At 33.7% G+C, this 480,219-nt stretch overlaps 19 protein-coding genes and 2 long non-coding RNA genes across 29 annotated transcripts; 9 read left to right on the top strand and 12 right to left on the bottom strand.

Moving 5' to 3' along the window:
* Positions 1-4,892: 4,892 nt before the first annotated feature.
* Positions 4,893-5,944, bottom strand: LOC135126505 (uncharacterized). The gene is made up of 2 exons (XR_010280053.1): positions 5,195-5,944; positions 4,893-5,090 (listed from the first exon to the last, which is right to left on the bottom strand). It is a non-coding gene; the product is annotated as an uncharacterized LOC135126505 (long non-coding RNA).
* An 11,580-nt stretch (positions 5,945-17,524) lies between these two features.
* Positions 17,525-17,952, top strand: LOC135127337 (uncharacterized). Its single transcript, XM_064053780.1, has 2 exons — positions 17,525-17,684; positions 17,786-17,952. The coding sequence occupies exons 1-2, from the start codon at positions 17,525-17,527 to the stop codon at positions 17,950-17,952; spliced, it is 327 nt and encodes a 108-aa protein (XP_063909850.1).
* A 300-nt stretch (positions 17,953-18,252) lies between these two features.
* On the bottom strand, positions 18,253-19,960 carry LOC135126504 (uncharacterized). The gene is made up of 3 exons (XR_010280052.1): positions 19,585-19,960; positions 18,553-18,842; positions 18,253-18,496 (listed from the first exon to the last, which is right to left on the bottom strand). It is a non-coding gene; the product is annotated as an uncharacterized LOC135126504 (long non-coding RNA).
* Positions 19,961-21,668: 1,708 nt separating this feature from the next.
* Positions 21,669-24,541, top strand: LOC135126962 (probable ATP-dependent RNA helicase DDX10). Its single transcript, XM_064053222.1, has 6 exons — positions 21,669-21,909; positions 21,962-22,426; positions 22,480-22,832; positions 22,888-23,205; positions 23,259-24,161; positions 24,319-24,541. The coding sequence occupies exons 1-6, from the start codon at positions 21,775-21,777 to the stop codon at positions 24,467-24,469; spliced, it is 2,325 nt and encodes a 774-aa protein (XP_063909292.1). The 5' UTR covers positions 21,669-21,774; the 3' UTR covers positions 24,470-24,541.
* LOC135126965 (oxygen-dependent coproporphyrinogen-III oxidase-like) lies at positions 24,471-38,261 on the bottom strand. Its single transcript, XM_064053227.1, has 4 exons — positions 38,076-38,261; positions 24,893-25,677; positions 24,676-24,845; positions 24,471-24,623 (listed from the first exon to the last, which is right to left on the bottom strand). Exons 1-4 carry the CDS (start codon positions 38,147-38,149, stop codon positions 24,513-24,515), a joined length of 1,140 nt encoding a protein of 379 aa, XP_063909297.1. The 5' UTR covers positions 38,150-38,261; the 3' UTR covers positions 24,471-24,512.
* A 124-nt stretch (positions 38,262-38,385) lies between these two features.
* On the top strand, positions 38,386-259,196 carry LOC135126960 (syntaxin-binding protein 5). Of its 3 annotated transcripts, none has more exons than XM_064053219.1 (22): positions 38,386-39,017; positions 185,830-185,927; positions 232,893-233,090; positions 234,713-234,847; positions 235,962-236,025; positions 236,083-236,287; positions 236,343-236,418; positions 236,484-236,638; positions 237,286-237,580; positions 237,631-237,874; positions 237,929-238,057; positions 238,111-238,253; positions 238,468-238,681; positions 238,984-239,687; positions 248,302-248,426; positions 248,475-248,717; positions 253,587-253,793; positions 253,846-253,954; positions 254,443-254,529; positions 256,970-257,065; positions 257,112-257,236; positions 257,287-259,196. In XM_064053219.1, exons 1-22 carry the CDS (start codon positions 38,862-38,864, stop codon positions 257,538-257,540), a joined length of 4,062 nt encoding a protein of 1,353 aa, XP_063909289.1. In that variant the 5' UTR covers positions 38,386-38,861; the 3' UTR covers positions 257,541-259,196. The 3 variants fall into 3 exon arrangements, with proteins under 3 accessions (XP_063909289.1, XP_063909290.1, XP_063909291.1); XM_064053220.1 differs by lacking the exon at positions 238,984-239,687 and adding an exon at positions 240,368-240,590 and having other exon boundaries at positions 38,388-39,017; positions 248,310-248,426; XM_064053221.1 differs by lacking the exon at positions 238,984-239,687 and adding an exon at positions 240,368-240,458 and having other exon boundaries at positions 38,390-39,017; positions 248,310-248,426.
* LOC135126767 (uncharacterized) lies at positions 144,036-149,066 on the bottom strand. Its single transcript, XM_064052896.1, has 5 exons — positions 148,162-149,066; positions 147,811-148,107; positions 144,990-147,755; positions 144,275-144,310; positions 144,036-144,224 (listed from the first exon to the last, which is right to left on the bottom strand). Exons 1-5 carry the CDS (start codon positions 148,459-148,461, stop codon positions 144,036-144,038), a joined length of 3,588 nt encoding a protein of 1,195 aa, XP_063908966.1. The 5' UTR covers positions 148,462-149,066.
* LOC135126964 (CAAX prenyl protease 1 homolog) lies at positions 259,185-260,775 on the bottom strand. The gene is made up of 2 exons (XM_064053225.1): positions 260,585-260,775; positions 259,185-260,538 (listed from the first exon to the last, which is right to left on the bottom strand). Exons 1-2 carry the CDS (start codon positions 260,678-260,680, stop codon positions 259,345-259,347), a joined length of 1,290 nt encoding a protein of 429 aa, XP_063909295.1. The 5' UTR covers positions 260,681-260,775; the 3' UTR covers positions 259,185-259,344.
* A 59-nt stretch (positions 260,776-260,834) lies between these two features.
* On the top strand, positions 260,835-272,747 carry LOC135126963 (eukaryotic translation initiation factor 2 subunit 3, X-linked-like). Of its 2 annotated transcripts, XM_064053224.1 has the most exons (7): positions 260,879-261,012; positions 261,161-261,335; positions 271,212-271,448; positions 271,508-271,725; positions 271,779-271,964; positions 272,020-272,250; positions 272,302-272,747. In XM_064053224.1, the coding sequence occupies exons 1-7, from the start codon at positions 260,941-260,943 to the stop codon at positions 272,596-272,598; spliced, it is 1,416 nt and encodes a 471-aa protein (XP_063909294.1). In that variant the 5' UTR covers positions 260,879-260,940; the 3' UTR covers positions 272,599-272,747. The 2 variants fall into 2 exon arrangements, with proteins under 2 accessions (XP_063909293.1, XP_063909294.1); XM_064053223.1 differs by lacking the exons at positions 271,212-271,448; positions 271,508-271,725; positions 271,779-271,964; positions 272,020-272,250; positions 272,302-272,747 and adding an exon at positions 264,093-266,135 and having other exon boundaries at positions 260,835-261,012.
* Positions 272,748-272,880: 133 nt separating this feature from the next.
* Positions 272,881-273,817, bottom strand: LOC135126966 (ATP synthase subunit O, mitochondrial). Its single transcript, XM_064053228.1, has 3 exons — positions 273,674-273,817; positions 273,216-273,590; positions 272,881-273,168 (listed from the first exon to the last, which is right to left on the bottom strand). The coding sequence occupies exons 1-3, from the start codon at positions 273,698-273,700 to the stop codon at positions 272,941-272,943; spliced, it is 630 nt and encodes a 209-aa protein (XP_063909298.1). The 5' UTR covers positions 273,701-273,817; the 3' UTR covers positions 272,881-272,940.
* Positions 273,818-280,814: 6,997 nt separating this feature from the next.
* On the top strand, positions 280,815-283,827 carry Cul5 (Cullin 5). The gene is made up of 7 exons (XM_064053218.1): positions 280,815-280,891; positions 280,947-281,215; positions 281,270-281,804; positions 281,864-282,713; positions 282,766-283,065; positions 283,115-283,451; positions 283,501-283,827. The coding sequence occupies exons 2-7, from the start codon at positions 281,186-281,188 to the stop codon at positions 283,786-283,788; spliced, it is 2,340 nt and encodes a 779-aa protein (XP_063909288.1). The 5' UTR covers positions 280,815-280,891; positions 280,947-281,185; the 3' UTR covers positions 283,789-283,827.
* A 127-nt stretch (positions 283,828-283,954) lies between these two features.
* Hd (humpty dumpty) lies at positions 283,955-285,808 on the top strand. The gene is made up of 2 exons (XM_064053216.1): positions 283,955-285,154; positions 285,209-285,808. The coding sequence occupies exons 1-2, from the start codon at positions 284,075-284,077 to the stop codon at positions 285,758-285,760; spliced, it is 1,632 nt and encodes a 543-aa protein (XP_063909286.1). The 5' UTR covers positions 283,955-284,074; the 3' UTR covers positions 285,761-285,808.
* A 13,753-nt stretch (positions 285,809-299,561) lies between these two features.
* LOC135126954 (metabotropic glutamate receptor 5-like) lies at positions 299,562-413,914 on the top strand. 2 transcript variants are annotated; one of them, XM_064053210.1, is made up of 8 exons: positions 299,562-299,661; positions 338,984-339,735; positions 351,447-351,693; positions 382,520-382,785; positions 398,161-398,330; positions 408,919-409,161; positions 412,122-412,257; positions 412,313-413,914. In XM_064053210.1, exons 2-8 carry the CDS (start codon positions 339,042-339,044, stop codon positions 413,446-413,448), a joined length of 2,892 nt encoding a protein of 963 aa, XP_063909280.1. In that variant the 5' UTR covers positions 299,562-299,661; positions 338,984-339,041; the 3' UTR covers positions 413,449-413,914. The 2 variants fall into 2 exon arrangements, with proteins under 2 accessions (XP_063909280.1, XP_063909281.1); XM_064053211.1 differs by lacking the exon at positions 299,562-299,661 and adding an exon at positions 321,727-321,817.
* On the bottom strand, positions 413,907-417,638 carry LOC135126955 (major facilitator superfamily domain-containing protein 6). Of its 2 annotated transcripts, none has more exons than XM_064053212.1 (6): positions 417,448-417,638; positions 416,908-417,399; positions 416,237-416,861; positions 415,822-416,187; positions 415,263-415,772; positions 413,907-415,179 (listed from the first exon to the last, which is right to left on the bottom strand). In XM_064053212.1, the coding sequence occupies exons 1-6, from the start codon at positions 417,552-417,554 to the stop codon at positions 415,075-415,077; spliced, it is 2,205 nt and encodes a 734-aa protein (XP_063909282.1). In that variant the 5' UTR covers positions 417,555-417,638; the 3' UTR covers positions 413,907-415,074. The 2 variants fall into 2 exon arrangements, with proteins under 2 accessions (XP_063909282.1, XP_063909283.1); XM_064053213.1 differs by having other exon boundaries at positions 415,087-415,179; positions 415,256-415,772.
* A 2,232-nt stretch (positions 417,639-419,870) lies between these two features.
* Positions 419,871-422,847, bottom strand: LOC135127335 (monocarboxylate transporter 3-like). Its single transcript, XM_064053779.1, has 6 exons — positions 422,618-422,847; positions 422,071-422,568; positions 421,672-421,991; positions 421,162-421,621; positions 420,854-421,109; positions 419,871-420,051 (listed from the first exon to the last, which is right to left on the bottom strand). The coding sequence occupies exons 1-6, from the start codon at positions 422,640-422,642 to the stop codon at positions 419,871-419,873; spliced, it is 1,740 nt and encodes a 579-aa protein (XP_063909849.1). The 5' UTR covers positions 422,643-422,847.
* Positions 422,848-425,046: 2,199 nt separating this feature from the next.
* On the bottom strand, positions 425,047-428,921 carry LOC135126952 (uncharacterized). Its single transcript, XM_064053203.1, has 5 exons — positions 428,782-428,921; positions 427,357-427,843; positions 426,836-427,061; positions 425,840-426,783; positions 425,047-425,783 (listed from the first exon to the last, which is right to left on the bottom strand). Exons 2-5 carry the CDS (start codon positions 427,826-427,828, stop codon positions 425,500-425,502), a joined length of 1,926 nt encoding a protein of 641 aa, XP_063909273.1. The 5' UTR covers positions 427,829-427,843; positions 428,782-428,921; the 3' UTR covers positions 425,047-425,499.
* A 14,964-nt stretch (positions 428,922-443,885) lies between these two features.
* LOC135126951 (sorting nexin-6) lies at positions 443,886-446,245 on the bottom strand. 2 transcript variants are annotated; one of them, XM_064053201.1, is made up of 9 exons: positions 446,142-446,245; positions 445,768-445,998; positions 445,596-445,717; positions 445,219-445,547; positions 445,054-445,169; positions 444,665-444,847; positions 444,509-444,526; positions 444,254-444,363; positions 443,886-444,203 (listed from the first exon to the last, which is right to left on the bottom strand). In XM_064053201.1, the coding sequence occupies exons 1-9, from the start codon at positions 446,142-446,144 to the stop codon at positions 444,110-444,112; spliced, it is 1,206 nt and encodes a 401-aa protein (XP_063909271.1). In that variant the 5' UTR covers positions 446,145-446,245; the 3' UTR covers positions 443,886-444,109. The 2 variants fall into 2 exon arrangements, with proteins under 2 accessions (XP_063909271.1, XP_063909272.1); XM_064053202.1 differs by lacking the exon at positions 444,509-444,526.
* A 97-nt stretch (positions 446,246-446,342) lies between these two features.
* Positions 446,343-452,467, top strand: Sec3 (Secretory 3). Of its 2 annotated transcripts, none has more exons than XM_064053199.1 (8): positions 446,343-447,401; positions 447,453-447,806; positions 447,863-448,150; positions 448,199-448,395; positions 448,684-449,039; positions 449,088-449,233; positions 451,936-452,058; positions 452,107-452,467. In XM_064053199.1, the coding sequence occupies exons 1-8, from the start codon at positions 446,565-446,567 to the stop codon at positions 452,329-452,331; spliced, it is 2,526 nt and encodes an 841-aa protein (XP_063909269.1). In that variant the 5' UTR covers positions 446,343-446,564; the 3' UTR covers positions 452,332-452,467. The 2 variants fall into 2 exon arrangements, with proteins under 2 accessions (XP_063909269.1, XP_063909268.1); XM_064053198.1 differs by having other exon boundaries at positions 446,343-447,404.
* LOC135126948 (uncharacterized) lies at positions 452,384-456,672 on the bottom strand. Its single transcript, XM_064053197.1, has 6 exons — positions 454,177-456,672; positions 454,074-454,127; positions 453,861-454,029; positions 453,445-453,810; positions 452,662-453,398; positions 452,384-452,609 (listed from the first exon to the last, which is right to left on the bottom strand). The coding sequence occupies exons 1-6, from the start codon at positions 456,564-456,566 to the stop codon at positions 452,462-452,464; spliced, it is 3,864 nt and encodes a 1,287-aa protein (XP_063909267.1). The 5' UTR covers positions 456,567-456,672; the 3' UTR covers positions 452,384-452,461.
* A 206-nt stretch (positions 456,673-456,878) lies between these two features.
* Positions 456,879-475,979, top strand: LOC135126947 (endoribonuclease Dicer-like). 2 transcript variants are annotated; one of them, XM_064053194.1, is made up of 12 exons: positions 456,879-457,003; positions 457,344-457,512; positions 457,563-457,795; positions 465,213-465,453; positions 465,507-466,437; positions 467,157-467,435; positions 467,483-467,695; positions 471,968-472,510; positions 472,561-473,911; positions 473,969-474,528; positions 474,575-474,759; positions 474,817-475,979. In XM_064053194.1, the coding sequence occupies exons 2-12, from the start codon at positions 457,355-457,357 to the stop codon at positions 474,965-474,967; spliced, it is 4,845 nt and encodes a 1,614-aa protein (XP_063909264.1). In that variant the 5' UTR covers positions 456,879-457,003; positions 457,344-457,354; the 3' UTR covers positions 474,968-475,979. The 2 variants fall into 2 exon arrangements, with proteins under 2 accessions (XP_063909264.1, XP_063909265.1); XM_064053195.1 differs by having other exon boundaries at positions 457,295-457,512.
* LOC135126950 (microfibrillar-associated protein 1) lies at positions 475,900-478,287 on the bottom strand. Its single transcript, XM_064053200.1, has 2 exons — positions 477,903-478,287; positions 475,900-477,231 (listed from the first exon to the last, which is right to left on the bottom strand). Exons 1-2 carry the CDS (start codon positions 477,970-477,972, stop codon positions 475,970-475,972), a joined length of 1,332 nt encoding a protein of 443 aa, XP_063909270.1. The 5' UTR covers positions 477,973-478,287; the 3' UTR covers positions 475,900-475,969.
* Between the last annotated feature and the right edge of the window lie 1,932 nt (positions 478,288-480,219).

Here is a 480,219-nt window from a genome sequence, read left to right as displayed (position 1 = left end):
ATTTGACATTTACAAAGTGATCTAAAATGTTTGAACTTGTTGAAAAAATCGTTTGATTTAAAACGTTTAAATTTTTTGAAGTAGTAAGATTTTAATTTTAAATTATTTATTATCTCACGACTGAACCATGGAGGATATCTATGACTAGTGTTAGCGTTGGCCGCAAATTTTGGAATAGCAGCATCGAAAATGGCATTCAAAGTGTTATAAAAAAAAGAACATGCACCATTGACGTCTTTAAAGTTATGTAGGGGAGACCAGTCTTGAGAAGAAAGTAGCTCGTATAGTAACGGATAGTTGGCTCTTTTAAAGTTAAACTGTTGTATATTAACATTCGTGCTAAAATTGACGTATGACTTTCTTAAGAGATCAAAACTTATATCCAGACTAGGATGATGATCGTCTTCATCAACGAGTGAATTCGCAGATCGCTCCACCGTACAGTCAAAACTGGAAAAAACTAAATCTAAGATACGGCCGAATTTGTTAGGGACATTACTGCATTGCGTAAGGTTGTTAAACTGACTAAAATTACGTAACGATATGCAGATGCTATCGTTGCTCTTGAGAAAATTGGGGGTGTTAAAATCGCCTAAAATAATTACTCGGTCACTCAGCGTTCCTTCAATAGTGCTAAATATGTTGAGAAATGCCTGGTAATCACTAACAGGGGTAGAGGGAGGTACGTATAAAACAAATATATGCAAACTATCATTCGGATTGATGGAAATTTTCACACCAACAATGTCAATAGAGGGTAAGGTATTAGTAATAAGAGAAAGGTCTAATTGACAGCATATAAATTTGTTATCAATGGCAAGAAGTACTCCGCCACCTTTAGAAACATTTAAACATTGAAAATTTCTGTCTTTTCTGAAAACAAGAAAATTGGAGGGAAAGAGTTCGTTGCTTTGAATGTCATTGCAAAGCCAGCTTTCAGATAGAGCAATAAAGTCATAATCACAACTACAAATATTATTATAAAATGAACCAATCTTTGACCGTAATCCTCGAACATTTTGATAAAAACAAACAAGTTGATCGGAGTAATTAGGTGACGCGATTAGTTTAAACTGACGATTTTTGGAGTTCCATTAAAATAGCGGATCTTTAAATTAGATTCTCCCTTTGCCAAATGATCATTTAACTGAGCCTTAAGTTGTTTATATACTTCCTGTTGCCTTGGTGTCCTATCAAACGAAATCCTAATATTCTTAAACTGAGAATCATGTATGAGGAATTTTTACTGTAGTAAATAATATTTACTACAGTAAATGAGGAGATGACGTCAACAAATTGTTGGTAGGGATGATTAGCCAAATTTTGATTAGCGTTTTACCACATACACGATAGTCGTAATACACATATATTTTTATGAATATTTATTGCATTTCAAATTGTAACATCCTGTATATGCGAAAAATATGTTGTTTAAAAAAAAGAAGTAGGTAGACTAGTAACTTGAGGATTACCACCCAGTTACTTTAATGACGATTTTTCTTTTTTACTTCCCGAACGTTTCATTACCCTTAGAATACGAAAAAAGTGGTCTCCCATTTCTGTTTATCGTCTGTCTGTCTGTGTTCTTTGCACCACTGGTTTTCTCTTACACTGTTGCTGCTATTGCCTAATTTTTTGTATGGAAAGAGGTTATCACAAATAAAATTGTCTAATTTTTCAAAAAACGGAAATTTTGTCGAAATAACTTTTTTCTAATGCCTTCTATATTTTGTACACACAACGTAAGGTTTCATTTTGTTGATGATCACAGTTCAAGACCAAATTTCAAATGTTTCGCGTGTTTTAAAATTTTGTGCGTATGTCTTGGACATCTGACGCACAGTTTGGGGACCACAATATCGAGAAAGTTAAGCTTGATAGGAAGGAATTGAAGCTAAAGCTTAAAACGATTCATCATGAAAATGTAGAGATCAATATTACAATTGATTCTAGTAACTTTTAGAACGTTCTGATGTAAACTCTAATATCACTCGTTATGACTATAATATGGTTAATTATTATTACCGAAATAGATCAATTTAGTGACAAGTCCGGCAATATTAATTTGACCTTAATTCTTTGCCTTGTTCTAAGCTGTCCTAGTTTAGACAGACAAATATTTGGAAAATAATGAAACACAATTATTCAACTAATATTAGTCATTTTTAATTTCTTGAAACAAAATTTTAGTGTAAATGTAAGTTAAAGAAGCGTTTCTCTCCGTTGTGTGCCGTCTACCGTCTGTGTGGATTGTAACGACGTCATCTCAGAATGTTAGATAGTATAGAAGACATATTAATTTAAATTCTATAAAATAACATACCTCTGCATTTGTGGTTTATTAACCCGTCTTGATTTTAGTCTTCGACTTTCAGATTTCAAAAAAAAACGGAAATTATGTAACAATTTAACTTTGAAACTGCAAAATCGAATGCTCTGAAATCTTGCAAATCTTTTAAGGTTATCGTAAGCGTTGTAAATCCTTAATCAAAATTTATCCGTTGGTCAGCCTCTCCCCCTTCCCAGATTAATGACGTTATCACAAAATTTTTCCGAATAAATCCTATCCGTCTAAGCTGCTTAAGGTCCATCGATGCACTGATACTTTTTAGAATTGCTTGTACAGGGCACACTCCATTTTCCCGAAATTTTGGGCATCCTTCTCTAAGATTGTTTCCTTTGATTTCACATCTTGCTTTTTCCTCATTTTGTTGGTGGTATAAATAACTGAGATGATGTTAGTTAGGTACCACTTTGAAGACATTAATTCGTTATTTTATACTTGTTGAACTAATTCGTCTTAATTATGTAAATCTGCTATTATTAAATTTTAATGTCTTAGCTTGTAATAATTAGCACTAGTGATAATTTTTAGTTGACGTCGATTAATGCGTAATTAATGTTCCTACTAATGTAGGTACATTCAACACCATAGTTCAAGTGGTCAGTGAGATACTACGTTTTATTATTACACTCTTTAGTTATAGTTTTACATTTTTTTGACGACGGGACTTGTGTGTGCCTTCTCATTAATTTTTTTTTTATTTCTCAGCAAGTTTTCACAGTTAAGTAGTTCTACTTTAAATCTATAACACGTGTAATAAACATATGTATGTCCAAGTAAATTGTTAAATAATAAAAAAGAAAAATTAATCTTACTTTTTTTACACTCAGTTGACCAGGTAAACGAACATGTATGTTACCTATACCCATACAATAAAATTTCCATTGTAAACAGTACTGAAAACCGTCTTCATACATGTTTATCCCATTAAATCGTAATCTCCGAAAAATTACTTATTTTTAAAACAAATGTTTGTCTACTTTGTATACGTCAACAAAAAAACAAATTATAGTGGTAAATGCAGAAGTGTATAACCTGCTAAACATTTCGGCTGTGCAAGTAATTATGAAAAAATGCCTTCTCACTTATATTGTTAAGCCATTGACGTCAGTACCACATTTTTTGCGACCATTCAGTATCTTGTAGACGTCTTACTAGTTTTTATGTATCCCGTCTATCTCATTATAACATATGTATTTTCATGAATACGATCTAAGGCGTGTTGGCATTTGCGAATAAGTCCCGTATTGTAATAAATTTAATCGATTGTGTAGGACTTTGTACCTAGTGTTAATTTAAAACCAGACTTTAATAATAGACTAAAAATAAGTTCATGAATACATTCACTAACTAGTTCTGCTTTTCTTTTAAAAAGTGGAAAGTTTTCATGTAACAAACATCGCATTTACAAATGATGATAGTGATCAAGATTGTTATAAACGTGTACATCACACAAAAAAAATTGACATCATAACAATGAAATGTGGTAGGAAGGTCAGGTCTGTACCTACTAAAGACAATTATGTGGAACAATAGATATCAACAGAACCATATTATTTGTCTTAGGAACAAAATACAAAGGTGCAAGGTTATTTAAGCATACACAATTTATTAATATATTACTTTTAAATAAAATTTACGCACTATATCTGGAAAGTAGGATCCCTAAGTCCAAAATGTGTATATTTAAATGAATATTAGTGCCAAAACAGATTTCTAGGAAGTTACTTCAAAACCATCTTTTCGAGTCAAAATATATTTAACATATTTATAGATATAATAGTGACATTTCTATTTGGTTAACTTAAACTATTTTCTGTTAGTACTTTGTTCCGAATATTTGATTTCCAGGGAAATCGGAAGTGCCACGACCAACTATATTTCCAAAGGAATTTTGTCTAAACTTTAGTTGAAATTAAAAACCCTGTAAATAAAGGATCTTCCTAGTACCTTAACTCTTGTAATTTATTTGCCATCACACCTTCCACTTATTATTATAATTATAAACATGAATAGCGATATTCTTATTGTTTAATGATGTATGGATTTGTACAGTTTGCAGTCCTTCCTCAACATCCTTCAATACCGCAATGCAAACAATTCATTTGCCCTTAAAAACATGATTAATTAACACTACTACCTTCAACTTTGCTAAAAAATGTAAGGGCAAATCAAACACATTAAAATCATTATTATCAAAGCGGAATTCCCGCATGCAAAAAAGCCGTGAAATGATAAGAGATTCATGAGAATGAACTTAAACCATAAAATTTCTTCTACAATAAAATTTATAATTCACATAACAAGCTCTCATTTAGGTTCATATAACCTTTGCAGGATTTAACCCAAGACACATAAAACGTTGCGTGAATGTCGTGGTTTTTTTCCGTTTTGCGAAGTGGATTACCACGAAATTTAAATGTCTCAGTATCTAACTGATGTTAAATAGTGCTTGTTTGTTTTTAAATTTGCGTTTATGATAGTGCGAAATCAGTCATTCATAAAATGTCGTGGTGTGTTGGGGACGTGATAACTCAAAAGTGCAACATCTTTATCATTTTGTTTATTATTCTAGTTTCAAAATAAATATTGCAATAAATAAAAATAAATACAATAAGTTATTCTTCATAAATAGGGTTAGAACACAATGAACAGCACAAGTTTCTTCAGCCTTTTGCTAGCTTATTTGGTGGCGACGCAGCCGAAGCATCTGTGAGCAAGTAGAGAAGATCCACGAAGAGGCCAACTGTAACAAAAATCGAAATTTAACAACACATTCTAAAAATGAAAAATTTTCAAAATTAATTGTAGTTTTCAAAATTATGGATTTTAACCCAGAAAAACACACACCTCTTTATCTCAATGCCTCGAAGTTTTCCAGAAATCAAAGCTTCTCAAAGGTCTTGCCACCGCATCACTTAAAAACACTGAACTTCGACGATTTGGAACTCTTCGTCGAACTGTTGGAACTTTTCGAAGAGTACGAAGAATCCGAACAGGTGCTTGTGCTCCTCTTCACTACATTTTTGTAGTTTCTGCTGCCGGTATCCACGTGCAGGAATTTGTCAATGATTTGGCGCACTTTGCAGTGTGTACGATTGAATGGGTTGGTATACATGGTCACGTTTTGGTCACTCACTTTTAGTCTACACGGTTTGAGAGTTAGTTTGTTTATGATGGTCTCCGCGAGCTGTTCGCTTTTATAGGAGTGCCAACCGCGTCATCAAAGAGATTCCACGGTGACAAGGCCAATGTCAGATTGACGTCTTCAGTACGGTACAACACGCTATAATTTGTTTATAAACGTTATTCCATTTGCGTTTACGCTAATTGTGTTATTATTAAGGCGATTCTTCGTTTATTTGATTATAATGTACGGGTTCTAGGTAAATTGCGTCCGCGAATTTTTTTTTAAAGGGATGGCGTAATGTTTGGTTTGCAAGAATGATTGAAAACGTAGTAGAGAGTTGCACCTGGACGACTCGTCGAAATCGAGTTTGCGGAAATTTTCCACGACTAAAAATAAAATGTTCGATGGAATTTGTTTAACTTTTAAGTTTATTTTCCAAAAATTAGAATGTTTTCATGATTTTTAAAGAATTGACAAGTACGCTACTTTTTAAAGTTTGCAGTAATAATAATAGCTTTTAAATATTGTTGCGGCAGGTCACAAATTAAACACTGAACTTACACACAAATAAACTTCAGCCAATTGTTGCAAAAAATTATCCATTTTGTGAATACACCTATTAGTGTAGCAAGTTACGGAAGTTATTCATCCGGTGAACGACTAATCTCATATTTCCTAAACGTTTCATGACCCCTAGAGTTTAAAAAGTAGGTCTCCCAATTCTGTCTGCCTGTCGTCTGTCGTGAAATTTCATGTGTATTTTAGGAACATCGTGTAGATGCTAAAACGCTAAACAAGTCTATAAACGATTTAAGTATTCTCTTCGCCATTTCTATTGAAACACCACCTGTTGATTTTGCTTAAAAATTTAGCAATTGGTAACAGCTTTCGATTGACTGACAACGGCTTTAAGAAATAAAAAAATTGAATTTAATAAGTGTTATAAATAATATGCCATTTAATGAACCTAAAATATTACCTTGGGGTATTCCGATCTTTTTATTATTAATGAAAAGATATATAACAACTTAACAACTCGATTTGCCAGATAGTTTTTCAACAATTGCAAAAGTATTCTATATACTTATTTCTAATTTGTTACATTTGACACTGTGGCTTAATGTTTCGAATAAGTGGCTTAAGACAAAGTAAATTGCTACCACTACTTTATCGATTTCTTTTAGAAAATGTAGGATCTTGTATTCTGCTCTACTTTTCAAACGCAATCTCTTTGTTGCTTAGGCTTTCGAGTAAATAACACAGTTTTTCAAATATTTAAAAAAAAAACCATAACAATGCTGTAACTTCAAAAGCATCATGGCAATTCAAGTGTAAATGAAGTTACGATATAGAAGATGCTGAAAATACCCTACGGGTATGTGAGCTTCAGTTCAAAAGTGCAAGGCACTGAAAACAGTTTTTTACAGTGATTAAACGAGTATGTTTTAAGGGGAATTCCATTGACGCTACTAAAAGGTAAAAGTCCGGCTTTAGCCTGAAATTGGTCAGAACAATCTAGCACGAAAAATAGTTCTTCACACAAGGCGACCCTGAATTCGAAGGAAATTACTTTCCGTGATTGTTTATGCTTTTATAAAATAAATACATATTGATTTGATTGATTTGCATATGTTTATTTGGCAAATTAGTACGTTCTGACTAATACTGAAACGAATGCTACTTACGGCAAGTGCAAGCAAATTGCACTAATTTTGTTTACATAATTTGTAGGAATCACTTCCTGATGATTTCTAAAAATAGAAAAACTGTTTGTCATTCACGTTCATAGTACAAGTAATAACATTTACTAACTATGATCATTGGGAAAGCGAAAAATAAAAGTAGAAGATTTATATGAGCATTATAATGCATAAAAAGACTAATAAAAATCAAGATAAGATTATAAAATACACACGTTATGTAAAGGTCATTGCAAGTTGAAACATTTTCTCGTTTGGAGTAGTTGTTTTACAATCTCCAAGGTGGACCCACCAAGATTCAGTAACTATGTATCTAAGCTTAAATTGAAACATTTGAAAAAAGAGCAAGTAAACTTGCTATACATAGATTATAATATTCAAATAATATTTATAACTTACTTTGGCTCCTTTTCGTTTTCAACGACATTCAGAATGGAGACATCTTGGGTTAATGTAAAGTTTCATGTTGTATGTCAATATTTTCTTCATACGCACTATCATTGATTGTTAATATGCCTAATTCAAATACAAACAAATCATATCGTGTTTTATTTTTATATCGTACAACGTGAATTTCATTTCTTGGGAATTTCCATCGGAAATAAAATTTTTAACCTTGGCAAAATTGCAGCTGCTAAGAATTATTGCCATTTTTATAATGTGGATAGCTATAAAAATTTAATTAACGGTTTCGAGAGAAAAGCTATTTCTGGACACTAAAGGTACATCACAATGAGAGTACGTCAATCTATAAATAAAACCGTAAAATTAGCTTTAAAGTAGCAACCCAGTGGTTTTAGTGACACATTTTTACTGAATATTCTTCATGTTCTTTCTATTTCCTATATCAGTTCTACACACCTCAAAATTTGATAAACTTAGGTAGGGTACTTGAGTACCTACTGTGTTCAATCATCGCACCCACAACTGATAATTTCACTTGAGACACCAGTGATGAAGATGTGTACGTAATTTTATATTTTAATTAAATTAAATATTAATAATTTTGTAGTAATCTGGCTTATTTTTTTGTATGTAATTTCCAAACCTGAAAAAATTCTTGCTAGTTTGTTGTTTACAAATAAGAAAAGTTCAACTCTGACCAGCAGGTACCAAAAAATACGTTCCCGAGTAATAAAATTTTATGAAATACAAATGACACGAACCTTTTTTTTGTATCTTTTTCTCCTCCGATAATATATTACGATTTTTGTCGAAAATGTTTATTTTCAAATTAACAGCGTGACATTTTCTTTTATCTTTACCGCTATTTTTTATATTGCGTAGTCTAATTGTCCTTATAATAATGACAATATGAACATTAATAACAATAATAATTTTTTTATTTCGACGAGTTCTCTGAAATGGTAGTAAAATATTAATTTGTTTCGATAACTATTAACTATAGATCACTAACTAGGTGAAAGGGAGCATTTTTAAGTATTTAATAGCTTAAATTTGGAGTGTCTATTTCACAGTGACACCTACTTATTTTATCAAAGAAAACACACGTGTAAACCAGTTTTTTGCATGTAATCAGTTCTTTGGAAAAATTATCATTAACATCCAGGCACCTAATCACTTGAAATGACACGAATCAATTAAAATTACTGTTCCTATTAAAATAAACCTTATGTTTCAATTTAAAAAATACATATATAACGTCACAGTCTCACCGTAGCGCATATAAACTATCTCATTAATGAAAAATGCAGCTTCTAATTAACCTACTAGACTGTATTTACTATTTGTTATTATTTCTAATAATTACCTAAATAATGTTTACACTATCTACACGTGGTTAACTAAGCACAACAACACAACGAACAAAAGTGTAATAAATATAAATGATCTCCAAAACGAAAGTCAAATTCATTATTTTTGACGATTTTGCAAAAATTTTGTTGATGTAAGCATGCAAGTCTTCTTTTCCACCGGAAAACCAATGATGCAGATTATTTTTGGAAATACATATGTAACTTCCTTTTCTAATAAAGACAAGTAGAAATATTAATATACAGGGTGATTCGGCCTAAATGACTAATGTGATTTGTGGTTAGCGACAACCCAAAATACATTATTCATTTATTCCTTGACTAACACTAGAATTTCACAAATCCAAGTCTGTGGTTTTAAAAACGTCAAAACGAAATGTCACTGTGACGCATTACGTTTAAAATATTTAGAAGTTGATGGAAATATTTCTCTGAAAATGAGTTTTACGAATCCATCGTGGATTTTCTTGTGCGTAATGTAATTGTGTTGGTTTACAGTCCCATTGTTGGAAAATTTAGACTCATCACTACATAAAATGTGGTGCTCAAAATTGACAGTGACATAAGAATACCAACTTGGATTCATGATATTTTTCAAATTCTACTAAGAATCAGCTTGTATAATAGTAATACCTGGTTTTTTGGAATGATGTCAGATTTTTTTGGAACGATTTTAAAATACACTTAAGATTTCAAAGTAAGCGATTCGGGAGTTGAAAATTGCCACCATAGAGACAAACAGACAAAAACAAGAAAGTCCAGAATGTAACGATTATATAACAACATTAATAACAAATAAATAAATCCTGCTTCCTGAATCAACACTTGATAAAAATCGAAAAGGAAATAAAAAATAAGATATGAGAAATATACAAAATATTAAATATTTCCAATGAATAAGGGCGCAGCGATCTTGACCTATTTCTTCCACTTTATCTACTTTTATGCAAATCAATCTTAAAAGCATCATCAGCTACCATATAATTAAGGAACTAAACTTTCTACAGTTCCTGTACTCGTAAATAATATTTCCGAATAGAACCTGACTCTCAAGGCCAATTTTTGATGTCTGTATGCCAATGACCGATCACAGTAAGAGGTTTAATACTTCACATCTTCAATAACAAAAATAAACTTTGACCTTCACGCGGAAACAATACATTGACTCTCATTATTGTAGTCGATATCCTGTGCATGGAATAGGTCTGAAGATAGACCTTTCAGGACCCGAGACCTCTATTTGCGTGTCAGTTTGATAAAATGTCCTAATAAAATGTGGTTTGCCGTCAATCGGCACACGTTTCAGTAATGAAAAAACAATTAAAAATTTTAAAAATATTTACTGATTACTTTATCCAATTAACTGAAATAGCTTATGTTAATTTGTTGCATGCGCTTAGGTGCACGTAGTCCACCATTTATCAGTTTATCATATTTTAAAGTAATTTAAAACAATAAAGTATTTGCGTCAAATAATTTGGTTCTCATTAGACTTCAATTATTATGAACTGATCGAAGTCATTTACAAATGTGTCTTCATTTTTATGCTAATATGGACCAAATTAATTATCGTAAGTAGTTAATTTTCTCTGTTTTTATCAGAAAATGGAGCTGTCGGCCTTTGAGAAGTGAAGTTTGAACGTATTTACGACCTCTCATGATCTTGAATTTATTCGATGAATCCTCGTGTCATTTCAAATAATTGTCCACTATACAATAATATAAAAAGTATATATTAATTATATGAATATAATAGTGGTGATAAGCGCCAAAGGTTAATAAATAATAATCGAAAATGAATTACAGGAACCAGGAAATAAAATTAGTGTCAAGAGAAGTGACAAAAAAATAATGACCTTATTTTTGGACAAAATCCTTGTATTTAGACAAACGAAGATTTGTTTATTCAAAATGAACAGTTAAAAACTTATTCGTTGTTTGATAGTCTATAGACATATTATGAACTGAATTGTAATATAATTAAAATTTAGTTAACTGTTTCACTATTTTCTATGTTGGCATTCTTGATTATGTTTCTATTTTAATATACTTCTTTAATTTCTCTTGTGTATTACAAAAATTTCGGAAAAGTTGATTATGTAAGTTCTGAAAGAAACTGTAAAATTGTATTTCACAAATGTTATTTTTGTGATAATCGTTGTGTGTAAGGGTAGAAACATAAATACATTATTTAATCATAAGCAGAAGAGCTTGTTACACCAGACAGGCGACAGAAAAGTGGAAACACCTTGTATGTCGGAACTTGTAAATGAATTAATGATGAAATTGTGTTCTCTCATGAGACGACTACTAGGCATGCAGTAGGTGGTCAAATGCTAATCAAAATTTGTTCTTTTGTCCCCACCACAAATATGCTGACGTCGTGTCATAAGTTGCTAAGTAAATTTTATGTCAAATGTAGAAAATAATATACTTCTGAAAATGTAGTCTCTTAATTCACCCTTATTTTTAGCTTACGTTTCTAGAATTTTGTGCTGGGGGCGTTAAGGTTATTTTGAACCTGATAAATCGCTAATCAGAATTTGTTTGTTCATGCCTTTCAAAAATTTCATGACTTCAAAATTTTGTAAGAAGTAGCTAAGTCACATTTGAAATTTATGTTGTGGTATGTTCCTTTATTTGTGGATTAATAATAATGCATCTATATTCTTATATATATTGACTTATAAGGTAAGTAAATAAAGTATAAAATTAGTAACAACTGTAATACCGGTTATAAGTGCAAGCCCACTTTATGTGGTTCCTCGGTCACGCGAGCAACGGGTGTTCGATTCCTTGTCAGACGAGACTCTTTTGGTTAATTGAATGGTTAATTAAAATTAAACTTATTTATCCTTAATTACTACTATTATTCTATTATTTACTTGTAGTAATAAGGTTGACACCTTTTATACTGACACTGTAATTTATACGGCTGTTGCGAGTCAGGGTCTTGTAGTACGTTACAATGAGTAAAGCAAGTCAAGTTTTTTTGTTGTGTTCTTGGACATTTCGGTCAAATATCTGAAATACATGAGGTTATGATTCAGAGGGTTGGTAAATGCTAATATGTCTAAACTCTTTGGACCAATTTTACTAATAATAATCCTGTTCCTAATGACAGCAAAGGGATTTATTTTGTCAGGTTATTTTGACAAATTTTGCACAGCTTTGTAAAAGATTTCCCGTTTCCGTCTGTTTATCGCTGTCTGCTGGAAAATTTGAAGAAGTATTTACTCTGAAAGTGTACTAAATTGGGTGAGATTGTCTGTGACAAGTGGATTAATAAAAGAAATTGGTCCAATAGCTCTTAAAGCACTGTTACTCAGTCGAAGTAAGTACATAGACTTAAAAGTGGAAGAACCCGCTCACTGCAGTTTCTTAAAAGACGAATGTGGACATACCTAAAATGAAAAGTCCGAAAATAATGAAGCCAATGTTACTTGTTTTGAGGAATTCAGTGAAAAAAGAAAAGAGAAGAGTAAAACAAAAATAGTAACGTTATTTACGACCTAGACTGGACCTAGGATCTTTCACTTCACTTTTAATTTGAACGTATGTATTGTGCTTTTGCCAGTTTTTTATTTATCTCAAAAAGTCTACTTCCCTCTCTCTTCTGTTGCCATTTTAAAAATGAATCTGATTAGAATTGGTGTCAGTGATTCTCAACCTGTCGTTCGTTTTGTTTTCTCTGGTATAACATGGTTTATTTTCTGTTGGTCAGTACACTATTTTATCTTGTGAGCAACACCCAATAAAAAAATAGTTAAAAAATATATGCCACACCGAGGATTGTCGTCTGTTTGTTGTTGACCATTGTACGAAAATCTTAAGCTGTGGAATAAATTTACAAGTAATAAAAATAAAATAATAGTCAAATATTTGGTGACTGGTTATAATGTGTCCCATTTATGTTCCAAGTGGACAGGACGTCATCGGAACGACCACTTTGAAAGGAACCAGTTACCTGCGTAAAGGAGTGGCGTCGGCGATATTTTTAAAACGTATTCTATTTTTTTTATACACACACGTGTGCTTAAGAAAAATATTTTGGACGTTTCTTTTTGGTATGTTGAAGATTTTCAAGTGTTATCGAGATTATCTCAAATTAGATTATATTTTAAACGAACTTTTCAGATTCAACTCATTTAGTACACAGTTACAATACAGACTTAGTTGGTGAAGTTAGCTTCAGACTTGGATTTGCATTTGTTTTTTGTTGACATAAAGTGAGGTCAGTTTGTGTTGGGCATAAAAGCTTCATACTTGTCATGAGTCGAACGTGAAAATAAACACACTCCAAGGTCAAAAATACTCAAAAAGAACCTTCGGAAAAAGAAATAGAAATAGATATCCCAAATTAATTTCATTGCGGTCAAAGACCTCATATGTTGGGCTTGCTTTGACATTTTTGCTATAAAATAATGTTTAATCATGTTAAAGTTTTTGCACTACTGATTTAAAATTAAAGATTTTGGTGTAACACTGGTGTAACTATTAAGTAATCAATTATCTTAAATAAGTATTAAAAAGAAACTAGATAAATATGTTATCTTTGGATATCTCGAACAAAGAATGTACCTAAATTTACAGATCTCTTTATTTCCACATCAACATTAACTTATGTATACCATATACCTTAATATATTATTATTATAGATTATTTTAAGGAAAATATTTGTGTATACAGAGTAATCAAAATTGATTGAGAGAGTTGGTACACCCTGTTTTTGCCGTGAAGTTTGTCAACCTTATGACAGATTTGTTTAAGGTTATGTGGCAGTGAATTCAGTGGCGTGACAAGAGAACTGGGGGTTGATTGTCGAATCAATTCTACGCCCCAAATTCGTCTAGAGTACCCCTTCGGAAATGCCATCACTACAAAAGTGTTCTCTGCCTACAGACAGAGGCATATTAGGAAACGCAATCGAACAAATCCAAAATTCGAAACTTCAAATCTGACAACTAATATTTTTTACCAAAAAAAAAATCGAACAAAGACACCACTGAGTTTTGAAATTTGAAACTTCAACCTTCAAATCTAGCAGCTAATATTTTTATACAACTTAATAAACCAAATTATTCAAGTTCAGGTTCACCAACTCTCTCAATCAGTTTTGATGGCTCTGTCACAGTATAGATATCAATCAATAGAGACAGCTCCCCGTTTTTCGTGACCCGTTTTCGTGGGTGGTCGTTCGCATTATGACCGAATGAGGGCGCCCAACTGACGTCTAAAATAAAGTCACTAGATAGATTAAGTACCGCAATCCATTAGGCCCATGAGTTAGAGAGAGATATGTCAATTTTGCCCCAAAATGGTGGCGCTTCTTAGTGTCTTTTGTACATTACTAAAAGTTTACTGGTAGAAGTGCTTCAAGGACGCATTCTCTGCTACGTCACATAAATTGAGTTCTGTGGTGTATAGCACGTGTATAATAATAAATAATAATTAGTTTATTGTTAGTTGCATTACGTATCTTCCAGCCCTTTTTATATTCTTGTTCTCCCAAAACATGGTAACTTTGGAGATTTCCAATTTTTGTTTGTTTAAAAAATAATTACCTTCTCAGCATTTACCTCCCATAATATAATATGTTGATGTCTGTTATTTTCACTATATGCCAAAGTATATAGCCCTCTTGGCTAAATATTTTTCCATTACTTGAAAAATTCAGATTTCAGATAAATAACATTTAAATTTACCGCTTTTTTGCCCCAAAATGGAGGAGCATTGCGGTACTTAATCTATCTAGTGACTTTAGTCTAAAATATTTGAAATTTGGCAGTTTTGTTACGATATTTTTGTCGGTTTTGCTTGTTTAAGACTGCTTTTCCGGTAGAATTGTACAAATTGTATAAAAATGTAATTTTCACAATAAAAGGTAAAATCTTTGTCCGATGAATTTTCATACAGGATCCCTGTTGTGCGCCTTATTCTCTCCATCGTGTTTGGAATTGTTGGAAAAGACAGTAAACATAACACACTTTTTGTCTAAAAAGTCGTCGCAAACGGACAACAACGGTGGTTATGAAATAAATAATAAAAATTTATTACATATGATTCCGTTGTTGTGGTAAAATTAAATATAAAAATAATAAGAAACAAACTACACGTAACAAAAAATTATATAAGCAGACTTTCTCTCAATAAACAATTTTTTTATTCATCATGTATATATATATATAGACATGTAATCGTCCATTACGAAGCCCACAATGCTATATTCCACAGCTTATACTAAACCCGACACCGACTTACGAAGCCCGAAACCGGGCTTCGTAAAAATCATGTGTATTAAAATTTATTTCTTGCGGTTGGGTTGGTATTGATAAAATATAATATGCTGGAAAGATCCTAGTTGAAGTGGGCTTCGTAAAAATCACGCGTATATCGTCGTAGTTTTTACCGTTAAGTTGGTATTAACAAAAATGTAGAATTAATGCGGGCTCAGTAATGATGCCTTGTATCTGCAAATACACGGGGTATAGTTCACACCATCTTTCTGTAGGGGGCGTCCCAGTTTTATTCTGTATATAAAATATACAGAGTGCAGGGACATGGCGGATTATAAGAACCAACTATTTGCTGCGAATTATGCAAAGCCCTAAATTTGTCAACACTGTTTATGTCTGATTGGGAGCGCTTAGGGAAGAATTACTTTAGTTGCGCTAGGTACCCAATATTGAACTTTGTACATATACCTAACTAAATACCTATGAAGTGAAGTTATTTACCTACATTGATTAAAAACAAAATACCTATTGAATTAGTTATATTTTCTTTAATAAATAAATTATTTATGGTCTTTTCGGTACTGCACCATTTTTTTTAACTGCCAGTTCTTTGCCGAATTTTATCAGTTGTAAAACTGTGGCAATTCCTTTTTGTTAATTCTTTTAGAAACTTTAGCAGTACATTTTAAAACTACCAATTCTTTTAAGAACCTTTTTCACAAATACGTCAGTATTTTATACTACTGAAACAATTCTTTTATCAATAGGGCAGCTGTTTTTAAAACTGAAATATTTCTTTTCTTTGCTTCAAAACAACATTTTCAGAGTTGTGTACAAACATTTTTTTTTCTCAATTGCAGCAGCTGTTTTCAGCACAAGTTTATGTCCTTCACCACATTTTCCAAAACCAAAGTAAAAACAAATTTTACTATTTTAAAGTGGTTGTAAGTAATTAAACCATTTTTTTTTAGAATTTTAAAGTTAGTCTTTCCAAAACGTTAGCATTTACTTTGATAAATACAAAAAAAATCCATATCCATTTGTTTTTTATTGCAAAAAAGAGTTATGTCAATTTATTCTGTATTAGAATAGCTTTGTCAAATGCAGTATGTTTTTTTGTATTGTCTTTTCTTTGTAAAAAGACACTAGCTTTTTCAGAACTATGGGAGCTATACACATTATTTCATTTTTGGAATTAAAATGGTTGCTCTGGAGTTGTAAAAATAAACGCTTAAATGATTCAGACCAACTGATTGTAGTTTTTTATTTTACTGTTTCTCAATAAAAAAACATAGACCGAATAATAATTGCTGTTTTCTCTGAGTAACAAATAGTATATTATTTTATGAGGAGCTAAAACATTATTTTTTCTGGCGAGTTTGTAGGTTTGCCAGACGAACGTAGTGAGTTCAGAAATAACAGACGAGCAAAAAAAAATGTTTAGCTCCGAATAAAATATGCTATTTTTTGTCCAAACGAGCTCCAAATTTGCTTTAAGACCGAATTTGCCCCTGAAAATTACGTTTACGCTTGCGATTTGTTAGTTTGCTGTGGCCATTTGCTGTAACATCATTGTCAATATAAAAAAGATTCCAATTTTTCGCAATTTCTTACGTGTTTTTACGAATATTGGTAAGTATTTCTCTATAATTATAATCATTTTAGATATTACAGCATTATTTTTGTAGCAGGTAGAGGCTAGAAAATGGCAGAAGAAGTAAACAGACCTTTTGAAATTGTTCAGGCTGCAGCAAAAGCTGTAAACAATTTACTCCCAACAAAATCAAGTGCATTATATGAAGCCACATACAGCAAATTTATTAAATGGTGCAAGAAAAAAAACGCTGAAAATTATTCGGAAATTGTTTTATTGCCGTATTTTCGTGAACTCTCCACAAAAAGTGTAAGTTTATTTAAGTTAGTTTAGTTTAGTTATTTTGTATTATTCTTATATTTTTGTTTTTCTGTAATATCATGAGGGTTCTCGTAAATAAACTATTATTATTATTATAAAAATTAAATGTTCGTCGTTATGGTCTCAATACTCAATGATACGATCTTTGTTGAACATTAAAGAAGGAGTATACATCAGCAAGTACCTACTTAAAACTGCGTGCGTACCTGAAAAAACAGAGTGAAGGCTATGTTCCGAAAAAGTCGAAGGTGTTCACCAATTTGAAAAGTTCTTGAATGAGGCTTCGGATGACGAATATTTGGCAATAAAGTTTAGTTTTCAGTATTTCGAAATTTCGATATAAGTAAACTAGATAATATTCATGTTTAGGTAATTTTGATGATTGGAAAAGCGGCTGGTTGCCGTTATGATGAAATGATAAAAATGGGAACCAGCGATGTCCAGGATCTAGGATCTCTGCTTTTGATCAACATTCCTGATTCAAAAACGCATAAGAAACGATCGTTTACAGTAATTGGAGAACCTTACACAAGCATCTGTAGAAAATATGTTTCGCTGAGACTAGAAAATATTCCGGAACGACGTTTTTTCTTAAAATATTGCAAAGGAAAATGTCATCGTGCTGTAATGGGTATTCATAGTACCCAAGAATGCTGCATCTTATCTGAGATTACCGCATTACAGAGTACACAGGACACTGTCTTCGGCGCACTTCAGCTACACTGCTTGTGGATAGTGGAGCCAATCTTACATGCTTAAAAAGACATGGAGGTTGGAAGCCCAGCAGTGTAGCTGACGGCTATATTGAAGACTCTTTAGCCAACAAGAAAGAAATAGCAACTAAAATTTGATCAACAAAGAGCATTGCAAGTACGTCTGCTATAAAAACCTTCCGAGGAACCTTCCCAGGGATTTTCAATGAATTGTGTCAATACTGTTTGACTATAAGTATAGCTGATGATGTATAGGACTCGGCTTTTTCTAGTGCTTGTAATTTTCAAAATGCAAATATTAGTAACTGTACTTTCAATTTACATTTCAATAAATAATAATTATAATTTGCCAGTTTTTTATTTTAACTCCAGTCATGAGCGGCATTAAAGCATTTTAAAGCCGCTGACCCGTTGCAAAAATCAAATTAGAAACAAAAATCATGAAAATAGGTTTTATTAAAGAACTTTTTGTCTAAACACATTGTACACAAAAGTTTTAATGCGCACCCAATCCTTGTTTAATATACGGATTACTTCAAACTGCATATTCAAAAGAAAATCACACCAAAAAAATATGAATGTGATGAACTGCTAGCTAAGCATGCTGATGTTTTTTTTATAACAATTGTCTTTTCAGTTTCTGTCCAACGAACGCGGCCACATGGTTTTATTTTCTTCCCTCCTAAAATTAATACTCCGTAACAACTTATTATGGATCTTAACTGAACAATTAGGCACCTTTTTTAACTGCAGCTTCCATGCTTGAAGGACCTGGTTCAGCATTAAGTTGAGAAGTGCTCTCCGTGCATTCTGCATTTTCCGGCCCAAACTGTGAAATTTCTTCACTTTCAACATTTTCAAAACTAGCTGTATTACGAAAAGAGTCTTCGTCATCAGAATTTAAATACATATCCTTGTCTATTTTTATTTCATCGAGGCTTTTTCCTATAAATTGTCTTCCTCTGCCTTTTTCTAACAACATTAATACTTTGGCCACCTTTGCAGTTTGAAAAATATCTTGGGGTAACCTGTTAAAAAATTGTATTTAGAGTAACTTTTTTAAGCATAAGTTTAAAAAATTGGTCGAAAGTTGTTCCGATAGAGCATTTTCGAGTCGTTTTACACAATTTTGTGATGACGTCATCAACATTTTTACAAGGACACGTGTATGTATAAACTTGGACTGGTGTAGGGTAATACTATCACAAGTAAAAACTCATCATATTTCGCACATTTTAGGTAGAATTTTTTTGGGGAGAACAAATAGATATACTTGGATTAACAATTTACTATGCTTACAATAACTTCAAAATGTCTGCAAGATTTCAAAGCATTTGGTTTTGCAGTCCCTGAATTAATCAATAAAATAAATTGACTCAGTGTCATTAAATTTTTTGAAACATCCCGTATATGGAAATTTAAAAAGTATTAATGGAATAGTACATCACATGTACAGACTCATCATATTTTATACATTTTAGATAGGACTTATTCAGCTAAATTTTGGGGTGACGTCAGCAATTTTTTAGGGGGATGACCAAATAGATTTTGATAAAAAATTTACCATGCTTATCATAACTTTAATACATCTGCAAGATTTCAAAACATTCGGTTTTGCAGATTCCAAATTAAATTGCAAAATGTTGTTTCATAATTTTGATTTTTTTTCTAAAAAATTTAAATTTTTTATTTTCTCTCAAAAAAACACATTAACATGTGATGCAGATTGCTTTTATTATCCCAACTACTTAAATATTGCAAGATACTTACCAATTTCGTTTTGAGTAGCCAAACTAACCAAAAACTTAAAGTGGTCCATGCTAGCACCTCGTACGTGCACTTCGATCACAAGAATTAAAATGATCTCATCAGAAGGCTGAGAAACAATAGCAAAATGGCAACGCAGCATGGTTGCATTTCACATGTGAAATATCTGCATTTTATACAGCCGGGCTTCGCATTTCATGTTGTATATCAATGGCTTCGTTAAAACAGCAAAGTAAGGCTTTTGGTGTATGTAAATAATTTCTACCCCTCTCAAGTTGCCCCCACTAAACATTTTACAATAAAGCGATATATTCGACTTATAGATCGGTATTGCATGTAGAAAGCCCGGGCTTCTGAGAGCCTGCATTACATACCGGGCTTCGTATCATCCGTCATACATGTATATATATATATATTTTTTTTTTTTTGACCTACACAATCTTGAGTTTTATTTTGAGACGTTGCTTAACCCATAAGCAGTCGCGCGTGGGTAAAAATGACCCAAGCCGTACATTTTGTCAAATATCCTTTTTCGCTTAATCCCTATGGACTTCCGACACTTTATGTGACCCTCAAATATGCATTTTTTTTTGTAATAATTTTTTTTAAATAAAAATTTTACTTTTTATGATATTACGTTTACGGGTTAAGTTGTTAGGTAAAATGGGTTTGACTATATATTAACAAGACGCCTTTGCCAAGACGCACTAGAAAATTGTTTTGGATGGATTAGGAAACAAAATGGAAATTCTATTAACACCACATCTAATCAATTTCAAATGGCTTTTAGAAAATTAATCATACAAGATTATTTTGATGAAACGAACACAGGTAATCAAAACTGCGAGCCTGATATGGAAGAAATTTAAAAAGTTAAATGTAGGTCGTCGTTTTGATGAAGAAGAATCAGTCACCACGATGCAGAAGACCACCTTAAAAGATTGTGAAAGTGATCACACAGCTGAACAAAACGCAGTTAGATATATCTATGGCTACCTAATTCGGAAATGTTTATTAGTACATAGTTGTAGTGAGTGTGAAAAATATGCAAATGAACATAAAAGTTTAGACAACACAAGCATATATTCACGTTTCAGAGCCTACCAAACGAGGAATTGCGAGTTATTTGGTAAATTATATATGCCAAATGATAATTTCTTTTTTTTACATTTGTGAATTAGAGCAAATTTTTAGTGAAAATTTTGGCGCCGACACGAGCTGTCTCTACTGATTGATATCTATACTGTGGCTCTATACTTGGTAGATAGGCAACCAACATTTCATTAAACAATTTACACAACTAGAATTGTTTGTTTTTTCTATTTCTTCTATTTGGTGAAATCGTAATCCTCAAATATAGTGATCTGTTTAGACTTTAGAAACACTGGTGTGAAATAAAGTAACATTTTATCAGTAATTTTTGCATCCTTAGTGTGGGACTAATGACGGATACAGCATAAAATACCTTAGATAAACCATGGCCGACTAGTATAAAGATTATGGCCTGTCCAAGAGGTACCATACGTGTTGCCATCTATTAATAATTACACTTAATAATTTAGCAAAATTTTAATTTGATTTGACATTATGAGACTTCAAAACGTGTAATGGTCGTTTGTTTCGGTATGAATGCCTTTGTGCCTTTCAAAAAGTGTTAATAATTCTTTTGTGGTTTTTGCATTATTAATAGATGGCAGCACGTATGGTACCCTTGGACAGGCCATAATCTTTATACTAGTCGGCCATGGATAAACATAGTAGATAAGAACTGCTATCACGACAACGCTTAAAATACATTTCCTTTCAAAAAATTTGCATAAAAATAAAGGACAGAAATATATTATGTCTATATCATTTATTGTTTCTTGTAAAAAAGGGAGAATACATTTTCCCTGATTTCTCCAACGTTCTCTAGTTACAACTGTGGTTACATTTCCCTAGATCCCTAGAATATGGTTTAATAAATTTCGAAATCTTGGTGGAGGAGCCTTTGATTCCAGCGACGTCTGGATGAACTAATATGAAAATAAGTTCGTTTTTTCTCGTCTCTAGCAGTTTCCATTGGTATCCCTGCATTGCAGTTACAACAGTCAACAACAGAGGTCGACGTAATCACTTATCAAAGCGAATATAACCTAACTTTTATATGTTGCATGTGTTGTGTTTTTGTGAATCAAGTAAATTTATCAAATAATGTCCGATAAAGAAAAGAACACCATTAAAAATAAGAAAAAAGGCAAAACCAAGGTAAAAGTATTTCAGAAGAAGAAGAAACCACCAACTTCAGAATCAACGTTCATAGAAAACTTGCAACAGCAATATGAAAACGTAATTTACTCTTTATTTGTTGGTAATTATGTACATATATACATTTTTTTAGATTGATACCGAAGCGATTAATAGCTTTGCGGACTTACCTTTATCCCCAAAAACTTTAAAAGGTCTAAAAGAATGTGGTTATACTAAACCAACCGAGATTCAAAAAGAAACCATTAAACTCTCTCTTACTGGAAAGGATATACTTGGGGCAGCTCAAACTGGGTCTGGTAAAACCCTGGCCTTTCTGATACCTATTTTAGAGAGGCTGTTTTGTAAGCAATGGACAAGCTTTGATGGTGTTGGGGCCTTGGTAATCACACCCACCAGGGAACTGGCGTATCAGATTTTTGAGGAACTGAGAAGAGTTGGAGAACATCATGAATTTTCCGCTGGTTTAATCATCGGAGGGAAAGATTTAAAGTTTGAGAGGAATAGAATGGATCAATGTAATATTGTAATTTGTACACCAGGACGGTTATTACAGCACATGGATGAAAACCCGCTGTTTGATTGTGTAAATATGGAGGTATGAGTGTCGTCATTTCAAATAAGCATAATTTTATTCTACACAATTTCTAGATACTGGTCTTAGATGAAGCTGATCGGTGCTTAGATTTAGGTTTTGAACAAACAATGAATGCAATAATAGCGAATTTACCGGCAAAGCGCCAAACGATGTTGTTTTCTGCAACACAAACAAAATCAGTAAGAGATCTCGCAAGATTGAGTTTAAAAGATCCAAGTTATATATCTGTACATGAACATTCTGAGTATAGCACACCTAAAGGGTTGCAACAAAGCTATGTAGTATGTGAACTTAAAGATAAAGTTTCCATTCTTTGGAGTTTTATAAAAAATCACTTGAAACAAAAAATTATTATATTTTTTGCTAGTTGTAAGGAGGTTAAGTATATTTATGAAATTTTTTGCAAGTAAGTGTTTATCAATCTTAAATAAAGATTTTTTAAAAATGTTTTTTTGTTAAAGATTAAGACCTGGTGTAAGTCTGATGCCTTTATATGGGACACTTCACCAGTTAAGAAGAATGGATATTTATGAAAATTTTTGCAAAAAAACTTCAGCTGTTCTTTTTGCAACAGATTTAGCTGCTCGTGGTTTAGATTTTCCAGAAGTGCATTGGGTCGTTCAGGCAGATTGTCCAGAGGATGCCGCTACATACATCCATCGTGTTGGCAGAACAGCAAGGTACCACAGAGGGGGGGAAAGTTTACTTTTGCTACTACCAACTGAGCGGCAAATGCTGGAAAATTTAAAAGAGAGAAAAATACCAATAGAAAAAATAGAGTAAGTTGTAATGTTAGTGTAAGCGTGTTTATTCATTTATTCTATTAATTTAGCATCAATCCAATGAAACTTAACAATCCAGTACGAAAAATGGAGGCGTTTTTGGCAAAAGATCCAACACTGAAAGACACAGCGCAGCGCGCTTTTGTGTCTTACGCCAAATCCGTGTTTCTAATGAAGGATAAAAAGGTGTTTGATGTACAGTCTCTGGATACTGATTCATTTGCAAACTCTTTGGGGTTAGCGGTACCGCCACGAATTCGATTTTTGCAGAGGTTAAATGCGAGAACTGGAAAAAACATACAAAATAATAATAAAGTGTACTTTAATGATGATATTGAAGAACAATCTGAAAAAGTTTCAAGTGATAGCGGTGTCAGCGAGGAGGAGAAGTCTACCCCATTTCATGTGTCAGATGACAGTGAAAGTGATGACGGTCTTTTAAAAGTGAAGAGGAAAGATCATGATATAGACTTACCTTCAGAATTTGAGTTACAAGAAAACACTAGGAACACTAAGAAAAAAGCCGTAACGAAGGCTGCAGTTGTTAAAAAACTGTTGAAGAAGAAAATTGTATCCAATAAGAAGATTGTCTTCAATGATGAGGGTAAAGCACTGGCTGTTGGTCAGGATAAGAGATCAGAATTGGCTCAACAGTATGAAAATGAAGATGCTGGAGGCATTGACATTGAAAGGGCCAAATTAGTGTTAAGGGAAGAAGATAAGTTTGATAAGCAGTTGTTTAAAGACAAAGTTAAAGCCAAACATAAAGAGGAAAAGCGAAAGTTGAAAGCTAAGAAGAAGAAGGAAGAAGAGGAAAAGGATGATTTTGGAGAGTCTGAATCAGAAGAGGAGCCTGATTTGTCCTGGTTGCCAGATCCAGATAAAATTTACGGTAAAAAAAATGACGAGGAAGAGCCGCAACAAGTTAGTGACGAAGTATCAATAAAAAAGAAGTAAGTATAAAGAAAGCATATAAAAAATTGGCTAAGATACAAAGTTCAGGTTTGTCATTTTTGGACTGGTTTGACCTTACCCTTTGTATTTTATGGCTGCGCGCCAGCTCATTTACAACTGTTTGTATTGTACCTCAATTTTAAAAAATAATTTCAGGAGCAAGAAACGACCGCTGAAGCAGGAAAAAACGGAAGCAGAGTTGCCCCCTAAAAAGAAGAAGAAAAAGAAACTGAAAGAGATTAGTACAGATTTAAGTGTGAATGAAGCAGAGGAATTGGCGATGATGTTATTGAAGAAAAACCAATAGATCTGTATATAAGTTTATATTTAAAACAAATAAACCATAAAAATTAACTTTCTTCACAAGAGCAATCTTCAATCCAGTTTTTGGGATTCTTTAAAACTTCCAGTAGTTCTCCCTCTGGCGATTTGCTTTCAGGCTGATGCATATATTCCCACCTCTGCAATAATTCATTAAAGTCGTTATAAAGCTAAAACTTTTGTTTCACTTACGGCAAGTAAGGGCAGCGACATCAAAATACTCTCATGTCTGGCGTGTGGTGTATTAAAACCAAATTTCGTACCTCTGTCGTAGACTAGATTGAATTCTACGTACCGTCCACGCCTCAATAGTTGCCAGTCTCGTTCACTTTTAGTATATGGAGCATGTTTATGTCTCGCAACTAAAGCAACATTTATATTATCAGACATAAAATCGAACATTTTTTACCTAAAGGAATGTAAGAAGGAATAACCGCGTCTGCGCAGTCAGTGGCAAATTTAAAGCAAGTTTCTCGATCGGGCTGATCCAAATCGTCAAAAAATATCCCTCCGATCCCCCTCCTTTCCCCTCTATGAGGAATATTAAAATAGTCATCGCACCACTTTTTAAATTTCGGATAAAACGACTTGTCATGCTTATCACAGGCTTCCTTGAGCGTCGCATGAAAATGTATAGCGTCGGCGGTACTCAAATAATACGGCGTGAGATCAGTACCGCCCCCGAACCACCATACAAGGTCGTCCCCGTCTTGCACCTCAAAATAGCGATAGTTAAAATGTATAGTTGGCACCATTGGGTTTCTGGGGTGTATAACAGCACTAATACCCGCTACGAAGTAAGGCGGCTCGTCATTTTTGAGCTTTTTACCACGAGAACGCATCTGGGCGACACCGCCTCGGGATAAATTTCCAGAAATGACGGAAATGTTGACGCCTGCTTTTTCGAAGACTTTGCCGTCTTGGAGGACGCAGGTGATCCCGCCGCCGCCACCGTCGTGACGGAACCATCGGTCAACTTGGAATTTGTTGCAGTCTTCTTCTTTTTCTAGAGCTTTGCATACTTCGGCTTGGACTCGTAGGATCATGAGTTCCATGCGGGTTTTCATGTCGTCGCGGGCGGCATCTAGTTGCGGAATGGGGGTAATGGGTAAGGCCATGAAGTCGTCGGTTGGGATGATGAGTTTTTTGGAGGAAAATAGGGCGAAGGCCCCCACGAAAACCGAGCCATAAGTTCTGGAACAAGAATAAATTAGTTATCTATATATATGTTATTATTAACGTATTAAATATTACGGTCGAAGCCAAAATTGCATACAATTTCATAGCATATAAGTATATTATATATAACAAGTGAAAAAGAAAAATATGTAGTTAATAAAAAAACTTATACAATCAAAATATTCCTCTATTTTGTTAAAAAATCATAACCTCTTGCTATATGTAAGAAGACTATTTATTACTCAAACGAATTTATATTACGCTCACCTTATTGAAAAATAATTCCAAAACATTTCCAAAAAGCTCACAACAAAAATGCAGTTTATCTTTTTGTTTCAAACTGGATTTAAAAGCTTCGTTGAAATCAGTTAAAACTGTAATCAGGTGGTAAGATCGATGTCACCAACTGGAGCCAAGTCATATGGTGCATCGTTTAAGCAAAAAAATAAATAAATAAATAACTACTACAAAGAGGTCTAATAAAAATGCGTTTTGGCAAGAGTTTGGTGTACTTTGGAAAAAATAAAATTTATTTCACCGTGTTATTATTTGTGATTTGTGTCAAAATAAGTTTGGAGGGCAACAAACCATCGTTATTTTTTTCGGTTTTGTGTTATTCTATTAAATTGGTTTTTTAGTAATTTCGACAGAACTTCCCTTGCTTCTGAAATACAGTCCAACAAATACTCCATCTCTAAAAAAATATAAGATTTGACTTTGCGGAATTTTAATTGAAGAAAAAATAATATAGGAGGTACTAGTCGCAGTGTAAAAAAAAGGTTTCACCTTCTATAAAAAACCACAGTTAAAAAAGACATTCGGGGTCTCCGAGAAGGTTTTACATAAAAAAAAAACAGTTGGGATTCCTGAGAAGGTTTCACATAAAAAAAGACTTTGATGTTCCCGAGAAGGTTTTACATTAAAAAAAAAAACATTTGGGGTCCTCGAGGTTTAACATTTTTAAAAAAACATTTGAGACCTCTGAGAAGGGACACATTCTTAAAAAGAGACAGTTGGGACCCCGGAGAAGGTTTCACATTCTTAAAAAACACATTGGCTTCCCCCGAGAAGGTTTTACATTTTTAAAAAAGACAGTTGGGACCCCCGAGAAAGTTTCACAAAAAAAAGACTTTGGGGCTCTCGAGAAAGTTTTACATTAAAAAAAAAAGACAATTGAGACTGCCGAGAAGGTTTCACAATCTTAAAAAAAACATGGGATCCCCGAGAAGGTTTCACATTACTTTGATGTTCCCGAGAAGGTTTTACATTAAACACAAAACATTTGGGGCCTCCGAGAAGGCTTCACATTTTTAGAAAAAGATATTCGGGGACTCCGAGAAGGTTTTACATAAAAAAAAACAGTTGGGATCCCCGAGGTTCCACATTAAAAAAAAAAACCTTTATGTTCCCGAGGAAGTTTTACATAAAAAAAAATCTGGGGCCCCCGAGAAGGTGTTAAACTGTTATTATACCGTGCATTATATTTTTTGCAAAAATTTGGACTGTTAGGGAAAACTCAAAGCGGATTCGTACACCACACTTGTAGGACTATATTGTTGTACCTATAACAGTTAAATCAAATAAACATAGAATTCTTTGAAATGACGTCATCAAATTGTTGGTAGCGATGATTAGCAAAATTTTGGTTGGCATTTAACCATCTACATGATATTTCTAATATGGATACAAAATTTGACAACAATCGGTCCAGCAGTTTCAGAGATTACGTGTTCAATAAAAATCTATACAGACAACAAGCAGACGGACGGACGGATAGCCAGACGGAAACGGGGGACTACTTTTTTCGTACTCTACGGATCATGAAACGTTGGGAAAATATAAAAGTGATCATTCGTCCGATGGAGTCGATTACTATACTAAAAATTGGTCCAAGGTTATTTAGAGCGAGCTTCAATAAATCCAGGTTCTTCTAAAAAAATTTGATTTTTCGAAAATGTATTCATTTTATGATAGGTACCTACAAAATATAGATAATACCAGCCACAGTGCACGAAAAAAAAATCCACGAGGGGATAGAATCGCGTTATTAGCACGATGGTTCACATACTGAGGCAATCTGCCTTTAATATGCCTTCATTTTATGCTATTACAAAATTTTATCACACAATTTGTATTTTTTTTTGCAAAAATCTAGAAGTCTAGGGTAAATAATAAAGGTAAATTCATAAACTATAAGTGAGATGTTAAAAAACCGTTTTTATTAAATGGTTCGTTTTTTTCTGTTTTAAAACGTGATTTTTGATTTTAGTGTTTTTTGCTGTTACAAACATTTATCACTTATAAATTTATTTGATAATTGTGTACTACATACCCTAAAATTTCAAAATTTCTGTTCCTTGTAACAAAAACTAACATCAGTCACATGAAACAACTGAAAAAGGTACAGAATTAAAAAAATTTATATAATCAAAAAATAACAGGTCTCATCGTGTTTAAAAAAAAAACTGTTTTAATACAATACTTCCTTAGATTCGCTTGGGAAGTAAAAACGAGTTCATCAGTGTTACAATTTATTTGTTTTTTAGAATTCTAGCAACATCCTTCCAAAAGTAAGTCATCTCAACAAAAAATCAATTAAAGTTTTACTATGAAGAGCACGACCATACAGCTTTGGATTTATAATAAGGCACAGTAGACACTGGCCTAGGGCATCAAAGCTGGAGGGGCCCTAAAAACTTTGGAAATGTATATTTAAAATTAAAAATTGCAACATTTTATTATTATCTTAGTACTCATTGACAAATTTTTAATTGTTCGAGTAATTCTTTGTGGTAGGTCACCGCTGCTGACACAGGAAATCACATGTGCAGAGGCGGCCAGTTTGCGAACAAATCAGTACGGAATACTGAACCTTATAGGACCCATATCTAACAAAGGTTGGTTTGCCGTACAAACCGTGTGCAAGACCATAAAGTAGTTTCCGAAATTTCTGAGAATTTAAATAGGAGATTTTCTAAACAGGTCATTTAAGAAACAATATATTTCAGCATCGTACAGTAGCAGATTTAGTAGCTTTCGGCACTTCGCAATTTGTGCAATAGCATTACAATTTGATTTTTATTTTAGTACCTTTGTACTGTAAATGTTATTGTTGTCAGTCATATCTAGAAAAGGTAAGTGTTCAGTTCTTGTAATTTTCATAAAAGTAAACGCCATTTCATTTTTGATTCAAGAATTTTTTGTTTAAAATAAAATTAAAATTCGTAAATTATTAATAAATTTAAAAAGACCCTTTGACATTGCCACAAATTAAAAAAAATGTCAAATTGCTGTTAATTTTTTTTCTGTTATACAAACAGTGTATAATTTTTTTTTCGTCTTCGACAGGCGGGTAGAATCTTACGAAATCTGCTATTCAAAATGACAACATTCTGAAGAGACTTTCGAGCACCCGTTGGGAGACTCATGCTGTGCAACTTCAACAATCTTGGAATCATTTAATAAGATAATAAATACTTTAGACTATATATTTACAAGTATAAATTGTAAATGAAGGTAGATTCTTGTTCAATAAAATTAATAAAGGCGTTATGCAAACACTCCCTTATTCCTGGGGAGGGTTGGGGGCACCACCAGTCTTTGGTGCTTAGGGCATTAGAATAGTTAAATCCGGCCCTGCGACCATACCTAGGGAAGAAATTTGGTTCATTGTGACGAATGTCTAATTTCATGTTTTCTCGATATTTCACAGCTCGTATAATGCAAAAGTGTCGGTTATTCATTGCCGTTGCGCTATTATTATACCGACAACTTCGAAACTACTAGATTGATTTATTGTGAAATTTAAGGGGGATATGCTGCAGATGGTAAAACGTTGAACAAAATTCTGTGATTCCCAACAAAAATTTGATGGGAATCACAGAATTTTGATGAGTAAATCGCTTGAATTTTACATTGCAATATGGTCTCCACCTGTGAATAATGTATCAATATTTTTAACTTTTACTGATGCACTAAGATTGATTTAATGCATTTAACATATTGATTAAAATTTATTAAAAATCAAGATACAGATTTTTCAAAACCTTGTATAATATGTACCACAAGGCACCAATTCAGTACCTGCCATCTTCTCATTCGTTTTTAAGCGTGCTCATTTAAAAATTGAGAAATGCTTCGCACTGACATGCTGACATTGCTGCCAATAATTCAGAATTGCCAACCCAATAATTCCCTTCAATCATTACTCGTCACCCGGCATTATAATGCCAGAGCATTAGCTTCCGTGTATAGCAGTGGCGGCTCGTGACTGTCTGATGTGGTGAGGCGATGATAGAAGTTTGACAATAATAGTAATATTACTTGGTCTTACTAGTTAGTAATGATAGAAGTCTTGCCTGAATACCGGCCATTCCCGGGTCAGTGGTAGGTCCTAATAATAAAAATATTAATAATAATAATAATAATAATAACACCCATAACACATTGAATCAACAATGTTTTTACAAGTCAAAATTTTGTTGAAAGTAGCACTTTCTTGGAGGGATTCGGGAATAGTTGTTGTGTTCTTTTCTAAATGTTTTAAGCCAATGAAATTTTTAATGTGTGCTTTGGAACTTTCATGTAACTTTGCACTTGGGATGAAATTCTTGAAATCGTTATATCCCGGGATGTGTAAATATTACGGCAGAGCCATTTATATGTTTCGTAGGTACCAAGTTGATTTAAAAGTCTTGGAGTACTAACGATTCTGTCGCTTATCAATGGAAGTTAAATGAATTAACGGTTTTGACTGCTCGATATTTAGCAAAATTTGTCGACGTTCTAGCTCGGTTCGCCGTGCAAACGGCGTTTCAAGAAGCAACATGACGATATCGTACTCGGGATTTATTTTTCACTCACCTGTACCTATGAAAGAGACAATAACACAAAACACCAACACGTGGGTTTTTATTCACGTTCATGCTAATTACCCACGCACCCCGCAACCCTACCTTTCTGTAAAATAAATGGAAAAATGGTTTAATGAGTACGCCGAAATTGGCCGAGAAGCACCGAAGATATCGCCTCAGTTCCGAGCGAACGCATGTATAGGAGTATAGGAGCTGAGCCCTGGAAATCCTTGTCTGTGATTGGGCTTCGCTGGCTCAAGTGAACCGACGTTCTGGCCGCTTCAGTTAAAGAACTAGGGGCATAAATCGTACGGTATTCAACGGAAAATGTCAGCAGGAAACGTAAAAAATAAAAAATCATGTACAGATTTTCCATTTCAACATATTTTTGTAACTAAAAATGCATTGAAAACTCTTTTTTAATTATAAATTAAGTCAATCCGTTCTTAAGATATATGCTGTGAAGCGCCGCCTCACTTGCCTCATCTGACGAGCCGCCACTGGTGTATAGTAGATACTAAAAAAAAAAGATAGATACTGAAATGGTCAAACTGACTCTTAAAGCGGAAACAGAGTTACAATAAAAATATCAATTTCTCTTAAGCAACATTTATGATCCCTGAATTTAGAAATAAACGTTTCAATATAGGACCAAATTAAAGATGGGACAAGTGACATTGACAGAAGGGTAAGGTAGAAAAGACCGGACCGTTTTTCACTGGTCTAAAAGCTCGGGTAACAAATACTCCTATAATTTAATAGATGCTGATATTTTTATTCTAATGTTATTGCCCCTTTAAAAGTCGCCTTGGCCACTTTAGTTTTGGCGTACTATAACAGGACATATGAGATAGCGAGAAGGCGCTCCGTTTTGAATGTGAGACGTTCGGGTTTAATCCCCGTCATCCCGATTTTTTTAACATTATCTTGAAATTTATATTTATTACATAATATTAAAATTAATGGGTTTATCTTAGCAAATATTGTCAAATAAATCTTTATTTAAAAGTATGCCCTTCCTTGTTTTTGTTTATTCTGTAGGTCATATTTTTAGTTGAACTTTAAATGGAAAAATGTCTTTCACGATTAATTTTTATTTGAAATTAGTTGTATCTCAAATTTAAGAAACTATGTGGATGATTGATATTGCTCAAGAAAATTTTGAGATCAATAAAATCTCATTTAATAATGCTTTCGACAGAATGTTAGTTTTACCACAAACAAATACACAAATATTTGTTTCTAAAGCGGAAACTTAAGCTTATTATTGTTATTAACTATATGCTTTAAAACTTAATCATAAATGTTGTTGCGGTTGTTTAACGTAGAGATTTTAAACAAACAAATCATTATGAAAACAACAAAAATGGGTGAGTCCGGTTTGTAACACCTGATTATTAATCAATGATTCGCATGGGCGCCCATAGGGGGGGGCCAGGGGGGGCCATGGCCCCCCCTGAGATTCTACGTCAATTTCCTTTTTATTTGTCAAATTTAAACTTCAGCACATTTGTAAGAGTAGGTACAAGATGCCCTACACTTTCAGTTTTATTGCCACACAAACACAGAAATGTGACAAACTTAGACCATCTGGTTTTGAAACCCTTTGTTCGGACCAGATTTGCCTGGAAACATCATAAATCTATCGTTTTTAACCGGTACTGAATTATGGGTTGTTTCATTATTTGCTTTTTACAGTTATTACAAGAGCAAACACTTTATTGCTTATATCCATTCCGTTTTCACTTTTTATATGTGGTGAAGTGACGTTTAAAGACGAACAGTTGTTGAACCGGCGTTTTATTGGCTATAATTATTATTATTTCTTTACTTCAAAATTCGAGAGTAAGTATTCTTGATTAAATTAAATTAAATGTCTGTTTAAATTTTAAATTTAATATTTTATTTAGAAACAGAGAAGAGAGAAATATAGATATTCGAAATTTCTTCAAGAGAAAAATTACAAATACTGATGGTACTTCAGCTAATAAGAACTATAAAATAAGTGACAAGGCTGATCATGGTAGCGGTAATAACGTAACAATGTGCACGAGTGGTGTTATTTATTACTACTGATGGCGGTTTTTCGGAGTAGCCATCGACGTCGAGTGGAAATTTTGGTTGCTCCAGAACTGTTTCACCAGTAGGGGTACGAACCACAACACAGATAGCATAGAAAATTATTTTAAAATAGGCACTTTTATTCCATACCTGGATCATTTAATTCTTTCCCTAACAACACGATTTTCCAAACAAAACTGTCACTATACTCATTATTTTCTTTACATCGAAAGAATATACATAACTTAAAACCAAGTTGCTTTAAAGGGTTGGGCGAATTTTACTCCACTGACAATTTAACAGACGAAATCCAAAATTGGCAGGATTTTGTAAAAATAAAAAACCTTGACAGTAGTATTTTTATGGAAGATTTGCTAAAAGAGCATGTTAGTTTTTTCCAAGTATCAAAAAATTTTTGATTAATTTAATATTTTTATAACTTTTTAATTTTAATATTTTACACTGTTTTGTTAATAATAAGAATAATGTTTTTATAGGGTTATTTGCGAGTGGATTTGATTAATGCAGTTGATGATTAAAATATATACATATTTGTAACAGTAAAGATTTGTATCATTATATTATTTGTATATACAAGAATAGAGTATATTACAAAAATTTCAGGGTGGCCCCCCCTGAGAATGGTTTCTATGGGCGCCCATGATGATTCGTAATATCTATAATTTTGCTTGCCGATAACTGCCACTTCTTATCTGTCTATACTTAAACCTCCGCCAATTGCGATGGTCACAATGTTACAGTAGAGTTAACTTTCTTTTTCATAAAAAAAGTATAATCAAATCAGTATCTTTTTACTCATGTTCTGCGTAATGGTCGTTTGATCTTTGTAATTTGCTACGTAACGAAAGCTTTTTGTCAGTTTCGTGACGTAAATAACGATTAAGCAAATTTTTTATGCATTTGTAATACTGGAATACATACGAATTTTTGTGGCATTAAAAATTGAGGGAATTTAACGTGCTTTGGATTTTCAACGGTGAAGTGGTGAACACGAGAAAAGGGTATTGTACACTTTCAAGTGGCTACTTAACGCTTAAATTATGTGGAGCTTGGAAATAAGTTATGCAAAAAACTACTCTAGCGAATCTCATATTGAAACTGGTCAGTGTAGGTATTTTTAAAATATCCTTTGGCTTCAGTTGGATTTGGTGTTCGAGGTTTATAAATAATAAACAATCAATCATCAAACATAACCAGCAATTCAAATTTGGTTTAATTTGTCGTTTATCTTTACACTAATAACATCGTCATTCACTACCTGTTGATAAACGCAAATGCAGCGTCACTCTGACAACTAAATAGTTTTAATTCCATTTAACAAGGTGTTACACGTTGTAATTTGGAATGACAAGCATTTATACAAAATCACCTACATAAGTTGCTGGAATGACTCAGATTCTTTTCAAATGTTGACTCTATTTGTCATACGAGGTATTATAGATTATGAGAGTTCAACAGTGTAGTTTATTTTTAACTCATACTCGTAGTATTCTAGCTTTTTAGTCAATACACCAGTAGTTTTAATATTTAATATTTTTCTAAGGAAATTCAGAAAAAAAAAACACATTTATTAGGCGAGCATTACAAATAGGTATAGTCGTTTTGTGTTCCCAATCAACGTCCATAATGTGTCACTTTTTCGTACTGAAATGACAAAATTACTTTTTTGGACTGACTTGCCATTTTCTTGGACTGACTTTTTTGTACTCAAATGTCAAAAACTTATTTTATGTTTTTTTAAAAAAGCACTAACCACTAACATAACCAATTATTTTTCTGTCTGCATCTCGGCCAAAGAGAACCCTTTGGGCTTCATCTGATTTGTAAGCCTCGGCCTCAAATTGGTCGAAAAAGTTCTTCTTTATGGCCTGACGTTAACTGTACTAACAAAAGTTTTTGAAAAAAAAAAGTTACCATAAAAGCATCTGAAAATTGATCTGCATACAAAATATTATAGTATACATATCGATGGCAGCAAATCTTTTCACAGTGTCTCTTTTTGTAGTTAGTATGAAAATAATTGCACCATTCTGACATATTATTTAAACTGTAATTTAAGCAAGACATTAGTATAAGAACAATATTATGAAAACTTCTCCTCATTGTCCGTAAGACTGTATATAGAGGAATGACCAGCATCTGCGTCAAATACACTATCATTACTTTGAATTACAGAAAAGTTTAAAAATCATAATAAATTAATTTAATTGAAAATGACTAATGTGTTTCAACCGAGTACTTAGGCAACACTTCTTATTTTTTGAAAATGTGTCTTTTACAGTTATTTAAAGATTACTATCACTTGTTTTTGGGAAATGATTTCATTATTAGTTTTAAAATAATAATATCCCAAGTTATCACTATCGATTTTTTGTGTTTTTAATTATTTTTCATAAAATTTAAGAAAGAAAACAATTTTGAATATTTAATTTTTTTATTAAAATTTTGTTTTTTTTTTAATTCCATAATAATGAATGATGATATTTTAAAAAACCAATTTCCAATAAAAGCTTTAAATATTACGTATTAATAAAAATATGTGTTCTGTCGATATATTTTTTAAACAAATCAATCAGTTTTTTTTTTAAATTCATGCATACCATTACTAACAATATTACATAAATTATACTTCCTCTGTCTTCAAATAAAGTTTCCAATTTCTATATTTTACTAAATATTACCTTTATTTTTAAAGATGAAGAGATTTTGTTTATATCTGGTGTATGTAAAATGCAAGATTTTAATAAATAAAAAAAAATACTTTCGTGGTGTTTAGTTGCCCCAATTCAAAGAAAAGAGCCTAATGTAATAGAAGAAGCTCGTCAGGGCATCTACCTGTTTCTTCTTGAAGTATTTAATCAATGTTGAAGTTTTTTTTTCACAACTTGAAACTTAAAACATGTTTAAAATGAAATGAAAAGGAAATATCGATTTTGCAAAAATTAGGCTCCGCCCCATAATTGCAAAATCCATATTTCCTTGGAAAAATGTACCATTTTAACCACGTTGTAAGTTCCTTGTTGTAAAAAGATGGCTATGTCCATTAAAAAAAAATGTAAAATATAAGCCCCGCCCACCCGTCCTATCTTAGTTCTGATGATTTTTTTATTAGTCGTACGCCGAGAGGAGGAGCTCCATAGAGATTATCACGCAAAAATAAAATTCCACAAAATCAAATTTTATAATTTTTCAGAGAAGCAGTATTTATTGCACTGTACTTCAGGAGCGAGGGAAATTCTGTCGAAATAACTTTCGATTATTTTTTTTTCTTAACATATATATTTTTCTTTCAACAACATCATACTTAAAATACTTAAAAACATGTTTGACATGGTAGTTTCTTGTAGGGAAATAAGCATTTTGCAATTAAGCTCCGCCTCTCGGCTCACGACGAATAAGAAAATTCATCACAATTGAGACAGGGCGGGTGGGCGGGACTTATGATTTGCCTTTCTGTTTTTTCTTAATATACATACTCTTCACAACAAAAGACTGAAAACATGTTCTCTACAAATTTACCATTTTAAACAACTTTTCAAATTTGCCATGGAGGACGATTCTAAAAAGTCTTTTTTGTGAATGTTGCATTTATACGATTAAAAAAAAAAACGGAATGGTGAAACCTGAGAAAATGTATTTTATGAATATGATAATAAAAGAACTGAAAATACAATCCAAAATTTTAACTATCTATGTGTTTTAGTTAATTGTGAAGTTCAATATTATATCAAAACTTATTATAAGATGTTATATTTGTTTTCATTAAAAAATCGATTTTTTTAGAAATCGGGCACTTATTTTGGGATAAAATTTATTTCCAAATCGGGCAGTTAATTTGGGACAAAAGGAGTACTACATAAACATAGTATAGAGATCACGATGATAATGATCTCTATACTGTGACATAAATATGTAATGCAACCAATTATACACATCTTGATTTACACATGAAGGTATAGTGAACCAAGAGTTATAAGGTTATATGGCCATCATAAAATCATCCCATTGTGTCGAAGTTAAGTTGTTTACAATAGAAAAGGTTTTAGGGTCGTAAATAACGTGTCCACTGCAGCTCGACCGGCTCTTGTGTTTCGTTCAGGGGCGGCTTTCACTAAATATGAAAATCCACCACTCCACTATTTCTTTACTACCTGCAGCCGCTGAGGGTTCCGAAATAACCACTCGCTTTGAAAGCCGGCCCTGTTAAATATGAGCAAGAAATGTTTAGAAGATGATTTATTGCCAACCGGTAAGCTTAGTGCGAACCACACAAAGGGGGTATTTATTTGCGGTCAACTACTTTTATGATGGCCATATAACCTTATAGGTCTTGGTTCACTATACTCTCAACGGATTTTGTAAGTTTTTTTGTCTAATCCGTTTTCGATCTATCACTGATATTAAAATATTACTTACACTTATTTTTTCGTCAAGTTATTGTTTAAAACGCTCGTTCTAATGCAGTTTTTTCATATGAATTTTCTTTTTAGAGGTTTTCTTTCTAGAAACGTGTCCAAGAGTTCCGCTGAAATTCTTCTCAGAGTAACAAAATTGCGAAAAAGATTATGACCATAAAAAAACTGTGCACGTGCCGTCGGTAGACATTTCAGACCAATCCCAATTTAAAAATTTGGGAAGTACTAAGTGGTGTTATACAATGGGATTAGTCAACCAGTCCTGACTTATAAATAAGTTAATTTGCCCCGGTATTTAGTTAATTTTACGTTTGGAGCTGACTGTATATCGTTGGCATTCAGCCGTATTTACGGATCGTCGTCTCATTAGTATCATATTGATTAACGAATTGTGTTCACACGACATACACCGGTCACTGATGCATTGTCAACTGCAAATGGAAAAGTCAGTGAACATCTGTACTTGCAAATGAAACCTATTTTAAATGTGGTATTACGTTAAAAAATGTAATATTGTTTCCACCGTATTAATTAAAGAAGTTTTTATGTAATAAATTGGCGTAACTAAAAATAACACAGACGCGACTATTTTGAGACGCTATATCGGTGGCTAAATAGTAATTTATTACTATTCTCCTTTAAATAATAAATATTAAAATGTGGATAGAGTAATGGAATAATCTGAAATTATGTGATACGTGTTTAATCGCAGGTAATTCGTGGTAAGAGAGTCCAATAGTGGCATTTTGCCGTTATTAGCGTTCCCGACGCACTTGAAATATCAATAACATGACCGTATTGGTATCTATTTTTCGCAAAATTCAACGGTTAAAAAGTGGTTTGATAGTGAAACATCAAACACATTTGACAGGTGGATACATTGTCAAAACAAAAAAAACAACGATTTGATGATGTGATTTGTCACACGCACACCGAGCCAAAATTTGCTACACTCATAAAACAAACTAATTGCGCTATCATTTCCTAATGATTCCATCGTAAAAGCAGCGTGTTTATTTTCGGAAACCTGTTAATTGTGTTTAAAAGTTGCGCGTTGACCTACCTTAATTTAGTCAAATCCCGTTGGCGTTGATAATAAATCAGAGAGCAGTTCTTGAGGAAAACCTTGAAGAACATATTCGCGACCGGCCGCCGATGACTGTAAACTACTTAATAAATGAAAAACACGGAAAATGAGAGGTTAGAACTAGTCAGATTAGATACGTCATGACCACACTCATGCCAATCAGCTGTTCCACGACAACCTCCTCTCCGGTGGTGGGAGGCGCCACGTGCCCAATAGCGTGCATCTCTTTCCGCATCGCGCGGTCGCTCCACGTACCTCTCGCACGTAGGTCGTAGCTTGTGCGCAACGCAACATGTGGTATTTTTTTCTGTCATATTGATCTGTCAAGTGCTGCGGGTTTTTTAATAGTTGTCGAAACGTCGAAACCGTCAAGCTGGTGCTCGGCAGCGGCGTGTCTTTGTTGGGTGTTCCGCCGTGTCCAGAGTGAAATCGCAATTGCGCGTTGTGGGTGTCCTTATGGCGCAGAATTAGCGTCGTGTGGACGAAGCTCCGCCATCCAGATATTGACTTTTTGCAGGAATCCCGTGCATCGGTGAGAACGGCGAGTGCAGGGTAACGTGGGGCCGCGCGGACGCTCGTCCTGCTGGAGTTCCAGGCACAAGGCGCATTGCCAAAGGTCCGTACCTCGCGGAGCGGTTCGTGCAAGACCCGTCTTCTGGCAGTCGATACTTTTGCTGCAGAATGGTGTGATCCGCCTGCAGACCGCGCGAGACCACCACACCAGGACACCCTTCGACGAGAGTAACAACGTATTATGGTGCCATGAGACGGGACAAGGACCCGGATCGACGAGACGTCATGAAAAAGTTCACGTTCAAAGGCGTTTTGGACAACTTCCGCACCTCCGTGGCGCAGCAGGCCAAGCCCGACCAGGAGATCCAGGAAACTCTGCGTCCAGACAACTTCCAAGTCAAAAGGGTGAGTTCAGCTTGTGGGGGGCTTATCGCCAATTAGACCGTTACAAATAAGACCACTAGGATATTTTTATTTCTGATAAGCGCTAATATTTGTTTGCGTTTGGTAATTAGCGCTGCTTCGCTTTCACACCAGAAGATAACAATGCGGGTGTTATAAATAATGGCTTTTATTATTTCGGTTTGCGTCGGATTGCGTTAGCGCACCTTAATTGTTGTGGTAATGTTTTTATTGTATGAAGAACACTGTTTTGCAAATATACGACTGACTTAACTAAAGATATACCATCAATAAAAATATTTCGAAGATCCATTAAATGATTCTGGTGTCAAGGGTGACTCTGGAATTTGCTAATTATTTTTCCGCCTTGTTTACTTAATTCACTGTAATTATGTGACTAATTATACAGTTGAATGATTGGAATTGACTAGCGTATCGATTGCTAAAAGCTATTAACATAGTTGTAAAGAGCAGCACATTTTTTTTTAATTTCAAAGCCGCCGTTGAGGCTCCACTTTTATCTGAAATCAGTCTATTTTTTTATATACAAAAAACTAAAAATGAGAAACGATATTCTGTTTTTAGGAAAAAATACCCTATATAGACATTTGTATTGACCTGTATACAGCAATTTTTACTACATATTTATCTTTTAGGGGTGCCATTTTTTCGTTATTCCAAAAAAATACAAGAACTTCTTAAGGAAATTGCTAAATATATTCACCTTATTTGACTCTCCGCTACTGGGAATTGGTTAAGATGTGCATGTTTGTTGACCTACGTACGGATGACGCACGGCTTTGAGCCCACAAAATTGACGAAAATTATATTACGCGTCTTATCAAGCTACCTATTAAATATTTATTGGTGTATTGCAAAACTAAAAAAAGGTCATATTTCTATTACTTTGAAAGATGATTTTTCTGTTTCAAGTAAAAAAATGGAGATACAGTGGGAAAATAATAACAGATACGAAGTGTAATAGCAATTTATGTATTAAGTAGTTAAATGAGAGTTTTTTCGCACTAGACGTGACGTCGTGTGCGAAAAACACAATTTCGCTACCTATTCCGTTTTATTATGACAATCAAAATTGTTCAAAAGCGTCATTTTTAAGAAATTTGCCATCCTTTTGTACAATTATTAATGAGCAGTTGATATCATCATGAGTACTACGAAGATAGTATTGGCGTTACACTAGATATTGAGGGTGCCACAGAGGAGGGTATATTTATAAATTAAGGAGCCAAATATACCGGGGAAGACAATGCTGACTTATTTTTTCGAAAAATCCAATTTTTTTAATCCTTCACACTCAAAATTCGCAGCTGCAATTTATTTAAATAAAAATATAAATACATATAAGCAAATTTTCAGATTTAATTGCATTGTTAAAATGGAAAAGTGAGTTGCCTGGACAAAAAGTCGAAAATGCAACACTACAGTTTTGTTTTTTGAAGACTTATCCACTTTCAATTTCGGAGCTTTCACTAAAATTAATATTGTCGTCACAAAGTCGGTACCAAATGTACAAGTCAACGTGTGGGTATCAACACCATTGGCAGTGCCCAAAAAATTGCAACCTAAAGAATCCGATCAATACACCGGTCATTGTTTTCGCAAACACAGTGTTGGCTGAATCTGGCGCTGACATGTGCATTCTCAAGCGGCACGGGAGATGGAAATCTGCAAGTGTAGCAAGAGACTACGTCGACTCATCGATAGGTAACAAGAGGAAAGTTGCCAAAATGATTTTAGGCAAGAAAATTTTTATCTGAAAATCAATACTTTCCGAAAAAATTAAAATCACATGAAATGCAGATATTACAGACAGAACACCTGGACTGTAAGATAAAGTAAAGTCACAACAGTACACCTACTGTTTTCCATGATATGCATATCTTCCACTATTCAAGTGAAAGATGAATTAAACGTATCTGCTTTGGCAACGGGAAAGGGGGTTACTGTGTTTCATTTAAATAACTGTGTTATAAACATTGATAATAAATACATTTGTACGTTAATTCGACGATTAAATTAAGAGTAAAAACTAGTCATAGTCACGTTATAAATGTTACTTTTTTGCAGTGAACAGTGAACGCTGAAAGTGACAATCGTAGAGTCAATATTATGAAACGGTATTAGAAAAAAATCTTTATCTACCTAATTTAGTTGCAAAATATCAATGTTTCAAATGCCATTTCCGCATTGAAATGTTGCTCTTTTGATCATTAGATGTCGACATTTCTACATTAATATTTGTTAAAGTTCTGTCTCAAGAGTTTTATAGATATTTCGCTTTTATTTTCTATCGACTCCTCAACTTTCAGCGACGGTACTGGATTTCCATCCACCGTGCCTCTTCAATGTTCATAAATCTGGACCAGCGTCTGCCAGCAACGATGCGGACGAGCTTCGGAAACTGTGGCCTGTATATTGTTCAGAATTTTCTAAACCAAGAAATTTTGCAATTCTTTGTGGAGCACGCAGTGTGTTACCCACAGGTATACTATCTATTCCTACAGCCCAAAAAGAAACGACTGTATTTCGACAGTTTCGGTCGTTGTGTGTCTATTTTTTTACAATTACAACCAAGTTAATTCCTTCAACATGCCCTCACAGATTGTGAAATTCATGAAATCTTTGAAAAGCAATCAAACGTGTGAATTTACCTATGTCAATATTTTACTTTATTCCCATGGCTGATCGCAACGTTTAAATATTGATTTCAAATTATGAATTATTTTTGTTCATGCAATTTTGACTTTTCCGGCGGGCACGAACGTTATTATTGTTAAGAATTAAATCAAAAATTTGTTTGACAGGAATAAGAATTAATGAAAGTTTCACTTTTAAAAGTTCGCACTGAATTAGAAAAAAATGTTGTATGCAAAGCGAGGAAAAAGTGTTTTTATCACTCGACGTGATCAAATATGTCACTTTTGCTTCTTATTACTGCATAAATAGTTATTTTACACAAATGTTAAAAAAGTTTTGTAGGTCAATATTTGCTTGTTAGAAAACAACTTTTTCTAATAACAGTTTTTTGATATTGCAACATGTTTTGAAAGAAAATATTTTCACGTCTTTTGTTTCAACCCAAGAAACGGAAATTGAGACAATTTGTTCCGAAGTGCCTTATTTCAAAAACAAAAAGCGGCGTTTCATGAGAAAAGATGTAAAAAAGGAGAATTGTCATTATTTTATATTGTTCGATGGAGTTGTACAAAAGTTTTGTGTAACTCGTTGGCGCAATGTTGTTTGTGCCTTTGAAAGCTTTTAAAATCGGTTAGAGCCTCTTCAATACAATTTCTTCGTACTCTAAACTTTAAAGTATTATTTTACGCATTAACGGCATAAATAGCTATTGTATTGCCGCCTCGTTCTAAAGAAATCGCATCTTGAATCCTGTAATCCTGTAAACTATTAATTATATTTCAAAATTTTGTATCTGTGTTTTATATTCTATGCCAAACTGAATTAACTTTACCTACTTATATAATATACAAAATACTGGTATTTATTTAATAACACCACTGTCGCTGTTTTTGATTTACTAAGTGATATTAAATAGAAGGACATGCTATTTCGGAAATAATCGATAAGATGAATCGATTCCTAGTGTTTGGAAACATTGTGCAAAAGTCTCAAGCTAACAAATATTGTTAAAAAAAAATTTCACAGAGTATTTAGAAAAAAAGGTTTAATTAACATTTTTGTGGGATGATGAAAGCACAAATCAGTCTACTTTCTTCTGAAAAACAAAAAAATGAGGAACAGCTTCAGTTTTTAGGAAAAATCGTACTTGTTTTGTAGGAAAAAAATGATCTAGAGATTTTTATTGTTTTCTGTGCAGCTATATTTGTATTTTTTTACCTCATTTTACAGTTACAAAAAAAAAAACCACAAAAATTGCCGTACGAAATTTGCCAGATATATTCATTCACCTTGTTTGTCTCTACGATATTTTATGACTTTGATGACTGCGCTACTGGGAATTGGTTAAAACATGCACGTTTGTTGACGTATGTGCGGATGACGCACCGCTTTGAGCCCACAAAATTGGCGAAAATTACATTACGTTTCTTATCAACCCATTCAAATAGGTATTCATTGCTTTATGAATTAAAAAAAGTTCCGTTACTTTGAAAGTTGATCTTTCTGTGATAATTAACAAAATGTAGAATAAACAATAAAAACAGGTTGTTTTTCATTTCTAGAATCTAGAATGATATAAAATATAAATGAAAGGGTATGCGGCTTTTAACTATTTGGTAAAATAAATCGGTCCATCTGTGAGTCGTATTTCCTGTATAACTAACTCTAAAAGAGTAATAGAAATTTTGTTTATTCGTTGCGTTATTAACTTTGAAAGAAATGTATTATGTAGCTTCTGACAAAAATTTCATTATTTAAAGATAGATTTTTAAGATAGTCCCCATATGCATGTGAAATGACGTCATTAATTCTTTAGATGGGATGAATAAACAGATTTTAGTTACCTCTTTACCGTTCCCGTGGTAATTTTAATGCTCGTTAAAAAAACGGATGAACCACATACAGATCACAGATAGACAGAGGCGGACGGAAGAGGGAAACATTTGTCAAAATGACCCTACTTTACTTTGACGATCGCGCAGGAAGCTATCTTTTGATACAGTATATAAATAGAAACCGACATGAAAAATTGTCGCTTTTATAGTCATTTTATATAGGTATGTTTCTGCAGGTTGTGTGCGAAACAGCAGTTTAGCCAACAATAATTTTTTTATCAAGTTCTGACCCAACTGAAGGAGAAATCATTTTTCAAAAGGCTAAATACGTTTCGTGGGTGGGTTTTGATAAACAGATGTCTTGAGAAGTTACCTTTCTGACATTATGTAATTATGTATACAATATAGTAAAAATTTATTGTCAATTTTTTTTAGTAACTATTATTTTATACACTTTACTATGCGTTTTTATTTTTATTTCGTATATTAATTTGCATCCAAAAACCTACGCTTACTCTGATTTGTGTTTAAATTTATCCAGTGCTAAATAAGCCTTAGGTTCCAATCAGTTTACATTTATTTCTTATTATAGACGAGGTAAATATAATCCTACGCCCTTTGATTTTGGCGAGGGATTACAGGATTACACAGTATACGTAATACGATGCCGTTCCAATTGACAGGTTTTGTACTACCGGTTGTATATTTATCAAAACGGAAATAATTCAGTAATTTTACTTTTTAGTTTATGTTCGACAAAAATTAGTGTAGACATCGGTAAGAACAATTTTCGCAAAGTCTACAGGTTTTTATTTTTGTGTTAATCATTGTGGTTCAGAAAACCGAAAGGAATTCGGTTGCACAGCTTCCGGTATTACAGCAAACAGTGTTAATCTTGGTGTACTCCGGAAAAATCTAGAAAAATTCATTATCGAGCACACAATGTGTCCACGAATCGATTCAAAAACAGGAAAGAAGCAAACCGTAAAGAAAATATGTTTGAATGGAGCTTCCTTTGAAAAACCGATATCCGTATCTTCCCACCGAAATTCCAGTCAATATCAATGAAAATTCCATCGCAAACAAAGTCGAAGCAAGGAACAAGGAACATGTAAATAATTCTACAAATTGTTTTATTTATGTAAAATTTGAAAAAACATTCTTTTTGAATCAAATTAGTATTTGTTCGTTTCATGTTTTGCAGGCATAAATATTTGTGATTTTATTATTATCCTTTTATTTTCGGAAAGGTGGGTCGTTGTGAAGGTTTTTGATTAAATTTCCGCCATAGAGTGGGCCCTCAAAAATATAATATTCGTATTGTTGTTTGTGTTCGTTTCGAGTCGCAAAATTAATTGTTTCTTGCTAGAGAGAGACCAAGTCATTTTGTTAAACAAAGCAATTTTGTGGTCATGTGTATGGTAGTCCTGTCAGCTAAAGAATTCACCCTGCGACGAAAAGTTATTGGAGTTAGAAAAGTCGTAAGATAGTGTGTCGCTCTAAATAACTGTCAAACTTATGTCGTACAGTTCTGTATTTATCCTTACCTTTCATAACTAAAAGTTATGATTTTTATCGAACGTCACCCTATCCGATCCATATTAATAAAATGTTACAGGTTATTAAGCTGATAAGATAGAGCTTTATCCGCAATATAGTTCCTCATTTTGTGCAAATGTCTGACACGGCTGAAACACCGTTGTGTTAAATTGCATCAGCTAACTGGAATTCTCATTTGTAAATCACATCATCTTAATGTTGTCGAATATAATTTGAAAAACTTTTCACGGTTTTAATTGCTCCCGTTCACCGCATTAAATTTGGAGCTCAAAATTAAAAAATCGGCTTATGCAAATTTGCTGCCTAAGCAAAAGATCGTTAAGTGCTGCAGAGGAGAACGGTGCTCCTTACATTCGAATGGCCTAAGCTTGTGGAATATAGGGATTTTCGTATTCTTTAAATTGCTGTATCGTTCGGGTCTGCATTTGCAGCGTGAATATCCTTTGAATCATTGGCATGGGAAGGGCAAGTAGCAGTTAAATTTACATTATTCACGTCTCATTGAACTCAAGTGTGAAACTTTGGATTTGAATTTAATCGAAAATCTATACAACGGTGTCAAGTAATTTGATAATGAATACCCGTTAGTGCAAATTTACTGTGAAAGCGGAGTTATCATATTCGGTAATATGTAATTAGGGCGCGGAATTTGTTCAGTATTCATATTAAACTGTACATCACTTTGTAAAATCGAGGACCCAAAGGTAGTCTTAATATACCCTTGAGATGTGGTAAGATTTAAATGAAATTATACTGTGTGATTTAAAAGTGAGCTTACAGCCGGCCATGGATTAATTGGAGTGCGTCATTACAGAAGCCACACATAGCTCAAGTAGGTTACATTTACATACCAATGACGATAGTTTGGTATTATTTAACTGTTTTTCGTTACTTATAAATACAAAATGTAAAGTACATAGTTCATTCAATCTATGTTATTTCTACACTGTGTGTTGTTCATGCATAAATTATTGTGACAAATGAAGCATTTATTATGTATCAAGACCGAGATCCCCCGATTCTAATCTGAAATGAATTTGTTACTCGTAAATTAGTCTGTGTAGATACATACATCATGCGTTCCGCAAGAATGGATTGCGGCAGCATTTCTGCTTTCATTTGATTTCGAATTTCAGTCACATCCAGACCTTACTTCTGCGTTTTTAAAACATATTCTATTTCATTTCTATGGAAGCTGTCACCGCTCATGTTGCTTGTAGTGAGAACTCGCAGTGGATGGACAAAAAACTCCCAATCTTTTGGCGCAAATGCAGACATCGATCCCACTGGCGTGAAGCTGGAAAAGAATCAAATGGACTTCGAAATCGGTCCGAAAAGTTGTTCGCACACGAATTAATATTACATTTTTTAATGTATATATTGCATGCGTCTGTAAAAGAATTTCGACAACCCTTCAAATCACCGCAGAACTTGTGGGCTAATAGTTGTTTAATCACCATCGCTAGGTTTAGTATTTTTGTTACGTCGATATTGTATGTGAAGGTCGGTTGTGAGTTGGTTATTTAGAGGAAATGAGGTTGGTGATTACAGATTCGCGCTTTGTTGAGATTAGAGGGAGTGAGTAGGTAACAGAATATAAATCAGTGAGTTGGTAGATTACGCTAATCTAAAATTGTGACGTTTGCAAAATCTGTTTTTTTAGGCAGGTAACGTGTTAAAGGGCACGACGAATAATTCATTTTTTTGTTTTACGTGTATTGTAGAACTTTACGTATTCGTGTGCGTAGTGTGAGGTTAAAAATGTGAAATTTAAAAGTACGAGCAACTTAATACAATTTTTTTAAATTTCCACTTACACCAGTTACTGTACATTATGATAATATATTTCTTAACTTTTTACTTCCCGAGCGTAAGCGATGATCTTCTCGATTTAATATTTTTAGTGATGAAGCCTAGTTTCATCTATGAGGGTATGTAAACTCCCAAAATATGGGGATGTGGAATACAGAAAGTTTTAATTAGAGTTTGGTGTGCCATTTCTCGAAAACTATTTGGACTCATTTTCTTCGAGAAGTCAGTTGCAGCTGCGAGATATCAGAACATGTTACAGAAATTTATTGACCAACTTGATCTTGAAGAATTGCATGGGTATTTTCAGTATGACCGCGCAACAGCTCATACAGCTTAAACCACTTTGAAATTTGCTCCCACACAGACCTTATCTATCCATTTCAATCACCTGATTACTTCTGTTCCCGACTGTGAAAAATACTATTTTTCAACAATGCGTAGATACAATTGAACCTAAAAGTGAGAACCATACAAGAATGTAAAAGTGTTTCGCCGGAAGTTCTCACTCGAGTATTTGAGAATATGAAACGCGGACTCAATTTATGTATCGAATCTTGGGGCCAACACTCCCAGCAATTGTAAATTCAACTAAAAATGTTACGTGTGATAAATAAATCATTTTAAATCCAACGAGGGTTTAATTCTGACATAACGTAATGTTACGTTGTTCGATAATTGAAAATCGACAATTTATTTCACAGTAATACAAAATTACACGACTAACTATACAGCGATTATGTACAGAATAATTCCGTCTCGACTGGAATGGATTTGACTAGACCCCAATTCTCTCAACATTGACTGGACTCTACTGGTTGACTGAATGAATTCGACTGGTTGACAGAATGAATCGTTCCCGAAGGTGGCCTCTATTTAAACCCATACTTCCTTTCTAGATATTTCGCGATCGAGGTTTTTCTGGACTACACATCGCCACTTCCGCTTTAGCGAACGCCACCCGGCCGCCGTCACGGTACATACTAGAAAACCGTCGAGAAAACCCAGAGGCAGCGTACCGGGGCGGCGTATGGGTTGATTTCGTAACAGTAACTTTGTAAGTTCAGCCACAGACATTCAGATTATGTTGTGAAATTACGAATTCATCACAATAATGTAGGAGTACATTTTTATAAGCAAAGTAAATTATGTGCTAAATTCATTAAAATTTTACAATTTTTAAAATTTAAAATGTGTTAAGTTACGTCCTACTTTTCGCCTGAATTTGAATTTGAAAAAAATTACCTGGGTGTATTTTCGTAATTTTTGAATGTCTTGCTAAAAAGATGGCGAAACAAGTAAATACAGTTATGGAAAAAATTAAATACAAACCAAAATACCATTTTCCGTGATTGTTTGAAAGAATTAAAAATTACACTTTACGTTTAACAAAGTTTGTTAAACATTTACATCAATTAAAGCTTTTTATTTGGTATCGGGGAATAAATTGCGCTGCTACGATTGTGTTTCCAATTTTAAAACTTTTAGAATTCATACGGGCTAAGTTTTAACAACTCATTCAGAATTGTTGGTTTTTACAGTAATGAGGTAATTAACACATCTTTAAACAGCAAGGACAATATTTTGTAATCTACAAAGGTGACGTCACCATACTTAATAGAATGTGTGTAATGTTTTAAAGTCAGTTTCAGCAAATAAGGTTTGAAGAAAATATCGACGACGGCAGAACTATCAATTCAGACTCCAAATTTGGTTTAGTGGAGGATTTTTGCCAGCTATTATTTTATTGTATATTTTAGCGCATTTGTTTGATATACTACTCCCATTACACATGTATGTACTTGAAGTTTTGTCAGAAATTAAAACAATTTTTGTTTTTTTTTTTACTCCCCGAGCGTCAGGTAAGGAAGTATTGTACTTTCATTGTTTTTTCGACGTTTCTTGATTTTTATTACACAGATAATCTCCAGAACACAAGGATTGTTGTCAGGTTTGTTTGGTTAGTACGTACCATGTAAATTTGTAAAATAACATCCTTATGTACTTGTAGTTTATCAATTTGCCTTGCTTTTGTTTGTAGTTACTGTTAAGTTAGGTATAATAATTAAGAAATACATAATAGTCAATTTGATAATTTTTCGACGAAGCTGCACTTGTTGGACTGTGCGTCAGGGGGTGTAAATGCATTAAGAAAATCTCGTTTTTTCCTTCATTATAAAATGCTAAATGCTAACAAGTCGAAACAGTCGTAAATCGGCTATTTTCGCTTCCTGTTCTGAGTTTATGGTGTCTTAGATTAATGCGTTTGTGTCAATTCCGTCGTTTTCTTTAATATTTCAAAATTATGTTTGTGTCATAGTCATAAAGTTTATAGTATGTGAAATATGTGTTGTATATTTAACAAATATATAAAAAACGTAGTCTTATTTAAAAATTAAAATTGTCTTTATTTTCGACGGGAACATTTAATTTTCCTAAAATGCCGACATGTTTTGTCGATTTTCCATCATATACTTACATAGTTGTCTTTTATGCAGGTAGTAAGTTTCAGTAACCATAAATGAAACATTTTAATAAAAACATTATTTTATGACTTATTTTATTACCGGTTTAATGCGGTAAATAAACAGCTTTACCACTCAAAAATATTAGTTATGCCATAGCTACAGTAAAACTATTACACCAAAATAGTTACCTTTTTATGGTGTAATAATATGATCGATTCATAACTTTACGCCGTAAGTTTATCAAATTTATCGAATGTTAAATTTTCTTGTTAAAATGTGACTTTTCTGTAATTAAGGCTTTAGAATCAAAATTCTGACCTACTTGTTAAGTCATTAAAATGAAACTAATTTGCTGTAAATAAATTCTAATTGTAATAATTGTAATAACAATTTGTAAAAATTTTTACGTTGTCACTTTTCAAATTATAACATTATTCAAGGACAAAAATTACTCCTTTTTACCTTTTATAATATTTTTAGCAGCTTTAGACCCGGTTTATAGCCGCTCTTAATCACGCCATTGACTTAAAAACGTAATTAATCAATAATGCGATTCAATTGACCCTGTCAAGTTTCCAGATTCACGGGTTAATAAATAGCACATTAGATTTTAATTCCAATTAAATATTTAATTCACCTGCTATAAATCGGCCCGTAGTTTTCTATTTTCATTTCCAAAAAACTGTTGCGCTTATTAAAAAATGATTATCCAAATGGCTCCTCCATTCTCTTTATTAATTATTGGTCGTTATTTTGCCTGAAATATTAAAAAGTATAACTTCCTTTTTCCGGCCGGATCGTTAAAACGAATAGAGAATCGTATAGGAAGTTCACAAATTTAAAAACATTTTAATGGAATCATACTTTCGACGTGTTAATCCAATCTTTGATTTGCATGTAGTTAACGACCGTAACAACACAAATCATTAAACGAGATTTTATGTAGATAACGGGAACTACACAGTTTGTTGAAAGTAACTTGGTTTTTAATCGCTGGTTGATCTTTAATACGTGATTTTAACCAATATCATCAATTTATATTTAAAAAATAAAACATGCAGACAATTTGACGAATTAAATATTTAGATAAAAATCTCTACTTGATATCTAGAGCAAAGCCCAAGCGTTTTATTTTTATTCACAGAAGTGCATTTTGTGCGGTTGCCCTTAATGCTTAATGATGTCAAAACTGCATCGTTAATAGTTGCTTTAGAGTACGGCAGTTTGTATATTAGTGAATAAATGACTAAAAATAAGAATGAGGTGATGCAAGGTTGCTAATTTCTTTACCAGTGTGTTTACAAGAATGTGAGTGTTTTAACAAGTTGGGTGATTCATCTTCAGTTTGTTGTTAATTATGAGATAATAAAATTACATTCAAACCCATGCAGCAACTCCCACGAAAATTTATGTGGTTAACTTTAATCCCAATTAGAGAGACAGGTAAATGCATCAGTCTTATTTCTCGAGTATCTTACATACTTGTGACGGTAAATTTTCTTGCTGCAGACTTTGAAGTTTGCCAGCTGAAATGAGACATACAGCAGAGCAATAGAAGTTGTCTTTGAGGTTTTATGTCTAGTTCTGGTTTTACAAATATGATGAAGTTGCTGCGGGAAGAAAACCCCCTGGCTACATTGTATGTTTTATTTTCGTGTTACAGTCGCTCCTTTGACACATCTGATTTTCGCAAAATGTGAACAGCATCACCTCAGTCCATAATTAAAACGCTATAGTTTTTTCAGGCCTTGCTTGTTCTGACGGCGATAATTTACACAAGAAGTCACATTTTTCACAGAAAAGGGGACTATCAAGAGAATCTCTCGTCTCATTTGTATAAACTTTTGCCGTTTTTCTCTAGACCGAACGTTCATGAATAATTATTAAACTCTACCTTGAGATATAATTCAACAGTGTTGGGGAAATGTTGAACCCTTGGCTTTGATTATTTATTCGCGTATCCCAAAATAGCTACATTTGAAAAAATTATATTGGAATTATCGAATTTCACTTGTTATCAATTTAAATGCAAGTTTGTGGCGAGCAAAGGAAACTGCGCTATCGCGAGAGTACGAACTGGTTATTAGATTAAATTAATTAATGACTTTCCTTATTACTGCTAATCCTTCCGGACTACTTTTCGCTTTTGTGGATTAAGGTGCATTTGTCCTTTTTGTGAGTGTTCTGTCGCTATTGCATTAGCAGTAACACCGAAACCACGAGCTCTGATTAAAAAATTAATTGAACGTGCAGTTTCATGACAATATGTCTTGTGAGAACAATGCGATTCGTCGTTTCTCGTTAACGAGTTTTTGAATGCAGCTTGCTCACAATGGATTGAGAATACGTTAATTATTTCGATGCACCTCCTTGTAGATTTATTTTTAGACCGCTTTTATCGTTATGTGCACGTTCAGTTTCAGGTTTTGTTTTTTTTTAATTATTATTTAGTTACCGCTGTTCTGTATAAGATGGAAACGTAGAAGCGGTGTAATTTTTGGAGTTGTAGATTGTTCTGCGTCATTTTATTCTGCGACTGTTATACCCTCAAGGATAAATTTCTGTATCTGAAATCTCATTTTCATCTCGTTGATTCTCTCGCTTCGTTTCCGTTTAATATGCAAACCTTAATATAGTTTTTGTCTGTAATGTGCTAGTTACGTCGGTTGCCAAATAAATTCGTCATCCTCTTTGAAAGGGTAGATTTTGTTAATTGATAGATTGGACGGGTCCATTCAGTGCCGTTGAACGGAACGAATGCGCTATCAATTAGTTCAACAAGATTGCTTTACTAACGAATTTAACTCGTTATGACGCTCCATCAATATTGTTTGAACAGGATTAGAATTTGAAACGGCTAGAAGTTTTTGGATTTAAATAGAAGAAGTCGTCGCGGTTGGAGTTTCCAACATATTTGATCTTTTTATCTCGAAGTTATGAAAAGATAAAAAGTTGGAAACCATGTCTCTGAGTTGAGTTTTTCGCGATGAGAAGTTTGAAACCGGGTCATTGATGGATGGAGATTTTAATACGTTTATAAAATAACGCTGTTTATTCAGGGATTTACCCGGCGGCTTTTAATTTGATCGTCTTTCTATTCTTGAAAGTTATGACGGTTTTTTGGCTTGGCCAATTTAAGTAGAAGCTTTTTTCATTGTGTCGGTTCCCGTTAGTTCGACGCATAAAAACACTGAAATTTCACGTTGAATTTACCTCTCAGTTCGCCGAGTTTTACTAAAAAGTGAAACCAGATAAACTGAATATTTTAATGGCTTGTTTACATTATCGATAAAATTTTGTTAATAATTATTACATAATATTTTACAGTATAACATTGTAGGTAGTTGTTGTAATGAGAAAAAATATAGATTATTTTTTTGTAGACAACTATTACATTCACAACTAAAGTTATATTTACTTTAACTTTTAATTACTTTTAAAAAGTGAGCATTGCAAATAACCTAAAATTGACCATTAATGATTGAATCAAATTTTTGTGTTGGCAGCCCTGAATTACTAGCACCCATGCGAGTACGTCACTAATATTTGTCAATTTTGACATGAGTACGTCTAACAAACGTTCTGATTGCTTGAGACGATGGCAATTGTCACAAATGTCACTTTAATATTCAAGAATGCCATCATAAAATTTGAAATACGTTGCCAACCACACAAAAAAATTCACAAACATTAATATTCACTCTATATACGTCATTGAAATATAGAATTACTGTGAATTTAATAGACTGTACTGTTGCTACTCAAAGTCAAAGATAAATATCGTAAAATTATTCCAGAGCCAATTATAGAGAAAGAAGTACAAATATAGACAATTTCAATGTAATCTTGATGAATGACACAGTTGATATTTTGAATTGTGTTATACTTAGGAAAGAAATTGGTGTTGCTATGTTTTTCATCATTGATTTTTTTACGGTTTGCCGTTCATCAATGTCAATATGTGAAATAAGTTTTAATTTTGACAGTAAGTGAAAAAACGTTTACTTTTGTAACCATGTTTTTCTGTTTCTTAATGTTATTATATATTTTTTTAATTTAGAAAGCTCTATATTCTTGCTAGTACATTACACCTCGCTTTATTCTTTTCGTAAAGAATGTGAACTGTACGGCGATTAATTTAATTACACACATATTGTACGAATACAGTAATTTAATAAACCTTTTAACTTTTTTAATTAAGGTAAAAAATTGAAATGACCTAAGGGAACAAATTATGTTTTATGTTTCTACAGACTAACGTTAAATTCGTATCAGAAACTCAAACAAAAAGAAGAATAATATATTCAGGATCCGTAATCGGTACATCGTTAATAAAATAATAGAACAAAAAGAACTTAATAATGCCTTCAGCGATGCTAAAGTAATTTTTAACATATAGTCGAACTTTCAGTATTTATTGCCTCTCTCTTGTGTAATGGATAAAGAAAAAGTATTTAAATCAGGGTAGGCCGTGGAAATATATTACGTTTCTTTGGTTACACGTTACGCGTCAAAATTCAAACTTGTCAACATACATTTCAAATAAGGTTATGTTTGTTTTCCGACTCCTGAGTGATGGGTTGTCTATAACAAAGAGGCGAAAACTGCGAAGGACAATGTCACGGCGGCAAAAAGTGTATTTTAGGTAAATTCCCTGTTCCCATTAAATCATTGAATCGTGGCTTTCCATTTTGAATCCAACATTTTCGTTTGTTTACATTGACATTATGGTTTACCGGTTTAATCAAACAAATATTTTCATAGCCTACCCTAATCTAAAAACTTTTTGATCACTGGTTATCTGTCTCTTGTTCGTGTTTGCCTAACGGTTGCGGGTGTGTTGCTGATGTCTCGAGTGACGATTTTATCCTCGAATCTACGAAATCGTTGACTTTGAACTTTTAGATATATTTTAAAGCCAAAGTTTGTAGAATCAAAGATATAGTTTGTCTTGGAAGCTACATAAAGGACTTCGTGGAAGTTTTGGCAAAAAAATGTCTAGTTAGTGATTATAAACGATTTATTTTATTAAATGAATAAAAAATTGGCCTAAAGTTATTTAAAGAGAAGTTCCCTTGTTCCTTAAGTACAATGAAAGAAATTTGATTTTGCAAAATTTTATTGTAACCCTTATATGTAAAATAAACACCAGTCATACTGTAAAAAAAATTGTTCAAGGTTATTTTGACAGGACTTCCCTCGCTCTTGTAGTAAAAGTAAAAATAAAAAAAATAGATTTTGCAGACTTTAATTTGTGATGTCTGGAAAATGGCGGATTAATCCTCTGTTACGCTATTAACAATCAACTGCTGAGTCTGAGAAAAATAGTGAAAAATTCCTTCTCACATTTTGGTACAGTTACAGTTACAATGATTTATGTCATTTACCAACATCCGTTTTATCTTAGCAGGTAGTAGTAACCGCCCACCCGCCCTCTCTTTTCTTGCCAAAATTAGTTTTATCTTAGCAAGTACTGATGATCAGAATTTGGAAACATTACGAGCTTACTTATATGATAAACACAAGGCAGGAATTTTGAACATCTCTAGTGTTTAGTTGTTTATGCTTACATGGATTTTTCTTTTGTTGTTTTCGTAATCTTCATCATAAAGAATTGTTTTTATTATTTTTTTGGGACTCCCGGTATATACTGAAACAAAAATATAGATAATACCATAAAAGTGTAAATGTGTTTTGACACACTATATTTTTTTTGTGGTTGTCGACGCTCTGCAACTTTTTTTAATGACACTATATATTTTTTAGAGATTCTTCTAGAACTTGTTTTTCTGAATTCGTTAAAGTATCATACTTTAATCACCTCGGCCACTCCCTATGATTTGAACGCATTATGTTACGAAAAAAACCACTCTGTTAACTTGTTTATATTTGGTTCAGAGTTCATTTCTCGTCCACCCATGATAGGAAACCGATTAACAATTTTTCCCAAGATAAGAATGCTTGTATTTCTGTGCAGTGTAATACCAATAATCGAAAAAAACCCTCTAGTAGGCCATGCAATTTATCTTTAAAATAATGATGTTGGCTTTGCGGCTATTTGACTGTTATTTGACCGTAACTGTCAAATTGAACAAGGTGGTTGTCATAAAGAGATTGCACCGCCTACCAGAGGAGTTTTTTCGATCGCGTGGTACTAATAATAAAAGAATTGAGATTTGACCAATAAAAAACATAGATGGTAATAACAGTGTAAGAAACAAAAAACCCCATGTCACAGTTGAACGTGCACTATTATCTAAGGTTACTGTAGAATTTTTTTGCACAATTTTGGATGCCTCGGGAAAAATCTCAAGGCAGATTCATTAACAACAAATAGAGGAGTATGTTATTTTATAAAATTTAAATTCTACTTATTATGAAAAATTTTAAGGGTATGTTATCCTTGACATTAATTTCGCCACTTTTAGATTAATTTAGATAATCTTTGCTATGCTAAGTGATGAGCGGACGCCATCAAATTGTTGGTGGTGATGATTAAATAAATCTTGGATAGCGTTTTACCATCTATAATTCTGCACGATATTCTTAAGTCACATATCAAATTGAGGAAAAATGGGTCCAGTAGTTTCGAAGATGATCTGTCTATAATAAAAAGCGACACAGACAGACGACAGGCAGACGGAACACTGTGTAGACACTAACCTTGTTTTCGGAAGTAGAAAAAACTGTAATACAGAGTCATCAAAATTGATTGAGAGAATTGGTACTCCCTGTTTTTGCCGTGAAGTTTGTCAACCTTATGACAGATTTGTTTAAGGTTATATGGTAATGAATTCAGTGGCGTGACAAGAGAACTGGGGGTTGATTGTCGAACTCCCTGAATCAGTTGTGAATACGAAAGTTACCTTCTTGCAAAGTTGCGAACGGTTTTGAAGTTTGTACGAATCGCTTTGTTCGATGCGACCTTATTGCTCCTCGCATCTTTGCGAACAAATTCCAAAAATGAACGAATCTAAAATTCGAAACTTCAAATCTGACAACTAATATTTTTTACAAAAAAAAGAGACGCCACTGAGTTTTGAAATTTGAAACTTCAAATCTGACAGCTAATATTTGTATACAACTTAATAAACCAAATTATTCTAGTTCAGGTTTACCAACTCTCTCAATCAATTTTGATGACTCTGTATGTCTTGGATCAGTATAGATATTAATTATGCAATTTAATTTTACTAATAGAACAACAGAAAAGACTATCAAACACAGCTTTAAAGACAACATTTTTGAAAGTTTGTCTTTGATTGTTGCGTTTTCAGTTCAAACTTTCACAAATTATCGGTAATCTGACAAGACGAAAATTCTATCAAAGATAAATTTCAAAAATCCAGGGCTATCTTTGATCGTGTATTTTATTGCCCTCTGGGTATTGCTCCGCGAGAACTAAGTATAGTTTTGCCTAATGGGTTAAAAATAAAAATACTAGATACTATTCTACGTGGTTGTCAATTATTTCTTGTTCAGCTATGTGTAAAGCGCTCAGAAAATGTTAAATTAGTTTTTGTTTCTGTTACAATTTCAGCAGTTCGTTTGCCTTCTTTAAATAACGCTCTTGATTGTCGTGTAACAAAGAAATGTCTTGACAAACTTGTAGGGTAAATAAAATTTGATCAATATCTTTAGTTGTCGGCAAAGGTTAGACGTCATAGTAAATCAGAAGTATACGGTGTATACGTTAATGTTAATACATATTTATACCTAGGACGATTGTTTGACGAACTCGACGTCACAATAACGTACTCCATTTACTAAGCAAACGTCCGTTGTTTCAAACGCAAATTATCCGCCATAGCCAATGTTGTCAGAGTGTCGATGGCACATGACGCAATTTCCACGTATAAACGTCGTCTCGTCCATGTATTATTCAAGATTAATTGCTCGCATAGATCCGAGCGGGGTTGGCCAGGTCCCATGAAACAGTGTCTGATTTCCCTTTCGGGTATAAAATCGCTGTCGACGTTGGTTCGTACTTTCCGTATATAATTTACGATTGCGGTCCCATTGCACGATTTGCGAGCTCTGCTCTGATTGGTGAAAATTCACACCACTCATTCAGTTTTGCCGAGTGACGTGTTGTCTAAAATCGAATCGTTTTGGATGAAAACTCTAATGGATCGCCGTTAAAAGTTAATTTGTATACATCGATTGAGGTTGGGGTTTTTCATGCCGACCTTTTCGTGATCGACACGCATCATTCAAAATATGTGTCAATATACCTTTTTGTGGCATAACGTGGCGCTTTTTGGGGAACGATGTCGGAACTTGGTTAATTATGCGAAATTTTGTTGGATTAACATTGAGACAGGGGCGAAAGATGACATCAGCTTTTCCGATGGGTGACTTTTCATTTAATAAAGTCAACCTCGGACGGAAGAGATTAATTATTCCTTTAGACCGAGGGCGCATTTAAGTAATGGTTCTTTGAATTCGGACTTAGGCTTTATCTGCTTTGTTTAATGGACTCGCGTTGAATATTCGGTTTCTTGTCTTTGGTAAATTATTTCAAAACTATCTCAGTTACAGGGCTTTTCATAGTTGCTGAGTGAGACCTTTTGTGGCTTTGATGTACTTACATCGGCTTAAAGTTTGAGTGTAGTGCGCAGTGGCGGCTGGTGGGTCAAAATTTCGGGTCGGCCAAATATTTTGAGTCTACACCTTGGTGTTATATATTTTCGTAATGTATGGCTGCTACTCATTAACCACTGACATTTTACGTGCCAGGATGTACAAAACATCTCAAATGTTTCGACCTGTTAAAATAATTTTTTATAGGAAATTCACAATGTCAGTTTGATTCCAAATACTATTAATCCTTAATTCTACTTGTTCTGCTTTATCATTAATTGAGAACCACCGAAAACATTATTTTTACTGAGTTCCGCGTCGACCGGCGGCTATACGGCTTGCCGACCCCGGACATCCACAATTAAATAATAATAATTAAATAATGACATGCAGTTAAAAAATATAAAAAAAAGTAATAATAAAAGTACCAACTGTTAACTATCTTCATTTACATTAATTTTTTTTTTTAATGTATATGACAAATTGTCAAATAAATTAATTGAATAATTGAAAAATTAAAATGATTTAAAACTTTAAATTCGTTTCTGAAATATCTGAAAACGCTTAGATGCTAAAAATACAGAAAAAGCGCATTTATGTTGTAGCTAAGTTATGTACGAAAAATAAAATTTTAGATAATTTAATGTAATTTTTTTCGTTTATTATTCATACACAGGAAAATGTATTAAATCGACAATTATTATTAAAAAAAAAATAGTATGCACTGAAGAACATCGAGGCCGTTATTGTTTTGTAATTTGGTTAGCTATCTTAAATATTAAGCGTTTTAAAAACTAAATTCGCGTTGCTGGGTACGGCGAAGGAGGATTTCGCCGGACCTGGCACAACATACGTTCCGCCAGGTCTTTGTCTACTACAGTGTACTAGACAAAGAGAACGATGAAACCGTAAGCTGCTACGAAGTCGAAACATCGAGCATAATACATTCCTGGATACGGCGTGCCGAAATCTCGCCGGCAAAGCGTGTTTATCAGCATTTAAAATTAGCAACAAATGCTTTATTTTGTACCTACAATATAATAAAATATATTTTTAATATATATGATCTATCCTAATGTACATTCAAACTTTATTTCTTTTTTTATTTTCTAATTTCAACGCTTACTAAGTATTTTAAAATGACTGGTACAGCGTGGCCGACCCTGCCGCCCCTGACCAGCCGCCCCTGGTAGTGCGGTAAACTTGATTGTTAACTTCTATTAATCTATTTCTGATGTAATTTATAATTTAAATAAAACTATTCATTAGTAGTTTGTAGTATACAAAAAATGCATGTAATAAGTTAAATATTACAACGCCATGTTCGAGTTGTTAATAAATTAGTTATTAAGTTAATCAAAATGTATACCCATAATGAGCGTAGTTGCCTTGAATATTATAGGTCTATATGTCTTATTGACAACTTTCTAAAATTTTTTAATTTATGATTTATGAATAACTCTATTTTCAAGTTATAACATATTTCAGTATGAATTTATGCATGGCAGATTGACCTTCTTTGCATTACATAGTTCATTGCAGATTCAATTGATGATGGTTTAAACTGATGTCATCTACTTAGATCATTAACAAACTTCATACCTTTGACTTTGGCTCCCATACTTATTAAACTATTCACTTCGTATTTATATGTATTCCAAAAAAAAAACAGTTTGTTCATTGTTTTGGATACAATTCTGAAGAGTATTATATCGGATCGAGAGTACGCAGGTTTCTGATTTGTGTTCTTTGTTGTTTAATCTTTTTGTTAACGACATTGCAAGCGTTTTAAATATTAATTTCTTAATGTATTTTTTTTTGTAAAATCTTAAAGAAACTGACTGCATGCGGTTGCAAAATGATTTTGAGACATTTAACTGGTGTCTTGAAAACAAGTTGGTTATTAAAAAAGATAACTCTTTATTTCGGTTATTTGATGTATTTGTTAAATCTAAATTATTATACCGGGTGTCTGGAAAATGGCGGATTAACTCTTCAATATGTTATGTACGGGGGTTTCGGGAGTCCCAAAAAAAAACGTAATTTTGTTAAAGTAAAATTGGCAACACTGGGTGAATGCCTCCGGCTTACTTTCTGATTTCTTAGTATTGAGGGTGACTGAAATCCACCTTTTATTTTTTTTAGGATAATAACCATAACAACTAGTAGTCATTAATTAGCTGTTATTTTTCATTAATAAATAAACAGAAAAAAAACATGTAATAAGACATTGATAATCTTAAACAAAAACAAAACCAACAAAAGGAAAATCCATTAAAACATAACCAATTAAGACTAGAGATGTTCAAAATTCCTGCCTTGAGCATATAAGTAAGCTCGTGATGTTTCCAAATTTTGATAATTTTTTTTTAAATTAGTCATCAGTACTTGCTAAGATAAGATTTTGGCAATAGCATACTCTCTAAGAAAAGAAAGGGTGGGTGGGCGGGGCTAGTGGCTGCCAAGATAAGACTGATTTTGGCAAATGAGATACCCTCTAGGAGAAGAGAGGGCGGGTGGGCGGGCCTAGTACCTGCTAAGATAAAACTGATTTTGGCGAATAACATACCCTCTAAGAAAGGAGAGGGTGGGTGGGCGGGGCTAGTACATTTTAAGACAAGACTGATTTTGGCAAATGAAAAATTCTCTAAGAAAATAGAGGGCGGGAGGGTTGGGCTAGTATCTGCTAAGATAAGACTGATTTTAGCAAATGACGTATCTTCTAAGAAAAAAGAGTGTGGGTGGGGTTTACTAGTACCTGTTAAGGCTTTTCCAGACATATATGGATATATCATTTGGCTTCCATATTACGCTAATTTGGAACGTGTATTACGCCGATTCCTCAAGTATCTCTGTTTTCGGGATGATGGTTTACAGAATGTATGAAAACAGTTAAATATCTTGAGAACCAATTGTACAAATCAACTGAAATAAGGTATGGGGGTACAAGAAATTGTGCTGTAATTATTCCTTAAGAAAAAAACATTTTTTTTTGCTTCATTTGTTTTCCAGATGCAAGACCAACTTGATTTTTTTTAAATGGCACTATCATATAATTAATGCCTTTTTGAAAAAAGCTTTTTTTCTGGATTTATTGATGTAGATTCAGTCTGATTGAAATGACAAAATAAATTATTTTAAATAAGAGTAAGTAAAAAAAGAAAGTTGACATAGTTACCTTTGAAAATAATTTTAATTTGATGTAAGGTGTTCCTTGCAAAAATGGTCCATCTAAGCGCATAGATTTGATATTTTATTTCTAAGTCGACGGTTTTAAAAACCTCACGAAGATTTAATGAAACTGTAAGTGTTAAAGAACGTCCAAAATGGTTGGTGCAGTATTATTGGTTACCACGTAATTGGTCCTTTTTTATTAATGGGAATTTAGTTTCTGGGGGATACCTACGGCTGTTGCGGGAACGTATAATGCCTTGACTTAGAAAAATGTTTCTCAATTACCAAAATCTGGAGGTATCAGCAGAAAGTATTTGGTTTCAACAAGACGATGCTCCACCCCATTTTGAACGTCAAGTGAGACAGTACTTAAATGGAACTTTTCCTGGCAGATGGATAGGCCGAAGGGGTATATACTATTGAGTGGCCTGCCAGGTTACCGAATTTGATACCGCTTGACTTTTTTTTGTGGGACTATTTGAAGAACCGCTTTTATATCAATAGACCAATTCACATTGAAGATGTACAGGAAGGCATACGTAGCGAAATTGCTAGCATTCGTCTAGAAATTTTCATTAATTCACTACAAAATTTTATTCAGTGTCTTTTTTACTGCCAGGAATAAATTGAGATAATCAAGTTTAGCTTGCATTCAAATCAAGGATGAAAAGACATAATAAATACTAACACCAATTATATTTATTCTGCTCCACATTGAAAAAGAATATTGAATTATAAAACTAATAAGATTAGAAAAAAACTACGTCAACTCACACAATTTCTTATAGGAGTTAGAACACCACATAGCATTACATATATGCGTTAGATATTGACCAAAAATAATTTTCGCCCAACTCATTATGTTATGATGAATACAACACAACACTATTACAAATTAAAGAAGTTTTGAAGTGACGTCATGATGTTGTTGGTGCTAATGATTAAGCACGTTTTGGACATTGTGTGTAACGTGTAACAAAAAGTCGATATAGGAAACGAGAGACGTAGTTTTGCATACTCTAGGGGTTATGAAACGTCGAGAAAACATGGTCGGACTCTGTTACAATACTTTCTTCACTTATACTCGGGTAGTCACAATTTGCCAGACCGCTGATACACAAACAAACGGAAACGGGCTATTATAATACAACATTTAGTCCCACAGAAGCAAAAAGAGCCAAATAATAATGTACAAATTAGGTCGCTGGCACCGTATGTAAATTAGATCGATTATCAAATTTTTTATAATTCTGTAAATCCAACACACGTCCAATGTTTAAAATTAATTTAATCGTGTAATTATGAAACGTATTTTGTGTACAAAATATCACACCTTTGGTAATTTTATGATTTTTTTTTTGCTTTTACAAAATACGAAATAAAATTTTTGTTTGTTGAAAAGGAATTTTAAATAACCTGTGAATGAATTATGGTGTATATTAAACGTGTTTTGAAAATAACCTTTTAGCCATTCTGCATAGAAATGGAAGTGTCAATTGCGTTTAAAAAATTAGGGCGATGTTGTTGTAAAGTCTAATATTTGTTTTGAACCGAATAATTCTTTTGGAAACATCGTGAACGCGAAATCGTATTTTTATGTAATTATAACAAAAGTATTGATAAATTGATGTTCAACTCTTGAAAAACTTATTCGTTACACCAAACCATCGTTTATAAGTGAAGCGGCTATTTCAGTTAGTAAATACTCTGTAATTTATTTAAATTAATGGGTTTCGACTGGAATTTTCGATTACTAGTATCATACTTAACGGGGTTATACTCCATAATATTATTTATTAATAAACTGATCGTTGTGTCGTGGTGTTAGTTTATTAGTTCTGTTTTCGGTGATTTTCCGTTACTTATTTTGCTTGTTGTATTAGAGGGATAATTAATTTTTTTTTGTTTGCTTGATTGTCATCTAAGGTAAATTATATATTATTAATTGATATATACATACTAAGCATACATCAAAAAGTGTCACACACTGTAGTTGTTATTGAAAAATGACCATGTGCAACATACCTTATATTGATTAAACTTCAAGAACATCAATGATACCTGCATAATATGTCACAAACGTACAAATTGTGCCACTAACTACAGAAATTATGCATTGTGAGTTGCAGTTGTTTTTTCTTTCTTGACACGTTGTCATTCAAATATATTTTAGACTTTTTTCGAATCCGCGGCTTGGTTCTAACGAAATCCCATTTGTTACAGTGATCCCACAAGATGTGACAGGTAGAGGTGACAAGCCGTTCTGGAAATACATACTACTTAAATAAAATTACTAAGTGTAACTCTATTATCAATTTAAACGCACCTGGAATAGTCACGCAACTTCAATAAATAAGATGTCATTAACTTGTATTCGGTTATGGAATACGAAACCGATAATATTTAACAATTAAAGAAAAAGAATTACCTTTGTGGCGACATAGTCAGACTTTTACTAGGTCAGCATTTAAAAAAAAAGAGGGATATGATGTCAATGTAAGAAACGTTTTGGTTTTAAATAATGATGAAAAATTGATGTCGTCGATTTTAATTTCAGGGAACAGAGTTATTAACTTTTTCACTGAAGAGCTTCAAATGTTCATTTACAGAAAAGTACAATTTCAGTTTCATTTACGTTATAGCGAATCATCGCCTCCTGCTGTTTCGAATTTTAAACCCCCGCCTTTGTAATTTCGTAATTACTAATAGCTCTGCTTTACTTATTTACGTTTTACGGTTGCTTCACTTAATTAAATTCGGTCTTTTCAAATCCGATTTACCTGGGAATCTTTTATGTAAGGATCTGCTCGTAAACAGAAACGCGGAATAATCTGTTTTGGTAATTTCATCTTGTGTTTGAAAATTTATAGACGTATGTACGTACTTCAGTTGCACGTTAATCGTCCGTGCATTATTCATAATTTCCATTGATTATTACTGTCGTAATTACTACCGTGAGTTTGCTGAATGCCACAAACACACAGCCGGAAGAGGTCTATTTGTAAAGTGAAATGTCACATCAAAGCCTGATGGTGTTTTTCAGCACTGCATTGCAGCTACATTAATTACTGAACGGTTTCAAAAAGCTCCCGGTTATAAATTGCGCTCTTTCTTTAAAGAAAATATCAGTCCAGGTTTTAACCCGAAACGAAATGCGAAGCGGTTCTTAAAGGGCGAACTTTTTTGATTACTGACTATGACAACTTCTGAAGTGGCGGAGCTTATTGATTTATTCTTCTGATACTTTTGTCAGATTTAGAAACAAAAACAAAGCTCGCAGTAGAGGATGCTATTAGTTGCTTGGTGGTTTATAAATGATTCTAGTTACAAACTTCATAATTTATATTTCCTGTTACGTTTTTCCTACTTGTTGATTAATGAGGTCCCAGGTCTGCCAATATTTTACTCACACAAAAGCGACTCAATTATATATACGACTCAATTGTGTTTCCAATTTCTTGCGCGTAAGTTTTCATTCTTGTAACGTTACAAGATAATTTCAGGCATACAAAACCGCTTCAGGAGCTTTATGCAATGCTATTGGACATTAATCCATCACTTTAAATAAAGTCACGTGGGAAAGGTCAGCTTTTGAACGGGAGTCTTTTAAATAGGAGCTTTGAAACGGTTTAATCTTGATCGTTGGACTGCAAATAGACTCGTCTTATCAAATACATCGTTAAGTGATGATAATGAATACGGACCGTAGCCCCCGGCTCTTTGAAAATGGAAGAACTTTTGCAATTAGCTTTACAAACTGAAATTGTACCTTGTCGGTTTGATATATTCGGAATGTGGAAGATTCTGCCTCCATTAATAATGTTGAGCGTAAGTCGAGCTTGACGGAAAGCTCGTTTAACACTGAAAGTTAAAAAGTCTACATATTGAAGACTGGGTTCTATTTTTTTGTGTACGACTAATACTAAAACTGGATAGAAATTTGAGTTATTCGTGATAAGATTTTTTTCAGATTTGTTCTGGGATTGCTAAATTGACATTTTTTTGAAAAATGCCGTTTACTCATACTTTTAAAACCACTTCTGCATTTCTTGAAGTATGTATTTTGATTTATCTTGCCTCTAATAAAAAGTAGTCAAATTATATTTAAGCAAGCAATATTACGTTCCACACAGAATTTACTGAACAATTTTTGGAAATGACGTCTTCAGTTTTTCGAAGGGAATAAATATTAAAAATTTGGTGTAGATATTCATGCTGCTACTGTGTTTACAATTTGTCTAAGAACTGTTTTTGTACATTACAGCTGAGCCTACAAAGTTCAGTTAATATCCTAGATTCCCAAATTGGTGTTAATTCCACCTCAAAATTTTTTAGTGTTAACGAAAAAATAAGGGTAGATTGCCAAATTACTATATTACAGATAAATGAACGCGTTACATGAAAGTGTAATATAATAATTATATATAACATTGGATTGGTAGTTTCGAAAATTATCTGTTCATAGTGTATATACTGTAATCGTGCTTGGTATTGTACAAAGGAATGCATTATGAAGAAGTTGCACTACATTCTTCATGTTGAATGATATATAATTAAATACGTCCTTCTTGGTAAAATTTCCATTTAGAATTGTTAATGGCATTCTTAATAATAATAATGTAACAGTCATAAAATAAACAATATAATTAATATTGGGTGTTCAGTTTGAAAAATCATCAAGTTGGCACTGATTTTTTCGAAATATTGCGAAGCAAACCTAAAATTTAATCCAGGACAGCTGATAACGTGAAATGGCACAACTTAACCTCAATTTTTCGTACCATAAAACGCAAGCTTTTCGACAACTCTGTCAAATATCAATTATACAGTCTGTCTTGCTTAAAATTATTGATTCATGTCAATGAGGTTAGAATAAGTGTATTACCAACATAAAAAGTGCAAAACTATGTTAATATGTATTAAACGTTTTTCATACAGAAACATTACTGTACTATATCAAATGAATACTGGTTGTATTAATTTCCGGTATCGTTTTGTTTTAAAATGTTTTCGATATTTTGAAACTTTGTGGTCCTCTATTGTTTAGTTGTGTAACGCTGCTGCGTTTTACCGACCTTCCTCTCACGTTGTCGCTTTATGGTTGATATCTTCGATGGAATTTGCAATCAAAAGTTGATTAAAACAGATGTGCGCAGCTGTACATATTAGCATATAATTATGTAGCTGAAGGCGTCTCGACGGCGACGCTGTCGGTGTAATGCGACCGGTCACGGCGGGACATTAGCCGATCATGGGTCCTGCAGGCGCCATATCCTTTCTGCCGGGTTCGACGATATAAATGTCACGTCGTTGATTGAACCTAAGTGTACTAATTTAATTTCATCGCTGTGTACTTCGGAAGTTTCTTGTTGTTTTGGTTAGGTAATTGGGTCGGGACATAATTGTTATTTTTCTTTCTTTTCGCAATTAGTTCGGGATATTACACTTGAAAAACAACAATTAGTAGTTCGTGCTTTCGCAATCAATTGGACGAAATAGTCAGTTTCAGTCTTACGAAAATAAAAAGGTTATTTTTAAAATTTTTCAATGGATAAAGTCTGAATTGAGTTTTACTTGTTTCAGCCAAAAGAAAATATTTTTAATGGCTTTAACTAAAAGCTCCCCAAGTTTTATGGATTTTTTAAGTTCTTGGGAGGATAAAAATATTAAAGTCGGGAATTGGGAACTGTTTGATCTTGTTTTGATGCAAAGTTTAAAAGTTACGGAACTTGTTTTAAAGATTATTATGTGGAAAGGAAGTTAATATTTTAATAGAAACGAGCTGGAAATGCAAAATGTTCTCAAGTATTTTGTAAATTATTTCGAAGTTTTTAAGCATTCGATAATTTGAATTTAATGGTTACGAACTTTATTTAAAAGTTACGGCAGAATTGGAAATGATCTACCAAATTCAATAAAAATTATGGAGCTTTTTGATATTTGCAATTTGATTAGAGTATCCAGGAACTAAAAAAGACCTTAGTTTTCAGTGCATTTTTTAGCATTGGTATTATTGTTACTAAAATAGCAAAAGTCCAAACTTTTCAGACTTTTAGAAAAACTCGCTGACGCATGGTGACGTTGTGTAATTAAAATCTGTGTCAAATTTGGGGTGCCGTTTTAACTCCAGCGCAATAACTGGAAGAAGCACTGAAGTAGGAAAATGTGGAAAATTAAACCTTGAAACTGAATATTCAAAAACTTCAGAGGCTTTTTAATTAACATGCTACGTAAAGTAATTAGGCAAGGGATTATCAAACAGGCACAGATATTTTGATTGATGTTAAGAATGGTTAAATTAATTGTTAAAAAAAAACAGGGATGGCTTCTATAAGTAAATATTTTATGATTGATGAGGATGTTTACTACATCGTGAGGAAATCACTAAAAATTGTCCATGGAGACATTATTAAAGTGACAAATTACAAGTAGGATTGCTGTTTTTGTGAAGGGGGCAAAAAAGGTACATACTATGATTTTGTTTGTTATATGGGTGTATATTTTTTAAGCTTATTAACTATTTAGAATCGGTTCTTCGTGTAAATAGTAGTCAAATTGTAAACTAAAATATGTTTTCGAATAAAAAAATGAACAAACTGACGTTGTTTCTGGTTAAGGGTAGTGTAGCAAAAACGAATATTCTGAACTTTGACCTATTTTGAACCTATCCTATGTGTATGTTAAAATTTTAGAGCACCTTCATAAAGTATTTGTAATTTCAGAGTTAATTTATTCAGAAGAGTTAATATCAGTTTAATTATTTTATTAAATAAGTTTAACAAATTTTAGTTCTAAGGATTTCATTAATGTTACAGAGTAGACCAAGTTATAATTGAAATGTGTTCTACATAAAATTGTTATGAAATTGTTGTTGAAATTTAATTACTTTGTGTAGTACCTACATATTATATCATAGTTACAAATTCTTCATTCATTTTATCTAGCTATTTACCCTGTGACTAAAAACCTTGTAGGAAGCACTGAAGTCGCATTTTTTTATAATTGCTTTAGTCGTAGGCCCGGAGGCTCTAATTTTGTTATGAACAATTGTTGAATATTCAATAGGTATTTAATAAAACTTGTCACCCTGTATGAATGCGCCCGCTGGAATTTAATTAATGAGTTTTAATGTAAAATCAATTTACATTTATTTCAGCCGATTGACGCTGAAGACATTTATCATTCACTAACACATGTTGTGAAACAAAAGTGAAACATAAATGTCGATTCCTGCCGTCGAAATAATCATTTACGGTTGCCTAGTTAGCTGTTGTTACGATTTTCGTGTTTGTGACACAATTACATTGACGAATAAACCAAAACTTTGCCAAAAACGTCGAATCACGTAATTTTTCACTCGACGTGAGTTATGACGCAATTAGCAATGACTTCATGTTTCTCCGAGTTGTTCCCTAATTAGGGAGTTTTTTTATTTTAAAAGCAGCCGCTTTGTGGCAACAAAAATAAGTGCGATAACATTTCGAGATAAAGTTCGTGTCGTGTTCTTGAAGCGACCCTTTAATCCTTACCATCTCTGGGTTTAAATTCGTTCTTTAATGTATTTCCTTTGTCGGAGTTTATTTTAGCATCAACGTTCCGGCCGTTACGGCGCGAAAACAAATGATTTATTTTGAAGGCATTGTCTTACTGTCTAGATAATCCGAGGCTGGTTTCACGAGGAAACCCTTTGATGCTTTTCCGTCTTTGTGTGATTTTCACACAACGTTGTAAGTTTTTTTACAACAGCATCAGATTATCGACTTTCCGGCGGCCGACGCTCTCTCTGTGTGCTGTCGGCTGAATAGCTGGGTTCTTTCTCGGCTCCTCTATTTTCCGAACTTATCCTCTGAACGTATACCTTTAAAACCCAGAAATATTGCGTTCGATTTATTGATGGGTCGGAGGTTCGTAATCCCGCAAGGAGCAGAACGTGGCCAAGGTCTTCGAAATGCTGACTGAACAAAAAGATGGGAATTCTTTGCGTCATTTATAATTCATCGTGGGTTATCTGGACGGTAATGAAAGTATCACAAGCGGATTGAAAGGGACGAAGATTGCCGGTTTCCACTCCGTAATAGAATCCGAAATAACAATAACTTTGATGAAAGGGAGTTAATGGATTAGTGATTGTATTAACGAGCCAGTTGTCACAAAGCAACAGGTATTTGTATTAAGAACCAATTTCTTATCATTATCGTTACGAGTTCGGACATAACCGCAATTATTTTATTTTGATCACGTCGAGCAATAGGTTGAACGTAACCGATGGTTATGTTCCAAAATAACCACATTATGTTATATTCTAACGGCTTCCACTAACACAACTTTATACAGACGCGGGGAGGAAATAGATCTCTGGGGAAGCTTAGAGAAATGGCGTCTGCTTTGGAAACCGTAATAACACCAAGCTATGGATATTTTATATCGAATCTGCTTAGGGATTATATTAGAGATTACATACGTAGGTGTTGAAAATAAGGTCATTCAATTTCACGTGGTCCGTAATACGAAATAAACAGAAACGTAATGAACATGTTCGGAAAATTGGTGGAGGTGCCGGGCGAACTTGGGCTTTCTTATCAATTTTGAGGTTTCACTAGAATACTGTTTTTTTTTTTAAACACTAGGTATCTCATGTATTATTCATATTTTCCGGGGTTCTGTGGTCTGTGGTCTAGTTGTGGCGTATCCTATTCCAGACTGCATTACGTGAAATCTCGAATTTCTTGCAAAACTACTTGGAGATTTTATTTCGTGGATACATGATCTTTCAAAAGAAATGCCTCAATACAATTCGATTTATTACAATTCCTTGAACGCTATTTTTGAATGTAGTACCCAATAAATTCGCGATTCCGTTTAGTTTGTTTTATTGCAAATATTTTTCTCAATTTTCTGTATCGTTAAATCCATTTATGGCCGTTTAAATTTTATTTCAGCGGAGAAGTAGATACGCTTTTATGTGTAACAAATTCTAGTCGGTGCTGCTTATTGGTAGCTACCTCGTCCAATTTGCTACGTTGTTAAGGCGCTTATTTATTTGCACAAGATTGGAAAAGTTTTACACTACGCTTAATAGTATGTGCCGGTTTATTTTCTTTAAAGTTGATCGGCTGCCAGCTTTTTCTATTTATTCAAGAAGTAGGACAATGTGTTGTAGCTCATAATTTCGCATTGTTATTACAGTTTTCAAATAAATTTTTAAAATGTATGTATGAGTTCAAATATAATAAAACTGTCGTAAATTTCTAACTTTATCAAATAGACGCGTAAGAGGTGATCTTATCACGACATTTCAAGCCATGTCCAATAAGTCGTCTCCGATACACAAGCTCTTCATACTTAGTGCACATACTCTTACTAGAGGACATTCTTTTAAATTGGCTAAAGAAAAGTTTAAGACTACGGTAAGGCAGCACTTCTTGAGTAATAGAGTTTTTCAGCAATGGAATTCTTTGCCGGAAGAAATAGTCAGTTCACAATCAACAATGGCTTTTAAAATTAAATATGACATTTACAGCTCCCAATAGAAATATTGGGTACTTCCCACTAACACGACGGCGCGGGCATAACAGGCGTAGACCTCTGCCCGATCGCCTAACATAATAATAATAATAATAATAAATTAAATGTAGGATTATAAAACCAAATTACATAACGTGAATGTTATTTACATGTTTTAATAATAAAAACAAATGTTGCAGCTGTGTACTAACACATTTATAATATGCGATCAACAAATTTTCTGATTAGAGTGTGCTTTGAAATATTTCTGTGTCTTTATTAATATTTATATTTTGCAGTTATTATTAACTATTATCTTATCAGTGCCACAGATATCAGTAGGTACTTATGCACGAGTACGTTCTATTTATGTGAATCTCATATAAATTTTAGACGGCATATGTTTTAAAATTTAAATTAAATTTTTAATATAGCTGTTGATTTGTTTTTGTTGTAGGTTTTTATTTCAAACTTGTTTATCTAAAATTTGCGTAATGTTTGTATTTTTTCACATTTTATTGACCAGTAATTTCAAAATATATATTGTGTAGTTATTTACATGTAATGATAGCGGAAATTCTTTAAAATCGCAAAATAAATAGGAGTAATAAATTATTATGAAACAATTAATTGCAATTGTTCGTAACAATATTTTAGCGCTGGTACCAGAAATATTTTAGCTTTCGGCGATAGATGTTCTTTATTTTTGTCAGTAAAAACGCCAGAATAAACACACATAAATTAATTGATTTTAGTGACTGCTGTAATAGTGTAAACAACACATATTTTTGTTGAATTTGCTTTTAAGCGTAGTCTCAACGGTTATTCATTTGCTCTATTTGCGCACGCAAATAAATTGGATTCCGCGTCGATGCAACCGAACACGAACAAATGGGAAGTCTGGGAAACAGTGAATGTTCACGCTAAATTTTCTCTTTCTCGGGTGGCCATTTATCGCAATATATGTCCATAGAGTTACAGAGCTAGAATAATTTTTCGAAACTAGATTATTTGTAAGTCGGACTCGACACAGTTTTAAATTTTATGCAGCTTGAAGTAAAGTAGCACAAACTTCTGGAAAACGGTAGTATGATCCGCCCACGCTAAGGTGTGATTATTTACTTTTACATCTATTTATAGAGATTTCATTATTTATGCTGCGAAAAAATTCAGTAATCTAAAATATACTCCAATCCATCTTTTATCTTTACGTTGTATATTTATAAAAATTGTAAACGAAATTGCACTTGTTTTTAATGGAAATTACTTCATTCAGTAGTGCACGTCATGAACGATTCAAATGTACAGCTATATTTGTGGCTCATAAAAACGAATAATACATTGTCTAATTGCTATTCTGGATAAGTTTAGCACTAATTCACTCAAGAACTAAAATCTTATCTAAAGTTTGTTATCGTGCTAGAACGCAGTTTTCAAAGATCGACAGCCAAACCCTTGTTTTGATTGTAAAGTTTGATTTAAATGAATCACTTCAGTAACTGTACTGTACCTGGCGCCACATAGACGCCAAAACTTTCATCAAATCGATTGGTTAATTTTCATTCAACAAAGTTTATTTTTTCTTCGTGGAGAACAAATTTTTAATAAATGCACTCTCGCCGATACTAACTTTCCGAACTTTTTCTTACCGGAAGGAAGACGTAGAGGCCTTTACTTTGTTTAATAAGGCGTTTTCCGTGCAATAAGGTTATTTATGAGACCAATATTTTGCTTTCATATCCTCGAAGTGGAGCTCTAGTTTTAATAATTCACAATAACTGTCCAACATATTAAGCACGTATGGGAGATAAAGGCATTGGTAGCCTAAACAGAATTTGTTGACCACCCTTGCCTAGTCGAGATCCTAATCGCAGTTGTGTTTTACGATTTCTCGTCCTCCGCATTCACCCCGGCGTTTCTGTTTCTTCTACGTGTTTTGGAAATATAGTGACAAGTCAGCAAAGTTTACTGGAAATTGGCAAACCTACACGTAACTCCATTTATTATGCGTTTTTGTCTGCGAATTTATGGAATTTGTGGTAATTACGGGGCTCGCTACGCTTACCTGGAGAACAGTGGTGTTACATCAGGAGCTTCATTCTTTCCTAGTACTTCGTTGCTCGTATTGTGTTTCCGTATTTACTTGTATTTTAAGTACATTACCATATTTTTTTAAGCTCGCTTTCGCTCGGTCTTGTCTAGAACACTACTTTTTAGATATATATAATTGTTTCAAATGATCTGGCGAAGAGAGAATTTAAGTGGTATTTACTACGCAAAATTTTGGGGCGAGGTCATCAAATTGTTGGTGGGGACGATTAGCCAAATTTCGGTTAGCGTTTTACCATTTAGACGATATTCCTAAAATTTGACAGCAATCGGTCGGATAGTTTCGGAAATTATGTGTCTAATAAAAATCAGTCAAAAAAGCTTTATATAACTATCGTTTTTTTTCCCTTTTTATGTTACAGTATTTCTTATTTAAATTGCTTTTATGATTATTAAATAGTTTATACAGAGGGAGTTTGTCATTTAATCAGTCGATGTTACGTAAAAAAACATGGAATTTATATGCTATATTGCTTTCATTGGATCTAGGGATTGTCTGGCTCTGCGTACATTAAAGTACAACGAAATGAACATTAGCTGTATGGAAACATTTTCCGCTTCCGCTTCTACTCTCGAGGGACATATTATTCAAAATGTGCTTAAAGAGACAATGGAATGCGTTTTTAGTTAAGCACATGGAGACTGAATAAACATTAAACGTAATTTCTACATCTCCGTCTTTCTGTATTCTTTGGTGGTAGACATTGTTAGACGGTTTGATGGATAGAAACGGAACCATGTTATTACCACGCCCTAGTTGTTTGGCTAATGTGATACTGGGCTAATTGTTATCTCTAGCCTTGAAGTGCGTGATATGCCAAGTATTGATTTATTTATGACAGAGGTAGTTTTTTACCAATCAATAATTTAATCAGGACAGTGCAATTATTCTGTCATTATTTTCAAACTACGAAGTTTTCGTTTTGTGTTTCGCTTAGTACACTCATAATTTTCTTTTTATCGTGTTATAAGCTGTCGACAATGAAAATTTATAGTTGATGGATGTTGTTGCTTATATTATAATATTTTAATGCTTGGTGTCTATAAATATTTTCACGTCTGTATTTTCGTGGTTATTTCGTCCGTATTATACATTTACATATGTAAGTAGAGGTAATTACCTCTTCGTTATTAATTATTTAGAAATAATTTAGCAGCATCCTGTCCGGCTTTACGGGATTGTAATCTTCGCCAACCAGGTTGTCAGGACTCCATTATCTAAAAGCTTTGTTTCTCTCAAATAAGAATTAATTTTTCATCGTGGCCTCTATATTATAAATTAATCTGACCACAAAGGGCAAACGTTAAGTGATTAGCGATGATTATAACTTGGGTTTAAATTTTCCGAACTACTAGATTAAATTTTGCTCTCACACGAATTTCATCGTTCCGCTTCTAAACTTATATAAATTACAATAACTGCGGTTGTTTAGACTCCAAAGCAGAAATATTCGTCTGAGTGATTTGCCCAAAGCAAAATTCCATTCGATGTATAAGCCTAGTGTTATTAGGTTTTCCTTTGATATTAAGTTCGCTTGATTAAATATAGACCTGCGTCGCATTTTAATCTGATACACATTGGTAACCGTAAATTTTGTTCTAAATGGAAACTAGTTCCACAGCGACACCTCGAAACCTTGCTAAGATAAATGAAACAATTTTCCTCAAGCTTTTACCATCTCACAAATATTTAGGGGCGCAGTTCTGTTGATATCGATCATCTGGAACGAGAATCGAGGGATTCAAAAGTGTTAAATTGGGCTTAACTTTGTAACTCTAATGCTAGATTATCCAGAAGTGGATTGAAAGTGGGGTAGGTAACATCCAGATTCTTTGAGATGACGATCAAGGTTAGCTGACTTTAATTCAGTGAATAAGTTTTGCAGGAATTCGTTTCAACCAGAGAAGGACAAAGAACCTTGACATTAAGGAGACAAAGAAATTGCGGCCATGTCTGGAACGAAATTGGTGTCACGGTTTTGAAATCTAGATTATTTTCGTGATTTTAAGATTTAGTTTTTGTCATGAAAAAATTTAGTTTCTTGTTGAATGTGTCTTTCATTATCCCTTTTGATGAAATACGAGTAAACTCAGGCAGATAGAATATGATGATATAATTGCCCTTCCCAAATGAGTATTTTGCAGAAACAGAAACCTATAATTCACTTGTCACGTGATGACGCTATCTGAAATGTTGACACTTAAAATCGCGTCAAGGTATACGAAACGCAAACTTTTTTGTTGTTTGTCACAAATATATATTTTTTTACCCAGAACATAGATTTTATTGTTATAAAATAATGTCCCGTTACTTAACTAATATTGAGGTCGTGTTTTGATTATCGTGCCTTGAAGTTGGAAGCAATACAACGAAAACCATAACTGCCTATTTTACATTCTGATGCCTAGCTAACCGTAAGATATTGTTTCCATTTAGGTGCACAATTTACCCCGAGCGTGCACAAAGAGCCGTTGAAACATAATTCTCTGTATCTCACCTTGACTAAACAAGACGTTTCATCAAGTTCCTTGGTGCGTTATTATGAAACAGGGTGACGAATTTGAAGCGCTTGAAGAGGCTTCGCGTCTCGCCAGTTTGTAAGTGCTGTAATTATATTAATTATAATGAAACTCGTCGTTAGTTTTTATGGTTACTCTTTTCGAAAGCCTGCATCCGAATCGTGCTTCTTAAGAGACTTTTTTTGCATTTAAGTGCCTCATCTATATGTTTTTTTGTAATAAATAAATCGCAGAGTCGTTATCTGCGCCATAATTTAGAGTGTCTTCGACTGCGGCAGTAATGTATACCGGACATAATTTTTGCAGTCGATGTGCTTTTTACTTTTATCTTTGCGTTGCTCGCGGTGACACCTCTTTGTGTAAATTCTACCCTTAGGATATGGGTCGGAAGCTGCTTTAGTAGCAAATGGCTACCCCCGAGAAACACATCCACCCTGTATGAATATTTCAGAGATATGTTTCGTCTTCAGCGTTTAAATCTGTATGATTCATTTCAAATCTGATCGGATAAGGCTAGATTAATGTAACACATTTGTGTGTTGATTCTGGTATTATCGATTCTCATCTGCTGAGCTTCGCTGTCTGATCCCAACGAATCCATCGTTATGTATTTATTTTAAAGCAGAGTTTTATCTACTCTATACATTATTCATAAGGCTGTTTATGACTAGTGCCAAATGGGCGTAATGTGTGTGGGAGAAACGCACAAAAAAGGTGGAAGAGTTATGGCACTTTTAAACAACTGTGGAGTTGGGCATTTATATTGTTTGTGTTGTAACTCAGAGTATAGAAGGAGCATCCATTTAAAATAAATCGCTTGGTTTTCTTTTAACTTGTCAGAGTTTTTCTTCTGCATATTGAATATTGCAGATATGTTATAGTAATCGAGGCTTTCTTTCACTCCTCTCCTTGAACAAGCTCACCATTAAAATAAAGTTCGCTGATGCGTATTAACGGAGGGTCGGCTTTTGGCATCCGAAAATCCATGAAGATCAAACTTCCGCGTTAGTAAGATATGGAAGTGCGCCATCTTGTGAGCGTCATATTAAACACACAGAATTAGATAAAGACAAAAAGCTGAAGTTGCACCGAATGATTCGTATTGTTTTCACATCTGGTTTGCTCTTGCGACGAAAATCGGGTTTAAGTGAAAAATTTATTCTCGGGTTGGTCGCAAATTTGACAGATTGCTCATAAAGTCCCATCCAGGAGAAAATGGCGTGGAAGTGGTGTTTTAGAGCGTATTGGTCGGGATGGGGTAGTCGAGATGATGCATTTGGGAACAGAATTTCCCTTGTTGAGGAGCAAAACGTGAGCGGAGTTTGTAACATTAACACTGCCACTCGATGCCAAGTTATAGGTCAGCATTGTGGTTCCTTTGGTGTGGAAAATTCTGCCACGGAATTGGAAACGTAACGTTATAGGAGGAGAATTTGAATTTAGGACGGGTAATAGGACTTCAGACTTCATTATGTGAGACGAATGTTTCAGGAAGAGACAAAATCGTTGAGATATCGCGCATTAGAGAGCAGTTTCCTGTATTGGAAGGCGCCAAGAAAAAACATATTCAATATGCTAAGCTGGAGCTACGCAAAGTAACTTTATTTTGGTTCAGCCAAAGTTTTGTGGCGAATACGAAATTCAGCACAATTTTTCTTTAGTCGGTGTGGTACAAATACGCTGCAGTATATCACGAGATATAAATTGTTTTATTGACTTTCCAAATTTGATGCGGAACCGATGTGATCCCAATACTGAGAGTCTCAAGGGGATAAATTCCTACTTTTGTTTGAGAGAGGCCGATTTTTGAATAAATCATTCGGTCCGAAGGATTTGGTGTCAATTTGAACTCGACAAAAGACAAGGGTTACTTTTAATGGAGCTAACGAGTGTGTTGGGATTAAAATTTTATACGCCACTAATGTTATAAACTAGGGTTTTCTGTCGTCCAGAATTTTTAGCAGGTAAAGTTTTTCCTGATTATCATTTTTTTAAAGAATGCAGTTATCACATGTAGAAGATATCAGTCGTTGTTGATGGGCCTAACGAAATTTCTTGTCGTTGTTCGCATTTACGACGAAACTTCGCCTTCATGTGATTATTTTGTAAGGCGATAGGATTTTACAGCCACCGACATACACTTACGCCATTATCTTTATTACGCATTGCCTTTTTCTTATAACTTGTTGATTTGATTCTCCTGAAATTAGATTACGTGTTTCTAGCGACAGGTAAATATCTCAACAGTGTATTTTCCGTTCAGGTTGAATTTACTTAATGAGATTACATCGGTCTTCCTTCTCTTTTTTTTGCTAGCTTGCCACTTTAAAAATTGGCTTTTTAAGTCGTAGCTGAACCTAACCGCTTCGATAACTGACGCAGCTCAAGGCCTCTTTTTATCCTTATTACACGATTTAAAGCAGCACGTTTGAAGCTTTCAAGATAGCTACCGGCTTCTTATGTAACGGTTTTTTGCAGGTAGCGTCTTCTTTTTAACTTCCTGAATTAAATATCAGACGAGATTGAAGCACGAAATGCTGTTATGTGGATAAGAAAATGTAGTCGTTTCCAAATCTTATTAAAACTTGAAAAATGTTGAATTTTTTATAAAAAATTAAGTCGGAAGTCCAGTTTCATTTCCCGCTCTTAATTCGTGCGTTTCCATTCGGATACAAATCGCGTGATTTCTAACATGTTATTAAAATAATCGTTCGTCGTCAAATTAATTCAAGCAGCGCGTTATGGCCGGCCGTATCCATCGGATGACTTCTCATAAATATCCGCAATGTGTATCATAAATATGGGGGTATGGAAATGTCATCCTATTGTATCCCCGATATGTCACGGGTGTATTCGCTTTTCCTGCAGGATGTGCCTTCTCAGGTCGAACATTGCAGGGCTGTTATCACTGACGACGTGATTTGTGATATCGGCCCGAACGAAACAGGTCTCGAATTGAAAGAAGCACTCATCACGAGGGGTTTTACATGAATGGAATCGCTGATGGCCCTTCTCTGTTTTTGAATTGTTTTGTGTAATCCCTTTCCTTTGTTTTCGGCTCACAGTCTGAATTAGTGTAGGGATCTAATGTGAAAAAATGCCTGCGAGTTTTTTCACATCTACGTTACGGGAAAACACATTTCCGAACGCTGGAAATGTCGATCAGGGTTCAGGAATAAAATGCGCCTGAAATTAACAGTGGAATAGAAAATGAAATAATTAGGGTCTAACAGCTAAAAAGAGCTCCAAACTGAGTGGATACGCAGTACTTGCAGACTTTAAACAAGAAAATTGAAGAATATTATGTTGTGAAATAAAACCGCAGAACATGCACGTGGTGAATGAACGAAGTCTGAAGCGCAAATACTGTGCCAGATTTCACTTGAAAATTCCTGCTAGAAAACTTATTAGCACGACCCAAGGGTTTTAGCACGTAAATTTCAAGCCTGGATAAAAAAAGTAAGTAATGGAAGCAAACAAAAAGTTCTAATGCAGGTGTGACTAATAGGAAAGCATTAAATATGAAGGCTCCAGTTCATAAAAATGACATACCGTCGTTCATGAAATTTCCCTAACTTCAAGACCATGTTGGTGCTGCTGCCATCTGTCTTCTTTGATGATCGAATTGTCTTTCTACACGGGTATTAGTGTCACCATCCGTTTTACTCACGTCGAAACGGTTGGAAGAGACTGAAATATGGAGTATGTTTTTGTTTCCAACACGTCTCTGTTTTATGTAGAAGATTTCAATAGACGTCAAGTGAATCCATCAGCTTGGGCGTAATAAGGGCGAACTTAAATCCAGTCACGACTTCACGTTGGGATCCAGCTAGGTAAAGCTCGTGTAGGCAGTTTCGATGCCCTGATTACTCCATTTTAATACCACTGGCCCTTGTCCAAGGCGATAGATAACACGGCTTGAGTATAAAAGAGGTTGACTTGCAAATCGGCCTATTGGTGTGCAGCGAAATTTGCATAGATAAGTATTATGGTGAATATTTGAGCGTAGTTGGTTTAATGGGCTATTAATTTCGGACATTCCTATTGTGTGTCGTCGGCACGTTCGGCTTTATTAAACGGTGTATGGACAAAATGGCATAACTGGCGAAGCAACATTGTTGGCAATCTCGTGTTATAGTCGCTGGTTTGTGGACCTTGCGGACGTCTGATAACATCGGAACATCACTTAACCGGTTTCAGTGAGTGTCCTTAGAGCAGAGATAACAAAAAATTATCGCCCCTGGAATGAACACCGTAAGGACGATCGATCAATGTCGCTCTTGTAATTGTGGTTGTTCAGCGAGAAGTTTTTCTCGGACGGAAGTCCATGTAGGTTTTTATAGGAGGAATAAGAGGCATCTTCTACATGCTTTTGAAATGGAAATTTATTTAAATGAAGTCTACATTACACTGTTGTAGGGATGATATTTGTGGTAGTAGAAAGTTGGTGTGTGTGGATTTGTTCTTCCGTTTCAGATTTATTAAAAATTCAAGAGATGTGGAGTGCACTGGAAAGATTCTTGTGCAGTTTAAACTTTTTCCTGGACGAATGCGGCGCCAATAGATTCTGATTTAGTGACACAGCAGCTGCACTCGTGGTTTTTGTTTTATAATTCCACGTGTTTGAAATATGAAAATGATAAGATTCCTACAAATTTTTTGGTGAATTTAAATTTTGAATAATCTGAATCAAAGCATTATTAATTAAAAACATACTTTAGGACCACTTTTTTTTTAACGAATTTGGAGGAACTAAGTGATACAGATGACATAGAAGTATCAACAAAAGGAAAAAAAAAGAAATTATCCTATGCCACAATTAATTATAACAAAACTTATATGGTATTGAAAAATGCGACTTAGTTGGATAAAATAGAATCATTCTAGGTGGAGACGATAAAAAAATACATTATTTTCTTAATACTGAGATAAAGTGTAACAAGGGATTTTCTATAGACAACACAAAAAACTCCGGATTATATGAAATGGAAAGAAAGCTAATGCCAGCATGGAAAAAACAGTTCTGGACAGTATTGATGTCTCCCCCGAGATGCTTTTTTACCATGGACTGACGAAGCATTATAAACCTTCTATTTTTTTTTAGTTTACTGGTGCAACATAGAACATTGCTATGTATAATTATTTAAAACAACTTTTTCATTAAGTTAAGTACCTTTTTACATTTAGGTAGTTTAAAATGCAGAAGTGAGTAATATTTAAATAACTTTCTTCGTACGTACAGCATTTTGCCAGGAGTATTTTATTTATACTGGAAACAATGACGTTAAAAATGATCGTGTTATTTTTTTTTCATCGAGATTGATATTTGAAGTCTGGAGTTGAATATCCGTAGTCGACGTAAATTGCGGTAATTTGTTTGATGTGAATCAGATTTTTTATATTTGTTGGCTGTGTTGCGTTTACTTTGATCTAAAATCAAGAGAACATTATTTAAACGCAAATATGTATATTTACTTTATGTGGCTATGGAAAATAATTGACTGATACTTGGACATGTTTACAATAATAAAAGAATAATGTGATGGCGATGAATGATAATAATTAATTGTGCTACCATGCATTCGGGAAATAATTAACGTTATTGTCTGTAATGTCTAAATAATGCAGACTGTATATTTAATTTGGATAATTGCATTTAGTTGCAGTAGAGTTGAATACTTTTAATGTCTTTCGGGTTCACGGTAATAGTCACAATGAGACTCATCTATTCTTTGTATCTGTGTACTTATCTTGCCTTAATATACTAAAGTTACCACCAGAACTATCTTTGTTTAATCTTAGATTGCACCAAGTGACTATAAAATATATAGTTGACAATATGATACAACAAACTATTATACTTAGTTAAAAAAAACTTTTTACTTAGGAAAATGGCTATTTATAATTACTTTGATGTTAATGTAAATCACCGTGCTAATTCCTATCTATTCTTTTGTCATTGTGAAAAATGCTCCTCCAAATTAAAGTATGTACTCTTAATGAATTTAGATCCATCTAAAGGTAGGTAAAATAAAATGAGGAAAGAAACCATACAAATTCTTGTGAAGGATAAGAAGGAAGACTAATAAGAGCATTTTGGTAATTTTTTGTTTCTATAATTTCTCTTCTAGAAAATTTGAATGCATATAAGATTTGTTTTATGTTCGTGATTACTGATTAAGTGATTACTTATAAGTAGTTTTCGCATCTTCATAATATAATTTCTATATTTTTCCTGGCACCTGACAGGTTTTATTTTATTTAAACATCGCTTAAAATTGCAGTCAAATAAAATAATAGGTATATGGACCCTAAGATTTGTAATATTTAATTGCTGTCCAAGCCAAAGGAAAGATGGCCACATGGTCATTGCGACGAATGTAGAATTTCGTATTTTTTCGAGTTTTATAAGTTGTCGTTTGTCTAATTATTGCCGAATTTCCGAAGTACATACTTCAATATTATTAGGATGGTAAAGGTCATTCCATATGAAATCGACCAACCAAAAATTAATAAATTGTGACCGTCAGTGTTTTTAGTTTTTGATATATTTTTATTAGTGAGTGCCTAGTAGAAGCGTAATTCTAAAAACATTTCTACTTCCCGAGCGTGAGCTAAGGTTTATAGTAATCGAGTCCATCGGACGAATGGCCACTCTTATTTTTTTAATGTGAAACCTTCTCGGGGGTCCTAACTGTCTTTTTTAAAAATGTAAAACCTTTTCGGGGACCCCAAATGTATTTTTTTAAGAATGTGAAACTTTCTGGGGGACCCAATTGTCGTTTCTAAAAATGTAAAACCTCGGCGGCGCCAAATGCTTTTTTTTAATGTGAATCCTTCTCGGCCGCCCAACTGTCTTTTTTAAAAATGTAAAACCTTCTTGGGGGCGCCAAATTTCTTTTTTTAAAAATGTGAAACCTTCTCAAAGGCCCCAAATGTCTTATGTTTAAGAATATGAATCCTCCTTGGAAGCCCAACTGTCTTTTTTAAAAATGTAAAACCTTCTCGGGGGCGCCAAATTTCTTTTTTTTTTTTTAATGTGAAACCTTCTCAAAGGCCCCAAATGACTTATGTTTAAAAATGTGAAACCTTCTCGGGGGACCCAAGTGTCTTTTAAGAATATTAAATTTTTTCGGGGCTCCCAACTGTCTTTTTTTAAGAAGGTGAAATCTTCTTTTTTTTGTTACACTGTGACTGTTTTTACTCCATAGAGATTATCACGAATAAGTAAAATTCTGCAAAATCAAATTTTATAATTTGTCATAGAATTTGTTGGAGTGTACTTCAGAAGTGTGAAAATAATTTTCAACCAGTTTTTTAGATTTTTAAACGTTTAGTTTTTAAAGAAAAGTAGCGTAAATTTAATAGAAAATTCATAACTCCTTGACATACTATTGTTTATATCTCAATAACAATGGGAAAGTGCTCATTGCAGAGCTTTTAGAACGGACTTCTTTTTTTTTCAACTTTACCTTTCAAAATCGTATGTTTCGAGAAATGCATTAAATTTTTTTTTTGAAAAAACATTTAGAAAGCAATTTTTTTCTGTTCCCTCCCTCAAAATTTTGTCATGGGATACAAACGGAATCATGATGAAAAAAAAGTAACCAAATACATGTTGTCGGTGGTTTGGTAAAATGATCTGTTTGGTAAAAATTGAATGACATAATCTTATCACGTCAGTAGATATGGAATTTAATTCTATTTGTCGCGACAATTTTCAAAATTAAAAAAGTGCCATCTGATAAATTTCGCATCGAAGGACAAAAACAACAAAAAATGGGTAAAATGTAAAAGAAAAATGGGTATAAAGTAATTTATACAGAAATTCCTTGGCCCTTGAAGAACAGGCGAAGAAATACAAATTCTTTGAAAAATTATTAACTTTAGTTTTGCGAATTAATTTTTTTTACGATAATCCCTGTAAGTTAAAAAATAATAATATGAAATGATGTAATATAATGACAATAATAATAAAGCAAAACTCAATTATCCGGTGAAATACCAAGTTCACAAGATGTAACAACATTTTGGTCAAAACTTTGGTCTCAAGAATTTGAATTTAACCAATCTGCCAAATGGATTCCTCATATATGTAATAAACTATCCACAGTTACACCAATGAATGATCATCAGATAACACTTGCCGAATTAATAAATACCATCAATAAGACACACAACTGGAAATCACCAGGACCAGACAAAATCCATAATTTTTGGATAAAAAAATTAAATTGTGTACATATTCATTTACTACATCACTTAAATCAGTTCCTTCTTGACCCATCCTCTTTTCCAACATTCTTATGTCATGGTGTAACATACTTAAAACCTAAAGATAACGACACAAAAAATCCATCAAAATACAGACCTATCACATGTTTACCGACAATATATAAAATATTAACCTCATGCATTACACAAAAAATATATCAACACTGTTTTAACTCTGACATCATTAATGAAGAACAGAAAGGATGTATTAAAGGATCCTTTGGCTGCAAAGAGCAATTAATCATAGATTCCATCATCTGTGAACAAGCTAGAAAAGAAAACCGAAACATATATACTGCTTTTATTGATTATAAGAAAGCTTACGATTCTGTCCCTCATTCCTGGCTATGCAAAATTCTGGAATTATACAAGATTGATACTAAAATCTGCACTTTTCTCAAATGTTCCATGGAGTTTTGGAAGACCACCCTCCAAATAACCTTAAATGAACAAACAATTCAGTCAGACCCAATAATGATCCGAAGAGGAATTTTTCAAGGCGATTCTCTTAGCCCGTTATGGTTCTGCTTAGCAATAAATCCCCTCTCCGATATCCTGAACAGCTGCAATTATGGGTTCAATATAAGAATTAACAAACAAAGAGAAAACAGAATAAGTCACTTGCTGTATATGGATGACATAAAAATATATGCAAGTACACAAAATCAGTTAACAAACCTATTAAATCTGACTGAACAATTTTCCGGTGATATTGGTATGTCCTTTGGTATTGAGAAATGTAAGACCCAAGCAATCAGAAAAGGCGTGTTTCACCAAGTACCACATATAACACAGAATAAGGAAATAATTGAAGCCCAAGAACGAAACGATACATACAAATATCTGGGTTTCTGTCAATCCTCCCACATCAATCATACCAAAACGAAAACACAGTTGAAAGATCAATACGTAGCGAGATTAAAATTAATATTGAAGACACAGTTAAATGGAAAAAATTTAATGAAATCAGTAAATACATTCTGCGTTCCACTGCTAACATATTCTTTTGGAGTCATTAAATGGTCCAAAACTGATCTTAAAAATTTAAACATCGCAACAAGGAAAATTTTCACACAGTATAGAAGGCATCATCCAAAATCGTCGATTGAAAGATTCTCATTACCAAGACAGAATGGAGGAAGGGGTTTCCAGAACTTAGAAAACTTATATCAGAGACAAATCTCAGATTTGAAGAAGTATTTCTTGAAACGAGCGGAAAGAAATGAAATGTTTCGCAGCATCACAAGAGCAGATTTGAACCACACACCCTTAAATCTGTCGAACACCGAAGAAATCCACACCCCCCACACAATAGATAAAATAATAAGTGGGCTAAAACAAAAACAACTACATGGAAAATTCTACAAAGACTTAGAAGAAAATCATGTCAATAAGAAGATGTCATTGATTTGGTTAAAAAAATCAAGTTTGTATGCCGAAACAGAAGGATTTGTGTTTGCTATTCAAGACCAAGTAATCAATACCAAGAATTATAGAAAATACATCATCAAAGATCCGAACATAAAAAACGACTGCTGTCGCCTATGCAAAGCAAAACCTGAAACGATCCAGCACATAATCTCTTCTTGCAGCATCCTAGCACAAACTGATTACAAAGCTAGACACGACAACGCAGCCAAAATCATTCACAAAGAATTAGCAACACTTATGAACTTAATCGAAGATACGACACCCTATTACACTTACATTCCGTCTCCATTCCTTGAAAATAACAAATACAAATTATACTGGGATCGCACAATACTTACAGACTTAAACATTACAGCTAACAGACCAGACATCATACTTATCAAAAAACACACGAACGAAGCCATTCTCATTGACATTGCTATTCCTAACACAAACAACATTATTCAAACATACAACACCAAGATTTCAAAATATCTACAATTATCGATAGAAATGAAATCCATGTTGAATCTTAAAAAAATTTCAATTCTACCCCTAGTTATCTCTAATGTAGGTGTAGTTCCAAATAGCTTAGTTGAGAATTTAAAGTCTTTGCATTTGAATGATTCAATAATTGTCAAAATTCAAAAAGCTGTTTTGTTAGGAACATGTCATATTGTTCGTAAGTTTCTCGAACAGTCTGATCATGTCAGTCAGATTAGATTAGCACCAGTAGGTCAGAGTAGTGGAGGTCACTTTCCAAGTGATGCGCGGATAAATGATCGGTAGTTACGCTAGACTTTTGGGGATGGGGTGAGATTAGAGAATAATAGCAGACTAATTTGTATGCTGTAATTCTAGAATTTCGAAAGTTGTTTTGTTAATCTAATCATTCTAATCAATGCATATCATTACTTGGTCTTAATACCCGTAATGATAGAAGTCTTGCCTGAATGCCGGTCATTTCCGGGTCAGTGGTGGGTCTTAATAACAATAGAACACAAGTATGGGAGTATAATATTTTATGAAATTTAAGTTGAGTATATTTATTGTACATAATTTTGAAAAAAATATCATCACATTGTTGGTGGGGATGATTAGACAAATTTTGGTTATCGTTTTACCATTTACATGATATTGCTAATATACTTATAAAATTTGACAACAATCGGTCCACTAGTTTTGGAAATTATCTCTCTAATAATAATCCGGAGAGACGACAGACAGACAGACAGATTGACAAACGGACACGGGAGAGGACTTTTTCGTACTCGTAGGGGTCATTAAACCAGAAAACACAACAGTAGCCCGATGGACTCGATTACAATACTTCCTCAGCTTACACTCGGAACGTAAAAAGGGTGCAAAAAAGAGAAAACCGTAACCACGGGCAAGAACGGGTGATGATATGTAAATTCTGTATTCAAGTGTTTTGTTCAGTGAAACATCACGTAAATTATGGCTTCAGCCGAGATCGAAAAACAATCAGCACAGATGTGCGCCACACTAAAAAAAAAAAATTGAAATAAAACCCGCTATAAAGATATGTGACAAATGCCGCAAAAACATCACTCACTATTCTGGGCCTAAAATCAACACGAAGCTGGTATTAGCTCCATCAAATCTTTGAATTTGAAGACTTCCAAATTAATAGTGAAACTGAGGTGATTATAATCAATTTCTTGATAAGGTTCGTCTCTTGATTATTTATAAGTCGCTGAGATTAATTGGGGAAAATTCTGTTAATAACAAAAAAAAATTAGTAACTTGCATTATACTAAATCCAAGGGTAACAAGGTGACCAATAGCATAGAAAAAAAATTGTGTTAAAAATGTATTGAAAATTTAAAAAAAAGTTCTCAAGGTAGTTTGATCTAAATTTGTCTATACAATTCCTAAATACCTAAAAAAGTACATTTTATGGTCTTTAAAATGAATCTACATACAGTTTCGGATGACAAACAATAATGGAGTTGTAAGAACTACATCTGTTAAGAAATATGTTGTTTAAAAAAACGTGACATTACGAAAAAAGTATCTGTTTAATACGTACAAAAATTTATAATTTTGTTATTCCACACGATCGCAAGGTTCACATTCCTGATTGATTTCATATGGATTGACCTCAAAACGCTAACCAAAATTTGTATATTTATCGCCTGCCAAAATCCATTTCAACATTTTCTTAAATAAATATGTGTTGGCTGTACCTTAGATATGAAAGTACGTAGGCGTGATTAATTTTACAGTTTTTTAGGTAGTGGGAAATAATGAAATTTTCACAATTACGTCGAAAACAGAATATATCCAGTATTTTAATTAAATTAAACTTATTTAACTTGGAGATGACGTAGACGTTTGCTTATTATAACATAAATAATATTTTACAGGGTTAAGTATAATATGCACTGTAACTTACGGTTTTGGAGACGATCATTTTATTTATTTGTTACCAATTTGGACGTCACTGAGTAGTAGAAATTTTGTGATTCGGGAAGAATTAAAAAAATACATTTTGAGTATTATTTCTATAATTTTTTTTACAAAATCAAATTCAGTTTAGGAAAACGTGTGATCTTTTACATAAATTATAAACGCGTTAAGTGTCTAGCAACTGAATAAATCATTGGTTAAAAAAAGAAAACAGTTATGTATTTCACATAAAAAGTGCGCGAAGTGTGTATTAAAATAAGTTCAAGGTTTGTTTCCGTATAAATGAAAATAGGATCAATTTATTGGAAAATTATACTAAATTTAGAGTAAACAAGAATGCGTCTAAAAACATGGTCAACGCGTTATTACTAGCAGTAGAACTGATAACAAATAATAGTCGAGCGTGTTTCCGGTACGTATATATAGAGCATTTTGTTTAACAATAATTATTGTGTTAACAGTAATTGAAATGTAAATTTTTGAATTCTCATCGGGTGTTAATCAAGTTTTGAGTGTTTTATGATTTTTCGATACTTTTAAAATTGATAAAAATTGTATTTAAAATATTCCATTACAATCATTGATTTCATATAACGTGCGCCGATAAAATTGATAAGTTGTGCCAGAAAAACGAAACAATTCACAGGACATATTACAATACTAAACTCAAATTAAAATTACTATAAATTAACAAGCTCGAAATTGGTTAAGATTCGCTGCGATGGTCGACGCGGTATTTCCACATTCGCGCTTATTACGATACCACAGGCAGATACACAATCAAAGTATTTTTTTTTATACAATTATATAATATATAAGTAAGAAATACAAATTCTGTTCTGTACAACAAAACTCCGCAGTGTCTTGAAAAGAAGCATTTCTAGCATACGTTTTTTTATTAAATTGCTGTAATGTTCAGCTCGAAAACGCAATATTCAATAATCTTGAAATTGGAAACCGCAAACAAAATTGTTTGAAGCTAGGTTAGATGAAATTTGTTTGGTCAGGTTCGCTTAATTTCGACATTTCTCTAACTCTGGTATAAGCTCCTAATCTGTACTTTTGTGTGTTCATGTTTGCGGCTTAAAATGAAACCTTGTAGCAGAAGTGAGGGTAATAAGGTCTGCAATTTTGCAGTATTACGAAACCGTATATTCTAGCGCATTAAACATTTGATTGCGAGCCAAACATTCCCGGATTGAGTAAAATTGACCTCCATGTCAAACATTACTCGTCTACGATGCTTTCTAGTTAACTGTAATCAATAGCAGTTTATGTATAGGTGGTTCGTTTGATTTATGTACAGATTACGATTAAGTTCGTGTCTTACCACCGATCCTGTTATGTACTTTGGAACGCTCATGCATACGGTAACGTAATTAGTTCATCGATGATTTAGTTATAAACTTGGCCGAGAGAATTAGGCATCGAACCTAAGGATTAGATCACGGAATTGCTGGAGGTCGCAAAAGTTGTTATTTTAGTTTCCATTTGTTGAATGGTGCTAAGTTCGTCTAGTTGCAAATGAATATTTGCGTTGCAAACTAAGCATATGTTTTAATCAAGCAGTAGAGAACGTCGAGTTGAACGAAACGCGCTGCCGAGGATATTGAAATTACAATTTCTCTTGTTAGAATTTCGAGTCGAATCTGGAAGTGTTATTTGATTGGCTTTTGCTGGTTTGAATTCTGAAGGCAAATAAGTTTCAATGTGTTACACTATGCAATAAAGTCTCTTTATAAAGTGGAACGGAAATTTATAAAAATGTCGTCGTTGTTACAGATTTTGCAAGAGCTTTAAGTTAGATTGATATCGAGAACGTGATCAAGTAATTGAAGTAATTTAGAAAATTTAATAACAAGCTGTCAGCCGCAACTCGACCAGATAATTTATGACGGAATTATAACAACTCGAGTTTTTCAATTTTGATGTAAACTGTTGAAGCTATGTTTGATAGTAAATAATTGATGCGTTTTAACTTCATGTATATTTGGGGAGTTAAGGTCGACTTTGTATAAGCTCCGGTCTATAGTTAAGACACTTCATCAGTGTTGTGTTTGTGAGTCGACATTAACATAAATTTTTGAACAATACAGATGTTGAGGCACCGTTGGTCGTTCTAATCAACAGCTAAGATGTCATGAATATGCATGGGTATTTATGGCTTCCATGAAGTTGCAGAACTGACTAAATTTGCATTGATGACTACTAATTGAAATATATCACAACTTTAATTTCAGAATAACTAGATATAATAGTTGTTGTTTCAATTAGAGGTATTTTGTTAGCATTTTATAAACCAGTGTCGGTATGTGGAGAAAGAATCAAAGTTCAAAGCTTCTAACAGATTTAATCTTAAGTTTAAAGTGTTCCTGAGATTGCGGCTGCAGTATTGATTTAGTAAACTTGTAAGCGATTGCATCAACGTTCACCTAAAGCAGATTTCATGTATTTTCAGAAAAGTCATAATGGACACAGCGTAAGTGAATGTGTAACGAATGAATAAAAATTGGGATATAATTCTACTAATTATTATAGAATAAAAGAAACGAAGTTTAGTACTCCAGTTTACTTTAAGTTGGTTGCTTCTTAAAAGTACATTTTTTCTTATTTACAATTTGAATTTTAAATTTAACCGGAATTATATTAAAAAAAAAAAAAAAACGTTAGCAATCTTTGTCTTTGAATTAGGAATTGTTAGACTCGAGCCATATCTTGCACAACCCACATTAACTGAAACGATTCGGCATTCGTGGGTTGCCGACTTCAAACATTCGTAACTCAGAAGGAAATATCGTTGATAAATATCTCCTTCCTTGAAAAATAATTTAGTAATGTAATACACAATTCCGCCGCTGGTCAAAATTCATAATAATAAAAAAATCTCGTTTACTGAAAATATCAAATATTGTGCGTGGGAAAAAGGAAATTGTACACTTCTGGAAAATTTAAATTCGTCAGTGGAATAATAGCCACATTGTTAGAACCGATAGCGTTTAGTTGCATATTGATTAAAAAATTTGAAGTTGATTTCGAAATTTGATATGAAAAATGTTACTTCTTGAAATGTGGAATTCAAGAAAATCATCGTTCGTGACTAAATTTTAATAAACATAGATGCAATTTGAACACCAATAGATACGGAGTCGTAAAGATGTGATAAATTGCACAGGATTTATGTACTCACGTCTTCAGGAAATAAAATGGAACGAGTTGGAAATCCTATTGCGAAATCTGTCATATAAAATATATTGTTTATGGGCTATACGGTGCAAACACAAAGTGATTGAACAATAGGTTAACAAGAATCGTTGCAACAAATTTATTAAAAAAAATGATTTCAAAGTGAAAAACTCGTTGCAAAAAACACGAGCAAAGACAGGCTTGGATTTTTGAAGATTTGTCTTTGATAGAATTTTTGTCTTCTCCGATTACAGTCAATTTGAAAGTTTTGAGTTGAAAATGCAGCGATCAAAAACAAATTTTCAAAAATATTTGATCGTATTTTTTAATAATTTGAATTTTTAATGACCAGTTGTAAACGTGTGATTAACAAAAAATCGTCTGTAACAGGTAACCCATCATTGATTATTGGGTTTAACGCAATTTATATGAGCTGTATTACAAAAAACAATTAAATAAAAAATAATTTTGAAGAAACTATTGTATCACAAGACCAGAAACTGGGCTTTTGCAAATAGGTGTGAATTTATTGGGCTGGGCCGCTAAGTGAGGCCCACAAATAACCAATATTCGCAAAAACATGTTTAAAGTGGTAAATTTTTGTAGGAAAGTATCGATTTTGCAATTAGGCTCCGCCCATCGGTCTGACAACGAATGAAAAATTTATCACGATTGAGATCGAGACGGATGGGCGGGGCTTCTCTGTTAGTTTTCTTTTTTAATTAATACATTTAATTTTCTTTGTATAACACGATTACTTCAGAGGATTTTACAAAAAAGCTGCGCCACTCGGCTTACGACGAATTAAAAAAATCATCAGAATTGATAGGGCGGGTGGGCGACGCTTATATTTTGCGTTTTTTTTTTTTTTTAATATACATAGCCATCTTTTCACAACAACAAACTTAAAACATGGTTAAAATGGTACATTTTTGCAAGGAAATATAAAATATAAAAATCGATATTTCCTTATACAAATTTTCCGTTTTAGACATGGTTTAAGTTTCATATTGTGAAAAGAAGTCTACACATATTAAAACAAAGAGGCAAAATTTATGACAACCCACCCACCCCATCTCATATGTAATGATTTTTTTTATTCTTAAAAGGGTAAAATACGTTTAAAATGCTAAATTTTTGTAGGGAAATATGGATTTTGCAATTGGGCTCCGCCCCTAGGTCTGGCAACGAATGAAAACTTCATTACTACATATTTAGATCAGGGCAGGTGTGGGTGGGGCTTAATATTTGGCTTTAATTTTATATTAATATATGTACATAGTATTCTTTGAACAAAACGATTCTCAAAAACATATTTTCAATTGATCGTAGAGAAGTAAGGATTTTGCAGTTAAGCTCTGCCCACTTGGCTCACGACAATTAAAAAAATATCACATTTGAGATAGGGCGGGTGGGCGGGGCTACATTTTGCCTTTTTTTTTAATATGTGTAGACTTATTTCGTCAACAAGAAACTTAAAACATGTGTAAATTGGTAAATTTTTGTAGTAATCAACTTAAATCTGCCACTTTTTTTCTACAACCCCTTTAAATACGGCAAAAGTTGAACATCAACGTTATGGAAACTTGGTCACGGAGTTTGTAAATGACAGTTTTTAGCTCTGAAAGCAACATCAGTGGGAACATCAATTGCAACGGGAGCTTCATCGTCAACAGCAAGTTTATAAATTCCAGTTATAGATTCTTCAAAAAATTATTAAATTTAATTTTGGGAAAATTTAAAATATGTGTGGACTGTTAAAGTACAAGTAAAGAACTATGCAATGCGCATATTTCAAGTGAGATTTTCCATAACAATGTTTTGTGATGACGTCATCACCATGTTAACAATATCACTTATATTAGGTACAAGGTAATACTAATAATAATAGTATCTACTGTATACTCAAGTTTGGTCTATAAAATATATTGATTTATTCTTTAATTTTTTTTGAGTCACCCTGTATAAGTAATTCAAAAAATATGACTCCAGTGATGAGCCGTAAGTATAGGCTTATCTTATATTTTGCATATTTTGAATAGGATTTATTAGGCAAAATTTTGAGATTATGTTATCAATTTTTTTGGAGAGTATAAAGGGATAAATTTTGATCAACGTTTTACCAAACCTACGAACAATTGCAAGATTTCTGATCATTCGGTTTTGCAGTTTCAAAATTAAATTGCAAAGTGTGGTTATATAGTTTTGATTTTTTTCTTAACATCTGATTGTCTAAAACTCAACACGGGTTGACAAACTGCAAGTGCAGGAGTAGGTTATTTTTTGTAAAATTGATATAAAATTTCCTATTGTAACTTTTGTAGATGACGTCATCCCATTGTTGGAATAACTGAAATAATTTCATGGATTTCAAAAACTGATGCTTCATTACATACGTAAAGAGGTTTATTGAAAACAAGTCGCAGAAAATGATTTGCATATAAAATTGAACAATCGATCCGGTAGTTTCGAAGATTCTATCTAATAAAAATCAGAATAGACGGCAGACAGACAGACAGACAGACAACTAGACCGAAACGGGAGACCTATGTTTTCGTACTTTAGGGGTGATGAAAGGTCGAGAAATCATGAAAGTTATAGTCTTTCATCGGATGGAGCATATTACAATACTTTCTTAGCTTACGCCGCGCCGCTCGGGAAGTAAAAATCCAAAGAATCTTTTGATTACAGCTACCTCGCACTTTTTTTCCGCCGATGAGCGCCAGAAAAAAATACGAAGACAGCCTAGGCAGACGAAATGGAGTCAGAATACTCTTTATAACCTTATATATTTTTTTTCGGTGGTCATGTTTGATAGTCCAATTTCAGGTATTTTAAACAGCCCATGGCTAGGTAAGCCGCCTTAAAATAAGTAAAATTTGTTTTGATGATTGTGATCGTTGTAAAGCAGTTTCCATATGCTTTTTTTTGCGAAAGGAGACGATTGGGTATATTTTCCACATTCTCGCGTTTCTAGATTCGTTAAAAAATTTTGGAAACGTTACTTTTCAAGCTTTTTCTTATGTTTTCTGGCATTTCCGGCATCCAACGGGACCGAAAATGCTGATTGTTGATTGAAGTCATGGGAATTGATAAAAAATATTACCGTAATTAATTATAAGAATGTTAATCACAGTAAAACATCCATCGAATTCACCAAATTATAAATTTTCTTAATTGTTATTGACATTGACAGTAATAACATCAGCAGTAATACACAAAACGTTTAGCCTTAAATTTCATTGCTTGTTTTGGCTGCAGCAAAAAAATTTTTCAGCCTAAGCAGAATTTTTCTAACGTTTGAAGAAAAACATTTTTTTTGTTACAACTTTTTAATGAAAATTAAAAATTAATTACAAATGCAACAGGTCAGTGTTTTGTAAATGTGGCAAGAAAGAGGTATCACGTAAATTAGAAAAAACATTGTTTTGGCATAAAATGTGGTAATTCACGTTGCGATATTGTCTCAAGGACTTTAGTATTATTTGCAGACGAAAAATGTTCAGCTGTGTCGTGATGATTGGGTAGTTTTGTACAAATTTCTTTTTTACCTACCTCATGCATGTCGCGCTTAGTATGAGGTATTGGACTTCGCATAAAAGAAGTTCTGTAGTTCCGTGCGAAAGTTTGTGAAATATGCCCCAGGTCAGATGACAAACATAAAGTCCTTGAACGGTATGTTTTCAAGAGATACGAACCCTTAAACTCGGTGACGCTGAAATAATGCCGCACTTACAAACATTTTATGCGACAAGGAGGAATTCTTGGTCGAAAGTCGCCATAATTTTTAAGGTGTTTATGCCTTAAGATTCATAATCTATGCACAGCTTTTTCTCTGCTGCCACAGCGGTAACCTAGAGAATTTAATTTACAGTAAAGCTCCTCTTTTATCTAAATTAAGTATTAGAGTGAATGTGGGCGATATGCAGGCGAGTTCGCTTAAAACAGAATAGGATGCTGGGAGCTCAACTTCCGGCTCGAAATATGGAAGGCGGCAGTTATAATGCCTAGCACGGACGGCGAGCAACTGTTAACAATTATTTTCACTTGTCAAAGTGGCGGTAATTAGGTTACACGAGTTGAAAAACGACGTGTTTTACGTCACTTGAACGGTTTCAATGCAGAGAGGCTTAATTCCATTTTCTGATCGCTTTAAGTTGTATTTCGTAACGAACTCTTTTGTATATCGGGTTTGATTGTATTGCATGGATGACTGAATTATTCATTTCGTTGCTGAAATGGCAGGCGCCATGTGAGTTCGCGTATAAAAAAATTGCCAAAGCGCCAGGACGTCGTTAGATTCTTTCATTAAAAGTTCAAATGAAATTCTCTGTAATTTAATTATTCGTTTTCACTTTTCGAATAAGTTCGTTTCCACGTAGCCCACCTAATGCGACTTATTTGAACCTCGATGAGTTTTCGCTACTATCTTGATTAGATTTTATGATGGATTTTTATCAGTCTCATCAGCGAGGTTTATTAAACGCGTTTTATGCTCAGGTTATATGGGGTTAACGACAATGGGTTTTTAAACTCGTACTGAGTTTTATATCATACTCGAAAAATATTCCCGTAATGTAGTTGGAGTTTACTAACTACGACAAAACTGTGCTTAAAATTTTATAAAGTACTAATAAAAATGTGTGCGGATTATTATAGAGGCCATGATTTTTAAATAACGTATAACCAGCGTATCTTCCACCATTTAATTTAAAGTCGTATTTACTAATTTTCAAATATGGACTGAAAGAGATTGCTTTTAACTGATTAAACACTACTGGTTTTGTTCCTATAAACGACGTTTTGTGGCTAAATTATGTTCACCACACACTACAAATGCAATAAATCTAGAGTGGAAGTTTATTTGCGAAATACGATTACTGAAATAGCACAATAAACACACAATGAAATGAAGAAATTTTTTGAATGTGGTTTTGTAAACATTATTAACTCATTTTTGCCTTTTGTTAACTTTTTATATTTAGTACAAAACAATGAAGTTTAATAAATTCAGCTTTCGTAAGAATTAAAAATGAAGTTCGTAAAATTTTCACTGTTTGCTTTTTCGTATGTTTCATTCAAATTGGGTGTTAACGCATTGTTTGATTGGGTTTGCTAGAAACAAAAGGAAACATTTTATGGCTTGGAATTTAATGTACTGCTTGAAGATAATAAATAATTAAATATTATACTACCTGTTTACGGAAACTTGGTTGCTTTTAAGTTAAAATATTGCAATACATGTTTTAATGGTAATCTATAATTGCTGCCATTAAGTGTCACTGGGGGATGTTTTATGCATTATCATTAGTTCACGTGGAGAATATTAGAATAAACGTTTTCGTTCTAAAGGAGAATTTTTATTGCTTCGTGGCATGTGAACTTGGCAGGGGTTTGATTTTTTTTGTGTGTTAGAGTTACAAAGAACTGTAGATAAAATTTACGGTTGTGAAAGTATTTGATTGGCATTTTGAAATAATCCTCTTGTTTTTTGGAAATTTTGCACTTAAATAGGTCATGGAAGTACTCATCGTTTGAGAGAAAATTACTTTGAACTTACCCCTAGAGTACGAAAAAATAGGTCCCCCGTTTTCGTCTGTCTGTCTGTCCGCCGTCCGTGACAATTTTTGTTAGACTTAAGTAGTAAAACGCTAACCAAACTTCGTTTAATCATCCCCACCAATAATGTGATGACGTCACCTCAAAATTGTGCATAGTAAATGGATTTTAAATTGTATAAAATAACAGTTCTAATGTAGTTTAAGAGTCCGTGTTGAGTTTTTATTTGAGACAACCAAATTGTGAAAATTGTTGAGAAATAAGCATTTTGCAATCAAGCTCCACCCCTCAGTTCACGACGAATAAAAACGTTGTCACAATTAAGATAAGGGCGGGTGGGCGGGGTTTACATTTCACCTGTTTTTCTTATTATATGTACATATATACTATTTTTTTAAAGACAAGAAACTGAAAATATGTGTAAAAGGGTAAATTTGTAGAGCAGTGTGGGGGATAAAATTTACCACTTTATACATGTTTTCAGTTTTTTGTTGTGAAGGGAATATTATGTATATTAAGAAGAAAAAAGCAAAACATATGCCCCGCCCATCCACCCTGTCTCTGTTGTGGGGGTAAGGGGGCCGGAGCTTAATTGCAAAATCCATATTTCCTCTTTTAAATATGTTTTAAGTTTCTTATTGGAAAAAAAAAACATATGTTAAGAAAAAAAGGCAAAGTATAAGCCCCGCCCACCCCCCCTTGTCTCAATTGTGATGATTTTTTTTATTGGTCATGAGCCAACTTAATGGAGCTTAATTGCAAAATCTTTGTTTCTCTACAAGAAATTACCTTGTGAAACATGTGTTGTTGTTGTTGACGTAGTAAGGGAGAGGGGATTAGACAGTCTGTTTTTTTTCAAAATGGTCAATTTTTAAAAATATGATAATACCTAAAACATGTTTGTTTTAAGAGAAATAAGGATTTTGCAATTAAACTCCGCCCCTGAGCTCACACGAATAACATCAATAAAAAAAAGGTCGCGGTCGGTAGGCGGGGCTTAAATTTTGCCTTTTTTCTGGGTATACGTAACAATCTTTTCACGACAAGCTATTTAAAACGTTTAAAATAGTACATTTTTGTCGTGAAACATCGATTTTACAATTAAGCTCTGCCCCTCGGACTGACGACGAATGAAAAATTCATCACATTTGAGGTTGGAGCGGGTGGGCGGGGCTTAATTTTTGAATTTTTGTTCTTTACATATATAGGTCTCTTTCAACAACATGTTACTTATAAACATGTTTCATATGATAGTTTCTTGTAGAGAAATAAGCATTTTGAAATTAAGCTCCACCCCTCGGCTCCCGGCGAATAAAAACGTTGTCGCAACTGAGATAAGGGCGGGTGGGCGGAGTTTACATTTTGCCTGTTTTTTCTTATTATATGTACATAGTGTTCTTTTAAAGACAAGAAACTGAAAATATGTTTAAAAGGGTACATTTGTGGCGCAGTGTGAGTATATCGAATTATTAACTCTTGCATGTGTGATTTAAGAATCAGTTTTTATCCTACACTATTTTAGAGCTTACAATTTTCTCAAATAAATGTTCTTCAAATTTATGAGTATTTTTTTGAAAAAAAACTGAGTGTGGTTAATTAATTAATCAGTCTTCTCATTTGTGTTGAGGAGAACAAAATCAATCAAATTTCGTTTTCTTTTAACCGGTGATGCTTGTAATCTGAACGTGCTAGTGTTCGTATTCTTTCGAAGTATAAACATAAACAGTCGAAGTTAAGCATGCACTGAAAAATTGAGAATATTTACCTTTTTTACCGTTGGTTATCTGCTTTAAATAGAGTTTATATTACGCCACTGATTTTTACTTTATAGAGGTTATCACTTATCACAAAACGAAAATCAAATTTTATAATTTTTCAAAGAGGCGAGATTTGTAGCAATATATACTTTCAAGGGCTAGAGAAGTTCCGTTAATAACCGTGGACCAATTTTTTTTATTTAAAAAATATAAAATCTTATGGAAAATAATAGAAAATTGTCACTAATATGATACAGATGCAAATTAGAAAGGTAGCATACTGAAGAAAATACAGTAAGATAATGAATTCATGTAAATAAAAACATAGAAAACATATATTTGTCTTCTAAAGAGAACTGCCTTCCTTGATGAAATATAAAGGACACCCTTCATTAAGTTTAATATTTCTTAAATGCAATAAAGTTTATTAGTAAAGTAATTAGTCTAGAGTTCATTATTAAAACAGAGATAAATTTTAACGTCTCGAATTTATTTGTTAAACTTTGCTTTTCTGGATTTATGAACAGACAGAACGAGTGGTGAATATTTGTTTCTATTACGTGGAACTACGTATTTAATTAACCGATAGTTAGTAATTGTCAACATTGCACGATATCGAAAAACAGGAATTTGATATAAAAGCGTTATAAACATGGCGGTATCGGGGAAAACAAACATGAATGAAGATTAGAACATAAGATTATTTCTTGGAATTTTTAATAAAGTGACCATGTCATTATGTTTCTTTGTTTCTTGAACTTGGTCATAGTGTGTACAAGTAAATATAAAAACTATAATCTACAATAAATATTTACCTAACCATATACACATTTTTTACTGTTCACTTGTCATGAGTGGATGGAATAATTTTATATTGATTGCAGTAAAACAGGTAAATTATTAGAAATCTGTTGTGGCTTAATTAATAATTTTAGTTCTCTGTTTTGAGCAGACAAATTGATTTACATAAAACTAATTTCTAGGTGTCATTCTTTTGATCTGTAAACATAAACACTTGAAGTTTGCTTGTTATTAGTGTTGAGAGCACATTTAATCCCGTTGGTTATCTGCTGTAAATATATTTTTCGTTGTCCATAATTGGTTTTTACTTTATAGAGGGTATCACAAAATGAAAACCTTAAACCCTATTTTTATAATTTTTTAAAGAAACGGGATTTGTAATTCACTTATTTTACTGATGCCGCCTTGTTGCAACAAGAACTATACTCAAGTTGGTAAATTGACTTTATGTACTAGTTTATGACGGGGGGTGAATATTGCTGTAAAGGTGAGCGGCATTTCGGATGAATTTAGATTTTAACTCGTAATTTACTTTGACAATCAATGACTAATTGGTGTTTTAACATTTGTAAATGTCGCAAATTGAACGGCAGTGTTAATTAAAACTATTTTCTTGCTTTCAGACAAACTTTGATAAAGTTTAATCTAGTTACCGTGAAATGAAAATAAACTCATATTCAAGTCGGTACAGCAACCTATCAACGTAGTTTTCGTAGTTTTTGCTCCCACAGCTTGATGTTAGCTACGTAGCGTTAACTTTTTCCAACATAAATAATCGCCGCGTTTCTTTTTGCACATTATCTAACAGCTTTTTTTTTGTTGCAGGTAAGCTAAGCGCCAGACTTCACGACCAACTTAAAAAGCCTTCCCGCTGTTATCTACTCGAACAAATGAAAGTAAGCTTTTTGCAACCGAAAAGTCGTCTTCTGCCTCTTCGAGCATATTAAAAATCCCTTGGCGAGCTCCAGAGTTTATCTCATTTACGTTTCGTGTTTGTATTGTTATACCAGTGACTACGTTTGTACGATCTTCGCCTATGTCGGAATATGCGGCGAAGTAAATAGTGGCGAGAGGTGGCAGCGGGGGCGGTCAATATTAGCGCGCCTGCTCGTCTGAGTACGCCTTCGGCGGGGCCCCCAATTCTGGACATTACAAGACTTTTTCATCTCTGTCGACATTCGCAAGTTGCGTCCCGGTCCTAATTTGTCTCTAAATTATTCACACAACTAGTTACTAGTTTGCTAATGGATGAGCTTCGCTGCGTCATCCCTTTTCATTTTCGGATCATTTTAATTAACCTCTTTTTTGGCGGCATTTCTTGTTAATTATTTTGTTTGAAGTAGATAATTATGTAAGTTGAACGATTTACAATTCTAATTTTTAACAGAATGAATCTTTCGCTGGTTTCGACTCGCACGCGAGGGTGCATAAATTAACGGCGTTATTAAATCACGGTTATTGATGGCGTATTCGTAAATTCTTGTTAAATGGTTTGATGTAAATAAAATAGGCTGATTCATTTTGGGACGGAGGTTCCATTGGGAACAGCTTAATTAACCGTCAATATTGTATAGATGTTGTAATTTACGGGGTTAGACAACCCACTAACAATTCCACTGTAATAAACCGTTTGACCTCGTTGCTGAATAAGTGCGAAATTCTAATCGGATTTATGAAATATTTGCTTATATTAACAATGCAACAGTGGCTATATTATAGTCAAGTGTGATTAGTTGCATAGAATTACTATGAATATGCAATCATCCAAGTAGGCTGCGTATTGTCCGCTTCGTTTTGATGGTGGACTTGATTAGTTACGAATGACAAATTCCCCTGGCGCATCCACCATTTATGATGCTTTCTTGCAATATGCAATAGAATACTTTACTTTCGGCGTACAGTTTACTAACGATGCCAATCAAGGTGTTGCTTATGCAATATTCAGTGGAAGCCTGTTCCGTAATTAGAAGTTATGTACAAATCGATAGGGCTTCTAAACTTGTTTTGGTTCCTAATTAAATACGACATTGAGTGTGGTTTAAATTTATATAAGCGTCGGTGTTGCTTTATCCACACATTAATATTTGAAAACTGGAACAATATAAAATAACAGGGTGCACGTAAAAGTATTTATAGCAATCGGAATATTCTCCGGAAAATATCGTGGATGTCGGCGTTGACGAATGAATTTTTAATGAAATCGGGAAACTTACGTTCTTTGGGTAGCTTTTCTTCGAGCTTTTATCAGGACGAAAAGCTTTTTTGATAAGTTTATTTTTACGCAGGATTTGCGACTGTAAAAGCTTGTTGTCGTAAACGAATCGTCTTTATTTGCATTGGAGACCAAATCCGAAAAAACACTGCCTGATTTGACTAGATAGTCTAGAAGGCTTGATTTGAATATGGTGGAGAGCTTTGTTATCTTGAATACTGTTGCACTTAATTTTGAATATCGTAGTTTGCTGTTGATAGAGGAAACCGTTATTAGCTGAACGTAGTGCGGTTGATATTTGCAGAAAATGTGAATATCATACACATATTTTAAGCCCAGGATTTAGTCGATTTACGCAGAGATCACACATTTAATCACATGCACACATTTAATCACATGCACACATTTAATCACACGTAGGAGTGAGTATCGGGGCTTTTCCCTCTTAAAAGGGTATTGGTCGTAAAGAGTACTTAACAACCGTCAGAATTTGAAATGCACAGTTTATAGGAGTTTTATACGTAAGTAAAACCGAAAGTTAATAATATAATAAATGGACGAACGGTGCTGGGTTATATCAAGAAATACAACTATCTCATTCTTTCTATTAATATGTGTAATAAAGACGCAGCTTTGTGTTGCAGATTGATTTTTGAAAAATTTTTGTCGGTTTAGTGCTCAACATACTTAAATGTATTAATATATTTTACGTTTTTGCAGGGAGTGTTGTGGTGGATCAGGCTATAAAAACGACCACATGATGAGCAATATTTTTTCCCAAAATAATAACCCGAGTCTCTAAAGTGAAATTATTGCTTCTAAATCTTATATTCGGTTGTAATAAACAAAACATGAGATGAAATTCAAGCGAAAAATAACTTTCTCGAAATGCTTGAATTATATTTTGTTGGTTTGTCCTTTTGCTTGCTTCCAGAAGAGTTTACAAAGTAACTGCAAATTAAAGACACTTGAGAACGTTGCAAAGCGCACTTTTTGTGTCGTATTTTTACGATCCGATGACTTTATAGCAAATGTTTTGTTTAAATTTTTAGTATAACTTTGAAATGGCTAAATGCTAAGTTTAAGTTTAAGTTACCAGTTGGTAACTGTTTGAAGTTTCGTGAGCATACTTAATAGGTGTTAAGAAAAATTTAAAGTCAATTATTTTTTGTAGAAAAACCGTTTTCGTTAGAAATATTAATTTATACTAATGAATTATATGTGCAACAGGCCGTGGCGGATCGCGGTTTCGAATCTCTTCACTATCACTTATCACTTGCCTCTATTTGTCAGTTCTGCACCCTCTCTCTGATCTGCTTTCGCCGCTTCCAGGTCCTTTTCTGGGTCGCCGTCTTCTTCTCTTTCCACCCTCTCTCCCAACTAAGATATTTGACGTACGTGAAATATCTAATATTTCTCCGTTTGTTTTTCCATTTCCATTTCCATTTCCATTTTTGATGCCTGATTTTGTTCATTACCTACGCTTTACAGTCTAATAATACGGTCGTTTTGATATTTGCTTAGTAGGTCGAATTTTTTCCAGTTCTTTATATGTATATTTCCCGCTTAAAAAAATTACGACATTCCATAATGTTCTCCCTGTGTTCCTCAAGTTTCTTCCTTGCTTCAATTCCTCTTAATATTTCCCCATTTGCTTTGTTTGATATTTAATTAAACCATATTTTGTTATCTGCCGTTGGTACCGCTTTTTTTTTCATTTGTCCGTGCCTTTTTCCAGCATTGTTTTTTCATTTCTCTTCTTTTTCTTCTCTCTTTCGTTTGTGATCCTCTGGGATGATTCTTTTTTTTAATAATTTTTGGTTGCATATATTTTCGGGTTTGAGTTTAACTTTTGTCTTATTCCTTGATCAAAAAACCTTTCTAAAATCATAGTCTCATGTTTGGAAAAATTGTTTTAAAATTAGCTTTCATGCTTCATAAACATTGTCCGGAATTTCGTTCTCCTCCATAAACTTATAAGCATTGATCACGTTCAGTTTTCTGAATTTTTCCTTAATTTTTAGTCTTCACGATCTCTCCGAAATTCCCTTAACCTAGACAACTGCGTGTTTAAACAGGTTGTTGTTAAAAAATCCCATCGCCAAACTTTCTCTTCCATTGTTGAAAAATGGATGGCCTTATATCTCTGTAATCTTTTTCACTTCGTTAAGCCCTGGGGCGTTGGAACATCCGCTGTGTATTTTTTTCGCAATCTCTATTAAGTGTTTTAGAGCTCCTTCTTCGAATGAATTTCTGACGTTCCCTGTTGTGTTTTAACTTGCGTCTTCTATTCTCTTCTTACTTATTGTCTTTGTTCTTTGCGATTTGATTGTCCCTTCATAACGCGGCCTAGTTGCTGGATATCTTGATTCTTGATCTTTTAACATTCGCTAACTATTGTGTATGGAACTAGAGTACCTGATTTTATCCTTTTTTATTTTCTTGTAATTTTTTCCTTATCTGTAGTGTCGTTTGTTTTCGTTTGTGTTGAAGCAACTTTTTTTTGGTATACTTACTTTTTATACTTAGAATTCAAAAGCATCTAGTATTTTTTAATAGAGTTTAAAAAAATCTCATGAACCCCTAACCTCTTTTTTGAATAGAATTTGAAATAATCTCGTGGGCCTCTAGAGTATTCTTCAATAGAGTTTAAAACTCCTAGTCCATTGTTTGAAGAGAATTTAAGAATCTCAGATGTCCCTAGTGTCTTTCTTATGTAATTTGAAAGAACGTCTAGGTTCGGAGGTTTCTAATTAAGAGAATCTCGTGAGCCTTTCTACATTTCTTTTTTACAAAATTGAAAAGAATTCCGGGGGTCCTCAGTGTCCTTTTTAATAGAGTTTAAAGGAGTTTCATGAACCATCCTTAGTTTCTTTTTTTTATTAAAATTTAAAAGAATCGTTGGGTCTCTTGGTGTTTTTTTTTTAACAGAATTGGTCGCCAATAATGTCTCTTTTAAAAATTAAAAGAATTTCACCTTCTTTAAAAAAAAGACACTTGAGAATCCCGAGGAGGTTTCACATTATTAAAAAAAGATACTTGGGAATCTCGAGAAGGTTTCACATTATTAAAAAAAGACACTTGGGAATCTCGAGAAGGTTTCAAGTTTTTTCACAAAAAGGCGCTTTGAGTTCTCGGACAGGTTTCACTTTCTTAAAAAAAATGACAGATAGGGCCCCCGAGCAGGTTTCACATTAAAAAAAAAAGACAGTTGGGGCCCTCGAGAAGGTTTCACCTTCTTTAAAAAAGACAGTCGAGGCCCTCAAGAAGGTTTCACCTTTTTTAATATAAGTCAGTTGGGGCCCTCGAGAAGGTTTCACATTCTTAAAAAAAAGACAGTTGGGAACTCCGAGAAGGTTTCACCTTCTTTAAAAAAAAAAAAACAGTTGGGACCCTTGAGAAGGTTTCACATTCTTAAAAAAAAGACAGTTGGGCTCTCGAGAAGGTTTCACATCCCTTAAAAAATACAATTGGGTCCTTCGAGAAGGTTTCACTTTCTTTGTGAATTTGACAACAATCGCTTCAGCAGTTTCGGAGATTACGTGTCTAATAAAGATGGATACAGACACCAGACAGACAGACAGACAGACAAACAGACCGACAGACCGACAGACGGAAACGGGAGATTACTTTTTTCGTACTGTAGGGGTCATTAAGCGTCGAGAAAATACGTATAAAAGTGGCTATTCGTCCGATTGACCCGATTGCTTACGCTCGGGAAATAAAAATACTTGAAAGAATCAGTCAAGCACAATAAACTAATTCAAAACCAAAAACTACAGAAAACGAATACCCTCAAAAGTAATGAAGCAAAATTTACTGTTACTTTCTATCCGAGATTTATGAATTTATGTCAGACCAATTTTACAACTTCTGAAGATTTGACTTTGTAGGTACCTGAAGCGCACGTGATAACTCCATCTGTTCAGTAAACAGACCATAGACCTGATTATAAATTCAAGAGATTTGAACGCATCTCCAATTATGTTAGTAATGTGAAGGGAAAATGTGAGTTTGGACCAAATGTGATTCTCAGATTTCTAAAAGAATCCACTCTTGACAAGATAATCAAGTTAATGTAATTGAAACTTAACCTGAAGTTTTTAATGATGACAGACATAATGTGACTCCATTCATAACAAATTCAAACGAATAATTCGTAAAAAAAAATACTTGAAACAATCAACCAAACTCAATAAACTAATTCAAGACCAAAAACCACCGAAAACGAATACCCTCAAAAGTAATAAAGCAAAAAGTAATGTTACTTTCTATCCGAGATTTATTAATTTATCTCAGACCAAATTTACAACTTCTGAAGATTTGGACGCTCACTTTGGAGGTACGTGAAGCGCACGTGATCGCTCCATCTGTTCGGTAAACGGACTATAGACCTGATGATAAGTTCAAGAGATTTGAATGCTTCTCCAATTATGTTACTAATGTATACGGAGAATAAAAAGCATCGTGGTCATTTACAAGTCAAAATTTCGAAACGAATTTACATTTGTTTCTTTTTTCAATGCAAATCTATAAACTTCTGAGTTAAGACTTTTCAGAAGTTTTTTGTGACTGGTAAAATATTTTTCGGTGTTTTTGAATAAAAATTAAAAACCCATATAATTACAGAGTTGCTAGAATGTATGGAAAGGTTAAATATCTTGAGAAAATCAGTTTTACCTTAGCAAGTACAAGCCCCGCCCACCCACCCTTTATGTCCTTATGACTTCGTTACTTGAGTGTTGAAATTGGACATTATGGACTAAGTTTTCTGAAAAACATATATTTAATTTAAAACTATTTCTACGGCCTACAAACCTAAACTAATTACTTTGTTGATTTTTGTAACCGAACCAACTGTTTTTAGTAGGTATTTTAATTGTGACAATATTCTCAAATTGTGTGCTTGAAAATGTTTGAACATTTATAATCAAAATTAGAAAAAACTGTTTTTTTCTGAAACACGGATTTCGAAATTGGGTGAACTTTCCGCACAACGAATTAATATATTACTTCGCACGAATAAAGAGAAGTTGTGCTTATTGGAAAAGTAATATCAAAGAAATTACAGCATCTAGGGCTATGTAGACGAAATTGTTATATATTACGATTCTTTTAAAACTGTCATCGGCTTCCTCAGTCTCAAACTGAATTTTTTCATTTAAACCCTCTGAGGTGCAGCGAAAAGTAACAAATTACAGAGCGAACCTCCCTTTGATGTTGACGGAAAGGGATTATGAAACATGGAACTTTTATTGGAGCCTAAATCACACCGTTGTGTTGCTCTATTTCAAAGAAATGGAATAACTTTAGAGGCTATCATCTGTCGTAACTAATAATGGAACGCGAACATAAAGTGTTTAACTCTACCATGTCCATCATCCAGAGAAGGTATTTTATGGCAGCAAATCGAAAACTAACTCATTTTGTGTGTTCTTCGAGTTCTATTTTCTTTTGACGCATCGAACTTGTGGAAGCAAAACTTTGTTCTTTATCGCTATTGAAGAATCAAAACTTTTATGCGGAAAATGCCGCCGGTAAAACGTTTCTCGTATCATTAAATCGAACTCATTCGTTGTCTGTTTACTCGCTACGTTTACTTTTCTTAATTAGATCCTGAAGATCTCTGATTTAATGATACCTCGTCTCGATAGAAGTGCGTTCGGAAAAAATGTCAACAGGAATCGTCTGCGGTTACATTAAACATTCTAATTGGGGTTTCTTGTATCTTCATTAAAATTCTCTTTCGCTAATGGGTAGAGGGCGCATTTTTTTATGCCAAAAACATTACTGGTGTCATTAATTCATACATCGAAATGGTCATCTCGTCATAAGGCTTTTATACGCGTTGAAAAGGTCTTCTGAGCGTCAGCTTTGTGGGAAACGGTTTGAATAAGAGCGGACGTAATGGATGATACGGCATATCGTGCACGCTGTTTTATTCACAACGGCTATCTTCATTACTATTTTACGATGTGCGCCGATGAAACCAGAAAGCACACCGAAAAAGCTTTACGCGGATTTTAAATTTGATCGTTGACCTTAGGAGATATTCTTCGTACCTACCCTACTTTACCGAGCAACTAATTCCTTTAGTTGGAAGCTTTCGTGACCGAGGCAGTTATATGTAGGTCGACACGACATTTTTAAATTACACTGGATTTAATTCAAGTCGAATTGTAAATTCCGTTCGAAACGGGTTTTTTTTATGACGAAAGGAGTAAAAATGGGAGAGCACATCACTCCGTCTAAAGTTTTCATCAAGAGAAAAGCGATGCATTCTTTCATAATTATAGTCCAATTACGATGAAAGATGCCGGCTATTTTGTTGTAAAACGAATATTAAGGCAAGTAATAAGGGTCTTTTCAGGTGGTTTGGGTTCACAAAGGATGTAATTTATGTTTGCGATTACAGTCACGCTCTTGCCCCGCACATCCGCTATAATTTTAATTTCGCGTAAGTGTGAGGTGACCATAAAAATTAATAAATTAGTACTAACATAAAGTTGGTTTAGCCGGATTTTAGTGTTGGCTATGAATAAATTTATTTTTATCTTCGTGCGTATTTTAATTATTAACCCGGCGCATCCACCAGAATGATCGATGCGCTAATACCATTGATTAACTGGGCAGTGGCGCTACAGTAATCCTTTCAGAGTCGGCAGTAGATAAATCATTTTCTGTTTCCTCGTTTTTACGTAACGAAGACCATTAATTAATGAACTAAACCGTAAAGGACGGTATAATTACAGGTGCGCTCTGTTCGTCGTTGTAAAACAGGAGTTTAACCTTATAATTAGTCATACGTCCTTCAGCATCGATTCCGACCCTGGATCATGGCACTGCCGAGGTCATGAGCACGCTTCTGACGATTATATCAAGGCCATATAAACTGCCTCATGTTGTACTAGGTCATTCCGAGGAGCGGCTCCCTACTTCTCGAATTATCGTGAAAACTTTCCGGCTTAAGATAATTCGAACTCGTTAGCGAGCCGAAAGTTATTCATAATTCTAACGTAGCACGTCAGCCTAATTCAAGTCGAGAAGTTGAGTAAGACAGAATCGAATTTGTATCAACATTTCGAATACGAAAAAGCGCCTCAGGATTATCGCCCGTTAAAATGTAATTCTCGCTCATTATCATCGTATCGCAGCAAACTGAAGCCTTGTGGAAGTTGTGTTGTACTTGTTGTTGCCGTTCACCTTTTGACGCTGCGTTTATCGCGTTACTTGTTTTTTGTTCTTTCGGGTATAAATTAGCATAAATTGTCGACCGGAAATAGTCACGACGAAAACGAAATAGACTCGCGTATTCTCGTGTGCATCGTATAAATATCAGTACCTGTCTAATAAAATGCTTGAAATGAAGCCATTCTTACAAGAGTCACAACCTGTAGAGATGTTCTGCATTAATGAACGTAGGCTCCCTGCAGAAAACATTAATTTTGTATAACTTGTCAACTATAAATTTGTTCCCGGCTTTTGCAGAGCTATAAAACGTCACAGTGATGTAATTATTTATCATCACGAATTATTGTTGTTATATAGTGTGGTATGCGCATCCATTTATCTCCGGCGCTACTGACATTAAAGCATTTGAAAAAATCTGTATAATTGACGTTTTTTGGCAATGGACATAATGTTTTCTTCAAATGGAGTGCAACATATTTTTTAAATATATTCTATTTTCTAATGTAATTAAATGAGAAAAAATCTTAGGATTCTTGTGTCTGATTTATTTTGTTTCTTCAGTTAGTAATTAACTAATTCTGCACAAAACATTAAGTCAAAAAGAAAAACGATAACTCGGCAACGTATGTACGTAGACGTAAAAGTAACGGGTGTTCAACTGAAAAAGTTATCAAGTTGGACTTGTTTTTTTGCTAGAAGAAAACGTGCTGAATATATATATATGTTTGATTAGTCGATACAATTGTGTATAAGTGAGATTTGACAAAGTTGTTGAAAGACGTTAATTTTATTATACAAAAAAGTAAGGTTAGATTGCACCATTCCTCGTTGTCAGTTGTAATCGATGGGTTTTAGATTTATTATAGTCATACTTTATATTTATAAAAAATCAAAACCATGTTCATGACTTTTTCAATTGAAAAAATTCGATAATCGAGTCAGCGATGGAATTAATTTGTCTAAAAACGTTTAAAGTTACATGTCAGTTTGACATTTGTGTTTTCGGTGTAATAAAAAAAAGGCATACATTTTTTTTTATGCGAATTTATTATCGAAATAAACCAAGAATTTACTTTGTAATGTGATGTATTGAAGAATTTCGCGAACAATTTTCCATTACCTCAAAAACTAGCAGCTGTGACAGTGCGGATTTTATCAACATTTTTTTTTTAAGTAATTTCATGGCTGACTAGGCGACGGTTTTTTTTCGATCGAATGTATTTATGCTAGTAGTTCCAAAGATAAATAAGGAGGTGCCGATATCAAAATGAATTAATAGGTGTAACAGCTGATTAGCGGAGCGTCTTTGTAGCCAACCGTATCGATTTAATGAACTGTTACGCCGATAAATTTATGTCGCTGAGCTTTTCAAAATGTATCGTTGTATATAGGGGTCTGGTTCGAACACTAACACTTCATCAAAACTAAAAATTGCTTTTATTTTTAGATCAAACTTTAACTGTCTATCAGTAACTGATTTCTTTTTCTGAATTTACATTTTTACATGGTTGGTGAACAGCGTCGACAGTTTTTTTGTTTTTGATGTTGTAGAAAGAAAGACAAATATTATGACTTGGACGAAGCATTATTTTTTGCTTTAGTAGTTTTAGATTTCGATAAAAATTGGTCTAAGATCATTTAGTCATAATTTTCTTCGCCCCTGAAATACATCCTGCTTCTTTAAAAACGAATTCATAATCCACAAGTAGAAGCGTATGTTATTTTATAAAATTTAAGTGACGTCTACCAAAAAAAAATTGAGGAGACGTCATCAAATTGATGTTGGGGATGTTTGGACAAATTTTGGTTAGCGTTTTGCCGTCTACATGATATTCCAAATATACACACAAAATTTGACAACAATCGGTATAGTTTATTTGCTTAATAAATATCGACAGAGACAGACGACCGACAGACAGGCAAACCACCGAGAAACGGCACACACTCAGACGGTAACGGTAGATCTATTTTTTCGTACTTTGGCGTTTTGAAACGTCGACAAAACATGATTTTAATTTTAAACTAAAAAAGCTGTTATAGTATAGGTATTTATAAAAATTTATATTTCCGCCGTATCTACAGATGAAATTTGGTTCGACATATGCAGGGTGAGTCACTAAACGCGCGGCCTTCGATATCTCATTAATTAAAAAAGTCATAAACTAAAGTCGTACGGTTCTTTCAGGACTATGTTCTAAAATTATATTTAATGGTACAGAATGTTCTGTTTCTAATGCGTAACACACAACTTAGTTTTTGTAAATGAAACACCATATATATTCTTACATGTTTTGTTTCCTAGGCTTCATAACTATGTTTATTTCTGGAATTACGATGGGGAGTTGCCACGTTATTCCAATTTAACTTCACAATTTTCAAATATCAATATTTCCGTTTTATAAAATGAAACACCCTGTATTTTATTACTGTATCTTACTCTATTTTTGGTTCTCATTCTACAAATGTGTTGATATGTCTCTTAAGAAAGTACAAACGCGCATTAAGTGTCAGCTTTAAATATAGAAAATATTTAACAAGAAAGAAAGAGAACAAAAAATAAAATAAGATACTAAAATGTAGGGTGCTCTGTGAAAATTAAAATTCGTTTATAAACACTCTGTATATGAAAACTTAATTTCATCTATATGACAAGAAAGCGTGTACTTTTATTAATGTGTCCATAAAATATTGTAACACTAAAGTGTGGTGAAAAGAGGTCAATCAACGCACGTAAAAATATATAGGGTGTTTGATTAAAAACAAAACAAGTTGTCTGTTACACCTTAAAAACAACACTCTGTATAGTTAAAAATTATTTAAAAATATAATGTTCAAAGAATCGCACAACTTTGGTCTTTGACTTTTTCTTATATTTCTAAAAATTAATGCGATATAGAGGACCGTGCTTAATGACTTACCCTATATATATTTATATAACAAATTGGATAGGGTTTGAACTTATTTATATAGGGTGACTAAAAGTTACAAATTAGCAGTTTTTTTATGTTTTTCAAAAGAAATACCTATAACTTCTAATATATTCGAGCTTGTTTCTCAATAAGTTTTCTTTTGATATCAGATTTCTTGGATTTAACGTAATCTTTTTGTACTCCCCCAGTATAAGCGAAGCAAATATTGTAATAGGATCCATCAAATCCGGTGTTTTTGCCATTCCATGACTCCTATTACAAAATATAGGTCTTCAGTTTCATCTGTCTGTCTGCCGTCTGTCTGTGTTTATTTTTACATATTAGACTTTGAAACTGCTGGACAGATTGTTGTAAAATTTTATATGTATATTAGGAACATCGTGTAGATGGTACCCCACTAATATTTTGATGACATCACTGTAAAATTGTGCATAGTGATTGCTGACCTGACCTGACCTGATTACCTTATGTGGTATTTTTTTCTTACAGTATTATCTATCTGAATTTAATATTTCATTGTACTTCAGGAGCAAGGAAGTTCTCTCTAACACATAAGACCAATTTTTCTTAGGTATTTCTGTAAACCCTAATAAATTTGGCATTAAAGAAAGTTTTCTTATACACAAATTCGACAGTGTTGTACAATAGCGTCCTATTTGAAAGCATGAGAAAAGCAACAATATTCAAATCAAGGCACCCTGGATGAATAATAAACTGCTAGCCTGTTCATTTTTTATATAGAATGTCAAGGTACGGTAACGCAGAAGTTTTATGGGAAAATCTAACTCGCCATCTTTAAAAAAGTGGACTTGTGAATTTTTGTGACCATTTTTTTTTTATCAAAAAATCTTTGTGTTTGGTATCATCTTATTTCATCATACAGGGTGTGCAGCAGCTCTATGACACGTTGTTCGGAACCATTAATGGAGCAGAGAAAAAATAGTTAAAGAAATCCTTTTGTCCAAATGTAGAAGATATAAGTCTTCAAAGTTTTTTTTTTTCGAAATTTCACCATATTTTAGTTCACTACTTTACAAGAATTTTGTAATGATTTTTCTCGAATTTAATCTTGTATCGTTAGTTAGTGCACCATTTTTTCAACAGCCTATATAGTCTTACATAAAAAAAATGCAATTTTGGTGGTGTGTAACTTTTAAATGTCACGCCCTGCACTTTCGAAAATAAATTCGAAATTTTTCTATCCCAAAATGAGTTTTATCGAACTGTGTTATAAAATTGTTTTCAATAGTTCATGATGAATGTATAATCTTCCGCTCCCAGATTGTTCGGACATCCTATATACACCTTAACATTGAAAGGTATGCAAATGAAATGATTGTAACTGTAAAGTAATTATTTTTTAACAATCCTCATTAACAGTTTTAACCTTAAACATATATGAACTTTCATGAAAAGCTGAATAAACGTTGAATTTATCACCAGTATGTTATAGACTCTGAAGTATTGTAGAAGCTGGAATTCCAGGAGGTAAAATTAGTTAAGTAATCTCTTTGTTATTTCGTTTTGTGTCAACTATTGTATGATGAATGCCACGCACCGAACGCATTATTATCACGATGATGTATTATATTATTAATCGGAAACTGAGAGGACCACATAATTGCAAACCCGCACGTGTTCCACCAAAAACTCGCACGGACCACAGCGTGATAAAATGTTTCTTCTATATGAGAGATTAATTTATCTTTTTTGCGGTATACACACCATTGTAAAGCCATATGAGCGGCATGGATGTGCTGCATGGAATATACACGCACATATTTTTTTTTGCTGATTATGACCGACATGCATGATAACGACTGAAATAACAGACACGTTTATGACAGGATATGGTTATTAGACCCCTACGGTATAGAAACTTAGAAAGCCATTTCGAGAAGGCTCCGAGGGATTTATTATGTAAATATTTGATATACGCTCAGGACGTTCGAGAAATTTGTAATTAAATTTTATTTTTGCAAGATAAAAGCTCAACGAAATGAAAATAAAACGCAATCTGCTCTTTTGGTTTTTCAGTTTTCGTATTTATTATGCATAGCCGTATGGCGTATTTTTCGTAACGGGAGTGGAAAATTGCTTTTTGTTAATTTCGAATAACGGACGAATAAATTACGATGTTTATGTACATGTTTCTCAATTAATGAAATTCTGTAGGTGACACAATTACTGTGGGTTTAAAGCAATAGAAATCTTTGTGCCTATTCACTCTTAGTTTATGAGTGTGTTTTTAATATTTCACGCTTTCATATGTATGTCTGTTTATTTGTATCGTAGTTTCCTTCATTTATTATGCGTATAGATTTTAGATTTTATTGTATCAATTTATTCATGAACTACCAATAGTTATTTAGCTGCACTTAGCTGATGCATTGGTGTTTTATCTATTTTTAAGTTGTTTTGGTTTCACGTAAGTACGTAATGAAATAATTAACACATATTGTGGTAACTTATAATAAACGAGATAATTTAAAATCTAGAAGAATGCTCAAAAATACTATCCGAGGTTATAAAAATATAATCATAAATTAAGCTAATTATTTCTATAAGAATGAATTATAGAAACGTTGTTATTTCAAATCTTTATTGCAACATGCATTATGTCGACCGAATAAATTAAGTTATTCCTCCAACATTTTTATGGCTGTTTCCGAGCTGAATCAGTATTGATTATGAAACTTTGAGCTTCATATCATAACCAATCTGATATCATTCTCAAACTTTAATTTAATGGTTCCTTACTGGAATAGTATACAAATAAGAAAACTTTTTGATTTGTGCTGTAAAAGTCTTGTATTTCTAGCTTTTATTAATCCGAAAGTTCTACTGGTTTGTATTGTACTTTCCTTAATTAATCTTGTTTTAATTACACCCAAGAGTAACTAATAAGGCACGAGCTCAGAAGCAAAAGGCGAGGTTTGGTGATGAAACAATTCTGCTGACTTTGTGTTTTCTTCGTTTATTTATACTTGAGAAGATAAAAACAATTTGTAAACCCGACAGTCGCTATTATTCACCCAGAAACTTTTATATCAATTTCGTTATCATCAAACTCAATATCGGAACAAGTATTTTGTTTCGGAGAATTCTGTAAAGTTTGTCTTTGTTCATTCCTTCTGAGGCGGAAACAATGTCGTTTGAAAGCTAAGAATTTGTGATATGAATTTTTATAAGTATCATCCGTCACTCTTGGACCCTGAATTACAACTTGATTTGCTAAATTTTAAAATTTTGTCAGGTTCCCGAAATATGAGACGACGTTATAACGGAAGGAAAGTTTTTGCAGCATCAGTTAAAGTGAAGTTGTTGCGAATAATACGAAATTTTGATCCGACCTCTGAGATGATGATTCTTTTGTTTAAATTTTTGTTAATTGTTCAGCTGCCAGTTCAAGCACAGATGTTCAAAGCAAAATTGCACAGGTACTCATTAATCACTTGATAAACTTCATGCACTTAATTCAAACAAGATAGTGCAACAGCCCACGTAGAATTTTAGATAGCACTTTATTGTGCAATTTTGTTTCCATCATGCCTGCTGTGCGCTATTGTAATATGTTCCAGAACATACATATCATATAGCGATCTTGTGAAATCGCATGTGCATTTCGATTTAGAATTATTACATTGATCTAATTTAATTTCGTTCCACGAACTGATTTTTGTTTATGTATGATTACTATGTGTATAATTCTTAATCCATAGCGTTGCAGGACGTCCATTATTAGGAGGAAATCATGCTCATCTTGTTATGGTCGATGCATCATACAATGCAAATGAGCAGTGTAAGCCATTAGAGAGTATTCGAGACCCATTCTCTGTTAAACGAGTCATTAACGGATTTGGCCACGTTGTCATATCGATTTGTTATGCAAATGAATGTCTATAGCGCTACAGGAACATACCATTTGGCTATTAATTGCTTTGCAAAAATCGTACCTGCTAATATTATCAAACCTATTTCCTTTGAAGTGCATGAACGCAATTCTCCGCCGCATTTGATCACTAATAAACTAAACGCTGATATTAATTGGTTTTTAATGAAGGTCGATTTGCCGACTCCTCGTAATTATTTTCGATGGACCAATTATTACAAATCACATGGCGTTTAGATCGCGCCTTTTGCAGCTTCCGAGAAAGGAGCAATTTGTGTCTGAAGCATATGACGCAAAGAAGCAACTAGTGACAGCATTGAATGCAACTAATAAGAACGTGGGGCCTGTTGCTTTGACGTTTCCCTTCGCCTCCCATTTTTGCTGAATTGCCGAGGAAAGTCATTAAATTTATGGCCAACTTTGCAACGGGTTCAGTCACCAGACAGCCCGAGTGTGCAGAACTTTTTTCCTAATCAATTTTCAGATTAGAGGGCTTAGGGGTCAGTGTTTTTCTTTGTTTCCTTGAAAAGTTGATTGAGCGAATAGGACACGTCTCGAGGGATACAAAGTAAAGTTCATTCATCAGGTTTAGAGAAAAATTCTAGTTTAAATGTCAGTAAAGATGGGACATAGCGTAAGAGGAAGTTATCGTGTCAACAGAGAGTCGTTTTTCAAATGGATAGCCTTACATGACCTGGACGTAAGAAGATATATACGCGGGTTTCTTTGTTCAAGTGTAGCAAATGGCACTTGTAGTAGTGCTTAGTAGTAGGGCCGCTCGTTAATTTTGTGATGGTTGTGAAGATGTGCATAAAACTAACCGGCGCAACTAAGGCCATTGTTCTGTCATGCATTTGCCATCAACGCAATGGAAATACAACACTTTTCAGCATTGGAAGTGACGCCGTTGTTAATTGAACAAAAGTTGCATGTATTTGACTTTGTGGTTGTAATTTATATTCCTTTGTGATATTAAATTGCGTTTGGAATGAAAGAGAAACATGGAGGTTATTTAATGTGTGTTAAAGTGATGGTATTTACCTAAATTGATATAATTTCAGATCAGAGATGTTAAGAAATTATAAAGGGCCGTTGAACGACAAAAACTATGACAGTTTTTTCATACAATTATTGACGAAAGTAGTAATAATATTTTTATAAGTATGTATGTCATACAAACCGTTTGATTTTGTTGATTTGTGATATAGTTACCCAAGAATTTGTTGACAGAAATTTAATTAGTTCACTGTGTTCCTAAAAATGTGCATTATTGTCATGAATTCGTAATTCCATAACATAACCTGAATATGCGGTGTCTGTGGCTGAAGTTAGGAAATTAGGTTATGTTATGGCAACAAGAACCAAACCTTCGTTGGATTTAAGATGATTTATTTGTGATAAATAACATACATATTTAATCGTATTTACAAGAATTTCTGGAAGTGTTGGTACCCAACTTCAATAGGTTTCATATTCTCAAATACTCGAGTGAAAACTTCCACCGAATCACACATCATTTTCAGTTTAATGTCTTCAGTTGTATCCAGTGATTGTTTAAAAATAGTATTTTTCAAAGTTAGGAGGTCAGGAGCAAGAAATAAACGTGTCAAATCAGGTGAGCGAGGAAGGTACATATAGATATGGTCTTTGTGGAAGCTAATTAAACGATCGTCATGAAATTCCTTTAGAAATGCAAAGTTGTTTCTGCAAAATAATGAAGTTTTCCTCCACTCTACCATCCTCATATTTTGCCAGTTTTCTAAATTCATCACTAAAAAATGTTATATCGAGAAGATTATTGTTCATTGTATATGATGAGTCTGTATTTGTAATTTGTCACTCCATTAATATTTTTTTAGATTTGCTTGTACAGAGTGACTCAAAAAAATTAATGAATGCGTAAATTTATTTTATTGATTTAATCGGGAACTAGAAAATCGAATACTCTGCAATCTTGGAGATGTTTTGAAGTTACGCGTGGTAAATTTGTAATAAAAATGTATCTGTTTATCAACCCCAAAAAATTGATTGCGTCATCTCAAAATTTTGCTGGGTAAATCCTATCTAAAATATGCGCAACTACTGTCCGTCTCGTTATTGCCAATAAAATTTTATAGGATAGAATGAAATTTCCAAAACTATACTTGTAATTTATCATTGCATTCATATTTTTTAAATTTACTTATACAGGATGACTCAAAAAATTAATAAATTAGTCAATTTATTTTATTGAATAAATCAAGAATTGCAAAACTGAATGCTTTGAAATCTTGTGTTTTAAAGTCATTGTAAGTATGGTAAATTTATTAATCAAAATAAATCTGTTTGTTCCCCCAAAAAAATTGATCACGTTATCTCAAAATTTTGTCGAATAAATTCTACCCAAAATGTGCAAAATATGATGAGTTTTTATAGTTTTGGAAATTTCATTCTATCCTATAAAATTTTATTGACGGACAGTAGTACAATGGTAAGAAATATTTTATGCCTCACACCAGTTCATCCAAATTTGTCGGAGAACATTTAGCAGGTACTCATAAAATAATGGTCATTTTCGTTCCTGAGTAACGATGGTCCGTGTCCGCACCTGGATTATTCTGCTTTCTAATATCTGGAGATTACCGGCACGCGACAACTTAATTTGTAAATATCTCTTGCTATTGTACTACAGTCCGTCTCGATATTGCCAATAAAATTTTATAGGGTAGAATGAAATTTCCAAAACTATACTTGTGATTGATCGTTGCATTAATATTTTTTATTGATCAAATTAAAAACGAGTCACCCCATTTTTCCGAAAATGTGAAAATACAAAGGTCTTTATTTAATAAGAATTTGTACGCGACATTCTTCCGATATATATACATAAACATTTTCAAGTTGTTTTTCTTGTCGAGGATAATCTAAAGACGTACAGTAATGGACTCCGTCGGTCAATTTGGTGCTTTCATATTTTCTAGATATTTCATAACCCCTAGCCAAGGCCGTAGTTAGGGGGAAGCTAGGGGATGTTGACTCTCCCCTAGATCTGGACAAGTTATAATTAACCAAGTGTGAATTCCAACATCGAAAATCAAAATAAAATGTAGTGTTTTATTCAATAAGCGGAAGTCAGAGCACTAAAAAAGTCTGGACCGTCGGCATTGTGATCCGGTTATTACAATTCGTAGAAAACATCTTTTAGTTTAGTTTCTGTTTCACTCTCACGTCTACAGGTTAATAAGTATTATCGCTATTTGTCTTAAAGTACCATAAATGGTTTTCAGTTCAGTCTTCAGTCGCACTTCTATTATTACATACAGCAGACGTGATTAAATTGTTTCGTTATTTTATTGATTATAAATCACTATTCAAGAATAACAATAATACAATACTTTTATCATTAGTAGTACAATGCATCTATCTAAATTGCTATATGCGTCCTTGCAAAAACGTGGATGACATCAATACAAAATTTTGTAATAGAAAAACTCACTTGTAACAAACGGTTAGCAAGTTTCTTTACCTTTACTCAAACATTCGATACATATTTTTATTTTACATTATAATGGTTACCATAAAATTCGCAAAATCAAATCTTTTAATTTTTCGAAAGAGCTGGATTTGACAAGCTGTATTCTATGGGTGAGGGAAGTTCTGTCGAAGTAATCTTCGACCAATTTTTTCATGTTCTAAGCTCTGGAAAACAGTTGAATCAACAAAAAAAATGTGACAGAAATATCGTAAAAAAGTGCCATTCTCTTTTGTTTTCTTCTCTTTTTTGGATGTTAAACATCTTATTAAATAATTGTTAGACGTACAATTTATTTAAATAATAATGTTTTTATTAAATACAAACTATACCATAAATTAATTCAAAATACGTCGAATGATTTTAACGGGAGTATTACTCAAAAATTAGTGACACAGTCTTTACCGGAATTTACACTTTAAACTTTAAACTGAACGTCTAGGCAAAAACCTATCTGAGAAAGCCGACATAAAGTAGTCATTAGCGTTCTCATCTGATTTTTCTAATTTATGACAACGAAATCGATTTTGTACAAGTCGTTTGGCAGAATGAATGCTATTGTGCTGATTATTATCTTAGAAATTGGAGATTTGGAGTTGTGTAACTGTTAGTATTTCTACTCCACGGTAGATTATTAATGCACGTACGCATGATTATGATTACTACATATTCATTGTAGTATTTTTAACGTATATTTTGCGTTGTTAGTAATAAAACTATATAGCCACTGCTTAACACGTGTCAACAGCTGAGATTACTGCTGATTCCACAAAGAAAGTGTAAAAGTAAAAGCCACACAGTAATTTCAAGTTTCCATGTCAGAATGTTTAGACCATAATCGCAGTCAGGATCAGTGAATGCACATTTTTTTTACGAATACTGTGTCTAAGGTAAGTTAGTTTTTAGACGAATAGTATTTTTTTGTTATTAAAATTTTGATAAACAATTTACGATGTTTTTGATTAGCTTAAAACGTTTGCAAGGTTTCAGAACATCTGGTTTTCCAATTTCAAACGTAAATAGTAAAATGTTGCTATACAGTCTTGATTTTTTCCAAAAATCTGGATAAAATTGAACACCAATTCAAAAACAGCTGCTGAAGTATAAATATTGTTATACATTTTGATTTTTTTCCAAAAAGTAAGAACTCAATATACATTCATAAACCAAAAGTGCATGTGGATGTTCTTCTAAGTTAAGTAAAAAAAATGTGGTGGGATCATACATTTTTTGAGAGGGAATAAACGCATAAATCTTGATTAACTTTTTTGCATACTCACCTTAAAACGTTTTCAAGAATTGAGAGCATTCGGTTTTGTAGTCAGATACATATGTGGAAAAGACTTAATATGTATCAAATTATTAATATGAAGTCGGTGAGAAAAAAATTAAAAAACAGCATAAAAAAGAATAATATGTCCGGGAACATGTTTGTTCATTTGAACAGACGCAAACGTTATGTTAATTTTTATACATTTCAGTCCGAGTATTCGATTACTCACTGGATGAGGTTGATTTGTTAATAAAAATATAATACTTACCTTCTAAAATCTACCCGTGGTAAATTTATTAAATGAAGATTCATTTTTGTAAAAAAAAAGACTCCACAGAATGGTTTGAATATATTATATCATAAAGTTCTCGTTCAAAACTTTCTGTAATCAAACCAGGAAATTTTGGTCTTTATCCACCTTGTGTTTTAAGTGTTTAGGGATTATGGAAACTCGGAGTGAGGAGGCGGAGCAGTGTAATCCTCGCTGCAAATAGTTTATTGGTGAATGTTCTAAGTTGTGTAGATACCAAAGAGAAAAAAAAATCTCCAATAAAAAGTATATTTATTTACCTACCAATGGAAGACCAATTAATTTTATTCACATTCTTAAAAAAATACAAATTACAGTTAGAAGTACTCTTATTAACAAGCGGAAAATATTAAATGTGTATTTATTTTTTTCTAAACAAAGACCTACTAATAATAATTAATATTTTGTCTGTACCTACTTCACTTTAATGACGAGTTTGATGGTGCGGTCTACAATAGTAGATTATTGTTAGAGTTTGCCCCTATCGACACAGGGAAAAACATATAACATACCAACATCCAAGAATTCTTCACTAACAGTTTACAACAATTTTGCTTTTATTTTTGTAATGCATTTTTCATTATTACAATTTCACACAGAGATTTATGTTTTCAATTTTCAGTTTTGTAAAAGAAAACAAAATTTCATTTGTATAGAAAAGTATAGTCACTACTCTCAACAAAATTTGTTTATAATTTACTTTCACCACTTGCCACATCGGTTCCAAAAATAAAACTAATGGCAGAGAATTGTACATATTAAACACAAAAATTAAAACAGAGGTTGTAACGGATACTGTCGATGAAACGAGAGTTGAGCGGTCTAGCCATTTCTGTTCCATTGGCAGACCGCTCAACTCTGGTTTCCTCGACTATAGTGCATCATCTGAAACTAAATTAGTTAAAATTGATGTTCGAAATTGGCACTAGAATATGTTCAGCGCTCAAAACTTTAGGAAAAAATGAGTCGTGCAAGAATATTTCCATGCTAAGTTTTTATGCTTCTTTTGCTTTTCTATGTATTCTAACTTGTGACACTTTGCGATGCTAATCATTTAATTAACTTATTTAATATTTTAACTTGTATGTTAAACAAATTACAACATTTATTTTCGTTCGATCATAATCTTCGTAAATATACACCGTAAGCCCTTCACTAGTAGTGCTTGGTAACACAACAGGTCATAAATCTCCATTTTATTTCCCTCTTTACAATTTGTTTTCTACATAATTAATCAAATGCAGCTTACGTTGATTACCCCAGAGCTCTTTCCATTTACTTTTCCGCAAGGAAATTAATTTTTTCCCGAAATATCGGCATATTTCGATATGCGGTAAATGCCTCCAAACGAAAACGTAGTTTCTCCGGGGATTTCACCGTCTGCTTTGGCTTTGATACTAACCGGATCTAAGTTTCGTTAATGCTGAGCATTCCAAGTGCTGACAGTAGAGAGCAGTGATGAAAATTCGATATGGGCGCAAATCTGTTGTTTGCTGACCGCACTCTCTTGACGTCGTTTACTCAGCACTTCTCCAACAGACCAAACCCCTGGGGAAGGCCCATTAGCGCATTTGTTATTTATACCGATGTCCCTTGCCGAGAAACAGGTTACCCGCCTAATTAATGTTGGTCGGTTTAGTAATTTTGCACGGTTTGTGTAGATGGTTTATTTATTGTAACATCTGAGCTCGCGGTTGTATTTCTCTAAACTAGTTAAAATGGGCACCGGAAGCGAGAATGTCCAGGATTTCATAGCTGTGAAACCCAAAATCAGTTAAAACAAATAGAAACCAGTAGGTACTTCTCTGAAAATAAAATATCCTGTACTTGATTTTGGCGTAACATTAAACATGATTTTACTGTGTTAATAAAATATCATGAAAACTAGATAAATCGTATTTGAGGTGATCGCTATAACAGATCGGTTCATGCATTATTCTTTTGAAACGGCACGTAAAAGCAGTTGTACAAAATGTAACAGATTATTGCTGAAGTATAAAGGATGCCGATTCTCGGAGTACTTTTCATGAAAATTTATTTAATAATTTTCCGAGATGCAGGTCCGCATTTAGTAGTTGTCGATAGCAAACCTGGTTTCTTTTTAGCAAATCATTTTGAAGTGGTCGACATCGGAGTTCTTCAAAGTTTCGGTCTCCACGCATCTACATATTTTGCGTGCCCTTAAATCGGGTCCTGAACTGACCTCATGAACTTTCCGAAGAGGAAAGCTTGGATAAATTTATGCAAGCCCTTTATGAGATAAATTATAAATTTGTTGATCCAAGCTTATTTTTCGGGGTAATACCAATATGTACCTACCTCTACATACTTCCAGTGAATTTTAATTGCAGCCATGGTTAGGATAGCGTTTTATCATTCTCGCAGAGATTTTGCCATGCTCTTAAATTGTATTTTCTCCAACATTGTTTCTTTCATTATATAAGGTGCTCTCTTTTCCATGTTTTTAATTTTTTCTGTGTGATCATTTAAGGTGTTATTTAGAAAGAGGGGTAGAAAGTACGCTATAAAATTTATGGCCATAAAGAGGGCATTCACGTTGCATTCGCCCTAAATTCAGGTTTAAATTGAATGTTGTGTCAAACAGGTTTTACATTTTTAGATTTAATGAATTTTAAGTTCGATTTTAATGCAAAAAGAAAGAATTTATGTGTGCTACATCTATTTTGACTCAGCACCGGAGTTAATAAATGCTTATTATGATTGAAAATCAATTTTCACGACAGTCAACATTACTATATCCTTGGAAGCAATTTACTGGAAATGTTCACAACTTCTACCAATACCTGTTTCAAGAGTAGCAAACTTTGGCAGTAAAGAGGAAATGGAAGTTTGTAGTAGCTTCAGACCGAACGATTTACAATAAACATTTGCTGGTAAATTGATTATATATTTACTACTACATTGTCCTTATTTTAAAACTGCGACGACCCCTAAAAAAGCTTTTATTTTAACGAACTAGAATCAAATATACGATTTCCCTTACGTACTTACTCCGAATGCCGCTAAATTTATTTTTTCATCTTCACTAAATATGTGCTTCCCGGATTAAAAATGAAACTCTCATTTACTTAATTATGAAACAGGATAAAAAGCCTAAGTGGAGGAATAATGAATAATTTACAATTACGTTTCACGATCCTCGGCGAGAATTTGGGGATCCTCGCATTTTCTTTGCACTTGCTATGATCCCATCTAAATAACGACGGTTTTTGCCCGCATGGTATTTGCATGTTGTAGTTAACAAGATTTATCAGGATTTGGCTGGTAACAACAGAATGCATTGTCTCTAGCCTTGAAAGGATACCCTTAAACTGCATTTCTACACCAATCGATAAACATTAAGATGAAATACAACTTTATAGCTGTGCTTTTCCACAGGAATTTGATATTGGATCAAAGCGGCTGCTGTTAAATAATTAATTTAAGCTCCACTGTCTGAAAGCTCTACTAATAGCATAACGAGTCTCGAGTGCATAATTTGCGGATTTTTCGGATTGTTTTACTGGCGGGAGATGCTTTTCAGTTTTGCGTTCTCGAAAAGTAAATTTGGGGCGGCTTGGAGGCGGCTTTGACGAAAGTTGGAATCTTCAAGTTCTCCACCCAACAAAAATATTTAATCAACGACTGAAAACATATTTTGTGTTAGAGTTAATTTACTTGTGGCGTAGCGAACACGAATTTGTTTTATATTTGGACTCGAGGGAGAAGTTTAAATGTTGTTTTCAAGAACGGGAATGTGTATTATGCTTTCAGTTTTAATAACAAAAGTAAGCGTAATGACGAGTTTCGTAACAAAACTGTTTATTGGTATCTCGGTTAATTTGTGCTGGGAGGTTATGGGTTACAAAGGTGCCGGTTTGACAATTTTCTTTCGTGTTAAAATAATGTTTAAAATATCAGAAAATCAGTTCAATTAGAACAGCGCATTTTAGTATACAACGGCTAACAGTATAGTGAATTTAGAACGAGCTATTTCAGAAAAGTTTAATTTAAAATAAAAAAAAACAACAATATACTTATATCTTATTTGAAATTTCTTGTTTTATTGGAAAGGGGACACAATGGACATGCCGTCTTTCGACGATTGTCATTTTGCTGTCAGGACACATAGGTTGTTAAATTGTTATACAAATTTAAAAATTGATAAAGTTATAATGTGGATTAATGACTTTAATGGAGCGCTGGGTGTTCTGTGTGGTAAAAGCTCTTCGGCGTGTCGCATTACCTGGTTCCATTGTTGTTATTAAAAAAATATCTCGATGGCCCGACATCAGGCGACGTAGTTTCTAGTTTTTTGCCTTTTGTCATCCACCGTGTTACTAGTCGCTAGTTTTTTTCACGTAAATTGCCCCATTAGTTTGTGCTTTTTACGTTGTTGTGAGTACAGTTGCTCAGTTTCAAATGAAACATCAAATAAATTTTCTAGTATTTGAACTCGTTTTGTACAATTTCATAATGCCAAAATTAAATGACGCATCAGGTTGGATTCAGAATACAAAAATGAAAAGTTCAGTATCCTATGAATTTTGTATAAAATTTCAGCGAGTCTGAGTCTTCGTAAAGTTCAAACAAAGGATCGAAGTGTCAACAGCTTGTTAATTTTTTTGAAGAATGACATAGCGTCATTGAAATAACCGGGGTTTTTAATTCTATAACTATCTGTTTGTTGTGTTAATGTGAATATTCCAACAACTTAATCGCATACATTACATTGTTGATACAATTGCAACGAGAGGCTATTATTACTGTTACATAAAACAACATGACTAAAGCCAAAGCTTATGTTCCCATTTTATGACCATAATAACGACATAGAATGTTACAAGAGCGCAATAACGTGATCCTGTGTAAGTACACTGTCTTCAGGAGCGGCAAAACTGATTGAACGCGTTGAGGAAAAAAGCGTATAATTTAAACACTGTTTGTTTTCATTGTTAAATAATTGTCCTTACAGTCCAGGAGAGCGTTTTAAAATTTACACAATCCGTGAAAAAAAATGCCTGAGCAAAGACGTTAAATTACACTTTCTCTTTGTCTGTGTCACTAAAAATTAAATCATACCTTCCGTACTGTAATTTTAAAGAGTTGAAACGTTTATCTAAAGAAGTATTGTACAGAAAAACGGGAAGATAGGTAGAGCACACCGTTGCTTTAATGGCAGCAACTTATTTCTGGACTTAATGGTTTTTAATTTACAATAATTTTTGGGATACCTATATTTAATACAGAATTTAATTGGCTACAATAAGCGCTTGATAAAACGTAGTGTGAGCTTTTAACTACTAATATGCCTCAGGCGTTTGGCCTTAGTCTTGACCCACACGACTGCCGTTCAAATGTCAAATAAACAATTGAGTGACGAGCGCCCTAAGTGGGCTGCAAGGTTGCTAAAAGTTAATTTCTTTCCGAGAACGTTCCGGCGAAGTCGTTTAGGAAAGGAATAAAAAGAGATCTTATCTTATTTTGAATCATCTTCCAGATTAAGTGCTAATATTTGTGCGTTTGTCGGCGAGCCCGCTGTGATGTTTGAAAGACCTAATTTTTTTGAGTAAACTTTCAAAAAGCGAAAATTTTAATTAATAAAATTTGCCCACGCCAAACGCTAAGAAAGTCCGGAAGTTTTTTCATTTAGGAGCTGCATATTTTACTATTACGTTTAACATTTTACCATGGATTTCGCTTCGCATTTCGCTTTGTTCGATAATACGACGAGCCGGGGAGCTTTCACACGGGGCGTATCCTGTAGGTTGATCTGTTTATCACCGCGGGGCTACCCACAGGGCTTTACTTCACTTTTCCCCGCGAAGACTCCCTCTCGCCGGAATGATGAAGCGTTCGCCCTATTTGTCCCGAATTTCCACGGCTCAGGTTTACAAACCATCCCTTAATACACTTAGTGTGTCGCGTCATACACATCTGCCGCACGATTTATGACAATCCGGAAGGTGGAAGCGCACATCGATGATTAAGCAGAAAAGCAGCTTACGGGACAAGAGTGCCATTTGAAGAAATCCAGAAAACAAGCATTTTTAGATTTGGCGAAAGCAACAGTTAAAGCTTGGAAAATATTACCAGAAATTTCTAATTGTAATTTATCTGTCCTATATGATTAAAATTAACAAAATTAACTTTATTATCTAAATCATAGGTATAGTTGGTCGATACATTAGATTAAGGAGGTGAAGTGACATTCTTTTATTAAGATGGTAACATTTTTATGGTCCCCAAAATAAAGCATATAACGTCGCTTTTAAGACACAGGCAACCACAAGTTGATTATGTACATGGACTTTAATTTGTCAAACGCTTAAGGGAATTGCTAATCCCTTTCCAGTTTTGAATCACTTAAATTAAAAGCTTGATAATTTTTTGTTTCAACGTACGTGGGGTGTTCACAAAAGACTAACTGATCCCATCCTAAGGCTTTAATTTAATTTGTCTAGGATTAATTGTGTTAATGGGGAACCAACCCTTTCGTCGTGTCTGAAGTATTGAGAGTCTATAACTAAACAACTAGTTCTAGACAAATGAAATTTTGCACAAATGTGGAATAGAATTACCGCAGTAATCTGAGGTTGGTACAGTTTTACGTATGTACCACGAAACTCTAACCCACAGTATTTATAAACGCATTGGTTACTTGACACCCTAACTTTCGTTTGTGAATGCGATCCTTGTGCGGTTAGTTAGTTAATCCCATCATGGAGCATAAGGAAGCGAGAAGCGACAAATTTCCCCCATTCTCTTCTATCCCTAGCAATATAATACATCCTCGGTATAGACATGTAAGCCTCTTTTTGCACACTTCTCGTCTATATTGCTCTTGGTCGTCTTGGGTTTTTCTTTCCTTGAGGCTCCTATTACATACTTTAGTTTTGTCTTTTTGTAATATATGACGAATCCATCTAAATTTCCTCCACCTTATCTCTGTGTGAATTTCCTCTTCACCCGTTCGTTGTTATAATTCTTTGCTTGAAGTTGTTGCAGGTCATTAAATTCTAGATAGTGCACAATCATCAACTAATGAAAACCAGGTGCTTGCGCTTGGCCGTTGTCGTTATTGTCCATGAGTCTGAACCTCATAAAAGGTCTGCCTTAACAATCAAATTGAATACAGTTTTGTTCGTGTTCTGATAGTACATTTTTTTGTTGTTTTTATATCTAAGTATTGTTACAAAATAAACACATACGCCGCCCTGGTACGACGCCTATGGGCTTTCTAGTATGTGCAGCGATGATGGGGGCCGGGCGGCGTTCGCATAAAGACAAGCCTGGAGCGGGTGACCGGAAGTCTCGATTGCTGGGTCCAGAAAAACCTGGAAGTGGCGTTCGCGAACCATCCAGAGCAATGAACAAGTCAAGTTGCGCCGGAATTATTTTGTACATAATCGCTGTATAATTAGTCGTGTAAATTTGACTTATTAAGAAATAAATTGTTGAGTTTTATTTACCTACGTCGATTTTAATTTAATTAATTCTATTGGAATTCATTTAATTAATTTTCCGTATATTTTTTCTTCTGGGTGACAATAATAAACTTGTTATTAGCAAAGCCCACGTCTTCCAGTGGATGTGTCACTGAGGCTTTTTATATGTCTGCGCCAGCTTACTGTCTACAACATCCTCTAAAATAATTAGATAAAGTACTGGTGAGAGTTCAAATCCTTGCCTAATTCCAATTTTTGTATAAAATTCTTTAGGAACCTAGTTTCCTAAGTAGTATGTTTTTGAGAGCAACCCATTCCTTTATGATAATCCGCCCCAGCCTGAATCCTTGATATGTTTTTATATAAGGATAATTTATTTCCAAGTATGATATAATCTTAAATCACTAAATGATCAATTCATTGAGCTTTACTTTTTCTAATATGCTTTACTGATTTTTGTGCTTTTTTAGTAGTTGATGGTTCATTATTTAATATTCAATTCTCACTGGCATTTTTGGCAGTTGTCATTTCTGTAAGGTCTCTTTCCATATTCATTGAATAAAAGCGATTCACCCAAGTTTTTAAATAATCTTCGACTGTGGTTACTACTATTTGCCCATATTTGCCTTTAATAATGCGTACTGATTTTTCTAATATTAGCATACGATGTTTTACTGGCTAATTTAGCTGTCATTTCTTGATGTACTCTTACATTGCATTTAAATTTCAGAAAATAACATACATTTATACTTGTGGTTTATGAATCTTCCTTTATTTTTTTACTCTAGACCAGGGCTTCTTAAACTTTTTTCGTTCACGACCCCATTTATTATTGCGAGTTTCCTGGGGACCCCATGTAAATATAAAAAATGATAAGTGTGACTCTGCACAAATACACATCTAGATGTTATAAAATCGTGTATTTAAATATTTGACATTAAAATCTCTCGCGACCCCAGAATTTTGCTACGCGACCCCATTTGGGGTCGCGACCCATAGTTTAAGACGGCCTGCTCTAGACATCTCGATTTTTTAGATTTTATGTTAGTAGTGTGTTTGAACGCCATACTTAATAAACAACCGACGCCGTAACTTATACATTTTAAACATCGTATTTTATAAACCACATACGCTGTATTTTGTATATTCTGAACGCCAAACTTTACAAGAAACAACGAAGGACGTCTTTTTTAAATTTTCAACGCTGTACTGTATAAGCAACTTTGCACCAGCTGTCCGTCCGTCCGTCTGTCTGTCTGTCTGTGTCGATTTTTATTGGACAGAGAATCTCCGAAGCTACTGGACCAGTTGTTGTCAAATTTGCTGTGTATATTATGAATTTCATGTAGATAGTAATCAAAATTTGGCTAATCATCCCCACCAACAATTTGATGACGTCATCTCTTGCTTTGAGTGTTTTTCATGAACGTTTAAATGTTCACAAAAACTTAACATAGTATAATTCCAGTTTACCATTAGCGTGGGATATCCCGTCCGTGGCTCAGTGGATTGCAGCATCGGCACGCAGACCGGCGATCGCACGTTCGATGCGAATCTTGGCCGTTTCTTTTTTTAATTTCCTCGCGCACTGTGTATTATCTATGTTCATGACGTCATAACACATTTTTTATTGTTCAAATTAAGAACGAATCACCCAAATTTCTAAAAAGTGTGAGAACGCACACATATTTATTTAATAATAATAATATTCAGAATATTATATTCGATTGTGGCTTCATTAATGAATTTTAGTCCTGTATTTCGAGGCGACAAACTCATTCAAAGCAAACAAAATTTCTACGTGAAATTCTTCCGATGTGTAAAGATAAACACTCAAACTTTGTTATTATTATATCTTGAAAGAATTTCTAACTTGGATGGCTAGGTAATCAGTGAAAAGCTATAGACTGCAGTTTCGATCTCTTTATGGTCCCACCAGTACTGCATATTTCAATGGTTATCTAATATTCCATGTTATTGAGTATAAGGAAAATTCCTTTGTTATTATTGCTGAGAGGCCCTTTTTCCCGTTGGTTATTTGCTTTAAATATATTTTTCATAGTTAGTCGTATAAATTAAGACACAATAGGTGTGAATTGTTAAACTGCACATAAAGAAACATACTATACATAGTTCAAATGAGTTTACAGTTAAATTTAGCAGTTTGTTTCACAAAAAAATGTTTTGTTGTTTGGAATCATCTACTTTTAAAGTTTTTGGAATTAAAAAAAACTGCTACCAGAAAATAAGCTAAATCTACAAAAGTCGATAGTTCTTTTCTGACAGATATTAAAACAGAAAGATAAACTTTGCACCCGGTTCTGAAGCGTTAGAATATCCATTTTAGTTCTACGTTCGTATAATAGATAATAAATATGTTAGGATTTGACAACACGTTCATATTATCGTCTACCTGCCTGTGTCCATACTTCAGCAAAAAGTTAATCTACGAACTTCTGACGTTACTCTGAGCGACTATGTCGCCCCTAGAGTTTCCTTTTACATGAAACTAAAGCGTCACTTACACCTCACGTAATTATCCCGTGGCAAAATGTTAACGTAATAGTATGCAAATGAGCAAGCATTTTCCTATTAAATTTACTGTCAGTATTTAGTACACTACTATTATTTTAATGGCAACCCTCAGCAGTGCACCTAATTACAGAAACAGTTGCTTTTAATTGCGGATAATTATAAAGCTACGGGTCTCGGCTATCAGGTGTTCCAATTATTTAATTTCAGTGAACGACAAAAAGCGTAAAACTCGCTTCAGTAGATGTTTTTGTTTCATTACTTGAGATAAAGGTGTGTGGATTCCAAGTTAACGCGAACCAACATAAATCACGAGGGTTTAGCTGTCAGTCGAGCACGCAACTTTATCTGAAGAAGTTGCAGTGACCTAAATAACTATCTACCTACTGTCTAGATTATTACGTGTCGGTCTGGTTTGTGTTGAAGAATGCGAAATATGTTTTTGTAAATTTCACGCTTCGCGAAATGCTGGCGGAGGATCGACTTTGAATGGGAGTTTTTGCTCTTTAAGAGATTTAGGTTGGACGAAGAAAAATTAATGCGGTGGCGTAATTCAGCGCAAAGGAGATATAATTTAGAACACGTGACTGCATTATTTGCTGCAGCGAGTAAGACGTTTCTTAAAAAAGCGGAGTGTTTTTCTTGGAGCACGAATAATAAAACGAAGAGCAGTTTTCGCTGTAACTTTTTAAATTGGGTTGCTAGTGCAGAGATGTGCTCCGCTGCACTAACCAATTAATAACAAGATTGAGGAACGCCTAGTTAGCCACAACGTAAAAACTTAACTACTTTTAGTTTCAAATCCTACAAGTTTTTAAATACTCCTAACATTTTTTTAAGTATTGAATATATATCCAATGTAATAGAACAAACAAAAAAGCCTGGATAAGTTTTAGATTAATATTGAAGTTGAGAGAAATCTTTTTTTACTTGATCCAGCATAATTCAACTTATTCGACGTTATGTTTATACTGCAGGGTATGTGTAAAGCATCACAAACAGAAATGTATTCGCCCATTTGATCAGAAGAAGTCGATGACAAAGAATAATTTGATGTTTGCTGGACCGAGCCCTGTGTCTTCTTGGCTATTTCAATCTTGTTAGAAACCGAATCTCGTATAAAACCCTCTGCTACAGTGGGCGATTTCCAGCCACCGTGACGTTTCACTGTTGCAATATTAAGTTTTGTGTTCGCCAACAGAGTTACTGAAGAACGTCGCAGGCTGTGTCTAGTACATGATTGAGTGTCAGGTGGGTTTAAAAAGAAGTAACCACCTGAGGTATCTCAGACAAGGCGTCGATTCGAGTTAGTTGAACGCGACGCTTTTTCGTCGATTTTTATCATAAGAGATTAGTCACAACTGTGGGTATCATTTCGTACAAAATATATCAGTCAATTCAGGTGAACTGCAAGGATCACATTGTGAACCATTACTATTTATTGTATTTAGTAATGACATTTGTCACTAAAAATTACTCATTGCATTGATCAAAGTCAACACAAAATTAATACAAAGGATGTTTCATATGTTGTGCACATGTACCTTCTCTTCCCCTTTGCACTGTAATTAATTCTATATTTTACGAGATGCTCATTTATTATGCTCAACATATGTGATGTATGTATGAAAGTGGTGCGCATATGCAAATTGCGTCATTTGCTTTGGAGACTGTTTTGCAACTTTTTATATTCTTATACATGCATTTTCACTCCATCACGCTCGAGTTGGGCGAAAATATCATCCCAACTTTCGTGGACGGACCCTGAAGCGCAAAGAATAAAATGAAACTGTGTATTGGACGCTTCAATTCCATTTGATTTCGTTACGGAGTGTTAAATTTCAGAAATATTGTATAAGTCTACGACACAGAATTGCTTTTATCGTCATGGATTTTCGATCAGTTCAATAAAGGTTACAAAAGACTTAAGTTGGCAGTTTTTAAGTTTGGAAATTGCACTTGACGACTATTAATTGAGGTAAATCTAATCGTGGAAATGTAAAGTTTATGATGCTGAATAGACGACAAATTCGGCAAACTTATGAAATTGCGGCGGTTATTATGTTATTTACACAAAGGATTTCTGTTATCGAGCAAAAATTCTTCCCCAGGATATTAAACGTTCATTTAACGAAAGCACTGTTGGCAAACGTGCCAACTTCATAAATGAACCGAATTTAATTCTACTTTATGACGTAAACGAAATAATCTTTTTAATACCTGCATTAACCCACTCAATAGCAGTATTTCATCTTATGGAGATTGTATTTTGATTGGGTTACTTGTAGTTTAATAACAGAATTTTAATTCTGCGTAATAAAATATCTTTTAATAGACGCAGCGTAAAAAGTATGTCCTTTGTAAGTATATTAGAATTTAACATAATGTAGGTCTTGTATTAGCATGAATGGAAATGTTAACATCACAAAACGTTGCTCTAACTTTGTAAGGTAGAAGAGCAACAAGGAATGAGAAAGTGGTTTATTTTCTCTTTGTATTTGATATAATTGTTTCATCACTATAACTCGATTCACCTTGTTATAATTTCTGAAATTGTCTCTTTCTGCTTTGCTCTTCAATAAATTTAACATAAAATATCATTTTAGAAATTTTAATCATTAATAATTTCGCAAGCACAGGAAATACGAAATGGATACACGTGTTATATCAAATGAACATGGTTTCTTGTCGGGAAAATCTATAAGGCACCAATTTGTTATCCTGTCTTAACGAGTTGACGCAGGGTCTTGTTTCGTGCGAATGGGTTGATGTGACATATTTTGATTTCTCGAAGGGCGTCGACCGGGTACCTAGATAACATTTACTATTTAAGTTGCAACATTTCGAAATACGTAATAAACTGCTTTGTTGGATCGATGCTTTCCGTATTCACCGTTCATATAAAGTCAAAACCAGAAACTCTTTGAGTTTTACAGTTCAGATATTTGATTAATGATGTATCCCAGGGATCGGTAATTGGTCTGCTTCTTTTTTTAATTTACTCTATAGACTGAAGTTCTTTATAAGTTTTCATTGCAATGTATGTAGACTATCTTAAAATTATTGTGGTAAATTACATATCAAAATAAATATCAACTTATATGACAAATTGATATTTTTATATAGCCTTAACATTTGGTTATGAGATGGGCTTATACGTTTAAAGAAAATGGGCCGATTTTTTAAATATCAAAAACTAGATTACTTTTTATGCTACTTACTTAGGACAAATTGATGTTTAAACGTATTTTCAAATGTCACAAAAGTCAACTGTGAATGATATTTTAACATAATGGTTTCCAACCTTTCGAAAGTCTTTGATTTACATAGTGTGTCTATAAAGCCTCGTGATCAAAATTTGCCGCTGTAAAAAACAATGAACGTTACTATTACAATCTGAATCTCTGGTTGCCGACATCCATTTATTAAATTAACAATATATCGGGTGTCTGGAAAATGGCGGATAAACTCTCCGCTGTGGTCAAAAAATCCTTTTCACAATTTGGTGGAGTTATAATGATTTTAAAATTGATTCTTTTGCTACGTTTAACAACTAAACGTGTACAATAACTAGTAATAAAACTTTCAGTTAATATTTCTCTGGCCCATGACCATGTTTAATTACCATTTCAGTTAGAATGTACAAAGATAAATATGGTTGTGTTGTTTTTGGAATAATTTGATAAAATTCCATTTGACAACAATGTTTGTCTCATATAAAGCAAAGGTACAAATCCGCAAAAATCGAGTAAACAGTTAAAAATGTTTGACGTATTAAGAATTATCAAAGTTTTAACCCTACGTTTAAAATGCAGTTATTTATAGGTTCCCTGGTGTTTTATTTTCGGATAAATTTGAAGGAATTTGGTGTTTTGTCGCTGAATGAACTTGAAAACATCTTTTGAGCTTTGAATTGTTTTATTTTTTATGAATTTGAAAAAGTCTTCAATACCGCAGTGTTTGTTTTTTTAATTCGGGAGACTCTCGGGTACCCATGGTGCATTATTTTGGGAGCCCATGCAGTTTTTTTTGCAAAGTATTTAGAACAATTTTGGGGGACTTTGGTGTTCTGTTTTTGGAAAATACTGACCTGACCTATTTTCGAGTCAATTTTGGGACCCCGTTTTTTCTTTTGGAAAATTTAAAATAATCTTGAGGTACTTTTGAAAGTGCTTTGCAGCCTCTAGTGCCTTTTCGTATAATAATTCAATTAAATTTCTTAGAGGATACGTCATTTGTCAAAATCAGTCTTATCTTAATAGGTACTACCCCCAGCCGCCCGCCCTCTATTTTCTTAGAGAATATGTCACTTGCCAAAATCAGTCTGAACAGGTACTAGCCCCACCCACCCGCCCTTTCTTTTCTTAAAGGGTATCTCATTTGCTAAAATCAGTTTTATCTTAACAGGTACTAGCCCCGCCCACCCGCTCTTTATTTTTTAAAGGGTATCTCATTTGCCAAAATCACTCTTATCTTAGCAGGAACTAGCCCCGCCCACCCTCTCTTTTCTTAAAGGGTATGTCATTTACCAAAATCGGTCTTATTTTAGCAGGTACATCCCGCCCACCCACCCTCTCTTTTCTTAGAGGGTATGTCATTTGCCAAAATCGATCTTGAATTAGCAGGTACTAACCATGTCCACCCGGCCTCTATTTTCTTAGAGAGATGTAATTAGCCAAAATCAGTCTTATCCCAGCAGGTACTAACCCCTCCCAACCACTCTCTCTTTTCTTAAAGGGTATGTCATTTGCCAAAATCAGTCTTATCCTAGCTAGTAGCTGCTAAGATAAAACTAATTTTGGCAAGTGACATACCCTCTAAGAAAAGAGAGGGTGGGTGGCCGGGGCTAGTAGTTGTCAAGATAAGACTGATTTTGGCACATGACATACCTTCTAAGAAACAAGAGGGCGGGTGGGCGGGGCTAATACCTGCTAAGATAAGACTGATTTTAGCAGCTACTAGCCCCGCCCACCCGCTTTCTTGTTTCTTACAAGGTATCAAATTAGCCAAAATCGACCTTAGATTAGCAGGTCCTAACTCCGCCCACCCACCCTCTATTTTCTTAGAGGAATCTCATTAGCCAAAATCAGTATTATCTTCGTTTCTTGTATAACATAGTTCACTTTCGCATGGATTGCTCGTATCTTCTGCATAAACTAAACTTTTTGGTTTCTCGTTTAAACTCAAGAAATTCGAACATGTTTTATTGTATCTCTAAAAGAACTAATGTTTTAGTTCGGTCACCAGTGGCACTAATGTTCGATCTAGCTAACAACTCAAATTGTATGTGCGATATTTACTTTAACTCCATAGCTGCAGTTTCAAAGCCTGTTATTTCATTTATAGAAGTATAACTGATCTTCTTTTTCATTTCTTCACAGAATTTCTTAATGTTTAGTTTCTTTTTATTTGTATTATTTTATCCTATTTAAATTAATCGTATTATTAAGTTATACCTACATTTGTATAAGTTTAAGTTATTTCGTGTAATATGGTTAATATCACCTGTTGGAAAATAAACAGATTATTATTATTCTTATTATAAAGATTTTTTTATTATTTTTTGGAACGCCGAAACCTCCGTATACATAACGTACCGAAGAGTTAATCAGCCATTTTCCAGAGACCCGGTATATGTTTTTAAAGAACAGAGGCCATCTTTATAACTTTAAATAGATTCGCGAAGAATACGAATCTTATCCAAATAATCTTATCCACATCGATAAAATTAACTTGATCCACAAAAGGCAGTCTCAGTAGTTTTCCAGGACTACCGAAGTACTAAACCATGTTCACATATAATAATAATGATAAATATAAAAGAAAAATTAGTAGAATGAGAATTAGCGCATACCAAATTCGAGTAAAGCGGCAAAATGTCATCACAATCCAAAGCCCACTTGATCTACAATCACAATGTACACCCAGTACTTATACTCGTTGAACTTCATACAAATAAATGTTTGGAAAAAACATTATACATATTTATAAAGAAACTAAACGATTTCAACATACCCTCACAGATTCGGTCCAAAGTTAAAGATGTCTTATAATTCAATAAAAATTGTAAACACATTTCCATCTTTATAGATTGTTTCAATAAATCACCCCAAATTTTATTTTTATTCAAAGTTGTTGTTTAAATGAATATATTCATTACGAAGTGACAAAATTAAGCTTGAATGTTAAATTTTTAGCTTAACCTTATCTTTTATAGGATAATCTAATATAATTTCAATTTCATTACCCTCTGACACAGTATTACTTATTTAAATTTTGTAATCATTTTCTAAACCTTTTGAAGTGGACAAGTGAATTATGTCACTAGATGTTGACTCTTTTTTATTCATCATTTATAATTATAAAAAAATTGTACATTACATATTCGACGGTTATTTAAACGACCGAGGGGAAGGCGTGACCGACAGTTCCAAATCACTAACTTCACTATCCTCACAATATACATACATATAACAATAAACGTAACTATTAGTACACAATAATATAAACTGCAAAATACGGGTTATCCCAGAAAGATTAAATATCGGGTGCTCAATTAAAAAAGTCATCAAGTTGGCGTTACTTTTTAGATAGAAGAAAATGTAGAAAAAAACGTATGTGTTTTATTAATTCATAATGCTCTATGTTATTGATATTTCCGCGTTGTAAGTTGTCATCGATTAAATTCGAGGTTGATTGCAGACATACGTCACGATGTTTACAAAAATCAAAGCCAACTTGATGACTTTTTTAACTGAACATCCGTCACTTATTAATCTCTTATGCACTTGCTAGCAGTCATGTACTAAATATTGACGTCACATATTTATGAAACCTCTCATTGTCGGACAAGCTGCAAAATAACTCTTACGATGTTTTCTTATCCCACTACGTTTATTATTTCCATAACCTGAATATACCTTATCATGATGGTCTTCATCATATAATCAGTAATAGGTTGATCCAAATGAATTCAGGGAATCAGTGGATCCATAAAACGAAATAAGTACAATAAATTCTAGTTTCGCCTGTATTTCGGCATCAATTTCTCTGTCAAACACCAAAATTGGGTAAACAAGTTCGCGAAGCGTGCGAAACCCAAGTCAAAGACGTTTGTTAAAAACGATGAAAAACAGTATCAAATATAAATTTAACTGCCACTGACAGATAGATTCGTTAAAGTCGCTGATCGTGTTGATACATGATGTTATCAACAAAGAGCAAATGGATATTTTGCATTTTATGTGGTCTTTTGAAATGACTTCACCGATATTATAGAAGAGACGAGTACATAAAATGTTAATGTTCAGAACAATTAAATCAATGTTAATTAGGTCTTACGGAAAATAAAAATAGAAATTTGTTTCTGTAAACTTGTTTTTAAGATAACATACCCTTAGATGAAAAGAGCCATTGTGCTGCAAGTTTCAAGTAGTTTGCTTAATAAAATTTTATAATAACGTCATCAGTATCGTACGGATAATAATATTAATATTGTGCTCTCAGAACTTTAGAAAAATGAGATACACAATTTTGTATAAAAATTGGACAGTGTCAGATATAAAAAACCAAGAAAGAAGCAAATCTTGAATACGAATCATACTTTTTTCGTCCAGGTATTATAGCCTATTACTTTAATTGTTACAGTTTAATCTTGACTGATGACGTAATTTATCAGCACGAGCTAATTAGCCAAGTTGTTAAATTTCCTCTTTCCACTTGTGTCATTTTTCCTATTTCATCCACAGACTTCTTTTGTAATTAAATTTTGAGTGCTAAACTTTTCCCGTTTGGAAATATGAACGCTTATTTTTCACCTTAATTGAATAATATCTGGCAACCTTACATTTTAATTGCCTTATTTTCTCGAATAACTTCCATTATTTCGCTTTAATCAACCGAACAGTTAGAAAACTGCGTACACATTTTTTCATTAAATCGAGGTCGTTAAATTTAGACGCTGTAATTTTGACGTAATAAATATTAATTCATATTCACTTACGTCCATTTGATAACATCAAATCAACCGGTGGATCATTCACGCGAATTCATCAATTCGTAATGGCCATCATCTAGCAGGCAGCTAAACATACATTACTGAGTAGAATCATTTATATCTTTCAATGGTATTCAGCAGAATTATTTACCAGACATACATCACAATGATTTGCTCGGGCGCGTTTTAATTAAACGAGGACGGATATAAAAATTCCGGATTACTAGCTGCGATTACTGATTAGATTATCGAAATTTATGAAAACCATCACTCACGGAAAGTGATTAATGTAACGCATTCGCATAGTTCCATTGTGCCATTTTCTGCAACTAAATCCGCGTTCCTCGGCTGGCAATCCGGCTTCTGGAAGTAATTTATCGACGACAGTCCGAACTTATGAAGAATTTCATATTGGTTTCATGAGAACTGAAAGGTGAACAGATGAAACCGTAACGGCCACCAGACCGAAAGATGAAGATGAACGATGCCTGCGGCAGCCCAGCGTGTGTCGTACTGATAGTGTTATCACTAGCTATCATAAGACACACGCGGCTATCGCCGGTTTCTCCCATCCTCGACCTGAATGTGCAAAACGGGGTGTGTTTCCGCAGAGCCATCAATCATGCGTTAAATTAGAATTAATTTTTTGCCGGGTCATATTTTTTTAGCCTTCAGAACTAGAGTTACATTACATACACAGAAAAAGTGTTTTTTTGTTAAGAAAATCGAAATTATCATAGTTTATTTTTGCTAAGTTTTTGGAGTAAAGGTATGTTAGTTAAATTATAGCACTAGTCCAGTTTAATGCAAAAATTATAACAATTGCTCGTCTTCCTCATAAAAGTGCTTTTATTAAAATCCGCGTTGTTATGGTATCCAGTTTATATATTTTACAATGCTTGTTAATCACTCATTCATAAAAATTAGAATATAAAGCCCCCATTCATATGGATGAAATCAAATCAGCTTAAGTCAGAATTTTTCAGGATAAATAAATCGCGAATAGCAGATTATTTCAGTATCAAATTTTATAATTTGTCATCTTCAGTTAAGAAGCTTCGATTTTGCAGATTCAAAATTAAATTGTAGGTGAAACGAAGTTCACGGGGTCAGCTAGTTGTTAATAAAAGAAGTTGTTATTTTTCATTAATAAATAAACCAAAAAAGCATTTAATCAAACATTTATAAATTATAAACAAAAACATTAAAGCATAACCAACTAAACACTAGAGAAGATATTCAAAATTCCTGGCTTGTACATATAACTAAGCTCGTAATGTTTCGAAATTTTGATCATTTTTTGTAAAAGTTAGACATCTCATCAGTACTTGCTAAGATAAAACGGATTTTGGCAAATGGCATACCCTTTAAGAAAAGAGAGGGAGGGTGGGTGGGCAGGGCTAATAGCTGTCAAGATAAGACTGATTTTGGCAAATGAGAAACCCTCTAAGAAAAGAGAGGGCGGGTGGACTGGGTTAGTACATGCTAAGATAAGACTTATTTTGGCAAATGAAATATCTTTTAAGGCAAGAAAGGGTGGGTGGGCGGGGCTAATAGCTGCTAAAATAAGACCGATTTTGGAAAATGACGTATCCTGTAATAAATCTAATTAAATTATTATAAGGAAAGACACTAGAAGTTTTAAAGTCCCTTCAAATTCTTTCCAAACAGGAATGCCTAGAACCTCAAGATTGTTTTAAATTTTTCAAGAAAAAAGAACAAAAATTAACTCAAAAACAGGTCAGGTCAGAAAACAACACATACCATATCTTTGTATATTCTAACTGAAATGGTAATTAAACATAGTTATTGTGATAACGAATGTGTTGTTTAGTTGTTTGAAATCATTGTAACTCCACCAAAATGTGTTAAGAGCGTAGCGGAGAGTTAATGTGCCATTTTCCAAACACCCGGTATACCTCAATATAAGGATATCAAATCTTTAGTTGAATCTTTACAAGCTGACTTCTCCAACTCTATAGTCAAACTCCGAGAAGAATTAACTGCCGAAATTCAAGTCATAAAATGCTGTACGACTTTGGTCTCTGACTTTTTTCTAATTTGTGATTTTTAAATTGTACTAACCTTATTCTATTATTATACTGTTATTTTATATTATTATTCTTTTGATTGATGTAATTTGGTTTGGTAATATTGGTCTATTGAAAACTGTTTTTACTCCAAGCGTAAGCAAAAAAAGTACATATTGTAATAGGATCCAGCCGACGACTGGCTATTTTTGTATTTTCTCGATGTTTCATGACCCATAGAGTACGAAAAAAGTGGTCTGTCTGTCGTCTGTGTCGATTATTTTTATTGGCGTAATCTACCCCACCAACAATTTGATGATAGTAGTACTTGCGAAGATGAACTGATTTTGGCAAAGAACGTACTTTCTAAGAAAATAAAGGGCGAGTGGACGGGGTTCGTATTTGCTAAGATAAGACTGATTTTGGCAAGTGCAAACTCTGAGAAAATAGAGGGTGGATGGGCGGGGCTAGTATTTGATACGATAAAGACGGATTTTGGCACTTTGGACATTTTCGACCATTTTTCAACTATTTTCGAAAACTAGTTGAATACATTTTCGTCTAGATTTCGATATCCAGAAGTCATTTTCGGCTTTGTTTCTAAAAAATTCCTACCGTTCTTCCAAAATCGCCAACTGAAATATAACGATTTTTACAGTTCCGTCAAAATAGCTCGGCATAAAATTTTTGTATCTAAACAGGAATTATTAATTTTTGTTTCACAAAATACAATTGTTTTAAAAATGTATTTTGTGGTTTCTATATATTCACAGATATGTTTAAAATTTATTTATTTGAATAAGAAATAAATTTTATAACAAATAGTAGGTATAACAAAATAAAATACGATTGTCGTTTTTTTTTTACTTTTTTCACATCCTAAAGTCTATTAGTTTCCACTCCCACTCGACACAAGAACATATTTAGCCCCACCCACCCACCCTGCCTCCTTTCCAGAAATTCATTTCATCCGATCTGAATGAAATGAATGATCTTATACTGAACATAAATAAAATTAGTCGTTAGAATGAAAAGAGGGGGTAGTACTTGCTAAGATAAGAGTGATTTTGACAAATGACATACATATTCTAAGAAAATAGAGGGTGGGTGGGCGGGGCTAATAGTTGCCAAAATAAGACTAAATTAAAGGTCGTGATATTAGAAAAAAGAATTTAATTTTATATAGTATTGTAGCATAACGCTGCTTGGAAGCAATGACCCTTCTTGTACAGGTAAGAATGCTACTAAAGATGTACTGTCAACTGTATTGCCTAATAAGGATGATGTGATTGTAAAATGTGTCAGAATAGGAAAACTTAATGAATGCGTCCATGAAAGTTATATTGAATGACGAAAATCATGTTACTCACTGTATCCGCAATGTAAAGAAGTTAAAGACCGCTTAGAACATCTCAGTTTCATTTGGTCGTACTTCACGTTAAATAATTCATGCTTACAACATTATGCGCTCAGAGATGGAGTGTACAGTAAGGAATCTCGTCATTATTGTGATTCCATTTTTCGTGCTCGCCATATTTTGTGTAACATTTCTCGTTCTCTACTTAGTGGAAAGAGAACGAGTTTATGACTGTATGAAAACTAATAATAATAATAGTAAATAAATAACGCTGTATAAATAAGTTAAACAACAGTTAGAGAATCGAATTAAGAACGGTGAAACACATTTAAAAATGGTAGTAATTATACAGGGTGACTGCGAAATATATGCAATAATTTTAACCATGGCATCCCTTACCTTAATAGTGTCGAAATAGAAAAAACAAATTAAAAATCGAATGGGGCAAAACCCCCATGAACCACCCTCTATACGAAGTCACTGATCCACCTTGTAAACATTAGGTGGAAAAACGTACGAATAAAAACGATGTAAACACTTTCAGTTTCAGTTAAAAATAAAATCGACTTTTTGGTGGTTATCATTCGTTCATTCATGCATTCATTCGTCATTAACGGTCAGTGTGAAAGATTATTCGTTGTAGAAAAAAATGGTGGTTCTGACCGATTTTTTGTAATGCTTCATGATGATCGACTTTTTATTATGACGGATGTTTGGTTCTGTCACGATTCCACATTGTTTATTAGAACAAAAATAAGAGCAACTTAGAATACTACCTCTTTATAAGAAATATTGAAAGTGTTGGCGTTCACAACACTGCGGTAACAACCATTTGGACTAAATTACACAACGTGGACAATTAGCGGGCTCGAAACCATGCACTTTTTGAATATGGTATGGATCTGGCCTTGTTCTTTTAATGTACGATGCACTACAAACTGTGAAACTCCAACTTCAGCTGCAAGTCGGCGAGTGATGATGTGGGGCTCTTCTTCGACCCGTTCCAAAATTTGTTCTTCAGCATGCAGTATTCTTTCGGTCCTATTGTCGTGAGTTTGAAGCTCGAAGGTACCATGAACTTGGAGATGCTGCACCACTGACGCAAATGTTCGCACACACGGATTGCGCGATTTGGAAAGCGTTCGATCCACAATTCGCGGCCATAAATATCAACACACTCAAAATTGGTAAATTTACCATTGTCAAACACAACCAACTACACCAAACGCTAGTAGTAAACTGCTACATGACTGCCCGTATCGTCTTTTTGCACCTTCCTTATCAGTGCACCTTTTTTGTGATTCTTAGCCCAAGTCGCTCTGTACCATTCATTGTAGTAATTATGCAGGTCACGAAACACTACCAGTAGCACGTATAACAATTTATCTAAATTTCAAATAATTTTTTCCAGACATTGCTGCCACTTAGGAACGTGAAATTTACACAGAGCCATAATCTTATTGTGAGCTTTTCCCATTTTTTTTGCACATATTTCGAAATCACCTGTATACCACTTTTTTGGTCCGAGCTGAATTATTTCCCGAGGTCCGAATGGTCGAGGGAAATTGAACAAGAAATAAATTAACCAATAACAACCGAAAGTAAAATTAAACTTGTTTTTTACAAAAGATGCTCAAAATGTTCTCCATTTACTTCTTGGCAGTAAAAAAGACGCTGAATAAAATTTTGCGACCTGTATATTCCATCATGGATCTCATGATGTGGCTATGATTTATTCTTCAGTCCAACTGTGAGTGAATTCAACAAAGATCATGTTATTCTTTTGGGTGATTTTAACACTCCATTATTAGTCCAGTCATTTTAGGATAAAAAAGGGATCAGTCTCGGAATGAGAGATAATAAGCTGAATTTTTGTATATACCTTAATTTTGGCGTTTTAAAAGTTGTGTCAAAAGTCTCATAAAATCTCGTGTCTGCGTCGTAAGTTACTCAGGGTCAAAGATGAAGAAAAATCGTTTTTTGCGATTATCTCGGTTTCTATTGCTCCAGTGATGTTAACATCTATTATCATAATTGTAGAGCACAAAATTTGGGACAAATTTTATTTGAAATATTTTTTCATGCGCTCAATCGTTTTTGAGATAGAGAGCAGTGAGCGCGCAGCGCTCATCCATACGCACTGTAATGCAATCAACCGTGAATATCTATGAATACTACCTTGAATTTTGAAAAATTTGTATTATTTATCAATTAATACATTGTATTTAAACATTTTACATATTTTCAACATATTCATTGAATAATACTTACCTACTTTGTGTAATTATAAACGCATTTAATGAAATATTTATTGTATATATCAATTTATTTATATCTTTAAAATGTGTAAGGTTTTAAATACTTATTTTTCTATCATGATTATAACTGGAAGGTCTGGAAATAACGATTCAGGGCACCGAAGATGATAACGATGAAACAGAAATTCGCGAACGTCCAGAAGATGACGGTGAAGAAGACGAAAATTAATACATTTGTTCTTTAAATTATTAAAGATTTCTAGATTGTCACTGCAATTCAATTTCAATAGTAAGAAATGTACAGGTACTGAGTAGTTAATAAATGGGGCTGACGTCACACAAGCTCCGTGTAAATCTTATGGACTTCCGGTCTACTGAAACGGTATCGCTCTCCTTGTCTAACACGTGGCGTTTTTGGATCCCTGTTTGTCGTCTCGCTCTCGCTTATTGTTGTAATGGAGAGGTGTGTGTGGTGCGCGCGCAGGATGGAAGATGGCGCCACCGCTGTATCGCGCGGCGCTCAATTTTTAAATTTATGAAAAAAAGTTTTTTTTCCTCGTCTTTATGCGGGAATCGAACGTCGTCCGATCTCGTGCTAACCGTCACCTCGGCATCTCGACTATCGCAGGGACCCTGAATGGAGCGTATTGTCAATCGTATTTATGCGTGTGTGTTTGTATGACCTCGAGTGGAGGAGGGGCCGCCGAGTCGGCCTTTTCCTGCAACCACTGTGTTAGAAAAATCAAGGGAATGACTCATTAAATACGGTCATAATTTATTAATGAACCAAAATATTTCAAATGAGCGTCCCCAAATTTTCTTAACACAAAGCGTGTGGCCGTGTACAGGAAGTGTATGTGGTGTTTCTAAATTTCGCATGCACCATTTATAACATACAAATCAGAGAAAAAAAACCTCCATAATTTGTTGATTATTTATTGATAATATAGGTTACAGGTATATGTATTATAAATCATAACAAAAAAGAAAATATTTCAACACATACAGAATCAGCTTCTTATGAAAAAAAAAGTTATATATTTTTCATTCGTTGACAATTTTATAATGACCCCAAGGCAAAGTTTCAACTACATTATTGGGTAATATATATCGTTTATTGTCCGATGAATCGAGTGCTTTTTTATGAATTTTTACGGTAAAAACTTGGTGGTTTTTCGACTGGATTGTATTAAAAGTGCAATTCTGATTTACTTCATTAAATAAACATTTATAAAAGTCATCAAACGTAATATGCTTTATGGCTGTTTTACCAACACCTTTAAGTTTTCGAACGCTACTATCTTTTCCGTCGATTTTGAAGCCGTACACTTTTGATTTAAGCGATACAAATTCGGTCATTATTTTACCACATAGTTCATCTTTAAATTTTCCTGGTACCTTTTTATTCACTTGTGGAATACCCCACTGATTATCGACAGGCAAATCTGAAGTGTCAAATAACAAAGATGCGTAATCTCGAATTATATGATAAATATCGGTTGTATCTTCTTTACGTAAAGTTGTAAATTCGTAAATGAAACTGTCGGTATCCATATATAATAATTTGGAAGCGAACCAATTTGATAGGTCTTTTTTGACAAAATTATAATGAAAATCGTACATTAACGTTTTTGATAATTCTAAAATTGTAAATCCTACGTAAATCGGCTTCTCGAAATTTATAGTTGTTTTATTCAATTCAACAACAACCAAATCTTCGTTTATAATTTGCGAACACTTAAATTCTGGCAAAGAGATATATTTTCTAGGGGTAAACCAATTGTTTGCTAGTTTTATTTTACGTTTCTTTCGATCGTTTTCCAGTGTTTTGCCATAATTGGCATTTATCATCAATTTAAAAAAGTCTTTTTCAAAAGCAGATTTGGCTTGCATTCGTAAATCAGTATTGAACATTATATATGGCTTTAACCAAGGTTTTTGTGAGAATTCTAAAACACGATGTATTTTTATCACTTTCAGACCGAAATGCACTGTTTGTCTTAAGTTCTCAAGATGAATTACGTATTTAGTTTTGTCGCATAAAGTGCATAATAATTTCTCTGAATTATTTTGCGAATTAGGAGGCATCTGATGTTCACAACAAAATGGTAATTGTTCATGTAAATCATGAAGAGACTGCGAATATTCCAAATCAACTTCTAAAATACAACATTTATCAGCAGTGTTTGCATAGCATGTATTTATATCTAGACTTTCAATTTCGAAATTATCTAACCACCTAAAATGATCGTATGGTAAACTCTGGCACTGTGCCCATCCGTAAAGATTACATACGTCCCAATAAATTAGATATTTAGTATCCAAATTTGGATCATATGACGAACAATACTTATTATTGGCTTTTGAATATCGACATATAGATTGTGATATACCACCTCTTAAAGCTTTTTCAATGAAAAGGGTCATATCGATATCTGTGAATAATCTGAGTTTAATTTGTGTCATTTTCAAAGCAGCAGCCCATGATAAGCCAGGTGCTGTAAAAAAACCGGCAGCATCGAGTCCATAATACTTCATAGTCAGATTTCTAAAATTTTCAAAGCAGTCAGCTAAAAGCAATACGTCGAGTTTCAAATAAAACAGGGCGTAATCACTTAAATTTTTAATAGAAAATTCATCCCATATTAGTTTAGCGTGAGCATAATCTTCGTCTGATATGTGTTCATCGTGCAGACTACTATAAAAATAATGTTTTTCAGGCAGTTTCGTTTTCGATAATTTATCCCAACAATCTAAGTACTCGTAACAAAACACTTGTTTTCGTGTTAACAATGGAAAACTTTTTACATCAGAAAAATATGACTTTGTAATTAAAAGTTGATCGGGAGTTAGATTTTTAACAAGAGAATCTAAGGACGAAGATAAAAACCTGTATGAATCTAAAAATGTAACTCGAGTTTGATTGAAATAAGTCGAAAATCCAATATATTTTTCCATATTTAATGGTACCAAATTGACATAATTACTACGAGCCAATTCCTCAATAAAAAGATGAGCGTCATACCCACTAAGATTATGTAAAAAAACGGGTATACTATAATCTTTTTTGCATTGTAAATTACAATTTTGACAATACGGTGCTATATATTTCCCTGTAAGATGATCATGATGGTGGACTTTTGGATTGGTTTCGCAATAAACGCGACCGCAGATAGGACATTCCATTGACGAATTATAATTTAATTTTTCCTCGTCCGAAAGGGGCAACATTGGCAAATCTCGCGTGCGTAGAATTTGCGTCATTTTGTTAATTTCTTTCTGAAGTTTTGCAATGAACCAAGAAGCCGGTGTTTGATCATTTGGTGAACTGGCAATATAACTAAAGAATGTATTTAAACTATTGTCAAAAGAACAGACACTCGTGAACGCTACACTGTAAGGTATATGTCGATATTTCATCGGATGATCATTACCTTTAATTAACAAACATTCAAAATCTGCATAAATAACAAAACCTTTTTTAAGAAGCGCTTTGTAATTTGAAAATTCTAAATGAGCACTAGATTCATCAGGTAAAGTAATCTTAACTGGAGAAAATAATTTACAATCCTGCTGATGCGACTCGTAATGTGATTTAAGGGAGAAATGATTTAAACATCTATCGCAAATGAACATTTTCGCTTTATGAGCCGAAATATTTCTTCCACAAACTTTACTTAAGTCGCTAATAAGACAATAATGGCCATGTTTGGATCGAGTCTTTTTTAAATATAATAAATTTATGTGATGGTTTTTTACATTTTTTGTATGATATATAGGGCCTTCAATTTCATGCGTTTTGTCATTGACCGTGAACACGTTAATTGATATGTTAGAATTTTGAGCTTCAAATTTAGGAATACTTGATAACTGAACAGGCATTTGTACACCACGTAAATTTAATATATCGTGATAGTTCTGCGGATAGGCATCAGTACGTTCATAATTACTATCTTTACAGGGATAAAGACTTGCAAGTACCGACCATACAAAACAAAGACGATCAGTATTCATTATATTAATAATGCCTCCTTTCTTTTTCAATTCTGTTGGCAACGGTATGTAGATTCGGCCGTTTATTGGAGTGTACTTGTTGAACGCAACCATTAGCTGACATATTTTCCGTAGACTCCATCCAGATTTAGATTCTGCGAATTCTTCCATCTGTAATAATACCATACCTTGTTATTAAGTGAAAAAAAAAATCTAAATAACTTACTTTGGTTTGAATAATTCCAGCTAAATCGTCAATAGATTTCTGAATGTCGGTCGATAATAAAATCATAGTGTTGGGTGTGTTGAAATACTTCAGGGACACTTCTCCTGTCGATGGAATTATGTATTCACAAGACATCTCGAAATTTAGTTTAATCGCTGTCATCTTTTTGAGAATATTTGTGATTCTTGAAAAAATTAACGGGCTGGCGTCGTGAAAAAATCGACGAATATCAACAAGATTCTCATCTAAATTAACAACTGCTCCTGTTCTCACGCGACCGACGAAAGCTGATTTTACCTAAGTAAAATTAATGTTTCTTATTTGATACTAAGGGGAATGAATAAAACTTACCTCTATCCAGCGAACCTTACTGTTTCTTCTCTTTTTACTATTACCGTATCCAATTTTTTCATTCTCGATTTTTGATTCGATATGTAAATTTAATCCTTTGATACGTGCTAAATAATTTTCCAATCTTCTTTTCTCCCCAACACAGTCAGAATTTCGCAATACACCATTCACGATTCGTAGATTTTTTCGATTCAATTTTAACACTTTTTCTAATTTCTGGACGTTGTTGTTACACAGTTGCATCATTTTGGTAACAGAATCGATCATTTTCTCGATTACTTCTGTTGTAGCTGATTCCATTGTGAAAAAAAAAAAACACCACTAAGTACTAACACTAATAATGCTGATTAAATATAAATTGATAATAATTATATTGTTACGAGCTGTTTTATATCTGCACGATTTCGTAGAGATGCGCTGGGTTGCTCTTTCCAGTGTCCTTGGTGCCATGATATACCAAAGCCAAACAAAGAACGTCCTCATGGATAGATTCGATCAAGTCATCGGACATATTATCTGCCATCCTTTTTGGTAAAAATATGACACCTTCTTCGAGTTCCACAAGGACACAATCACCAAATTTTCCTTTAACTTTTTTCACATCACAAATCGGGTATTTCTCACCAATCTTTAGCTCATCGGGATTTAATTTCGGTTTAGTTTCACATTTCCCAATTTTGTTCAATTCATTCAAACTAGCAGCCATTTTATATTTTCGCTGATATGAGAGTTAAGATTTCACACGTAGGTACTGCACGCAAGTGAGTCGCGAATATGAATAGATAGCTCTATTATTATTGTTATTCATTATTGTGGTAGGGAATTAAAACAAAGACGCTTTTATTTATTTTTTATTCATTTATTTATTTTATCATTCAGCCTACAAATTCTTGAATAGTACATGTCTGCAGGAAAAACGCTGAAATAATACATTTAATAATTATTATTAATCGTTCGATGCGAGATCAGAAAAAAACTTGAAACTTTTCCGTGCTGGTAATTTTGAAAATTACATTTGTTATATATATGTTAACAAAAATCTAAATTTAATATTAATCGGTTGATGCGAGATCTGCAAAAACCTTGAAACTTCGCTGTGCTAGCAGTTCTTTCATGCAGTGTAAATTAGCAGTCGTAGCATAATAAATTTTTTCAGGTGGGACATATTTTAAGTAACGAATCATATTATTATAAAAATTACAAAATTGTAACTCTTCTAAGAATTTTAATCTATAACATATTGTTTCGTCTAATGCTATGATTTCACGGCAAAGCGCTGGTCCTAAATGTAAAACCGTATCGCCTCTTCTCAATTCGATGACTGTTGGTCCACTGCAAAAATCATGTGATGTTGCAATGTTCAATTCGAAACCGTCGAACTGAAATTTCTTAGGAGCATCACAGTCCAAATTCGATGTTTCAAAATGTATTTTAATTAAAATATTCAAAAACTGCACAAAACACTTCCAGTTTTCTGTAGTAAATGTTACACAACGATTTTGCCAGTTCAGAATTTTTACGACATGTAAAAAATCTAGCACAACACTTAAGCCAGTAGAAATGCGAAATAAGGGATTCGTCAATTCATATTTTTCTTCAAATATCGAATTTTTCTCATGATTTAATTCGTCGTCTCGATCAAGTAACGGAAAGTCATCATCTATCGAAATAGTACGGGAATCGAAATTGATGCTGTTAACGTTATTTCTTGCTTTCGCAAAAGTAGGACAATCGCATGTTGTGTATTCACTAGCACTTTTATCACGGTGCATGCTTGAAATGCAAGCACCTTCGTCCATGGCTGAACGTAAACTAACACAAATGTTCATTTGAATCAAGCTGATAAAATAATAGACCGTAAGTACTAACTTTTTCTAAGATAACAAAAACTCTGCACATGTCAACAAAAAAAAAAACTTCAATATTAAGTTCCACAAACAATTTTATTTAAGGTAATTTTCCAATCAACCAATTGTATATAGTCTTACAATTTTCGTAACTACATACACATGCTGTTTTCTGTCCGTTTATGTGGTGCGTACAATTGTACGGTATACACTGAAGAAGGTGTGGAACGTCCAGTGTGTTTTCCAAATTTATTAGACGAATTCCATTATATTGTCCAAGGTTGAATTGGAGAAAGTGTTGTTTGATGTGTCCTTTTACATAGACCGTGTCTACTTGATCCTGTATAATATGTTTGTATAAAATATTCGGGACCTCGTTAGAATCTACGATGCCGTCGTTGTATCTCAGATGATGATGATTGTTTTCGAACCATCGTATATGTTTTTTAATTTTCGGATCAAGATCTTTAAACGGCTTGAGTGATTTAATCCAATAATGCGCTACATACCGACCATCCGTGAATGTCATCTCCTTCGGTATAAATTCAGGAATACAAAATCCCTGCATATCTATTACCAGAAACTTCATCTTGTTCAGACTGTCAAACCAAGACTGATAAATTTTTTCGATCTGTGTTCAACTTTTAATACAGGATTTAAAATTTGTTCAGTCCTCAGAATACGTAAACGAAATCTATCTCTATCTGCAGCACATTGTATCCATTTATCACCTCTTCTGGCTTGAGAGTAAGCGTATGACCAATGACACATATAATGAATAGTTGGAGGTGCTTCAGAGAAACTAACACTTTTTTTCATATTAAGAATTGCACTTTTTCACTTTTAGGTCTATATTCAATTATCTTATCGTGTATAATTAAACAATAAGCCTTGGTCGATTCGGGAAAATTTTCATGACTTTCAAATTCTAACTTTATGTCTACCACTGACGCTTTCAGAGGTTCAGGTTGTTTTGAACAATCAATTACAAACAGAGGTGTGTTGGCAAAAGTAGAGTAGTCAATTATTGGATCGGCAGCAGAATTTCCAGTCAACTGTTGCACTAAATTCATATATGCCGTATATGCTGATAGATACTGATTAGATGTAAAATCGAGACTATGATCTGCATAAGGATAAACACTTGAACCCACCCATGCTTGATATTTTCTCAAGTTAATATGGCTGAATTTCGCAACATCTTTTTTATGATTGTCTTTTATGTTTGTTTGGAATGCGAGGACGATGTATCTGGGCGTTTCCAAATTTGTCGTTGTTTTAATACTCCAAATTTCTTTGTCAGTGCCTGTTTTTAACTTTGGTAATTCATGAAGTTCACATTTTCTGTAACCTATAGTTATAGGTTTATCGGTTTGAATTTTCGGCCATAGCGTTATTTTCGCTTTGTCGCTGGGATAAATGTGCTTTGCTTGTATCGACACGCTATGCACTTTTATGGTTGCTTTCTTTGCACTTCCAGTGACCATATACGCGTTATCATCATTGCGACTGCGTACAAGTCGTATAGAATGATGTCCAAACATAACGTTTCTATAGTAAAAGAATATACCAAAAATATAACTAAATGGCACCCATATTTCAAATTTCTTGGTTTTTTCGTCTTGGGTAAGTATTGTATGGCCTGTTGCATTTGGATTCCAACCGGCTTGTATAAGATTCTTAGACTGATTTGCTGAATAAGCACAATAATTATGAATGGTTGTTGTAGTACCAGGATCTCTTATTTTTTCAACTTCTTTGCCATTAAAAGAGTAAATTATGGATTCAAACAGGTAAAGACCTGCATTATTTGTTAATTTACATTCTCCCGCAACAGGGGTTTCTGTTTTTTCACTTTCTATAGCAACAGGTATTGTAGTAGTTGCTTCTTCTTTTAGTTCGCCAATAATGCGAAGTTTCGAATCACTCATGCAAATAAATGCATCAGGTTGATGAATGTCAATTTGTATCTCATCACTGTTATTAAACGATTGCACGTAAGGATAATAAGTACGTTCCTCTTCTCTATCTACGCTTTGGTCTATTGAGGGGGATTGATAGATATCCAAAATTTCTGACATTGTAACCCAAGGAACGTAGAATGTAAACGCTGTACGGTGATAGTGTCTTCATTGGCGAATATCTGTCAACTAAAGATGCGATCCTAAATGACTTCTTATTTATATTACGTGTGTTATTGCGAAATGTAAGACCCATTAATAGTTTTTAATTCCAATCGGACCACTACTTCTTCACCACGAAAGTTGACGGGATCTGAGTTTTGATCGATCAGTTTGATGGTTATTTTATCAATGACGTTTTTGTTAATTAATGGCAAATATAAAGGATGCATTGGTTCGATATTTATGGCATATCCAGGATCTACTGTTGGAGAGAATTCATAGAGGGTGTGACAAGGTAGGCCAGCGTAAAATGAACCTGTCACAATGTTACATTCCACTCGAATTGACGTTACTTTAATAATATTTACAGGCATATCAGACTCGTGTTTTGTATTCGCTACTAATACTTTTTTAGAGAAACCCAATAAATTTCCTAGTGTCCCTTCTTTACCAAAATCAATATTGTAGATACTTTGTAGTTCTGCTTTCAATGTGTTATTATTCGGTTTCAACGAAAAAATTTGATCTCTCGATGTTTTAGTCGATCCATTGATATGTTCTTGGATGTAACGTTCCAGATCGCTTATTTCATAGCTACCTGTCGGAATAATTAATTTCTTTAGATCCACATCTTCTTTCTCTTTCGAGTTTGACGACGATGAAGAATAATAATAATAAAGTTTATCATTTACTCCGGTTTCGACGTTAGGTATGCTATTATATGTGAATAATCCTATTAATCCCAAACAATAATCGTAATTAGGATTTAATTCCACAGGTGGATATAAATCAGCTTCTAGGAAGCTACCGTGACCTTTTAGTGTGAAGGTTCGACTCATGACTAAATAAAAACTAGTTTTGCTTACAAATTTATTGAATCAAGAACTGCAAACATAAATGTCCACAATTGTATCCTAGATTTTGGTATTTATCTTGATTATATAGTATTCTACAATTATTTAGATAACTTACTAGCTCTGAACACGGTTTCAGATTACCGAAACTATCAAAGTATCGTATAATATTGTTCGATTTCTTATAGGCTACCCAATGAGTTCCACATCCATGTTTTGAATCCAAATTTACAATACCAGATTCATGTTTTCGAGGACCATCTTTTGGCAGATCATCTCTCATGAAAACGTCTCGAAAATGTGGAATGTTTAAGAGTTTTGCGTACTTCCGTAGATCAAAGTCCGTGAGTGCTCTTTTGGGTAGCCTTATTGGAAATTTTTTCCAAACTTTTTGAGAAAAAGTCCATAACCTTTGAGATGTTTCATCAAGTATAAACCATCGCCCTGTTTACCTATAGCTATAGCTTCCATTTGTTTGTTATGTCGTTCAGATTCTTCCAACGCTTTTTTCGCCGCTTTAGCATCGTTAATCGCTTTAGCTATACCTGCGGCCCCTCCTGAGATAGCACCTATAGCCGATAAACCAGCAAATATTGCAGGTAAAATTGGTAGTATACCACCTATTTTAGGCAGTGGTATTATTCGTGGTATTCGAATGCGTTTTTTACCACCAGCTTTTTTCACCGCTACACGGGCTGTTTTTAATAAGGTCGACACATCATCAACATCATTAATTTGTTTCTTCAATTTTTTTAACACAGCTTTTTGAAGAGTTGTTTGCGTCTGCGGTTTCTTCTTCTTCGAATTCTTTCTTTGTAGTTGCAAACTCATCCCTAACTTTCTTTTAACTTTCATTGCATTCGTTACGAACCAAGCACTTGCTTTTTCTCCTAACGAAGCGTCTGATGCTTTGACACGTGCCCAAGCCTTGTTTTCTAAAATTTCGTCTGCTTTATGTCTTTCTTTCAGATCTTTAGTTCGTGAATATGCGATATCGTGCTCTTTACAACTTCTATCTAGCTCGTTAATTCCAGGGTCGCCGCGTTCAAGCCTCTTCGCAAGCTTAGTACCCGGACCGCAATATTGATAACCAGGTAAATGTAATTCGACAGGTAATTTGTTAATGAGACTGTTAACAAGTCCTTTACCTTTGATGACTAACATTGAACTGAACAATCTTTATAAAAACGAACACTGTATATATATTTATGTTAGTATAAACAATGAAGATCGTTAAGCAGCACACGATCCTGTCAGTGAAGAATCACGATATTTCTGAAACAAAACTACAACCATCACGACATGGGGAACTCTTTCCTAATACCGTTCGTGCAATTATAGCAGGACCATCGGGTTCTGGGAAAACTAATATTCTGCTATCCTTGATTTTTGATAAAAACGGATTGAAGTTTGAAAATGTGTATGTTTATTCGAAATCGCTTTTTCAACAAAAGTATCAGCTGCTGCAGACGGTTTTAAAATCAATCAAAGGAATAGGATATTTCCCATACGATGAAGACGCCAAGATTGTGGATCCTTTTAATGCAAGACCAAATTCGATTTTCGTTTTTGATGACGTAGCATGTGATAAGCAAAATATTATAAGATGCTACTTTTGTATGGGTAGACATAGAAATATAGATTGCTTCTATCTTTGTCAGACCTATACTCGGATTCCCAAGCATTTGATACGCGACAACGCAAATTTTTTAATATTACTACAACAAGATGAAATGAATCTGCGACATGTTCATCGAGATCACGTGGGTACAGACATGACGTTTGATAAATTTTTCAAAATTTGTCAAGAATGTTGGAAGGACAAATTTGGATTTTTAGTAATAAGTAAAGAAAACAATCTAAAAAGCGGACGATATCGAAAAGGATTTGACAGTTTCATTAAGATATAAAGAGAGAAACATTAATTTCAACGATCCAGTTTCAATTTGAATAGGTATCATGAGCGACGTTAAACTAAAGCGACGCCTTACTGCAATATCTGATGACATTAGAACAAAACATAGGGCTTTGAAGTTGGGAATACAAGAGCATGATGAATCACTAAATAAACTATTTCAACCTATAGTGGAGCCTATAAAGACAGTTTCCATGAAATTAGAAAAGAACCAGCTCCAACAACAACAGCAGGCTTTCGAACAACTTCTCGAACAACGACGAATACATCAAGAGCAGCAAAACCAACAACGCCAACATTTAGATAAATTGCAACAAATACAAGAGCAGTTACCACTACTCAAAGAAGTGCTACCAACAAGAAGTACTACTGCTAAATCTGAAACAGAATTTCCTGAAGTATTCGAATCAAACGGACAACGTCGCAAAAGTTATGGACGTGAAGGCAATCGCAAGGACTTGTTGTTTCAACGACATTTACCTATGAGCGAAGAGGTATTTGAAGCAAAACCCGAGGAGACGAACGAAGATGACGATAAAGATGACAATGATGAAGGAGAAAAAACGAACCAACAAGTTAAAAATGAACAATTTACGGAAGAGGTTTTAAACAACTTTATTGAACAGTTTCCTGACGTGGCCCAATTATATGTTATGCAAACATTATTACAGAAAGGCGACACTCTATTTGGACCAGTCATAAATCCAGCTACCAATACCTTTTACTTTGGTGACTCGTTGTTGCATATTAACTCAAATAGTGATTTTACACTCAATGATAAATCGTTCACGGGTACTGAAGGATTGTATCAGCTATTATTTAATACACCCGAAAACATCGACAAGAACATAGTAACCGAGAATGATTTTCATAATTATAAGCAAATGTTGGAAAGTGCAAATGTTTATCGAGCAGGAACAAATCTTCGAAAAGAAAAAAGAACAAGTTTAAAATTCCTTGACGTTATAAAGCCGCTTTTCTCAAACAGTCCGAAAAAAAGAAAATCACCTAAAAAGTCTACTAAAATCACTCCCGTGAGAACTAGAATCTCGACGCGTAGTACTACTAGTAGCACATCTAGTAAAAAAGGGGGTGGTGCTTATAAGATTTCTCATAACTATCCTGTGGAATATGTTTATTGGGATGACGTGAATGAGCTGGTACAACGTCTCAACCTGCTACATGCTGCAAAGAAAGCAGGAAGTGATTGTCATTTGAATGAAATTAGAAACATCGAAGAAGAATTACGAGAACTTCATGTTATTGTTTAGTTTAATCATGAGTGTCGACAAGTTCGGTCGTTCATCATCATCATCAATTTATAGACTATACAGAAAGCGACAACTTTTTGAACATCCAAGAAATACAATACGCTACACTGAAGACGGCAATTTCGACATGGAAAATCGTAAATTGTGCAATGTTCAAGATCCGATCGAAGAAACGGACGTAACGACCAAAAAGTATGCCGATAAACTTCACGAAAATGCCATTTTACGAATCGATAAATTCGGCAGTGTCTTGACAGATGCGAAAAAAGCTTTTTTGAAAGCTGAAATAGATTTAAGCAAAAAAGTATCTGATCTAGATAATCAAATGACCATTACCGTTGATGAAATCGATAAAAAGTGGATTAAGATGTTAGCTGACTACGAAAAATTGTCTAATAGATTGAAACGATTACAGAAGGATCCTGTGCCTGATGAAAAGATTAAAAGACTGCAACCTCGAGCGGTGCAGTCAAAATGACCTCAACCACATTCAGGGGTTTATCTCGATTAATAAAGAGATCGCAAAACGAATAAACAAACGCCCAATAAAAATAATAATAATTGAGCATTGTCCTCGTACTATACACGATGGTTCGAAGTAAAAATGTTACTGTAACCGACACGAAAAAACAAGTGGTAGACGAAATATTTAAACTTGCGAGAAAAAATTTTAAAAGACGACACACGGTTATAAATGGATTTGACGAACTATGGCAAGCTGATTTAGCCGATTTTCAAAGTTATGCAAAAGAAAATCATGGTTATAAATATGTCTTAGTTGTTATTGATTGTTTATCTAAATTCTTATGGATGAGACCTTTAAAGACAAAATCCGCATCTGATGTCAGTAGAGCTATGGAATCAATATTGAACAAAGGAAGAAAACCCACGCTCTTACAAACCGACCAAGGTAAAGAATTCTTTAACGCACAATTTTCTGATCTAATGAAGAAAAATAAGATTATCCATTATCATACGTACAGTGTAAAAAAGGCGGCTATAGTTGAACGTGTAATTAGGACTATCAAATCAAAATTATATCGTTCATTTACTTTAACTGCTTCATACAATTGGACTAATAAATTAGAAAATATTAATGCAGAATATAACAAGACAAGACATCGCATAACTGGAAAAAAACCTATAGACATCAATAAACAAAACGCTCATGAAATTAAATTATATGGTATTAATCCAAAAGCTGAAACTAAACATAAATTCAAGGAAGGAGATATAGTTCGTGTCAGTAAGTTTAAACATATATTTGAACCTGGTTATAAACCTTCATGGAGTACTGAATTATTTAAAATCTCTAAAGTAAACGCTACTAATCCTACAACTTATGTTTTGAGAGATTTTCAAGATCGACCTATTAAGGGATCTTTTTATGAGCCAGAATTACAAAAAACGAAAAACATTGATGTCTTTCTCATTGAAAAAGTACTGCGACGCAAAGGAAAAAAATTATTTGTCAAATGGTTGGGACTACCTAAAAACCAACAGACGAGCTGGATTTCAACAGAAGATTTGCGTTAGTATCTATTAAGATGGCACAAAGTCCAGACGCTATCTTGCAACGAGCTATTCATTTCGAAGAGACAATCCGACAAATACGCGAAATAGTAAAAATCGAATTATTAAAACTTCAACCTCTTCAGCTGCTAGACGTCTTTCCGATGTTACCTAATTTTTATACAAAGGATAGAGACATCAAGGGTTCTTTGCCATGTGTAGAACATTATAATTTTTGCCATGAAGATGTAAAAGATGGACCACCTTCAACGAAAAACCAATGCCCAGAGTGCTTAATCCAACGACAAAGCTGAAGAAACGAATTACTGCTCTATTCATATTTAAGTCAATATATGTAACTATGAAAACATGACTTCCTACCTATAATTTGTATAGACCCTTTTAAAAATAAAATCGCAATAAAAACCATTATTATTATTATTATTAAATATTCAATCTATTTTAAAATAGTATTTAGTTCCCATACGCTGTGCATGCGAAATTTTAATGTGCCAACTGCACCGTGTGTGATAAGCTGCAGGAAAAGGCCGACTCGGCGGCCCCTCCTCCACTCGAGGTCATACAAACACACACGCATAAATACGATTGACAATACGCTCCATTCAGGGTCCCTGCGATAGTCGAGATGCCGAGGTGACGGTTAGCACGAGATCGGACGACGTTCGATTCCTGCATAAAGACGAGGAAAAAAAACTTTTTTTCATAAATTTAAAAATTGAGCGCCGCGCGATACAGCGGTGGCGCCATCTTCCATCCTGCGCGCGCACCACACACACCTCTCCATTACAACAATAAGCGAGAGCGAGACGACAAACAGGGATCCAAAAACGCCACGTGTTAGACAAGGAGAGCGATACCGTTTCAGTAGACCGGAAGTCCATAAGATTTACACGGAGCTTGTGTGACGTCAGCCCCATTTATTAACTACTGTACTGAACAAAGATAAAATTAAAATACATTAACTCGTTTTACTTCCTTAAATTTTTACTTTGAAAAAATTAATATAACTTTTAGATATATAATAATATAACAAGTATAATATATTATCTAATATATAAAAACTTACACATTTGAAAGATAAAGTACTTAATAATTTTTCTACTTAAAATCTACTTTCAATAAATTAAGATATACATACAATAAGTATTTCATTTAAAGAGTTTTTAATTCCAGAAAGTAGGTAAGTAATCATTATCATTAAATGAATGTATTGAAAATATGTAAAATGTTATTAAATGCAATGTATTAACTGATAAATAATACAAATTATTCAAAATTAAAGGTAGTATTCACAGATATTCACGGTTGATTGCATTACAGTACGTATGGATGAGCGCTGCGCGCTCACTGCCCTCTATCTCAAAAACGATTGAGCGCGTGAAAAAATGTTTCAAATAAAATTTGTCCCAAATTTTGTGCTCTACAATTACGATAATAAATGTTAACATCATTGGGGCAATAGAAACCGAGATAATCACAAAAAACTGTTTTTCTTCACCTTTGACCTTGAATAACTTACGACGCAGACACGAGATTTTATGAGACTTTTGAGACAACTTTTAGAACGCTAAAATGAAGGTATATATATACGAAAATTCAGCTTATTATCTCTCATTCCGAGGTTGATCGCTAATTTGACTGGACTATATTTTGTTTGTAATTCTGACAATAGCAACAGTCTTTTAGCACAAGCGTCAATAACTTTTCATTTAATTTCATAATTTGTCTCAATATACTCTTGTAAACATCACTTACAATCGCGTTTTGGATCTTGTATTTTCCAGTGACAACTGTTTGGTTGACAGATCTAACCTACCACTTGTTCCAGATGATTCATTTCATCCATCTCTAGATCTCTGTCTTACAATCTTTTCTTTGAATTTTCCAAAATTTCAATTAAACACTACGGATAAAAACTTTAATTTCAGAAAGACCATTTTTTTAGAAGTTTCTAAACATCGAGTGGGTCATTTTAAATACGATCAATGACATTAATGTAGCTTATGGTATTTTTGAAAAGAATATTTCCAAAATTAATACAAACCGCAGCAGTAAATGGAGTTACCCTCCTTGGTTCAATTCTGTGAAAATATAATGCATTGAATAACTTTAAAAAACCTAACTCTTCTCATTATCACAATTTATTTAAGTTTTCTCGGGTTCTCCTTAAACAAATCCTAAATCCTAAAAAGTTATAGAATTTTATACAAAATAAAAGAGGTAATACACGCATTCCTGAGTCAGTTGTTAATGCTTTTAGTGATTAAGTATTTTAAGAATATATATGTTACCTTAAATCGGCTGTTAATTTATCACCTCTAACCTTATTTTCTCACTCACTTGTTATACCACATTTTTCGATGAAGAAAAGCCTTGAAAAAAATCTAAAAAGACATTCACAGCAGGCGTTGATCAAGTTCCAAACTTTCTCTTAAAAGAATGTGGCAGATCTTCCCCACAAAACTTTTCCATATTTTTAGTTTAATATTAAACAGTTCTCAAATGCCGATTATTTGAAATAAATCATAATTGTATGTCCAGTCTATAAGAAAGATGGTTTAGATAACACAAAAAACCGCCGTCCTTTTTCCTTGTCATGCAACTTTGAGAAAATATTGAGACTGTAGTAATTCAACATATTTACCAAGAACTTGAACATGCCATTTCGCCCTATCAACATGGCAAGGATCAATTCAGAATATCATGCTTATTCGTTGAAAGTTATCTCCAATTTTCAAACATTTTTTTTATTATAAATCATGTTATCCGTTTTATACAGTTTGCTTTTTTTAAATAACGGTGGTTTTTGTAGACGGTTTAATGTGTTAAAAACAGAGTAAAATTTGTGCTCAAATAATCTGTCATAAAATAGCTGAAACTAAATTACAACTGGCACTTTTTGTTAATTCCACCAATCGTTTTTACCGCGTCCATAACGCGCTGCAGGCATCAATCACTTTTTCAAAACGCGATCGCTAATGATATTTTTGGTTTATCTAAATAACATCTTTCATATTTTCGCTCTCGTAGGCGATTTTGGTCTGAGCGGAAGATTTCAAAGTGGTTTGCGTTTTCCTTTTATCTTTAATTAAAGTCCTTGGATTTTTATTATCGCGTGATAGGTAGCGCTTTGTATGAACCGACTGCCTATCTTGTCCGGTTTCAGGGCTTTACGCTAAATCAAAGTCAATTGAAAGTGCCGTAAATTTTCACATTTTTGTGATTAGTGCCGCACCGTTACATGTGTGTTAACGACGGCTGGTTGGCGTTTAAAAAAGGTCACACACTTTATTGAGTTATTTTCGTTTCATTTTTTGGTAATTATCGCGAGATCTTTCACTTTTTTCAGCATTTTGTGCTTTACATACAGGAAATACAATAAATAGATTTCGTGAACAGAGTGTTTCGTGTTCCTTTTAAAAATCGTTACTGACCTTATTTTTGCTTTATAGGCGGGATAAATTTTAGTTTCATTCATTAAATTTCTGTGCGGTAAGTGAAATGCAATTACAAGTTAAGCACTTCGGATGGGTGACCAACTTGGATCGCCCGTCAGCGCCAATAAATTTGTGTTTTAGTTCGACACAATTTATAACAAGCTTCATTTTCGTATAAAACACGAGATATATGCGTCCCCTTGTTTGATGGTTACTGATAAAATTATCACTTTTGTTTTTTGTTGTTTAAAACGTTTTAGATTGACCCTGTTGGTCAAATTAAGTGTTTATACAGTAATTTCTATGTCGTAACGTTCGTATTCATTTTATTTAGTACAGATAAAGAATGTACATGTGTACATGTTAAGATTTATATTTTTGATAGCCACAAGCTTATATGTTGTAATTTTAACATGTTTATCGCCCTTACAAATCTGAACATGTGAAGAAGAAATAGGAATAGCTTCCATAACCCCTCTGAGTATGCACCGCAATCAATCATCTTTATGGCTTATCGTAAATCTGGCTGATAGTAATACGTTGAGTCAACATAATCCTTACTTGTGCGATCGTTAAAGTTCTTGTTTAAATAGTATCTTGTAATTTTGAATCGAAAATCGATTTTTCCAGGGTAATTTAATACGAAAAATTGCTTCAACATTTATGCTTCATCCATTCCTATCTATAAATATTGAAATAGGTCGGTGTTGAAATTACCTTCGAAATTAGCGTAGTAATCATATTGCTTTATGGATGGGACGGTAGGGTAGTAATATTTTATACGTACGATATATTCACACTAGAGAATGTTCATTACATTAGATGCTATCAGCTAACCGCGATAAATATCGTTAAAAACAACACGACTCCCTTTTATATTGTTTATACAGAAAGAGTGTAAACACTATATTTTAACGCCATCACGTTGATAGTTATTTCTTGCGTTGTATTTACGTATACTTTAATGAATTTCGAGCTCCATGAAAACTGTTTATTTAGGGCGAAATTCGCGATTGATTGGATCCTTTCCACTCTAGTTTCTAGTCGAATTTACAGCAAATATTGTTTTGTTTGAAAACATGAATCGCTTAGGACGAAAGTTGTCTATTTTTGCAAAACATCCAACAGTTTGAAATGTAAACAAGAATGGATTACGTTTATTGGCTCGCCCGGCGCATCCACCATATTTGCACAAGACCAGACCGAACGTGTATTTAAAATAGCAATAAAAAGTGAAACAAAGTTTTCAAAAAGATTACGTTGGCGATAAAATATCTGCATCTGCACCTTTTCTCTTATTTTGTTTTAGAGTAATTGTTGTGGTGGATTTATTGTCTGTTCGATTTACGTCTGGGATACAAATCCAGGCGGTCGAACACGAACTCATTCGGTTTTGAAATTAAGGTTCTTGTCTGGCGATTCCACACTTTAACTTTCTGGGACACGGAACGGATTTCCATTTATACCTAACTCTATTTGAGCTCCGATTTGAAACGGTCCTGAGCGAAATTGCTTCGAATTTTTCTTGTCATCTTCTTTTTTTTTAAGGTTCTCCGTGAATTTGACGCTTTGTTAACAATTCAACACTGCTCTCTTCTACGTCGTACGTAAAATCAATACAGTGCCAGTGGCAATTTGCTATTCGTTGTTAATTAATTCCAAGAGTGATTCCATTAATTTTAACAATTACAGCTCGCCGTTACAATATTGTGTGGTTGTTTCTTCGAGTACGCTCATTAATTCTAGTTATTTGCGTTGCGTGGGGAATGCGATTTGTAGGGTTTCGGGATGCATGTAACTATTTTGATAGTTTAACTTTATCGGTGTGTATTCTGAATGTGTTGGTACGTCAACATGGCGGCCTATTACAGATATCCCACGGCGGATGATAGAGTTAACAACATGTTTTGATGATACCGAGAGATTACTCCTCTCGAGGGGATCTGAATGTGGGTGGAGTGCTTTAAGGGTATTTCTGTTAAATTTCGTCTTTTCAGGTAGGGAGTTAATGCAATCGAGCTTTAAGATGGTGTACTATTCGAATTCCTTACATCGTTAAACACGTCTTCTGCTCCCATATTGCCTGTGTCTTCATGTTTTATTGCTAATGCTTGAAATTGTTTGGGTCTTGCCTCCCTCCTTTAATATAGTCGCTAACGGATGCGATGTTTATGATTTTTGACGGCGGTTAAATTACTGAGATGATACACATTTTTATAATGTATGGAGTGTCGTACTTTTTATATTTTTACTATAAAAGACCATTTTATGAGTAATTTATATGCACGGTGTACTGTCTCGCTTAAAATATAGAAGTAGCGTGTTATTATGAATGGAATACTAAAGTTCGATAAATAATAAATGTTCCATAAAGTAAAAATAATGGTCGCTAATAATTGTTTGTGTACTAAGGCAGCCAAGTTTTGTTATCGTGATTATAAGTGCAGTAAAAGCGATTTCAGCGACAAAGCACACATTATTTTTTTATTAACAAAATTTATATCTTTATGTCACTTATTCTACTGTTTCACGCGAATATGAGCTGTGGCCACATCCTGCAGGAATGCTCAAATTTCAAATGAATCATTACATTTGACAATATTCATTATCGTTTTTTTATTTTATTTTTTGCTTTTTCCCCTGTTTTACAATGTTCTTCCTTCGTTTCGGTGTGAACGATCCACTTTTACGCATGTAGGAATCTGAGCTATTGTGATACGGTGGCAAAACTTCAGCGACTGCGTTCTATTAGAACTTCCACCGAGTTCAAACAAATCCGTTTTACTTGTATGTACTTTACGTTAATTTAAATTGCAGGTAACGAGGTACAAATATTAATGTATCTCGCCACAAAACTAACAACTTACAAAGAGCATATCGTGTCTGAGGTAACGCCGGAAACCTGGGCAAACAGCTATATGCTAGCGGAGTACTTGTATAACCCTGAAAACGCCACCGTTTCACCCACTATCTAACATTAAAACGCTGCCGCCTTTCCAGATTGTTTAATATTAATGCAGTGAACGTCCTTAATATTTATTGGGCAGAATCTTGAAATTGTAACAATAATTTGTCTCTTCATTCCTTGTAAAAGATTGATGATGTCATATCAAATTGATGACGCACTAAAAGGTTTTACGGATTACTGATGGACAAATTAATGAAAGCTCACTGTGTTGGTCCCATTAAAAAATGACGTCGTTTCAAAAAATAATTTGTAAAATAAATCGTATTTAAGTATGAGGGAGTTTCATGTAAATATAATATAATTTTTTTAATATAAAAAGGTGAATCGGTAAATAACCAGTGATAGAAGAACAAGAATTTGTCTCAAGCCAACTTGAAAACTGCGGCGTAATGCATAAGTGTGTGGGCTTTGGACTGCAAACATCAAGGCCGGGAATTTACGTTGACGATTATTGTTCTGAAAATTTGTATTAAGGCTGACTGCCAACATTGCAATAGATTTACAAGTATAGAGAAACTACTACAACCACCAAACCACGAAATAAGTGAAGGAGTACCTAAAGTGCGCCTGTGGCATTTATATTCTTATAGCGACGAAACTAACGTGATAGCGCTTGTGCAGTCTGCCAGGTAAATAATGCGAATGACCTCGTTTAGCTATGTTGATTAATGTGCTGGCGATCCAACAATTCACTTGCATAGGTCCGAGGCGTGGTTATTAGACATAACTTCCCTCACGCCGTAAAAAAGAAAACTGTGGTTAAAAACTAGCTATCATTATTTACATTAGTATAAAATGTTGTTTTTTTTTGCGAAAATCTGAATATCAGAGTAAAAACTCTAAGCGGACTCATAAACTACAAGTACAGTAGTATTATTTTATAATATTTAAATAACAGACGGAAACGGGAGACCTATTTTTCCCTACTCTAGGGGTTATGAAACTTCGAGAGAACACGAATGGACACATTTACAATATCTCTTTAGCTTACAGAAAATGTTTTTAATAATTGTTTGAATTTTATAAAATGAAAAGCACCCAAAGGATCAGTAGATGCGAGAATTTTGTTGTTTGGTGGTTCCAAAACCTTTTAGTCTTGTATTGGAATAAGAAATGTTTAATATTTTAAGTTCCAAATCGTGACATATATGTGCAAAAGTTTGTTTATTTATTTACTTATTTATTTTTTCTAATTGAATTATTTTAAATACACAGTAATCTAGAGAATAAATGCGACAAATCCCCTTGGGTTGTATTTTCCTGCATATAACTTTTTTGCAAAAGCAGATCCAACACAAGCTTCACCAGGGTTGAAAATTTAATTATGTTAAAAATTACATTTTCGTCTAGTGGTTTGATAAACTAAAATGAAATTTGAGATATTATGTCGACTTTTTAATCTCAGCAGATCTGTCAAAACCATCCAAATAAAAATGATATTGAGCATTTACAAAATAAAGTAAAGTTTGTATAGTGACTGTTGTTTCAATTTTATGAAATAACATACATCTCCTACACTTGTGGTTTATGAATGCGTTTTGACTTTTTACCCTAGACAGAAAAAAACATTTTACAATTGAAATGTGAAACTGCAAAGCCCATTAGTCTAAAATCCTGCAAATATTTTAAAGTCATGATAGGAAAGATGCAAAGGTACATATTGTAAAAAACGCCATATAATACTTTATAAAATAAATCGCATGACTACTCCCCATCTTCTAATTCTTGTTTTCTTTACGCTTCTTTTCTTCTTTTTAATCATACGTATTGTGATGGAATTTTCATTCGTTGTCATATCGAGAGGCGGGGCTTAATTGCAAATTTGATATTTCGCTACAAAAATTTTCCATTTTAAACATGTTTTAGGTATTTTGTTGTGACAAAAAGACTGTATATATTAACAAAAAAAGCAAGATAGAATCCATTTGTCTACAAAAATTTACCATTTGAAACATGTTTCAAGTTTCTTGCTGTGAAAAGATGCATAAGTATATTAAGACAATAAGGCCAAATATAAGCCCCACCCACCCGCCCTATCTCAATCGTGATGATTTTTTCTATTCGTCGTAAGCCGGGGAGGCAGAGCTTAATTGCAAAATCCTTATTTTTCTGCGAGAAATTACCATGCGAAACAGTTCATAAGTAATTGTGTTCAGAGGAAACTATATGTGTTAAGTAAAAAATAAAACCCCACCGATTTCGATCTCAATCGCGATGAATTTTTCATTCGTTGTCAGACCGAGGGGCGGAGCGTAATTATAAAAGCCATATTTCCCTACAAAAATTTGCCACTTCAAATACGTTTTAAATCTCTTGTTGTGAAAAGAAAACTAGGTACATTAAGAAAAAAATGTAAAATATGTACTGTATTGTACTGTACGTCAGGGGCGAGGGAGGTTCTGTCTGAATAGTGTTAAGCCATTTTTACTGCCTGAGCGTAAACTAAGGAAGTATTATAAGCGAGTCCATTGGACGACTGGCTACTTTTATGTTTTCTCAACGTTTCATGATTCTTAGAGCACGAAAAATATGTCTTCCGTTTCCATCTGTCTGTCTGTTTGTCTGTCTGGAGTCTACCCGGATTTTTATTACACAGATAATCTCCAAAACTACAAGAGCAATTGTTGTAAAATTTTGTATGTGTATCAGGAATATCATGTAGATGGTAAAATGATAACTAAAATTTGGATAATCACCCCCATCAACCTTAAAGGGACATCATCTCCAAAATTTGCATCAGTAACTATTATTTAAATTTTACAAAATAAGATACTTCGGCGCACGTGTGGTTTATGAATCCGTGTTGAGTTTTTACCCTAGACCTTCAGGAAAAAGATCAAAATTATATAACATTGTGCAATTTAACTTTGAAACTGTAAAACCGAATACTCTGAAATCTTACAAACGTTTTAAGGATATCCTAGGTATAAATGGTTAATCAAAAGTTTTTCGTATGCCTCGCCCAAAAAGTGATTACGTCATTTTACAATTTGCAGAATCAAAAATGTTCTTCAAATTTATGAGTGTTTTTGGGAAAAAACTAAGTTTAGCTAATTAATTAATCAGTCTTCTTTCTGCGTTGAGGAGACGAAAGTGAAAGTCGAATTTTTTGGAAGTATTAACATGAACACTCGCAGTTAAGCATGTACTGAGAAATTGAGAACATATATCTTCATTTTTTCCCGTTGGCTAAAATATATTTCATATTTTCTATTTACACCGCTGGTGGTAACCTCTATAATATAGAGGTTACCACGAAACGATAATCACAAATTCAATTTTTATTATTTTTTAAAGAAGCGTTTTGTTGGACTACACCTTAAGGGCGAAGGAAGTTCTGTCGAAATAATCTTTTGGCTACTTTTTAATCTACCCAAAAAAAAATAAACGATTTGAAAATAAAAATTAAAAACGTGTTATTTAAAACCTTAAACAGACAAATTTTAAATAGCTGTAGCTAGTTTCAGATCTCCAGTTTTACCTGGATTTTATTAAAGTTATAGGGTAGTAGTATAAGTAATATTTTAATACTTTTATTAAAACAATCTAAATGTGTCATTGTTAGCGTTTCTTCGAAATATTCTATTGTTTTCCTTCTTAAGGAATCAAGCCATTCTAGAAATTTGTTTACATGAATTTTATCTTGCAGATCTAAACGTTGCGTTTAACATGGAAAACAGTAGCAGTAAAATTGAACAGTTTAGTTTTATTAATTTTGCGTTAAAACACACGGAAAGAAGTTTTATGTTTTATGTAATATTTTTTTCGATTATGCTTCTGATTACTGATTACTTAATCTGTATCCTAGCGTGAAAATAGCAATATAACACGTGCAAAAGAGCTGGAGGCAGACCTGGTCTGGAACTTGATTTACAACGTTTAGATTACATCGAGCAATTACATTTCGGTACCGTTTGCCTATGATATCTGTGCCAAATATGGAGGTCTCTTTGATGTATTCATTAAGTTTAATCAAAAGGTTTCGGACGATGGGAGAACTATTTTTTGTGAAATTTTAAAATTGTGTCATAGTTTTGGTTATAAAATTCACCTAATGCATAGTTTCAATTATTATTTTATAGTAACTGAACTGAAGTTATGAAAATTTTCACCAAAAACCCCCAAAACAGCAGAGCTCATGTTTTCACTATTGAGGAACATTTGTCTAAGTCATTTCATTCCAAAATCAGAAGTAACTAAATTATGGAAGCGAAGTTTTCGAACTGATGGAATCAGTTTTTCATAAAACTCTGTGCGGCTCATTAGCTTGATAATAGTAGCAAAAATGACTCAAGACAGGCCAGTTGACGAATGGGCTTTACGCAGGACGACGCGGTACTTTATCACAAATTCATTAAACAAGCTCCAAGTCCCATAAATCCAGACGAGCGAAAAGAGGCTTTATGAAGCTTCCGCTCCTTGTTGAACAGATCAATAAATATCAAAATCTAATTTTGATAGCGTTAGCTTGAAAGAATTAACGAGCAATTTGTGCGATCGCGTTTGGGAATAGCGCAAACCCCGTTAAGAACGTTAATACCAAAATGAGAACAAAAGGTGAAAATAATTACGGTGGTAATAAAACTGTTCGTGTTTTCTTATGGAAATTAATAGAATTGTATATTTAATTGTCGCCTGCTTCCATTAGTTTTCAGAGTGATGAATTTATAATCAAGTTTAATAATAAGTCGGCACGAATTGGCTTATAAATAGCCAGAAGACACTTTGCAAATTGGCGCCGTGAGTTTTCTTTCACATCTAGGTTGCTTCCGCTATTTCCCTAAGAACTAATTTTCGATATTTGTGTTAAAGCGAATAGGGCCAGACATGACGCAGAGTTTTATCGTGGTATGTGTTACACCCAGTTCCTATTCTGTCGTTGCATTAATGATATTTTATGCGGAGCTACATTTCCATTTAAATAAGACTCCACCTCTAACCAAACACCAGCTTTTATCATTCGACAAAATTGTTTCAGTGGCAGAAATTTAAAATCATGCTAAATCGACGTGAATACAGCGGTTCCAACTTTTAACGAAATTACACACCGAAATTGATAGCGGTGGATTTTAAAGTTCCTGCGGCTGTTCTGAGCGTGTGTGGGTAGAGTAAGGATGGGTCATTAATGTTTAAATAGTATCTTGGTAGACGTTTTTCCCAATCTCACATCACGTTCCGCAAACTTTCTTTCCTGGAAAAGTACTTTACTCGTTTTCAGTTAAAGACTTGGTAAAAAATTGTCGTTTTGTGGGATCCTTCGCTTATTTCCGAGCCTGTGAATTGAAAACTAATCCTTATGAACAAGCACCATAAAGCTGTCGTACTTTATTATTTTTTTAATCAACCAAATTTTATGCACGTAAAGTTTTTATGCAATACACAAAAAATTTCAATTGCTAGAACATTTTAACACTTCGCTGAATACGCTTTAAATTTACAAAAATCTTTTTACAAACACTTGTACTCCTATTTTATTACGGTATTCCATGAACCAAAATTTTAAAAAAACTAAACGACAACAATAATACTGAATTTACTCTATGATATTTCTAGTGCAGATATAATATAGATAGACTTTTTTATAAACAACGTTTAATGAAAGTAACATTTTAATCATTTAGTTAAAAGAGAGCGTTCGATTAATTACGGTTATGAGTTAAAGAAGTGAAAATATAATAAATAGAAACATAATTCTCTTCGTCCGTTAAATAAAGTTTTTCAATATTCCGGACAGAGACATTAGGGTGAATAATTGCCATGGATTTAGCTGGGGAACTTTCAGGATGAGATTTACTGTTGCTGAAAGTTTTAAGACACAACTAAAGAAAAGATTACTGGCAATGAACCGACACGTGCTTTGCATTCCTAAGTTAGTATTTTTTAATCTTGAGGTATTTTAAAATAGTCTACATTATTAAATTAAACAAAAAATATTAGTATTACGAGGCTGCAGGACTAGAACATTTCAGTTTTATACAATTATTCTTACTATTATTAAATCGAGAAACTGGGCAGAGTTGACGTTTTAATGCCCATGGACGATTGGATTATATCGCCTTTAAAGTATATGAATATTATAATAAACAAATAGAGTACAGATTATTAAAGTGAAACCATTCATGCATCATAGGTCATTTTAAGCTGTAAAACTGTAGAACTGTCGACTATGGACTGAGGTAGGGAGATCTAAATATCAGACACCCTATTAAAAAGAAAGTAATAGCGACAAACAATGTAAAATTTTTCCTTTTGGAGTTTTAGGCTGTGACCTATTGTAGAAGAATTTTGCCTTAAGTTAAATGATCAATTTTGAATATCAACTGCTCTTATAATTTTCCTATTTATTTAGGATGTTGTTGGATTATGCAAGAATTTACACTTGTCGATGTTCAATGGAAACAACCATGTTCTAGACCACGAAATATACTTTATTATATATCATTTTGCTAAATATTTCGGTTTATTAAAGAATTATAAGTTTTCGAATCATCTACCAAGAACTGGAATGGGGATTGGATCTCAGTTTTGGAACTCAAAACATTACTAAATTTAACTGAAGAGTATCTGTCATAGAGAAAATCGTGTTTCCATTTTAACAGCGAACCGTTAATATCTAATCTTTCAAGTTTAAAAATGGGTTGTGTTTTAGATACTTTACCAAATGCCTTACAGAAATTAAAGTAGATTACATCATCAGTAATTCTAGTGTCTAAATTTTCTGTCCAATCATTCAAAACACACAATATATAATGCTTAACTTGAAAGAGATTTTGAACACCTTTTAAGTACTAAAGCTGATATGTTAATAATTATAATAATGTAAGTAATATATTTCAACAGACAAAAGTGTTCATAAATGGAACAGAAAACTGACACAATATACATTATATACCTTACATACGAGTATAAACAACGTAAACCTACAAAATACAGTAATACTAACAAGTAAACAAAGACAACAGTGTATCCTTTGCACCCTTCCCAGCAAAATTAAAATAGAAAATATCCAAGTGTTCCGATACAACCTTAAAATTGTCAAAGCGGACCGTTGAAGTGATGATGTGTGCTAGGTATTTCATAATAAAAAAGAACATTTGTCCTACTCTACAATCTTGGAACACTAAAGTTTATACCTTCAATTAAGCTAGGACATAATATGCTGTCATTTATTATTTTCTGCAAAAAAATTAAAGGCGTAACATTCCTCCTTGCAGTAAGAGAATTTTCATTAACTAATTTTAATAATAAATTATGATCACAGTGACGTTGTGAGTAAGCCTTAAACATTTTATAATGGAGATATTTGCAAAATTTACGTAATACACTTTCCAGTACTTTTATATGCATTTGTTGAGATGGATTCCATATCACACTACAATACTCTAACTTACTCCTAATTAAATTATAAAACAACAATTTAATGCCATATAGGTCGGAAAATTCAGAAGTGTTTCTTATAATAAAGCCTAAGATCTTCATAGCTGAGTTTGTAATATGCTCTATATGAGGTATAAAAGTCAAAGTCTTATCCATTATTACACCAAGATCCGTAAACATGTCACAACCTTCTTTCAAAATATCATTCATATTATAAGCAAGATTTATATTATTAGTTTTTCTCGAAAACGTCACAATTTTACATTTATCAAAATTGAGTTGTAACTTATTTTTCCCCCACCAAGAAATTAAACAATCAACATCTTGCTGTACAAGTTGGCAGTCTGAATAGGATTTAATATTACAGACAAGTTTCAAGTCGTCCGCGTAAATATATCCCTTACAACTGACATTATCCAGGACATCGTTGAAAAATATAGTGAAGAGTAGTGGACCAAGATTCAATCCTTGGGCGACCCCACTACTCACTTGGAAAGCAGGAGAAGTAAATCCATTACATTCAACATATTGACCCCTTTCGGTTAACAAAGCCTTGAGTAACATTACAACTTTGTCACATATACCAAAGTTAGCTAGTTTATGTAGGAAAAGGCAGTGGTCAACGCGATCAAAAGCGTTGGTCAATACAGCGTATAATACATCAACTTGGTATCTATTACCTAAAGCCTGAAAGATAAACTGTGTGAACCCATACACGTTTGTTACTGTGGACCCACCCTTCATAAAAAGCATGTTGTTCCGGCATAATATAATTACATACATGAGCATAAATAACGTAGACAAGATCGACTCAAACAACTTGGCGAAATTTGAAAGAAGTGCAACAGGTCTATATTTATCGATGTTAGACTTATCTCCACTCTTAAAGATGGGCAAGATACTAGACAGTTTTCAAATTTTAGGATAATAACAACTATTAAGAATAAGATTAAAAATATAACACAAAGGTGATGATAAATAACTAATACAATCCACAATCAAAAAAGCAGGTACAGTGTCGGGACCTGATACATTATTACACTTAGATTTACTCACACCTTAGGGTCCTGTTTAACGTTGTGTTCAGCATTTCTGATGAAATCCAGATAGCTTCTGCGAATATCAACCTTTAACGATTTTCTCAACTGTCTAAATTTGTCTAAATGATGCTCAGAGTTAGTCCTTCTGACACTGCTCTAGTGCCTATTCTGTTATCTTATTTGATCAATAATACTTCTTGTAAACCAAACCGAATATTCACACACGTCTTCAAGATCATTAATATTTTCTATAGGTGTCCAATCAGTTTGAGAAAGAGCACTATATAAATGAACTAGATTGGCTCTGTGGAAGTTATATTTAGGTTAGTTACTATTTTTAAAGCATCCTCCGGAACTGGTGGAAATTCATTATTAACTATGCTAACTTTAAGATCTTCAGTAGTAAGTATGACGTTCAGGATACGGCTATTTGCATTTGCTACACAATTATGTTGTTGTATATGGCTTGAGTGCATTAAGTTTGTCTTGAATATGTTCTCGATTTTCATTTGCGGTAACAGTACAGCTTGGCGTCCAACAGTGTATACTGTTTCAAAGCATTCGGTGAACGTTTCTGCATGCGAACATGAGATTGAGTGCTATCGTTATTCACCTTGAATGTGAAATTAATACAAGGTTGGGTCATGGTCAGGGTTCCTCAAATTCAGATACGACGAATATGCCATTTTCAACATGCGCTGGATTTTCGGCATCTATTTTTGATACTTTGGTGAGTCAAAAGGGGATAAATTTGATATCGAGAACTTCTGTTAGGGCATCCGTATATGTAAACACTCATTATATAATTGACCACCTCGTCACTTTTTGCATTAACTTGATCAGCTGATCGAATTTCAGTAGGTACGTGTTGTATGATTTTTCCTACAGTGATTTGCCTGTACGTTATTGTTAAATTTAAAGTTAATTAATAAAAACATGTCAACCCTCGAAGACGATATAATTGACAATTATTATAACTCGACTCTGACCGATTGAATTGTGAGAATTGGCATTTGACAGTTGTCTGTGATTGACATTGGCAGCACAAACATTGACAGTAAGAACATCAACAACAACACATAAGACGGCTAGGCTTAAATCTCATTGGTTGATTCAGCGGCAGCAAAAAACTTTTGCAGCCTAGGCAGATTTTTTGCCAACGCAGTGAAGTGGGACTTTGTATTTATCAATTGAGGTATGCAGTATCCCGTGTTCCTGACATTTAAAAAAAATAAATAAATTTAACAAATACTAGCATATTTTTTTGTAACTTACAAAGACCTCGTAGATATTCGTTTTCAAAATGCCTTTATAGGTGAGTGCTTCAAAAATTCTTTTGACCAAAGACGAAAACTTATCAACTTCATTACCAAAAGAAAACAAACCAACCGGAATTTGGATGATAATTTAACGAAGGATAAAAATATTCGCAACAGTCAAGTATATGGTACGATCCTATAAAGGAGATCTGACTTTGCCAACGCAGCTTCTACATTTGTCACATTGAATGATCGAATTCATAATCATAACCTCATTTTTAAAGCCGGATTCTTCCATTAATGATTAGTTGTTGCAGATTAAAAAAATAGAATTCAGTAAAGTTACCAAGTTCTGAATGTTTTAATTAATTAATTTAATTCTAATGTTTCTTGATTATATTTAAGCTGGGAACAATGGTTACATTTGTCACAATAATTCATAACCTTAAATATGTAACAACCCAAATCGGCATAAAGAATGTCGATCTTTCTCAAGAAACTTTACCTCTCTAATGTTGTTTACCAACCGAGTTACTAGATTTGCATAGTTTGCTGCGATTTAAAAACGTCGTGATTTTATTGCATAAATCTGCTCAAATCTAGCTTCGAAATGCCGCATATTTACCATTATTACATTTTGATAGATAAACAACTGAAATAGGGGTGGAATACCTCATATCTACTTTTTCTAACAGTGTTTACGAAATAATTTTTAATCGGGAAATGAACTACCAGCTTCGAAAAGCCTGATTAAATGATAAAAAGGGCTGTTAAAATATAAGCTACTTAAATAAATTGAAAAACAGACCTACTAACCATCATCAGACAATTTGCTGTGCGGTTCTTTAAATTTCGAGTCTAGGTTTGCTTTGGAATAACAGTTCATGTCGTTGATAACACCAATTTTCAAGGTGTTAACTCTTTTAGGTTAGATATTATTGTTTCGCATTTAACTTAATATTGACATATGTGTGGTGTAAGGACCGCACATGCACATATGTTTCTACACTACTAGATATGCCTACATTAGAAATTTAAAGAGTGGCACATTTGAATCTAACTCAAAAATTATACACCTTTTGAACTACGAAAGTAATTAAAAATTTGCTTTCTATCTTTCTGATTTATTTGTTTAATTTATTCAACAATTTTCATTAAATGTAAAACTCCTTAGCCCTAATATTGACTTAATTTACAACCGCGCCCTTGAAGTTGTAACGTCGCTGGAATTAAAAAATGTCCTTATTGTGGTCGTGGAAAATTTAGAGACGATTCTAACATTTAAGGGTTGATTTCACCTGTAATAGTTAACATTATTTTTCATTTCAATGGAAAGTTGTTAAATGATAGGTATGGGGTAGATTAAAGCGTTGACTTTATTACTTTTTATGAACTGCTAAATTAAAAAATTTCACATATATTTTTTGCAAGTTTATAAATTTTTCCACGGTATCCGCTGTTATTGTATTTTCCGCCATAATGAAAGTCGGAAGTTTTTAAATTTGTATTGCATTCATTGAACATAAATATAAAGATAAATTTGAATTATAGACGCGCATCATTGTAAAATGTAAAATTTCAGTTATAAATATGAATGTTATTGAATGAGCCCCTAGCTATCATATGTGCATGCCTTCTGTTGCAACGATTGTTTTTAAAATTGAAATCCAATTCAGTCAAACAAGTAAATGTAAATCAGCTTTCACAATACTACTTTCATTGAAAAAGTTGGATCAGATTTCGTTAAACAATGAACTTTATGGATTTTTGGTATTTTTATTGAAATTTGGGAAATGATGTTTCAATATTGAAACGAAATCTTACAGAATAGCGTAAAAAGCGAAAAATCCAAATTAAAAATTAAAAAAAGACGTGTTTGTCAGTTTGATGTTTTTGATCAGAATTACAATGTTTTTCAAATCCTTACAATTACATTCGACAAGTCTTCAACAAACTCAGCTTTTTCAATCTTGTCATTATTTTCAAAAGTGTTTACGTATTTTCAGTCTGTCATATTTTGTTATGTTCCCAAACAATAGAATTTCACAATTTCTGCACAGCAGACCTGTTTTCAGGGGTAATAAAGATCGATCTCCAACAAACAGACGTAGGAATGTATGTGCTCCGTTAGAAGTATTATTTATTGCAGTATACAACTCGTATGGAGGTCCCATTTTTCACTCAAATGAATTTTCATACTCGTGAAAAATGAGTAAATTTCCAAAGCGCGGAGTCCATATCCTCTGCATTACCACTGTTCCTCATTTTAAAAATTGGAGATTTTTTCATTATTTTTATGAAATAACCTTTCATTCTAGTAGTTCTTAAAAAAGTTAATTATGAAAAAATTGTTCCAGCAATAAAATTTACTTGTTCTTGCTTTTGTAAATTGCTTGAAGAATTTCCGTTATGTGGGGGCAGACAAAGCAACCACGCGAATTTTACTGCTTACCTTTTGCAGGTAAGTATTATACGCAACATCTCTTTGAGCCAGTATCCGCTATGGCACAGCTGTTTAGAAGCACCCTAGTCACAGTGTTGGTCAAACACAAACAAACAACAGCGGAAAATAAGACGTAAACGGACTGTTGAGTACGAAACCCTTACCTCAAACGACGCCTGAAATACACAAACGGAAATCAAGTGCAAGAGATATAGCTTTATGCATGTAACAACGGATTTTCATCCTTTTGTTCCATAATCCCTTACTTCTCTCACATATGTTGCTAGCAAGCATAACTCAATTTATAGCAGTACAGCTCGGACTGCCAGCGTAATTAATTCCATCGAACAAACCCAGATTAGAAAGGACACATTTAAGCAACACTTTGTCCGATAATCCCAAAAAAAATCTCCTTGTAATTTTTCAGGATTTTGATAAATAATGTTGACGTCTACGTGAAATATTTTCACATAGAGGCAAATTAGAGTAATCCATGGGTCTTTAAATATGCAAACAGGGGACATGGTCCGCAGATAGGTGAACTCTTCTGGGCCGTAAAATCCTTAGTGCTTCCTTTTTTATGACGCTCGGTGTTAAAAAAGGGGCCAATTTACGATGTATCTGAGTTGAGTAGAAACTTGCAGCACCTGAGTCGTGAATAGGGAACTTAATAAAAAATATGTCGTAGTAAATTGGAAGTTATCGGCTTTGGCTCTTCTGGATCTCAAGCACGCACACCTCTGTATGATGGGCTAATGATTGACGTCAGCCATTCCCGGCGCCCTTCGAGATCGATCGATGGCGGCGTCGTGGTGTTCCAGTCAACAAGTGTGTATGTGCCCCCATTAACTTAAATCGAGCTCGCATAATATCCTCCAGCGACGCCGGAAGACGTCTTTTTTTTCATATATGTATGCGCTATTTTCTTAGTTTTGGGGACATGATGTCAACTTTTTTATAGGTTCTATATATTACATGGCTGAAAATAATTTAAAAATGTGTAAAGTAAGTAAAAAATGTTTCTGAAATCAAAGACCAGTAGGCACTAACAATAAGGCTTTCTAATGGAGGCACTACCCGGATGATGGACGTTTACTGTGCGAAACTTTATAACAATCAGTGACACCTAAATATTTTTCATTCTTATTAAAGCACAGTCGAAGAGCTTGTTTATTTTGGTGTGGCACGGAGTGCTGGAAAATCAGGTGAACGGTCAAACAGTTGACTGTTGAAATAACTCGCGTAATGGGCAAATTTAGCCCATAGTTTGTTCGATGAAAATCTGCCCTGAAGAGAGGCGGGTTTCTAGATAAAATTAAATAGTTCTAAGATAAATTTCCACTGAATTTTTTCAATACGTTCCGCGTAAAATTTATATCTTGAGGATCAAATAACTCTTCGATATTCCAGTAATGAAAATCTCAAAAACTAAATGAAACAATGTTTAATTCAAACACGGGAACGGTTTTGAAACTTCGTTGTAGAAAACAAAACTTTGATCCCACAGCACCAAGTTAAACCAATTAAACTTTCAACTATGTTTGTAGTTTGAAAACTTAAAGTTTAGGTTATCCTTCGCTAAAAACCAACAAAATTTGATTTCGTATTTTAGTTATAAAACAAAATTGAACATGCAAGCGAAAGTGTTCGTATTTACAATATTTTGGTTATTAAAGTAAAAAGGAGAAACAAAAATGGGGCAATCTTTTTCTGAGATACTGTAAATCATTCTGTAATCCCTAGGAAATTTCGGAATATATCCTGTAATAAATGTTTACTCAATAAATTTTTAGAGGTGACGTCATCAACGTGGAAGAAAGGAATTAATATGTTTGATCGTTAAACCCCAGGTGAAAGAACATGATTACTTTTAAATGATATTTATAAAACTTTCAAGTGACGTCATGAATTTATTGGAGCGAATGAACACACAAATTTTAGTGGGCGTTTTACCATTTCCATTTCAGGGTAATCGATTTAGTGTTTTCGGCGATTATTTGTCCAATATAATGACTACTGAAAAATAGATGGGAATATTAAACGCGGATTTCCATTTCTATGAGCTATGAAGTGCCATGAAAATGTATCGTTTACATTTGTCAGTTGCAACTAGTTGAATTGTGTTTGAGAATTAGATAATTTGTGTACTGTGCTACTATATTTTCAACTTTTTATCGCTTTTAGACTAAAAAAAAGACCATTTACATTTTAAACGACAGTAGATATGGGTCAAATTTCCATCATATAAAACTCACTTCCAAATTCACCTAGTAACGTTGTAATGTGGATTTTATATTAAAAGAGGGAAAGAATATACGAAAACTACGGAAAGAACTTCCCTCGCCTTTGAAGTATACTCCTACAAATCCCGCTTCTTTAAAGGATTATAAAATTTGATTTTGCGATTTTCTTTTTGTGATAACCTATTATACGCATAAGTGTAGATAATATGAACTATATTTAAAGCAGATAACCAACATGCTTAACTTCAACTGTTTATGTTTATACGTCGAAAGAATTCGACTATTAGCACATTCAAATTATAAGCATCAACGGTTAAAAGAAAAAGAAATTTGATTACTTTTTTCACCTCAACTTAACCACACTCTCTTTTTTCCCAAAAACAGTCATACATTTGAGGAACGTTTATTCGGCAAAATTGTAAGATGGCGGACATATTTTGACTAATGATTTACCATTCTTCCAGTAACCTTAAAATATTTGCAAGATTCAGTTTTCGCATTTTCAAAGTTAAATCGTAAAATATTGTTGACAATTTTGATTTAAAGAATATTTATTTGGCAGATTTGTAAAATACAATTTTTGATTAATGATTTACCATGCTTACGATAACCTGAAAATGTTTGCAAGATTTCGAAGTTAAACTACAAAATGTTATATAATTTTGATTTGTTTCCAAAAACTAAACACCATTTAGACCATATTCCTAAAACACATAAATACATAATACATTTGACAACAATCGGACTAGTAGTTTCGGAGAATTATTTGGGCAAAAAGATAGACAGACAGAAGAAAACGGGAGACCTATTTTTTCGTGCTGTTGGGGTCATTAAACGTCGAAAACATATAAAAGTAGCCAGTCGTCCAATGGACTCGATTATAATACAACAACTCTAGTCGGTTTTTCACTAACTGATATCGACACTATCGATCCTAACATACTCATTTATCGCAGTATTTTTAGATATCAATATTGATAATAATTAGTAATTTGGAATTTACGTGGGGAAGTTGTATAAGTAAATTATCCGAACAAATTTTATATTTAGACATATAGCAGGTAAATCTTGTAATATATTAAAAATAGATAGTTTGCTTTATTTCAATCGGCTCCACCTTCCCGTTTTGTTTGCCACTGGAAAATCATCGCTGGTCTTCGACAAACAAAGCTTGTCGAGACTGCCGGAAATCAAAATCACCACTTAATGGATTATGTGAGGATTAGAAAGAATGAACGCGACGTGTTAACAATATTAACACATATTGTGCTTATTATCTTTTTTTTGTCATCTCCTAAAAGATAACAGTGGAAGAGTGAATGCAAGTTTAAAAAATGAATAATTCAAACTCCTATTGATTGTTTAAATAATTGAACTCACAGTACAGTGTAATTTTATTTACATGGTTGAAAGTTATAAAAGATTTATTTAATTATATATTTTGACGATTGCTAGGTTTAGATAACTTTCCATTTTTCTTTTTGATTTTGTGTAGACGAAAACACAAATCTGTGGAGAAAAATAATGAGAAATAGGAGGGAAGATCGAAAAACAAATGACCCTCAGGACTTCTCGTGTTCAAAAGATAGTTCTATTTTATCTCGTTAACCAGCAACTTACAAAAACTTACAACCGTTCAATATGACGTCTGTTCCAGAATATTCTGTTCTTTGCATACATTTTGTCACAAAGGAAAATGTTTTACCCTTTGTTAGTGTGCAGCATAAAGCTGTCGTTTGCCCGCATACCTTTCCTTATAAACTGTCGTTTATTCTTTATTTTGGGAAACATGAGTCGCAGACCCTATCCACAAACAAAAATGATAAAAGAGATAATAGAGAATTGTCTTTGTAACTTTTCAAAGAGTTTTTAAACGTTCCTTTATGAAACACATTCACACTAGTCTATTGAATTTCCAAGAGACGAGAGCTTGTGAAAAGATAAATATAAACATTAGCAGTTACCATTTGGATTCGCTGCCAGCCTGCGTCTGTTAGTTGAAGTTACAATAATAGTAACCATTAATGGAAAAGTGCTTGGATAACCTCGAGTAACACCAGCATGTTATTGTTCCATTCCGGACTGTGGTGCTTTGCAACGATTTTTTGATTTTATTAATTTTCATACGAATTGACATCAATTTACTTTTTGATTTTTGATAGACAGAATTGTTTGCTTCAAGTGATAGATCAAAAAATCTATTTCGATGGTTTATTTCTCTCACAGGCAGCTGTTGTGCGCAGTTCAGTTGAAACGCCTCATGTAACGAAACATTATTTTGCACGCTAACTTATTCATTCCTTTTGCTGTATCACCCATTGTAGGAATAATATAATGAAACCTCAGAGGGAACTTTTCATCATCTCTTTTTCTAAATAAATAAGTATGTAAATAGAAAAAAGAACGCCCTTCTGTTATTGTATAAATCTGCACGGGGGCGTTGAGGCTGGTCGTGTCTTGCAACAGCCCTAGACACAATAATAATTCATGTCTCTCTGTATTTTCGGAGACGAAATTCCCAGTTGAGCTGGAACGTTTGGCTATAAAATTCATGAAGATACGTGGGACGACGTCCAATGAAAAGATAGTAAACAAGAGACAACAGATTATTTCAGGAATAATGACAAAAATTTCAACTATTTTCTGTGGCGTCGGGTAGTTTTTTGTTTGGGCGTGTGTCGGGTGGTGGCGGCTCGACTAAATATTTGACGAAATTTCGAACAAATTTTCGGGATTCTTCTCATCTCATAAGAACTTTAATTAATTATGTGCTTCAGGGGTAGTTTGAGACGAACTGAAATATTTAGGTACATCATCACGTTCTTATCCAGCGGGAGCTATTTTTACGACGTTTTTACACCCAAGAGATGAAGAAGGTGCTACAGAGTACATATTTAAACGTGGTCGCGGGTATTGTATGCTTCGTTTGTGTAAATGTTAGGCACAGAATAGAGAGAAAGTGCATCCAGGGTCTGTGGTCTTTGGATAACGGTGGTTAAAGTGCAAATTGTTCCAAATCCAAGAAACGAAACTGTGTTAAAGGGTTGTTTGTGACCGGTTAATTAATTACTCAAAATTCATGTTTCATTCTACTTTGTTTTTGCTTCGAAATGGTAGTTAAACTGATTTCATTATGTTTTGTGTTCATCAGTTCATAAGGTCAGAGCGGCATTCCTTTTCATCAAAGTTTGGAAATGAATATTAAAAATTCAACTTTGTGAAGTTTTTAATTATACAAACTCAATCTGTGTTCAACTATACCGTTTAATAAGTTTATACATTTTAATAAGTTCTTTTTTCCACCAGAAAAACTTCCCGAGTTAGCTTTTTTACGGTTCTTTGCAAATGAAAATCCTCCTTTTGAGACATACTAATTTCAGTAATTAATTTTCCTTCGAGAAATTTATAGAATTATGAATGATTTTAATTTTCTACGGCATCTCAGGTATTTATTATATACTCCTAGACGTTTTATTGTAGTTTTAATTAAAAAGAGGAAAATCTAATTAGCTTGATGCAAATTCTCACTATTAATTATTCAAGCGTACGTATTATGTTACGAACTCGCGAATATTCTCAAGATTAAAATAGAGTACGGCCAAGCAAAAACAAGTTAGGGTTGGTTGTGCTTTTAAAACTTAATTCCACTTCGTAAACGTTTGGAAGTTAACATGTTCGACGTAAATGTCATAAATAAGTGTGTTTTCGTTTAACGTGTCAGTTAATTTTAATCTAAAAACATGAGTTCGAGGGGCCGGAATCACCAACCGTAATGTGAAACCAAAGGAAATTTTATTGTATGTTATGTATTAAATATTTGATACTTCAAAAGTTCCTACATTACAACTCCCATGGGTATATTTATTTTCATTTTATATGGTCTTCAGAGTTGTACCTTTTAACTTTCGTGATTCTACTAACGTTCAAGTTGTTTCGATAAACGAAAACTAAACTCAGACATGTTAATTTAATTTAATGACTATCCAAAGAAGTTTGAGTTCAGTCATAAAAAATCTGTAATTTAATTAGCAACATCAGTGTTTTGCATGCATATTGGATCGCAGTTCTCAATTTTGCGTAACTATAAGATGTAGAAATGTCGAAACGTGCTGTATCTAAATTATGACTATTTAGAAATGGATCAGTTATAACTTATAACGAATCTCGTTACTACACGTTTTTGGAACGCCGTTTAGGTAATTAGAGGAGAAATAAAGTCAAAGTTAGGTCGTCATATTGTCATTTTTAAAGAGTTTGTAAATCTACAACTAGAAACTTTTTTTAATTGCATATATTTTAAAATCTTGTTTATTATATGATTAGGTTATTTGAACGTAAAATAGAAATGGCAAACGTGGTAAGGTCACAGTCGTTTTTACGAACGTTGTACTTATTTCTCACGGGTATAAAAGTTTGTAGCGCAAGCTGAAGAGCTGAAGGCGAGTTTGTAATTTATTAGTCAGAAATGTTGGTTCCACACTACTTTCTTTTAGTTTATGTTATAAAAGGCTCGACGTGTAATGGGTCCATTCCTTAATTGGTTAGGGTAGTAATTTGACAAAATCGATAAAACAATATTTCACAGATCTTTCACATAGAATTTTTGTGTAGTTTTATGTAACTTATTTTTTTGCGTGGATAATGTATTTGTAACATATGTATAAATATTTGTTTCCATTTGATTCATAACTAGATCTGGTTACAAATTAAATAAATAGCATAGCATCATTGGAGAGGGCAAGAAAACATACCCGCTTCAGCGGTAGATATACTAAAATGATGAGTTGTTTCAATTATGAATTGAGACATGTCATTCATAATTTGATTGATTTTAGAATATTTAATTTGTGTAATTGTACAAAAAAAGTTATTCTGGCGAAACTTATGTTTTGCGTATAACGAAATTTCCAAAAAAAAATTTTTAAAGAAAAGTTAGATACCCTTGTTTCTTATTCTAGTAGTTTTATAATTTAAATTGAAAAACATAATATCGTTTCAATTTTCTGTACACTTTCGACAATATCCGTCACTTCGGAGTTGAGAACCTATTTTGTCTTATACCCCAGTTGCCATGATTTTGAATTTTCACTTTTAAAAAGTTGGTCAACTACAAGGGCTTACATTTTGCCATTTTTTCTTAATATGTGTAGTTTTCTTTTCACGCCTACCCGTCCTATCTCAATTGTGATGATTTTTTTAGTCGTGTTAAGCCAAGGGGGAGGAGCTTAATTGTAAAATCCTTATTTCTCTAGAAGAAATAAAAAACATGTTTTTGAATAACGTATTGTTCAAGGAATACTATGTATATTAAGAAAAAAATTCATAACATTTACCCCACCCACCCACCCCATCTCAATTGTGATGATTTTTTTTATTCTTAGAAACTTAAAACACGTTTAAGATGGTGAATTTTTGTAGGAAAATATGGATTTTGCAATTAGGCTCCGCCCCTAGGTCCGGCAACGAATGAAAACTTGATTACTACATATTTAGTTTAGGGCAAGTATGGGTGGGGCTTAATCTTTGGCTTTTTTTTTAATATACAAAGTATTCATTGAACAGCACGGTGCTCAAAAACATGTTTTTAATTTCTCATTTAGAAATAAGGATTTTGCAGTTAAGCTCCGCCCCCTTGGCTCACGACGAATAAAAAAAATCATCCCAATTGGGATAGGGTGGGTGGGGTGGGCTACATTTTGCCTTTTTTTCTTAATATGTGTAGACTTATTTCGACAACAAGAAACTTAAAACGTATCTAAAGTGGTAAAAATTTATTACTATTATTATTAATATTATTATATATGTAAGTCAACGGGTGCAAGACCCAATTACAGACTAACAAAAGAAATGGGAGTAAATGTGTAATCAGTAGCTAAAATTACTACTTTATCCCATTTTAGAATATCTGTTGTAGTTATGTTATTGTTTCTAAAAATTTGTTTTATATTTTTCTTGTGTTTTTGAAATTTACTTTCTATTAAAATTTGTGGTTAGTAATTTAGGCTTCACCTTTAAATTTGTAGGCTGCTGCAATTTTCAGATATTAAGCATACTCTTTAAATCAAATTTTTACGAAATTATTCTTCAGTTGACGAACTTACATTCCACTTTTCACGAAGTTGTCAAAAATCAACCACTGAACATCGGTAGAAATATTCTTTGATTGTTGTAAGTTACTAAATTTAGATTAAACATTTCGAATTGTATTTGTTGCTAATAAGCAATTTGACTATTTTGCAGTGTCAAAATTAGTAAAATTTATTTGCATTCACTATTATCTTTCATAATAATAATGATTAGTTTATAGTGATTTTATATTATATTTTCTACGAAATTGTGCTCTACAAGAAAATGTTATTACTTTAGAGTTACCTTATTATGTTTACCATTAGTAGATGTAATAATATTATAAGAAAGTTCCGCTATAGGTATTTTGCCAATTAGTTAGGTTATCTATCTATTATATACGTCTGTGAAAATGATAAGGATCCCAAGAACCAAAAAAAGTGCCCAGCATGTGCGTTATTTTTCTTTATTTAACAGAAGATCTCCCGTATCTAGCCGTATCCGTGATTGCTTGGTTCCCCTAATTTCGTTTTAGGGGCATTTGGTCGATTTCGTTTCCTTCTTTCTGCGCTTCGTTTTCCATTTTGGTTAACGTAACGTCAACTTTCATATAAATTTTACTTTTATTTACTTTGTTCTGCATTTTATTGATACAGTCTATGTACGTTTTTCATGAAAAGAGAAAGTCAAATGATTAGATTATAGCCTTAGAAAATTGTAAACTCATTTTTTTAAAAATGTATGTAAGCGTTTACGATTTACATGAAAATATTACGTCACGCTGTATGTATTTACCGACAATAAAACTTTCCAAATTTTCTTGTTTCAACACTGTCAGCATTAAAGGACAACCAAAACAAATTACTCCTGTTTTATATGTTACGTAGCGCTCCGATTCGACCTTAAAAGTCGAAAAAATTCCAAAGAAATGTTCTAGGTTTAGTTTCCTACCCGCGTTCATCATTTGTTGTATTTTTCGTAAAGACAAAAAACAGTGTGCGTAAAAGCATGATTTTAGACTTTTACATTAATGGAACGTGCTTTTTTAAGTTCCCATTCGTCAGATTTTTACGTAGTGCTCTCCACGAAATGAACACAAACATAATACATAAACCCCAACACCGAAACATTTTCGTGCAAATCTCGACACATTATTATCGTGATCAAGATTTAATATTTCTATTCGAACAGTAAAATGTAACATAATTCTTAGTTTTCAACGACATACACAAACATTTTTCCTTCAACATTGATTTTCAAACTGATTTTAAAATTGTATGTATTTGTTGCAGACGTTTCGCCATGGCTTCCCTTTTCAACCTACGGCAATGGCATTTGACCCCGTGCAGCGATTACTAGCCATCGGTTCGAAATGTGGTTCCCTCAGGATGTATCCTTTTTCATTAGCTTTTAAATATATTCAGGAACATACTTTTTCACGTCCATATTAAATGAAGAATCTAAAATGCCCGAAAGGTCAGTATGCCTCCTAGCTGTTGTTTATAATTGCTTATTTAGATTTTTTTGTTGTTGTCGATGCTCCGAATATTTTATTACAAAAACTCGAATATTAAAAGCCAGTGTTTAAAGTTGTTATTACTGTTTTATAAAAATACGCCATACCACAGTAAAAATACTTGTCCGGAACGTTTTTGTCGCCTGGACGTTTTATCTAAATACTAGACGCGACATAAAAGCCATAAATAAGTGGAGTTTTTTTATTCGCGTCGAAACGTCATTTCACATACAATGGCGCCGTTATTGATTTTGTTTGTCTAGTGATAACGCTTTGAAAGCAACAAACTACATCTCTGCACAACTTTTAATGAACACACTTTGTAAATGGGTTTTTTTTAACCTGAAACTAGTTGATGCTGGTGTTTTGTCGTATTTTTGTTTTCTCCATTTCCCTTGTATTACGACGACACGATAAATCTAAAAGCATTTTGTGAAGACTGAAGAGATGGCATCAACAGGATTTTTCCGGCGAATCAATTTCTTGCCGTCAGTGGAGCTTCAAATATTTATCTACCACTTGAATATGTCAACTTTTTTCTTATCTCTCCACATGAAACGTCCACTATCGACGTGTGTCAGACCCTTATAATGTCCAACAATAAAGTCAAAGAGAATGGAGCGAGGCAATAGATTTGACGAAAGTATCAGAAAACGACGAAGTACCTACAGATAATAAAAAAGTTGAACGTGGAATAAATTCCGTTTTACCACATGCTGACCTATTTCGTTCGACAAGTAAAATAAAACTTTATTCGTGTTATATTCTAAAGGTTGAGCAATAAAGTTAATGAAAAAGTATGGACTACGGGGTACGGAAAGTTTACAAGTACATCTGCATAAAGTCGGCAGAGCTTGTTGCCATAAAATGGTTTAAGTGAGTTTTGCTTCGTATTTTGCTGAAATGGTTTTCTTTACATAGGTTGGTTACCGCAGGAATTTACTTGTTGTCATATTTTTATCACTCATACATGTTTTACTCGGTTTCATAGAGCTTTTTGCTGATCAACATTTTGCTCGTCTGAATGGGAAACATTGTTTTAATGTATTCACACACATGAGCTACCGGCGCTTCAAAAAAACTCCCCTCTGCGTAGGATTCGTATTAAAGTTGTATGTGTCCAATTTAATAATGCGACAGCTTAAAAGCTTAACTCTACGTTTCGTACTTAAATAAATTGACAGGTAGTTTGCGCATTTGCGCAATCTGTCTACAATAAATTTTGTGAAGAATAACAGTCATAAAATATAATACATTTGGTGTATAATTGGTTCCGAAAAATAATCGTTACACAAATTTCATTGCACAATGGATGTAGACATCGCCTTAACTAACGAGATTTACTTCAGAATTGTTTTATGCAAAAATCGAGAGTTATAAATGTGTGTGATGAATTTGACACGACGTAAGAAATTCAGTTTTCCGATTTCAAAACGTGAGATCTTTATCAGACATGTTTTCTTTAAATATTCACAACGTAGACACGACTGAGTTGTTTTCATTAAAATTGGAAGAACTTTTTGTCAAACAACATACCCATGTCCATATTATAATTTCCACAGTTAAAAAAATCTTAATCTTTACGTAACTTTTTTATGACTCCACCGAAATGTGGCTGGTATTTTTTAAGAATGTTAAGCAAAGTTTCCAGATTTAAAAAAAATGGCATGCTTTTTATGAAGAGAAATTTTTGATTGTATCACACCGTCAGAACTATTATACTCGTAAACAGTCGAGTCAACGGGAAATAAAGCAGATTTTGATTTTTATTAATATCATTACTCAAAAGTTGGTTACAATAAATGCTCTACCATCGTTTTGCGTAATTATCGAAATGATCAGAGGCTAATTAATTGGGAAAAATTGTCGAATAGTTTCAGTTTGCTTTAATTTGCATTTAATTTTTACTCGTTTGCTTTAATCTGTAACGAATTTAGATTTGCACTACATTGTATCGTTTTGTTTTGTATAAACCAAATACTGGGTAGAGTAGTAATTTAGCAGCAATTAAATCCGCTTGGGTAAAGCGTTGCGCAAACAATTTCGGTTTCACAAAAACGAATAAAAAGCACTCTAAAACGGCTTTTCTTATGTCGGGTAATAGAGCTTTCAATCATTGGTATTTTTCCGCACTAATTGCGATTTTTGCTCACTCAGCGAAAAGTTTTTCTTTGAAATGTCGTCGATTTAGATCGATTGCAAGAAACATTACCCCAATTGATTATGAAAGCTATGAATAATTCAGGCCGTTTTAATTAGGATTAGCATGTTGACTGATACAGAAGAGCAGCGACAAATTGTCGCTTTTAATTGGATGCTTGGATAAATTCCGCATATGAGCACGTTTCTGAGAAATCCCCGAACACGGGGTTCGAAAATTTGACGGCCTTTTTCATTAATAACGAAACCAACAACAATACAACAAAAAGTAAAAAATGAAGGTAACATGTGTCAAAATTGACGTCAAGAGTACGAAAGACAAAGCACGTATGAAACAATGGTTTGCCGGCTCTCGGCGTAGCTTGGATTGTTAAAAATATTGATTACATGTTTCGTCCTCATCAACTCCGGATAAAATGGCACGCGATTCGAATAAAATTTTGGAGAAAATTGAACCATTACAATAAAATGAAATCTAAATAACAAATGGTCTTTTTAATAGCTGCGCTCAAAAACAACCATTTTAAATTGTTCTTTTCTTTGCGCTGTATTACATTTTTATAATACATTCGGCGAAATCGCCGTGAATTTTCCTTTAATACACATCGACGGAAATACTGGAATACGGGATTTGTAGGAACTAATTTATGACCTGTATTTTTTATGTTCATTCTTTGTGAAACCATTATATGGCTTGTAATTCCACATCAGATATTAAGAGTTTCTGTTATCAGATGATCACGTAATTTACTCGTTCCACTTTATCACATGAACACATTGTTGAAATTTAACAGGGATTGGTCAGATGGAAACTTTATGGGTTAATAAACTCCATAAATTACTGAAAGCCTGAAATTTATGTATTTCAATATGCGCACGACAGTAATCTTGGACGACCATAAATATTGACACACATAATTCTAGGACGATTCAAGAAAATTACGATAATTTTTATGAGCCATTTTAACACTTGTCACGTATGGGCTCTGCCATCAAAAGATATAATAATGAAAACGAATAGTGCGAGAAACGACCGACTTTTTCACAATTTTCTCGTGATAATATTTCTTTAATGGAGGCTTTTTGCGTGACGATTTCGAAACTTCAATTTTTAATACAAAGTTTCACAGGATAAGAATTGTCGCTCGAACTTCTCTTCGCAACTCCACACTTTTTATTTTATGTGCAATATTCAGGAGCTTAGTTTTATTACCGGAACTTCAGCCTTTATACATTTAAATGAATGTAAAATAGAATTCAATCGTTCTATCTCTAGCTTGCAATTTGTAGTAAAACCTATTCTTAGAAACTAGTAAATCGTCGCCCTTGAATTTTACATAAATATTTTAAAACTTTTGAGCTTGCACTGGAAACTTTAAATTTAGTTATAGCAATCCGGGAGGTGCAGTGGAATAGAATTAAACTGAGCTTTCACATAGTTGTGAACGGATGAATTCTCACGCCAATACCTTTTTCCTATATGACAGCTATTTTGAATCATACGTCTCACTTATCAGGAAGATTCACAATTCAACTCTTTTGAAAAATTTCATTCACGCACAATTACATGTGGCGGTATAACGAAGAAATATATTCCACGGTGTCGTCAACTGAACTTTAAAAATAAAATTTTGTCAGATGCTACTACTTAAAACGCTGTCTTTGTCCCTGTAGATTCCAGGTTCAGGCCACATAAATTTCTAATTAAGTGTAATTAATGACCAATTTACAAGGAATTAATTACCTTATTTTAGTAGATACAATATAACTTTACCGAATAAATCACAACTAGTTAGGAACCTGTTACATTAAACTGAGCTTTTATTTTCAAATTAATTAAACTTGCGCAACTAACACTAAAACTAAAACCATTGGTTGCGCCCAAAAAGTTATATATGAATAATTATTATTGGGTCTTTTTTCTTTATAAAATTACGTTGCTTGCTCTGTCCCTAAATTTGATTAACGCCATGACACAACGTCTGTGATTTTTAGGTTCCCAATTACATTTCCTAAGCAAACAGCAGGTAATTGGCGGTTAAGTCACCACATAAAATCCCCGTTAATTCTCTTTGATCCCGCAAAGCTCTGTGATCTCGTCCAATAAAATCCTTACGTGATAATGCGGTTGATTTTGGCATGCAGGATTTAGCGTAAGTCGACCGGTTCGTTTACATTCTAAAAAACGTTTCATTATTTAAATTCAACCATATCAGATATGACCCTGCCAGAACGTTGTGGCAGTCACTCGTCCAACCTCACTTCTACCACCGGAAATAACGTTAAAGCGGTTTTACGACTTTTGCTTTAATATTTTAAACGGTTGGCTCTTTTGAACGCAATACCTCAAGTTCACTTCGAAACTTGCTGGAGTTCATAATGGGACACTTGATGAAAATGCATGATGTTATATGCGTGGATATGCTGAAATATTGTGGACGGAAGTTTCAAATTCTTTAACTGAATTTGGACTTCGTAAGGAATGCCGAAACAGGAATATAATGCACTGCAGGAGCGTAACTAACAAAAACGTCTAAACAAGGTTATGTCGACGCTATATTTTGTAACATAATTTAAAGGAAGCGGATAATAGGGAGACAAGGGATAATTTAAAGAACAAAGACTAGCAAAACTGTGAAATAAGCAAGGGATCGTTATCGAATTTACGTCATCCGGCACGATACAAAGAATTAAACTCAAATATGTCAGGTGTTTTTGAACAATATTGACAAAGAAGATTCATTTCAAATATTATGGATTAGCCAATTTTGTTTCCTCGATTTCGACGGTAACGGTATGTGTAAAGAACGTCGAAAAGGAAAATTTAATTCCCGATGATGGTAAGCAATACACCAGAGAGCAAAAGCAGATAAAAGAACAATGAAAATCTGAGTAAAGTTTAAACTCACACTATAAATCTCTCGAAAACATCTAAAAGTACTTGTAAAGAAACACAGGAACGAGGGACTAACAACTTGAAATACATGTGGGATTATTGTTTCACTTGAACAGTTATTTCGCAACCACTGTATTGCAACTAGTTGGAAATTTTACAATCTGTCTTACAAAAGTGTTCAGGAATAATATCAGTGGAAATATAATGGTGTTTATTTTTTTAAAGGGGCGATTCTGTTTTGTACCTTTGCATGAGATATATAACAAGATTTTGAAATAGATTCGAATTGATGTCTTGGCTCTTATGTGGGTTTCAATACTTTTTCAGAAAGTAATATCTGCAATATCAACAGACTTTTGTTATCAAAGTTTAAATATAATAACACTGTCTACTACACAAACAGTTTCTAAAAGTAAATCTTACCTGTTCGAAAATGTATGGGCTTGTTATAACAGATTTACAGTAGGGTTGTATTGACGATGGTATGGAGGTAGTCTAAAAACCGCATGATCACTCTGTTTCACATTGTCTTGTCTGTCAAAAATCGTTTTTCCGATCAATTCTAAAATGTTGAATTATTTTTTCGGAAAATTTTCATCAAATTCAATATGTACTACGATTTTCCAACCAGTCTTGCGTTTGATTTCTTCTGCTAGAAAATGTAGGTACATTGTCCATTGCCACCATACATTTTAGTTTGCAACTATTTCAGAGCATTAATCACCAAATTTTGAAAAAATATCTTGTCTACCCGTTTTATGGTAATGGATTATTAATGAAAATTTAAGAACGCGGTTTTCACCACCGTTTTCATCTTACAGAACTCAGTAAATTACAGGGCAAACGTTGTCAATTTTTCTTGTCGGAATTGAGATACAGTAAAAGCAATTTCGTCAACACTAGCTGTTCCTGTAATTTCTAAGGTTTTGTAACCTGGGAACGTTGGTGAAAAGCGCGTTCCAAAATTTCCGTAAATATTTGAGATATATAGATTTTGAAAGACACTTGATGAAAAATGTCTCCAATGTTTTAAAGAGAATGATAACAATAAAAACTATTTTTTGAAAAAAGTTCCGGATGTTATATACAGGAAGCTGTAGACAGGATATATTTTAAATTTCGATAGGTAAGTCTGTTAATAATGGAAATATTACATTCTGAAAATGTATAACGTGCCCTACAAAAACCAAAGCAAACATTATAACATTCTTATAATGGGAGTATGGCCTGAATAGTTTTTTTACTCGCAATTATTATTGTATATGTTGGAAATATTAAGTCTAATAGAAATTTTGTATGATTGTGAAAACTGAAGAAAAATTTTCCTGTGCTCTTTAAAAATTTCGCACTAATTACATTTTTATGTTTTTTCTAAAATAAATAAATTAAATCTATCATGCCTCCAGCTTATTTCCGACAGAACACTAGATTGTAATTAATGTTAAAATTGTTTTTATGTAGCAGTTTTTTTCTCACATTGATTTCCTCCACCCTTTCGCAATTATTAAACTCAAACCTAAAAAACCATTGGTTTGAATTAGCCTATGACATTTCATGTGAAAATAACGAACTAAAAAAACTTCATAAAAACGATATTTATCACGTACAAAAATGTTGTCTATAAATGTCACCAACATTAATTAAAATTTATCAAATAATTAATATAATAGACCCAAAATAGCTCTGTGCAATCTATAATTTAGGATTGAGTACTTTGTAACGTCATATGTTACTCCGAACCCTTGTTTTCTTAGATTACAGTACGTACGTCTGTAGATATTTTACCTATTCAGCCACAGCTGTTTAAGATTTTGCAAGGGGTAAGATAACTTTTCAGAAGACTTATTTTGGCAAATGACATACTCTCTAAGCAAATAAAGGGCGGGTGGGCGGGGTTAGTATTTGCTAAGATAAGACTGAACAATATTAAGAGTAGTAATTAGAATGAAAAGAGGGAGGGTGAGTGGGGCTACTAATTGCTTACTCTGTGAAAGACTATTTAATTCAGGTCATTGATCACCATCATTTTAGTTATTGCAATAAATTAATGCTTGTTATTATTTTTATCCAAAGGTTTGTAAATTTGTAAATTGATGACAGTAGTCAATAAGATAAAAGAACAAAATTTTTTAAACTCATTTAGTTTGTACACAATAATAAACGTGGCAATTTTTGGTTAGCAAATTTAACTAATTGGACAAAAATTTGATGATTTTTCAATAAAAAAATTAGATATTTATGTCATCAAATGGGAAAAAAATATCCGTATTTTTTCTATACTTACTGTGGTATTTCTTGTTTTATGTTAATTTTGAATAAACACAAACTAATCAAAGAGTCACTTCAGACTACGATATTTTGAAAAAGTTAAAAAAAAAGCAAATTGTAGTGGAAAAATCTAAACTCCAAATTCACTCCTGTTAATTTGTAGAAATTATTTTAATAACATTTTTACCCTATCAACAAGTACTTAAATTACCTCGGTTTTACAAATAACTGACATTTTATACAGTAGAACATATTATACCTTCATTATAAAAACTTAAAAAAAAAATTGGTTGAAAGTTATTTCGGTAGGGCTTCCCTCGGCCTCGAAGTGTACTGCAACAAATCCCGCTTCTTTGAAAATTAAAAAAAATGATTTTGCGAATTTGTATTCGTGGTAACCTCTATACTTTAAAATAAATACACATAAGTAATACTAATAACCGCCTAAGAAGGTAAATGGCATTATATAAATTCGTTTTGATACCCTATAATTTTTTTGTTTTTCTACCACATATCACTTATTTTTAAATGACACACTATACATTTTTTTAGAAATCTTGTAGAGCTTGTTTTTTTGAGGTCGTTAATGTATCATACTTTAATCACTCATACCCCGCTACTGTCCACTGTCTATCATTCCAATACATTATGTTACGAAAACACACTTATTTATATTTGGTCGGCAACTCTGAAGTGATCCGGTCGTCAATCCATGATAGGAACCGGATTAAAAATTATTGTTCCAACAATATGAATGCATTGATAAAAGGCAAGACTAAACTTGTATGTAATGGTGAGTTTCCCATTTAAAAATGTTTCGGTCAACATTATTTCAGCAAAGACACGTATATACAAGGTGACTGCGAAATACATGCAAAAAATAAATGGGGAATAGCTCACAATATGATTATGTCAAAAATTCACGCTCCTAAGTGGTAGCAATGTCTAGAAAAAATTATTTGAAATTAAATATAAATTGTTATACGCGCCGCTGGTAATGTTTCGTGACCTGCATAATTACTGCAATGAAAAGGCAGGCTACTCGGATTAAGAACCAAAAAAGTAACTTTATCAGGCACTTTTTTAATCGCAACGTGAAAAACACGAAAAGGGCCAGTCATTATCGAGCGGTCGTTGAAATCGGTGTATGGTCCAGTTTTCCAATGCAGAGTCTGTCGATATGGTAATTGGTGTGCGCGAACATTTGTATCAGTTCAACCTCAAACTCACGATCGTGGTCGTGATGGGGCAGAAAGAAGAAATTGGATTTTCGCAGCTTGTAGTGCATCCTACATTAAAAGAACACGGTCACATCCATACCATGTTGACAAAATGCACGGTTTGGAGCCCGCTGATTGTCCACGTTGTGTAACTCACTTTTTGTCCGATGGAACTCCACATAGTCGTCAACAAGAACGATTTCAAGAGACGGTTTTCGATAAATGTGTATCGGTAGGATAAAACAGTTCGTTTATGGAAATCAACAGTGTCCAGAAATTATCGAAGAGTTTCAACAAGTGAAAGTGGCAGCCGCTACTCCGGTGTTTTTTTACCTATCAACCTATCTCTGACGCCTGTATTGCTAGGACAACATTTTCAACATTTCTTGTAAAAAGGTAGTAGCATTCTAAGTTGTTCTTATTTTTGTTCCAATAAACAATGTAAAATCGTTGTGACAAGGACCAAACATCCGTCAGAATCAAAATTACCAAAAAACTTTCACAGTGACCTTTAACGATGAATGAGTAAATGAATGAACGAATGATAAGCAGCAAAAAGTCGGTTTTACTTTTAATTGAAACTGAAAGTGTTTAGGTCATTTTTATTCGAACGTTTTTCCAACTCTGTTTACAAGGTGGCTCAGTGCCTTCGTATCGAGGGTGGTTCATGGGGGTTTTGCCCCATTCGATTTTTAATTTGTTTTTTCTATATTTCGGCTCTACTAGGGTGGGGGATGCCGTGGTTACAATATTTGCATATATTTCGCAGTCACCCTGTATAACAGTAGGTAATATGACAACAAAAAATACTAAAAAATATATGAAGAAAAAATTTTGTAAATTGATGACTGTAGTCAGCAAGATGAAAGAACAAAAATGCCACTGGAAACATTAATAATGCTAAAATATAAAATAAAGTCCTGAAGATAACAAAGAAACAAAATTCTAACGCATGCTGGAAAGCAACAGATTAATAGAGATACAGAAATTTTAATAGTCAATAACTCGAACACAGAAAAGAGGAAAGTCAATTTTTCAAAAGAATGTGGATATAAGATGGAAAATTGACGTAAAGGCGAACGATTTCGTTTACAGTATTTGTAAAAGGAAAATAAAAATAGAATAATCACCACTCGTGTGGAAGTGTGTTCGCTCAAGTGGAGAAATTAAATTTCAACAATTGAGTTTAGAAATGTGGGGAAGTACGAAGTTTCAGCTACAAGTTTGTAAACTACATATAAAGGTGAAAGCAAGTAAAAATCATGATTATTAGAAAAACCTGAATCAGATAAATTTAAATATTGTTTGTTATTTCGAAATCAATAGGTACTTAATTAAGTCTTTAATACCAGGTGATTTTTTTTTATTTCTGATCTAGTTACCCAAGAGCTTGTTGACAAAACTTAACATCTTAAGTATGTATGGGGATTATCCTCATATAACCTATCGAACATTTACAAAATCTTTGAAAGTTCGTTTTATTATTGTGCGACTTCCTGATTTCCTCTTAATAGTACCAGTCTCACATAATAATTTTATCACATAACTCAGTGTCCTTAAAAAATTAGCTTCAACAATAACACCAGGGACTTTTTCCTGAAATACTTGAAGCACACATCAATAGTTGTGATTCGCCCTCAAATAAAACTGTAGCCTTAAAAAAACTGATTTTTGTCAAAAATTGGAAAAACAATAAGCGAAACGAATTTGCGAGAACCACAACACAAGTTATATGTTCTAAGAAAATATGAACTGATCTGACCTGACCTGACCTATGTAATTTGGTGACATAATGGACAACGAAAACTAGATCACAAATCAAAAAAAATCTTAACATATTGTCATAAATTGAGTAGTTTTTGTAAATTCTGAATTGGTGACGATTTCAAAAATAATATTGTTTTCAATATAAATTATAATTCTCTAACTTAAAATGTTGTGATTTTAATTTTCTGTTGAATTCTGTTCTAAACTTTTTATTTTTGTTACGATTGCTTCATTTCGAGTGAAAGAGAAACCGTGATTTTCTCAGTATTTCGGAATTCGCCTGATATCAGAAATAGTCAAATGTAAGTGATTTATATTATTCTAAACCGTTTGAAAAACCACTATTAGCTAAAATAGGTATTTGTTAAACTACTAGTTTTAAAAGATAAAGAACAGCTTATATTCCAACATAAATAATCTTCATTTTGTTGCCATACCAATAAACATCAACAATTTCGTTATTAAAAAGTGGAATTTGTAATTTTTTCCTAGTCTTCGCCTTGTAACTCTATTAATGTAGGTAACGTTGTTTTACGACCGTTTCCTTTTTTCTGGTATATTTATTAAAAGCAGAATAAAAATCGCCCTCGTATAGTAATCATCGTACGAGTAAATGTATTTTCTCATCTTCACACATTATCATAGCTTTTTATAACCTCCGGCACACCCTTGCGAAGAATCCGCCCAAGTCCTTGCAGATTCATTTTATACCCTTTTGTTTTCTAATTTCATTTTATGAGTATCACACTCTCACCAACCAATATCCGAAAAGGTGTCTGTGTTGATCATCACGTCTTCAAGAGTCTCGAGAAAAAGTGAATTAGATCCCGGAATATGAAGGAGTGTTGAATGCGGTTAGCTTGCGGAAAATTTCATAGTGTCTCGATGATGCGATTGTGAGTTTGTTCAACCTGTTAAACAAACTGACGCTGCGGCGTATGGAAATTTCATGAGCAAAGTTGCAACGTGTCTTGATACGAGTGTAAATATGGGGCTGCTCCAAACACATTAACGGAAACAGCATCTGCTTGTTCCCATCTTTAACACCCTGCTGTTTTCATCGATTTGCTATTACCGTTAGCCTCCATTTAAGGGAGAAATTAGGAGTTCCTTCGCAGGATCTCCCAATAGATATGCATCGTCTGTCAGCGTCCTCGGACCGTTCGACAGAACACCCAACGATATTGCCCTAACGTTTTATTTTTCTCATTGAATTCGTCTTTGCATGCGTTGAGAGTTTTATGGCAGGCCATAACTGAACGCAGAGTCTCGGGTCTGTCGCAAGACTAAGATGAGCTTGAAGTTTGATGGAAAGAAATAAAAGAAACTCTATACGGCCTTGAAGGTACATATTTAATTTTTGTTGGGTTTAGATGTTCTTTTTTCATAGATAGTTTGAAACTTTTAATAGGACAGGAAGAGAGAAGTTTTTATTTTTCCATAGAGAATCTGTTTTCAAGGTAGCAGAAGTCGATTTAGTGATTTTATTGAGTTGGAAGTTATCTGATATTAGTTAAAGGGTGCTATTTTGCATGAAAGCTTCGTTTCAATAGTGTCAATATTTAGAAACGAGATTTAATCTGACTGCATATAAATTGGTCGCTTCATGAATCAGCGATCGTACTGAATTTCCAATATCTTACCCAATATCTTTTAAATTAGATTTCAATAATTTTCTCTCAATGACTTACAAGAAGATTGCCGTTGCCTCGAGTAGGGTTCGATTTGGAAAAGTCTTTTGTGTACCTACACAAAGTTGAGATTTAATTTTATATTTAATTGCGCAATATTTACCTGTCAGTTGGTTTTGATTTTCAGAAATTCGGAAAAGCTTTTTAAACAAATCAAGTGGAAAATGAAGTATCAGAAAATTAAATCGCCGTCGCTTTCGCAAAAGAGCTACCTTCAGAAAATAACGGAAAAATCAAATACAGTGTCTGTAAGTGACTATCCAGTGCACGCTTTAGCAGAGATTAAATTTAAATTAACATTTTTGACATATCTGACGTTTGAAATATATCTGTAACTTTTAACACTGCAGTCGATAGCAAATCCATTTTCCGATAAGGGACGACTGCATCATTATCAAAACATTTTCCACTATAGCCAGTTTTCTATGATGCTTCAACTTATTCGACGAACCTTGTCATGCATCAACGTCGGGTTTCTCCAGGATCTCGTTACGTTTCTTTCGCGCCCCTTTTTCACTGGGTTGCCTTTGATAAACTGAAAATAGAGATTTCAGCTTTACTATTCCGGTAAACGAGCGTGGTCAAATTACGTTTAGTAAGAAGCGAAAATTTCTGCCTTTAACGAATCAGAATATAAAATTAGCCCGGAAGTTTCACCTAGTCAAAGCAAACCTATAAATTTGCCGTTATCATCCTTCACAAATATTAGTTTTTGCAAGAAATATCGTTGATATGAAGCGCGCGTTCCGCAAAACCTCCGTGCCTGAGAAATATCAGATGCAAACAATGTTTGTTCAACAAACAATAAAACTTTATATCCAACGTGACAATCAGCGGAAAGTTTAACGCTTTCAAGAAAAATGTTGCGATTAGGAATTTGGCATTTTTACTGGAGACGCGGAGATAGTAAATGGGTGATCGTTACTTTGTTAGGTATAGAAACTGATCGCTCTAGAACATTTGACGTACGGATGACAAAACTGGAGGAAGTTTGTATGTTGCTGATGGGAGTTTTGAACTATTAATAAATTGACGTGTCGTCACAGTTAAAAGGCAAATTAGAACAGAATGTCAACGTGAGAAATATGTCACCAACTTTGGATTACATGAAATTCCCGGTTAAATCACGATATTATTAGTCATTTAACATCATTAACAACTAATTTGTATCTAATTTCTAATTTATTATTAAACATACATGTCATAATTTTGGAAACGGATGACGCTAACCAAAATTCAATCAGTATTAGCGTATTTATGCTTACCATTTGTGCGGAATTGCATCAGAAACCCGATTAGTAATTACGGCTTTGCTGGGTTAGGCGTTCGGATGATTTTGAACTGGCGAGTGGAATAATTGGGACTAGTTTGCTTTATGCTGTATACTCAAAGGATTTGAATATGCGTAATAATCAGATAAATTTCAATCAGCTATATGCAAAATGAATCATGCTGTTGTTTGTTTATGCGCGTCTGTTTTACAAATCAGGCATTCAAATAAAACAACCCTGCAAGCGAATTCTCTGTGGAAAATGTTATTTTTTTTACTAAAATTAATCAACATTATTAATATGTTACAGTAATATTACAACGAACAAAAGCTTTAAACTATTCAGAGAATGACGAATCTGGACGTTGTGAAATTAAATCACGGAATGCGTTCACGTGTGTAGTGCATAAATTAGTCGAGATAAACGCAATTAAATCATTCATTTGCTAGTTTAGAACGAGTTTATAGACGACAAAGGTTGATTAAAAACCAGCATATGATCCATTAGTGCCGTAATTCAATTAACAATAGCTTTTATATATTGGGGCTTTGTGTTGTAAACCGCTAACACACGATTTCGGAGTGAAAAATAGAAAACTACGAAACACAAACACTGTAAATCCCAATTTGAAAAGTAATAATGTATTTGTGGTCAAATTCTGTTATTGTTGTCGTTTTAATAAAATAAATGTGTGTTCGAATTAAATTAAAAAAACATCATTCTTTGAGGATTCTAACTTGGTTTCCCCTCAAAAACACTGGACCGAATCCTCTGTTTTAACTTAATACAAAGGGTATTTAACTGTATCGCACTTAAATAAAATATTGCGGTAATTTCTATCCCTCTTGTGTTGTAAACCATCCATTCTGAAATTAATTAATTCCAACTGAATAATTCGAAATTAATTCTTGATAAATTTGCAACATACCATAAAGGGGCGTTTTGATCTCTATCTCCCAGATTAACTTTTAGATTTAACTTACAACTTATTTTTGCACATATATATTTTGAAAATGTGAGTAAACATTATCTAGTCGATGCCTATTACGTGAAACACTAAACGATGAGTGTCGTTCTCATGGTAAAACAAAACAACTCAGGGTAACTCAATAAGTACTTATATAATTTCCAACTTAGTAAAACTCGTTTGAACTTCCAACTTTAAAAGTGTACAAAACTGTACCGCGTTCGCTTTAGTACAGTTTTTTTGATACAGGTAAAGCATGCCATTTTCTGCCAAAGTAGTTTTTAAGTGTTCATTATACGTTATTTTCTTGAGAATGATTTTTTGACGTAAGTAGCATTTGGAACGAACGTTTAAATGTAGCTTTAATTATGCGAAATGAACCATTTAAAAATTCTTTTTTTGTTATAAGCATAAAAATTAATCATGAGGATCTCCGGATCGTTTACTAACTTAGTTAAAATTTTAAATATTTAATCACATTCTTTTCGTGCATAAAAATGGTAGACCAGTATAGAGCAAACTTAGTTCATGATTGTTGGAAATTCTTCGAAGAGGCATCCATTTAATGAATTCATAAAACTTGTATTGAATGAATTCCTTTCTGTCCACATGGAGTTTATAAAATGGTGACTATATGACCGAACCCTACTTTAAAATTGAGCTTGGAATTCAAACAAATCATGTTTTTATTTAGTGTTTGACTGATATTGAAATTTTTACCACAACTTAGATGTTTTGGATGATTATTATTATTATCAAAGCGAAGACATCATCAGCCACGTTTATTAATTATATAAATGTCGGAATTATGTCATTTACGTATTTCTTATTTTACGATTGCTTACGTCAATTTTCTTTTTTATAAGCGACGTATGCGGTCACGGTTGTTTCCACCTGTTACATAAAGACAAAATAAAATAACAAATATGCGTTTACATGTGACATGCAATCACGCAAGCCTAAGTCTTTAACTTATAGTCTCTATAAATAAAACATAGATTTTTATTATTTTTTATAGACATTGTTATACTTACAACGTTGTTTGATGGATGCGAATCTTTATGACAATTTGACGTTTTCTATAGGTATATTAAGGACAAGTTTTATTTCACGTCACTCAAATATCTACTGTTCTTCAAAAACTTGTGGGTAATTGTCTGTGTATGTGTTTCATTCATAATGGTGGATTTGCCTTTTTTGACCGTTAGTCGTAGTAAGTAGTCGTTTCAACTTCATTTAAATCAATTGCAAATATGTTTGTGTGTTAGTGACGTGGATCCGCAAAAAATTCCAGCTTGGAACAATAATAGTAAATCATTGACTCAATTTCATTATTATTCTTCAACCACCCACATTTTTATGTATAATATCACGAATGGTCTTATTTTTTTTTTTTTTTTTAGAAGCCGACTAAAAACCTAATTATAATTTTCTAACCTGGAGTTAACTTGAGTGATAAATAACAAAACTAGACTACATTGTACATTTTTTAAGTTGCAACTCATAAAGTGGTACGAATAAAGTGGTATTTTAAACCAGAATTTGTTCATAAGAAAGACGTTTTATGTGGCAGCTATACCGTTGTAATCTTCTTTTTGTATTGCGAGCATCTTTCTTGATAGAAACGGACACCACTTAAAGAATCCACGCTGATATCGAATTCGTAGTTTTCAGCGTCATGCCGTGGTATTTCATTGTTTTCAGAATATAACCTTTGTAGTTGTCACCCGTCGGTTCAGAAGAATAGTGACCAGTTGTGCGTTCGAGTGGCTTTTCTGATTTTTCTCTTTGAAAAAGCATAAAATTGTCTCCATTCGGTAGATTGACTTGTCAACAAGTTCTTCGAAGCTAATAGTAATTTCCTACTTTATTGCCAAACCAATTCGACGAACGCATTTTTTCAAATCAACCAACTGGAGCTTTTTCAAACACATGATTGATCTGTTTCCGTACGTGCAACATTTGTATCAATTTTTTTCATTTTAATTAATTAATTTTAGACTCACGACTGAAAGCATTTGGAAGGTCAAGAAATAACTCCCCACAATAGTTATTTACATGTTAAGTGCGGGAACAGTTGTTTTGCAGACGAGTGTGTAGTTTCCAAGGCGAGTGCGCTCCGCGCACGAGCGGTGGATTTCACACGAGTCAAGCAAAACTGTTCCCGCACGTAGCATGTACAAAACTTTTTGCGCGAATCCATTATGACAATATTTAGAAATTTATTTGCTAGAAATTTGTTACATTTCATTTGTGAAGTAAATCAAGTCGTCGATAACCAACATCTAGTCACCTGAGCAGCAGAACTGTCAAAGCTAATTGAAGCTAATTTGTACAAAATGTCTTCGGATGGTAGTTGCACCCCTCCAGAAGTTAGAGAAACTGCAAATATAGCGGTCAGTAATTTATTACCAACAAAATCCCGAGCGTGATACGAAAATAGCTATCACGAGTTCGTCAAATGGTGTGATCGTAAACATATCAAAAATTACACCGAAAACTGCTTGCTAGCGTACTTCGAAGAAATCAGTATTCATAAAAAGTCACTATGGTGTATTTACAGCATGTTAAAATCTTGCATTAATTTAAAACATAACATTGATATTTCTAAGTATCCAAAATTAATAGCTATGTTGAAAAGGAAAACAGAACATCATAATCCCAAAAAATCACAAGTACTTAATGAAGAACACATTCTTAAATTTTTAAGCGCTGCACCGAATAGAGACTATTTACTAATGAAGGTAATTTTTATTTTATTAGTTCATATTGACACATTGAAAATGTATTCTTAATATTGCAGGCACTGTTAGTTATCGGCATCTCTGGCGCGTGCCGCAGGGGAGAATTATGCAAGATGTTAGTTGATGATGTTGTTTTCAAAGATGACATTGTTATGGTTTGTATTCCTGAAACAAAAACCTACGTTAAACGAGAATTTTTCATATCAAAAGGTGATTGGATCAAAGTAATTGATCAGTTCTTAAAAATACGATTGTTAGTAAAAGGTAACAACAAAAGATTATTTTTAACATACCGTGATGGAAAATGTATAAATTCCCCCGTCGGTATTAACACTATTGGCAGAGTACCATCTTTAATTGCTGGGTATCTGAAGCTGCAAAATCCTCAAAATTACAGTGGTCACTGCTTCAGGAGAAGCAGTGCTACATTATTAGCAAATAAAGGAAGTGACTTTTTATCAATCAAACGGCATGGTGGATGGAAATCTTCGTCAGTTGCCGAAGGTTACATTCAGGATTCTGAAAAAAATAAAATGAAAATTGCAGACATTTTCTGTGCAGAACCAGGATTGTCAAAACCAAATACTTACATTTTCTCTGGAGAACCAGGGCCGTCGAAACCAAATAGTTACCATGTTTCCACTGCTCTTAATAACGAAAATACTTTAAAGGCTTCTGGTGTTTCGATTTCCTCCTGTAATCAATGTACAATTAATGTAAACATTTACAACAGTAATAAGAACAAAGACACCGAATAATTAGTAGTTCGTTCATACTTACCTGTAACATTAAAACTTCTGTTACTATCTTTTGTAATAAAATGTTCTCTAAATTTTGTCTTATTAATCATCTTTAGTTGATCACACCGTGCCCTTTAATCGGTGTTCACTGACACTATTGAAAGCACAGAGTCTGTCACCTTGTCATCTGTCAAAAAATTTCCAATAGATGGTGCTGTCCTTTTTCAAAAATTAATTTATTTCAAGAAAATCTTGATGTTTTCAACATAGAACAAGTTGAAAAGTAACATTTAAGCTTAGATTCTTTAACTTTGGTAGGATAGTTTATTTTTTAACGTTCTTTTAAAGAAGAAAAAAAACCCCCGTTTTTCGCACACGAGTGCTCGCGAAACACACCAGACCTGCAAATTTGATGTTTCCGATCGCCCTTAGAGTGCGTGATAACTTGATTTTTGATTAATGAGCGCAAAAAATTATTTTACGAAACTCGATTCGTTTACCAAAATTTCGAATTTCATTCCATTTTTCCATTATTAAAGACACTTCGTTCATACCCGTCAGAACGCATTTCACTCTTACGTGACACATTACAAGCTTTTATTATATTTGACGTTAAAAGAGCTCACGCTTAGAGGATCCCATACAATATCACAAGAGCTTCGTGCCAGTGCAACCTAGACCGTGATTTATTGTTCCTCTCGAGCGAGAACATTGGCAAAATACGAAGCGATGCAGATGCATCAAGCAATGCCTTGATTAATTTCCTGCAAATTCAACGTAGAATTGAAGAATGGGTCAAAGCATTTCCGCTCCGGAGCGTCATTACTGGGTAACCGTTCATGCAAATAGCGGCATTGTTCTTTCCATTCCTAATAAATTTAATTTGCGAGAAGGAGAGCTCAATTGGCTTTTACCTTAATGAAGGTAGTCGAGAAGAATGGGATATGTTTGTGGCGTCGGTTTCTTGCAGGTTTTTGTTGGAGGAGGATAATGTAGGGACAACAAGGGGCATACAGAGTGTTTATAAATGGTCGTTTTCTCAAATTATATACCACGGAAAATTCAAATTTGCTGAAGTATGGTGGGCAGGTTTACGACTTTTACCGCTCGGGATGAACTAATGTGTAGCGTCGGTTTGCCAAATTGGTTATATATATTTGCATCACGATTCGACATTCGATTTTCTATTTCGATGTGTTAAAAGCTCTATTATAGCAGGTTTTCATCCCAAAACGATACTGTAAGAAGCGTTTTTATAGCACTGTGATTATATCGGGATTCTTTTGATTTGTAATCTAGTTACCCAAAGATTAACTTGACCCAAGTTTTAATTTAAACAATTATAAAATTTTAATGAATTTAGCACGTTTTCAAAATGTGCATTATTGATATTGTGATGAATTCGCAATTTTACAACAAACTGAATATGGATTGTTTGTCACTGGGCTTAGAAACCTAGGTTATGTTCACCAAGGATTAAACCCTCGTCGAATTTACAATGATTTATTTACGATAAGTAAGATGTTTAATTGTATTTACAACAATTGCTCGAACTATTGGCCACCAGCTTCGATACGTTGACTCCGCGTTTCATAATCCAGATATAAGATCGTACATGCCCCATTTTTAAAAAATGTGACAAGAGCTTGATTGACAACTATAGACCAATATCGGTTATGTGTAATTGTGCCAATTGTGTCTTATAGTAATAAAATGATATCGGAACATCAGCATGGGCTTACATATGTATAGAAGATCTACAGTTACAAACCTATTGTGTAAAACGCAGTATATATCTGAATGTCTTTATCGAGGGTGTCAGGCTGATGTTGCCTATCTGGATTTCTCAAAGGCATTCGATAACATTAATCACACATTGCTCCTAGAGAAGCTTGAATGGTTCGGTTTTTCAGACTTCCTGATAAAATTATTAAGATCATATTTATGTAATAGGTCTACTTATGTAGACTTTAGGGGTTTTACATCTAATGTGTTTACTCAACCCTCTGGTGTACCACAGAGATCAGTTCTTGGACCTCTGCTTTTTGTTTTATACATAAATGATTATGCGGATATTGTTAAGATATTGTATTATGAAATAAAAAATACATCTGATTGTTTAATGCTGCAACATGATTTACAAAATATATTAAAGTGGAGTTCCATGAATAAGCTAACTATCAATAAAACTAAATATCATTTACTAAAAAAGAAAGTAGAGTTTGTTATCAATACAGCTTAGATGGTGTCATATTGTAAAAATCTAATACAATCAATGATCTTGGGGTAACATTTGATGATAAATTATCATTTCAATTTCACATAAGAAATAAAACATTTTTTTTGAGAATTTCTTTCGTGACACTAAAAGGAAATAATATACAGGGTGTATCAGTTAAAACTCTGCGGCCTAATATTTTGAGGACGGATAAAATGATTCAATGTTCCAATTCCAAAAAACTCGATATGGTCTTAATTTACGGAGAGACAAGACAAAATGCAATAGAAGCAGTTCGAATTTGCAGAAATGGGTACCCACATAGAAAAAGCCCAACAGACAAGACAATTTCCAGCAGTATAAAAAGCTAGAAAGAAGAGAAAATTTTGGTAAACTAAAGATAACAAGAAGAAGAACAGCTGTCGATGAAAATCACTCAGTCGCTGTACTCGCGATTGAGCGGTTCTTCAGCCTCAAATTTCTGTGCGTAAAATAACATTAGAAATATATAATTTAGGTATTTCAAAAAACCAGATTCGTAGAATTTTAAAAGAAAATGCATTTAAACCATACATAAAGTTTTATTTTTACACTTTCTTCAGGAAAAATTATTACCGCTGTTGGAAAATGTACCTCTAGACTAGACATCCGAAGAAACATGTGGTTGCAACAAGATAGAGCACGACCTCACAATGCAATTGTAGTAATGGACTATTTAAACATCATTTATGATGAAAAATGGATTGGCAATACAGCCCCCACTCCATGGTTACCTCGCAGCCCAGATTTAACGCCCTTAGATTTATTTTTGTGGGGATACAAAATATAAAAAAATTGAATTAGGATTGTTTGTGCTGCATAGACATCCTATATAAAAAAATTATTGTTTCAAAACTGAGGTTCACAGTAGTTCAGCAAGACATTTTATCTCGACAGAACTTCCCTCGCACTTGAAGTACGCTCCAACAAATCCCTCTAACCTCTATAAAGTGAAAAATATAATTCATCCATACACCACAAGAACTAACTCATAATATTTTGAACATTTTAGATGGGATGTATCCAAGAAGATTTGGCAATGGTGTCATGAATATGGTCGAGGGAGGAAATAAAAATTTCACTACGATTTACCATGCTTACGATACCTAAAAACGGTTGCGAGATTTCAGATCATTCGGTTTTCTGATTCCAGAGCTAAATTATAAAACGTAATTTTGATTTTTTTACAAACATCTGGTTATCAAGGGTAAAAACTCGACACGGATTCATAAATCACAAGTGCAAGAGTATGTAATTAAAAAAATTTAAATAACACTTATTTGGCAAAACTGTGAAGTGACGTCATCATTTCTGAGGAGACATAACTCATTAAATTTTGATTAAGGCTAGTCGCTACGTTTTCTGAGTGTAATTTTCGGTCTATTTAACAGACCGATGGTTTTGAAATTTTAAATATATGTTCTCTATAACAATTTTGTTAAAAACAGTTTGTGATTATATTTTTCTTTTAATTTTAGTGAAATCAATATTTCAATTATTAAAGGAAATTTTAGAACACGATTTTCAACACTGTTTTCAGCTTACAAAACTCCAAAAATCATACCAGATATAGCGTCGATTTTTTTTTTTTTTTTGTTAGAAACGATACACAGTAAAAAAACTTGTGTCATAGAAGTTGTTAACCTTTACTTTTACTATATCTGAGTCCCAACAAATAAAGTCAAAAATAGACCTAGTACGATTTCTAAAGTTTTGCAAGCTGAAAACAGTGGTGACAACCCCGTTCCAAAATTTCCATGAATAACTGAAATATTGATTTTTTAACATACGCGATCCAATTTGATTGATATGATAATAAATTGTTTAAAAAAAAACTGCCCTCCCAAATTTCATAACCATAGGTGTGTTAATAATGGAGTTCTGAAAATATATTGACAACACCATAGGAGCCAAGCGTAGCGACTCCTCTTAACGATTTTCCTTGTTTCTACAATTTTGCAATTTCAAAATTAAATTGTAAAATGTTGCTATACAATTTTGATTTTTTTTTCCAAAAATGTAGATGTCTAAGTGTAAAAATTCGACAAGGATTCATAAACAACAAGTGCAGGGGTATGTTGGTTTATAAAATTACTACTGTAAATAAATCATGAGATATGTAAAGTTTGACAACAATCGATCCAGTAGTTTCGGAGATTATCTGACTAATAAAATTTCGAACCGACAACAGAGAGACAGACACGCAGACAGAAAGACATGCAGATAGACGGAAACGGGGACCTATTTTTTATATTGGAGGCACGAAACTTGAAAGTAACTAGTCGCCTCGTGGTCTCGTTAACAGTACTTCCTTAGCTTACGTTCGGGAAATAAAAAACCACCAACCAATTTATTAGAAGTGAACTTTTCTCGTCTCTGAAAAGAAACCACCTTTCGTCCGAGTTATCGGTGATTCAAATTTATGTTTTTTTAAACGTAAACTAAGGAAGTATTGCAACAGGATGCATGCGGCGAATGTATACTTTCGTGTTTACCAGACGTATCCCTAGAGTATGAAACAATAGATGTCCCGTTTTCGTCTGTCTGTCTGTCTGTGGCCCTCTGGAGATTTATTAGACCGATGATAATCTCCCAACTACCGCAACGATTAGTGTGTGTTAGGAATATCGCGTAGATTGTAAAACGCTGAACAAAGTCCCTTTCCATCGCACACTATATGCTCAAAAATCTCCGTTATGCCGCATGGCTAAACTGGCGATGGAGTATAATGATCTGAACTTTTGTGGTGTGTCAATTAATGTTTTTAAGAGGGAGCTGAAGAATGCTTTAAATATGTAAAGTGTAACTATTGTTATGATTTGTAATGGTATATTCCGTAAATAAACTATTATTATTATTATTATTATAAAATTTATCTGATCATCCCCATCAACAATTTCGTGACGTCACCTCCAAGTTTTTCGTGGTAAATGCTACATAAATTTTATAAAATAACGTATATTCTCGTACTCATTAGTAGAAATAGATCAAAATTGTACCTGGCACTAAGAGAATTGGAGTTATCCGAAACCCGGATACGCTAGTCAAAATGATAATCACTAATAAGGAAGATAAATGAGAAAAAGTCACACTATATGGTAATAGGTGTACATGACGGAAGAAGAGAGAACACAGAAGAGCAAAGTAGAATGGGAAGAAGGGAATGAAAGGAAATTTGGTAGAATGGCCAGTACTATTTATCCTGAGACACTTTTCACGGAAAATGGAGAACAATAAGGAAATTGATTTAAGACTGCTAAAAGGAAGTAGGAAAATAGAAGTTGTGAAGATCTGAGAGTCTCAAGAAAAGCAAAAATGTATTTTCATAAAACCGTGATTAAACCTACAGTTCTAAACAGCAGTGACCCATAAGTTCTAACTCAGGCAGAGGAAAAAAAGTTAGAGATCGGGGAGAGAAAAATGAGGCAAAATTGTGTGTCAAGAACGAATGAAGAAATCGCGATGCTGTTTGGGGAGCCAAATATTACACAAGAAGTCAAAGCAGCAAGAATAAGATAATTGGCACACTTAGAAAAAATGGTATATCAAAGAACATCTAAATAAATGATGAAGATATAATGGAACTCTAAATGACCTTATTGAAAAGGGTATTCAAAATTGTAAGAAGAAAGCGAGGTAGGGTAAAAAATGAAAAAACATTGTCAGGCTATGGACCTAGAGGACCTACGTCAGCCATTATATATATGCGACATTTGTTTTTCATACATTGTGGTGGCTATTATCTATATATTTTTAACTTACAGAAGTTATCATAAAATAAATCAAATGTCGCAATACCATATTTTATAATTTTTCGAAGAACCTGAATTTTTTGTATATACTGTACTTCAAGGGCGAACTTTTTGCATAATGACTATCACTCGTAAATTAATATCCATTAATCATATGTAATTCACATTTAGTGTTTTGTGACGTCATCATTTTTTTGAAGTTACATCATAACTAGCATGATATTAATTCACCACAATCCAGTAAAAGCTCTGAATGAAAGGAGGAATTCAGCTTTACGCTATTAAGTTGAAAGTTCAGCAATCTAGTTATTATGATCTACACAGTTTTGAACTGCATAGACATCATGGAGTTGTGTGGAAAGTTGTTGACTATTTCATGTTATAAACTGCGCTATTCACGTCTGGAAAGTACTCACTCTAGTGAAACTCACAAAAGGCCTGGCTGCGAAAATTACAAACGTAGGACGCCTTTACTTAACTTTAAATTAAATGATTCAGAACTAAGTGTAGAATATTTAGCTACCGACCGTTCAACATAAAGGAGCTTTTGAATTTTTTAGATAAATATGTACTGTAATTAATGAACATAATGTATTTCTTAACAACTGTATGTAATATTTTTCCTTTGTTTACTTACTAACCAACTGAATGTGGCCTTATTTTTAAAAACATTTTTATTGTGTAACTGACACAAGTCTGTTTAGTTTTAAAGGCACAATTTTTTATTGGTCAAATTCTTTTTTTTAATCAGTACATAATATCATTTTCGAGGTAGAAAAGCTGGAAATCGCGAATTGAGTACAAAAGCAGTAAAGTGTATAGTGGAGATAATAAAAAACAAACATTGAATCGAATCCATTTGTCGACCTTCTACCTATTCCTGTGTTACGTTTAACAATAATGTGGTAAGCATAAACTGTGATACGGCCTATACAAATAAAAATAAAATTCAGCTCGAGGCACTTCGTCTTGTATTGCCGTCGTGCAGAATGATCAAAGGGAACAGAATAATTTAATTTTACATATCGTTTAATGTAGTGTATATGCGTGGATGAATTAATGGAAATTGTTGTACTCAAAACTTCTCCACTAATAATAATTAATATTACAGTATGTTGTTACATGGAAATTAAAAATAATAAAACGAATGTATTGACCCGATGAAATATTTTGTTTCGACACTTGTGTGCCTCTGGATACGGTCTGACCCAGACGATTTCATCAATATTCTGGGAGTGAATAGTGTGAAAATTTAATGAAGTGGATGAAATAATTATTTACGAGGATGAATACAAATTGCTGTATCATTTGATTTATACTCTCCAAACGTTCTCTAAATACATGAGGATGTAAATCTGTAGTGTTTATTTTTAAGTTTAGTGACAAAAGAGGACTTTTCGAACGTGATCCAAGTTTCGACGTTATAAATCACCCTAATATGATTACCTTTTTTGGAATAGTCTTCGGTCGCTATGCAGTGTCATTGCCTTCTTGTACGAGCGTATTCGCCTATCCAGCTTATTTGTTCCGCAAAACATGAAGTACTTACCATTAACGAACGTGGATCACGAACATACGGACATCTCAACTCGTAAAAACTTTCTTGACGCTTTCGACATAAAGCGAACTGTTCTCCCCTAATTGGTAACCAAATGTAATGAAACTTTGTCACCCTAAAATTCACATCCCTTGGCCGTGTAAACAGCTCATCTCAACAAAAACATCTCAACCCAACTCGAGGCGTTTTTGCACGCAATTTCTCAATTACAAAGTGTTTCTGACAAATGCCAGTTCTCTACAAAGGCAGTGGTTTTTCTGAGGATTTTTGCTTCATGGTTTGGGGATTTCCCTCCGGAGGTTTTTCTTCTTCGAGAAAGCGAATGCCATTCTTTACCGTCACATTAGGCACCACCTGCTAGGAAGGACATTTGCGTCCTACAATAGCGTTCGATAACAATATACATGGATCTTAGGAGTCACATTTTAGCCATTACGTGGCATCCTTATCGCATTGACACATGGCACTACGACCTTTGGGGTGTCACTGGGACAAATCGGGGATCTGATATCCTCGGGGATATAGATTATGCTAATTTTAGACGCGGTCCTAGTCGAGGAATGGATTAAGAGAATTGTGTGTCTGCAACGGTGTTAAGGATTAAATTTTCACGGAGATTCGGGATGAAATCTGCGAGAGGTACTGAGGAAAGGCTAAGACCCAGAGCTGTTAGGGCCCTGTGTAGTCGGCGACGAAATGATGTGCCATACTTGTGCAAGTTTTATTTGTCTGGGGGTTAATGGTCTGTTCCTTGTGGTGGGCTAAATTAGTTATTTCGTTCACCATATTAAAGCTTTTACAGTGTTAATTTATCTAAAATCGAGGTATTTTAAACTTCTTACCTTTTAGGTAAAAATACAGAAGACAAAACGATAATATCTATCTACTAAAATTCAACGCCGATGACAGACAGACAGACGGACAGACCGGAACGCTCATTTAACGTCAGTGAAATTTTCCAGACAAAAAAAAACCAATTTTCTTAAGGTATGGATTAATAAAATTATATTTAAATTATATTTATTCGTTCGTCTAAAAATTAACGATGTCATTATATTCAAAAGTCCGTCTCTTCTGTTATACGATTTCATATTTCTTGACAAAAGATTGTCTGCTGCATACCATATACCTAAAAATGTAAAAATATGTATAAAGTAATTTACATCAAACCCCACGCTTCGGAATTATAATCAAGACCGCCTTTGCCTATGGGTTTCTAGATGAGGGAAATTCGGTTTAAGTAAATTTACACGTTTTTTTTAATTAATAAAATGGGCAAAGGTTATTTTCAAGACTTTCATTTTTAGCAATTTTGATGCAACAAACGAGTAGCATCTTTAATTAGGAATGCACTTAATTTTAAAGCGCTAGGAATTTTTAATCTTGTGGAATCCAGCTGACGTAAATGCGTAATTTTATACAATTTATGTATCCAGTAAATGTTTCTTTACATATTGCCGGGCACACAAACTCTTGCATATTACTATGCTAACAATGTGAAATAGAAATTATACCAACAAAATATGAAAGGATGTACAAGAAATTAATTATTAAGAAAACTTAAAGAAATAAAAAATTAGAGAGCACTTAATTTGCAATTTATCTGAAATTACCAACATCTGATTAATTAGAAGGTTCAAATTAGGCAGAAATTATTTAAAAATCTCCGTCAAATTTTAATAAACAAATAATAAAAAGCACTGTTTATGTGGATGATGTTTGTTAACGCACAAACACCGACTTTGTTATAATTGTTAAACTAATTACCTCTCTTTTATTCGCTTCTGCTGGATGGTAAAACCAGTGTTAACGTAACAAAGAATTCCTTGTTCATATTCATAATTGCTAAATTCGAGGCCACACGGTCCTTCCATCGTTCATAAAGTTTTTTTATAAGATTTAATTAGCATGAAAGGGCCTTTAGAAAATGAAATAAAAAACTGAAAAAAGCAATTCAAGTAAATTGTTCCACACTCTGTGTGCGAAACAAAGTTTTGCAAGACTCATGCCTAAAACGTGCTTTACTCGGAAGCTTGAATCCATGAATAATAATTTGCTCGACTTTCAGCCACCGCCAATCACAGTCTGCGAACTTTTTTATGCTATCGACATATGGCATTGGAAATACATTTTCATTTAGCTCCAACAACTGATTATATGTTTTCATTAGGAGAAATGTTTGACACAATCCTGAATTTATTCCGGAGTCACGATTTTAATCAGCCACATATTAATTTCCTGTTTTTATTTTTAATTGTGATGAAATGAAAACAGTACAAATGTTTACCTAACAAACAAAAGACGTAATGTTTCCAATTTCAGGCTGAAATTTTACAGTACGCACCACGCATGAATAACACGGAGTGGATTCTTTAATAGGGATTTGTTGGTTTATACCAATTTAAATTGTAAATGTGGTATTGGCTCTCTGGTCCGAGGTAGATTGTTTGCTGTTTCAGATAGAGTTCCGTTTGAATATGGACGTCCCCATACAAACGCCATTTCATGGAATTAATGTTACATTACAGGCTATAAACCGCGATAGCATCGCTAAATTGACAAAATTGTCTTGTGTGTGTTTTAGTTCGAGCATGTTAATTTATTGTTGTCAGTCGGTACTTTACCGTGAATGGCACATACATGCTTTTTTGATGAATTTCCGACAGTCGCTCCCAAACGTATAATCGATTGATGAATGTGCAGATTTGGAAATTTGATATCCAAGTTAAATGTTAAAATATATTGTTCAGTTTTTATTTTCAATTGGACGACAATTCAAAAACCACAGGCATGTGCCTTAATGTAGAAAAATACCTCTACTCCTAGTTTAAAACTATGCACTTAGTACTATAGTAATTAAAATTATACGAAGCAAACTAAGGTTTATAAGTATTTACAAGCGTTTACACATAACAGAAATCTCTAGAGTTCGACTGAAGTGCTTCTTGTTTTGAATTTCGAGCCCCTAACGTTGATTTTGTACGATGTTCATTAACGTAAAGAATAAATTATTTATGAGTACACTCTTTAAAATGCTTTCAACTTTAGATCTTCATGTATTATATTTTAATGTCCGTAGTGGAATAAAGACGCACGATTTACTTTCAGCAAGTTTACATTTAATAATAATATACGAGATAAAGACTCCAAATTAAAACATTCTTTGTATAAAAGTAATTATAAATTGAAAGCCAAGAGGGTCAGTGTTTATATGTAGAATATTTTAATTGAGACACAGTTAAGTTATTCACACATTTATTAATGAGGCATGAAAGACATTTGATTGGCATAGAGTCAGTCACGTGGTAGTTTAATGCCGAATGAAATATTTATTTGAGCTTCCGTAAATCCTCTCCAAGTGTAATTAATTGTATGCCTTCGTAGCTTTATTCAGTCAAAATAGCAAAAATACATTTATGTTAGTGTCGTTTGACTTGTCTTTAAACATGGTATGTAATTCCATTGCTATGAATAATAATGCAATATGTGAAAGAAAACAGGAGGATCCGGGCTTACTGGTTAGTAATGTAAAATTAGAAACAGCAGCGAAATATGAAAGCAGAGGTAATGGAGCACTGTTGCCCGTTTAAAACGAGATTTATGTAACTTTTCAAGATGACGTCTTTTTTGGAGAGGATTAACAGATAAATTTTAGTCAGCACTTTACCATGTCGTGATTATGTAGAAACACAACATTTTAGAATAATTGATTAGTTTCGGAGATTATTTACCTAATAAATTTTCAACAGGTTACAGACAGACGGAAATTAGAAACTCATATTTCATATTCAATAGGCTGTGTAGAATGCCAAGAAAACAAGAAAATTTTGTCACAATGCAATACAAGTCGCCAAATCAAAAGATTAACGATCTCTACAAGCTATAAAAGAGTAAAAACGAATTAATCTCTAAGTTTATCCGCTTTTTACGCTTAATTTTATATGTCTGTGTAAGTGCACGAATTCAAAAGTTAATAATCTTGTGTTTCTCCGAAGAATCAATTCTCCCTGTCAAACGCAGAATGCCCAAGGAAACTACGTACAGAATAGATTCAATCATTTTAAACTTGAAATTTTACAAGGACCCCTTACGCTGTTGGTAGTTATTTCTTTGTGAGTCTAGAGGCATGACAGTCGCATGCATTTTTTGAGATACTTTCAGTACTTTAAAAGTAGGTTCAACCATACAGTTTAACAGTGACAACTTTTGTCTTTGTACATTTGTGCTCTTTGAAGTATCAAGTTGACCTATATAGAATAGTGTTCAAGTTAACTGAGGGAAATAAGTCTGTCTGTGTGTTTACTGGAGAAAACTTTAAAACTTCAGACGAAGTCAAACTTAAGTTCGAGTATTTTTGTGAAAAGTTATTAAACTTTAAAATATGGAATTTATTCTCTAAATATATATTTTCTTCTCATTCTGAATAGTATTAATTATACTGAAACGTAAATTTAAAAAAACAATGCTTTATTTTAGTGAATACCGCATCTTCTTGTATTATAATAAGCACGATAACTGAGACAAAAGATGCACTTTCGGAGTGGTTTATCCAGTACTGGATAATTGTAACAGAAGAATATATTACTGCTCGTAGCCAGCTTCCTGGAAATGTTGTACATCTAAAACCTTTCATATTATGGCATGCACATTTATATTGCACGAGTAAAATAATATCGGGAAAGCATTTTCCTTCTAAGGTTATTATCTGACATTGTTGCAGAGAATATCCTTCTTCCATTTGTTGCGCTCATAGAAATTCAGAATTGATTTATGACATCTTTGTTTGAGGATATTAATCAACTGCGTATCGGTTTCATGCCATTCAAACTGGGTAGCGAGATATTTTATACCAAAGTTATGCAATTGATTATAGAAATTTGAGCCATAAATTCTTAGCCTTGCCTCATATTGGTCTATATTAAAAAAAAATCCAACACATGATCCTACATGACGAGAACTTGCGTCACTTGATTAGGAAAAAAATAAATCAATAAAATGACATTGTAAAATAAAAATTGCAGTAAAAATCGTTGTTGTCGAGACCAAATTTCTCATGTACTGGAATTTTCAATCATTGCTTTAACTAAACCGTTTGACGTAGTAGGTGTCCAATTAAAAAAGTCGTCAACTTGGCTTTGTTGTTTGAATTGACGAAAACGCAGTGAAAAACGCATGTTTTTTATTAATCTATACTATTGTGTACAGTTGACATTTCACAGAGTTGTTCAAAAGCATTAATTTTATTATACGAAAAATTAAAGTTTTTGTAAACATGTTTGACAATGTTTAAAAATCAAGGCCAACTTGATGACATTTTCAATTGAACACTCGATACTTTTTATGTACACGTTCTTGCTACAGCTGACTGTATATTTAGAATAAAAATTTATAGTGGGAGTACTTCAGCTCGCACAGTATTGACGAGCTTTATTAATTCAAAAAAAAAAGTTAATCAAAGATGGCCATGTACGAAAAACCGCGTGTCTTATATTAAAATTATTATTTATTAAGTTTCGTGAGAAAGACTGACATTCTTTATGTCAGCTTGGATTATCATCTTTTTACGGTTATGAATTGGGCCAGAAACCTAACTATTGTTACCAACTTAAATATCATCAAGAAACAGTATTATTAAACTAGTTAATTAAACATTCACTATTTAAAAAAGAACTATTTACATGTACGTTTAAGTCTGTACAGGGTGCTAATAAATGATTTACACCTAGTGGGCCTTGAAATTCATTTATTGATGTGCCGTTTCTTTTGACTTTTTGCTAAAATAATTAATCTGTCAATTAGTAATCAAACTTAGAATCAAAATTTAAGATTTATTTCTTTAAATCACAAAGAATACGAAAAAATATGAACTCTAGAGGAAGATACATTTTTTGTTGAAGCCTATTTTCAGTATGGCCACGAGAATAGTGGAGAATGGCAATACTCAATTTCTGCCACCAAAAAACTATATTTATTAAAAGCGGCAAATTTTTTTGGCAAATCGTGTTCACGGCCGTCTAGATGTAAATCATTTATTAACACCCTGTATTAAGAGTTTTAGTTATTTTCATTTACTAATAATTTAGTTCTTCCTATTATTCAAACTCAGCATCTATAATTTCGTTGTACAAAACTGAACCGTTATTACCATCATTTCCTGATTCTGATTCTGAATCAACTTCCTCCAATGAAACAATGAGGTATGTTCTCAACCGACAGATTTCCCATGTGCTTTTTCCAATCAGCCGAAATAAATTCTGTACAATGTTTACTAAAATTTTACCACATCTGTGGAGTATATTTGGAAAGGGCCTCAAGCCATAAATTCTCGGCCTTATTTTTGGATGCAGGCCGAAAAGTTATATGCTTGTCAGAGTAGGATTTACAAAAATTAAATAAAATTAAATTTCGCTCCTTTGTTGTTGTATGTACATTGTACATCTACTGTTTGTTGAGATAAAAGCACCCTTTTCATATTTTTTCATAGGTATTTTTACCCGTATATTCTACAATTGACTTTTTCTTCAGTGCGTCATAAGTTAGAGTCAATATTGTTAGAAAACTTATAATTTAATAGTAATTTTTCACTTTTTCAAAAGGAAAATCGTTGCATTAGTACTCTTGCGTTGGTCGGTGATTTAAAATCGGCGTGGGTAAAACTCAACAATTTATTTCTTAATAACTCAAATTTACACGACTGATTCCACACTGATTATGTACAAAATAGTTCCGGATCAACTAGACTGGACTCGACTCGTTAACTGAATAATTCCGACTCCGCTGGAATGGATTTGACTAGACTCAGCTTTTCCCATAGTCTGGACGTCACTTGTTGGTTGAGTCTGAGTCGTTCCCGAAGATGGCCTCTATTTAAACCCCTACTTCGCTTTTAGGCGTTCTGCGATCGAGGTCTTTCTGGAATACTCATCGCGACTTCCGCTTCCAGGCTTTTCTTTAGCGAACGCCACGCGGCCGCCGTCACCGACGATGAGTCACCCATCATCGCTGCACATACTAAAACCCATAGGCGTCGTACCGGCGCGATGTACGGGTTTATTTCTTAACAGTACATTTTTCAGATTTCCCAATAATAATACAAATAAAATTATTCTTGCCCTGAGCTCTAACAAAAGCTTTTGCAACATTAGTACGTGATACTTTAAAAAAAATTGGTCGAAGACTATTTCGACAGAACTTTTCTCGCCCTTGAAGTGTAATCCGACAAATCCAGCTCTTTAAAAATTTTAAATTTTGATTTTTCGATTTTCGTTTCGAAAAAACCGATCTAAAGTAAAAACTAGCGGCATAAATAACACCCCCGCAGCCTGTGCGCCGTACGGATAATCTAAAATATCTTTAAGACTCTTCACTAACAGGATAAAATGTTCTTCAGCACTAGGTAATAGCAATCTGAAGCTCAAGTGTTTATTTATGTTTATACATCGAGAGAATGTCATTGGATGAGTTTGCCTTCTCAAAACAGAGGACTAAAATTATTAATTAAACCACAATTGAACAAAATATTCAGAATATTTTAATTCTTATTTCATCATTATTACATGATCTTTTCCGGGTTGGAACCGTGTAAAGTGAGTTTTTGGGCTCAACGTTTCGCACACCTTCGTAAGTGGCATCTTCAGGAGCAGGGTTAAGAATAAGGCAAAAGAGCACGTTAAGTCAGTACGTCAACCATACCAGAGGCGAAACCATAGACGAAACTCTTTTGACGGGAAGAATTTAGTTACGGCCTATTTATACACGTGGTGGGGGAAACCGTCATGGTTGAAGCTAATTGGCCTCTAGGAAATGAATGGGAGATATGCAGTCGATACGAGATAAATAAGCCGTAACAAAATTCTTCCCGTCAAAAGAGTTTCGCCTATGGTATGGTTGACATACTGAGTCACCGTGCTCTTTTGCCTTATTCTTAACCCTGCTCCTGCACTTACGAAAGTGTGCGAAACGTTGACCCCCAAAAACTCAATTTACACGCTTCCAACCCGGAAAACGATCATGTATTGATTCCGACCGTGGAAGCCTCCGAAATTATCATTAATATATAAAGACGTGCATGTTCTCACATTTTCGAGAAGATGGGGTGATTCGTTCTTAATTTGGCCAATATAAAATTTGTTAGGACGCCATAAACATAGATAATACACAATGCCAGAGAAAAAGAGAAAAAAAAAAGGAAAAAACGGAAGGCCAAGCTTGGAATCGAACGCTCGACGTCCGGTTCTCATTCTTCAGCCTTAACTACTAGAGCACGACCGGGATGCTTATGCTAATGGTAAGCTACTATTATACCGTGCTATATGTTTTTGCAAAAATTTGGACGGTTAGGGAAAAACTCAAAGCGGATTCGTATACCTACCCACTTGTAGGAGTATATACTGATACTGATTTAACTGTTATACAACAATATGTTGTATAACAGTTAAATCAAATAAAGATAGAATTCTTTGAAATTATGTCATCAAATCGTTGGTGGGGATGATTAGCTAAACTGTGGTTAACATTTAACTTTGTACGTGATATTTTTAATATACCTTACATACGATATTTGACAGCAATCGGTCCAGCAGTTTCGGAGATTACGGATCTATTAAAATGGATACAGACACCAGACAGACAGACAGACGGAAACGTGGAAAACTTTGTTTTCATTTTTATTACTTGGCAATAGATCATGTACAACATTAATTTTTTTAACTAAAATACATCGAATTACAAAGTCGAAACAAGTCGCAGATTTCTCTAGAATGAATTTGGAAAATACTAGGAATACATATTAATGATATAATATAAAATGTACAATTATTAACAAACAGATTCCGAAAAATGTAAAATGTAAATCCAAATGGATAGTGTCAGTACAAGGTACGATATCCCCACTGGGTATTTCTTTCACAACTTTTTCCCGACAACATTTGGTATATAAGTTATCAATTATCAACAGCTGCAAGTCCCTCGAGATCGTTTGTAACACACACGTAATTTTTCGCTACCACCTTAACCTTCCATAAATCAGAAACGTCAGCATTCCCCACCCTGTGGGATACGTGAAACAACACAAAGAAGAAAATTGTGTTAGTGAAAGATCGCCTAATTTAATTTGTAACCTTCGCGTAACAAGTTAAAGAAAATCAAGATAAATTTTTATTTTCGGACGGGGATCTCCCTTGTTTACCGTTTCGTTGGCAGGTGGAAAATCTCTGTTTTGCCGGAATCGTCGGAGCTTCCGGTCCATGAGCCGAAAAGGATAATTCGCAGTTTTAAAGCGGGGAGTTACCGGGCACCAAATGGCTTCCTTCCTAAACGAAGTCACCATTGTCGTTGCTTGCTGGTTCGGATGGTGGATGGCGGATGAGAGTTATCGTGCAGTTGTTGCTCGCAGCTTATCCGAAGGATAAACCGCGTCGATTTTCCCCCATAACACTCTAATGACCGGGAGTTCATCAAGTTCACATCGCCATCCTACTGCAGTGCATTCGGGTTAAGCGCCGGTTTATTGCAGGCAGAAATGCCTGCAAATAAACGCTGCGGGGAATATACTTGACTTGAGGTACGTGAGAATTTGCGACTATTCGTGTGTACAGCGACGTAAAAGTTAGCGAAACGATTAAAATAATGCTGCTGTACGTATTTACTGTCGCATTTAGTTGTACAATATATTTTTTCTACGATCGTGTTAAAAATCCGCTATCATATTATTCAAATGAATGTCGTAACGAGAATAATAATTTTTAAGAACACTTTATTGGACCTCTTTTGACATGTTTATGTGATATTTTTTAATGTACCTAATAAGAAAACTGTCATTAATTGCACGCAGAAAGCAATTTAATTAGTATGCAAACTTGTGAAGAAAATCGTAAGCATTTAGGTAGTTATAATATCGCAAGTACTTTTTGACTAAATTTTGAATTCTAAGATACCAAAAGCAACTTTGTGTCACCCGTTTGATTCACTTTAAGCTTCAAACTCGTGAAAAAACTATTCCTTTGCGTTGTTAACTGTTCCGCTTTTCTGTAATTCCTCCAAAAGGTACTCCATGGTAGAAATAAGAACTTGCTTTCCATAACTTACAGTTTTCAGTTATTTATTTTTCTGCTTCCCAAGCGTAAGTTAAAAAAGTATTGTAACAGAGTACATTTGACGAATGGCTGATTTCATCCTTCGTCGACGTTTCGTAATTCCTAGAATATGAAAAAGTAGTACCTCTTTTTCCGTCACTCTGTCATCTATCTGACTGTCTGTGAAAACAGGAGGATTATAACTTTGAAACGTTTTACCACTTATACAATTCGAAAAGTCGTCCTAATTTCCATCTGTCTATCTGGCTGTCTGCCTGTCGGTTGGCGATTTTATAAGATACGTAATTTCCAAAACTACTGGAGCGATTGCTGTGGAATTTTAGAAGTACTGTTTGATCACCACGTGAATGAATACACTCTACTCAAAATTTATTTGTTTTCTTCTGAGCAACAATGTGATGACGTTATCGCAAAATGTTACAAAATAAATTGTAAAATGTGTAGAATTTGGAACAAAACAGAATTGCCTAACAAAGTTTTACAATTTATCCTAGAAATTATTAAATCACTCAATTACTCTGAAATTTAGCACATATAACATCTTCATCTCCAACAAAATTTTGATGACGTCGACTTAAAAATTTGTTAAATAAATCATATCTAAAGTCCACTCATTTTTTTATAAAAGTTTCTCGTCAAAAACTTGTATTATTTAGGGGCGAAGCAATTACTAGTCGTTAGATTAACTTATGTAAAATAATTCTTTCTCCTAACATCTAAGTTTTTATACAGGAACTTTAGGATCTGGTTAACTTAACCTTTGACATTTGCTAATGGCAGCAAACACTTTTATATTTGTTAAACAAAAAGTCACTAATACCTAATACTCTGTATGATTCAGTAGGTACATTATCCACAATATGCCGGTTATTAGGAAGTATTGTAATAGGATGCAACAGACCAATGGCTACTTTTATGTTTTCTCGATGTTTCATGATCCGGCTGTGTTAATTTTTATTAGACAGATAATTTCCGAAATTACCGGACCAATCGTTTTCAAATTTATATGCGTATAGATATAAAACGCTAACCAAAATTTGTCTAATCATCCCCACCAACAATTTGATGACATCACCTCAAAATTTTTCACCATAAATACTATTTAAATTTTGTAAAATAACATACTCCTGTACTTGTGGCTTATGAATCCGTGTTTATTATTATTATTATTATAATTTTTATTGTTTAATCATTCCAATAGTAAAGTTGTACTTTAAATACATAATGCGGAAAATTGAAATATGGACCATGAATCAGTGCTGGAGCGTTCGCTTTACATTTGAAAGACCCCGGTTTCGATCTCCTGCATCTCCAGTTTTTTCTTCCCGAGCGTAAGCTCAAGAAATATTGTAATAGCGTCCATTCAGCCACTTCTCATGTGTTCTCGACGTTTCATGACCCCAAGAGTATGAAAAATAGTTCTTCCATTTCTGTCTCTCTGTCTGTCGTTTGTCGTAGGTCTGTGTCAATTTTTATTAGACAGGTAATCTCCCGAAATTACTGGAGCGATTATTATCAAATTTTACATATTTCAAGAATATTGTGCAGATGTCGGCCCGTCTGGGCTCGATTCTCATCCTGGTCGAATGTTTTTTTTACACTGTGTCTGGTATTACCTATACTTTTTTGCTTGCGGCGATTATTAATGTGTAAATAAATAAATAATAAAATAAATAAAATTTTGCAAAATCAAACTTTATAATTTTTCGAAAAAGCTGGATTTGTTCGATTGTGTTTAAGGAGCTAGGGAAGTTCTGTCAAAGTAACTTTGGACCAGTTTTTTAATGCTCTAATCCTAATGAATTAATGATGATTCTATATAGGTGTTTTTTGTAGGTTTTGAAGTACTAATCTACAAGATCTATTATTTCGACATTATACATATAAAACTTCTTTTTTTGTGCTTTTAGAATCAAGCTATAATGAATAAATAAAAGATTGGTCGACGTTTATGTCGCCAGAACTTTCTTCGCACCTAAAGTACAAGTCCAGCAAATCCCACTTCTTTGAAAAATTATAAAATTAGATTTTGCGTTGTTTGTTTTGTGATAACCTCTATAAAGTAAAAACCAGAGGCATAAATAGCACCAAAATTCGAAGAAGACGCCGCACAAGTACGGGCAATGTAAAATATTTTTAAAGGAGATGACCAACGGGAAAAAAAATCCCTCTCTGCAATAATAACACGCTTATTAACTTCAAGTGTTTATGTTTATACATCTGAAGAATGTCACGTAGAAATTTGTTTGATTTGAATGAGTTTGTTGCCGTAAAACAAAGGACAAAAATTATTAATTAAGACACAATCGAACAAAATGTTCCTAATGTTATTATTATAATTCTTATTTTATCATTATTAATTAAAGATGCGTATTCTCACATTCTCGAGAAGATAAAATGACTGGTTCTTAATTTGATCAATAAAAAAATTAGGGAGTGAAGGATTTTATTAAATTTATTTTATCTAAAGAAAAAGAAAAATCTGTCATCCGCGAACTCCAATCGGTAGACCCTAGATAACTCGATTTTGTGCTCTGTTCATAAAAAAAGACAGATTAAACAATAAACAAATATTATAATAATAATAAACAAAATCCAGATAGATCTGTAAAGCATAAGTACAGGAATATATTATTTCATACAATTTTCGTAATGTTAATTATGCAGTATAATGAGCGAATGTCATCAAATTGTTAGTGGGGATGATTTATCAAATTCTACCATCTACATGATATTCCTTATATGTATATATGTTACAGTCAAAGCGTACATTTCAGCGAATGTATACACTGACTAGTCAATGTATACATTGACGTACGGTTTTAGCCAAAGTATTGACTGCACATGGAAATGGATACTTTTACTAGTAAATGTATACATTCACTAGACAGTGTATGCATTTACTGCAGTCTGTTAGTCAAAGCTTCAATAAAAAGAAATACTTAAATATCACAATTGAGGAGCTCAGAGAAGAAGTAGTACAAGTGACATTTTTATTAAAAATGAGTTAAGCGCTGAACAGTATATTCATTAATGCTTATGGAGAAATAGAAATAACATAAAAAGTTAAACTTTCTATGTTGTTCTCTAAACCTGTACAGATAAGATAGGATAAATGAAAAAACTTCCAGGAATTACTCCCACATGTAGCTAGTTTTTTTTAAGTTTGCAGATGATAATAAATTAATAAAAGAAAGGGTTAGCATGTCGAAATCGATAACGAAGAAGACAACAAACTTTGTTTTTATTGCAGTTTTATCCATTGTAGATAATATTAAACTAACACTTAATATGTACTACACACCACACAAAAACAATAAATCACAATATATACGTTGACTAGTTAATAAAGCTTACACATCGTCCATTGTGAACACATTTACTGAGCAAATCAGTCAATGCATACATTGGCTAGTCAGTGTATACATTGACGGAATGAACACTTTGACTGTAACATATATAAATACAAAATTTGACAACAATCGGTTCAGTACTTTCGGAGATTACGTGTCTTATAAAAATCGACACAGACGCCAGCCAGGCAGATAGACGGAAACGGGAAATTACTGTTTTCGCAGGGCTAGTGGAACGTCAAGAAAACATAAAACTGGCAAGTCGCCCGATGGACTCAGCTTACGCTCGGGGATTAAAGGTACATACAGAAATACTGCTAACATATGAGCATCAAAATTACGATACAGTTGCTAAAATGTGGCCCTTTTTTATATTTTTATTGCAGAAATTATCAGAAGGCCTCAGTAGTATTTATTGGACATTACTGAGGTTAGCTAGCCATTTTCTAATCGAGTTTACTAAAAATAATCACTTACGTTCAATTGTACCTAAATGTGTCTAGACCGAACGAGAGCCAGGGGAATGAGCAGTCGGGTCAGTAATAGAAGCTATAAACATATGAGGCGTATACTTTTAACTTAATCCACAAAAGACGAACGTAGGTAGGTAGATAAAACGAGAAATAAAATAGGACTCAAGCTGTACTGAAGTGAATACCGTACACTAAAGTAAATAATAAATAAATACCGATAATTGGAATTGGAATTGGAATTCACAGCTAGTCAACCCTATCCATTATCCTATATCATTTTTAAACAGTTTTTAAGAGAAAGGGAAGATTTATGTAACTTCATGGTTGTACTGAGAAGATAATTTCTAAAACTACTAAACTGTTTAGGTACTTTGAAATTTTAAAGGAATTTTGAGGCTATCACAGAAAGTAGACGCCAATCAAAATGTGTCTCTATGCTCACAAAAAAATGATGACGTTATCTCAAGATATTCGTAATAGCTGACTTTAAAAAAGATAATCTACTTCTTTGCCTGCTTATAAAAAAGTATTAAGTTTGAAAAAACTACAATCCATGCTGTATTCACGATAATTTAGAAGTGGGAGAAGTTCCTAGTAAACAAATGTGCAGACAGACATTACTGTTTTTGGCGTATGTGTAGATTGCCGTGAAGTAGGTCACAAGCACTTAAAATTTTAAAAATGTATATCCCCAAAGTTTTAACGACAAAATGGTCCCCATTATTAAAATGTGCATAACGCCTTCGGATGCTAGCGTGGAATTTAAAACAGCAATGTGTCGTATACTGCCCACTTGTGTCTGCAGATGACATCTTTAGTTTTTGGCAAAGGCCATTAAAGGAGTTAAACGCAGGGCAATAACGAGCCTCGAATTCTGGGTAGTTTAGCACAGAATGTGACACTGTTTCGTAATTGAATCGCAAGTTTTACAGTCAAGTTTATTAACGTAATTACCACAGTTCTAGCCTGTTAATAGTCGTCAAATGAGCAGTTCCCATAAAAACTTTATTAACAAATTTTACGGCATAAATCGATGAAGCTGTTAAGGTTTTAGACGTTATTTAATGCATTTTCGATAAAGAATTTTCGGAATTGGGTGGGAAATGGGAAGAACCAATAAAAAACGTGGAGATCGTATCGGAAAAGTTTTAATTTGAACAAACAGGTTTTAAAAACGGATTGAGTAATTACCCAAATTTATTGACTTTGAAACGGAGAACAATGACGTTAATTAAACTTAATCATTTTTAGCTAGATAGGCACAAAGTAATCATTTGGCTAACACAAAAGGTGTCCTTTTTATTGATTGACTTCCGCACATAGTTGACATCGTTTTTCATTAAATATTTAATGGGAAACACGATGAAACCGTCAATCAAGTGGTTACGCCGTTCATTTTTCACTACTGATTAATTTTTAATCTTCAATCGCACAAAGACACTTTCACAGTACGGTAACCCCAAATAGCGCCGTCTCCCTTATTGTGGATATTAAAAGCTCCACAAGTTTTTATTGAACACCTTGTAATCAACAAATAAGCGCAGATATCGACCAGACCTACAAAACTTTCAAACAGAACTAGTTACAAGTTAATTAAAACGAAAAAACATCCGCAATATCTTTGACCTCGTGGACGTAACAAACATTTTATTGGATCAACCCCTTTACATTAAAAAAAAATTTTTATACCGTCGCATCCCTTGCAGCATTAAGTTTATATTTTTATTGGATGAATCCTATTTGTCCTTTTTCATGCACTAAAATATGAAACCGAAGTAGTCAAAGCCGAGTATTGGTTTCGCAGTTTGCACATTGGATATCAAAGAGACGACTAGATGTTTTTATGGTTTGTATCTGTCACTAATTTTGCCCCAAGCATCATTACTGATCAACTAGAGTTTGCGTGAACCGATAGAATTTTATTGGTTATTTGAAAGTTTTTGAGGAGAGAAGATCGGCATTTGGGTGGAATCTCAAAGGCAGTCGATCGAAAAATTTATATATCCTTAAATTCTTTGTTTGCGTGCTTAGTCCTTATTACATCATACCCGATGTTCGGGTAGGCACATTTCCGGGGAAATATGGGAAGTTCAGGTGCTTTATTTTTTCGCTATCGATTTATGAAGAAATGAACAAGATCTTAAAATTTATGGCTTTGAAGGGCCTTAAACATCTGTTTTTCTACTACCGTCTGCGTAAACGCGAATGGAATGGGAAACGAAACATATGTTGATCCTTGGTTGCGTGGTTGCTAGAAGCACGGGTAAGACTTACGTGGCGAGGTGGTGAATTATTTATAAATAATAAGTAAGTATTAATGTTTTCATTATTATTATATCTAGTACTATACATACGGATTCGGGTTCAACGTGTCATAATAGAAACGTACCATTCCTTCAAAAATATAAACTATAAGCATTGCCCGTAGTTTTTAAGTTACGTTTGAAAGAGGACACGCACCCCTTAAAAATTTCATCAAACAAAATTGAATTTTACTGTAAACATTTTTTGAGTAATAAAAAGCGGGCATTTTCCTTTGAAATGGTTAACGGTGTTTATAAGAGTCCATACGGCATTCCACGTATCGGCACTAAACCCATAATAAAAAAATATATCGGCAAAGATGTCACCCCTAGCGCACTATTAATTTTCAAGCAGTAATGTTTACAAAAGTTGTAGTACCTTTAGAGAATTACACAAGGAGGTCAAGTAAGCCCTAGAGAAATCAATTTTCATACCACACTAGAGAAGATGCCTATGTTAGGGGCTCTCATAGGCGAAGAACAAATGCCGGCATGGTCTACAACTTACTCAATACACCAAGGAATATGTTAGAAATAATTTTAACCACAAGAATCTGCGTTTAATTTCCTATACCCTGTGCAGCTATAGATTGAAGTTTACTACACATATTAAGACAAAAAGGAAAAATATAGCCCCGCCCACCCGCCCTATCTCAATTGTGGTGATTTTTTTTATTCATCGTGAGCCAAGGGGGGCGGAGCTTAACTGCAAAATCCTTATTTCTTTACGAAAAATTAACAACATGTTTTTGAGTATCGTGTTGTTCAGAGAATACTATGTATATTAAGAAAAAAATAAAGCCAAAAATGAGTCCCCACCCATACCCGCCCAATCTCAACTCTCAATTGTGATGAATTTTTCATTCGTTGTCAGATCGAGGGGCGGGGTTTAATTGCATGATTTATATTTTGCCTGTTTTACATAGTTTTCTTTGAACACACGATACTCAAAAACGTGTTTTTAATTCCTTGTAAAAAAAAATGAATTTTGCAGTTAAACTCCGCCCTCTTGGTCCACTGCGAATAAAAAAATCATTACAATTGAGATGAGGCGGGTGGGCGGGCATACATTTTGCCTTTTTGTTTTAATATGTGTAGACTTCTTTTCACTTCATGGAACTTAAAACATGTTTAAAATGGAAAGTTTGTATAAGGAAATATCAAATATCACCTTGCAAAAATGTACCATTTTAACCATGCTTTAAGTTTCATGTTGTGAGAAGATGGCTATGTATATTAAAAAAAAAGAGGCAAAATATAATATATTTTTGTATATATACAGACACATTACGATTTGATGTGAAAAACGTGTACAAAAATTATAACTGTCCTTAATTGAGCAAATATGATACATCGATTATTATTATTTGTTATACGTATTGTATGCTTGTGCCAAATTACAAATCATGAATTTGGTATAGTGATAAAAGTGTAAAAAACAAAGAAGACTGCAGCGGTTTCAAATTTTTAATACCCAAATTTTGTACTGGTTGTGAAATTATTCAAACAAATTTCAGATATAGCACAATGATAAGACGAATTTCATGACGTCTCTCTGTAACCAAATCACATCATAACAATTCTTCATTAGAACTTTAAAAAATTGGTGCAAGGTTACTTCGACAGAACTTCCCTCGGCCTTGAAGTACAGTCCAACAAATCATTCTTCTTTGAAAAATTATATTTACAATTTTTTTTAATAACCATTATATCGTAAAAGGCAGTGGTGTAAATGACACCTCGAACCCCATACGCCGCGGGGGCGCAAATTCCAAGGGGGTGCCGTCCGCAGACATACGGACAATATAAAATATATTCAAAGCAAATAACCAAGTATTATTATACATACTTAACTTCGATTGTTTATGTTTATACATTTAAAGACTGTATTAGAAAATTATTAATTAAACCACAGTGGAACAAAATGTTTTGAATATTATAATTCTTATTTCATCATTATTACATAAAAACGTGCGTATTCTTCACATTTTCGAGAAGATGGGGTAACTCGTTCTTAATTTGACCAATAAAAAATTTGTGATGACGTCATCAATATGGGTAATTCTAGTCACAGCACAAAAGAAAAGTAGTTATAGCGTTATAGTAATGCAAGAAAAAAAAAGTAAAGAGCCAAGTTCGGCATCGAACCTACAATCGCAGTACCGCTGGTCGTCGTTCTCTCCGATACACCCACTGCGCCACGGAGACGTATAAACCGTGTTGGGAATAAAACGTTATTATACCTTGCAAATGTTTTTGCGAAAATTTGAACGTTTAGCGAAAAAACTGAAAGCGGATTTGTACACTACAAGTATACCATTCATTGAAATGACGTCATCAAATTGTTGGTGGAGATGATTAGCCAAATTTTGGTTAGCATTTAACCATTTACATGATATTTCTAATACATATGCAAAATTTGACAACAATCGGTCAAGCAGTTTCAGAGAATACGCTCGGGAAGTAAAAATTGGTCTAAAGTCATTTAGACAGAATTTTCCTCGCCCCTGAAATATAGACGAACAAATACAGATTCTTCGAAAAGTTATAAAATTTCATTTTGCAAGTTTAATTTTTTTATTATAACCTATATAAATTAAAATAAAGATATATGTGTACTTTTAAAGTATGGTAAAGAATCATGAGATATGTAGTTATGTTTCATGTGAGTTTTTCCATAAAATTTTGTGACGACTTCATCAACAGTTGATAAAGGATAGATATATCAGTTGAATAGGTGCAATGTAATACCAATAATAACGGTATTGTATACTCAAATTTTCAAAGAAAGGGGGTGAGTGGTTCTTAATTTGATCAATAAAATAATAAATAAATTGCTTCATTCATTTTTTTTTAGTCACCCTATATAAGTAATTTGATTGCATTGATAAATGACAGTCAGATAAATATTCATAATATTTTATATATTTTAGATATAATTTATTCGGCAAAATTTGTAGGTGACGTCATCAATTTTTGGAAGAAGATAAACGGATAAATGTAAATAATAACTTACAATGCTTATGATGCAAGATTTCACTGCATTCAGTATAACAAATTTCAAAGTTAAATTGCAAAATATTGTTATTCAATTTAGATTTTTTTTCCGAAAATTTGGATATCTAGGTAAGAATTCAACACCGATTCATAAACTATAATTGCAGGAGTATCTTAATCTATAAAATTTAAGTTACATTTACTATTGTAAATTTTGGAGATGACGCCATCCCATTGTTGATGGCAATGATTAGTCAAATTTTTATTAACGTTTTACCATCTACACATAAAATTTGGCGACAATCGTTCAGTAGTTTCGGAGATTATCTGTCTAATAAAAATTGACACATACGAAAAACAGACGGAAACGCGAGACCTACTTTTTCGTACTCAAAGAGTCATCAAACGTCGAGAAAACATGAAAGTAGCCATTCGTCGGATCGACCTTAAAAAGTCACATTCTGGTATTTTTGTTTAGACTATTCTGCTTTCAGGACCGGAACAAGGGTAAGATTAGAATGGCACTCGCTTGAAATGAAAATTAAGAGAGTCATTAAATCATCAAAAATAAAAATATTGTAGGTGTTCCATTTTCCAGGAACGTTACAAATATTATACTATAGATTCTCCTCTCGTATCTTTCTTGTGTGTATTTAAGTTTATTATACCTAAAAACCGAGTCTCTAGGGTATCGTCAATGGTTTAAGAATTCAACAAAAAACACATGTACATACGTTAACAAAATATACACTGGAAGATCTACATCACTCACTTTCCTCTTCCCTGAACAATTAATTAATGACCAGGTTTTAATATTTACGGATTACTTTCATATTCATCCCTGAGATGATTGTTTATTTTGTGTATTTTCTACCGGGCATAACCTTACTTATGTTATCTCGTGTGGATATAACTTGTGAAATATTAATGACTGATTTATAATGAATAACATTAATAACGAACTCCCTTCATTGTTTGACGTTATAGTTACCCCAAGGTAATTGCCCATCCCATTTTTTTACCCTTTTTCTCGATTATTTATCTGAAGCGAGTTCTAAGCTCAAAGCTGCTTCCGACTGCTACACCTGAAATGTCGGCGTGTTGTCCCACAATAAAACGTTTCTCCAACGTCTGATTATAATTTGCTGTTTAAAATGTCCATATAACTATTATTATTAATAAACAATTTGACATCTAATTTTGTTAATATAACTAGACGTAATAAATACGTATTTAAATTAGTAATTCTGAAAACTATATACGGATCCTCACGGAGAAGTCTAAAAAAACAAAGAAAAGACGTTTTATTTTTTCTGTAATTGTTTTTCTCCCCAACTCATGAAAATTTCATATTTTTTTTCATTAGCGAAAAAGAAAATAGAAAAAGCTTTCCACTTGAAACTAAAAACATTAACGATAATGGACTTTCAATATTTCAGTTTATTATATCCGCGGAATTTTGTATGAATCATCCTGTACCTCGTGTTACAATTTAAAGAATATTTATTACAAAGTGTGTAACACAAAAATATGTACCAATTTGAACCTCGTCACTTTCAGTTTTCATTTTAATTTCGAGTTTTGTGCGCTTCAATCCACCTAAATTTATTCCTAGGCATAATTGCTTATCTGCAATGACAAAACACTGCTTGAAATTTGATTTCACACTCAAGAATTGAAAATTAAACGCATCTTCCTGCCAATGTATATTAACATAATAATGATACGATTCGTCGTCAAAAATGCTGTTAAACGAGTTTCAATTTAAACGCGCGATTGATTTGTACAAATCTGTTCAAACTTGAAAATGTTAAATTCCTGTTAATGTCAAAACACCTTGACGTAGGTACGGAGATATACGAAAACAGTCCGCCAAGTTGAACAAAGAATTATCGACCAGGCAGCCACTGGACCACCTATGAAACGAGTTCACTGAAAGGCTAATTTAGAGAGTTTGTGGTGGCATATAAACCGGGATATGGAAGGCTTGAGACGTGTGGTATTCATAGACGAGTCCAGGTTTTTTTGTGAACTAATAGCAGTTGAGTTACCCGAGAGAAAGCCAGAGACTGATTTTCTCGGTGTAAGCTTCAGTAATAAAGTTTCTTTGTACAACAGAAGGTGTTTTCTATTTCACAATTTTGCGGTGAAGTGTAGTAACAAACTATTCTGATTACCCATTTGCACACTCTAAGCCAGTGGAAGCCGACCATCAAGCTTTTTGATTAATCACCGTAATCCATTTACTTCAGATTTGCAGTTTATTACAGCAGTTCTCGTATTGCAACAACAGACTCCCATTTTGTACCCTCCTTAACTAAAATGTAGACTCGGCCAACCAGGCGTCGACATTCACGTCCGACATGACATGGATGGTCCTCCAGGGTCCGCAGCCATCCTTCACTTACAGTTTCTTGTTAATGAAGGAGCGTTAGTTTCCGCAACGGCAGATGATGTTCTCCACCTCTGGAATTTCAGGCAGAAAGTTCCTCAGATTGTTCAGAGCCTCAAGTTTCAAAAGGAGAAGTGAGTATTAATTATTTATATTTTCATTAAGTGCTGATTTTTTACGTGGAGAGCTGGGACACTCCAGGAGATTAAAATTTTCGACGTGAATGGATTGTTTAAATAGTTTTTACTTATACACTTTATTTCCGCTTTGGGACTGTCGAAACGACGCAGTTCGAAATGCAAGGTCTCGAATTTTTTACGTTTGGGAATAGAAGCAACACGTTAGGGATCAATGAGAAACGTAGCAAGACTATACAGCGCTCAGAACGTTTGTGGCGGCGGCTGAAATTTGTAGTGTATTAAATGCTACTGAAGACACTGAGATTCCCAAAACAACCATTCTTCTGGTTGCGTAGAATTCTCAGTTGACATGTTTCACTCAACTGACTGACGATAAATGCTAACAGACGTCATCCTGCATCATACCACAATAACAAAATATAACTTGAACTTAAACCAAGAAACAGGTTATACTATGTATACATTAATAAATAATTAACTGTACAATTTGGCAACAGCGCAGAAACTGAAAACTATCTAACTAAAGATAGTATGTTATACAGAAAATAGTAATATATGATGTAATATATATCTACTGAAACAGTACAGTGTGCATTATCAGTTTGGTAATTATCGCAGTTTAATTACTATTTTTAAGTTACGTAATGCCAGCAACTTTTAATCTTATCTGTCCTGGAACCTTCGTTTTATAAAACTTCTATATGGGGGCAAAACTTTTAATACACGACTTAATTGCACATTTTCGAACAACCTAAAATAAGTTATGGTTAATAATCCCAGATATTCAAAGGCACTCTCGTTTTTAAGACGGTCTGGCCCATTTAAAGTTTTAATGAGACTGCTGTGCAACGCTAATGTCTTCTTTATATGGCCTTTAGAATTCCCATTCGACTGTGTTCGTAAGAGCTTTTCTTTGCAAAATATCCTGAAAAACACCAATTTGTAAATACCGATACTTTTGTTTGAGATTTTATGGCATTTATAGTGATTAATTCTATTGAAAGGATCTTCGTGATAATGCCTGGAGGGGCTTTGAACGTCTCCCTCATCGCAGCTAATCGAAATTTAATCTTTCGCTTACAATAATAATTTCACTTTAAGCCTTCGACAATAAATTAAAAGGAATTATCCCGTGCTTTCTATATGGGAAATGATTTTAACGCGAAGCCTACACCTACCACTAAATCCGAAAATTCAACTCAGATTTAATTTACATTTAAATTTTACGTCATAAATTGAAGACATGTAAACTTGAGCAATTACTTGGAAGTTTTAATTGCTCGAAAAAGTGTTAGTGCTGAAAAGCAATTTTATTACAGCGCACAGCTGTCATATATTTTAAAGTCTTTATGCAAGTAGTTCGCAGCGTCTTTTATAGAAGTCAGAGAGATTTATAGAATATAATTTCAAGCTCTTCCCGACACTTAATTATAAAAAATTACTCTTTCAACCAGTTCTGTTTTTATATTTCGAAATATCGTTTGCTCTCAACACGTACTTAGGATTTGCATAAAACGTGAATGAAATTCCTGCAACGAACTCCTATTTTATAAAATATAGCATATTCACTCGTTTCAAATTAAGCTCTTTAACGTCTAATTCTTTTGTTGTGTCAGGATCACCTGCATGCACTTGCCACTGCAATCTAAATGGCTTTACGTGGGAACAGAACGAGGTAATGTCCATGTGGTCCACATAGAAAGCTTCGTTTTGTCGGGATACATCATTAACTGGAACAAAGCGATAGAAGTGTGAGTGCGCCACAACCAATTTCCCCTTTTAGGAAATGCTGCAGTCGAAATTTCCCTGTGCAGGATATCACCTTAAATGGATCATCAAGATACCATCAAACTCGGTTAGAACAAAGAAATTCTGAAAGAAAAATTTTTACAATCGAGCTTTATTAGCATACCGATTGTCTTCTGCGAATAATGTTGTAGGAAATTGTCAAAGTCATACAAACACCATCGTTTACTAGTAGTAGTTCGGGAGTTTATACAATGGATACTTACAGTTAAAATTTGTATCGATTGATATATTGTTGTCTCACTGATGCAAAATGAAAAATTCGAAAGAATAGAATTTTTTTAATTCGAAAACGTTTACATTTTTCCGTTAATGTAAAGTTTTAAATTAGAGAGGGAGATCATAGTTAACTCATTCTTTTGTATTAGTTAATTTAGCTTTTACCACAGGCGAGCTATAACCTGGAAATTAAAACCTGGAACCCTTTTTATACTCCAGTCGTTCAGCGTTATTGTATGTTTTCTCTTGGACGACAATGGCAGTGTCATTACCAGTAATCTTTTTATTGAAATTAAGAAAGCAATCTGTTTCCAAGAAAAAAAATCCGTTGACAGCCGACTTCTATTTGATTATGAGTGAGGACTTTATGACTTTACCTGTCGCTGAACACACTCCCTAAAAAAGAAATAGATTACCAGAATGTGTGGTCTTGAAATGTGATAAAATTTATTTAATAAAAGAAATGGAAACCTAAAGTAACAAAGTTATGCTTACTTACCAGTAGACGCCACAGATGGCACCTTGAGAGTCATTGATTTGTTTTTTTCAAGGAATGTTTTATTTTTATTCATATTTCATCCATATTGTTTTCTCTTATCCACAATATATCACAGGGATTGTTCTTTTCTTGTCTGCCAACTTTAATTCAAACTGACATTTTTTATTTATATTAAATCGTGAAAAAGTTAAGTCTTCAAAAAGAATATATGAAATATACATTTTTGATTTGCGCTAAGAAAACGTCAAGCGCTTGACGCTTCAACCGATACTTTATTGACTAGATTTCGACTGCAGCCTCAATGTAAGTGACTCTTAATTCTACAGCGTGTGCCTTTTTAGTTCACGAAAAACGCACCCCGGCTCTATAGTCCATTTAAGTGATAACCCTTTAGATGCCAGTAAGGTAACAGTTGCATGTCATCAGCTACCTTCCCACAAGTAATTTTTTTAACTCTTGCAGTTATTGATAGGTTACGAAAGCGGTCAAATTGTGCTGTGGGATTTGAGGAATAAAACGGCTGAAGTGAGGTGGCAAACAACCGAATTAAAGAGTATAGCGTGGCACCACGAAGGCAAACAGTTCATGTGTTCGCATGTCGATGGGACATTAACCACATGGAGTATTAAGGACAGAACGAAATACCTTTGTATTTCCCAACCTCATGGTGCGTCTTTATATTTTGTGTTGCGGACCTAAATTTCACAGTATTGCGTTTTCAGCGAAAGTTAATAAAGACGGCAAATCGGAACAATGTAAACCTATAAATAAAGTAGAATGGAAGTCATCAAGGATGGGGTAATTTTGCGAATAAAATACGGGGTTGTATTCTTTTAATATTCTGCTTGACTTATCAATTTCAGGGAAGCATATGTGATATTTTCGGGTGGAATGCCTTACGACCAAGCCGGCAGGACACCTAGCATTACTGTTGTACATAATAAAACTACCACTGTGTTAGAAATGGAAAGTAACGTTGTTGATTTTATTACCTTGAGTGAATCTTTCTACTCTAGTGGTAAGCAACAATTCAATTATGATTAGCCCGGCGCATCCAGCATTTCGGAAAACGCTCAACCCATTCCTATACCTACATTTTTTATTTATTAGAATAATAAACAAAAACAAATGTTTTCAATGTCTGTTCGGATTGTTAGATTAATTTGTATAGTTTCTGAAAGTATTCTAAGGTGAATTTCCATGTCCTTCCCACAGGTTAGTATATCGAAAAATATAAATTTCTTTTTGTCTCATACACGTACCGCTTGTTTTCAACGAGTGCTAGAACCACGAATTACTTACAAATTATTGTCCAATGGAATTGCGTAACAAAGTGTTGAGAAAAGTTGGTCTAGTTTTTCTCGCCAAGATTTATGAAAAGAATACGCCTTGATATGCAGATATATCACGCTTCAGAGGCCGAAAGAAGTATTGTCTAAACTTTTTTTGACTAGTTTTTTAGTATACTGACCACTAAGCAGTAACATGGAAATTCCGCTCAAAGGGACAATCCGGGTCCCGAGTAATCCGCCTCCAGCCTTTTATTGTGCGAAAACTTTCAGAATGTTCAAAGTTAAACAGTTTTTTCGGTCCTTTTCGTAATACTTTCGTCTACTCTATTGTGCAGTCTGTCCTTGTTAGTTTTCGAGGAATTGTGTTTTTCAGAAATGCAGGAACCCTACGCAATAATAGCTTTACTTCAGAACGACTTAGTAGTAATGGACTTACAAACGGCCGGATTTCCTTGCTTGGAGAACCCATACCCCATGGACATTCACGAGTCGCCCGTGACGTGTGTCAGTTACTTAGCGGACTGCCCTGCCGATCTGATCCCAGCATTCTATTCGGTCGGTAGGGCGAGCGCGACGAAAAGGCAAGGTTTCTCCGACATGGACTGGCCGATCAGCGGCGGTACGTGGTCGGCCCAGTCTTGCAGCTACAGCGAAATTATCCTCACAGGGTAGGTTTGTCTTAATCGGCGGCCGAATTGAATCGACGGGGTGATTGCAGGCACGCTGATGGGAGCATAAAGTTCTGGGACGGGAGTGCCGGCACTCTCCAGGTCTTATACAAGCTGAAAACGGCGAAAATCTTCGAGAAACAAAGGGCGAGATCGATGGATAACGAGGAGGATCCGTTCGCGATCGAGATTATCTCTCTTTGTCCCGAGTCGAGGAAGCTGTGCGTGGCGGGGGCTTCGAGCCACGTGATTTTATTCACGTATAAGAAGTCGGAGAGTAACGACGAAGTTACCGTACGTGATTAGGTGAAGCGCCGAGGATTTGCATTGTAAATAGCATGTTGGCAGGTATTGGAGATTCCTATAGTTTACGAAGTTCCTGAGGAAGGGGAAATTTCGCCGGATTGCCAATTTTCCGGACCCGGATCGGCTGGCTCGGGAAATAGGCTAGATATGCTGGATCTCGACAATAAAAAAGTATTTTCGATCGGTTTGAGATGATTGCTTGATTTGACGGGCTTGACTTGCAGGATACACCCACGCTTAAGGTTCGTGTCGGTGCCCAAAAGAAACTTCCCGGTTTCCAAGCACAATTAGTTTGTTTAACCCCTTGGAACAATGGAGAACCTCCGAGCCATATTACTGCGCTTACAATAAATAGTTCATACGGACTGTAAGTTTAAGACGTCACGAATTGTGCGTGCTCGTAGCACAATACCGTTTTGTGATGCTATATTTAGGAAGTCTTACGGAAAGACAACAGCCCTAAGCGACTACCCTCTAAATGCGTCATTGCATAACATATTAAGTGTGCTTTCGTTTCAAGAGCGCTGTTGTTTTTCCGCTTTAATTTCGGTTTAGGCAAAACAGGGTATTTATTTCTTCAGGATGGCTTACGGTAACGAAGCGGGAATTGTGATAATAGATGTAGAACAGAAAGTTTGCCTTTTAAATGTCGGCAGTCCCGATCTGTACGGCGCCCAGGATCCATACTCCAGAGTCCCCAGGAGTCCGAAGAAGGGCGTGGCCAGCGTCGCCGACATTCTTCCAATGAACCCGGATCGGGACGATAGGCAGCCTCGCAGCCCTAGCATAGACCAGGTCAGTATTATGATAAAAATTAAAACCACTAACACGTCAACTCATTGGCATGACGATACGATAACGGTCACATTTCTGCCATCACATGAATCACAATCCGACTATTAACCATATAGAATTGCTGTTTAAGATACCGTGCAGTTACAGTACATGCGCCAGGAAGTGTTAGTTTTCTCTGAGCTATAGGCGTGATTGCACTGCCATTTGACAGCACCTTAACAGTTATCCTATTTTGCTGTTTACCATAAGTTGCTGATGAAAACCTCTGCTTTCTGTTTACCCGGGCCTGTGCATGCCTGTAGATGGGAAGATCCCCGGAAAGTCCCTATTCCCTGTGCCCCTGCCCCACCCCTGTCGAACAAGCTTCCGAAGCTGTAGAAGAGGAAAAAGCCGTCCCGATCCCCCAAGCCGCCACTCGCCGAAAATCCTCTACCTGGAAGGGTTTCAACCTTAAGAGACAGTTATCAAAGGTCGACATTAAGATTAAGAATCCGTTGAAGGAAAAAAGAAATTCGATTTTCTACTCGGACGTATCGCCCGAACCCGACAATTTAGACGATAGTAAATCATCCCCGGATTCCGACGAGAATACGGTTATAGACAATCAGAGCGTCATAGATCTGACGCTTTCTCTTGGTAAAGAGGACCAAAAAGACGTATACGAAGAATTTCCGGCCGAGATACAGTTTTCTCCGGGAGAAGACAGCGACACACCTTTCTTGGTGGGTTCGGTAGGGACCCAATACGAAGTCGATAATCGCAGAAAAGTGGGTTTCGCGATGAGACCCGATAACTTGGACTTGGTGGACGAAGACGGGTGTCCCGTAAGACCACCAAGACACGTAAAGAAAAAGAACCCAGATAAGAGAGACCAAAGACTGTTATCTGTACCAAATATCAAATTTCAGAGACCTGAGGTTCAGTCTCTGAAAGATCTGAGAGACAGGGAGGAGAGCGTGGTCAGCCCGCAGCCGTCGTTTACCGGGAATCTGATGAGGCGTTTCAGTAAGTTTCAACTCTGTCTCACCTTTAGAAGGTGGCCCTTTTACGACCTTCCCCGATCCCGTACCTCGATTAACTCGTCGATTTTGATCGATTCTTTAGATATGCCTGCGTATCTGGATGGTTTTTTCTCATAATCTATATATATAACTCTTATTACATTGACATTAGTGGTAGGAATGTGTGAGTAGTTAGCCGAGTAACGATATTTGGTAGAGACTAGCCGACCGAGCCTACACCACGATACCAGTTTGTGTTTGATTTGATCGCTTATTTGCTGAGTTGCTTTACTTGTTTTGTTAACCACACGTCCCACCGTGAACGTGTCTGTATTTGATGACTAACGCTTTATTTCAGCGGGCATTGGTGGGTTTGTGACTTTGTTCACAGTGGCTTTGGTTTGTGTTGAAGGACGAGGACGGCAGCTGCTTCGATATACTGGGTAGGAGACGTAGTCTAGCGTAGTCCCTGCCCTCCGATAGTGCTTAGCTCACGCCAACCCCTAGAGCGGGATGCGCTGCTTGTACTCGTCTAGATTCACTTCATGCTCCACCGTTTTTACTTGATCTCGCGAAGCCGGCCATCGCATCTCCGACACGATGTTCTTTCGCGAAAGATGCCTTTGCCGGTCTCGCAACTCCTTTCTTATTCTTGTCTCGGAGAGTAAGTGCTGGGTTTGGGTAGATAAACGGCGTGTGCAGCCCGGCCTCGACGTGTCCCGTCTCCAGCACAGGTCGAGCGCGCCCAGATCCTCCCCGTCGCTCTCGATCGCAAGGTACTCGCAAACTACACAAGTGCCTGTCCACGGCTAGCTACTCAGAGGACTGTGGCAGCCACTTTCCCTGTCCCACTGCGCCCACTGCCCAGCGACAACAGCTGATGGTCGCTCGCCAATATTGCAGTTTTGGTAGTACAGTCACCAGCCTTCACTAACAATACGTCACTTATTATTATAGACAGTTCACATTTCACATGCTGCTCTCTTTCCTTCTTTCTTTTTACGTATTTTTGTTCGTCTTGAGTATCGACTCATAATGTATTTGTTTTATTGTTTTTCTTTTTTATATCGTTCTCATATGAACCGATTAAAGCGGACCACGCGTTTGCCCAGAACACATCATTTTTATTAATTTTTCTTTCAAGTATTCATGCCATTTCGCATAAAAGTACCCACGTTGGCAAATTGACGCAACGGAAAAACTACGTAGTGACAACGACTAAATTGCGACGTGGAAATTTAATAAATAAAGCAATTGAAATTTCGGTTCATCTTTTTTGCGGTGCGGATGTGTAAAGCCAGCCGTCACTTTAACAGCCGACAAAAAATTCAGAAATAAAATTGACAAAAACGCTTAAACAAGACAATTCAGTTTTTACACTGGTTACATTCCAGGAGCAACTTTAAAATTGTTTGATTTGTGACGTCAACGAAACATGTTTTTTAATGGATATTATTTTTATTCTTTTGTGTTCAGGGGGGTACTAATGCATGCATTTTTTTAATTCTTTATTAACGCAAACAGTAGCATAGCAATATTGAAACTTTCCTAAAATTAAAGTGATACTTCAGTATCTTTGTTTTTGAATAATAGCATCCTAGTTTGGTAGTTAGAACACCGAATGAAATCTTGATAATACGGGAGACTATTAATGATTGAAGCAAATTTTTGTGTTGGCAGTTCTGAGTTATTGTCAATTCACAGCTGCCAATTTTGACATAGGCGCGCCTACTAAAAAACCAATAAGAAGATGACAGCGACTGAATTAGTGCCCAAAATTTCAATTTCAGGTATGTTATCATAAGATTTTAAATATGTGGCCAACCCGACAAAAAAATCTCAAGCATTAATAGTCACTGGGATTTATGCAGGGATTTCATAAATGTCTCGTACATTCAGTGACCTATGAAATTTAAAAATGTTGCAAATTTGCCACTTCTTAATAATGGTAGACATTTTTAATGCTTTGATTAATCTAGTGAATACGTAATCTCGTTGCCATGGAAATAGCTGTAGTTACACACTCCAAAAGAAGCGGCACCCACTTGGATGTTACACTTATTATTAATGAAAGCCCTGTATTTCGATTATACAAAAGCTGCATAAATATTAAAGTAAACCACAACGGATAAACGTAAATTTTCACTAACATTAAATGCTAAATGCTAAAATATTATTCCAGTGTTTTGTTTCGTTCAATGGTTTATCTGTTCAAAGGACTAGTGTATGTAGACATTTTAAAGAAAATTCATTACACCTATCTGAACTAAATATATTTACTAACCTTTTAAAATAAGTCTATTTTAACGTTCACATTAATAATTAAATAATAATAATAATAATAATAATTTTTATTGGTACATATAATGCTATACAGCTTTGTACATGTCAAGTTTACATAATTGAGAACACTACATGAAAACAACAGTAGGATCTAATAAAAATTCACTAGTGTCATAGTAAGCTTTAGATATTAAAAATGACTTTACAGTATCTTTAAAGGTTGTTAAATCTAGTTTTTGAACAGCAACAGGTAATTTATTATAAAACTTTATACCATAATAGTCAAGTCCTGTTCTCGATTTACTTACTCTTAATCTTTTCGTGTAAAGAAGATCTTTCTGACGAGTATTATGATTGTGTACGTCGCCATGATATTTATAAGCTACCATATTTCTCCTAACATCCAAAAGACAATTGAGAATATATAAACATGGAAATGTGAGTATACTAAGTTCAGTGTAAGCCATTTTGCAATTCTCCCTATATTTGAGCCCAGCAATTATCCTGATTGCCCTACGTTGCAAACCAAAGATGCGATGTCTTATAACAGAATGTCCCCAAATCTGATTCCCATACATAATATGTGATTCACAAAGTGCAAAATACGCTACCCGCAGTATTTTAGGTGGTACTCGATCTTTTAGATTTCGTAAAAGAAATATTCCTTTTGACATTTTGCTAGCAATCATTTCGCCGTGAATACCCCAATTCAACTTCGAGTCAATATATAATCCTAGAAATTTTACTGAGTCGTCATAATTATTATTATCTACCTTTTTTAAGGTAAAGAGCATATTTACAGATTTATCGAAATTCAAGCATAATTCATTCCTATGAAACCAGTTCCAAGCTTTCGAATATGTGTTTTTACTCAAATGGACAACAGTTGGTAAAGAGGTTGCTTTATTCATTAAGGTTGTATCATCGGCATAAAGAACTGAGTTCGAATTTAAGTGATTCGGTAAGTCATTTATGAACACTAGAAATAGCAGTGGGCCGAGGATGGAACCTTGAGGCACACCTCTTTCTATTGAAAGTCTGTGGGACATTTTGTCATTTATCTTGACAACCTGTGATCTGTTGCTGAGATACGATTTTATAAGATTTATACTTCGGAGATCTATATTATATGCACTCATTTTGTTTAATAGGATATTATGTGAAACACAATCAAAGGCTTTAGACAAGTCCAAGAATGAAACTATGCCAATTTGTTCTTCTTCAAAACATGATGTTAAAAACTTAATTAGATCCTGAACTGCTCCAGTAGTGGATCGGTTTTTTCTAAAGCCATACTGACTTACACAAAATAATTTATTGCTCTCAAAATGATCGTAAAGTTGATTGTGAAGTATTCTTTCTAATATTTTTCCAAATATAGGGAGAAGCGCAATAGGTCGGTAATTGGAAGGATCGTTCTTATTTCCTTTTTTGTATATGGGTATCACAACAGCTGTTTTCAAACAGTCAGGAAACACTGAATTTACAATACATAAATTAATGAGTTTAGTCAAAGGACTTATAATAATATTTTTAATAGATTTAAGAATTTTGATATTAAATTCAAAGATATCGCATGAGTTTGTATTTTTTAAACTCTCAATTGCCTCCCGAACCTTTACACAAGATACTTGTTCAAAATTGAAACTATTTACATTTGATAAACAATTCACAGACGAATATCTAGAAAAATTACATATATCACAGGACATATCACAGTTGGATTGTAAGTTAATATCACAGTTGGAGTTCTTAGTTTTTCCTTCCTCTACAATATAGGAAGCTATATTAGTAAAAAAACTATTAAAATTATCACAAGATATCACATGATTGGTATTATGATCTACATTATTTGTTTTATTCCGATATTGATCGATTACCTTCCACATTGCTTTGCTTTTGCTACTAGCTGATAGAATAGCTTTTTCATTATAGTACATTTTTTTAGTTTTGATTTTATCTCGATATAATTGTCGAAAATTATTTTTTACTTTCCTAGACCCCTCAGACTTTAGTATTTTGTCAAGATTTACCAGATATTGCAGTGTATTGCGCATTTCTGCTAGTTCTGCGTCAAACCAATTTATTTTATATTTGTTTCCAGTAATCTTAATCAATTGGGTTGGAAATGACATATCTACATGATATCTAATTATTTCTATAAATTTAGAAAACTTGGAATTTATGTCAATGTCATAGGAGTCTATGAAACTCCAGTCAACCCCAGATATGTATCTATACAATTGTATTTGACCTACATATGTTAAAGGTCGAATTTTGTTATAAGTTACATTTACTGTGTTCATACAAAAATGGAGTTCACACCGAATACCTGTGTGATCTGACGAACATGGATGTACAGGATTAACTTTATATAGTGTTGCTTCTAAGTTAGTGAATACATTATCCAGGCGAACATCATTTCTGGTTGGAAAATTTACAATAGGATAAAGACCAAAACCATGCATAAAGTCAAGTAACCTATCTTTTAGTGGATCATGCTTATCAAACTTGACATTAAAATCTCCAGCTAATATTACCTTATACTTAATAGTATCAACAACATTAAATACTTCAACTAAAGCCATCATTACAAAGAGAAACACAGTAAACAACACTCAACTGACACATGTTGCGTTTAAAGAAATTATAAAAAAATGATTTAACATTGTTCCTGGACTTTCATCGATTTCCATTTTCATTTCAAGAGTTTTTGCAGAATTACATTTTCTTTTTTTCACAGTTGCTTCTTGAATATAGAAGTCAAATTGTTCAAGCATTTGTGTCAAATTTCATTCTTAATTTTTTATTTAATTTATTCAAGAATTATCAGTCACACAATCATAAAATCGAAACTTTCAACTTTGATTCTGATGATACTAACGTTGTTGACGAAATATTTTTACGACTTGTGGCAAAATCCGGAGTTTTTATTATTATGTGTTTAGTGAGGAAATAGGGCATACATTTTTTTAATTCCTTATTAAGAAGAAACATTGCCCTTGAATACTGAAAATGTCCTAAAATTAAACTGACGATTCAACTTCTTTGTTTTTGGATAATAGTTTCTTAGTTTGATAGCTTGTAGAACAGAGTTAATTTTGATTATACAAAAGTTACATGAATATTAATGTATTAATAAAAATTGTATTTCAATTAAAGCATTTATATCAAAACTAATATTAAATGCTAAACAATGAAATATTATTCCACTGTTTAACTGTTTGTCTGTTAATGACACTGTTGTAATTAATTACATTATGGGATACTAATTAGGAACAACTGTAACTGAATCACAAATGACCAAAGTATAAATTGTAGTACAGATCAACAAATCAAAACTAATTTGTTCTCTATAAAACATAAAGTTTAATGTCAAAGTTATTGCTTTTCAAAGGCATGACGAATTAACTGGGAAGCGGAAACTAATGGAATATCTGTCTAACACTGGAAATTCTAAAATTTAATTGCAGTAATGACCCTCGTATAAGTATGAATTTTCCTACAGAAAGCAATAGACGATGTCGAGACAAAATTAAACTTAATTGGGTACAGGGAGATAATAAAAATTTATAGTGTTGAAACAGCTTTGAAATTTCATTCATTTTCTTAAAACTACAAGCCATCAAAGCTAAGCAGAAAATGTTGTAATAAGACATGAAGGGGTCTTCCACTTATTCATACAGCAAATTAATTACTGTTGGACTATTTGAGGAAAAAATTTGTTTTTGTTACGTTTCTACAGTTTTTCAGCACACTTCAAACCCGTTGTAATTTATCGATTGGTTGAGACGTCGGTGTGTCACAGAAAATGTTAATACATTCGTTTCAAACAGCAGCTGAAAGTGGAATACTAATGAACACGTATACTCGAGGCGGCAAAAATCACCTTTACACACTTAACATTCATCATTTTAGTGGGTGCTTGCTGACACTCTTGTCACTATTTAATTTAACCATCTGTTGCGTCAATCTGTTGACGCTTCATGTAACGAGAATTATGTGAAGTATTAACGTTTTACTACAAATTTTACAAACATTGGACCAACAGGTAGACTTAACTAAATCAACCATTATATGTTTTGGAGAATTAAATTGAAATTCTTTTCCATCATTTGTCATGTTGTCATTGTAGATTGAACAAGTTTTCAAGTTATTTCTGCAAATACAGTATAGTTGTTAGAAATGTTTGACTCTTCTCATTTCATGTTAAAACTAAATGTGTTTCTCTACTCGCTATCACAGTAATTTATCTGGGCTCTTGTACTTGACCCGAGTTTATAACTTATTCTTTTCCTATTTTTCAAAATTTTCTTTTAATTCCTTTTTGTTTTTCTAGAGATATTAAATTCTTTGTAGAAGCGTTTTTAATATCTCTTGTTCGTATGCAGTTGTTGTAAGAATTTAGTGTTTGAGTTCCGTTAGCTACTTTAGCTGCATCAAAGGTTAGATGACAGCAATAGCAGTACATTTATTTGAAATTAAGATATTATATTTTATGTAGTTTGTTGTAGATTTTGACTTCACATTGTAGTTTGTCTCATGTTCACAAGTAGATTTGATGAATTCTTTCACTTTCAATTTTCTTACAGTGTTGATAGTTTCACGTTTTATTTTTACGAACACAGTGTTTCGTTGATTTTATCAAGACTTTTCCGTTTTCTCTAATTACAGCATGTTATTATCAGGTGACTCGTACTATCCAAACCTGTACTTTATCTTACCTGAAATTAAAAATCTTGTGTCTCTTCTGTGCTCTCAACTGTCTCTTCGACAAAAATCTTTCTCTACTAGATTGTCTTTGTGGAATTTGTTGCCTCTTTGTGTCACGTATTTGCACAAATACTGATTGATGTTGTCTTATTAGTATTAAAACCAATAACAACTAATTGCACAGTTCTGATCACAGATGACGAGCTCAAAGTGTTTCAAAAATCCGATATATAATATTGTAAATTTTGTTTTGCTTTATGACGATTTTGTGTATTTTGTGCTGATTCGCAAGTCTTGTTATTATTCACAGTACACTCTCGTTTTCCTTTGTTCTCCTTAAGTTGATTTGTTTCGTACTTTCAGTCAAACAAACAAAAATGTTTCTGCCTATGGCATGGTCTTGATTTCGAACGCTTGTGTCGAATACGTAGCTTGTAACTCACCATTTCCGACTAAACTGATTAATTATGGCTTCACCAAAATGTAAAATTTAATCAAACTCTCATTAATATTCATCATTTCAGTTGAGTCTGTCTGTTTCTTGGGGATTCGAGCGCTTTCTTAGGTTTATTACGGTTGTCGCAAAGAATTATGAATCATAATACCTGCCTAAAATAGGTCAAAGTATTAAAATTTCACTGGCGAATATTATGAACATTGTTGTTGTGTTCGAGAGGAATTAAATTTTACACTCGGCCGAATGCATAGCTTGTTTTCATGCCAAATCGACAACAGGTATATCGAATCAGAATAACAATGTAATAAAAGCTATGCATTTTTTTATTAAGTGTTAAGAATAAGCATAATTCAAAAAGTAGAACAATTGGGCTCTATTTGTCGATTTAGCACGACGGTCCTACTGTAGCTATTTTCCAAATGAGGCCTTGCAACGCCTTATTCTTTTATTATTTTGTCGTTTCTTTTAATTAGGAATCGTACTGACAGCATGCATACGTGTTTTGTGTTTGTTATGTTATGGTGATTGGTATTTTGAAGGTAATTATTACCAGAAGTAATATTACTTCGTTATATTATACTGCTATTGCTAAAAGCTTCTGCATGATCGATGTGGAATACCGTATGTACTACAAATACCATGACTTCAACGTTTTGTATGCCACTGTAAATACGTAGGTGTATATTTGTGGTATGTACTGCAAGTCAGTGGATAACTCAGTGTTTCAATAAAACGTTTTCAATAAAACGTTTTCAATAAAACGTTTAAATAAATTAAATAATCACAAAATGTTTTTTGTAAATACCCGAGTACGTACGTACATACGAAAAGTGAAATTAAGTTATTCCGCATATTTACAACAGAACATTTTTGTTAGTAAAACACGATTTTAAACAACTCAGTGCTAGATTATTTTAAATTTTCTAATTAAATTATCTTCATTTAAACAAGTTTTAAATTACAATCTCTTAAAAAACGGTCTTCATTCATGAAGAATTCTTTTGTAAGAATAAGAGACAGTGTGTTATACAATGTAAAATTCTTTGTAAGTGAAGGCGCATTTTTCTGGAATGATTCTGCTTGTGAGCGCATGAGTAGTGCATTGTTTATTCCCACCTTGCACCTTCTCACAATTTCAATAACTAATAGTAAAATATGCTTATGGGCCGCGTAGACAAGCTGGATAGTTCGTTTTCAAGATCAAGATCAAGTTCCATGAGCTCACTAGAGAATATCACCTCTGAGGCAATACAGTGTCTGGTGTTTGCCGATTCTTTCGCAAAGAAATCAGGTGATAGGCACACAAATGTGAAAACAGAATAGTAACACGCCTTTTCAGAACCCACAGTTGTAATGCCGACCTTATGGGTCGGCACAAGTTTGGGATCAGTGTTGACTATACTGATCGCCCCACCGGATTCGGACAGCAGATCATCTCAACCTGTTGTTGTGTCGCTTGTTGGAGTTACTATCTTTAGACTGAAAGGAGCGATTTTGCATATGTCCTTCCTGGATTACAACGGATCTCTCATACCGAACGCCTACGAGTCGTGGAGGGACGATAATCGAGACAAACGAGAGAGTAAGTCAAATTTAAAAAAAAAATCAGTTTATTTTGTGTGACTGGTAACTTTTTTAACGATTACTAACATTAACACACTTTTTCCCACGACACCGAGAATTGCAATAAACTGTCTATGGGTTTCAACATCTACACTCTACACTATCATCTTGTAAGACTGAAATAGCCTACTTATTAATTAGTTTCTAAGCTGTACCCTACCTGCGACTGCCCCCACCACCTTCCTCCCGACCAGGGTAAAGAAAACCGAATGCAGGATCGAACCTGAATGTCTAAACTTTCGAAGATATTTAAGAATTTACAATTATGTATTGTTAACTGTTCTCATGTTTTAATTCACCACAGGATAAATTGTAATTTTGAAAATTTCTAATTCTTTCTTTGCCGAGTGTCTGTCTATACATGATTCTCATCAAGATATGTTAATTTTTTCCTCCTTGTCGAAATTGCAATTATACGTTAATAGTACGTTTCTAATGTCCCTGTTTCCGTTTCAATTATAAAAGAAAATTGAAATTTGGTGATCCACACAATATGGTAATGTTAAAAAAAATGACTACACATTTGCAAATGTTTTTTCGTTACTTTAATCAAAGAATAAAGATTAATAAAAAATATTGTTACTTTCAAACTGAAAAAAGAAACAGTTCCAACTTAGAGCACTCTATACTGTATTTTTCATAAGTTAAAAATTTTGTGATCAAATATTTAAATATCACAAATTTAAAAACGCACAGAAAAGTCACCATTAGTGTAACTGGATGGTAGTATACAGGTTATTACTATAATGTGGCAGCAAATTTAAATATGAACAACAAACAAAATTAAGTGAAAAACAAAGTGCGCAACGTGAGGAGGTGTAGCGAAAACGGCGTCTTCTCGTGTCCATTTGCCCTAACCGCAGCCACAATACGTGCTGTGGGTTTTAAACCTCATAATTTTAAGGCTTACTTCAAAATCCGGTATTGCAGATAAACATTCGCATGAAACCGCCAAGGAAAGAAAAGTTCTCAATTTGTACGTTTATTTCGGTTCGAGTTAAAATCGCCAATTTTGACAATAATAAAATGAGTGCGTTTATTTCGGTTATTGAATTATGCCGCAATAAAAATTTACATGATGTTAAATTCTCATTAATTCAAGTTAATCAAAAACTCAAAATTATTTACATCGTCATAGACCGAAAGTAGATCCCACATTACATAAACAAAGCGCATATGAAAATCAACACAACTGGCAAATATTGAATACGCTCAAAACCAAAATCAAGTGGGTTAGACAAAGTATAAAATCATTAATAAACCAACACTGCATTAATTACACTGGTTGAAGCCTGTGGCGTCGATTGCGATTCATTTTTGTTTAAACAATTGCCCTTTTATGAAATTACAAACTGAATTTAACCTACACTCATTTTTAACACGTGTTTACATTAGCACAACAAATCAAGTGAAGCGCTAAAATCAGGAAGTGAGGGCGCTTTCAAAAAATTATACTTGCCTGTATTACCAACCCCTAACCATTGCCAACCTAAAGAGTGTCTGACAAATTCCCTAAACGCTCTGGAGCTTACATGGGTGGTCGCCTGCGTTATTGCCGTTTTGTGGCATTTTTTTTCTCTCAGTGCGAAATTTAAATTTCAAATCGCAATGTGTAAATTAATAACAGTTTTGTATATACAGGGTGCTGAAAAAATGGCATATCAACTCTACGACACGTTGTTGAAGACTGTTTATGTTTATGGAACAAAGAAAAAATAATTTAAAAAATTCTTGGGCCCAAATATATAAAATATAGCCCTTCAAAATTTAATTTTTATTTTCAATATTTTACGATTTAGTGTTGGATACATAAAATTAACTAGACTTCCATTATTCAAAATAATTGAGGAAGTATCTTGTTTTCATCCACAATTTTCTTAATTTTATAATATAACAAAAAACTTAAAAATTGTTTCATGAATTGGAAAAGTCTGGCTAATTTTTAAGGTTTTTTGATTTATCTAATTGATATTTAAGTTGCGCTGGTTGAAGACCTCTTAGTTCTCAGCAACAAAAAAAACTTGCCTAACTTGGAATGAAATCGAAGTAAACGTAATTAATTTAATAAAAAAGGAAAGAAAAATCTGAATTAAAGTAACTGGATGCAAATACACAAGTTATTACGGACGTATGGCGGCAAACTTAAAATTATGGCAGTCAACAAGAACACAAAATTTTAACAAAAAAAAACATGCAGCAGGGCGTACAGTGACAGCGGTATAACTAGATCAATTTCATTCTAGAGCACAGCAAAATTACTCATAGGTGGCGTTGTAGCATGAGCGGAGTTTGGGGCTCCTGGTTGTGGCTGTTTTCCCACCACGACAATGATTCTACTCTATCGGCAAGCACATGCCGCCCAGCACCCCTCTATCTAACGAAGAAAAGTGCCGCGCTAACAGGCCGTTACTCGTTGTTGGAAATCCCGGCGAATGGCCCAAGCCGCGAGCGTCACATATTCCGACCGCTCCGCTGACTTCTATTCAAGATCCGCGTCTTTTGTGCAGATGGCGCGATAAATCCCGCCAGCTCGACTAGGAACCGCGCCCTCCTCTTCTGCCACGTGTTTCTGTGCTATTTACCCCAATTCCATTTAAATGGTCACTTTCAATGACTGATATTAAACTACAACTGAACAAGTGTTAAAGTTTCAAAAGATCAATAAACAACATTTAAATTTGCCATACACTCTCGCGAAATTTTAAACAGCAAAGAATTCTTATCTGAGATTAAGATTGGACATCAGACAATTTAGATGATGGAAGCACTAATCAACAAAATATTTACGTGGTAGATATAAATAGTAAAAATTTATAAAAACAAAAAAGGTCTGGTGTGAAGTAAAACTTGTGCAGACAAAACATAGGTTAGGAACTGCAGAGTATGAAAATTTACGTTCAATTTAAATTATGCAGCAAACAAAATTACCGAGCCTAAAATTGTGACCTAGAGAAAAATCGCATGAGGTGAAAAATTGCAAAGCTAACAAAATTACATCAGGTTAATATTTGCCACACTTTATCAACGATTCAAACAAAGAATTTACATGATATTAAATTATGCCACACTTTATCAATGGTTCCAACAAAGAATGTTAAGTAAACTATGTCTTGATCCAAGTGACTAGTTACTTAAAACAATTTGCTTTGAGAGTATATATTCTGAATTGCCCCCAGCTTATCCCAAACAAACACATAATAAATAAACACAAAATGCATCCCTCGTCCCGAAAATTACGTCTCGGTAACGTAATTTCCAATGTCGCGAGAAATATGTCTCGATGATGTAATGATGATAACTGCCTAAGGGCTAAAATTTAATCCCCCCGTCCCTTTCCATGGTCCTTTTCCCAGAGTAGGACCATGTTAGGTTGATTTAACCGCCATAAATCAACAATTAGCAACCTTGTGTGAGGAATTAAGAAGTGTTATATTGTAACACGTAAGTATAAGAATCCAGAAACCTTATTTATAACTTAATAAAAAAAGAATGAGTCCTGACTAAGTGAATTTCATGAAATCTCCTAGCAAGTGCTTTATCTGTACAATCTAATGACTGTTAAAATGTGTTAGAACCAGTAACGATTAAAATCCCAACATGAACTGTGAATTTACAAACAATAATAGTAGATTATACATCGAAGGAGAGAAATGCATGGTTTCTTCTGATGCACCGTTTGTAGCCAGAGGGCTACACAAAAGTCAGCTATAACCAAATTTTCTTATGTTTGCTGCCTGATGGATAGGCAACCAACTGATGCATTTGACTGATACCCACCTCAATGAAGCGGCAAATTCGCATAGAAAGCGCAATGACAGATTTTCCAAAACTAACTTGATATATAATTTTTTGAAATTTGACAATTGTACAGAGTGATGAAAAAATTACGTCTAAGCTGCTCGTTGTTAAAAAGGCTCTGAAGAACCCTAAAAATGGTTTAAAAAATCCCTAAACCAAATTTTTGAAAAAATTAAACTTCAAAGTTGAAGAATTAACTTGGTAATTATGATGTGTTTTAATGTGAACAAGGAACAAGGACAAGCAATGATTTTGATAAAAATATTATATACTACATCGCTTCATCTATTAATTTTTAAATTTAAATCCCGAATAATCGTTACCAAAATTTATTAATAATTTTTTGCAATGACGTCTTTAACTTTCTGAAAAGAATGAACAATATATTTTACTTAGTCATTCCATAAATCTCATATTATTCAATGTTAGCATCTCCAGAAATTTAGAGGAGCTCTTTATACATGTTTGCTGTAAAATTGAATGACCCAAAGAGTATTTTGGAATGAGGTCATCACTTTTTTAGTTAGAATGTGTGTATGAACTTAAAATAAAAATTCTGATTAATCGGTGGGGTAGTTTCGGTAAGTACCACCTAAAAATTGAAATTTAGACGAACAGACGGAAACAGGGAATCTGTATTTTCCTGTTCCATGAACTGTGGAATGGCGAATTGGACACTCGTTAAAATTGCTAATGCTCGAGACGCTCTTTATTGCCACATAAATAACTATATTGTTTTATTATCGAAACATTAAAATCTGACAAAAACATGAAGTTGAAATAAAATAAAATAAGTTGAAGTTGGATTAGTATTATCTAACTTAATTGAAGTAGGCTACGTTCTCAGATTATTGGTTAAAAATCACATGCAGAGAAACAGTCAATCCGACGATAATTGCAAAGATTTTCAGATTAGATAAAAAATTTGATAAACACAATTAAGTAAAGACTGATTAAAACTTAAGCACAGTTAACTCAGCCCTCATAACCGTGTTCCAATTTTACTATGAACTATGTGTCCTTACCCTAGAAACCCCAACTAAAAACCAGAATCGGATGAGCCCAACCCTCAGTGATCAACAAAACAGAGGCGACTCGTTCAACGACAGGCAGTACGTTGTGATCGTAAGTGAAAAACAAGCGAGAGTCGTCGCATTGCCATCCCAAACTTGCGTCTATCGTCAGCAATTAACCGACTCGGACTTTGTTGTGAAAGCCGAGGTGATCTCATTAAGGGGTAAAACCACAAAACGACACAATTTCGAATAATTTGATCGTTCATGTTTCAGAGAGCGTGTGTTTAATGTGTTACGTTTCGAACGGCCATTTGGTATCGTATAGTCTGCCGAGTTTAAGACCGCTCATCGATATAGATTTTCTGCCGTTGTCGGAGCTTAGGTAAGTCGTCGGAAGAGTGGAGACGCGACTATTCATACTCTTGTTTCTAACTAAACACGATAGCTGCGCAGCACCATTGTTAGCATTGTTTCCTTTACTTTATGCTCAGACTTGATTGCATGAGAGTTTCCATTTCAAGTTTAGAGAGAATGTTATTGTACAGGTGCGGATTATATGATCGTTGGGCTAAGACGGACCTGTGCAATAAGGATTACACCCACTCGGTAATTGTGTTGACGGGGTTGCTGTATATAATGTACGAGATTATCGGGTGGGTAAGCTAATCTTCACAGGAATTCCAACATAAACAGATTTCTACGGCGTTATTAGAGAAACTTTAATGTAACCTGTGTACTTATCTATAAATATTTGATGTAAAGCACAACCTCTACTGAATTGTTGTAGCAGCAAAAATTCTTAGGATAACCGATCTTCGATCTGTAATTCTGTTCGCCCTAGTTTGCTTCTAATCTACCTTGCTATGCTAGTTTCCAGACACAATCTAACAAAGGCATTGTAGACCCAATGTTATCCATTTGGGGACAACAACTCATTGTTAACGAGGATACTGACCAGTAAGTTATTCACAAGGCCATGTTCGATACTTAATAAGTTATTATATTAAGAATAAAATCAGGACGTCAGTTTTAATCGGCACAGAAAGATTTAGATGTTCTATGAAAATAACTGCAATAGGTATTATAATCTTCTAGAAAAAGGATTTATCTTCACAGCCACTTTCAAGGTATACTCGGACTATAACCCATAGAATACAGAAACGTAGAAGTAGATTGCTTAACTTAAGTAACATTCTTTGCGAAATCACACATAAGTAAGTATTCACGGATTTTCATAAGAACATCTAAACACAGATGAGCTAAATTTGGTTTGGTTGAATTTAAAGTCCTGATTGTGGTTCATGCGTATTTATTTTTTATAAGTCAAACATGACGAATAAATATGCGTACCATACGACACCAAACTCATCCATATTAGATAATTAAGACTTTTAAAATGCAGTTTTATTTGATTAATGTGCAATACGAAAGACATAATCAGCCTTATAAAACAGGTATCAAACTGTAAAATAACTGTAATACATTCAAAACAAACACAATTTCGAACACACAATCACTTACTAATTAAATGGCTTCCATGCACACTTTCAACAGCACTGCATTTTGATAAGAGCATGGTCGGATGGTTGTGAATATAAATATTGTTGCATGTATTTGACTAATAAATCGTTGGTCATTATTATCACTAATCATAAAGCTAATTTTAAATACGCACTTATTGTACAGTGTATAAAAATACCAACATAAAGATATAATCCTACGTTCAAAATTTGTTATTATAACTACAACTATTAACCGAATAACTGAATTAAAAGCAGCCTCATGTTCACATTCAATTTTTTATTTTTGTACATACATTAATTATTACTGAGCCATAATTTTGCGGTTATTTATTACACTTGCATGCACAGACATTTTGCATTTTATTTTCTACCAAGACACCTGCACCGCGATACGGAGCCATTTTCATTTTCCGATTTTTATAATTTTGTTGGATACGCACTGACTAAATACAAATTTGTAGATTCGATTAACTTCACGGTATTTTTTGTTTGTTTTCATACGAAGTGCATTTTACATTTAATTTGTAATTAACTTATCAATTTCACGGCCCCAGCATACTATTAATACGTGTGATTACTATCTTGAATAAATTACCAAGTGAGTAATAGTTTTGTTTTGTGGAACCCAATATGTGTAATTAGTTACTTACAATCACGCACGTCCGAAATTTAAATTTCGCGGTTTTTCCACTATTCAGAATATTGATTATGTGTGGCTGATTTTAAAATGACGTCAGCTTCACCATGTTCCTACTACTAATGCAGTTATAATTTGATTTTGTCGGCGTAAGTTAAATTAGGTCACTAATCTCCAATTTATATCTACTCCACATCAAGTTAATCTGATCTGAAATTTGTTTTGGTCGGTATTTAAAATTTTTAGCGAATGAGAACATTTTGCCACATTTTTTAAGAAAATCGACAGCACCGCTTTTAAATTTTATTTTAAATCCATTATTAACAAGAAACAACTAACAATTGTTTTTAATAGATTTTTTTAAACGAGATTCAAATAAAACTACACACTAATACTTTTTCTGAAATCTTAGATTTACTACTTAGTTAAAAACCCATATGTGATAATGTTCTCTGTTTTAAAATAACACCAATTTTTGATTGTGTTCGACCCAAATAAACACAACCTGGTGTTTTTAGCCCTAAATCAGCGCCCCTTAAAACAATTTTTAAAAATACGATATTTTTTGGTTGCATGATCGCATGATCCGTTGTTTTTTTATTCTTTATTGTCCATGACCATCGCTTTTTTATATCTTAACATTTTTAAACGATGCAATTTTAACAAATCGTTTAAAATTGCAACAAAATTTCTCCGATTTTTACATGCATGTTGAATTAGTGCATATTGTGTGTGTCGATAACTTTGTGGTGAATTTTTGATATAACGACCCAACCCGATTTTTTATATTTGTGTGGTAAAATAACTGTGAATGGTGTATTTGATGCGGACGTAATACCTGAACAGCCCCAAAAATTTATTTTGAGAACTCATCCCATGATTACTTGTTTGTTTCTAATTTGGTGAATCGTAAATAACATTTATTGAACGTAGCAAACTTGAATATGTTATAACCAGTGCTCTCAGTTGAATGCGATTTTGGTGTTATTATGCATCACCCAGAAACCCCTACCGTTAAACTAATGTTCCGTTCATGTAAATAATACTGCACCATTAAACAAAACATACCCTACAATGCCCATTAGTGTGGTTTTTAAGGAAAACGTTTGCCAAACATTCATGGATCATGACGCACATTTATTAGTAATAGCTTTATTGATGAAAACTGTAATTATTAATTTACATTAAGTTTCTAGTGTCAGGTAAATCGAATTGACCAAGTTTTAAAAACTTTTAGAATCGCTCGAACATTTTGCTTCAGCAATAGGGGACACGGATTGTACTTAACATCGCCGTCTGAACTACAAAAGTTTACACTTTGTACAGACTTTTGGTAAGTTTTGACCTCGTTCCGTCGTGGTGAAAACCAAAATTTCTAGCTCAAATCTTACGGATTTGATTGGCGAGCTATTTTTACCACTGGACATGCCGGAACCACCCAAAGAAAGTTTCTTTAAAGGTCTCTTCGGTGGTGGAGTGCGTACTTTAGACAGAGAAGAGCTATGTAAGACAGTTGACCAATCGCCAAGCGTCTCGTAATTAAACCATTTTCAGTCGGGGAATCCAGCGGCAAAGCGAATAAATCTGTGGCAAAACACATACCAGGAAATCTTCAGGAGATGGGTGCTAGAGCAACGACTGCCACAAGCGAAATTAGTAGAGCCCACAAATTAATGATAGAAAGAGGCGAGAAACTAAGTCAGCTTGAAGATAGAGCCGAAAGGATGCGAGCCGAAGCGGAAAACTTCCAGTCGTCGAGCCACGATCTCATGCTCAAGTACAAAGACAAGAAATGGTACCAATTGTGAAGTGTTTACATGTTTATTGTACAGTTTTCCGTTCTAGACTAGTCCTATAGTCAATAGATGAGGCAGAAAATGACGGTTGATCAATAAATTGGAAGAAGGTGCTGGATGTAGTGTGTAAATGCGATTCAGTGAGTTTGGGTTATCTTGATCGACTGTCACTTGCTGCCGTGCTATAAATTCTTAAACTTAACGCGAATTGTGATATTCTATTCTGCCTGAGGATAGATTAACTTGTATTATCATTTAATACTGTTTAAAGAAGAGCACATGGTTTTCGCACCCAGAATATATAATTCATACAATTGTATGTAACTTGAAAATGTGTTAATGTAGGTTTTTAATGAAAACGTAGCAAGTTTGTACCTTTGCTACTTTATTATTTTAGGAGTATTTAAAAGGGGTAAGTACCGAAAAGCGCAGGTCACTTTTGTAGGTATCTTCATTTTCGTCATATCAGGAATTAATATCAGACTTAAGTAAGCTCCAAAGCTTTTTACGCAACTGACAGTGTAGCAGTTATGTAAAAGAAATACTATTTTTTTAAAAGAATTATAAAAATTGTGGTGCATATACTGCGAATCGTGCTTTCTGGTGGTTACCACCTTTCAAATAAAGAAAGTAAATCTAAGTCATATATCATATTCAGATCCTTGTAGAGTAGACCTTAATCGACTAAACTTAATATTTTTCGTTGATTTTGTACTTTTTTGTTTTCAAACTTTCGTTGTTACTTATATATTATTCACTAGTCAGCTGACCTCGTTACAATTAATTGTCTTAAATTTAATTCAAGAACTTGTACATACAATTAGAATAGGCGCCAGTAGTGAATGTAAATACGTATACCTACTGAAATTGTTTCTTTTACCTGTTAAAAATGTTAGGTATTTGGAAGACAATAAGCTGTATGTTTCCTTATCTCTTTCAGGCCCAGTTGATTTCTCACAGGTATATTCAATTTCAGTGTTATCACTTGTCCTTTGGATTGGCTTCTTCTCATTTTGGCACTTGAGCCAGACGGCAAATGTTAACGCTGCGATTTGATTGTGTGCTTCTTAACTTTTGTAAATTATTTCATGTCTTCCTACTTCTCCATTAATAATGATAATGCCAAATGTACCTATAATCTCACGAAATCAAATAAGAGATGTGACATATATGTTTGTAGATGGTAGAATGGTTGTTGCCATAGAACATTCGGTTAGTGACAAAAATCTTGTACTAATATCTCTGTATTTTGTACAGATTGTGCTGGGTCCCACATGGGCATCCAGAATTTTGGGAAAACTTTTATAATATCGCTGAAAATTATTTTCACAGTCCAGGCCCATCTCAATCTGCTTGTAGCTACAATTTTGATTTTTGGTTAAGCAAACACTGTAGATAAGGCGAAATTGTTTCTATTTCTATATATTTTATTTAATGTTACCTTGTATGCATATTCTATTTGTAAAGAGGGAACAATGTTGAGTACCGGAAGAATGAAAGCTCTGCTGTCAGAGCATGATGGAGCATTTTGGAAGAAACTATCTCTTCTATTTAGATTTTTCATTTCCATTCCATTCGCATTGGATTCATTCTAAATTGTTATAATGCTATTTAGTGACACAAAAATTATATTATTGTTCCATAAATAAAGGAAGGTTTGTTTTTAAACTATCGTTTTTTATTGTACATCATGAAACATAACTGATCACAAACATCAATACAAGAAAATGCTAAATGCTATTACAAAAGTAGTATAAAGTTCAGACACTTGGATGTAACCAGACAATTGAAATGAAACACTTTGGTTCAACAGTTTTTAGTCTTTTTTCTTATTTTTAATAACATCTATGCGTTCGAGCAACGGTGGATGAGAATGGTGCCACGAAGAATAAAGATAATCATAAATTGGAAAACCTAAATTATCTTTGTTTAACTGCACTAAAGAACTGACAAGGTGGTCACCCTTACCCAGCTCAACTGCAAAAGAATCAGCTTGGAATTCGAAACGTCTAGACAGACAAGTTAATATAAAACTCAAAAATGCGTTATATGGCAGCATGACATATTGAAGCACAATATAGAGCCCCACAAGAACAGGCCGTCCATTGTAAAAACCTAACGCGTTATAAAGCACCGTATATTTAAACAAATACGAAAATCCGGCAAACAAAAGTAACAAATTGACTTGTAAAGCCAAAAAGTTCTTTGTAATATGGTTATAATGCCAATGTCCTAATTCATGCGATAAAACGGCCAAAATTTCATCATTGTTACACCCTGTACCATCATCTTTCGCCAACAAAGTATCAAACAAAACAATTCTTTTAGATTTAAAAAAACCATAAAAGTAAGCATTGCTATGAGAAGACCTTTTAGAACCCTCCACTACATACAACTGTGTTAAAGGAAACTTTAACTGAGAAGCTAAATTCTCAATTTTGGTGCGCAATTCCCCCTCTGGGAGAGGTGTGTACTTATCAAACAAAGGTGCAATCAGCGATGGATAAATAGTGTACATAACCAAACATATTGCACACACTACTATCCAAAGCCACACGAAAAAGTATTCCCCACCACTCTTGATAGTAACCACAATAACAGAAGCAATCATCATAGTAAAAATTTGGCTCAAAATGTAGGCCTTAATTTTATCCCAAATAAAAAATCCACTAGTCTGTTTGTTAAAACCGAACTGTTCTTCAAGAACAAAGGTGTTATAGATTGTTAAAGGCAAATCAACAATTGTTACAATGGTGGTCAAAATGAACAACCAAAGGCAACTTGTTAGCACTTCACCTCCATACGTGTTAATTGACTCTGCATAATTCCAAAGCTGTGGCAGAATAGAAAAGTGAATTATCACCGTCGATTGTACAGTAAGAAACGTGTCTTTAAAAAATCCAAACTTGCTCTTTGCCAACGTGTACGCTCTCGCCTTATCAAAGGTTTCTTTTGGCATAGTGCTTTTCAACTCTGGGGGTACCTCAGTAGTTGCCAACGCTTTATTGTACTGCAAGATCAACATGAAAACGTGTTCTACAAATCGACTGACTTACTTGTCTAATTGATAAGTAGAGTTCCCATAAATACTCGGTCCATAGGAAAAATAAAATTCCATGTCTAACGGTATCTGCACTTAAGGTAATCATCATGAAATTTGTTCCTCAACCTCTTGTATAATTAATCAAACATAACTTTTACCCAATACTGTATCTGTGCGTGGTGACAAATGTAAAACAGTGTAAAAAACGTCACACATGTCAGCGAAATTGTGTTGGTAGCACTTCTGTTCCGATTGTCATTGAAAACCACGCCTCTTTCTAGTAACTTTTGCGCTTCAAATGTCAGAAAGGTGACACAAACCTCGCCGACTTCCCGATCCCGCTCTTTCAGTTTTGTTTCCCGGTTTAAAATGGCGGCTGCAGAAGGTACAGGCGTGACAACAGGTCAACCAAACTTGCATAAACAGGATTTACAGAAATTGGTAAATGTTTGTCAAATTAAAAATCTGGTCTATTTGTTTTCCAGAGGTGTAAATAACATATTGTACTTTTCACTTCTGACATAACCTTAATCTTGCTTTAAATGCCACATCTTTGGTACTAGATCTTCAACACTCTTGCTCGTTTCAGGATGTAACGAAGTTAACAGCCCTATCACCTGAAGTAATCAGTCGCCAAGCGACTATTAACATTGGTACTATTGGACATGTAGCCCACGGAAAGTCTACAGTAGTTAAGGCCATTTCGGGGGTGCAGACTGTCAGATTTAAGAATGAACTGGAACGTAATATTACAATTAAGTTAGGTGAGTTGAGGCATTTTCACTATAGTAATAGTACTAACGAAAAAACCTTTATTTTCTTCAGTTTCATTATTAAAATTTGCTTGTGTAATATGAATCACTAATGCAACATTTTCTGTAAAATGTGAAGGTAGAGGCAACTGCTTATCTCAAAATCTAGTACATGACGTACCACAGTTCTTGCATGTTATTGAGTTTCTTTCTTATATTTATTTTTAATTGCACACATACGCACACAAGTTTTAATGCAGTTGTTGCAGTATTGAGGAAACTGGAAGAATTTACTTTTTTAATATTTACAGCGCAAATTGTTTTGGTGTGGGTCATTTCATGTGAATTCGTTATTTTTGTAATTGTTGGAAAAAATAAGCAAATTTGGCTTCACAAGGTATCACTCACAAGAATGTGAAGATTTTTCTCTTGAATTGTTAATAATGCAACTTTTTTGCTTTACATAGTTTCAAATTTAACTGCAAGAGCCAATTGTATCCTTGTATGTTTCAAAGTTTCATTTTTTCGTCGTTCTATATTTTCTGTTATGTATCGTGATTTTGAAACAAATTCAACTACTTCTGATATAATTTATTGTAAAAATTACAGATCACAGTCACAATAATTGTTTGGATCATTGTTTGCATCAAAGTAAAAATAAAAGAGCAAGAGGAAGTATTGATTTATTATGTCAATTGAATATCAAACCATAAAAGTTACTTTTTCATATTTGAAAACATGTTTTCACTTAGTTTTTTCAATCATATATTAAAATACCTCAGCGTCATTCTTTATATATTTAGAAAACACCGTTATACACAAAGTGAATCATCAATAAAGGTGTTTGAATATAGTTAGTGATGATTATTGAAAGGGACCTTTGAAAATTGTGTTATTTATATAACTGAATAGAATAAAGTTCGTGTGGTCGTTCATGTATTCGGGAAAATTTATCAGTTAATAAAAAGTAGATGAAGTTTTTAAAACAGTACAGTCAATATAGAAAATTATATAAACAGTTTCAAGTTACATACTACGGTTTGATTGAAATCCTTGCTTGTTTATTTAATATTTTTGAATAGTACCTGGTAGCGTATGATCGGTAAAAAGTCGTTTAGGAGGCCATGAAATTTATTTTTTTAATAATTATGTTGGCATTACCAACGCGTTTCTTGTTCGGTTGGACGATTACGGTCAAGTAACTGTCAAATAATCGTCAAATAGTTCCAATACCAACATAATTATTTAAAAAATAAATTTCATAGTTACCGGAGGACATTCGATCATGTGGTATTTTTCGCATTCTATGGTACTTTGAAAATGTACATTGAAAAGTTTGAATGGAGTGCTTCAATTTTTTGTTCTTATTGTCAATTTTGAAAGTCGCTAAATTTTATAGAACAGCTATAAAAAAATGTTTTTTCCATAAAATTAATTAATCCAATGAATAAAAATTGTAGTTCAAAATTTATGTAAATAGACTTGGTTTTTTATTATATCCTTTATAATTTAGCCTTTTTTTCGTTTTTAGTTGTAAAACCCATTTTTGTTTTAATAAATCGACAAACTATTCGAAAACATGATTTGAATTGAAATTTATACCCACACCATAGATAATTTGAAATAAGTGTCAGGTACTTTTTTACATTTCTGCTTTAGTTGGCCATGACGCTTACGTCATGCGTCAGCCGTAAGTTAACAGTTGAATCAGGTAATGTAATATAATGGGTGTACAATGAAAAATATATTTGGAGCAGGCGGCGAAGATCTCTTTTGTAGCTCCAGTTGTATGAGCAGTAGCACCATCCTGCTGAAAGTACTCCATAAACTAACTCATCATCCAGTTTAAAAATGGAGTTAAAATATCGTTTCCTTATCTTGCAGCACTTATATTTCCTGAAAACATCATTTATCTTATTGTTAAAACTCTAAAAAACTCTACCATAAAAAAATGTCTGGAGTTCGCTTTGGACAACCGTTTCCAGGTTTTCGTGCCAGAGATCCATTTTCTTGGAAATTTGTCGAAACTGCGTATACTGTACGGCAAAGTCAGGGAATTCTTCTCGTAACTTTTCTATACATAACCTAATTGAATATTGCCAAATTCAATCTATTTTTATTACCATGAAATGTTCAAAAACAGCACCATTCCTGGTAAAAATGTCGTAAACAGCAACTCAAAGAATAGTTTTGGAAAGAAGTGATTTTTATCACATAAACGAAGCAGAAGATGAAATAACAATAGAATTTCTGATTTCTGTATATTAGAGAAAAATGGGCGATGTTATTTGGGATAAAAAATTTGCAGCATACCGCTAGTTCAGGTAATTTGCTAGATATTTAGCGTGTACGGTACAAGGATTTAAAAAAAAAATGTATCCCTTGTAATCGTAAAATCTTGTGTCCGCTTATAAGTAAAAAATAATACTACTATTATCATTGAAATATAACAGTAAATTTTATTCAAAGAATTTTCGTGGTTACATTTTAATATCTTTACATATTTTGACGTTACATGAAATGACTCAACAATGATAAACATTTCACCATAATGAACAAAGTTTTTAGTTTGTGCACTCTTTAAACACATCCAGAGTATTTTAATGTTTGTGAAGTGCGTGTACACATTTAGATAAAACTTGTGAGTGTTCGTGCAGTGCGGTGCACCCTTTTTTAATCGTTACATCGAACTGATAGTGTCTTTATAAACAGTAGTCTTTTATATTATTCTAATGGTTCGTGATTCTGAAACACTTTGTGGGTTTATAGAGAGGCTCCAGTTCGATGAGAACGGTAAAGTGACGTGGCCCGAACACCTCCGAGGAAGAGAAGTGGACTTAACCGCTCTCACAAAAGAAGACGAAAACGACGAAGTAACACCCCAACGCAAAGGTGTGAAGAGAAAGTGGTATTCTTCCAAAAAAAGAAAACCTGTGAACGTAACATACGCTAAAGAATATGTAGTGGAGAAAATTCTAGAACACGAAGTACGATCCGGTAACCAAATGTTTTTAGTCAAATGGAAGAATTACTCGAACGAACACAACACGTGGGAGCCGTTGGACCACTTGGAGCATTGTCCAGCAGTACTGATGGACTTCTTCACCGAGAACGTAGGCAAGCAGGTTTTGGATGCGTTGTCCGAGAAGTTGAACGTTTCGAATAACTTAAACCAACATGCGCTATTGGAAATGCTAAAACAAGTGGATTTGACGACATTACCGGAGAAAGTGACGTTACAAAAAGAAATCCTGCGATTGGTGGCGACACCACCGAAAGAACGGTACGTCAAAAAATTAGAGGAGGGCAAGAGAGCGATTCTTCTGTATCAGCTATTTTTAAAACGGGAAGCTCAACTGGAAAAGCTACAAAACTGGGAAAACTACATCAACTCAAAGGCAAAAGAAGAGGCGATCATCAAAGTGGAAAATAACTTCGATTTGGAAGAACCACCTGACGATTTCGTGTACATAAACGCATACATAGCTGGAAACAACGTGGAAATACCATACAAGCCAGCAAGTGGATGCGACTGCGACGAATGCGGCCCTAGAAAAAAACAGTGCTGCGGCCGCCAGGACCCCAACAGTTTCACCTACCGCAAGCGGGACAAAATCAACATCATCCCGGGAATGGCGATTTACGAATGCAACGATCTGTGTAAGTGCGGGCCCGATTGTAGAAACAGGGTTGTGCAAAAAGGGCGCAAAGTGCCGCTTTGCATCTTTCGTACAAAAAACGGCTGTGGTTGGGGGGTGAAAACCTTGCGGAAAATTCATTACGGGGAGTTTATTTGCGAGTACGTCGGAGAAGTCATCACGCACGAAGAAGCTGAAATCAGAGGTCATACCTACGATGCCGAAGGCTTAACGTACCTCTTCGATTTAGACTACAATTCTAAAGATAACCCGTACACTGTTGACGCTGCGAAATACGGAAACGTTTCGCATTTTATTAATCATTCGTGTGAACCGAATTTGGCAGTTTGGGCCGTTTGGATTAATTGCTCTGATCCGAATCTACCTCAGTTGGCTTTGTTTTCGTTGAGGGAAATTGAGAAAGGGGAAGAACTAACGTTTGACTACATGACGAATAATATGGTCTCGCCTTCAAATACTCCTGAGAAGTCGAGACCTAAGCTACAGACACCGGAGAAAAATGAAATTTTAGCAGGAAGGTCGATTTGTAAATGTTCGGCCGATTCCTGTCGGAGATATTTGTTTAATTAAAGTGATGATTGTTAAGCAAGTAAAAATAAAAAAGAAACTAATTTGAAATGTGCTAGCGCATTTAATTTTCTTTTCAACAATCTTGTCTTTGAATTTCAACACAATCAGTGACGGCTAACATGGAAATTTAAAGACGAAGATAGTTGGAGAGAAGATAAAATTGCCCGGTTTAGATTACTTTATTAAAATGTATGTATGTTTTTCTGTTCAAGCTTCTATTTAGTTTATTCATTCTATGTTTTATGAAAGGCGCCGCTGATTGCTTTAAGTTGTTGAGTTAAGATTACAATATGGAGGGAAATACGTTACAGTATGTTGTTACAGTGTGGTTTACTTGTAGAATTAGTATGGATTCTAGTACTGTTTACACTAATTTAAATCCAGCGTTCTTATACCACTTGTTTATTATTATTAATTGTAGTTGAAAAGAATACAGTGGTGTGAGAAGGCCTGTATACAATTTCAAACTATGTGTTCTCACTTGTTAGGAGTACGTGCAGTAATTTTATCACTGCCTTTTTACAATCGATCTGTTTTAAAGTATAGTTGATATTTTACTTTAGTAATAAACTATATGCACAAACAGTTGTTCACTTATTAACATTTTTGGATAGTTACACCCGTGGATAAAAACTGGCATTTGAAATTGTCGTTAAATTCCACCGCCAATATAATTAAATACCTTTTGAATACAACATTTACTGTGTAAAATTTTGAGGTGACGTCATCACATTGTGGGTGGGGCTGATTCGAAAGATGAAACGTCACATTTATTTTTTCATGCTCTTAAGAACTATGAAACATTGAGAAAAACGTGCTCTTTAATTAGGTTCCAACAAAGTGCTATAAATTACACTTTGTTCCAAATGTGGATCAGGCACCTTAAAAATTAACCCGAAATAATCTGAGACGAGCCAGTGGCGGCGTAGCGTGGTTTGGCACCCAGGGCGGTTTTCTATTGAACAAATACTAAACGTGCTTACGGGTCTTTACTTTGGCAAAATATTCTATGACGTTATCAAAATTTACTTTCCTCCCTTTTTCAATTGATAAAATGGAAAGCTTGTTTAATCGCGCTTAGCTCACTGGACATTAAGCTCTATTTTAAAAGCTCCAATGAATTCCATGCATTTTTTTTTTTTTTTTTGATGACGTTAGCAATGGGATTTATAAACTTACTGTTGACGTTGAAGTTCCCGTCGCAGTTGCTTCAAGTTGCTTTTAGAACTCAAAATTGTCATTTATAAACTCCGTTGCCAAGTTGCCGTTGATAGTAACCTTGATGTTCAACATTCGCCGTATTTAAAGGGGTTGTAGAAGAAAAGTGGAGGCTTTAAGTTGATTACTACAAAAATGTACCATTTTAGACATGTGTCTTGTTGTCGAAATAAGTCTACATATACTAAGAAAAAAAGGCAAAATGTAGCCCCGCCCACCCGCCCTATCTCAATTGTGATGATTTTTTTTATTCGTCGTGAGCCAAGGGGACGGAGCTTAACTGCAAAATCCTTATTTCTCTACGAGAAATTAAAAATATGTTTTTGAGTATGTATCATGTTGTTGAAACATACCATGTATGTACGTATATAAAGAAAAAAATAAAGCCAAAGATTAGGCTCCACCCATACCCGCCCCGATCTCAATAGTAATGAAGTTTCCATTCGTTGGCAGACCTAGGGGTGGAGCCTAATTGCAAAATCCATAAGAACACTACAACAGAACCTAGTAAAATTTTACAACTGCTACTTTGAGGGATTGTCGGGCAATCTAGGGGGGTGATGACGCCAATAAAAGGAGCGTGTCGCCAGTGTATAGTGGGCTAGAAACATCCAGGGTTGCATTGAATTTATGATTTATGGTTTTGTAGGTCCAACCTTCATGGTTAACTTTGAAATACCAATAAAATTTTACTAGGTACTGTTGTAGTGTTCTTTCTATACAAAAATTTACCGTTTTAAACGTGTTTTAAGTTTCTAATAATAAAAAAAAATCATCACAATTGAGATGGGGAGGGTGGGCGGTTTTATTTATATTTTGCCTTTTTTTCTTAATGTACATACATAGTATTCTTTGAACAGGGTGCTCAAAAACATGTTTTTAATTTATTGTAAAAAAATGTATTTTGCAGTTAAGCTGTGTTCCTTTAGTTCACGGCGAATAAAAAATTCATCACAATCGAGATAGGGCGGGTGGGCGGGCTTACATTTTATCTTTTCGTTTTAATATGTGTAGACTTCTTTTCACAACATGAACTTAAAACATGTTTAAAATGGAAAATTTGTATAAGGAAGTATCAGTTTTGCAATGTGCTTCGCCCCATAATTGCAAAATCCATATTTCCTTGCAAAAACCATTTTAACCATGTTTTAAGTTTCTTGTTCTGAAAAGATGGCTATATATCTTAAGAAAAAAAAGGCAAAATATAACCCCCGCCCACCCGCCCTATCTCAATTCTGATGATTTTTTTTATTCGTCGTACGCCGAGGGGCGGAGCTTAATTGTAAAATCCTTATTTTTCTACGAGAAACTACGATGTGAAATATGTTCTTAAGTAATCGTGTTATACAAAGAAAACTAAATGTATTAATTAAAAAAGAAAAAACAAGCCAAACATTAAATTCAATTGTGATGAATTTTTCATTCGTTGTCAGACCGAGGGGCGGAGCCTAATTGCAAAATCGATACTTTCCTACCAGAATTTACCATTTTAAACATGTGGTGTAAAGGAGACTACACATATTAAAAAAAAAAGGCAAAATTTAATAATAATAATCTGCTTTTGAGACGAATAGCAATCTATCTATCTTTAACAGTGCATAAGTACTGACAGAAAGCTACAGTGTAGCAAATGATGGCAGCTATTTAACATATGAGGGTTTTGCTGAACGGGTGATTAAATGGCTTAATATTAGTGGACCTCATTATCTCTATCAAAATTTGATTTTCGTAGAATTAGTGCTGTTAGCAAGAAAAATGTCACCCCTACTTCAAATAATTTTCCTTCAACTTGACAGCACTACCGCAATTTGATTGGTTAAAAACCCAACGTTAAAGGCAACGTAACTTCGAAAGTTGACAGTTGGTCATCTTGAACGTCACCCCACGGCGTGCCAATTTTCAACGGCAACGGATGATGTAAACGACGCATACCTTCGCTGCGTATTTATCTTACAACGGCAACGTCAAATTTATAAATCGACCTTTAGGTTGAACAACACTATAAATATTACGAGAATATCATTCATTGCTCTGTAACGTAAAATCTATCAAGACATTATTTTTACTCCGTCGACCGACTTTCTACTTTTACATTTTCTCGACCTTTCATGACCCCTAGAGTACGAAGAAATAGGTCTTCCGTTTCCGGTTGTCTCTCTGTCTGTCTGCCATTCCTTTTTTTGTATATTTTTGCAGAATGATTCTTCTGTAAGTATTCTCTAGCTGTACGAGTGAGTTGTCGTTGCTACCCCTTAGTGCTTGGTACTCTAGGCGGACCGCCACTTTACGCCGCCACTGAGGCGAGCGTAGCAAAAAGCCTCGATTGCTCGCCTCACAAAAAGAAGGTACGGTTTATCGATCGGTTGGTAAAGAAATACAGACGATAACACTTTGTCATTTTAAAAGCCAAAAACTTTCTTCGTAAATTATATTTATCTAAAGAAATGGCATTCTTCGAGGGGAGAGGCAAATGGGCCTCTCTTTTTAGTAGTAGCTATGGTAATTCTCCAATAAATAAATAGCCGGAACTAACTCACCAATAGCCAGACACAACGAGGAACAGAAGTCGCTACTTGTTAATCGCGCAAGCACTAGTCGAGTGTATCGAAATTTACTTGTGTCGAATATAAGCAAAATGTCATCCACTTTTTCACAAAATTCCCCGTTGGATTGAATGAATTGTTGTTTCAAGCTGTTGTGAATTAACACTTCTTCGCGATATGTTATGTTGTAGTTGTGTGGTCAGTAAACTAATCTTATAAAAAAATGGAGAAAAAAATTAAATTCAAATACAACTCCCTCTGCATCAATATTATAGATAAAACCAACAAGATAAACCAATGAAGGCACGTTTGATTGGCTAATTCAAGTCACCAAATAGTTACCAAAATTTTTCCAGTCTGGGATTGAAAGTCGTCTACACTTTGGCATCAAGCTTTTAAAATTGTTTGATCAACATGACGAAAGAAAAGTGAGGATTTAGGTGGTAATGATTGTAACGAATGTAATAAAAATGGAGCAAAAATATCTAAGATTTGGAATAACTTTTTTTTATTTGGGACCACCTATTGAGCATCTACGAAACAACGTAATAACATTGCGACTAATGGAAGAAGATAAAACCCGGATTGTATTAACTTTATGGTTAAATAAACAATAAGTGTGATGGATTCTGTGTACTCATAAATAACTTTGTCATATTGTAACCATTCCCACTAGGGTGCTTTAATTTGTTGAATACATGGCATTTCTTATACTCCTAATGCACTATGTCACTCAATAATAATTCATTTCTCCTGTTCTTATGTAAAGAAACCTACAAGATTGTAATATGATCATCTACAATGTTCAAAGCGTTTTTAAATGCAACCCGTGTTTCTTTTTATGGCCAAAATACACGTAGTCGGAGGCCATAATGATTATTTTATAATTATTTTTAATGGATATTAAATTATCAGAAATTTATATCCATTACTTTGGAGATGACAAGTTCTTAAACTTTAAATATCGACTTACTATTAATGTTTGTGAGTTTTTGTCAGGTTGGCAACGTATTTAAAATTTTATGTTGCCATATCATGTCAAATTGATTTGTCAAAATTTTGAAGCTTAATTAGCCACTACATTTAAGTGTCGAAACAGAATGACTTATTATAATTATAAAACAAATGGTAATACGAATAGACTTTTTGTAAAAACTATAAATATCCCAAAATTAGATGATGATGTTAAAACAGTCATGTGGTTTCTGCAAAAAAATCTACGGCCATATCGTCACCATAACAACTGGTACAAACTGTTTAGTGAAAAATGACACTTGTGTTATGTAGTAAGAGCTAATTTTACCTTTCTGTTATTAGTATTATCTTTACCTCTAAAGTTAGTATGTAACTTTAACGCTATTCTGTATTTAACTAAAATACTGAAACTTTTACTATATGTTGAATCATAGAAAAGATTGATATGACCACACATTTAAATGCGAAACAAAAATGTTTACATTAAAAAATGCGTTGACGCTTTATATTATTAGTTCCCAAGCTTACGCTAAATATTAAGGAAGTATTGTAGTAGAGTCCATCTGGCGAATGGGTACGTTCTAGTTTTCTCGACGTTTCATGACCTCTAGAGTGTGAAAAAATAAGTCTCCTAGTTCCGCCCGTTTGTCGTATGTGTCAATTTTTTAGACACAATCTCCGAAACTACCGGACCTATTGTCATCAAATAGTATAGATATATACGTATGTTGGGAATATGTTCCATGGTAAATGCTATTTAAATTTTCAAAATAACATACTCCTGTACTTGTTTTGACAATAAAAATTACCTGTATACATTACAAAAAACAAACAAAAAAATTATGAGTCTAGCAAATGGACTGAATTTCTGTGGACCTACCATTCTACGACAACTTCTCATGTCATTATATTTTTCGTTAAAGGCTATGCGAATGCGAAAATCTACAAGTGCGACAACCCAAAATGTCCCCGACCTGCTTGTTACATCTCTGGAGCGTCATCGAAAGACGACAATTTCCCATGTTTACGCCCTGCCTGTACTGGTAGATTCCAGTTGGTTCGTCATGTAAGTTTCGTGGATTGTCCTGGTCACGACATTCTTATGGCCACCATGCTTAACGGAGCCGCTGTCATGGACGCAGCGCTGCTTCTCATCGCCGGTAAGTAAACTTAAAATTTTCTGAATCGGAATCGAAACTAAATTTTGTCAATATTACAGGAAACGAATCGTGTCCTCAACCTCAGACTAGTGAACATTTAGCCGCAATCGAAATTATGAAGCTGAAACACATCATAATTTTACAGAATAAGATAGACTTGGTTAAAGAAGGGCAAGCTAAAGAGCAGCACGAGCAGATTGTCAAGTTTGTGCAAGGAACCGTGGCCGAGGGGGCTCCGATTATACCGATTTCGGCTCAGTTGAAGTATAATATAGAGGTATATATTATTATTTTAATGGATTTACAGTTCTTTAAATTAATTAATTTTAGGTATTGTGCGAATATATTACCAAGAAAATTCCTGTTCCTGTCAGAGATTTTACATCTCAACCTCATCTTATCGTTATCCGTTCTTTTGATGTGAATAAGCCAGGATGCGAAGTCAACGATCTCAAAGGTGGTGTCGCCGGTGGTAGCATATTGAGAGGGGTCTTGAAAGTAGGACAAGAAATAGAGGTATCCTTCCAAATAATTTATAACATAATTCAACCAAACTCAAACTTATTATTAGGTGAGGCCCGGCTTGGTAAGCAAAGACTCTGAAGGCAAGCTCACCTGTCGCCCTATTTTCTCAAGAATCGTCTCTCTCTACACTGAACAAAACGAATTACAATTTGCTGTTCCTGGAGGTTTGATTGGTGTGGGCACGAAAATCGAACCGACTCTGTGTCGCGCGGACCGTTTAGTTGGACAAGTGTTGGGAGCTGTGGGAGCATTGCCTAGCATTTTCATTGAACTTGAGGTACTAATCATGACGCTTTAGGCGTTTCTTACTATTTTTTATTTTTTGTAGGTGAGCTACTATCTGCTTAAACGACTACTTGGTGTCCGCACTGAAGGCGATAAAAAGGGTGCTAAAGTCCAGAAACTGTCAAAAAGTGAGGTATTGCTGGTTAATATCGGGTCTTTGAGTACTGGAGGACGTGTCGTTGCTACCAAAGCCGATTTAGTCAAAATCGCTCTTACTAATCCTGTTTGTACCGAAGTCGGCGAAAAAATCGCACTCAGCAGACGTGTGGAAAAACATTGGCGTCTGATTGGGTGGGGGCAGATTCGTGGAGGAGAAACCATCGAACCCTCTAACAATTAAACACCAGTTGTGTTTTCCGTCTAGGCGTTTTTTATTTTTATTGGACCTATACTTTTCTAACAGGTTATAATAGATTAACGTATTGGTATTTATTTACGTTTGGTGTTACATAGGTTTCTTTAAAACTTAAATACAAATATATGAATGAATTGAAGTTTATTATTTAACCTACAAGATTAGAGTCCATTAAAGAATCAATCAGGACTGGGGACTGGAAAAATAATGAAAACTTGCAAGAGTAATACTACAATTACAAATAACGCTGCTACTGAAAATAAAAAATCAACTGGAGAAAGTGTTTTATTGGGCAACTATGCAACTTCTATTATAACTCATAAACCTTTAAACAGGAGTGCTGATGATCTCTGTGTATTTCTTAATTTTGCTGGCGACACTCATGTCCACATATCTATCACCAATGCTGACAATCATACCCCCAATGATGGAAGGATCAACCTTACTGGTCAAATGAATAGTTTCATTTGACTTAACAAACGATTTTAAAACCCCTTCCAATTTTTGTTTCTGGGCTGCATCTAAATCCCGGGCAGTAACAACTTCACACGTTACCTACAAAACCATTTTCATCTTACATAATACAGTCAACACAACATTACCTCTCCACGATGCGCTGCCATGAGTATTTTAAACGCATTGATGACCCCATTGATATTCTTCAGACGTCCATTTTCAGCAAGAGTCTGCAACAAATTGCTGGTTTGTGGATTCAGAGAGATCTTTGAAGCAACCGCCTTCAAAGCATCTGATTTTAAACTACGTTTAATTGTCGGGTTTCTGACGAACTCGTTGAATTTGACGTCGGTTTTGATGGCATCTTGGACTTTTTTGAGGTCTCTTTCTACAGCGTCGAGAGTCTTCTGTTTCACGGCAGCGGAGTACAAGGCAGTGGCGTAACGGCCGTCAATGCCGAATACTTGAACTGGGGGCTTGACGAGCTGATTGGCGATGTTGCTGGTGCTGAAGGAACGCACCTGGGGAGTTACAATGTTAGTTATGTAACAAAATTGGAGAAACGTGGATGTATAATTAAGTAAAAAAATTAGAAAGTACATACCACCATCGACAGTTTATTGCATGCCATATCTTTGGGTGGTTGTGTTTTTTTTAGTAGTTGGAGATGATAAAATGGGTAAAGGGGAGCAAACCGGAGCCCCTTCTGACACGAAACAGGGATTTTTCGATTTTACTAGGGATTTTGGTTGACGGTCGATACATGAAATGTCGTTTCATGATGTTGGTATTGAATTGTTTATAAATGTCAAAATGGTCAAGTTGAAGTTAAGCATTTTTAATGATCAAAAATGCTGGGATGACTCATGATATATTCTTAAATTTTATTTAAAATCAATAATAATTATTACGTTGTCACCAGAAATTCCAATCTAGACTTGTCAGCTCAGCTGTCATTGACAATGTAATAAATAAAGATAAATGGTGGCGACGTTGACAACTTGGGTGGGATAGTAGGTTTCTTTTTCACAAATTTTCAACAGATGGCCTCAGTTGAATTTTTAAAAATAATTATTCAAATAAATCCAAGTTGTTTTAAACTTTTTTCGTGTTTTGTAGGTACTTATTAGTGCTACATATTTTTTAACAATTTTTTTTTTTTGATATGTAAAACACAACACATATTTTTAGGGTAAATTTTGAGTGCAAAAAATGCTTATTTAGTTTTAACAGTGATGAGTTTTAACATTTTAGAACTAAAATTAATCCTTTATGTTGTGATGACCGAATTTAAATCAAAATTTTCGCGCTGAAATTAATTAACAGCGGCGTGAAATCACATTTGAATAATTTGAATTTGAGAAAGAAAAAAAATGCATAAAAAAATGTTAAACATCGGCAACCAGGTGCACGGTAACGATTGATGGATAGTTGGACAATTAATAGCGCTAGGGATTTTAGTTACAGGGTTGGTGGTTAGCCAAAGGGCGGCATGGCGGAGCGTCAGTCTGAATGTGTTTTTTTGGTGAATGTAAACACGTGGTAAGAGCTAGTTTAAATTAGTTGATTTTGTAGTTAATAAAAGGGAGGAAGCCTTTGTTTAACGACAATCAATCGTAACTTCTATGAGGACCCAGTTTTCCCCAACCCGCGCGGCTAATTTTTGCGGTCTTTTAATCGGAAAAAGTGCGGACTTTCGTTCAACGAGGAACACGTGTTGTAAATTTGTTTTATTGTTTGTAAATTCAGCAATCAAGTTAGTTTTTCTTAATCGTCAGCTAGTACTAACACAATTTAACAATCGGGAATATTTAAATAAACCACTTGATAAAAGATCTCATGAAATTCACTTAGTCAAGATAACACCTTTGTTGTTTAATTATAAATAAGTTTCTGGATGCATATACGTAGTAAGTGTTACATTATAACACTTCTTAATTCTACACACAAGATTGCTAATAGTTCATTTACGGCAGTTAAATTAACAAAATTCATACTGCGAACTGGCGGGAGGTTAAAATAATTTCTTCCCTTAGGCGGTTATCATCGTTATCATGATCACATCAGTGAGGCATGTCCTCACAACGCTAAAGATTGACTACATCACTGAGGTATGCTCTCACAACGCTAAAGATTGACTACATCATCCAGGCTTGTCCTCTCAACGTAGATTTCATGCTCTACAGTTTTAACCTCACATAATATTTCGATTGGCACAAGTTTATTTCACACCAGATCTTTTGTTTTTCATAAATCTTTGTTAGTTTTTGTTTTGTACATATTTGGTTGATGAATGTTTCCATCGTATAAATTATTTAATGTCCAATTTTTATCTCACATAAGAATTATTTGTTGTTTAAAATTTCAGAAGAGTGTATGACGAACTTAAATGTTATTTATTGCTCTTTGAAACTTTAACACTTGTGCAATTGTTGTTAATATCAGAGTTATAAAGAATTGAACATTTGAAATGGAATTGAGGTTAAATAACACAGAAAACGTGGCAGAAGCGAAGTGCTATTTCTAGTCGAGCTGGCGAGATCTTATCGCGTCGCCTGCACAAAGGGTACAGGTTTGGATAGATTCAGGGGCGGTTACGATGTTGTAGTTCTCTCGATTTGGCCCAATAGTTGAAATCCAACTGCGGATCTGCGATCGTAACGGCCTAGTTTCGCACAGCATGCTCGTCCTAGAGATGTGTAATGTGCTGTATGGGTAGGCTTGCGATAGATAGAATCACCGTCGAGGGGGGAGAACAGCCCCGACCGGTAGCCCCAAACTCCGCTTGTGCTAGATTGCCCCAGGGGTACTTTTTTTGTGCTCCTGTTAACTGCCGTAACTTTAAAATCTGCCGCCACACGCCCGTAATAACTTGTGTATTTACATCCAGTTGCTTTAATTCAGATTTTGCTTTGTATTATTAAATTTGTGGTATTCAAATATTTGCATTGATTCCAAACAGATGTATAGGATTTTGTGGTTGTTCGTTTTTCATAGGTGTATGCCCGTCAATTCGCGAGTGTTTTTTCTTTCATATTTTTAAGGTGTTTGAAATGTAATATGTCTGTGAATATAGCCCTAGAGGGTTTTTGGAGATGAAGGACGATGGCGACTTGGCCCTGCTGGGCCGCCAGAAGGGCACGTCCGAGTCACTTTCACTCTTCGCTTCTTTTCCTCCTAAGGAAGGGTGCCATTTTAGTCCCTCCCAAATTTTGTCTATTATTTCTTACGCTCTCGACTCACACGCAGTATATGCTCACTTGTATGAAAGAACGTCTTCCCGCCATTAAAAAAAAAAACACAACGTAGGTTCCCATTTTGTTAGACGATCACCGCCAAGGCCAAATTTTGAATTTTTGAATTTTTCGCGGTCCTTTCAAACTTTTTCAAGGTCAATTTAAAGGCGGGAAGTTTGGGTTATGACACTGGTAATGATAGAAATCGTCAAAGAACCGCAAGGCCAAAAAATGCTCTCGCTATATTCAACTGCTTCCATATTTTTTAGCGATCTTGTATGTATAATTCGCGTAAGATCAATTTATTGGTGATTTTCTAATCTGATATGTATAAAGCTTCGAATACTGCATAAACACGTGCAACAAAAGACAAACGCAAAATTTTTAAGGTAAGAATAACAAGTAAGGCATTGAACCAATTAATAGAACACTGTGCGGTAAAAATACAGTTCCTGTCATAACTTCTTGAACATCAGTGTCAACCACTTATCACAAATTTTAAACCGACCTTTAGTACTTACTAACCTTATTTTTCATTTTGATCTGACAAGTCCTCACAAAATGTGGCAACTTATCAATGTTATCAGGAAAACACCTTAATAAGACCGTTACAATTTACCAATAAGGCATACCACTTTGTAGCAGCAATATTAGGTATTCTGATTTTACAGCTTACAGATGGCATTTCAAATACGATGATGTGGTGACCGAATTTGAATTAAAATTTCGCACTGAAAAAAATTAACAGCAGCGCGAAATCGAATTTGAATAATTTGAATTTGAAAAAAAAATCAATCAAGAAAATCGCTAAACATAGGCAACCATGTGCACGTTAGCACTTTTTGGGTAGTGGGTAGTTCTGCTTGGAATTTTAGTTAGAGGCTTGATATATGAGTCATTCTGTTCGGGGGCGGTCCATCACTCTTGGTGTGTTTGTTGTGAGTGTAACCACGTGGTGAGTTAGCTAGGTTAAGTTTAGTTGGTTTGGTAGTTAATAAAAAGGGGGGAGCCTTTGTTTAACGAAAATTAATCGTAACGACGATGACACCACAGTTTCCCAACACGCGTAGCTAATTTTTGTGGCTTTCTAAGTGGAAATATGCGGATTTTCGACCGACGCTAACACGTATGTAAATTTGTTTTATTGTTTTAAATTCGCAGTTGATGTTAGGAGTTTAAGCGTTAGTTAGTTCTAACACAATTTAATAATCAGGAATTTGTTTAGATAAGCATTTGCAGGAGTTTTCATGAAATTCGCTTAACTCAGAACTCGTTGATTTTGTTTGTCTAATTATGAATAAGTTTCTGTATGCTTATACTTAAGTGTTACATTATAACACTACTTAATTCTTCCCACAAGATCCCTAATAGTTCATTAACGGCAGTTAAATCAGTCTAACGTTGCCCCACTCTGGGAAAATACCGTGAAATATTGTGGACTGAGGTACGAGGGATTATATTGTTTTCCTTGCAGGCAGTTATCATCGTTATCATCGTCACATCACCGAGACATTTTATTTATGTAAATTACACCACCGAGGCGCATATACCTCGCAATGCCTGATACATTTTGTGTTGTTTATTCATCATGTGCTTTGTTTGGGATAACCTGGAGACAGTCCACGATATAAACTCTCAAAGCTGATGGTCTTAAGTAACCAGTCACTTGTATTAAGGCATCATTTAACATAATGTAAGTTCTTTGTTTCAATCGTTGATAAAGTGTGGTATAATTTAACATAATGTAAACTCTTTGTTTGAATCGTTGATAAAGTGTGGCATAATTTAACATAATGTAAATTTTTTGTTTGAATCGTTGATAAAGAGTGGCATAATTTAACATCAGGTAAATTCCTTGTTCTGAGAGCGGCCATATTGAAAGAGTATTTTCAAACCGAGCTGAACTGTAAAATCTCATTGAACAAATTAACAACATTGTGGGTCATGTGGGAGACGTGCATTTTATTCCTTTGATTTAGACCATTATTTGCACAGCGCCACAGAATTGATTACATTTCTGGGAGACATAAATATTTTTAATGCATATTTTTTTGAACGACGCATTCGTCCGACGCCATTTTGAACCTCCAGATTGTCTGCTATGTTTTTGTTTATGTGTTTGCTTGGGGGAATGTAAAACGATGGCCCACAGCGCAACTGAATAACTTCACCTTTTAAAAATTAACCAATAACTCGAATGGACATAAAATATATCCTTACGTAATTTTGTTAGTTTTGTCTACACAAGTTTTATTTCACACCAGATCTTTTCTTGTTTTTATAAATTTTTGCTAGTTTTTTGTTTTGTAAATATTTTGTTGATTATCTGGTGTCTAATTTTAATCTCAAATAAGAATTATTTGCTGTTTAAAGTTTCACAAGAGTGTATGGCGAATTTAAATGTTGTTTATTGCTCCTTTTGAAACTTTAAGGCTTGTTCAATTATAGTTTAATGTCAGAGTTATAGAAATTGAACATTTAAATGGAATTGAGGTTAAATAACACAGAAACACGTAGCGGAAGCGGAGTGCGCGGTTCCTTGTCGAGCTGGCGGTTGAGCCATATGCACCAAAGATGCAGGTTTTGAATAGGAGTCAGGGACGGTCGGGACGACGTGACGCTGTCAGCTTAGTTATAGCTATGACTTCCAACCACGAGTTTGCGACTGTAACAGCCTGGGTAGCGCGGCACGTTTCTTGGTTCGATAGAGGGGTGCTGGGCGGCAGTGCTTGTCGATAGAATAGAATCACCGTCATGGAAGGACAGCCGCGACCGGGAGCCCCAAACTCCGCTGGTACTTCATGGTACTATGGGTATTTTGCTGTGCTCAAGACTGAAATTGATCTGGTTCGATCGCCATACTCTTATAGCGCTTTGGTGCCGCTGCCGCTGCATAGTTTTTTTGTTAAAATTGCTTGCTCTTGTTAACTGCCATAGTTTAAGTTTGCCGCCACATGCGTAAGTATTATATATAATAAGTATTTGCATCCTTTACTCCAGATTTTGCTGTTTTTATTAAATTTGTGATATTCAAATATTTGTATTGATTCAGAACGTTTAATTTTATTTCATTCAGCTGAGAATTAAGTGGTGTCTTCAACGGGCACAACTTAGTGGCAGCTTTTTTGGAGTTTTAACTCCTTTCTTTTCGTATTATAGAACACGTATACGACGCGCGCCGAGATAGGATGTCAAATTCGACTTCGACACCGACACCGACACCTTCACCGGTTTGAACTGACTAAAAGTTATAACAACAGAATTCCTCAAAATGACTTTTATTTCCATTTTACATAGATTACAATATATTTCAAACAATATGTACATGAAACGCCTCAGAGAGTGGTGCTGATTCCATCTCTTAGGACCCCCAGGATGCTCTAAGAGAACACAACCGACACCCACTGCCAGAATTCAAAGACTTTCTAGACCACAAGGACCCTCAGGATGAAGAAGTGATACACATATAACTCTCTGAACTAAGTCTGAGTGGATAAGTTGCTTGACGAATTACTTTTGCATCCAGGTGTATTGGGGTGTGGCGATTAGTGTGCATAGGGGTTGACGAGCAGCGCCTTCTGGTCGCAGCGGTAGTAAGGTTGAACCGAGTGGAGTGGGAACGCGAGAGTAGCGTGGGCGTGATTGAGGGGTCCATGATACAAAGTATATTTTATAATAAACAACAATTGACAATACATGGATATTTACTTTAATTAACCCAATCATGATCATTTTGTCAAAAAATACAAATGCAACATATTTTTGGTTTTTATTATTTTTTAAGAGAAAATGAATTACTTTTCCGCGTATACGTGTTTAATTTATATAAACTGACAACGCAGAGTTAAAACTCCATCTGTGCGTCCCTGGGTCGACCCACTCCTTTTTTTCTTTTTTTTTTGTCAGTGGAGGAATAAATAATTTTGTGTTCTCCATGTATTTGGCATTTTATTTGGCGGTACTTTTCCAACCTTGGGGTCCACCACTTGCATCTGAACGCATCCCGCCATTTTTCAAAAACACAATGTAGGGTTCCATTTTGTTAGACGATGACAGCCAAGGCCAATTTTTGAATTTTTAAATTTTTCGCGGGCTTTTCAATTTATTTCATATGTCGATTTAAGGCGGGATGTTTGAGTTATCACAATGACTTTAAGAAAAAACGTCTGTCAGTGATAGTTACGCTTGCACTACACTGACTTTTTGATATTGGCGGATATATCATGTCCAAGAAGTTATGACGGAAACTGAAGACAGATTTACACAAGATAAATTTTTCATTTTCCTCATAATTTTTATGACAGTTTGTACCAGTTTTATGTCCACCGACTGTACATCCACAAACCACAAACGTCAAAATTAGACATAAATAACACGCATGCGTACTTCTCATTCCACCTTTTCATTGTGATTTTCCAATAAACGTAACCTGTAAATTATTTACCACAGTTTTCTACACTACACTTTTCGCGTCTCCATTGTGCACAAACCTTAAATTTGACGAGATGTTTGGGTTGATATCCATACCGTTTACAATGATTAAACCACGATAAACATCAAAGTTGTTATTTCTGTCCATAATTTCTGTCGGTATCGGTATGGCTATGTACTAGTGTTTTCTTTTCATAGAACAAGTTTTAGTGACTCTAGATGTCACGAGAGGGCTCCCAGTGAACACTATTTACATGGCCAACTGATGCGTAGGTAACATTATTCCATTTACCGGAACGTGAATGGATGAAAGATACGCAACCCATCAATTCTACAACCGTGATTTGGGGTGTTCTGTGGACATGACAAAACCCGCTGAGCTGAAGGGCCCTGATCGACAATTTAATTCAATGTAAATACATATCAGTTATTTCGACGAATTATTTCAAATGCCAATCGTAACCTCTAAAATGCTTAAGGTAACAGGAAAACTCAGGTGAAGACGTACTAGTTAACAATACTTGTGTTTATAGGGAAAGGGCCAATTAAAATTTGAAGACAAATGGCCTCTGATGCGCCCCATTGTTTTGAAACTGTTAAAGCAAGAGCCCGTATCTCCAGCAGAATGGCAAGAGTTATTTTATGATGTACATTTAGTCTGCCTGTGGGATGAAAAAGGTCCTGCGAAACTAAGGGATCACCTACAGGAAGACATTGTACAGTTTATTAAACAAGCCCAAGCACGTGTGCTAGCCCAAAGGCAAGATGAAGCTTTGTTAAAGGCGTACATAGCAGAGTGGCAAAAGTTTTTTACACAATGCAACTATTTACCTACACCATTTAGACAATTAGAGACTTCTTTACAAGGAAAAACATCAGGAACAGCTAATGTACAAAGTGGGAGTGGGAAAAAGGGAGCCACTGATGAAAGCATAGTCAGGAAGTTAATGCTTGACTCTTGGAATGAGAGCATTTTTAAGGACATCAAACATCGACTTCAAGATAGTGCCATGAAGCTCGTGCATGCCGAGAGAAATGGAGAAGCATTTGACGCTCAACTTGTAATAGGTAAAAACATACAACCAGTGATACCACCGTTACTATTTATTTATTTATTTTATTTCAAGGTGTTAGAGAATCATATGTCAACCTGTGCTCTAATACATATAACAGATTACAAATATACAGAGAAAACTTCGAAGCGGCGTACATCCAAAGCACAGAGATGTTCTACAGACTGAAAGCCCCCGAACAATTGGAAAGTAATGGTGTTCAATCTTATATGCGCTATGCGGACAGTAAGTTAAGGGAAGAAGAAGCACGCGCTCAACGTTACCTTGAAGCTGGAAGTAATGGAGTTATCCAATGCTGTGTTAAAGTTTTAGTCAGTAATACGCTTTCCGTTCTTCTGGCGGAGTGTGCACCGTTAATTAAAGCCGGAGAAACCGAAAGGCTTCAGTTAATGTTTCGATTGCTGGAGAGAGTTCCAGAAGGAGTGCAACCGATGTTGACTGAACTAGAAAATCACATTATTCAAGCTGGTTTAGCCGATATGGTTGCAGCCGCGGATATAATTACACAGGATTCAGAGAAATATGTGGAAAGACTTCTAGAATTGTTTAGGAAATTCAGTAAACTAGTTCATGATGCATTTTCTGATGATCCTCGATTTTTAACCGCAAGGGATAAAGCATTTAAAGCTGTCGTCAACGATACCACGGTGTTTAGGTTAGAATTGAACACTGGAAGGAACGCGGGTGGGAAAGTCGTGGCTCCTGAAAGTAAATGCCCAGAGCTCTTAGCGAATTATTGCGATATGTTGTTAAGACGAACGCCTTTATCTAAGCGTCTTACAAGTGAAGAAATCGAAACAAGGCTCAAGGATGTTTTGCTAGTGCTTAAGTATATATCGAATAAGGATGTTTTTATGCGTTATCATAAGGCCCATTTAACGAGAAGATTAATTTTAGATGCGAGGTAATATTTCCACGTATGTTTACATCATTTTACGAATTTTGTTATTTTACAGCGCGGATAGTGAAAAAGAAGAAGATATGGTGGAGTGGTTGCGCGAAGTTGGTATGCCTGCAGACTATGTAAACAAATTAGCGCGAATGTTTCAAGATATTAAAGTTAGTGAAGATTTGAATGGACAATTTAGAGCTTCCACTGCTAGACATGATGCAATTAATATTAAAATATTGAATGCTGGTGCTTGGGCGCGAGGTTCAGAGCGTGTCACTGTCAGTTTGCCGGTTGAACTTGAGGACTACATCCCAGAAGTAGAAGAATTTTACAAGAAGAAACACTCAGGAAGAAAATTACAATGGTAAATATGGTCTTTATTGTGCAATAAAAACTTTAAAAGCGAACTTTAGGTACCATCACATGAGTAATGGCACAATCACATTTGCTACCAATGGCGGGAAATTCGATTTAGATGTAACTACTTTTCAAATGGCTGTGCTGTTTGCATGGAATCAACGACCACATGACAAGATTACATACGAAAATCTGCGACTAGCAACCGAACTTCCAGATGGTGAACTAAGACGAACTTTATGGTCGCTAGTCGCTTTCCCCAAATTGAAAAGACAACTGTTGTTGATGTCACCAAGTGTCAGCGCACCAAAAGATTTTACAGAACATACAGTCTTCTGGGTGAATCAGGATTTTGCACTTATTAAAAACGCAAAACCACAAAAGCGAGGAAAGGTAGTTTTTCCAAACAAATCAAAATTATGATTACACGGTTTCATTGTAGGTTAATTTGATTGGACGTTTACAATTGAGTACAGAAAGGTCACAGATGGAAGATAATCAGTCCATTGTACAACTCAGAATACTCAGGACTCAAGAAGCTATTATTAAGATCTTGAAAATGAGGAAGAGAATATCGAACGCCTCTTTGCAAACTGAGTTGGTGGACATTTTGAAAAACATGTTTCTTCCTTCTAAGAAAATGATCAAGGAACAATTAGAGTGGCTGATTGAACACAAGTATATGAAAAGAGATGACGATGATATTAATACATTTATTTACATTGCATAAAGTTGTTACAAATAATAAAACATTTGTTACATACCTAAATATGCGTTTTAATTAAAAATTGAATAAATGAAGAAAATAATGAAAACGTGCTTTGAAAATACGACTTGTGCCGCCACTGATTGACAGCCATAGATATTTTCCTACTATAATGTTGGTAGTTCTGAAATATGACAGTTGACATTGACAACGATAGGTGGTGGCCAGCCAGCTGGTCGTAGTTTGTTTGTTGTATTTTTGACGTCATTCGCGTAAACACAGTTACACAGTGCAGTTGTAATATTCAAAAATGCCAGATAGCCCCAAAAAAGAAGCTCCAAAATGGCACCACCCATCAGAAGTAATGAAATTACACAAACTCAAAATGAAAAAGAAGGCTCTTCAAGCGCGAATGTCCGGCAGTCTGTTAAAGAAATCAGCCACAAATTCACAAACTGACAAAAACACAGCCCTAGAAGACATAATTGCAGCGAAGAAACGAAAAAACCCATTTATTAAAGTTGATGATACCAAAAAGTACAAACAAAACGTGCCTCCTATTCTAGAAGAATCTTCAGATCAGACTCTCTTCAAACTTCTTCATCAAAGCGCCCCAAGTACATCATACGCTAAAACAACGGTAACATCTTTTGAAAATATTTTAAACAAAGACAATGATGACGAAGTGCTTGTGGTTAAAGCCAAAGGCGAAACGAACATCCCAATGGATTGGTCGCTCAAAACGAAAATACGATTATGGTCAGATTTGCCGTTTTCGTGGAGTTCGAAGCTAAAAATAAATGAAGAAGCATCAGGTACAACCGGATTTGTAAGATGTTTAGGCCAAAGCTCTGCTACAAATTTAGACACATCACCGAATTCAAAGTTTCATCAGTGTTGCCAGTACTGGCAGCAGCCCTCACTGCCATGGCTTTCGTTATTTCCGCGAACTTCTGGGAAGGTTTCGGAGTCAGATGGGAGCTTAATTACTAATCCAACAGTCAAAGCTAGTATGCAGGACGCTTGGAAAGACAGTTTGCGATCACTGTTTCAGCTTTTGAGGACAAAACAGTGTCCGTATTTTTATGTGTGTTCTAATAATTTTACCGTGTTGTTTCGGGCAGCTGGAATCTGTGGCATGGCTGATGTTCATGTATTAATTACGCCAACAACTAGAGGTTTTCGATATATGCTTAAACAAGAAGAAATTGAGTTCACTATGCCTTTGAAGAAAAAAAGAAATTCTGATCAGGGGTATGAAACATTAGATTCAGGAGTGGGGGAATCAGCGGGGGATAGCGCTTTTGATGAAGAGGAGTCTCCAGATGAGCAGTGGCTTCAGAGTATGGGGGTTAACGCGGATGATATTAAACAAATTAATTATACTCAGGTAAAACACACTATATGTTTTTGTTAAATTAATACAAAATGAATTTGTTTACAGGCAAAAATTGTCCACAAGACTGAATGTGAAGTGGATAACAGTGAACAAAGTCTGGTTTTAATAGAAGGTGTTGAAGTCCACTCTTTCTATAATTTTTTAATCAACTGTAAAAGTGCTACATCAACGACAGGGACGTTAGCTGGAGTTCCTCCTACTCTTTTAGCGCCAGTTGCATTTAATGGAGCAACACTAAAATCTCTTAAAATCAGGGAAAGTAAAATTCATGTTGATAATTCGGATTATCATTCCCTTGAAATAGCAGGACCAATACTGCCAAACACCATTCACAATTTGTTTGCGATTAACCCTCCGACACATAGTATGAGTGGTACATTTGTCAGTGTACCATCTACACTTCCTTTTAGCAAAGTACTAGGAAAAAGTGATAATGACGACGCGTCAAAACGAAACGTTATTTTTGATAAGGAAAATTTATCAGATTGTGGTTTAAGTAGTCAAATTCTTGAACAATTTTGCAAGTCTGACGTTTGTGTTACAAACGTTGAATGTTTGAAGTATAGTAGTGATAACAAAACATATACATGGACGTGATTTTAATTTATAATTAATTTATTTAATATTTTAATAAAGAACATTTTTCACATTATTTATTTTTTATAAATATAGATTACTAGCAGCTGGATTTAAATTTGATGCTGCAGCCTTTACTGACAAGTTTAATGATTTCATTAATTGTACTACAGGACTTGTATTAATGGAATCAAGGGGCGAGTTGTCCATATACACAACAAATAATGTGGACTTTAGCCCTGAGTGAATACAGTATGATACCACACCTGCCCCTAATCCTGACACTAGATTTGGGGATTCCAATTTTTCACAGTTGAATGTATCTGCCGTGTCTGTTGATAGTTTCCTGATTAAAGTTTCTGGTTTTTCGGATAAATTAAGATTCTGGTAAGCAGAAATGGGTTCTGAAACCACTGCATAGATATTTTTAGCTTTTCTCAACCATTGTGATAATTCCTCTATAATCTGAAAGTATTGTTTATTTTTTTTACGTCACTTATTTTTTCTACTTACTTCTCCTGTGGTTAAATCTTTCTTCACATAGGAAACAATATAAGTATTATTTGTTGCATTATAAATGTTAATATTTTCTGAGTTCAAACTGCTGTAAAGCATCTCACTGTTTAAAACCAATGCATTAAAAAGTTTCATTAATTTGTTGCCTTCGATAAAAATCAGTGTGTTTAAATTAGAGGGCACTCCAACATTTCCTTCCCAGATTAATTGTGGCCTGGAACCATATTAAATTGATTTTTAAGAATGTTGTTATTTTGTCATACTTTACTTGGTATATGTTGGATATTCTTCAAATTCATCGTCGATTAAAGCTCGTGTTGATGGTTCAACAATTTCGCCAAAAACCATTTTCAATTCTAAAAGTAATTAACCTGGAATCTAATCAAACACTAATAACGTTCAAAAACTAACTGAATGACTTTGTAATTTACGTTTCAAAATAAGCTGCATGACAATAATATTGTCACTTTATTGGTTATGTTTATCTAATAATCTGTCAAACCTGTCAAATGTCAATTGTCATCGGCGTCGAGAAGACGAAAGCGTCAGATGGGCTACGCAGGCATCCTACCAGAAATTTTTTTCTGATTGGCTACAAATAAAATTTAACTTATATTTTATGTTATTTAAATTTAGTGTTTGTTAGTAAGTCGGAAAATATCCGGTTAAATATCCAGCCATTAAAGTTATTTTTGAAAGTAGCCAGCTATTTAACAACATTTGAAATGACATTTTAGAAATTTCAATTTCAGAGTAGTTCAAGAAAGCCAAAATTTCAGTAATGTCAAAGTATAATCACTGTTCAACGGCCGCGACTGTACTTGTGATTTATGAATCCGCTTTTATTTTTTACCTTGAAGGTCCAGATTTTTTTTTTATTTACATTAACAGTGTATAAAAATGACCTACTTTATAAACAACGTTTATATATGCTTCATAAACTTTTGAACGGCGTACATTATAAAAAAATGATGGATTCATTCTAGACGCCGTACTTTATTAACAATGAAGATCAAACTTTATTAACAACTAAGATCGCAATGTGCATAATAATATATAATAGATATACTTATCTACATACCTAAGTATACCATATGATCCAAAGATTTTGTTATCAAGAGAGGCTGTGATCTGCACACGGAAAATAGGGTATGATAGATAGAAACCTAATATATGTATGTAGAGAACTAATGTATTGGAAAGAAACACGATAAGCTTACCGTATATTAATTACTAGCTGACCCCGTGAACTTCGTTTCACCTACAATTTAATTTTGAATCAGCAAAATCGAATGCTTTGAAATCTTACAGATGTTTTAAACATATGATAAGCATAATAAATTTTTATTCAAAATATATTTACTTATCCCCTCCAAAAAATTGATGACGTCAGCCCAAAATTTTGCCAAATGAATCCTATCTAAAATGTCCAAAATAGGATGAAACTATACTTGTGACTTATCATTCCATTCATATTTTTTACTTTTGCTTATAGGGGGTGTCTCAAGAAAATTAATCACTGAGTCAATTTATTTTATTGATTGAATCAAGAATTACAAAACTGAATTTTGAAATTTTGTAGACGTTCTGAAGTTACTGTTTGACATGGTAGGTTATTTTCAATCAAAATATATCTGTTTATCAAGCCCAAAAACTTGAAGACGTTATCTCAAGATTTTGCCGAATAAATCCTATCTAAAATGTGGAAAACATCATCAGTATATTTTCGTAATTTATCATTGCATTCATATTTTTTAAATTTGCTTTTACAGTGAATCAAAAAAATATATGGATCAGTCAATTTATTTTAGTGAATAACTCAAGAGTTTCAAAAATGAATAAGTATTTTGAGATCTTGCAGACGTTTTAAAGTAATTGTGAGCATGGTAAACTGTTAATAATATTTATTTATTCCCCCCAAAAAATTGATGGAATGGCTCACTCGATTTTCGCAGATAATTTTGGGAATACAATACAGTTATTTTTAGTATTACACTGCACCAATCCAAGGTGGTATACGTGTTGATAGTAAATGTTGATTAAGGTCATCACAAAATTGTGTGAAGAAAAGACTCAACTCGAAAATGCTGAATAGGTTTCATTATACTTTTGGTGCGAAGGAAGTTCTGTCGAAACAACGTTCGATCAATTTTTTGACAATGGTTGATATAAATAAAACTCAGTAGATGCTCATACTCGAAATACGAAGTATCTACTCGAATATCAAATCAAAATATTTTTAGTTTTTCTAGATGATACTAATACTTCAGTAAGTAACAGTTGATGCTCAAGTAGCATCTCGATACAACAAAAAAGGACAACAGTGACAGTGTTCAACCATCAAAGCAAAAATCGAGTTACCAAAATATAAGTTAGCATGGGGTAGACACCTTGAAATGGGAATCTCTATGGCCAGTGTTAGAAAAAACCCACTGCACAATTTATGCATAAATAAAAGTTAATTACATGAAAAGTTTTCGATATTCCTGCTCCTAATGTGTTTTTCAAACTGGATGCACCTTTTGACGACATTCCACATTCATGAAAGTCACCATGTTTAGTTAAAATTCACTCTTACAACGATCCTACTCGTTTTCTAAGCTGCTTTACAGACAGCTCAGTCATTTGCCACGCCGATACTCATTTCTAGATTAAATGCTCACAAAACGCGCAGATGTTAAGTTTGTGTCCGGGAGATACAATGTTTCCAAGTAGGTACTTAGTACATAGGGTAGATGCTCAGGTATATAAGAGTAATAATGAAGTAGGTACTTCGTACTTCGAATATGAGTATCTTCTCAGTTTTATTCATACCACCCCATGTCTCGTTTCAATGTTTGATTATGTTGATTATGAGCACAACGCTGATCAACTTCCATATCCGAATTACCCATGAAATAAATCATTGCGGTTTGCACCTGAGGTAGTTCGTCGCACATTTGATGGACTCCGTGGACCTATGTGAGCTTGTCGTCTTCTCGGCATTTTAATGAACTTCATAAAACGACACAGAATTATTTTCACAGTCAATCAGATCTGTAAATTTTGTCTTGAGAAGTTTTAAATATTGAAAACTTCAAATTAAATCCTCGAATAACGGTAAAGTTTGAGGTTTTGTCGAAACCAACAAAGTGAATATAGGTAAAAAGAATGGCAGATCAAAATGAATAAGAAACTTTCGCAATGTGTAATTAAATTCACTTTAACCAAGACTTTTCTTAAAATAAACGACGTTTTTTTTTTACGAAAAAACAAAGAACGATTTGAAATGCAATATACTTTTCACAATCGCACGGAAGAATTAGTTTTGTATGAGACGTGATGACACGTCAGTTAGACGACAGGTCCGTTAGAAACGCCAACTATTGAAATTAATTTGAAGTGGCGATTCCCATACAAAATTTTTAGAATTGTTTTATTTTTTAACTGTTCTTTTAAGTTATCCTTATTTTTTTTATTTATAAGCCATCCCCGTAATATAAAAAAATGTTCAAATCGGTCAAGCCGTTTTTGAGTCTTAGCGAGACTAACAGGAACAGCAATTGAATTTTATTTTATAGACGATTAAAAAATGGGGGTTGGTGGTAGAAAGGTAAAAATTTAGGGTTATGTGTATTTTTTGATGCCAAATCTTAAAAAAATAAAAATAAAAAATTTTGTCCAAAAAATAGACAAACATTTTTCAGGGTGGGCCACCCTTATCACTTAGGGATTTAAAAAATAGAGTACAACTTATTGTCAGACCTACCGAATATATATAAAAAATTTCATACAAATCGGTCAACCCATTTCGGAGAAGTTCGGTTACAAACACTGTGACGCGAGAATTTTATACATAATGCATTATTATTTTAGAACAAATTTCATTACCATAAAAAAGGTTATACTGACTCGACCTTAAAAGATAGACATATGCTGTCGCGGACTTTTCTTTAGAACTTTTAGAGGGGAACAATTTCGTCATACATGATTTTTACGTAACTTTAACCGTTTAAGCAGCGTAAGCAACGGAAGCTGTCAAAGGAGGAATAATTTTCCCGTTTTTCCGAATTTTTCATTGCTACTTCGCTCCTAATGCTCGTAGCGTGATGTTATATAGCCTATATGTAGATATGATACATGGACTATCCAACACAAAAAGATTTTTTGAATTTGAACCAGTAGTTTCTGAGATATGCGTGTTCAAATAAACAAAAGCTTCAGCTTTATTATATAAGTATAGATAACAGGGGCGGCTGGTACCAGAGGGCACAAGGGGACGTGCTTCCCCAAAATTACAACGCCTACTAAGATACTAGACATAGCAAAATAGTAATTTTCAATATTTATTTGTCATAATTATCATATAAACTATTTTTTTTTATTTGGCTCCATTTGTATCAAATGTATCAAAACTTACATCTAAAGATCTAGTGTCTTGGATATATCGTTGGTAAGGTCCCGATAAAACGGAGGCCAAATCATGACTCATTTAGGTTTTTTGTTTACATTGTTGCCATGGAAACCGCGCCTCTAGTCGCTGTATTTGGCTGGAATCGGGTCACATTTGAAACAATGACCGCTGGCAGTAATTCAGTTACGGGAGTTCATTTTCATTCTGCACGAGTGACATTGTTTGATTTTAAATAAAAACAATGATTTGAGTTGAATATTTAATAAAATTCGACCTCTGTCTTACGACGGTAAAATTGTAGTGAAAAATTTATTAATAAAAGAAATGTTCGTGGCAAAACGAGAGACTCGTAGATATTTTAATAGACATAACAAAGTATGATCAATTTTTGTGGATATGCGGTTGTGAAAAAAATAATAAATTGTTTTGTTTTATGTCTCTTTAGTAATGAGTTAAAGTCAAAGGTATGTGGACAAATTCTTTTTTTACTTTTATTGAATGTATTTTTGTATTATTTCCGTCACACAATTTCGTCTATTAAATAAAAATAAAATAAAACATTATATTTAACTCATCAAATTGTGTCCCGCCATTTTAAAAGGTCACGACCCGCCATTTAATTATAGCCTTTTTTTACGAGAACTATTTTAGATCATATAGTATTAGTAAACAGAAAAAGTAGATTTTGACGGCACACCGATCTGCAACCGAGAAGGTAGATAACTATGTTTTGTACTTGCGGCAGAATTAGTAGTGTTTTATTAAAAAAAAAAAAAAAAACTGAAAAAAAGGTTCCTATAGATCAATGAAAAGCAATGAGAATAAAGATGTTGATGTCACTCTCATTTGTTCAGGTCTTTTTTTTATAAAATAGTACTCAGAATTGAAGTAATATATTTTTTTATATGTATTAGGGCTTGAGTAACTTAAATAAAGAAATATTTAAATATACAGAGCGTCTATAAATGATTCATGCATCTAGCACTCGATGAAAAATCTTATTTTTTAAGCTGAACTTTTTAAGTTTTATGAATTTTATTCGAACTGTTACTGTTGTCACAAAGTACTGCTTATTTTTTCTAGTGCCTTATACAACGACTAACGCTGTATTATTTTTTTGGAAACAAATATTTCGAAATTTCTTGTTGCTATGTACCGGGTGACTATTAACAGTTGAACCAAAATTCTTCCGTTGGCAGCCATGCTAGTATGTCAGTTTACAATGGTCAATTTTGATATGAGCACATCTAACAAATGTTGATTAAAATATAAATGGTAAATTAGCATAAATAAATGTTAACTTGACAATCAGATCACAAAATTTTAAATATATTGCCAATCTAACAAAAAAATCACAAACATATTGTTACGATGATCGGTGATTAAAAATCGGCGTGGGTAAAATATAAGCATTCAGTCTATTGTCCTACTATTAAAATCTAATTTAAGTTAGTTCTGTAGATGACAGCAAGTTTAGTTATTTGTTTAAGTTTAATTAAATGGTTGCAGAAAATCAAAAATTATTAAATGGTTGCAGAAAATCAAAAATTAATCTGGCACTTTCCGTTATATTAAACAATCGTGGAAATGTTATTTACTACGGCCTTTTAACTGAAACTCGCGAATTAATTGCATACTTACTTTCGTGGCTGAAACTGTTGAACACTGTTGAAAATTTTATTTTACAGCGAACGGAAAATACACAATACGGTAACGTAGTTACAGTTTTCCAAATTCGTTTTCAGTTTTATCTCATGTAGTAAAATTACTGAATAAACTAAATGTCGAAAAGTGACCGAGGTAAATATTTCGGAACGTCTTAATCTAAATTTTTTAAACAATACTTTGCGTCTATGTTTACAGTCGCGCTATAAAGAGTTTGGGTATCCTACTTTTTGGCTCAGTACGAGTATTTATGATATTATTTGTGATTTGTGAATTTCTACCTACCATAAACAAATTGAAGTTGTAATTTTACGGTGTGTGGTAAAAGGAAACGATTTGGAAATAACACGAGCAAGGAGAGCAATTTGGAAATAATACGAGCAAAGAGAGTTCACCTACAGATTACGTTCCTTTCGCACTCGGAAGAAATGAGTATTGCGTGCTATGGTTCTAAAATTGTTTTGAAATATTGTTCATGCCATGCATGTGCACAATAAACACTTTTCTGAGTAGCAGTTATAGGAAAAATATTTTATGATCCACATATGCAAAGTGGAAATTTTAATTGTTTCTGTTTGCATTTTGGTCAATAAATGACATTTAATAATAATTAGATTTACTGTTTATTATAATCAGTGAATGAATATAAAATACGTATAATTAGCTGTAAATTATGTTATCGATTACCACTTCCAGCCAATAATAACCAAGTGTTTGTCACATCGGAATTATGATGCGCTATAATAAATCCTCAACAAGAGCTAAAAGAATAGAAAAAAAGTTGTGTGTACTTATAAAAAATAAATGTTTGTTTCTCGCATACGCAATACACGTTCATCAGAAAAGAACAACGATACAAAAAATAGCGCACCAACTCAATAATATTTATATGATTAAATTCACAAGTCTTATAAAGTTTGAGAAAAATCATTAAAAAATTCTTTACGTCAATTTGACATACACTTATAAAAACCAAATACCGATTTAGATCGACCGATCAAAAAACGTGAAAATGTAGCTACTGTCGTCAGATTCATCCTAAACCATTTTTGTATGTTGTTATAAACTGAAGAAACCTCTATGGATAAAGACAAGATCCTCCAAAATTATTTTGAATAACAAAAGTGCAATCGGTTTCAGATACCGAACACAAAGCAGTGAATTGAAATCTGGCGAAATTTCGAAAAAAAAACTTTGAAGGGCTATATGTATGTTCTACATTTGGGCAGAAGGAGTTTTTAAATTATTTTTTCTCTGCTCCATAAATGATCCCGAATAACGTGCCATAGAATTAGTGCGCCAGTTTTTTGCAGTTTGCTGCATATAGTACATTTAGTCAAAGATCCAAAGATATTCTACAAATGTAAATTCGTAATAGGCTCACCGGACCTGTTAGAAATCCACAACTTCGTGACAAGAATGGCGTTACAATAACTGATAATGAAATCGTTGCCAATTTAGTTGCTGAGACTTTTGCGCAATCTTATACTAGAGAGACCGTAACAAACGCAACATCTCTATTATCACCACCGAAAGTCAATTTTCGCCTTAGTGATATAGGGTTCCCGGAGGAATTAATTAAAATCAAGTTGAGTAAACTTAAATCAACTTGGACCAGATGGGATTACTGCGACAGTTATTAATGAATGTGCTGAGACCGTGTGCACACTTTTGAAGATTTTAATGACACAATCTTTTTAAAATAGTCAACTTCCTGAAGATTGGTAATAGTAAAGCCGATCTTTAAAAAGGCGATAAATTTCAAGCTGTGAACTACAGACCAATGAGTTTCACGGCTGTCATAGCCAAAATCATGGAATCTAACGAGCGCTCAAATAGAAACGACGTCAAGCTGGCTTTGTAAATGTGAATTTAGGGCTTAGTGAATAATTCGTTCACATTTCTAAAGCCAACTTGACGTTGTTTTTATTTGAGCGCTCGTTATTATTTCCGATGAGATGAGAAAGTTTCTGATTGCGAACAACGTCCTTCCTCCCCAACAATATGGATTTGTCCCAAAAAAGTCTGTGTCCACTAAGCTTCTTTGTGCCGTATCCGATTGGACCAAAAATTTCGACCATGGATGTGACTGCTGTGGAAAGTGGAGTGCCGCAGGGTTCGGTGGTGGGTCCGTTCCTCTTTATAACGTATATTGCGGATTTAAAAACAGAAATCCAGTCAAGGTGTTTGTTTACACTGTACAGACTGTACACTGATGACTTAAAAATTTACAATGACAGTCCCACGAATTACAGTATTTTGAGCAAAGATATTTCAATAGTGAATTAGTGGTCCAAGAAGTGGCTTTTCTTAATAAATAAGCAGAAATGTTCAGTGTTACAAATAGGCCCTAATAACAGCAAATATATTTACTCAATGGATGGAGTAGTATTAACCAGTACTAATACTCAAATGGAGCCAGGTGTAATAGTAAACTCAGAATTAACATGGAGTGATCACATTGTGATTTTTTCAAATTACAATTTCGACCTTCCCTAGATTTTTTTACTTCCCGAGCAGAAGCTAAGGAAGTATAGTAATCTAGTCATTCTAGTCCATCGGACGAATGGCCAGTTTCATGTGTTCTCGACGTTTCATGACCACTAGAGAATGAAAAAATAGCTCCCCATTTGTGTTTGTCATCTGTGACGAAAAAACGTCATCTCAAAATTTTGCGTGGTAAATGGTATTTAAATTTTATAAAACATACTCTTGTATTTGTGGTTTATGAAGGCGTCTTGATTGTTTTCACTACGCTTTCAGATTTTCGTAAAAAAAATTGTGTGCCTAATAATATTTTATAACAGTGTATAGGAACACAGCATCTGGTAATAAACCGAAGATTGTGAGTTCGACAACTTTTTTTTCTTACACTGTGATAGGTATTCTCTATGTTTTTACTTCCCGAGCGTAAGCGAAGGAAATATTGTAATAGAATCCGTCGGCATCTCTCTAATTATAAAACAACATTTTACAATTTAATTTTGAATCTGCAAAACCGAATGCTTTGAAATTTTGCATATGTTTTAAAGTTATGATAAGCATAATAAATCTTTGATCAAAATGTATTTGCTCATCCCCCCTAAAAAATTGATGACGTCAGCACAAAATTTTGTAGAATAAATTCTACCCAAAATGTGCAAAATATGATGAGTTTTTACTTGTGATTCATCATTGTATTCATTTTTTTTTATTAAATTAAGAACGAGTCACCCCATTTTCCCGAAAATGTGAAAATACAAACGGCTTTATTTAATAAGAATTATAATAATGATATTCAGAACATTTTGTTGATTGTAGCTTACTACTTAATAGTTTTGCTCCTCTGTTTTGAGGGGACGAACTTATTCAAATCAAACTAATGTCTACGTGACATTCTTCCGATGTATATGTATACAAACATAAACACTTTCAAGTGGTTTTTCTTATTGAGGATAACCTAAGGATGTACAATAATGGAGTCCGTCGGGTAATTTGGTACTTTCATATTTTCTAGATATTTCATACAAGTAAGTAAAGTACTAGGGAAATGTGAAATGTGAATTACAACATCAAAAATCAAAATAAAATGTAGTGTTTTATTCAATAAGCGGAAGTTAGAGCAAATAAAAAGTCTGGACCGTCGGCATTGAGATCTGGTTATTGCATTTCGTAGAAAACATCTTTTAGTTTAGTTTCTGTTTCACTCTCACGTCCACAGGTTGATATGTCTTATCGCTATTTGTCTTAAATTACTAGTACCATAAATGATTTTCAGTTCAGTCTTCAGTCGCACCTCTGTTAGTACATACGGCAGACGTGATTAAATTGTTTCGTTATTTTATTGATTATTCAAGAATAAAAATAATACAATCGTTTTATTATTAGTATTACAATGCACCTATTCAAACCGATATACATTAACACAAAATTTTGTAATAGAAAAATTCACTTGTAACAAAGTTAGACGTTTCTTTACCTTTATTCGCATATTACATAGATACATACTGGTGTTTTTATTTTTAAAATAATAAAATTCGCAAAATCAAATATTTCAATTTTTCGAAAGAGCTGAATTTGACAAGCTGTACTTTAGGGGAGAGGGAAGTTCTGTCGAAGTCATCTTCGACCATTTTTACTTCCCGAGCGTAAGCAAAGGAATTATTGTAATCGAGTCCGTCGGCCGACTCTCTACTTTTACATTTTCTCGATCTTTCATGACCCCTAGAAGACGAAGAAATAGGTCTTCCGTTTCCGTCTGTCTGTCCGTCTGTCCGTCTGTCCGTCTGTCCGTCTGTCTGCCGTCCCAGATTTTTATTAGACAGATAATCTCCGAAAGTACTGGGCCGATTGTTGTCAAATTTTGTATTTATATTAGGTATATCATGTAGATGGTAAAACGCTAACCAAAATTTGTCTAGTCATCCCCACCACTAATGTGATGATGTCACTTCAAAATTGTACATAGTAATTGGGTTTTAAATTGTATCAAATAACATAGTCTTACACATGTAGTTTATGACTCCGAATTGAGATTTTATCCGAAACGTCTAGATTTTTGGAAAAAAAATTAAAATTAGGAAATAACACTTTGACATTTAATTTGGAATCTACAAAACCGAATGCTTTGAAATCTTGCAGATGGTTTATAGTTATGATAAGCATGATAAAATTTTAATCACAATATATTTAGTTATCCCCTCCAAAAAATTGATGACGTCACTCCAAAATTTTACTGAATAAATCCTATCTAAAATGTACAAAATATGATGAGTCTCTTTTTGTGATTTATCAATCCATTCATATTTTTTGGATATGCATATACAGGGTGACCTAAAAAAATTAATGAATGCGTGAATTTATTTTATTGATTTAATTAGGAACTACAGAACCGAATGCTTTGAGATTTTGCAAATGTTTTAAGGTTATAAAGAGCATAATAAATTTTTAGTCAAAATATATTTGCTTGCCCCCTTCAAAAAATTGATGACGTCAGCTCAAAAGTTTGCTGAATAATCCTATCTAAAATGTACAAAGTATGATGAGTCTCTTCTTGTAATTTATCATTACATTCATATTTTTTGGATATGCATATACAGGGTGACCCAAAAAAATTGATGAATGCGTGAAATTATTTTATTGATTCAATCAGGAACTACAAAACCAATGGTTTGAAATCTTTGAGATGTTTTAAATTTATCATAAGCATGGTAAATTTTTGATCAAAATATATTTGCTCATCCCCCCTAAAAAATTAATGACGCCACCCCAAAATTTTGCTGAATAAATCCTATCTAAAATGTACAAAATATGATGAATCTCTTCTTGTGATTTATCAGTCCATTAATATTTTTTGGATTTGCATATACAGGGTGACCCAAAAAATTAATGAATGGGTAAATTTATTTTATTGATTTAATCAGGAACTACGGAACCGAATGCTTTAAAATCTTGCAAATGTTTTAAGGTTATAAAGAGCATAATAAATTTTTAGTAAAATATATTTGGTTATCCTCTCCAAAAAATTGATGACGTCAGCTCAAAAGTTTGCCGAATAATGTTATCTAAAATGTACAAAATATGATGAGTCTTTTCTTGCAATTTATAATTCCATTTTTATTTTTTGGATTTGGATATATAGGCTGACTCAAAAAATTTAATGAATGGGCAAATTTATTTTATTGATTTAATCAAGAACTACAAAACCGAATGCTTTGAAATCTAATGCGAAAAAAAACATAATAGGCATGCAGTCGCCCCATTTACGACAGCGAGGGAAGTACTGTCTAAACTCTTTAGACCAATTTTTTTTAACTGTTAAAGTTTTAACGTTTTTACTTTTCAATCGTAACGTAATGAAGTATAGTAATCGAGTCCATCTGTCTGTATGTCTGTCGGCTGTGTCAATTTTTTGATTAGACAAATAATCTCCGAAACTACCGTACCGATTGTTATAAAATTTTGTATGTCTATTACGAATGTCATGTAGATGGTAAAACGCTAACTAAAATTTAGATAATGATTCCCACCAACAATTTGATGACATTCACTCAAAATTTTTCATAGTAAATAGGATTTACATTTTATAAAATAACATTGTATTTGTTGTTTATGAATCCGTCTTTACATTTCCCCCGAAATATTCAAATTTTCGCAAAAAATCGAAATTGTACAACCTTTTATATTACCATAAGTGGAGTTTTCACATACGTTCGAACGTCACATAGGGTTTTTGTTTTTTACATCGTTATTTTTTATTGATTCAAGAACGGTACACACTAGTGCATTATTTTTAGTGTTACACTGCATGTATCGGAATTGATATACACTATATTTGTTGATGTATAGAGGTTACCATAAATAAAAGTTCGCAAAATTATTTTTTTTTTATTTTTCACAGAGGCGGGAGTTGGTGAAGTTGTACTTCAGGAAGTTTTGTCGAAATAAACTTCGGCCAATTTTTGGATAATGTTTGATCACATTTTTAAAAACGAGCTTTTTCGTATTCTAGAAGCTGCAAATGCTAAGAAAAAATAAAAGTAGACATTAACTGAGAAAAAACAATTCATATTCTTACTAATGATCTAAATCAAGGTTTTCATGACACGAGACGACATTTCAGTTTAATACAACATAAGGGACATTTAATTTTTAAAATGAGAATCTATGTTTTTTATTTTTCTGGAACAGTGCGAAAATTTCATTTCATCAGGGAAATTCGAACTGAGTTATTTAAATGAAATAATTTAACACAGATTTTTAGCGCTTTTCGGGCCTTAATTTCATCTGATTTATGACCTTAATTACAGTGAAAAGTTCCACAATACCTATAGGTCGGCTGCATGTCAGGATCGTAAAATAAACATTACATTACACAATAAAGCTAAAATTTAAAATAAAATAAAAAATATGTAGTGCTTGCACTAAAGCGATAAAAACAGAAACTTTACAATTAATTAAGACCATAAATCCTCCAGAAAACAGCTACTAAAGTCAAAAATGCCGAGAAACCCAGATCATGAATAATTTGAATTTTTTATAAGAAAGTTGCGTGTGTTAAAAGTGGGGTTTTCCCGTAGCCATTTGTTAACACACTACACAAAGAACATAAGTCTTACTTGTTGGCCACTTTTCTGGATCTCCTGAGTACATCACTGAAATGCTCTTTTGTTGTGGCATTTTTCAAGACGATTGTTGCGTAATTTATCACGCGTTATCGGACACATGTTAGCGTCGCGTCGGCGCAAGTTTAGCGCCTTGCAAATTCGCGCGTCCTTTTTAACATCAGTTCGCAAACGACGCCGCCGAATGACAGTGAAACATCCACTTGTGGCAAGCACAAACTTCGTGCTTTCATGAGTTCGAAACTGTAAGTTAAATGCCACTTTTTTTGCTGTTATTTTTGTATGGGATGCGGAAAGGAGAATAATTAATATGTCCTCACATAAAAAAGTGACACATAAACAAAAAGTCCAGTCACTTGTTGTAAAAAATTAATGGATGGTGTCATTGTTTGTTATTATTTTTTAATTTGTTTGTGGACTGAACAGTTTATTAAACGAACTTTGGACAATTCTTATCTTGCCACTTTTAGTTCCGAGCGGTGCATTCGTTGATTGTGTTACATCTATTTTATTTTAATATTTACATATTGATATGTCATAAATTTGTTATTTATGGGTTATATTACATTTTATCAAAATAAAACGGTGTCCAATTTCCGGATCTGCAGGGAGTAAACTGATAAGTTTCTAAAAGTGTGACGTTTATTTATACACATTATATTTTACTGATCATTTTTTACGTGAACTACTTTTCAGGAATTGTTTTTGTAGGTTAGTGATATAGATAAATAGATTTATAGGTCAATAAATAAAGTGAGCATATTTTTTTAAATTATTGCTAGGCTACGTTCATAGTGATTGTTAAGAAGAAGAAGCTCGAAATATTTAAGTCACTTGATAAGCAACTAATAGATAAACCTCGACTCTTCACTACATTCTCACATCTCTGGAAAAGTTTTTAAATTTTGATTTTGATTTTTTTTTTTAAATCAAAATGTACTACTACAAAAATTTGTGAAACTAATTGCACCTATCTTTCCTTGTCTTGGAAGCACCAACATATCATACTCGTGTATTTTACGAACGAGTAAATTTCAATTAACAAGTAATCCGAGAGTGTTATTTTTTAAGTTTTTTTTAAGAGTAATTGTTTTCTGAAAACTAGTTCACATTATAAAGCAAAAGTTTCGACTAAATTCGCAATGAACACGTATTTCAACAATGGAGAACTATTGTACCTACCTTCTAACTATTGAAACAATAATTGCTTATTTATTCGTCCAGTATAGTACCCTTGTATGGGCAGACGGTTAAGGATAATATTACAACGAATTTTTAAATATTTATATCAAAAACAACAATCTCAAATAAACATAAAAAAGGAAATCTTATTTACAGAAAGTACTCTGGATTTCCCTAAAAATATTTTGTCATATTTATCTAGTGCGAATGGAATTATTTATCAGAAAATAATATATTTGTCAGAAAATGTCTAGAAGTTATTACAATTAAAAATGTGTTTATGCCTTGCACATATTTATTATTCCAGATGTTTAATTACTAATTAGCGAAACAATTAATTTTGTTTCCAGACATACGTACATTTAAATCGAAATGTCCTGTCCTTGCCATTAATCTCTGTTCGCAGGCGAATCGATATTTTTAACAATAATAAATTATCCTAACAAAGGGAACGTGTTCCTCGAAGAAGAGAATGAGATGAAACCAGGCAATATGTCCATAATAAAATGATAAAACTTTTGCAATTTGAAACAAGTTTCAACCGAGAAATTGTTGTGAACTTATTACTCGTTATGAATATTAAAAAATTAGGAGCTTCCCGGAATAATATTTACATGCAAATGCGGAAATAATTCATTAACACTTGTTGGATTCGTTCATTTTGCACAGTTCGACTTTCTCCGACTCCCGTGCTTTTCAATTTTCCGTAAATGTACTGCAACAATCGAACTTTTTTGCACTGATTTATATATTTATGTTATAATTCTCGGATTCCTTTTACGCTGTTTGGTGAGGTTCATAATTCCATTTTCGCGAATGAGATAATATGCAAATAAAGAAAATGGAATTACCTACTTTTTGAAATTAAATCAACAAATGAAAGACAACGTTGCTGCAACACAATAGTCCATCTTCTGTTTAAAAATAAGACTTATTCAGAATGCCTCTGTATAGGCGTTAATTAAAAGTGCCAAGGATTTTGCGCGGAAATTAAGATTAACGTCTCCGTTGAATTATAGACGTAAATTACGAATATCGGACAAAACGAACAATAAATGCATTGAAGCGTGGTTTGAACGAAATAAGATAAACACGCAAATGCTTTTTCCATTTTATTCTTATTCTTCACGGTAAAAAGGTAAGAATGGCAAAAGAATCAGCCAGTTCATGTTTTAAGACAGTTTGCACTTAAGTTTCCTCGTCTTGGAAGCACCCTCAATATCACAATGGTCTGTTCTAGAAGCGAGGTATTTTCAACAAGTAACGCTCTCCGACATTGCTGTTTATTTAATTTTTTTAATGGTAATTGTTTTATGAACACAATAACACGAAAAGTAGCTCATATCATGCAACAAAATTTTTGAGTAATTCGCACTGAACAGTTGAACACGTATTTTAACAATGGCGAACTTGTAATTATTGAAACAATGACTGATTTTTTTTCTCACAGCATGGTAACTTTGTATAGCCAGATTGTTGAGATCAATATTGCAACCAAATATTTAATATCAAAAACAACAATCTCAAATAAACATGAAAAAGCGAGTCTTCTTTACAGAAGTTATCTGGATTTCCCCAAAAATATGTTTTCATGTTTATATAATGCGGATGTATTCATATATCATGAATTGAAATGTCCTGGATGTCGAATAGAAACTATATATACAGGGTGAGACAGAAAAAAAGCCAATTAGTCAAGTTGTACAGTTTTTGAGTGGAATAGTTGAGTGTCCTGTTTTAAGTAACAAGTAACCTTTTTTTAAAAGGAACACGATATATATTTTTACGTAAGCTAAGAAAATATTGTAATAGGGTCCATCGGCCGAATGACTATTTTCATGTTTTCTCGACATGTCATGACCCACATAGTATGAAAAAATAGGTCTTCCTTTTCCTGTCTGTCTGTTTGTCTGTCAGATAATCTCCGAAACTACCAGACCGTTTTTTTTCAAATTTTATATGTGTGTTGTAAATATCGTGGACGGCAAAACGCTAACGAAACATTGTCTAACGTGTAGTTTATGAATGCGTCTTCATCATCAAAAATCAAAATTACAACATTTTACAACTTAAATTTGAAATTCCTAAGTCGAATGCTCTGAAATCTTGCAACATTTTGAGATTATAGTAGTTACTTATCTTCAATTTTTTCCACTATGGGTGTAGGGTTATCTTTTACTTCTCGTTTCGCCTGAGTCCAGTTCATTCTTTTCCTCCTTAGTTTGTCAATTATTTCATCATTTTACGTCCTTCTCGGTCTTCACCTTCTTCTTTTTTCTTCTGTTATCATTTTCCATATTACTTTCACTGTCTTGTTTTTGTCTCACTATGCCCGAAGCATCTTAGTTGATTTGTTTCAATCATTTGTATAACACAGTTAATTTTGAAATATTTTCTTATTTTTCACATCTCACTTTATCCGTTCTCGTCATCCCCACAATTTTTCTTAAGATCTTCATTTCACGACCCTTAATTTTACTTTTGAGCTGTTCGTTTAAAACCCATGAATCACTTCCATAAATGAGTATTGGTACTAAAACCGCCCCATATACCTTTACTTTTCTATCATGGGATATTTCTTTCTTATTAAATAATTGGTAATATAGTATTCTGTATATCGTAACAGTTTTGTTTATTCTGATCATCACTTCTCCGAATCCTCCTCTTGTGTTTGTTATTGCTTCTAGATGTTTTATTTTTTCTATTTCTTTCATTTTCTCCCTCTGCACATCTTTTTCTGTCTTCACCTTTTCATTTGCTGTTGTCATTATTTTTTAAGTTATATGTTCTTCTGGCCATCTTTCTGTTTTATGTTTTTATTCCGTTTTGTTACTTGCAAAGATTATCGTCCGCGTAAAGTAGTTCACTTATTTGTACTGATTTTAGTTTTCAGTACCTTAGGTCGGTTCCTTCTTCCCTTCATTTATTTCCTTTGCTCTCGTGTCCATTATTATCATGAATAAAATCCAACTTAAAATACTTACTTACTCTTCCTTACTTCGTTGTTGGCTGGGAAGTTTTTAGTTGTTTTCCCATTTATTCTTGCTATATTTTCTGTTGTTTCGTTTAGGGTACCTATTTATTTTTATTACCCAAATTTTACTTCATAATAATCTGTTAAATGCTTTCTCTAAATCTATCGTACTTATATGCCCTTTTATTTTCTTTTAGTCTTCCTTCAAAAATCCCCTCATATACCTTTGAGGTCATACCTAGTAGTGATACTCCTCTGTAGTTATTGCAATTGTTGGCAATGGTTTTTACCATTTCTTTTAATTTTCCTTTCCTTTTCTTCAATGTTTTCTTCTTGTATTCCACCTTCTCTTCTTCAGCTGGTCCTAACAGTTCTAGAACATATTCTACCCGTCTTCTTCTGTAATCATATCGCCTTTTTTACTTTTTATGTATTCAATGGGGTTTCTTTTTTTTTCCTTAGATTTTTCAGTGTGCTTTTGTCTTCGTTGCTATTACGATGCTTTCAACTTTTTCTCATTGTCTTTTGTAACAGTTATAATCTTCAGTGTTTTTATTGTTATTTAAATATTTCTTACAAAGTTTTTTACTCCTCTTTAACCTTTGTCTTTGTCGTTGTTCCACCAGGCTGTTTGTCTCTTTTTATTTACTTTCCTGCTTGTTCTACAGGTTTGAGTCACAGATTCTGTGACTATAGTTTTAAAGATTTTCCATAGTTGGTCCAAATCCATTTTATTTTTTTGGTAGTCTTCTTTGACTTTTTGATAATATCCGCTATTATATATTTATATATTCTACTGTATTTTCTTCTGTTCCTTGTTTTGTTGCTTCCATTTGTTTAGGTTGTGATAACCCAAACATCCCGCCTTATATTGACATATGAAAAAAAATTGAAAGCGCACAAAAAATTCAAAAATTAAAAATTTATCCTTGGCTGTAATCGACTAACAAAATAGAGCCCTACATTGTGTTTGTTTTTTTTTGTGGCGGAATGCGTTCAGATGCAAGTGGTGGACCCCAAGCAGGGGCGGCTTGTCCTATGAGGCAGGTGAGGCAGTGCCTCACCAATGAATTTTACGCCTTATTAGGATTTTTATTATTTTATACGGACACATTTCGGCCAATAATTTGTGTCTTTTTTCTAAAATTTTAAAAATAAATATAGAAAATTATATTCTTATTTTTATCTCGGTAGGTACTCGTTGCTCCCTTAATTAAACAGCGCGCTTAAACACTCGGCACAACATGTATTTTGTGACGCGAATGAGGCCGACTCGAAGCTTGCCTCTATAGCATATATAGAAATCATGTCGTTAATAGGCAAGCAACCTGCAATACACTTATAAGCGGTATGAGTTGAAAAAAGACAAAATTGAGGCTAGCCTCATTTCCGTGCTTGCAAAAGAGATGGACAACTATATTATTTGCGCGCGGGGAACGTGCGATTGCAATGCAGTCTGCATTCGCAGGAGTATTCAAAATTAGGCCGTTGATTGTTTTGCCACAAATCTGTGTGTGTATAAATTGATTCAAAATTTCGGTAACAGAATTTTGTCTTAAAAGTGCCTACGTTTGTGTGTGTCGCGTTAGTGCTTTGTGCTTGTCATAATTTGATTTCGGTAATCGTTATTTAAGATTACGAGTAAATCGGAATTTTTCTCTACTAACGTTAAATGACAATGGCAGTTCTGTTTTTTCTACTTTCACGTATGATGATAAATTGTATGTAGTTAAGAAATTAAAACCGCCGGTTCCTGATTTGAGTAAATCGTTAATTGATCCATAAAAAAAAAATTAAAATAAATCCGTATTTATATTTTATATTTTTTTCATTTTGTTTTTTGTTATAAATCAAATTAGCTTTATTTTATGTTGTATTTGATCTTTTTCGATATGTTTCCTTTAAAGTTTATTTTAATTTTGTTTTTTGTTAGAAGTTATATTAGTTTTTTCTGACCACGCTTCCCTTTCCTTTTGTCCTGTCATTCTCATCCTTTCCTTGCAAGACCTCCTTACACCTTCACGTTGGTTCTTTGTGGACAGTTAAATGAGTTTACAAATTTGTTTATTTGACTAAATAGAAAATATTTAAGTAAACTTGATTTATTTATATTTTAGAGCGTTTTGTGCTGTGCCTCATCAATTTTTCAAGTCATGAGCCGCCCCTGACCCCAAGGTTGGAAAAGTACCGCTAAATAAAACACAAAATATATGGAGGACACAAAATTATTTATTCCTCCACTGACAAAAAAAAAAAGAAAAAAAAGCTGCGACTAAGTTGTGCCAGTTAAAGACACCTCCTAATGCTCCTAACTTTGAATGAAATCAAATTAAACGTTATGAATCAATACAAATATTTGAGTATCACAAATTTAATAAAAATAAGAAAAATCTGAATTAAAGTAACTAGATGCAAATACACACGTTATTACAGATGTGTGCGGCAAATTTAAATTATGGCAGTCAACAAGAGAACAAAATTTTAATAAAAACTGCGCAGAGGCAGCGGCACCAGAGTGCTATAAGAGTGTGGCGATGAGCTATATCAATTTCATTCTAGAATATAGGTAAATGCGGAGTTTGGGGCTCCTGGTCGTGGCTGTTCTCCCTCCACGACGGTGATTCTAGCAAACACTGCGGCACGGCCGTTACAGTCGCAAACTCGTGGTTGGGTCCCGGCTATGGGGAGAACCCGACAGTATCTCGTCATCCCTACCGTCCCTGACTTCTATCCAAATTTTGCGCAGATGGCGCGATAAATCCCGCCAGCTCGACTAGGAACCGCGTCCTCCGCTTCTGCCACGTGTTTCTGTGTTATTTACCTCAATTCCATTTAAATGTATAATTTCTATGACTCTGATACTAAACTACAACTGTCAAAGTTTCAAAAAGAGCAATAAACAACATTTAAATTCGCCAGGCACTCCCGTGAAATTTTAAACAGCAAAGAATTCTTATCTGAGATTAAAATTGAACATCAGATAATTTATATGATGGAAACATTAACCAACAAAATATTTACATAACAAAAAATCTAGCAAAGATTTATAAAAACAAAAAGATCTGGTGTGAAACAAAACTTGCCGCGAAAAAAAAAATACGTGAGTTTAGGAACTGCAGAGCATGAAAATGTACGTTCAATTTTAAATTATTCAGCAAAGAAATTACTGAGGCTAAAATTGCTATAGAGAAAAATTGCATTAGGTGAAAAATTGCAAAGCTAACAAAATTACATGAGTTTAATATTTTATGTCAATTTGAGTTATTGGTTAATTTTTAAAAGTGAAGTTATTCAGCTGCATTGTGGGCCATGGTTTTACATTCCCCCAAACAAACACATAAAAAAACATAGTAGGCAATCTGGGGATTCAAAATGGCGTCGGACGAATGCGTCGTTCAAAAAAATTGTCTAAATCAAAGGAATAAAATGCACTTTTTCTACATGGCCGCTACCAGAACAAAGAATTTACCAGATATTAAATTATGCCACACTTTATCAACGATTCAAACAAAGAATTTACATTATGTTAAATAATGCCTTGATCCAAGTGACTGGTTATTTAAAACCATTAGCTTTGAGAGTTTATATCGTGGACTGTCCCCAGCTTATTCCAAACAAAATACATGATAAATAAACACTAAATGCATCAGGAATTGCGAGGAAAGCTTCTCGGTGATGTAATTTTCCACGTTGCGAGAAAAATGTCTCGGTGATGATATGATGATAATAACTGCCAAAGGGGAAATTTTTTTAATCCTTCCGTACCTCAGTTCACGGTATTATGAATTCTACCGTACTTTCACGGTCCTTTTCCCAGAGTGGGACAACGTTAGATTGATTTAACTGCCGTTAATGAACTATTAGCAATCTTGTGTGAGGAATTAAGAAGTGTTATAATGTAACACTTAAGTATAAGAATCCAGAAACCTTATTTATAACTTGATAAACAAAGGATGAGTCCTGACCGAGTGAATGTCATGAAATCTCCTAGCAAGTGCCGTATCTAAATAATCTCCTGACTGTTAAATTGTGTTAGAACTAGTTAACGATTAAAATCCTGACATAAACTGTGATTTTACAAACAATAACACAAATTTACACCACGTGTTGGTGTCGGTCGAAAATTCGCATATTTCCGCTCGGAAAAGCGTGTTGGGGAAACTGTGGCATCGACGTCGTTAGGATTAATTGTCGTTAGACAAAGGCTTCTCTTTTTTCTTTAACTACCAAACCAACTAAACTTAACCTAGCTAACTCACCACTTGGTTTCACTCACAACAAACAAACCAAAAGTGACGCGTCACGACGCCGACGCTCAAGCCACCAAATCAACTTCTACATACCCTCTCAACAGAAATTCCCTAGAAGAGCTACCAATTACCAGAAAAGAACTAAACGTGCACATGGTTGCCTATGTTTAACGATTTTCTGGACTGAATTTTTTTCAAATTCAAGTTATTCAGATGCGATTTCCGCCGTCGTTTTTTTCAGGGCGAAATTTTAATTCAAATCCGGTCACCACAAGGTTTAATCAGTATCATCACTAGGTAATGGTCACTTCCAATTTTACACCCTCTTCTTACTTTTATATCCTTTATTCACTTCAGATTTTTTTTAATATATACCAGATTCATTATTGACTTCTCTCTCCTACTTATCATTAGAATTCATTACTCTTGTATACTTATGTATATCTTTATGTTGGAAAAATGTATTACACATTATCATCTTATTTATCGTACAATATTCTTTTATCTTTTGTATGTTATTATTTTTAGTTTCTTCCTATATATTCTATACTATATTCCTCGGTTTCATCTTGTATTTTATTCCAAAATTTGTCTATCGTTTTCTTTCTTATTACTCGATAGCTTGTATTTTTCAATTTTCTTATTCCATTTCTCTGGTTAATTCTGCAGCATACTTCTGATTGTGTCATCTTTGTTTTAACTACTCCACTGTATATCATCACGTGACCTTTCCGTATCTATGTATATACAATTTTGTCCTTTCTTTTTTGTTTTTTTAATTATTCTTCATTTCCCGTTTAATTCTCTCACATTCCACGTAGCTAGATTTCATGTTTTTTTCTCTCTTTTAAGAGTGTCTGTTGCTGTTGTTCCAGTTTTACTTTTTTGTTTACTCTTTTTTCGTTTATATTACAATTTTCCGTCCTATATTATCTTTGCTGTTTAGTTTTTTAGGTGATGTCCTTGATTCTTTCCTGTCTTCATTCCATTCCCATTTCTCTTCGTTTATCATTAATGTCTTATATCCTATTTTGGTTTAGTTTCCTTCCGTTTTTCTCCCAATTCTCCATTTCGATCACGGATGTTTTCTCCGCAAGATTACAGTATTCATGGTAAATCATTGATCAAAATGTATCTGTCTATCCTCCCAAATAATTGATGACGTTATCTCACAGTTTTGACGAATAAATCCTGTCTAAAATGTGCAAAATATTATGACTCTACTTGCGGTTTATCAGTGCGTTCAAATGCTATACATTAGAAAAACGTAATTTCGAAAAGAATGAGACTTTAATTAACTCTTCGGAAATTCCCTGCTTTGAAACAATTTGGCAACACCTTTCTAACTGTTTATGAAGTTTATATGAGTTTTTGAACCTCACATATTTTCGTGGAACAATTTTTTTATACAATTTGTCAAAAACAAAAAGTGTGATGTTGGTGTTATTGTTATCAGTTACAAAGATTTTTTACTAATTTTTACTAATTTGACATGTGTTTAAATGCAGACAGATGGCAGATTTAACGAACACTTGTCCACACAAGGCGCTCTTTTTGAGGTGATATTCGAAAGATTTATTCTTTTAAAAATAATTTCAGGCCTAATTTAAAAGCTCCGCTCTGTTTTTCGCAAAGCCATTATATTTAAGTGCGACTTTCCCTAGGTATAAATTTTATCTCGTTGAGAAAAAAATGATAAATTCTTGATTTAAGTCGCTGGCAATTATTTTTAACTTTAAGAGGCGGCCCTATTATTCCGAGGGTGGTTAAGGAACGATAAATATACAAAGCGAACAATAGAGGAAACTGCATCATTAAAATTTTATTTTGTTTGGCATTATCTCACATTTTCCAAGTGTTGGTAAGATGAGTCGTTGTACCGCGTTATTCAAGTTGGGGCCTTGAACTTTTATTAGTATGACTCAGATTTGAGATAAATGAAAAATTATGTTAGTTAATAGTGTATTTGCATTAATGGTAATAGTGCTAGAATTAAGGTTTAAGCGCATTAAGATGATGACACAGTTATATTTGTCTGTTTTGAGCATTTAAAAATAAATGTTAATGATAAAATGATTTTTGATGTTATTCATAAAATTACGTAGAATGAAGCTTTAAACCGAGTAAATTTTCGGCGTAAAAATTTGAGAAAAAAATATGTGTATTTTATTTTTTAAGCACCATTCTAAATCCAGAATCCGAGGTTTACAAGTCATTATAATTTTCTGCCAAGAACTAAAATCATACTCTTGTGAAATTTGCAATATTCTACTAACGTCTTGAAGCTTTATTCATTTCAAGAAAGACATGAATTCATTCCGAGATAAACATGAATGATTTCATGAATTCTATGTGCGCTAATCTCTAAAATGTTGTCGACAGTTAGAGTAAGATTTAAATAGGTGAGTCCTGCCCAAAATATAGTTGTAAGCTCCGCGTATCAAGTAAAAACTAAATTTAATAAACTTGGCTGATTTTAAATAAGTGGATTATTCTAATTTTACGATGATTTAAGTAAAAGTTTTTCCATTAAAATAACTTTGTTGGGAATCGTTTGTTTTATAACAATCTTTAAAATAATTATACTCCTAAAGTTTGGTTGAGTTCACGTTTTAGAAACACTACATACTGTTTTTGCACTTAATTATTATCAACAGAATTTATTGTGGTATCATATGAATTTAATGGTAGAAACCGAAACACAACAATAACACTAATCAACATGTGTTCTTTGAACTTGATAAAATGCGTAGGTCGCTATACTATGTCAAAGCAAGTTTGGAGTGTTTTTCTTGTATTAATTAATGTTTCATGTGATGATACATCCGAAGCAAGTCTACGTTTCTCGCTGAAGGAAGTCTATACACAGATATCCATCACATATAAACTGAAATTTTTATTCTGGAAACTTCTGGAGCGGTAATTGTTACATTTCTGAAAACTACCCACTTTTTTATCCAGCTCCTGAGGATTTAGACAGAAATAAATCCACCATAATTTCGCTGAGACACTTTTATTAGAAGATTGCCTCTCAATACGAAAAAAAATCTTATGATTTTTTAGATTGTCGAAACCTGTATTCTCACATATGAAAAGGTCTGCCGATCTGGTGAATAATGTAAAAACTCTGATGGATATGTAGATCTTACCTATCTGTCGGAATAATATTCCGAGTTTTGAGTAGACAATTTCCCCCAAATATCGTTTCCTCAATTCGAATTTGATTCCGACTACTCTCTACTTCCAATAAAAGTATACAACTTGTCTCTTTGAAAATATTAAATCCTGTAATGTATAAATAAAATGTTATGTGAAAAAATAGTTTAAAATCTCGTTCATGTTAAAAGCTTTGATAGCTGAAGCGATCTTTATGTGAAAAAACGCAAGGTTTGATTTTCTTGCATTCTCGCTATATTTATTAAGAAAATAGTGGATAAAAGATTTCTTTTTTTTTGGCTTATTTGTGCTTAAAATTTATTAGTTTTTGCATATTACAGTCAAAGTGTAATTAATGAATGAACAAGGGAAAATAAAATGTTGATAAAAAAGATAACAATATTGCTTGTTCAATATTGTTTATTAATTTGCGAGATATTGGCTGCAAACTAAAATAGAACGGTTTAATAAGTTTTACACAATGTTGGAGTTATCTGCGTGTCACAGAAATAGGTATTTGATTAATGTTTTCACATCTTACTTAGAATAGTGCTGAAAATTTTGCAATTTTCTTGCAAAGGTAATTGTAAGGATTGTAAATCTTTAATCAAAATTTATCCGTTTATCCTCTCCCAAAAAATTGATGGCGTCATCTCAAAATTTTGTTATGAAAAAAACCCGCTGAAACACACATACACTACACACATATCTTTATTTTTAACATATAGGTGTTACCACAAAAAAAATTACATAACTGAATTTGACAGTTTTTCGAAGAAGCTCTGTTTGTTTTACTTTTTTGCGCTTAGTGCTTTACTATATTGTAGCTTCAGGACACAAACCTCACGATGTAATTTAAGCTTATAATAACTATCTGCGGAATTTTATTTAACTTTATCGATTGATATCTATAGCATACCAACCCTTCAAAGCAAACTCAGCAGGAACGCTAATTATTGTATACACAGCAAAACAAAGTGCATAGCTTGCTGCTTTCAATTGGCTGTTCAAGTTTACTTTGTATTTGTATGATATCCAGAATTAATGTTAGAACAATAACAACAGAACTGGTTTTTGTCCAAGAAGGGATGTAGCAAGCGAATTATTCGAGGGGATTGAGGAAACAAATGAAATGTCGGTTGCTATAATTGGTTGTTTATTGTGTTTTACAAGACGATGTATTTTAATGGAGATTCAATTTCCACATTTTATTTATAGTAGTAAAAATGTAGGATACGCAGGTGGAAGATGAAAATGATGATACACAATATTTTAAGCGATTTTTAGCTTTGGATTTAAAATCCTGCGAAAATGTTTTTTCTGCGACCTTATTAGCGTAAGTTTTATTTTCGGATTTTGTAGGGACGAAATCAGTCTGAAAGTTAACTGAGCGAGGACGAGTGGTTTCCTCTCTTTTTTTGTTTGTTTTCAGGGGACAAATACTACCTTCGATTTTAACTTGAAAGACATATACACTTATGCGCCAAATTTTATACTCACAATCATATTTAAAAACTGCTTAATTTTTGTTCTATTACGTACATACGTACATAAAAACTTGCTGACTATCTTTAATTAGTTTTATTATTTTCAGCCTTCATGCCACGGTACGTACTTACAATATATGTGTATTCTGTCCTAGAAACAGAAAACAAAAATAGAAATCAGCGTTTAAAGAAATTCAAAATTGTTAAGAAATGGCTAAATTTTATATATATGACCGCCTAGTTTTTAATTTTTTTTTTAATTTAGATAAAATGCTGCGATTTCAACACTTGGCACACTTGAAGTCGAGTTATGTTGTCAACAAATCGTTATTAAAATTTAAAAAATTACACCTGAACTTAATTTTTTTTGCCAAGGAACTTGGCCTGCTTTTTATATTTATACACAAACAAATTGTTTCACTGAAAATGTCAGATGTCAATAATTATAAAATAACTCAGTTGTTGCACAAAATAAGATAAACAATTTTCTAGGCTATTTTAAAATGGAAAGTACTTATCGTGTCGTAATTGGAGCTTAAAGTTAACGTCTACACATTATTTCACCAAAAAGATATTAACAGAAATAGAATTACGAAGGCAACGGTGTAAAAAACGTGTACATTTTAAAAAATGCTTGGATACTTATCCATGCTCACAAGACTGTAAGTCAAAACAGAACAAAAATTAAACATCAATTATGAATTGGACTAAGTGCTTAGTATTTTTCATATTTTTCATATTTTTTATATGTGCTTCAGATTTTACTTTCTTTTTTGTAAAATAATGAAAGGGATGGCTAATTTTTTTTTCTACTTTTTCAAGGAAATAAAACGGGGAAAATATTACCTTTAGAAATTTTCATTGACATATCAGTCATAAAAACAAAATACGCCAAAAATTAATAATTTGATATAATATCACTAATATTATTATGTTAGGACCCACCACTGACCCGGAAATGACCAGCATTCAGGCAGGACTTCTATCATTACGGGTACTAAGACCAAGTAATTTTATGCGTTGATTAGATTAATAAAAACATTTGAGATCCTAGAATTACAGCATACAAATTCGTGTCTGATTTTGGCGAATGACATACCCTCTAGAAGTAATTATTGTTAAGGCAAGACTGATTTTGGCAAATGATACCATCTAAGGAAACAGAAGGGTGTATCATTTGCTAAAATCAGTCTTAACATAGTTAGTACTAGCCCCACCCACCCGCCCTTTATTTTCTTATAGGATATATCATTTGCAAAGTCAGTCTTATCTTAGTAAATACTAGATAAGCCCACCCGCCCTCAAGATAATAGAGGACAGACTAGTTAGGATACGACTTATTTTGGCAAAAGAAATACCTCCTAAGAAAATAGAGGGCGGGTGGGTGGGGCTAGTACTTGCTAAGATAAGAGCCATTTTGGCAAATGATATACCTTCTAAGAAAATAGAAGGGTGTATCATTTTCCAAAATAACTCTTATCTTAGTAACTACTAGCCCCGCCCACCCGCCCTCTCCTTTCTTCGAGGGTATGTTATTTGCTAAAAATCAGTAATACCTTGACAAGTATTAGCCCCTCCCACCCGCCGTTTATTTTCTTAGAGGGTATGTCATCAATCAACGTCAGGTTTATCTTAGCAAGTACTAGCCCTTACCACCCGCCCTCTATTTTCTTATAGGGTATATCATTTGAAAAAGTCAGTTTTATCTTAGTAAATACTAGATTCGCCCACACGCTCTCGAGAAAATAAAGGACAAGTAAGCAGGGCTAGTACTTGCTAAGATGCGTATGATTTTGGCAAAAAAATACCATCTAAGAAAATAGAGAGCGGGTAGGCGGGGCTAGTATTTACTAAGATGAGACTGATTTTTTCAAATGATATACCTTTTAAAAAAATAGAGGGCGGGCGGGCGGGGCTAGTACTTGCTAATATGACATTGATTTTGGCAAATGATATACCCTCTAAGAAAATAGAAGGGTGTACCATTTTCCAAAATCACTCTTATCTTAGTAAGTATTAGCCCCGCCAACCCGGTTTCTCTTTTCTTCGAGGGTATGTTATTCGCCAAAAATCAGTAATAACTTAACAAGAGCCTAGTGTAACTACCGATCATTTATGCGCGCATCACTTGAAAAGAGACCTACACTACTCTGACCTACTGGTGCTAACCTATTCTGACTGACACAATCAGACTGTTCGAGAAACTTACGAACAATATGATATGTTCCTAACAAAACAGCTTTTGCATTTTGACAATTATTTTATCATTTAAGTGTAAATATTTCAAATTCTCAACTAAACTATTTGATATTACACCTACATCGGAGATAACCAGATAACTAAAGGTGGAATTGAAATTTTCTCAAGATTTAGTATTGTCTTGATTTCTATTCATAATTGCAGATATTTTGAAATTTTAGTGCGGTATGTTTGTATTATATTGTGTGTTAGAAACAGCAGTGTCAATGAGAATGGCTTCATTGGTGTATTTCTTTATATTTATAAGTGAATATTGGGAATCTATTGGAAAGATTTATTAAATTCAAATTTTCGAGACCAAAGTTTTGACAGAAAGTTGATAAATTCTGTGAACTTAGAAATCTACTAGTTAACTGATTTTTGCCTGCATTACTTAAATTTTGATAGTCGGTTTTAATCCGGAATATGTTTCAAAAGTGAATTTAAATTTGTGTTCAATTGGAATTTACTGTTTTGATAGATGTGTCTTCATTGTTTTAGCATGTGTTGTGTTATTATTTTCTGATGATCACAAAAAATACCGTGTTATGATGTTTTGTAGTTTACTTGGGATGTTAATTTGGCAGTTGTGAGTGTTTGAAAAAAATTTAATAGACGACTCATTCGGTGTCTACGGTCTACTTGATGGCGCGTTGTTAGTGTTTTGTAAGCTAACTGGTATCTTGGGATCATATTGTTACGAAAGAAACTCATACGCCGCCCCAGTACGACGCCTATGGATTCTAGTATGTACGGCGATGATGGGTGACTCATCGTTGGTGACGGTGGCCGGGCGGCATTCGCTAAAGAAAAGACTGGAAGCGAAAGTCGCGATGGGTATTCGAGAAAGACCTCGATCACGGAACATCTAGAAGGAAAGTCTGGGCTTAAATAGAGGCCACCTTCGGGAACGATTATTATTCTGTCGAGTACAGTCCCGCCAATGTTGAAAGAAGTGTAAATTCGAGTTACTAAGAAATAAATTGTTTGTTTTACCCACGCCGATTTTAATTACCGATCAACGTAACAACATTTTGTGGTGTTGTGTTTGATATATTATTGATAGATGTGTCAGCCTGTGATGTATTCGAGTGTATGTTGTTAATGTCTACATTACTTATCTGTGTGTTAGTGGTATTGGACACTTCGTTTTTTAAATAAGACATAATATAAAGAATTTATCGCCTCATCTTCCTTACTAATAGATTTTGAAAAACAAAAATCAACTGTGCATAAACTTACATAAAGTTGACGAAAATTAGCTCTTCTAAAGTTGAAAATGGAGCAGTCCTGGTTCCTATATTTCCTGAATACGTTAAAATTGTTTGAATAAAAAAACTCACTGCTATTCGTACCTGGATGCAACCAAAATGATTAAGTCGCATTGAATCATTGATAATGCAAAAAGAAAAATCTAAAAAATTGCTCCTCGATCGTTCAAGTGAATTGGTTGGAACGGCTGAAAATTAGAATTTATCTGAGAGTTGGTCCCATTCTCAGGTTTAGCAGCAGGATTAAAATTGGGATTTTTTATTCTATTTGAACGGGTTCAGCAAAAACAGCGCAAGTTTTATCAGTGCAAGTTCATACGCAAAGCAGCGGTTATAATCCTAGGCCGAATGATCTACCTCAATATCGAACCCATGTGTCTACCTCCCTTAAGTTAATACAGTTAGACATACTTTTTTTGATGTGCAGACATTTTCCTAATTAACATCTAACCTCACTTCGGAAGCTAGTCGGTTTGTTTTGTTCAATACAAATTTTTTTATCGATTTATTAACATAAGGTTGGCACTTTGTTGTTAGGCATAAACACATGAGATAGGAAGTTTTACAATTTTATTATACACATAATCTCCAAAACTACAGACCTATTGTTGTCAAATTTAGACTATATATTATACTCTTCCATTTCTAGTATATGACATTTTCCAATGAGAAAACTCACTAGAAACGTAACGTTAGTACTGCACTTCATTTTTTGCCGCCGCGAATTTTATATATACTCAGTCGTCGAACTTTTTTAATGTATAAACAATCGAAGTTAGGCATGTATTCATAATATATGTTTTCGCTTGGTTGTTTGTTGTTTTTTAAATATTGTTGGCATCTGTGCGGACTGCGTCCCCTCGCACTTCTTCTGTAAAGGTACCAATGTTTTGTAAGTTTTTGATGTACTCTAAAATCTCCAATACGAGTATTTGTCTTGGATGTACCATGTCGAAAATTAATTACATTATTCAGTTTCAAATTTCAGTTGATGCAATGCAATACTAATAGTAACAACACGATATTTCCAAAATTTAAGGAAGATGCGATAAGTTATTTTCGATTTAATCAACAAAATCAACTGCTTTATTAATTATTTTTTCGGAGACATTCTGTACAAATAGTTCTAAAAGTAGAAGTGTGAATTATAAATGAGACTCGAAATTTCCAAACTCTGTCGTAAGCATAATTTTATTAAAGAAAACTACATATGCATAACAATTAGCGTTTACACAACATTCTTAAAATAAAACTAAAATTTTACAAATTGTTTAATGAAACCGTCAACAGATGACGACATGCAGCTAGCAGATGGGCAGACGACATACGTACAAAAACGAGAGACCTATATTTCCATCTTGTAGAAACTATGAAACTTCGAAAAACAATTTTATTAGTTGTCAAACTAATTAGTTTTTCAAACAGAAGTGCGAATTTGTCAATGTTTTCTCAAATTTTAACAATTAAAAGTCATTTGTAGTCTTGATTTTTCCCTCGGTTGCACAAAGGTAGTAAAAAGATTCGGATGATGTGTTTGTTAACATGTTAATTGCATTCCAAAAGCAATCAACTGAGATAAAAACTGGCAATAAACATTAATAAGTGAGCTTAGCTATGTATATTAAAAATTCGTTTGAAAATACAAAAAAAAAAAATTGGTCTAAAGAGTTTCGACAGTACTTCCCTCGCTGTCGGAAACGTGACGACTGCATGCCTATTATGTTTTTTTTCGCAGTGGATTTCAAAGAATTCGGTTTTGTAGTTCCTGAGTAAATCAATAAAATAAATTTACGCATTCATTAATTTTTTTGAGTCACCCTGTATATGCAAATCCAAAAAAAAAATCAATGGAGTGATAAATCACAAGTACAGACTCATCATATTTTGTACAGTTTAGATAGGATTTATTCGGCAAACTTTCGAGCTGACGTCATCAATTTTTTGGAGGGGATAAGCAAATGTATTTTGACTAAACATTTATTATGCTCTTTATAACCTTAAAACATCTTCAAGATTTCAAAGCATTCGGTTTTGTAGTTCCTGAGTAAATCAGTAAAATAAATTTACGCTTTCATTAATTTTTTTCAATCACCCTGTACATGCAAATCCAAAAAATATGAATGGAGTGATAGATCACAAGTACAGACTGATCATATTTTGTACATTTTAGATATGATTTATTCGGCAAACTTTCGAGCTGACATCACCAAGTTTTTGGAGGGGATAAGCAACTATATTTTGACTAAACATTTATTATGCTCTTTATGACCTTAAAACATCTGCAAGATTTCAGAGCATTCGGTTTTGTAGTTCCTGATTAAATCAATAAAATATATTTACGCATTCATTAATTTTTTTGAGTCACCCTGTATATGCAAATCCAAAAAAAAAATCAATGGAGTGATAAATCACAAGTACAGACTCATCATATTTTGTACAGTTTAGATAGGATTTATTCGGCAAACTTTCGAGCTGACGTCATCAATTTTTTGGAGGGGATAAGCAAATGTATTTTGACTAAACATTTATTATGCTCTTTATAACCTTAAAACATCTTCAAGATTTCAAAGCATTCGGTTTTGTAGTTCCTGAGTAAATCAGTAAAATAAATTTACGCTTTCATTAATTTTTTTCAATCACCCTGTACATGCAAATCCAAAAAATATGAATGGAGTGATAGATCACAAGTACAGACTGATCATATTTTGTACATTTTAGATATGATTTATTCGGCAAACTTTCGAGCTGACATCACCAAGTTTTTGGAGGGGATAAGCAACTATATTTTGACTAAACATTTATTATGCTCTTTATGACCTTAAAACATCTGCAAGATTTCAGAGCATTCGGTTTTGTAGTTCCTGATTAAATCAATAAAATATATTTACGCATTCATTAATTTTTTTGAGTTACCCTGTATATGCAAATCCAAAAAATATGAATGGAGTGATAAATTACAAGTACAGACTCATCATATTTTTACAGTTTAGATAGGATTTATTTGGCAAACTTTCGAGCTGACGTCATCAATTTTTTGGAGGGGATAAGCAAATATATTTTGACTAAACATTTATTATGCTCTTTATAACCTTAAAACATCTGCAAGATTTCAAAGCATTCGGTTTTGTAGTTTCTGAGTAAATCAGTAAAATAAATTTACGCATTAATTCATTAATTTTTTTGAGTCACCCTGTATATGCAAATCCAAAAAATATGAATGGAGTGATAGATCACAAGTACAGACTCATCATATTTTGTACATTTTAGATATGATTTATTCCACAAACTTTTGAGCTGACGTCATCAAGTTTTTGGAGGGGATAAGCAAATATTTTTTGACTAAAGATTTATGATGCTCTTTATAGCCTTAAAACATCTGCAACATTTCAAAGCATTCTGGTTAGCAGAATAAAAATGAAATTTCAAAATGTTGTTTTATAATTTTGATTTTTTTTCCAAAAATCTAGACGTTTCGGGTGAAAAGTCAATTCGGAGTTGTAAACTACATGTGTAGGACTATGTTATTTTATACAATTGAAAACCCATTTACTATGTACAATTTTGAAGTGACGTCATCGCATTAGTGGTGGGGATGATTAGACAAATTTTGGTTAGCGTTTTACCATCTACATGATATTCTTAATATAAGTGCAAAATTTCACAACAATAGGTCTAGTACTTTCGGAGATTATCTGTCTAATAAAAATCCGGGACGGCAGACGGACGGACAGACGGACGGACAGACGGACAGACGGACAGACGGACAGACGGACAGACAGACGGAAATGGGAGACCTATTTCTTCGTCTTCTAGGGGTCATGAAAGATCGAGAAAACGTAAAAGTAGAGAGTCGGCCGACGGACTCGATTACAATACTTCCTTTGCTTACGCTCGGGAAGTAAAAAACATCAAAATATTAAAAAATAAGTTTTATATACTTCATTGTGACGTAAATGGTGATCTTTGACATTATTTTGATCATCCAAAGTTATTACCGAATTGGAATCAGAAGAATTTTGCGAAATATTTCTCATAACATTGCTAATACAATTTTTCTTACATTATAGTTAATGGGAAAAAATAGGAGTCACTGTGTCACTATATATTTATTTTGCATTACCTACATTTCGGGATTGCTGATTGAAATTATGTAAATATTCAAAATATTTAATAACTTCTTGTTAATATTTTGTTCATTATCGTTGCTACCTTATTAACGTTGAGTAGCTGCTATTTGACGCAAAATGTAATATTTTAGCTGTATATTAAATTACATTTCTCCAGTTACGGTTGTTTTTTGTTAAAAGAGGGGGCAACACACTGAACATAAACTCTCTGTTTTCATTTTCTTTTTTTATGCACGTTAATAATAATTGAAATAAGTATTTTACACCCAAAATTTGTGCCAAATTGGAAGATAAAAAAATCGGGTTGAAGTGTTTTAATCAAATATGATGTCGACTTCGTCATTCACATCAACATTCATATCCACAGCAACATAAATCTTTGACTTATATTTTTATCATTAAAGCGAAATGACAACACTTTTATAATCGTTGATTAGTTGATTACTGTCTTCTGTCTTCTCTTTTCGATAACATGCTGTAATTAATTTATCACAAAGAACATCAACTAGTACCCAATTTAATTTCTAGAGAAGTAGGATGATCAAAAGAAGTATATTGAAAAGAACAACGTTTGTTTTCATTTAAGTGCTGATATAATAAAGTGTCTTCTAAGGAATCGAGCCTGACACAGAGCGAACAAAAGAAGAATATAATTCTTTTAATGTGTTCTTAATATATTTTCTCTAATGTTTAATACGATACTATCTCCAATCTAATAAGAAAATCTTTTAAGATGAAATTCTGTGACATCGTAATGAAAAATCTTCCATCCACTTTATGTGATTTTTTTTTATCTTCTTTCCTTTTGCCTTCTAGTATAAATTAATCCATTTATTAGTTTTAGAAAAACCTGTTAGTTTTTGTTTTATGAAGTAATAATAATAGTAGAAATAACATAAGAACACTGACATAGTCAATCACCAATATACAATTTAATTATTTAGTTTAATCACAAAAATGTATTATTATTTATTACAATAGTGTGTGTGGCAAGTACCTAATAAGTTTAGCCACTGAACTGGTAGCAATTTTCTCACAACTTAAATGAAAAACTCTCTGAAATTTACGATGTTAATAAACTCTAGAGTTTAAATCAGCCGCAAGTTTCAATTTGTAACAAAATTTCCACACAATAAACGCATCAACAACAAAACTTTCGTGTTTAAACAATATAAACTTTAAAACTTAACATAATTCCATATTCGAGTCACATTTTGTAGAGCTTTTGTCTTAGCAAAGTACTAATTAATTAGATATCCCGCAACGAAAAATTGATATCATTTTTATCACGGAATTAACACGCCGGCGGAGTAACTTTGAGTATTATCCTCATTTTTGTTCGTTAATTTAATATTGCGCCAGTTACACCCCAGTTTATAGTATTTAACAAAACAGGCTTTGATATTAAAATATTATTAGCAAAACTAAACGGAAGCGAACATAATGTGGGATGTAATAAATTGGAGCTTGTTACAAGAATAGCGCTAACACCACGCAGCAATTACACCCTATTGTTCTTCTGCTGTATTTAAATATGTACGGCGACTTCGGTTGGCGCAAAAACGTTTTCAGTTACGCCACAGGAATGTCAAATTCTTGGGTCGGTTCAAACGCTTTTTGTTGGTTGTGTGTACGGTGAAAAATGCTTTTTTATTACGCCGACACGTAAGAATCGAAGATCCATTCCAGCTCTTACACTTCTCACAGTCAAACCAGGTAGTCAATGGTGCACAAATGAGCACTTAACGTATTTAAGTACTCGCTTTTGTCAGTCTATGTTGAATTTTTAAACGGAATTAACATGTTTTGTATCGAATCGCCGTCTGCGGTGAAGTGTGAGATTTTATATTTCCAGGAGATTGCAGACTGTGGAAAATACAGAATGCTTTGTTTGTTACAACACAAAAAAACACAAAGTTGGTGAATTTTGTTTTGAATTCGTTACGCGTTTTTGTAGTTTGAAACTTACATTCTGATTTTGTCACGTTTTAAATTTGCACAATGAGATAAAAGCAAATGTGGGTACTGTATCGATTGAAGGGAGGATTTTAAACAGCAACTTGTATAGGAAACTGGATTATTGAAATGTTTTTTCACTGTTTCTATGCGTTGACGTTTAAAACGCTTAGGAAGGACGAAAATGAGATTTAAGAAATGCTAGCTGTTAAATTAAATTTTGTATTTTACTTGTAAAAGTCTGGTGTGAAATAAACATGTTCGTTTGAAATTATTGTGGATTGATAATAATTTAACAAATCATAGGAATTCGTAGAGGTAAATGTAGCAACAAAAGCTACTTCTGTTTTCACTGCAGTTTATTGAGGATTGTGTTCCTGTCACAATGAAAAAGTCTCTCAATTAACAACTTTTCCGCAATGTAAAATTTGCCAGTAAAAATAATTTTGCTGCAATTGTGATGAATAAAGTGTCTTTTTAGATTATTTTTCAACAAATTTTGAAAACTGAATAAGTAATATTTTTCTGACTGTATGAAGAGAAAACCCACTGTTTCCCTAAGAAAGTGGTTAATCGTGTTGTTAACTGTATTAGAATAATGATATACTTAGTAAAAAATCAGTCAAAGGTTATTTCGCTTTTTAGAAAAATTATAAAATTTGATTTTGTTACGAAAACAGGTTAAATTGTTTATATTTGGTCTGGCGCGGAGTGTGAAACAATCGGGTGAACGGTCAAACAATGGCTTCAAGAGTATGAATGCATTGATAAAATACAAAACTGTCTGTTTCTGGCGAGTTTTTGCATTGAAAAATGTTCCAATCAACATTTCAGTAACGACACGTGCAGTACACGTGCAACACTAATAATGAAAATATAGATAATAACATTCACAATGTAAACAAACTCGTCACCCATGGATCAACCGAACCAGCGACCTTCGCGTTTGTAACTTAACATTTTTAAGGCAAAACCACAGAGTTCCACAAAATTTAGATAAAAATCAAGGCGGATTCATAAATCGCAAGTGTTATTTTATAAAATTTAAATGACGTTTATTAGAAAAAGAAAAAACGGCATCATCAAACAGTTAGTGGGAATGATTAGACAAATTTTGGTTAGTGTTTTACCAACACTATACTACTAACATGCATATAAAATTTGACACCAATCGGTGCAGTAGTTTCGAAGATTGCATGTCTAAAAGAACTGACACAGTCAGACGTCAAACAACAGACAGACGGAATAGCATATGATCGGGAAGTAAAAATTGCTCGGAAGTTGAATTTCCCTCAGTTTTTTTACAAAGAAATTAAGTTCTAAGAACTGAAGAAAAGTTACATAACTTTAAAACTAAGATTGGAATAATAAACTAGAGATATAGAAGCAAATTATTTTGCAGATTTTAGATAAGATTTATCTAATTTAGGCACGACATGATCTTATTTTTACCATCTACACGATATTCATAAATTAGTTTTAAAATTACACAACAAATTGTTTAATGTTTCGAAGATTACTGGCCGAATAAAATCGCCAACAAACGACAGATTTACAAACGTAAACGAGGGACCTATTTTTCACAATCTATGAAAAAATATGAAATTTGCTATTTATTAAATGAAGTCTGTTGCAATATTTCTCTAGCTTGCGTTCGCAAAATATGGTAAAAAGGTTATTTTAAGTATGTCAAGGATCAAGGGATGTGCGTATTGTCACTATTGTCAGCCATCCTAGTGGATGTGGGTTTAACCAAATTTAAATGTGGTCAAAGTTAAGAATATCAATGTTGGTTTCCCTAATTCTGTCAAATCTATCAAGTACCGCGTGATCAGAAATGACTAAGTCTGTTGGCAATCCTGAGTTTTTAGTTGAAATTGGCATTATATTTTCTATAATTTCCGGTTGTCACATGTCAAGATTGACAGATTGTTGATTTTTTTTAATTTTCAAAATGTATACAAAACATAACCTAAATTTATCGCATGTCACGATTGACATATCTGTCACACAATCACTTCCGTTATGCCAACATAAATGCAAGAAAAGTTCACACTATGACACTTTTATTTAAAACGTACTGCCAACAGACTTAGTAATTTCTGATCACGCGGTATTTATACCTCTAATATCCCATATATGCTAATACATAACGTAGTGCATAAAAAGAAATTATACTACTTTTACTGACTTTAATTTACTAAAAGAATGTCTAGACAAGTAAAGTCGATGATTGACAAAATACAGAACTGATTGATAAAAGTACCTTTGAGGATCAAGTTTTTAACTTTTACTGGTGTGACCACTGGCCTTTGTTAATATCGTATTTACCCTATGAAATTGCCTCAAATCACAGTATACACTTTAATCCAAGATTTGACATTTTTTGGATACAGATTTTTAAAAATAGAACAGCAAAGAACTGAAGATAAATAGTAGTACTGGAGCATTTTTACAGTGTACAGTAGCAAAAAGATGAGACATGATTAAGCAAACGTATTGGTAATTTGTGACGAAACAATAAAATTTGGTCTAAAGTTATTTATTTAAACAGAATTTTATATTAAGTAGTATAACAAGTTGTTACTCAATTTGGATTTTTTGCGAAAATCTGAAGCCTACGGGGAAAACTCAAGGTGGATTTAGAAAAAAAATCGAGGTGATGTCATCAAAGTATTGGTGGGATGACTATATAGATTTTGGTTAGCCTTTTACAAACTACATGATATTTCTAACGTACAGTTAAAATCGACTCCATCGGGTGATCGGCTACTTTCATGTTTTCTCGACGGTTTATATTGCTTAGAGCACGAAACGATAAGGCTCCCGTTTCCTGTCGGTCTGTCTGTCCAGATTCTTATTAGATCGATAATCTTTGAAACCATCACATTGATTGTTGTCAAATTTTATACGTATGTGTAGATTGTAAAACGTAAACCAAAATTTGTCTAATCATCCCTACCGACAATGTGATGACATCCTCCAAAATTGTTCATACTAAGTGGGATTTCAATTTTATAAAATATGATAGTCCTATACTTGTTGTTTATGAATTCGCCTTGAGATTTTCCCTGATACATTTAAATTTTCACAAAAAAATCTAAATGCTAGAGCAACTTGCTCTACTAGTATACGCGAATTTCCTACAAGGCTATTCGTCAGCTTATCGTGTAAAGTTTTCACCTTCGCGCACGTTCGAATGTAATATGTTGTTTTTTTTTTGTTTCTTACACTGTACTGCTATTACCTATACTTTTAGTCATCAAATCTCAAGATCGATACATCCCAGTGTTTTATTTTTAGTATTATTATCCACGTGTCGGAATTGACATACGTGTCCTTACTGAAATAATGTTGATCGGAAAACTTACTCGAAATACAGGCATATTTGTCCTTTATTAATGCATTCATATTTCTGGAGCAATTGTCAATTCATTTCCTATCATGGATGTAGGAGAAGTGTACTCCAAACCAAGTAGATAGGTGATTACATTATTGAATTCAGAAAAACAATCTCTACAAGAATTTCTAAAAAAAAAAGAAAAATTATAGTGTCATTAAAAAACATCTGGATGTCGTAGACAAACACAAAAAAAAATATAGGGTGTCAAAAATACATTTATAGGATGTCATTTAGCTTCTTACACTGCTACCTATATTTGTTTTAATATACCGGGTGTCTGGAAAATGGCAGATTAACTCTTCAGTACGTTATGTACGGGAGAATCCCAAAAGAATAATAAAAAAAATTCTTTATCATACGAAAAAAACGTAATTTTATAAAAGTAAAATTGACAACACAACACAACAATAACCATAACAACCAGTAGTCATTAATCGTTGTGCATTATTATTAATAAAACAAGCTGTTATTTTCATTAATAAATAAACAAAAAAAAAACATTTAATAAAACATTTATAAATTATTAACGAAAACAAAACCAGCAAAAGAAACATCCACTAAAGCATAACCAACTAAACACTAGAGAAGATGTTCAAAATTCGTGATTTATGCACATAAGTAAGCTCGTAATATTTCCAAATTTTGATCATTTTTTGTAAAAGTTAGTCAACAATACTTGCTAAGATTAAACTGATTTTGACAAATGACACACTCTCTAAGAAAAGAGAGGGTGGGTGGGCGGGGCTAGTACCTAGTAAGATAAGACTGATTTTAACAAATGAGATACCTTCTAAGAAAACAGAGGGCGGGTGGGTGGGGCTAGTACCCAGTAAGATAAGACTGATTTTAGCAAATGAGATACCTTCTAAAAAAACAGAGGGCGGGTGGGTGGGGCTAGTACCTTCTTAGATAAAACTGATTTTGGCAAATGACATACCCTCTAAGAAAAAAGAGGGTGGGCGGGCGGGGATAGTGGCATAGTTTGACGTATTGTAAAAATAATCCATTGGTCTAAGGTCATACCAAAGCAAACCGTTCTAAACATTTTGTATTTCAACCATTTCGAATTTCGAAAAAAAAAAACGATTTGAGTTAGTTGGTTAAGAAAATGTTAGCCCTACCATTTGTTCTCAAGTTTTTTTTCACATTATGAACCTGGAAACACTAATTAAACACAAATACCGGTAAAAATTTGTGTAAATTCTGGTATTCAAAATTAAGTTTTATTGTGTAAATTTTTGTAAATTGTGTAATTGTGTGTTTTTTATTTCCAGTTATTAGAACACGAAAATATTTAAATCTCTTTATTTATGTGTAATAAAACGCTAATCACAATTTGTCTAAGGAGTCTTTTCAAAAAATTGATGACGTCATCTCAAAAGATTTTGCCACAGGTACCATGCTGCTCCTTTAACCGTGGTTTTAAAATCAAAATATAATCCAACTAATGTTTATCATCAAGACTAGAAAGCTAGTAATGACATTTAAAACAAAACATTCAATATATCTTTATTAAACAATAGAATTTTAGTTTTGTAGAATTCTATCGAAATGGTTTTTTGGACAAATTTATAATATCAATTATTTTAGAAAGGGCTTAACTAATTTTTCTAGAATTTTAGGAACTTAGTAATTATGTTGTTAACATTACAATGTACACGGAAAATTAACAGAATATCTTAAACTTATAAACTAATGGTTGACAAATACTTCCTAACATTCATTCAGAATTTGTTTTGCTTCAGAGGTGCGGAAAGCTCTGTGTAAATAATCGCACACTGTTTTCAAGAGTAACCCCTTATAGTTAAGTAATTATTAACGGCTGCCACGAAACAATGAAATTTAGGACAAGTAAACTGGGCAAAGTAGAAGGTGTTAATTATGGCGATTGTTAATAGAGCATGTGTATTCCACAAAGATGAAAGCTTTATGCATTTTAATTAACAAGCATAGCAAGGACTTTGCATTTAAACTTACTTCCATTTTCTTAACTACGTTAGTAAATGGTGTGATCTACTCTAGCACAAAACTTTTATGATTATTGATTAATATCAAAACAAATAAAATTAGCTTTTGATGTTTAATTCGTTCTTATTTTAAATAAATCACTGACGTCGTAAAATTTATATTATAAAATGATGACTGCACTGACTGAAGGTGAGTTTATCGTTCAGTACACATTGACTTTAATTTTTATTTATCACACTTTAGCCAGATAATACTAATGATGTGTGCTTTTGACAATTTGTCAGTTGCTGAAAATCTCTATTTTTAACCCTGTGCAAAGATTTAAAATTGTAAAAGATTTTACAATTTAATTTCGACGCTACGAAACCGAATTCTCTGACCTTTTGAAAGTTATCACGTACATGGTAAATCGCTAATCAAAATTCCTCTGTTTCTCTTTAAAAAATTTGATGACGTCACCACAAAATTGATGAAGAAAAATCTTACTTGAAACATACAATATAGCATACCTTATTTTTTTTATAATTTATCTAAGGAACACTCGAAAAGCTTAAGCAGTTATGCCTAAATAACTACACGAATGTGTTAATTATATTTCTTTTTATTTTGGTCTGAAGGTATGGTAAAAAGTCTTCTGAACGATCACTCAGTATAGACTGATTCTGGTTAAAACACTCAGTGCATTAATGTCCTTGAACTATTGTTGTTCGATACTGTCAAATTGGTAGCAAAAATCGTACGATTGGGATAACGATATCTTACAAATTTTTTGTTTTAGCGCATAAAAAATATGAAACATGGGTCTCATTATTTAAAACACAGTTTCGACGTAGTGAAAAACATATTTTATTAATAATTTTTGTATGAGCTCTTCATCTTTCTTTTTATGAAGCCTCTTCCACATAAATTTCCATATCTCCATTAGCTAATTTAATCTTTCAGAGTCTCGTAAATAGCTCCAACCATCTATATATTCTTGAGGAAGTTCTTCATAACGACACAATATGTCATGACTGCGTCATCAAAACGTCGTTACGTGCAACAGCCCCATTTAAAGTTACACGGAATCATTTTACGCAGTGTTTAAATCCTCAGCTCTCCCCTACTCGTTAGTTAATGAGAAACTCTCATTCGGCCTCTTTAAAATTGCAATTTTAATCGTGTCCCCTGTTAGTTGTCATATCAATTCTAAATTAGATTCATGCGTGAATCCGTGAATTTTTCAAAAGCACTGGACGAATTTCCGTCCGTTTTCGCTTATTTAATCCGGTCTGAATGTCAATTAAACATCACGAATTCACAAAACAACAATAAAACACGTTAACCCTAATTATTCCCATTTCGGCCAACAATTAAATCTTTGTGTGTTCTCTGGCGGAGTTTTTAACCGGCTCTGGAATATTTCATTACGAGCAGCCGTTTTAATAAAAGAACGCGAATAAATGTCAAATTTATAAATTATGCAACAGCGCAGGGCCGGAATTTATGGCGGCATGTTTAAGCCTTTAAGAAGTGCGCGTTCGGAGGCGAATTTTAAACCAAAAATTATAGATCTTTTGATTCTGTATGCAAATAATGAGCTGTGCAGGGATTGACTTTAGGACGATTGAATTGGGGAGGAAATTTCTGGCTGGTTCGTGCGATTTAGACGATCGCAAGAGTTTCCGGTTAATCATGAATGAGGTTCCGGAGACCGAAATGAGCTATCAAAATTGTTTTCCGATTTTTCTTTGTAAATTTCCTACAGATTTCTACTGACTGAGAGAATTGTTTGATACGTGAATAAGATGAAAAAGTTTGGAATCAATGACCACAAATAATTGATTCACAGCATGAAAAAATGCGTAGATTTGTTTACAGCGAATGCTTGACCATTACCGATATTGGATGTAATTTAAAAGCAAGGGATTCGGTGTAAATAACTTCACGCATTTCTGTCACTTCTGTAGATACATGGGACACAAGTGCAAATCTTTAATCAAATAATATTATACCATCTAATGAAATAGACTTATACCGAAGTTACATTTGTTTTTAAAAACAGCATTTATAGCAAAAGGAAGGGTAAAATATTTTCCAGTCATAAATAAAAAAACGTTCCGATGTACTTTAAAAGGGGTATTTTTACTTTTGGAGCGTAAGCTAAGGAAGTATTGTAATAGTATATAAAAATGTATTAAGCAAAAAACATAACTCTTGAACATAAAATCACAGACAATAAATTACTAAGCGCAGTTTCATTAATTAAAAATATATAGTTTGAGACATTCTTTATGTAACAATGATGTATCAATTTATAATGTTGAAGTAGTATCACGTACTTTTCATTACCCGAAACCCCTGCCAACTGAATCTGCGTTACATTTTTTATTTAATTCCTCCTCGGGTCTCTATAAATTGCTTCTCACACAGTACCACTTTCCTGTCATAATATGGCCTCAAGAGAAATCAAAAAGTTACATCGATTCAGTGAATTTCAGATAAAGTGCTGACTTGTTTTCATATTATTTTGTAAACACGTTTGGGCGCGAATACACATATTTTCAAAAGTAATAAGGATAAAAATTTAGCTTTAAGCTGTGTCATTTTAAACGATTTACAAATTGCGTTAATTCGTGGATTTGAAGTGACGCTAGACTGATGTGCGATTATTTTCCTGTCCGTGTTTTTGGTTGGTATTTTGTCATTTATTAGATTTAAAATCATTTGGGACAATGGAGTTATAATATTGGATAAAATTACAATCAGCATAAAATAAATAACACGTATCTTTACAATCAATGATTTATACACAATGATAAATGAAAAACACTGTGTGTAAAACATCATTTATTATTTACTGTCCGAGAACAAAGGATTTTCAACCTTGCCTTTGGCATTTCAATAAACGGAGATAATATGCAACATATCCTGCACATTGTTGAAAGATAATGTTAGGAAAATTTAATTACTCTTAACAGACTTTATGGAATATTTTTAACAATAATAATTTATGAGTTGTTGTTAAATAATAAAATTATTTGTGGTAAAAATCTTATAAGTACAGTAACGTTTGTTAAAATGCGAATTTACCAAGAAAAATCAATTTTGCACAATAAATGAGACCAACTGTTGCCGCTAGCGCGCAAAATGCGATCTAATATCCCACAAATATCAATTCTTCTAGTTGTGATAAAAACCGATTAGATCTTTTATTAGAAATTCCCACAAACGCTGCATTTGAATGTTCAGCACAGATTTTCTCTCCTTATTTCGTATGGAACACCCAACGCCACCGTTTCGACGATACACTCAGGTTTCAATACTCATATTGTAGATTTAATTTGGTAATTGGGAAAATTTCCACAAAAACAACTTTCTGGGTGGAAACAAATGTGGTTAGACGCACCCTTCTTAAGTAACACGCAAGAGTGGCGTGCCAATACGAACATTTGTTTAGATTGATAAAAATCACCATGGACTTAAATTAAATTCGACGCAGCATATGTGCATGTGAGTACATCTGCACTAATTTGAAACGCATTTGTCGGTAGCAATTGCAGGAATAATAAGTGCAACATTTCAATAATGGAAGCGACATGTAAAAATTGGTGGATGCGCCGGTTTCAATTTTTCGAACAAGTTGGGTACTTTGATGATTTTATGAATAATTAAATGCATTTTTGTGTGGTATGAACCAGCGGCTTTTTAGACCTCAGCAAGCCATGGAAATTTAGTAACTTGGTTGGTAATCAACATTAGTAAACCAAAGTTTCTTTATGCCGGTTTTTGTAGATATATACTGAAGTTGATGACGTCGTAAAGCGGATTTTTTATTTAACAAATTTCTTCGACAGCTAGAAATTTCTTTTATTTCATTTTTTTGCAACTGCAATAAAGAAAGTGTAATTATTTAATATGACAAAATATAATGAAGGAACACAACGGTTTTATTAGCAATGATACCTGAAAAGCATTAATAAATAATTACAAAATAATTTAGGCTTGAAAATTTTCTGATCATTTATATCGTTGTAACTAAATTCAATATTTAACCTTGTTTAGCAATTTTTTCTGATGTTTGTCTCAGACAACACATACCTACATTAGATTTAATAGGTTTCACAGTGTCCCAAAGGTGTTCAATAATGTAAAAACTTTTATAACTGTGGTTTTCGTCTTATTACTTTATTAATACCAGAAGTAATATAAAAGTTATATTAAAGCCGTAAATAATATTAACTCTGTAAAATACGGTGTTAACTTTATTACTTGATGTTCAAAAGTCCTGTATATTTCTGTGGTAATTCACGACTTTTCATCTCCTTTCTGTGTTCAACGCTGTCATTCGTTTCTTTAACTTATGCGGATGGTCGATTTATCAAATTTGTTATCGGAATGCTTTTCGTTTATCATTATTTTATACTTTTCCGTTACAACTCTTCCAGTCACTTAAAGCAATCATAAATCTATTGGAGAGCAAACTTTTAATTAAAAGCATGTATATTTGTATATTTGTTTGATTTATTCTTGTCACATTTAATCTTCAGTATTTCCAAAATTTATTACATAATTTTAAAAACTTTTAAATCGAGTAAATAATTGATTGTGAGTTTGGTAAACACCTACATATATAATTTCTTCTAAAATAATGAACCTAATTAATACCTCTTTAAAATTTAAAGAAACTTTTTTAATTCAGTAGAGTAGAGGATCTTAGGTTCTCGCAGTTCGAGCAGTTCAGGTGGAAGGGAAAACTCTCTGGTAAAGCAAAGGTTTGACGTTCAAATCTCAGCCGGAGGCCATGATTTTCTTGAAAATGTAAAAACAACAATAAATATAGGCATTCAGTAGAACCTGTTTTTAACCTGTTATTCAATATATATTTAAAACTGGCTTTTAGATGATGTTAATATATCCACTAAAAAATGATCAAAAACCAAGATAGCTATATTTTATTTTTAACGGCTTGTATGAAACGAAGCCTCTATTGCATTTTGTTTATCCACTTGTCCGTTCTCTCCAAATCTCGAAAGTGCCAAAACATAAAAAGCAAACAGTGTATTCACGAATTCAATTTTTCAATGTTTTAGTTATCAGTAAAAGAGTGTAGATAAAAAAGTGAACTTTAGTTTTTATAAAATTTATTCATTGCTTTAATTATTAATTATTATCAAAAAGTATTTATCCAGTTTTTCATTTTAACGAAATTTCCGTTTTAACATCCACTCATTTTACTTTTTGAAAGTTATTTCAAATTTTTATTTCCATTACGACAGAGATTCGAAGTAGGTTAGTCATTTTACTTTGATGTAGGGTTTTTTTTTCTTTCTGTTTGTCGTTTGTCAATAACTGATCCCTATCATGTGTCGTCTGTGGACTAATTACTAGACGAAAGTGATAAATTCCTCCAGGAAATGATAATCTCACCTTCTATAATCGTTACGTAAACATAAAATATGTATTAGTTTTTCCCGGAAATTTACTTTATGAACCAATTTTCTATATCAGTTATATATAAAATTCTGAAAAGTGTTTCGGTAATAATTTTTTTGAAAAATAGGCTTTGGCATTTTATATACTGCAAAATTTAAGTAACTTTTACATTATTTATGTACCTAGTACCAGCGGTATCACGTAAATATAAATCTAGCTCGTCTGAGATTGTAAACACGACAAACGTGATTTAGTGGTCGGCTATTTTTAACGTACTTTGTGTAAAAATGTTTATTTTTACCTACTTACTTGCCAAAAAAAATCACATGTGGTTTCTTATTTAAATGAAAAATTATAAAGTTGAAGGAAAAATGTATTTTTTTTAATTCCTCAGTTAATAATTTATTGTAATTTATTACCTAAATTGTACTAAAAATAAGAAACTATTAACTCCACTATTATATGTATATAAATAAATGCTCGTATATTTTAATATAGCTATGTCGGTTAAAATATCAAAACTGCACATATAGTAGTCAACATGGTTTTATTTACGCAGCTTAAGTTGTGCAATAAAGATATAAGAATTCGCCAGTTTACTTTATTGATAAACTTTAAATAAACAGTAAGCGATTATTTTGACGGCACTTTTTTCTTTATAAATACTTTGTCGAGGGTTATTTTGACAATCTTGGAGAAGTGTTTGTTTTCGTAGTTGTAAGAAGCTCAAGCACTTGTAGCTTCCTTATTTACACACTAAACAAAAACTTTATAAAATCAGGACTTGTATCTAACAGCATCGCTTCGTAAAATTTGTTGTCCCCAGAAAATGTGTTTATTCAATACACTGTTGTAAAACAAATATTCGCTTAGAGACCAATTTTAAGTTGACTTTATATCGTCGCAAATTTAATTTGTCAGATAGGAACATCAATCAAATTGCTTACCACCCAGCAACAGTTACAAATTTGCATTAATCCAAGCAACTTGAAATTAGGGTTTCAACACATAATCAAGACACTGTTTTTTAACGTACATGCACAGATGACATATCGCTGAATTTAAAAGAAAATGCAATTATCAGTGACGTAAAATTTCGCTGAAAATTTTAAAAGACGCTGATTCTTATAAACTTGTGTAGGTAAAAGTTTGAAAAAATTATGGTCCCTACCCTGTAGTGCTTATTAAAGTTTATTTGTACACTCTAGTGTGTTACTAAGGGTTCAAAACAGTTCGATATTAATAAAATATAAAACTATAACAGTAATAGAACCGTGTTCCAAATGTGATCGATAGTGTTTCAATGTCATTCTAACAAATTTTAAAATTTGACACAATAGTAATTTTTTGAGTATTTTAGAAAAATGAATTTAAGGTCTAATCCGGATGCCTAGGGGAAAACTCAAGGCGGATGCATAACTCACAAGTATAAGAGTATGTTACTTTATAAAATTTCGAGAACAGTTACTATACACAGTTTTGAGGTAAAGTGATTAAAATCTTGGTGGGAATGAGTAAATAAATTTTGGTTAGCATGTTACGATATACACGATATTTCTAACATAGATATAAAATTTGTATACTCTTCGTCTAGAATTATTTTTGAAAGATCCCATTTTATGGAAACCATACAATATTGATTTTATAGTAGTGTGTGGGTAAAAGTTCAATTTATATTACTAAACGCTTGACATATATTTAATTCAATTTACAAGTGTTCGTCACTGGTTTTAAAATTTTTGTCACACAACATTGCTTCGTGGCTGCATTATCCAATTATAAACTAACGATAGTAACCAGACTGAATTTTATTAATTAATGTTGTTAAATTAAATTGTGTTTTATAAAGCAACGAAGTTATTGTATATAATTTTGCTAAATATGATCTTCTCACTTCAATGTAGTTGTTGATAAACTTTCGACCTCAAGGCTGATTCCGTGTTCAAATGAGGTTGAAATCGATTTCCGTAAAATTAAAAATAAGGAGAACACAAAGGACCAATTCATTTCACACATTTCACGTAAGATTTACTCAACAAAATTTCGAAATTGCTTGATAATTTTTTTGGAAAAGACGAATTAATAAATTTTTGTAAAATTTCTGTAATCTCTAAATCAATGTTACTTAACACGGTTTATTAAAAATTGGTCCAAGGTTACTTCGACAGAACTTCCCTTGCTCTTGAACTACAGTCCAACAAATTCCGCTTCTTTGAAAAATTATAATTGTTGTTTTCTGATAACCTGTATATAGTAGTGGTGTAAATGACACCTCGAACCACCTGCGCCGCGGGGGCGCCAATTCCAAGGAGGAAAACCAACGGAAACGAGTGTATTATTATTATCAGTGTACATGCTCAATTTCTATTGTTTGTGTGTTTACATCGAAAGAATCTCACGTAGAAATTTGTTTAATTTGAATTCGTTGTCTTCTCAAAACAGACGTCTAAAATTATTATTAATTAAGCCACAATGAAACAAAATGTTTTAAATATGATTATTATTACATATTCTTATTTGGTCATAATTAAATAAAGCTATGGGAATTCTCACATTTTCTGGAAAATGAGGTAATTTAATCAATAAAAAATTGGTCGAAGGCTATAAGTATAGTCCGACAAATCCAGCTCTTTAAAAAAATTATAAAATTTGATTTTACGATTTTTGTTTTGTGATAACCACTGTAAAGTAAAAACTAGCGGCATAAATAACACCCCCGCAGACCCTGCATCATATGGACAATATAGAATAGAATATATTTAAAAACTAACGGGATAAAATGTTCTTCAGCACTAGGTAATAGCAATATGAAACTCAAGTGTTTATTTATGTGTACACATCGAAATAATGTCACGTAGAAATTAGTTTGATTGATGAGTTTGTCTTCTTAAAACAGAGGACTGAAATTATTATTAATCATATATGTATAGACGTGCGTATTCTTCACATTTTTGAGAAAATGGGGTGACTCGTTTTTAATTTGACCAATAAAAAATTTGTGATGACATCATCACCTTGGATAATACTAGCCACATCATAAAAGAAAAGTAGTTACAGCGTATTACCAAGCCAAGAAAATAAAATGGATACAGACATCAGACAGACAGACAGATAGACAAACAGACAGAAGGAAACGGGAGACCAGTTTTTTCGTACTTAAGAGCGTCTTCCTTAGCATATTCTCGGGAAATAAAAAGTAAAAGGCCAAGTTCGGAATCGAACCCACTACCCCAGGTCGTACGGCCTCCCTGCAGGCCGCCTTCTCCCCCATATAGCCACTGCGCTACGGAGATCTACATCCGGTGTTGGTAATATAATGTTATTATATCTTGCAAATGTTTTCGCGAAAATTTGAACGTTTAGCGAAAAAACTGAAAGCGGATTCGTACACTACAAGTACAGAAGTATATTTGGGTATCACATTCAATTCATTTTAAAATACAATTCATTGAAATGACGTCATCAAATTGTTGGTGGGGATCATTAGCCAAATTTTGGTTAGCATCTAACCATCTACATGATATCACTAATATACATGCAACATTTTACAATAATTGGTCCAGCAGTTTCGGAGATTACGTGACTAATAAAAATGGATACAGACACCAGACAGACAGACAGACCGACGAAAACGGGAGACTACTTTTTCGGACTGTATGGGTCATGAAAAGTTGAGAAAACATAAAAATGGCTATTCGTCATTTTTACTTCTTTAGCTTACGCTCGGGAAGTAAAAATTTAAAGAACTTATTATGTAGTTCGTAGACATTTTATGACCCTTCGAATATTAAAAATAGGTCTCCCTTTTCCACCTGTCTGTCCTCTGTCGTCTGTGTCAATATTAACTATACAGTTAATCTCCGAAAATATGGTACAAATTGTTGTTAAATTTTAAAATACTTGCTAGAATGTCGTGTAGATGGTAAAACTCTAACATTTGTCTAATTATTCCTTCCAACAATTTAATGACATCACTTCAAAATTTTGCATGGTAAATGTTATTTAAACTTGATAAAATAACATACTCCTGCAGTTGTAGTTTATGAACCTACCTTTCCTTTTACCTTGGATATTCAGACTTCGCCCTCCCGCAAAAAATCAAAATTATTTATGTAATACCGTTTTTTAGTAAGATAACAGGAATAATGAACAACCGGTCATAGTTTAAGACACTGGAACATGTACTAATAAGGCGAAGGTTGCGGGTTCGATACCCGATGGACCACTTTTTTTACTTCTCGAACGTAAGCTAAGGAAATATTCTAACGGTGTCCATCCGGTGAACGGCTACTTTTATGTTTTCTCGACGTTTCATGCACATGAAAAGACAGTTCTCTCGCCTGCGCCTGCCTGTCGTTTGTCGTCTGTGTCGATATTTAGGTATTACACGAGTAATCTCTGAAACTACTGGATCAATTGTTGTCAAATTTTGTACATATATTAGAAGTATCATGTAGATGTATTTTAGGAATAATAAAGTGTATATCGTATAACGATACTCAAAATTTGTGTAATCATTCTCACCAACATCATCCTAAAAGTTTGAATAGTAAATTTTATAAAATAACATACTCTTACATTGGTGATTTACGAATCCGTCTTGATTTTCTTACCTTCGACATGCAGATTTTTAGAAAAAAATTGTACACTACTTTACAATGTTTAACTTTGAAACTTCTACTTCCACTTTAACACATGTCTTTATTTTAAATATCATAAAATATAAAATTCGCGAAATCAAGTTTGATAATCTTTCGAAGACTGGATTTGTTGGATTGTACTTCAGGGACGAGAGAAATCCTGTCTAAATAACCTTAGACCAGTTTTTACTTTCCGAACGTAAAGTAAGGAAGTATAGTAATCTGTCCGCCTGTCTGTTTGTCTGTGTCGATTTTTATTATACAGATGATCTCTGAAACTACTGGATCAATTGTTGTCAAATTTTGTGTGTGTATTAGAAATATCATGGTAAAACGCTACCCAAAATTTGGCTGATCATCTCCATCAGCAATTTGATGACATCAACTTAAAGAATTCTACATTAAAATGATTTAAATGTTATACAATAATATACTCCTATACTTGTGAGGTACGAATCCGATTTGAGAAAAATAACACACTAAAATGACATTTTACCAGTAACGTATAAACCTCCGTTGAGTTGTGGCGTAGCACGTTCGATGCCATACTTGGCCGTTTCTTTTTTTTTCTCTCACGCTGTGACAAGTTGTTAATAACGCCATTACAAATTTGTGTTATGGAAAAACTCACTTGAAATATATGCATAGTATGCTCTTTTTTCCCCCATTTTGCTCCATTGTAGCTTAATTAATGAAATTTGTCTTTTCCTCTCTTTTGAGCAGACAAAACAATGAAATTTCATTTACTTTTAACGCAGATGCTTATCGTCGAAATGCACTAATAGTAAATTCCTTCGAAGTATAAACATAAACAGTCGAAATTATGCACGTATGAGACATTGAGAAAACATTTTTCCGTGGGTTATTTATTTGAAACATACTACAATTTGTCTCTAGATCTATGGACTTCGCCTCGTTGCAATTTGTTTAGAACTGTTTATACAGGGCGTTGATTACAGGGTAACACAAAAAATTAAAGGAGTCTATTTATTTCATGTTAATTAGAAACGAATTACTGGTATTACTAATATTGCACTGCACCTATCCAAAGTGATGTACGTGTCCTTGTAAAAATGATGATGATGTCGTCACTAAATTTTTTAAACGAAAAACTCATCTGAAACATATACTTCTTCACATTTATTTAAATATTGTATACATATCTTGTTTTGTTCTCATAAAAACAAAATCCCCAAAATAAAATTTTGTCTGGATATGTTTTATTGTTCTACAAGGGCAAGAAAACTTCTGTCGAAATAACCTTGAACTAATTTTTGTATATAACATTTATGTTTTCAGCTCTTGTGTTTTGTATACTTTATAAGCGCATATTATGGGAGTTAAACTCTCTCTCATTTGTCTTAATTTGGAAGTAAATCAATTAAAGCAAATCCAATTTGGGTGTGTTTTTATAGTTTAGTAGTTAGTTACGAGTATTTAGTATCTGTTGCTACGATTACTAAACAGTGTGCTTGTTACACCAACTCTTTCTTCTTGCAGAACCCATCGAAAATGACGCACATCCTCTTCCCCGCCTTCCTACGGTGCCGAAGCCACAATGCCACCAAACTTCCAGAATACGGTCGTCCTCTTCATGTTAGTAATCCAGCTATTTGAGCCCTCCTCGTCAACCGCAAACCAAGATAAACGCATATCGGCGTTCTTGAACGGCGATTTCATAATCGGTGCCTTATTCCCAGTGCACCTACCGCCGTCATCAACTAAACAACCCGTTGCCAGTTTGGGCATCAAATGCGGAAAAGTCCGGGAGCTGTACGGCATTCAAAGGGTGGAAGTCACGTTCCAGACATTAGACAGAATTAATAAAGATCCGAACTTACTGCCTAACCTCACATTAGGGGTGGAGATACGAGACGAGTGCTGGTACGCTCCGGTGGCCCTCCAGCAGAGCATCGAGCTCATAAGGGATGCCATCACTCCGGTGTCTTCCTACCTGGACACGTGTCACAACCTCACAGGCGGGCAGCTGACGGGGGAGGCGGGGCAGCGGGGGCCGCTAATTGGGGTGGTGGGGCCCGGCTCCAGCTCGGTGGCGCTGCAGGTGCAAAACCTTCTGCAGCTGTTCCACATGCCCCAGGTGGGGTACTCGACGACGTCGAGAGATCTGTCCGATAAGAGCAGATTTAATTACTTTATGCGGGTGGTGCCGTCGGATTACTACCAAGCGCAGGTTATGCTGGATATTGTGAGGCATTACGGATGGACGTACGTCTCGGCTGTCAATACGGATGGTAAGTTTTAATGGATAGGGTGAAGGCGTAAAAAGTGGGTTTCGGGGTGATGAGGATGAAACGTTTTTTAATAAAATACGAGGGTAGCTCATATTTTATTGTTTATGATGCATACAAGACGTTGACTGACAAATAAAAATTGGGTTTTTACAGTAAAGGAGTTTGCGATCTAGGAAATCTTCGAAATATAAATTATTCATAAATAAGTAGGTAGTTATTTTATGAATAATGCTCAGTTTCATTTTGTATCAAGATAAACTTTCAAAATCTCTCTAAATAAAGCTGCACGTTCAAAGAAACATGAAGGACAATATTTCTTAAAAGTATATGTAAATTCCATAAACTCTTCTCCGTAGGAGCCTTTAACATGTATGTTGGTATTGCGTCATGTTGAAAATGTTACGAAGAGAACTCGTACTAGATCCTGAATAAACTAAAAATACAATGACGAATGGCAAATTTCAGGTAGATAACAAGACTTATTGCAATACAGAAAAAATGTTGGTCTAAGTCTGCAGAACAATCAAGCAATTTTGGTTTATTAAATAAATTATAAAGTTAGATTTTTCGCCACTTTTATTTCATTTATTTTTTTTAACATAACCTCTATAAGTTAAAGTAAAGATATGGGTGTATTGTTCAACTACAGGTAAAGAAGCATACTGTGCATATATTTCAAGTGAGTTTTCATAATAAAATTTTATTATGACGTCATCAACTTTTTAGCACGGACACATATATCAGTTTGAATAGGAACAGTGTAATACTAATGACAACGGTTTTTTCCTTAAGGTCAATATATAAACTTGTCGCTGACGTTGCTGTTCGCCGTTGATGTTGCCGTTGTAAGATAAATACGCAGCGAAGGTATGCGTCGTTTATATCATCCGTTGACGTTGCCCTTGTTGAAAGTTGGCACGTCGTTGGGTTGACATTCGAGATGAGGTCGTGTGCACTACTGCCAACTTGAAGGAAAATCCCCTGAAGTAGGGGGGATATTTTTCTGGCTGACAGCACTAATTCCACGAAAATCAAATTTTGATAGAGATAATGAGGTCCACTAATATTAATCCATTTAATCATCTGTTCAGCGAAACCCTAATATTTTAAATAGCTGCTATCATTTTCTGCACTGTAGCTTTCTGTCAGTATTTATGCATTGTTAAAGATAGTTCTCGACCTTTAAATCAACAAGATTTATTGCTATTCCTCTCAAAAACAGATTAGGTATTATAATTACAAGGGCTTACATTTTGCGCTTTTTTCTTAATATGTGTAGTCTTCTTTTCACAACAAGAAAGGTAAAACATGTTTAAAATGGTACATTTTTGTAGGAAAGTATAGATTTTGTAATTAAGCTCCGCCCCTCGGTAAGACAACGAATGAAAAATTCATCAGGACTGAGATCGAGACGGATGGGTGGGGCTTCTCTTTTGTTTTTTTTTGTTAATTAATACATTATTAGTTTTCTTTGTATAACACGATTACATAAGAACATATTTCACATGGTAATTTCTCGTAGAAAAATGAGAATTTTACAATTAAGCTCCAACCCTCGGCTTACGACAAATAAAAAAAATCATCAGATATGAAATAGGGCGGCTGGGCTAAATACATAGCCATCTTTTCACAACATGAAACTTAGAACACTGTTAAAATGGTACATTTTTGCAAGGAAATATGGATTTTGCAATTATGGGGCGGAGCCTAATTGCAAGAACGATATTTTCTTATACAAATTTTCCATTTTAAACATGTTTTAAGCTTCATGTCAAGAAGTCTACAAATATTAAAACAAAAAGGCAAAATGTAAACTCGCCCACCCACCCTATCTCAATTGTGATGATTTTTTTTTATTCGTCGTGAACCAAGAGGGCGGATCTTAAATGCAAAATACTTATTTCTTTACAAGAAATTAAAAACTTGCCTTTAAGTATCGTGTTATTCAAAGAATACTATGTATATTAAGCAAAAAGGCAAAATCTAAAACCCCGCCCACCCACCCCATCTTAATTCTAATGATCTTTTTTATTCTTAGAAACCTTAAACACGTTTAAAATGGTACATGTTTGTAAGGAAATATGGATTTTGCAATTAGGCCCCGCCCCTAGGTCTGCCAACGAATGAAAATTTCATTACTATTTAGATCAGCGCAGGTATGGATGGGACTTAACCTTTGGCTTTAATTTTTTCTTAATATACATAGTATTACATTTTGCGTTTTTTTCTTAATATGTGTAGACTTATTTCCGCAGCAAGAAACTTAAAACATGTCTAAAATAGTAAATTTTTGTAGCAATCAACTTTAATCCTGCAGTTTTCTTCTACATACAACTCCTTTAAATACGGCAAAATTGAATCTCAAAGTTACTTCAACGGCAACTTGACAACGGAGTTTACAAATAACAATTTTCAGTTCTAAAAGCAACGTCAGAGGACCAGCAACTGCAACGGGAATTCTAACGTTAACAGCATGTTTATAAATCCCACTTTATTCACTAATAATAACATATATAATATAATATATTGATAAACCACGGGTATAGACTCATAACATTTTGCACAATTTAGATAGGGTGATACACGTATATCCAGCAAACTTTTGAGGTGAAGTCATCAAGTTCTTGGGGATGATAAACAGATAAATTTTGTTTAGCTATACTTAATGATAACCTTAAAACGATTACAAGATTTCAGAACATTCGGTTCTCTATTTTTTTTAAATTACAAGATATTAGTTTTATTTTTCAAAAATCTTAATGTGTAAGATAAAAAATAATGGCCACAGATATGGAAGTACTTTTTATTAAATCTAAATATCACTTACTTTGCAAAATTTTGAAATGATCTCTTTAAATTGTTGACGGAGATAATTAGACACATTTGTCTACACGGTATTTCTAAAATACGTCTAACTAGAATTTCACATCAATCAGTCCAGTAGTTTCCGCGATTGTCTGCATAATAAAGAGGAGATGGCAGACATACGGAAACAGGAAATCTACTATGTGACACTCTAAAATTTTCAAATTTCGTTTTCTCTGAAATACAACGAAATCACATTATGTCATGAAGCATTCTTCAAATTAAATAATAAGACAATCTATAAAATAAAATGATTTGATATATTTTCCGAGTAATTTTATCGAAGCAGTTTTTATAAATTAAAAGCATATCACTAAAGTGCAAGCAAGTGCAAAAGATTTCGTTTTTTTACGTTATCAAATTTTCGAAAAGGGTCAATAAATAAATGTTTTGTAATCTCTAAATCAATATTAGGTAAGAATTATGCAATTTTCCTTGTAGGATTTGCAATATCAAATAATGACGGAAAAAACCGTGAATATAAACACGATATATAAATATGTAAATATATTGAAAGAGATTCTGTAAGGTTTCGAAAAGATAACAAGGGTTTTCCATATTTTTCTTTGTAAAACTCACATTTGATGTGTTTGACTCCAAAAGTAGGTCTGAGTCAATAAGGCACCCCTTGATATCATATTACTTATCAGACAAGAAAAAATTGGTCGAAGCTTAGTTCGACAGGACGTCCCTCTCTCTTGAAATATAATCCGACAAATCGAGCTCTTTAAAAAAATTGTAAAACTCGAATTTACGATTTTCGTTTTGAAATAACCTCTGTAAAGTAAAAATGGAAAATATATTTAAAGCACAGAACTAACGAAATAAAATATCCTTCAGCACTAGGTAATAGCAATCTGAAGCTCAAGTGTTTATGTATGTTTTTACACCGAAAGAATGTCACGTAGAAATTAGTTTGATTTGAATGAGTTTGTCTTCTCAAAACAGATGGCCAAAATTTTTAATTAAACCACAATCGAACAAAATGATCTGAATATTATAATCTCATTTTATCATTATTATATAAAGACGTGCATATTCCCACATTTTCGAGAAAATGGGGTGACTCGTTCTTAATTTGACCAATAAAAAATTTGTTATGACGTCATCAAAAAAAGAAAAAAAAATGAAAAAACAGAAGGCCAAGTCTAGCATCGAACCCGGCACTTCCGGTCCGAATTCCGTATTCCAATTGACTAGACCACAATCGGGATGTCTTACGCTAATGGTAAACTGGTATTACATCGTGCATTGCTTTTGCGAAAATTTGGACGGTTAGGGAAAAAACTCAAAACGGATTCGTCCACCACACGTATAGAGGTGCATTGTTGTATAACAATTAAATCAAATAAACATAGAATTTTTTGCAATGACATCATCAAATTGTTGGTGGAGATGATTAGCAAAATTTTGGTTAGGATTTAACCATCTAAATGACATTTATAATATACGTACAAAATTTGACACAACAATTGGTTCAACAGTTTCGGAGATTACGTGCCTAATAAAAATAGATACAGACACCAAACAGACCGACAGACAGACACACACACACAGAGAGAGAAAGAGACGGAAACGGGGACTACTTTTTTCGTACTGTAGGGGTCATGAAAATATAAAAGTGGCCATTCGTCCGATGGGCCCGATTACTATACGTCCTTAGCTTATGCTCGGGAAAAATCAAAGGACAAAACTCTTTCAACATATAAACTAAAATTATTTTCTAAGATACAGAACGTTCTGTTTTTGAGGCGCAACATACAATTTGTTTTTTTTTTTTACTGAACAGCCTGTATATTATATACACTGATGAGTCTTGAGTCTTAAGCTTTATAGATATATTTTTTATTTTTGAAATTCGGGTGTAATGTTGCCCAGTTATTCCACTTTTCTTGAAATTTTGACTTTTTTGCTCCAGAAATGTGTGATTTATGAATCCATCTCAAGTTATTACCCTAGACATGCAGATTTTTGAAAAGAAAAACAAAAGTATGTACCATTATGTAATTTAACTTTGAAACTGCAAAACCAAATGCTCTGCAATTTAGATTACACGTTAAAATTTGAGCAAAGAACACCTACTATTCAATAAATTACAAATCGTATGAGCACCACAATATTAAGAATGTATGCTTGGCGTTTATCAATGCATTCATGTTTATTAGAATTACTTATACAGAGTGATTAAAAAAAATTAATGAAGCGACATGTTTTATCACCTATCCCATTTTTCTGAAAATTTGAGAATACAGTACTGTATTGGTTATAGTATTGTACTGCACCTATTCAAATTGATTACTTATTTACCTGTACTTTAACAATCCACACGTGTTAAAAAATGTTTCTTCCATTATGTACAAATTTCAAAGCAGCAATTAAATTTATATTTGTACACGACACTTTCTTTATTTACCTTAAATACTTTCAAGACTTAAAAAGACTTTTCAGATGTCGTTAAAACTTTATGATAGCTTATTAAAATTTAATCAGCGGGACATCATAGTCGTTAAATGTCATTTTCATTACAATTTGATCGTGATATTTTAGAACAAAATAGTTTCCTCTTCTTGTGCAGATTTTAAATTTCGTGATAAAGTTACATTCCATTTCCATTTGGTAAATGTATCTAATAAATCATGTAATAGTATGTTTATCTCACCCGATATGACCATTAAACGCTGATCGTGGTCCATTCATTCCACTCCACTGTACCAAATTTCAGAGAAATCGGTTTTATAAGTAGTTTCTGAACAAAACTGTTTACAACACTTGTGTAGTTTTGATTGAATTAACGATATTTTGAAATGATATCATAATTTTTGAAAAAGTGTGTCAATATTTTACCATTTTGATAATAATCTGAAGTTTGTAAAGATGACCCGGTCATAAAGTTTCAAAGTAATTTTTCACTGTAACAAAACCGTCAGTGTTTTCGTTAACTTCGAACTTGAAACGCCAAGAAAACATGGAAGCAGAAAACACTCCGGAAATATTATGGTTTCTGCCGTTACAAGCAATTATTGCTGAAAATTTAACTAAGAACAATTTGGAAGTTATTGGAACATATTTTATGTTGTAAAAGTGCATGAACCGAATTCAGGTTAAGGAACAGAAATGCTGAGGACTGAAAATATTAAATGCTCGGGAAACAGTAAAAAACATCAACAATATTTTACAAACGAGTTTTTTATTCATGACAGTGATGTTTAAAATTCGCCCCGTTTATCTACTTTTTAAATGGGTGTATATTTTTGTATAAAATTAAAAAACGTTTATTAATTAATTTCAAACGACGTTATAAAAGCAGTTTTTGTTATTAATTATCTTCCACTTGTGGAATTATGCCCGTAATGTATTTTTACAAATTTATATTCCTAATTTATAATTTAAGAGACCGATATAGGCACTGCGACGCTCGCCAGAGTGGAGCAGCAATTTTCTCCATTCAGTTACCCTTGGACCACATTTTAATCAACATTTAATTTAAATGAAATTTAGTTCAGCACAATGTTTTATTTTTTAATTACATCCAATGGTCTTCGAAGCTCAAGTTTGGAAACCCGAACACAAGTGCGTCAAAAAAGCTCCCCAAAACTTAATGTAATTATTGTAGTTGAATGCTCGTAGTAGACAGGACTGTAATAGGATCTGTCCGATCAGTGGCTACTTTAATGTTTTCTTGACATTTCATGACCCCTAGAGAATTAACAAATAGGTCTCCCGTTTCCGTCCGTCTGTCTGTCGTCTGTTGTCTGTGTCGATTTTTATTAGACAGAAAGTCAAATCTTGTACGTATTTCAGGAATATCGTGCAAGTGGTAAAATGATTATTTTATAAAATAATATGCATACGTGTGGATTATGAATCCGTCCTGATTTTTTACTGTAAAACACCATATTAAAAAAAAAAAAACAAATTGCGTAGCCAGATTTTACAATTTAACTTTGAAATTTAAAAAAGTGCTCTGAAACCTTGCAAACATTTCAAGATTGTCGTAAGCATGGTAAATCGTTAATCAAGACGTATTCATCATTTGGTTATCAAATTTTTGGCGAATAAATCCTACGTAAATATAGAAAATGAGTCTATATGTACTTGTGGTTGATCAGTACATTCATATTTTTATGTAACTGTGTATATAGGGTGGCTCAAAAAAATTAATGACGCAAAATATGTATTTTATTGATCTGTTATTATTAGTATTACACTATACCTAAATGTTGATGACGTCATCACGAAATTTTGTGATAACAAAATTCACTTGAAACGTAAGGATAAGGAGGACTTTAACACTACATACATATCCTTTATTTTAAGTTATAAGTGTTATAAAAAATAAAATTCGCAACAAAATGGTTATGTTATTTTGCACTTCAAGGTCTAGGGAAGTTCTGTTGACGTAGACAGTTTTTGTAAGATTTTTCGGAAACAAAATTATCTACTTCATCTCAAGACAAGTGAAAAGTGATATCACATTTACTGAAGTTTTCAGATTAATACACGGATCGAAATAAAAAAACCACGAATTTTTGAAAACTTGTCTTTGATCGTTGCATTTTCAAGTCAAATTTTCAAATTGATCACACTTTGACAAGAAAATTCTATTAAAGCCAAATCTACTAAAAACTGTGGCTGTCCTTGATCGTGTTTTTATTTCTTAGTCGAGGCTATGTTTGACTGTCAGAGATAATTCTGAATTATATACTAAATAAAATGCTATTTGAAAATTTTCGTTGTTCTTATAGCCCCTAGAAATACATAGTATCGTCATCCATTGTTGTACGAGTGGAGCAAATGCAGTTGGTAACGCAAAACATTCCCCTGGTTTGGAATCAAATTTTGTCAGCAAAGTTGACAGCGCGTAAACCGTTGTTATCACGTGGTCTTAGCGTGCACATTATTCTTGTTTAAAGTCAATTATGTGTCAAATAATATAACTAATAATTATTAAATAAGATTTTAATGATTAAATCTTATATTTTATTTACATTTATCTAATCAACATAAAACCATTTTAAATTTCGCGGTCTGTCAAATGGTGTCAGTAATTTTTGTTTTTGTTAAGTTTCCTCCAGGTTTGCTCCACGGTGACGATACTATGTGTTTTCTAGGGGCTATAGTTGTTCTGACAGTGACTATGTGATTATGATTTTGTTTCAATGCATATAATCGAAAAAAAAGTCTCTTAGTAGGCCACAAAATTTATTTTTAAAATAATAATGTTGGCAATATCAACGCGTTATTTGTTTAGTTTGATAGTTACTGTCAAATAAAGTCACAATTCGCTGCGAGGTCAGTATCATAATTTAAAAAACAATTAATTCCATGGTTCCCTATTGGACTTTTTTTGATCATAAGGTTTTTGGTACGGGCAAGAAAAATACAAATCTTGTGTCCAAAAAAAGCACAAAATCGAATCCATTTTTAATCACTTTTGCCAATCACAGACAACAATAACTTTAAAAATTTCAAATCACTTTAAAATTTTAACCGTTAACTTCTGTTTCAGTAATATCTTACGACTTTTTTAAAATATTTGCAAAGATTGCACCGAAAAAAAAAATTTACTGACCTTTCAAAAAAGATTCTGACATTTTGAAAACACCTCTGACCTAAAAAAATTAAGTTGTTAGACATATACTCAGGGACAAAAATATGATATTTTAAAATTATCGTAAATGTTCCACAAATTCTAAAAAAAGAACTAAGTTATTTTTTTAAATAGCACAGCCTATATATTTTTATATATTCTCATTGGCCTCTCCCTAGGATTTGTAATCATCTTTTACTTTTGAAACTCGGATGCGACGTTGTCAGATTATTCTAATTTTTTTGAATTTTGTTGCTAAAGCAAGGGTTCACAAAAGTATTGCAATAATGTTATTTTTAACAGTTGTGTTGCAATATTTTATGGAGAGATAAACAGAGGTATATACTTTATTGTGGTATTGTGGTATACAGAGTGTTTATACAAAATATAAAACGTTACAATTTTAAAATTTCGATATATCAGTATTTAATTAGAACGCCCTATATTTTATTAATATATCTTACTCTGTATTTTGTTATCTTTATTTCGTTATGTCGGTGTGTTTCTCAACAAAGTAAAAAATCGCCAAAACTATCGACTTTAAAAATTTTCAGAAAATTGGAATAACTTGGCAATGGCGCAGTGGAATTTCAAAAATAAATTTTGGTTATAAATTCGACGAAAACATCAGTTGCAATATGTAAAAATGTATAGTGTGCTCCATTTGAAAAAACGACACTTAAAAACAGTGCACTCCGTATAGTACAACTTTCGCCTTTAATTTATTTAATTAATGAGATATTTAAAAGGGCGCTTAGTGGCTCACCCTGTATATTTTAAATAAGGGCTGATAATAAAATTACCGTCAATTTGCCGTTTCCCATAAATTAAAATTTTGAAGGGATGATAAATTGTCATAATAAGAATTTTCCGAATGGTGAATTCGTTGGGGTGAATTTACTTATCTTTCGAAAGGATTGTTACTTTTTAAATTGAACTACTGTTTGTACTTCTAAAGTGAGTGACCCTAACAAAATGACAGCTACTAGAAAAACTTTAATACCCTAAACAGAAAAAACAAGTGGAGTTTATAAAACATTTTTGATTACGCCAGTTGTTATAAAGGCAAACGGAGTTCGTTTTGGGAATTAATTTTCAACTAATTCGAATTTAATCCTTCTCTTTTGGCTCCCCACTTAACGCTTAAACGACAAAAGTCACATTGTCTTATTCAATATTGAAAGCGCTTTCAAATGACGCTCGACATCGCTATTTAAAATTTCCACTGAAGACAGACCCATTACCTCCGTCTTGGAATTTTAAAACGTGTAATATGCTCCAACGTAAAGTATTCGTTTATCCATCGATGTATTTAAAGTTTCGTGCAACTTTTAATTCGTTCCAAAGTTAGATGGAAAAGACAGAGGTTGGAATTATTACTCTGTGCTAAATTAAATAGGTTAGATTTTGAAGAAAATCTACCGGTAAAATTTTGACTTGATTTCATAACTTCTGCAAATACTTGTTTATTTGTTTTTATTTAGAATAAACAAAGTCTCTACAAATCATCAAAACTGAACGAATTTATGGAGACACTTTATCTAACTTTTTTTCAACAAATTACGTGAAATCTCGTTACACCATATTCAACATAATGTATCGATTTAAAATGAACAAAACATATCGTACATTACATCATCACAATGTTAAACTCCAACCAACATCTGTCTAACAATTACCAGTTAAAATTACCTAAGTAATTTATGACTGCACCAGATAATCATGAAAATTTAATTAACTCGGTATAATTTAACGTCCCGCATTTTGAATGTTTTAATATAATTCAACAAATACAAGTGAGAATACAAACGTGAAGCCACTTAATCAAGACCAAAAAAGTCTTATGAATATACTGTGCTACCGAAAGCTTGAAAAAATATATCTGAATTATTTCTTTTATGTTACTTTGGCCAATCACAATAGGTTCATCAGAAGCCCAGCTTCTAAAGAACAAATATCAGTTTTCAATTTGGAAGGGTATTGTCCTCAATTTGCTCTTCCTGCAAAGAAGGCAGCTTGATGGATTGGCCGTACTACAAAAAATTCGGGTGAATTTGTTAAGGTGTCTACTGGACCGGCTGGTCACGCTGCTAATAATAATCTGACAACTAGAATCTAATTTAAACACAGCGAAATTTATGAAGTCTTGAAAGCTGTTATTTATGACCAGTTTAATTTAGTTTTTTTGTATTATTACAAGATTAGTGTGAAATATAGTTCGGATTTTTTTTGATGCAGTTTTTAAAAATGGTGGAGGCGCCAGGATACTATCGAACCTTGAAAAATGATACAACAGTGGATAAAATTATTCCGAAACTTGATGCAGACAGCAAACAGCACTTAATTAGAAATGCTAGGTTACACCTGCTCACAGATATTCAGATTATAACTAAATCTAATCTAGGATGAAGTGCAAACGGTTGTGGTACGATAAAGTCCTTCTAACCAACTGTTACCTACATGTAATATAACCCTTGGGTAAATTTCCAAAATTTAATTCATTAAAATTCATGGATGCGCTTTGCACATTTGCTTTTAATGTACAAGTTCTGTATTCCCAATAGTTAATTGAATAAAAAATTGATCCTGTCGGTTAACTTTCGCACAAGCGATGAGCTTCAGCAGCGGTAATTAATTTAAGAAGTTTCCGGCAATCACATTTCCAGTAAATTGTTATTAAATTTCTACAGAATACAACAGTTGTTGAACGTATTTTAAAATCGTGGACGAATTTGTGTTACTACTTAAAGGCTTTTTCAGTTGAAATCCTTTCAAAGTGGATGTGGTAAACGGCGTGGCTGCTTTAGGCATAGTCATTTCCTTACAATAACAAAGAGATGAAGTTTTTCCTTTAAATACAATTTTTGCGAGATTTTCCTAACTTAATTATTTTCCGGTTCATAACGCATTTTCATTACCCACAATGGAATTAAATTCTATCAAGCCCTAGCAGACTTACAAGCATTTGGGAAACCTTTTGTTTTAAATTATCTACCCAGCACTCACTTTTTTATTTTTCCTAGTAATTTATGCCAAGTTGACGATAATAAGTTAATAATAGGTTGCGTTTTCCTCCCTTATTGACAAACACGCTCTGATTAATTGAATAACTTCAGACTTGTGCAGCAATTGATCATCGAGTTTCGCCAGTGTCAGTTGCACAAAACGGGCTTACATAAAGCAACTAATTAATATTTTTCGCAACGTAACAGGTGTTAGGTAAGCCGTTAATTACGTAATCAATATTCTGTTACAGAAAATTATGGCCAGTCGGGAATTCAAGCCTTTCGGGAGCTCGCTGAAGAGGTTGACGTATGTATAGCACGGGAGGACTCTATTTTAAGCAAGGCTTCAGACGAAAGCTTCAATAAAGTCATTTTGAACTTGAAGCAAGATCCGAAAGCTTTTGTTGTGGTGTGCTTTTGCGAAGGATTCACAATCAGAGGGCTGTTGAAGGCAACGCGGCGCCTCAACATGACCAACCACTTCTTATTCCTAGGAAGGTGAGTGTTTAAATAAAAGCTGATTACGTGTTGTGTTTATACAATTAAAATTTATAATCCCGCAAGCTTAATATTTAATGGTAGAGTCTTTAACTTGAAATTTTAGGCAGATTAATTTCACTCTACGTGAGAGGCTTTATCAGTAATGCGGAGTTAGCTTAAGCGGCATGTGAGTTCTTTTTTATAAAAAGGCAGTATGAGCGTATTTTCAAACGTATAATCGTTCCTCTCTGGTGTAATATATTTATGAACTAACAAGGGTGGTTAATTGAAGAAATGCGGTGATATTATGATCAAAGAATGATCCACAGAGTTAAGTTTAACATTTTTGCGGTGTATATAAATTGGCTTTTTAAAAATAAAAACGGATCTGAAGTTATGTAGACAGAACTGAACTCGCACTCGTACAATCGAAAAAGTTCATAGGTCTCTCGTTTCCGTCTGTCTGTCTGCCGTTTGCCATGTGTCCGCGCCTGTGTCGATTTTTACTATATAGATAATCTTCTAAACTACCGCACCAATTGTTGTGAAATTTTGTATGTATATTAGGAATATCATGTAAATGATTAAACGCTGACTAAAATTCTATCTGATTACCCTCACCACCAATACGGTGACATCATCTCCAAAATTTACAGTAGTAAATGTTATTTAAATTTTATAAAATAACATACTTTTCCAGCTGTAATTTATGAATCCGTGTTGAGTTTTTACCTTAGACAATTTAACTCTGAAATTGTAAAACTGAATGCAAACGCTTCAAGTTTATCGAAAACATGGTAAATCGTTAATCAAAATTTATCCGCTTACGCTCTCCATAATAACTGATGACGTAGTCTCAAAATTTTGCCAAATAAATCTTATCTAAAATGTATAAAATATTATGAATTATAGTTGTGATTTATCATTCCATATATATTTTTTAAAATTGCATAAACAGGGTGACTTAAAAAAATTAATGAACGAGTCAATTATTTATTTCATTGATCAAATCAGCTTTGAAATCTTGCACACCTTTTAAAGTTATCATAAGCATGATGAATAAATGTATCTGTTTATCCCCTCCAAAAAATTTATGACGTCATCTCAAAATTTTGCCGATCCAAAATGTGCAAAATATAATGAGTTTATTACTTGTGATTTATCAATACATTCATATTTTTTTAGAATTGCTTATACAAAGTCACTAAAAAAAATTAATGAATGAGACAATTTAAAACTCGTATGCATATTGCAACAAAAATAGTATTATAATACAGAGTCATCAAAATTGATTGAGAGAGTTGGTAAACCTGAACTTGAATAATTTGGTTTATTAAGTTGTATAAAAATATTGGCTGTCAGATTTGAAGTTTCAAGTTTCAAATTTCAAAACTCAGTGGCGTCTTTTTTCGACTTTTTTTTTGGTAAAAACATTAGTTGTCAGATTTGAAGTTTCTAATTTTTGTCACGCCACTGAATTCATTGCCATATAACCTTAAACAAATCTGTCATAAGGTTGACAAACTTCACGACAAAAACAGGGGGTACCAACTCTCTCAATCAATTTTGATGACCCTGTAGTCCCAGATTTGTGGGAAAATTATATAAACTATATATTTATAGTTGATAAAATAAAATTATTTAACTCATTGTTTAATTTGTTTCATCATGTCATAATTTAAAACCTACATACTTAATGTTAAAAATAGAATAACGTCAATAAACCACAGGTGTAGAAGAATATAAAAATGTAATAATAAAAATTTGCACTCATTTGTTCCAAAATATTGATAAAGTCATATCAAAATACATGGTAACTATTAATGCTTGAAGCAAATTTTTATGTTGGCAATTTTGGGCACGCCTAACAAACTCTCTTAAAATTTCTAAGTTATTATTCTAATCTCCACAGATACCGATGCCCTGAAGGAAATATCACATAAACCTTTAATGAAAAATACCACTTGTTGCATACGAAATTAGCAGAGTTTCAGAGCCTCGAAATATTATATGTTAATAAATTTACAGATATTTTTATACATGCTAATTAGCTAGATCATAAAACTAACAATTTTGGTTGTTATAAGCAAATGTACTTTATTTTAAGAATTTATGTAATGCCAGTAAACGAGATAATGTATCACGAATAAACATAAAACGTATCAAACGTCTTAGTACTTAAAAACCCCCGACAAACAACAATGAGCACTTAGAAAATCTGAAATTGCTAAAGATTCGCTACGAGGGGCGCTGCGCTATCTCTAGCTCCGTCGCGGCGACGGTCACTGCACTATCTGTACCTTCATCGCTGCGACGGCTGACGCTCTATTCCCACCTTCGCTTGAACCAAACTAATTTCTGTACCAACTGTCTTATGAGTTAATGATTTTGAAATGGTTGAAATAATTACCATGAAACATAGCTAAAAACCAACGCAATTAAACCAGCTTTCAAACAAAAAGCCGCATTGAAATCGATTCACAATGTCTGTGTGTATAGACATCAGATGATGTTCTTAAAATAGATGAAGTGATTATTGTCTTCAAGCATAGCTAAGGACCATCGATTAAACCAGCTTGCAAGGAAAAAAAACGCATCTGGGGTTAATAATAAATAATTAATAAAACACAGTTCTTAGCAAACAGGAGGCATGTTTGTGTTCCAAATTTATATGAAACAAAATATACACAGATAGATTTATATCGTTTAAATAGAATTTACTTAGAAAGCTTTTAATGTGGCGTCATCAAAATTTTTGGTGGAATGGACAGACAAATTTTTGTTAGCGATTTATCAGCTTCAAAACTTGTACTAAATTTTAGAGCAATTAATATAATCGTTTCTAACATAAATTGTAAAGATTATATTAGAAAATTTAGAATTTTTACTCCCTGAGCATAAGCTAAAGAAGTATTGTAATCGAGCCCATCATTGAATTTCTGGCTACTTTTACGTTTTCTCGGCGTTTCATAACTTTTAGAGTACGAAAAAATCGATCTCCCGTTTCCGTCCGTCTCTCTGTCGGTCGGCTATCCGAATATTTATTAGCCAGTTAGTCTCCGAAACTACTGGACCGATTGTTGTCAAATTTTGTATGTTTATTAACAATTTCGTATAGATGGTAAAACGCTAACCAAAATTTAGCTAATCATCTCCTCAAATAATAGGATGACGTCACCTTCAAAATTTACATCCAGATTTTTAGAAAAAAATCGAAATTGTATAACAACATTTTGCAATTATTTAACTTTGAAACTGCAAAACCGAATGCTCTCAAATATTGCAAACTTTTTAAGACTGTTGTAGGAATGATAAATCGTTAATCACAATTTTTTCGTTTATGCCGCCCCAAAAAAGTGATGACGCGATTTTGCAATTTTGCCGAATAAATGTTTTTCGAATTTTATAGAATTACACACTCCTGGATGTGTGATTTATGAATCCGTGTCGAGTGAAGAAAACAAAGTTGTATAACAATATTGTACAATAATTTACACATTGAAGTTGCAACACTACATGCTCTGAAAACTTGCAAGCGTGTAAAGGTAATCGTAACCATGGTAAATCGTTAATCAAAATTTTCACGTTTATGCTCCCTAAAAATTGATAACGCCATTTTATAATTTTACCGAACATATTGTTCTTCAAATTTTATAGAATTAGTGTGATTTATGAACCACTGTAGGGTTTTTCCCTAGACATCCAGATTTTTGGGAAAGAAGTCAAAATTGTATTACAACATTTTACAATCATTTAACTTAGAAAATGCAAAACTGACGCGCATGGTTAAAAATGTAAATAAAAATATATATAAAGTAAACCGCATACATTTTCGTATTTTAAGTGCAATGTATCCAACAAAATTTTGAGATGGCATCAAAATTTTTGAAAGGGATAAATTTTGTTTAGTGGCTTTACGATTATCTCAGAGGGTTTGGAAGATTTCAAAGTAGTCGCTTTTGCGTTTTCAAAAACCAATTTTTGATAGGAACATATCATTTATTACAATTTAAATTAAAATAGGAATAAAAAAAAGATATTAACACATTGTTGGTGGGGATGAACAAATAAATTTCGTTAGCATTTAACCATCTACAAAATACTCATAAAGTAGATCCAAAATTTCAGAGCAATCGGTTCAGTAGTTTGAAGATTCCGTCTTTAATGTAATGGCTAGCAGATATTGAGAAATGGGGGACTTACTTTTCCATATTTTAGGAACCATGAGATTTCTAAAAAAAGAAACTTACCGTTCGTCAATTAAAAAATATCAGAAACGTAGTTTATGTGGTCTTTGACTGCGACTGTCATTATGTTCTATTATTGAAAAATTACAACAACTGTCGACAAAATACAGGTTGAACTGGAATTAATTTAATAAAACAAGTAAACAAGTCATATTATTTCTGAATCAATGAATAACTTCATGTGTTTGTGATTGTGTGTTGAAATTTTTACATTCAAAATACCCCAGCAGAATTAACGGAAAAAGCAACATATACCTTATTGAATTTATTACCAACGATTTCTCGAGAAAAATATGAAACAGCCTACGGTTAACTATAGTTCAAAATGAGTTGTATGCTAAGAAGTTAATAAAAATGTGATTGTAAAGTTATAAACTTAAATAAATTTGCCCAGAGGAAAAGTGTGATCACCAGAGTTAGGCAAAGCCGAAGTGATCGGGAATCAAATAGACAAATATTAAAAACGACGGTGTGACGTCAGGCGATAAATTTGGCTAGTCGACTGTGCAGTCTCAACCTCAGTGGCGTTGCAATTCAGGGTTTATCTGATCAAGATCATCACGAAAATTGTGATGTTGAATAGTCATTTTTAATTTTCAAAGCATTTTAACACCTAGGAGAACTCGTATAACTGAGGAAAACCTAGAAAAAGTAGTGAGTTATTAAGAATTCCCGAAGTTGTGGGCCACAACTGCAATAGCGCTGGCTATCGGACGGCAATGAGCATCACTTCCGCGATGTTGAGAGACGAATGAAAAATTATTATTATTCAAAACTGTTCAAATTTTATAATTAATTATAATTTTTATAATATGAAAAATAAGTTAATAAAGAAGTTACCATAACTTTAATTTGGTCGTAGAAAAAATTTGTGTATTACACGTGCCAAAACGCTGATTTCTCAGTCGTGTGAATTATGGGCACAATTTGCACGTTAAATGCAAAATATAAAATTATTCATAACCGGAGTTTCCCCGACTACTCCAAAATTGAAAATTTTGAAATGTGAAGTCTGATAAAAGTTTGATCGTGAAGTTACTGCCGCATGCAGCTTATGTGTGTAAAACTTCAGCCAAGTCTAAAAACATCGCCTGGAACATTGTCCAAGGATTCATGGAGACCCGAAACTGATTTAGAATCTCCATCCCGACCGATATTCGTAAAGTGATTCCAAACATCCAGTTTTTTCTGTATGTAAGTTTTATGAATCTTTATCAAAAATAGCAGATAGTAATGCTTTTATTTGACCCAGAATTTCTTTATTCTTGCAACGGCGGCAAATAGTAGGTACAAAATGTCTGTATTTGCCCTTTTTACGGAAAAAGAACGAACGGTATCGCCTAAAACCGTTTTGCTTACATTTATTTTACTTCACAGGAGAAACGGTTAAATAAATTTTTATGTGGTAATACAGTAATTTCTTTCACCCACGCGTTCATTGTCTCGTCTAAATACGGTTGTACAAGCACAAGAGGATTTACACATTCGCAAATGTTTAATTCTCCACAATACCTAATTTTCTTGTCCAACTAGCACGTATACTTGCAAGATTTGCATTAAACAGAATTAAACGTATGTTCGCACTTACTAATGCAGATGTTAAGAACAATACACACCGCTGTATTTACATTCAGTTGAAGCATCAGCTCCAGTAAAACGCTTTGATGATTTCGCTGAGTATGAATCCTCATCTGACTCCCTCCATATTGTTGATGTAATCTATGGCTGTCATGTTACCATCAATGAGTTTAATGAAGCATAGGAACAGAGTTTAGTTGCTGTAACTAAGGGTTATCCCCACGGTAGATACGGTGTATTTATCACGTAAATGTTATAAACAGTGAGTATCAAGAGAATTAATTCGTTCTACTTGAATTTTAAACTTTGCGATGTGGGAACGAGAGTCGATTCAGACATTACAAAAATTTATTTTTTATTCTAAAATAACCATTTATTTTAAGTGCTGCAATTACGATTAGCAATTCAAATTATACTTTAGCTCAACTTTGGCCAAGTTTTAAAATTAGGTTCTGGCTGGAATATAACTCGATCTCTAGTTGCTTTTTTTTTAATTAAAATAAAAAGAATTTTATTTGTCTCTTACGAGGTTTTTTAACTCTTTTCTTAGGAGCAGAATACTCATTACAGAGAAAGCTTTGTAAAAGGGCTGCTTTAAATTAAACGTCCATTTAAAAGTATTAGGAATCATTGGATACTAAAAAAGTGACGGTTTAAAATGCAACAGGTGAAATTCAAAGAGCAATTCATTTATTCCAAGCGATAAAATATTGATTCGTAAAGAATTGTGTGCTTACTCTTAAGTGTACAATGCACCAATTTATGTATGTTGTAATACATATATTCCAATACATACTAAGAACATTTTTAAAGTAGTAAACCGCAGCCGTTAATTATTGTTTCAATTCATCGAGAAAAGTAATCTTAGATGGTTCAAATTAAAATTTTCCACTATATTGTTCGATTGTGTCAGTATGGATCATATTTACGCTGAAATTGAGTTATATTAAAAAGTTAATCGAGTGGCAACAAGTACGCTTAAAAATTCTCCTCGCGAAGGTAAACAATCGATACAATAATGTTCTGATATGCTTCAGGCATCAAAACCCTATTTGATTCCTGTAAATTCTAGCACGGTGTTTGGATAGTTTGAGCGCTCTCTGGGTTGTGAAGGATATTTGATAAAACGGTTCAGGATAAGTGATACTCCATTGGTATTTGTCGTGAAACCTTAACCTAACAGAATAGATCAGGACGAACTGTTCCCGGGGTAGGTATTTCTATTGTTCTCGTATACATCGAAGTATAGTTTCAGGAATTCAATCGGTACTGAATATTGGGTACACTGACTCCAGATTTTTGTATCGTGCGATTTTATTCGGAATAACTTTCTAAGGTGATAATACTGATAATATTTTATACTAAGTAAATGCTCCTGTTTTATTCCATAGAACATTTATTATTAAAAAACTGCGGTAAACGTAATCGCGCATCTTCAGTGTAATTGTTATATGTAGTTGCTTCATGTTTGTTAATATTTATTTAAATTATTTATACAAAGTGTTTGGCATCCTATTTTATAGATCCTTCTTTTGAAAAAGGAAATTTATTTTATCAATATCGTCCCAAACTATTTGTTTCAATATTTTACCTGTCACAACTGTAAGGTGCTACTGACATTGTTGACGTTAATCAAGTGTCTTTATTTAAATTTTTCTACCGCCCACGTTTTTTGGTTTTCTAATAGAGCTATTAACGCACGCAAATGACGTCACAGCAGTTCGTTAATAGCGGAAAGGCGTTCTTTAATAGATCTGGTGTAATTTAGATCGGTAAGATTGGTAGCAATGACGAGAAATGTCAGGTGAATGTCAGTGGCAAATTTAAACTTAAAATTTCCCATGTTTCCGGACGCGTAACTTCTTCGCAAGACATTTTAACCAATTTTAAATTACAAAAACTCGAATTGGTTCGAGTTACAATTGTTGTTGTGAAAATTCGAACCTCAAATATTTCGTGGTTAGTGTCAGACCGACCCATCACCAACCACGACAAAAGTCCCCAGATTAAAAAAAAATGCAAATTTCAATTAAATTTTGGGAAAAAACGTGTGCGGTAGAAAAAATAGTATAAATAACTCGTTCATAAGGCCATTGAGGTACTCATCCTTTATATAACTCGCGGCTTCGCCGCTCGTTCTATAAACTTGGATTCGTGCCTCAATATTTGCCTTATGAAACTCGTTCTTTAATATACTATTGCCGTTTTTCTGGCTGGAGTTACTAGTGTATAGCACTAGCCCTCACCACCGCACATTAATTTTTCTTTGTTGTAATAGGAACCGTCAGGGGACTGCCTACTTTCATGTTTTCTCGAGGTTTCATGACTTGTAGAGTACGAGAAAGTACGTCCCGCGTTTCCGTCTGTTGTCTGTCTATCAGGGACGGCTGGTGTCAAGGGATACAAATCGATTTTGTACAGTAGCCTTTTATACTTTCGCCTTCGGATTTGTAGCTTGAAAATAGCGCAAGTTCGAATGAGACATGAACTTTTTTTTCTTACACTGTTACTGCTACGGCGAGATCAGAAATGACTGAGTTTCTTGGCAATCCTGGATTTTTAGTTGAAATTGGTATGATGTTTTTTATAATTTCCGGTTGTCGGCTGCCAAGATTGACAGATTGTTGACATTTATAATTTGCAAAATATATCCAAAACATAACCTAAATTGTCACATGTCACGACTGACATATCTGACGCACAATTACTTCCGTTATGCCAACATAAACAAAAGAAAATTCACATTTTTGCTTAAAAAGTACTGCCAACAGACTCAGTTTAGTCTGATCACGAGGTATTATCTATTTTTTTATAACATTTCAATAACAAAACACCCCATTGTTTTGTTACTAGAATTACACTGCACGTGTCGGAATTAACATATGTGTCCGGAGCAGAGACTTTAATACATAGACTGGCTGTGTCAGGAAAAACGTGAAGTTTTTCGACCACCATATTGCTTATAACCGTAAGTGCTCGAAATTTGAATTTTCCGGTCACAAAATGCAATTTAAAATGTTAAATAAAAAAGACAACAAATTGTAATTATTTATTTAGATAAAAATATCTATATGTATATGTAAATTTCTTTAAAAATATTAATGTCCTTGAAACAAAATTAATTTCGTGAATTTTTGTCTTAAAGAGATAGCTTTTTCACGCTCAGTACTTAAGCAGCACTCATAACCTATTCCGAGAGTCAAATAATTTCTCAAAATTAATTTAAGCAATAATTTAAAATAAGAATTATTTAAGTCCAACTAATCCATACTAAACAAATGTTCATTATGTAGAAAAAAAATGTATGGTCCTACTTTGCAAAGTTAAGGCAAACATTTTAGTTACCAAATCATTTTTAATGGCCATATTTACAAACAATCTCGTAAGTCCCGACACACAACCACTTTTATTTCGAGGTCTAGAAACGTTCTGTGCTAGAAACTACTGCTGCTAACCACCACAACCTCACTTAATTTGACATAAAAGTTATAGCAATGGCGTCCATACTACCCTGCGCCGTGGCTTCACCAAAATGCATTAGAAATGTTACTAACAGCCAGTCTATGTATTTAAAGTCTCTGGTCCGGAGCATTTTCAAATGGATGATTCACTAGAAATACAAGATAATCTTACTTTTCATCAATGCATTATATTTTTGGAGCAATTGTTTATCCATTGTTTAACATGGGTGAAGGAGAAGGGTGCTTCAGACTGCATTATAAACAAATTAACAGAGTGTGTTTTCATAACATAATGCGCTCGAATCATACACAGTAGCGTGATATGGGTATAAGAACGACCACACCTACATTTATCTACCCATCAAATGTTGGGTAACATGTTAAAAATTGTGGACTTTTGCATTGTTGAAAAATTTCAAGTATATTGGAATAACGTGGCAACTTTTATATGGGATTTCAAAAATACTGTAAAAATAGGTTAATCAAAGTATCTAAAAATATATAGGGTGTTCCTTTTTAAAAAATCACAGTTCCATGTATGTTGCGTCTGAAAACAGACCACATAATTTTAAATGTATCCTGTTTAAGGAACTGTATAATTTTTGTCCGATATTTTTGATATTTAACGAGCCCTTAGTGACATAGCTTGTATTATGTAGGTGTTCTAGAAGTATATCTATCTATCTATCTTTTAGCTAGTATTAGAACATAAAAAAACAACTCCTGACTATATTATGAAACTTGAACGAGTAATTTAGAAGTGCAGTTGTATATTTTTAACTAGAAACGATTATTTATGGTGATGGTAAAACTGTAATACATACATATGGTGAGCTAATAAGCGTGCGCTCCTCAATATCTCATTAATTATTATTAGAAGTACAAAAAAAAAGATTTAAGGCTAAAATTGTACAGTTGAGAATTGTATACTAAAACTGTTTTCAACTATAGTGTCCTGTTTTTAAGGCGTAAGTCACAACTTGGATTTTTCAAATACAATACTCATATGTTTTTATACATTTTCATTGACCTCTTCTTAGATTATTATCCAAAGTTTAAATATTTCAACATTCCGACGCAAGTTATTCCAATTTTTCGAGCGTAAGCTAAGGAAGTATAGTCTGTCTGTCTGTCTGTCTGTCTGTCTGTCTCTCTGTCAGGTGTCTGTATCCATTTTTATTAGACACCTAATCTCCCAAACTACCGAACCGATTGTTGTCAAAGTTTGTATGTATATTGGGAATATAATGTAGATGGTTAAACACTAACCAAAATTACGCTAATTATCCCCACCACTAATGTGATGACGTCACTTCAAAATTGTACATAGTAAATGGGTTTTAAAATGTATAAAATAACATAGTTCTACACATGTACTTTATGACTTCGAATTAAATTTTTACCCGAAACGTCCAGATTTTTGGAAAAAAAATCAAAATTTTGAAACAACATTTTGCAATTTAATTTGGAATCTGCAAAACGGAATGCTTTGAAATCTTGCAGATGGGTTCCAGTTATGATAAGAATGATATATTTTTAATCACAATATATTTAGTTATCCCATCCAAAAAATTGATGACGTCAGCTCAAAAATTTGCCGAATAAATCTTTTCTAAAATGTGCAAAATATGATGAGTCTCTATTTGTGATTTATCATTCCATTCATATTTTTTGAATTTGCATATACAGGGTGACTCAAAAAAATTAATGAATGCGTAAATTTATTTTATTGATTTAATCAGGAACTACAAAATCGAAAGCTTTGAAAACTTGGAGATGTTTTAAAGTTGTCATAAGCATGGTAAATTTTTAATTAAAATGTATTTGCTCATCCCCTCCTGAAAATTTGATGACGCGGCCCCAAAATCTTGCAGAAAAAATTCTTTCGAAAATATGACCACACAATACTTGTAACTTATCATTGCAGTCTTTTTTTTTGGAATTGCTTATGCAGGGTGACCAAAAAAATTAATGAATCAGTCATTTTATTAAAGGTGAAACCAGAAGCGTGGGAAATTTTGTCGAAATAACTTTGGACCGATTTTTTTGTTCTCTTTATTTATTGTTAAATAGTTTATATATTTAAAGTTGATAGTTAGTGAGATTTTTTACTTTTTTTAAGGACACACTGACATTATTCAAAGAACGAGTACAAAAATTAAAAACAAACTAAAATATCTATATTTGAAAATTGTAAATTTCAAGTTTTTTATAAAAACATTTTGTGAACCCTTGCACTGCTAAAAAAAATAAAAAAATTGGAATAAGGTGGCAACGCCACCTTGAAATTTCAAAAATAAGCTATGGTTATAAAACCTAAGAAAAAGCTAATAAGAATAAGTGTGCTATACCTCCAAAACAAAGCACCCTGTATAATCAAAAATAATTTTATTCCATGCTACTCAAAGGGCTTCAACTTTGGTCTTTGACTTTTATTCTAAGTATTTCTATAACGAGAAGTCGAGAACGGCACCCTTTGTGACTCACTTTGTATATAATATGTTAAAGGGAAATAGTTTCTACATTGTTCATTTTAAAATAATATAATCAATCACGATCACGATGGCAGAAGAATACGAAATATGTTTTAACTACCAATCAAAACCTATTATAGGGTTTTGAGTTGTTTTCTTCACACGAGTTGAAATTTGTAAATCGAACCGCTTGCGGCGAGTGTGATGATCTTACAATATAAATTTTTAAACTATTTTTTATATTACCATTTTTGTTTTCAGATTTAAAGACATAAGTTCTATAAGATTGCTTTACAGATTTGGTCATCATAAGTCGAAAATCAGACTTGGGCGCAAAAGGTACAGAAAAAGAAACAAAAATCGTCAGAATGAAGTCAGGATTACGAACCCAAAAAACAGTCCTTTAAAGCATTGTTTTAAGCTGAAAACGGTTTAGTGTAAAGTGTAACTCTAAACCATACAATTAGAATAGTGGTAATGACATTTGACGTATGACTAAAATTCAGTCTCAAATGCTTTGGTCGTTTATGAAATGAATTCAAAACGAACGACGTTGTGGATTTGGCGCCTGTATATGTGACTTTCGTGACGTGATACCAACATTATAAAACAAACTGTTTCTAAAAACAACAAAGTTTAAATTATAAACTGCTTTAGTTTTCACCATGAGCCTACGGTGAACGAAAAATAAATTAAAATCACACTAAATTATATTTTAGTAGTTAATACCACAATTAAAATAGCGGTAACATGAAATTATTAATTATCTACTGTTTACTAAGTAAATGTTACGATATTATAATGAACACACTAATGAAAACATGATTCAAAGTTTTCACGTAATCAAACAAAATCGCCAAATTATGCATTACGTGATACAGAGAAACAACTGTTTATTAATTAGATTTTAGTGGAAAGTTCCCTTACTTAAATATAAGTTTCTAAAACTTAGTCTACGGAGAAATCCAGAAACTCTAAGTACTTCGAATTTCACCTGTTTAAAGCAACGTCTTTCCCTAAATGTGGCAGCTGTGCCTGTCATATTAAACAAATACAAACTTCTAATTTGATTGAAATTTCGATTGTTTTAGTCTCTCTAAAGTTAATAATGGCGTACGTTTACAACTTTTTCAAGGTTCAACGAATTTTTAGTTTTTCTATCTTCTAAGTTGGTAACAACTGGGCCAAAATTTAAAAAAACATCATTCGTTGCCTCATATTGGTATGGAGTCGTTGTTAGCGAAATTGTTTAAAACTACGTCCACGAATTGCGGAAATCCGCTGTAAATAAATAAAATCATATGTTGAGTAGAAATTGGATTGCACAGTTGACACAATCCGAATTCAACAAAAAATTAAAATCAAATATAATTAAAAACAGTGTTGATGTATAAATTTGACACACTCACAATATCGGAAAATTCATTCATTTCTAAATGTGCGTGACAAGCACTGGTAACGACAAGCCAGAAAAAATTTAAAACGGCGTGTTAATTAATTATTGTTTAAACACTAATCAATAGCACCGCAGTTGAGGCAATTAGTAATCAACTATTCATTACCAGAGGTTCCAACTTATTTGACAGGAAATCCTGTGTGCAGGGCTGTTATCACTGCTACGTTGGAAATTTCAGGATGCTCGAATATCTTACAGTTTTATCACTTTAATGAAATACTGTATCGTGCGTAAATCTAGTTATACCAATTTTCAGAGCATTTAAGCCGGTCTAAGTAAAAGTGCACTATATTTAAGTTAAGTAAACCGAATATACGTTTAATAAATTGTGTAGATCAGCGAGATCAACGCTGTTTTCCGCTAATATTAAAACAGTTTACGTGCAAATAAGCTCATTCTGTCGCAGGCGCATTCTAAAGCCGGTTTATTCGCACATTTCGAGGAAAATTCGACAAATAATTGAATTCTTACTAGCAGCTGCGAGTTACATTCCTCTGAAAATGTTTTCTCGATTTGACTTGTTTTTCTTGTTTATCACGATTGACTGGAAATTGGATGGTTAAACTTTTTTCACTAATTTGACGAATTATAGACTTGAAAACACCACTTCGGTTCTCGCAAAAAGTTCCGTTACAATGTAAAGGAGTTATTTTATTTTTCTTCGATTTCCCTTCAGCGCTTCAGGGCGGACTTTTTAATTAGGCTGGAAAAACTTTAGTTTTTGTCTTAGGTCGTAAATCTCCATAGATGTGACATACGCAATACTTAAAGACACCGCTTCAGAATTGAGAATTAAAGCGATAAAGTTGACGCAGGTTCTTGAGGAATACGTAAGCTCGATAATAAATCATTTTATTACAGTACAGCTTAAGAATATAAATAAATCAAAGAAAATGAATTTAGTGCGAAGTTAACACTCAGCTTTTTATTAATCTTGTTGTCATTATTTACCTTATATTATTATTATATTTTTTAGCTTGAATGTCAAACTTTGTTGCAATATTTCCGGTTTTATCATTTCAAGGCATTAACAAGTCAAAAGCATTTCATAAAAGTTTACAAAGAAAGTTTTGCTTGATTCTCATTAACCGTCGAGTGAAAATTATGCTAATAACCGTTATGTAAATACGAAAATACTTCTACCTTGAGGAAAATGATATTAAATTTACCAGATTCATAAACGCTTCAAACAAATGCGTACTTTAAATTTATAAACAACAATACAAAATTTAATTAAATTTAGAAATTAAAAAAAATTTACTAGTTAAAGTTGTTAAGTCGCAATTACAAGATTTTAAGGGTGTTTAGTATATTGTGAAATGTCGGATACGTTGCGTACTGGATGCTTAATAACAAAGTAAGACGGTGAAAAATTTTAGAAACATTTCTTTGGGTTGTAATTTATGAAAATATCCAAACTTTTTAGCACATAAATCTCCAAAACGACGAAAACAATGGCATTAAACTTTTGTGCATTAGTTACGCGTACAACTACTGGTTTAATCAGTATGAGTTTTCGTGGATAATTAAAATCATAGCAAACGTCACCAAATGAGTTAAAAATCATTAAATTGGTGCACTAATTACATCTATTTTTAATTTCAAATTTATTTCTTAAATAACGTAGAAAAGATCGGAGAACACACTAAGCTCGAACGCTTTAGATGTTCCTTCGATCTATTGATGTGGTGGGTAAGTGGTATTGTTTCCAATACAAATATTTACGATACAATACAATGGAACGGAACACAAATATTTAACTGCACACGTTATAAAACTTTAAATTTCACATATCTATTTGTATTCACAAAAAATGTTAACTTTAATTTTATAAAGTCATTAATAAACTAAACTACGCTTTTTTCCCGATCAGTACGTATAAAATTCAGTGAATTTATCACTGTCTTACAAAAAAAACATAAAGAAATTCTAACATATTACCGCATCCCTTCGAGAAACAAACTTTCCTGTTTACTTAAGACGTTCACGCTTTTCCTAAAAACTCTTATCATACTTCATATTGTTTCAAACCAAACTGGATGAGTTACAAACATTTAATGCTATTCTTTCTGCCAGGCTGAAATATGACTGAAATAAGTAATGTTGCGATAGCAGTTTTTCTTTTTTGTTAAACCCAAGAGAATCTAAACGAGATTAATTGGAGTATTTATGTGGTTATGCCAGAAATTTGATATAATTTTCTAAATCTAGGTCCGGTCATTAAAAAAAAATTCATTTTTTATATTTTTAAGTCTGTTTTCGCACTCTTTATATTGTATTGTTCGTGTAATAGTATAGTTTAATAAATAGCTACGAAAACTTTTTTCAACTGAAATAAAGTGAAAATATCCCACGTCCTGAAAACAAAACCTATGTCGAAATTGCATGTATAAATTGCGCCCTTAATGCCCACCCCGGTATCAAGTGTGATGAGAATTTATTCTAGCAGTTAGCAAGAGTCAAGAAGGTTTCGGAATTTATAACATCGTAGTGGTGTTCGTTTATATGTTCAGCACGTTCCAACCCCATAGGTTAATATTATCCACACATATTAAATTACACCCCAGTTCCTGTAATTTAGCCGGCTTGAATGGACATCACTCTAAAAATTATTAACTTCGTGCGTATGCTTCGTGTAGAATTATTGGATTTTTTTATCATTGTCAGAAGGTGAAAATATTTTACTTCCGCCTCCTCTGGAGGATATTGGGAAGTTCATTTTGAATATATTGGAGTAAATGGTGACGTCGTTGTGACGTAAATTTATCAAAACTTCAAGCGCAAATGCTGCCCTTTCAAACGTAAAAAGTGTATTTGATGAAATGTCAGCGCAAGAAAATTAATTTATGTTAATACTTAATGACTTGCTGCCTTTGCGGATTGGTTGTTATTAATTGTTTGCATTTTAGAGATTTATTCTCTTCTAAAGTACTTGCGTGCTAATGACTATAGTTTTTAGCTTTTGTAAAACTTTTCGTATTAGAAAAGTGGGTATTCAATTCACCTGAGGTGTATATTTTAAAATATAAAACTGAGCATAAGGAAGCATTGCAGTCAATGATCAACTAAATTTTTACACACCTATAATAATATAGTCGGTTCTTCAGTCCTGACATTTAACCTAGAATTAACTGAAACATAACCTCACAATCCTTCATATTTAAAAAAATTCACACTACCAACATATTTTCTATTTCTGTTTCTAGATTGAAAACGATAACAGAAGTTCTCGAAACATGTACCTCTTTGAATAGAGACTAATTTTGGCTGAATGGATTTGTGAAAGTATCTAAACTTTAACAAAAAGTTTCAAACTTCTTGGTACAATGAAATAAAGTAAAGAAGTTATTTTCTTTAGTAGAAAAGTTACAACTTAACACCAATTGTTTTTTAGCTTTTTGATATTTGGTGTCATCCTGCATCAATCTTAATCAGCCATTCAAACAACGTAGCAGTTTTAAGATAAACAGCAGCTTATCTTAATCCTGGTATTCCTGGTCAATAAAATTTAGGCAAATGATTTTATCGCTTAACATATTGGTGCTTACCAGGATGTAAAATTGTAGCGTATTATGGCTTGATTGATGAACCATAACCGGGATTACGTGAATTAACATGCTCGTTCCAAACATAATGTAAATTGAATATAATCCTGCAAAGGATTGCTGGGTTACGATATTACTGCAGAATGATGATAGTAAAATTCACGCAGCGTAGTTAACTTTAAACATTTGTGGATTACGTGCGCACCATGCGGATAGTCTATGGAGTAAAAGAGTTACGCAAAAAATAAAAGCAGTCACTCTCCGGTTATATTACATCTCCCTTCCTAGTTTATTTAATTTTTCACTTTGAATGGAAAACACCAAAATCTTCATTAGCAGCCTACCGACAAATATATTCTCTAGCGTCCAGCAATTGCTTTTTAATGGGCTATTTAGTGCGGAAAGCCTCATATCGAACCTTACTGTGGGCCTACGTTCTCAATTTTCTGCCCGATTTCCGGAAAATAAAAACGAATGAACGGTTACATAAACTTCACCTAACTTCGAAAAAATAGCATCGACTGTATTTATTTATTTTTTTAGCCATGAAATTAATTTATTCTGTTCGTTTAATTAGTTTGCAGCAGTAGAACGCGAATGGGGGAATTTCAGAATATCAGAATATTATTATTCTATTATTCCTTCCCACCGCATCGTGTTCCCAGAAGTGACTCCGTCATTGCACCGAAACGATTATTGAAGGTATGACAATAATTTTATTGCGGTTGTTAGCTCCGAAATAATGGTTCTTTCAACGCCTTTAATTCAGGAAGTGGCTAGCCGAATCTTTTATCGTGGTTGAAAGTTGAACGCCTCCCAGGGGAAGTAAGATAATAAATAAAATCTCTAGAGCATTTCTAGTGTTGTTTTCTTTGGCACTAGCACGGTTCAGACAGCAGTCTTAGTAGATGATTAATTTTGTAAAAACAATACCTTTATGCAAAGAAGATTGGCGAAAGATGTAAATAGTTCCTACGAAACTTCTTAAAACGAGAAACACGGCAAACAACCTAATTTAACCTAATCTAACCCTGATTTAGTTTTAAACTGTTATTCGAGTAGTAAATTTAAATAGTGAAAAAAAATAAGTGTCATGAGGAAAAGATAAACTAAAAACCGTTAAACGTAATTTATATTTTTTTGCAATTATATTGCCATAGAAAGAGTCTTCTGTGTGTTTGCTTTAATTATTTCAAAACTACTGGATGTTGTTCTGTCTTGTCGGTGCTAACAGCAGAGTTAATGGCAGCATGCACCGTTCAGAGCGGAGTATTAAAACTATGTGAATTTGGCGTGTATTGCGCTCGCTGCAACAATTTGTTTACGTTATTAGCAAAGAAAACATGTATGGCGTATGTGCAACGTAATTTAAGCTGCGTGTAAATCATAAAAAGAAATCATTTCTACGTGAGCGGTGTATTGCGTTGTGCCATTAGAAACGTAATTTTTACGTTTTATTTAGCTGCTTATTGAGATTATTTTTCATATAATTATTAAAAATATAATAGTAATAATAATAACGGGTTAATTTTTGGCAGCATTCACATTCCACGCTGTCAGTTAGTTATATTATGTGATTTAATATATAGAGGTCTCCCAGATAAAGTTAGAGATATTGAAATTCTTTAAACGCTATTGCTTTTAGCTTGAAGGGGGAAGCTTGATTCAGTGCTTTGCAAACATGGAGCATATATGACGTCGGCGTTGCGACGCCAACCCATGTTTCTCTAAATTGCAACCTATATTTTTTAACGGCTTTTGGTATATCATTAAATTACAACTGTATTGATATAAAACGCTTAGGCACTTACGTGGTTATTAAATTTTCAGTCGATAAAAAAAATAAAAATTATACACATAAAAAAAATAAAATTGAAATAAAGCACCAATAAAGTTCATTCTACAAAGAATTTGTTAAATCTGTTTCAAAAGCAGTTAACACACGATTAAGCATGTGTTCGAATTGTCATCCTTCATATTGAATACAAAACTTCTTATAAGTTCGCGATTAATAACGTCTAAGGACCTTAAATTTGTGCTACGGGCTGGTCATCGAGTAGTTTAGAATTAAAAAATTGAACAATTTTATTATCTAAGATTTCTGACATTAAAAATTAAAAGGGTAAATAATGTAATTGTTTAGGTTTGCACATCTGTTTCCATGACTGTATAATATGACATGTCGATATAGCTCTTTATTCAATTCACTTATGTTTTTTTACAGTTAAAATTAAATTAATACAACACATATAAATCTTTTACATAACTGTAATCGTAATTTAATGATATCTCAAAATCAGTTAAAAATGTATACGTAACATAGGTTTGCTTCGCGACCCCGGTGTCATTTATACGTCATATGTCCCTTTTGAATCTGAAAACAATGGCGTTTACAGAACTTCTCTTTATCCGTTCTGAAAATGTAAGACCTCGAAGTTTTTTTCTGGGACACTCATATGTTGGAATCAAAAGTATGTGACAATATTTATTTATAAATTAGTGCTGGAGGTCCAATAAGTTTACGCCCCATTAATTCAGATTATGTGATTCGTCTTTTTGATGTCTCTTCTAATACAGGTCAAATTGCTTGATAAAAAATGATGGGGGTCCTAAGACAGGTCAAATAAGGTCCAACTGCTCTAGAGACGCCATCATATAACTCGTATGCTTATCAAAAAGGTATAATACTTATATTATGTAATCAACTTTTTGGGGTTGTTAAACAGATACATTTTGATTAAAAAGTTACCATGCTTACAATAACCTCAAAACGTCTTCAAGATTTCAAAGTATTCAGTTTTGCAATTCTGAATTTAAACAATAAAATAAATTTACTCAATCATTAATTTTTTTAAAACACCCTGTATAAGCAAATCTAAAAAATATTAATGTAGTGATAATTCACAAGTATAGACTTATCATATTTTGTACATTTTAGATCGGACTTATTCAGCAAAATTTTGGGATGACGTCATCAATGTTTTAGGGGGATGAGCAAATACATTTTGATTAAAAATTAACCATGCTTATGATAACTTTAAAACATCTCTAAGATTTCAAAGGATTCGGCTTTGCAGTTCCTGATTAAATCAATTAAATAAATTCACCCATTCATAAATTGTTTTGAGTCACCCTGTATTTGCAAATCCAAAAAATATGAATGGAATGATAAATCACAAGTACAGACTCATCATATTTTGTACATTTTAGATAGGATTTATTCGGCAAACTTTTGACCTGAGGTCATCAATTTTTGGAGGGGATAAATAAATATATTTTGATTAAAAATTTATCATGCCTATCATGACCTTAAAACATCTGCAGGATTTCAAACAATTCGGTTTTGCAGATTCAAAATTAAAAATGTTGTTTTATAATTTTGATTTTTTCTTCTAAAAATATGGACGTTACGAGTAAAAACTCAACAGTCATTATGTGTAGAACTATGTTATTTTATACACTTTAAAACCCATTTACTATGTGCAATTTTGAAGTGACGTCATCACATTATTTTTGGGGATGATTAGACAAATTTTGGTTAGCGTTTTTTTCCATCTACATGATATTCCTAATATAAATACAAAATTTGACAACAATCGGCCCAGTACTTTCGGAGATTATTATTATTATTATTAGAAATGCGTTCGGGCAGAGGCTAGTGCCTGTTATGCCCGCGCAAGAACACAGTTATGTTAGCATTAGTCTCGTTGATGTAAATCCAGTCTAATTTTGAACTCAGTAAGATTTTTACAACTGACAACATGAGCGGGTAAAGAATTCCAAAATTCGAACACTCTGTTAGTGATGAAGTATTTTCTGACATCTCTGCGAAACTTCTCTTTTAAGAGTTTGAAAGCGTGACCTCTAGTACGGCCATCCGTATTTAAAGGGAAGAGATATCTAATAGGTGAGTCACCATCAGTAAGCGCTCGGAATACGGTAATGGCATCCCCTCGCTTGCGTCTGCGGGAGAGCATTGGGAGACACATCACTTTGAGCCTATCCTGATATGATGGACGTATCTGACCAAAAGGCAGCCTAGTAACCCGCCGTTGAGTGGCTTCTAATAAATCGTTGTCTCGTACTAGGTGTGGGCTCCAAACACTATTCGCGAACTCTAGGATAGGTCTTATATATGTTTTATATAACGCAACAATAACCTTAACGTTCGCTTTCCCAAAAGCTTTAGTGATTAAATACACTGTTCTGTTAGCCTTTCTGGTGATGCAAGCAACGTGTTCTGACCACGAAAGATCGGATGTAATGGTAACACCTAGATCGGAGCAGGTGTTCGTTTTAGAAAGCTCGACGCCATTAAGGTAGTAACAATTCCGAGGGTTTTGTCCTCCGAGGTGGAGTACTCTACACTTAGACATATTTAATGGAATTAACCAGTCACGGGACCAGGTGTGGATTGAGGTGATATCATTGCTTAAAATCATACAGTTCGAGCTAGAGTTGTAAAGTTTTACATCGTCGGCGTACATAGCACATTTAGACCTCAAACCGTTGGTGATATCTGACGAATAAACTATAAACAACAAGGGCCCGAGCACGGAGCCTTGAGGGACTCCGCTCAGTACCTTAACCGGGACAATAACAGAATTACCAATTCTGACCCTAAATGAACGATCAGTGAGAAAGGAGTTTATCCAACGAAGAAAGTCGCCCCTTATTCCATAGTGATCTAGTTTGAACAGAAGACGACGCTTAGGCACACGGTCAAAAGCCTTGGGAAAATCGAAATATACAACGTCCACTGTGTCACCCGTATCCAGCGCTCGAGTCCAGTCAGCGAGAGAAGTCAGAAGGTTGGTGTTTATAGACTTTCCCGGCAGAAAACCATGCTGTGCTGGTGGAATCACATTATGTTTCATAAGGAACGCAATGATATTATCGTAAATAATGGACTCCATGACCTTCACGACAAGAGACGTTAGACTAATGGGGCGGTAATTATCTGCATCGAGTTTGTCCCCTTTTTTGTAAACTGGAGTGATCAGAGCAGTTTTCCAGTCTAATGGTAGAATACCCGTATCGATGGACTGGTTAAAAAGTACGGAAAGTGGGCCTGCTAACGAATTCGCACACTTCTTTAGAACACTGACAGAAAAACCGTCGGGACCCGGAGATTTCCCCTCCTTAAGTGATCGCAGTTTGTTAAGTACCGAGTCTTTAGTGAAGTGGACAAAATCAAGAGTTTCTGATTTTGCTGGACCATTTATGACGGGCATTGTTATGTGAGGTTTCTTGACAAATATCTTCGAAAAACTTGAAGCGAAAATGTCAGCAGCAGCACGCTGACTACTAGCAATTTGGCCGTTTCCATCTTTAATCAAAGGCATTAGAACGAAGGACCCTTTTATGGCTGAGCGGACATATTTGTAGAACCGCTTGGGATTTGCATCGGCAACCAATTGTTTCTCGTAGTTTTCCTTAGCTGTCTTAATAATCGTGGAAAGGCGATTAGAGAAAGCTCTATGAGTAGCATAATCAAATTTACTACTTGTACGTTTGTACGCTCGCCACAACGACCGTTTTTTATTAATCAGCTTAAGTATCTTGCCGTCAATCCATGGTTTGGTAGAAGATTTCTTAACGGTGACTCGAGATGAACAGCTGTCAATGATCTCCTGGAGACGTAATTTAAAGGCATCCCAGCTGGAAGATACATCAGTGTGTGTAGAAATGAAAGACCAGTCAATATTAGATAATCTAGTGTTGATATCTTCATAATTAGTGACTAATCTGCTGAACGTGATTGTTCGTTTGCGGGGAGTAAAACACAACTGCATGTCAGCCTTAATTAGAACATGATCCGACTTACCTATCGGGTCTAGATACTCCAAGTTCACCAATAAATTTGCATCCGATATCATCACTAAATCTAGCGTTGATGGTTGTTGGTTTCGCCGAATCCTCGTTGGCTGGTCTACCAGCTGCAGCATTCTAGTGCTCATCAAAAAGTCAACCAATAGTTGGTTAGACTGACTGCATTTTAACTTAGGGTTTAATGGCCACTTTAGATCGGGCATATTAAAGTCACCGAACACGAATACATTTTCATAAGCCTCAACTAGATCTGATAATTTTAAGAATAAATTGTGGTCTGATGTTAAATCAGTACCAGGTGGTCGGTAAACACATGATAGTACAAAAGAGAAGTTCTTGCAGGAAATCCGAAGAACAAGACTGTCTATGTTGCCAGTGTCAAAACTGAGTTGTGCTACATGTAATTCAGATAAAAGGTGATTCGCAATAAAAATACAAACGCCCCCTCCTCTGGTACGAGTGCGATCTGCCCTAAAGATAGTGTAATCCCCCATGGAGAAAAGATGATCTGGTATTGACGAGGATAACCACGTTTCTGTGACTATCAGAAAACTTGGCTTTTCATAGGTAACGAAAGCTAATAAGTCGTTGTACTTAGCCATTATAGAGGCTATGTTAGTGTATATTACAGTATTTTTAAAGAACTGTGGGAAGAGAGTATTTTTATTATATGTAACCTACTTACAGGATTTCAAATAAATGCTACTGTATTGTTACCTCACGAAGTGGGTTTCAACCCGAGCCCAATAAAACTACGTTTACGACAAATTATATTATTAAAGGTATTACATACGATAAGCCAATCACTGTTAAAATATGTGGGAGGGCACCTCTTCTCTCTCAGCGTAGGCGGCGGAGGCTCCTGACTCTTCCTTCGGTTCTCAGGTCCCGTCTCTTCCCGAAAATCTTCCTTGAAAAGCCCCTGAACTTGATTCTCTTCCTCCCGAGCTCCTCACTCGCTCCTGCCCCGCTATCTCCTCCGTTCTTATCTCCTTTTTTCTCCCCGTTTTTTCCCGTAGCTCACACCAACACTACGCGTGATAGATGCGCCACCACTTCGAATGCAAATCAATTCAAAATTAAATAAAAATCCGTTACATATAATGGGAATCGAATTTTAATAGGGGTTATAAGAATTTAAAAACCTTATAAGAAAATACCGAAAGTGTAGGATACTGCAGTAAATTACGTTTAAAAAGCGGACGTCGTAGGAGTCTGAAACAGACCGGATAGATCTGTGCCATGTTCCTCTGGCAGGGAACTTAAGGCTTTTTAATTCTCTTTTGAATTTTTTTGCATCGATTTTTCAAGTTTTTGTGCGACACAAGAGGGTAAATGTCGTGAAGCATTATAAGAACACCATAAATGTCATTAGTATATTCCCTAATAAGACTTAGAATATCCGGTTTTCCAACAGCCTTCTCAAGAAAGGCAACAGTCTCCTCGAAGGTGAGAGGGTAGTGAGCATTGTTAATTAGTTGTTCAGCGGGTGCTAGTATTTCAGATGTTGGAGTAAGGCTTTCGGTTGAATCGGAAGGTTTAATTTTTTTCCCCCGTACACTTTGGTCTGTGTCATCAAGGTTTAGCTGTGGTTGATCAGGGGGGATGAATTCAGTCGAAGGTTCATCAGGGGCAGAGCGCTTAGCGGTAGTCGAAGGTGAGGGGGTAACCAGATTAGAAGTCTCCAATTGGTCGTCTAAAGCACGAGATTTACCAACAGCTAAATCCAGAGGAGTCGACGAGTTGGAAGTATCCGTTTGGTCAGTGGGTTCAGTTTGGTTTGGACAGTCACTGGCGAAATGGCCTGAGACTTTACACTTGAAACAAACATCATCATAGCTAAGAAAGATCCTGTAATTCGTGTTATCGTACTTTATGACCATGGAAGAAGGGAGGTTAATAGAGTCATCAGGCTGAATGTAGATTTGCCTTCGGAAACTTAGCACATGCTTAAATTCGTCACCTTCAATACTCGCTCTTAAGAATGACATTTTCGATACTGCAGTAAAACCTAGGGTTTGAACAAGATTCTCTATAACGCTGTGGGGAACTGAAGGACATACATTTGAAAAGATAATGCGACGTGCCGGGTTCATTAGACGTCTTATGTTGACTTCAAAATCTTTAATTGTGATCACCGCATGATCAGCAACTACTTGATCAACCAACAGTTTAGAGCTCATGTATATGCAAATACGGCCATTTGAAATTCGCGAGGCAAAAATAATGTTTTTTCGTTGCACTATATTACCTATAGCGACAACGTAGTCTGTGAGTTTTAAGTCGTCGACAGCGTTCATAACTATCGCTTGTTCTTTAGCTGGGAATTGCGGCGCCGAAGTCGCCATGTTGATTTCTCGTTCGTTTAAGCTTTGTCAGTATACCGCTGCGCCGGACAGGCGAGCAATACAGACTGTTACTGTGGTCAATGCAAAAAGAGGGAGAACCTATCAGCACTTCCAAGATAAGCGAGAGACAAAAACTCAAGTACCGAATTATCTGCCTAATAAAAATCCGTGACGGCAAACAGACAGACAGACGGACGGACAAACAGACGGAAAAGGGAGATCTATTTCTTCATACTCTAGGGGTCATGAAAGGTCGAGAAAACGTAATAGTAGAGAGTCGGCCGACGACCGCTCAAGCTCGGGCAGTAGAAATTGAACAGTTTTCGACAAACAGCAAAGAAATCTTGCTAATTTAAAATCTAAGATTTCTGTCATTAAAGATTAACAATAGTAATGAATTTTTTTGTATTTGCTCATCTGTTTCCATGGCAGTATAATATGACATGTCGATATATCGCTTTATTTAATTCACTAATATTTGTTCAAAATCTCTTAAAAATACACACGTTGATAGGTTTGCGTCGAGACTACAGTTTCCCTCTTGAAACTAAAAACAATGGGGTTTGCAACTTCAATATGTCTATCTGTTTTCAAAGTATAGGATCGCGAAGTTTTATCTGGGACACTCTGTATGTTGGAACCAAAAGTATGTGACAATATTTATTTATAAATTATTGATGGATTTCCAACAAGTTTATGCCTCATTAATTCAAATGACCTGATTTACCTTCTTAAGATAAGTCAAATAGTCGATAAAACGTGATGGGGGGTCCTAGGATATGTCAATTATCCGTTGACAGTAAATGACACCGTTTGTAAGACAGGTCAAATGAGGTTAAACTGTTCTAGAAACGGCATCATATAACTCTACTCGTATAAAAAGGTATAATACTTAGGTATAATGAAATCGTACGTCAAAATATATTAAACATTAACAATAAAAAGGAAATATTCTAATGTCATATTTTTACATTTCAAAATTCATAGAATATGAAAAAATGAATCCCCCGTTGCCATCTTTTAACACTATCGTGCCGTAGAAAAAATGGGTGTACATTAAATAATCTCAAAACACAACTGGCAACCTCAGTCAAAAGTATATATATTACTCGTAACTACAACAAAACTCTGTTACGCCTATTGAATCGACAACAAAATATGTGTATAAAGAGTGAGGGACGAATGTTCAAATAACTTAAACCTCAACGATTTTATAAAACGAAAACTATGATCACTCGTGTCTCATCCCAATTTGTCGTTTTTGATTTAATCAATTGTGGTGGCACAATAATACGTAGTACTAAGCGAGGAAAGATAAGCTCCTCTGTACTCTAGTGGTAAGGGCACCCGCCCGGCAAGCGGTAAACGTGCGGTTCGATTCCCACCGGAGGAGCAACATTTTTCTTCGCTTACCTACACAATAAAATAAATTGCTTCATTCATTAATTTTTTGAGTCACACTGTATAAGGAATTCTAAACTATAAGTGCGCTGATAAACCACAAGTCCAAAATCATAATATTTTACATGTTTCAGAGAGGATTTATTATCCAAAATTTTGAGATAACGTTATTAATTTTTCGGGATGGAATAAACGAATAAATTTTAATCAACGATTTACCATGATTACGACTGTATTTGAAGGTTTGGAAGATTTGAGAGCATTCGGTTTTGAAGTTTCAAATTAAATTGCAAAATGTTGTTATACAATTTTGATTTTTTTTCAAAAATCTGGATATATAGGTTGAAACCTCAACACGGATTCATACATCACTTTCACAAGTGCAGGAGTATTTTATTTGATAGAATTAGAAACAAATTACTATTGGTGGTGCGGATGATCACACAAATTTTGGTTAGCGTTTTATCATCTACATGATATTGCTAATTTACATAAAAAAATTGACAACAATCGGTCCGATAGTTTCGGATATTATTTGCCTAATAAAAATCGACACAGACGAAAGACAGACAGACAGACGGACGGACAAACAGACATACAGATGGAAACGGGAGACCATTTTTTAGTACTATGGGGGTCATGGAATGTCGAGAAAATATGAAACTGGCAAATCACCCCATAAACTCGATTACTATACTTCCTTAGCTTATGCTCATAAAAAATAAAATTCGCAGAATCCACTATTATAAATTTATCTAACGACTGTACTTGCTACTGAGAGACTCTGAGTGAGTAAAGTTGTGTCTTAAAAACTTTATTACGTATTATAATGATTTTGCAACAAAAAGTTATGTTGTGAAATGCATACGATTTAAAGAAAAAAAGAAAAAAAAAACTGAACAGAAATATTACGAATGTCTAAAGTTTTAAATTGAATGTTGAATTATATTATGTATACCTGACATAATGATAGTACGAGTAACTTTGAAATAAACAAATTTTCTGCATTTTGTTATTTTATTAATTATTACAACATCTATTACATGAAAATTCCACTTTTCATTGTAAATATAAATATCGGATGCATCAACGTATTTTCAACAGAGACTTTTTAATAAAACAAATAAGATAACATCACAGCACAGAAAAGATTGGTGGTTAGTTTTTCCAAATTTCCTGAAAAGTCCGTTCTTGTCCTCTTGATAAAAGAAGTAAAATTTTGTTAGTTCAAGATCACTACAAATTTTAAAAAAACACGTAAAGCAAGAGTGTCAACCTTTTTTCTTTATAAAGGTATTTATTATCATTATTATTATTAATGTTAACTGAATTTTCCTCTCCCATATACGGTAGTCCCATTCGCTTCTTTACATAAGTTCAATATCCTTGTCGTAAAAAAATAAACATATTGCAAATGAAATTGATTTAACAGCAGTGGCGGGTCGTGGCCTTTTGAAATGGGGGGACACAATTTTATTGATGAAGTAAAAATGAAGAGATAAAATAGGCTGTTATTATCAATAATTAATAGACGAAATTGTATGACGGAAAACATGCACATCCACAAAAATTTACCATGCTGGTTAGGTCGATTAAAATATCTGTGAAAGTCTCTCGTTTTGTCATGAACACTGCTTTTTATTAATAAATTTTTCACTAAAATTTTACCGTCGTAAGACAGAGGACGACTTTTAATAAATATTCAACTGAATTAATTATTTTCATTTAAAATCAAACAATTTCACTCGCGCAGAATGAGAGTTATTGGTAGTGGTCACTGCTCGAGCAGGACCCGTTTCAGCTGAATACAGCGACTAGACGCACGGTTTCCGTGGCAACGGTGTAAACAAAACGTCTAAATGAGGCAAGATGTGGTCTCCGCTTTTATGAGCTCTTCAGCAACGTATCATATATCCAACACAACATCTTTAGATGTAAGTATTGATACATTTTATACAAATAGAGCGAGAAAAAAATTAGTTTTAATAATTATGACACAAATTTCCGGATAATTTTTTAAATATTGAAAATTATTATTTTGCTTTGTCCAGTGTGTTTGTAGACGTTGTGATTTTGGGAGCACGTGCCCTTGTGCTCCCTGGCACCAGCCGTCTCTCAATTTAAAAAAAAATAGACAGACAAATTTATTTACATATAAAATTTAACATTTCTTTATAAAGTATATATGTTTAAAAACAATTCGAGAAAAAACTGAACGAGAAATCTTATAAAATCCAAAAAAATGTTATTAGGAATTTTTCAAAATAATCTTGAAATGAGTATTTTATTAGCACTTTATTACCATCTATGCCTACTGTTCATTGTGTTACGAAATTCGGCTTCTACCTTATGACAACACTTCGCTTAATACATTAAAATTTAATAATCTGTTCATAAAATCACATAGTTTACACAAGTTCTCCGCAAATGAAACAAAATAATTATATAAATAATTAGTACATCAATTACTAAACATTTTCACTTCTACTGTTGACTTGGGCGGAATTCAATGCAATGTGTTAACATTAGTATTAGCATTATATAAATAATTAGTTCATCAATTACTACACATTTTCAGTTCCAGTGTTGACTTGCGGTGGAATCCAATGCAATTTATTTGACCAATAAACGAACCATTAATATCCAACCCCAACAATCACACTTTAATAAGCTGGTGCACGATTAATCTGTTTCATGGTTAGAATTCTATTTATACCTCATTATGCCAATAGCCAATCAGCATAGATATAATACGATATCGCTGTTATAAATGTACATATTAACCAATATGTATCTACTAAATATGACTAATGTTGAGTCAAAGGACACTCCGCATCGTAAACAAGAAAGTAATTGTTTTTTACTTAGTTTTAAAATTTTTTAAACAGTGTCTAAAACTAGATTACGTTAGAAAGTTTTTATTTCCACGACATAATTCAGAAAAGTATTGTAGTAGTGGCTCAGTCACCAACTATGACTTAAACGTTGCAGACACAGATCCTATATACATATAACCGATTATGTTTCTTTTTACAATACATAAACACGCGACGCCGTATTTTGTTAATCATAATTTCAGTGAAATGGTGCACATCTAAAAGAGAAACTACTATTTTTATTTTCTGTTACCAGCAGTGTTTATTGTTGCTTTAACGGCAATATTTTTCTTTAAAAATGTTTCTCTTGCCGCTTCAAATAAACACTGTATTATCATTACCTCCAACCACGACACAAAGAAAAGTATTCGTGCTGAAAAAATTGTCAGAAAGTCTACCTAGAGAGCTGCATAACGCATGATTGCCTTTAATGATGTGATTTCCACAAAATTTGATTTTTCAGAAGTGCTGTTCTCCCCCTTAATTCGTTTAATAAAAACGGCTGTTGAACACAGAGATCCTTACGATAAAATTTACAGTTTTATAGCCACGAAACTACCGTACAGTTATTGCAACATATTCATAAAATTCTAAAGTCATATTGGCATATCATCTCCCTCGAGACGCCTTTCTTCTTCAATAAAACCTCCGTCAAAAGCGTCGTGTCTTGAAATTAAGGTATTTGTCGGTTTAAAAATGGCGTGCTTCAGTGATATACAACACGTTGCTATAGCTTTCTCAAACCACTAATAACTAATGTTAGTAATGAAAAAAATTGGAATAAAAATGTATTCATTATTGTTTGTCTAACTGGAACTTAAAAGTATGTGTTATAATACCCACATATTATTGCTCCAAAACAAATTTTAATCACTGCCGAAGTAATTAATTATTCCTTAATTTTAATCAAGCGTCCTTAATTGTGAACGATTTCTTTTTAATTACTTAATTAATTTTTTTCATGAAATATATTTTGTGTAATTGGATTTAATTTGTAATTACTGAATTCATAATTACTTGTTCTTAAATTATATTTACTATATTATCTTAATTATTATTGTGTTCCCATTTACGATGTTGATTAATTATTTTAATTAATTAAGTACCTATAATTAATCGGAAAATTAGGTAATAGATTACTGCTCCTTTGTTCTTTAAATTAGATTTTTCCTGTAAACTAAAACCGTGTGGAAATTTTCCAGTATTCTCGTCTTTGAGAACTTTCAGCTTGCTAAACAAAATGACTTAATAAACAAAGATCGTTTGGCATTATTCCTAATTTTCTCTGACTATTGTTTACTGACTTACAATACATTACATTAAACGAGTGTATAATGGGGGTTATCAGGTTATCACACAAGTCGAGGAGGTGTGTGATAAATCATCAAAATATCACGATTTCAAATATTATGCGTTGTTATTCATCTTCTACAATTTTACTGTGTAATTTTATATACTTGTATGTTTTCACAGCTCATAGGATACGAAAATGCAAGATTCCAACTTTGTCTAGTTGTTAGTAATTTGGTACAGATATTAATGTTAGTCCAACTTTGTCAAAATTTATCATACTTTTACGATGGTATTCCAATAAAAAACAAATGATTATGACCATTACGCTTTCAGTGACGGCTGGGCGGACAGAAACGACGTAACTGAAGAATACGAAGAGGAAGCCTGGGGTGGATTGTCAATAAGAATTCACTCCCCCCGCGTTAACTCCTTCGACAACTACTACTGTTCGTTAAGGCCCAACAACAACACCAGGAACCCATGGTTTCAAGAATTCTGGGAGTCGCAGTTTAATTGCTCGTTAGACGGACACCCAGAAATCCCCACCACTACAGAAAGCTCCACTGTCAACAAGACGGACTCGAGGAAGCTTTGTAGCGGTAAGCTCCGTCACCACCGACGTAGAAAATCATAGATAGTCGGTGTTTGATCCGCGCAAAGCGTGATGTTTATTTCGCTGTTTTAAGCGGAATCATGATAATCGCATTAATTTAAATCCGCTTCTTTGATAGCATCTGCTCGCTTTCTTCTTGCTCTTCTGCGGGGATTATTTTTGTAAGCTGGGAATGCGATTTGAGTATTTGTGCTGGGGAATTGTACGGGTAAATTTCAAATACGGATGAATGTAGAACGCGGAGCAGTCGGTGAATCAGAGTGATTAGGATAGCGTGTTTTGTTGGTGAAATATGATTGAGGTATGTAATACACCTAGAGAGGGTGTGGTTGCCAAGCTAAATAATTTACAACTGGTTTTATTTTTGTAATCTATGTTTTCTTGTTTTAGCCGAATGTTTTTTATTAGTTGCGGCAGCAGTTTTTATTTCCGGAATGACAGCCACGAAAATTTGTAACGGGGTTATTTTGATGAATGTCTAATTTTATGTTTACATGGTGTTGTATATTGCAACAATGTACGTTTTTTTTCTTTGTCACCTGTCTAAGTTTCTGTTGTCGAAGATTGATATTTCACTGCACACATACTATTAAATTTTGCCATAAAGGTTGCTTTCACCATTAAATGATATCAGATTTTAACAAATTATTTAAAAATTGCATAACGTATTTTTATTAAACTGAAACTTATTTATAGTTGTCAAAAATTCACAGATAATTTTTTATTTGAGAACTGTATTTGATACTGGCTATATTTTCGAGGCAAATAAATTTAAAAATTATGATATGTTTTTTTAACTCTAAAATAAAAAAATTCTCTAAAATCAAACCACTGGACCATTCACCCAGAACTTCCCTCGTCTTCGGTGAACAGTCAAATAAATCTTTTAGTTGTATTCTGAGAGTTTTATTGTTTTATGCTAATGAGAATACGTTAAAATAAAAATTGTTTTTTTTTTCGTGATGATGATATCAAATTTGTAGTAGGGACAAATATTTCAGTTTTATGGTGTAAAACTAATACTTTGACGCAAGAATTTTTTAAATTATTTTTTCTTCAGTTTTTAACAACATATCATAAAGTTAGCGCGTCATTTTTTGTTCACCTGTATATTAAAGTACCCTGGAAGCGTCAACATTGTGATGTGTTTGCAGTTGTCATCGTTATTGTTTATAAATAACTAACAGTTAATCTTTTGATTTGAAAAACCACGTTTGTCCAGCTTGCTTCGCACATTCCCGCAAAAGCGGGCAAACAAGCGTCCGTGCGGTAAAGGGGCTTTCTTGAACTAGTTGTGTAAATTACTGTTACGTAACGTTAAAAAGAAAGGGTCGGCTTAATGTTTCGGGTAGCCTCGACAACAATTATAGGGATCCATAATTTGGTAAAAGTTACCCCTTTATTTTATCCTAAATATCTACAATATGTGCGATAAATGAATTAAACAAACTTTGTATGCAAAATATGCAAGTTCAAAATGGTTAGTCCTATCATGTTATAGTCTTGGTGTGATACCTAAGGGATGTAGTGTAACTGACAACAAAGGAAACAAGAAGTCAATAATTCCGTGTTTTCTCTATTCCTTTAACATGAGCTGTCATTTGTATGTTCTGAATCACCAGTTTTTTCAGACAAATCGTCTTCGTCCCTATAGAACTGATTATTTTGAATTTTCAGTAGGTGTTATTTCAGGTTATTCTAAAAATGGTCCAACGTTAATCAAAATTTGTCTATTCATTCATTTTAATACATTTAAAAGGGTGCTTCGAATTACAGTAGTGCTTGTACTTCAATGTATACAGGATAAGCCACTAAGAGCGCATTCATCCATATCTCATCAATTATTAATAATTAACAAAAAAACCTTGAGACTAAAGTTGTACGGTTCTCTGGGTAGCATACGTTATAATTATTTTGAACTATACAGAGAGTTCTGCTTTTGTGCGTAATATCCAACTAGTTTGTTTTTAATGGAGCAGTCTATATATCTTTATATACATATTCTCGTTCTCGTTAGCCTCTTCATTGAGTAAAACCGTAGTTTATTTTAAAATTCAGATGCGACGTTGCCACGTTAGTCCAATTCTCTATCACTCTACTTATTTTGTGGAGAGATTAACAAAGGACGCGCTTTGTTGTGATGTAAATTAAATTGACTTTTAATATACAGAATGTTTATAAAAAAAACAAATATAACATTTTTCAAACATCGAAATTTAACAGAACATCCCGTATGTTATTTAAAAAAATTGGTCTAAAGAGTTTAGACAGTACCTCCCTCGCTCTCAAAATCGTGTCTGTACGTCTATCATAGATTCTTCTCATTAGAGTTCTGTGACGGGATATTTCAATAAATTCGCTTTCACTTTGGAAGTCACAGCTCGTTCTTAATTTGATCAATAATAAATTGACTGATTCATTAATTTGTTTGAGTTACCCTGTATAAGCAGATCTAAAAAAAATTGGTCTAAAGAGTTTAGACAGTACTTCCCTCGCTGTCGGAAACTTGACGACTGCATGGCTATTGTGTTTTTTTCTCATTACATTTTTGTAGTGGGAATTTAAAATTGCGATGACGTCATCAACATTTTTGCAAGGACACGGATATCAGTTGGGATAGATGTAGTGTAATACTAAGAATAAAATTATTGTATTCCCAAATTTTCGGGAAAATGAATTGGGTCGTTTTGAATATTGATTTTTTATAATGAATAAAATAACGAAACAATTTACTCACGTATACGGCAACTGAAAATCGTTTATGTATAAACATTCTTAATTTAAGATGACAAGCGTAACAGCATACGTGAGAGCCAAACAGAGAAACTGTAAACAAAACGACCATCGGTTTTATTGCTTCGACTTCCGCTTATTATATAAAACATTGGGTTTTATTTTAATTCTTGACGGTGAAATTCATAATTGGTTGATTATAAACATGTCTATTTCACATTCGCGGAACCAAGTGAACAAATGCAGGTCTGTAATGTTAAAGTCGATGTAAATAAGCGTGCTACCCTTATGTTTCAACCGAGTTTTTCCTTTAACAAATTTTGTGTCTACCAAATTGGGTTGGTTGGGGTGTAATACTAATAATAAGTGTTGCCTTTAATTTAATCAATAAAATAAATTGACTTCATTAATTTTTTTTGAACCACCTCTTAAGAAAATCTAAAAAATATGAATGGAATGATAAATCACAAGTACAAACTCATCATATTTTTTGCATTTTAGATAGGATTTATTCAGCAAAATTTAAGGGTGACGTCATCAATTTTTTTAGGAGGGATGAACAAATACATTTTGAACAAAAGTTTACCATGCTTATAATAACTTTAAAATATTCCCAAGATTTCAAAGCATTCGGTTTTCTAATTCCTGATTAAATCGATAAAATAAATTCACGCCTTCATTAATTTTTTTGAGTCACCCTGCATATGCAAATCCAAAAATATGATTGGAATGATAAATCACAAGTACAGACTCATCATATTTTGTACATTTTAGATACGATTTATTCGGCAAACTTTTGAGCTGACGTCATCAGTTTTTTGTAGAAGATAACCAAATATATTTTGACTAAAAATTTATTATGCTCTTTATAACCTTAAAACATCTGCAAGATGTCAGAGCATTCCGTTTTGTAGTTCCTGATTAAATCAATAAAATATATTTACGCATTCATTAATTTTTTTGAGTCACTCTGTATATGCAAATTCAAAAAATATGAATGGAGTGATAAATGACAAGTACAGCCTCATCATATTTTGTACATTTTAGATATGATTTATTCGGCAAACTTTCGAGCTGACGTCATCAAGTTTTTGGAGGGGATAAGCAAATATATTTTGACTAAACATTTATTATGCTCTTTATGACCTTAAAACATCTGCAAGATTTCAGAGCATTCGGTTTTGTAGTTCCTGATTAAATCAATAAAATATATTTACGCATTCATTAATTTTTTTGAGTCACCCTGTATATGCAAATCCAAAAAATATGAATGGAGTGATAGATCACAAGTACAGACTCATCATATTTTGTACATTTTAGATATGATTTATTCCACAAACTTTTGAGCTGACGTCATCAAGTTTTTGGAGGGGATAAGCAAATATTTTTTGACTAAAGATTTATGATGCTCTTTATAGCCTTAAAACATCTGCAAAATTTCAAAGCATTCTGGTTAGCAGATTAAAAATTAAATTTCAAAATGTTGTTTTATAATTTTGATTTTTTTTCCAAAAATCTGGACGTTTCGGGTGAAAAGTCGATTCAGAGTTGTAAACTACATGTGTAGGACTATGTTATTTTATACAATTGAAAACCCATTTACTATGTACAATTTTGAAGTGACGTCATCGCATTAGTAGTGGGGATGATTAGACAAATTTTGGTTAGCGTTTTACCATCTACATGATATTCTTAATATAAGTACAAAATTTCACAACAATCGGTCGAGTACTTTCGGAGATTATCTGTCTAATAAAAATCCGGGACAACAGACGGACAGACGGACAGACGGACAGACGGACAGACGGACAGACGGACAGACGGACGGACAGACGGACAGACGGACAGACGGACAGACGGACAGACAGACGGAAATGGGAGACCTATTTCTTCGTCTTCTAGGGGTCATGAAAGATCGAGAAAACGTAAAAGTAGAGAGTCGGCCGACGGACTCGATTACAATACTTCCTTTGCTTACGCTCGGGAAGTAAAAATGAATGCAATGATAAATTACAAGACACATCATATTTTGTACATTTTAGTTAGGATTTATTTGGAAAAATTTTGAGCTGACGTCATCCATTTTTTGGAGGGAATAAGTAAATATATTTTGATTAAAAACTTATTATGCTTATCATAACTGTAAACTATGTGCAAGATTTCAAAGCTTCGGTTGTGCAGATTCCAAATTATTTCCCGAGCGTAAGCAGAGGAAGTATTGTAATAGAGTCCGTCGCCCGACTCTCTACTTTTACATTTTCTCGATTTTTCATGATCCCTAGAAGACGAAGAAATAGGTCTCCCGTTTCCGTCTGTCTGTCCGTCTGCCCGTCTGTCCGTCTGTCTGCCGTCCCGGATTTTTATTAGACAGATAATCTCCGAAAGTGCTGGACCGATTGTTGTGAAATTTTGTACTTATATTAGTAATATTATGTAGATGATAAAACGCTAACCAAAATTTGCCTAATCATCCCCACCAATAATGTGATGACGTCACTTCAAAATTGTACATAATAAATGTGTTTAAAATTGTATAAAATAACATAGTCTTACACATGTAGTTTATGACTCCGAATTGAGTTTTTAAGCGACACGTCCAGTTTTTTTGAAAAAAATCAAAATTATGAAACAACATTTTGCGATTTAATTTGGAATCTGCAAAACCGAATGATGTGAAATCTTGCAGGTGATTTACAGTTATGATAAGCATGATAAATTCTTATTCAAAATACATATATTTACTTGTCCCCTCCAAAAAAATTGATGACGTCACCCCAAAATTTTGCTGAAACTGTCCTATCTAAAATGTACATAATATGATGAGTCTGTACTTGTGATTTATCATTCCATTCATATTTTTTAGATTTGCTTAACAGGTCGCTCAAAAAAAAGTAATGAATGAGTCAATTTGATTAAATCAGGAATAGCTCACTCCATTTTCCCGAAAATTTGGAGATACAACACTGTTATTATTATTATTAGTATTATATTGCATGTAATAAAATAAAATGTAATGAGAAAAAAAAATAGGCATGCAGTCGTCATGTTTCCGACAGCGAGGGAAGTACTGTCTAAACTCTTTAGACAGTGTGTAGAGGTTATCACAAATAAACAATTCGAAAAATTAAATTTTATCATTTGTCAAAGAAGCGAAATGTGTTAGACTGGATTTCAGGGACAAGAGAAATCCGGTCGAAATAACCTTCGATCCATTTTTTACTTTTTGAGCGTAAGCGATGGAAGTATTGTATTGTGGCCATGCGACGAATGGCCACTTTTATGTTTTTTCGACGTTTCATGACCCCTACAGTACTAAAAAAGTATTCTCCCGTTTCCGTCTATTTGTCTGTCTGTCTGTCTGTCGGTCTGTCTGTCTGGTTTTATATTGTGGAGAAATTTTAAATATTTTATACAGGATTGTACTCTTGTATTACCTTCCATCTTTCCGAGCGTAAGCTATGTATGTACCTGTCGTAATAATAATACATTTGCCAAATGGCTAATTTAGTGATTTTCGACGTTTTATAGCTCCTTGAATATGAAAAAATAGGTCTCCCATTTCCCACTCATTTTATTAGACAAGGCATTTTCGAAATTACAGGACTAAATTTGTAAAATTTTAAACCAATTTTAAGAGTATCGTTTAGATGGTAAAATGAGAAAAAAAATGTCTAATCATTCCAACCAAAAATTTGTCAGGAACATGGTAAATCGATAATTATAATCATCTCTGTCAAAAAGTTAATGACGTAATCTCAAAATTTTGATAAGTAAAGCTCGTTTATGCAGTAAGTCTCAAAAAATTGATGAATTAAGTAATTTCTTTTATGGATTAAGTAAAAATCGGTTTATCTAATTTTTAAATAAATAATTAATTGTAACAAAACCGTAAAATTGCCAGAATTAATAAATTTCGTAATTTGTCCAAGGAACTTTTCCAAAACGAAATAAAAATGCCATAATATTAAATCTACAATTACATGTACGTCCGTAAATTCATCTGACATTATTTCATCGAACTTTCCAAAAAAAAAAAAAATTGAAAATACAATACCTACGTACTAAAACTAGAGTACATCATACATATAAACGTCAACAAATCTCTCGACCATAACCCCAAGTTGCATTAAAATACATTAAATATGTTATTTGATGAGTTGTGTTGCACATTATATAAAAAAGCGAATACAATTTTAAATTACACATGAGGTAACTCGGACAATAGTTAATCGTCTGTCGATAACCAATAAATAGACAATTTGCAGTTAATTAACACGTTTGGATATCGATCAAGTTCAGACAATACGCGTTTGTCTATGAATATTTGATGTAACCCGGCAAATTTATGGGGTGCCTTTGTGTTAGTTTACTGATTTTAGATCTTCGCCTTTAAGATTTATATTATCCATAAACTCAGACGTATTGAAATAAATCGTACAATGATAAATTTTGTATGTGACAATCCGTTATCTCGAACTGCCACAAACTTTTCGTATTCGACTAGATATCCTCTAGAAAACCGAATTTAACAAATTTGACTCTGTATATATGGTAAATAAATTTACCATGTAGACCAGATTATTACGTTGTCATCCTGTAAACTGATGTATTGTTAGGTACGCCATTCAGTTAAACGTGAACAAATGGCATTGTTCTCTTTGATTTTTAGCGAGATTTCCCGAACTGAAGTACCTTAGTTAATGAAGCTTTTATGCCATGTTCTTAATTAAGATGTTAATTAAAATATTTCTTGCACACATTTGAAATAATAATCCTTTGTTCTTCCAGACACAAATTTAACAAAACCAAACATTTATTCGCTAGATAACACTCCGCGCTAGAAATAAAACCCCTACAAAAAGGCTTGGAAATCATCAAAACTCCCGAGGCGATAAAAGCGGATTTGCTCGTCACAAAAAGAAGCAACTTTCTCAATGAATGCATGTTTACATTTTTTAGTTTGCGAAAATGCTTGTATTCAGTGCAAAAGTGAATCCGCGACGAGGGATTTAGGACAAAGTGCATTGTTACTAGGTTTGAGAGCAATCTGCTTGTTCTGTTGGTCGGCAATTACGTAATAACACTATAATAATAAACCAAGCAGAAACTAATTTAACTAACTGTTGTGAGCAAATACTAACCCACGCAACCACAAACTCTTACTTCTAAAAAGATTAAAGGAATAAATTTTAGCCGAGATGAATGGGTCAAACACTTAGAACGTGGATGTTCTAGTATAAGGTAATGATTTATTTTCAAGCTATAATGTGCGAAAGCAAAATTGATATTCCAGGCATCTTCGGCAATGGTGCGACGTGCACAAATATGTATTCAGTTTACGTGAACGAGGAGATAGAAGCATTTATTATGAAATATTAAATCAAACGATACATACTACCTCCAAACTTCCAAAACAAAAATTATGGCACCATTGCTGTATTAGGATATATGGTATGGCGAAAAGCGCTAAAATAATGTTCTTGTTTAAGACTTTAACACATCACGTATATAAAATTTATGAGGCTAGAACTGTACTATGAACATGATACTGTTACTAAGCCTTCCTCCAATTAAACGAAAAACTAAAAAAAAGATTAAGACATTTATAGATGTGAATCAAATTTTGAAGAATGCATCTAAATTAGTAACATAGAAGACAGATAGAACAAACATACCGTCAAATACAAAAATTCAAAATAAATAAAAGCCAAACAGAAGATAAACAAATATTACCGACGATTTTTTATTTTATTTTTTTCTTTGTTTACGCGTTTTTACGACTCCTGAGTTAACATCATAACTCACTTACGTTTATCTCTTTACAAAAAATTCAATTGAAAGCATTTTCAATTTATTTACTTCAAACTGATTTCTACTAAAAATATCACATTACTAAAATAGAAACGATATGAAAAAATGAATCCCCGAGTTCGAGTTCATTCAAGCATAACGTGCCAAGTTCGTGGAGTTATTGATTCTACTATTCAGCTCCAGTGTTTGAAGTAAACTGTTGCTTCGTGCTTCCCATCAATTTATATCCCATTGACCACATATTCGAACACACTTCTTTTTGAAAGCACTCCTTTTGGTTATTTTTGCTCAAGGATACAAAAAACTGGAGCAAAGCTAAAAATATTGAAAGAAAATAAATAAACAATATGTGTTTGAAATATCGGGTGTAATAAAAATTTTCTAAGTCGAGGATTTTGTGTGATTTTATGACTGCATTTTTCTGATTAGAGCTGCAGAAAAACACAACATGCTTTTAGAGTCAGCTATTTATTTTAATAAGCTTATCCCAGAATTTTAAAAGCCAGGGAAATAAAAAATATAGTTTCGAGATTATTTTACCGTTGCCTACATTTTAATTCGTGGGCGAGCAATGTGTTCTCTAATAACATGTTTCTATTTAAACAGACTAATACATACATTTATGGTTCTTTGAAGACCATAATTATTTTCAATTGTACAGGGGCACAACCTACAACTAAGTTTTTTCAAGTGGAATGGCATATATATTTTTATATATTCTGACTGAGCTCTTCTTAGGCTTTATAACCGCAGTCTATTTTTGAAATTCTGATGCGACTTTGCCACGTTTTTCCAAATTTTAAAAATCTGTATTAAAAATATTTTGTAGAAAAATAATGTATACAGCTTTTATAAAAAATAAATTATTACAATTATTTTCAAATATCGTAGTATTTTATTACTACATTTTACTCTGTTTTTGTTCTCTTTCTTTTCTGTTAAGAATTTTCTATGTCTAAAATTGATAGTTATTGCGATTTTTTACTTTTTTTTTTCAGAGAGACGTCGACATATTAAAAGAAAAAGACTAAAAAATAGAGTAAGATGGAGTAATAAATACAGGGTGTTCTATGTATTTGAAAAAAGTGAAATATCGGTATTTAAAACTTGTAACGTTTTCGAATTTTTTGTAAACACTCTGTATATTAAAATTTGATTTAATTAATACCACAGTGAAGAGCGTACCCTTGTTTATCTTTCTACAAAATATTGCATTGGAATAACGTGGCAAATCGAAATTTCAAAAATATAATATCATTATAACCATTAAGAAGAGGCTAATGAGAATATTTAAAAATATGTACTCTATATAAAATATAGAAAAAAAAACACCCTGTTTAATCTAAAACTGTTTTAGTACACATATACTACTGAAAAAACTGTACACACACCTCTAGTCTGTAACTTTTTTTTATCTCTAATAAATAATATTTAATAAGATATTGAGAACCCTGAGCTATTTAACCTATATGTACACAGACGAGACGGTCCCAGTTAAAACTCGCATCTAAAATTTAAGTTAATTTGTAACACTTTGTTAGGGACTTTTGAATTTTACTTCTCGAGCGTGAGCGAAGGAACTATTGTAATCGAATCCATCGTTGATTTGCTACTTTCATGTTTTCTGGACGTTTCATGATCCGACTAAAGTATGAAAAAGTGTTCTCCTATTTTCGTCTTTCTGTCGTCTGTGTCGATTTTAATTAGACAGATAATCTCGAAACTACTGGACTGATTGTTGTCAAATTTTGTATGTATATTAGAAATATCATGTAGATGGTAAACCAAAATTTGGCAAATATTCTGCGCTTGTGGTTTACGATTCTACCTTGATTTTGTTTATTATTGTTGTATTTTTTTTATTGTTTAATCCATCTTGTTCTTTACACACATAATACTAACTTCTTCAAGCCAATCGGTGGTTCAGTGCTAGCGTCTCTGCTTGGTCGATGAAGATCGAGGTTCTAAACCTCGAAGCGGCGTTCACGAACCATCCAGAGGAACGTATGGATTTAAATAGAGACCTTCGGGAACGGATGATTCAATCAGTTCAGTCAAGACAGAGTCCAGTCAGTCAGTCGTGTAAATTTAAGTTACTGAGAAATCAATTGTTGAGTTTTACCCACACCGATTTTTAATTACCGATCAACGTAACAATATTATTTCGCACATTCTAAAAAGGGTTTACTTAGAAAAATTTTGATACTATCTACACGATATTCTTAAAAATTCATAACAATCAGTCAGTTTCAGAGATCACTTGTGTACTAGTACGTGTTAAGATAAGACTGATTTTGACGAATGAGATACCGTCTAAGAATAGAGACGTATCCTGTAAGAAATTTAACTAAATTATTATAAGAAAAGACACTAGAGACTCCAAAGCACTTTCAAATTCTTTCAAAACAGGAATACCTAGAACCTCAAGATTGTTTTAAATTATATCCTCCACTCAGTAATTTTTATTTAAATTAAAAAAATAAAAAAGTGTCATGTTATGAAATGAAATCTACACATATTAAAACAAAAAGGCAAACTGACTGATTGAACAGACTGACACTCTAAATGACCGACTGATTGACTGAATGACTGACTGACTGACCGACTGACTGACTGACCGTATGACTGTCTGACAGATTGACTGACTGAACAGACTGACTGATTGTCTGAATGACCGACTGATTGAGTGACTGATTGTCTGAACGACCGACTGATTGACTGACTGACCCTCTGAATGACCGACTGATTGACTGACTGACTGAAGAATCTGACTGAGGAATCTGACTTATTGACTGACTGAAGAATCTGACTGACTGACCAACTGACTGACTGAATAGACTGACTGACTGACTGAATAGACTGATTGACTGACTGAATAGACTGACTGACCGACTGATTGACTAACTGACTGACTGACCGACTGACTGATTAACTGACTCTCTGAATGACCGATTGATTGACTGACTGAAGAACCTGACTGACTGACTGACTGAAGAATCTGACTGACTGACTGACCAACTGACTGACTGACTGACCAACTGACTGACTGACTGACCAACTGACTGACTGACTGACTGACGGAATAGACTGACTAACTGACTGAATAGACTGACTGACTGACTGAATTGACTGACTGACTGAATAGACTGAATGACCGACTGATTGACTGACTGACACACGGATGACTAACTTTTCCAAATTCTAGTAGTTACAAAACGTCAAGAAGAAGTAAAATTAGCCATTTATGAAATCGATCTCATCATAAAGGCTTGTCCAGCTTACGATGGGGAGGTAAAAATTGGAGTAACTATACACTCCAACTACACATCGACACTCAGATGGATAGACCTGCATTTTTGTGTGTTTGCAATTATCAAAACTAAAACAGTCCTGTTGCACTAATCATCCTGGTAAACAATATAACATTTTTATTTTGAAAATTTTTGAAACACATTATTGTAAAATGTACTTAAATTTCAAAATATCTCAGCATTGATAAAATTCCACTAAGTGGTTCAGCCTAGAACTTTAAATAAGTCAGACAATATTTCGACAGATAACCAACAGAAAAAATTCGTCGAAATCTGTCTCGACAGAACTTCCCTCGCACCTAAAATACAGTGAAACATATCCAGGATTTTTGAGTTGAGTTTTTACTTTACAGAATTTTGTGATGGACGTCATCAACATTTTTGCAAGGACGCCTTGGATTGGTGCATTGTAATACTAAACATAACAATATTGTATTCCCAAAATTTTCTGGGAAAACGGAGTGAACCGTTCCTGATTTAATCAATAAAATAAATTGACACATTCACTAATTTCTTTGAGCCACCTGTATAAGCAAATCTAAAAATATGAATGCAACGATAAATCACAAGTAAAAACTCATGACATTTTGCACATTTCGGGTAGATTTATTAGGATTTTAACTCGTTACTATGGAAATTTGCAATTTAACACCTGTAAATTTCACAAGTTTTTGCAAGATTATTAGGGGCAAAATCAGTTTTATCTTAACAAGTATTAAGACCGCTCACCCGCCCCCTATTTTCTCAGAGGGTATGTCATTTGCCAAAATCAGTCTTATCTTACCAAGTACTAGCCCCACCCACCCACCCTCTGATTTCTTCGAGGATATGTCATTTGCCAAAATTAGTCTTGTCTTACCAAGTACTGGTACCACCAACCCGCCCCCTATTTTTAAATAAATAAATAAATTTATTTCTAACAGACAATATATCACCCAATTACAGGAAAAATTAACTTAACTCTGTGTCAGAGGATATGTCATTTGCCAAAACAAGACTTATGTTAGAAGTACTAACCTCGCCCACTCGCCCTTTATTTCCTCAGAGGATAGTACATGCTAGTACTTGCTAAGATAAGTCTTATTTTGCCAAATGACATATCCTCTGAGAAAATAGAGGCGGGTGGGCGAGGCTAGTACTCAGATAAGACTGATTTTGGTAGATACCATGCCCTCTGAGAAAATAGAGGGCGGGTGGGCGGGGCTAGTACTTGCTAAGATAAGACTGATTTTGGCAAATGCCATGCCCTATGAGAAAAAAGAAAGGTACATTGAAATTATTCTATTGAGTTTTAAATTTTTTCTAAAAATTCTTAATGTCTAGGGTGAAAATTCGACACGGATTCACACACTACAAGTACAACAGTATCTTATTTTATCAAATTAAAAAAACTTTTAATTATAAATTTGAAGATGACGTCATCAAATTGTTGATCATTTGGTCATTTGGAGGTATAAATGGTCAAATTTTGATTAACGATTTACCATGCTTCCAATAACTTAAAATATTTGCAAGATTTCACAAAATAAAATATTGGTGTTTTTTTTTCAAAAATCCAGTTTACCAAGGTAAAAATTCAACACGGATTCATAAATCCTATACATCCAAGAAAATGTTATTTTATAAAATTTAAAAAACAGAATCTTAGAATGACGTCGTTATTTTTTCGGGAAGCCATAAACAAATAAATTTTGATTTGACGTTTGCAAGATTTCAGAGCATTCGGTTCTGCAGTTTGGAAGTAAAATTGTAAAATGCTATACAATTTTGAATTTTTTCCCTAAAATCTTAATGTCATTAAAAACTCGACACGGATTTGTAAACCACAAGTGGAGGGGAATGTCAATTTTGGGGCTGACGTCATCCTATGATGGGGACGATTAGCCAAATCTGGGTTAGCGTTTTACCACCTACACGATATAGACATTAAACGTCGAGAAAACATAAAAGTAACAAGTTGTCCGATGGTTGACGCTCCAAAAGCGTGTTAGTCGAAAGAATCGTTTGTACCAATTTTTCGTCCCAACAGCAGAAAAACAAGATTAACTAAAACTAAGAATTTCTTGGTTTTTAGTTAAAGCAAAAGCAAACTCGTCTGTGTTAATCTAAAATGAAACATCCACAAAAATACAACTGGTGATGTTGTCAATGTCAGTTTTAGCGATTTATTCTAATAAGTGTGAAATAATTTAAGCTTATGTTTCATTTTACAGTTCCTTTCCATTTTTAAACTTTACATAGGCAATTCGTAACAAGAAATTCTCAAACTTTCTAGTACCAATCCCAGATTAATTAAACTATATAATCAGTGTTTCCATTTTAAGCTGAATTCAACAGGTAATGGATTTTTGAGTTTGGAATTAATTACACTTTTTATATCAGATTTAGGTATCCAGTTATGAGTTAATTAAACCGAAAAATAAAATATATTTTGTTTGTTTTTCCTTCACATGTATATTGTTACCAAGATGTTAAAAAATACAGAATTATAATAAAACAGTGAAATAAACTAGGAACTAGCTAAGGGTGTGTGCGTAAACTCTGGCAACTTTTTTGACAGGACGTGTTTCGTGTCTCCAATGTTGGCAATTCTCATCTATCTTGCATATGTCAGTACCACACTGGGAATATAGAAGTTACTAGTGTCAGTCTCACTTTATGTTACACCTTAATTAAGTTTTCGTCTCTTGTTACTGCATATATTTTAAAAAGTATGGATTATCATGTTCTGATAATATATAATAACGTATGAGTAAAAATTAAAATGTCACAAAAACACACCAACCTGTGTATATTTGTTCATTGAAAATATATAACTTTCTCTCCAGTTTGTAATAACCAAGTGAAGTTCAGTCGGGAAAATATTGAAAGTGGTTGATAGATCATCATCAATCAATCTCATTTAACATTGTTTACATAAAAATAGGTTTCCGTCTGAACGATCTGTACTATTAACAAAGCAATTTATAAAATGCTTTGGCCAATAATTCCACTATGCACACGAGCAATAAAATTTAATCCATCTGACGCTATCCACTCCCAACTTCTATTACTCATGGAATGAAATAAATATGAACACTCCAACTCTGGCACCGAACAACTTTTAATGTATTCAGAACCTTCGCTCTGTCGCTTTTTCAACAAATGACGAAAACTATTACTTCGAGAAGTGCGTGCTGCTAAATTAATCATTAGTTTTGTCACTTCTAATTAGCGGATGTAGCTTGCATTTTATATTCATGACCTCCACTCTTAAAAGCTACTACAGCGAACTTGTAGCGTTGCTACAAAGCTACCACACGTATAGTATCCATTAATAAATGAAACCTAATTATCGCACGTGCTATCTGAGATAAAACGAAGTGGGCTTAATTAAGCGAAAAAAAAGACTTTCAAAATTTTTTAATCAATTAAAATTTGTTTGCCCTGATGGAGTGTCCGTCCGTCTTTTCGCTTTGAGCTTTTTTCCTGTGTACGTTCCTTCGTAACTTAATCGCATTTTCCAGGTGAAGAGAGGTTGTTAGACAACTATGCACAAGACCCTAAGCTCAGTTTTGTCATTAAGGCTATCTATACTTTCGCTCACGCCTTACACGACATGCAGCAAGACAAGTGTGGAAACGGAACAACAGGATTGTGCGAAAAGCTTCTGCCTTTCAACGGATCTATGTTTAAGGTGGGTTCTTTACAGACGTTTAAAGATTTGCGAAGTGAATGTTGCTCAGTGAAGTAATCATGGAATTTCATAATAACTACACAGGTAAGCTGAGTGTTGTTACAACCGTAGTTTGTCGGACAAATGGTGTTCTATATTTGTGCAAAATTTCATTTGTGTGGGATTAACTGTTTGGGTATGATAGTGATCAAAATTGGTTTATATTAAAGTTTACACTACCGGACGCAAAAGAGACAGATTAACCAATTATTTTTTGTTCGCTTGGGAAAACACACCAACAAAATTTGTAATAATGGGAAGTACTGCATAATTCTGTGTGTTACATGTTTCAGATATCTGCTTTGACGTTCGAATTTAGAAGCGTTCATGAAACCAAAGCATTCCTGTTACATTTAATCAACAATGAAATGACTATTATTCGTAAACATCCAACTTTACCCTTCTATACCCTGGTTATTATTCTGTAAACATTAACAAGGACACCCTCACACACTACCGTTTGAAAATCATCAAAAGAAAATGACAATTCTAAATGTAATTCGACCTTAGTAGTTGCTTTACCTTGAGCTTTTCACCAATCTAAAATTTAGAAGTGTTTATTCGGGTAAAGGCACCATGTTTTAAGCCATTTCTGGCTTATGTTTTTTTTGCCGGCATGAACTCCAAGTTTTCTCCTAATGTACGGTGGTTTTCTGGTTTCGTGTTTACACAGTCTACAGTTTTGTTCTCACTGAACTTTTAACTAAAAAACTTAAACTGTTTTCAGCAAGACTAGCTTTTATGCTCGAGCTAATTAGCGTCTAAGGCTCCTCTGTAATATCATACTCGTAGTTAGCCACACTTTATGCGCTTTTTTTGCTTTGAAATATACCATACGATTTTTTTATCAACCATAGAGCACCATATTGTAATACAAAATAATGAATGTAAATAACGATGGTGATGATGATAATAATAATAGTATTTATTTCCAGTACACAGGAAATTATAAAATAAGATATAAAAAGGGATACATATTACAAATATATGGCAACTTCAAGTATAAATAAAGACAAATCATCGGCAAGACTTAATGTTGATGATTAAATTGTTGAAGGACAGAAATAAAATTCGGAAAATGGTTTTATACTATAATCGTATAATCAGCCCACTTTAAAGCCCTATTTTAATAGTTGCCTAATTTTATAATAAAAATAATAACAATCTTAATTTCTGTCGTGCAAAAATAAATGTATTAACACGTCACATAGTTACATGATTTGAGATTCGAAATGGTTTTCAAATTTTCCAAAATTTGTTATAAATATGGGATGATTTTCGGAAAGACGCTGTTCATAAAATAATGGGCCGTTGGATTTTTGTTTATGTGGGCATTTAAAAACATTGGTTTACAATACTCCAGTAAAAGAAACAAACTTGACATTTTTGAAAAAGTTCGACAATTAATGTGGAAAAGATGACATCTTAGCTGAGAGCATTCATTTTCGGCAGTTTTTGTAGATTATGATTCATCTTTACATATAATATGAATTTTAATTCACCACTTAGTGTTGGATACATGGAGTTGATCGTAATTTTATTGTTGTGCGCCATTTTTTTGCTCACTTGTATATACAGGGTGAGTCACTAAGCGCGCTGCGTAATTATTTGAACATTAAAAAGTTAAAGAAGTTTTAGGGTTCTTTGAGGATAATACATTAAAATTATTCTCCTATGCAGAGTATCCCGTTTTGAAAGGTAACAGTCAATTTTTTTGGGCTTTTTACTCTGGGAAAATTGTAGGAATTTTCGAAGAAATAAAGCCGAACATAACTTTCGGAGGTCAAATTAACCTTTTCTTAGCTTTTATAACCAAACCTTTTGAAATTTTGGTGCGACATTCCCACGTTATTCCAATTTTCTTGAATTTTTGCATCAGTGCAAGGATTCGCAAAAAAATCACAATAGGCCGACTCTCTACTTTTGCATTTTCTCGACCTATCATGACCCCTAGAGGACGAAGAAATAGGTCTCCCCTTTCCGTCTGTCTCTCCGTCTGTCCGTCTGTCCGTCTGTTTGTTCGTCTGTCTGCCGTCCCGGATTTTTATTAGACAGATAATCTTCGAAAGCACCGGGCCGATTGTTGTCAAATTTTGTATTTATATTAGGTATATCATGTCGATGGTAAAACCATAGATTAATATAGATGCGATATAGAGGCTGATTTTGCAAAACCACCCTTATTGACATTGGAGTCCTCAACCGCCAAAGGCAAGCGCCAAATTTAAATAGTCGATGCCAATAAAACCCTTGTTTCACTATAATGGTAATTCGTGTGACCTGAATGAAAGTGAAGGAAACAGTAAGTAGCTTGTAACATTCTGGTAAATCTAGTGTCAATTTGTGGAAAATAAAACGCGTCGTTAAAAATATTATGACATTTTTTCTAGTTACTTTTATTCCTAGTTAGAAAGAAACACTGCTACCAACATAAATGAGGAGTCCGCAACCGTCATTTAATTTAAACTATGACGCTTCTCTATGTTCTCTGATAAAACGCTAACCAAAATTTGTCTAATCATCCCCACCACTAATGTGATGACGTCAGTTCAAAATTGTACATAGTTAATGGGCTTTAAATTGTATAAAATAACATCGTCCTACACATGTAGTTTACGACTCCGAATTGCGATTTTACCCGAAACGTCCAGATTTTTGGAAAAAAAATCAAAATTAGGAAACAACATTTTGACATTTAATTTGGAATCTGCAAAACCGAATGCTTTGAAATCTTGCAGATGGTTTACAGTTATGATAAGCATGATAAGTTTTTATTCAAAATATATTTACTTGTCCCCTCCAAAAAATTTATGACGTCACCTCAAAAGTTTGCCGAATAAATCCTATCTAAAATGTAAAAAACATGATGAGTCTGTATTTATCATTCCATTCATATTTTTTGGATTTGCATATACAGGATAACACAAAAAAATTAATGAATGCGTGAATATATTTTATTTATTTAATCAGGAACTACAAAACCGAATGCTTTGAAATCTTGGAGATGTTTTACAGTGATCATAGGCATGGTAAATTTTTAGTCAAAATATATTTCCTCATCCCCCCCTAAAAAATTGATGACGTCGCCTCAAAATTTTTCTAAATAAATCCTATCTTAAATGTGCAAAGTATGATGTAACAATATTTGTGATTTATCATTCCGTTCATATTTTTTGGGTTTGCATTACAGGGTGACTGAAAAAAAATTAATGAATGCATAAATTTATTTTATTGATTTAATCAGGATCTACAAAACCAAATGCTTTGAAATCTTGGAAATATTTTAAAGTTATCATAGGCATAGTAAATTTTTGATCAAAATATATTTGCTCATTCTCCCCTAAAAAATTTATTACGCCACTCCAAAATTTTTCCGAAAAAAATCTATCTTAAATGTGCATTGTGCAAAGTATGATGAGTCTATAATTGTGATTTATCACTGCATACATATTTTTTAGATTTGCTTATAGGGGGTGTGTGAAAAAAGTAATGACTGATTCAATTTATTTTATTGATTAAATCAAGAATTACAAAACTGAATAGTTTGAAATCTTAACGTTTTGAAGTTATTGTAAGCATGGTAACTTTTTAATCAAAAAGTATCTGTTTATCAACCCCAAAAAATTGATTTCGGCATCTCAAAATTTTGCCGGATAAATTCTTTCGCAAATGTGCAAAATATGGACAGACTTTTAATCACTGAATTCATATTTTTTAGATTTGCGTAAACAGGTGACTCAAAAATTTTTTTGAATCAGTCAATTTATCAAATTAAGAACGAGCCAACCCATTTTCTGGAAAATGTGAGAATACGCTCGTCTTTATAACAATAAAATAATCATAAGGTAAGAATTATAATAATAACATTCAGAATATTTTGTTCAGTGGAGGCTTATGAATAATTTTAGTCATCTGTTTTGGGGCGATAAACGCATTCATATCAAACAAATGTCTACGTGACATTCTTCCGATTTAATGTATTCCCGTTGATAATGTGCTGTAAATAATTTTTTTGCACTCATAAACTTTTTTGATGTGCTTATATCTCTATAAAATAATATCACAAAACAGATCTTAAAAATAAGATTAACTCTGAATTGATCTGAAGTTATTTAAACAGAACTTCCTGGCTGCTACTTATATAAAATAATTTTGCGAAATATATATATTTTATCATAATCCCTATTAGTTAAAATAAAGATATGTGTGGACTGTAAAAGTACAGATAAAGAAGCATGCTGTGCGTATGTTTCAAATGAATTTTCCATAACAAAATATTGTTATGATGTCATTAACATTGCAGCAAGGACACTGTCTACTCAAATTTTTGGGAAAAGGTAGTGAGCCGATGTGATTAATAAAATATATTGTCTCAGTCATTTTTTTTTTTTGAGTCACCCTAACTGTAATAGTTTAATAATGTTTAAAGCCCGACAAAGGAGGGCTTTTAATTTCCCGAGAGCCACAATCGACAATTATACCCGTGGTACATACAACGTCTATTTTGGTTTCTAAAATATTTTTAACGAAATATTGAGTATTTCCGACAATTATTATTTTGATGTTATGTTGTTTATTTGTTAAATAATTCGATTTTCAAAATGCAAACTGAAGAAGCGGAAAACGTTTATTCAAAAGAAATTTTAGAAGAATTTGAAGTAGGCCAGGGAATGTTTTGATGAAATACTATTTTCTCAACTTTAATAAAATTGTTGAATATCGAAGACTGTTTGAATAATTAATTACTGTAAATGAATAATCGATCGTTACTTAGCATTTTTGACTGATTTGTGCTATAAAGGCCAATTTATGCCCGCATTTGGGTGCTTATAAACAAGATTATGATTCTAGAATAGAATAAAAACTACGAATGCATTGATAATAATATTTTTCATATTTTATTTATTGAGCAAAATTTTAACATGACGTCAGGAGGGGTAAACTGAGAAATTTTTATTAATGATGTACCATGCTTATAACGTTTGTAAAACTTCATAGCGTTAGTTCTGCAGTTTCAAAATTAGTATCTTATTTTATAAAATTTGAAGCTTCTTTATTATCTACAATTTTGAAGTGACTTCTTCACATTGTTACTGGGGATGATTAGACGAAGTTTGTTGGCCTTTTAATATCCATAGGATATTCATAACACACATGTAAAATTTGACAACAATCGGTCCGGTAGTTTCGGAGATGATCCGTCTAACAAAAATCGACACAGACACTCAGACAAATAGACAGACGAAAACGGGACACCTACTTTTGCTAGGAAAAGGCTAATGAGAATAAATTATCTGATATGTCTCAAAAACCAAACACTTTGTATACCTACTCGAAAATGGGCATGGGGTTTTTGTTTCTTACAGTGTTACTACTATTACTTATACATTTTTATTGATCATATCTCAAAGCCGACACACCCCAATGTTTTATTTTATTTAACTAATATCACACTGCACGTATCGGAATTGATATACAATGTTGATCGGATCATTTTCAAATGGGAAAACTCATTATAAATTCAGACAAAGCCTTACCGTTGTCAATGCATTCATATATTGTTGTTGAGCAATAAACCATTATTATTTTATGACCCACCACTGACCCGGAAATGACCGGCATTCAGGCAAGACTTCTATCATTACGGGTACTAAGACCAAGTAATGATATGCATTGATTAGATTAACAGAACAACTTTCGAGATTCTAGAATTACAGCATACAAATTAGTCTGCTATTATTCTCTAATCTCACCCCATCCCCAAAAGTCTAGCGTAACTACCGACCATTTATCCGCGCATCACTTGAAAATTGACCTACACTACTCTGACCTACTGGTGCTAACCTAATCTGACTAACATGATCAGACTGTTCAAGAAACTTACGAACAATATGACATGTTCCTAACAAAACAGCTTTTTGAATTTTGATAATTATTGAATCATTCAAATGCAAAGACTTTAAATTCTCAACTAAGCTATTTGGAACTACACCTACATTAGAGATAACTAGAGGTACAATTGAAATTTTTTTAAGATTCAACATGGATTTCATTTCTATCGATAACTGTAGATATTTTGAAATCTTGGTGTGGTATGTTTGAATAATGTTGTTTGTGTTGGGAACAGCAATGTCAATGAGAATGGCTTCGTTCGTGTGTTTCTTGATAAGTATGATGTCTGGTCTGTTAGCTGTAATGTTTAAGTCTGTAAGTATTGTGCGATCCCAGTATAATTTGTATTTGTTATTTTCAAGGAACGGAGATGGAATGTAAGTGTAATACGGTGTCGTATCTTCGATTAAGTTCATAAGTGTTGCTAATTCTTTGTGGATGATTTTGGCGACGTTGTCGTGTCTAGCTTTGTAATCAGTTTGTGCTAGGATGCTGCAAGAAGAGATTATGTGCTGGATCGTTTCAGGTTTTGCTTTGCAGAGGCGACAGCAGTCGTTTTTTATGTTCGGATCTTTGATGATGTATTTTTTGTAATTCTTGGTATTGATTACTTGGTCTTGAATAGCAAACACAAATCCTTCTGTTTCGGCATACAAACCTGATTTTTTTAACCAAATCAATGACATCTTCTTATTGATATGAGTTTCTTCTAAGTCTTTGTAGAATTTTCCATGTAGTTGTTTTTGTTTTAGCCCACTTATTATTTTATCTATTGTGTGGGGGGTGTGGATTTCTTCGGTGTTCGACAGATTTAAGGGTGTGTGGTTCAAATCTGCTCTTGTGATGGTGCGAAACATTTCATTTCTTTCCGCTCGTTTCAAGAAATACTTCTTCAAATCTGAGATTTGTCTCTGACATAAGTTTTCTAGGTTCTGGAAACCCCTTCCTCCATTCTGTCTTGGTAATGAGAATCTTTCAATCGACGATTTTGGATGATGCCTTCTATACTGTGTGAAGATTTTCCTTGTTGCGATGTTTAAATTTTCAAGATCAGTTTTGGACCATTTAATGACTCCAAAAGAATATGTTAGTAGTGGAACGCAGAATGTATTTACTGCTTTCATTAAATTTTTTCCATTTAACTGTGTCTTCAATATTAATTTCAATCTCGCTAGGTATTGATCTTTCAACTGTGTTTTCGTTTTGGTATGATTGATGTGTGATGATTGACAGAAACCCAGATATTTGTATGTATCGTTTCGTTCTTGTGCTTCGATTATTTCGTTATTCTGGGTTATATGTGGTACTTGGTGTTGGACGCCTTTTCTGATTGCTTGGGTCTTACATTTCTCAATACCAAAAGACATACCAATATCACCGGAAAATTGTTCAGTCAGATTTAATAGGTTTGTTAACTGATTTTGTGTACTTGCATATATTTTTATGTCATCCATATACAGCAAGTGACTTATTCTGTTTTCTCTTTGTTTGTTAATTCTTATATTGAACCCATAATTGCAACTGTTCAGGATATCGGAGAGGGGATTTATTGCTAAGCAGAACCATAACGGACTAAGAGAATCGCCTTGAAAAATTCCTCTTCGGATCATTATTGGATCTGACTGAATTGTTTGTTCATTTAAGGTTATTTGAAGGGTGGTCTTCCAAAATTCCATGGAACATTTTAGAAAAGTGCAGATTTTAGTATCAATTTTGTATAATTCCAGAATTTTGCATAGCCAGGAATGAGGGACAGAATCGTAAGCTTTCTTATAATCAATAAAAGCAGTATATATGTTTCGGTTTTCTTTTCTAGCTTGTTCACAGATGATGGAATCTATGATTAATTGCTCTTTGCAACCAAAGGATCCTTTAATACATCCTTTCTGTTCTTCATTAATGATGTTAGAGTTAAAACAGTGTTGATAGATTTTTTGTGTAATGCATGAGGTTAATATTTTATAGATTGTTGGTAAACATGTGATAGGTCTGTATTTTGATGGATTTTTTGTGTCGTTATCTTTAGGTTTTAAGTATGTTACACCATGACATAAGAATGTTGGAAAGGAGGATGGGTCAAGAAGGAACTGATTTAAGTGATTTAGTAAATGAATATGTACACAATTAAATTTTTTTATCCAAAAATTATGGATTTTGTCTGGTCCTGGTGATTTCCAGTTGTGTGTCTTATTGATGGTATTTATTAATTCGGCAAGTGTTATCTGATGATCATTCATTGGTGTAACTGTGGATAGTTTATGGGATATATGAGGAATCCATTTGGCAGATTGGTTAAATTCAAATTCTTCAGACCAAAGTTTTGACCAAAATGTTGTTACATCCTGTGAACTTGGAAGTTCACCGGATAATTGAGTTTTGTTTGAATTAGTTAAATGTTGATAGAATAGTTTTTCGTTGTTTAAAAATTTAGTGTTATGAATTTTTCTGAGATGTGATTGTTTGTATCTTTATTTGTATTATTATTATTATTATTATTATTATTATTATTATTAATATTATTATACATATATTTCGAGCAGTAAGTTGTTAATCCGTGTCGTGTGCACCCATGAATAACGTTATTCATGGGTGCACTCCAGATCAAATATAAACAAATAGATTGTATTTTCGTAACATAATGGATTCGATTCATAGAGACTGGCGGAGTATGGATGATTAAAGTACGATACATTAAACATTAGTGAATTCAGAAAACAAGAATCTCTAAAAAAATATGTAGTGTCGTTAAAAAAAGTATTGTAGGGTGTCAAAACACATTGCTTGAGTTTGTAGGAACTAGACTTGCGATTTTATAGCATAGTGTAAAACCAGTTTCAAGGCACGTGTTTTCTAATCGGTAGTAATAATAGGTTCGTTTTTCACGCGTTGATGACGCGTTTCTGTTGCAGCATCTGTTCAGCGATTCTAGTGTAGTAAATCGTTATTCGGGTTATTCTTTAAGCTGAAATTCCCCACTAGTGGCATTTTTGTCCAAAATTTCGTTTAGAAAATTATGTCCCACCAATTATTACTATTGATTTTTAAATTTTGTTCCTTACAAAATGCATTCTTTTATAACGAAGCTTTTATAAAGAAGTTGGTTTTTCTTAACCCGTTGTATAACTTTTCTTTATTTGATTAACTTTATGTCTTCTGTTACGAATCAAAAGGTCAAATTACCTAAAATTCGTTTTATATGTATTAAATTAAGAATACTGGTACAATAAGGAAGACTCGATTACAAAGTGTTTGTTGCTTTGAAAAAATGTAGTACTCGTTAAATATAAACAATATCGTGTGCTTGTTAACCACAAAAAGCCAATTTTAGTCGGAATAAAAATGTTAATTTTCTCTAAGGCGTTTAGCATAGTTGAGCATAAAAAACAATTACTAGTTTATTTTAAAGTAGATTCCTTTTCCTAAAATGGCATGTTTCATTAGGTCAAAACCTGGTAATTAACTGTAGGTAAACTTTACAGTACTGATTTATTGGTTTAATTTAGACCTTTAGCGTCCCGCATTGAATTATGTACTGTGTTAAATAATACTTTTACTCCTAACGGCCAAAAGCAGCAAAAGTAGCTGTCGACAGGTAGAGGCAAACAGTAAACGAGTAAAAATAAATGTTTAACTACTATGTTGACTCACAAAATGTCATATTTTCCTGATATTTATTGAAAAAATAATTGATGAAACGTGATAAAATAAACAAGACTCTAAATAATATAAAATGTAAATTCAGATCCAAATTGGAGAGGACAGTTTCAGCACAAGGTGTCGTATCTCCTATTCCTATTGGATTTCTTGCTACTAGCAAACGGCTTTTAAGAAAGGTTCGAACCAAATAACGTCCTATAAAAGGATACGGGTTATATTTTATTGTGTTATGTATGGATGTCGTAACACGACTATAGTTTTTTACGAAAATTTTGTTTTTTGGAAAAATAATAAATTGCAGCAGTCATAATTCTAGTATCAAATGAAGTTGAGCAATTGAAAATTACTGTTTCAAAACAAGCGACATACAGCTTTTTGCGCTTATTAATTTTCGTCATTTTTTATTATTATTAAACTAGGACTACCATATACTAAAGAATGTATTACATTAAGAGAAAGTACACACAGCACACATAAAACTCGGCGCAATAAACCAGATTCCGGACAAAGGAGCAAGTTTGCGTGAATAACTTACATGCTCATGAGATTTTTATTTAATGTTGTATATGAAAATACTTGAGGGAATAGGGTCGTAAAATTCCAAGACGGTGGTCGACAAAAAGGAATCTTTTCAGCTCCCGCTATTCTCGGCGTGTTAGCGAATCATAATAAAAGAGCGTTTCGTATTAACACAAACTGCCAAAATATAAACTCGCCGTTATATACGCATAAATAAGCATAAAACTTCCGTGTTGGAGCGTACTCCCCGAACTCCTTGTCCATCCAAAATCCGGCTCCTAAAAGCGTTTTACGGTAACTATTTTATCGAATTTTTTCGGTGAAATTCGATTTATGCTGATTTATAAGTCGAGAGTGAAACAGAATAAACACGTCCGACCGGGCTTTTAGCTCGTAGAAACGTAAAAGCTTCTCGTCGATCTCTTCTCGCGTCAGATTCTTACGAATTAGTGAAGACACACTGAAATATTTGATTTTTCAGAGTTATTTGATGAACGTTTCCTTTGAGTACGATGAGGAGATAATAGAGTTTGATGAGAACGGGGATCCACCGGGGCGCTACGACATCATGAATTATCAAAAGCTAGAAAATGGAACTTTTGCTTATGTGCAAGTGGGAAATTGGCACAATAAAAGCTTGTCGTGGACCAGACCGGTGCAATTTGGGAAATCTACTATTGTGAAGTCGGTGTGCGCAGAGGAATGTCCAAAAGGACACTACAAAGTAAGTAGTTACTAATTAGTAGACAATTGTGATTTTAGTTGACTGAACTTAACGCAGCGAAAAGCAAGTGCAAAGTACATTATTATAAAAACGTATTTCCTTCAATCCCCAATATATTTTGAATTAAATGTGGCAAATGACAACAAATTTGAAAAAATTAAAATTGAATAGAATCCGCCAAATGGTGAACATTTATTTTCTTTATAAAATGTGTTCAGGCATATTTAATTCATAGAACCTTTGTTTCTTTCAGACAAGCAATCTAAAAGGAAGTCCTACGCGGTTTATTGGTGGCTTCCAATAGACATAACGTCAATGTTCACTATTTGGCGGACTCTTGTTGTATACAAACGAGTTCATATTCTACACCATGAAGATAAAACTAAGTATGAAATTTGGAAATAGAATTGGTTTAAAGGTATTAAGTTCTTTTTTATGTTCCTTTCGTTAACTACAGTTCTGTAAGTTGTAATCTTGCTCCTCGTTTTTTTTTCAAGCTTTACTTTTACAATATAAATATACATAGTACTGGTAACCGTTTTACCTTATTTAAATTTTATAATAAACGTCACTTCAAAATTTTGCGTAGCAAACGTTATTTAAATTTTATAAAATAACTTTCTCCTGTACTCGTAGTTTATGAATCCACCGTAATTTTTTACTCTAATCGTCCATATTTTCTAAAAAAAATTCAAATTGCATAATAACACTTTATAATGTCGAATCGATTCGATTTCTTCATGCAACACTTTTTTTCTTGCACTGTGACTGGTTTTTTTAGAGAGGTTATCCTACTTATTAATATACTCTAAACCATTTTTTTAGCATCGATAATCCTTAAATCGACTAATGTTAAACTTGTGGATTATATCGGAAATGATTTTTTAAGAAAATATCTTCGGCAACATTCACTGCCTTTTTTCAAAATTCTGACTAAATATTTCATTACACGTATTATGTATGGCAACGTATTTTTTAAGACACCCATATAGAGAAGAGATAAAACATTAGTCTAAGCCCTTAATTACCATTGACCAAATCCAAATTTGAATTCGCAAAATTTTATTTATTTTATGATAACACCTGTAAGTAAAAATATATAGATAATATGGTAGTAATATAGTAAGGATGGGACCCAAACCCACATGAGCAGGACGCGTACGAGAATCAATCATCAGTCACGCTGGACTACAAAGCATTTGATGTAGAAGCTTGACATCGGCTTTATAAAGTAACTGTGACAAAAATCAAGGCGGATTCATAAACAACGAGCACAGAAATATATTATTTTATAAAATTTAGATAACCTTAACTACGCAAAATAATGAGGGAACATCATCAAATTGTTCAGTAGCTTCGGAGATCTAATAAAATTCGAAACAGACGATGAACAGACAGATAGACAGATAGATAGTCAGACGGAAATAGGGACCCAGAAAACACGAAAGTAGCTATTCGCTGGATGCAAACTTAGCTTATTCCGCTCGGAAAGTATAAACTTAAATTTAATACGAATAAATGCAAAGTGACGAAAACTCTACAACAAATTATGTAGGATTATGATTGTGATTGGTATAGTGAATTTGGGGAGTGTTTAACGAATTCGCAACAAAGCAGTAAAATACTTTATGCAACGTACTTTACTTTCGGCTGCAGATGCACGATTGTGCAAAGCAAAAGTATGAAAACAAATTACAATGTAAATTGTTTATAAAGTTATCATTAATAAAAAAATACCATACTTATTAAAAATTATTAACTATGATTTTTTGCAAATAGTAGACTCAGTTGATGCGAAAGAAGAAAAAATAATATATTTAGGTCACAACTGCATTTTCTTTTTGACAGACAATCTCCAAAACTACTGGACCGATTGATGTCAAATTTTATGTATTTTGGGAATATCATGTAAATAGTAAAACGCTAACCAAAATTCGTCTAATCATCCCCACCAACAGTGTGATGACGTCTCCGTAAGTACGTGTAAACGATGGCAAAAATCTTCACATACTCTTTTAATAAACTGACGAACATTTGAAGTAGTTTTGGTTTATATTTTCTTTTCAAGATTTAAAATTTGAATAATTTACTAAAATTATAGTTATTTACTACATACTCGTACATCCAAATACACCAAATCATCTACTTGGTTTTTTCTTTTTCTTTTAGTTAATTTTTCTTGAAACAGTACAAAATTCAGGTTTTATTGTTACAATATTCAATCCGTATACAAGACTATCAGAGAGCTAATTACAAAGCTATCAAGCAGCTTTAAAATCAATCTCGCCTGCACTTTCATGTTTGGAACATAAATCCATTTTTAAGTGAATCAAACGATGCCAATTGAAATTTTAATTAAACTGCATTTTATCATTAAACTTCAGAAAATTGACAATTCTGCAGTTATTCGAAACCAGCCAATATCGAAACTATACTGATATGTATTTATTGGAAAATTTAAATGTATCAGCCGGACCGGACATCAGCATGAAATAGAAAAATGTTTACTTTTTACTTTATTTGTTGATAATTATAAAATGTTGTAACACAAAATTACACTCTTTTGAAGACAAAAAAAAATAAATTAGATCGTACAGTAGTTAAAATTTCTAACAGTTCTACATTTTATTGAAATAAAAGTCGCAGTCGGAAATACAAAAAGCTGAGCGTAGGGGGTCTCCTACAATCATTTAAGTCCTTTAAATTCGATGCGTCCACAATATTTGTTTTTTATTCGGAAACAATTTTCTAAGCTCAAACCCCGAGTCCGTGGCCATCATATAACCCTTAAAGAACCGTTCTAAAATTCTGCTGAAACAGCTGTCATTCCGCCAAGGAAAACTTATCTAAAATTTTAAGAAGCTGTTTAGCGTGCAATTCGCAAGCCATGCGTGTTCAAGCAACACATCAACGGTCCAGACTCCGCAAAATTGATATTCCATTACTGTCGACTTTTACAGAACGTCCAGCAAGGCGGAAAGGACAAGCGATGTTGCTGGGTATGCGTGCCATGTCCCAGTGGGGAAATCCTGAACGAAGAAGGGGAGAGCTGCGACCGCTGCCCACTAGGATCCGTGCCTGACGAACGAAAACAAAGTGAGTAGATTGCATCACGAAAATCGTAAATCCCTTCATGACCCGACGATTTCAGCCTGTCTGCGACTGCCCATAGAACACATGCAATGGTGGAACACCCAGGCCATCGTCGCCATGATTTTTGCCTCGCTGGGCTTCCTCAGCACCTTGTTCGCATTCCTCGTCTTCGTGAAATACAACAACACTCCAGTCGTCAAGTCTTCCACTAAAGAACTGTGCTATATTATTTTGGCAGGAATGACAGTTTCTCACGCTAGTATTTTTGCTATCCTTGCTAAACCGTCAGAAGTGTCTTGCGCGCTAAGTCGATTTCTTCCAGGGATGAGTTTCGCGATGATTTATGCTGCTGTTTTGACTAAAACCAACAGAATCGCCCGAATTTTAGCCGGAAGCAAGAAGAGATTTCCTACAAGAAAACCATTGTTTATGTCAGCTACAGCTCAAGTAGTTATCACGTGTTTTCTAGTAGCTATTGAAATCTTCATCTCGGGAGGGATGCTCCACTTCCAGGTCCCCACCACCATACACGTTTATTCCACCAAGAAAACTCTTCTAGAATGCGACACATCGCCTGAAGCAATCGTCGTTCCTCTCGCCTTTGACTTTTTCCTCATCATTCTTTGCACTCTGTACGCTGTCAAAACAAGAAACGTTCCAGAAAACTTCAACGAAGCCAAATTCATCGGCTTCGCAATGTATACAACCTGCGTAATTTGGATAGCTTTTGTGCCCATCTACTACGGAAGCGAATCCAAAGTCATTACTTTGTGTATGTGTGTCACTCTTAGCGCTTTGGTTATTTGGGTTTTCTTGTTCGTTCCTAAACTGTACATAATTCTCATCAAACCGGAAAGAAACAACCGTGCTCTTTTCACCACCAGCAAAAGCATTCGGTGTCATATAGGTTCCAGAGTGGCGTCAGCTGTCTCCAACAAGAGTTCTACTAACAGCTGGAAAGACAGTACGACCTCGGGAAGAGAAAATTTACCACCACAAAAAAGAACTATGTCGTGTCAAACTGGAAGTGAATTACTCCAGGTTTTGCTCAACCCGAAAGCCCTCATGGAACCTTACACGACGACTACCAATTCGTGTACATTACCAAAGATTACAGAGAGAGACTGCTGTGAAGCCGATAATTGCCAAGTTAAGAAAATTATTATTGAATTACCTGACAATCCAGTTTATTAGAGTTAGATATACAGACTTCAGTCAATTTTGACCAAAAGTAAAGAGGCAGTTTTAATTTATTATTAACTGTGATTTAGATTACGCGAAATGTTTCTCTAATAAGTGTGCCAAAAATGTAATTTCAGTTTTAGTCAACACAATAAAGTTGCCTCTTTACCACAGTAAGTATATGCTACTTACCAAAAGTTGATACTAGTCAATAAGTTTTATCATCTACTTCGTTCAAATGACAACTAGAATCGTCTTGTACAAATGTATAGGTTTAACTTTTTTAGATGTAAATGTTTTTCTCTTCAGTATTTCTGTACACAAATATTCTATTTTATATGTTACGACGTATAAAGTTTTAGTAATTTCTCGTTAACAAAATATGAATGTGTTCATAAAGACCAAGTAGTAAATGTACAATTTTCCAGTCTTCGAAGCAATACTGTTTACTGTTTATAATAAAATTTCAGTTATTAAAGGTCTTTTATTTTCCATTTCAAAAGACACGACGGCCACTGTATTAAGACCTAGGAATATAAAATAATTTAGCTTAAAATTAAGTAACATACTTGGTGCCACTATATTATATTTCACATATACAGATAAATACAAGGTGCTATTTTACATAAATAATAAACTTGCGATTGTTTTCAACAATATTTCGTTAATACTTCTCTGGATATGTATAGACTAAGGATGTCACTTAGTGTTTCAGTGTTAAACACAAGACGGAACTTTTATTGAAACTAAAACTACTTTATGCGTTCCCCCTTGTATTTATGCATAAACGATAAAAGCTTTGTCTTTTCGTTTTTATACATTTACTTACATTTAACAAATTAGTATATTTATGTATGTAGATATGACGGCAATAAATGGCAACTTAAAGATATGTAAATGTTTAGAACTCCAAAAACTAGTTTCACGGTTAAGCCGCCGGGTGTTGATTGTTGTTAATCGTTCTATTTTTAAGTCAGTCAAAACTGCTTAAATGAAACTAGCTTAAAAAGTGACAGCGTTACAAGTGCTCCAGCACATCCACTAAAGTCACACTTCAATAAAAGTGATATAATATACACTATCTACAAATAAAAATCTACAAACAAAACGGAATAAATGCTCTATTATTAATTTCAACAAATTATTATCAACAAGTATTTTGTACATCCACAATGTGGGTTTGATACCCAATAAATTTATACAATATTCGAACGTAAACTAAATTTATATTAGAGATTACTTATCATAATTCTAATCAATGTACTCCGCTTTTGCAACATTTATAATAAACAACAGTTTAACTTTAATAGACACGATGTTGAATATATCTATAATAAAAAATTTTTCGTGTCTATATTTATCAAAATTAGAATTTTCCAAAAGCTACTGTTTCCAAAATAAACTATCTCGTAAAAACTTCTACTTAAAATGATATGACTTAAAATGGTGTAATAGTACGATACTTTCTATATTTTAAAATTTTAAAGAGAGCTTACACTCACATCAAAAAGTAAGTAATATCAATTACCCTCTAACGCTTAAGTCTTTATCTATAAATCCTTACGTACTTAAACTCAATCTTATCAATTTGATAAAAATCAAAAAGAATAATTATTTATGGTAGTGTGGTGTCTCATTTTACCAATCATAACTACAGCTAGCAGTGGTAATGGGTTGTTGCGTCTGAAGAGTCGTAAACTCGGATGAAAATCCACAGGAATATTGGACCAAATTAGTATTCGTCTGTAAAAATATCGCCATTATTTAAATTTTCTGCCTGGGTTTCACGTTTCATGCTAAATAATCTTCAGGTACTTACTTCTTACCTGGAACCCAGTGTATCGTTGATCGCCCGTATTCTGCACAAACGGATTTACTGCTCCTCCTCCGGGAATATCCAAGGTCCCTCCCTGTCCCATCTGGTAAGTTGCACCATAACCGTCTTGTTGAGCTAATTCATGAAGTTTAGTGCTAGACAAAGCTCTGGGTATCGGGTTACTGGGTACACCATGCGGTGCTAGATGCGAGGTTTCTTCGGCAACTTGGTGTGGATCTTCAGTTGGAGGTAGATCAGAGACAAAGCCCTGATCTACACGATAGAAATTGATGAAAACAAAAACTCCCAATACCACAAGACATATTAGACCGTAACCTCGAAACGTGGCGGTAGACCCAAACGAATTCACAAACAATCCCCCAATAACGGCACCACAACCACGTCCTAATCCATGATGAATACCTTGAAGGACCCCTTGAGCCGATGATCTCAGATGAGGCGGTGTGTTGTGAGCTAGATATGAACAACATGCCGCCCAAACTGCAGCGTGAGTGATTCCCTGAAATTTAAAGTCCTGAAAGCATTCAACGTGTTTGCGAAAGCCTAACCTGCATGAACTCAAACGGCAAAACCCACCAGGGCTTTGATAACCACGATATGTATAGAAATCGTAGAGTGTTGCCGATAAGACCAAGGCACAAGACTTTAACGTGGCCCATTTGTCTGATCAACCTAAAACTGAAAAAGTAGGCGAAGATTTCTGATATGTGGTTGATAACGGAAGCCACTCCAAACAGTGTAGGGGAACCTCCATAGTCTTGCAAGTGCCAAAAAAGAAAAGTGAAGATTAAGCCAATTCCAAAACCCATGAACCATGCCACGAAGAGGAAAGAAGCACATTTCAAGTTTTTGAACTGTTGAAGCACTGTGACCCACTCGGGCATTTCGCGTGTTGTTTGAGCAAATACTTTGGTCTAAAGAAAAGAAGCATTGGCGAAATGTTCACCTATAAAGCAACATTACCTTTTCTTCCGTTGGTTGAATAGGAGCTGCTCTAGTATCTGCCAAAGACGGCAACTGCAATTGTTCGGCTAGTTGGGCCTGCATTTGATCTTCGTGTGACATCGGTGGTGGTTGTTTCTCTGTATCGGACTGCGGTGGAGGTGGAGGGTCGTCATACTTGAAAGTTATTTGAGTCGCTGTTATTAACGCAGCTCCCATAAGAACCGAGAACGTTGCGAAGCAAATAGTGTAGTTTTTCTCTTTTTTATATGGCCCGCACGGATGATTGGGGAAAGAGGTGGAATGATCTAGGGCTATGCCAACGAAGAACATAGCTAAACCCCATCCCAGAGAACCAAACATTCTTTGATGACCATAACGATCGGCATCTTCACCAAGTAGAGTGATTACAGCTGAATCTGCCAAAGTAATAGCTGGTGCGCTGAAAAACTCTCCAATTATTACTAAAAGAATGAGAAGGAAGAATGCTTTTTGGATATCTTGAGTTCGGTAAACGATGGAAGATATTATAGGCTGTACCCAGCTGTCATGATCTTGGGGTTTATAATTGGCTGCGTAATTCACGTTTATGGGTGACTGCCCAGCGTTCGGTATGGGTCGGGCCGAGCGTTCAGTTCTAATGTGCCTAAAATAACCGTATGTAGAGTGATGAACCTAATTCGTCTACCAACCTTAAAAATTGCGTTGAATCATCCGCCCGGTGTATATACGAAGGATTCTCCATCATAACCGATCTCTTGTTTACCATCCTCATGTTGACATTAGGCGCTATCAAAACAGGTGAGTTGTTTCTATATTCCATGCAAGACGTTGCTGGTGGCTGTATCGAGCCCAAAGGAACAGTGAAAACTATCCAAGCAGATAAAGACGCTAAAAGCAACAATTTCCCTTTCTGCCACCTATCGGCCAAACTTCCCCAAAACGGAGCCGACAGAAACTCCACAAAGGGCCTAATCCCGATGAGAAACCCGCACTGGCTAGCATTCATCCCCATTTGTTTAAAATACACCCCCATCAAAGGAAACAGCGATCCGAAGGCAGAGTAGAAGAAAAAATAAAAGCTCTTTACTATCAACAACTCTTGATCAACTGGACCGAAGATCATTTCAAGGATGTCGGATTTTCCGCGGATTTTGTGCGTTGCTTCTTTGGGTTGTGGATACCTGTTAGGGTTTGTTATAAAAATGTCGCATCGAGTAAGTATGTCTTACATGGAGGGATCGACTTCTCCGTGTGCCTCTGGATCGACCATGGGCCGTACACCAGGCTGGGGCTGAGGCACCCCGGCTCCGGAATACTGGTAGTCCATTTTTTCCATCTTTTAAACACACACACGAATTTGGAACACAGGAACACTGCGTGTTCCGTCCGATTGAATCGATGTTCACTTGCAGCAGCAGCTGTAGGCGACCGATCAATAGGAGCCGTGCGCCGCCAATTTGTTTTCATGGAGTGGCGCTACTGTGTGTGGAGGCGGCTATCGCTTGAAGAGGGCAACATGTGTGTAAATAATATTAATTCATCTACAAATTTATTTAGTGCACTTAGGATAAGAACTATTCAGGAATTTAATTGTTCTATGTTTATTTATTATTATTATTATTATTATCGATCGGGCAGAGACATCCACCGGTTATGATCGCGTACAACAACTACTATGTAATGTAACTTAAATAACAAACAGTATCAAAGAATAGAAACATCTAGTCCTGCTGTCTGTATTTAAACTGAATATATGTTTAATTGAGGTGTTCACATTCGTAAGTGCTTTTCTCTTACACATCTTTCAGTAAGCGTTGGCAATTTCATCATAGACAGCATATCAAGATATCCCGGCCTATTTCGTCAAAGGGTATTCTTGTTGCTCGACGCTAGACATTTTCTAGTAACGTTATATCTTTCTGTAACACTGGTGTCCACACACTTTTGCCAAACTCTATTATGGATTTTACAAAAGTTTTATATAATTTAACAGCTACAGAAATATTTGTTCTGTCGAATGATTTACTTAGCAGGTACACCATCTTGTTAGATTTTTTTGTAATATACATAACATGCTCTGACCATGAAAGATTAGACGTTATCAAGGTACCTAAATCTAAATATGACTCTGATTTTTTGAGTTCCGCACCTCCTACGCTATATGTGTGCCTACAATTTTTAAAATCTAGGTGTAAAATAGTACAGTTGTCTCTATTTAATGGTAAACCCCATTGTTCCGATCATTTAAGAACAGCTGAGATGTCATTTGTCATATAATAAGATGATTGCAACTTTCATTATAAATTTTAAGATCATCCGTGTACATTGCAAAGTGAGAATTTATGGAAAAGATCAGCGGTATAAACTAAAAAAAAAAAGTGGACCAAGTACCGATCCTTGAAGTACACCACTAATTACTTGAACTATAGCACTCAAAGCGTCTCCTATTTTTACGTTAAATGAGCGATCAGTAAGGAAAGCATCGATCCAACGACGAAGTTTACCTTGGATTCCAAAATGTGGTAACTTATATACAAGTATCGTCTAGGCACACGGTCGAAGTCGCTGTTTTCCAGTCAAGAGATAATACACCTGATCGAAAATACTGGTTAATGAGTATGCATATGAGACGAGAAAGGTAGCACAACCTTTTAAAATTTTGGCAATAATTTTATCAGGGCCCGAAGACTTTGTGGATTTTAATTTAAGAAGTTTTTCCAGCAGTTTCTTCAGGAAATTGTATATCAGTCAAGGGTGCTACATTTGAGGGAACATTTATGACTGGTATGCTATTTGGTTCACTTGTAAAAACAGCAGCAAACATAGATGCGAAAATAATAAATCAGTATATTTAGCCATAAGCGAGGCAATGTGTGAATAAACTACAGTACTAGTAAAATATTCACAGTTTGCATTAGTGAATACGGTGACTAAGAAATAGAATTATCTAGAGCCGTTAAAGATGGGTTGTCACAAACATTGGTAGAAGAATGTAATATTTTTTCGTAAGCTCTTTTCTCGTCAATAGAGGAAAAATATCGTATAACATCGAAGATACACCTTCTACATCGGCAGTATATTTATGGAGCAGTTGTAAAATGTCTACTTCTCCAACCGCTTTTTTCATAAATTCCAATGTTTGTGAAAAACTAATAAGATATTGAACATTATCTTGTTGTTGTTCTTTAGCCGGTTCTAATAGCTCCAGTTAAGCTTTTAGTCGAGTCAGATCTGATTTTTTTAGCTTTCCTGTTATCACTATCATCAGAAATTTCGAATAATCTACCAGAAAGATCCAAAGAATTCTCTACAGGTGCTTGTATTATTAGACTTAGAAAACAATGAAATTACACCAGTACAATCATTCATTAGCGAAATGCCCAATCATTTCACATTTTAAACAAGCGTTGTCATAACCTCATAACTTACGAAGATCCGGTAGTTTGTATTGTCAATTTTAGAACCAAAGATGACAGAAGGTCTAGCATTTCATTAGGCTGAACATAAATTTGTCTCCTAAAGCTGAAAACATGATTGTATTTATTGTTTGCAACAGCCCCCCGCAAAGAGGACATTTGTGATACCGTTTGTAGAATGTAATGGGGAATCGACGGACGAACGTTCGAAAAGATAATTCTCCCAGCAGGGTTAATTAATCGACGCCCGCGATTTGTTTATCTTGAATAGTGATAGCTGAATTCTCGAAATTAATCTGGTCCACATACGAAAGATCACTCAAATAAATGGATATGCGTTCATTAGACATAAGAGAAGCAAAAATAACATTCTTTGCTGTGACTGTATCACCTATAGCCACCACGTAATCTGTAAAGCTGGATTTATAAACTCATCCGCAGCAGCGCAGTAGCTGTTGACGCAGCCGCCAACAAGTTGAAACATTTGAATTGTTTATGAATCTCTTTCTCTCAGTAGGGAACTCGAATGTTTCAACTTGCCGCAGTTGCGTCAACAGCAACCGCTGCTGCTGCGGATGAGTTTATAAAACCAGCTTAAGCTTCAAATCTTTAATGGAGATTAGCACATTGGCTTATTCCTTTGCTAGAGACTGAGACCTAGACGTCTCCATTTCTGACAGGTTAATCAAAAGATGCTATTTACTTATACTGATAACAGAACTACCAATACTATAAGTGCCGACAAACGATATATTAAACACGACTGTGGCTATGAACACGTTATCAGTAACTTCCAATAACGACTTTAAAGAAGCAGTTTGTGTTTAATTTAAACTCACCCAAAAATGTTGGAAAGCGAGGAGCAACTAAAATCACAACCGTACTCCTAGAACTAATAAAGTCTGAAGTTAAAGAAGACAAAATGTTTAATTTGTTGTGGTGCCTAAATTCGATAATATGACATGTTTATAATTTCTAGTTAGAAATAGTGTAACCTAATTTTAAGACTTAGGTCGTTAGGTTCCCTGACCTAACAACCTAAGTGATAATAACAGTCTTTGCCACAAATATAAACTGTTAGAAGTCCAGATGTATTAATTATTATTGGCCACCTACACAAAAACCACGGGTTTGTTTTACAATTTTTATATAAAATGGTTGTTATGATGGACAGTCATTTATTATTTTAACAAATAATTATTATTTTAATAGTCGTCACTTTGCAGCTGCTTTCTTTTCTTTTTGAGATAACATCTTTACAAACAAAAGTAAAATTCCAGCAAGAGTTAGGACACTTCCCGCAAAAATAAAACTGGAATTAAAAGTAGCGGTTGCTGTTACAATCATTCCGGTGAGTGGCACTCCCAAAAATCCAGCAATACCATTAAATAATAACACTATCCCGAAGGCATTTGTCAAGTTTTCTAATCCTAACAGGTCTACCAGTATTGGAGTTCTCAAACATGTAAAAGTCGCTTAAAATAAATCAGTAATTTTCTATGAATGTTGATGTTTTAAAAAAATTACCCATTGTTAATCCAAATATGATGCAGTAGCCAAAATGTGCTATTAAATTTTTGAAAAAGGCAGAACAAATACTTGATATTCCACAAATGAACAACGTCACATAAGATATTTCCAAAGGCTTAGCTTTAGGATGTGTTGAAGCTATTCCGCTTAAAATACGTCCGAAGATGTTTGAAATTCCCAAAGCAGTATAGAAAAAAGTTGACTGGCTTTTTTCCACACCGACTTCATCCGCTCGTTCGATGATATAGATAAAAGGAGAATACAAGCCTAATATATACAAAAAACCACTAAGGATAAGTACAGAAAATGACGGAGATTTCAACAATTGTAAATTCATCATGGTTGTTAATGTTCTAACAATAGACTCCGGACAACATTTACAAAAAACTTGTTCATTTCGTGTTTCTTTTAACAAGTCAACTCTTGTTACAGACATTGTATAATCCATACTTTTCGCCTACAAACTGTTTTTTAAAAACAACAACATTCGCTAATATTTAATGCTACTTTGCTTAGGTGTGAAGCCTTCGATTGAGCGTACTCGGATAAGGTGAAAAGCGATGCTCCATAAAAAATATCGTCTCTGTACATTGGTCTGTTTGGAACTTCTGCGTCACAACAAACTCTGCAACATTTAAACCGACAACAAAGTCTATAAAAACACTTTCTACTTCGAGCGTTTTCGACTTCGAGCACAGTACTGAGTTTACTTGTTTTATCCAATCTCTCTGAGCGAGTTTCGGCAGTTTTCGAGGCAGTACTTTTGAGAAAGGTGGATGTGCTTCCTTCAGCAGTACTAGTCATGAAAATGGATGAAGCACTAGACCCTGCGGGAAAATACATCAAACTGGTGGATTATTGTATGACCGGGCATGAGTAGGGTAACGAGTGTTGTGAAATCCTTACGAAAAAATCCTATCCTTTCACTCCCTTTGTCTTCGACTTCCTGAAAGTATACACTTCCATCTCCAATCGAGAGAACTTGAACAATTGATTTATCCTTGTTAGTTAAGACACGTGTTGGTTTTAAAGGTCGATAAAAAAGTGCCACTGCACTAACTACTACGCAAATGCCTGCTATAACATGAAATTTTGATTTCCAGTCGTAGTTCGCCAAAATACCTTCTATAATAAAGGGAAAGCCTATAATTCCAACGGCCGAGCCTGTTACAGCCAATGAAGTGGCCAAAGCCCTCCATCTTTCGAAGTAAAATCCAATTACTATAATCGACGGTACATATACCAGACCAAAGCCACAACCCCCAATAACTCCAAAAACTATCAAAAATGTGTAAAAAGAGGTAGTGAACGTACTGAAGCAGAAAGCGCCAGCAGCGATGATTCCACCTATAACTCCTGTCACTTGAAATCCTAAACGATTTACAAGTGCACATGAGACGGGACCTGTAATATGATACGAAGTAAAAGAGAAAAAAGAAATTTGTAAAATTACCTGATAAATAATAAAAGCCAACCATTAAAGAACTAGCGATTGCTATATTTGTCGGTAGGGTATTGAATGCTTTACTGATATCATTTAAAAAAAGGCCGAATGTGTAAATTGCCCCATCAACAACAAAATTGCAAAAGAATGAAGTAACTACCACAATCCATCCCCACCCTCCGTCGGGTGGTATTGTTAGATATGTATCTATATATTCTTCACTAAGAGCAACCTTTGATTTGTGGCTTGATCCTGTAGAAGAGTAATCACTAGTTAAACTATCTCTTTTACTTTCCATTTATATTATCAACAAAATTCAAAAGTTTGCTTAATGTAGATACTTAAAAAGTCAAAAATTTGACGTACGTTTAGTTCTCTCAGAAACTAGGATTATTTAGTAGCCTTGGTTAGAAAAACAAGCCATCATAGTTAATCGATGATAATTATATCAATAACAAGAACATCCACTTTCAATAATGTCGAATTTGACAAGATTTTCTGTTTCTTTCATTGATTATTTCTAACTTCATCTGTGGTCTAACACTATTTGTGAAGTGTTAGTTGTAGTTGTAGCAAGGACCAATATATTAACTAACTATTTTAATGACTCCAAATGAAAAGGAAATTTATTTTGTTGATCTCGAAAATTCAAAATTCTCAAACAAAAGTATATAAATGAAAATTTCATATTACAACAGACAAGTTACGCAAAGCACACTGTTTAGGAAATCATTAGATATATTATTATTATCATTACTTAGGTTAATTTCTAAAGTTCCTCTGTGTTGTTGGAAATTCACCACACATTGAAAAATAATATAAGTTTTCTTTCTCATCCCCATTGCACAAAGCAGGCGTTGAGAAAGATAGCTTGCTCATCCAGAGTCAAGTCGAGGACGATTTCTATTGATTGCATCCTATTAATTTTAAATGACTTTCTTGATGACTCATGGATTTTTACGGAACTTTATATATTACCAACATAACTGATAACTGATTTGATGAATAAGAAAAATTGTGAATAACGAAAATAGGAACCTTCGCTGAGAGAGAATACAATTTTTCAAAAAACCATTGCAGTTTCAATATGGTTCGCATTTCGCTTTTAATGCCAGTATCAAGTTGACGTAACTAAAGTCCGCTACGTAAATATCAGAGTTACGTGACAAATGTGTGAGGTTTTTATGACCTCATTAACTAGAACTGAGGTAAATTTGACATTTACGAAAATAATTTACCGGAGTGTCTTCTAAAAGACTTTAGGAGACTATTTACACTTATAATGGACATTTAAGTTGACTTTTGCTGGCAAACAACACCCTCAAAAGATATCATTTTGCAGCTGGTGTTATGAATCCAACCAAGGTATCACAATTACATTTTTGCTGCTGATTTCAAATTAGACTTAAATTTGTTATTTTCCTATTTTTGTTGATCACATTGTATATTAAAAACGGCTAGAAATAAGAGAAAATGACTGCAATATTCGTTAGCGTCCGTCAAAATGAGCATACTTGCTTCCTGTCCAGGGTCGGATTAGATCGCCGCGCCCACTGAAACGGGGATTGGTAGAACACAACGTTCCTTTTACAAACTTTTCGAGTCCGGCACTGATCTCTTGGCAGGCAAAGAAATATGTGGGTACATAAGCTTTGCTTGGGGTTTGTCATTCACAGTGTCACCGATAATCCCCCTTTAAATAATATTCGACTTAAATAAATAAGTTCATAAATATTTTAATAAATTGAGGACGCCAGTTTTGAAATGGTTTCATTGCCAGTGGCATCTTGACAAATGTCAAAATAGTTGTCAATTTCAAATTATCTCAAAAAAAAAACAAAAAAAATGGGTTCGTCAAACGAGTTTCAAATTTAAATAAAATTATTCACAAAGAATATAAAACAAATACTTGTAAAGCTGTTAGTAAAAGTTATAGTTTAACATTATTGACGATTTACAACTTTGTTCCCTGCAAAAGGTTGTCCATTGCGTTTTCTCACTTAAAAGCGTTCAGGGATTCTTTTTAATCACGGAATTAGATGTGCTCCAGTTACTAAATCAGCGAATAACACTACAACTCCGAATATGAAATACTTCATGAAAAGATTTTAAATAATCTGCCAGAGACACATTTTTAAGTTCAGACGTTCCACTTGTCCGGATAATTTATTAAGGCTATTAATTTAAAGGTCATATTCCATGAATTCATTAAACGGACCACGCCAGTTACAACACGGTTATTACTGGTTGCAGAACTATAATATCATAAAATCTGATTGTTAGTTATAAAAGCTTGCAAATAATTGCGTGTAACAAGAACTCGTCAAATTTAGAAGACTTAGAAAGACCTGTAGATTTTGTTGTCATTCATTTTCTTTCCCCACATTCAAGTTTAATTTACATTCGAAACAAAAACCTTGAGGCAATAGTTTCAGTAACTATGTATTTTTGTGTCAACAAATTCATTATAAAGTTATTTGTCTTATCTGTCTAAAAATTTGGTCTACAGCTATGAATATAATAAGTTAGAGTAGGAAAATCGATCATAATAACAATACACAATTGGAATGTCCAACAAGAAAGTGTTATAAATAATTGTTCCGCAATTATAAATTCTTGACCAATTATACAAATTCCACAATTTTCCATTATTAAATATTAAAACTACCGCTTTAAATATTTACACGTCTTAAAACTATCAGTCTTCAATACGAATGAACCCTGTCATTATATGTAACAAAAGTACACAAAAATCTGTGAAGCGTATCATATTCGAGTATTTTATATCCAAATGGCAAAAACTTGATACGTAGATACCGTGACGTAGTACCAATTTAAATAGGAACGTGGAAAATTATGAATTATGCAAAACTATTGCTTATAAATAATCATTAAACTGGTACTGATTTGTTATCGACGTTGTTTCGTTTTGCCATTTCGATCCTGTTGATATAATTTAACGGATAGCACATTACAGCCGACAGTAACAGAAGTCCTCCCGAAAAATAAAAAGACGCATTATAATCTCCAACGGCTTCGTTAAAGGCTCCAGCTAAAGGTGCCCCGAAAATCGCAGCCACACCTTGGAAAAGAAGAAGAAGACCAAAGGCGTTGGTCAGCTTTTCCAGACCCAGAAGATCCACAACTACTATCGATCTCAAAGATGCAAAAGTGGCTGCAAAGGTGACAACAAGTTAGTTAAACAAATCTCATTCGATTGTTAACACTTACAAATCGACAATCCAAACACCGCGGTATAGAAAAACTGGTATTCCGGTGTCATGGAAAATCCACTAAATATCGTGGCAATCCCGCCGATCGTGAGAGCAGCGTTAGTTACGAAGAGGGCGTTCACTCCGGGGAAGGAACTAAGAACACCGCACAGAACCCTTCCAATAGTGTTGGCAATACCTATAGCGGATATGAGAAACCCGAAGTACTCTTCGATCATACCGGCATCTTTGGCACGGTTCACCAAATACATAAAAGGTACGTAAAATCCCATCATCGTGAAGAAACCACCAACAGCCAGAAGAAGAAAAGTGGGAGATTTCAGCAGACTGTAGTCCAGCATTGTAGCTAACGTGCGTTTCACGGCTTCCGGACAGAGTTTGCAAGAGCGTTTCTTTTCTTCATCAATATCGTTCTTAGTGGGTAACCTCGTGACTGATAAATTGTAAGCTATAGACGTGCGAGAGGTATATTGGGGTAAACGAGTTAAACTAGCACTAAAGAAGATATCGTCTCTGTACATTGGCCTATTCACTTCTTGTTCGGCAGTAGAATCTCTTCGTTCACCCGTAGGAACTATAGTAGCATTGGCACTTTGTTTTTCTAGCAAAAGTTCTTTTCCTTCCACATCTTTCACGCTATCTTCATTAGTGAAAAATGGAACACTGAGCCTTTTTTCGTAACATGACATGTCTAATACTCTTTGTTGAGGAATACTAATTGTGTGGTAAACATCCGAGACACGAGGATAACTGGCGTTGTTAGCACCGAGTACCCGATTTAACGACCCTTGACTGGCATGGCAAGATTCACTCTTCATTGCTTCTAAAGCTTTTTCCATCTTCATTTTAGTGAGTGGAGGGAGCTTTTCCGGGTCCATTTTCAATTCCGTCGCATCGTCATCTTTTTCTTTGATGTTTTGGACTTTGGTAGGTTTGAGCGGTCTATAGATATGAATATTCATAATTTGCTTATGTTAATAACTTATTGAATTACCTATAAAGTAACCCAAAAACGACAGATGAGAACACTATCGCGCCCTGGCATAAAAGCGCCGTCCTCCAACCTAAGTTTTCGATGAGCCATGCTGTCATAGGTGCAAACAAGAAGGTCCCAAAACCGGAACCACACACTCCAATTCCAGTGGCCAAAGCACGCCATTTTTCGAAGTAAAAACCCACAGTGATGATTGATGGAACATATATGAACCCAAAGCCGACCCCTTAAATAAAAATAAGTCAATTAATTCGAGGTGAACCAGAGCAAAAATTTTGCTTTTCTAGATATTATGTAATGAGCAAAACCACGTATTCGCATTTTTAATTATTGTCAGAAAACATTCAATATCCTAGATTACTTTCAAAGTCATGTGGTTCCGACTGCACACAATAATAAATCTATGACGCCACAGCCTACAATAATTAAAACACTGTTATCACATTGTTTGTGTTAACCTCGTGGTCTGTAAAATATCAACGACATTCCTAATCAATCGAACGCAGAAAATCAAAACTCACCTCCCAAAACGCCGAAAACGACGCACAAATATTCCACATTCATGGCAAAATTGGCCAAGGCAAATGCCAGAGCTGCCAAAACACTCCCTCCTATCGCGACGAGTCGGAACCCATATCTGTTCGCTACGGCACTTGCGAAGGGTCCGGCGATAAGATAAAACCCGGACATAAGGGACCCCACCAACGCTACATAGGCTTTAGTAACGTTAAACTCTTGGGAGATGGGTTCTAGGAAGCTACCAAAGGAAAAGATGATACCATCGACGATCATATTGCACATGAACGATGCAAACACCACCACCCAACCCCACCCACCATCTGGCGGGACGACAACCTCGGCTTCATCTTCTTGGACTACGTCATTCAAGGGTTGCTTTTCCTCGAGGTCTTTAGTGTCAATCTGAGACGATGTGGGTACCGGGAGATATTCGTTTTCGGAGTTGCCCGGAGGAGCACCATTTGGAGGAGACATTGCTTACGGTGTTACCTAAAAAAGGGCGTGTTATCTACAGGTGTGAGAGAGGGGGGTGTGATAGGTGCGGAGCGATTTTTTCACGGTCATGTTATAGTGGCACTAGGCCGATCTCGCTGTACCTGTTATGCTAAATTAATAGACTTTTTTCTTAATCATTAACATTTTAACTATTCGGATAGACACGTGTGGTGCGCTAGTGAAGACATGCTGCGAGTTTTTATTTATTGCATCTTGCAGATGCTTTTACTCAATAGTTTCGGAGGTATTTTCGTTGATAACATAACTGGATTTAATGAGTTTCTTGTTTAAAATTTATGTGTTATGTAAAATTTGGGCTTAAAATATTTCGACATGTATCTAATTTAATTTCAAATGGTTAAACCAGGAACCGGACACGAGGTGTATAAATCACATATTAAAGCTGATAGAAGAGTAAAAAACTGCCAATATTGAAATCGACTCTTTCAAATTGCAAGGTTGATGAAATAATTATGAAGTTTAAGGTTGACGTCAATTTGACGAAAACCGGAAATATTAACGCGTTTTTTTTACAAGTTTGGAAGTGTCGTAAATATTCAGTTATAAAAGATAACAAATTTTTTCACGTATATGGCTTTTTAAAATAAAGTACCGTTCCACAGTAAGACCCTATACTTATGAATGAAAGTTAACGACTAGTTAAAACATCTACCTGCTTTTAAAACGCCGCGCCGCACCACCCTTCGGTAATCTATCCCTTGGAACTATTCCGGTACTTCTTTCAGAAATGCCGAAAGTAATTTAAATAGTTCAAACACTGATAGTGCATATAAAAAAATCGAAATAAAAGTGATTCGAAAAAGGACTTTTGCACTTACTACTTACGTATAAGAACTGATTTTGAAAAAAAAAATTTTGCAAAAATAAAAAAATACAATAAATAATAAATTTAACAAAAGTTTCTGTCATACCTTAAAAAGAACTGTAACATAAGCCCAAACTTTGTACCACACTCGGTCACAGAAGCACATGCAGTGTTTTCCCGCGTTCACTTCAACACGTACTGGTTGACTGAAAACACAGAAGTCAGAACTTGGCGCGTAGCGTAAGAATTGTTATATTTCTACTAGTAGTAATCAAGCTCCCCCACTATTTATACCATTTCAGTAATAACATTTCGATAGTTTTTTAAACCCAGTATCCCATCATTGCTGGGAAATTTATTTACGCCGAACTGTAGAGATATTAACCCATACACATAATTATTACAACAAGTCATTTCATAAAACTATAATAGCGGCAAACGTATTGGACGAAATTTACAAAATAAAAAATTAAATTCACACACCAATCACGTAACAAAAATCTCAAAAATGCAGAAAATTGACTTTAGCAATAATTTATCCCTTTCTTTTTTTTATGATGTATCAGAAGAGATAAACATATTATTCCTCCGAGACTTTAAGTATATGTAAATAATAAATTGCATAAAATATTCACAGAACGAATCGTGACGACGCAAAATTGATATGATACATATTTAGAAAAGTTCTTGTCATTTAGTTCAGTTTCCAAAGGTTAGTGGATTACTTTAAACAACTGGCAGCTGTAAAATGATGTTTCAAAATCGCTCCGAACCTCCAGCAAAAAATAAATTTATAACTTCTGGTTTTGATATAGCAACAGACTTGTAGAACTCCTTCATTTTCCGTTTTGTTTACTACAGGCGAAAAAAATAATGCATATTAATTGTTGATCTCAGTTCTGCAAGTCATGTGTACGTTTATTTTTATGGATGCTTTTCAGATAGCATTCCTAGGAAGAGTCCCCTCGGCGGATGTTCCCGAGATACAAAAATAACACCCCTTGCGACACTCTCATAGTCTCATACAACAAAAAATATTTGTGTCTTGTTTTGCTGGTAACATCTTATCGTCCCGTAGAATATAAACCACAACCTTTAAACTTGCAAGAGATAAAAAGTTCACAACATTTTGCAGCAATACTGTATGTGTTAATCCTGACAAACATTTCAAAAACTTCCAAAAATAATCAAGTATAGATCTTAACTAACAAACAAAGCAAAAATATAGTTGTGAAAGTGGTCATTAATTGATATAAACAAATAAAGATATTAATTGGCAGGCCTATCTACCAGTACCACTAGAGTTATTTCATGAATTATCATAATTGGTACCATTTTCTAATAATTACAAAATACGCGTACTGACTCAATTTACATTTTCGGTAAACAAATCACGTGGATACAAAAAATAATAAAACGCTACGAATTAATTAAGAGAGCGTCACTGCATTTTTCCATGTTTTGGCGTTATTATCTAGGTAATAATTAACAAGAGCGTCTGTTGATAAACCCAAATCATTAACCGCATACACAGTACACACTCTAATGAAACTTGTCTGGATCATAGCGAGTACTTAATTAATAAATCAATTGAAATTTTTCCAAGTCCAACTATTGTCACCATAAAACCGGTTAAAATCTAAAATTCTAATTTTCTACATCGCAAGATGGGCGTCGTCCCACGAATATTTTTTTCTTTCCACCGAAACGCATGATTATACGCCCTGCAAAATCATACCCGAATGAATGGACCCTTGTTCAAACATAAATTTTACAGCATTTCTTGGAAGGACCAACCCTCATCCCTATGCCTTCAAACACATTTCTCTACACAAAAGACTCGAGGCGGTCTATTACGTCCTTCCACGACCAGTCTTAAAATTTATTGGCTACGGAAATTTTCCATTGGCAAATTATAATCATTTCGAAAAAACATAATTTTTGATAGCTGCGAATTAGGGATAACCTCTTGTACCCGTGATAAGTTAATTATGGGGTGTTTAGGTTCGTTTTTTTAATTACACAATCTTCATTATACAAAGTCTACAACCCAAACGACCCCTGTTATCGTTCGTACTGCAAGAATTAATTTAGGTCAAAAGTTGATGGAATTTTACACAGAGGTGTTGGGCCTTTGTGTGTAAAATGTAGCTGTAGGAAGAGTTACTTTGCGCAACGACTTATTTTATTACAATAAAAGTCAATAATAGAGTCACTCCTAAAATGTACTTAAAAATATTAATTCAGAGCAATGTTCTACTAATCTTCCGATATTTCAACACAGTTTATCGAAAATCCCTGACTCTTGAACAGTTCATTTTTTTATTCAGATTAATTACTACAGATAAAATTATACGCTATTTAAAATGCAAGTTCTACTTTTCCTTATGATAATTTTGTTGCATCTGCTGAATTTATTTCTATGAATATATTAACAAGTTTATCTCTTAACTAGTTAGAAATATGTGACTTCATATCCTTCATTTCATTTTTAACAGATTCTACGTATGCATAGCATAATGTCCTTGTTCAAATGACAGCAATATCTTATCGTTTTAAATATTTTAAATAAAAATTACACAAAATTAGCCAAACGATAATAACTAACTGACTGTTTAAATATTATGTGATCAAAATAATTTGTAATCGAGTTATCAAATGCGAAATTGTATGTTTGTTTTAGAACCATCAGTTAGAACTGGAGCTTAGCTTAATAGAATTATGACTTTTAATTTAGAACAGAATGTACTGGCTTAAAATGTCAAATTAATATGACATAAAACTATGATATGACCTGAAACATTTACACGATGATAAACAGCCAACTGCAAACCGGTTTTTGTTTTAAGACTTCGTATATTTTCGTAGTACCATATTTTAAACTATTTTAATCTTAATTTGAATAATTAAAGCTTGTAATGTTATTTGTACTGACCACGACGAATACTTTATGCCATACAATCATATTTTTACATAACAATCTAGTTAACAATTTTTGAAATGATATGATCAAATTTTTGCTGCGTACAGTACATTAATTTTAAGTTGTGCAATGTAACACTGATTATAACAATTCTGTGTTCTCAGATTTAAAATAAAATCAAACATTACAAATTAAATGCACAAAACACACGACAGATTTGTGGATTTCAGAAATTTAAAAAATCCCACGGTATAAAATACAATTTGGATTTTTTTGCGAAAACGTGAATGCCTGCAGTAAAAACTCAAGGCGAATTCATAAACCAAAAGTATGCAAGTATGTTATTTTTTAAACTGTAAATTGCGTTTACAAAAAGAAATGCGTTAATTAATATAGAACCTCTGTGTTAAAAAATTATTACTGAATTACATTTCCATTGGCCTCGAAGAACTATAATATAAAACAACAATATCAGAAGTAGTTACAAATTAATTGAAACATCTCCTTGATCTTTGCTTTTTATTATATTTTGTATTTTCGTAATAAAAAAGTGTTTAATTACATGATTTATTTCATACTAGAGTGATCATTTTCGACAACAAATTAGTGTCAGCCATCTGTTAACTATTTATTATTGCTAATTTAATCGTATAAATCTGGTTTTAGTAGGTTTTCCAGTGTTAATGCCACTTAAAAAATATGTGTAGTATTTGTAGTTATTAAGGTGTCAAACTTTAATCTTGAAGTGGTAGCCACTTATACGTGTTGATAGATTATTAAGTACCACTTTATGTCAAAAATGTAAGAATAATATCACAAGTGTGCAAAATTACCATAAGACCTTATTTGAAGGTTGATTCAAACGAACTAACTGGAAATAGATAAATTGGAATTAGAATACAACTGATTTATGCAGTTTATTATGTGAGATGGAACGTCTATAACAAAATAGGACAACCATTTTGACAAAAACTGAAAATGTTGATAGTTAAATAATAATTAAGTTTAAGTCATTTTTCAAAAATTCTGGTATTAAGTCTACACTTCCTTTGCAATTCGAGGTCCACATAAAACAGTAGCAAAAAACCGTTACAACAGCGTAAAGTGATAAAATTATAAATCCGGAAGAATTATTTGTAGGCTAAATTTGTTTGAAAGCGAAATCCGCTCATTTAGCACTGATCAGTCCATTTCCTTGACCGTAACCTGGGTGACGTCGGTCTTGTTCTAGGTAATGGACCGGACTCTACCGGTAATTCCTCACTATTATCAATCGGTAACCCGCATCCCGTCCCATTTGTTTAGCTATTCAAAAATCGCTCACTTGTGGCCTCGCTGAAAAAATTCAGAACAATTCTCGTAATTGCAAACATCGGTATTTGAGAATTTACCGCCTAATGTAATAAACTGACGAGTTACATCAGCCTAACATCAATCCTTGCGGTCATCTTTTTCTGCTATTTTTTGCCGTGCAAAAACGACTGAACGTACAAATTATTAGTTACGCTTGACGATAATTCAAACAATCACATAATTATACTCTTGGAAGAAATAATTGTCGTCTATGTCATACAAATCTGCTCTAAATGCTGATAATTGTGATGATAATGTGAATGGATATTGCATATCAAATAGCACCGGATACAAATTAAACGTGTAGTATGTAAATGCTTCGTAAACTTTATGATATTATCAGTTTAGTGGTTTTGATTGACAACAAATAAAACGATTATTTCGTTCATTCAATCTAAAATACTCTACGCAAGAAGGGTCCTTGAGTAGATACCTGCGTCACGCTTTTCGCAATATAGAACACTCTCCGTCGCTACATATGTATCTGCATTTTCTTACTCCAATTATCGGTGTCAATATTTTCAGCATGGTCTAGTCGTTGGTAAAGTATAATGATCTTAGTTCAATACCACGTGGCGTAAGATCTATTTAATTAAATGTTTATAAGGTCAAATCCATGTAAATAATCAGTGTTGCATAAATACTAAACCGCCACATAAGCATTCCATTGTAACAATTAAAAAAGAATAACCGACATAGAAATTTGGTAATTTGGCTGATGAAATCTTCACTTCTCTTGCACCAGGCGAAAGTAATATTGTTAACAAAATGTTCGGCGTTGGATTCAAGTTTTTTTGAAGAGCGAACAATTCTAATGCATGTCAAGTCAATGTCAACGAGCAGGTCAAAAAACCTATATAAAATATTTTGAGTCGACCGAGTAACCTAAACATCAAGCTACATTTTCAAAATCGTTGTTATCAAAATCACTTTCCTTTAATGAAAACCTTTTCTATTTATTTTCAGAAGATAAGGCTATAAATAGCCCGCAAGAAGCGATTCCCAGGTTCATGTCTATGTGTGGATAAATTATATGACCAGAAAAAGGTTCATTGAATCTGCGGACTATGGATAACTGGTTTGTTATATGAAGGTTTCAAATTTAACCAAGACCTTGTCAGCGGCACGGGGTTCTCATCAATGAAAGCTAATAGTTCCGATTAATAAGGTGAAAGCATGTTGTACCGGCTGTAGAATCATTAACACCTTTTTGTTTATTTACAGTGGTTTTAAAATTGTTGCATCAGTTATTTATTACGGTCTAGTGGAGGCCCTGTCGGAAACAAACGAGTTCCACTTTTTTGACGTTAATGGGCCTTCAGTTTCCTATTCATAAAAAAATGAACATATGATTCAGATCTGCAGTAGAACGCAAAGCGCAGAATAATGTTTCAAACCTGACTCACCTACAAAAAAAAAAAACGCTTTATTTCTTTTGACACAATAAATCAAGTGTGGGAATTAAAATAAGTCAAAATTTGTCACAACATACTGCCGGTTTATAAATCTACGTTTACATTGTATTATCAATTTAAATTGATAAAACCATAATGCACACCGAACAAATGGACGGCCTCAGTAGGCCATGGAATTTTGGCTGTCTCAAAACTTACTTTTCTCAAAAATATTTCTATAGCCTACCCTAATCTGAAAACTTTTCGATCACCCCTCACACTGTTTTGAAAAAGAACAATAAATCGCAAAAAAAGTTTGGAAAGAAATTTATAGTTGGCAACAACTGATTAAGTGTTCCCGTGCCTCTAAAGTACATAAAATCAAACAAATACAAATAAAAAATTAGATACCAATCACAGTGTAAGAAAAAAAGTGTCACATAGGGAGATCAAACCCGCGGCGTTCACCTTATTAGCACGGCGCTCTAACCAACTAAGCTAATGAGCGGTTGCTCTTTATTTTTTTTTCTTTTGGTTTTTCTTTCTCAAAATCTTTTTTAAGTAAAAAAAACTCATTTAAAAAATATCGATGCAATCATCAGCAATCAATAACTGGATGCAGACAATCAATCAACGTTTCATGGTCACTTTGATATTTAATTATTAAGTATATCTGAGCAGAATACTTATGTGATCCTGTTAAACAGAATCAGTGCTTAAACTTTTTTCCATTAAAATTCCTTAAATTTTTTGTTCGACGTTGACAGTGAACAGGTAGCGAAAATACTTAAATCAAAGAGTTACATCTTCGACACGTAATCACTCTTAACATACTCCAAAAAAAGCTAATGGGCATCTTGAAAAATAAAGTAATTTCGTACACTAATAGTCATAAAACAGGAAACTATTTTTATGGAACTAAAAATATAAAAGAGTATTGTCCATTTTAAAATTCATAGAACGTTCTCCTTAATCTTACTTTAATAGTGGCATCATTATTGATTTTGATTGAAAATTACAGAGTAAACATCACATGTGTTTTCCTCTCATAAAAATAAACATTTAAATCTCAGAGACATTTAGAGTAATATAAATTGTGTTCAAAGATACAGACCTCGTGTCAATTTACTGTTAATTATTTGAAAATGATGCAATATTTTGGTTTGTTTCATCCGTTGAAATTAATCGACTTCAACATCTTTTAACTTTCTTTTTAAGTCTATTACTAAAGGTAGTTGTAAAATAAAATGCACTTTAATGTCGGGATTTTAATGATGCAATAATAAGAGTTATTAACTCATCTATAAGTAAAACTTTATTTCACGTTTTCGAAGTAAATGTGTATGTTTCGTAGAAGGTCTATGTTTAGGGTTTTTTCGTTAATAGCTGGTAGAACACTCGGCGGCCACTTCTTAGACATTCTGCGAAATTAGTCTAACATATTTGCTTCAAAAATTGCGCAAAATGAGTCATTTGTTATAAAAATGGAGCAATTGCTGAGTGAGCATGTCCTTTGATTAAATAATTTGGTCGTTATTTCATTACCTGTATAGCAACTCCTGGTGTGACAGTGACTCATCTTTACAATTTGAAAAAAATTGGAAGCATGCACTTTGAGTCAATCCATCCGAAATCCTTTCAAATTACTTATCTATTTTCAATAAAAAATAAAAATATATTTTTCAAAAGTAACAATCGCCTTATTTTTTTATAATCATCCATTTGGATGAAATTAAAATAATACTACCTCATTGTTAGACAAACAATTTATAAAACTTCTGTTAAATTTACACGCTATATCAATGTTATATTTCTTAACCGCTATCACAACATATTTTTACAATTTTAAAATTCTTAATGTACTTTACAGTGAAAAAAAAATTTGCATTAACATTTATTCAAGGTTTAATAATTTATGTTAATTACTGTGTTCCTATATGTTGCAGTTTTGTTAAATTCTAATTACCTCTTACTGGCGATTTGCAAAAATACAGTCACATATGGAAAGCAAAACAAAATATTGGTACTTCCTGATAATATTTACTTCCGGTTTCTTGGTTTGTGTACTAAACTAATGTGGCTATATGTTATCAGTTATCACTTTTGTGATATTTATCACCCACAATGAATTTAAAGATTACACTAAAAGAAAATAGGTACCTTGTCCATGTTAACTAATCTTTAATTTTTAAATGTTATGTTAAATAATAGTAAAATTAATTTTTAAATAGGTACATATCAGAAAGTTAACGATAGGTTCTGACGTAAAATAATGTTATTATACTTGCCTGATTTTAAAACAATGCCTCTAGGAAGGAAGTTTATTATTAACCTTGCAAATATTAATTAGACAACTATGTAATTATAATATTTAAGTTTAGTAGATAATTAACTGAATTTTTCGATAAGTGCAATGTACCTTTTTTTCTCTTTCTACGTTTCATCAGACCTGAGACATCCTTATCAGTTTATAAAAATAAATTAACATAAATCAATCAGTCAGGCAGTTAAACAGAAGTCGCGACAAAGTATGAAGACAATTTTTAAGGAGCAAATTTATCCATTTTTTTTTTTTTGTTTAACTGATTATTTACTATTAGGTATTTATTTGTCAAAGCAATGTTGAAATTGTTTAGGCTGAATGTTTTTTCATAGATTTATTTTTCATCATACAATATTGCAGCTTATCGTTCTAAGCTCGTACGTAGGTACCCTAACGTATTTGACAGTTTCACAATTAACTAAATCATTGTAAACAACACTTTCACGGTTTGATAGCCAAGTTCATTGAACAAAAACACCAGTAAATAGTGTAAATATGTATTAAAAAATATAGTTAAAAAAGATTTATGGATTCTTGCGTCATCAAAAATTATGGGAATTCTGGTGTGGAAAAACTAGTGTACATTCTAAAACGTACCTATTTTTAAAAAAATACTGCATGAATTACCATTGCCGACTGTTCCTTGAAAGCAGAGTAGGTCAGACCAATCCAAGTCATTTTGGGTAAAATTTTATAAAAACGACGATATAAATGATAATAATATTAATATATTTTATGTTATGCAAGAAAAAGCAAGGAACACATTTACCTGTACTGTTTTCGCAGATTTCTCTTCCGCAGCCAGTGCACTTGTACTGGGTATTTCTAGTTAAATTTTTCTACACCCTACTAACACCCTTTGGACTAACATTGATAATTTTAATTACTATTACTGCTTTTGGAATATAATTTACTGTTATCTCATGATCATACTGTGGTGTCCCAAATTGAAAAAAAATAGAATTTTGCATATATGTTCGAGAGCGTTTAGAGAATTAGTGACTATTACCCTTTAGGTTGGAAGTTAGAGTTGGAATATAGGTATGTTTAGCAGATAAAAAATTTGAGGATCGCTTGACCTAGTTCATTCTTGTTTAGTACATGTAGTGTTAAAATTAAGGGTACGTCTAATTCTATCTACACGAGCGTAATTAGTGTAAGACCAGTTAAGTAACGATTTTAATCTGAGTTGTTATGAAGGCGTTATTTTGTTTTATTATTTGTAAATTCACAGTTCATGTGGGGCTTTCTAAATGTTCATGATTCTGATACAGGGGCGGATGGCATCATCTGGAAATCAGTATTTTTCCAGAGGCACCAGCAGCAATGGCACCGGTCTAAACTTTTCCCGCACTGGAGCCCATTCGACTCCGAAATTCTTTCAAATTACTTCAATAATAAAACGCATGGAGTCCCAGAGATTCTTTCAAATTACTTCAAAAATAAGACAAGGGATCCCGAGATTCTTTTCAAACTACTCGTACTTCACAAACAAAACACAAGGGGTCTTCGAGATGCTTTCAAACTACTTAAAAAACCAGAAGAAGGGGTTCCCGAGATTCTTTCAAATTACTTCAAAAACGAGCCGGGACGGATGGAACCACCTGGCAATCGGGAATTTTCCAGAGGCGCTAGTAACCGTGATGCACGAATCCACATTTTATATATTTTAAAATTTTGGCCTTTCAAGGGCCAGTCTAAATTTTTTCCGCGTTGGTTCAGTAGGTCCCATCGGCCCCTGTTCTAATACGTGGCAGAAATTCACTTAATTAAATTTAATCTATTTTTTGTAACACTGATACCTATTATACTTATATTTAAAAGTTCTGGATGTTTTTACTTAAGTTACTGCATTATCCACACTTCATAACTTCTCACTGGTGATTTTATATAAATCATTTAAATTATCATTATTCAAAGTTGATACACTTTGAGAGCAGAGACCTTGGAAATTATCATCAGTTAAATTAATATCATCACAGACTAAAAATGGGTTGCATTTTATGTTTATTTTGTATTGCATTAATGTGATATTTTCTTATGAACCTAATTAAAACATGTCCGGAAAGTAAAGAGACAAAACATTTTATTCCAAAATATCCCTCTTCTAAAGATGAATGTATGCTATAATAATTTAGCAACTAGGTATTTTAATCAAGTGTGTTTAGGAACTAATAATTGATTGATCTGACAGTCTCAGTAAAAATGTCACGCAAAGAAAACGAATTTTTCGCAAAACGCGTAATTCATTTTTATAAATATCAGACAAATTCTAACAAAACGATCACCGTAAATCATTTCCAAAACGAAGGATGACGACGGACATCTATCTATAGGATAATTAAAAGATACGAAGAAACAGGTAGTGATGAGTATCTCCCTCTTAGTGGCCGTAAGTGTCGGATTTCAACCGTACGAAATTGCAATAGAGTGAAAACACTGTTTGAGAATGATCCTCTCACATCTGTTCGTACGGTTTCTAAAAAACTGGGTATACCTCGATCCACTGTGTCGGACATTAAAATAAAGCGATGGGGAATAGTGGCACGAACCCAGAAAAAGGCACCAAAATATGTGAAGGATCAGGAAAGGCGAGCAAAAACTGGGCTTCGGAAAATTTACAAAAAAACTCGTGAAAGGGTGCTTGTTATCGATGATGAAACTTACGTCATCGTGGACACAAAAGAACAACCAGGACGTAAGTTTGTTCATTCCAATAAGCACGAAGAACTTCCATTTAACCAAAAATTTAAACAAATCACCAAATTTCCGAAGAAATATTTAGTATGGCAGGCGATAGACGAAAATGGTAACATTTCCAAACCCTATATTTCGGATCGAACTATGACTGCAGAAATTTATCTCAATGAATGTTTGAAGAAAAGATTGTTGCCTTTCATAGAAGAACATTACGCAAAAGACGAAATTTTGTTTTGGCCAGACCTGGCCACAGTCCATTATGCAAAGAAATGTGTCGAGTTTTTGTCACAAGAAAATTTGGATTTCGTGCTTAAAGCTGAAAATCCGCCCAATGTACCTCAAGCAAGGGGGATTGAGAAATTTTGGGCCCTTTGCAAACAAATGCAACAAAAAGTTTACGTTCTTTTAAATTAATTTGGGATAAAATTTCAAAAAATGTAGCGTCAGAGTTGGGAAAAGGAATAATGAACCATGCATACCGAAATATGCGAGAAATCGGTTACAATGGGATACAGCAAGGAATGTGCGATATCATGAAAAAAGGCACGTGCTGAGCTTTAAAAATATGTATAGCTTATACAGTTAAAGTTTTGATTTAATAAAGTTATGTTCAAATAAAACTTGTCTCTTTAATTTCCGGACAGGCTTTATTTTCTCGTAGATTGAATTTCTGCCTTTGTTTTTATGTGTCATGGGGATTTGTTAAGTCTATGGTGTAATTTTTATGAACTCATTTTGATTTAATCATTCGTTTGCATTAATGCATAGTTTAACACCGTTTAAATTCTTATTTGTTGTTTAAAGATCTTGCTTCAATGTGGCGCAACTAAAATTTGCTTGCACTGCAGATTCAGTAATTCCCTGAATCATCAGCAGTACTTCGGGACTACAAATTTCATGTTAAAACGGTCACCTGTATCAAGGGATGTCTATGCAGACATCAATCAATAATAAGAAAATGAACGAGTTGAAGTTTATCGGGTAATTGTAGAAATGTTAGTAGGGAGGATTTTAGCGCAAGTTATTTTGACACCTTTTTTTTCATTTTCGTTCTGACGTGACCTAATGACCAATAGTGCGTATGTGTTGTAGTACGACAACGTAACTCTGAAAACTGAGGGGAGTTCGATCGTCTTGATCAGAGCCATCGATGCCATAACCATGATCTATGATTTGGACTGCCGGTGTGATCTTTCGTTTATTTCAAATTCATTATTGAAAGCTGGAGAGGGTTTTGGGAGCTGGTTTCCAGATTTTCGCCCTCCCTCTCCAAAATGGAGGAATAAACAACTTGCATTCTGATTTAACAACACTTTTCCAAGCTTGGAATTCACTACTTTAGATTTGAACGCATTCCGCCATGAAAAAGTGTACATACATTCCATTTTTCGCGATTATAATTCACGGCCAAAAAATTTGAATTTTTCGCGGGTTTTAAAATTTTGTGCTTTTAGTGGGATCTTTTTGTTTATTTATTTACTGAGGTAATGTGCAATAGGTAAGTTGTCTTCAGTTATATTTTTATTCAAACAATTACAGTCATACATCATAGGGAAATTTGTTGAAAGCTCACAAAGTATTAAGTTATTAAAATAATTACAAGGTTAATCACAGGAATATTGCAACCCTCTTTTTATTAAGTTAAGCATTATTACATTATTTTTTAGTTACATACATATTTTATTCACGTCTCGAAATTCATAAAGAAATTAGTAGTTTTCTAGTGAATTCCAAATAGACACACGTTAAAGAATTTAGAAAAACTTTAAAGAAGATTGTGATAGGAAATCCACTTTATGGAGTGAATACGGAATTTTACATTTTGGCTACGAGTAGTTTATATAGAGTGTTCCAAAATTGATTCACATTGCTCGTTTACAATGCTTTTAAACTTATGCTAAATCATGTAGATATTATAATACAGCATGAAATTATTATTATTATTATTATTATTATTATATCACCAAGATCCTCCTCGGTTGTCGGTTATTGAATTTTTTTAATACATAATTGAATTTGAGATAAAAATCACACCTCTGCAAACATGTTTAGATCCTTAAATATTAATTACATCAGTATTTGCTTTCTCTACGCCAGCAAAACAGAATTTAAAACAGTTTCAATCAAAATTTTATTTCGACTGGTTATTTAGTTATTCAATTTAAACTTCAATTTAGATTATAACATATTGGTTATATTTTTCAATACCTAGACATTGTGACCGGATTCTGACATTTTTTGACATAAATTAGGGTTGAAGCCATGTACACAAAACGCAATGGTAATACTTAGTCTATATATTTTCTGGATTTGTAGATAAAAACTAATGTTTTCGAAAATAGTAATAAACCATTTCGTATTTATCATACACCTGAAAACCACAGATACAGCTGAAACAGAGACATTTAAACAGTGACGTCACATTTATCAGAACACTATTAACCCGACGTTTAAACCAATCCCAAACGAATTAAAACTGAAATGGTCCACTTTCTAAATGACTTACGCCATAGTTGGTCGAGATAACCCTTTTATAAGGCTAAAAACAAGTTTTCACAACACTCAGTCACGAATTATTTTAATACATATTTTAAAAGGAAGTAACAAGACCTGATCCTGGTCCATTTTATTACGTGGAAATTTCGACAAATCCTGCAGATAAATTTCAGACAGAACAACATCTAGTAAAAACATCTAAGAAAAAGCAATTCTACAAATTTGTTTCAATTCTAAATCGAAGTGATCAAACGTGCCAAAAAATTGACGAAATTTATTACAACTAATTTCAGAAATAAAGACTCCTTGCGTACATTTTGTTCATTTGACGCCTGTATTTTCCACGAGGCAAATGCGCGTCACTTGTGACGATTATTACTATGTATTATATGCGTTAAAATGAAACTCCAGGAAACGCAGCTGTCCTCAGTTTATTTGATATTCGATTAACAAATAAATGGAATTTCGGCAACATAATACCATCACAGTCACAGGCGTAACATGAAAAAGCGATCAGTGCAGATTTTCGGTAACACTGCCAAGGGTTTACAATTATATTTAATTTTTTAACACCAATTTCGGACATCTTTATTTGAAAAGTTGATTCAAGCTATCAACTGTGGTTTTAAAATTATATTTTTAAGAATGCTTTATAGTAATGATGAGTCCAAGAATACAAATTTTTAAACCAACTTAGCGATTAACCAATTAGGAAACCGTATTCAAAATTTGTATGGAACGGAAATGCAATCGACAAACTACAACGAATAAAAATTATGTTGAATTTAAAATAACATGGTATATCAGATGCATTTTCCTTGCGCAATTTTACAAATATTGACTTGTTAAATCAGTAGAAAACCTTGAAAAAAGGATATCCTTCCTCGAAGTATGAAACAAATAAAAAGCGATTTATTTATTACGTACTTACTAGAATTTATTTTACATGTAAAGTTTACCTGAAGTAAATTTATTTCTAAAAGTGGAAAAATTTAACAGTTCTTTTCTACGCGGAAGCGTGAAATCCCTTCTAGTAACGTCTGTAATACATTGCGGTGGCAGTTATGTTTGGCCATAATTTTCGTTTTTATGACCTTATCTCCATTTGAAACGCTTAATGCAACATAAAAGAACTCACACATGTAAGTAGATGAGGTAACAAGTAACATAAATGTAGCAGAATTTACATCAGCAAAAACCAAGACAACATTGCATTTAATCCACCACATAATGTTACGGATTCTTTCTTACCATCCCCTTGCTGGTATTTCTGATGACACTCTGATAACAATTTCACCGTTATTTAATAGGCGTAATTATTACTAACTATATGAGCGTATTGTGGTGGCTACCAGTCATATAGATAATTGCCATCCATATTTTTTACAGTACATCAAGTGAATTCCGAGTTGCCTATCTGCAATCATTTTTTCTTATTTTGAAATTCTCTGTGAAAATAATAAGATATGTAACTGCGAAATTAAAATACACAAACTCGACAAAATGGTAATTTATGAAATTTACGCTTAAAAAAATAAGAATGTATATAAACAAACTACGTACTAACGTAGTGAAGCAATCAATCATTCATCTTTTAATAACAGTAATAACAATAATGTTCCAAAGTAGTTATAAAAAAATTAATACAATTTAAATCAGACTAAAAATATTTAAAAGAAATAAAAGGTTCCATTGTCAAAACGTTCCGCTTTTTCATCCATGTCCGAATTCGTGCAGAAGAGGGACTTCGCTACCATAGAATCAGCGGCAACCAACTAAACATTACATTACTTACAAACAACTTAATGTTAGAAAAGTGGGTATAAAATTATATAATCATTAAAAGTCCATTAAAACGTGAATCCCTGTTTATATTTCGTAAAAGGTATCAAGGTGATAACTTTTATTGGTTGTAATCCCCAAAATTAGTTCAAAAAAATTCGACAACTGTTGAGATAACACTTATCACCTGTTATTGCTTGCGCTAATAACACCCGCAGCGTCGAAATAAAACAAACCAAGCGATTTAATATTTCTTTTTTAGAAAACTTTAATTTTTATTCAAATATAAACAACATACAATATATGATACGTTATCTTTATGTAATAATTATAGAATTTGATATAACCAAAACAATACGAGTTTTATAGCAATAAAGCAGAACACTCCTTATTAGGAAAAAATAAAAAAAGGAATGTGTGAACAAAATAGTGGAACAAAAATATATAAAAGATATCACCAAGATTAAAGTAATTCCCTCAAACTTTGAACCGACTTTTTCAGCAGATCTTGTTGTGTTCTTGCATGCTTTACTTCGAGTTCGGCCAATTCAATTAAACTAAAAAAAATGTGTATTTAGAATTTGCGGCAATTTTTAAATCAAACTACCTCTTCCTAAATGCATGCAGCCTTCGCGTTTTAAAATCTAGTAACTCTTCTTTCGCTTGTGCAGAAATTGCTTCAAATTGCTCACAAGCTTGAGACTGCGCTGCTTCTGCCTACAATTAAATATAATGGTTAATGTAAAAATACAGACTTCGATAAAAATGATAAAATAGCTAATTATTATTAATTGTGTGAAAATTATTAATAACATGCACATTCCCCTAATCTAGTGCTCAGTTATCAGTAATAAATAAATACCTCTTGTACTTCAGGCGCCTTTACCACGTAAGCATGTCATTAAAAATATACATTAATACAAAATACTGACTAAAATTCTTAATATGTTAGAAATGTAACCCAAATATATACAAATACAATTATATTACAGCGATAAAAATTATAAGCATAACATACCGCATGAATATCCTTATTTTTATGTCTGGCTTTCTCCAAGGTTCTATTGGCATTCTCATAATTCACCAAACATTTTAGTCGCCTAACTAGTAAAGCTCGTGCGGCCTGACTATCTCTCATGTAGTACCGTAGAGTATCGGCTAGTTTTAAATCTTGGTCACTAGCTACTCTACTTTCAATTTTCTACAAAAAAAAATAACAACTTTTTGGAGGAACATTTTACTTGGACCCACATAAAATTTTATTACTGGTAATGAATGGACTGACTATAAAGGACTGATAGTTTGTTTTAATTGCATTTTTAAATTACTGTTGCAATAAAACTGCATGTAGGTGTACAGTAAATTACTATTACATTAATTAACAGCAAATACATAAATCATTCTTACTCTTGCTCTTTCAAATGTATCAGATACTTTGGCCAAAAATTTATCCAATGGCCCAGGATCATTATTGGCAAGTTGTAGCACACCACCAGAGATCTTGATGTAACTGTCAGCTAGTTCTACATAAAAAAGAAAATAGATAATATGCAACAACCACAAAAATTATACCTTTGTGTTTTTCAGTCATTTTATCAGTTCGATGAGTAGCTTCTTTTAGTTGATTGTGATACTCAGTTAACGAATTCATTTGTTGTTCAAAAAAGTCATTTACATCTCGAACAGTGGCGTTAAGATAGTACTGATCAGTAGTGTTTCCAATTGATTTAACTAAACCACCAAGTTGTTGTAATTTTCCCTTGGGGCGAGCACATAGGTCTTGGTCGTACTCCAAAAAAACGTGTAAATGAGAATCTTCTCTAAATACAGAATGACTGGCAAGACGTGTAAGAAATACTTCATGCATTGCAACGGTTTTTTTAAAGGTTGCTAGATATTCACTAAAAACTACTTCTTAAAAGATGTTTTTGTTGATTTTTATTTCTTACGCTTCCAATTCTTGCTTCATTTTTGTAAATTCCTCTTTAGTCATCGTCCCTTCACCTTCTCCTAAACGTTGGAGTTTTTCACGTGAGGCATCAAAATTTGGACGGGGTGGTGGCGGCGGTATCTGCATCACACACAATGCACCTCGCATTCACCAACTTTATTAACACTTACAATATACCCTGCATACTTCGGATCCTCCTCATACCGATCATGTAACCATATAAATTCCTCGTGTTGCCGAACAACCAAGAATTCTGGTTTTTGAAAATTCTTCATGGTAGTGCGAGTATGTACAGTAAATTTAACTTTATCTTTTTCACTAAGAGCATCAGAAATATCAACAATTAATGTATTATCTATTAAAGGGACATTATTGCCCTCATCTTGGTTGGATTTGTCCGTCTGTAATGGATAATTATCCAATTAGAATCCTGCCCAAAACGATAAGAGGTTATTTTATACAACAAACGCCCCTCCTTGGAACGACGTTCTCACTTATAATTTAGATGTAAATTTAGTAATGACAACAACACATGATCGCTTACCATCTTCTACACAACAAAAAAGGGTTTAAATCATCAATTTTAACAAATAATCGGCATAAGAACAATCACAATCACTGCAATGATGGCGTGCTGTCAACTGTCATCACTCAAATAAACGTCATTTCGTGGCACAAGTTCTCCCAACATTATATAACTTCACACTTAATTTTGTTACAGTTAATTTTAATTAATGTTAAGTGCATCTTTTATACATAGACTAAACTATTAATAATAACGTCGATAATGATGTACCGTGTTGTTTATGTTCAATTAGTATGTAATTATTTTAATATATTCAGGCCACCTTGTTGGCTACTCTGCGTTTTCCGTTTGACAAGTGGGCGGATCTGTTGTCCCGTTTCCTAACCTCAATATGCAAACGAACTAGTTTTTAAACATTTATAAGCTAAAAATAAATCGACAATGACTTCCATGGTTGTTCGCGCGCTGCAGGAAATCTTCCAGCCTAACGAAGAACGACTCATAACATATTGCCATGTCAGTAAATACATGAAGAAAAAGAAAACCTCTTTCTTGTGTCTTGTCAGCACGACGAGCCCCCCGATCAATATAACAATCGTACAAGTGAAAGAAACCGATAAACACACTCATAAAAGAAAGCGCAGTTGGGCTCTAGCTGAACTCAAAAATGTGGACGGCTACAACGAATCCAGTGAGACACAAGAGTTCGATCTTCATTTTGACAAATTGTACCGTTGGGTGGCCACAAACGTGAAAGAACGCCACTCATTCATCCACCATCTGTGGAAGCAAGCGGTTAAACATATAATGAAGGATATGCCGACGTTCAAAAATGTGCCGTTGTCGTGGATCACCGAAGACGCCGTCACACCAGAAAACAAATTCGTGAGTTCGCCACTGCTTGGAGATAACGACTTGACTGAAGATTTTCAAGCGATCACGGATAAGGAACAAGAAGATTTGAAGAGGTTAATGTCTGGATGTGAGTTTGCAATTAGTAATGCTGAAGCTTTTATGGAGATATTAGCAAGAGACTTGTCTCTGTTGGATGGTGAAAATGTTCAATGTGTTCTGGCGTCTGAAGAGCAAGTGGAAATGTTAATGGGTCAGTTGAAGGTAGCGATTGATGAGGCTGATAGACTTGAGAAACAACTGGATTCGTATGATGAGATTCTTTGTCATGTTAGAGACACAATGGAGAAGATGGAAAAGAAGAACTCGATGATTTCTGTGGTGGATAAAAATAACCAGTTGTTGTTACGGGAGCTTGAAAATATTGTGGTGTGTTGAAATTGTGTTATTATTGTTTTGATAAATCGTAAATTGTAGACACGTTTGGACCTCCCCAGGAAATATCAAGAGACTTTAGAAGATGCCGATTTTACAACTCCACAAGGCCTAAAAGCGGCAGTGGAAGCTGGTAATGCGTTAAAAGTTGCAATGAATTCAGACATCGATAAAGCTTTGCTGCAAATGACCGCCGTTCAAGAACAGAGGCGTAGATTTGAAAAATATAAGGAAAAATTTTCGCGTAGTATTTGTAGGCAGTTGAATAATTTATTCATTCATTATGGTAATCATAAAGGCGAGTCTGATAAAACAGTGGAAGGGTTAATATTGCCTCAGCACAGTGGCGTTCATAAAGAATTAAATTCATATATAGACCTAATGCACTGGATTAAAGTAACACTAACAAATTTATTTACCATTTATAAAATTAAATTAAATTCACATTTTAGGTCATGGATAGAAAGTCCTATGATTCCTTAAAAAGTGTATACACTAATTCACTAGGAAAATTGTATGAACGAGATTTAAAAAATTTATTTGAGCTTGCAAAAACACGAATTGCGGCGCCTGGAATAGCAACGTCACCTACCACTCTTATTGGCCTAGATCGCGACATGTGGTCCCTAGAAACAAGTACACACGACAGGAAAACTTATAAAGTCACGTTAGAACAAGTATTGACACAACTTGAGCCCGTTTGTTTACAGGAACAACAATTTTGTGTTGCATTTTTCCAGGTTTAATAATTTCTTTGCGCTTAATCAAAGTACAAAAATTATTTTCAGCTTGATGTTTTGAGTCCAAGCTCCAAAAATACTTTAACAACTCTTGATGGCCCAGAAATTGATGTGAACGTCGTTTCACCACGTAAGGCGGAAAAACAAATTAATGAAGACGTGCGGAACATGATGAGTAATTTATTTTCATGTTTGAAGAGCGAATTAGATAGTTTGATTGATCATATCAAAAGACAAGATAGCTTGTGAGTTTAACAAATTGGATATTTATTCACTGACGTAAAACTCTAACTACCCTCTCGAAATTAACAACTATTTTTTTTATCACGTATGATATTTGTGATGGGCTAACTGTCACACTCATTGGATCAAATCATAACAGAAACAGTTAATTTTGTTAAAGTTAGTGATCCAAAGAGTGCATTTCATGGTTGGGATATAGCTACTTCATGGTCACGAGCGGGTAATGAAAGTTTTATGGCAGTTAAACCGTCCTTGAAAAAACTATACCTAATACCTAAAACTATTTTCAGTTACTGTATGTATGTGTTAGTATGCCTAAACCAACACGTAATGTCAGCACAGAGTACATTCTTAAGCAATACGTTCGCCTCTGTACTCATTGAAGTCAAACGTTCGCTAGATCAGTTTATGCAAATGCAAATAGACTCGGTCAAAGAATGTAAATTGTCAAGGAAATACAAGTGTGGGATTTTGCCGTATGTGTCCAATATTGAAGAATTCGCTCTAAATGCGGATTGTTTGCTGAAAAGTGATAGACGTGCAGATTTGGAAAAGTGGTACACTAGACTCGTTGATACTATTTTAGAATATATAGCGATGCACTCAAATGATCATCACAAAACGCCATCACAAGTTATAAAAATGGGTAAAACTTTAATATTTGTTGTTGTTATGTCTGTGTTTTTAATTTCAGAAAATTACCATCATCTGTATTCACTTTTGTCTCAGTTGAAAATATCAGTGCTGGACGCGCAGAGGAAAGAGGCTAAACAGAAGTATAACGATGCTTTGCAAGGATATGTTACTTTGTATTTTGGTCGTCCCTTGGAAAAACTAAATGTAAGGAGTTGTTTAGATTTTTTCTGCAATTATTCGTTTATCTCAGAGTAGCTATCATTTTTAATTAAAAATAATTTCAAGACTAGCGGATTTAAATGTTTAAATTGTTAATATTTTCTGATATAACCAGTAGTTAAACATTTTTAAGTATGGGGGAAATTATTAGGCCGAGGATACCAGGTACCCACATCATATTTACGCCCCGAGCGTCACCCATCGTAGTAGGGTTCATCCGACTAATGGCTACTTTCATGTTTTCTAACATTCTGTGACCCCTATAGTACGAAAAAATAGATCTCCCGTTTCCGTCTGTTTCTTTGTGGCGTCTATCATCTGTATCGATTTTTACTGGAGGGATAATCGCTAAAACTGTCGGACCGATTGTTGTCAAATTTCATACGTACTTAAGAAAATCATCTAAACGGTAAAACACTAACGAAAATTCGGCTAATCATTTCCCCCAACAATTTGATAACGTCACTCAAAATTTTGCATGGTCAAAACTATTTAAATTTTATAAAATAACACACTCCTGCATTTATTACTTATTAATGAGTTTTTACCCTAGACATCCAAATTTAGCACAGTTGGCATGGAAATTTTTCAAAAAATTAATTTTTACCCCGAATATTTCGAAAATCATGGTCCCACACCATCAATGGGCAATATTTTTCAATTCAGCACGTCGAGATCTGTCGCAGAATTTTTAGACAATTTTTTCGAAAGCTCTATTTTTCAATATGAAATTTCTACAATTTTTCGAGCACTTTCGAAAATACTGAAAGGCATATTTATGTAGATTTCAACCTCCAGAAGCTATTTTCGGTTTACTCTCTTCAACCTTGACAGTTTGTCCAAAGGCTCTATTTTTCAAAATGAATTTTTTTTCTCTTTTTTGACCACTTTTGAAAATTACCGAAAGAAGTTTTTTTGGATTTCTTGCAGAAGTTATTTTCAGCTTCATTTCTTGGGCAGTTCCTACCATTTTTCCAAAATCGCTAATTGAAATATGGCAATTTTTAAAATTATTAAAAGTTTGGACTTTGAAGCCTAATACATATTTCGAAAATCGTGGTACCAGACATTAAGTACGTTGCATTTTTCGAATCAGCACATCGAGATCTTTGCCTTTGAATTGTTTAAGTATTTTAAGACAACTTTTCCAAAAACTCAATTTTTCAATACTCTCCCTTATGGAAATTTTACCATTTTCCGAGCACCCTCGAAAATTACCAAAAGGCATTTTTGCGTAGATTTAAACTTCCAGGAATTATTTTTGGATTCATTTCTTCAAAAATTCCTACAGAGTTTCAAGAATCGCGAAAGGAATTATGGCAATTGTTAGAGTAAGGAAAAAACATTTTGAAATCGAATATTTCCAAAGCCTTGATCAGAGACTATCAACACGCTATATTTTTCGAATCTGCACGTCGAGACCTCTATCTCACAAATCTTTGTGGATTTTTAGACAATTTTCAAAAGCTCTGTTTTTCAATATGAAATTTTCCACCTTTTTCGACCACTTTAGAAAATTGCCGAAGAGTTTTTTTGTACATTTTGACCTCCAGAAGTTATTTTGGGCTTCACTTCACTTCAATTTTTCCAAAATCGCCAGTTGAATTATGGCAATTTTTAAAAAATTTATTTTGAAACCGAATATTTCGAAAATTTTGATTCGAGACCATCATCAACACGCTATATTTTTCGAATCAGTATGTCGAGATTTATATCGTAGAATTTTTTGTGGATTTTCAAACAATTTTTCCAAAAGTTCTGTTTTTTAATATAAAATTTTCGACCTTTTTTCGACCACTTTCAAAAATTGCCGAAACAGGCTTTTTGTCGATTTAAACCTCCGGGAGTTATTTTGGGCTTTATTTCTCAATTCTTAGACAATTCCTACAATTCTTACAAAAGTCGCCAATTGAATAAAATTATGGCAATTTTTAGAATTTTTTAAATTTGACTTTGAAAGCGAATATTTCGAAAATCTTGATCCGAAACTGTCAACGCGCTATATTTTTCGAATCAATACGCCTAGATGTTGTATTCCAGAATTGTTTGTAGATTATTAGGCAATTTTCCCAAATGCTCTGTTTTTCAATATGAAATTTTCGCCGCTTTTTCGACAACTTTCGAAAATTAGCGAAAGAGTTTTTTTTTATAGAATATATAGCGGAAGTGGAAGTTATTTCTTGACAATTCCTACAATTTTTCCAGAATCGCCAATTCAATTATGACAATTTTTAGAATCTTTAAAAAACAGGAAGTTGAAACTGAGTATTTCGAATAAGTTTAATTTTTTAATTTTAATAAAATAAGTATTTCGAATAATTTTGGTCCGGGACCATCAACACGCTATATTTTTCAAATCAATAAGTCGAGATCTAGAATTTTTTATGTACTTTTAGACAACTTTTCCAAAAGCTCAATTGTTCAATTCTCCCCACTTATGAAATTTTTGACATTTTTCGACCACCCTCAAAAATTACAACAAAATTAAAATTTTCGGCTTCATTTCTAATTCATTCATGCTCTCTCTAATAATATGACATCATTTTTTTAATACTATTGTATATAAGCGTAGAAAAAAGTTTAGAGTATTGCAGAATAATAGGAAATACGATAATTTTTTCGAAAATATAAAAGTTTTTTTTTGTTTCCGGCAAATAATGAAAATTTACACTGTACTATAATTTCAGACATTTTTTGAGGGAGTCCAAGCAAGAGTCGCAAGTGGTGTAAAAGCTTCAGAAGTTAGTTATCAGTTGGCATTTAGCAAACAGGAACTTCGCAAAGTGATAAACCAGTATCCTGGAAGCACGGTAACTATAAAAAGCTAGAAAAGTTACCATTGTAACATCAATTGATAGGTGAAAAAAGGATTAGAATCTTTGTACAAAAAAGTTGAAAAGCATTTATCAGAAGAAGGAAACTTACTACAAGTAGTGTGGAGAGCAATGCAAGAAGAATTTATTAGACAGTATAAAATGCTGGAAGATTTAATCCAACAATGTTACCCGGGATCAATGATTAACTTGGAGTTTACAATAGACGATATTTTACACTTCTTTTCAGATATCGCGAGGTCCCACTGAAGAAATTCTAACTAATTGTAAGTACGAAGTAATTCAATAAATAAATCAACTGTATTTATCATGTTGCTGCAATGCGCAAACAAAACCAGCATTGCACAATTTTTATTAAAAAAAATTAAATACAAAATGGTTACAACTTTTGTTGTTTACAATATTCCCACATCACAATGGCGCCTGCTACGTGGACATTTAGCGAACGGACCATACCGAATTGCGGTATCTCGACACATTTATCAAGCAGAGGAATTAAATTTGCCGGAATTCCCGCTTTCTCATTACTAAACAGAAAAATATACATAAAATAAATAAAAAACTAAACGTATCACCTACCCTAATACAAGAACTGTCAATTTCGGAAACTCAAACTGCTCCAACTTCACACTTTCGGCGGTTTGTTCGGCCCCTACAACGCAATACCCTTCTTTTTTAACACCGACGATAAACTCTTGCAAATCTTCAACTTTCACGTCCGATATATCCACCCAATTTTCCGACGACATGCTCAAACTTTTGAATTCTTTCTCTAGTGTGATTTTCGAAGTTCGCATTATCATTTTTTTGATACCAAAGACTTCACACGTGCGTGCTAATCCTCCTAAGTTGGCAGGTTTTTCGATAAGGGACGTTACTAGAATGAAGTCATTTGTCTGAGTACTGGGTTCAGGATTATCCAGTAGGTCTTTCCAAGGGGTGACTTTCTTTTGGATATTTTCATTGCACCTATTAACAGCTCTATTTTTTAAAGTAGTAGTTTCTGTCTTTACATTATCACAGTGGTCGAATTGGACGTATTTGAAATTATGACGATTGGAAGCTGCCCACAAATTTTCCCATTCGATTTCAGTGACTCCGTTACTTTTCGGGATTTTGTAGAAAACAGTGGAACAATCAGAATTTTCCAGGCTGAAATAGTCGAGGAATTCGTGATGAATGTTAGTAACGTCAAAGTTCGCGTTGGCTGTAGCTTCGATTATTTGTTTGAGAGAAGTGTGAAGAAATTGATATTTTTGTAAAAACTCGGACTTCTGTGCTGTTATGGCTTTGTCATGGAGTTTCAGGAGGGCCACCTGGAAGTCCCGTGAAGTAGTTCAAATGGTAGTAAATAAATCTTACCTGAGAAAATACGCGTAGTCTAAATTGCGCCCCCATTGTGTAAGGTAACAGAACTTCTATAAGTCGATCCCAATGAGTTTCTTTTTGGGACACTATTAAATGATAAAGGACGGGTATAAGTCCGGAGACCGCTGAAGGTCTATTATTATCGATTGTTTTTAATTTTTCTTCTATATTTTGGATGTAAGTGTGGTCATTGTTTATTAATAATATTAATAACCACTGCATTAAATGCTTAACAGAGGGTTGATGGGTTTCTGATATGAAACTGTCAACCAAAAGTTCGATTAATGTGGATTTTTCTTCCGTCACGTGTTTCTGAAGCAACATTAACGTCTGCAGGATTCTCAATTTTTCTAAATGAATCTAAAAATAAACAACGTCGACTAGTGAAAAACAAAAGAATTTTTGTTCACCTGTGAATCTGGGAAATATCGTTTGGAAAAATGCTTCATGTACCTTTCTACTAAATCCGACACAAAGTTCCCTACTGTATTATTTCTAGAACTCGGCGATTCTTCATTTATTAAAAACAGAACTGATTCAAGAGCCCACAATCTTGTAGAAATTTCTTCTAAATTAGGACTAAAAGATTTATAAATATTTTTATGAAAAATACATCAACTCACTTGTTTTCAGTTGGTAATGTGACTCCTATTTCTTGACAGACGTAGTAGTCGACTCTAAATTACGTATGAATTAAACTATGCATATTTTCAAAAATCCACTTACCTTTCGCTTTTATTCACTACAATTCCATGCAGAATTAATTCAACAATAACAGAAACAAATACACGACCTGTTTCAGGTTTTTGTTTAACTAAATGAGTAAGTTTTTCAGACAAAATATACGCAATCGAATTTGCACTATTTGAAATATCCAACAATTTCCACGAAAACTGAAGTAATATTTCACAAAAATCATTATTTTCTAGCAAATGTGGCTCAAATATTTGTGACAAAAATTTCGTTGTTGTGGTTCTACAATTATCACTTTTAATTAAAATTACAAATTCATCAAAACATCTCTCCATAAATCGAAGCACTGTGTTCTGCTGAACGTGTTTTAAAATTAAGTCCAGATTTTCGAGGATTGTGATTGTTACACTATTCTGGGAGTCTAGCGCGTTTTCTAAAATACCAACTGACTCTTCTAGATCTACTATTGAACAAGACTCACTTAAGGACTTGATCAGATTTTTCACAAAAAAGTTTACTATTCGTTCGTTTTTAACATCAAACGTTTGAACATATTTCTTGTAAAATTGTACAAACTGATCGGTTTGAATATTATTTATACTAAGTACTCCAAAAGCAAGAATTTTTTGAGCGTCATTGTGCGACGATTCTTCAATTAAAATATTAGACGCCTTTTCTAGTAGCTTCTGTGAAGAAAATTTTTCAGTTAAATGTAGTAAAGTTGCAACGTGTTCAATGTTTTCAACGAAATCAAATTTACTTATTAAATGATTTTCTAAGTCAGTGCTTTCAAAATAATCTTCAAGCATCAACAGCTGCTCTGAGTTAGTTGTGTTACTTTGGAGCATGATTTTAAAGTCTAAGTCTACGTGTATTAACTGAAGAATTTTTAAACCTACTGTGAAACGTTCCAAGTCTTCACTGTCACTATTTTCTACAAAATCAAAAATCTGTTTGTGTAATTCATCGCTCAATAAGTGAATTTGTTCTTCATTCATTTTTATAAAATTTTCGAATAAATTATCATCACTGTTTCGTAAAAGTAGAGACATTTTGAGAAGATCGTTTAAAGAATCAACTTTCCAATTTCTTGTGCAGTAATTTAACACCACTCTAATGCAGCCACCTCTAATAAATTTATGAGGGATAAGTTTAAGTTTTTTAATTACGTTTTCAAGAAGCAATAGCGGAATTTCAAAATTAGTGGCTTTGTTAAAAACGTTGCTATAAAGCCCCCAGATGGCGGCAGGAACCCATGATACGTTTAAACTCTCAGAAAGGAGAATATTAAAATGAGAGTTGTCTAATTTGTTACAAAAAACACCCATTTCTTGAAAAACATTTTTAGAGTCAGCGTTATACTCGTTTTTATTAATCGCCGAAAATAACACCACAATGATTTTTGAAAAATTATGCCAGTCAGTTTCATTTTGCAAAATAAACGTAGCTACATTATAAACAACAACGTTTTGCGAGTGATTTAAAAAAATTGTGTATAGACAAGACCTCCACAAGAAGTCTAAATTTTTCACTGAGCTGAACATAGATAATGATGGTTCAACGATATGTAACTGCTTTTCGTTGGACACATCTAAAAGAATAAAATAATTTTTCCACATCTTTTTCATGTCATTAGCTCCTGTTTGCAGGTGTTGTGGAAGACATGACAAGTTATCACTATTCAGAATAATGTCCATACTTTTACCCAACAAATACATCGCTTGTCTTTGTAAATAGTGGCGTTTGTCGACTATGCAATCCGTTATAAGAAACCAAAAATCGTCACATTTTAATAAATTAAAGTCATCTCTATCAAACTCAGGTTGAATAAATTGATCCAAGCACATGCAAAGTACTTCCAACTTTTTTTCCGTTTTAATAAAGTCAAACGTTTTTGATAAGAAGCAGTTTTTGCTTTCTTGATCACACACGCATGTGTAATTTGGAAAAACATTAACTATAATAAATGTAATGAGAGGTTTTACTGATCCTTGCAAAACCTTTAAAACCCCCCCTTGAAACTGATCAAAATCGTCCCCCGTGAAAAGAAGGGGTTTATGTTCACGTTTGTAATGTTCTAAAATTACGTTGAATAAATTTATGGCGTAGTAAACTTCGTCCGAATTTCGACCTAACCATAGTTTGTCAACACAGTAGGTCACAGTTTGTGTTATCAGTGTATTTGTATCTGCATTTATTAATAAAGCTGTCTTAAGGATGTCGTTACTCAAATCCACGTTTATGCTACTGTTGAAAATACAGTCAACAGAAAAGTGTATTTTCTCACATGAGCCTTCCAAGAGTCTTCGATGTTTGAGCTTGATTAAAGGGTTGAAAGCTTGAGGACACGAACACGTTTGTATCAAATTATCCAAAGCGTCGTTCGATAGTACGTAATCTAGTATAGAACACGATGATTCCATTGTAATAATAGTAACAATCAATAAAGCTTATCCAGAAATCAGCACACACAAAATATACAACAAAAGTTAGGTTAGAGAGTTGGACCTACACGTCAGATGCAGTTTGACCTACCTTGTACAAACTTCTGGGTCTACTTTCATTTACATTCACAAAAAATTGCTCAATACAAAATACGCTAATTTGAAAACATTATAAATTTTATGGAATAAAAAAAAAGCAAACTTCCAAGATGACGATTTATTTGATTTTAATTTGAATAATATTACAAACACTGTGTTGGTAGATACAATGCTAACTACGACGTTACCCCCACTCCTGTGTCCTACCTCAATTTTTTCTCGAAAGTCCTCAAAGTTGTTTTTTTTGTGCCGATTTTGTGATTTTGTAGTGCTGTCTGTTGTGAATGTAAACGTACCAATTTTACAGAAACAAATACGTGAGTTGCAATTTTTCAATACTTTCATTTTTATGCTCAGTTATTTATTAAATCATTGAACTGACAATTTTAGGTTATCTTTTGTATGTAACTTTTTCACTTACAATAGCAAAAAATACGTTTTATCATTAAAACTTACACTAACTGACACAATTAGTACGTTCAAAGCGTGCGTTTATGCCATATTTCGAAAATAGATATTTCTGGGGATTCCCCTCCTTATTGCTGACGTGTAAAAAATTGCGTCATATTCGTGCTGTTGCATGTTTTTATCTTGATTTCAAATTCTAGTGTATCCACAAGTTCGTGTATCTATCTCTACGTATTTCGTCGTTTCTAGTGACTTAAATAATGGATGATGAAGAAGAAAAGTTGATCCCTAGAAACTATCAGATGGAACTGATGAAAATCGCCATCAGCCAGAATACAATCATTTACTTGCCTACAGGATCTGGTAAAACGTTTATAGCAATAATGGTGTTGAAACATTTAAGTGATAGTTTATCGAAGTAAGTTGTTACATTTTTAATGAAGCTGTTACTATTGCTTATGTTTTTAGACCCTACAACGAAGGTGGAAAGATTTCTTGCATTCTAGTAAATTCTGTAACTCTGGTTGATCAACATGCCAAATATGTTCGTGATCATACGATTTTCACAGTAGGGGCTTATTCAGGGGAAATGAATTTAGACTTTTGGAAGAAAGAGGAGTGGTCGGAGCAGTTTAATAAACACCAAGTTGTTATTATGACTTCCCAGATTTTGGTTAATCTTATTAATAATAGCTTTATTGGTAAGTTACTCAGCTAATTGATTTTTGCTATCATTGTGTAAATAGTGGTAGATAATAATGCTATTATTGATTGTTCTTTTTGTGATAACAAGATAACAATATGGACAATCATTGATTTGGGTTTAACCCGTTTATAGGGACTTTACTTACAATGTAGAGTCTGAAGAATTCAAGATGGTTATAAAATTTATTGACTCATTCATATAAGTATCACATTATTAATAGAATTTGTACAACGAAATTTTATTATTTGTATAAATTTTGGAGAGTCAGCCTTTATAATGTGTCTCAGACACTGGACCAGATTGTGCTTTAGTGGCGAAGGAAGTTGTGTTTAAATAACTATACGACTTTTTTTAACTGTGTCAAGATTTGTACAAAACTTGTACTATTCAACAAAAACAAAAATGGCCTAAAATTATTTCAACAGAATTTTCCTCGCCCCTGAAGTAAATAAATCAACGCCGATTCAAACTAGTGAAAATATAAAAAAGAGTCGTGAAGAATAATAAATGAGAATTGAACTTACAAAAACAAAATACAATTTACAGTGTTTACAAAATTTTAAAACGCACCAAAAAATTCAAATACGTTCAAATGCAAAGTGGTGAACCCCAAGGTTGAAAAAGTGTCCTTAAATTAAAATGTAAAATATGGAAGAAAAGTTGGTTATTCCACTCCAGTTTCCAAAAATAAAATTAAATGTGCAACTGGTTACAAATATTTGAATACCATAAATCTAAACACACACAAAAAAGAAAAATCTTAAATTAACTGAATGGATGGTAATACTGAAGTTATTACAATGGTGTGGCGGCAAATTTAAACATGAACAAAAACCCAAATACTGTATGAGGAGTTCAAATCATAAATCGCGGTCAAGGGATCGATTGCTCTGATCAAGGCGATCGAGTTCTCCTCAGTTTTCAGCGTTACGTTACTCACCCTCGCGGGCCAAGGGCTGTTAGCTGCTCATTCCACAAAGAAGTGGGTACCCCAGGTAAATTTACTTGAAATTGCAATTTACTGATGAACTCCAAACTATTCAAAAGTTAAGAACAAATGAGCAAACTATCCCATATCCCTTATACAGATGATTAATCTGAAATTTACACTCTCAAAATTCTGACAATAATAAATGAATATCGTGGACTCGAAAAATTCACACACCACTTAAATCAAAGCACATATGAAATAATCACAGCAAGGTTCATATTAAATGCGATCAAAATCAAAATAATAATTCAAAGTCAAGCTGTGAGAAAATAATTCAGTTGTAAGAAATAACACATTAATATAGGGTTATTATAAATTATAAATGTCTCTTATATGCTAGGTGGGTTCATAAACGTTTAGATCTATGTATTTGTCGTTTTCCACTTTTGTTTAAGCCACCTACACTGTAAGAAACATTTATAATGACCCTGTACAAGACAACGTAAACATTAAATACACCTCCCATTTCGAGTCCACGATGATATTAATTTAACTGATGATAATTTCCAGAGTCTTTTCTCTCAAAATGCATCAACATATAAGATTAGTTTAAGTGCCGTAAATGAACTATTTTAAATCTCTAGTGAAAAGTTATAAAGTTTGGATAATGTAGTAATTTAAGTGAACGCCTCCAGAACTTTTAGATATCAGTGATATGAAAAAACGAAGTTGAACGTGAATAAATGAATTTGCGTCACGTGTTTTTATATAAATAAAAAAAAATAATTGAAAGAAATTTATTGATAAAAAACATAAAAAGATGAAAATAATTAATTAAACTGAGTTCCAGTCTATGGGATGGCATCTTCGGTAATCAAAATTTCTACATCAATTGATTTTTTGAAGGACACAATGTACTTTAGGACACTGAAAAATTTTAAGCAACTCTATAATTTTAATCATATGTTTATCTTTATAAATTTATAGATATTATTTTAAACCTCTGAAAAGAACTGATTTTTAAAACTTGTAAAATAAATAGTGAAACAAAAAATTCATAGAGCGCTAGTGAAACACAAAACGAAATACAGCAGACGCCACTGAGGGATTGCTTCCCCTCCTTTTTGAAAATGGACTCGTCCTGTCTCAATTTCGTTCGTCGCGCACTTTTATTGGTGTGCTATACTTACAGCGGCCAAAGTCTAATTACACTCATTGGAGAAGACTGTGGCATCGAATGCGATTCATTTTGACTTTTTGAACAAGTTTTGTAATAGGGTCCATCTAGGAAACGCGTTAAATAAAACACAACTGTCCTTAAAATCCGTGTATTAAAACTTTCGATGTGTTCGTTTTAAAAGCTTGTTACGAACTAACTTTAAAGATCACAAAATACGCATATATAAAATTCAAACTGAAGTACTTTGCGTTTCTCGGGCGTTTTACACTTATCGCCCTTTATAAACAAATACTCATCAGTAAAATAAACAGAGAATGTATGGGATATAGTCGTAATAATTCTTGTCTTAATTAACTATATGGAATTACAACAGTTCATCCGTCGAACGGCTACTTTCATGTTCGTACATTTCATAACCCCCAGAGTCTGTCTTCTGTCTGTCTGCCGTCTGTGTAAATTTATTAGAGAGATAATCACCAAAACTACTGGATTAATGATTCTCAAATATTTTAGGAATATCGTGTAGATCGTAAAACGCGAATTAAAATTCATTCGTTCAACCCCCTCTAATAATTTGATGAGGTCACCTCAACATTTTGCATGGTAAATGCTAGTTCAATTTTATAAAATTAGATACTACTATATGGTATATGAACTCGCCTTGTTTTGTTACCCTAGACATTACATTTAAAAAAAAAAATCAAAATTGTACAACATTTTACAATAATATAAGAACACCCGTAAGCAACGGCCGAAAGTCGACTCCCGAGTGTATTTTTCTTACACGATAACTGGTATTATGTTTTTTTTTTACTTCCTGAACGTAAGCAAAGGAAGTATTGTAATGAAGTCCGTCGACCGACTCTCTACTTTTACGTTTTCTCGACCTTTCATTACCCTGGTCCTAAAATACGAAGAAATAGATCTTCCGTTTCCGTGTGTCTGTCTGTCCGTCTGTCTGCCGTCTGAGATTTGTATTAGATAGATAATCTCCGAAAATACTGGGCCGATTGTTGTCAAATTTTGTCCTTATATTAGGAATATCATGTAGATGGCAAAATTTGTCTAATCATCCTCACCAATAATGTGATGACGTCACTTCAAAAGTGTAGATAGTAAATGGATTTTAAATTGTGTAAAAGAACATAGTCCTACACATGTAGTGTATGATGCCGTGTTGAGTTTTTACCGGAAACCAAGTCCAGTCCTTTTTCGTCCTTCCTCCTGTTTCGTCCTTTTCGTATTTTTCGTCCATCGTCCTTTTTCGTCCTTCGTCCTTATTCGTCCTTCGTCCTTATTCGTCCTTCGTCCTTCGTCTTTTTCGTCCTTCGTCCTTTTCCCTTCTTGTCCGTTTTCGTCCAGATTGTTGGAAAAAAAATCAAAATTATAAAACAACATCTGCAAAACTGAATGCTTTGAAATCTTGCAGATGTCTTAAAATTATGATAAGCATAATAAATTTTTAATCAAAATGTGTTTACTTATCCCCGCCAAAAACTGGATGACGACAGCTCAAAATTTTGCCGAATAAATCCTATCTAAATTGTACAAAATATAATGAGTCTATACTTGTGATTTATCATTCCATTCATATTTTTTTGAATTTGCTTATTGTATAAGTGACTCAAAAAAATTAATGAATGCGTCAATATATTTTATTGATTTAATCAGGAACTACAACACCGAATGCTTTGAAATCTTGCAGACGTTTTGAACTTATTGTAAGCATGGTAACTTTTTAATCAAAATGTATGTGTTTATCAACCCCAAAAAAACTGATTACGTCATCTCAAAATTTTGCCGAATAAATCCTTTCCAAAATGTGCAAAATATGAGCAGACTATACTTGTAATTTATCATTGCATTAACATTTTTCAGATTTGCTTATACAGGTGACTCAAAAAAATTAATGAATCAGTGAATTTATTAATGATCAAATTTTCTCGAAATTGTGAGAACACGCTCGCCTTTATGGCAATAAAATAATGATAAGCTAAGAATTATAATAATAACATTCAGAATATTTTGTTCAATTGAGGTTTATGAATAATTTTAGTCATCTGTTTTGAAGCGATAAACTCATTCAAATTAAACAAATGTCTGCGTGACATTCTTCCGATGTATAAACATAAATGATCGTCTATCAAATGGGACCCTACGTTGTGTTTTTTTTTTAAGTGTCGGGAAGACACTAGATACAAGTGCATACACTGCGTGTGAGTCGAGAGCGCAAGAAATAATAGACAAAAATTAGGGAGGGGATGCTATCCCCTAGGGCTATATTCACAGATATATTACATTTCAAACACCTTAAAATATATGAAAAAAACACTCACGAATTGACAGACATACACATGTGAAAAACGAACAAACACAAAATTCTATACATCTGTTTGGAATCAAAGCAAATATTTGAATATCACAAATTTAATAAAAACAAAGCAAAAGCTGAATTAAGTAACTGGATGCCAATACACAAGTTATTACGGGCGTGTGGCGTGAGATTTTTAAAGTTACGGCAGTTAACAGGAGCACAACAAAAGTACCCCTGGGGCATGGTAGAAGGAGACATGGTATAGGCATCCGATGTACCAATTTAAAAATGGTCTGCGCATCCATTTGTGACGTTAGGTGGCATCAACGACCTTGTGACTCTTGTGAGCTTCGCTAGGGAAGTCTAGGGAATTTCAGCTTGAGTTGTCAGTGCTCTGTCCAATACGTCAATTAGTTGTCGGATAACGAACTGTATTTTAAATTTCGCGCTAATTTCACCCCACTTGACGTCACACCCGATGCGTATGCCTATACCATGTCTCCTTCTACCATGCCCCTGGGGCGTGCTAGCACAAGTGGAGTTTGGGACTACCGGTCTGGAGCTGTTCTCCCCCCACGACAGTGATTCTATCTATCGCAAAGCACCCCCATTACGATCATGTTGTGCGAAACTAGGTCATTACGGTCGCCAGACCCGTAGGTGGATCTCGACTTTTACAGGTGACTCGAAAAATCTCGCCAGCTCAACTAGGAACCGAACTTCGCTTCTGGCACGTTTTGTGTGTTATTTCACCTCAATTCCATTTTTAAATATTCAATCTCTTATAACTCTGATATTAACAACAACTGAACAAGTGTTAAAGTTTCAACGAGCAATAAACAACATTTAAATTCGCCATACAATCTTGTGAAATTTTAAACAACAAATAATCTTATGTGAGATAAAAATTGGACATCAAACAATTTATATGATAGAAACATTCATCAACAAAGTATTTACAAAACAAAACTTAGCGAGGATTTATGAAACAAAAGATCTGGTGTGAAATAAACTTGTACAAATAGAAATATTATGTGAGGTGAAACTGTAGAACATGAAATTTACGTTCAATTAAAATTATACAACAAAGGAAAATTACTGAAGTTAAAACTGTGAGATTGAGAAATATTGTATAAGGTGAAATTTTGCAGAGTTAACAAAATTTACATGAGATTAATATTCGCCACACTTTATCAACAATTCAAACAAAGAGTTTACATTATGTCAAATTATATCATGGTCTAAGTGATTGGTTACTCCAAAAGAACAATTTACTTTGAGTGTTTAAAATACCGCGAACTGGTTACCCCTACAAAACACATAATAAACAAACACAAAAATATCCAATCATCGCTCCGAGGGAAAAAGCCTCTCGGTGATGTAAATTTTAAAATCGTTGCGAGGAAAAAGCGTCTCGGTGATGTAAATTTTAAGTCGTTGCGAGGAAAAAGCGTCTCGGTGATGTAATTCATCTCTAGCGTCGCGAGGACGAACCTCGATGAAGTAATCAATCTGTAGCGTTGTAAGGGCATTAATTAATCAATCTGTAGCGTTGTGAGGGCAGGCCTCGATGCATTAATCAAGATAACGACGATAATAACGATGATAACCGCCTAAGGAAAGAAATTATTATAACCCCGTCCCGCCAGTTCGCTGTATAATGAACTTGTTAACTGCCGTAAATGAACTATTAGCAATCTTGTGTGAAGAATTTAGAAGTGTTATAATGTAACACTTACGTATATGCATCCAGAAACCTATTCGTAATTAAACAACAAGGTGTTTTCCTAACTAAGTGAATTTCATGAAATCTTCTAGCACGTGGTTTATTTAAATAATCCTGATTGTTAAATTGTGTTTGCGCTAGCTGACGATTAAGAAAAACTAATTTGATTGGTGAATTTACAAACAATGAAACAAATTTACAGCACGTGTTTCGCGTTGAACGGAAGTCCGCATTTTTCTGATTAAAAGGTCGCAAGAATTAACCTCCCATTTTATTAACTACCAAACCAACTAATTTAAACCTAGCTTTTACCACGTGGTTACACTCACACAAGCACATTCAGACTGACACTGCGCCATGCCGCCCTTTTGTCTAACCACCAACCCTCTAACTAAAAACCCCTAGCGCTAAATTGTCCAACTACCAAGCAAGCGTGTCCGTGCACCAGGTTGCCTATGTTTAACGATTTTCTTTTTGTGATTGATTTTTTTTTGTTTGAAAATTCAAATTATTCAAATGTGATTTCGCGCCGCTGTTAATTAATTTGAGCGCGAAAATTTTTATTCAAATTCGGTCACCACAACATTTATAAAAGAACGTCTCATTCTCTATTTCTGTTCCCAGCAGATACAGAGGAATTATATGAAACACTAAAGTCCATAGCTAAAAACTAAAAAGTCATCTTCTGGTTACAATATTTCGTATAATTTGCCATGTAGTTTAGCAAAACACATTGTTAATTTAATTAATTCATCATAGAATATGAATACTTTTCTGAACAATTAAAAATATTTCGAAACACCAATATATAAAAAAAGAGAAAAATCTATTTGAAAACTATAGACCAATTTCACTGTTATCCATTTTGTCAAAATTATATGAAAATATCTAGATATAATTATATCAAAACAGACTCCTAGAATACGTAAATAACTATCAAAAGATCTGAACAGCATTATGTATGGCATTGGCAATTCAAAATCCCTGGTCATTAATGTTTTATTATTAATAATGATGCTCGGTTTTGCTTACAAATTTAAGAGCATTCGGTTTTGCAGTTTCTAAACTAAATTATAAAAGTTTATATAGTTTTGATTTTTTTCCCAAACATGTGGATGTCAAAGGTAAAAAATAAAGGCGGATTCGTAAACCACAGATATAGTGAAGTATGTTATTTGATAAATTTTAGTTAGCGTTTACATACATCTAAAATTTCACATCACTTCATTAAAAAAGTTACATTTCTTAATTAAAATTTTAGATTTAAGAAAAATTAATCTCCTCATTTTCGATGAGTGCCATCAAGGCGTTGAAGATCAGCCGATGCGACAAGTAATGAAGAATTTTCAGAATTACGGAGAACAACCTAGAATACTCGGTTTAACAGCGACATTGTTAAACGGCAATTGTAAACTAAGTAAAGTAATGGAAGAAGTTAAAAGTCTTGAGACAACTTATCACAGTAAAGTAGCAACAGTTGATGGTTTAGATGAAGTTGTAGGGTATGGAAATGTTGTTACTTCGAAAACTAACTATACAATAACACACGTTGCAGGTATTCAACCAACCCACAAGAACTTTTTAAAATTTGCAAAGCCAGTGATCCATCTGGCGTCGATAATCTTGTAATCGCCCGTCTAGAAAGACTGATAAAGACTTTACAAGCTGTGAAAGTGGAAGACTGTAGCAATAATGTTAATTTGTTATCAGACAATTTAAAACCTTTAGAACCGATCGATGTATTAAAGAGGTTACGAAATTTAATTTCGGATTTAGTTATCCATATAAAGATGTTGGGAACGTTTGGTGGTTACAAAGCTTGCTTATCCTACATGATACAAGTAGAGCGGATAAAAAAGCATTGTCAAGATACAGTGATTTTCATAGTTCTAAATAATGTGATGACAGTAATAGGTTGGGCGAAAACGGTGTTCAAAAACGCCATGAAAAACTCTAGTAAGATCGACATGTTGAGAATATTTTCATCAGACAAAGTTATTAAGTTATTTGAAATATTGCATGAGTACAAGAGCAAATCAGAAGAAGAACTTTGCTGTTTAATTTTTGTGAAAAGAAGATTCACGGCTAAAATCATCCACCATATTTTGCAACACCTGAGAGAGGCAGATCAAAGTTTTAATCATTTAGTGTCGAACTTCGTTGTGGGAAACAATAACAACCCGTATAATGATTCACGCGAAAGTTTGTTCATTTCAAAGAAGAACAGAGAAGTTCTTAACAGTTTCGTTAACAAGGAAATTAATGTACTAGTCAGTTCAAACGTTTTGGAAGAAGGTGTTGACATCCCGAAGTGCACGTTAGTTATAAAGTTCGATAAATCCGAAGATTACCGATCCTATATTCAGTCGAAAGGGAGGGCCAGACATAAAAAAAGTTTGTACTACACCATCCTGGAACAGGATATCGTTATAAAGTTTCGTGAGAAGTACAACGAATTCGTTCAGATCGAAAAGATTCTCAATGAGGTGAGTAGTTGGATGTTGAAGGTTTTAAAAATATTATTTATAAAATAATAGTATTAAAAATGTATTTGTGGTAAAAACTAGAACTCACACGTTTAATAAACTATTTTTTCTACAATCGATATAGAAAGTAGGCATTTGACTCTTGGACTTGACAACGCAAAAGTCAAGTTTTCCGAGGAACGTCACTTTGTCGCTCACGCGCGACAAAATGTACAAAACGCTCGCTACACCAATTAATCAAATATTCACTGGCCAGTTCATTCCATAGCAACAGGTAAACAAGCTTTGGTTTATACAAATTTTTGAGTTAATAAAATTATTTTTTTTGTAAAAGTGGGACGTTTTTAATTATTGTGCAACTGTCTTGATTGTAGAAAAAATCTTGTGTGTATTACGAGCGCAAATTCATTGTCGATTTCGAGAGATTGCAGCGCTCCTTCGTCGCGCCGCAACGTTCTCTCTCAATCGACAATGTATAATTTTGCGCTCTTAATACACAAATAGCTATTCTTGTTATATGATCGAAAAAAGTCAGAACGCGTTAGTGTTACCAACATAATTCTTTCGACATTAAATGTCAATGGTTGCTAGATGACTTCTTTTCTAAAAACAACTCTTGCTGTGACTAAAAAAATGCTTAGTTGGTTGCATGTCAGTTGCATGTTGACTCCAATTAAATTTTCAACAAACGTCAGACCAAAATGAGTGAAAATTTTCAGCTTTTAATCGGTAAAAATGCAGAGCGGGAGAGTCCTAACACGCAAGCCATAAACAACATGTACAACGAAGACGAATTTCCACCTTATTACGTAAACGGTCCCAATTCCGCTCAAGTTAACATGACATCTGCCATCTCACTTCTTTGCCGTTATTGCACTTCCTTGAGCAATGACCAGTACACCATTTACGCTCCAGAATGGTATCTAGAGAAAAACGAACTTGGTATACGTGTTGTAATACTCCTTCCAATTGTGTGCCCCATTATAGAATCCATCAAGGTAAGTTGTTTTCCTTACGATAAATTTCATTGTCAAGAATGTCGCAGGGTCCGTTCATGCGCAACAAGAAAAATGCCAAAAGGGGGGCAGCACTGGCGGCTTGTATAAAGTTGCATAAGATTGGCGAGTTGGATGATGATCTCTTACCCGTCAGAAGAGAATTCAACGAAGAAGACGTGTCGTATTTGTTTGAGCACTGGCCCAAAGAGAAAGAAGGCGATGCCGGTAATAAGAAGAAAAAACGGCTCCACGATAAAGAGGTATGTTGTCTTTAGGGTAATGTGTTACTACGAATATTTTTTGCTCTCATCTCAATCCACTTTATAACCGTATAACTCAAAAAACTCAGTGACAGTTCAAAAGTTGAAATTCTCGTTGTGAAAAATATGGTTGCGACTGAATTATACTCCATTAACCGAACAGAAGGAGTTGTAAAAATCCACGATCTTTTAAAACTAATAGGACCGTTTTCACACAGGGCAACAAAAAATTGTACCCGTTCTTACCGCGTAAGTCGACTACTTGTAAAGTTTTTGAAACATTATAAAATTTCGTTCCATTGTTCATATTGTTGTCTGGTTTTTGTATTATTAGAAATGATCAAAAAGTACTTTGATGATGCAAGGCATTTTTTTATACCTGTTAACAAAAAAATTAATGATTTTTGTTAATCAGTACTGTTGTATACGCAGTACCTTACAGTTGAATAGGTATAACAATTTTATAACATCTTATATACCGAGTGTTCCATTTTGTAATATCTCAGTTATTTGAAATGATAGAATTTAGAACGATTAATTAACACAAAAAAAAACATCAACTTTTTGTTCTCCATTAGAATCAGTTGTGTTTTTTTTTAATGCGCTAAAAATAGTGTGCTTGTTTTTATTTTTCCTTATACTTGAGAGGTATTTTTTTTTTCCAAATAGAATACAGTATCTTTTTTAAGAGTCAAATACATTTTTACTTCCCAAGCATAAGCTAAGGAAGCATAGTAATCGAGTCCATTGGACGAATTGCTACTTTTTTTTGTCGACGTTTCATGACCCGTACAGTACGAAAAAAGTAGTCTCCCGTTTCCGTCTGTCTGTCCAACATATGCCAACCAAAATATGATGAGTCTATACTTGTAATTTATCATTCCATTTATATTTTTTGGATTTGCTTATACGGGATGACTCAAAAAAATTAATGAATGCGTGTTATTTTTACTACTACACTGCACCAATCCAAGTTGATATACGTGTCCCTGCAAAAATGTTGATGACGTCATCACTAAATTGTGTAAAGAAAAAACTCAACTCGAAAATGCTGGATATGTTTCATCATACTTCAGGAGCGAGGGAAGTTCTGTCGAAACAACTTCTTTTGTGCTGTGACTAGTGTTATCCATGGTACAAGAAGACATGGTATGATACTGCGCATTTTGTGTGACGTCATGTGACTGTCATGACCGCCAAATTTAAATTCTGGCACGTCATCCCGACCGTTCCCCTGATTTCTATCCTAAATCTGACAGCTCGACGAGGAACCGCGCACTCCGCTTCCGTCTCGTGTTCCTGTGTTATTTACCTCAATTTCATTTAAATGTTCAATTTCTATTACTCTAATATTAAACTACAACTGAACGAGTGTCAAAGTTTCAAAAGAGCAATAAACAACATTTAAATTCGCCATACACTCTTGTGAAATTAGAAACAGCAAAGAGATTAATATTGAACATCAGACAATTTATATGATGGAAGCATTAATCAACAAAATATTTACAAAATAAAAAACTAGCACAGATTAAAAAAAAAACAAAAAGATCTGGTGTGAAGTAAAACTTGTGCAAATAAAAATATTACGTGCGGTTAGAAATTGCAGAGCATGAAAATTTACGTTCTTTATCTAAACAAATTCCTGATTATTAAATTGTGTTAGAACTAGTTAACGATTAAACTCCTAACCTGAACTGTGAATTTACAAACAATAAAACAAATTTACAGTCCCTGTCAGCGACGGTCGAAAATTCGCATTTTTCCGATTAGAAGGCTGCAAGAATTACCTACGCGTGTTGGGGAAACTGTGGCATTGTCGTCGTTACGATTAATTGTCGTTAAACAAAGGCTTCCTCCCTTTTATTAACTACTAAGCCATTAAACTTAACCTAGCTAACTCACCACGTGGTTTTCACTCACAACAACAAACCAAAAGTATGGTCTACCTCCCTACTAACCTGCCATCTTCTAACAACCCTCTAACTAAAATTCCAAGCAAAACCACCCACTACCCAAGAAGTGCCAACGTGCACATGGTTGCCTGTGTTTAACAATTTTTTTTATTGAACAAATTAATTGAAATTATTCAAATGTGATTTCGCGCCGCTGTTAATTTTTTTCAGCGCGAAATTTTAGTTCAAATTCGGTCACCACCATATTCAAGATATTTTGTTCCATTGTGGATTAATTAATCATTTTAGTCCTCTTTAGAGGAGACAACTCATTCAAATTAAACAAATTTCTACGTGACATTCTTTCGATGTATAAACATAAACAATGGAAGTTAAGCATGTACACATTTTTTTTTTTAAGAATGCTTTTAACTGTTTTTTTTTTTTTTTTTTTTTAATATACCATTGTTGTCGGTCTTTTTCAATCTTACTTTGGGTAATACAAGATTTTGATTGTGGCGCATGCTGTATCTACGCACTTCGGACAGTATTAGATGTGCAGAAATCTTTTTTGTACGCAAATTAATTTTTCAAACTACTTTCGTGTTTTCGACGTGTTCATCTGTCTGTTGTCTGTCGTCTGTGTCGATGTGTCAAAAGGGGGTGGTTTTTTAAATTTATTATTTAAATCGCAAACAATAACACAGGGAAACTAACTTAAATGAACTGGTCAACACGCTAGCACGAATGCGAATGAATATATGTAGTGGGCCCTAATCCAAACAGGTACCCTTACGCAGGTAAAAAAGTTCACTATGACAGAGAAAATAATGTGCTACTGTACTTGCAGTTTATGAGTCCACCTTGATTTTGTTTATTTACATTATTATTTTAAACGCTTAATGCTTCCTGTACTTTAAGTACCTAATAGGAAGTACAACAAGCGGATCTCGTTAAGTAGGTATTTGAGTCCCCACTCCCAGGGCATTTACAATTGATCTAAAATAAAAAATGGTTCACCCAATTTTCTCCAAAATGTAACAATACAGGAACGTCGCGCCCGTCTATGTTAATAATAATTAATTAATTAATTACTCTCTGTTTTGAAGAGACAAAATGAATTTCATTTTTTTTTAACACAAATGCATTATTTGGTCTACGATATATAGACAGCGGATTTCTGTCGGGCTACGTCACGATATAGGTGGGGACGCGCTGCATCGCCGGGACTCAGTAGCGGGTGATAGGTAATCACTGAATTTAATTGTCACTTGATTCCATAAATACAATTAACGATTTATTAATCAAACGGCTAAGTAAATGAGAACTGGAATTAACAGCAGAGTGCAACGAAGCAGCGTTATTCTAATCTCAAATAAACGAAGTGCAGCCGGTAACTGCAATAAATTCCCATCCCGTACGAGCCGTACCGAGTTTGGCCTTGTCTAGCCCGACAGAAATCCGCTCTCTAATCGATATACCACTGGAAAAATTAAAATATTCTATTTAAAAAGAGAAAATTATGTCGTTTCAAATTCCCATCTTTTCAGATATCCGGGATTAAAGTTCAAACCATACTTTATTAATTCGAGAAACTCGTGGTTTTTACTTCACGAGCGGAAGCTAAAGAAGTATTGTAATAGGCTCCATCGGGCGACTGCCTACTTTTATGTTTCCTCAACGTTTCATAACGCATAGAGTACGAAAAATTAGGTTGTCTGTTTCCGTCTGACTGTCGTCTGTTGACAGTTTTGTTAGACAATAATCTTCGAAACTTCTGGACTGATTGTTGTGAAATTTTAGCTTATTTTATGAATATCGTGTAAATGGTGAAAACGCTACCAAAAATTTTCCTTCGTCCCACCAAACATTTTCAAAATGTTGCTGTGTCAATCCTATTAAAATTAAAAAATATACTTGCGGGTTATAAAGCCGTCCTTAAATTCCACCTTAGATAGCTAGATTTTTGAAAAAACAGCAGTTTACAATTATTTTATTGAACAACTACAAAGTCGCTAATCAAAAGTCGATTGTGTAATATCTGTTATAAACTAAAATTTGATGGTTTAAGACTACTCATACAACTTAATTTAAAGTAATAATGCAATTATTAATTAAAGTTATATCTGTAGATTCTATGTTACATCCGTAATAAGTGTAAGGGTTGAATCGACAAATTTTCATTAGTGTTTGATTATCCTGATCACTTTAAGGCATATTAAAATGTTTAAGTAATCATCTCGGCTTGTAGTGTGTCACACGGGTATACATTTTTTGTTTCCTAAAATGTAATGTCAAGTAATTGCTTAAATAAAATTGTATGTGGGTACAAGAACACTACTCCAAGTTCGTTTACAATATACCAGTTATTATCTTCTAGATCTCGGAAAGTATTAAGGGCAAACTACAACCCGATCGACCACTCTATCTTCACGTGATCAAACTGAATCCAACGTATTCAAGGAGCGAAGACTTTAACCAAGCCACTATTTACGATCTCTACAAAACTTCGCTCTGTTTTGGAATCCTGTCACCGAAACCACTGCCAGAACTATGCAAATTTCCCGTGTTTGATTCGACAGGAACAATCGAGGTTGATATTAAAGCCAACGTAAAACAAATTGTTCTCACGAATAATGAATTAATGCAACTGCGAGAATTCCACTATTTAATTTTCAACGATCTCCTAGAGATTCTGAAAAACTTCTTGATTTTTGACAACAACGGAACAAACTCGGAAACGCTATTAGTTGTTCCCGTACAAGACGCCATAGACGTATTTATTGATTTCGACGTGGTGAGAGAACATAAGACACTCAAAAATAAACTCGAACATGCTTCATCAGAACGCATGAATCTTCAAGTTAACGAAGAAACGTACTTGCGTAAAATTGTTTCTCCGTGGTACCGGACCCAACCAACGGTAAGTAGTGATAATGACATAAAGCCGGCCGTTATTAATTTAATTTGTAGATGTACGTAGTGACTAGAGTTTGTATTGAGAAAAGCCCGAAAAGCCCGTTTCCTAATCAAGAATATAGCAATTTTGCTTCCTACTACGATGACAAGCACAGTTTGCGAATACTGAACGAAGATCAGCCGCTTCTTTTGGTCAAAGGTCTTTCTAAAAAACTCAATGTTTTTAAGCCCAGGGGACGAGAAGGAAAAAGAAAGAAAGAAAAACGGTACGAAGAACTAGAAGAATACTTGATTCCTGAATTCGTGATAAAGCAGGAGTTTCCGTCCTGTTTGTGGATCCAAGCTCGATTTTTACCGTCTATTTTATCCCGATTGGTTTATCTTCTGAGAATACGGCAACTGCAATTAACCATCGGGAGAGACATTGGCGTTAAACAAAAATATTTGGAGAATTGTCCGCCGATGCAAGTGGATATGCACCTTTTGAATTATTTTCCAGATGACGCACAACTGGCTGCAGAAAACGAAACTACTGCGTCGTCGATTGAAAGTAGTTATCTTCCTATAGAGCTCTCTTCTTCGTTAACTCAGCAGTACAATAAAGATTTCGCTAGTAAAATGCTGGAGTCCGATTATTCGTGGAAAAATCTAGAGGAGCCGAAAGACATAGAACGTGACATAAATGTAACCGTCATGGATATAGAGTACTACGAAACATTTATTTCTCAGAGAGCGTCCAAACAAACTAGACTTCTGAAAAATGACAGTCCTCTCAAAAACGTCCCTGCGATTACTTATAATAAGGAATTCGAAGAAAAGCACTTGAGCGTTCTGGAAATCCAGTTTGACAATCAGAGTCCAAATTTGTGTAGTCTGTATCAGGCTTTAACCGCAGCCGAAGCGAACGATATAGTTAATTTGGAACGTCTAGAAACACTAGGGGACTCATTTTTAAAAGTGATAGCTTCCTTGTATATTTTATTCAAGTTCCCGCATTACAACGAAGGGAAAGCGACAACACTCAAAGGCAAGATTGTAAGCAACCGAAATTTATTCTATCTAGCGGTGAAGAAAAACCTGGGAGGTATTTTAAAAAATAACGATTTCTCCCCCAACGACGAGTGGGTACCCCCATGTTTTTGTATTCCTCAAGCCCTGAACAACGACATCAAGAACAAAAGGTGTTCGATTAACTCGCTGTTCAAGTGTGACGTACTATCGGAAGAACAGACTTCAGGTGTTTTAAGTTTGAGCACCATTTCGAGGGAAGAGGTGACGAACGATGAAGAGAATTCCTACCCGAGCATGTGCAGCTTTTTGAACAAACAATACGTGAGTGATAAAACCCTAGCGGACTCAGTTGAAGCACTCCTGGGAGCGTATTTCTTAAACGGCGGCATTACAGGTTTGTTGTTCAAAATAAAAATTCTCGATTCGCTTAATCGAGTATTTTTGTTTCCAGGCGGCGTGAAATTCTTAGAGTGGATTGAAATATTGCCTTCGTCTGAAAACGTGCTCAATTTGATCCACACAACCGACATTAACCCAGTTGTCAACGCCAAAGCGACTTCGGAAAATATTCTTTTCCACATACCACAATGGCGCGAAATAGAAAAACGTTTAGGTTACAGGTTCAAAAATCATGCCTTCCTGTTGCAAGCTCTCACCCATTCTTCGTATTCGCCGAATCGAATAACGCAAAGCTACGAACGTTTGGAGTTTGTGGGGGATGCAATACTTGATTTCTTAATAACGTGTTATATTTACGAACACTGTGGTTATTTACACCCAGGAGAAGTGACTGATCTACGTTCCGCCCTAGTCAACAACAACACCTTTGCGAGCTTGGTTGTGAGATGCGGATTTCATAAGTTCCTGCTTATGATTAATTCTAAGTTACAAACGCACATTGATAAGTTCGCTGATTATCTCGCGAATAGGAATTACGTTATTGATGATGAAGTCCTGATTTTGTTGGAAGAGGAGGATTTAAAAATCGCCGAACATGTAGACGTGCCTAAAGTATGTAACAACGGAATTGTGACCAATAATTGTTGGTTTATTACAGGTTTTGGGTGATATTTTTGAAGCTTTGGCAGGTGCCGTTTATTTAGACAGCAACAGAGACTTGAAAACAGTGTGGAAAGTATTTTATCGCATTATGTGGAAAGAAATCGATCTCTTCAGTAAAAATGTACCAAAGAATATTATCAGGAGACTGTACGAGTGCCATACAGCGTATCCTCGATTTAGGTAAAGTTCATGTTTTCCCTAAGTTTTAAAAAACAATAATTTGATATTCATTTTTAGTAATGCTTTTGAAACCGATAACAAAAAGACGATGGTTTCGTTGCAATTTATGTGCGAAGGTAGAAAAAATTGTGTCCACGGATGTGGCACGAATAAGGCACTTGCGAAAAGGGCGGCTGCAAAAATTGCACTACGTGTGTTAAAAATGTAGTTATTTAATGATGATTTCATTAAACAACGAAACTAACAATACCAAAATGTTTTCAAAAATCGCTTCTACGTGCCGTCTTTCTTTCCGTGGTTTCCTTTTCATGCTAGTGGTATATGAACATTGTGTCTTTTAGAAAAACTTCAACCAGATAAGTGTTTGCGGTTTTTTTCATATTTCCAAATGATTATTCTGTTCCTATTAGAAAACAAAATTGCTATATTCTTGATTAGGAAGGTTCATGTTTCTGTATCGTCCTTTTAAATATTTTTTTCAAGATTTTGTTTCCGTACCTGCCATAACTGAAGCCAAATTTGAGACCTTGAAAATTTTTGGTATTACGTTTTGTCGTTTAATTTGTAGGGCAGATTTTTAATGGAAACAGTCTGCAGCAGTGTCATTAAGGCTGTTACAGATTTGTTGTTTAAGGGTGCGTTTAACGAGAATGTTACTTGATTTTTAACGTGTAGCATTAAGTGAATTAATAGAACCGTTTTTAATAGGTTATGTTAAGTGTTTATGTAAATTTAACATAATCAAAAGTCAATTTAAACTAAGCCACGTTTAAGAGCTACAAGTTTAACATCAAGAAATCAAATTTTTCGTTGAACGTTCTCTTGATCTATTTTAGTTATTTTTGTAACTTTAATAAAAATTTATAATTACTCTGTGTTGTTGTTCTGTCCTGTGCTACATATGGCATATAGGACGAGTGCGTTGTAAATTTTCGTTTGTTATTTAATACTTTGTTATAAAACATATCTTGAAATATTTGTTTTTGAGGATTGCATTGGTAATGATAGAATTTTAAGAGTACATACTTACTTTGCCAATCATGAATGCTTCCTGTCGTTGCTTTCATTTTGTGATGTGTTTATATGTTGACGTACTCTTAAGTTTCTATACGTTAAACTATCTATATTACGATTAAGACGTAGAAGACACTTATTTATATTTTTTTATACAGTAAAGTAAGTCAAGTATATTTACAAGTTAATAAATGTATTATTGCGTTTTCCTTTTTTTGAGTGAAGGCTTATCAAACACTTGCTTAACGCCGCCCGCCTGCGTCGAGTGGAATTTCAAATTCTGCGAAGTCTCGCTTGACCACGGAGAATCAAACTGTGTGGTATCCTGATCAACCAAGTGAGTATATTTGGTCCTACCCGAGCGTCCAAAATTCTTAACTTGCATGACTTTCGGTAAAATAGTCTTGTCAAAGTGATCCTCCAACGTAGCTTGCGCGAAATCTCTTTTGTACACGTCATCTTCCCTATCCAAGTAGAAGGCACCCCGGTGGAAGTACTTTTGCAAGAATTTGTACTTCCCTTTGACCGCTTTATTCGTGACTTGCTTCGGATTCAACCGCATCTCAATCCGTCTCTCTTCTTCCGTCATGTTACGCAACCGCTCGATTTCCAACCGTTCTCTCTCCAACGCTTCGCGTTCTTCTCGATCTCGCTTAATCCTCTTCAGTTCTCTCAATTTCCACGCCTCGTACTCAACTTCGTCGTTTTCGTCGTCAGTGCAAACATCGTTTATGTTCGGTTCATTGCTTTCTTTATCCTTCGCTTGTTGTTCTCTTCTGATCGTCTCTTCCACCATGCGCAGAGTCTGTCGCCGTCTTTCTTCCGCATTCCTTGCCGCTTCGATTTCCTGTTGTTTCTGTTTCTGCACTTCTTTCTCTTTTTCGATTATCGTTATCCTGTCCTTTTTTCGTACGAAAATCGGTTTTAACCTCGGCCCGGTTTCTTCTTCCGAGTCGGTGTATTCTTCATACTCTGACGACTCTTCAGAAGACTCCGACTTTTCTTCCTCTTTAAGCATGAACTCTTCTTCCTGCCTGTTCATCATTCGTTTCTTCATCATCTCTCTCTTTTTTTCGATTTCGCTGTCGCTAAGTTCGACTTCGGATTCATCTTCGTCGGGGGCGGCCTCTAGGGTGTGTTTCTGTTCGGGTAGGTTAATCTGCTCTTTGTCGGACTCTTCGTCGGAGGATTCTAAAACTTCGGGTTCTACGATGTGGCGTCTTCGTTCGGGCCTTATTTCTGTTTCGATCTCTGCGATTCGGAGACGTCGTAATCGTGGATCGTTCAACTCGTCGTCACTTTTTGACGGTTCCGGTGACGGTGGTTGATGGGGTTGATTGCGACGTTCCAAGAAATCTTCATCGTCGCTTTCGCTGTCGGATCGTACGTCTTGGGCATAATCGGGCTTTTTTCCAGAGACGTAGCGGTGCACTTTCACCTTTTGCATCGAAATTTCACCTGAAAAAAAAATATTTTGTATTTTTTCTCGCGTGGTTGCACTAATTTAAATAATTTTAGTAATAACTTAAGTTTTAACTTGATCAAAATGACACTTGTACAATTTCCAGCTTTCTTTTCACATATTAACCCCGACAAAATTTTAAAATTTAACTTTGAGCACATTTCTACAATGAAGCACCTCATCGGTATCGGAACAAAGGTTCGAATATGCTTCATCATTTAGCAACTTGCAAACTTTTTAAAATTCAAATTGTAAGATCAATATCAACAATTTGAAAACCATCCTAAGACCATTTGTTAACCATAATCATGCAATGTAAAGTTCAAAAAGCTCAGACTTCAGCTTTATGTCCACGACTTTAATGTGCCAATTTTTGAAACCCTTGCCCCCACTTTTTTCCAGAATCTCATTCTAGGAATAGTCAATTAAGCTTGTCTCGCTTTTCCCCATTTTGTGTTTTCGGTTTTGGTAATGTTCGAGGATAAAAATTAAAATTTAAATATTTACATGTTCGGAATGTTATTATGACATACTAACTTTCCACATATCTCTATACTTATTTTTATCGTTTTTTTAGTTGAGAGTGCAATCACACGAATCAGTACAAGAAAATTTAGCACAGGTGCCATTTCTACACTTAGGTTAAGAATGACCAAAGATGTTTTACCTTTTTCATTTCGAACAGGGACGGCACCTGCCGTACTCTGAATTCCATAAGACGATTGGATATTCATCATTTTCTTTCAAATGGTTAAATCTGGTGTTAATTCACTGCAAATGCTTGTTTTTTGTGTGGATATTTAGATCACAAACGTTGACAAACACGGTTGTCAAACAAACTGTCAAATTTCAGTGTCGTCACCACTGACATCTTGTGTAAACAAAATCACTAACGGACGTCTATTTTTAAACAGAAAGTTACACAAATTTTAAAATTCAGTTCAATTCGTAGTCCAGTTTTTAGCAATCGGTGCTATTTTTTAATTTATGCTCTTTTTTCTTTAAGACGTCGCCAATATCGCCAACATAAGACGTGCGCACGTTTTTCTCGTAACGTTGGCACCACGAGAAGTTTTACCGACACGAAATACTGCTGCGCTGATTTGCGCGCAGACGTATTCTAACTGTTTTTTAAATTATCATTTGAAATTGAATTGATGTGAAATAAAAGCTGGACCGAACCTAGTTCGTGGAACACACGACAATCGACGATGAAAGTAAATTCGTGGTCCAGCTAGAGGCCCCTAAAAATTTTAACATCAACATAAATTTTTTTGTCTTTCACCATACTTTCGCATATTTTGAGCCCATTCAGTTTTTGATACAAGTCTATGATACGATCTTAGAATAACTCATTGCAGTTAAAAGGTTCTAGTTATAAGTATTTACGTCCTGAAATAGACATAGACGGAATAATGGTGACTGCTGTAACACCCTTAAAGTAATATATACCTAGGTTTTACAATTTATTGCAAATGATTGACATCAAATAAATTCTGACAATGAGATAATTACGTACTAGTATATGATAACAGGAAAATTTAAAACGACTGTGAAAAAATATATGTTTGATTATTAGAGAATAAATTATAAATAAATTATTAATTAGTTAATTGTAATTAATAACGCTAAATGGAAAGGTGATTTAACCACATATATTTGGATCTGAATTAAAAAGTGCTAAACAGGTTGAAAAAATCATTTAGACAAAGGTGCAGTTTGTCATTTCTAAATATTTAACAATTAGTTACACTCCAGTGCACAATTTTGATTTAATTGTGATAAGTGAGATACAATCAATCATTTTCGGTATACGGAAGTTACACAAAGTTTGTAGTACCTTTATCAATGGTTCACGATCTTATAGTAATTGAAACTAAAAAAGAATTTATTTTTCAATACTGAGATAGCTGATAGTATCCAGAAATCCCTGTTTTACTATAAACATGTTTATTCTCTCTAAGAGCTTAAAGAACTAAACTGTGCAAACAAAAAATAAATGAATTAAATTCCGGATTACGAAAGTGGTGCTACTGAAAATACACGATCCGGTTCTGTATGTTGGAAGTGTATAAAGTTTACTTTCCAATTAAATAAACAGTGCGATAATTCCGAAACAATATTAGTTCCTATAAAAAGGTTTCAAAATAAAATAAACTTGCGGTTACAACATGCACACTCCAGTACACGGAATTTCTGGGAATTTTGTACTTCCTGAGTAGATGACTAAAGTATTTTTAAACTGAATAGTAATCTCACTCTCGTTGGCATTTTTTACCCAAATTTCCATATAAGGAGAACGACGCTGTGATGACGCACCTCCTCCCATTTGGGATAGGTAGCGCTAAAGAAAGTATATCATTATTGCAATGACTAATTAATGAAATCATCGTGTTATGCATAATTGTACAGAGTTCTCTTAAATATAGGTCACAATTTAAAAAAGTTGTTTTATAAGTAGCCCTTCTTTTGGTTCAACTGTTGTCTCACCATTTCATTTATCATTTAAACGACACTGCAATTTTCAGTGTATTTTTTTGTTAAGTAATTGGCGATTTTGCATTTTTTTTTATTTTTCAACAAAATGTCGGTTCTAACTCAAAATTTAAAAATAGTTTTCATCTATGGTGTGGGATTCCCAGAAACATCCCGCTTTGGTATTTGCCTTGGTGAAACTTCAGTCTAGATTATTGCGCACAGCGGATTCGAAAGTACCAAAAAAAAACCTTCAAATTTTAGCTAGAAATAAATCATTTTTCTGTTGTCTGAGTTGCATTTTCAATGATCTTTGAATATTTATGCAAATCTGACAAAAATATTGTATTATCAAACTTCTTTTTATAGTTTGTTATGTTATTATATTTACCTTTACTACACAACCGATTTTTTTTGTGAAAAAGTGAATGAGGTCTATAAGCGATCCTGCTCTGATACTGTTGATTAAGTGGACTTGGGCATCTAATAAGGGTTTTAAATATTTTTTT

This window comes from Zophobas morio, unplaced genomic scaffold (genome assembly GCF_036711695.1).
Source record: "Zophobas morio isolate AGI-343-1 ecotype UQ-CSIRO unplaced genomic scaffold, CSIRO_AGI_Zmor_V1 ptg000011l, whole genome shotgun sequence".
In the NCBI taxonomy this organism is placed as follows: Eukaryota; Metazoa; Arthropoda; class Insecta; order Coleoptera; family Tenebrionidae; genus Zophobas; species Zophobas morio.
This window is presented reverse-complemented; position numbering and strand designations above follow the sequence as displayed.

Coding starts and splice junctions, on each gene's coding strand:
- LOC135126952 (XM_064053203.1), bottom strand. CDS start 427,828: ATGTCTCCTCCAAATGGTGCTCCTCCGGGCAACTCCGAAAACGAATAT. Junction 427,062..427,356: donor CGTTTTCGGCGTTTTGGGAG/GTGAGTTTTGAT, acceptor TTTTTATTTAAG/GGGTCGGCTTTGGGTTCATA. Junction 426,784..426,835: donor GTTTTTGGGTTACTTTATAG/GTAATTCAATAA, acceptor TCATATCTATAG/ACCGCTCAAACCTACCAAAG.
- LOC135127337 (XM_064053780.1), top strand. CDS start 17,525: ATGGGAACCAGCGATGTCCAGGATCTAGGATCTCTGCTTTTGATCAAC. Junction 17,685..17,785: donor AGAAAATATTCCGGAACGAC/GTTTTTTCTTAA, acceptor ACCGCATTACAG/AGTACACAGGACACTGTCTT.
- LOC135126963 (XM_064053223.1), top strand. CDS start 260,941: ATGGCGGCTGCAGAAGGTACAGGCGTGACAACAGGTCAACCAAACTTG. Junction 261,013..261,160: donor AACAGGATTTACAGAAATTG/GTAAATGTTTGT, acceptor TGCTCGTTTCAG/GATGTAACGAAGTTAACAGC. Junction 261,336..264,092: donor TAATATTACAATTAAGTTAG/GTGAGTTGAGGC, acceptor GTGGGTTTATAG/AGAGGCTCCAGTTCGATGAG.
- LOC135126962 (XM_064053222.1), top strand. CDS start 21,775: ATGTCCGATAAAGAAAAGAACACCATTAAAAATAAGAAAAAAGGCAAA. Junction 22,427..22,479: donor TTGATTGTGTAAATATGGAG/GTATGAGTGTCG, acceptor CACAATTTCTAG/ATACTGGTCTTAGATGAAGC. Junction 24,162..24,318: donor GAAGTATCAATAAAAAAGAA/GTAAGTATAAAG, acceptor AAATAATTTCAG/GAGCAAGAAACGACCGCTGA.
- LOC135126954 (XM_064053210.1), top strand. CDS start 339,042: ATGCCACCAAACTTCCAGAATACGGTCGTCCTCTTCATGTTAGTAATC. Junction 339,736..351,446: donor CTCGGCTGTCAATACGGATG/GTAAGTTTTAAT, acceptor ATTCTGTTACAG/AAAATTATGGCCAGTCGGGA. Junction 409,162..412,121: donor GTCCAAAAGGACACTACAAA/GTAAGTAGTTAC, acceptor CGACTTTTACAG/AACGTCCAGCAAGGCGGAAA.
- LOC135126947 (XM_064053194.1), top strand. CDS start 457,355: ATGGATGATGAAGAAGAAAAGTTGATCCCTAGAAACTATCAGATGGAA. Junction 467,436..467,482: donor CCATTATAGAATCCATCAAG/GTAAGTTGTTTT, acceptor AGAATGTCGCAG/GGTCCGTTCATGCGCAACAA. Junction 472,511..472,560: donor GGTACCGGACCCAACCAACG/GTAAGTAGTGAT, acceptor TTTAATTTGTAG/ATGTACGTAGTGACTAGAGT.
- LOC135126960 (XM_064053219.1), top strand. CDS start 38,862: ATGAGACGGGACAAGGACCCGGATCGACGAGACGTCATGAAAAAGTTC. Junction 185,928..232,892: donor AAATGTGGTTCCCTCAGGAT/GTATCCTTTTTC, acceptor ACTAAAATGTAG/ACTCGGCCAACCAGGCGTCG. Junction 257,237..257,286: donor TTTAGACAGAGAAGAGCTAT/GTAAGACAGTTG, acceptor AACCATTTTCAG/TCGGGGAATCCAGCGGCAAA.
- Cul5 (XM_064053218.1), top strand. CDS start 281,186: ATGCCAATCGTAACCTCTAAAATGCTTAAG. Junction 281,216..281,269: donor TAACCTCTAAAATGCTTAAG/GTAACAGGAAAA, acceptor TTGTGTTTATAG/GGAAAGGGCCAATTAAAATT. Junction 282,714..282,765: donor AGATTAATTTTAGATGCGAG/GTAATATTTCCA, acceptor GTTATTTTACAG/CGCGGATAGTGAAAAAGAAG.
- LOC135126948 (XM_064053197.1), bottom strand. CDS start 456,566: ATGGAATCATCGTGTTCTATACTAGATTACGTACTATCGAACGACGCT. Junction 453,811..453,860: donor GATATTTCCCAGATTCACAG/GTGAACAAAAAT, acceptor GTTTATTTTTAG/ATTCATTTAGAAAAATTGAG. Junction 453,399..453,444: donor GACTACGCGTATTTTCTCAG/GTAAGATTTATT, acceptor CGGGACTTCCAG/GTGGCCCTCCTGAAACTCCA.
- LOC135126951 (XM_064053201.1), bottom strand. Junction 445,170..445,218: donor AATGACTGAAAAACACAAAG/GTATAATTTTTG, acceptor TTTTTTATGTAG/AACTAGCTGACAGTTACATC. Junction 444,848..445,053: donor ATACATTTGAAAGAGCAAGA/GTAAGAATGATT, acceptor TTTTTTTTGTAG/AAAATTGAAAGTAGAGTAGC.
- LOC135126767 (XM_064052896.1), bottom strand. CDS start 148,461: ATGGAATCAGCTACAACAGAAGTAATCGAGAAAATGATCGATTCTGTT. Junction 147,756..147,810: donor CTGGAATTATTCAAACCAAA/GTAAGTTATTTA, acceptor GTATTATTACAG/ATGGAAGAATTCGCAGAATC. Junction 144,225..144,274: donor CGGCCCCTCCTCCACTCGAG/GTCATACAAACA, acceptor CGCTCCATTCAG/GGTCCCTGCGATAGTCGAGA.
- LOC135126955 (XM_064053212.1), bottom strand. CDS start 417,554: ATGGAAAAAATGGACTACCAGTATTCCGGAGCCGGGGTGCCTCAGCCC. Junction 416,188..416,236: donor TTCAACCAACGGAAGAAAAG/GTAATGTTGCTT, acceptor TCTTTTCTTTAG/ACCAAAGTATTTGCTCAAAC. Junction 415,180..415,262: donor AACGATACACTGGGTTCCAG/GTAAGAAGTAAG, acceptor ATATTTTTACAG/ACGAATACTAATTTGGTCCA.
- Sec3 (XM_064053198.1), top strand. CDS start 446,565: ATGACTTCCATGGTTGTTCGCGCGCTGCAGGAAATCTTCCAGCCTAAC. Junction 447,405..447,452: donor GGGAGCTTGAAAATATTGTG/GTGTGTTGAAAT, acceptor CGTAAATTGTAG/ACACGTTTGGACCTCCCCAG. Junction 447,807..447,862: donor ACCTAATGCACTGGATTAAA/GTAACACTAACA, acceptor TTCACATTTTAG/GTCATGGATAGAAAGTCCTA.
- LOC135126966 (XM_064053228.1), bottom strand. CDS start 273,700: ATGGCATGCAATAAACTGTCGATGGTG. Junction 273,591..273,673: donor GCAATAAACTGTCGATGGTG/GTATGTACTTTC, acceptor GTAACTCCCCAG/GTGCGTTCCTTCAGCACCAG. Junction 273,169..273,215: donor TGGCAGCGCATCGTGGAGAG/GTAATGTTGTGT, acceptor ATGGTTTTGTAG/GTAACGTGTGAAGTTGTTAC.
- LOC135127335 (XM_064053779.1), bottom strand. CDS start 422,642: ATGGTTGGCTTTTATTATTTATCAG. Junction 421,622..421,671: donor AGGCTTCACACCTAAGCAAA/GTAGCATTAAAT, acceptor AACAGTTTGTAG/GCGAAAAGTATGGATTATAC. Junction 420,052..420,853: donor GAAAAGAAAGCAGCTGCAAA/GTGACGACTATT, acceptor TTATAAATCCAG/CTTTACAGATTACGTGGTGG.
- LOC135126950 (XM_064053200.1), bottom strand. CDS start 477,972: ATGATGAATATCCAATCGTCTTATGGAATTCAGAGTACGGCAGGTGCC. Junction 477,232..477,902: donor CCCTGTTCGAAATGAAAAAG/GTAAAACATCTT, acceptor TTTTTTTTTCAG/GTGAAATTTCGATGCAAAAG.
- Hd (XM_064053216.1), top strand. CDS start 284,075: ATGCCAGATAGCCCCAAAAAAGAAGCTCCAAAATGGCACCACCCATCA. Junction 285,155..285,208: donor AACAAATTAATTATACTCAG/GTAAAACACACT, acceptor ATTTGTTTACAG/GCAAAAATTGTCCACAAGAC.
- LOC135126964 (XM_064053225.1), bottom strand. CDS start 260,680: ATGATGATTACCTTAAGTGCAGATACCGTTAGACATGGAATTTTATTT. Junction 260,539..260,584: donor TCTACTTATCAATTAGACAA/GTAAGTCAGTCG, acceptor TTGATCTTGCAG/TACAATAAAGCGTTGGCAAC.
- LOC135126965 (XM_064053227.1), bottom strand. CDS start 38,149: ATGTTCTTCAAGGTTTTCCTCAAGAACTGCTCTCTGATTTATTATCAA. Junction 24,846..24,892: donor TCCTTCTTACATTCCTTTAG/GTAAAAAATGTT, acceptor ATGTTGCTTTAG/TTGCGAGACATAAACATGCT. Junction 24,624..24,675: donor TGTCGCTGCCCTTACTTGCC/GTAAGTGAAACA, acceptor GAATTATTGCAG/AGGTGGGAATATATGCATCA.